Source organism: Lissotriton helveticus, chromosome 8 (assembly GCF_964261635.1).
Source record: "Lissotriton helveticus chromosome 8, aLisHel1.1, whole genome shotgun sequence".
Lineage (NCBI taxonomy): Eukaryota > Metazoa > Chordata > Amphibia > Caudata > Salamandridae > Lissotriton > Lissotriton helveticus.
Window position 1 is genome coordinate 1,667,666,161 of NC_136069.1, and position 436,260 is coordinate 1,668,102,420.

A 436,260-nucleotide genomic window follows, 5' to 3' on the forward strand; every position below is an offset into this window, starting at 1 on the left:
CTGGCATACCAGCACACAATTAGCCCAGATGCATTGTGGTAAATGCAGTGCATGATAACACTCACTTCAGTTGAAAGTATTTAGTATTCACAATTGTTGGTGCAGCCGGTGCAGTGCATCTGCAGACATGTGCCTTGGGATTGTTGTCCATTGTCAGTAGAGAGTAACAAGTGAAGTTTGGGAGTGCGGTCAGTGCTTCTCATAATCTTCTTAGGTTTAGTTCCACTCCTAGAGCACATATGCAACCAAGAGCTCATCATTTATATCTTGTAACAGAACTGTTCACTGACCCACGACCAGTAATTTGTTCTTTAAAGCTTGATGAGGCCTATATTTCCAATTAAATAACATTTTCCTTATAAAAGGAAGACATTGATACCACATTTTGTACACACAGATTTAATACTTTTTATAGAAAATTTAATTTGACTTAATTTGGCATTTTATGCAGAATAAAAAGTGGCCTTTTGTTATATATATCAGTCATAGTTATTGCTTTTTTTGTGCACAGAAAGCACCCACACGTCTAGATAGATAGATAGATATAGATATTTATCAACCAGTGGCCGTTGTCACAGGGTATGTAGCAGGGATTCTGCTCATACACAGAACTGTGCACAGAGACCAAGGACCTCAGTGAATTGTGGTGTACCAAAAAACTCACCTTAGTACCTAGAACCCCTGACCGACTAGAATCAGTGTCTCATCAGCTCTTCGACCTATAGCAAAGGTACCAATGATTAGACAACCCAGAACATGCTACTTAGGATACTCTCAGGAATGGTGGGAATCAAGAACACTCTTTCATTTGTTATTCTCATACCAGTCTACAACGTGAGTAAATAGAGACACAGAAAATGTTAAAATGTTTATTTTAATGACGTGCTCTAAGATGCAGTAGTTTTGCTAACATAAGCAGGCATATGATTAAAAATAATACGATCAGCATTGTTACAATTCCATAAAACACAAATGGAGAAATCATATTATAATGATAGTGGAAACAGATCCTATAGTGCCTTGTGTACCACCCTCCCCAGGTAGGAAATAGCGGCCACATGCATCAACGATATTTGCATTCGCAAACGGTGCGAATCCCAATTTTCGGGCGTTTGCGAATACAATTATCAAAATTGAAATGCATCATTTATTTCGCAATTTTAGATATCGCAATCATGTTGCGATTTCTAAAATTGCGATTGCATTTAAGAAATCGCAATTTTAGATTTCTTAAATGCAATGCATGATCATTTTTAAATTGCGAATTAGCCATTTGGAAGCGGTAAATTAGTATGAGGTTGAACCTCATACTAATTTACCAAAAACCTTCAAACCTGCACAAAAATGCATTTTTGAAAGATGCATTTTACACACACACATGTCCTTGGGACATGTGTGTGTGTAAATTGCACTTAAGTTTAATTTCAGGGGTGCAGGGAGGTGTTCTTTAGACCCCCCGACTGCACCCTTGAAATTGCATTTTCAATTTGCGATTCGCAAATTGAAAATTGAAAATTGTAAATGCCTTCCCTTTGATTCCTATGGGCCTCTTGGCCCATAGGAATCAATGGGAAGAGTTTTCCTTAATTGCGATTCGCAAAATGTGAATCGCAATTAACGAAAAATACCGAATCGCAAAACAAATTGCGATTTTTTCATGCAGTGCCGTTTGCGATTTCTAAATTGCGATTCCTTAATTTTCGCAATTTAGGAATCGCAAACGGAACCGTTGATGCTTGTGGCCGCGGTTTTATAATAATAGAAGGTCTCTTAGGCTTGAATGGGGAACTCCATACCTCCAAGATCAGCAGAAGTGAATCATATTAGGATCAGTAAAAGCTCTCTCTCTCTCTCTGGAAAAGGATTTCCTCCAAGTGCCCTAATCATGCATGCAGTGTGATATTAAAGGCACTAGAATTTCAGTTAGAAGCAGCTGTGTGCATGTTGTGTCTAGAGCATGGGTCGATCATCCCGAATAACAACTAACATTGTTATGGTAACCTTGGAAGCTTCTGCACTCACTGTACAGACTAAGGACGCGATGTAAGTCTAGGGATGTTGAAAACAAGCCGTTCTCATGCGAAGAAATTTAAGCAGTCTAACTTAAAACAACAGTTACATGCAGTGTTGTGTGCAAAAGCCACATAAAAGTAAAATGGCGTTTAAACGTCTAATAAGCCTATGCTAACATAGCAAAGGTTGCCAGCAGGGCCCTGACTTCACTACAGGTAGTTATAGTTAGGTCAGCGTTTCCATAGGAAATGTGTCTTGTGTGTTGCTAATCACTTTAGCTCTGTTTGACAAATCATCACTTAACTTTCCAAAAGGTGCTACTTTTTCACTAGTTTCTGCATTCAACGTATCAGGGTGATCCGTCAAGCAGGGTCCAAAACAAGGAAGGTCCCAAAACCCAAAATCTCCATGCATTTTGCAATGATTTCTTAAAGAAGTTCGAGTGCTAAAACTGCTGAACGGAATTACACTAAAGTTAGCTGGAAACTAGATCTTGGTCCACAAATTGTGATGTACTGTAAATCCGTTTGGTAGTTTTTGAGAAATTGAGGTTTCAAAATAATTGTATATCTGGAAAGTTGGGTCTCTGAGAGGCTTGAGAGAGTCTCGCTGGAGAGCCAGTTTAAATTTAAAGTGCTTTGATTGGCCCAAAGAGCTTTTATTCCCTTAGGCCATCTCACTCTTGTAGGAGTCAGACTCTAGCGAACGCTCTATTTAACTGCTAGCAACAGGAGAAAAATGTTGCTGGCAGCCATGACAGAACTCAGGGACTTAATCCCTGTCCTGAAATTAAAAAAAATCAAATAACACAATGGGGCAGGGTAGGGATACCATGCCCTCATAGGCCCCAAGCCAAAATACAAAAATAAATACTGCAATTTTTGCCACAATCCACAGGATCACGTATGTATAAAAAAAGGGTGCAGCGACCTCCATTCTCGTATTCAGGCCCTCAATTTGGCTTGGAGCAGACTAGTGTTCTATTTCCCTGCGTGCCCTGATGCGGACAGGGAAACAGAACCCATATTGCTCTTGCCCGGAAGGAGCAGCATGAATAGCTGTTCCCTCCATGCCGGAGAAGTGCTGACTCCGGCACCATGCGGGGAGACAGCTGGAGCTGCAGGGGCCCTAGAGCTTCCCCTGCAGCCCCCAGCTTGGTGTTTGGTGGGTGCCTTAAAGGAACTGAGACACCCACCCATTATTGATGGGATCCCTGGGGCCATAATAGGCTCAGGTCTGGGGGCTGTGCAGGCCTCTCCCCTTTTAAATAAGATACAGGCCCCGGGATGGAATCCCCAGTACCTAATAAGGTTTGGGGAGGGGGCAATGCCTTCTGCGACCCTTTTTAAACATGAATGAGCCCAGGGGATGGGATCCTCAGGGCATAATAAGGCTCAGGAGGAGGGTTGCACAGCCACTCCCCTTTTCAGGTCTAGCCTAGAATCAGCACACAAGCACTGCTCTGGTGAAGATCTGCTGTAGTTCAGTATGTGAGGGAAGCCTGCCCACTCCCCCGCCCATATTTTTCATTAGCTTGTGTCTTTATCCTCATAAATGCATCCTTCGGATTCGTTTATAGGCTTATTAGTCCCTCCTTATTACGTCCATGTTGTCATTTGTTATCACCCATGTCTACTGGCCTCTGTACTTCGAGTGTTACACTGTACATGTTATTTAAACTGTGAGCACTATTTACTTTAATGAGGTTCTCCTACTGCCTTCTCTACCCCCCTCCCTACTGTTGTCTGAGCCTTTTCACACACCCCCGCCCACACTCCTGTTGTCTGTGCCTTTTTGCCCCCCCTCCCCCCTCCCCCGCCACACTCCCGTTGTCTGCCTTCTCCCCGCCCCCCGCAGCACTCCCGTTGTCTGCCTTCTCCCCCCTCACTCCCGTTGTCTGTGACTCTACCCTCCGTCCCGATGCCTGTGCTGACTATCATTTGCAACGCAATAGGTCTCTCGTAAATGCGAGTCCTATTGATGGAGCGAGATTCAGAAATGTTTTTCATTTCAACTCGTGAAGTCACACTTCCATAAGAATTTAATTAATTATGCTAACAATTTGTGCTGTGTGTGTATTAATTCAACCTAGTTTTAAGTTGCATACACAAAAGAACACGCGGGAAACTAACATGTGTGCTCATAAATGTGCATTATGTTGCATTCTCATGTTTGTGGAAATAATAAATTAATTTTGTCTATTGTTGTGTCATTACTAATAGCGGCTGATTTAAAGAATGGCATGTGATTATTTTGCTTCCCTGTCTATGTGGTGTCACTCTATTCTCTATAGGTGCATAAAGAACCCTGCTGGATTAAATGAAGAATGGTAGATATAAAATGCTGCTTTATTTGTTTGCTTCTGCTAGGTAATTTAGACTAATGGGTTAATCATTAGCAATGGAGGGTGGCAACAGAACAAACTGTATTTCATTCATTAATTACTCTTTTGTGTTTGTTTATATACTAGTTTTACAAATGAAGCTTAGAGATGGCTGCAGAAAAATAGTGCACTTTTAAAAGTGACGCAAGAGAGGTGGCGCAGAAAAATGATGCTTTCTGAAGAGAGGCCTGTTGATGAAAATGGCACAAGAGAAAATAATTCTGAAAAGGATGGAAAAAGCCTCTGAGCTTTTATTTTGAAAGGTTTTGGAAAGAACTGCTAAAAGATGACTCTGTGGAGAAATTTGCTAACGTGCCACGGGAGCTCAGAACGGACAGGCTCAAGGTTGGAAGGAAGAGACGTGATAGATTTGCATTGCTTGAACTCCTTTCGCTACAATTTGTACCAGCTTGAGGAAATGGTGCCAAGACTTCTGCATGAATAATGAACTAGTGAATTTGCCCGGGCATGTGGAAAGGAGATGTCACAATTTACTGTGGCACGAGGTGGCTCAGCCAATGGAGAGCTAGAATTCATGTATTGGAATGTGAAAAATAGTTAGCTCAGCTTATTTTAGGGTATAAGAATCAGCTCAGAGAGCAGACATTTGGCTTACGCTCGAGATTCCTGAGGGACGTGTTATGCTGATGGACTACATACGTAAGGACATGAGTTTTTATTATATGCTTTATTTCTAGGTGATGAGGGTAGAGACAGAGAAATAGTTAGGATTTGGAAATGCTTAATTTTACTTATTTCTACTAATGAATAATAATTCTTGATTTATGCTCTTTTTATTAATTCTGAATAAACCTCTCTTTATGACATTTTCTAATGCTTGTTTAATAAAATTCCAAAACCTGAGTTTTTCTAGATATGTTTAAATAAACTTTCTAAATGACAAGCTGGTCTTGATTATTGTGGATAGTTTAAAACAACATATTTAGATCTTATCGCCTCATGATTCTGTCGCTCTGTTGTTGATATGGGCCTAGTGTTGTAGTGTAAGTTTGGTGGTAGTAGATAGAGTCATTTATGCAACATTTTGGTGAGAGCGCTGGGTCAATTCCTTGGTAGCAATCGGATGGTTTTATGTTGTTTTTGACATACATGTTACATGCATGATACATATATGTTAGTATATTCATAGGATTAAGGTTTAACATATGTTGAGTTAGTCAGTTTGTTTAATGTAACGGTTTTTTCCAGCAGTGTGAAAAATTCCCAGGTTAGCCATGGCTAGAGATGTGTAATGCTGTGATCAGGACGCTGATATGTAAGCAGGTTACACAAGCACATTTGTTCTGCTTCAGAAGGTGATATCGCCGTGTATCATCGTGTTGTCGCCGTGCAACACATGTTAGGGCTAGGTGTGAATGTATGCATAGTGAGGATTATCTAAGAAATTTGAGCAGCATGAGCATAGGGACAATGAGCCTGTTGTAAAACTCACTGTGATAAGAGTAATAGTATATATTCAAGCTTGAGTGAAGGGTAAGATAACGCTGGTGCATGATTATCTATAAACAGGTGAGAGTCCTGTACGGATAACGTGTTTAATATCTATAAACAGGTGAGAGTCCTGTACGGATAACGTCGCCTATTTTATTAACGGTGCATGATTATCTATAAACAGGTGAGAGTCCTGTAGGGATAACATGTATGTATGATTTTAGGGTTTTCCGTTTGAAAGTGCGTAATTGTTTTGTAATGGTGTTCAAGTTAAACTTTGAATTGTCACTTGGTTGTGCATTCTGAGGGAAATGAGTTCATTATTACCTGTTAGAAGGGTAGAGTAAGAATTGCTCTACTGGCAATTGAAATTATTCTATGAGAATAGCGCCGACTATTCCAAGCTAAGAATACTTGAATGAATGTAAAACTATCCTATTTAGAGAAGCAGGCAGATGAGTCCGTTTTATGTAATTACTAAAATGTACCAAAAGTAATTTTAAGGTAATTAGGAACGTTTAAGATAAAGTCTGTGCTAATCAAAGACTTTATAAGATGTTGCGCGCTGTTTAAATACACTAAAAAGCATTGCGCGCTATTTAAATTAATTGAAAAGTAACACGATCGAAAATTGTGAAGGAGGGGCTGTTTAAGAGAGCGAGAGCGTGTTGAGAGAGCCTGAAACCGCAGCAGCTGTCTGTGTCAGAACTGCCGCGCACGGATTGGCTGGAGCGTCAGGTTCATAAAAAGCAGCGCTTTGATTGGCTAAAGCACTGCTGTATTGGTTAAAAATATCATTGTCCCCGTTTTAAATTACTTTCTTAAATGCAACAAAGCAAATGAATAAAGTATGTGTTACATGTGAATGAATTCATTCTAATACTAAAGAGTTCCCGATATGGTTTATTTCTTCTCTACATCCGCGCTATTGTAATTTCAGTGCATTTTGTAAGGGAGGGGCCGTTTACTGAGTGAGGAGCGAAGGGGAGAGCTGCCAGCTGCAGCGGCTGTCTACGTCACAGCCGCCGCGCTCTCATTGGTTAAGAGTTGGAGTGTAAAAGCAGAGCAGCACTGTAATCGATTGACAGCGTTTTTAATGTTTAGAAATGGTTGCCTATAATATTAAAATGTTGCAAGTGCCCCAAAAGGTTTAGTAAATATTAAAGAAATAATCCCCGCTTTGGTTTCTTTCCTAACGGTGATATTGTTTTAATGTTTAGAGCGCGAGGGAAGATTGCAGGACAGTGTAGGTCTCAGCAAAACAGTAATGTGATTGGAGGAGGCATTCTAAGCAGAGCTCTGATTGGCTGGGAGGTCCGGCGAATCACAGCGAGGCTGTGTTGTGAATAATTAAGTATTTAGATTTGTCTCTGTTTATTTCCTTCCTTGTCGCGTTATTGTTTTTGTGTCACAGCTAATGTGTGACAAGCGCGTGAGAAAGAGAGAGACAGTCAGTAGAAACACTTGCTTGCCGCGCTATTGTTTTAAAAGGGAAGTTCGTCAGAGCTGATATTTGCGCTAAGGGAAGGAAGATTACAGTGGTGCGTGCCATAAAAAAAGCCGCTCTGTGGTTGGTTGAATATCACAGGAACAGTGCTCTGATTGGCTAAAGGTATCTCTAACAGCACTTTAATTGGCTGAGGCGCGTTAATGCTTTAAAATTAGTCATTTATCAAATTAAATGTCCCCGATTCGATTTCTTTCCTTGTTATAGCTGCACGTGTCACGATTAATTAATGGTGGCAGCAAACGAGAATTGTACACTTTGTTAAAGGTTCGGCTCGTTCGCAGTGACTGTATGATTGAGAGCCGCCGAGCTCTGATTAGTGAAGATGTCTGGCGCGTCATTGTAGAGCTGCGCTGGAATAGACTGAGGCGTCTAGAGCATCGGGGGAAAGGAGGCGTTCTGATTGGCTAAGAGGTCTAGCCAATCACAGCAAGGCAGTGCTGTGATTGGTTGAGACATCGCCACAAACACTGTGATATTTGCTGAGTTACTGCCGAGATATTTCCCATCATCTTCGCGCTGTTGTTTCAAAGGAAGAAGAAAAGTAACACAGCTGATTCATTGCGTGTTACATGTTAATTAGTGTATACCAGCCAGCGAGCGTTGCATTAAAAGTGTTGTAAGCTCGTCTCCGTTTTGCGAACAGGGAGCGTCATAAGGGGAACCGAGTTATGATTGGCTAAGTGTCACTGAAGAGACACGGTGATTGATTGGGCGTTGTGGGAGCATCTTGACCAAGTAGCGCTCTGATTGGCCCAAGCATTTGTTGTGCTGTAATTGAATAGTGCACATTGTTTACTTTTGCCGGATGTTTGTAATTTTAATTTCCTTAGCGCTAGTATACAGAGTTTATTTTTAAACTGTTTAAGGCTTTAATTTTACTAAGAGCTAGTATTGTGAAGCTTTGTTTTAAAATTGATCACGAAATTAGGGAGGTGGGACCAATTGTTAAGTAATAGTCACTAAAGCAGACACACTGCAATATTAGCTGTTAGTAGTGCAGAATTAGTAAACTAACATGCTACAACTGCAAATACAGTCACAGCAGTAACAATAGTGGCAATAACAAATACTACTATTAGAATAGGGACCACAGTATTAGGTTGATGTGTGTTATAGTAGCAAACAAGCATTTTTCATAAATAAAAATTGGTGATTTGTAATTTCTATATAAATATTAAATTATTGGTTTAAAGAAATTTACAGAAGGAGTCTAAAAGTTTTTTACAGCCAAACAAATTATTTAAATTAAAGGCAAACAGATTAGGTTTTCTTTTTCCACAGCTGTTGATGCAGGAAGGTGTGTAAGTGCAAATAAATACATTTTTAAACATACCCAATCGCATTTAGGTGTTTTGTTGTTGCAAATTAAATATTTTATATTGCTGTTTTTGCAAATTCATGTTTTTCTTTCCAGGTTTATTAAAATTAGTGATGCAGGTAAATTAGAAGGAATATTAAATTGACCAAGTTATAAGGTTTTTTTTTACACCTGATAGTGTTAAATTAATTAATTAATTAATTAATCAGCAAACGCCGTAAGGCAAATTTAGAAAGTGCATTTACCAAATTATTTAAAGGAAAAGAAAATGACTTCCTGGTATAAGAAAATGAAAAAGGTTGTTGTTAAATGCGAGAACAAATTAATGATTCCCAAATTAGCGAAATTAAATAATAAACATGACAGAATAGAAGATAGTGATAAATGTAAAATAGATGTTGTAAATACAGATCAGGACAATAATTTAAGTAGATTGCCAGAACAGATTAATGTAACGCCGAGAGTCCCAGTTCAAATTAATGAAGTCCCAGACCAGACATATTATCAATGTGACGGAACAGAAAAGCATGATGAAATGCCTAGTACTTCTGGAATTATTATTCCTGATCATATGAATTCATCAAATGATTTAAAACAGTCCATGAATTTTAAAGAAACAGTGACAGTCCCTGTGCTTAGAAAAGATGAAACTAGTCCCGCAGTTTTAAAGGTCCCATTAACTGAAAAAGTTTATTCTAATGTACTTAAAATTGAACTGATAATGATTACAAATCAGCAAGAAAGAGTGATGACTCCAGTTCTAGCTAATGAAAAATCTGACATTGGTCTGATTGAATTGACACAGCCTGATGAGTCAAAATTATGGTCAAAGGAAAAGGAGATTGAATTAAATGAGCTAAATGAACAGCTACAAATACAGCGACAGGTGATGATTGAGCAGAATGAGATGGCTTCACCGCCATTGCAAAATTATGTTAATAAGCAGACAGACAACACAGATACAGGATTAAATAAAGAACAAGAAAACAGACCACAAAGAATAAGTGTACTTCCAGTATCTTGGAATGAATATGATGGTCTTTTAAGTGAAGACATTCAAGTAACAAATGAAATTGATCAACAGATTAAAACATTGACTTCTGCAAGTTCACCTATCAGAAATGCAAATTTAATTAAAGAATTGATTGATAACATTCAGTTGGCAGAAGGGATTGCTGTCATGAAAGGTACAGCATACAAAAAGAATGATGAACATGCTTTGAGTTCACTAATACTAACATCTATAGTTGAAACTTGGCAGGGAGTCAAAGATTTACAAGATGAAGCAACAACACATGGTTGAAAGCAGATTATAGACAGCGAGATGAGGATAAGATTTGGACACACAAAGATGGCAGAGTAGTTTTACTAAATAGCATGATTACTGACATGGACAGAATGTACCATAAAATTGTAGAATTTATTTATCAGAGGTGTCTGTCTTGTCAACAAATGAACACAATTAAGAAAACAGTTGTGGGAATGGGAACAGGAAGACAGGAGTGTATTACATTCACCAGATTACAAATGGATTTTATTGAAATGACACTGCATGACAAAATGTGTTACATTTTTGTGATTATCTATTTGATTTCAAAATGGGTTGAGACATTTCTCACACGACATATTGATGAAATTACTGTTGCAAAGTTATCAGATGGCAGAAGACATATTGAAAACAGACTGCTCCATTGTACATATAGACCAGAAATTTCAGATGTTGTGGAGCAAGAGAATGGTACTACAAAGAACAGAGATGTAAAAATGTGTCTAGATACAGGTATAAAATGGACAGATGCCACACCTGATAAAAAGTCAGGTTTAAGTCCATGTGGTATTATGATGGTCAGAGTCATGAGACAGACATTCATTTCAGTGGAAAGAATGATGACTATTGATGATAGCATCAATTTGGAGTACTGCAGAAATTTATCAGATGTAGTGACTTCTGTGTCTAATAAAGATGGAACTGAAGTGCAAACAAGAGAAAAAGAACAAGCACATGATATGTTACCAGGTAAAGGGGGGTGTTAGAAATTTTTAGAAAATTTAGACAAAATGTTTAAAAAATTTTGTTTTATTTTTCCTTGCAAGTTTAGTGAAAATACTTTCATGTTTTTATAAATAACAGTTCAAGATACTTAATTTCAAAGAAATGTTATAAGATGTCTCTGATATATGTGCTCTTAATAATTCTGCTTTGGTTAATTTAGGTTGTCATTCTTCCTTTAGAAATTAACAAGGAGAAGTTTAAGGTTAATATGACAAGCAAGATACTGACACTTTTATTAGTTATAGTTTTTGTAACACTTTTGTTGAAAATCAGTTACATGTTACACAAGAGAAAGAAATACTTGGGAAAAAGAAGAGAATTTTTAAAAAATTTAGAAAGACACAAGAGAGAGAGATAGAACTGGAGGAGTTTCTTAAAACGCAATATGAGAATTGTAGATAAACTAATGAGATAAGTCTTTAGAATTTACTAATACAGGTGAAATTGAATCATGTTCATCTTAGATAAAATTTTTGCTAAAATTTTTGGTGGTGTTTGGTGATTTTAAAATCACCAGATGGGGGAGTTGATGGAGCGAGATTCAGAAATGTTTTTCATTTCCACTCGTGAAGTCACACTTCCATAATAATTTAATTAGTTATGCTAACAATTTGTGCTTTGTGTGTATTAATTCAACCTAGTTTTAAGTTGCATACACAAAAGAACACGCGGGAAACTAACATGTGTGCTCATAAATGTGCATTATGTTGCATTCTCATGTTTGTGGAAATAATAAATTAATTTTGTCTATTGTTGTGTCATTACTAATAGCGGCTGATTTAAAGAATGGCATTTGATTATTTTGCTTCCCTGTCTATGTGGTGTCGCTCTATTCTCTATAGGTGCATAAAGAACCCTGCTGGATTAAATGAAGAATGGTAGATATAAAATGCTGCTTTATTTGTTTGCTTCTGCTAGGTAATTTAGACTAATGGGTTAATCATTAGCAATGGAGGGTGGCAACAGAACAAACTGTATTTCTTTCATTAATTACTCTTTTGTGTTTGTTTATATAATAGTTTTACAAATGAAGCTTAGAGATGGCTGCAGAAAAATAGTGCACTTTTAAAAGTGACGCAAGAGAGGTGGCACAGAAAAATGACGCTTTCTGAAGAGAGGCCTGTTGATGAAAATGGCACAAGAGAAAATAATTCTGAAAAGGATGGAAAAAGCCGCTGAGCTTTTATTTTGAAAGGTTTTGGAAAGAACTGCTAAAAGATGACTCTGTGGAGAAATTTGCTAACGTGCCACGGGAGCTCAGAACGGACAGGCTCAAGGTTGGAAGGAAGAGACGTGATAGATTTGCATTGCTTGAACTCCTTTCGCTACAATTTATAGCAGCTTGAGGAAATGCTGCCAAGACTTCTGCATGAACAATGAACTAGTGAATTTGCCCGGGCATGTGGAAAGGAGATGTCACAATTTACTGTGGCACGAGGTGGCTCAGCCAATGGAGAGCTAGAATTCATCTGATGGAATGTGAAAAATAGTTAGCTCAGCTTATTTTAGGGTTTAAGAATCAGCTCAGAGAGCAGACATTTGGCTTACGTTCGAGATTCCTGAGGGACGTGTTATGCTGATGGACTACATACGTAAGGACAGGAGTTTTTATTATATGCTTTATTTCTAGGTGATGAGGGTAGAGACAGAGAAATAGTTAGGATTTGGAAATGCTTAATTTTACTTATTTCTACTAATGAATAATAATTCTTGATTTATGCTCTTTTTATTAATTCTGAATAAACCTCTCTTTATGACATTTTCTAATGCTTGTTTAATAAAATTCCAAAACCTGAGTTTTTCTAGATATGTTTAAATAAACTTTCTAAATGACAAGCTGGTCTTGATTATTGTGGATAGTTTAAAACAACATATTTAGATCTTATCGCCTCATGATTCAGTCGCTCTGTTGTTGATATGGGCCTAGTGTTGTAGTGTAAGTTTGGTGGTAGTAGATAGAGTCATTTATGCAAAATTTTGGTGAGAGCGCTGGATCACTATTGCATTGCAAATGCTTGTTTCTCTAAATCTCCATTGTTGTTCTCACATTGTTGACAGGTATGAGTCACGTTCTATAAAACGTAGAAAGAGTTCAGTAGACAAGTACAAAACAAGCATTTGCAATGCAAAAGGTCTCGCATTAGGAAAGTTTGAGCTATTGGTATTGTAAATGACAAATTTTGTATTTATGTGTTGGCTTTGAAAATAGCTAAACTAATAGCTTTATCATTTACAATTAACTTTCGCAAATGTGACACCTATAGCATTTGTAATGCAATATGTGTTGTATTTACGTGACTTAGATGTATTGATATTACAAATAACAATGGCTTTTAATTTTTTTAAATATTTAATACTTAAATAAAAGTTATTGTAATTTATAATGGCAATAGCTTAAACTTTTGTAAATAACTTTTGTGAAGATTATGTTCAGTGTATTTTATTGTGACGAAAATCCAAGAACAGAAGTGAAATATTAACATCTTTTGTGACATTTGTAATAAAGCTTGAAACATTGAGAAAACATATTTGAACCAGTTGTTGTTGAATGGTTGCACAGATTGATGCTGTGGTGGCGCTGACTGATGTGGTGGCGACGAGTGATGCTGTGGTAGCGCATAGTGATGTTGTTGTGCCCCTGAGTGATGCTGTGGTGGTGCTGAGTGATGATGTGGTGATGCGATAGATAGAGTGACTGCGATAGATAGATAGAGGGAGGGCGATAGATAGAGGGAGGGAGGGCGATAGATAGAGGGAGGTAGGGCGACAGAGGGAGGACGATGGATAGATAGAGAGAGGGCGATAGATAGACAGATAGAGTGAGGGAGGGCGATATATAGATAGATAGATAGATAGATAGATAGATAGATAGATAGATAGATAGATAGATAGATAGATAGATAGATAGATAGATAGATAGATAGAGGGAGGGCGATAGATACAAAGATAGAGTGAGGGAGGGCGATAGAAAGATAGATGGATAGAATGAGGGAGGACGATAGATAGATAGAGTGAGGGAGGTCGATAGATAGATAGAGTGAGGGAGGGCGATAGGTAGATAGATAGATAGATAGCAGGGAGCAGAATAGGTTGGGGCTTGGTTCTTTCTCTTGTGTTTCCCACAGTCACTTAATATGTTCAGCTTTATTGAACAAAGTGAATGATTGCCAAAACAATGAGCTCAGCACAGTCCCTCAGAAACTGACTTATCCTTGCACAATCGCTGCTTATTACTGCTATGTTATACCTTTAGTTTACAGGGTGTTGCTGTTCGCTGTCGTCTCTTTTCCTATAAGACTAGCCTTGTGTTTCTTTGAACAGAATACGTGAAGCCCAACACATCTATTGTATACAGTGATCACCCTTCCTAGGGTTTCAGCACAGAGGTGATTTTACACATTGTAGACAAGATGTTTGTAGATCCAAACATGTTGAACAAGTGATGTTCTCAGACAGTATCACTCATTCTAATATTCAGGAGTAAGTTTGGACCCTTGGGCAGCGTACCTGTTTTGACAACACCAGCACCTCTGATCTGTCTCCATTTGCTGTCTCCTGCTCTCCTAATAATATTTCCAAATATTGCACTAAAGCTAACCAGTCTCTATGTGTTATTTCTAAAAATTATCAAAATATTGTGATGTTAAGTCGCTCTTCCTTTAGGACTATCAGATGCTGTTGTGTGATGAGTGCAGGAGAATAATTTACTGCTTGTTTGATAGGTCTCATTGAATAATAAAACCAGATTTAACCCCAGAATGACGTCCTTTTATTTTGTTGATGGAAGATATATGTGATGACCATTCCTTATCTTGAAAGGAGGAAGACGCACTCTGCTTGGCATACCAGCACACAGTTAGCCCAGATGCATTGTGGTAAACGCAGTGCATGATAACACTCACTTCAATTGAAAGTCTTTAGTAGTCACCATTCCTGGTGCAGACAGCGCTGTGTATCTCTAGACACGTGTTTTAGGACCATTGCCTTCTTCAGTAGAGAGCAACAAGTGACATTTTGGGGTGCTGGCAATGCTGCTCACAGTCTTCTCAGGTTTGATACCTCTCCAAGAGCGCAGGTGCATCCCAGAGCTCATCAGTCCAATAACACAAAAAGGAGCCAATCACAAAAGGAGGAGGGAGCACACTGCCTGGCATACCAGCACACAATTAGCCCAGATGCATTGTGGTAAATGCAGTGCATGATAACACTCACTTCAGTTGAAAGTATTTAATATTCACAATTGTTGGTGCAGCCGGTGCAGTGCATCTGCAGACATGTGTCTTGGGATTGTTGTCCATTTTGAGTAGAGAGTAACAAGTGAAGTTTGGGAGTGGTGTCAGTGCTTCTCATAATCTTCTTAGGTTTAGTTCCACTGCTAGAGCACATATGCAACCAAGAGCTCATCGTTTATATCTTGTAACAGAACTGTTCACTGACCCACGACCAGTAATTTGTTCTTTAAAGCTTGATGAGGCCTATATTTCCAATTTAATAAAATTTTCCTTATAAAAGGAAGACATTGATACCACATTTTGTACACACAGATTTAATACTTTTTATAGAAAATTTTATTTGACTTAATTTGGCATTTTATGCAGAATAAAAAGTGGCCTTTTGTTATATATATCAGTCATAGAAATTGCTTTTTTTTGTGCACAGAAAGCACCCACACGTCTAGATAGATATAGATATTTATTAACCAGTGGCCGTTGTCACAGGGTATGTAGCAGGGATTCTGCTCATACACAGAACTGTGCACAGAGACCAAGGACCTCAGTGAATTGTGGTGTACCAAAAAACTCACCTTAGTACCTAGAACCCCTGACCGACTAGAATCAGTGTCTCATCAGCTCTTCGACCTATAGCAAAGGCACCAATGATTAGACAACCCAGAACATGCTACTTAGGATACTCTCAGGAATGGTGGGAATCAAGAACACTCTTTCATTTGTTATTCTCATACCAGTCTACAACGTGAGTAAATAGAGACACAGAAAATGTTAAAATGTTTATTTTAATGACGTGCTCTAAGATGCAGTAGTTTTGCTAACATAAGCAGGCATATGATTAAAAATAATACGATCAGCATTGTTACAATTCCATAAAACACAAATGGAGAAATCATATTATAATGATAGTGGAAACAGATCCTATGGTGCCTTGTGTACCACCCTCCCCAGGTAGGAAATAGCGGCCACATGCATCAACGATAATTGCATTTGCAAACGGTGCGAATCCCAATTTTCGGGCGTTTGCGAATGCAATTATCAAAATTGAAATGCATCATTTATTTCGCAATTTTAGGAATCGCAATCATGTTGCGATTTCTAAAATTGCGATTGCATTTAAGAAATCGCAATTTTAGATTTCTTAAATGCAATGCATGATCATTTTTAAATTGCGAATTAGCCATTTGGAAGCGGTAAATTAGTATGAGGTTGAACCTCATACTAATTTACCGAAAACCTTCAAACTTGCACAAAAATGCATTTTTGAAAGATGCATTTTACACACACACATGTCCTTGGGACATGTGTGTGTGTGTAAATTGCACTTAAGTTTAATTTCAGGGGTGCAGGGAGGTGTTCTTTGGACCCCCCCTTGCACCCTTGAAATTGCATTTTCAATTTGCGATTCGCAAATTGAAAATTGAAAATTGTAAATGCCTTCCCATTGATTCCTATGGGCCTCTTGGCCCATAGGAATCAATGGGAAGAGTTTTCCTTAATTGCGATTCGCAAAATGTGAATCGCAATTAACGAAAAATACCGAATTGCAAAACAAATTGCGATTTTTTCATGCATTGCCGTTTGCGATTTCTAAATTGCGATTCCTTAATTTTCGCAATTTAGGAATCGCAAACGGAACCGTTGATGCATGTGGCCGGGGTTTTATAATAATAGAAGGTCTCTTAGGCTTGAATGGGGAACTCCATACCTCCAAGATCAGCAGAAGTGAATCATATTAGGATCAGTAAAAGCTCTCTCTCTCTCTGGAAAAGGATTTTCTCCAAGTGCCCTAATCATGCATGCAGTGTGATATTAAAGGCACTAGAATTTCAGTTAGAAGCAGCTGTGTGCATGTTGTGTCTAGAGCATGGGTCGATCACCCCGAATAACAACTAACATTGTTATGGTAACCTTGGAAGCTTCTGCACTCACTGTACAGACTAAGGAAACGATGTAAGTCTAGGGATGTTGAAAACAAGCCGTTCTCATGTGAAGAAATTTAAGCAGTCTAACTTAAAACAACAGTTACATGCAGTGTTGTGTGCAAAAGCCACAAAAAAGTAAAATGGCGTTTAAACGTCTTATAAGCCTATGCTAACATAGCAAAGGTTGCCAGCAGGGCCCTGACTTCACTACAGGTAGTTATAGTTAGGTCAGCGTTTCCATAGGAAATGTGTCTTGTGTGTTGCTAATCACTTTAGCTCTGTTTGACAAATCATCACTTAACTTTCCAAAAGGTGCTACTTTTTCACTAGTTTCTGCATTCAACGTATCAGGGTGATCCGTCGAGCAGGGTCCAAAACAAGGAAGGTCCCAAAACCCAAAATCTCCATGCATTTTGCAATGATTTCTTAAAGAAGTTCGAGTGCTAAAACTGCTGAACGGAATTACACTAAAGTTAGCTGGAAACTAGATCTTGGTCCACAAATTGTGATGTGCTGTAAATCCGTTTGGTAGTTTTTGAGAAATTGAGGTTTCAAAATAATTGTATATCTGGAAAGTTGTGTCTCTGAGAGGCTTGGGAGAGTCTCGCTGGAGAGCCAGTTTAAATTTAAAGTGCTTTGATTGGCCCAAAGAGCTTTTATTCCCTTAGGCCATCTCACTCTTGTAGGAGTCAGACTCTAGCGAGCGCTCTGTTTAACTGCTAGCAACAGGAGAAAAATGTTGCTGGCAGCCATGACAGAACTCAGGGACTTAATCCCTGTCCTGAAATTAAAAAAAATCAAATAACACAATGAGGCAGGGTAGGGATACCATGCCCCCATAGGCCCCAAGCCAAAATACAAAAATAAATACTGCAATTTTTGCCACAATCCACAGGATCGCGTATGTATAAAAAAAGGGTGCAGCGACCTCCATTCTCGTAATCAGGCCCTCAATTTGGCTTGGAGCAGACTAGTGTTCTATTTCCCTGCGTGCCCTGATGCGGACAGGGAAACAGAACCCATATTGCTCTTGCCCGGAAGGAGCAGCATGAATAGCTGTTCCCTCCATGCGGGAGAAGTGCTGACACTGGCACCATGTGGGGAGACAGCTGGAGCTGCAGGGGCCCTAGAGCTTCCCCTGCAGCCCCCTGCGTGGTGTTTGGTGGGTGCCTTGAAGGAACTGAGACACCCACCCATTATTAATGGGATCCCTGGGGCCATAATAGGCTCAGGTCTGGGGGCTGTGCAGGCCTCTCCCCTTTTAAATAAGATACAGGCCCCAGGATGGAATCCCCAGGACCTAATAAGGTTTGGGGAGGGGGCAATGCCTTCTGTGACCCTTTTTAAACATGAATGAGCCCAGGGGATGGGATCCTCAAGGCCTAATAAGGCTCAGGAGGAGGGTTGCACAGCCCAATCCCCTTTTCAGGTCTAGCCTAGAGTCAGCGCACAAGCACTGCTCTGGTGAAGATCTGCTGTAGTTCAGTATGTGAGGGAAGCCTGCCCACTCCCCCGCCCATATTTTTCATTAGCTTGTGTCTTCATCCTCATAAATGCATCCTTCGGATTCGTTTATAGGCTTATTAGTCCCTCCTTATTACGTCCATGTTGTCATTTGTTATCACCCATGTCTACTGGCCTCTGTACTTCAAGTGTTACACTGTACATGTTATTTAAACTGTGAGCACTATTTACTTTAATGAGAATCTCCATTGTTGTTCTCACATTGTTGACAGGTATGAGTCACGTTCTATAAAACGTAGAAAGAGTTCAGTAGACAAGTACAAAACAAGCATTTGCAATGCAAAAGGTCTCGCATTAGGAAAGTTTGAGCTATTGGTATTGTAAATGACAAATTTTGTATTTATGTGTTGGCTTTGAAAATAGCTAAACTAATAGCTTTATCATTTACAATTAACTTTCGCAAATGTGACACCTATAGCATTTGTAATGCAATATGTGTTGTATTTACGTGACTTAGATGTATTGATATTACAAATAACAATGGCTTTTAATTTTTTTAAATATTTAATACTTAAATAAAAGTTATTGTAATTTATAATGGCAATAGCTTAAACTTTTGTAAATAACTTTTGTGAAGATTATGTTCAGTGTATTTTATTGTGACGAAAATCCAAGAACAGAAGTGAAATATTAACATCTTTTGTGACATTTGTAATAAAGCTTGAAACATTGAGAAAACATATTTGAACCAGTTGTTGTTGAATGGTTGCACAGATTGATGCTGTGGTGGCGCTGACTGATGTGGTGGCGACGAGTGATGCTGTGGTAGCGCATAGTGATGTTGTTGTGCCCCTGAGTGATGCTGTGGTGGTGCTGAGTGATGATGTGGTGATGCGATAGATAGAGTGACTGCGATAGATAGATAGAGGGAGGGCGATAGATAGAGGGAGGGAGGGCGATAGATAGAGGGAGGTAGGGCGATAGAGGGAGGACGATGAATAGATAGAGAGAGGGCGATAGATAGAGTGAGGGAGGGCGATAGATAGATAGAGTGAGGGAGGGCGATATATAGATAGATAGATAGATAGATAGATAGATAGATAGAGGTATGGCGATAGATACAAAGATAGAGTGAGGGAGGGCGATAGAAAGATAGATGGATAGAATGAGGGAGGACGATAGATAGATAGATAGAGTGAGGGAGGGCGATAGATAGATAGAGTGAGGGAGGGCGATAGGTAGATAGATAGATAGATAGATAGATAGATAGATAGATAGATAGATAGATAGATAGATAGAGTGAAGGCGATAAATAGATAGAGTGAGGGAGGGTGATAGTGTGAGGGCGATTGAGTGAGGGCGATAGAGTGAGTGAGGGCGATAGAGTGGGTGAGGGTGATAGAGTGAGTGAGGGCGGTAAAGTGAGGGTGTTAGAGTGAGGGCGGTACAGTGAGGGCCGTAGAGTGGTAGAGTGAGGGCGGTAGAGTGGTGGAGTAGGTGTGATAGGGTGGTAGAGTGAGGAGGGTAGAGTGGTAGAGTGAGGAGGGTAGAGTGGTAGAGTGATGGTGGTAGAGTGCTAGAGTGAGGGTGGTAGAGTGGTAGGGGGAGGGTGGTAGAGTGATAGAGTGAGGGCGGTAGAGTGAGGGCGGTAGAGTGGTAGAGTGAGGGCGGTAGAGTGGTAGAGTCAGGGTGGTAGAGTCAGGGCGGTAGAGTGGTAGAGAGTGAGGGCGGTAGAGTGATAGAGTGAGGGCGGTAGAGTGGAAGAGTGAGGGTGGAAGAGTGAGGGCGGTAGAGTGGTAGAGTGAGGGCGGAAGAGTGAGGGCAGTAGAGTGGTAGAGTGAGGGCGGTAGAGTGAGGACATGAGGGCAGCAGAGTGAGGGCGGTAGACTGGTAGAGTGAGGGCAGTGGAGTGAGGGCAGTAGAGTGGTAGAGTGAGGTCGGTAGAGTGAGTGCAGTAAAGTGGTAGAGTGAGGGTGGTAGAGTGGTAGAGTGAACGGGGTAGAGTGAGGGCGGTAGAGTGGTAGAGTGAGGGCAGTAGAGTGAGGGTGGGAGAGTGGTAGAGTGAGGGCGGTAGAGTGAGGGCAGTAAAGTGGTGGAGTGAGGGCAGTAGAGTGGTAGAGTGAGGGCGGTAGAGGGAGGGCGGTAGAGTGGTGGAGAGAGGGCAGTAGAGTGGTAGAGTGAGGGCAGTGGAGTGGTAGAGTGAGGGCGGTGGAGTGGTAGAGTGAGGGTGGTGGAGTGGTAGAGTGAGGGCGGTAGAGTGGTAGAGTGTGGGCAGTAGAGTGAGGGCGGTAGAGTGGTAGAGTGAGGGCGGTAGAGTGAGAGTGGTAGAGTGAGGGCGGTAGAGTGGGAGAGTGAGGGCGGTAGAGTGATAGAGTGGTAGAGTGAGCGCGGTAGAGTGAGGGCGGTAGAGTGGTAGAGTGAGGGCGGTAGACTGGTAGAGTGAGGGCAGTAGAGTGAGGGCGGTAGAGTCGTAGAGTGAGGGCGATAGAGTGAGTGAGGGCGATAGAGTGAGTGAGGGTGATAGAGTAAGTGAGGGCGGTAAAGTGAGGGTGGTAGAGTGAGGGCGGTACAGTGAGGGCCGTAGAGTGGTAGAGTGAGGGCGGTAGAGTGGTGGAGTAGGTGCGATAGGGTGGTAGAGTGAGGAGAGTAGAGTGGTAAAGTGAGGAGGGTAGAGTGGTAGGGTGATGGCGGTAGAGTGCTAGAGTGAGGGTGGTAGAGTGGTAGGGCGAGGGTGGTAGAGTGATAGAGTGAGGGCGGTAGAGTGAGGGCGGTAGAGTGAGGGCGTTAGAGTGGTAGAGGGAGGGCGGTAGAGTGGTAGAGTGAGGGTGGTAGAGTCAGGGCGGTAGAGTGGTAGAGAGTGAGGGCGGTAGAGGGATAGAGTGAGGCGGTAGAGTGGTAGAGTGAGGATGGAAGAGTGAGGGCGGTAGAGTGATAGAGTGAGGGCGGAAGAGTGAGGGCAGTAGAGTGGTAGAGTGAGGGCGGTAGAGTGAGGACATGAGGGCAGCAGAGTGAGGGCGGTAGAGTGGTAGAGTGAGGGCAGTGGAGTGAGGGCAGTAGAGTGGTAGAGTGAGGTCGGAAGAGTGAGTGCAGTAGAGTGGTAGAGTGAGGGTGGTAGAGTGGTAGAGTGAACGCGGTAGAGTGAGGGCGGTAAAGTGGTAGAGTGAGGGCAGTATTGTGAGGGTGGGAGAGTGGTAGAGTGAGGGTGGTAGAGTGAGGGCGGTAGAGTCGTGGAGTGAGGGCAGTAGAGTGGTAGAGTGAGGGCGGTAGAGGGAGGGCGGTAGAGTGGTGGAGTGAGGGCGGTAGAGTGGTAGAGTGAGGGCGGTGGAGTGGTAGAGTGAGGGCGGTGGAGTGGTAGAGTGAGGGCGGTGGAGTGGTAGAGTGAGGGCGGTAGAGTGGTAGAGTGAGGGCAGTAGAGTGAGGGCGGTAGAGTGGTAGAGTGAGGGCGGTAGAGTGGGAGAGTGAGGGCGGTAGAGTGATAGAGTGGTAGAGTGAGGGCGGTAGAGTGAGGGCGGTAGAGTGGTAGAGTGAGGGCGGTAGACTGGTAGAGTGAGGGCAGTAGAGTGAGGGCGGTAGAGTCGTAGGGTGAGGGCGGTAGAGTGAGGGCGGTAGAGTGAGGGCTTTAGAGTGGTAAAGTGAGAGCTGTGGAGAGGTAGAGTGAGGGCGGTAGAGTGAGGGCGGTAGAGTGGTAGAGTGAGGAAGGCAGAGTGGTAGAGTGAGGGTGGTAGAGTTAGGGCGGTAGAGTGGTAGAGTGAGGGCTGTAGAGTGGTAGAGTGAGGGCGGTAGAGTGAGGGCAGTAGAGTGGTAGAGTGAGGGCGGTAGAGTGGTAGAGTGAGGGTGGTAGAGTGAGGGTGTGAGGGCGGTAGAGTGGTAGAGTGAGGGCAGTAGAGTGGTAGAGTAAGGGCGGTAGAGTGAGGGCGGTAGAGTGGTAGAGTGAGGGTGGTAGAGTGAGGGCGGTAGAGTGAGGGCGGTAGAGTGAGGCTGGTAGAGTGGTGGAGTGAGAGCGGTAGAGTGGTAGAGTGTGGGCGGTAGAGTAGTAGAGTGAGGACGGTAGAGTGGTAGAGTGGTAGAGAGGGCAGTAGAGTGGTAGAGTGAGGGCGGTAGAGTGGTAGAGTGAGGGCGGTAGAGTGAGGGAGGTAGAGTGGTGTAGTGAGGGTGGTAGAGTGGTAGAGTGAGGGGGTAGAGTGAGGGCAGTGGAGTGGTAGAGTGAGGGTGGTAGAGTGAGGGCAGTAGAGTGGTAGAGTGAGGGCGGTAGAGTGAGGGTGGTAGAGTGGTAGAGTGAGGGCGGTAGAGTGGTAGAGTGAGGGCGGTAGAGTGAGAGCGGTAGAGTGGTAGAGTGAGGGTGGTAGAGTGGTAGAGTGAGGGGGTAGAGTGAGGGCAGTAGAGTGGTAGAGTGAGGGCAGTAGAGTGAGGTCGGTAGAGTGAGGGCGGTAGACTGGTAGAGTGAGGGCAGTAGAGTGAGGGCGGTAAAGTGGTAGAGTGAGGGTGGTAGAGTGAGGGCGTGAGGGTGGGAGAGTGGTAGAGTGAGAGTGGTAGAGTGAGGGCGTTAGAGTGAGGGCGGTAGAGTGGTAGAGTGAGGGCGGTAGAGTGAGGGCAGTAGAGTGGTAGAGTGAAGGCGGTAGAGTGAGGGTGGTAGAGTGGTAGAGTGAGGGTATGAGGGCGGAAGAGTGGTAGAGTGAGGGCGGTAGAGTGAGGGCGGTAGAGTGAGGGCGGTAGAGGGGTAGAGTGAGGGCGGTAGAGGGGTAGAGTGAGGGCGGTAGAGTGAGGGCAGTAGAGTGGTAGAGTGAAGGCGGTAGAGTGAGGGCAGTAGAATGGTGGAGTGAGGGCGCTAGAGCGGTAGAGTGAGGGCGGTAGAGTGAGGGCGGTAGAGTGGAGGCTGTAGAGCCGTAGAGTGAGGGCGGTAGAGTGAGGGCGGTAGAGTGGTAGAGTAAGGGCAGTAGAGTGGTAGAGTGAGGGCGGTAGAGTGAGGGCGGTAGAGTGGTAGAGTGAGGGTAGTAGAGTGAGAGTGGTAGAGTGAGGGTGGTAAAGTGAGGGCGGAAGAGTGGTAGATTTAACAGCAGTGACACTGTTGCTAAGTTTCAGAGAGGCTGGGGCCATGCAGTGGTGGTAAACAGAGCTCCGGTGGGGCATGGCTATACATGTGAGGAGCGTAGAACTGGGGTGTGATGTCGGGCACCGGTTGAAGCTGAGCAGCAAAAGAGACGACAAAAGAATGCATGTGCCACGAGCGCTGGGAGGGGGCTGGGCAACCATGCCAGCATTCCGATTCATGAGCAGATGGTCCTGTTTATGACCTGTGGAGCGCGTGAAGTGGCTGGTGGCAAATGGAATCAAAGCGGCCGCAGTCGCTTTGATGTTCTTGTCTTGTCTTGCTTTGTGGGAGGGGTAGTGCGAGCGAATTCCTGTGCACGCGCCTGGCTCACATGAACTGTACGCGATCCGCAGTGGGTAGACTTTTTAGGTCTCTTTACTATAAATCTCGCCTATCATCCCTACGGGATGGAATAGACGAGACCTAAAAAGGCAGACGTTGTCGCCTGGCAGTTAACAATACCACTACCTGCACGAATGACCTACACAATAGCAGCACTCGAGGTAGGTGACCCGAGGGCTGTTTCCAGTGAAGCAGGCCCGAGGCTGGCTGACTCTACACCAAGAAAGGGTCATTTTACAACCTCCTGGTACAGAAGCTGTGCGTAAATCTTGTTTTGTTTTTTTCAGTTTCTTATAGCGCGAACTCGACCCGAGGGTATCGAAGCACTTTAACATGAGCACCAACAAATTGCATTACAGACAGACCTGTTTAATTTTAGGCATAGAGAGATTTAAGTGATTTGCCCAGAATCACAGGTAGCCTGAGCTTCCCTCCAAGACTCAAACCCGGTTCCCCAGCTTCAAAGTCGGCCGCTGGAGCCATTACAACAAATCGTCTCCTCTTCATTTAATGATGGTTGCAAGGGAAGCTGTGTGGAGTTGGGGAATCCGTGGGAAAGCTTTCCGGGGCGGAAGATATCGTAGCCAATGAACAGGAGCATCAGGAGCTGCGGCACAGGCCACCCGAGGACAGGATTTGGGGGACAGGAAAGCACAGGACCTCTGTAACCGGGAAGGAAGGCCAGCCTTTCGTGATCAGGAACCGGCCCTGTACTACTTGTTCACCCTGGGCACAGAGCTGGCCAACAAACTCTTCTGTGTCTAATTTTTTTACTTCTGGATCTGGAACATGGACCCCTACGTGGGCCATCGGCTGATCATTGAATAGGTGTGAGTGATGTACCTGGGCCAGTGAGGGTGGTAGAGTGAGGGCAGTAAAGTAGTAGAGTGAGGGTGCTAGAGTGAGGGCGCTAGAGCAATAGAGTGAGGGCGGTAGAGTGAGGGCGTTAGAGTGAAGGCGGTAGAGCCGTAGAGTGAGGGCGATAGAGTGAGGGTGGTAGAGTGAGGGCGGTAGAGTGAAGGCGGTAGAGCCGTAGAGTGAGGGTGGTAGAGTGGTAGCGTGAGGGCGGTAGAGTGAGGGCGGTAGTCTTTGGGCCAGTGCACCAAAGACTTAGTGCGGCGTCCCCAACTCTCCTCCCTCTCGTGTTGAAGCTTGAGGTTTTTGATAAAACTCTGAGTACAGCATGCCCTCCACGCACCCCATGTCCGGCACTGCTGTCTCCCTCTCTGTGCTGCTGCCCATGAATGTAGTGTCTGTTTCACCATGGGGTGGCAGTTTTGCACCTTAGTTTGAGGGCAAGAGTGATTGCTGCTCATAAAGAGGGTTGCTGTCAAAGATGTCACTTGTTAAAGGCGTCGAGGATATTCTATTGAGGCAGGGGTGGGGTGCTATCGTCCATCCATCCAATTTAGTGGTGCATGGAATGGGGGTCCTTACATTGCTGCTTGTCCTGCTGGTGAGAAGCTGAGTGGCAGGCGATTCACCGAAATATCTCTGTTCAGACCGAGACAGGGGCTACATTACCAGAGTGTCTGAGTTAATTGGACACAGTCAAGTGACTGAAGGTATCTGAACGGCCCCGAACCTGATTAAGTTTAAGTCGTGAATATTGCTACGTAACAATTCTATAAAACAGGGTCATTTTGCATGCTACAGCTGTTGGCGTTCAAAAAGCTGCCTGTCTAACTTGCATATAGGAGTGAAAGGAGAGCACAGGTTATGAAAAAAAACGTCCTTCCACCCATCCCCCATTGTAGCACACAATTCCCAAGCACCATCATGTGCTGCAGTTACAACTGGGAGCATCTAGTTAATTGAATATACTTAAAGGTATCTGGAACTAGGGAGTTCCTACAGTCTTAATAATGTACCACCTTCTTGACAGAAAAGCGGATATTTGTGAAACGTGTCTGCCTGTGTTCATCACACTTTGAGTAGTGCATAGATGGCATAAAGATGAAAATGCAGACGGGTAGAGTTGGGTGACCCACCAGCTTGGACTATAAAATTATTGGAAGTCATTTTTTTCCAGTACAAAATGCTTGGAAAGCTAGAAAAGATTAGGTAATTAGTGCCAAAAAAGTATTCCACACGTTAACCTTTTTTCCGACCATTGGCACTCAAAATAATGCACCCATGAAATCCTACGGGTACTATTATGTACTGGTTCAAGTAGGACCACCCTTTTCCCCATATTAAGAATGGAGACCTTAGTCTCTGTTCTAGAGGTCAAAACATGTCAGTAGGACAATGCATAGAACTGTGCCTAAGAAGAGCTCCAAAGGTCGGATGATTTGAGTTTTCTCAGTTCTGCACTCCCCAGATCCTTTATTTAGCTTCCACTTGCTGCTGTCTCCTCGAACCACAACTACAGAAATGCTAACCATTTGATGCTCTGCAAATATATTTTGTTCAGGTTACTAGTTATTTAAAATATAGCAGGCCACCACTTGTTGAACTTTTGCGTTTGCACTTCAGTTACTAACTATCTCTCTACACTGGGTTGGAATAGAGAATATGGTTTGCTTTTAACGTGGTATAAATACAGTATTCTTCCATTCATTTTCCTGCTGGAGTCTCTATCTGACTGCACAAGTTTCTGAGCATTGTAAACCTAAACATCACAGCTGCTGAGGTGCCATGTTTGTTGTTCAATACCTTAAAAAGCAGTGGGTATCAGTGGTTACACACTTTCGTGCCAATAAAGACAACAGAAACAGTGTTTTTGAAATGTATTGCTTTTATCACTGCTTGCTTTCTGCACTGATAGTGCATGGTATGGAAACAGTGTTCATATAGTGTATATGAGGTCCAAATACATTTTTATAAATCAAACTTGTTGTACCACACCATTCAATACTTTTTCAGTGAGTTTGGTCATGCATGCTCGCTCTTTCCTTCCGATGTACACTTTCATCTGTGAAAAGGCTCTCTCAACATTGACACTTGAGACTTGCAACACCAAAACAGCCAGTACACAATGTGCTAACTCTGGCCACTGACATAGCTTTCCATGCCATTACTGGTGCACCTGAAGATTTCGATTCTCTGGGACAGGTTCTGCCATATATGTGTTGAACTGGGCACACATGCTTTCTGAGTTATTGAAGCGGTCAAAAATGAAGCAGAACTTTTGAAAGTCTGGAGAAAATTCCCCTTTACGGAACGGATCTAGAACTTGTACAGAGTACTACAGAGAGGCTTCATTGACTTCAAATTCCATGGTTGGTGAAGGGACATTTCTCCAGTATTAGGGTGTCTTTCATAGATTCACATGCCTAAATCATTCCCCGTCGTCGGAGTGGGAGTCCCACGGTATATAAAAAACAAAATAAAAATAAAAGGCATTGTCATTTACAATGTCAATAGCTCAAACTCACGTAAATGCGAGACCTATTGCATTGCAAATGCTGGTTTATTATATTTTTCCCAGGGGGATGGGGCCCCTAGAGCCTATTAGGGCTTAGGAAGGGGGGCTTTTAGCCCCCTTCCCCCTTTTTTTAATTGAATGTGTCCCCCAGGGGATAGTGCCCCAGGTGCTTAGTAGGGTATGGGGAATTCACGCCCTCTCTCCACTTAAGATTTTGGCTCTGGAGGATGAGGGTCCGTGGGCCCCAAAAAGGCTCAGGGAGACGGGGCTTCACACCCCCTCCTCAGTTTGTTCATATTTTGCCAAGAGGATGGGGTCCCCGGGCCTTTTAAGGATTGAGGAGGGGGCCACATGCCTCTCTCTCTGGAGGCTGTGCACGGCAAGAGGTTGGCAGCCTGCTGGGGTTTGGACACAGGCTGTATGCAGCATGAAGTTGGCTGCCTGTGGGCTTCGCGCTGCACCGTTTTCTTTACATATGGTAAGGAAATATTATTTTATGTTAAAAAAATATAGTAATTCACAGAAAAAATCAAAGGATAAAGTAATGTTATAGTTAGGTGTGATAAAAAGATCTCTTTTTTTTTAAGCTAGGAATTCACTGAAAAAACTAAAGGTTAAAGCGGCATTATAGTTAGGTGAATATGTCAGTAAGAACATTAATGTAATATACTAAAAAAACAGAAATTCACCGCAAGAGTGTCGTTCATATCGCCAAGTCTCTCTCATTAATATGGAGACAAAGATATTGGCTAGAATATTAGCAAACAGGCTAGCCATAGTTATTGCCAGTCTTATTTTCAGGGACCAATCCGGCTTTATGCCCAAACGATCGACAAGGCTCAATTTGAGGAGATTTCACAATTGGATAGAAGAGGTTGACGGTAGAGAGGATCCACACTTGGGGCCCGATGTAGGTCACCAAATACCGGTCGGTAACGGCCGAATTCGGTCGTTACCGACCGGTATTTGGTGATTGAGATGTAGGGGCCATTATTTTACAGAATCGGTAAATTACCGAATCGGTAAATTTACCGATTCTGTGAAATACCGAATCGGTAATTTTACCGATTCTGTAAATCCCAGATGTAGGTAGCACTGTTTACAGGGCTACAGGCCTTCTGAATTCGTTATTTTATCACCCAATACAATTGTGTGGAAAAGTACCGAATTCAGGTGTACATGCACATCTGTGCATGCACACCTGTGCAATGTGACACACAGACATGCCCTTAGGGCATGTATGTGTGCCACATGTCACACAAGCCTGTACTTGGGGTGCTAGAGGGTGTCAAAGTGACACCCCCTGCACCCTTGCAGGATTCGGTATTTACCGAATCGGTAAATACCGATTCGGTATTTCCCATTGATTCCTATGGGCTTCAAGGCCCATAAGAATCAATGGGAAATAGCGATTCGGTATTTACCGATTCGGTAAATACCGAATCGTACAGAATCGGTAATTTATTACCTACATCTGCCTGCTTCCGATTTACCGACTCTTAAATACCGAATCGGTATGATTCGGTATTTAAGAGTCGGTAAATCGGAATTACCTACATCGGGCCCTTGGTCCTCTTCCTCGATGCTGAAAAGTCATTCGATACTGTCCACTGGCCTTTCCTCATGTCTGTATTGGAGGAATTCGGAATTGGTCCGGTATTCAGGCGCTGGATCGCTGTGCTTTACGAGAGACCAATGGCTAGGGTTAGAGTCAATGGAGCTACATCACGGGAATTCCCAATAGGTAGAGGCCCCTTGCCCCTTGTCACCCCTGCTCTTCGCCATGGTGTTGGAACCACTCGCATGTGTAATCCGACTGCATCTGGACATCACAGGATTTAGGAGCAGAGGACATGCAGAAACGGATGAACGCATATCCTTATATGCAGACGACATCTTGATGTATGTTACAAACCCAGAGAGGACGATCCCCTCAATTATAGATAGCTTCGAGACTTATGGTATTCATGCTGGGTACAAAATTAATTGGGAGAAATCGTACATCTATTCACTAGATAAGAGTAAAGACCAGGCTCTTGGCCACAGTCATCTTCAGTTGGCCCGGGGTCGGTTTCAAGTACTTAGGACTTATTTTACCACCAATGTAGCAAGGGCGCTGGAACGCAATCTCTATAGGGTGCTCTGGGAGTTTCGAGCGGACGTCGAAAGGTGGGGGTCCCTTCCGCTAATGTTGTTGGGCAGGGCAGCACTGTATAAAATGATAGTGCTCCCCAAATTTCTTTACGTGTTGCAAAATACCTACCAGTTCATACCAGTCGAGGCGTTCAATAAAATTGATGATCTGTTGCGCAGATTTATCTGGGCGGGGAAGCCGCCTAGGGTAGCATTGGTGACACTGCAACGTAACCAATACAGCGGCAGTATCTCATTACCTGACCTTCGGGCTTACTACTGGGCGGCCCACCTAGTAATAGTGAACGAGTGGCAGCATGCAGAAAGAGATCACTCCACGTATGTACTTGAACGCACACAGTTTGCCAAATGCCCGCACACACACTACTTATATGGAGGGAAAGGGGCAACTCGACTCCTGACTGCGACATGGATTGTTATAACAGCCTGGAAACAGGCAGAATGACCAATGAAATGGGATGGCCAGATCACTAGGGAAACTCCTCTTTGGGTCGGTACCTGGCTTCAGGAAATTACAAAACTCCGAGGCTTCCAACAATGGGACCTACTAGGCATTTCACAACTCAAAGATATCATACACCGTAAAGACCTGGTAACATTCTCACACCTACAGGCTGAATATGACATGAGCGAGACTCAACAATACAAGTACCTGCAGCTGACCCATGCCTGGCAAGCACAACTCCTAGACACTAACGACATTCCGGAATATGCGCCGCTGGAGGGGCGACTACTAATGGGAGAAATTACGGAGAAAGCGAATTTCATGGACCTATAGGATGATAATTAACAATAAGCCGGACACACTACAGAAGTTGAGGGCGAAATGGGAAGCATATTTAGGTGAGATGGAAGACCTAGATTGGGAAATGGCACTGATGCACCCACGCGAGGTGGCTATTAAATCCAGGCTCCGACTGATACCATTTAAATACCTGCACAGAGCATATTATGATAGGGCGCGACTACATCGCATGGGGAGGGTGGAAACACCAGACTGCGATGTGGAGTGTCGCTGGCTACATTTTTTCACACAGTGTGGGACTGTCCACGGATTGAACAGTATTGGGCCAGTATGCTGGGAAGGTTGGGTGCAGGCCTGGGGGAGACGATACCATTCAGTCCGCAGTTCGTATTGCTGGGGATATCCACTGATATTGATCTCCCTAAACCAAAGTTAACCTTACTTCAATTGGGATTGGTGGTGGCGAAAAGTGACTTGGCCAAGGCATGGGGTGTGGTGGTGATCCCTTCCCTGACGCAATGGGAAAAAAGTATCGATATGTATATGTTGGGGGAAAAGCAGACTTATAAAGCACGGGCTGCCCCAAAAAGTTCTGGGCAATATGGAAGCCAAGGTTGGCACACTATGGGTTGTCGCTCTCTGCTTCACAGTGATCTCTTGCGCTGGATTTGTGGGTTTTGCAGCTGGAAGATGCTCCCACCAAATGTGTAAAACTCTGGAACAGTTACTAGATTATAAGCCACTGTTGTTCTTATATGATGCTGAAGTCGCTCTGAAGGTGCCACTGTGTGCTGCTATTAATCAATGTCTTTGTAATATATTACAGAAAATGTTAATAAAAATAATTATTAAAAAAACCACAGAAATGCACCAGTGATAGTTAGCAGAGCTAACTAGAACTTGCACCCCCGCCATGCTCTGGATATGACCTTACACATTACATCACTCATACCACGTACTATGAAATCATTTATGATATCACTAATTACATCACTCAAGCTTCTTTTGTTCACATTCCCTTATAAACAGACATGGCATTAGAGCCATGGAAGTAAGTGCAAAATAGCTCAGAACAATATGAAGCATCATTACTGCTATCATACATACAACCCCCATAGGTGAAGCTGTGGTGTAGTTCCTATATTCCCAATAGACTCTGCGCATTGGAATAATATATCCTGCAGCTTAGACGTAGGACTTATGTCGACTAGGTCTCTGCCGAATATATTAGACTTAATTGTAAGTGCCAGCTAGCTCAGAGGTCACTAGAAACTTTCTCAAAAGTAAAAGAAGGGATTAGTCTCTGACAACCATATAACATGACAACTTTGTTTCCCTAGAACGAAACGTATATCTAGAGTCGCGGAAACAATAGACGGCTATTTCACTCAGTCAGATGTGCATGCTTCGTTTCACCAGAGTTGCTTAGAAATAGAGACCCGGGCGTGTTCAATAAAAGTATTTATTGAACAGTCTTATTTCTTAAGCATAAGAAATGCACTACTACAATTGAAATGCCGGTTAAGAAGTACAATGCATATAATACGAATAGTATTATAAAATAGTACTGTAAAAGCATGATATGGTCTCTAAGCCATAAACAAAGAATACATAAAATGCATAAAATACATACAGTGATAAAATAGTGGCTAAAAGTACTTAACTGGTGCTTCCAAAATACGCCTACCCCGGTGTACCTAACCTAAGTCTAGTATGAGGGAGGAGTAAGTGTGGTGTAGCTTAAGTCTAGTCATTTTCTGCCAAGAATCTGTTCCAAGAATTCTCTAGGGGTCTAATCAGCTCCGTACCTTGGTTTCCGAACGATAGGGGTCTTGTATCTCTCTCTCAGGCAGGACTCGATCTCCCAGCAATCCGCAAGGGTAGCCTGGAAACACCGGAGCTGGAATTCTCGGCAAGAGAAAAGACAGTGTCTTTTCAATGCGTCAATTGGAGGGTCGGCTTCCTTCGGTATTTGCAGCAGCAGGGCGTCGGGCAAGTAGTTAGTCGATCTGCTCCTAAACCACTGTGTGTTTGGCTGGGCAAATGTAGGCATATTTATACTTTGAAGGTGCAGAGTTTGTATTTGTATTTGCAATTGAATTTATAAGGCGTAACAGCTACCCACCATGGGGTCTCCCGGCGCCAGTTTGACGTAAGATTGGACATAATATTGTCACTAGTGCCTCAATTCCTTGAAAACTCCAGGAGTTCTTAGATAAATGAGTATTCAAGCAGGGGGGTGTTAAAGGCAGCACTTCAGATATGGTACAAATTATGATACATCTGGGGTGTAGGCTATTTTTCCCCATTTGCACCGATCTGGGACTAACCAGGTACCCCGGCCTGTTTGAGAGACTCTTTAGCAATCCCGATAAGAAGAGCAGGGTTTGAGAAGGGGCAGATTTGGTAGATTCGGATGGGGTTCTTCCCTTGGAAGTACCTTTTTGATAAGATTGGGCCCACGTTTTCCCGATTTAAGTATCTTCAGTTAAGATCTTGGTTTGAGGCGGAGGTAGGAGAGACAGAAGGCAATTTGGAGTTAGAGCGGCTATTTGAGAGTGGCTTACCGGGGAAAAAAGAGGTATCATTTTGGTATAACAGCCTCTTAGATGCAGTAGACCAGGAAGTTCCTCAGCAGGTAGCTGTCTGGAACAACACTCCACTTTATTAAGAATCTGAAATCCTGTTCGAGCTCTCCATAAAGCTAATGTATAAATACATTAAGCCTGCCACACTCAAGAAAAAACATTTTTATGTCCTAAACAGACTATACTTCACTCCAGCGAAGATAGCCAAATTTGCTGGTACCTCTACTTTAGTACCATCATGACCAAGGTGTCGCATCAACAAGGTGGATGATATACATATGTTTTTGAATGCGCAGAACTGGGCAGATATTGGAAAGAGGTGGGTGAATTCTTGTCGGATATTTTTCAAATGCATATAGTGGTAGACTTGCCCCTGGTCTATTTTGAGGTGAATAAACAGGAGAACACAACACCGCTGTGGCCCCAGAAGGGCTTCCTCCCCAACTTGGTGGTTTTGGCCAGAAGAGAAATATGCATTAGATGGAAAGACTCCGCCCCTCCAACAAGGGAAAGTTGGATTAAAGCCGCTCTACGCATGGCGAGTCTAGATTATGAAGAATCATTAACATACATCTGGTCCCCTTTGACATCATGGGGACGACGCCTGCATATGATAAATGAGTAACATTTGGAGAGCGGAATATAAGTCCAATGATTACGCCCAGTCCTCAGGATAAAGAGGAAGGCCGTGGATGGCTAGACAGATGCAGTAAGTCGGAGGGAGCACAGTTAGTATGAAGCGGCTTGTCAAAACTGCTGTGTCTATGGGGAGATGAGGACAAAAAAAGTATTCAAGCAAGGGGAAGTCCCTGACTGCTGAAGGCTGGTTTTTCCAAGAAATCATTGTGGATTCTCGGAGTTTAGTGGAAGTAGCCATGCCGTATTTGGGCTGCACAGGCTAAGACCAAATAAGGCAATGATTCCTATGCCTATATAAGGATTAGGTGAATTATACCTATATATGGGCATAAATCGGGAAATTTCACTAGGGTCCTAGATTCCCACATAACACCCACTCCACGATTATTAAGTTCAATAACACCTAAGCACTAAACATATCTAAAGCAAAGTGTTCACAATCCAACCCCAAAATACAAAAATGCATTTGAATAGGCTTGTTCACATGAAATGATAATAAACTGTATGCAGAAGTTATAGGCGTCATCTGAAATCAAGCATAAATCATGAGCATATATTCTCCCATTAAGTAAAACAAAAGTACATTCATCAATTGATTCCTGAAATCTGTCCCATAGCATAGGTTTCTAACTGTTTTTGTTTTCGAGGTTGAAGCCAAATATTGTCATTTAGGAAGTTCAAACACGAAATCTTGTTCTCTAACAATAGTTCTACTTTAAGCAGATTACTCTGTGCCAGAAGTTCTATTTTGCAAAAAGTTCAAATTAGTAGATTGTTTTGAAAAAATGAAGGCCGAATTGCAGAATTCAGGGAACGATGTGTGAAATAATCAAAAGTTATTCTCAGGTGTGTCAGGAGAAAACATCAGATCATCTACGCTTGCAAAGAAACCGTCTATCGTGGTAGGTGAAAGTGGAACCACTTTATTTAGCAGATCAAAAATGCAGAAGTGTGAATCATCGCCGTCAGCTTTTGATGCATTAGCAATGTCCGTAGTAGATGGTACCTGTATGCCTGTAATTTCTCGTATCTCACCCTCAGTCAGACTTGCCGGTGAGACCTCAATGAATGCCGTCATCAGAATTGGCAGCCGTTGGGGGCAACACGATTCATGAGCCGTTACTGGGGATGTATGACATTACAACACATGCTTTTACCAAGTATGCCTTTACAACGCAGTTTTTACAACGCATGCCATTACAACGCATAGCGCTTTGGGGTGCTGGATAGTGAATAGTTTAATTTACTATTCCAACTCCAGTCCCCGTGGATAGTAGGGAAGGTGTTGGATAGTAAATTAAATCTATTCCCTATCCTAGAGCGCCCCCCAGCGCAATGCGCTGTAATGGTTTGCGTTGTAAAAGTTGCGATGTAAAAGCACTGCGTGGTAAAAGTTGCGTTGTAAAGGATGTTTCCCGTTACTGGACCTAGCAAAGCGTCAACATCCGCAGCCAGGACTGATGGAAGTGTAAGACAGATGTCCAGCACGCATTCTTCTCTGCAAAGCAGGCATCGAAGAACAGGTAAGATGCAATCTTGCCAGATTGGTCTGATCGATAGAAACCAGGTTGTGTTCAGATCTCTTAAACGAGCCAAGCCAAGAATCTGTGAAATTCTTTCACTATACCTTATGACAAGGAGGCTTTGTTCCATGGTAGTCTGGGTGTTGCTGGTGACCGGACTTGCCATATCGGAGCAGAAGGAATAAAAATAGAATTCCTGCTACTAGTCCCAAGATGAGAGGCAGGCTGCCAAACACAGAGTGCACGAAATTTGGAAAACTGTCTCACCTTTTGGATACAATACTTGCATACAACAAGTGACCGTGGATGACACAGTTACGAGATACATTTTTCCTGGCAACATGCCGCAACAGCTGTGATCGTTGAGCATAACGTAGCTGCCATTTGGATAGCTGCCTGAAAATCGGTACTATCGTTGTGGAGGGGGATCCGTGCAGGTGGCACGAGAGGTTATTTGTAGAACCGTCACAGGCTCCGTGCAAATTAATACCCTGGCACAAAAGTGTACCACTCAGAGAGTTTTTACAATTCTTACCACTAAGGAATACTTCATGTCCCCCATTCCAGCATCTGTGTGTGTATGGTAAAACCCAGGTCGACTTAATGTATTCTTTACCCAACCTTTCATACAGGCCCGCTGGTATATGCTCCAGACAATACTGAAACAGGAAAGACATCACTGGTATCGTAATGGTGCCATGAATTATCCATTCAATGACAGGTTTCTCAGAAATTGTTAATTGTAATCTTCCGAGTTTTTCAATGCTCAGGACCGTATAGTCTGCTCCTCTTTGTGCCAAAGAGATTTGTTTATCTGTAAGGTTAAATACAGCAAACAATGACGTGGTATTGATTAGATGCCATGGCACATAGCCTGAACGCAGATTTTGCAACGTTCAGCCCAGCAGCATGATAGAACATAATTGAGACTTATACATGTTGTAACATTAACAAGTCTTGTTCTATGATGTCAATGGCAGATGACACAATGCTGTCCAAAGAATACATTCTGGAGGACAGAGTCGTTAACCCATTGTCCACTACAGAGAGGCTTTTTTTAAAATGTATATGATCAATTTCTCGTATTCTTTCTGCAGTTTCCATTTGCGTCACTTTCCATATTTCGTTGTATGCCGCGTATATGAAACATTTTTGCCGTGGTTTGCGAGGCAAGAAATCTCGCAAATCATTGCTTTCTTTAAGTAAAGATAAGTGTTGTTTAATTTCTGGAAGTATAGATTTTTGCAGCCACTCAAGGCACAGCTTCCCTATACTATAAGTGGTTACTATCCCTGGATGTTGTCTCTGGGAATATCTTGGATCTGGCCTATTCACTGTGAACCCTTGTGTCTTGTTCAGGAATCTAATCTTGACAGTTATTTGTGTCTGTGGGCCAGATTAACCATTTTTTCCAATCAGGATCAGTTCTGTTTTGTTTTAAAATATATGGTACGTCCACCTCATCTTCTGTAGCATTATTACTGTCAGATATGGGTTTAGGTATAGACGGTTTATTTAAATCTTTTATTTTAGCTAGGCCAAGACAAGAAGTTTGTTGAACAGTGTCATTTAAAAACAAAATTTGTTCTGGGAGGATGCAGGCTCTAAATAAGGCTTCCATACCCTGTACCTGCCAATCTTTAGTGCCCCAGACAGTTTTCGTCTCAATGTTGTCTTTCCAAAAGATAAAACCTAATGCAGACAACTGAGCATAAAAGTTTGCAGAATAAATTTGTTTCGTATTGGTCAACATTGTTTTCATTCCTGTCTTATTTAGATTTTTAAAATAAAACGTTTCTGGATTGGTAACATTAAACCCTGAGAAGTACAAAAAAAATTCTTGAAATGTTTTATAGCTGCCTTTCGGCAGTGTTGGACAATGTTCCCATTGATTGTATTGAAATACATTTCTAGGGTTTGCAGATTTGTGCAAATAATGGTGACCATAATGATTAAAACAATACATTTGTTCATAATCTGATGACCCTTCTAAGTAGTCATGTTCTGTAAATGTAGCTGACATTTCTAAATCTTTCATCATTTTGTTAACAGTCTTAAAGTCCCAATCATCAGAAAATGTACTGGGTGCGACAAAGTCACTCAATGAAACCTTAAACTGATGTGAAATCTTCAATAATTCCACCGGACCATAGATGTCATAATCAGTATGTCCCATGCTATACCCCCAGGTATAGGAACGGCTGTGATGTTCACTGCTGACAGGCCTCTTCTTTCACGATGAGATGATTTGTAAGGTTTCAGGACCAAGTTGATTTTCTTACTTGCTGTGTCCATAGTACTATATTTTCCATGAATCATCCTTCCTAAGCTTAACACCAGTACGAGCCAGAGCAGGAAAAAAAATACACCTAATCCAATCCAAAATTCAACCCATGGTGAAACCAGATATGTTTTTTCCAGTAGATGAAGGAGTTCTGTTACTTTTTCCTTGAAGTTTTTCTTTGCTGGCTTATCCTCAGGTTCACTGGGATCCTCAGAAAAGTTATAGAAGTTGATAAAGTAGCCAGAAGCAGTTCTGTCAATTGTTGGTATTGCATCAGGATTACTTGAAATCACTGGAGCTGTTTCTTGTCTCGCCATGTTTGTATAGTCAGATGTTACATCATTGTAGACAGGTGTGTCTTGACGAACTGTTATTTGGGTATCCAGAGGTACAAGTTCCATGACTTTGTTGCATAGTCCTTCTTTTCGTACTGTAGGTTTATCAGAAGTGATAAGACTTTCAGTTTGAACCTCTTGGATTTTAGCCAGATTCGGTCGTCAGCTACTGCTTGGGAGTCCACTGGGCCTACTACTTATTATCGGCCACATGATTGTGGTTTGACCAGGCCGATGGATACAACTCTGTTCTCCCTTTTACCAGCAAGGGGCAGTAGTACTACTGATCTTGGTCCGTGGATGGCCAAGACAGGTACTGCTTTTCTGTAAGAAGGCCCAAATTCCTTCTTTACCGCGATTTTCTCCCTGACCAGATCCCCAATCTTTGGAATCCAGACAGGCCTTGCTGGGACAGGTGGTTCTTCTTCAGTGGGCGTTTGCTTCTGTATTGTATTACTCAGACGTCTTCTTGTTTCATTTAAGTCCTGTAAAACAGTCAAACGATCCTTGACATCAAAGGGTTTTTGTTCCACCACTGAAGTCTGACAATCGAGGTCTTCGATTATCATTCTAGTACCAAACATTAGTTCATATGGAGTAACTCCACCCAGAGAATTTCTTGGCAGATTGTTAAGACTACGTTGGACACTTATTAGATGTTTGACCCACCCATCACCCGAACCTAATACCTTAGCTGTTATGGATTGCTTTATGTCACGTTTTTTTCTTTCCACTACCGCATTAAACTCAGGGTGGAAGGGACTGGAATACCGCAGTGCAACGCCCAAGCTAGCCATGGCCTCCCTGTAAGCTTGAGAGCTAAACGCAGGACCCTGGTCAGAATGTAGCGTGCCAATTGCGTATGTGCCGATAAAAACTCGCAAATCTTTTATAATAGTTCTGGCGTCAGCCGAGCGCTGGGGCCACATCCAAATAAATCTTGTGCAGGAGTCCACACCGACCATGATATATTTATAGTTGCCATCCCTTGTTAAGGGACCACAGTGGTCCAGGTAAACGCATGATAGTGGTTTATCTGAAATAAGAAGGGGCGTCTGTGCAGGTTGTTTTACTGTCGAAACTTTCATTTTCTGGCATATTTCACATTCTGGAACATAATTTCTAGTTTGCTTTCTCATGCGCGGCCACCAATATCTTTGTTTTAATAACGATACTGTGGCGGAAACCCCTGCGTGTGCAGACACTATTTCCTCATGTGCTGCTAAGATTAGTCCTAACCTATGTTCCATGTTTGGAATTGCCCTATCCCCCACTCCAGGGATTTGAGCAAAAGGAACATTGTTCGCATCAGTTATATATGAGTACTTTACTGGAAAGCCTTTCGGGAGTGTCTTACCACTGTCTTTAATTGAAGCAGTGACAGTTCGCATTATGTCGCTGTCTATTTTTGTTTTTGACCGAGTAATCGCAGCTACGGAAGCCGTTTGCACAGCTGCCTTCGTGGCTTCATCAGCCAATGAATTCCCTGCAACGTGAACGCCATCACGCTGATGACTCAGTGTATGAATCACGTGAGTCTTTTGTAGTTCTTTCTGTAATAGAACTACTTGTTCCCAAAGCGTTTTATGCTTAATTGTGCCACCTTTTGCATCTTTGAAACTGTTTTGAACCCAGTTCTGTAGATACTCATTATAAGATTGTACGCAGTAATACGAATCGCACACTATTAGTGTGGGGAATTCCCGATCGGTATTTTCAAGCGGCATCTTGAAAGCCTGTACTTCAGCTCGCTGAGCTGTACAGTCTCCGAGTGATTGAGTTTTAGTGATCATAGGTTTGAATTTACCTTCGCGCCAACGACCTTTAACGATCGCGCACGCAGCACTATAAGCTTGTTTACCCCAATCGCGGGCTGTGCTGATCCGTCTGTATATATTATACAGCTGTGATGTTCTAGAGGCAGAATTTCGGTCGGCAGAGGACATTCGTATTCGTATTGTAGGAATTCTTGTGTCTTCAAGTAGGGGTCAAAAACGTATTCAACGTCTGTTGCAGCAAGAGAGTTAACCCATTGTATCCATCTCGGATGTAAGGCTTTTGCATTTGGAATGCTCGCTTTCGTCACTGCCTCTAAGGCAGGTACAGGTGTAACGATCATTATGCTCTTACCCTGCGCGAGAGCTCTCTCTGTTGCTACTGCAGTTTGAACCACTGTCAGAAATTTTTCTTTTGGAAGTGAATTTCATTTCAGCTTGTGTTTACAAGTGTGAATTGAATGCAATTGGTACCTTTTCTCCTTCATTAAAGGTCAGGTATGTGAATCCGCATTTTCCTGGGATGACACGGATCACGAGATTGCTCGGAATGTTGCGTGTATCTAATTGTGTTTTTGCTAACATGTCTGTTTGTACTGAACGCAAAATTTCTGTATGTTTCTGAGTCCAATTTGTTGGTTTGAAATCAGGTTTGATTTGTTCATAGAGAGGTTTAACTCTTTCTGCGTAATTTAGAACATAAGTTCTTCCAAAATTCAGGAAACCTAGAATTGACTGTAAGTTTTTCAGCATCTTTGGAGGTTGGAGCAGCGCACATTTCTCAAGAAAGTTTGCTGCCAGGCTTTTGTCTTCACTTGACAACTCGTATCCTAAGAATAGGACGTTGAGGTGGGCAATTCGTGATTTCTTAAAATTTAATTTGTACTCTTCAAAAGCGAACCCAAGTATTATGGTGTTCACTCTTTTCAAGTGCACGTCCAAATCATCATCTGTAAGATAGATGTCATCGACATAAGATAATGCCTCATCATCGTACATTTGTAGTATTTCTGTTGGTCTGGCTGAAAATAACCCCGGACAATTCTTGAATCCCTGGGGGAGACGGCAAAATTGTTGCTTTGTCCCCAAGATTGAGAAAGCGGTCAAATGCCTACTTTCCGATGCAATGTTTTGACAGAAAAACCCATTTGAAATGTCTAATGTGGTTTTATATTTTTTGCACACAATGTTATTCATCAGTGCTGCACTATGTGAATTTTGTACTGCAAAAGTTTTGCAACAAGAGTTCAGATGTCTGGGGGGCGTTAGAGGGTGCACAAACGGAATGGCCGCCATTTGGTGAGGCTCCCGCTGCCTGGGTCAATTATCCTCCATTTATCCTTTTTATATGATTGCCACCTGAAGAAAACGAGGCGTTCCTGTGCCTGGACCTGCGACCTAGCCTCGCTGAAAAACTGGAGCTGATCTGACACATCTGCGCCGAGTGCCACTGCCTCAAAGATATCGCCGGACCCGACACTGGAGAAGCAGGAGGCGTGGCAGGCGGACCCCCTGAGCCAGGACAGACTGCGGCTTGCCGCGCGGAGAGTGGGCCCACCCGGCTGCGGTGAGTGGCGCTGCTCTGAGGATTCGCGACCTGGCGGAGTACAGAGCTGACAGGGGAAAGCCACGAATGAAAGCCCTGCATCGGACTTCGGAAGGTACAGCGACGCCACCAGAGCACTGAATGCTCCTGTAGTCCCCCCATGATGCCTCTGATGAAAGCGCACGGACCTTCGGGAAGGAAAATGGCGGCGCCCTGGGCCTGTGAGACCTAGTACCAGGTTGGCACTGTGTTGGGACGACCCCCCCCCCCGCGGCGTGGGTTAACCGGCAAGGGAGCTGGGTCCATTTACTGCTGCTGGGTGCACAAAAGTGAAGTGACTGTGTGAGCATTCTTCGGGTGCTGCGCTGGACTGAATGCTGGCCCCCGCGTTTGTGAAAGGCTGTGCTAGCTGGGAGTTTACAGTGCGTGGATTTGCTGAATAGTGCCTGCACACAACGCCTGCTGTTTGATGCATTAGCTCGAGAAGACTGTGAAGGTGGCAGACAGGGGATGTGGGGGCTGCGGCTGCAGTGGTGATCACTGGCTCCCATGGTCTTGGCGGTGGAGGGTTGCCCTATCGTGTGCTCCTGTATACAACAGACCTCTTGCTTGGCGCCTGCGAAGTGGGGTGCTCCCCCCTGGTATATATGCATGGTGGCCGGGATCGAGGCACGCCGCCTTCACACCTGAACGCGCAGGGCCGCCCCCCCACCCTAATACTGGGATAATACTCTAGGCTGCTGCCAACTTACCGCCAGAGGAAAACTATACTAAGGGCTCACACCTGGCAATATGGTGAAACAGGACAATCGCCGACCGAAATTGTCCTTTGAGGCGCCCAAAAGGGGATCCAAGTCTGCCTCTTCATCGGCTGGCTCCCATGCCGTGGAGGGGGCAAGTGGCGGGGCGCCGTCTCCAGAGTTGGACATGCACCAATTGTTGCAAGAAATGCGGCAGGATTTTGCCACGGTGGTCGACAAGGTGGACCGTATGTCCTCCAGGATGGATGCACTTGTGCACAAAGTGGACCAACACGAGGGACGACTAACGGAGGCTGAACGGCGCATTTCTGATGCCGACGACGCTACCACCAGACACACTATGCAGTTAGCGAGGATGGATAACTTGCTAAGGGTAATAGCAAAAATGAATGAGGACTTAGAAGCCCGTAGTAGACGGAATAACATCCGCGTGACTAATATTCCAGAGTTGACCAACACGGGACGCATGGAAGACTATATTGAAAAGCTACTAACATCGGCCATCGATGCTGAGGCCTTTTCCATGCACCTTATTGTGGAGAGGGCCCACAGGTCTCTGGGGCCTAGACCTAAACCGGGGCAACCACCCCGACCCATAATTGCGCGTTTGCTAAACTATCACGACCGTGATGTGGCCCTACGTACAGCGCGCGTAAAGCAGGATTTGGTGTATGACGGGGTGCACTTTTCAATTTACCCAGACTTCACCCCAATAGTGCAGGAAGAACGTCGCAAGATCCTTGAAGTCAAGAAGAAGCTACGGACTGCGCAGATTGACTATGCCTTACTCTACCCTGCGCAACTTCGTGTAACTCATCAGGGCAAACAGCATTTTTTTACAAATCCACATCAAGCAGAGGAATATTTGCGACACCTGAAACGAACACAACAACGAGCGAAGGACCGGGAAATGGAGCACCACGAAGATATGCAAGACGGCGATGAAAATGCCTAAACTACTGTAGCTATGGTTGGGACACTTGCTAGTGGCTGGCGCATGTGGCGCCTGTATGATTTGCGACGGCACAGAGGCCGAGGACACTTCATGCACATCATACAAGGGAACCTTTCAGTACTTCAAGTGGTAATGTATTCCGGGCACCACCGCCCTCCTTCTGACAGAGCACAGCGGCCGTACAGATTCCCGGACCTGGAGTGGGACGGTTGCTGTGTGTCTGTCTAATGGCGACCCCCTATGGGTGTTCCCCTCTGTTCACGTATGTCGTCATGTTGATGACAGTTTTTTGGTTAGAAGGGGTGGGAGACAGATTCTGGCAAGTTGGGGATGCTTCAGTGGGAGGGAGGGTGGATAGTAGTAGGGGTATTAACTCATAGCTGCTGTATGACTGTTGATATGAGGGGCAGATTGGGATGGGGGCTACATGACTGTTTACTCCTGCCCCCCTGCATATATTTCACGATGTTGAACTTACACAATGAGATGCCTTTACGGATGAAGTTGGGGGTGGCGGGTGGGGGGTTTGTAGGGGACTCTAGCAAGTTGGGGTTGCTTCAATGGGAGGGGGGGTGGATAAGACGACAATTTACACCTTGTTACTGTGGTTGTGCAGTGAATGCGAGATGGGAGATGCCAGGATTAGAGAATAGACCTATAGTGTTGAGGGGGTTTGTAATGGTACACTCGGAGTTTGCACTTTGGCGGGATGTTCATTTTATTGCATTGTTGATGACATGTACACTGGGGCGATGTTGGATGCTACTCACTCTGACAGGAATTGCTGCTTGCTTGCGACATGAGTGTGATGCGGGGCTACACTCACAAATCAGTTCTGTCGTCTCTTCTTGCTTTCTGATGCTCCGCACTATTCGCTCTGTCTCCCGGTTTTTCTCCCCACTTGCACTTAAACTTATCATGTCTGCCTTGGTGATCTCCCGGCTAGACTATGCCAATGCCCTGTACAACGGCATCCCGGCATACAGCCTACGGAAACTCCAGCTCGTGCAGAACCAGGCAGCCCGGCTGGTGTATGGCCTCCCCCGTTTCCACCACTCTACACCACTGCTGAAGGCGCTGCACTGGTTGCCTGTTCGGCAACGGTCTCTTTTCAAGACTGGGTGCATGGTTTTCCAGGCACGGCAGGGAACGGCCTGGCCTTTATTTCTTCCCTTTTAACAGATTATGTCCCCACTAGACAGCTTCGATCATCCTCTCAGTCCCTTTTACAGGTCCCTCGTTATACCAGGAAAAAATGGGGAGGTTCCAATTTCTCAGTCTTGGCCCCCGTATTTTGGAACTCCCTTCCTGACCATCTACGAGCGATAAAACATTACTCCCTCTTTCGTAAGGGCCTGAAAACTTTCTTGTTTGCTCAGGCCTTCCCACATTAACGGCTCCTTTTCCTTTTTCTTTTGCTCATCATGCCTCCAAAAGCGCCAAGAAACCGTTACGTTGTATGTTGCGCTATACAAGCTTTTTAAATTCAAATTCAAATACATGGCCTGAGGGGCAGTGGAATTGCTTGTATTGGTCTGACTTCGCTATGGCAGTGAACACTTTAAATGTACTTACTTGGAATGTAAGAGGGCTAGGACACCCACGAAAAAGGCGCCAAGTATTGTCATACTTAGATAGACACGATGTGCATATCGCCTTCTTACAGGAGACACACTTTAAGACTGGAGTAGCTCCTACCTTTGCGAACAGATGGGCTGAACACCAGATTCTCTTCTCCTACTCGTCTTATGCCAGGGGGCTATGATACTAGTGAAAAGGGGCACACCCTTTGCCCTTGCTGGTGAAAAAAGTGATACACATGGACGGTACTGTATGGCCTGGGGCAGATTAGGGCACTTGTCCACCACGCTGGTGACCTGTTATGGTCCCAATGTGGATGACCCTCAGTTTTTTGTTGAGCTCTGGACCACTATAGCTAGCACCAGTCCTGATCATGTCACCTGGGGGGGGACTTCAATACATCACACCACCCAAATATGGATAGATCACATCCTTCCCCTCACCACTACACCAAAGCGAGGGCCGAGTTGCATAATGTACTTGGGGAATGTGGACTGATAGATGCCCGGAGACACCATCACCCGAACACACGTGAGGGCACACACTTCACTGCGCATGCTGCATCGTGGGCACGTCTAGATTATATATTTCTGTCCCCTGCTTTATGTCCGATGATAACTGATGTGAGACATCTACCCCGCACTTACTCTGATCATGCCCCTGTACACCTGACACTAAGCGCTGCAGATCTTAGCCCACCGTGCCCTAGTTGGCACATGCAACCCACTATGCTACTAGATGCTGTGTTTCAAGAGGAGCTGAGGGAAGAGGCTCTTGGATTTTTTGAGCGCAATAAGGGCAGTGTTGCCAATGTCGAAACCATATGGGAGGCCCTCAAGGTCACCTTATGGGGAATCTGAATAGCGAAAGGCTCTGGGGTACTAAAGAGTATACAGACTACACTGCAGGATCTGGACACCCAACTTAAATCCCTTGAGAACTCATTGACGATATGTCCGGATGGAGCGGTCCAGGCAGCCATACGTGAAAAACTGACGGCCTACGTGGAGACAGTTGATAGAGAGGCTAAATTCAGAGGGCGCTACTGGGCGGCTCGCCGCTATGGTGAGGGTGAAAGGCCTGGTAAGGCACTGGCCGCCACGACCAAATTGATGAGGCGAACGAATGTTCTTTTAGAGCTGGAGGGATTGGATGGCATGATATACAGGGATACTGCTTCCATCTTGAACACATTTGTTTCACATTACACTAAAGTGTATGCTACAACGCACACAGGCATGTTAGACTTGGACGAATACTTGGATGATGTCTCGTTAGCCTGGTTGAGCGATACGCAACAAAGGTTCCTTAGCACCCCATTTGAAATAGACGAGGTGCGAGACGCTATTATGCACATGCAATCAGGCAAGGCTACCGGTTTAGATGGGATCCTCATCGAATTCTACGAAACTTACATTGACTTTATGGCCCCGGTGCTCAGAGAGGTCTACGAGGATGCAATAGAAGTTGGCCACCTACCCCCTTCCATGAGAGTAGCTTTAATTACGTCCCTTTTGAAACCTGGGAAGCAACCGCAGAGCTGTGACTCTTATAAGCCACTATCACTGCTGAATTGTGATGTCAAGATCCTTGCGAAACTTATTGCCACTCGTCTCACCCTTCTCATGCCCAAATTAATCTTACCTGACCAATCGGGATTCGTCTCGGATAGAGCCACCTCACACAATTTACGCACTCTTTTTACGGTCTTGAACAATGTCTCTGAAGACCTTCCCATGGCTGCTGTTTTTCTGGATGCTACAAAAGCATTTGACACACTAGAGTGGGATTATGTTTTTGCCATTATGAGTCGCATGGGCTTTCCCCCTATCTTCTTATCCTGGATTAGATTACTTTATGACACTCCCACGGCCAAAATCCTAATAAATGGGAAAATGTCAGAGGACATACCCATCACAAGGGGCACGCGCCAGGGTTGCCCGCTGTCGCCCCTATCGTTTGCAATAGCAGTTGAAACGTTGGCAGCCAAATTGCGGCAACATCATAAAGAGCTAGGTTTAAAGTGCAACTTGACGCAGATTCTTGTATCCCTTTATGCGGATGATATAACACTCTATGTTCGCGACCCTCGCCATAACTTGAATACCATACTTAGAGAACTCGTACGATTTGGTGGACTCTCAGGAATCCAGATAAATTGGAGTAAATCCTGCTTGTTTCCCCTCACGGCTGCCACATCTTCTTTCTCCATGGATTATCCCATCCCTTGGTGTGAAGATGACTTTAAATACTTGGGGATTAAAGTAACTAAAGACAGGGAAGCCTTAATGCGGCTTAATTATGGAACGACCATGGTTCGCATATCTGAGGCCATTACGCGATGGATCACTCTGCCACTCTCTATGGCTGGCAGAGCCTCCTTAATAAAGATGGTGGTTCTGCCGCAGTTACTCTAGTTATTTTTTAATGTTCCCTTCTACCCCGGATGGTATTTTTTCCAGCAGCTACGTACGGAATTATCTCGATTGGTGTGGGGTGGCAAAACGCCGAGACTGAAGTGGGATATACTCATCAGACCGTATGCACAGGGAGGCTTTGGACTTCCTGATTTTGAATTATATTATTATAGTGCCCAAGCGCAGTACGCTTTTTATTGGATGTACCCGCCTCGATACATGCCTCAGATAGCGGTGGAACATTGGCTGGCCCACCCGGTTCCGATTGACGGGGCACTACACGACTCAACTCCTGGCAGGGACAAGACCTCGACAACGATGACGAGCACGATCTATGCTTGGACTCAGATAGGCAAAAAATTGAATGCACCTCTACTATATTCGCCACTCTTACCTCTGACATATCACCCTGATATGCCTCTCTTGCAAGAAGCCATATTCCATAAACTAGCTGAGCGCACACAGGTCAAAACGTGGGGAGATCTATATCATGATGGGACTTTTCGCACAATTGACCATTTGTTTCAGGGCACATCACAAACACCCTTAGATACCTTTCTTTATCTTAGGCTACGTCAAGGCCTGAGGTCCATTACACCAGACTTCCCTGTCGAGCCCCCTGCGCTAGCGCCCTTACACCGTATACTACAGGGTGCAGCGCTCAAGAAACTGGTCTTAACAATATACAGAACGACACAAACCTTGAGAGAACTACCCAGCCCTGCAGCCAGGTCCAAATGGGATCTGGAGTTGGGGATGGTGCTAACGGACAGGCAGTGGGACTTTTGCACGCAGCAGTCCGAGCGCATTTCCTCAAGTAGTAGGTTCAGGATTATTCATTATAAGTTCCTTCATAGGCTGTATTACATGCCAGCACGCCTCCATCGGTACCAACTACGCAACACAGATGAATGCGCCAGATGCCATGTGCCTGGGGCTGACTTTTTGCACTTAGCGTGGAGCTGCAATGCAGTGAGTGCATATTGGGTACAGGTATTTGAGGCGCTATCTCAAATGATACACACTGACCTAGAACCTTCCCCAGTGCTTGCTTTATTAGGTTATGTCGAGCCCATTGTGGCAACTAATCGTAAATTTGTGGCAATGTCGCTTCTTATGGCAAAAAGAAGGGTAGCTTGTAGATGGGGCAGAGGGCGGGCACCGAAATTCAAAGACTGGCTACACAACCTTACATATTGTCAGGAGCAGATATTAACATACGCAGAACTTATGCCTGTGGCCTCTCGCTGACGGACATCTGGGCCCCGTTGAAATGTTACCTGCAGGCACAAACACACTCTGACACTGAGGACTAGATATGCTCCCATCTTCCCCTCCCCCCACTCCCCCCACCTCCCCCCTTCCCTTGCATCTCTGCCTGGACCCTGCTTTCGGATAACGGGATTGGGATAACCTACATGGTCCATATACCAAGCCAGCTGATAGAGGGCCCGCCCTCATAAGGTCTCATTGATATATTGTAGAGCGGCCTCCTGCAACGGCATGAGACTCTCATTGCCCGAATGCACCGTTTAATTTTCTATATGTATATATACTGCTACTGGTACAGAGATATCCCTGCACTCAAATGGAGACTGAAGTACTGTGTACATGAAACTGCCACCTGCCTGCGTGTGTCATCTCTGCACCCCACAGTGTCGAAGCTAATGTACCGCAATGTATTCATGAGTGATTTCGCCTAATCAATGTATTGCTACGTCATGTGTTATATGTCTCTTCATGGACATCGAAGAACTGTGTAGGCCCTGAACGTACCTAGAATGTATGTAACCTGTTTAAACAGAAACTTGAAAATAAAGGTTTAAAAAAAAAAAGAGTTGAGGTGTCTGTAATCCAAAACTAGACAATACGAATTGTCTGGCTTGGAGACAGGAAACAAAAGATTGTTCATAGATGAGGTGCATGTTTCAATCACCCCTTGATATTCAAGTTGATCTAAGATCTCCCTGACTTGTTTTTTAGCTTCTTGCTTGACTGGACAGCACAACAGTGTAATTATTCGAGACTTTCCGAAAAGCACACACGCTTGAACTACATTGACCAGAATGCTCAGGGGCGAACCCGCTGGGAGGTGAAACAGTGTGCTCCCACATTGGTTTCCTGTTTATAAAGGCTCCCTCGAGCCGGTCAAGCTGACGAGCTCGTGGAGATGCACCTGCACGCCTTGAGAGGTACCGAGACCCGAGAACACTTTGGCAGCCTGCTCAGCAACCCCGAATACCTGATGCCTAATCTCTGCTGATGACGGATAAAGATCCAGAAACACGTGTCCAGAGATGGCCAGCACAACAGTGTAACTATTCAAGACTTTCCAGAAAAGCACACGCGCTTGAACTACATTGACCAGAATGCTCAGGGGCAAACCCGCTGGGAGGTAAAGCAGTGTGCTCCCACATTGGTTTCCTGTTTATAAAGGCTCCCTCGAGCCGGTCGAGCTGACGAGCTCGTGGAGATGCACCTGCACGCCTTGAGAGGTACCGAGACCCGAGAATACTTTAGCAGCCTGCTCAGCAACCCCGAATACCTGATGCCTAATCTCTGCTGATGACGGATAAAGAGCCAGAAACACGTGTCCAGAGATGGCCAGCACAACAGTGTAATTATTCGAGACTCTCCGAAAAGCACACACGCTTGAACTACATTGAACAGAATGCTCAGGGGGGAACCCGCTGGGAGGTGAAATTGTGTGCTCCCACATTGGTTTCCTCTTGCTTGACTGGATACTGCCTCTGAGCAGTAGGTTGATTTTTTAACTGGATTTTGTGGTGAGGAGAATCCTCATCCCATCCTAAGTGATTTTTATATAATGCTGGAGCGTGAGCTACTGCCCATTTCTTGGCATATGTATATTTTTTATGAATGGGAATGTGATTTGAGAAGGCTAGCATAATTATCTCTTTGCCGTGTGGGCACTCCCTAACAACTGCAGGTGGCCAGTCTTTTTCAGCTAGACGTATGTCATAACCCTTGGAAAGCTTGTCCCAAAAGAGAGCTTTTATTTTCCTAGTTATGTCCCCCTCCATCCGGAGTGTTACTTCATATAACTTGTGGGGTACACTAACCCTGGTGTCGGCAGTTTCAACTTGAATGCATTTATTCAAGTCCACTGTCTCCAGATGATCCCTCAGGATCTTGCGAATTATGGTTACTTCTGCTGCGCTGTCTAGCATTGTCTGAGCCCATTCCCCGTTCTTGAGTTGTGTCCTCAGAATCCTCAGCATGTTTGATCTTTACACTTGCTACCTTCTTCTTGGTGAATAGAGTTTTCTTATTTTTTGGAACGTGCTGTTCATCTTTGGACTTCACGCGTTCTTCTTTTTGTTCTGACCGTCCTCTTCTTTCTGATTTCTGCGGTGAAGTCTGAAAGGTACGAGAGGAACGTGTATCATTATCTTGATATCTATCAGGTTTTCTTAAAGTATCCCTATTTCTGAGGTTGTACCTCTTTTCAGAGGGCTCCCATTGGGGAGACCTACCTCCTCGTTGAGGAGATCTTCCTCTGGACTGGGAATGCTTCTCTCTAGCAAGCATTTGTTTAGTGTTCTCCCCTTTCTTTTTAGGAGTAGTGAGATTATTTTTAATAAAAGTTTTTTCAGGATTCTCTGTTAGTTGAGGTTTTAGTGGTTTCCCACCCAAACTATCTCTACCTAGTTCCTCATAGGATTTTTCAATAATTCTGGCAAGCTCATAAGGTTTGCTCAGTAATGTCTGTCTCTTTTAGTTTCTGGCGGATTGCCACTGATGCTGCTTCACCTTTAATGTTGGCTAATAGTATATAGAGACCTGTTTGAAATCTTTCAGTAATTTCATACCTAGATTTAAAGCCGGTTCTGGACCTTATTCATTTTGAATCTGACCTAAAACATCTGGTATTACAGCCATGGACGGACCACCATGTGTTTTAGTGTAGATTGAAGCAAAGACTGTGCCCCAAGTGTCACAATCCTCTATGTGTGGTGCAATCCCCATAGGTAAGCAGATTGTCAGAATCCTATGTTTCTCATGAGGCGTACTATCAGGAAATACTGCCTCTATTTGAGTAATTAATTTTTTGTGCTAACCAGAACGGAATTTGTTCTAGTTTTGCTGGTAGTTTACCAATGACTGACTGTATAGTCTGTGGTGTAATTTTATTTGTATTCCACTGGTGAGGGGTGTGCTGTAGAATTCTTACAGCTGGTTGGACTGTTAATGTCCGCATGACATATTGAACCAATTTTCTATGTATTTTAATTAACTGTTTTAGCTGAGCTAACAATTTTGCCTCTGACATCCTTTCAATGTCTGGTTGTGGTGTATAGCTGGCTAGTACCGGCCATGTTGCTCCTGGTCTACCTAGTGGACCGAGCCTGGTAATGTGATTTTGATGTTTTAGGGCGCCTTTAAACCAGAGCTGATGCTCTTGGTAAGTTAATGGAATTTCAACGTCCTTGAAAGGAACGTATTCCGCTGGGGGTTCCTCTGCTTTGTAGTAGTGGAACTCACGTGTTCCCGCATTTGCTGCTGGAAACTGAATTCATGAATAGAATACCTCTGCCTGCTGATACTCATGTGCCTCTATGACAAAGATTACCCTGCCACCTTTTGATGATACTCCATTATTTATGAGTCTGTAAGTTATACTTTTTCTTACATTTACCGGGAGCAGTATAGCATTTGTGTCATTTTCTAGGATAGCAGCGTCATCTAAAGCCGCTTGAGCTGCTGCTGCAGCTCTCTCTATTTCGGTATCACTATCCGACATTTTAGTCGGCTAGAGTTTGCAGAACAAGTTTTCAAGGAAACAAAGATTAGGTGCACAATAGTTTGGAACACTGTATCCATCAACGTTGAACAAACCAAAAACTAATACATAGGATTTTTCTCCTACTCCGTTTTGGCGGATATTATCCTTTCACCCACTCCAGACGTCTTTTGGAGTTTTTACGGGAAAAAAGGTCTGTGTGAAAAGCACGACTGAGTTACTCTAGTATCTAGCGTTAAATAATCGCCTTACCAAACGTTGGGCACCATGTAGTGTAGTTCCTATATTCCCAATAGGCTTTGCGCATTGGAATAATATATCCTGCAGCTTAGACGTAGGACTTATGTCGACTAGGTCTCTGCCGAATATATTAGACTTAATTGTGAGTGCCAGCTAGCTCAGAGGTCACTAGAAACTTTCTCGAAAGTACAAGAAGGGATTAGTCTCTGACCATATAACATGACAACTTTGTTTCCCTAGAACGAAACGTATCTCTAGAGTCGCGGAAACAATAGACGGCTATTTCACTCAGTCAGATGTGCATGCTTCGTTTCACCAGAGTTTCTTAGAAAGAGAGAGACAGGCGTTTTCAATAAAAGTATTTATTGAACAGTCTTATTTCTTAAGCATAAGAAATGCACTGCTACAATTGAAATGCTGGTTAAGAAGTACAATGCATATAATACGAATAGTATTATAAAATAGTACTGTAAAAGCATGATATGGTTTCTAAGCCATAAACAAAGAATACATAAAATGCATAAAATACATACAGTGATAAAATAGTGGCTAAAGGTACTCAACTGGTGCTTCTAAAATATGTCTACCCCGGTGTACCTAACCTAAGTCTAGTACGAGGGGGGAGTAAGTGTGGTGTAGCTTAAGTCTAGTATTTTTTTGCCAAGAATCTGTTCCAAGAATTCTCTAGGGGTCTAATCAGCTCCATACCTTGGTTTCAGAATGATAGAGGTCTTGTATCTCTCTCTCAGGACTCGATCTCCCAGCAACCCGCAAGGGTAGCCTGGAAACACCAGAGCTGGATTTCTCGGCAAGAGAAAAGACAGAGTCTTCTCAGTGCGTCAGTTGGAGGGTCGGCTTCCTTCGGCACTTGCAGCAACAGGGCGTCGGGCAAGTAGTTAGTCGATCTGCTCTTAAACCACTGTGTGTTTGACTGGGAAAATGTAGGCATATTTATACTTTGAAGGTGCCGAGTTTGACGTAAGATTGGACATAATATCGTCACTAGTGCCTCAATTCCTTGAAAACTCCAGGAGTTCTTGGATAAAGTAGTATTCAAGCAGGGGGAAGTCCCTGACTGATGAAGGCTGGTTTTTCCAAGAAATCATTGTGGATTCTCGGAGTTTAGTGGAAGTAGCCATGCCGTATTTGGGCTGCACAGGCTAAGACCAAATAAGGCAATGATTTCTATGCCTATATAAGGATTGGGTGAATTATACCTATATATGGGCATACATCGGGAAAATTAGACTAGGGTCCTAGATTCCCACATAACAAAGCAAGCTTATGTTACATGCAACATTGACCCTATACCATACTCTTCATGGATAGCTGAGTTTAGTTTGACTGTCAACAACAGATAAAAGGGTTACCAATACTGAAAACAATGTTCAATCTGTATAAAATTGTTCAGGGAAAGCCAAGTTCCTACAGAAAATCAAGATCTGTTACATAACTAATACCCGACTACAGACAGTCTTTTCCTGTATCAAACCCCAAGCAGTCACTGAACCTACACTGTGAAATGAAGTGGATATGGGTAGAAAAGTGGGTACTGTAAATAGTGCTTATTCTATGGAGAGACTCTACTCTTTACCATACTGTTAGCAGGCAGTGAAACTCTCATGAGACATACACCCCAGAGTATTAAAAAGTATCTACTAAAAACAGTGTACACTCAATGCAAAACTTGTCCAAAGAGAGACTATTCACTTACAATAACCAAGATATGAAGGTGCTCAAGATCATACTACCTGCAGCCTTCGTACTGTGGTGAAATTTCTATGGATAACTCAACTTCTGAAGTAAAACAAGCACATGTACATAGGTTAGTACCTAGTGCACACAGTCTGCTATGTTATGTAGAAACTGTCTAATATCTAAAGCCTGCTTACAATACCTAGGAGCAGATTTACAAGCCGTTTCCACCACTTTTGTGTAATTTCTAACATGGGAAAAGTGACGCAAAAGTGGCGCAAGGGGCTTGTAAATCCCCCCCTAGTATGTAGTACATAGAATCTTTGCCCTGTTGGAAACTTTTTCTGCAGAGCCAAAGAACCTATGTGGAACATGCTGAACACAATTTGTCAACTGTCTCCTACACACAGAGTTATTCTTCAATAAGATTTATAATGTGTTCAATATTTGTACACACCTATAATGCATTTGGAGCACATGTGTTTTGTAATTACTCCTATTCATTAGCTGGACACAGGCTGTACAAAATTAGGTAGAAAGGTAACCCACCACTATGTAAACTAGAAAACAAACAAACACATGGCCATTGTGCAATACTGTAGCTTGTGGTGCTTGGATACAGTGCCTGCAGTGCTCACAGTTACAATGTGGGTACAAACACTTTCGCTGGGTTTCATGTGTCTACAAAAATGCACTATTCATTGCAAGGGGGAGGGGGGTCAAATCCTGTGGACCAAACAGAGAAGAGTAGATTAAGAGACATATAGTCGGTAAATGATAGTAAGGAAGTGATTCGGTTTATGGTTCATATTTAGCTAATGATCCTTACACACGGATTTGTGCAGAGGTGAAAAAGACAGGTGCATCAGTGATTGCTTGTTCGCATGTGTCAACTGATTGCTAATTACGCCTGCTCTGGATTGTGGTAGCAACAGTCGGGAAAGTGTTGGCTAGCAGAAGGGAAAATATTACTATTTCCACTCCAGTGATAGAAACAGTAAGGAAAGTGTTGGATAGCTGAGACGTAAAAATTACTATTCCCACACCAGTGAGTGCAAAAGTAGGGAAAGTGTTGGATAGCAGAAGGTTAAACATTACTATTCCCACTCCACTCAGTACAAAATTAAAAACAAATAAAATATCAACAGCAAAATATTTAAAAAACAAAAACAATAAAAATATGTTAAAAATTAACCCGTCTCGTGCTGGTGATGGAACCATTCCGTCACCAGCCACGGACGCGCCGTGCTAATGACGGAGTGGTTCCGACATGGCCCAGCCGCCGTGCCTGCGCGGCGTCAATTCCGCGCCTGCGCTAAGCTTTCTATTGAGCGGGCGGGGCCGTGACGGAACCGCACTGTCACAAGCACAGCGCGCCCGTGGCTCGTGACGGAGTGGTTCCGTCACGAGTATGGCGGCACCTCGCGGCCCCCTCCCCCCCTAGCACCGCGACGGAATTACCGCCACGGCCAAGGGGTTAAAATATGAATATATTTAACTATTACAAATAAAAAATAAAAAACATATACATATTATAATGTTAAATACATATGACAATCACCTACAAATATTATATTAAACAGAATTAAAAAAATGTCATCCATTACATATTTTTAGTTAGAAATTATTTAGAGACAAAAACATTATTACATAAATGATGTTTATATGATAGAGACATCTAGCCGCAGATTCCCTAACTTAGAATATCCCTCAAACGTCAGACTGAATCCGGAAAATCTTTTCCCACAGCAGTACTTCTGCATGTCGGGGGCCGGCATCCTCAATGGAGCCATATAAGCCCCTCCTCCCTAGCGTGCTGACATCAGTTTTCTTCTTTTTCGCGTCCCAACGCGGATCCCGGAGAAGCGGTTCCTCTAGCCTGTTTATTTTCAGGCCTACACAATGCCTCTTCGGGTCTGGAACAGTGTGCGATGCCTGCGTGCTTCAAGTCGTGTGCGTCCTGTTCGTGGCAGATGTCAGCGACAGATCCCCACGACATCTGCATGTGGTGCTTGGGTGAGCACCACGACTCCGCCAAGTCAGCTGCTTGCCAGCAGCTGAAGCCGAAGTCCCTGCAGGAGCGATGGTTAAAATTGATGATGGCCCGTTGTCCCGGTCAGAATCCTCGCTGCGCCAGTCTCCGTCTCCAGCAGAGACAGATCCCAATGGTGCAGTTCTTCCCACGCTGAGGTTCTTGTTCAGGACAAGTCCCGGAGTCATTCCCGAGGACGTCGCTCGCCTGAGTCACGTAAGCATCGGTAGAAGTCAAGGAGCTCGTCGACCTCGCACAAGCGTGACGTTGGGGCCCCACTCTCCCGATTTTCACTGGACACGGCCCCTAATGAGTCGCCCCCACCTACCCACCGTTTCCTGGTGCTGGGGGGCTCGGAACCAGATGGAGGCCTATTGCTGGGCTCTGCAGGTCATTTTTGGGTCACCCCACTCCCTGGCATGCCTTCAGGCCCCACAGTGGGGTAGGGACTCAGGTCAGGTGTTCGCCGGCGGGTTCTCCCTCAGTGCCGACCGACTGCCTTCTCCCTGCGTCTTCACACAGCTCTGTAGGGCTTCCTGCGTCTTCACTGGACGTGGCTGCAGCACGGGGCTCGACTCCGAGCCGATGGGAGGTTGAATCGACACAGGTCTGATGCCGGGCAGACGAGTCCTCTTTGGGGGTCATCCGCGTCCACCCGACGCTGTCTCTTCCTCAGTCGATGCCGGTTCTGTCCCTGGCTATGACATCTGGCACTCCTGATGTGTCGTCGCACAGCCCTACGGGGCTCCCTGCATTGTTGCTGGATTCAGATGCGAATGCGGCGCGGAGCTCGACTTTGATTCCACGTCATCCCTTCCCGCAGGCTCCTGCCGTGGTGGAGGTCGAGTTGATGCCTGTCCAACGCCGGGAGGATGCGAGTCCTCTTTAGGGGTCGTCAATGTCGATCGGACGCTGTCTCAACATCGTTTGACACTGGATCCGTCCCCGGGCGTTCCTCTGCTGGTGGAGGATGTGACCCCAGAGGGTTCCCTACCCCCATGGTTTTTTCAATGCTCCACGGAGAAGGGGGCCATTGGGCTCTGGCCGGCCCATCACTATGTGGGGCCTTTTGGGTGGACGGCTTATCTTGCAGCCGTCCCCAACAAATGTCTCCACTTCGAATTGCAACGGAGGCTAGCGCAGAGTTTGCAAGGGTGGTTCGCAGAGCTGCGGATATCTTACAAATTCAGCCACCCTCTGTCTCCCTGCCTTCGGATGCTTTGTTGGATCTTCTCCACAAGGGCATGATGGGGTGGAGCCCTTATTGCCTTTTGGCAGGTCACTGTATGATGTCCTTCTGGGGACTTGGGCCAGACCCTCATCAAGGGAACCCGCGGGTCGTGCAATTGCACATCGCCATCGCCCGGCTCCAGATGACCCTGTCTGTTTGTCCCTCCATCCTAGGGCTCCAGGACTTGTGATCTAGGCAGCGTTCCCTTCTTCTGCTCCTCCATTGCTTCCGCCCACCGGGAGTCTAGGAGGTTGGAGTCGTGTGGCCGCAATGTCTTTGCATCTGCCAGCTCAGGCCTTCGGTACCTGAACACGACCTGCGTGTTTGCTTGGGCTGCTTTTGCCCTTTGGGACTCCGTTGAGCAATTTCTTACCCCTTTGCCGGAGGGCCCTCGTGCTTACCTGGCCTGGCTTATTTGGGATGGCTGCGACATGGCACAGTTTTACGTCTGGTCGGCCATGGACACCACTGACTCCGTGGGTCTTTCTATGGCCAGGTCAGTTGCTCTGCGTCGCCATGTGTGGCTACGCGATGGAAGTTTTCCCGAGAATGTTCAGGAGAGACTCAGGGATCTGCCCTTTTATGGATTCCATCTGCTTGATCAGCATGCTGACTCAGCAGTCCGGCGCCTCCTACCTGGATTTCAATGACTGCCAGGTTTTTAGTCCTCTTGGTGGACTTGTGTTTTCATATGCAGTATTGTCACTGTGTGCATGATTTTCAACTCTGGGTTCAAGACGTATCTCTCAGACGGGCTTTATGGCTGTTCGGCTGTGTTTTTTCTTTCACGAACTTGGTACAGCTGGGCTAGCTGTTTTTATGGTTCTTTTTTACCTCTGCCTATGAGCTTGCCTCAAGAGGTGTCCCTTGCTTTTTATAGGGATCTGCCTTACCCTATGTGGGGTATTCATTTGCTATTGTGTAGCTGCCCTTCATTGCCAGGAAGTTTCAGATTCTCCTGTGGAGTTCTCATTGTTTTGTTCTGTCCCTCTGGGGCTTATTCTTGTGGGTTATGCTGTATGCATCTCCCCTTGTTCCATGCTTCCTGCTGGGGTGGGACACCTGCTCTGCTGCAACCCACGGACTGGCGTGGCATTTTCCTGGAGCTTTTGTATTTATGCTTACAGTTCTTCTGTTGCACTCTCCTGCGTCTGTGGACGCAGTTTGCGCTGGTGTCTTGATGTGGTTCTACTGTCTCCGGCTCTCCCCTGTCACAATTACGGGTCTGCAGAGAGGCGGAAGGGTTAAATCCAACATCAGACGCATTACACCCTTCTCTGTTTCGAGTGTGCCCTTGAGAACCCGTAGATACACTCAGAGAACTACCTCTCCCAGAAAGCTTAGAGGCGCTTTCACAGGAAGCGAACCACTGACCCATCCCGGTTTGTAGAAAGCCCCACCTCTGAAAAAACATGGTGCTCGACAATCCTAATCCGACGCTGAATAGCGGATGGTACTTCCCCGCTGGAGGTATTCAGCCCGTCTCCAGTCTTTCCGGGAACAGCACCTTGCCTGCTAGCTGTAAGGAAGACGCCAGAGCCAACACGAGTTGCCGCGAGTCAGATAATTGGCATCGCTGTTCCGAGAGTGGTAGACCACTCCTGGAGGAGCTCTCCTCTCGGAAACAGCGAGGGGGATATTATTGGCCGCGTGTGGTGTGAAGCGGATCTGCCCGCAGAAAAAGGGGTTTCCGTGTGTACTTGTGCCCTGCCGGCAACCAGTGCTCCTGTTTACGAGCCGAGACATTAACGCAGTTACCACGGAGCAGCCCGCTGCTAGGGGTTCCGTGTCTACGTGTGCTTTGTCGGCCTCTGAGTGTAATTTACCTTTAAGGCCGAGACATTGCGATATCACGATACTTCTTCCGCGGAGCTATATCAGGTATTTAGACTTCCGCCAGTTTCTGTAACTTTATCACGCTGCAGATTCTCTCCGGCTTGGAGATTCTCCCCCCGTCCTCTCACGAGGACGGGGGGAGATTCCACCCTCCCCCCGTCCTCGTCTGTTTCTTCCCATTCCCTTGGGGTCTCCTTGTCTATGCTGCAGTCGATTGGGTTGAGGTTCTGTTTGACTATGCTACAGTTCATAGGTCATTGTGGGGGATGTGGAGAACGTTCTCTGTTGTTGCTCACTTTTGGCCACTCGCCATGAGTCATGTTGTTCCAAGCTTGTTGTCCTTTACACTTATGTCCTATGGTTACAGACTGTCTATTTTGCAGTTCCATCCTGTAGTTGCAAACTGTCCTTGGTTTGTCATGCCATTAATTCCTAATGCCATTGCCTCTTAGGGAGGGCGAGGCTCTTCGCTTGGGCAAAACTGTTTCTAGAGGTGGGTGCTTTGTTCACTCCCTTCAGTCCCTTCAAGTGTTAAGTACTCTTTTAACATGGTCCCTTCAAGTGTTCAGTACACTTTCACATTGTGAGGTTTCTCATCATTCTATGATTTCTTGTTATTGTTATTTCACAGGTTTTGTATTCTTTTTAGCGTACTGTTCCTATACTCTACACAGTTTTTGTAGTGGCTCCGTGTTGTGGCGTGGCAAAGTTTCATGAGGGAGGTGGGGGGCTTATATGGCTCCATTGACGTCACTTCCGTGGACGACATCAGGACGGAGCGGGACGATGACGCCCCCCGGCGTGCAGAGCTACTGCTGCGGAAAATGATTTTCCGGGTCCAGTCTGAGGCCTGGGGTATATTCTAAGTTAAGGAATCTGCGGCTAGACTGTGTCTCTACCAGACACATCGTTACCGAAGGTAAGTAACTCGTTCATTTACTTCCTACCCTATAACACCACACAAATCACAACCCACATCTACATTTTTAAAAACATTTACTTCCATAAGTAACATAATTAATTATCAATTAAAGAAATATTATACATATAAATTATTTAACTTCCCACCCTTAAGCCTATAATCCCCACAACCCACAGCTAAAATGAAACTGTAAAAAAATGAATTACACAATTAGAATGTATTTTCAATTAAAAACTAATAGTATTTAACAACTAATTATAAAGTAAGTAAAATAATTCACTCCCCATCCTTTATCCCTATATAATCAAAACCCACACACCAAAAATTAAACAATTACCCTAATTAATTATCAGTTAATTAATAATAATGACCAACTAATTATTAATTAATTAAACATAAATTACTTGCAGGGGGGCGCTAGAGGGCGCCAGGCAAGATGACCGCACTGTAGTGCAGCTCTGCCCGGCTGATCGTCAATCCGTCTAGAATCCGCCCAATATTGACACATCGCTGCCTGTGAAACGGCTGCCCTGCACGGCGAATCTCTCCTGCTGCTGCTGTCGGGGACATTACGGCTCTCCTGAGGACTTTGAGGCGGCCATTAACTAAAGTGAGGGTGAGGGCTGGCAGGAGGCAAGATGGCAACTGTTGGTGCCTGGAAGTGACTCACTACGCTGCCTGCTACGCTGTGAGCCGCGGCTCGAGAGAGCGCTAGCGTGTCATTCTTGCGCAGTCCTCTGCCTGACAAAGAGCGCGGTGCTATCTGCTCGTGTTGCCTGGGAATCGGCAAGGAGAGCGGGCCCCCTTTGCGCCATAATCAGCTTTCCTGGGGTCTGGCGCTGAGCGCTGTGGCCTGCAGTTGCCAACCCCATTTACGAGCGGATAACACAGTTGCTGAGGGAGTACGGCTGAGCTGGGGCAGAGATTGAGGTCACTGCATTTGTATGGAATGGCGAGGTGCAGTGTCCCTGCCTGAGGCCTCCTGTAGTGCTTGGGGACGGTGGAGCTATAGCCTGAATCGCTGCACACATCGGTGCAGACTCTGCCTGACAGGCTGAGTTGAGGCGCGACGGACTCCTGGAGTGCACGGGCCAACGCTTAGAGAAGCTGTCGGTGCCTGCTGCTGGCGGTGGTGAGTGGAGCGTGGCCTAGCTCAGGCCTGTGGCTCCGGTGGCCGGTGTGGACCTGAGCGTTGGGTCGCGCTCTGTGAGCTGCGGCCTGTGAGAGTGATGGTCGGCGGTTGGGAGCAGCGTGGGCCTGCACTGTAAGTGCGCTTGGCCTTCGCACTTGAGGCTCCCCCCTGCAGTGTGCTCCGGCGAACCCACCAGTAGCTGGCCTACCCTTACTCTTTGTGTTTCAAGGCCCTGGAAGCCGCTGCATGTGATCTTGTGAGTCCCACCAGGAGCGGCGGTGGGGCACTGCATCAGGCCCGAATCTTGACAGCAGCATATTAATGTTTCCGAGGTGACTAGGACCCCCCTGCGGGCAGGACAAGCTTTTAAGAGCTGAGTGCATTAGAGAGTGGCTCAACTTGAGGCTCGCCTAGGGCAGGCTTACAACTGCTCCCCGCCTCTTCTGCTCCATAGCGGGACGGTGGGCATTTTGTGTTGTGGTCCCTTGTGCTGTCTGCTTGGAGCCATCTTACACTGCTGGAGCGGGGTTGCGGTTCCTCTTGGATTGTGCAGTGCCTGGAGAGCCGTTCTAGGGACTTTCAAGTCTACTTTCCTTGTTACTAGCAGACATGGGGAGAATGAACAAATCGCAGTCTCGCCTCACGTTTGAGGCGCGAAAGAACAGCAAGTCGCAGTAAAGAGCGGCCTCTGCCTCGGAGGCAGATGCCCAGGGAGTGGGCCCCTCCACGTTGGAAACGACCCTGCTAGCCATGCCAAAAAGTCTACAAGCCATTGAAGGTAATATGGCTGCGATAAATCACAGACTTGATCATATGTCATCCCAACTGGAAAAACAGAATGCGAGGATGGGGGAAATAGAGCAACGAGTCTCCACTAAGGAGGATGGTCTCAGCGAGGTGGCGGGCAAGGCACTCCATATGGAGAAGGTTCTAGCGCTTATACAAGCAAATAATGAAAATTTGGATGCCCGGTCTCGCCGTAACAACATACGCATCATTGGCCTGCCGGAGTCCACCAATACCGGCAGGATGGAATCCTTCATCGAGTCCCTGCTCAAAGAAATTTTTGGCCCGGAAAATCTGTCCACTATGTTTGTAGCTGACTCACCGTTCCCTGGCGGCAAGACGGGAGCCAGGCACCCCACCTCGCCCAATAATAGCGCGGCTATTAAACTATTGGGAACGTGATGTCATCTTGAGGCATGCTAGAGAAAAATGCACAGTCAATCACCAAGGTAACACGCTGTCTTTCTTCCCTGACTTCACGGTGGCCGTCCAGTCGGCAAGGCGGCAATTTGGCACAGTTAAAAAATTCCTGCAGTCTGAAGGCATCCCCTATGCCATGCTGTACCCCTCTGCCTGCGGGTGGGCCAGGAGGGGGACTGCAAAATGTTCACGAATCCCTAAGCGGTAATGGATCATGTCAAGAAGCAGAAGCATAGACGGTCTGCGGTTGCTGCGGATTTGGACACTGAGGAGCAGTAACTGTGCACCTGGAGATGATCTATGTCTGTGGCCATTGTAAGACGTATGGGACACGCTTTGAATTTTCATGCTGGGACCTTCTGTTTTTACAGTTGGTTGGTTGTAACTCTGCAGGTTATTATATGTAGCCTGTATTTGAATTGCCTATTTTTTCCTTGATTACCCTTTTTAGGCACAGTTGCCGGCTGCATCGGCAGTGGTGAGCTCTACTCCTGTTTATGGTCCTATCAGTGTGCCAGGCCCCGAATTCAGGCACTGTGGTATGTTTCTTTCTTTTAAATATTGACATTGAGGACTGTGAGGCGAGTGGTTGGTTGAGCTATCTTACGGTGCCTCTACCTCCGTGCATGATCAGGTGTTTGCTGCCATTATTGCGCCCCCTTATGCTTCCTGGCCCCTCTCCCTCCTGGAGGATGTGTCATGACCATATCCTCTGTGGCCCTTGAACACTCACACCAGACCTTGGCGGGGGCAGCAGCTAAAATGCTTCGTATGTATGTAATGCAATGTACATTTGTACCTGTTTTTACATCCTGGCATATGTCTTTCGATCTGATCAGCCACCACCTACTCAGTGGGAGGCGAGTAGCTCTCTGGTGTTTCCCTCCATGAGAGTTCCCCAACAACAGTTGTTCACACTTTGTTCTCCATGTTGGGGATTGTTTACTCAGGGAAGGGATGGCTTCGGCATGTTGGGGCTGCTGAAGTAGGTGGGGGGATGTGGGGATGGGCTAGGTAGGAGGGGTGGCACTTTCTTGTTGCACTATTAATGTACCTGTGCAGTCTGTTTTTAATTCTGAACCTCACTCTATTGACTAAATCTGATTTTCCATATCCATGGGCGGTAACATAAAGTTCCTTACTTGGAACGTGCGTGGTTTAAATAGTCCCAAGAAGATACGCTCTGTGGTGGCCCATATAGACAGACTGGACATCCAAGGGGCGTTCTTGCAAGAAACGTATTTTACGCAGCACTCGGAGAAGAATGTTGGCGCCTGCTGTGCCGGGCGGAGAGTCACTTCCTCTTACTCTTCCTACCCCAGGGAGTGATGATACTGGTTAAGAGAGGGGTCCCATTCACTGTGCTTAACACAGAAACGGATACACTGGGCAGGGTAGCATTGGTCTACGGCAGGTTTGGTCGTGTGGGAGTCCTTCTGGTGAATGTATACGGCGCAAATGTCGATGGCCCTTCCTTCTTTCCAGACGTTTGGCGCCGCATTTTGAAATTTCCTCTTGTTGAATTGATATGGGGGGTGATTTTAATACCTGTCTGGATGTGCATCTGGACAGACTGGGTGCCGGGACAACATGACACGGACAGGCAACAGTTACTTTAGTGGGTCTTCTGGATGCATGTTATCTGGCACCTGCGGCACCCGGGAGCTTATGAAAGTACATTCATCTCTACAGTGCATGGCATGTGGTCCCGCTTGGTTGGCGCCTCTCCGAGACCGCATGCACTTGGGTCGTGGATGTTCGCCAATTGGCCAGAACACTGTCAGATCACTCCCCTATGCTGCTGGTGATGCAGGCCCTTGCCTGTGAGCACCCCCCCACTTCAATGGGTTTACAACCTTCCTCGCTTACTGACCAGGTGTTCAGGTGTACGGTAGGCACGGCCATTAACAATTTTTATAGGGAAAGTACGGGCTCAGTAGAGAGCGCTGGGGTTCTTTGGGAAGCATTCAAAGTCACCATCCGGGGAGTCTGTATGGGAGCGCAGGCAGGTATCCTGAAGGTTCTCTGACGCGGGATAAAAAAACTGGCTGAGGATATCACTGAGCTAGAGCGTGAGTACGCCCAAAACCCGGTCCCAGGTAAACTGGCCTCTATATCAGATTTAGTAGCTGAACATTATGATACCGTGGATCAGGAGCTGGCGCACAGGTCACGGCATTGTACTGTTCGCTATTATGGGGGGGGACATCCCAGTCGCTCGCTTGCTCAGAAACTGGCTGCACCCCAGAGCCAGGACTACATCACTAAGATATTAGATGCTGAGGGAGTAGAGCACTATAAGACTCCTGAAATTAATAGGGTAGTGCTTGACATCTACTCCGAACTCTATTGGGATCAGGCGAATGTGTCAGCTTCTTACATAAATGCATATTGTTGCAATGTATTATGGTACTTATTTATGTAATTAGATCCAGTAGACGTTGGTATTCTTAAGTTGGTATTTAATGGTTAAAATAGGTAAAAGGAAGGTAAGCAGGAGTAAGGGAGAAGGCCCCACCGGGAGCAGCATCCAGCTGCTCAGCCCACTCAATCAAACTGACCACACATTCAAACCATGCACACAGGAACATTCCAATGACATCATACATACACAGGCTGAGCAGTAGGGAAAGAGATGAACAGGATATAACACATCTCCCTCTTTTAAAATAATGAAAACAAAAGAGAGATGATGAAACTAAATACAGTAAGTCCTGATGATGACAAAATCAGGATTACAATTAAACAGTCAACATAGGAAATGAATAATTGTAAATAATATCATGAAATGAACAATCATCATAGAAAATGAATAACTGTAAATAATATTATGAAATAGCAATATATCATCATGAAAGATACATAGAGAGGAAAAATATCTTTTCGCACAAAACCAGGAATAATATCTTCTCGTACTAAACGGAGAGAGAAATCACATACAACCATCCCCCATCTCAAAGAAAAACCCAAAATATTACCAATCATGCCAGTTGGCCAGACTGTCACGAAAAGCAATACTAGGGAATCAAACTAAACAAAATAGTGTCCCAATAGAATAACAAATTTAGGACGTAGGAGTTACCACGTTGTTCAAAATCACTTAAATTAAGTATAAAGAACAAAACGCATAATACCTAGTACAAGGGTACATGGCTACCTAACGACTCTCAATAACTGAACTCTTCTAGTAGAATAGAGCACTTGCGTGGTTCAGGAAAATAAACTTGAATAAACAGAGCTGAGGACTTTGCAGCCTCATAAAATTTGAACAACATATGTATCATAAATTCCAAACTGGAGAACTAAACTTCAGGAAATACAGGAGCGCCTCAAACCATGAGCACGTATGTGGCTCCGCAGAATATATAAACTACAAATCCAAAAATGCACACTGGTATTGAACTCCTCAAAGTTCAAGAAAACAACGTGAACTCCTCTATCTAAAATAGAGCACTGTTAAATAAGTGGTTCATCAAAATTAAGTATAATAAATTTCAACACTTAATGAACACCTCAAATTAATTGAGCACAAATGTGGTTCATTTTCATAAATAAATTCAAACATTGCCAGAACTCAGCATATCAAAACTTGACCATTAAAATCAACCTATAAATTAAAGTGTAAATAAATTAATTCATAAATTTTATGATATAACAGTTCTCAGTAGTGTAAGATAATAAGTAAATCACTCAGAACACAAATAAACCAATATCTCAATTTCAGTACATAACAGTTCCATAAATCACTTAGAACAGAACATGTACATCAATTTATATATAAATAGTGACTGATGTAAAATAAGAAACTAAAATAATAAAAGTAGTCACCGTTGTCTTATCAGATGTTGTGAATTGCGAGACTTGAATAGAAAAACTGTACCTTGTCTCTTGGAATAGAAATGAAAACTTTTCAGGTACTTGCAGGGTTTAAAAACAACATAGCGTGCCAGTCGCTGTGACACAATGATGAAATACGATGGCAGACATCCAGAAAGGCAAAGCATTATGACAGAAACACTGTAGAAATGAAAGTGTTTGATCCAGGACGACATCAGCGCATTTAGTGTCTTTCACGTCAGGAGGCGCCTGATAAATGACGACAGCACGTAGCAAACATCACGCTGTCAGTCACGTCTTCGCCTGATGGCTCACGGTGAAATTGCAGTTTAAAAGAAACGGTGACTCATCGACTGACATCAGCAGCGGCTTGAACAGAGGCGGTGACTCATTGAGTGACATCAGCATCAGAACGTGAGGAGAGCTTCACTTCGCCAACTCCTCTGAACCCTCAGAAGACGTCATCAAATAGCCTGAGGCAGGGAAAGGGTAAGGATCGCTGCGGACCAACTGACAACTCAACCGCCATCTCCAAACAGGACGGTGAGTGTCAGAGTTTTACTTCAAAGGGTCGGAGTTTTACATGACATGCTCCGTTAAATTGAGCGCGCTGGTACACAATTATCTCTGAACACTGCTGCAATTAACTTCTTAAATTTAATGAAAACTGAAGCTTCAGAGTTGAAAAAGGTCGCAGCTTGCAGGCAATGAATTGAAAAATTAAACTTCTTTTCCTTAAAAGCGTCGCTACAATCCACTTTGAAATAGGGCAGTTATCTGTTTATTTTATCTTCAAGGTTTTAGACAAAATGAAAACAGTCGCTTCAGATACATTGCAGAAAGGTTCATATGTTTGCCTTTGAAATATAAATGGTCATTTTAAATTGCTGAAAGGTTCATATCTTTGTTCTTGAAAAATAAATAGTCATTTTTAACTTGGGTTCTGAACATCGCAGCATGAAAGATATATAATTTTTCTACTGTTTTACTCTGACAGCAGTCCTAAGTTGAAATTTTTGCACTCTTGTAAATAAGTCTGTAATTATAAAATTCAAATAAGCTACACAAAGTCCAACGCTTGAAACATACCTCTTTATAGATGTTTCCTGTAGGCTGTCAGATGTGACATGACACCGGTGGGGCATTAAAAGCGTTGTTTGTCTTCTTTTAAAGTTTTCATTTTCCATCTCTTCAATTCCATGTTTCAAAAGTAATTTCTGCACACGTAGTTCTTTCTCGCTCGTCGCCATTGTTGCAATGTATTATGGTACTTATTTATGTAATTAGATCCAGTAGACGTTGGTATTCTTAAGTTGGTATTTAATGGTTAAAATAGGTAAAAGGAAGGTAAGCAGGAGTAAGGGAGAAGGCCCCACCGGGAGCAGCATCCAGCTGCTCAGCCCACTCAATCAAACTGACCACACATTCAAACCATGCACACAGGAACATTCCAATGACATCATACATACACAGGCTGAGCAGTAGGGAAAGAGATGAACAGGATATAACACATATCTTGATGATATAGCGTTGGGGTGGCTGTCTGCTGACCAACATGAATATATCACACAACCTTTTGACGTTGAGGATGTCAAATTGGCCATTATGTTAGTGCCCACATATTAGGCAGCTGGTCTGAACGGACTTCCTAGTGAGTTCTACAAGGCATATGTTGATGACCTCGCACCCAGACTCCTGGATGTCTTTGCGGAAGCATATGACACGGGTACTCTCCCTCCCTCGCTAAAAGAGGCCCTCCTTGTTATGCTTCTCAAGCCTGATAAAGCTGCAAATCAATGGGGCTCATACCGGACTCTGTCCATTATCAATATTGATGCCAAAACCTTGGCGCAAATGATCGCCAGCAGGCTTCAACCCCTTATTCCTAACTTGGTCCTCCCGGATCAGTCTGGCTTTGTCTCTGCCCGGTCGACAGCACATAACTTATGCACTGTCTTCTCCACATTACATTATTTTGAGGCTGACTTTCCAGCGGTTGCTGTGCTGCTTGACGCGGCGAAAGCCTTTGATTCCCTGCGATGGGAATTCATGTTCACAGTCCTCCTCAGATGGGGCTGCCACCCTTTTTTCTGCGGTGGATACAACTGGTATATGAGGCACCTGCAGCAGGTGTGCGGGTCATTGGCTGGGTTTCGGCTGCTTCCCCTACCAGGCGTGGCACGCGGCAAGGCTTCCCCCTGTCGTCGATGCTCTTCTCGCTTGCATTGGAGCCACTGGCTTGTAAGCTTCGCCAGCGGCATACACAGGCGGCGTTGCGATTCAGACCGCAACCATTGGTAGTCAGGCGCGGTGCGTCCATTGGGGCGTAGGGGCGAAGCCCCACTAAGCCCCATGGACCCACCACGTCGTCACTAGAAGCCAAACACAATTATTTAAAAAAATCGCGCTATCTGCCGGCCGGGAAACCGGGAGACACCCGACCTTCCCGGAGTGCGCAAGGGGGGGGGGGGGGGGGAAGGATCGGGCTGCTGCAGCTGCGCAAGTGTATTTTTGGGCACAAACATGCCCGCGCATGCGCAGATCGTTTTCTTGTGAATTCCCCCTTAGAGAGAGGACCAGGGGGCGGGCCGCAGCCCCCGGGGTTACACAGGGCGACTGGGCGAGGAGTCATGGTGCCCCCCCAGCCAATCCTGGCGCAGGATTGGCTGGTCACTACATAGCCCGGTTACATAACCCCTGACGGATAGCACGGCCGACTTTGGTGCTGGGAAACCAGGTTCGAGCCTCTTATCGAACCATAAAAATGTATACATGACTTACTTTGGTGTTAAATAAATAGATATTTAAAAAAACAAATAAAAATGATGTTCCGACTAAGGTGTGAAATTGGTGTTGAATAAATACATGTTTTTAAAAACAATTAATATTAATCATGTATCATTGGTGCTGGAGTACAAGGTTCGAGACTGGTATTAAACACTGACAAGCTGTGTGCTAAGTTATATGGTCATAAAAATACATGAATGATGGATGCAGGATGGGAGAATGCATGAATGGATGCAGGATGAATGATGGGTGAATGGATGGGTGGATGCATGAATGAATGATGGATGCAGGATGGATGCAGGATGGGTGGATGGGTAGATGAATGAATGATGGATGCAGGATGGATGCAGGGTGGATGGATGGGTGCATAAATGAATGATGGATGCAGGATGGGTGGATGGATGGATGATGGATGCAGGATGGATGCAGGGTGGATGGATGGGTGCATGAATGAATGATGGATGGATGGATGGATGGATGGATGGATGGGTGGATGCAGGAATGGATGCAGGATGGATGATGGATGGGTGGATGGATGGGTGGATGGATGGATGCATGAATGAATGAATGATGGATGCTGGATGGGTGGATGGATGGGTGGATGAATGAATGATGGATGCAGGATGGATGGGTGGATGGATGGATGGGTGCATGAATGAATGATGGATGCAGGGTGGATGGATGGGTGCATGAATGAATGATGGATGCAGGATGGGTGGGTGGATGGGTGGACACATGAATGGATGCAGGATGAATGATGGGTGGATGAATGGATGGGTGGATGCATGAATGAATGATGGATGCAGGATGGGTGGCTGAATGAATAATGGATGCAGGATGGATGCAGGGTGGATGGATGGGTGCATGAATGAATGATGGATGCAGGATGGATGGATGGATGGATGGGTGGATGCATGAATGGATGCAGGAATGGATGCAGGAATGGATGATGGATGGGTGGGTGGGTGGATGGATGGATGGATGCATGAATGAATGATGGATGGATGGGTGGATGGGTGGATGGATGGGTGGATGGATGGATGCAGGGTGGATGGATGGATGGGTGCATGAATGAATGATGGATGCAGGATGGGTGGATGGATGGGTGGACACATGAATGGATGCAGGAATGGATGCAGGATGGATGATGGATGGGTGGATGGATGGGTGGATGGATGGGTGGATGGATGCATGAATGAATGATGGATGGATGGATGGATGCAGGATGGATGGGTGGATGGATGGATGGGTGGATGCATGAATGAAAGATGGATGCAGGATGGATGGATGGGTGGATGCATGAATGAATGATGGATGCAGGATGGATGGATGGGTGAATGCATGAATGAATGATGGATGCTGGATGGATGGGTGGATGCATGAATGAATGATGGATGCAGGATGAATGCAGAATTGGTGGATGGATGGGTGGGTGGGTGGATGTGTGGATGGGTGGATGCATGAATGATGTATGGATGGATGCAAGGTGGTTCGGGCTCGCTCGCTGCGCTCGCTCGCTACGCTCGCTGCAATATGCAAATTAGTTTACGCCTCACCACTTTCAAATGTCACCAGCCGCCCCTGTTGGTAGTCCTGTTATACACCGACAATATGCTTCTGTATGTTTGAGAACGTGCAGCGTTCTACCCTGAATTGCTACGTGAATATATCAAATTCGAACACTTTTCTGGGCTGGGCATTAACTGGGCGAAATCAACGGTTTTCCCGCTGACGGCTGCTACGCAGCGTGTAAATCTAGACTTCCCATTGACATGGTCAACTGACCCGGTAAAGTACTTAGGGGTATGGCTACATACCCAGAGGTGGTGATCTCTGAGAATTACAGAACGTGCAGCGAAATGGGCCAAAATCCCGCTTTCCTTAGCAGACCGTATTGTTGTAGTTAAAATGACGACTTTTGCCCAAACTACTCTATTTGTTTATTAAAATTCCCATCCGCCTCCCTCTTGCAGTGTTTCACTGGCTTCAGTCAGCACTACTGTCCTTTGTGTGGGGTGGCAAGAAGCCTAGATGTAGCTGAAACGTGCTGGTATTGCTTTTCGAGCGGAGAGGCTTCGAAGCTCCGGACATGCGACTATGTTATCTCTGTGCGCAGGCGCAAGGACCGGGGTTTCATTCTTGGATTCACTTATGTTCGTGGGCGGCAGGCGGTTAGGACCATCTGCCCTGAGTACCTGGCTGAACCCAAGACGCTGTTGGCACTGCAGGAGGTGTTAGCAGGCGCGGAACGGAAGGGCCTGATCACAAGATTGTTTAATATGTCCCTTAGGGAAAGAGAACAGCTCGACTCCCCTTCCTACAATAATTGGGTGAAGATACTAGGGAACTCATTGTCGCTGGATGTGTGGAGGTTCTGCTGCATCCTGACAGGCCGATTAACTGCAAATTATAACCTCCGCATCATCCATTTTAAATACCTGCATCAGCTTTACTATACCCTTTACTTTTTTTTTTTTTTACTCAACCATATAGCCTTTATTTTCTACAACACATTTAAGCTTTCACAGCAAATTTGCGCATTGGGTATAGACGTTCTTTTCGGACTTGTTTTTTGGTCTTTAAACCCTCCTCGTGTTTGTTGAGTCTACGGCGCAAAGCACGAGTCTTCCTGGGCCTCAAATCAAGGGGCTTGTACTTCTTGCCTTTGTAAAATTTTCGCAGGTTTTCCTTCTGTGTCTGGTTGATGACTGTAAGGACTCTGGCAATGGATTTTCGGACAACCCGGATCTTGGACAGCTTGGATGCAGCTCCACCAGTCACTTTAGCAACCCGGAGCTGCGACAATTCGACCTTGAGGTCATCAAGCTGCTTTAGAAGATCTTCCTTCTTCTTACCACGCAGATCACGGGCCTTGATTTTTGCCATATTTGCTGCGAGCCCTCACGGGCCTTGATTTTTGCCATATTAACTGAAGCGTTATGGTCTGTGTGAGAGTGCTTGCTGTGTTCCCTGTGGGCAGGGTGATGCTGATTTCATGCACCTCGCATGGAATTGTGCCGGAATATACAACTTCTGGATTAAGGTCACGAATATGCTTACGAAAGTCATAGCTGAACTGGTGCAGTGTGCTCCTGATGTCTGCCTCTTGGGGTGGGTATCGTCGACTGGTGGCTGTTTTGACCTTACTGGCCAAGAGGGTGGTGGCGCAATGCTGGGGGTCTAAAACTTTCCCGACATTGGAAAAATTGATTCTGGATTTACTCTACTACACAGAACAACTTGGGATATACACCGAGGAACTGCCTGAGACTTCCCCCCCCCCAAAGATTTCTGGGCTCCGCTTTCTGTGTATCTCCTGGGCAACCCTGATTTGCAATAGATGCTGTAACTTGATGCTCTTGCTGTATTTACTCCAGGGACTGATCAACTGTTGTGAAATGCCCTCACGTGATGTTATGCTGCCTTGGGGTCACAGTATCTTCTACAGTGCCGTGGGGGGGAGGGAGAGTAGGGAATTGGTTAGTTTCTGAGGGAAGTTGTTCTTCTTTTATGGGAAATTCTTGTACCATCTGTCCTTCTGGATATCTGCCTAAGTCCCTAATTGGTTTCCTTTCAGTACCTGCAGGATTTCTTCAGTGGACTGCGTCGTTTTTTCCCGCTTTGTTCCCCTAACAGCATTTTACACCCATGTATGCCCCCTCCTAAATAACGTGGAGCACCTTCCTTGCAGCTGAAATATGCCCTTGTTTCTAGTCTCCCACGAACGCCAGATGCCATGCAGCGGGGGCCTGGCTAGGCGCAAATACTTTGTTTGTTTTCTGATGTCTTTTTGGGGTGGGTAAATACATAGGGGCAGATTTACAAGCCTCTTGCGCCACATTTGCGTCACTTTTAACATGGGAAAAGTGACGCAAAAGTGGCGCAAGGGGTTTGTAAATCTGCCCCATACTGTTTTTCAATATGTTCAAAACAAATGAATATACCGGGCTATAATGGGCATTGAAGAGTTAACGTTTTCATCTGCCTCCTTTCAGTATGTGCACGCTTTCTTTAGGGAAACACATTGTTTTTTTTCTAATTTAGCTTTGTTCACCTAACATCATTTCATCCAGATTTTTTATTACCTCTTAAAATACTCAATACACACAGGGCCATTTTCACAACTGCTTTTAGCCTCTGTTACAATTTCACCTTCTTCAAAGCTGGATTTTGTTTGTGTTTCCATTTTCCCCATGAACGGCAGATCTAAGAGCCTATAAGCGACAATACCTCCTGGGTGTGCTCTGTGTTGGAGCTTGGGCAGCCCTTTTACTGCCTTTCTGTTGCTTCAACGGCCCAAAGTGACGCAGACCAGGGAAGGTACATGATTTTATGTTACTTCCTAGTACTTTGCAGTCTCACACATAGTGCTAGAGTGCTGTATGCGTGCATCGAGGCACTTGTCTTTCTGTCTGTGCATTGAGGAGCCTTGGAATGTTCCATGAATGTCTCCTGTTGCAAGCACGCATCCCTGGTCAGACTGCAGGACCTGGTGGGTAGTGATCGTGCAGCTCTAGTCCCTGGTGGCGCAGCACCCAGGGTAATGTGCTGCATGGATAAACACTTATAAGGTCCCAAAGGCGAGACCGATTGCATTGCAAATGCTTGTTGGAGAGATGTACATATGTGATCAGGAAAATACCTGAGTCGGTGCAAGAGAGCCAATGGCTGGAGTGGGCGGGCCCAATAGCCAGTGATCAATGCTGCGGTGGGGAGAGCAGAGCGTGAATGACACAGCAATAGACCAATGGATGGAGAGAACTCGCCCAGAGCCCTCCCAGGGAGGTGTGCACCCCTGTAGTTGTATTTGTGATTGTATTACCTTAGGCTGCCCCTGCCCGCCTCCCTCCTCCCTCTTCCTTCACTCTACTGCTTGCATCTCGGAGTATTACATCGCGTTGTTCTCTCGGGTCTCTGCGTGGTGTATCCTGGCAGGGCGGGGGCTCTTCCCTGGGGAGTGAGTATCTGACCAGGGCAGTCCGAGCACTGCCGAAGGTGCCCGTCTCTGCGGCACGGACTGATCCGGACCTAAAGCCTCGCTGCTGAGCCCAGCCTGCTGCTGTGCTGGGAAGGGACCCGGTGTCTGTGCAGGAATGGCGCACTGCAAGGGTCTGTGCTAGGTGAAGACCCGTGACCTGCGAGAGATTGACACGCCGCACGTGTCTATGAGAGGACCCGGTGTCTGCACAGGATTGATCCACGCGCCTGGGCTCGGAGAGGACCGGGCGCCCGTGCAGTGCACGCACACTGCACGCATCTGTACTAGGAGAGGACTGGTGACTCTGCGGGACAGGCACGCTGCACTTGCACGCCACTTCGATGCCGGGAGGATGTCAGCCGCCACCAGCCCTTCCCAGCTCTGAGGTGGGTGCGCGCCGTCCCCTGATGGTGAATTACTCCGCGTTGCACGTTTGTGATATATCACTGCAGAGTCTGGTGAGCTCGGGTGTCAGGCCGGCTGTTTCCGTTGCAGCACTGCCCGTGCAGAGTGCTCACCGCACTGTCCCACGATCACTCAGCTCAGGCGGGGTGTTTCCACTGCAGCACTGCCCGTGCACAGTGTTCACTGCACTGTCCCATGGTCACTGAGGTCATGCCTGGGGTTTCCACTGCAGCACTGCCCGTGCACGGTGCTCACTGCACTGTCCCACGATCACTCAGCTCAGGCGGGGTGTTTCCACTGCAGCACTGCCCGTGCACAGTGTTCACTGCACTGTCCCATGGTCACTGAGGTCATGCCTGGGGTTTCCACTGCAGCACTGCCCGTGCACGGTGCTCACTGCACTGTCCCACGATCACTCAGCTCAGGCGGGGTGTTTCCACTGCAGCACTGCCCGTGCACAGTGTTCACTGCACTGTCCCATGGTCACTGAGGTCATGCCTGGGGTTTCCACTGCAGCACTGCCCGTGCACGGTGCTTACTGCACTGTCCCACGATCACTGAAGTCAGGTCTTGTGTTTCCACTGCAGCACTGCCCGTGCACGGTGCTCACTGCAGTGTCCCACAATCACTGAGGTCATTCCTGGGGTTTCCACTGCAGCACTGCCCGTGCACGGTGCTCACTGCAGTGTCCCACAATCACTGAGGTCATTCCTGGGGTTTCCACTGCAGCACAGCCCGTGCACAGTGCTCACTGCACTGTCCCACGATCACTGAAGTCAGGCCTTGTGTTTCCACTGCAGCACTGCCCGTGCACAGTGCTCACTGCACTGTCCCATGGTCACTGAGGTTAGGTGGGGTGTTTCCACTGCAGCCCTGCCCGTGCACGATGCTCACTGCACAGTCCCATGATAACTGAGGTCAGGCGGGTGTTTCCACTGCAGCACTGCCTGTGCACGATGCTCACTGCACTGTCCTACGATCACTGAGGTCAGGCCTTGTGTTTCCACTGCAGCACTGCCCGTGCACAGTGCTCACTGCACTGTCCCATGATCACTGAGGGCAGGCCTTGTGTTTCCACTGCAGCACTGCCCGTGCACAGTGCTCACTGCACAGTCCCATGATCACTGAGGTCAGGCCTTGTGTTTCCACTGCAGCACTGCACGTGGACAGTGCTCACTGCACTGGCCCACCATCACTGAGGTCAGGCCTTGTGTTTCCACTGCAGCACTGCCCGTGCACAATGCTCACTGCACAGTCCCATGATCACTGAGGTCAGGCCTTGTGTTTCCACTGCAGCACTGCCCGTGCACAGTGCTCACTGCACTGTCCAATGGTCACTGAGTTCAGGCGGGGTGTTTCCACTGCAGCACTGCCCATGCACGATGCTCACTGCACAGTCCCATGATCACTGAGGTCAGGCAGGGTGTTTCCACTGCAGCACTGCCCGTGCACAGTGCTCACTGCACTGTCCCATGGTCACTAAGGTCAGGCGGGTGTTTCCACTGCAGCACTGCCCATGCACGATGCTCACTGCACTGTCCCACGACCACTGATGTCAGGTGGGTGTTTCCACTGCAGTACTGCCTGTGCCCAGTGCTCACTGCACTGTCCCACGATCACTGAGGTCAGGCCTTGTGTTTCCACTGCAGCACTGCCCATGCACAGTGCTCACTGCACTGTCCCATGGTCACTGAGGTCAGGTGGGGTGTTTCCACTGCAGCACTGCCCGTGCACGATGCTCACTGCACTGTCCCACGATCACTGAGGTCAGGCAGGTGTTTCCACTGCACTACTGCCTGTGGACAGTGCTCACTGCACTGTCCCATGATCACTAAGGTCAGGCCTTGTGTTTCCACTGCAGCACTGCCTGTGTACAGTGCTCACTGCACTGTCCCATAGTCACTGAGGTCAGGTGGGGTGTTTCCACGGTAGCGCTGACCGTGCACAGTGCTCACTGCACTGTCTCATGATCACTGATGTCAGGCGGGGTGTTTCCACTGCAGCACTGCCTGTGCACGATGCTCACTGCACTGTCCCACGATCACTTAGGTCAGGTCGGGTGTTTCCACTGCAGCACTGCCTGTGCACAGTGCTCACTGCACTGTCCAATGGTCACTGAGTTCAGGCGGGGTGTACCACTGCAGCACTGCCCATGCACGATGCTCACTGCACAGTCCCATGATCACTGAGGTCAGGCAGGGTGTTTCCACTGCAGCACTGCCCGTGCACAGTGCTCACTGCACTGTCCCATGGTCACTAAGGTCAGGCGGGTGTTTCCACTGCAGCACTGCCCATGCACGATGCTCACTGCACTGTCCCACGATCACTTAGGTCAGGTCGGGTGTTTCCACTGCAGCACTGCCTGTGCACAGTACTCACTGCAGTGTTCTATAACTACTGAGGTCAAGCGGGGTGTTTCCACTGCAGCACTGCCCATGCACAGTGCTCACTGCACTGTCCCATGATCACTGATGTCAGGCGGGGTGTTTCCACTGCAGCACTGCCCGTGCACGATGCTCACTGCACTGTCCCATGATCACTGAGATCAGGCTTTGTGTTTCCACTGCAGTACTGCCTGTGCACAGTGCTCACTGCACTGTCCGACTATCACTAATGGCAGGCCTGGTGCTTCCACTGCAGCACTGCCTGTGCACAGTGCTCACTGCACTGTCCCATAATTACTGATGTCAGACCTGGTGTTTCCACTGCAGCACTGCCCGTGCATGATGCTCACTGCACTGTCCCATGATCACTGAGGGCAGGCCTGGTGCTTCAATGGCAGCACTGCCTGTGCACGATGCTCACTGCACTGTCCCACGATCACTGAGGTCAGGCCTTGTGTTTCCACTGCAGCACTGCCCGTGCACAGTGCTCACTGCACTGTCCCATGATCACTGAGGGCAGGCCTTGTGTTTCCACTGCAGCTCTGCCCGTGCACAGTTCTCACTGCACTGTCCCATGGTCACTGAGGTCAGGTGGGGTGTTTCCACTGCAGCCCTGCCCGTGCACGATGCTCACTGCACAGTCCCATGATCACTGAGGTCAGGCGGGTGTTTCCACTGCAGCACTGCCTGTGCATGATGCTCACTGCACTGTCCCATGATCACTGAGGTCAGGCATTGTGTTTCCACTGCAGCACTGCCCGTGCACAGTGCTCACTGCACTGTCCCATGATCACTGAGGGCAGGCCTTGTGTTTCCTCTGCAGCACTGCCCGTGGACAGTGCTCACTGCACAGTCCCATGATCACTGAGGTCAGGCCTTCTGTTTCCACTGCAGCACTGTACGTGGACAGTGCTCACTGCACTGTCCCACGATCACTGACGTCAGGCGGGGTGTTTCCACTGCAGCACTGCCCGTGCACAATGCTCACTGCACAGTCCTATGATCACTGAGGTCAGGCCTTGTGTTTCCACTGGAGCACTGCCCGTGCACAGTGCTCACTGCACTGTCCCATGGTCACTGAGGTCAGGCGGGGTGTTTCCACTGCAGCACTGCCCGTGCACGATGCTCACTGCACAGTCCCATGATCACTGAGGTCAGGCAGGGTGTTTCCACTTCAGCACTGCCTGTGCACAGTGCTCACTGCACTGTCCCATGGTCACTGAGGTCAGGCGGGTGTTTCCACTGCAGCACTGCCCATGCACGATGCTCACTGCACTGTCCCACGATCACTGAGGTGAGGAGGGTGTTTCCACTGCAGCACTGCCCGTGCACAGTGCTCACTGCACTGTCCCATGGTCACAGGTCAGGTGGGGTGTTTCCACTGCAGCACTGCCCGTGCACGATGCTCACTGCACTGTCCCACGATCACTGAGGTCAGGCAGGTGTTTCCACTGCACTACTGCCTGTGGACAGTGCTCACTGCACTGTCCCATGATCACTAAGGTCAGGCCTTGTGTTTCCACTTCAGCACTGCCCGTGCACAGTGCTCACTGCTCTGTCCCATAGTCACTGAGGTCAGGCGGGTGTTTCCACGGTAGCACTGCCCGTGCACAGTGCTCACTGCACTGTCTCATGATCACTGATGTCAGGCGGGGTGTTTCCACTGCAGCACTGCCGGTGCACAATGCTCACTGCACTGTCCCACGATCACTGAGGTCAGGTCGGGTGTTTCCACTGCAGCACTGCCTGTGCACAGTACTCACTGCAGTGTTCTATAACTACTGAAGTCAAGCTGGGTGTTTCCACTGCAGCACTGCCCGTGCACAGTGCTCACTGCACTGTCCCATGATCACTGATGTCAGGCGCTGTGTTTTCACTGCAGCACTGCCCATGCACGATGCTCACTGCACTGTCCCACGATCACTGAGATCAGGCTTTGTGTTTCCACTGCAGTACTGCCTGTGCTCAGTGCTCACTGCACTGTCCCATGATTACTGATGTCAGACCTGGTGTTTCCACTGCAGCACTGCCCATGCATGATGCTCACTGCACTGTCCCATGATCACTGAGGGCAGGCCTGGTGCTTCCACGGCAGCACTGCCTGTGGACAGTGCTCTCTGCACTGTCCCATGATCACTGAGGTCAGGCCTTGTGTTTCTACTGCAGCACTGCCCGTGCACAGTGCTCACTGGACTGTCCCATGGTCACTGAGGTCAGGTGGGGGGTTTCCACTGCAGCACTGCCCGTGCACAATGCTCACTGCACTGTCCCATGATCACTGAGGTCAGGCAGGTGTTTCCACTGCACCACTGCCCGTGGACAGTGCTCACTGCACTGTTCCATGATCACTAAGGTCAGGCCTTGTGTTTCCACTGCAGCACTGCCCGTGCACAGTGCTCAATGCACTGTCCCATAGTCACTGAGGTCAGGCGGGGTGTTTCCACGGTAGCACTGCCCGTGCACAGTGCTCACTGCACTGTCCCATGATCACTGATGTCAGGTGGGGTGTTTCCACTGCAGCACTGCCTGTGCACGATGCTCACTGCACTGTCCCACGATCACTGAGGTCAGGTAGGGTGTTTCCACTGCAGCACTGCCTGTGCACAGTACTCACTGCAGTGTTCTATAACTACTGAGGTCAAGCGGGGTGTTTCCACTGCAGCACTGCCCGTGCACAGTGGTCACTGCACTGTCCCATGATCACTGATGTCAGGCGGGGTGTTTCCACTGCAGCACTGCCCGTGCACGATGCTCACTGCACTGTCCCACGATCACTGAGATCAGGCTTTGTGTTTCCATTGCAGTACTGCCTATGCACAGTGCTCACTGCACTGTCCCATGATTTCTGATGTCAGAACTGGTGTTTCCACTGCAGCACTGCCCGTGTATGATGCTCACTGCACTGTCCCATGATCACTGAGAGCAGGCCTGGTACTTCCACGGCAGCACTGCCCATGGACAGTGCTCTCTGCACTGTCCCATGATCACTGAGGTCAAGCCTAGTGTTCCCACAGCAGCACTGCCCGTGCACGATGCTTATTGAGGTGTCCCATGATCACTGGTGTCAGGCGGGGTGATACCACTGCAGCACTGCCCATGCACGGGGGACTGTAGGAAGAAGTATAATTGATCTCATTTGTGCTTATGCACCCAGAGTGGCCTTTGACACATTCCTTGACGACCTCCCCAACTTATTTTCAAAGCTTCCAGAGGGACTGACGGTGATTGGAGGTGACTTCAACGCAGGGATGGCTCCTCATCAGGATGCCAATGGGGTTCCCTGTTCTGGTGCTCGACGCCTTACGGATTGGACCACCACATTCGGCTTGTGTGATGTCTGGACAGGCGGGCAACTAGAGCCAAATTTCGGGGGGGGGATAAAAATATTTCGGGGGGGGGGGGCTAATTCTTGGAACCATAGACAGAGTGGCTGTAAAATGGGGTGAAAACACAACAAAAACCTTCATTTACAAGTAGATGGTCTTTTAAAGACCTGTTAAGTACTCGGGTGCAACTGCAATTAGATTGTCGCCATCCCCCGAAGCTGTCTCTGCCCGGGCTGACACACAAGACGGGGGGGCTGAAGCCCCGTGAGCCCAATGGGTGTTGCGCGCCTGTGTCTGGACAATATAAAACCCCTGGCAGCATCAGTGCACTCACACCTCTGTGACGCATCATACTCACGCCTGTATAGATCCCTTCTTTATGCCTGCCCTGAATGCCGAACTGTCACTCATATTAAAATCCTCTGCCCTCTTGCTTCTTCACTAGAGTGTCCCCACTGGGGTACTGCTACTCATGTGGCGTTTGAACGCCTGGTTCCTCCAAGACGCCGTCTACGAACTAGCTTATGAAGGAAAAATCAGATCCAAGGCCAACACCTCTCCCATCTGAAGCCACTGGCCCTCTGCCAAGAGGGAGCGGTCAGAACTCTTAGTGAGGAAGGAGCTTCCCAGCAACTTGATCTTGTCCGGGAATAAATTTGCCACACTTCTCTTGAGACGACGAAAGAGATGTGGAGGGCTTCCTCAGCTAGAGTCTATGGCTAGTGAGATAAGAATGGTAACCTTCTTTCCTGGCTTGTCTCACGTTCCCTAACCAATCAGATCATACCGGAAGGGATTGACACCCAAGGGCGCACCCAACGTACCCTTTGTAGTATCGCTCAGACCTTTGTGGAGTACTACCAACGCCTCTACACAGCAGATCCTCCCGGTCCTTCCATAACCCCCAGGAGGAGGACCAAAGGTGTGTGGGGAACCTCCCATCCCAGCACCCCGGTTAGCTCTGTGATTATGGTGGTCCAATACCTATTGATTACTGCACATGACCACACCATATGATTGATCTGCAGATGCCATCAGGACTGCCACTGCACACTTTAAACATGTTGCTGCCAATAGTGCCTAATTTAGCTTACTTGCAAGCATTATTATAGAGAAGCAATTGATACTACTTTGGCATCATAGGATTTTGATAAGGGCAAAATCAAGAGGCAGTGTTAAGAAGTTCATGTATACCATGAGTTCTGTTCACTGTTTAGCTCATATTTTGGTTCTGTAAATGCCAGCAGTTCCATTCTTTCCCAGTTTTGGAAGTAGACTAAGCTTTTCTGTCAAATGTCCATCGCATGTTATTCCAAATTTTGCATAATAAAACCCCTCAGTGCATTTGTCCGTGAGCATTCTACTGGTGTTTGTAAAACCTGATGTGGCTTAAACTTATCCTCCCTGTACTCTGTGTAAATGCCTTGATGCGTATGTTGTAATTCTACATACTCATGTATTGGGTCAAATCAGCATTTGTATTGTGCAGCACTGTCTCCCCTAGGGGTGTCTGTGCGCTGAGGGTGCCCAGGTCTTGAGTTTATTTCTGGAGTCCGCCAGGGAAGGTGCTGCACAGATGTGGAGGGGCAGATTGTTCCAGGTCTTGGCAGCAATGAAGGAGAAGCAGCGGCCCCCACTGCGGCTGCAACAGATGCAGGGGTGGGGTGGAGTGCAGGTGTCTTGAGGAAAGGTGAAAGCTCAGTTGATGGTCGATGTAGGATGGTCCTTGGTCGGGTAGAGCTTTGTATGCGTGTGCGAGGATCTTGAACTGGCATCTCTGGTGGATATGGAGCTAGTGGAGGTTTCTGATGTGAGGGTTGATGCGGGTTCATTTGGGGAGGCCCAGGATGAGTCTGGCTGCAGTGTTTTGTATGGTTTGGAGTATTTTGGACAGCTGGGTGGATATTCCGGCATAGAGAGTGTTGCTATAGTCAAGGTAGCTGGTGACAAGGGCCTGCATGACGATCTTTCTAGTGTTGATTGAGATCCATTTGACGATTCTGCAGAGGGTGTGGGAGGAAAAGGAGGCGACGGCGTTGATTTGTCATTTCATGGTTAGTTGGCTCTCTAGAATGATGCAAAGGTTGCGTGCATGGTCTGTCGGAGTGGATGTTGGTCCGAGTTCTGCCGGCCACCAGCTGTGGTCCCATGCAGAGGTGTTTTTCCCGAAGATCATTACTTCTGCTTTGTCGGAGTTGAGTTTGAGGCAGCTGCCTCTCACCCATTTGGCTACATTGGTCATGGCGTTGCTGAAGCTGGCTTTAGCGTTGGAGGGGTCCTCGGTGAGCGAGAGGATTAGTTGAGAGTTGTCAGCGTAGGAGATTATGTTGAGTCTGTGGGATCTGACAATGTCTGCAAGGGGGTTCATGCATATATTGAACAAGGTGGGGCAGAGGGATGATCCTTGCGGTACACCACATGTGATGTTCTTGGGTGCGAAGGTGAAAGGAGGCAGTCCGATGCTCTGTGTGCTTCTTGAGAGGAAGTAGGAAATCCACTTGAGGGCAGTAGAAAGGGAACCTTTTGACATGGGTACCCATAACGTTTTGCTGGTATCTGATTTAACTTTGACTGAAAGTGTGCAGAGCCCCTGATAACCAGGTCCACAGCACCAGTGTCTTTCCCTAAAAGCATACCATTATTCCACATTTGGCACCCCTTCAGGCTCCATGTAGGTCTCTAGTAGGTGGTACCCCAGGTACCTAGGGAATTGGGACTAAAAAGGGTCCCTAAGGACTGCAGCACGAACTGTGCCACTCTAAGGGACCACTTACTAAGCTCATGCAAACTGCCAATTCAGCCTGCATGTCTTGGTGTAGAGAAAAATGAAGAGTTGTCATGGCACATACCCCTGTGTGCCATGCCTGCAAAACACTGCATGTGGTATAGGTAAGTTGCCCCTACAGCAGGCCTCACAGCCCTAAGGCAGGGTGCACTATACCCATGTTTGGGTATATCTGCGTGAGTAGATGTGTCCCTGTGATACTGAAGTTCTCCCTTAGATACCACAAATGTACAGAGAAGCCATACCGAGCGCATGGGCTGAACATCTGTCATTGTGAGTTTCCCAGCTACATGATGGCTTCACTATAACCCCAGGTGTTTGGTACCAAACATCTCATCTTGGTAAACCCACACTGATGCCAGTGTTGGATTTACTAAGAAATAAACCCAGAGGGCGCCTTAGAGGTGCCCCCTGAAAACCTGCTGTCTACTAGTGTATAGACTGACTGGGCTTGACCTGCCAGCCAGCCAGCCACCATAGACACATTTCTAACCTCCTGAGGTGAGAGCCTTCACTTTCAGAGGCCAGGAACAAAGCCTGGTCTGGGTGGAGGTGTTCACACCTCTGATGTGCCTTCCAGGGTGGGAAGCTTCAATGGCCTGCCACCTGTATGTGACCCAGGCCTCTCCAGATAGTGGATATACCCACCCCCTCCTATCTCACTCCAACTTTAGGCTCCAAGACAGGTGCAAAATTAGTGAGATTAGGCGGTATGTCCACATTAAACCTGCACCACCTATCAGGTGGACTGACTAGCTGATGTGGATCCCACTGTTCAGATTCCTCCATGCTGTTTTGGGCAAAATTAGCATTCTAGGGTCAGGGCGATGCCCACCTCCTACAGGAAGTAGTCAAATAGAGGGTGTAGAACATCCTAAAGGTAGGAAGCTCATTGGCTGCTACTTGTCACACCCCTTAAAGTCCATAAATTGAGTATTTAGGTAGTACCCCTTAACATAAGAACTCAGATGTGATGGCTCAAGAGAAGAAGGATGAAGAAAAGTCAGTGCCTGGCAAGAACTGCAGAAGTTGTGTGGACTTTTGGAGCGAAACCCTGGCTGCCGCAACCTCTCTCAACAATTGCGACAGAGTGACTCATCCTGCCAGCTTGACAATTACAAAAGCCTTCTGTAGCCTTCCAGCCCCTTGTAAATTGCCTGAAGTCTCCCCTAGAGCAGAGGAGCTATTCCTCTGCAGCTCGCAGCCACCTATAAGCGAGTCTGGTCCACCGCCTTGCAGCTCCCCAGCCTGACCGACACCACAGGGAACCAGGAAGAGATACTTGTGCTCTGTAAGATCAGATATGTCTCCCCACCGAATGTGAAGACACCAGGACCAGCCAGAAATGTGCAGCACCAATCCATGGGGTACTGGACACCCTGCACCACACAGCAACAGCAGGAGTCCATCTGGATTCCCACTGGTCTACAACTAAGCAGCCATTGAGGGACATCAGCATCACTGAGACCCACTTTGTGAGAGGCCCAGCTGTCCTGATTTTGTCCCTGCCAGCTGTTTGTTCCGATATGCAAGGAGCCTCTTTGTGCATCCAGCCCAACTGACCTAACCTCACTGCACCCACGCTGCTGGGCCTGGTTACTGATGAACCTGCTGTGCCTGTTTGCCTCAAGACCTCTTGAGGCCTAAGCCCATTTTAGGAGCCCTCGGACTTGTTCCCAAGTCCCCTTGTACAGCCTGTTTCTAGGTGGCCCCCCTTCTTCTTAGCGTGCCAAGCTTCCAACTTCACCAGCCCCCTGCTTCTGGCCGAATCCAGGCATGTCCAGAAGAACTGCTGGAAATACATTGGACTTGGCCCCCTACTACTCTGAATCCAGAAGGTGAACCCATAAAGCTGACAGTACTTACCTTTATTGCATTTATGACTTTTCCTCAAATAAGTTTGTGTATTGTGCATAAAGGCGCACACGTTTGAACTATTTGCTTAATTGTACAAACGGATATAGAAGAAGGTACTTACCTTTGATCTAAGTTCTTGGTTTTAAAACATATATAAAAATAAGTGATATTTTTCAAATTTGGTCTCGGATTTATTCTTTGATTGTGTGTCTCATTTATTGCCTCCGTGAGTACAACAATGGTATGCTGGGCATCAGAGAGTTAATGTGAACAATGACGTGGTTGGTCCAGTTGAGTTCTGTGACATAGGCAAATTTGATTCTGTTGTTGGAGGAAAAGGTGGTGTTGGGTATGTGACTGCCTTTGTGCATGGGTTCAATGACTAGTTGGGTGAGGCCTATGTTGTTGAGGCCTATGGTGTTCAAGTTCTCCTGGAGATAGGTAGAGTTGGCGTCATTGGGGTCGTTGATGTGGAAATTGAGATTGCCGAGCAGGACTTAGTTGTGGGAGTCGATGGTCTGGGTGACAATGAGGTTGGAGATGGCATCACAGAAGGCTGGTCAGGGTCCCAGGGGTCTGTAGGCGATGGTGCCTCTTATCTGGTCTTAGCATCAGGATGTAGTTGGAAATGAAGATGTTTCCTCCGAGGTGTGGGTTCGCCGTCGATGGTGGTGCATTGGATGGTTTCCTTCAAGATGATGTCTGTGCTCTCTCCGTGTTTGTTGATGTGGTCTCTGAATCATCTGGGTGTTGCGGTTTCAATGCCGAGTTGGAGGAGGGGTTGAGCCACATTTCAGTGATTAAGGCCATGACGGGGGCGAGGGAGGTGATGGTGTCTCAGATTGTGTCTAGGTTTGTTTTCTGTCCGGAACTTCCATTGTATTTTCTTGGGGCACTTGATGTTTCACAGTTTCTGACAGTGCTTTTGTGAGAAGTTGGCCTGGTAGGGGATGTTTCCAATTCTGGAACCACCTACTACCTGACCAAACAATCCCTTATGGTGTCTGGTTGTAAGTTAACCTTATTAGACAAGCTATCCTAGGGGTAGCATGGACTAAGCAGCCTAAAGGCTTAACTTAAGAGGTCGTGTTAAGCGAGCTGTTTTACCACATACAATCCTGTAGTACCAAATGAAAGGACACCACACAAGTATATATTATAAAAATATATGTGTTTATTACTAAAAACAATCCCCAGTATTCTTTATGAATAAAGGGGCACAAGCGTTAAATCAAAAGCACTGTTTAAACATACAAGTTGCACAATTTTGGATGAGGGCGGGTGGCCACTCAAACCATATACTAAACAAGTGGTATAAGAGAGGCCACTCGAACAGTGGTTAGGCCTAGGGCCTAGGGAATCGCTGGGAGCAGTCAGGACAAGCAATGCTGAAGTCGGGAATGGCCCTCGGGATTCGGGAGATGTGCGGAAAGCGCACGCATGCACCAATGTTAACCAATGGTGCGTAAAAGTCATAAAGTTAAAGTTTAAGGACACTTCCGCTGGACCTAGAGGAACAAAACTTAACACACAGACCCTAGAGATGTGCACCAGTGTGGGAACACCGGCGGAGCAAAGTTACCTCACCCACAGGAAGTGGGTGCACAGGGTCGAAGTGGCGTCGGGTTTTGACACGCAGGCTCTTGGTGCTTGAAGCTGAAAGGGCTGCAGGCGGGTTAAAGATGAAGTGTCCGGTGGAGTCCAAGGGTGGACTCAAGTTGTAGAGTACCTGAAAGCAGAGGGGACAGAGTCTGGGTCACTCAGCAGTGACCAGGGTGGAACCAGGACGGAACCAGGCAATGTCGGGCGCAATCAGGTGGTCGTCGAGGAGCTTCTCTCCGCTGTCACATGGGCTCTGGGGCATCTGCGACGTCCAGGAGCAGGTCACGATCTGTCCCACGCAGGCTCTCACCGTCGGTGCAGTCGGCTTCAAGTTTGGAGCAAACAAGCCTTGGCAAGAGCAATCCACGCGGGATCGGAAGATTGCTTCTCACTCGGACCAGGAAGGTCAGAGTCGGGGCTCCTTTTCAGGGGAGCTGGTGTGGATCTGGAGCAACCAGATTCACGAGTCTTCTTAGTTAGTTCGTCGGCACAGGGACCACTAGCCAGCTGGCAAGTGACCGGGCCAACGCGTTGAGCCAAATAGAGCCAAAGGGCCCCACGCAGCACTCGTCGAGTGTGGAGGGCTGAACTTCGGCTCAGGAGCAGCTCAGGGTGGGGGCTTCTCAAACCCCGGTGCACAGCTTCGAGGGTCACTCGTGGGCTGCACGGTCAGCGTCTCGTGGTCAATTCAAGATGGCGTGCCCCACGCTTCCGGTCACCTCCACGGGTCTCAGCTCTGCAGGGACTGTGGATCGGGCTGTTGGAAGGCAGGCAAGCTTGATCTCGTCGATCTCAGTCGCTCGAGTTCCGGCGGGAACTGCAACTAAGTAGACGTCGAGGGCTGGATGGTGCCTGCTGCTGCAGGGTGGTCACTCCTTGACCACAAGGGAGATTCTTCGGGCTTCCACGTTGAGATGGAGGTCCAAGGGTCCAGAGTTTCATTTCAAATGTTTCTTCCAGGAAATCTGATGTGCATTGGCACTGCTCCCACTCTTATTCCAATCTGGGGGGCGTGATTACCTGCTAGGTCCCTCCCTATGGGTGGGACCCAGGAAGGGGGTGGATACACCCCTTTCCTTTGATCCAGGCCGCCCTGGCACGAGGGCTGGAGTGCCCCAGAACCGGTTTGGCCGGATTATGCAAGGGGCAGCCTTGTGCGCCCCAGGCAGTGTCTGGTTTCTTTCAAACCTCCCTGCTACAATCCACTATCTCCTGTCTGGAGGGTGGTGACACCCTCCTGTGACAGGAAACCCTTTGTCCAGGCCCCATCTGCTGAGTTTCGGTCAACTGCAGGGGTCCAGACATTTGTCTGTGGCAGAGGCATCCATTTTGTGGATCTTAAGGTCTTTGGAGAAATTAACCGCATTTAGTAAAGGAACATGTCTTACCCCTCTAGAGGGGTGGAATGCCATCCCCGTCGCCAGAACTGGCGAGGGGATGGTATTCCAAATCGTATGACACCTTACACGCCATGTTTTGATAAAGCCAAACCAAAGTTGCTATATAACCGCGAGGATTATAAGGCACTTAAGAGTATATGGTATGGCATTATCCTGAAACAGCTTAGGGAGTTGTTCCCGACAGCTGCAGACAGGCTCAGCTCATGCTAGAGCTCCATCTCACATGAAACCACGCACTCTGCCTCCAGGATTGATGAGGCCTTCCATAGGAGTGGCTCACAGGTTAATATGTGTCCAGATATAGGTTTAGATATAGGTATACTATATCTAAGCAAGGGGTGATTACACCACCTTACCCCAGCTGAGTGATCAGCCAGTTGTGTCAATTTAAGAACCAGCCAGGGGTGGCAAAAGATATGCTGCAGCCCCTGGTAGGCCTTGGTGGCCCCTATGCCCTGGGCACCTATAGTGCATTATACAGGGGCTGACAAGGAGTCCATTTCCAATTGTGGTATGTACCTAGGGTACATGGAATCCATTTTTCAGAGAGAGCAGATGGCCTGGGGCCCTGATTAGCAGGGAACCAGGTCAACTAAGTCAAAAAACCAGCTAAACACAGGCAAAAAATCTGGGGTAACCATAGTCAGGTAGCCACCTTCCTACAGCTTTTAATTCACTTAAGGTTCACCGGTCCCTGCTCCACCTTCACTCCTGTGGTTTCTATTTGCAGCACAGCAGGAAGAGTAGTCGCAAAGGGCCTCCTGAGGGAGATGGCATTGGCTTTGTGTGTTTATTACCTCCTATGAAGACTTACAGTAAAGAGGCAACATGTTGAGTCATCATGCATGAAACTCCCCACACCAAATGCTGTGCTGTGGGCAGGTCCAAAATGTGAGTGACATTTACAAAAAAATATGGCTGAAGGAGGCTGCCCTAAAGTACTTCTCTTAGTATTTTTTCTTCATTACAAGAGATCTGGCACGCAGCCAGAGTTGAGCTGCTCTTATACGTGACCTAAAAAGTGCATTGAACTTCAAGGGATTATCCACCCTTTTTCTAAAATTCAAACGTTTCTCAAGTTTCTGTAGCTAATAGTGGTAAACTTAATCTTGCCGAGTGTGAATTTAGCAAGGGTGAGATTATGAAAAGTGGGGAAAGGTATCAATAATTATTGAATCTAACAACAGAAGTGTATACAAAAAAACTGAGGGGCCTATTAATTAGCTGGTTTGCGTTGCTCTTGCACGACGTAATGTGGTGCAAGAGAGATGCAAACCTTACATGTGATTTATGAAGTCACGGAAGTCCACTTTGCATGGCTTCAACTCCAGTCTACCCCACTTCACTCCAACCTACCTCACTTCACTCCGCCCAAATCTACACAACTCTACTCTACCCCAGTCCACCCCACTCTACCCCAATCCACCCCAATCTTCCCCCTTTCAGTCTACCCCTATCTATCCACTCCACTCCAATTTACCCCACTCCACCCTAATTTACCCCAATCCACCCCACTCCAATCTACCCCACCCCACTCAGCTAAAATCGACCCCACTCTCCTCCAATGTACCCCACTCCACTACAATCTATCCCAATTCACTCCAATCCAATCTACCCCATATACTCCACAACTGTCTACCCCACTCCAATCTATCTACTCCAATTCACCAAAATCTCACAGTTCTTTCTAATCTATCCCATTCCACTACAGTCACATCTACCCCATTCTACCCCTCTCCATTCCAGTCTACCCAACTCCGCTCTAATCTATCTCAATCTACTTAAATCCTTTCCAATCGACCTTACTCAAATGTACCCCACTCCACTCCAATCTTCCCCAATCCACTCCACCCCAATCTACCCCAATCCTCCCCATTCCACTGCGATTTAACCAAAGCCACTCCAATCTACCCCACTCCATTACAATCTACCCCACTCCACTCTACCCCAATGTACCTGACTCCACTCCAGCCAACTCCACTCCACTCTACACCAATCACCCCTTCCCACCCAAATCTACCCTCTCCACCACAATCTACTCCATTCCCAGCCATGGCCCCCTGCATGTAGGAGCAGTGGGGCGGTGGGGCCAGTTGGGGAGGGATTTCAATGGACGATGACAAGGGAAAATTAATAATTTATTTCAGTTATCCTCGTCATCGTCCGTGGAAATCCCCTTCACCCTGCCCACTGCCCCACCTCTCTTACCCGCACAGGCCGCTGCTGCCCATTCCACTCAATCTACCCCACTCCACTCCAATTCAACCTATTCAACTCCAGTCTACCCCATTCATCTCCACTCCAACCTACCCCACTCCCATCTACCACAATCTACCCCACTCCACTCCAATATCGATTCCACTGTATCCCATTGCTCTCCAATCTACCCTACTCCACTCCAGTCTACCCCACACAACTCCAATCTTCCCCACTCCAATCTACCACAATCTACACCTCTCCACTCTACAACACTTCACCACAATTTACCCCTCTCTACTCCAATCTATCCCATTCTACCCCCTAAAATCTACCCTACTCCACTGCAATCTACCCCACTCCACTCTACCCCAATCTACTCCTCTCTATTGTGCCCCAATTCACACAACTCCACTCCAATCTGCCCCACTCTACTCAAATCGACCCCACTCCACTCCAATCTCCATTCCCGTGTATCCAATCTACCCTACTGTACTCCAGTCTATCCCACAGAACTCCAATCTACCCCACTCCACTCTACCACAATCTACCCCCTCCACCCTACCACAATCTACAACACTTTACCACAATTTACCTCACTCTACTCCAATCTACCCCATTCTACCCGCCTCCAATATACACTACTCCACTTCAATCTACTCCACTCTACTGTGTCCCAATCTACACAACTCCACTCAAATCTACCCCACACCAATCTAACACATGCCACCCCAGTCTATCCCACTAACCCCCATGCCACCACACTGTCTACCCTACCACACTGTACCCCACTCCAATCTACCCCACCCCACTCAAATCTACCCTCCAATCAACCCCACCTCAACTCAAATCTACCTCACTCCCGTCTACCCCAAACTACAGCAATCTACCCAAAAAGACCCCACCCCATTCTACCTCACCCCACTCCAATATATCCCACTCTACTCCACTTTACCCCACTCCACCCCAATCTACCTTAATTACAACGCTTCACTCCACCCTAATCTACTGACTCTACTTCACACCAATCTACCCCACTCCAATCTACCCCAATACACCCCAATCCTCTCTACCCCACTCCAGTAGACTTACCCCACTCCACTCTACCTTAATCTACCCCACTCCACTCCCCCCCACTCCACTCTAGGCCAATCTACCACACTCCTCTCTAATCTACTCCACTCCAATCTATTCCACTCCACCTCAGTGTACCTCACTCCAATCTACTCACCCCACTCAAATCTACTCCACTCACTCCAGTCTACCCCAATTTACAGCAAACTACCCAAAACGACCCCACCCACTCTACTTCACCCCTCTCCAATCTTCTCCACTGCAATCTATCCCACTCTCCTCCACTTTACCCCACTCCACTCCAATGTACAACACTTCACCCTAATCTACTGACTGCATTTCACTCCAATTCACCCCACTTCACTCTATACCCCACTCCACCCGTCTCTACACTCTACTGCAATACACCCCACTCTACTCCACTCCAGTCCACTCTACCCCACTCCACTCTACCCCACTCCACTCCAAAATACCCTACTCCTCTTCACTCCAATCTAGGTCAATCTACCACACTCCACTCTAATCTACCCCCACTCCAATCTACCTCAATCCAATCAACCCCAATCTAATCTACCTGACTGCTGTCTGCCCCACTCCATTCTACCCCTCCAATCTGCCCCTCTCCCCTACTCCAACCTACCTAACTCCAATACACATCACCCCACTCCACTCTACACCACTCCAGTCCAGTCTACCCCACTCCTCTCTACCCCAATCTACTCCACTGCAGTTCACTCCAATCTAGACCAATCTACCACACCCCACTCTATTCTACTCTGCTCTACTCCAATCTACCCCATTCCACCCCAATCTACCCCAACCTAATCTACCCCAATCCAATCTACCCCACACCAGTCTGCCCCACTCCAGTCTACTACTCCAATCCAGATACAGTTGCAAGTGTACATCTGGAATTGTCCTTGCACTCGATTTTACATTTGAAACGTATACGCAAAGGGGAATTGTTGGTTTTGGCTGTTTGAGCCAATCCCTGGCTTCACCCTACCCTTCCACCTGCTAGGTTGTCCTTGTCGCCATAGAAAAGGATGTAGGCCCAGATTTAATTTGAGTCAAATAGTTTACCAAAGAGCACAAAGCTGTGCAATGCGCTGCTTTGCTTACTTTGCATCAATGGGGGCCTTACATGGGTGGCACATGTGAGTTCCCATGCAACCACCCACGGGTTTTGATGCACATCCCATCTACAAACATTCTTAGATAGAGAGTTATTTGCACCAAAATCTTATTTTTCCTTTTGGCATGATTGCTACAGCGTACAGTACACATTCAAAGCAAGAAAGGTGTTAGGGGATAGTTCTTGTACTGGAAGGGCTCTACTACATAAACTGTTCCTTACGCACCAACGCTTGCACTATGGCACAAGGGTGAGTCCATTGGCACGTGGCAGCATAAAGTGAGCCAGCTCAGGGAGAGAGGACATATTGTAGTAGACTCTTTTCTGCTCTTCCTTTCACACAAAGCAGCACAGCAACTTCACATCAACTAAGCTCGTGCCCCCTGGCGTAGGGGCACCGTAGGTCTTGATGCAAGGAAGGAGCATAACCCCTTACAGCCTTTTAAGTACAAAATGCAAACATATTTTGTGCAACACGTCCCTCCCACCCTTGGGCTATGGTGAAACTGCACTAAACATAACTTTACCACATTGTTGCGGATTTACTATTCTAACCCCAGATCTAGTTTGGTGAACTTTTCAAATACACACAGTAAAACGTGCATCACAGAGCTCTCAGGCATGGAGGGGCACTTTATATAACATTACATATGTATCTGTTACTTTATTCACCTCAAACCTTGGAATGATGAACGTCTGATTGGACCCAATGGGGTGTGAACCTGTGACCTTGAGTTCAAATACATTCTTGCTGGGGATGCATGATTCCAATGAGACTGCTCCAGTCAAGGTCATCAAAAGCCATCATCAATCATTGATTTAAGGGCTTTGGTGTGATGGTTGTTGTTGTTAGATTGTCCACCAGTACACTATTCACCATACCATAAGATAGCAATCAAAACTTTTGTATCAGTGCAGCACAAAATACCACCAAACTCTCTCATCACATAACCAAGCTTTTATTGTGATATGTTGGTTGTTGATTAGGGGTGGATGAAATGTTACGTTCCACCCACAAAATTGGTGGAATTTTGGCCACTCTGCATTACTCTTTAACGCAGAGTGCTGGCCGAATTCCACCAATCACAGCGTGGTGGGAATTTTTCTCCCATGAGGCTCCAGAATATGGTAGCTCGCAAGCACAAGGAAGATTTGCCGTCCCCTGGCACAATTTTCTAACGTAGGCTCTGGGCTCAGAGTTTGCGGTCAGGAGACTGCCATTCAAGTAGATTTGCTGCCGCCGGAGTAGATTTTCTTCTCAAGTGGCTGCAAAATCAACTAGAATGGCTGCATGCTCTTGCGCTACACATAGTGCAGTTTGCGTTGATTTTCAGTGCTGCTTGCAATGCTGGCACTAAATTGAAGAGCGAGCTGCATATTTTCCTCCCGTTGGTGGAATTCTGTGGAATCTCGCTGAGTTTTTCTGTTATTCTGCAGAATTCTGCAGAGTGAAAGTCCGCGAGCTCGGCCCACCCCCATTGTTTATGTTATAATGTGCACCAGTACAAAAATTGTTCAATTCCCTCTAACGACTGCCAGTCATTAGCTTCTGGGTTGCAATAAAATGCCTGTAGTATCTTCTAGGGGCTTAAATTGGGTGAGATAATTAGGTGACTCTGCTGCCCTCCTTTTTCAACCATGCAAAGATATGTGGCCCTCTGCCCACTGATTCCTGTATCAGTCGGTAGGTGTCTTGGGGGCTGTGACACCTGCAGAGGTCATTACAGACGAGGGGGCTTATTTATGAGAGGGCTGTGTCATGTTTGCACCATGCAACGTGGTACATGCGTGACGCAAACCTCGAAGTCTGATTTTTTAAGCGTTACTCTGCCCTGGGAAGGCATTCCATAGGCACTGCGTGGGGGCTCCCACTTAACTCCCAAGGATTTTGACGCATTCCCAGTCTTACAAGAACCTGTAAACCTGGAAATGCACCAAAATATTACACCTTCCCAGGGGAGGCGTAACAAGGAGAAATATCTCTATTACTATCAACCGCCCCCTGGTAAATGCCTATCATCCCAATCGTCTCCTCAGATCCGGGACATCCTATCTCACCACAGTGCCCCGAATTAAGAGAGCCAGGTGCGGAGGCCGCTCGCTCTCCTATAACCTAGCCAAGATCTGGAACACTCTCCCCCTCTCAATCAGATCAGAACCTAAACTACTTACCTTCCGAAAGCTTCTTAAAACCTGGCTTTTTAATAAATCATCTTTTTAATAATTCATCTTAATAATTCTTTAAAGTCTAGCGTACTCCAACTAGCCCAACCTCTGCAGCGCTGGGACGCCCCTGGGTAGCCATTGCGCTTTATAAATTATCTTTTCATTTTCATTTCATTTCATTTCATTTCATTAATTTTCATTCATTTCATTCATTTTCACTCCTTGTTTCCTCCTCTTTCTATGTGTGCTGGATTCTGCAGCACACATACACCGAGGACATCTCCTCCCAGGATAGTTTTTCACCAAAACCATTCTGCTTACAACGCAGGCACCCTTGCCCTTGGTGCAAGGATGCCTGCATTGGCGCTAGACTGCCAAAAGGACGCCAGCGCAAGGGGAAGGACAGGCATGTGCCATGTTGCCTTAAATACGATGCATTTCTGCCTTTTCCCTGTCATGCAGTGCAGCTCAGCAAGGTGACTTGCTGCACTGCGTCACTTGCTAATAAATGAACCCCAAGATCTTTTCCACCTCTGACTGGAAGTATTTGTGGTCTGATTAGCTCTGAGCCGTCTCATTGTGGGTGCACCTGGCTGCTCTACCTTTCTGCTCGTTAAAGATGAGAGGGCACTTGAGGCATCAGTAAACCTCAGCCGCCCCAGCATTTTACAGATGGTTGGAGGTTCCATGCTTCTCATGCAGTCTCAGCCGTCACTCATCCGATAAATGCCCACCTAACCCTTCCACTCACTTTTATTCCCATCATATATCCCATCCCCTCAGGAAGCGTCCAAGGAGGAAGCCTCCAGCCATCCCTTCACCTGGAAGTAGCACGCCCCGTCCCAGAAGAAGCACCAGCCTCAAGATGTCCATCTACACCTCTGGAGAATTTGTTTTCAAAGATGTCAGCAAGAAGGTGTTGAAGGTGAGTGAAGGCTGAAGGTTGAAGTCAAAACTTATGGAAAGAGAAACAAGAGCAGACAGAATCTAAGGCAAGAACCCTACATTGAGAGCATAGTGTGAAATCAACCAAGCAGGTCTACCATTGTCAGTGTTGTACAGTACTAGTAGGAACACAAGGAACATAAAACCCCATGCTGCTCCATACCAAAAATACTGTCACAAGCAAGGAAAGCTCCGGCGGTATAAACAAATGTATCATTCTTCACAACATGTCAAGGGGTACGAATCCTGCGTTGGGAACTGGATTGTGTGCTATACACACCTTGTGTTCCAGGAGGTATACATGGGTGATCTGAAATCAACTGGCCCATGTGTTGCTGTAGAAGTGTCTACATCTCCAGTCAGGATGGCTGACAAGAATGTATCAAACTGAATTATTTATTATTAAAAGCATGGCTTTATGCATGGACAATTAGGTGCAGTAAAATTAATAGGCACACGTTTTATATCTGCAGACACAACTGGATGCCAAGAGCATACGTTTTTTGTTGCACACAGGGATAATTAGTTAATCATTTAGTGAACTGGAAACCTTACAGTACAATATGAATAAGAAAAGCCCGAACGGTGCACTTGTGGGATTGTTATGTTTTACACGTGTACTAACAGACCCCTTTCAAGACTAACAGCCTTATCGGGAGGTGGGACTGTGTGGGACATCCGCCATAAGGTGGTGGATGGCGTGCAGATGTGGGATGTCCTGTCCACCATATTAAGAGTGCATTGATGCCAATATCAATATTAGAGTTGAGCAGTAAAGTGCTCATGACATGAGTGCCAGAGTTCACTCAAATTCTTACCTCCCCCAATTACACATAATTACATATCCTTGGTGAATTGACAGGATTCTAGGCTTTCCTTGCTTATGTCAGTGAATTCCTGGTACAGCAAGGTGTCATGCCTAATTTGTTCCTGGTGGTAGGAACTCTATGACATTGACTTGACTGCACCAGAAAGGAGGTGCTGGAAAGGTTGCTTCAGACGCAAGGACCATAGACGCAAGGACCATTTTATGTAGCCCCCTCTGCTCATTCTCGCTGCTGCTCCTTGTATAGTCGCTCATGTCTGCTGCTCCTTGTATTGTATCTCAGGTCTTAGGATAGCTGTTACCGCTGAACCTGCCTCGCATGTCACTACAGTCAATTTTAATATGGGGTCCTCTGCCGCTTCTCTGCGGGGGTCCTCTGCCGTTTCTCCATGGGGGTCCTCTGCTGCTTTTCCATGGGGTCCTCTGCCGCTTCTCCGTCGGTGTCCTCTGCCACTTCTCTGCGGGGGTCCTCTGCTGCTTCTCCACGGGGGTCTTCTATTGCTTCTCTGTGGGGGTCCTCTGCTGCTTCTCCGTGGGGTCCCCTGCTGCTTCTCCGTGGGCATCCTCTGCTGCTTTTGTGTGGGGGGTCCTCTGCTGCCTCTCCTTGGGGTCCTCTGCTGCTTCTCCGCTGGGGTCCTCTGCTGCTTCTTTGCAGGGGTCCTCTGCTGCTTCTCTATGGGGGTCATCTGCCGCTTCTCCGCGGGGGTCCTCTGCTGCTTCTCCGTGGGGCTCCTCTGCTGCTTCTCCGCGGGGGTCCTCTGCTACTTCTCCACGGGGGTCTTCTGCTGCTTCTCTATGGGGTAAAGAATTGGCTTGGTAGTTTGGTCTGCCCTGTTCCCATGATGCACTGGGCCAGGGTCAGACTAATTTGCATGTAGCCAGGTTCTGAACTGGGATGGTGCAGTGAGCTAAAAAACGGTGATGGATCAAGCCCTGATCTTTTGACTGGGTAGGAGTGTTCTGCTTAATTCAGATACTCTGTCCATCACCACCCCCTTTTTGAATCACTTCTCTATGGGGGTCATCTGCCGCTTCTCTGCGGGGGTCCTCTGCTGCTTCTCCGTGGGGGTCCTCTGCTGCTTCTCCGCGGGGGTCCTCTGCTACTTCTCCACGGGGGTCTTCTGCTGCTTCTCCGTGGGGGTCCTCTGCTGCTTCTCCGCGGGGGTCCTATGCTGCTTCTCCGCAGGGGCCTTTGCTGCTTCTCCATGGGAGTCCTCATCCGCTTCTCCATTGGGGTCCTCTGCTGCTTCTCCGCAGGGGTCCTCTGCTGCTTCTCTGTGGGGGTCCTCTTCTGTTTCTCCGCGGGGGTCCTCTGCTGCTTCTCCGCTGGGGTCCTTTGCCCCTTCAGCGTGGGGTCCTCTGCTGCTTCTCTGCAGGGGTCCTCTTCCGCTTCTCTGTGGGGGTCCTCTGCTGCTTCTCCGCTGGGGTCCTCTGCTGCTTCCCCCCTGGGGTCCTCTGCCGCTTCAACGCGGGGTCCTCTGCTGCTTCTTCGCGGAGGTCCTCTGCTGCATCTCCGCTGGGGTCCTCTGCCGCTTCAACGCAGGGTCCTCTGCTGCTTCTTCGCAGGGGTCCTCTGCTGCGTCTCCGATGGGGTCCTCTGCCGCTTCAATGCGGGGGTCCTCTGCTGTTTCTCCGCAGGGGTCCTCTGCTGCTTCTCCACGGGGGCCCTCTTCCACTTCTCCCTGGGGGTCCTCTGCTGCTTCTCCACTGGGTTCCTCTGCAGCTTCAACGCAAGGGTCCTCTGCTGCTTCTCCGCAGGGGTCCTCTTCCGCTTCTCTGCGGGGGTCCTCTGCTGCTTCTCCGCTGAGGTCCTCTGCTGCTTCTCCACTGGGGTCCTCTGCCGCTTCAACACGGGGGTCCTCTGCTGCTTCTTCGTGGGGTCCTCTGCTGCTTCTCCGCTGGGGTCCTTTGCCGCTTCAACGCGGGTTCCTCTGCTGCTTCTTCGTGGGGTCCTCTGCTGCTTCTCCGCTGGGGTCCTTTGCCGCTTCAACGCGGGTTCCTCTGCTGCTTCTCCGCTGGGGTCCTCTGCCGCTTCAACATGGGGGTCCTCTGCCGCTTCTCCGCGGCGGTCCTCTGCTGCTTCTCCGCAGGGTCCACCTCCTCCTGTGCTGTCAGGTTGGAGTGAGAGGCCTCTATAGACTTTGCGCCAGATCAGTTTTGATCCCTTTCCAGAACGTTGAGCTGTTTAAGTTAAGATAGTGTGCCCCCTGTGCATCTTTAGGTATAGGTCTAACATTAAGTGCCATGCACATTATTAGGTGATTCATAGATACAGCGTCAGCTTTCACTGCAACTGTATTTACATCCGTGTCATCCCTTGCCTCAGTGCCTGTGAATCACAGTACAATACATATGTCTATCTCCTGAGGCCAGGTGATGGATCTTAGGTTTCATACTTCCTGACATATACCACATTATTCTGCTCTTTTTATGTCAAAGTCTACCAGACAGCGCCTGCTGTCCAGTTGCGAAAGAGTTATTAGGGACACAACTCCTCCCATTGCTTGCCATTCACTTTTTGTTTGTCAATCTCATTCCAATGCTTTCTGTTTGCTGCTTTTATTTGTTTCAGCTCATCCAACTTCTGTTTGTCCCTCCCTTGGAGCTTAGCCTGTTTACCAAGTCTCTCACTGACTCCTTTTATCCCTCCACAACTGGTTGCTCTCTGGAAACTTCTCTTTTCTTTTTTTGTAAAACCACTCCTAGAGTGTGTATGTGTTTTCACAAACCCCAATCATAGTCCATCTCTAAGCCCCTACCGCGCCTCTCCATCTTCCTTTTCAACCTCAAAGCATCACAATCTCCCGTCATGTCCTTTTAACCCTTTTGACTCCACTGTGTCTAATTACATTGTCTCCTGCATTGAGTACTGTATTATTAATTCGGTGGACACCCCTATGATTGGTGTTCCTGCTATAAATTGATATGGTCATTGTTTTTAATGTAACTCCTTGATTGTGAATTTTTAGCATTGTGTTATTTAGTTTTGATTTTTATTGAACATTGTATGTGTTGATTAATTAACTATATATGTGTTTTTATTAAAATTTGATGAGTTTATATCACCCCTACAGCTTTCCAATTGTCCTTGACTTGGTTCCTCACTTGTTTATTTTATTTGAAATCCTTTGACTGCCTAGGCATTTTCCGCACACAGGACACTAATTACATTGTCTCTACACTCACATGTGCCCTATGTTCCTGGAGTTTACTTTCTCCATTTGTAGAATTATGCATTATATTAATTACACTCCATCCTTCGCGCAATTCCAGCCTGTTCTAAAATAAAAATATACTCGTTCAGGTGTGTCCATTACTTACAAACCCACCTAAGCAACCTATGTCTTGTCTGCCCCCACCAAACATGCTTCTCTAATTTCCTTTCCCGTCCCTCCCCTCTACAACAACTCTTATGGGGCTGTAGTTTCAATATATGCAGCAGATGCATGATGCAGATGGACTTAATTGTGTCACCCATTGGAGTGATTCTGAAAGAACAAAGAGGTCAGTTCAGGCTGATTCAACACCTGTCGTGGCCAGAGGGTACTTACGGTAACGATCTCATCCCACAGGACCAGTTTTCGGTCAAACACTCTTCGTCAGACATGGTGCTGTCCATCGTAGAGGAAGTAGGTAGAGGGGTGCAAATCGCCAAGAGCAACATCAAGTTGGCTTTCCGCTTCCCCCCGGTTCCTGCGGATGACTTTCTGCTGTTAGGCATTCAGTTCAAGGGCCAATGGAATATTGACAAAGCGCTGCCGATGGGGAGTTCCTCATCATGTGCGCTATTTGAATGTTTCACTACCTTCCTCCAATGTGCATTTTCTCAGTGCACGGGGCACACATACTTGACACATTATTACAATGACTTCTTTTTTGTGGGGGACCCCGGTTCCACAGACTGCCAGAGGCTGCTAGTACATTGTCAGGATATCCTGGGGGGCCTAGAGGTGCCTTTGGCACCAGGGAAGACAGTGAAACCCAGTATGGTGCTGTCACTCTTGGGCAGTTAAATTGACTTGGTGGCAGTGGAGAAACAATTGACGATGCAATTGCTGTTGGATGCCATGTTGGCAAAACACAAAGTTACGGTTAAAGAGGTGCAAGTGCTATTGGGGCATTTGAATTTTACCTGTAGGGTGGCGAGAGCAGGGATGACATTTTGTAGAGGGTTGGGGATGTCATTGTCTGGCATGCCATTGCCTCACCACCACGTTAGATTGTCAGCATTGACTAAGGAGAATTTGAGAATGTGGCTTTTTGGCATTCTTCAACAATGTGCCATTGGTGGCCATGGCACACTTTGAGTGGGATGCATAGGTTTACTCTGACGCTCAGGGAGGAATAGACTTTGGGTTATCTTGGCTATGGAAATGGTGCGCGGAGGAATGGCCCACTGAATGGAAGCAGGGAGGCTAGCATAGCCGTCTTCGAATTTGTTCCACTTGTAGTGACAGTGTCCTTGTGGGGAGAACAGTTAGCGCACAAGAAAGTTTTATTCCACATTGGCATCTTGGCAGTGGTGCAGGTAGTTAACTGGCAGTCAGCAAGGTACGCTCAAGTGTTGAAGTTGCTGCGGGTTTTTGTGTTGAAGGTATTGAAATTCGACATTCTGTTTAGAGTGTGACATGTGCCATGTGTGGAGAATGCGATACCATAGGGGATGATGGACGGAGTGTTTGAGCAAATCAAACACTCACCCCCAATCAACTGATCGGGGTTTAATCCATCATCATTCTTTAGCTCACTCCACCACCCCAGTTCAGGCATGGCCATATGCAAGTCAGTCTGGCCCTGTGCCTCATGGGAACAGTCCAGCCCGAACTGCCAAGCCATGTCTTCCCTAGACCGGAATCAAGCATCCTGGGACCGGTTTCGGGTTCATAACCCTCATCAGCCAGGCTACCTTGAATGCAGTGAAAGAGTAAGCAAGGGACCCACGTCTGAGCATACCCTGCCAACTCAGGGCGAACAAAGCGATACCAAAGGGGATGATGGACGGAGCGTTTGAGCAAATCAAACACTCACCCCCAGTCAACTGATGAAAAGAAATATAAAATGCGAAAGGAGTGTGAATAAAACGAACTAGAAATATTTTGCACTGTATCAGTGCGACCTAAATCCATGTCGTTGGTGCACTGCTTTTAATCCTGGCAGAGGGTGCCTTGAATAAAACATATATTTGACCCCCCCTAGTTAGTTTTATTCACACTCCTTTCACATTTTATATTTCTTTTGCGCTGCGCCCTCGCTCACACTACTTAGCTCTTCATATGTGAATTTAGATTATCCTGTATCATTCATTTATAAAACATTCCTGAGCTCCTCCCTCTCAGAGAGGGGGTTGTAGCCCTCCAAGGAACTAGGTTTTTCCTTTGAGAGGAGAATCCCAAATGATGAAGCATGCCACCTATGGTGAGTGTGGGATTTTGTCCTGAAAAGGGATCTTCCCACAGGTAGACCTATGCGGGATAGTCTAAGGCTTAATTATCAATTATCTCCCATTGTTCAAGAATTTTGTGCACATAATAGACCCAAGGATCACATACGTATATTTGTCGGCTCTAACGTGGGGACAGGTGGGAGACAAAAGCAGGGCCGGGCTGCGAACCGAGACTGGTCCTGGCAAAGAGCTCAGCCGGCCCTAAGGGAGGGTGGGTGGGGGGGAGGCTCAGGTGCTAGTGCAAAGCTTTTGTTGCTGGGGGCCGATATTGCAGCTGTGCTGAAAATCCGGCCTGTAACAAAAACGGCCCCCCAGAGGTCTAAAACCGCCCCCACCCTGGTGGCCAACGGAGGAAACACCCGGTGGCCGCTATGGCCAGTCCGGCCCTGTACAAAAGTACCGGACACTCAGAAGTGGGGAGAGGCTGACGCGGATGGAAGGCTGGCCTGCCAAAGACTGGAGGGAAACCGCGGAAAGAAAATCTTTGACAGTCCTTTGTCACATGGAGAAGCTACTGTCTGCGATGGGGTGGGGGATGGGCGCCGTGAGGCTGCCTTGTAGGTGAGGGGAGGGTGTTGTGAAGGAACCAGTGAGTCCTGTCACGGAGTGAGCCAGTCAATCACCATTGCCGGGGGTGTTTGTTAGACATGACATGGAAGACATGATGTCTTACATGGCGAGAGGGGCTGACACAAATAGGATGATGACTATAGTAGAGAAAAGGGGTGTTTGTATGCTGGCAACTCTTTTTATTGTTTACTTTTTGGTGTTGTTAGAGCTCGTAAATGAGCTTGTCACCAAGACAGAATCTTCCCCCACCTGTTTGTGGAGTCCTACCGACTGACCCTTTTTGTTCGCTTCTGCCTCCCAGTCCCACCCCTTCTCACCACACCATGACATGTAGTATCTGCAAACGTCCCGCTGTGACGCAGAGTTCAGCAAGAAGCCAAGATGGAGGGCACAGAGGCATCAGCTCAGCCCAAGCAGTGCCCGTATGCCCCTTCTGCCTGGCGATGCCTGACGCTCTACGCAGGCTCCTGGCTGACCCCCCCCCCCCCCGCAGCTGCCTCATGCATGTACATCTTTTAGCGCCCTTGAGAGGTTTGCGCCAACTTCTAGCAGGGGGGCCGCGTGGGCCAGGCCCACCCAAACATTACCTTTGGACCACCCAGTTACAGCGGAAGAGGCCACGGAAAAGGCACCTCTCAAGTGCTTCCTCAATTTTAATGTCGAAATGTTTTTTCCCCTGTCTTTAAAACTGAAATTGAGTGGTGTGTTTTGGGGGGCAGAGGTGGGCAAGAAAGCAAATTAACAGAAAGAGCCAAACTAAGGCTCTAGCTTGACCCTTAGAGCCCATGCACAAGCTGAGCCCTGAAAATGTGAACCATGCAGCAAACATCATGTCAAATATGATAGTCTCTTCAAAATTCAAGAATGTGTATTTCTTGAACACATGGAAGCTTTGACATTAGCCTCTCAGTTTTTAAACATGAGCTTACAGTCAATCCTGTCCCCCCCTCACACTGGTGACAGTGCCGTTAGTGAACCAAGAGGCTACACAGTTGTCATGTGGACCTTGTATGTGCCCCAGATTATTGTAGAGCAGCATTAGTCTATTAAATCAAACACAATAGGTTTTTGTATAGTTCGCTTTCTGATGTGTGTATTGGAATGTGGTTTCATGTGCAAATATGAAGAAAAACGAGTTTTGTGAAATAAAATATCTGCCCAAGCTCACACAATTTTAGTGGGTAAGCTCCAATTTATCCAGGTTTTAATTTTTCAGTTTGTGCAAATCGTTCACTGTATGGCTATTTGTCTCTCCTTTTTATGTTAATGCTTTGTTTTTACCACTTTGTGCAGTTTTCTGCTGTTTTTATAGAGTGTGAAGTCTACTTGGAGAGTTTGAAGCACTTTACATGAACACTAGTTACATTATACACGGTCACATTAATTTCTTTCAGGCACTGGAGATTTTGCCCAGAATCACAGGATGTTGAGCCAACGCCGAGACTCAAACCTAGCTTGTTCAGTTCCAAAGTTCAAAGCTCTCGCTGTAATGCCACGGCCTGGGTATATTGATGGTGGCGGGCAGAAGATACATGAAATATCCACATTAATATCCACATTTTGTAAAGCGCACAATCACCCGTTAGGGTCTCTAGGCGCTGGGGGCCGTCGGGAAGATTAAGCAAGCTATTGCCCAGAGTCACATGGTGCTGGGCTAATCTGCCGCCGGTGCCGGAGATCGAACCGTGATCCCCAGATTCCGGAGTCAGTCACCCTGGCCGCGGCGCCACACCCGCCACGCCCTCATTATGGGCTTGAAGTTCCAACAGGACCTAAAGCTGAGCCAGTGCCATGCTCAAGCCTAGATCCTCCTTAACCTTGAACTACTATTACAATCTGCTTGGAATCCTGGGGCTGGTGCTAAAGCCTGGCCTACTGGAAATTATAAGAGTTGGGCTGTTGAGTGTAGGCATCAGCACTTACTTTCAAATAACTCTCTAGATGCACTGTATGCCTGTTTGGAAGATGATATAATGAAAATCTTGGGTTTGTAGGCTACCTACAGAATTGGCAACAATTGGGACCCCATTCGCCCACCCAGATGAAAATTCCTAGAACTGGGCCTGGTGCCAACCGCGGCGAGATTGAAAAGGTGTCCGTGCCAACTCCAACAGACAGCATATTCTCCATGTGAGAAAGGACTGTCAAAGAACTTTTTTTTCTTCTGTGGTTTTATCTAGCGGGAACTCTACCCGAAGGTATTGGAGCGCTTTACGTGAGCAGCTGTTTCTTTCCTTTTGGGTTAAGGCACGGGAGATTAAATGATTTGCCCAGAATCACAGAATGTTGAGCCGACACCTAGACTCTGGTTTTTGGCCGGAAAAACTAAAAAAATCACGTGGCTCGTCGAAGGGAAGAGATTGGAAACCGTTTCCGCCTATAAGTATCTGGGAGTGTGGATCGATCACAAAGGGAGAACCTCTGCGCATATAACTGAAATGCAGGCTGTTGCTCGCTCCCTGGAAGGGGCCTTTATAAGAACGAAAAGCGCTTTGCACTCCTAGGACCTAGTACCATTAATAAAACTGATTTCAGCAAAATTTCTTCCCACAATCTCCTTCGGTGCAATAACATTTAAGGACAAAATGAATAATTGGTTGGACAGAGCTCAATCGTCGTGCTATCGCAGGGTTTTCCGACTGCCAACTTCAACTGCCCACGCCCAAATCCGGAAAGAATTTTTATTGTCCTCCCAGAGATGGATAATGAGCGCACGTAACATCAGCTATTGCCTAAAGTCTAAGCATGCTAGCCCTTACACCTTAAAGAGCTGTTTATGGTCAGTCTTCAGTAACCACAAACCTCCTGGAGTAAATATCTGACATCATGCCTTGAATCCCTCAAAGCAAAGGACATATGGTTATCCTCCGTCCCTATCAACGTGAAAACAAAACTCCTAACCAAACAAGCAAAAATTCTATCGAGCGATTCTGACGAGCAACGTGTCGCCCAGCTCTCCCATGGCCCTTGGGTCTCCAAATTATACGCCCCGAAAACTCTTCCGTCTTATCTCGCATCTTCTACGAAAGTCCACACAAAACTTCAACTAATGCGACTCTGATTCGGCCTAATTCCGCTGATGGCCTACAAGTTTGGCCAAGGATACAAGAAAGAAGTATCATCGCAATGTCGCTTTTGCAAGCTGGACGACAAAAACCTTACTCATATCTTGTGCATATGTCGAAAACTCCAAGCTCAAAGAAACTTTTGGCTGCGTCCAATTTGGCTGCTTCTTAACGTCAGGACTTGCCAAGAAGCATTAGACGCTTGCATGAGGGGTGACTCCCCGCAGTTGGCGGCGCGTTTTGTTAAGTTTATCTCAGAAATTAATTCCCCAAACTTTGTCTTTTGACCTAGTCTGCGTCTGTTTCCCCTCCAGTGACATTATCATCCGTCCTCTTAACTTTCAATCCTTCTGTGTTCGTAATTGATCTGTGTACCTTCTCTCCTTTTTTACTACGCAATGGTCATTTCTATGAGTGCAATTTGCAATGATTTTAATTAATTGTGCAAACTTTACTTTACTCTGGTTTTGGTCGTGGCTTAGAGGCTAGAACCACTAATGCAGTGGTTGGTCCCTGCAGCCTAAGCTGGCTTTATAATCCAGAGGTCTGCAGCGTTTAACCTGCGTACATTGATGATGCTGATACACAGAATAGACCCGCACTTACAGGCATCCGCTGGACTTACTAGATGCTGAACAAGCATTTGATTTCCCGGAGTGGAGCTGTGTGTGAGGAGTCCTGGGACAGTGGGGGCTCGGAGCGCATCATCGGGAAATAACAGACCTTCCTTACACAGAACCGCCTGCACAGCGAGCTAATGGGACTTTAATGGATCCGTTTCTGAGTGCTAGAGGGGCGCGGGACGATGACCACTGCCCTCCCCCCCAACCTTCACCCTGGCAGGGAAGCCATTACCATACTGGCTACAGTCCCAGAGGGGCGATACAAGTGGAGCCGGTCCGGTGCCACTGCGCTGGGGGCAGACCCCAGGGGTGCTGAGTTTGTTTTATAATATGTAATGGATTTAAAAGCATCTGCTGCAGATTGCCTCAGCAATCTTCAGGCAACAATAAAAGAGTCAAGATAAGTCTGGTGCATAATGGGCCTGCTGGAGGGAGATTCTAGTTTTGTCTAGTGGAAGGTTTGGTTCATCATAAAGTAGCACAGAGGGTTAATGTACCTGCAGTAAATAAAGTGTACCACGTAGATCACAGAAGTGCATATAACATCTGTCTGGGCGCTGAACCCCAGCGCCCAGATGGATCAGCAGCCCCGCCCCCCTTCAGTGCCCTGAGAAGCTCACCAGTGAGCAGCCGTGCTATACAAACCCTGATTGATTGATTGCTTGATAGATAGTTCAGTTGGTTACTGCTTACGTTAGGGAGATGCTTTTATCACTAGGGAGAGGTGTGGCGCCGCCGCCAGGGTGACGGACTCCGGAATCTGGGGATCATGGTTTCAATCCCTGGCGCCGGAGGCAGATTAGCCCAGCACCATGTGTCTCTGGGCAATAGCTTGCTTAATCTTTCCAACGGCCCCCAGCGCCTAGAGACCCTTACGGATGATTGTTCATGCTTTACAAATGTGGATTATTATTATTATTATCACTTGCAGTTGGTATGAACAATCCTAGCATAGCACAGTGAGCTATTAACAGCCACCAGAGAGCTGCACAGAAACTGCAAGGTATGGGTTAGAGCTTTATGATTTTTTCTCCTGCCTTTCATTATCCTAATGTTGCTAAAAACATTAATTTTGTAGTTTTGTTACTAAAGTCAACACAACCACGGTGTTACCTTTCAAATCCTGAGTTTCTGCTGCTCCATACCAAGCCCTCTTAAAGTGCACCACCTTCCAGTATGGATGACGTGACGCCTACACCGTGTAGTCCTCTTTGCCGTGTGTAACATTTCCTATGCACTGATTTACACATGTACGGTCCATGTTCTCTGTGTAATATGTGTGGGATGTAAAGAGCTGTTAAACCCCACTCTAGTATGAGTAGCGCTATAAAACAAAAGAAATGCATGTTGCAGAAAGTGGTTATGGAGACTTGAGGGGCACTGTTGAAGGGTGGTATTTAGGAAATCTGAGTCACAGGACTTCACTGGGGGCATCAGCAAACAGTGTCACACCAGGTGCCACCAGCACTAATGCCGGCCCTTCGCGGATGACGTCATTCCGTAGCAGACCGCAGGTCCTCTCGTTTGACGTCATACTGTTTGGGAGCGGCTTGGACCTCTGGATTAACTGGGGCAAGCAGGCCATACTCCCACTGACAGAATGAGTCACCCCTGGCAGGGAGACTCCTCCTGCAGTGGATGGGGTTAATTCATGTCACAAAAGACGTGGGGTAACCGGTGAGCTGAAATTTCCGGGCGGCACTGGATTCCTTCAAAGCATGAGTGGACAGATGGACACAGCTGCCTGCATCACTACTGGGAAGAATCTCTACAATATAAATGGTGATTCAGTGGCGCAACGAAACTTGAGGGGGCCTCCTTGCAAGGTACAAGGAGGGGCCCCCACTCTGGATTTAATCAGGAGCTTTCAGGCCAGAGTACTGTGCTGAGAGGCCCCCTGCAGCTAAGGGGCCCCCCTCTCCGTGGGTGCTGCGGGGGCCTGTGTTAGGCCACCGTGGTGATTATGGTGAAATTCTTGTGCCTGCTTGTTAAGGTCCCAATAGTTTTGACTCAAGTTTTCTTCCCTCAGCTGCAGCGGTTTCTTACCAGACTGTCCTGACGTGGGCTGCAGCCACGGATCCGCTGGCCAGTTTTAACACAACCCGTGGCATAGTGGAACATTGAAATCAGGGGCGTAGCTTCAGGGGTGTTTGGGGTGTTACAGCACCCCCTAATAAAAGTGTTATTTAATAAATAGTTGGGTGGAGGTGCTTTCAGTCGGGTACGAGAAGGTGTCGGATGCCACCGGGGATTTTTAAACCTTCAGACAAAAACACACACACATACATTCATATCCTCTTAAAACATGGTTATTTAACAAAATACTGTGTTCAAGTACACCTCACAATCCCCACTCCTTACCCTTTCCACTGGTCCTCAAGCCCCCTCAAGCACTGCTTCCCATATATTGATTAACATGATATGCCAGAGTGATTGTCGGGAAATCCAAAGCTCAAACCACCCCACCCCCCTCCTGAATCTTACTGACCAGGCTGTGCCCCTGATTGAGATTCATATGAACTGGACAGGGTGTAGGCCTAATTTTTACCAGTGGACATTAATCCCTCTCGCACCGCTGCTTGATCCATCTACAGCTGCTAGACTTAACAGGCATTTACAATGCAATAGGTCTCACAGTCGCGAGCCTTTGAGCCATTGGCATTGTAAATGGCAATGCCTTTATAAAAAATTAAAAAGCATTCTCATTTAAAATGCCAACAGTCCAAAGTCCCGCAAATGCAATACCCATTGTAGAATGCGATGTCCGTGAAGCGGGCGCCACACTTGTTATTAAAGTGTAAAAACTAAAGAGCGCTGTGTCCCTGAAGCGGGAGCCGCGCTCAGTAGTAAAGTTAAAATAAAAAAAATAATAAAACCGAGTGTGGTGTCCCTGAAGCAGGCGCTGCGCTCAGTAGCACAGTAAAATGAAAAATAAACATCAAACTTTAAAAAATAAAATTTAAACTGAGCGCGTGTCCCTAAAGCAGGCGCCACGCTCAGCATGCGAATACAACAAAGCGGCCCCCATTGTCCCCATTAGTGGCCTTGAATAAAATAGTGCTTACATACTAGATAAAGCAGACTGTGTAAAGAGCCAAGTAAAAGGTCCAGTCCAAACAACAGTAACAAGTGGAGACAAAATGGTACCAAGGAGGGACTAACAAGCTTCAAAATGAATCGAAAGCCAGCGTTTACGAAAGACAGTGATGCAAGCCATTTAAAAATATGGGAGAAAGTGGACGGGCTCCCACTGCATACTCTATTACAGCATGTCTCGCAGAGCTAGCAGCGCATGCGCGCTGCCGCTAGCCTCGACCTAAAACCTTGGCAATAGTGGTGACTTGTTCCCTAAAGGGCAGCCTGTAACCCTGCAGGCATTCAGAGCCCTGCTGCACTGTCACAGCAGTGCAGGATCTGGGGACGTGGCGTGAGTGGAAGCGGATGTCTGTGGTCAGCCTTCTCCCTGAAATGTTTCCTTCTGACTTTGCATCAAGCGCCTCCCACAGACATCCGGGTGAGTTGCCGCGCTTTATAAGTGCATGATTGACTGGGCAGATGCATCTATCGCTGTTCTGTTCCTGTTAGCCACTGTGACCAGATATATGGCCTCGTGGGTGGAGCTTGTGGGTATACCCTGTGCTTGCAGCAACTATCTCCCTTGTGAAGGGGCTGGTTAACTGCTCTTTGTTAGGTATGATTGAAAACAAACAAATAAAATTTTAACAATCAGAAGTAACCTGGTGTCCTCAAATGCAGAGGGGTGAGACAAATAAAGGCCGAGAGTAGGTAAGCCCCCTTCCTCCCTCGCTGAAGTTTCCACATCTGTACTCTGGAGATGGTACAGGGCAGCCTTGGTCTGTTCTGAATCCCAGCATAAACCCTGTCCCCCTCCTTTATCAGAGCCACGACCATGGTGCTGCACAATACTTCTCACGCCTGCTCTTGGGCTCTCTTCTTCACGTTTCCCCTCCATGTGTGATCCTCTGCATGTCTGGAGCCACTAATACAGATTTATGAACCACAGTCTCATAGACCCGGCTCTTTTGAGACATTTTATTCATGGCACTGACTCAGTGGGCAGGGTTTGTGTGGCCTTTGAGGTGACATGGGCACCGTTTTTTGTTATAACACAACCTCCCTTTTCTCCTGCTTCTATTTCTCTTCTGCACCCAAACTTTGGGGCATATTTAACAAATAATCCTACAGCGCACCTTGCTGCGCTGTATGACGGGGAAAGTGCAGGAATGTGCCGTATTTAACAATATGTGGCGAATTCCTATCATTTCCCAGCACTGGCACACAATATGCTGCCTAGCGGCAACTCAAGCCCCCTCGCAGCAGGGTGCAAGCGTGCCTGTGTTGTAAGCAGGATTGCGTTTGTGCAGGAACACCTTCCTGCTCAAAAACAATCCCCTGAGGCATATTCTTCTTTCGAAGTATGCTGCAGAAAGCAGCACAGATAGAAAGAGGACATAATCAGGGTAAATAAATATATTTCTCCTTGTTACGCCTCACCTTGGGAAATGCAGCATTTTGATTCCCAGGTGTACCAGGAATGGTAATTCTGGGAAAGCATCAAAAACCATAGGAGTTGCGTGGGAGCAGCCAGGCTCCATCCATGGAACGCCTTCATGGAGCACTGTACCGCAATTCAGCGATTTACGCCGAATTGTGTAATTTTAGATTTATCAAGCCACGCCAGGTGACCTGCGTGGCTGTTGTGTGGCTCAAGGGCTACACGACTCCTACATAAATATGCCTTTTTAGGTCGAGCTGACGTTAGCATTCATGCGAAGCATGAATGCTGTCAGCTCGACAACTAATGTGATCCGTTTTTAGGAGAGTGGACACCAAAGTGTTACGAGCGTTTTCAGTGCCGGATTTCACCTCGGGAGCGCGCAGCATTGTCTGCAGTGGCAGTGTCAGTTTCGCTTTTTTATTACTTTCGTTTTTCCCGAGGCTGGCTGGAGCAGCGCTGCCTGCCTCCACTGGACATCCCACTGATGCAGGGCTCCGATGGGGCCAAACCAGAGCGCTGCCCGGTGCCCCCTCCTGGGTCCCTGTGAGGGCGGAGTAGGTGCCTGTGCTTTCTGATTCCAAACCCATTGCCCCAATCTGACTCCTGAACTGGTTCCACTGTACACCTGCCCCTGTTCCCCCACCCACCCCACCCCACACTCACTCTGTCCTCATGCACACATACACTCCCAGTCTATATCCTCATAGTGAAGATTTTAGGTCTAGGACTGTTATTCTCTTTGCTTTGCTGAACACTCCAGTGTGGGTGACACATGTGGACCATGAGGAGACAGCATGGCAGCTAGCACAGAGAGTGAGGAGCGGAGGGGGGAGGCATCAGAGGGTGGTGGCATCAGAGGGTGGTGACATCAGAGGGTGATGGCATCAGAGAGTGATGGCATCAGAGGGTGGTGGCACCGAAGGGCTGTGGCATCAAAGGGTGATGGCATCAGAGGGTGGTAGCATCAAAGGGTGATGGCATCAGAGGGTGGTGGCATCAGAGGGTGGTAGCATCAGAGGGTGATGGCATCAGAGGGTGGTGGCATAAGATGGGGATGGCATCAGAGGGGGATGGCATCAGAGGGTGGTGGCACCAAAGGGCTGTGGCATCAAAGGGTGATGGCATCAGAGGGTGGTAGCATCAAAGGGTGATGGCATCAGAGGGTGGTGGCATAAGATGGTGATGCCATCAGATGGTGGTGGCATCAGAGGGTGGTGGCATCAGAGGGTGGTAGCATCAGAGGGTGATGGCATCAGAGGGTGGTGGCATAAGATGGTGATGGCATCAGAGGGTGATGGCATCAGAGGGTGGTAGCATCAGAGGGTGATGGCATCTGAGGGTGGTGGCATCAGAGGGTGATCCATAAGAGTGATGCATCATCGGGTTGTAGCATCAGAGGTTGGTGGCATCAGAGGGCGATGGCATCATAGGGTGGTGGCATCATAGGGTGGTGGCATCAGAGGGTGATGACATCAGAGGGTGGTGGCATCAGAGGGAGATGGCATCAGAGGGTGGTGGCATCAGAGGGTGGTGGTATCATAGGATGGTGGCATCAGACGGTGTTGGTATCATAGGATGGTGGCATCAGACGGTGATGGCATCAAAGGGTGGTGGCATCAGAGGGTGGTGGCATCAGAGGGTGGGGGCATCAGATGGGGATGGCATCAGAGGGTGGTGGCATCAGAGGGAGATGGCATCAGAGGGTGGTGGCATCAAAGGGTGGTGGCATCAGAGGGTGGTGGCATCAGAGGGTGGGGGCATCAGATGGGGATGGCATCAGAGGGTGGTGGCATCAGAGGGAGATGGCATCAGAGGGTGGTGGCATCAGAGGGTGGTGGCATCAGAGGGAGATGGCATCAGAGGGTGATGGCATCATAGGGTGGTGGCATCAGAGGGTGGTGGCATCAGAGGGTGGTGGCATCAGAGGGTGATGGCATCAGAGGGTGGTGGCATCAGAGGGTGGTGGCGTCAGAGGGTGGTGGCATCCGAGGGTGGTGGCATCAGATAGGTATGGCATCATAGGGTGGTGGCATCAGAGGGTGATGGCATCAGAGGCTGATGGCATCAGAGGGTGGTGGCATCAGAGGGTGGTGGCATCAGAGGGTGGTGGCATCAGATAGGGATGGCATCATAGGGTGGTGGCATCAGAGGGTGATGGCATCAGAGGGTGATGGCATCATAGGGTGGTGGCATCAGGGGGTTGTGGTATCAGAGGGTGATGGCATCAGAGGGTGGTGGCATCAGAGGGTGATGGCATCAGAGGGTGAAGGCATCATAGGGTGGTGGCATCAGCTGGTGATGGCATCAGAGGGTGGTGGCATCAGAGAGTGATGGCATCAGAGGGTGGTGGCATCAGAGGGTGGTGGCATCAGAGGGTGGTGGCATCAGAGGGTGGTGGCATCAGATAGGGATGGCATCATAGGGTGGTGGCATCAGAGGGTGATGGCATCATAGGGTGGTGTCATCAGAGGGTGGTGTCATCAGAGGGTGATGGCATCAGAGGGTGGTGGCATCAGAGGGTGGTGGCATCAGAGGGTGGTGGCATCAGAGGGTGGTGGCATCAGATAGGGATGACATCATAGGGTGGTGGCATCAGAGGGTGATGGCATCAGAGGGTGATGGCATCATAGGGTGGTGGCATCAGGGGGTTGTGGTATCAGAGGGTGATGGCATCAGAGGGTGGTGGCATCAGAGGGTGATGGCATCAGAGGGTGGTGGCATCAGAGGGTGATGGCATCAGAGGGTGAAGGCATCATAGAGTGGTGGCATCATAGGGTGGGGGCATCAGAGGGTGGTGGCATCAGATGGGGATGGCATCATAGGGTGGTGGCATCAGCTGGTGATGGCATCAGAGGGTGGTGGCATCATAGGATGGTGGCATCAGATGGTGAAGGCATCATAGGGTGGTGGCATCAGAGGGTGGTGGCATCAGATAGGGATGGCATCAGAGGGTGGTGGCATCAGAGGGTGGTGGCATCAGAGGGTGGTGGCATCAGATAGGGATGACATCATAGGGTGGTGGCATCAGAGGGTGATGGCATCAGAGGGTGATGGCATCATAGGGTGGTGGCATCAGGGGGTTGTGGTATCAGAGGGTGATGGCATCAGAGGGTGGTGGCATCAGAGGGTGATGGCATCAGAGGGTGGTGGCATCAGCTGGTGATGGCATCAGAGGGTGATGGCATCAGAGGCTGATGGCATCAGAGGGTGGTGGCATCAGAGGGTGGTGGCATCAGAGGGTGGTGGCATCAGAGGGTGGTGGCATCAGATAGGGATGGCATCATAGGGTGGTGGCATCAGAGGGCGATGGCATCAGAGGTTGATGGCATCATAGGGTGGTGGCATCAGGGGGTTGTGGTATCAGAGGGTGATGGCATCAGAGGGTGGTGGCATCAGAGGGTGGTGGCATCAGAGGGTGATGGCATCAGAGGGTGATTGCATCAGAGGGTGAAGGCATCATAGGGTGGTGGCATCAGAGGGTGGTGGCATCAGAGGGAGATGGCATCAGAGGGTGGTGGCATCAGAGGGTGATGGCATCAGAGGGTGATGGCATCAGAGGGTGGTGGCATCATAGGGTGGGGGCATCAGAGGGTGGTGGCATCAGAGGGAGATGGCATCAGAGGGTGGTGGCATCAGAGGGTGATGGCATCAGAGGGTGATGGCATCAGAGGGTGGTGGCATCAGAGGGTGATGGCATCAGAGGGTGATGGCATCAGAGGGTGATGGCATCATAGGGTGGGGGCATCAGAGGGTGGTGGCATCAGAGGGTGGTGGCATCAGAGGGTGATGGCATCAGAGGGTGGTGGCATCATAGGATGGTGGCATCAGATGGTGAAGGCATCATAGGGTGGTGGCATCAGAGGGTGGTGGATCGTCAGCACTAATGATACAGCTCACAGAGAACTGTTTTCAAATAACAGCAAATGCAAATGTGTAGAGAACAGCCCGGGAGAGAAGACAACCTGCAGTCAATATCACTAGACACACTCACAGATCTATGTTGCCAGTAGTCAGGCACATGCTCGTTTCATTTCAAGGCCACTGATTACTAACTGTCCTGCTTCTCCTCTTCTTCGTGGACGTCATTGAGGGGCTTGTTTTTCTGGCTCTCTTTGTGCCCACCCCTCCAGCATTGCTCTCTCGGGTCAAGGAGGCAGAAGCAGGAAGTGAGGAGGCTCTAGTTATTTTGTGTTCTTCCCACCCCTTGCTTCCTCCTTAGGATGCAATCCTTATGCGATTCATTGAAAAACTTCTTGATTGACAAAATCAAAGCCATTAAAGCAAGTATTCCCATATGCTCGAGTCTTGCAAGACCAACAATACCCAAGAACTCATACAGGCTAGAACAGATTCAGTGATAAGTCAAGTCAAGAGATTTTCACAGATCTATTGACAAAAGTAAATTCTGGCTCTCCTAGGGATTGCTGCCCCCCTTGGATACTAAGGGAAGCCTTTACTGCTTGCCCAAGTCCAGCCATGACCCTTTTAAATGAGTCATTGTCCCAGGGCTATCTACCTGACACCTTTACGGAAGCTTCTGCTATCCCCCTCCTAAAGAAGCCAGGAGCAGACCCTAAAATCCTAACCAACGACCGCCCTATCTCATTGCTCCCTTACTTGGCCAAACTACTCGAAGCCCATGTAGCCAAAAGCCTATCTGCTTTTCTGGAGCAGTCCGAATATCTGGACCCACATCAAGCAGGTTTCCTCCCAGCTCACTCCACAGAGTCAGTTATACTGTCTGTATTGGATACACTGCGAGAGAAGGCAGACAGAGGCTCCCCGCAAAGCCCTGGTGTGGCTGGATCTTTCCGCGGCTTTTGACACGGTCAACCATAGCATCCTGGTCGACCGTGTCAAGGATGCAGGAATCCAAGGAACAGCCCTCGAATGGATTGGCTCTTTCTTAACAAACCGATTTCAGGCGGTCCGTCTAGGCCAATTCACGTACCCCAAGATTAGAACTACATGTAGTGTTCCCCAGGGATACTCACTTTCCCCTCATCTATTCAACTTATACCTTCTCCCTCTGATCCACGCCCTGAAAGAAAGAAAAGTTCCAACTTTCAACTACGCGGACAACCTCAAACTAGTGTTCCCTATCAATAATAGGGGAGAGGAGTTGGCCTAACGGCTAGGGCGCTCGACCTCGGACCTGGGGACCTGGGTTCGAGTCTCGGTAACGACGCCAAAACCTCCTGTGATTCTGGGCAAATCACTTAATCTCCCTGTGCCTAAAAAATGAATGAGTGTCCGTCCTCATGTAACGTAACTTGTGCTATGAAAAGCGCTCTGATACCTGATTCGGTTCGGGTCTAGTTCGCGCTATATAAAATCTCTGCAAAAAAAATAATAATAAATAACTCCCCTACTACCGTTCATGAATTCCAGACTACAATGCCGTTCATCCATGACTGGTTGAACAGCAATCAGCTGAAGTTAAATTTAGATAAGACAGAAGTGATTCTTACGGGAGGCTCCTTAAACCCCTGGAGCTCCCGCCTCTGGCCTAAAGAGCTGGGACTGCCTCCCACTCCTTCCATACCTGCCAAAACCCTGGGAGTCATAATTAATAATGATCTTACTATGAAAACTCAAAAAGGATCTGTAATCTCAACATGTTTTTTCAACTAAGAAAAATAAAGAAAATCAGCAGGTTCCTTTTACAAGAAGCAAAAATACAGGCAGTACTCTCCAACCCGCAACCTGTGATCTGCCCATATGCATCTCCTGACTATACCTCCCTTTAAACTGAAACGGTTTGGTGGAACAAGGTTCTTCACACTGGGTCCCAGATACTGGAACTCCCTACCTCTAGAGATTAGATCCTGCACAGACCTCATGATTTTTCGTAAACTCCTGAAAACTTGGTTATTTAGACAGGCATACGAGTAACATCTCAGCCCAACACTGTCAGGGTAGCGCCAAGAGACCAATCTGGTGTACGTGCACTCTACAAATTAAGTATAATATAACATAACAGGACTTTAGCAGCCAATAGGAGGCTGTTGAGGGCCCAAGGGTGAGGCCAAAGGTCATGTTGGTGATTTGACATTCATGTTCTTGTTTTCTCTTTCAATACACCAGATGTAGCCTGATGTAAGCCTTTGCTTGATCATTAACAACTTATGATATGATTGTAAGGACTGTGTGTACCCTCAGACAACTACAGGCAAAAGTTTTGACATTTAGATGAATGTGACTTCTTTTTTTGTGTTTGCGTAAACAAAAAGTTCAAATAAAATCCAGATTGCGTACAGACAATTAGTAACCACAGATGTGGGTCTCTGTCCCCGCAGTTTGCCCGCGTCTCTCAAGATGCCCCCCCAGATGTCCTCTACACCATGATGAAGGAAGAGTGGAGCCTCCATGTACCCAACCTGCTGCTGTCTGTGACTGGGGGAGCCAAGGACTTCATCATGAGGCCGCGACTGAAGAACCTCTTCAGCAAGGGGCTCGTCAAGGCTGCGCAGACCACAGGTGAGGACTGGGTTGCATGCACTTATCCTGGGATGAGAATCTCAACTGCCATATGAACTGGGGCGCAGCTAACGTCACTGCTGGTCTCAGCTGGTGCAGGGTTTTCATATGTTGGGGTAAAGAGAGGACCCACTTGGTCAAGGAGCTACTGGTGGAAAATGGGGGCCCACCATGCTGCTTCAGTCGATCCAACAGCACCAGTTGTGGACCTGACTCCTCCTCTGGGTCTCACCCACGGTGGAAGCGACTGCGAAGGAATCCTGCAGCTTATGAGGCATTGAAGACAGAGATGTCTGCTCATCCTTGCAAGGCACACATAGAGTACATACATAAGGAAAAGGCATATCCTAGGGGAAGTGAGGAGGGGCCATGGGGTGAAGGCTTGGATGTCACTGTGCATGGTTTACCTTTATTTACAGTACTGGAACCTGCAAACCAGTTTTTCAGCAAGAAAGATGCCAAAATGAAATGTGATTTCCATGTGCAAATTTGATGGCATGTCTCTTTTCATAGTGGTACAAAAGGAGATGGTGATGATGGACGGAGCATCCGAACCAATCAAACACTCACACCCAGTCAAAAGATCTGTGTTTAATCCATCACCGTTCTTTAGCCCACTCTGCGACCCCAGTTCAGACATGGCCATATGCAAATCAGTCTGACCCTGTGCCTCATGGGAACAAACCAGCCCGAACTGCCAAGCCATGCCTTCCCTGGACCAGAAACAAGCCTCAGAGGACCGGTTTCTGGCATTTCAGTCGTCCTCAGCCCGGCCTGCTTGAATCCAGTGGCAAAGTGAGCAAGGGACTCACGTCTGAGCATACCCTGCCAACTTATGGCAAACAAAGTGGTACAAAAGGGGGTGGTGATGGACGGAGCATCCAAACCAATCAAACACTCACACCCAGTCAAAAGATCTGGGTTTAATCCATCACCGTTCTTTAGCCCACTCTGCCACCCCAGTTCAGACATGGCCATATGCAAATCAGTCTGACCCTGTGCCTCATGGGAACAGTCCAGCCCGAACTGCCAAGCCATGCCTTCCCTGGACCAGAAACAAGCCTCCAAGGACCGGTTTCTGGCATTTCAGCTGTCCTCAGCCCGGTCTGCTTGAATCCAGTGGCAAAGTGAGCAAGGGACGCACGTCTGAGCATAAGCTGCCAATTTATAGCGAACAAAGTGGTACAAAAGGGGGTGGTGATGATGGACGGAGCATTCGAACCAATCAAACACTCACACCCAGTCAAAAGATCTGGGTTTAATCCATCACCGTTCTTTAGCCCACTCTACCACCCCAGTTCAGACATGGCCATATGCAAATCAGTCTGACCCTGTGCCTCATGGGAACAGTCCAGCCCGAACTGCCAAGCCATGCCTTCCCTGGACCGGAAACATACCTCGGAGGACCGGTTTCATGGTACTTCAGCCGTCCTCAGCCCGGCCTGCTTGAATCCAGTGGCAAAGTGAGCAAGGTACTCACGTCTTAGCATACCCTGCCAACTTATGGCAAACAAAGTGGTACAAAAGAGGGTGGTGATGGACGGAGCATCCGAACCAATCAAACACTCATACCCAGTCAAAAGATCTGGGTTTAATACGTCACCGTTCTTTAGCCCACTCTGCCACCCCAGTTCAGACATGGCCATATGCAAATCAATCTGACCCTCTGCCACATGGGAACAGTCCAGCCCGAACTGCCAAGCCATGCCTTCCCTGGACCGGAAACAAGCCTCCGAGGACCGGTTTCTGGCATTTCAGCTGTCCTCAGCCCGGCCTGCTTGAATCCAGTGGCAAAGTGAGCAAGGGACTCATGTCTGAGCATAACCTGCCAACTTATGGCGAACAAAGTGGTACAAAAGGGGGTGGTGATGGACGGAGCATCCAAACCAATCAAACACTCACACCCAGTCAAAAGATCTGGGTTTAATCCATCACCGTTCTTTAGCCCACTCTGCCACCCCAGTTCAGACATGGCCATATGCAAATCAGTCTGACCCTGTGCCTCATGGGAACAGTCCAGCCCGAACTGCCAAGCCATGCCTTCCCTCGACCGGAAACAAGCCTCCGAGGACCGGTTTCTGGCATTTCAGCCGTCCTCAGCCCGGCCTGCTTGAATCCAGTGGCAAAGTGAGCAAGGGACTCACGTCTGAGCATACCCTGCCAACTTATGGCGAACAAAGTGGTACAAATGTCTCTTTTCATGTAAATATCATTAAGTTATCCACAGTATTAAAGATAATCTGTGAAGCCGGCTTTATGCAGCCTTACCAGGTACCACACACCTGGTGTTAGAATAACACATTATTTTACAATTTCCTGCATCACTGCAAGATCCAAATTAGTCACATGTATTAACTCAGTCACTGAAGCGATGCCAGCGCGGCACACTGGATCTCAGTATAGTCCCCACAATAACTGAGTCACTTAGGTTGATGCCATGGCTGGCAAGGGGTTGTGTTATCTCTGATACCTTCAGCCAGCCTTGATATGACTTTCATTCAGCCAGTAACACTCTGCATATTGGGACATTAAACTCAAACAATTGCTATTGTGTATTTACACACATTTATGCAAAGTTAATATGTTTTGTGTACACGCACGCATGCACACACACCACACCCCACACATACACACACATATTCACCGTAAAAACCAACTGTTAAAGTAACGTTATTGTTAGGTGAAATGTCTAGTAACAACGTAACGTTTTAAACTCAACCACAGAAATTCATCAGTTAACGTTATAGTTATCTTAAGTAAATGTAACTTACGCTCTCGCCCTGCAGTTTTCAAATCAATAATTGTTTTGCAAATGTTGCAGTGATAATACCAATGATGTTATAGAAAATGTTGTGTGTGATGTAATATGTGGGGTAATTAGCAGTGCATGGTGAGGGCACGTGCTATAATTACCCTAGGGCAGGACTTATATTTACTTGAGATAACTATAACTGCAGAATTTCTGCATTTCTTTTTTGTTTAAAACGTTACGTTGTTACTGAAAATTTCACCGAGCTATAACGTTTACTACATTGTTAAATGTATATGGTCGGAATGTCGATCCGCCTGCACTTTTTGGATACCTTTCCACTAAATTAACAGTTCCGGAGTCCATTCATTTTTTGGAGGGCAGTGCCTGATATTTACAAGGTACGTTCAATCTGCGGCAAAACTATAATTGCACTTAATTCAGGAGCACGTTCCAATGGACATATAAAGAGCTTGGTTTCTAGACAGGAGAGAGTATATGTTTCATTCTAGTGGGCAGGATGCTTTTTCCAGATTGAAAGTTTGGCAAATCTCCAAGATGATAAGTAATTGGGTCTCTGGGATTGCACGCTTGGCTTATACACTCTCAGACCACGTTCAGGTCTATATTACATTAACTATTCCAGACATTACTGCTCATTTTAGACCACTGCTCTTCCCAGCAGGGGCACTTTTAGATTGAATGTTTAGGAAAGACGTGCTTGAATCTGTTACAGAATATTTCAGACTTAATGCCTTATCAAGGCCAGACAGGTGTTGTGGGAAGCCTTAAAGGCAAACATTAGGGGTATATGCATCATAAAACAAGCAGATAGACTTAAATTAATTAGACACACCATAGCTAAACTTGAGATTGCTCTTAAACAACAAGAAGCACAATATCTGGAGAACCCTAATACATCAACACAAGTACAGATTCTGTAGCTTAGACCTGAATATACTGATACAGCAGAAAGGTGGATAGGAAATCTAAGAAAATATGGATAGGCTGGTAGACCCGGTAGGCATTTATCTGGCATGGTCTGAGGGGCCACTACATTGTCGAGGGCTTTGGAAATACGTGCTAGCTAGGGAGTAAAAGGATACCACACTATTGATATCCTGGAATTCTTATACCTTTATACAGAGCTGTACGCATCATGTACCTCACGCACGGATGGCCAGGTCAATCACTATTAACACAATATGGCATTGACTTAATTTGATGATTCGCACAGAGAATATCTAGCACAATCTGTTCTAGGAGGGGATATTCAGCGAGCAGTCCATTAGTGTGCAGGAAGTAAGCTCCTGCCCACTGACAGTTTACAACTGGGTTCAAAAAGAAGTAGGCAGATATTCTCACACTATACCTCCTCCAAACATATAACGTGGCAAGGGAGATAGGGACATTGCCCCCCCACGATGCCACATGATGCAAGGGGCCCTATTAAGAACACCCCTTATACCTGACAAGGATCCTGCATACTGCTCATCATGCCCCTGCATATCCTTGATAAACCTACACAAATACAATTCTAGCTAAAATAGCTGATGCCACTAACGTCAAATATGGTATTAACTCAACAAACTGGGGGGCATATTATCAACAAAGTGGCGAAGAGAGGCGTTAGCCATCTTGGCTTGACGCCTCTCTTCGCCACTTCGGAAACGCTAGGCTGCACCATATTACCAAGGATATAGTGCAGCCTATCATTTCCCCCTGCGATGGCGGTAGTTTTTACAACTTATCGCTAGCGCAGGCACCCTTGCACCAGAGTGCAAGGGTGTCTGCGAGCAGGGAGGTTTGTTTATGTACAGGAAGGAGCTCCTTCCTGCACATAAACAAACCTTAAATGCCATTTTGTAACTTACACGTTGCTGCTTTATGCAGCACTCATGTAAGTTACAAATTGGCATTTTTAAAATGTGTGGGAATTTTTTACACACATGGAAAAAGCAAAAACGAGGAGAATGAAGCATTTCTCCTTGTTTCGCCACCTTAAGAACAGGACTTTCCTGTTCTTAAATTCGGCGCTGCCACCTATTATCGCCAAGCTTGATAATAGGTGGCAGTATCAAAGTCAATGGGTGTTGCGGTGGAACGCCCACCGCAACACCCACTGCACGCCCCCTTTCACGATGAGTTTATCGTGAAGGGGCCCTATTACCAAGGCAGCGTTAAGTCAATTAACATGGCTTTAAGCCACGTTAATTAACTTAACGCTGCTTTGATAATAGGGCGATGCAAATATCGCTGCGTTATCGGCAGAAAAGTGCCGATAACGCGGCGATAAGGGGCTTGATAATATGCCCTTGGGTTTGGACTTGGGCTTGTAACATCTTATAATTCCTACACACAATATTTGCTATGTCACTCCAACTAAATCCTAAGATCAGGCTCTGGCTGTGTTCCTCGATGCAGCCGAGGCATTTGACTCCATTGTTGCGGTACATGTTTAGGGTGCTGGAACGGATGGGGGTGGAAAGATAAAACCTACCTTGGCTGCAACTGTTGTTTACAAGGCCCACGTCTACAGCACTTGTAAATAATGGAATATCTCAGCTGATGGAGGTTTTTCAGGCACTTGTAATTATGCAATACATCAGCCTATAGAGGAGTTTTGCGGCACCAGACAGGGATGCCCCCTATCTCCACTTACATTCGCATTTGGGATGGAACCAATAGTGTGTGACAATATCACGCTCAACAAGGCTTGCATCTCACATCTTGTTAAATACTTGCAAGACAAAGCAAAAGGTGACTGGGTAATGTTTGCGCAATAAGAACTAATAAAGTGTTCTTCAAGTCAAATGGCTCAAGGGAACAGGGGAAAGCGGCCACCTGCGTCCCCCAGGCGAATCCTCTAGGGAGATAGAGGATTCAAAGACAAAACAAGTAGTTCCCGAGCACAAGCAGATTTCTTGTAGTCTCAAGAGAAAAGATGTCCACTATTAAATCAATATTCTTTCAAACGTCCAATGGGTTAATTCTTTTTATTTTATTTTTCTTTTCTCGTCATACATCTGAGAATTCTTCATCATAGTCTCAGTCTTCAAAGTTCATCAAATTCATATAAGACGTAGCCAATAGAAAAACCAATGCCAACACGTGTTTCGTCATGGGGCACAGTCTCCCAAATGACTTCTTCAGGGCTACAATGAAAGTAAAAAGATACAAAGTATAAGCAATGCTCTTTAACTCTCAACCACACCATCACCAATCAGTGGGCACTCCACCAAAAGCCAAAGTATAAAGATCAAATACTTGTGTTCCTATATGCAGATGACGTCTTGCTGTTTTTCATGGTTCCCATGGTTAACCTCTCGCCGCTGATCAGAATGTTTATGTGGTTTAAAGGATTTGGGGCTTAAAATAAACTGGAACAAATCTTTGAGATTCCTTCTGGCGCCAGAAATGCTCCACCAGCAATATCCATTAGTCTGGCAGCTAGATACTGTGAAATATTTGGAATTAAAATTCACGAGACATGGGGGGAAATTATGGGTGGAGCAATGGATTTGGCTTCCCTTGACCATGGTTTGTAGATTGGCCTTGATAAAAATGGTGGTCCTTCTGAAATTATGGTATATTTTTCACAGTATCCCTATTTACCAAACTCGCTAGTTCTCTGTGACAATACAAACCACGCTGGGAAGACTAGTGTGAGAAGGAAAACAACATGGAATTAAATGGACAACAGTATGAAAACCACATTCTGCGGATGGGCTTGAAATCCCAGACTTTGAGATACACATGCCAGGGTGGCGGTCAAATCCTAATTGCACCGGAGGGACCCCCGCTGCCCCTGCAGACGGTCCCTCCACCTCGGGGGTGGCGGACTGACGCAGGTCCGTCCGCCATCCTAATAGGCCCCTCAATTTGGACTTCAGGTGTAAAGTTAGACTTCAGGTGTAAAGTTAGACTTGAGATTTAAATTCACCCAGTGAATCTATTGTCTTTTGAGACGCAAAGAAGCCCAGAATACAGAGACCAATTCCACCCCACAAGTTTACACTGATAACACATATTATGTACCCTCCTCCTGCATTGTTTCTGGTAGTATCATTTCCCATCAGATACCAGCCCTCCCCTCGTGATTAGCTTGCCCTGCCCTGGGCTCCTTCCTGTGCCCATGGAGGGTGGTAGGGCTCATTCTAATTATTTTCTGGTGCTGTATCAATCTTAGGATCTCCCCAATTCCACAATTATTTCCGTCTTCTCATCAGTTTCCATGACTCTCAGTCCCATCTCTACCTTTTTATTTTTTTTATTTTCATCAGATAGGGCATAATCATATAATTGACATAAGCAAAACAAATTAATATAGATAAACAGATATATTAATTAATGCATAGGCAAGGACATAATAGAAAAAGAAAGAGGGGGAAGGGAAAGAGATCTCGTAATAACATAACAGATAAGAAAAAGCAATCACAAACATTTTAAGTATATTACTTCTTATTCCATATTTTACCCAGATCTAGTTAAATTAGGCCATTTAGGGCCATTGGCCCACACAGCGCCTCTAATTTGACTAATGATTTAATCCCCTTTGCCTTTGCCACAGCGGCCTCTAAACCGTAGATATCTCTGATAATCGCCAACCAATCCTCTGCTGCAGGGGGTGTAGTAGAAACCCATGCCCTCGCAATAGCCAATCTGGCTGCAGCCATCAAAATCGTAAAGAGACGTGCTACTGCCGGGTTATCATCCTTGTATCCCAACATAATTTCGAGATCGGTAAGTATGTGATCCAAACCTATTTTAGAGCTAATTATTTGCTCAATTTTCCTCCAGTATCCATTCAATTCTGGACATTCCATAAAATATGTTTTAAGGTAGCCGCATACAATCCACATTTCAAGCATTTCACCTTATCCCCCATCTTATTTCCCTTGGCCCATTTGGCTATTCTAGCAGGGGTATAATACATCATGCAAGTAATACGTATTTGCTGGAGTTGTAGACTGACCGAGTGGACTGAGTCCTTAACATAGCCTAGTACTTGTTCGATCATTCTAGGTGAGACAATTGTCCCCAAAGTCTGAGTCCAGCGTTCCGCTAATTTCTCATTGCCCAATGGTCTATAAATATGTAAGAGAGCATACATTGAGCCAATGAGAGATTTAGACTTCTCCCTATAGATACAGTCCCAGATTGTTGAATGTTTTATTTCATCTACAGTCAGATTAGAGGCTAGATAGTCCTTAATTTGTACATATTTAAAAAAAACAATGGGCTGGTAGTTTATAGGCCAGGCTTAAATTTTCGAATGATTTGATATCTCTATCATTATATAGATGGCCCAGACAGTTTACTCCATGGTTCGCCCAGATTTTACCCGCTTGATCCTTAAATACCTCAGGGAAAGTCGGATTCCCCCACAATGGGTAATTGTTATGGAATAATGGTAGATTGCACCTAGTAGACATTGCTTGCCAAATATAAGTAATATCCCTTATGGTCTTGAATTTTACCCTTTTAAAATAGTTTGGGTCTCTAATTCCATATAAGAATGTATCCCTCTGATTCCCAAGCATAAACCTAAACACACAATCAGATTGATCTAGGCCAAGCAAACTACAAAAACGGCCCGTAAAGGCGGCCCAAAAATAGCTTTTGAAGTCTGGGAGGCCAAGGCCACCTTGATCATATGTAGCTTTAGGTAATTCAACTGGCCTCCTAGGTTTTTTATATCCCCAAATAAAACTGCTGAAACCCCCCTCTAATGTTTTTAAAAATACGTTGGGGACTTTCAAAGGAATAGAACGAAACAAAAATAAAAATTTAGGCAGTATTTTCATTTTGATCAAATTACATCTACCTAACAGGCCTATGGGAGGGTGTATGACATTACAACGCATGCTTTTACATCGCATGCCTTTACAATGCGGTTTTTACAGCGCAAACCTTTACAACGCATAGCGCTTTGGGGTGCCGGATAGTGAATAGTTTAATTTACTATTCCAACTCCAGTCCCCGTGAACACTAGGGAAGGTGTTGGACAGTAAATTAAACGTATTCCCTATCCTAGAGCGCCCCCCAGCGAAATGCGTTGTAATGGTTTGCGTTATAAAAGTTGCGTCGTAAAGGCACTGCGTGGTAAAAGTTGCATTGTAAAGGATGTTTCCCCTATAGGAAGCCTATGCCATATTTTTTGCAATTTATTAGTTTCTTTTAACAAGAGTACATCATTTAAATCGATAATCTGATTAATCTTAGCCGTTATCCTTACTCCCAAGTAAGTTACAGTTACACAAGATGCAGTAACGGAATTATGGATCCCCACATTAGTTATTACCTGAGTCTTGTCAGCATTTAGTTTGTAGCCTGCCATTTTGCCAAATTTGTCTGCTTCAATCTTAATACTCTTTACAACTTCCTCAGGATTAATTGCATAAACTGCAATGTCATCTGCATAGGCTGTGATCTTTAATTTAGTATTGTCAGCTTTTAGAGGTTTGATTTGAGCGCATTTTTGTAGTGTGCCCAGGAATGGCTCAATGTAAAGAGCAAATAATAACGGGACAGAGGGCATCCTTGCCTTGTCCCACACAGAATCTGGAATGGAGATGAACACATTTCCCCATATGACAGCTTGGCCTGTGGTTTACTGTAGAGCTTGTACACAGGACCGGAATTTAAGTCCAAGACCAATTTTAGCTAATACGACCCATAAGAAGTCCCACCTGACTCGGTCAAAGGCCTTTTCGGCGTCTAGTAATATCATACCGAAGTCAATCCCTTTTTTGTATGTATAGTCAAATGCCCCAATAGCCATATTAACGTGTGCAGTGGTGTCCCTCCCAATAATAAATCCATGTTGTCTTTCAGAGGCGCTAGACGGGTTGCCAAGATCTTTGAAATTACTTTTGCATCAGTATTAATCAGTGAAATAGGCCGGTATGACCCACATTTCGTTTGAGATTTGCCTTTTTAAGAAAATAAAAAATACTATTTGTGTTGTATTCCATGATTTCGGTACCTGCCCGCTTATTGCCACTGATTGTATCATCATTCTGCACATAGGCAGTAATAGTATTCTTCTAAAAGATTTATAAAATTCTAATGGTAGCGAGTCGACTCCAGCTGCCTTCCCCGTTGATAGAGCAGACAAAGCCAGTTCCACTTCTTCTATAGACATTGTGTCTTCTAGTTTGGCTACTTCCTCCTCATCAGCTATTAATATACCGCTGTCCTCAATATAGTTCAATATATCTTCCTGTTTCGGGTCCCATGTAGGGGAATAGAGTTTCTGATAGAACAAAGAAATTTGCTCTAAAATGCCGACCGTTCAGTGTGCATATAGCCGTCTGGGCCCCTTATACCACTGATCTTGGTTTTTGCTTTTGCTTCTGCAGTCTGATAAGCCAGTACCGGCCCTATATGTTCACCATATTCGTATTTCTCCAGTCGATGTTTAATAAAATTAGCTGCCATTTTTTCCCGAAGGGTCTTCTTCACTAATACTCTTGCATCTATTAATAATAGGAGCAGAGTATCTTGAGTAGCCTGACCTTTATTTGCTGCTTCCATATGCTGCACCTCAAGATTGCGTAGAGTGCTTATTAGAGACTCTGTTTCATTTCTACATTTCTTATTCCTCTCATAAATGACCACGAACGAACGCTTTCATGGTTTGCCATACAATCGTCGGCGAAGCTGTTCCCGTATTAACTCTAAAGAACTCTTCTCTTCCGCAAGGGCCCATTCGGTCATCTCTGCCAACCTGGCTTTCTTAGTGGGATTCTACGTGATCCCTGGCCTATCGCTATGTAGTTCTTTTCCTGCAATAAACCCGATGCTGCAAATTTATGTTCCATCTTTCTACTCAGGGTTTTGGTAAAATGATCCCAGCTGTGTTGTACTGCTCCTGTACCGCTTCCTCCCAGGATTCTGATATTATCAAATATTGCCAGGTCTCCGGATCCAAATATTCTGGGCACACAGGGGATCTATTTGGGAATATTCTGTGTAATTCCCTCCTTCACCTGTGCAAAGGTAGTTTCCCATTCAGAATCTGAAAGGGGGTCCTGTAAGTCCCCGTCCCAGGCCCATCTGGCCTTCAGCGGGGCTAGCTGCCGGTCCACTTTCAAGGCCCCATTAAGCTCTTAGCTGCCTGATGTCTCTTCCAGCCTTGTTTCCAGTGTAATGGATGCCACCGGGGTGTCTGGGAACCCAGTCCAGATCTCCCTAAGCAGAGCTCAAGGTCAGGCAGTCCTGGTCCTCCCAGCACTGTGTCCACTTTCAGGGTGTCTCAGCGCACCCCGTTTCTCTTCCTGTCCATACCAACAGCACTAGCAGACAGGCCAGTTCTTTAAATGTTGTTCTGGGTGTGGGAAGTGATGAATTTTGCTGTATGTAAAGCAGCCAGGGAGCAGGACCACTTTCTATAGAGCAGTGGTCTTCAAACTTTTTGATGCCGAGACCCCCCATCCAAATGTTTTAGGCGTAAGGATCCCCAGACAAAGATTTCCAGAACCTGGTTGCACCTCATAAGTCCCAGTTTAACACCCAAATATTGCAATAAGCAACAAAAAGGTGACCAGTACAGCTTCACAAAAGGCTTACAGGGCAGCAACACCTGTTGCTCCTTTTAGTAACATTTGAATCTTTTGAGTAAATAATTTTTTTTAAATCTGCAGATTATGCGGCAGATGATGGATTATGTGGCAAATGCTGCAAATCTATAATTATGCTAAAATTGCTGTGGCCGCACAATCACATAATTCTAGTGGCCCTTGGTATAACAGCTGTAATGCATGGGCTGATACTTTATTGCATGACATTAGTGGAAAACCATACTATATTTCATGGGATGCTGACAGCTTGGCATTTACAGCTACATGTAACTGGAAGTAGCTAAACATCAATTATCATCATTAAAGCATACGTATATTTTTTAGGTCTTTCACCGTGAGGTAGCTACATATAAAATAAGGGCAGCTTCAATGAATAATAAATACATTTTAAGAAGTTGTTACTCAGTGGGAAATGCACTATAATAAATTATAAAACCTCTATTAGTTAATGCACTGCAAAAGTCTGTGTGAAACCAGGGAGCCACAGAATGAAATTATGGTTGGTGCAGTGGAGAATAGTGACCTGTGTATTTTTAGTGCAATGAGGTCACAACCCATGACAGAAAGCACTGTGAATATGTAAGTCTTTATTTTATACTTGCATTACACACAGTACGAGATAGACCACTAAAAATGCGCAAAATATTTTTCTATAAAATGGTCCTTCCAAAATATATGGGCTGCTTCCAGAATATAGGGGCTTATCTATAAGCCCCTTGCGCTGCAGGTGCGTCATTTTTAATGACGCTCTGGTAGCGCAGAGTGCTAGACCCATATCTATGAGGCCACGTAAAGTCACTTGGCGTGGCTTTTCAGGGCCTCCTAGATATGGTGTAAAGCAAAGCAAGTCGATGCGTTGCCTTACACTGCATCAGGGCGTTGCGGTGGGTTTTTCCTTGGGTATTGACACATTCTCAGATTTACAAGGATCTGTAAACCTAAGGATGTGTCAAAACTGTAAGCTGCCCCTGGGGATGCATAACGCGGAGAAATATCTTTATTTCGCTTCAATTGTTTCCTCTTTCTATGTATAGCACACATTGAAAGAGGAAGAAGCCTCCTTGGGTTGTTTTTGCGCAGGAAGGCATGCCTTCTTGCACAAAAACAATCCTGCCAACAATGCGGACGCCCCTGTACCATGGTGCAAAGGTGCCTGCGTTGGCTCTAGGCACCAAATTGTGCGCCGGCAGAAAGGACAGGAGTGCACCTTCTCTTATGAATACAGTCCATTCGTGCTCTTATGAATTGGCGTGGGGCAGTGCAACACAAGTATTTGCGGAGCTGCCTTACGGGGATACAGTGGCCCTTATATTATTAGATCTAAGTGCCGCTTTTGATACGGTTTCCCATACCGTATTAATTAAATCTTTACAGGCACTGGGCAACTCTGGATTAGCGCTTGGCCGGGTGTCCTCCTTTTTATCGGAGCGAACATTCCAGGTGTTCTCTACTAGCGGCAGGGCTTGCATTGTTTTCCTACGCGGATGATACTAAAATCATCTTTTCTCTATCAGCGGATGGGAAACAAGACCCTTCTACTCTACAATTAGGCTTGCGCAAGATTGCATCATGGATGCAAACCAATTTGCTCAAGCTTAACGGGGAAAAGACGGAAGTGCTTATCTTTGGGAAAGACTCTGAACATTGGGGCCCCCAACATTGGGCAGCTGAAATGGGACCTTTACCTACGCCTTCTTCGCAGGCTCGCAATCTAGGCTTTATTATTGACAACAAATTGTCAATGAAACAACAGGCAGTACAAACTGCAGCCACCTGTTTTACCATCTTAAAATGGTTAAAAAAATAATTTGGATGCTCCCTGTTGTCACCCAAAAGACAGTTGTCCAGGCTCTTGTAACATCTCATCTGGATTACGGTAACATTCTCTTCTTGTGGTCTAACAGAGAGGTATTACGCAAGCTTCAGGTGGTGCAAAATTCTGCAGTCAGATTGCTCTGTGGTCTTCCCAGAATGTCCAACATGGGAAATGCCCTGAGAGAACTGCATTGGCTTAAGGTAGATCACCGTATAAAATTGAAAGCCCTATGCTATATGTTCAGAATTAAGATCGGTTCTGCCCCTAAATATTTACAAGATCTGGTAAGCGCGTACCGTTCCCTGCGCCTACTTCGCTTGTCTTCAGAAGAGCTTTTTGAAATTCCTAGGTTCATATTGTTGAGAATGGGAGGCCGCTCTTTTTCTCTACTTGGGCCAACCTTGTGGAATTCCTTACCTGATGTGATGAGGATGGAGAAGCTGTTCCCCAACTTCCGGAAGCAATTAAAAATCTGTTTTTTTAATCAACATTGCTAATTCAGATTTTTCTGAGTTTCTGTCATGGCCTGCGCTGGGAAACCCTTCTTGGGTAGCTGTGCGCATTACAAAATAAATTAACATAACATAACATAACGCCCAAAGATTTTAGTAACATCCAGCCCCTATGTAATGCAATTTTTGTTTACATAAGTGTCCCTTCAACACAGTCTCATGGATAGAAAGCACTATGTAAATACAAAGACAATTAAACACACACACTTCGCAGCTCTACCACTCAAAAAGCTTCAAGTGATATGATCAATTAACTGCATCAGCACTCTCCGATCCGGAGAAATCAAGCCAGGCAGACAGCTAAACAAACACACCTTTCTGTCAGTGTGCTGCTGGCCTGAAAGAAATGCAAATGTGCACAATGAGTTTTTCTGCAAATTCTTTCCACGATTAGCGGTCTGCCTGGCTTGATTTCCCAGCACAGGAAAGCATTTTAATTAATCGTCTGGGGCCGTTTTCTTTTTGCAAATGAAGTGCGCGACCCCCTTTACATGCCTCCATGGCCCCTCCTGGGGGTCGCGCCCCACAGATCGAAGGCCTCTGCTCTAGAGCCACTCTGCCCACAATGCAAAGCGGTAGCGTGCTCCAGAAACCTATAGATGCCCCAGGCCCTGCACCGCTTCAGGCACTGCAAGCAGTGACCTGCCCCACGCAGGCAGAGGTGACACTTGGCAGCACTGCTGACATCAGCTCTTGATAAAGACAGTAACCCACCAGTGCGCATGCGTGGCTTCAGGAGTGCATCTCACAGGCCATGCATCGCTTCAGTAGCTCCCTCCCTGCTCCTGCCTGCGAAGCATCGGTGAAGCTTCCAGGGCCCCTCCATACATCACCCCCATTAACCATCTCTAACTCCCTGATAGACTCGGCCCCTCTTTCTAGTAAGGGGATGAGAATGCGTCATCATCAAGCCTGCCTCAGGCCCTCCGGGGGCACTGGAGCGGCCGTATTGATCGCAGGTGGTTGGGCTGCATCTGGTAATGCAGGGCTTACTGCCAGCATAAACAGATCTGTTTCCTGAGATCCGCCAGCATGGCAGCGCGCAAAGCTGTGAGGCATTAAGAGGGCTCCTCCGGGACCTTCGAGATGGGATTCAAATAAAACAATCATTGGCTTAGCCAATAGGTCTCCCCTTTGGGACCTTATAAGTGTTTGCCAGAGGGATTGGCTTTGCCAATGTGTTTAAGCTATGTTGTAGAGCAGAGGGGGTGCTATGAAGCATGTTGAGAAGTTATGATAACGTGTTATAAGCATTTTGTTACCTTATATATAACTAAGAAGACAAAAAAGAGTGGAGGTTGTGAAATAGAACCTGAATTACAACACGAGCAGTGGACAGACACTCTGGGAGAATTATTAAACAAACAGTGGTTCTGCCACAACACACTTTACAAAATTGACCTTTTACCACCTCATACTGTGGGATTACACTAAATGTTTGCAAAAAGATCAGTCTAAACACATACTCAAGAAAAATAGATACAAATTAATTGTATTACTAGAACCAAATTTAAACTTTATAAGTTAAAGAATCATATGTCATCTCAAAACAGGACATATCATATGTCAATTCAAAAACAGGACATATACACAAAATAAGTGGGACATGAAAAATGAAGTGAATTGTACATCTATCACAACACAATACAATAGATACATAAATTATTTACATGACAAACAGTTACATATAAACATAGCGTGAAAACAAAATAATAATCTCAGTATGACCTAAGGTTGTATTCCTTATTATTTGTAATGGTCAAAGTGGATTAGCGCTTCTAATTGGGCGCCAACGTTTCGACCTTTGTATTATTGGGCACGATGAAAAACATTAAACTAGGGTCTTCTTCAGGACAAGTAAACTATAGCCTGTGTATAGCCTTATGGTCCCAGAGGGAATACAAGAGTAGCAAAGAGGGCTAATAAAATGCTTCCTCCTAGAGCTCATGAGTAGCTCCTGATCAAGTTGAAACGAAAAGGGGGTGAAGGGCGGGCACAGCGTGCTCTCACACAACTTCTGGCGTCAAATGCTCAGAGAGATCCAGTAGTTGCAGAAAAAATAGGGGCAGTCTGCCTCCTTAAGTATGACCAAATCAGTTCTAGTGAGAGATTGCCACAGAAACCATCTCCTGCGTCAACAGCTCGGAGAAAGGAGAAGGCACTCTGTTACTACGCTCCGTGCAAGCAAGTATGAAGAGTATATGTCAATTAGTAACCCTGGGGATCCAAGTGGTTTACAATATATGGAGATGAAGGTATCTCGCTAATTAAGTGACAACTCTGAGCTGTTTTAAAAAACATCTAAAAAAGTGGCTGTTCTAACTAGCTGTTCTCTCAATTCCCTCTCATCTCCTGCCTGTTAAAGCCACGATTTCCCTTCGGGGACAAGTTGTGTATTATTCCAAAACCCAATTAACATAACATAACATAATAGTGCCCTGCTGGGACCATGACTATTTTTGATGCTTTGGCGGCGCACAAGGCAGACCCATATCTACGAAGCCACAGAAAGCCACCCTGCATTGCTTTACATAGCCTCGTAGACATAGTGTAAGGCAACACAGTGAAAGTCGTTGCGTTGCTTCACACTGCCTCGGGGAGGCTAGCCATTGGCGTTACAGTAGGTTTTCCCACTCAACGCCCATGGTGTTTGGCATATTCCCAGATTTACAACATAGGGACTGATTACAATGTCGGTCAGAAAGCATTCTGACCGACTCAGTGTCGGAATGGTTTCCGACCAACCTGAGTTCAGGGAGTCTGACTGACTGATTACGTTGGTTCCGAACACTGTTCGGTCGGACTCCCATTGACTTCAATGGGACCCTGTGTTCCGCCCTACAACACAGGCTCCCACTGAAGAAAGGGGTGGTTGCGGAAAACCGGGCACCCTGTAGCAGGCACGCCATAGTGCCTGCCACACTGTTCATGGTTGCAAAGAGGGGTTCCATGGGTAACCCCCATGGGCCCCAACTGGAGGCCTCTGGGTGAAGAGGGGCCTGCTACAGAACCCAAGGTCAGATTCCGACAGCCGATCCGTGTCCGACAAACCGAGTTGGAAAGGCTGTCCGAATCCGACATCGCAATCTGTCTGTTGGGAACACAGTCCATAGAGCCATACGAGTCTGCTCCGACCGACTCGATTCCTCCAAATGCCAGTCGGAACCGAGTCAGAAGGACCGAACGGTTACTTACCATCGTAATCGCTCAGTCGGAAGTGTTTCCGAGTCGGTCAGAAACTCGGGATCGGACACGGATTCGGACAAACCAAATTGCCGGCCTGAGCTTTTCCGACCGACATCAAAATCAGGCCCATAGTGTAAATCTGGGAATGCCTCAAAACCCTGCGCCTCCCCAGGGGTGGCGTAACTGTTGTTTTTGAGACGGAAGGTGTCCCTTCCTGCACAAAAACATCCTGATTTAAATGCGGACACCCTTACGCCATGGTGCATTGGGGTGCCTGTGTGGCGCTAGGCAACCATATGTGCGCCAGAGCAGTGTAAGAGGACAAGAATGACCCGTATGTCATAGATACAGCACATTCCTGCCCTTTTCTTTTGACGCAAGGCAGCGCAGCAAAGTGATTTAATGCCTTCTCTACATCAAAAACTTGAAAAGAAAGCCCTAAATTTGTTGGGTACCAGACCTCAGGCCATATCTTACAGGCATGTAAATCAGGGCAGAAAGAGAGGGAGGAGGTGGGAGGGGAAGGTGCCCCGGCACCCACAGGAATCCTGTGACACTTAGGGCCCTATTTACACGTTTATGATGCAGGGCAGCACAGTAAGTCACATTGCTGCGCTGCCCTGTATCAAAAGGAAAGGGCAGGAATGTGTCGTATTTATGATATACAGCGCTTTCCTGTCCTTTTACCACTTTACTGGTGCTGTTTTGACTTCCTTGCACCAATGCAGGCACCCTTGTACCATGGTGCAAGGGTGTCTGCGTTGTGCAAATTATAGTTTTTGTGCAGAAAGGGACACCTTCCTGCACAAAAACAATCAATGGAGGCGTTTTCCTCCTTCCATGTGTGCTGCAGTGTTGGTGGGTTGCCCACTCACCAACACTGCTGCACCTCCCCACCCACCAACACTGCTGCACCTCCCCACCCACGAACACCACTGCACCTCCCCACCCACCAACACTGATGCACCTCCCCAACCACCAACACTGCTGCACCTCCCCACCCACCAACACTGCTGCACCTCCCTACCCACCAACACTGCTGCACCTCCCTACCCATGAACACTTCTGCAGCTCCCCACCCATCAACACTGCTGCAGCTCCCCATCCTTAAACACTGCTGCACCTCCCCACCTGTCCTGCTGCACCTCCCCACCCATCAACACTGCGGCACCTCCCCATCTGTCAACACTGCTGCACCTCCCCACCCGTCAACACTGCTGCACCTCCCCACCCGTAAAAACTGGTGCACCTCCCCACCCCTCAACATCGCTGCATCTCCCCACCCGTCAACACTGCTGCACCTCCCCACCCGTCAACAATGCAGAAGCTCCCTACCCATCAACACTACTGCACCTCCCCACTCATTAACACTGCTGCACCTCCCCACCCACCAACACTGCTGCACCTCCCTACTGATCTACACTGCTGCACCTCCCCACCCATAAACACTGCTGCAACTCCCCACCCATCAACAGTGCGGCACCTCCCCACCCGTCACACTGCTGCACCTCCCCACCCATCAACTCCTGCACCTTCCCACCCGTCAACACTGCTGCACCTCCCCACCCGTCAACAATGCTGAACCTCCCCACCCGGCAACACTGCTGCACCGCCCCACACCTCAACACTGCTGCACCTCCCCACCCATCAACACTGCTGCACCGCCCCACCCGTCAACACTGGTGCACCTCCCCACCTGTAAACACTGCTACATCTCACCACCCGTAAACACTGCTGCACCTCCCCACCCGTCAACACTGCTGCACCTCCCCACCCGTCAACAATGCACAAGCTCCCCATCCGTCAACACTACTGCACCTTCCCACTTATTAACACTGCTGCACCTCCCCACCCACCAACACTGCTGCACCTCCCTACTCATCAACACTACTGCACCTCCCCACCCATAAACAATGCTGCAGCTCCCCACCCATCAACATTGCGGCACCTCGCCACCCGTCAACACTGCTGAACCTCCCCACCCATCAACACTGCTGAACCTCCCTACCCGTCAACAAAGCTGCACCGCCCCACCACTCAACACTGCTGCACCGCCCCAGACCTCAACACTGCTGAACCTCCACACCTGTCAACACTGCTGCACCACCCCACCCGTCAACACTGCTGCACTGCCCCATACCTCAACACTGCTGTACCTCCCCACCCATCAAGACTGCTGCACCTCCCCACCGTCAACACTGCTGCAGAGCCCCATACTTCAACACTGCTGTACCTCTCCACCCGTCAACACTGCTGCACCTCCCCACGTATCAACACTGCTGCACCTCCCCACCCGTCAACACTGCTGCACCTCCCCACCCGTCAACACTGCTTCACTGCCCCACACCTCAACACTGCTGCACCTCCCCACCCGTCAACATTGCTGCACCGCCCCACCCGTCAAAGCTGCTTCACCGCCCCACACCTCAACACTGCTGCACCTCCTCACCCCTCAACACTGCTGTACCTCCCCACCCATCAACACTGCTGCTCCGCCCCATCCGTCAACACTGCTGTACCTCCCCACCCGTCGACACTGCTGCTCCGCCCATCCGTCAACACTGGTGAACCTCCCCACCCCTCAACACTGCTGCACCTCCCCACCCATCAACACTGCTGCACCGCCCCACCCGTCAACACTGGTGCACCTCCCCACCTGTAAACACTGCTACACCTCACCACCCGTAAACACTGCTGCACCTCCCCACCCGTCAACACTGCTGCACCTCCCCACCCGTCAACAATGCACAAGCTCCGTGTTAGACCTGGCACCTTGGCGTGAGTTTCCCTTCCACTTTTTGCTGTTGTGCCTCCAATGTTTTGATGGTGTCTGCTACTCAGGGCGCTGCGCCACGGCCAACCCGTGCCGCAGTGCAAGTGCTCCCTACTGTAAAGTGTACATATGATTGATGTCCATGATTGGTTCATTGGATTTACTGTTAGTCCCTAGTAAAGTGCACCAGGAGTGCCAGGGCTTGTGAATGCCAACACTGCTAGTGGGCCTGCAGCGCTGGTTGCGCCACCCACAGAAGCAGCCTTAAAATGTGTCTAGGGTCTGCCATTGCAGAACCTGCGTGCAGTCTGGTACTGTCACCCTGGCTGGGCAAGTGCACACACTTGCCAGCCCCTGAACCTTCCCTTAACTTCATATTAGTCACCCCTATAGTAGGCCTGAGGGCAGGGTGCATTGTAGTGTAAGGTAGAACATGCCCTGATGTGTGTGGCATGTTCTAATAGTGAATTACTACCAAATTCGTTTTTCACTATTGTAAGGCTACCTGTTCCCTTCTAGGCCAGATGAGCTGCTGGAATTATTACACTCTATAATCCCAGCAGGCTCAGGGAACATGGTAGAAATTCATGTTTAGTATGCCTGAACTCAGAATAATAAAATACTTCTTTTAGTAAAGTTTATTTTAATATCCTGTGTTTGCAAATGCTACTTTTAGAAAGTTAGCATTTGCTTGCCTAACCATTTCAGCCCGCCTCTGCTTGGATGTGGATCTGACTGTCTGGTGTGTGTGAGTGACAGGGCTGGGAGTTGACAGGTAGTGATTAGCAGGAGGACCCCTTAATGGGTGGTGGGAGTTTCCCCTGAACGATGCATCAGGCTGTGCCCCTGCCACCACAATGCTGGCTCCGCCCTCCTGGGGAGCGACTGATGACTCAGCCTGCACCTGGCCCAGGAAGGACCGAAGCTTGTAAACAAAGTGCTCAGGCCACTCCTGCCCTCTCAATGCCGGCTCCGCCCCCCTGGGGAGCGGCTGATGTGCCTGCCCTCACACTGAATGCAGAAGTCATAAGTACCCACAACAAGTACTCAGAGACTGGAGCAGTTATGCAGAGGCCCCCCTGGCTTGCTAGAACAAAAGAAACTGGGTATAAAAGTAGGAGCCCTGCTCCTTGTAAATTAGATCCTGTTTGTGCTACAAGAGAAACTCTGCCCGAAGAGAAGGACCTGGAAGGACTACAAGGAGGAGTGCTGACTCTGGCCTGTGTCTGGTGCCTTGCTGCCAAAGGAGAGGAAGAGAAAAAGACTACAAGAGACTTTTACTTTATTTTGAACTTTGTGCCAAACTCTGCTAAAAGATCTCCAAGGGCTTGCTGCTGAACTTGCCCCCTGACCAGCGCTCCAGGAACAGTGAGCGCTAACCCCTGACCAAAGCATCTGCTGTGTGTGCTGCTTATCGCTGCAGCGCTGTCTGAGGAAGACAAGAGCATCAAGCCCCCCTGCACACCGTGACCGTGGGTGAGCAGATCGCCATAGCAACGTGAAGCCCAGCCGCCGCTGGCCTGAACACCGTGACGGCATCTGCACCTGACCCCACGAGAGCAAAGTAACGGAGGACCCGTCCGGTCCAAGCACCGGAGTCTACTGGGCACAAGCGCCGTGGATTCCCCCGCAAAGACGGACTGCCGCCTTGTCATCTCCCTCGCTAATCAGCGTCTGGCCGGCTGCCCCGCTGACGGGACATCACCGCGATCGGCACTTTGGCTGGGTACGTCCCGCACTTGGGGACCGTACTGCCACTGCGCCACACCCAGCCGCCGCCGTCAGGACGGACGAGAAGACTGAGTAAAAGGACCGGAGCCCCCATCGACCACCGCCACCCTGGGTGACCCGTGACCTGCTGCCTCGAGCCGCAGCTCGCACCGCCCGTCAAGGAAGCAACGCGACGTGGGACAGCTCCCCCTTCAGCCGCCCTCTCCGAGGATCACCACAAGAAGTGAAAGGTACTGTCTTTGCCCCTCCGCGGCGCGAGCGTCCTGCAATCTGAGCTCGCACCGCGCGGTCTGACCTCAGGCACCCCGGGAGCCTCACCGCTGCTGTTTGCGTAGCAGCGCGAGCCGCCCCAGAGTCAGAGGCGCGCTCTGCTCTTGGCCCCCGAGGCCCCGCCTGACGCTCTCCGAGGCCCGCGGCCCCCTCTCCCCGAGTCGAGCCCCGAAGGGTGACTCATTTCGAGAGAGGAGACAGCGGGAAGCGCCTTGAAGCGCTACAAGACACTGGAACCTTTCTAAAGCTGGGCAGAAGGCCCAAAAGACCGCATTTATTCAAGAACTGTGCCTTTTTCATAAAGAGTAACTGGAACCTGCATTTGAAGTAACCAAGACTGTATTTACAAGCCTGCTTGAGATTTATATAAAGAACATATATTTTTACAAATACAGTTTGGTGTCATTGTGTGGTGGGTTGGTTGTGATGGTGTGATATTGCAAATGTTTAACCCTACATGCCCCAGAGATTAGCCTACGACTGCTTAAGCCACACTACCTAGAGGGTAAGCAGAGGTTGTCTTGAAGGTAACCCTCAGCCCTGACGAGGAAGAGAGAGGCCCTGCTTGTCGCCAGTGTTGCACTGCGCCAACCAGAGACTCCCCCTTCCTACATTGGACGCAGCGGTGAGGATTCGCGAATTTACATTTGCAGTGTTTTACCTTAGCTACTGACCATTGCATAGTGATTACAGTCCAGTAACTTAGCCACAGACTTTTTGATTTTTTAATTTTGCTAAAAGAAGAAGATCCCTAGTGTTGCAAGCATGCCTGGCACAGACAGCGTTGATGGGGCGGAATCCCTGACCTCTGAGGTGTTGGAGGTAGAATGGGACCCATCAAAGTTGGATGACTACAAGAGGAAAGAACTGTGGAGCTTTATAAAGAAGTTCAAGGTTCCCCATGCAGGGTGCAGGAACAAGGATGATTTCTACAGGGCCCTGAAAGCCTGGAGTGAATCAAGGGATGCGCCTGTGGATCCTGTGATACCTGAGCGACCAGACAGCGTCCACAGCTTTGGCAGAGGCCTGTCGCCAGAGGAGCTGGCAGACAGACAGGCAACCAGGGATCATGAGATCAAGATGGCAGAATTGAATTTGAAGGGCCAAATGGAGCTTGAAAGCAAAAAAATGGCTCTGGAAGAAAGAAAACTCCAGTTTGAGTTTGATGTGAAAATGAGGGAGATGAGTCTAAAGGAGAAAGCCTTGGATCGTCCTCCCTCTGGTGGCAGCACAACGCCGGTGCAGGTAGAGTCAAGAGTGCACATCCCCAAAGATGTAGTTAAAGAGTTCTTTAAGGGGGATGACATAGGACAGTGGTTTAGGGCATATGAGGTAGCCATGCTTTCCCACCGGGTCCCTGAGAAGGATTGGGGAGCGGGGTTATGGGGAAGGTTCCTTAGCGAAGGAAGGGACACCCTGCTAGATTTGCCCACTGAAGACCAGAGATCCTATCCCCATATGAAAGAAGCTTTAATGACCAGGTATGGGCTTACCCCTGAAATGTATAGGCAGAAGTTTAGGGGGTGTAATAAGCGGCCTGGGAATACGTATGTGGAGTTTGTGACTTTTTTTTGCAGAGCACTGGATGGTTGGGTGAAGGGTAACAAAGTGAATGATTTTCAAGGTCTCTTTGATTTAATTGCATGGGAGCACTTGTCTGATCAATGTTTTCCTGAGTTACGCCAGCACCTGATTGATAGCAAGTTGTCCAACCCGAGGAAACTTGCTGAGGAGGCGGACCGCTGGCTCAGCACCAGGGTCCACAAGGGTCCAGTGGGAGACTCCGCCAAGGGTGGGCAGGGTCCCCAGCAGAAGAGTGGGGGGGACAAGGGAAAACAGAAAGGGTTCCAAAAAGGCCCCCAAAGTAATCCCCAAGGGGACCAGCAGAAAGGTTCTCAGCCTCCCCCACCCCCTAAGCAGAATGGGGCCCCGACAGGTCGACCTGTTCCAAAGGGGCCCTTCAATTGTTACAAATGTGGTGACCCGGGGCACATAGCCAGTGACCCCAAGTGTCGCCTGTTTGGAAAACCAGCACCCACTGGTGCTCCGCCCCGACAAGTGACCAGTGTTCACTTAGGAGAAGAAGTGATGGTCCCGGGGGGTGGAGATCCTGTTCAGATGACCCTAGTCTCACTAGGAGACAGTGAGATGGTCCCTGCAAGCTACCTGCCCTCTAACACTAAAAAATATGGGCAGGTGGTTACCATCAATGGTAAGAAAGCTGAGGCTCTGAGAGACACAGGAGCCAGTGTGACTGCAGTGAGGCATCACCTGGTGTCTCAGGAGCAGGTTGTACCCCATGCCTACTGTAGGGTTGTCAACGCTGACAATTCAGAGAGTCAGTGTCCGATGGCTCAAGTTCCCTTCGAGTGGGGGGGGGTCTCTGGTACTCTGCAGGTCTGTGTGAGGAAAGCCATGCCTGTTGACTGTTTGCTAGGGAATGACTTGGAGGACTCCCCTTGGGAAAAGGTGGAGAAAACGACTCACCTGAAGATGGTGGGTCTACCTGACTGGGCGTGCGTGACCACCCGGTCAATGGCAGCCAGTAGGGGTGATCAAGAGGTCCTGGGGCCTGACGGAGAGGCCCAGGAACCGGCCTTAGGGAGAAGGCGCAGGGCGCGCGGGAAACCGGCCCCTGAAGTTCCCACGGTCCAGGAGGAAGCAGACCTTGAGGGGGATGCCCTGGAGCCTACTGGGGAACAGATTGCCGAACTGGGGGACCTGCCTGAGCTGACCCATTGGCAGCAAGAAGGAGGCCCCTCCAGGGAGGAATTCTGCAGGGAGCAGAAAGAATGCCCTTCTCTCGTGGGTATGCGGCAGCAGGCTGCAGACCAGGCCAATGGTGTTCAGGCCAAAACACATTATGTGTACTGGGAGAATGACCTCCTGTACTCAGAGCCTAAGGCTGCTGAACCTGGGTCAGCCCGTGTGCTGGTGGTACCCCAGAAGTTCAGAGCCTTCCTACTGGGACTGGCTCATGATGTGCCTTTAGCAGGACATTTGGGGATGGACAAGACCTATGACAGGCTTGTCACCCACTTCTACTGGCCCCAAATGCACAAGAGCTCAGATGCTCATTGTAGGACCTGTCCAACTTGCCAGGCAAGTGGGAAGAGCGGAGGGAAGAACAAGGCTCCCCTCCAACCCTTCCCTGTGGTCAGTACGCCATTCCAACGAGTGGGTATTGATATTGTTGGGCCTCTGGACCCCAAGACAGCCATGGGCAACAGGTTCATCCTGGTCTTGGTGGATCATGCCACCCGGTACCCTGAAGCCATCCCTCTGAGGACAGTGACGGCCCCCGTGGTGGGGCGTGCACTAATGGGAATTTTCTCCAGAGTGGGGTTCCCTCTAGAGGTGGTGAGCGACAGGGGGACCAACTTTATATCCAAGTATATGAAGTCCCTTTGGCAAGAGTGTGGTGTAACCTACAAGTTCACCACACCTTACCATCCACAAGGAAATGGGTTGGTTGAAAGATTCAACCGAACCCTGAAGGGCATGATCATGGGCCTGGAAGGTCCAATGAGGCGTAAGTGGGACGTCCTCTTACCATGCCTGCTCTTTGCATACCGCGAGGTGCCACAGAAGTCTCTAGGGTTCAGCCCCTTTGAGCTGCTGTATGGCCACCCCGTGAGAGGACCACTGAGTTTGGTAAAGGAAGGCTGGGAGCAATCTCCCAGGAAACCTCCCCAGAATGTATATAGCTACATGCTGGCCTTCAGAAACCAAACCAGGCGCTTCAGACAACTTGCTGAGGCAAATCTGGAAGCAAGCCAGGAGGAGATGAAGCGGTGGTACGACCAGAATGCCACTCTGGTAGAGCTTCAGCCTGGACAGGAGGTGTATGTCTTGGCCCCAGTGGAACCCTGTGCACTTCAGGATAAGTGGACAGGCCCATTTGAGGTTGTGGAGCGCAAGAGCTCAGTGACATACTTGGTGGACATGAAGACGCCCAGGAATCCTTTAAGGGTCTTACATGTCAACCGCCTCAAGCCCCACTTGAAAAGGTCCGAAGTGGGCATGCTATTGGCCACTGATGATGGAATGGAAGAGGAGTCTGAGCCTCTTCCTGACCTCTTAGTGGCCTGTGAGAAAGATGGGTCAGTGGATGGAGTTAACCTCTCACCCACCCTGACCCCTGAGCAACAGGAAGACTGCCGCCAGTTGCTGGGGCAGTTTCCAGACCTGTTCTCCCTGGTTCCTAGTGTCACAGATTGGTGCGTCCATGATGTGGACACCGGGGACAGCTTACCTGTGAAGCACAAGGCTTACAGGGTAACTGACAGGGTACGGGCCTGCATCAAGGAGGAGGTCTCCAAGATGCTTGCTCTTAGGGTGGTTGAGTCTTCCAGCAGTCCTTGGTCCAGCCCCGTGGTCTTGGTCCCAAAGGCTGCTGCGCCGGGAGCCACACCTGAACTCCGGTTCTGTGTGGACTACAGAGGACTCAATTCAGTCACCAAGACTGACGCGCACCCTATCCCCAGAGCTGATGAGCTCATTGATCGGCTAGGGGCTGCCCGGTACCTCAGCACGTTTGATTTAACGTCTGGGTACTGGCAGATCGCCTTGACCGATGGGGCAAAGGAGAGGTCAGCATTCTCCACACCAGATGGGCATTTCCAGTTCCGGGTTATGCCATTTGGGATGAAGAATGCCCCTGCCACCTTTCAGAGGTTGGTCAACCAGGTGTTGGTCGGGCTGGATGAGTTCAGTGCCGCCTACCTGGATGACATCGCAGTGTTCAGTGGCACCTGGCCAGAACACCTGCGGCACCTCTGGGAAGTGTTGATGGCGCTGCGCAAGGCAGGCCTCACAATCAAGGCAAGCAAGTGCCAGATTGGGCAGGGTTCCGTGGTGTACTTGGGACACCAAGTGGGGAGTGGCAAGGTGGCACCCTTGCAACCCAAAATTGAGACCATCCTGGCTTGGGAACCCCCCAAGACCCAGACTGCCGTGAGAGCCTTCCTGGGGCTCACTGGGTATTACAGGAGGTTTGTCAAGGGCTATGGCACTATTGTGACCCCCTTGACAGAACTGACTTCTAAGAAGCAGCCCAGGAATGTGATTTGGACTGACACCTGTCAGAAGGCTTTTGACACCCTGAAGACTGCCATGTGCACGGCGCCCGTGCTCCTGGCTCCTGATTTCTCCAAGGAATTCATAGTGCAAACAGACGCTTCAGAGCATGGTGTAGGGGCTGTTCTCTCACAGATGACTGAGGAGGGCTGGGACCAACCCGTAGCCTTCATCAGTAGGAGGTTACTTCCACGGGAAAGTAGGTGGAGTGCAATAGAGCGAGAAGCATTTGCTGTGGTCTGGGCGCTGAAGAAGCTAAGACCCTACTTGTTTGGGTCTCACTTCCGGGTTCAGACGGACCACAGGCCCCTCAGATGGTTGATGCAAATGAGGGGTGAGAACCCAAAACTGTTGAGGTGGTCCATCTCCCTACAGGGTATGGACTTCACGGTGGAACACCGCCCTGGCACAGATCACGCCAACGCTGATGGTCTGTCCAGATTTTTCCGCCTTAGTGATGAGGAACTCCCTGGGGAGGGGTAGTTCTCCCCACATTTCAGCTGGAGGGGACACGTGTTAGACCTGGCACCTTGGCGTGAGTTTCCCTTCCACTTTTTGCTGTTGTGCCTCCAATGTTTTGATGGTGTCTGCTACTCAGGGCGCTGCGCCACGGCCAACCCGTGCCGCAGTGCAAGTGCTCCCTACTGTAAAGTGTACATATGATTGATGTCCATGATTGGTTCATTGGATTTACTGTTAGTCCCTAGTAAAGTGCACCAGGAGTGCCAGGGCTTGTGAATGCCAACACTGCTAGTGGGCCTGCAGCGCTGGTTGCGCCACCCACAGAAGCAGCCTTAAAATGTGTCTAGGGTCTGCCATTGCAGAACCTGCGTGCAGTCTGGTACTGTCACCCTGGCTGGGCAAGTGCACACACTTGCCAGCCCCTGAACCTTCCCTTAACTTCATATTAGTCACCCCTATAGTAGGCCTGAGGGCAGGGTGCATTGTAGTGTAAGGTAGAACATGCCCTGATGTGTGTGGCATGTTCTAATAGTGAATTACTACCAAATTCGTTTTTCACTATTGTAAGGCTACCTGTTCCCTTCTAGGCCAGATGAGCTGCTGGAATTATTACACTCTATAATCCCAGCAGGCTCAGGGAACATGGTAGAAATTCATGTTTAGTATGCCTGAACTCAGAATAATAAAATACTTCTTTTAGTAAAGTTTATTTTAATATCCTGTGTTTGCAAATGCTACTTTTAGAAAGTTAGCATTTGCTTGCCTAACCATTTCAGCCCGCCTCTGCTTGGATGTGGATCTGACTGTCTGGTGTGTGTGAGTGACAGGGCTGGGAGTTGACAGGTAGTGATTAGCAGGAGGACCCCTTAATGGGTGGTGGGAGTTTCCCCTGAACGATGCATCAGGCTGTGCCCCTGCCACCACAATGCTGGCTCCGCCCTCCTGGGGAGCGACTGATGACTCAGCCTGCACCTGGCCCAGGAAGGACCGAAGCTTGTAAACAAAGTGCTCAGGCCACTCCTGCCCTCTCAATGCCGGCTCCGCCCCCCTGGGGAGCGGCTGATGTGCCTGCCCTCACACTGAATGCAGAAGTCATAAGTACCCACAACAAGTACTCAGAGACTGGAGCAGTTATGCAGAGGCCCCCCTGGCTTGCTAGAACAAAAGAAACTGGGTATAAAAGTAGGAGCCCTGCTCCTTGTAAATTAGATCCTGTTTGTGCTACAAGAGAAACTCTGCCCGAAGAGAAGGACCTGGAAGGACTACAAGGAGGAGTGCTGACTCTGGCCTGTGTCTGGTGCCTTGCTGCCAAAGGAGAGGAAGAGAAAAAGACTACAAGAGACTTTTACTTTATTTTGAACTTTGTGCCAAACTCTGCTAAAAGATCTCCAAGGGCTTGCTGCTGAACTTGCCCCCTGACCAGCGCTCCAGGAACAGTGAGCGCTAACCCCTGACCAAAGCATCTGCTGTGTGTGCTGCTTATCGCTGCAGCGCTGTCTGAGGAAGACAAGAGCATCAAGCCCCCCTGCACACCGTGACCGTGGGTGAGCAGATCGCCATAGCAACGTGAAGCCCAGCCGCCGCTGGCCTGAACACCGTGACGGCATCTGCACCTGACCCCACGAGAGCAAAGTAACGGAGGACCCGTCCGGTCCAAGCACCGGAGTCTACTGGGCACAAGCGCCGTGGATTCCCCCGCAAAGACGGACTGCCGCCTTGTCATCTCCCTCGCTAATCAGCGTCTGGCCGGCTGCCCCGCTGACGGGACATCACCGCGATCGGCACTTTGGCTGGGTACGTCCCGCACTTGGGGACCGTACTGCCACTGCGCCACACCCAGCCGCCGCCGTCAGGACGGACGAGAAGACTGAGTAAAAGGACCGGAGCCCCCATCGACCACCGCCGCCCTGGGTGACCCGTGACCTGCTGCCTCGAGCCGCAGCTCGCACCGCCCGTCAAGGAAGCAACGCGACGTGGGACAGCTCCCCCTTCAGCCGCCCTCTCCGAGGATCACCACAAGAAGTGAAAGGTACTGTCTTTGCCCCTCCGCGGCGCGAGCGTCCTGCAATCTGAGCTCGCACCGCGCGGTCTGACCTCAGGCACCCCGGGAGCCTCACCGCTGCTGTTTGCGTAGCAGCGCGAGCCGCCCCAGAGTCAGAGGCGCGCTCTGCTCTTGGCCCCCGAGGCCCCGCCTGACGCTCTCCGAGGCCCGCGGCCCCCTCTCCCCGAGTCGAGCCCCGAAGGGTGACTCATTTCGAGAGAGGAGACAGCGGGAAGCGCCTTGAAGCGCTACAAGACACTGGAACCTTTCTAAAGCTGGGCAGAAGGCCCAAAAGACCGCATTTATTCAAGAACTGTGCCTTTTTCATAAAGAGTAACTGGAACCTGCATTTGAAGTAACCAAGACTGTATTTACAAGCCTGCTTGAGATTTATATAAAGAACATATATTTTTACAAATACAGTTTGGTGTCATTGTGTGGTGGGTTGGTTGTGATGGTGTGATATTGCAAATGTTTAACCCTACATGCCCCAGAGATTAGCCTACGACTGCTTAAGCCACACTACCTAGAGGGTAAGCAGAGGTTGTCTTGAAGGTAACCCTCAGCCCTGACGAGGAAGAGAGAGGCCCTGCTTGTCGCCAGTGTTGCACTGCGCCAACCAGAGACTCCCCCTTCCTACACTCCCCATCCGTCAACACTACTGCACCTTCCCACTCATTAACACTGCTGCACCTCCCCACCCACCAACACTGCTGTGCCTCCCTACTCATCAACACTACTGCACCTCCCCACCCATAAACAATGCTGCAGCTCCCCACCCATCAACATTGCGGCACCTCGCCACCCGTCAACACTGCTGAACCTTCCCACCCGTCAACACTGCTGCACCTCCCCACCCGTCAACAATGCTGAACCTCCCCACGCGGCAACACTGTTGCATCGCCCCACACCTCAACACTGCTGCACCTCCCCACCCATCAACACTGATGCACTGCCCCACCCGTCAACACTGGTGCACCTCCCCACCATTAAACACTGCTACATCTCACCACCCGTAAACACTGCTGCACCTCCCCACCTGTCAACAATGCACAAGCTCCCCATCCGTCAACACTACTGCACCTTCCCACTCATTAACACTGCTGCACCTCCCCACCCACCAACACTGCTGCACCTCCCTACTCATCAACACTACTGCACCTTCCCACTCATTAACACTGCTGCACCTCCCCACCCACCAACACTGCTGCACCTCCCCACCCATCAACACTGCTGCACCGCCCCACCCGTCAACACTGGTGCACCTCCCCACCTGTAAACACTGCTACATCTCACCACCCATAAACACTGCTGCACCTCCCCACCCGTCAACACTGCTGCACCTCCCCACCCGTCAACAATGCACAAGCTCCCCATCCGTCAACACTACTGCACCTTCCCACTCATTAACACTGCTGCACCTCCCCACCCACCAACACTGCTGCACCTCCCTACTCATCAACACTACTGCACCTCCCCACCTATAAACAATGTTGCAGCTCCCCACCCATCAACATTGCGGCACCTCACCACCCGTCAACACTGCTGAACCTCCCCACCCGTCAACACTGCTGAACCTCCCTACCCGTCAACAATGCTGCACCGCCCCACCACTCAACACTGCTGCACCGCCCCAGACCTCAACACTGCTGAACCTCCACACCTGTCAACACTGCTGCACCACCCCACCCGTCAACACTGCTGCACCGCCCCATACCTCAACACTGCTGTACCTCCCCACCCGTCAACACTGCTGCACCTCCCCACTCATCAACACTGCTGCACCTCCCCACCCGTCCACACTGCTGCACCTCCCCACCCGTCAACACTGATTCACACCTCAACAATGCTGCACCTCCCCATCCGTCAACACTGCTGCAGAGCCCCATACTTCAACACTGCTGTACCTCTCCACCCGTCAACACTGCTGCACCTCCCCACCCGTCAACACTGCTGCACCTCCCCACCCATCAACACTGCTTCACTGCCCCACACCTCAACACTGCTGCACCTCCCCACCCGTCAAAATTGCTGCACCGCCCCACCCGTCAAAGCTGCTTCACCGCCCCACACCTCAACACTGCTGCACCTCCTCACCCCTCAACACTGCTGTACCTCCCCACCCATCAACACTGCTGCTCCGCCCCATCCGTCAACACTGGTGAACCTCCCCACCCCTCAACACTGCTGCACCTCCCCACCCATCAACACTGCTGCACTGCCCCACCTGTCAACACTGGTGCACCTCCCCACCTGTAAACACTGCTACACCTCACCACCCGTAAACACTGCTGCACCTCCCCACCCGTCAACACTGCTGCACCTCCCCACTCATCAACACTGCTGCACCTCCCCACCCGTCAACACTGCTGCACCTCCCCACCCGTCAACACTGATTCACACCTCAACAATGCTGCACCTCCCCACCCGTCAACACTGCTGCAGAGCCCCATACTTCAACACTGCTGTACCTCTCCACCCGTCAACACTGCTGCACCTCCCCACCCGTCAACACTGCTGCACCTCCCCACCCATCAACACTGCTTCACTGCCCCACACCTCAACACTGCTGCACCTCCCCACCCGTCAAAATTGCTGCACCGCCCCACCCGTCAAAGCTGCTTCACCGCCCCACACGTCAACACTGCTGCACCTCCTCACCCCTCAACACTGCTGTACCTCCCCACCCATCAACACTGCTGCTCCGCCCCATCCGTCAACACTGCTGTACCTCCCCACCCGTCGACACTGCTGCTCCGCCCATCCGTCAACACTGGTGAACCTCCCCACCCCTCAACACTGCTGCACCTCCCCACCCATCAACACTGCTGCACTGCCCCACCTGTCAACACTGGTGCACCTCCCCACCTGTAAACACTGCTACACCTCACCACCCGTAAACACTGCTGCACCTCCCCACCCGTCAACACTGCTGCACCTCCCCACCCGTCAACAATGCACAAGCTCCCCATCCGTCAACACTACTGCACCTTCCCACTCATTAACACTGCTGCACCTCCCCACCCACCAACACTGATGCGCCTCCCTACTCATCAACACTACTGCACCTCCCCACCCATAAACAATGCTGCAGCTCCCCACCCATCAACATTGCGGCACTTCGCCACCCGTCAACACTGCTGAACCTTCCCACCCGTCAACACTGCTGCACCTCCCCACCCGTCAACAATGCTGAACCTCCCCACCCGGCAACACTGCTGCATCGCCCCACACCTCAACACTGCTGCACCTCCCCACCCATCAACACTGCTGCACTGCCCCACCCGTCAACACTGGTGCACCTCCCCACCTGTAAACACTGCTACATCTCACCACCCGTAAACACTGCTGCACCTCCCCACCTGTCAACAATGCACAAGCTCCCCATCCATCAACACTACTGCACCTTCCCACTCATTAACACTGCTGCACCTCCCCACCCACCAACACTGCTGCACCTCCCTACTCATCAACACTACTGCACCTTCCCACTCATTAACACTGCTGCACCTCCCCACCCACCAACACTGCTGCACCTCCCCACCCATCAACACTGCTGCACCGCCCCACCCGTCAACACTGGTGCACCTCCCCACCTGTAAACACTGCTACATCTCACCACCCGTAAACACTGCTGCACCTCCCCACCCGTCAACACTGCTGCACCTCCCCACCCGTCAACAATGCACAAGCTCCCCATCCGTCAACACTACTGCACCTTCCCACTCATTAACACTGCTGCACCTCCCCACCCACCAACACTGCTGCACCTCCCTACTCATCAACACTACTGCACCTCCCCACCTATAAACAATGTTGCAGCTCCCCACCCATCAACATTGCGGCACCTCGCCACCTGTCAACACTGCTGAACCTCCCGACCCGTCAACACTGCTGAACCTCCCTACCCGTCAACAATGCTGCACCGCCCCACCACTCAACACTGCTGCACCGCGCCAGACCTCAACACTGCTGAACGTCCACACCTGTCAACACTGCTGCACCACCCCACCCGTCAACACTGCTGCACCGCCCCATACCTCAACACTGCTGTACCTCCCCACCCGTCAACACTGCTGCACCTCCCCACTCATCAACACTGCTGCACCTCCCCACCCGTCAACACTGCTGCACCTCCCCACCCGTCAACACTGCTTCACACCTCAACAATGCTGCACCTCCCCACCCGTCAACACTGCTGCACCGCCCCACCCGTCAAAGCTGCTTCACCGCCCCACACCTCAACACTGCTGCACCTCCTCACCCCTCAACACTGCTGTACCTCCCCACCCATCAACACTGCTGCTCCGCCCCATCCGTCAACACTGCTGTACCTCCCCACCCGTCAACACAGCTGCTCCGCCCCATCCGTCAACACTGCTGAACCTCCCCACCCGTCAACACTGCTGCACCTCCCCACCGTCAACACTGCTGCACCGCCCCACACCTCAACACTGCTGCACCTCTTTCATTTCTGAACGTACTCAGTCAGTCAGATTGGGGTCATTTACAGCACCAAAAATTGTTTCCACCTGTGGTGTCCCTCAGGGATCATCCCTTTCCCCACTCCTTTTTAATTTATATTTACGTCCTCTACTGCACTGCCTGAAAAATCGGAAAGTCACAATTTTTAATTACGCAGATGATCTGCAATTGGTCTTTGTATTAGACTCCCCCGATGCTGTGGTAGACTTTCAGGGCACCATGTCTCACATCCAGAGATGGATGAATCTAAATTACCTCAAACTCAACCCGGGCAAGACAGAATTAATCTTGCCCGGGAAGAGTGAAATTAGTTGGGGTCCCCATTTCTGGCCACCTAACATGGGTACTCCACCCACTAAGTCCCACACAGTCAAGAGCTTAGGGGTGACTCTTAGTGAGGATCTCTCATTAAAAAGCCACATAGGGACGGTAGTCTCAACCTGTTTCTTTCAATTGAGAAAGATAAAGAAAATATCCCAGTTTTTAACTCACTCTGCCTTGATTCAGGCAATTGCTGCCTTAATACTATCGCGGATTGATTTCTACAACAGCCTGTATCTCGGCCTCCCAGTAGGTCAGTTGAAGAGACTACAATATTTCCAAAATCAGGCAGCCAGGCTTATTTTTAAACAACCCAAATGGCAATCCATTAGATCAGGATTGGAAAAACTTCACTGGCTACCAGTGGCTCAGAGAGTTAGTTTTAAAGCTGGCTGTATCATTTTTAAAGCTTTGCAGGGCAAAGATCCGAAATTTATTAGGAATTTAGTTTGTAAATACATTCCTTCACGAAATCTTCGATCAGCCCAACAAGAGCTATTGATGATCCCAGCATATAGGAAGAAGCGTCAGGGCGGTAGTAGCTTCCACTTTCTTGCCTCTTCCTTATGGAACTCTCTGCCACTGACCCTAAAACAAAGTGGGGATCTCCTCGCTTTTAGACAGGCATTTAAAACTTTGCTTTTTAGACAAGCCTATTGTAATTAAACCTAGACATGATTTACTCCTGCTCAAGTACCCAAAGCTGTGTTGTGTTCAAAAGTTCGATAGCGCCATGAAGCCTGCGGGCGTACGAGCGCTGTATAAATAAAAAATTAACATAACATAACACCCGTGAACACTGCTGCACCTCATCACCCGTCAACACTGCTGCACCTCCTCACCCGTCAACACTGCTGAAACTCCCCACCCGTCAATACTGCTGCACCTACCCACCCGTCAACACTGCTGCACCTCCCCACTTGTCAACACTGCTGCACCTCCCCACCCATCAACACTACTGAACCTCCCCACCCGTAAACACTGCTGCACCTCCCTACCCGTCAACACTGCTGCAACTCCCCACCCATCAACACTGCTGCACCGCCCCACCAGTCAACACTGCTGCACCTCCCCACCCGTCAACACTGCTGAACCTCCCCACCCGTCAACACTGCTGAACCTCCCCACCCGTCAACACTGCTTCACTGGCCCACACCTCAACACTGCTGCAACTCCCCACCCGTCAACACTCCTGCAACTCCCCACCCATCAACACTGCTGCACCGGCCCACCAGTCAACACTGCTGCACCTCCCCACCCATCAACACTGCTGCACTGCCCCATCCGTCAACTCTGCTGCACCGCCCCACACCTCAACACTGCTGCACCTCCACACCTTCAGACCAATTTTCCTCTTACCTTATCTGGCCAAGATAATGGAAGCTCATGTGAATGCCATCTTGACTGACCACCTGGTATCTAATAGTATCCTGGACGATTCCCAAAATGGCTCCCGGGCTAATCATAGTATGGAGTCAGCTCTTATGGCTGTCTCACAACAACTAAGGGCCGCACAAGATCTGGGAAACACCTCTGCTCTGGTCCTGCTGGACTTGAGTGCGGCGTTTGACAAGGTCTCTCACGAGATGCTGCTTAAGCGTCTTGGGGAGATCGGGGTCAAAGACGGGGCCCTGGCTTGGTTCGTGTCTTTTCTATCTGACCGTTCCTTCCAGATCCACGCCCCACCGTACTCATCCAGCAGGTTCCCCCTGGAATGCGGCGTCCCTCAGGGATCTGCCCATAGCCCCACGTTGTTTAACGTGTACGTCCGCCCACTGGCCCTTCTGGCCAAGGAACGAAAGATCAAAATGATCTCTTACGCGGATGACACGCAACTTATTTTTACTTTTCCCAAGGATACCATGCCCGACCAGGCCAAATTTCAGGAAGACATTTTGGCCATCTCTAACTGGATGGCGGATAATTACCTCCAGCTTAACTCATCTAAAACGGAGGTACTTTGGCTAGAAGTGGGACCATCAGTGGTGGCCCCCTTCGATGGGTCTTCCCCCTACTCCCAAAGAGGTTAAGAATTTTGGGCGTTTTAATGGACAAGTCTTTGTCCTTCGAGTCCCATGCTAAGAAGGTTGCAGGCACATGCTTTGGTCGTCTACGCTGTATTAAACCTATCTTGGGCTTCTTTGAGCCACCCATCCGCCAAGTTATAGTCCAGTCCCTGGTTCTCTCCCATCTAGACTACTGTAACGGTCTCTTGTTGGGTGCCAACAAGTCAGTTGTCAAGAGACTCCAGAGAGCCCAGAACGCTGCGGCCCATACCCTTTTTGCCCTCCCCAAACACTGCCACGTCTCTCACCTCCTTCGCCGGCTTCATTGGCTGCCGGTGAAACAGAGAATCGAATTTAGGACCCTCTGCCTCACCCACAAAATTCTACACGGCCAGGGCCCTCAAATATTACAGGGCTTCTGTACCCCCTACGTTCCCACTCGGACCCCACGCTCTGCTGATCTCCACCTTGCCCGGACCATCAGAGTACGCAAGAGCAGAGCGGGTGGTCGTTCCTTTAGGTCCCTCGCCCCGGCCCTTTGGAATTCTATCCCCATTGAGGAGCGCACCATCCAAAACCACTGGCACTTCCGGAAATATATCAAAACCTGGCTGTTTGCCTCCACTCAGGGGATCAATACTTAGGCCACTTTCAGTGTCCTATCCCTTGTCTTTCTGTCTGGCTGCCTGCAATCGCTGGGACGCCCCGTTGCTGGGGCAGCCATGCGCTATATAAGCCCATTTAACATAACATAACATAACACCTGTCAACACTGCTGCACCTCCCCATCTGTCAACACTGCTGCACCGCCCCACACCTCAACACTGCTGCACCTCCACACCTGTCAACACTGCTGCACCTCCCCACCCGTCAACACTGCTGCTCCTCCTCACCCGTAAACACTGCTGCACCTACCCACCCGTCAAAACTGCTGCAACTCTCCACCCGCCAATACTGCTGCACCTCCCCACCCGTCAACACTGCTGCACCTCAACACTGCTGCACCTCCCCATCCGTCAACACTGCTGCACCTCCCCACCGGTCAACACTGCTTCACCTCCCCACCCATAAACACTGCTGCACTGCCCCACCCATCAACACTGCTGTACCTCCCCACCCCTCAACACTGCTGCACTGCCCCACCCCTCAACACTGCTGCACCTCCCCACACCTCAACACTGCTGCACCTCTGCACCCATCAACACTGCTGCACCTCCTCACCCTTAAACACTGCTGCACAGCCCCACACCTCAACACTGCTACACCTCCCCACCCCTCAACACTGCTGCACCGCCCCACCCATCAACACTGATGCACCGCCCCACCCATCAACACTGCCGCACCGCCCCACACCTCAACACTGCTGCACCTCCACATCCCTCAACACTGTTGCACCGCCCAAACCGTCAACACTGCTGAACCTCCCCACCCGTCAACACTGCTGCACCTCCCTACCGTCAACACTGCTGCACCTCCCCACCCATCTACACTGCTGAACCTCCTCACCCATAAACACTGCTGCACCTCCCCACCCATCACCCCTGCTGCAACACCCACCCATCAATACTGCTGCACCTCCCCACCCGTCAACACTGCTGCAACTCCACACCCGTAAACACTGCTGCACCGCCCAACCCGTCAACACTGCTGAACATCCCCACCCGTCAACACTGCTGCACCGCCCCACCCGTCAACACTGCTGCACCTCCCCACACCTCAACACTGCTGCACCTCCGCACCCATCAACACTGCTGCACCTCCTCATCCGTAAACACTGCTGCACAGCCCCACACCTCAACACTGCTACACCTCCCCACCCCTCAACACTGCTGCACACCGCCCCACCCATCAACACTGCTGCACCGCCCCACCCATCAACACTGCTGCACCGCCCCACACCTCAACACTGCTGCACCTCCACACCCCTCAACACTGCTGCACCGCCCAAACCGTCAACACTGCTAAACCTCCCCACCCGTCAACACTGCTGCACCTCCCTACCGTCAACACTGCTGCACCTCCCCACCCATCTACACTGCTGAACCTCCTCACCCATAAACATTGCTGCACCTCCCCACCCATCACCCCTGCTGCCACCCCCACCCATCAAAACTGCTGCACCTCCCCACCCGTCAACACTGCTGCAATTCCACACCCGTAAACACTGCTGCACCTCCCCACCCGTCAACACTGCTGCACTTCCCCACCCCTCAATACTGCTGCACATCCCCACCCATGAACACTGCTGCACCGCCCAACCCGTCAACACTGCTGAACATCCCCACCCGTCAACACTGCTGCACCGCCCCACCTGTCAACACTGCTGCACCTCACCACCCCTCAACACTGTTGCAGTGCCCCACCCCTCAACATTGCTGCACCTCCCCACCCGTCAACACAGCTGCAACTCCCCACCCATCAATACTGCTGCACCTACCTACCCGTCAACACTGCTGCACCTACCCACCTGTCAACACTGCTGCACCTCCCCACCGGTCAACACTGCTGCACCTCCTCACCCGTAAACACTGCTGCACCTCCCTACCGTCAACACTGCTGCACCTCCCCACCCATCTACACTGCTGAACCTCCTCACCCATGAACACTGCTGCACCTCCCCACCCATCACCCCTGCTGCAACACTCACCCATCAATACTGCTGCACCTCCCCACCCGTCAACACTGCTGCAACTCCACACCCGTAAACACTGCTGCACCTCCCCACCCGTCAACACTGCTGCACTTCCCCACCCCTCAATACTGCTGCACATCCCCACCCATGAACACTGCTGCACCGCCCAACCCGTCAACACTGCTGAACATCCCCACCCGTCAACACTGCTGCACCGCCCCACCCGTCAACACTGCTGCACTTCCCCACACCTCAACACTGCTGCACCTCCGCACCCATCAACACTTCTGCACCTCCTCACCCGTAAACACTGCTGCACAGCCCCACACCTCAACACTGCTACACCTCCCCACCCCTCAACACTGCTGCACACCGCCCCACCCATCAACACTGCTGCACCGCCCCACCCATCAACACTGCTGCACCGCCCCACACCTCAATACTGCTGCACCTCCACACCCCTCAACACTGCTGCACCGCCCAAACCGTCAACACTGCTGAACCTCCCCACCCGTCAACACTGCTGCACCTCCCTACCGTCAACACTGCTGCACCTCCCCACCCATCTACACTGCTGAACCTCCTCACCCATAAACACTGCTGCACCTCCCCACCCATCACCCCTGCTGCAACCCCCACCCATCAACACTGCTGCACTGCCCCACCCGTCAACACTGGTGCACCTCCCCACCTGTAAACACTGCTACATCTCACCACGCGTAAACACTGCTGCACCTCCCCACCTGTCAACAATGCACAAGCTCCCCATCCGTCAACACTACTGCACCTTCCCACTCATTAACACTGCTGCACCTCCCCACCCACCAACACTGCTGCACCTCCCTACTCATCAACACTACTGCACCTTCCCACTCATTAACACTGCTGCACCTCCCCACCCACCAACACTGCTGCACCTCCCCACCCATCAACACTGCTGCACCGCCCCACCCGTCAACACTGGTGCACCTCCCCACCTGTAAACACTGCTACATCTCACCACCCGTAAACACTGCTGCACCTCCCCACCCGTCAACACTGCTGCACCTCCCCACCCGTCAACAATGCACAAGCTCCCCATCCGTCAACACTACTGCACCTTCCCACTCATTAACACTGCTGCACCTCCCCACCCACCAACACTGCTGCACCTCCCTACTCATCAACACTACTGCACCTCCCCACCTATAAACAATGTTGCAGCTCCCCACCCATCAACATTGCGGCACCTCGCCACCTGTCAACACTGCTGAACCTCCCCACCCGTCAACACTGCTGAACCTCCCTACCCGTCAACAATGCTGCACCGCCCCACCACTCAACACTGCTGCACCGCGCCAGACCTCAACACTGCTGAACGTCCACACCTGTCAACACTGCTGCACCACCCCACCCGTCAACACTGCTGCACCGCCCCATACCTCAACACTGCTGTACCTCCCCACCCGTCAACACTGCTGCACCTCCCCACTCATCAACACTGCTGCACCTCCCCACCCGTCAACACTGCTGCACCTCCCCACCCGTCAACACTGCTTCACACCTCAACAATGCTGCACCTCCCCACCCGTCAACACTGCTGCACCGCCCCACCCGTCAAAGCTGCTTCACCGCCCCACACCTCAACACTGCTGCACCTCCTCACCCCTCAACACTGCTGTACCTCCCCACCCATCAACACTGCTGCTCCGCCCCATCCGTCAACACTGCTGTACCTCCCCACCCGTCAACACAGCTGCTCCGCCCCATCCGTCAACACTGCTGAACCTCCCCACCCGTCAACACTGCTGCACCTCCCCACCGTCAACACTGCTGCACCGCCCCACACCTCAACACTGCTGCACCTCTTTCATTTCTGAACGTACTCAGTCAGTCAGATTGGGGTCATTTACAGCACCAAAAATTGTTTCCACCTGTGGTGTCCCTCAGGGATCATCCCTTTCCCCACTCCTTTTTAATTTATATTTACGTCCTCTACTGCACTGCCTGAAAAATCGGAAAGTCACAATTTTTAATTACGCAGATGATCTGCAATTGGTCTTTGTATTAGACTCCCCCGATGCTGTGGTAGACTTTCAGGGCACCATGTCTCACATCCAGAGATGGATGAATCTAAATTACCTCAAACTCAACCCGGGCAAGACAGAATTAATCTTGCCCGGGAAGAGTGAAATTAGTTGGGGTCCCCATTTCTGGCCACCTAACATGGGTACTCCACCCACTAAGTCCCACACAGTCAAGAGCTTAGGGGTGACTCTTAGTGAGGATCTCTCATTAAAAAGCCACATAGGGACGGTAGTCTCAACCTGTTTCTTTCAATTGAGAAAGATAAAGAAAATATCCCAGTTTTTAACTCACTCTGCCTTGATTCAGGCAATTGCTGCCTTAATACTATCGCGGATTGATTTCTACAACAGCCTGTATCTCGGCCTCCCAGTAGGTCAGTTGAAGAGACTACAATATTTCCAAAATCAGGCAGCCAGGCTTATTTTTAAACAACCCAAATGGCAATCCATTAGATCAGGATTGGAAAAACTTCACTGGCTACCAGTGGCTCAGAGAGTTAGTTTTAAAGCTGGCTGTATCATTTTTAAAGCTTTGCAGGGCAAAGATCCGAAATTTATTAGGAATTTAGTTTGTAAATACATTCCTTCACGAAATCTTCGATCAGCCCAACAAGAGCTATTGATGATCCCAGCATATAGGAAGAAGCGTCAGGGCGGTAGTAGCTTCCACTTTCTTGCCTCTTCCTTATGGAACTCTCTGCCACTGACCCTAAAACAAAGTGGGGATCTCCTCGCTTTTAGACAGGCATTTAAAACTTTGCTTTTTAGACAAGCCTATTGTAATTAAACCTAGACATGATTTACTCCTGCTCAAGTACCCAAAGCTGTGTTGTGTTCAAAAGTTCGATAGCGCCATGAAGCCTGCGGGCGTACGAGCGCTGTATAAATAAAAAATTAACATAACATAACACCCGTGAACACTGCTGCACCTCATCACCCGTCAACACTGCTGCACCTCCTCACCCGTCAACACTGCTGAAACTCCCCACCCGTCAATACTGCTGCACCTACCCACCCGTCAACACTGCTGCACCTCCCCACTTGTCAACACTGCTGCACCTCCCCACCCATCAACACTACTGAACCTCCCCACCCGTAAACACTGCTGCACCTCCCTACCCGTCAACACTGCTGCAACTCCCCACCCATCAACACTGCTGCACCGCCCCACCAGTCAACACTGCTGCACCTCCCCACCCGTCAACACTGCTGAACCTCCCCACCCGTCAACACTGCTGAACCTCACCTCCCGTCAACACTGCTTCACTGGCCCACACCTCAACACTGCTGCAACTCCCCACCCGTCAACACTCCTGCAACTCCCCACCCATCAACACTGCTGCACCGGCCCACCAGTCAACACTGCTGCACCTCCCCACCCATCAACACTGCTGCACTGCCCCATCCGTCAACTCTGCTGCACCGCCCCACACCTCAACACTGCTGCACCTCCACACCTTCAGACCAATTTTCCTCTTACCTTATCTGGCCAAGATAATGGAAGCTCATGTGAATGCCATCTTGACTGACCACCTGGTATCTAATAGTATCCTGGACGATTCCCAAAATGGCTCCCGGGCTAATCATAGTATGGAGTCAGCTCTTATGGCTGTCTCACAACAACTAAGGGCCGCACAAGATCTGGGAAACACCTCTGCTCTGGTCCTGCTGGACTTGAGTGCGGCGTTTGACAAGGTCTCTCACGAGATGCTGCTTAAGCGTCTTGGGGAGATCGGGGTCAAAGACGGGGCCCTGGCTTGGTTCGTGTCTTTTCTATCTGACCGTTCCTTCCAGATCCACGCCCCACCGTACTCATCCAGCAGGTTCCCCCTGGAATGCGGCGTCCCTCAGGGATCTGCCCTTAGCCCCACGTTGTTTAACGTGTACGTCCGCCCACTGGCCCTTCTGGCCAAGGAACGAAAGATCAAAATGATCTCTTACGCGGATGACACGCAACTTATTTTTACTTTTCCCAAGGATACCATGCCCGACCAGGCCAAATTTCAGGAAGACATTTTGGCCATCTCTAACTGGATGGCGGATAATTACCTCCAGCTTAACTCATCTAAAACGGAGGTACTTTGGCTAGAAGTGGGACCATCAGTGGTGGCCCCCTTCGATGGGTCTTCCCCCTACTCCCAAAGAGGTTAAGAATTTTGGGCGTTTTAATGGACAAGTCTTTGTCCTTCGAGTCCAATGCTAAGAAGGTTGCAGGCACATGCTTTGGTCGTCTACGCTGTATTAAACCTATCTTGGGCTTCTTTGAGCCACCCATCCGCCAAGTTATAGTCCAGTCCCTGGTTCTCTCCCATCTAGACTACTGTAACGGTCTCTTGTTGGGTGCCAACAAGTCAGTTGTCAAGAGACTCCAGAGAGCCCAGAACGCTGCGGCCCATACCCTTTTTGCCCTCCCCAAACACTGCCACGTCTCTCACCTCCTTCGCCGGCTTCATTGGCTGCCGGTGAAACAGAGAATCGAATTTAGGACCCTCTGCCTCACCCACAAAATTCTACACGGCCAGGGCCCTCAAATATTACAGGGCTTCTGTACCCCCTACGTTCCCACTCGGACCCCACGCTCTGCTGATCTCCACCTTGCCCGGACCATCAGAGTACGCAAGAGCAGAGCGGGTGGTCGTTCCTTTAGGTCCCTCGCCCCGGCCCTTTGGAATTCTATCCCCATTGAGGAGCGCACCATCCAAAACCACTGGCACTTCCGGAAATATATCAAAACCTGGCTGTTTGCCTCCACTCAGGGGATCAATACTTAGGCCACTTTCAGTGTCCTATCCCTTGTCTTTCTGTCTGGCTGCCTGCAATCGCTGGGACGCCCCGTTGCTGGGGCAGCCATGCGCTATATAAGCCCATTTAACATAACATAACATAACACCTGTCAACACTGCTGCACCTCCCCATCTGTCAACACTGCTGCACCGCCCCACACCTCAACACTGCTGCACCTCCACACCTGTCAACACTGCTGCACCTCCCCACCCGTCAACACTGCTGCTCCTCCTCACCCGTAAACACTGCTGCACCTGCCCACCCGTCAAAACTGCTGCAACTCTCCACCCGCCAATACTGCTGCACCTCCCCACCCGTCAACACTGCTGCACCTCAACACTGCTGCACCTCCCCATCCGTCAACACTGCTGCACCTCCCCACCGGTCAACACTGCTTCACCTCCCCACCCATAAACACTGCTGCACTGCCCCACCCATCAACACTGCTGTACCTCCCCACCCCTCAACACTGCTGCACTGCCCCACCCCTCAACACTGCTGCACCTCCCCACACCTCAACACTGCTGCACCTCTGCACCCATCAACACTGCTGCACCTCCTCACCCTTAAACACTGCTGCACAGCCCCACACCTCAACACTGCTACACCTCCCCACCCCTCAACACTGCTGCACCGCCCCACCCATCAACACTGATGCACCGCCCCACCCATCAACACTGCCGCACCGCCCCACACCTCAACACTGCTGCACCTCCACATCCCTCAACACTGTTGCACCGCCCAAACCGTCAACACTGCTGAACCTCCCCACCCGTCAACACTGCTGCACCTCCCTACCGTCAACACTGCTGCACCTCCCCACCCATCTACACTGCTGAACCTCCTCACCCATAAACACTGCTGCACCTCCCCACCCATCACCCCTGCTGCAACACCCACCCATCAATACTGCTGCACCTCCCCACCCGTCAACACTGCTGCAACTCCACACCCGTAAACACTGCTGCACCGCCCAACCCGTCAACACTGCTGAACATCCCCACCCGTCAACACTGCTGCACCGCCCCACCCGTCAACACTGCTGCACCTCCCCACACCTCAACACTGCTGCACCTCCGCACCAATCAACACTGCTGCACCTCCTCATCCGTAAACACTGCTGCACAGCCCCACACCTCAACACTGCTACACCTCCCCACCCCTCAACACTGCTGCACACCGCCCCACCCATCAACACTGCTGCACCGCCCCACCCATCAACACTGCTGCACCGCCCCACACCTCAACACTGCTGCACCTCCACACCCCTCAACACTGCTGCACCGCCCAAACCGTCAACACTGCTAAACCTCCCCACCCGTCAACACTGCTGCACCTCCCTACCGTCAACACTGCTGCACCTCCCCACCCATCTACACTGCTGAACCTCCTCACCCATAAACATTGCTGCACCTCCCCACCCATCACCCCTGCTGCCACCCCCACCCATCAAAACTGCTGCACCTCCCCACCCGTCAACACTGCTGCAATTCCACACCCGTAAACACTGCTGCACCTCCCCACCCGTCAACACTGCTGCACTTCCCCACCCCTCAATACTGCTGCACATCCCCACCCATGAACACTGCTGCACCGCCCAACCCGTCAACACTGCTGAACATCCCCACCCGTCAACACTGCTGCACCGCCCCACCTGTCAACACTGCTGCACCTCACCACCCCTCAACACTGTTGCAGTGCCCCACCCCTCAACATTGCTGCACCTCCCCACCCGTCAACACAGCTGCAACTCCCCACCCATCAATACTGCTGCACCTACCTACCCGTCAACACTGCTGCACCTACCCACCTGTCAACACTGCTGCACCTCCCCACCGGTCAACACTGCTGCACCTCCTCACCCGTAAACACTGCTGCACCTCCCTACCGTCAACACTGCTGCACCTCCCCACCCATCTACACTGCTGAACCTCCTCACCCATGAACACTGCTGCACCTCCCCACCCATCACCCCTGCTGCAACACTCACCCATCAATACTGCTGCACCTCCCCACCCGTCAACACTGCTGCAACTCCACACCCGTAAACACTGCTGCACCTCCCCACCCGTCAACACTGCTGCACTTCCCCACCCCTCAATACTGCTGCACATCCCCACCCATGAACACTGCTGCACCGCCCAACCCGTCAACACTGCTGAACATCCCCACCCGTCAACACTGCTGCACCGCCCCACCCGTCAACACTGCTGCACCTCCCCACACCTCAACACTGCTGCACCTCCGCACCCATCAACACTTCTGCACCTCCTCACCCGTAAACACTGCTGCACAGCCCCACACCTCAACACTGCTACACCTCCCCACCCCTCAACACTGCTGCACACCGCCCCACCCATCAACACTGCTGCACCGCCCCACCCATCAACACTGCTGCACCGCCCCACACTTCAATACTGCTGCACCTCCACACCCCTCAACACTGCTGCACCGCCCAAACCGTCAACACTGCTGAACCTCCCCACCCGTCAACACTGCTGCACCTCCCTACCGTCAACACTGCTGCACCTCCCCACCCATCTACACTGCTGAACCTCCTCACCCATAAACACTGCTGCACCTCCCCACCCATCACCCCTGCTGCAACCCCCACCCATCAAAACTGCTGCACCTCCCCACCCGTCAACACTGCTGCAATTCCACACCCGTAAACACTGCTGCACCTCCCCACCCATCAACACTGCTGCACTTCCCCACCCCTCAATACCGCTGCACATCCCCACCCATGAACACTGCTGCACCGCCCAACCCATCAACACTGCTGAACATCCCCACCCGTCAACACTGCTGCACCGCCCCACCTGTCAACACTGCTGCACCTCACCACCCCGCAACACTGTTGCAGTGCCCTACCCCTCAACATTGCTGCACCTCCCCACCTGTCAACACAGCTGCAACTCCCCACCCGTCAATACTGCTGCACCTACCTACCCGTCAACACTGCTGCACCTCCCCACCTGTCAACACTGCTGCACCTCCCCACCGGTCAACACTGCTGCACCTCCTCACCCGTAAACACTGCTGCACCTCCTCACCCGTAAACACTGCTGCATCTCCCCACCCATCAACACTGCTGCAACTCCCCACCCCTCAACACTGCTGCACCGCCCCACCCATCAACACTGATGCACCGCCCCACCCATCAACACTGCCGCACCGCCCCACACCTCAACACTGCTGCACCTCCACATCCCTCAACACTGTTGCACCGCCCAAACCGTCAATACTGCTGCACCTACCTACCCGTCAACACTGCTGCACCTCCCTACCGTCAACACTGCTGCACCTCCCCACCCATCTACACTGCTGAACCTCCTCACCCATAAACACTGCTGCACCTCCCCACCCATCACCCCTGCTGCAACACCCACCCATCAATACTGCTGCACCTCCCCACCCGTCAACACAGCTGCAACTCCCCACCCGTCAATACTGCTGCACCTACCTGCCCGTCAACACTGCTGCACCTCCCTACCGTCAACACTGCTGCACCTCCCCACCCATCTACACTGCTGAACCTCCTCACCCATAAACACTGCTGCACCTCCCCACCCATCACCCCTGCTGCAACACCCACCCATCAATACTGCTGCACCTCCCCACCCGTCAACACTGCTGCAACTCCACACCTGTAAACACTGCTGCACCTCCCCACCCGTCAACACTGCTGCACTTCCCCACCCCTCAATACTGCTGCACATCCCCACCCATGAACACTGCTGCACCGCCCAACCCGTCAACACTGCTGAACATCCCCACCCGTCAACACTGCTGCACCGCCCCACCCGTCAACACTGCTGCACCTCCCCACACCTCAACACTGCTGCACCTCCGCACCCATCAACACTGCTGCACCTCCTCACCCGTAAACACTGCTGCACAGCCCCACACCTCAACACTGCTACACCTCCCCACCCCTCAACACTGCTGCACACCGCCCCACCCATCAACACTGCTGCACCGCCCCACCCATCAACACTGCTGCACCGCCCCACACCTCAACACTGCTGCACCTCCACACCCCTCAACACTGCTGCACCGCCCAAACCGTCAACACTGCTAAACCTCCCCACCCGTCAACACTGCTGCACCTCCCTACCGTCAACACTGCTGCACCTCCTCACCCATCTACACTGCTGAACCTCCTCACCCATAAACACTGCTGCACATCCCCACCCATCACCCCTGCTGCCACCCCCACCCATCAAAACTGCTGCACCTCCCCACCCGTCAACACTGCTGCAATTCCACACCCGTAAACACTGCTGCACCTCCCCACCCGTCAACACTGCTGCACTTCCCCACCCCTCAATACTGCTGCACATCCCCACCCATGAACACTGCTGCACCGCCCAACCCGTCAACACTGCTGAACATCCCCACCCGTCAACACTGCTGCACCGCCCCACCTGTCAACACTGCTGCACCTCACCACCCCTCAACACTGTTGCAGTGCCCCACCCCTCAACATTGCTGCACCTCCCCACCCGTCAACACAGCTGCAACTCCCCACCCGTCAATACTGCTGCACCTACCTAGCCGTCAACACTGCTGCACCTACCCACCTGTCAACACTGCTGCACCTCCCCATCGGTCAACACTGCTGCACCTCCTCACCCGTAAACACTGCTGCACCTCCCTACCGTCAACACTGCTGCACCTCCCCACCCATCTACACTGCTGAACCTCCTCACCCATGAACACTGCTGCACCTCCCCACCCATCACCCCTGCTGCAACACCCACCCATCAATACTGCTGCACCTCCCCACCCGTCAACACTGCTGCAACTCCACACCCGTAAACACTGCTGCACCTCCCCACCCGTCAACACTGCTGCACTTCCCCACCCCTCAATACTGCTGCACATCCCCACCCATGAACACTGCTGCACCGCCCAACCCGTCAACACTGCTGAACATCCCCACCCGTCAACACTGCTTCACCGCCCCACCCGTCAACACTGCTGCACCTCCCCACACCTCAACACTGCTGCACCTCCGCACCCATCAACACTGCTGCACCTCCTCACCCGTAAACACTGCTGCACAGCCCCACACCTCAACACTGCTACACCTCCCCACCCCTCAACACTGCTGCACACCGCCCCACCCATCAACACTGCTGCACCGCCCCACCCATCAACACTGCTGCACCGCCCCACCCATCAACACTGCTGCACCGCCCCACACCTCAATACTGCTGCACCTCCACACCCCTCAACACTGCTGCACCGCCCAAACCGTCAACACTGCTGAACCTCCCCACCCGTCAACACTGCTGCACCTCCCTACCGTCAACACTGCTGCACCTCCCCACCCATCTACACTGCTGAACCTCCTCACCTATAAACTCTGCTGCACCTCCCCACCCATCACCCCTGCTGCAACCCCCACCCATCAAAACTGCTGCACCTCCCCACCCGTCAACACTGCTGCAATTCCACACCCGTAAACACTGCTGCACCTCCCCACCCGTCAACACTGCTGCACTTCCCCACCCCTCAATACTGCTGCACATCCCCACCCATGAACACTGCTGCACCGCCCAACCCGTCAACACTGCTGAACATCCCCGCCCGTCAACACTGCTGCACCGCCCCACCTGTCAACACTGCTGCACCTCACCACCCCTCAACACTGTTGCAGTGCCCCACCCCTCAACATTGCTGCACCTCCCCACCCGTCAACACAGCTGCAACTCCCCACCCGTCAATACTGCTGCACCTACCTACCCGTCAACACTGCTGCACCTCCCCACCTGTCAACACTGCTGCACCTCCCCACCGGTCAACACTGCTGCACCTCCTCACCCGTAAACACTGCTGCACCTCCTCACCCGTAAACACTGCTGCATCTCCCCACCCATCAACACTGCTGCAACTCCCCACCTGTCAATACTGCTGCACCTACCCACCCGTCAACACTGCTGCACCTCCCCACCGGTCAACACTGCTGCACCTCCCCACCGGTCAACACTGCTGCACCTCCCCACCCGTCAACACTGCTGCACCTCCCCACCCATCAACACTGCTGCACCTCCCCACCCCTCAACACTGCTGCCCCTCCCCACCCGTCAACACTGCTGCACCGCCCCACCCGTCAACACTGCTGAACCGCTCCACCCCTCAACACTGCTGCACTGCCCCACCCCTCAACACTGCTGAACCTCCCCACCCGTCAACACTGCTGCACCTCCACACCCCTCAAGACTGCTACAATGCCCCAACCGTCAACACTGCTGAACCTTCCACCCGTCATCACTGCTGCACCTTCCCACTGTCAACACTGCTGCACCACCCCACACCTCAACAGTGTTGCACCTCCTCACCCGTCAACACTGCTGCACCTCCCCACCCATCAACACTGCTGCAACTCCCCACCCATCAATACTGCTGCACCTCTCCGCCCGTCAACACTGCTGCACCTCCCCACCCATAAACACTGCTGCACCGCCCCACCCATCAACACTGCTGAACTTTCCACCCCTCAACACTGCTGCACCGCTGCACCCGTCAACACTGCTGCACCTCCCCACCCCTCAACACTGTTGCACTGCCCCACCCCTCAACACTGCTGCACCTCCTTACCCATCAACACTGCTGAACCTTCCCACTCATCAACACTGCTGAACCTCCCCACTCGTCAACACTGCTGCACCACCCCACCCATCAACACTGCTGCACCGCCCACACCTCAACACTGCTGCATCCCCCCACACCTCAACACTGCTGCACCTCCCCATCCCTCAACACTGCTGAACATCCCCACCCGTCAACACTGCTGCACCGCCCCACCTGTCAACACTGCTGCACCTCACCACCCCTCAACACTGTTGCAGTGCCCCACCTCTCAACATTGCTGCACCTCCCCACCCGTCAACACAGCTGCAACTCCCCACCCGTCAATACTGCTGCACCTACCTACCCGTCAACACTGCTGCACCTCCCTACCGTCAACACTGCTGCACCTCCCCACCCATCTACACTGCTGAACCTCCTCACCCATAAACACTGCTGCACCTCCCCACCCATCACCCCTGCTGCCACCCCCACCCATCAAAACTGCTGCACCTCCCCACCCGTCAACACTGCTGCAATTCCACACCCGTAAACACTGCTGCACCTCCCCACCCGTCAACACTGCTGCACTTCCCCACCCCTCAATACTGCTGCACATCCCCACCCATGAACACTGCTGCACCGCCCAACCCGTCAACACTGCTGAACATCCCCACCCGTCAACACTGCTGCACCGCCCCACCTGTCAACACTGCTGCACCTCACCACCCCTCAACACTGTTGCAGTGCCCCACCCCTCAACATTGCTGCACCTCCCCACCCGTCAACACAGCTGCAACTCCCCACCCGTCAATACTGCTGCACCTACCTACCCGTCAACACTGCTGCACCTACCCACCTGTCAACACTGCTGCACCTCCCCACCGGTCAACACTGCTGCACCTCCTCACCCGTAAACACTGCTGCACCTCCCTACCATCAACACTGCTGCACCTCCCCACCCATCTACACTGCTGAACCTCCTCACCCATGAACACTGCTGCACCTCCCCACCCATCACCCCTGCTGCAACACTCACCCATCAATACTGCTGCACCTCCCCACCCGTCAACACTGCTGCAACTCCACACCCGTAAACACTGCTGCACCTCCCCACCCGTCAACACTGCTGCACTTCCCCACCCCTCAATACTGCTGCACATCCCCACCCATGAACACTGCTGCACCGCCCAACCCGTCAACACTGCTGAACATCCCCACCCGTCAACACTGCTGCACCGCCCCACCCGTCAACACTGCTGCACCTCCCCACACCTCAACACTGCTGCACCTCCGCACCCATCAACACTGCTGCACCTCCTCACCCGTAAACACTGCTGCACAGCCCCACACCTCAACACTGCTACACCTCCCCACCCCTCAACACTGCTGCACACCGCCCCACCCATCAACACTGCTGCACCGCCCCACCCATCAACACTGCTGCACCGCCCCACACCTCAATACTGCTGCACCTCCACACCCCTCAACACTGCTGCACCGCCCAAACCGTCAACACTGCTGAACCTCCCCACCCGTCAACACTGCTGCACCTCCCTACCGTCAACACTGCTGCACCTCCCCACCCATCTACACTGCTGAACCTCCTCACCCATAAACACTGCTGCACCTCCCCACCCATCACCCCTGCTGCAACCCCCACCCATCAAAACTGCTGCACCTCCCCACCCGTCAACACTGCTGCAATTCCACACCCGTAAACACTGCTGCACCGCCCCACCCGTCAACACTGCTGCACTTCCCCACCCCTCAATACTGCTGCACATCCCCACCCATGAACACTGCTGCACCTCCCAACCCGTCAACACTGCTGAACATCCCCACCCGTCAACACTGCTGCACCGCCCCACCTGTCAACACTGCTGCACCTCACCACCCCTCAACACTGTTGCAGTGCCCCACCCCTCAACATTGCTGCACCTCCCCACCCGTCAACACAGCTGCAACTCCCCACCCGTCAATACTGCTGCACCTACCTACCCGTCAACACTGCTGCTCCTCCCCACCTGTCAACACTGCTGCACCTCCCCACCGGTCAACACTGCTGCACCTCCTCACCCGTAAACACTGCTGCACCTCCTCACCCGTAAACACTGCTGCATCTCCCCACCCATCAACACTGCTGCAACTCCCCACCTGTCAATACTGCTGCACCTCCCCACACCTCAACACTGCTGCACCTCTGCACCCATCAACACTGCTGCACCTCCTCACCCTTAAACACTGCTGCACAGCCCCACACCTCAACACTGCTACACCTCCCCACCCCTCAACACTGCTGCACCGCCCCACCCATCAACACTGATGCACCGCCCCACCCATCAACACTGCCGCACCGCCCCACACCTCAACACTGCTGCACCTCCACATCCCTCAACACTGTTGCACCGCCCAAACCGTCAACACTGCTGAACCTCCCCACCCGTCAACACTGCTGCACCTCCCTACCGTCAACACTGCTGCACCTCCCCACCCATCTACACTGCTGAACCTCCTCACCCATAAACACTGCTGCACCTCCCCACCCATCACCCCTGCTGCAACACCCACCCATCAATACTGCTGCACCTCCCCACCCGTCAACACTGCTGCAACTCCACACCCGTAAACACTGCTGCACCTCCCCACCCGTCAACACTGCTGCACTTCCCCACCCCTCAATACTGCTGCACATCCCCACCCATGAACACTGCTGCACCGCCCAACCCGTCAACACTGCTGAACATCCCCACCCGTCAACACTGCTGCACCACCCCACCCGTCAACACTGCTGCACCTCCCCACACCTCAACACTGCTGCACCTCCGCACCCAACAACACTGCTGCACCTCCTCACCCGTAAACACTGCTGCACAGCCCCACACCTCAACACTGCTACACCTCCCCACCCCTCAACACTGCTGCACACCGCCCCACCCATCAACACTGCTGCACCGCCCCACCCATCAACACTGCTGCACCGCCCCACACCTCAACACTGCTGCACCTCCACACCCCTCAACACTGCTGCACCGCCCAAACCGTCAACACTGCTAAACCTCCCCACCCGTCAACACTGCTGCACCTCCCTACCGTCAACACTGCTGCACCTCCCCACCCATCTACACTGCTGAACCTCCTCACCCATAAACACTGCTGCACCTCCCCACCCATCACCCCTGCTGCCACCCCCACCCATCAAAACTGCTGCACCTCCCCACCCGTCAACACTGCTGCAATTCCACACCCGTAAACACTGCTGCACCTCCCCACCCGTCATTACTGCTGCACTTCCCCACTCCTCAATACTGCTGCACATCCCCACCCATGAACACTGCTGCACCGCCCAACCCGTCAACACTGCTGAACATCCCCACCCGTCAACACTGCTGCACCGCCCCACCTGTCAACACTGCTGCACCTCACCACCCCTCAACACTGTTGCAGTGCCCCACCCCTCAACATTGCTGCACCTCCCCACCCGTCAACACAGCTGCAACTCCCCACCCGTCAATACTGCTGCACCTACCTACCCGTCAACACTGCTGCACCTACCCACCTGTCAACACTGCTGCACCTCCCCACCGGTCAACACTGCTGCACCTCCTCACCCGTAAACACTGCTGCACCTCCCTACCGTCAACACTGCTGCACCTCCCCACCCATCTACACTGCTGAACCTCCTCACCCATGAACACTGCTGCACCTCCCCACCCATCACCCCTGCTGCAACACCCACCCATCAATACTGCTGCACCTCCCCACCCATCAACACTGCTGCAACTCCACACCCGTAAACACTGCTGCACCTCCCCACCCGTCAACACTGCTGCACTTCCCCACCCCTCAATACTGCTGCACATCCCCACCCATGAACACTGCTGCACCGCCCAACCCGTCAACACTGCTGAACATCCCCACCCGTCAACACTGCTGCACCGCCCCACCCGTCAACACTGCTGCACCTCCCCACACCTCAACACTGCTGCACCTCCGCACCCATCAACACTGCTGCACCTCCTCACCCGTAAACACTGCTGCACAGCCCCACACCTCAACACTGCTACACCTCCCCACCCCTCAACACTGCTGCACAACGCCCCACCCATCAACACTGCTGCACCGCCCCACCCATCAACACTGCTGCACCGCCCCACACCTCAATACTGCTGCACCTCCACACCCCTCAACACTGCTGCACCGCCCAAACCGTCAACACTGCTGAACCTCCCCACCCGTCAACACTGCTGCACCTCCCTACCGTCAACACTGCTGCACCTCCCCACCCATCTACACTGCTGAACCTCCTCACCCATAAACACTGCTGCACCTCCCCACCCATCACCCCTGCTGCAACCCCCACCCATCAAAACTGCTGCACCTCCCCACCCGTCAACACTGCTGCAATTCCACACCCGTAAACACTGCTGCACCTCCCCACCCGTCAACACTGCTGCACTTCCCCACCCCTCAATACTGCTGCACATCCCCACCCATGAACACTGCTGCACCGCCCAACCCGTCAACACTGCTGAACATCCCCACCCGTCAACACTGCTGCACCGCCCCACCTGTCAACACTGCTGCACCTCACCACCCCTCAACACTGTTGCAGTGCCCCACCCCTCAACATTGCTGCACCTCCCCACCCGTCAACACAGCTGCAACTCCCCACCCGTCAATACTGCTGCACCTACCTACCCGTCAACACTGCTGCACCTCCCCACCTGTCAACACTGCTGCACCTCCCCACCGGTCAACACTGCTGCACCTCCTCACCCGTAAACACTGCTGCACCTCCTCACCCGTAAACACTGCTGCATCTCCCCACCCATCAACACTGCTGCAACTCCCCACCTGTCAATACTGCTGCACCTACCCACCCGTCAACACTGCTGCACCTCCCCACCGGTCAACACTGCTGCACCTCCCCACCGGTCAACACTGCTGCACCTCCCCACCCGTCAACACTGCTGCACCTCCCCACCCATCAACACTGCTGCACCTCCCCACCCCTCAACATTGCTGCCCCTCCCCACCCGTCAACACTGCTGCACCGCCCCACCCGTCAACACTGCTGAACCGCTCCACCCCTCAACACTGCTGCACTGCCCCACCCCTCAACACTGCTGAACCTCCCCACCCGTCAACACTGCTGCACCTCCACACCCCTCAAGACTGCTACAATGCCCCAACCGTCAACACTGCTGAACCTCCCCACCCGTCATCACTGCTGCACCTTCCCACTGTCAACACTGCTGCACCTCCCCACCCATCAACACTGCTGCAACTCCCCACCCATCAATACTGCTGCACCTCTCCGCCCGTCAACACTGCTGCACCTCCCCACCCATAAACACTGCTGCACCGCCCCACCCATCAACACTGCTGCACTTCCCCACCCCTCAATACTGCTGCACATCCCCACCCATGAACACTGCTGCACCGCCCAACCCGTCAACACTGCTGAACTTTCCCACCCGTCAACACTGCTGCACCGCCCCACCCGTCAACACTGCTGCACCTCCCCACACCTCAACACTGCTGCACCTCCGCACCCATCAACACTGCTGCACCTCCTCACCCGTAAACACTGCTGCACAGCCCCACACCTCAACACTGCTACACCTCCCCACCCCTCAACACTGCTGCACACCGCCCCACCCATCAACACTGCTGCACCGCCCCACCCATCAACACTGCTGCACCGCCCCACACCTCAATACTGCTGCACCTCCACACCCCTCAACACTGCTGCACCGCCCAAACCGTCAACACTGCTGAACCTCCCCACCCGTCAACACTGCTGCACCTCCCTACCGTCAACACTGCTGCACCTCCCCACCCATCTACACTGCTGAACCTCCTCACCCATAAACACTGCTGCACCTCCCCACCCATCACCCCTGCTGCAACCCCCACCCATCAAAACTGCTGCACCTCCCCACCCGTCAACACTGCTGCAATTCCACACCCGTAAACACTGCTGCACCTCCCCACCCCTCAACACTGCTGCACTTCCCCACCCCTCAATACTGCTGCACATCCCCACCCATGAACACTGCTGCACCGCCCAACCCGTCAACACTGCTGAACATCCCCACCCGTCAACACTGCTGCACCGCCCCACCTGTCAACACTGCTGCACCTCACCACCCCTCAACACTGTTGCAGTGCCCCACCCCTCAACATTGCTGCACCTCCCCACCCGTCAACACAGCTGCAACTCCCCACCCGTCAATACTGCTGCACCTACCTACCCGTCAACACTGCTGCTCCTCCCCACCTGTCAACACTGCTGCACCTCCCCACCGGTCAACACTGCTGCACCTCCTCACCCGTAAACACTGCTGCACCTCCTCACCCGTAAACACTGCTGCATCTCCCCACCCATCAACACTGCTGCAACTCCCCACCTGTCAATACTGCTGCACCTCCCCACACCTCAACACTGCTGCACCTCTGCACCCATCAACACTGCTGCACCTCCTCACCCTTAAACACTGCTGCACAGCCCCACACCTCAACACTGCTACACCTCCCCACCCCTCAACACTGCTGCACCGCCCCACCCATCAACACTGATGCACCGCTCCACCCATCAACACTGCCGCACCGCCCCACACCTCAATACTGCTGCACCTCCACATCCCTCAACACTGTTGCACCGCCCAAACCGTCAACACTGCTGAACCTCCCCACCCGTCAACACTGCTGCACCTCCCTACCGTCAACACTGCTGCACCTCCCCACCCATCTACACTGCTGAACCTCCTCACCCATAAACACTGCTGCACCTCCCCACCCATCACCCCTGCTGCAACACCCACCCATCAATACTGCTGCACCTCCCCACCCGTCAACACTGCTGCAACTCCACACCCGTAAACACTGCTGCACCTCCCCACCCGTCAACACTGCTGCACTTCCCCACCCCTCAATACTGCTGCACATCCCCACCCATGAACACTGCTGCACCGCCCAACCCGTCAACACTGCTGAACATCCCCACCCGTCAACACTGCTGCACCGCCCCACCCGTCAACACTGCTGCACCTCCCCACACCTCAACACTGCTGCACCTCCGCACCCATCAACACTGCTGCACCTCCTCACTCGTAAACACTGCTGCACAGCCCCACACCTCAACACTGCTACACCTCCCCACCCCTCAACACTGCTGCACACCGCCCCATCCATCAACACTGCTGCACCGCCCCACCCATCAACACTGCTGCACCGCCCCACACCTCAACACTGCTGCACCTCCACACCCCTCAACACTGCTGCACCGCCCAAACCGTCAACACTGCTAAACCTCCCCACCCGTCAACACTGCTGCACCTCCCTACCGTCAACACTGCTGCACCTCCCCACCCATCTACACTGCTGAACCTCCTCACCCATAAACACTGCTGCACCTCCCCACCCATCACCCCTGCTGCCACCCCCACCCATCAAAACTGCTGCACCTCCCCACCCGTCAACACTGCTGCAATTCCACACCCGTAAACACTGCTGCACCTCCCCACCCGTCAACACTGCTGCACTTCCCCACCCCTCAATACTGCTGCACATCCCCACCCATGAACACTGCTGCACCGCCCAACCCGTCAACACTGCTGAACATCCCCACCCGTCAACACTGCTGCACCGCCCCACCTGTCAACACTGCTGCACCTCACCACCCCTCAACACTGTTGCAGTGCCCCACCCCTCAACATTACTGCACCTCCCCACCCGTCAACACAGCTGCAACTCCCCACCCGTCAATACTGCTGCACCTACCTACCCGTCAACACTGCTGCACCTACCCACCTGTCAACACTGCTGCACCTCCCCACCGGTCAACACTGCTGCACCTCCTCACCCGTAAACACTGCTGCACCTCCCTACCGTCAACACTGCTGCACCTCCCCACCCATCTACACTGCTGAACCTCCTCACCCATGAACACTGCTGCACCTTCCCACCCATCACCCCTGCTGCAACACCCACCCATCAATACTGCTGCACCTCCCCACCCGTCAACACTGCTGCAACTCCACACCCGTAAACACTGCTGCACCTCCCCACCCGTCAACACTGCTGCACTTCCCCACCCCTCAATACTGCTGCACATCCCCACCCATGAACACTGCTGCACCGCCCAACCCGTCAACACTGCTGAACATCCCCACCCGTCAACACTGCTGCACCGCCCCACCCGTCAACACTGCTGCACCTCCCCACACCTCAACACTGCTGCACCTCCGCACCCATCAACACTGCTGCACCTCCTCACCCGTAAACACTGCTGCACAGCCCCACACCTCAACACTGCTACACCTCCCCACCCCTCAACACTGCTGCACACCGCCCCACCCATCAACACTGCTGCACCGCCCCACCCATCAACACTGCTGCACCGCCCCACACCTCAATACTGCTGCACCTCCACACCCCTCAACACTGCTGCACCGCCCAAACCGTCAACACTGCTGAACCTCCCCACCCGTCAACACTGCTGCACCTCCCTACCGTCAACACTGCTGCACCTCCCACCCATCTACACTGCTGAACCTCCTCACCCATAAACACTGCTGCACCTCCCCACCCATCACCCCTGCTGCAACCCCCACCCATCAAAACTGCTGCACCTCCCCACCCGTCAACACTGCTGCAATTCCACACCCGTAAACACTGCTGCACCTCCCCACCCGTCAACACTGCTGCACTTCCCCACCCCTCAATACTGCTGCACATCCCCACCCATGAACACTGCTGCACCGCCCAACCCGTCAACACTGCTGAACATCCCCACCCGTCAACACTGCTGCACCGCCCCACCTGTCAACACTGCTGCACCTCACCACCCCTCAACACTGTTGCAGTGCCCCACCCCTCAACATTGCTGCACCTCCCCACCCGTCAACACAGCTGCAACTCCCCACCCGTCAATACTGCTGCACCTACCTACCCGTCAACACTGCTGCACCTCCCCACCTGTCAACACTGCTGCACCTCCCCACCGGTCAACACTGCTGCACCTCCTCACCCGTAAACACTGCTGCACCTCCTCACCCGTAAACACTGCTGCATCTCCCCACCCATCAACACTGCTGCAACTCCCCACCTGTCAATACTGCTGCACCTACCCACCCGTCAACACTGCTGCACCTCCCCACCGGTCAACACTGCTGCACCTCCCCACCGATCAACACTGCTGCACCTCCCCACCCGTCAACACTGCTGCACCTCCCCACCCATCAACACTGCTGCACCTCCCCACCCCTCAACATTGCTGCCCCTCCCCACCCGTCAACACTGCTGCACCGCCCCACCCGTCAACACTGCTGAACCGCTCCACCCCTCAACACTGCTGCACTGCCCCACCCCTCAACACTGCTGAACCTCCCCATCCGTCAACACTGCTGCACCTCCACACCCCTCAAGACTGCTACAATGCCCCAACCGTCAACACTGCTGAACCTCCCCACCCGTCATCACTGCTGCTCCTTCCCACTGTCAACACTGCTGCACCACCCCACACCTCAACAGTGTTGCACCTCCTCACCCGTCAACACTGCTGCACCTCCCCACCCATCAACACTGCTGCAACTCCCCACCCATCAATACTGCTGCACCTCTCCGCCCGTCAACACTGCTGCACCTCCCCACCCATAAACACTGCTGCACCGCCCCACCCATCAACACTGCTGAACTTTCCACCCCTCAACACTGCTGCACCGCCGCACCCGTCAACACTGCTGCACCTCCCCACCCCTCAACACTGTTGCACTGCCCCACCCCTCAACACTGCTGCACCTCCTTAGCCATCAACACTGCTGAACCTCCCTGTTGGACAGGCCGCATGTTCGAGCTGTCCCCCCTCCCCGCAATGGGACCAGGACCCTGGCTCTCCCTGCATCCCCAGCCAGAGTCCACCAACGACCACCCGAAGTACCCTGCAATCCCTCCACTACAAGACACCAGCTCCGGACCCAGCTGGCCCGGGTCACCATCTACCCCACGACATCGACCCGGCCGCCATCTTGGGGCACTGCAGCACGAGGCCGCGTGGCCTCAACTCGACCCTAACCCCGGGCCCGGCCGGCCCCGACATCGAGGCCCCACCATCCTCCCAGGAGGCAGAGTGACCACTTGGCGAGTCAATGGGAGAAGGAATCGTCAACGGCTCTCCTCCGCCAGGTGTCGATCACCCCAGGCCGCCTAGGCGCTGGCTCCACCCCCCTGCTGGGTGTCTGGACTCCCTCATCCCGGACCTCCCGGCCCCCAGGCGCGAGGGTCCGGACATCAAAGGGGACCAGACCTATAACTGGGGCAGGACCAGACCAGGAAGGCAGTTGTATCCTGGAGTCGAGAGACCCGCGAAGAACTCATCCGTGACTTGGCCTGCTGGCGCTGCCGCGGCCCTCTGCCCCGTGAAACCATCGACTTGGCCTGCTGGCGCTGCCGCGGCCCTCTGCCCCGTGAAACCATCGACTTGGCCTGCTGGCGCTGCCGCGGCCCTCTGCCTCGTGAAACCATCGTCTTGGCCTGCTGGCGCTGCCGCGGCCCTCTGCCTCGTGAAACCATCGTCTTGGCCTGCTGGCGCTGCCGCGGCCCTCTGCCTCGTGAAACCATCGTCTTGGCCTGCTGGCGCTGCCGCGGCCCTCTGCCTCGTGAAACCATCGTCTTGGCCGGCTGGCGCTGCCGCGGCCCTCTGCTTTATGAGACTATCACCTTGGCCTGCTGGCGCTGCCGCGGCCCGATCCACAGACACTCCAGCTCGAGGATTGTGAGCTCGCCTTTTTACCCCTACCTGTACCGATCCGGTACCAAGACTGTCCCGCTACCCCCTTTCCCTACAGAGACTAGAAGTGAGAGGACCCCCGGGTCCAAGATATCCTGTATCGCTGATATCCTTGCCTTAAGAACCTTATATAAAGCCTTGAACTCGACTTGGTGTGGTGCCTGTTTGTGGGGAGGGAGGTAACTTGTCTGTACGATCGCCGGAGACGGTCCCCCCCCCCGGGGATCTCTCCCTCGGTATCCGGCCGACCCTCAGGGTCCCCGTCTAACATTGGTGGCCAGCGACGGGATCCGAACCTACGCATAATCGTACAGAAAGTCACTCGCCCCACCACACACAACAACCATGTCAATAGAGAGCGGAACAACGGAAAAATTTCAGATGGAAAAATTGGAAGACTACAACCACCGGGAACTGAAGCAATATTGCATAGAACTTGGACTTCCAACCACAGGTCTTAGCACAAAGGAAGACTTCAAACGAGCCCTAGAAGCTTGGGCAGAAACGGGTACGGCCGTACCCCGAACACAAACAACCGAAACGAGCCCCGCACCAACTAAAGAAAGAGCGGATCTCTCCCTGGAAGAGATCCGAGAAAGAGAAAAAAACCAGACTCCACGAATTAGAACTTGCCCGACTTCGCTTGGATGGGGAACTCAAGCTGGCAGAACAAAAAATAACCCTGGAACACTTACGGCTCAGGGAAGAGCGGGAAGACAAGCAAAGACAGAGGGAGCTAGAGGAAAAGAGACTAGAGTACGAACATGAGCGCAATCTCAAAGCACTGGAGATCCAGAAACAGAATAAAGACCTCGGGCTCCCCGAACGACCGACCCCGTCTGCCTCGACCGAACCCAAGGTTCACATCCCCAAAGATGTCATCCGGGAATACCACAAGAACGATGATATCCAGCAGTGGTTTAAAGCCTATGAGGTGGCAATGACCTCCCACCGGATTCCCCGAAGCGATTGGGGAGCCGGATTATGGGGGAGGTTTGTCAACGAAGGGCGGGACGCCCTGCTGCAACTCCCGGACCAGCTGATGACCTCCTACGACCACATGAAGGCCGCCCTCCTCACTCGATACGGGCTCACACCTGAGATGTACCGCCAACGGTTCCGCGACTGCAAACGGATTCCGGGTACAACTTGGGTGGAGTACGTGAACTTTTTTAGCCGAGCCTTCGAGGGGTGGATCAAGGGCAACAAAGTAACCACCTACGAACAACTCTTTGACCTTATCGTATGGGAACACCTGTCGAACAACTGCTTCGTGGAGCTCCGGCAACACCTCCTGGACAGCAAGCTAACCGACCCTCGACAACTCGCCGCCGAAGCCGACCGGTGGGAAAGCACCCGAGTTGGCCGGAGCGCACCCAGCGAAGTATCCAGATCGTATCGCCCCCGAGGGGGAGGAGGAAGTCAGGGTCGGGGGAGAGACCCCGGCCCCTCGTCACCCCCCAGAAACCCCTCGACCCCGGTTGGCCGGGGAAGCCCTGCCGTCCGGGCCGGTTTCCGGGCCAACATTACGTGCCACAGGTGCCAGCGACCCGGCCACTACGCCAGTGATCCCAACTGCCCAAAGAATCCGAACACTACTCCCCGCCAAGTTGCAGCGGCGGCCCTAGGGGAAGAAATAATCCCGGAAGACCAAGAGGAGTACGAGACCGATCCCTCTGAATGGGCACCCGCCGCCATGGCACTGGTCTGCTTAGGGGAGAGAGACATGATTCCGCGGGCCCCCCTTCCCGCCAACACACAGAAGTACGGTCAATGGGTCAACATCAATGGCCGCCGGGCGGAAGCCCTCCGCGACACCGGGGCCAGTGTAACGGCGGTCCGACGCCACCTCGTCACTCCAGACCAAATCTTGCCGAACATTCTTTGCCCTGTTCGATCAGCCGACAACTCCGAAAGCCTATGCCACATGGCCTGCGTCCCCTTCGAGTGGGGAGGAGTAACAGGGATGTTAAAAGTGACTGTCCGCGATGATGCCCCCGTGGACTGCCTCCTAGGAAACGACCTTGAAAGCTCTCCCTGGGCAGCTGTCGAACGGAGGGAGCACCTGGGGATGCTTGGCCTCCCCGAATGGGTCTGCGTCACGACCCGGTCCATGACCGCCCGCGCGGTCCCCAGCCCAGAAGAGCCCGAGTGGCCAGAACCTCCTCCCGCGCTCATCCCAGAGGAGGCCGCCCCAGAAGCCATTCCCGTGACCCAAACCGAAGAAGGACCCGACCAGCTTCGGGACGTCCCTGACCTGGCACAATGGCGGCAGGAGGGAGGCCCCACGCAGGAACAATTCCGGGCCGAGCAAAAAACCTGTCCTTCTCTCGAAGGACTCCGGCAGCAAGCCCTGGCCCAGAGCACCGGGGATACCTCGGGGGCCCACTGGATCTACTGGGACCAAGACCTGCTCTACAGCGAGCAGAAAATTGCAGAACTAGGGGCCAGTCGGGTGCTGGTGGTGCCCCTTCGCTTCCGAGACTTCCTCCTGAACTTAGCCCACGATGTCCCCCTTGCCGGACACCTGGGGCAGGATAAAACCTACGACCGCCTGGTGACCCATTTTTTCTGGCCCCACATGCGGAAGGATGTCACCAACCACTGCAAGGCCTGCCCCACCTGCCAGGCCAGCGGAAAAAGTGGCCGAAAAATCAAAGCACCATTACAACCCTTTCCTGTCGTCACCACCCCGTTTGAACGAGTGGGAATAGACATTGTGGGGCCCCTCGACCCTCGAACAGCCCAAGGACACCGGTTCATCCTGGTCCTTGTAGACCACGCCACCCGCTATCCCGAGGCCATCCCTCTTCGGACTGTGACGGCCCCCGTGGTGGGCCGGGCCCTGATGGGGATCTTCTCCCGGGTGGGGTTCCCCCGGGAGGTCGTCAGTGACAGGGGCACGAACTTTATCTCCAGATATATGAAGTCCCTCTGGCAGCAATGCGGGGTCACCTACAAATTCACGACCCCCTATCACCCGCAAGGAAACGGACTGGTCGAGAGATTCAACCGCACCCTCAAGGGGATGATTATGGGTCTAGAAGAACCCCTTCGACGCCAGTGGGACGTACTGCTGCCATGCCTCCTGTTTGCCTATCGGGAGGTCCCGCAGAAGTCCCTCGGCTTCAGCCCCTTTGAACTACTGTACGGACACCCCGTCCGGGGCCCCCTCAGCCTAGTCAAGGAAGGTTGGGAGCAGCCTCCCCAGAAAACTCCCCCGGACATCTACCGGTATCTCCTGGCTCTCCGCAACCAGACCCGGCGGTTCCGAGACACCGCCAAAGCCAACCTCGAGGCCAGTCAGGAGGACATGAAGAGGTGGTACGATCAGCACACGTCCTCCATTGAGTTCGAACCTGGACAACAGGTCTGGGTGATGTCCCCGGTTGAGCCCTGTGCCCTCCAAGACAGATGGTCCGGGCCCTTCAAGGTAATCGAACGCAAGGGGCCCGTCACCTATTTAATCGACATGGAGACTGCCCGGAACCCCCTACGGGTCCTCCATGCCAACAGGCTCAAACCCCATTTTGTGCGATCCGAACTCAGCCTCCTAATGGCTACCGATACTGGGACAGAAGAAGACTCCGAACCCCTTCCGGACTTACTGAGGGCCCTCGAGCAGGATGGCTCAGTGGAAGGGGTCCAGCTCTCCGAGGCCCTGTCCCCGGAGCAACGCCAAGACTGCCAAACGCTCCTGAGGCAGTTCGCCTCCCTGTTCTCCCTCACCCCCGGAGTCACCCCCTGGTGCCTCCACGATGTGGACACCGGGGACAGCCCTCCTATTCGACACCGAGCATACCGCGTACCAGACCGGGTACGAGCCTGCATCCAGACCGAGGTGTCCAAGATGCTGACCCTAGGAGTGATCGAACCCTCAGACAGTCCCTGGGCGAGCCCAGTCGTCCTGGTTCCCAAGGCAGCTGCCCCGGGCGTTGCCCCTGAGCTCCGGTTCTGCGTGGACTATCGAGGGCTGAATGCAGTTACCCGGACCGACGCTCATCCCATCCCCCGGGCAGACGAGCTAATTGACCGGATGGGGGCCGCCCGCTACCTGAGCATCTTCGACCTAACAGCGGGCTACTGGCAGATCGGCCTCACCCCTAGGGCCCAAGAACGATCCGCCTTCTCTACCCCAGACGGGCACTACCACTTTAAAGTCATGCCCTTCGGCATGAAAAACGCCCCGGCAACGTTCCAACGGCTGGTAAACCAGGTACTGGCGGGCCTGGAAGACTTCAGCGCCGCCTACCTGGACGACATTGCTGTGTACAGCCACCAGTGGACCGACCACCTCCGCCACCTGCGGGAGGTTCTACACGCCCTCCAGCAAGCCGGGCTCACCATCAAGGCCAGCAAGTGCCAAGTTGGCCAAGGGTCCGTGACCTACCTGGGACACCAAGTGGGAAGCGGGCTGGTGGCCCCTCTCCAACTCAAGATTGCTGCCATCCAGGCCTGGCAACCACCTACGAGCCAAACGGAGGTCCGGGCCTTCCTGGGGCTCACCGGATACTACCGGCGGTTCGTGAAGGACTATGGCAGCATCGTGGGGCCCCTCACAGAGCTCACCTCCAAAAAGAGCCCCAAAACCGTCAACTGGACCCCGGACTGCCAATCAGCCTTCGAGAAGCTAAAGACCGCCATGTGCACGGCCCCCGTGCTCCAGGCTCCCGACTACAGCCGGGAATTCATTGTGCAGACGGACGCCTCCGATCATGGTGTGGGGGCCGTCCTCTCCCAACTCAACGCCGAAGGGGTCGACCATCCGGTGGTCTTCATCAGCAGACGCCTCTTGCCCCGAGAACAGCGCTGGAGCACCATTGAGAGGGAGGCCTTCGCCGTAGTCTGGGCACTCAAGAAGCTCCGGCCATACCTCTTCGGCACCCACTTCCGGGTGCAAACAGACCACCGACCCCTGCAATGGCTGATGCAAATGCGGGGGGAGAACCCGAAGCTGTTGCGCTGGTCCATCTCCCTGCAGGGGATGGACTTCACGGTGGAACATCGTCCAGGCCAGGACCACGCCAACGCCGACGGCCTGTCACGCTTTTTCCGCCTCAGCGAGGAGAGTCCCCAGGAAGATGGCTGACTCTCCCCGCCTTCAGCTGGGGGGGACGCATGTTGGACAGGCCGCATGTTCGAGCTGTCCCCCCTCCCCGCAATGGGACCAGGACCCTGGCTCTCCCTGCATCCCCAGCCAGAGTCCACCAACGACCACCCGAAGTACCCTGCAATCCCTCCACTACAAGACACCAGCTCCGGACCCAGCTGGCCCGGGTCACCATCTACCCCACGACATCGACCCGGCCGCCATCTTGGGGCACTGCAGCACGAGGCCGCGTGGCCTCAACTCGACCCTAACCCCGGGCCCGGCCGGCCCCGACATCGAGGCCCCACCATCCTCCCAGGAGGCAGAGTGACCACTTGGCGAGTCAATGGGAGAAGGAATCGTCAACGGCTCTCCTCCGCCAGGTGTCGATCACCCCAGGCCGCCTGGGCGCTGGCTCCACCCCCCTGCTGGGTGTCTGGACTCCCTCATCCCGGACCTCCCGGCCCCCAGGCGCGAGGGTCCGGACATCAAAGGGGACCAGACCTATAACTGGGGCAGGACCAGACCAGGAAGGCAGTTGTATCCTGGAGTCGAGAGACCCGCGAAGAACTCATCCGTGACTTGGCCTGCTGGCGCTGCCGCGGCCCTCTGCCCCGTGAAACCATCGACTTGGCCTGCTGGCGCTGCCGCGGCCCTCTGCCCCGTGAAACCATCGACTTGGCCTGCTGGCGCTGCCGCGGCCCTCTGCCTCGTGAAACCATCGTCTTGGCCTGCTGGCGCTGCCGCGGCCCTCTGCCTCGTGAAACCATCGTCTTGGCCTGCTGGCGCTGCCGCGGCCCTCTGCCTCGTGAAACCATCGTCTTGGCCTGCTGGCGCTGCCGCGGCCCTCTGCCTCGTGAAACCATCGTCTTGGCCGGCTGGCGCTGCCGCGGCCCTCTGCTTTATGAGACTATCACCTTGGCCTGCTGGCGCTGCCGCGGCCCGATCCACAGACACTCCAGCTCGAGGATTGTGAGCTCGCCTTTTTACCCCTACCTGTACCGATCCGGTACCAAGACTGTCCCGCTACCCCCTTTCCCTACAGAGACTAGAAGTGAGAGGACCCCCGGGTCCAAGATATCCTGTATCGCTGATATCCTTGCCTTAAGAACCTTATATAAAGCCTTGAACTCGACTTGGTGTGGTGCCTGTTTGTGGGGAGGGAGGTAACTTGTCTGTACGATCGCCGGAGACGGTCCCCCCCCCCGGGGATCTCTCCCTCGGTATCCGGCCGACCCTCAGGGTCCCCGTCTAACACTCCCCACTCATCAACACTGCTGAACCTCCCCACTCGTCAACACTGCTGCACCACCCCACCCATCAACACTGCTGCACCGCCCACACCTCAACACTGCTGCATCCCCCCACACCTCAACACTGCTGCACCTCCCCATCCCTCAACACTGCTGAACATCCCCACCCGTCAACACTGCTGCACCGCCCCACCTGTCAACACTGCTGCACCTCACCACCCCTCAACACTGTTGCAGTGCCCCACCCCTCAACATTGCTGCACCTCCCCACCCGTCAACACAGCTGCAACTCCCCACCCGTCAATACTGCTGCACCTACCTACCCGTCAACACTGCTGCACCTCCCCACCTGTCAACACTGCTGCACCTCCCCACCGGTCAACACTGCTGCACCTCCTCACCCGTAAACACTGCTGCACCTCCTCACCTGTAAACACTGCTGCATCTCCCCACCCGTCAACACTGCTGCAACTCCCCACCTGTCAATACTGCTGCACCTACCCACCCGTCAACACTGCTGCACCTCCCCACCGGTCAACACTGCTGCACCTCCCCACCGGTCAACACTGCTGCACCTCCCCACCCGTCAACACTGCTGCACCTCCCCACCCGTCAACACTGCTGCACCTCCCCACCCCTCAACACTGCTGCCCCTCCCCACCCGTCAACACTGCTGCACCGCCCCACCCGTCAACACTGCTGAACCGCTCCACCCCTCAACACTGCTGCACTGCCCCACCCCTCAACACTGCTGAACCTCCCCACCCGTCAACACTGCTGCACCTCCACACCCCTCAAGACTGCTACAATGCCCCAACCGTCAACACTGCTGAACCTCCCCACCCGTCATCACTGCTGGACCTTCCCACTGTCAACACTGCTGCACCACCCCACACCTCAACAGTGTTGCACCTCCTCACCCTTAAACACTGCTGCACCTCCCCACCCGTCACCACTGCTGCAACTCCCCACCCATCAATACTGCTGCACCTCTCCGCCCGTCAACACTGCTGCACCTCCCCACCCATAAACACTGCTGCACCGCCCCACCCATCAACACTGCTGAACTTTCCACCCCTCAACACTGCTGCACCGCCGCACCCGTCAACACTGCTGCACCTCCCCACCCCTCAACACTGTTGCACTGCCCCACCCCTCAACACTGCTGCACCTCCTTACCCATCAACACTGCTGAACCTCCCCACTCATCAACACTGCTGAACCTCCCCACTCGTCAACACTGCTGCACCACCCCACCCATCAACACTGCTGAACCTCCCTACCCATCAACACTGCTGCATCCCCCCACACCTCAACACTGCTGCACCTCCCCATCCCTCAACACTGCTGAACCTCCCTACCCATCAACACTGCTGCACCACCCCACCCGTCAACACTGCTGCACGCCCCACACCTCAACACTGCTGAACCTCCTCACCCGTCAACACTGCTGCACCGTCCCATCAGTCAACATTGCTGCACTGCTCCACACCTCATCACTGCTGTACCTCACCACCCATCAACACTGATGCACCTCCACACCCATCAACACTGCTGCACTTCCCCACCCGTCAACACTGCTACACCTCCCCACCCATCAACACTGCTGCACCTCCCCATCCCTCAACAATGCTGTACCTCCCTATCCGTCAACATTGCGAACCTCCCCACCCGTCAACACTGCTGCACCTCCCACCTCTCAACACTGCTACCCCTCCCCACCCGTCAACACTGCTGCACCGCCCCACCCGTCAACACTGCTGAACCTCTCCACCCCTTAACACTGCTGCACCGCCCCACCCCTCAACACTGCTGCACTGCCCCACCCCTCAACACTGCTGCACTGCCCCACCCCTCAACACTGCTGAACCTCCCCACCCATCAACACTGCTGCACCTCCCCACCCGTCAACACTGCTGCACTGCCCCACCCATCAACACTGCTGCACCGTCCCACACCTCAACACTGCTGCACCTCCACACTCCGCAAGACTGCTGCAACGCCCCAACCGTCAACACTGCTGAACCTCCCCACCCATCATCACTGCTGCACCTTCCCACTGTCAACACTGCTGCACCGCCCCACACCTCAACACTGTTGCACCTCCTCACCCGTCAACACTGCTGCACCTCCCCACCCATCAACACTGCTGCTTCTCCTCACCCGTAAACACTGCTGCACCTCCCCACCTGTCACCACTGCTGCAACTCCCCACCCATCAATACTGCTGCACCTCTCCGCCCATCAACACTGCTGCACCTCCCCACCCATAAACACTGCTGCACCACCCCACCCATTAACACTGCTGAACTTTCCACCCCTCAACACTGCTGCACCGCCCCACCCGTCAACACTGCTGCACCTACCCACCCCTCAACACTGTTGCACTGCCCCACCCCTCAACACTGCTGAACCTCCCCACTCGTCAACACTGCTGAACCTCCCCAGTCGTCAACACTGCTGCACCACCCCACCCATTAACACTGCTGCACCGCCCACACCTCAACACTGCTGCATCCCCCCAAACCTCACCACTGCTGCACCTCCCACCCCTCAACACTGCTGAACCTCCCCACCCATCAACACTGCTGCACCACCCCACCTGTTAACACTGCTGCACCTCACCACCCATCTACACTGCTGAACGTCCTCACCCGTCAACACTGCTGCACCTCCCCACCCCTCAACAATGCTGTACCTCCCTATCCGTCAACATTGCGAACCTCCCCACCCGTCAACACTGCTGCACCTCCCACCTCTCAACACTGCTGCCCCTCCCCACCCATCAACACTGCTGCACCGCCCCACCCGTCAACACTGCTGAACCTCTCCACCCCTTAACACTGCTGCACTGCCCCACCCCTCAACACTGCTGAACCTCCCCACCCGTCAACACTGCTGCACCTCCCCACCCGTCAACACTGCTGCACTGCCCCACCCATCAACACTGCTGCACCACCCCACACCTCAACACTGCTGCACCTCCACACCCCGCAAGACTGCTGCAACGCCCCAACCGTCAACACTGCTGAACCTCCACACCCGTCATCACTGCTGCACCTTCCCACTGTCAACACTGCTGCACCTCCCCACCGGTCAACACTGCTGCACCTCCTCACCCGTAAACACTGCTGCACCTCCTCACCCGTAAACACTGCTGCATCTCCCCACCCGTCAACACTGCTGCAACTCCCCACCTGTCAATACTGCTGCACCTACCCACCCGTCAACACTGCTGCACCTCCCCACCGGTCAACACTGCTGCACCTCCCCACCGGTCAACACTGCTGCACCTCCCCACCCGTCAACACTGCTGCACCTCCCCACCCGTCAACACTGCTGCACCTCCCCACCCCTCAACACTGCTGCCCCTCCCCACCCGTCAACACTGCTGCACCGCCCCACCCGTCAACACTGCTGAACCGCTCCACCCCTCAACACTGCTGCACTGCCCCACCCCTCAACACTGCTGAACCTCCCCACCCGTCAACACTGCTGCACCTCCACACCCCTCAAGACTGCTACAATGCCCCAACCGTCAACACTGCTGAACCTCCCAACCCGTCATCACTGCTGCACCTTCCCACTGTCAACACTGCTGCACCACCCCACACCTCAACAGTGTTGCACCTCCTCACCCTTAAACACTGCTGCACCGCCCCACCCGTCACCACTGCTGCAACTCCCCACCCATCAATACTGCTGCACCTCTCCGCCCGTCAACACTGCTGCACCTCCCCACCCATAAACACTGCTGCACCGCCCCACCCATCAACACTGCTGAACTTTCCACCCCTCAACACTGCTGCACCGCCGCACCCGTCAACACTGCTGCACCTCCCCACCCCTCAACACTGTTGCACTGCCCCACCCCTCAACACTGCTGCACCTCCTTACCCATCAACACTGCTGAACCTCCCCACTCATCAACACTGCTGAACCTCCCCACTCGTCAACACTGCTGCACCACCCCACCCATCAACACTGCTGCACCGCCCACACCTCAACACTGCTGCATCCCCCCACACCTCAACACTGCTGCACCTCCCCATCCCTCAACACTGCTGAACCTCCCTACCCATCAACACTGCTGCACCACCCCACCCGTCAACACTGCTGCACGCCCCACACCTCAACACTGCTGAACCTCCTCACCCGTCAACACTGCTGCACCGTCCCATCAGTCAACATTGCTGCACTGCTCCACACCTCATCACGGCTGTACCTCACCACCCATCAACACTGATGCACCTCCACACCCATCAACACTGCTGCACTTCCCCACCCGTCAACACTGCTGCACCTCCCCACCCATCAACACTGCTGCACCTCCCCATCCCTCAACAATGCTGTACCTCCCTATCCGTCAACATTGCGAACCTCCCCACCCGTCAACACTGCTGCACCTCCCACCTCTCAACACTGCTACCCCTCCCCACCCGTCAACACTGCTGCACCGCCCCACCCGTCAACACTGCTGAACCTCTCCACCCCTTAACACTGCTGCACCGCCCCACCCCTCAACACTGCTGCACTGCCCCACCCCTCAACACTGCTGAACCTCCCCACCCATCAACACTGCTGCACCTCCCCACCCGTCAACACTGCTGCACTGCCCCACCCATCAACACTGCTGCACCGTCCCACACCTCAACACTGCTGCACCTCCACACTCCGCAAGACTGCTGCAACGCCCCAACCGTCAACACTGCTGAACCTCCCCACCCATCATCACTGCTGCACCTTCCCACTGTCAACACTGCTGCACCGCCCCACACCTCAACACTGTTGCACCTCCTCACCCGTCAACACTGCTGCACCTCCCCACCCATCAACACTGCTGCTCCTCCTCACCCGTAAACACTGCTGCACCTCCCCACCTGTCACCACTGCTGCAACTCTCCACCCATCAATACTGCTGCACCTCTCCGCCCATCAACACTGCTGCACCTCCCCACCCATAAACACTGCTTCACCGCCCCACCCATTAACACTGCTGAACTTTCCACCCCTCAACACTGCTGCACCGCCCCACCCGTCAACACTGCTGCACCTCCCCACCCCTCAACACTGTTGCACTGCCCCACCCCTCAACACTGCTGCACCTCCTCACCCATCAACACTGCTGAACCTCCCCACTCGTCAACACTGCTGAACCTCCCCACTCGTCAACACTGCTGCACCACCCCACCCATTAACACTGCTGCACGGCCCACACCTCAACACTGCTGCATCCCCCCACACCTCAACACTGCTGCACCTCCCACCCCTCAACACTGCTGAACCTCCCCACCCATCAACACTGCTACACCACCCCACCTGTTAACACTGCTGCACCTCACCACCCATCTACACTGCTGAACGTCCTCACCCGTCAACACTGCTGCACCTCCCCACCCCTCAACACTGCTGCACTGCCCCACACCTCAACACTGCTGCACCTCCCCACCCGTCAACACTGCTGCACCGCCCCACACCTCAACACTGCTGCACCTCCCCGCCCCTCAACACTGCTGCACTGCCCCACACCTCCTCACCTCGCTTTCAGTACAGAGTGTGCTTCCGGGCCGTTTTTTTTATTTGTGCGGTTGAAATTATTAAAGTGGGCAGGAAATGGTCGAACTATTTTCTACAGAATCTACAGAAATCCATGCAATGCACATAGAAAACACACACCAAGTTTATGCACATGCAAAGCCTACCTACAGAAATCCATCCACATAGAAAACACATGCAGAGGCTCATGCACACGCAAAGCCTATCTATTGAAATCCTTCACACAGAACACACACGCGGAGGCTCATGAACATGCATAGCCTATCTATAGAAATCCATGTACACAGAAAACACACGCGGAGGCTTATGAACATGCAAAAAGTCTATGTATAGAAAGCCATGCACATAGAAAACACATAAGCAAAGCCTATGTACAGAAATCCATGTACATAGAAAACACATACAGAGCCTCGGGCACACACAAAGCCTATCTATAGAAATTAACGCACATAGAAAACACACACAGAGGCTTGTGAACATGCAAAGCCTATCTAGAGAAATCCACGCACATAGAAAATACATGCGGAGGCTCGTGCACACGCAAAGCCTGGCTATAGAAATCCAGGCATGCATAAAACACACACGGAGGCTTATGAATTCGCAAAGCTTTTCTCTAGAAATCCATGCACATTGAAAACACACATGGAGGCTCGTGAACATGCAAAGCCTATCTATAGAAATCCACGCACATAGAAAATACACGCGGAGGCTCGTGCATATTTAAAGCCTATCTATGGAAATCCACACACATAGAAAGCACACATGGAGGCTTGTGAACATGCAAAGCCTATCAATAGAAATCACCGCACATAGAAAATACACGCGGAGGCTCTGGCACACGCAAAGCCTAGCTATAGAAATCCAGGCACACATAAAACATACATGGAGGCTTATGAAGTTGCAAAGCTTATCTATAGAAATCCATGCACATAGAAAACACACACAGAGCCTCGTGAACATGCTAAGCCTATCTATAGAAATCCATGCATCATAAAACACACGAGGAGGCTTATGAATTCGCACAGCTTATCTATAGAAATACATGCACATAGAAAGCACACACAGAGGCTTGTGAACAAGCTAAGCATATCTATAGAAATCCATGCACATAGAAAACACACATGGAGGCTCGTGAAATGCAAAGCCTATCTATAGAAATCCACGCACTTAGAAAATACATGCGAAGGATCTTGCACATGCAAAGCCTATCTAAAGAAATCCATGCACATAGAAAATACACGCGTAGGCTTGTGCACATGCAAAGCCTATCTATAGAAATCCACGCACATAGAAAATACACGCAGAGGCTCGTGCACACGCAAAGCCTAGCTATAGAAATCCAGGCACACATAAAACACACACGGATGCTTATGAATTCGCAAAGCTTATCTATAGAAATCCATGCACATAGAAAACACACACGGAGGCTCGTGAACATGCAAAACCTATCTATAGAAATCCATGCACATAGAAAATACATGCGGAGGATCGTGCACATGCAAAGCCTATCTATAGAAATCCATGCACATAGAAAATACAAGCAGAGGCTTGTGCATATGCAAAGCCTATCTATAACAATCCATGCACATAGAAAATACACGCAGAGGCTCGTGCACACGCAAAGCCTAGCTATAGAAACCAAGACTCACATAAAACACACACGGACGCTTATGAATTCGCAAAGCTTATCTATAGAAATCCATGCACATAGAAAACACACACGGAGGCTTGTGAACATGCAAAATCTATCTATAGAAATCCACGTACATAAAAAACACACATGGAGGCTTGTGCGCATGCAAAGCCTATCTATAGAAATCCAGGCACATAGACAACACACACGGAGGCTTGTGAACATGCAAAGCCTATCTATAGAAATCCACGCACATAGAAAATATATGCGGAGGCTTGTTATCATTCAAAGCCTATCTATAGAAATCCACGCACATAGAAAATACACGCGGAGGCTCGTGCACATGCAAAGCCTAACTATAGACATCCAGGCACACATAAAACACACACGGAGGCTTATGAATTCGCAAAGCTTATCTATAGAAATCCATGCACATAGAAAACACACACGGAGGCTCATGAACATGCATAGCCTATCCATAGAAATTCACTCACATAGAAAAAACACATGGAGGCTTGTGCACTTGCAAAGCCTATCTACAGAACACCATGCACATAGAAAACACATGCAGAGGCTCATGCACACGCGAAGCCTATCTATATCAATCCATGGACATAGAAAACACACATGGAGGCTTGTGAACATGCAAAGCCTATCTATAGAAATCCACGCACATAGAAAACACACGGAGGCTTGTGAACATGCAAAGCCTATCTATAGAAATCCACGCACATAGAAAATACACACAGAGGCTCGTGCACACGCAAAGCCTAGCTATAGAATCCGGCACACATAAAACACACACGGAGGCTTATGAATTCGCAAAGCTTATCTATAGAAATCCATGCACATAGAAAACACACACGGAGGCCTGTGAACATGCATAGCCTATCCATAGAAATCCACTCAAATAGAAAACACACATGGAGGCTTGTGCACTTGCAAAACCTACAGAACTCTATGCACAGAGAAAACACATGCAGAGGCTCATGCACACACAAAGCCTATCTATATCAATCCATGGACATAGAAAACACACACGGAGGCCTATGCACACGCAAAGCCTATGAATAGAAATCATACACACAAGCAAGACACATTGACACACCCAGGTAAGGAGACAGAACACAGATGCACACAAGTCACACAGGCACACATGTACACCTGCATTGAGGATAACTGGCCAAAGGTCATTTGTGACAGTTTCAGCATGTGTGGCATGCAGGGCACACATTTCAACTTTCCTGGATAGTCAGACTTGCCACATAACATGGGTGCAATCCCCTATTCTTGTAGCTCCAACACAATTTAAGGGCAGCATCTCTTGAAATAGGAGGATAGGAGACAGCCAATGGACTGCTTCCTAAGTGGTCATTGATTTAAAACACACGTCTTGTCAGGAGAGACTACAACATTTAACTCTGATCTCACTGAAGATAGAGAGGGGGGTGTAATAAAAGGGTTTGCATTCCTAAAGAGACTAAGCACAGGCAAGATCCAGAAACATGTGAGGTTATATAAGAGCATATGTTCCTTCCTTTCAGATAGATAATTGATCGACAAGGATGAATCCTTAGTATCTGAATATTTTGCTGGCAGAGACTGGTATTCCATACTTTATCCGTTCACCACTTAATTAGTCCATTTCACTCTTGTTTTGTTTTGATTGTAAGTTTTTATTGAGAAGAGAAAAGACAGCCGACACGTGTTTCGCCCTATGTGTCGGATAACGCCAGGACTTTCTCAAGGCTAATCAGTTTCATCATCCAGATCCAGAAACACTCTTAGAACATAGGGTGACAATCTAGCACCTTGGTAGAGAGTGTTAGGATATTACAGAAGTGCCTACTTATTTTACGTACATAGTAGTAAATGCGTGGAGCAGTCTACAGAAGTGGAAGGGACAGAAATTATAATACATTCTCAAATCCAGTGACAGAAGTGGGGACCACAGGACTGGACAAGCATGGTTAAAACTGGAAACCACATAGGATGTGTGAGTAAAGAGGGAGAAAGAACTGAGTAGACCAGTTGGACTCACCGCATGCCAACTGGGTTGGATTTTATGATTGCAAGAGCACATTTTGAGAAATGAGAGACTCTGGGGCCTATCAGAGCTTTTACACAACCATGCTTCCCATGCTTGGACCTGCAGCTTCCATGAGAGAGTTCCCCTCCACCGGTTCCTTTTCCCTCTCAGATTCTACGCTTGATTGGTTTGCAGGGGCCTGGATCATCACAGGCGGGACCCATGCCGGTGTGATGAAACATGTTGGCGAGGCGGTGAGGGACTTCACCAGGCGCAGCCGGAGCATCATCAACAGGGAGATTGTGGTCCTCGGCATCGCTCCGTGGGGCGTCCTGCACAACCGCGACAACTTGGAGAAGGAAGAGGTGAGTGGGCGATGGTAAGTGGGTATTACCTCCTCTCCACCTTTCCTGGTCCTATTCCTTACCTCAGTGCCCTTTGGAGGAGTGTGGGCCACCTCTGCAGACAGGCACCCATTGCTAACTTTAATCAGAGGGTTCCTGCAGCAATATCTGTTGACTTGTACACACCTCATTCATGTCTGTGACATCTAAATCACTTTGTCTGAAGCACAGGAGTCTTGAATGATACCCTTTGTCCTTTGTGATGGAAGTAAAGTCTTGCAGAAAGAACTATTACAAAGGTTTGACTTCTCTTTGTGGTCCCTGGCAGTCCCTTCTTCTGATTAGTGGAGAGTACTTTACTTCTGCGAGAGTGGAAAATTGTATTTTTGGCTTATCCAAGCAACTTCAAACTAGCAACATCTTGACCAGCTCAGAGGCCCTATTCATTGCTTTGACCAGCTGCCAACATGAATATTTGGATTGTGACAGGAAAGGCATCGAGGGCCATTTCTATTTTTCGATTTGCTTTTTGTAATTCAAACATAAACAAACAAAATAATTGTGCACCTTGATAGATCAATGGCGTCGTATATACCACACTGCCTTACTGTAAGAAACAAACTGTAGAATAATGAACCATTAAAGAGAAATATGGTACATTTAACAGCCAGAACTTAACGGTTCTAAAAAATATTTGCTCATTTTATTAAATTGGGTTATATTATGTTATATGGAAATTATAAACCATTAAATCTCTTGGCTCTAAGGTAATAAAGGCAACAGCTGTAAGTCAGAATTAATAACTCATTCTCTTGTCTGAAAAGCCAGGTTATCAAAAGCTTTCTGAAGCCCATGTAATTGGGGATGATCTAATGTCTGGGGGAGGAGTATTCCAAGTGTAAGGTGCCAATGCAGAGAAATGGACCCCTCCAAGCCTCTTTGTTTACTTCTTGGGACTGGGAGTAAATTCTTATGGGCAGATCTGAGATGAGGATTTGGGGTGTAATGTTGGTTTCTGGACGATACGAAAACAGTCCTTTTGCTGTGAACAGATTTTAAAAGAATTCATGCTGTTTTAAAGATAATTCTCTGAGCCACAGGGAGCCAGTGTAACTTTTTCATCAGAGGTTTAGTGTGACTGTGTCTTGGTGGACAGAAATCCAACTGGGCTGCCTGGTTTTGGATGTTGCAACCTATGGTTGAGGCCAGAGCGGAGTCCCAGATAGAGTGCATTAGCATTGGCAAGCCTAGATGTCGCTAACGCCTTCAGCGTATGGATCATAAATTCCACAGTGAAGTATCTTCTGGTTTTCATTATCTTCCTGAGTTGGAAAGAGCACGCTGAGGGCACTGCCCCCATCTGATGTTTCATGGATAGGTCTTCATCAATAAGGATTCCAAGACTTTTCACAGTTATTTGGGCGTGGGGGAGGGTCCCATCTCCAAGGGCCACAATGAAGGATTCCATTGATGTCATTTGTTCCTCCTGACCACAATTTCAGTTTTGTATGAATTCAACTTCAGTTGGTGGCCATTCATCCCATCTCTAATAAAGATCATGGTATTTTGGAAACATACAAAGATCCCCTGGTGTTGTCAATGGTGAATATCAGCTGCATATCATCAGCGGAGTTGTATACCTTCACCTTTTGCTCCCTGAGACAGTGGATCAATGGGCAGATGCAGAGATTAAATCAGTGAGGAAATAGGGAGGAACCCTGAGGCTCTCCGCAGTTGAGTTGAACCTTGTCAGAGCTAAACGGTGGAAGGTGGACCGACTGGACTCGATCTTTAAGAAATAAAGTCACCCACTCCCCAGCAATACCTTGCAATCCTGCCATATGGACACGGTCAACCAATATAGTATGGCCCACTGTGTCAAAAGCTGCTGAGAGGTCAAGCAAAACCAATGCCTGGGTGAAGCTAGGTAGAGCTGGACATCAGCAAAAACTTTATTTAGGACTTAAAATGCTGCAAATTATTTGATCTTGGCCCCAAACCGAGTGGAATGTGTCTTACATACTGTCAGGTTTGACTACAAATACTCTTCAGTCTGACTCTCCAAAAGGTGGTCATTTCACCCTGTTAATCCTAGCGATGGCAGGTATTAAACCCAGGGGGGCCAAATCACAAAGCCTAGTAGAGTGCGTCTCTTACGTGACTTTGTGAATTTATCCTAAAACAGCTAAATTGAAAAATGGGAATATTCATATATAAACCGTATAAATACAAAGGACTGTGCCCTCCTTGCACTTGCACTAATAGGAATTTTGACTTTTTCATACCAATTCACAGAGGCATGTAAGAGTATGTAAAAGAGGGCTCCTGCAGTACTAATACCCGTACTCATACACTCATACGAGTGTTGTTTTTGCCAGTCATAATGGTGATTCGCCGGTACAGGAATACGTTTCCAGGTATCTGTCTACGGGTAGCTAGAAAGTGAGGGACAGTCAGAGAAAATACCAGTCAGACTGGCAACAGGAAACACACACTTCAGGCATTTTGTACTCTGTGTCCCATCCCACTAGGGTGGCTTAGCTGGTGTTCAGTATAAGTCAAACAAAGTCACAAAGTGGCTTATGTTGGTACTTTATGCATGTATTCACTCGATCAGACCAGATACTGATGAAATCCATGGATTATAGAGTACTGATGGAATCCATGGATTATAGCGTACTGATGGAATCCATGAATTATAGAGTACTGGTGGAAGCCGTGGTTTATAGAGTACTGATGGCATCCATGGATTATAGCGTACTGAAGAAATCCATGAATTATAGAGTACTGACGGAAGCCGTGGTTTATAGAGTACTGATGGAATCCATGAATTATAGAGCACTGGTGGAAGCTGTGGTTTATAGAGTACTGATGGAATCCATGGATTATAGAGTACTGATGGAATCCATGGATTATAGAGTACTGATGGAATCTATGGATTATAGAGTACTGATGGAATTCATGGATTATAGAGTACTGATGAAATCTATGGATTATAGAGTACTGATGGAATCCATGGATTACAGAGTACTGATGGAATCCATGGATTACAGAGTACTGATGGAATTCATGGATTATAGGATACTGGTGGAATCCATGGGTTATAGAGTACTGATGGAATCCATGGATTATAGAGCACTGGTGGAATCTATGGATTATAGAGTACTGGTGGAATCTATGGATTATGGAGTACTGATGGAATCCATGGATTATAGAGTGCTAGTGGAAGCCATGGATTATAGAGTACTGATGGAATTCATGGATTATTGAGTACTGGTAAAATCCATGGGTTATAGAGTACTGATGGAATCCATGGATTATAGAGTACTGATGGAATCCATGGTACTGATGGAATCCATGGACTATAGTGTACTGATGGAATCTAATGATTATAGAATACTGATGGAATTCTTGGATTATAGAGTACTGATGGAATTCATAGAATATAGATTACTGATGGAATCAATGGTGTATAGAGTACTGATGGAATCCATGGATTATAGAGTACTGATGGAATCCACCAAATCCTGCTTCTTTGTCCATGTGTTTTTCCCCAGATACATTTCTGGAGTTTTAACATGGCAAGATGTGTCAGGGAACAATAGCGCTGTGATGAGCATCATATAATTTATACTTCCGATCCCTGTGCAAACATCTGCAAGACTTCTTCTGGTCTCATAAAAGTAAGAAGAAAAGCCAAGTCTGTTCTTCGCCCCAGCCACGTATCCCTTCCCATCCTCCCATACATTTGGATGTGAAGTTTCATGCTCCTGTGATGATGTATGCTTCTCAGTGCTCAAACCTTTTTTCTGCACAAGACGGCTAAGATCTCAGTTAAGTTCTGGAGTGACTTGCCCCGCATTTTCTTTCCTTCTTCAAATTCAGGGAGGAGTTTAAAGCATTCATTTTCTGGGAATTGATGACTCCTGTGAGCTGCAAACACTCTCCCCTGTGCATACCCTCTGTCCTATATAGCCTGCCCTGTCCTCACATCGATTGATCCTTGATCTATAACTGGACGCCAAATCCCGAAGCTATGAAAAATGATGTAGTCCTTTATAACGGCATTACTCTAGATAATTATATTTTCAATGCAATGACCATTTCATAATCCTGTGTAAACCTGTTCAGGTGTACAGTGCTTCCTACATGTCTCAGGATCCCTCATGGCTATGTACAGTGCTTAACTCCCAGGGTCTCCCAAAGAAGGGCTGGTTCTCTGCCACACAGCAAAGCAACGCTGCTAGGGCAGTGCCGACTGGTTCTATGCCAGAGAGCTCTCCCTTACAGCTCAGTTGTGCATATTTACACAGGGTTTAAAGAATAGAAAATGGAAATCCAAATTTGTAAGTGCATCTGAAGTCTGACCCGGGTCTAGAATTGCATGCATTGAACTAGCTTCACTCATAACTAGCCAAAAAGACTCTTTTTGAAATCTCTATATTCTCCATGGTCGCCCCAGATTTTCTCCTTGTTTCGGAAGCTATCTCTGCTGGTGTTAAGTGGTATTATGACTCTGTGCACAGTGACACTGCTATTCTGTGCCATAGAGCAGGTGCTGTGGCTCTAAAAAGGTATCGGTAAAACAGTTTTCACCCAATTTGTCAATTTAACTACAAATATATGGCTCTAAAAATATGTTCCTGTGGCTTGGAAGTTAAAAGTCATAAGTGGTTTGTAGCAGTGGTAAAAGTGGGCGGGAACGGAAGGGCACGGCGTGCCCCTACTTCTAAAAACATTTTCAGTCCATTCCCTTACTTCTTACTTTCATAAAAAGCATCCCGGGACGGCAAGAATAGTCCAACTTAAAAAATGATAACTGTTTTTATTCCGATTCCAGGGGCTGCTCGCACTTCTCTGTGAATTCCAGAGGCTGCAGCAGCCCCTCCCTGAGCTCGCACAGACCGAGGGCAGGCCCATTGTCATCCGATTGAGGCAGATTATTCCCTTTGGAATGACAATGCGCCAGCCCTCTGCCTTTAGCATATCAAGTGAGTGATATCGGAGTTGGTGATTACCAAGGCCGGACTGGTTACAGAAACCGGCCCTGGCAAACTGCTCAGCGGGCCTCCCCTGGGGTGAGGGGGAGTGCAGCCCAGCAGTTTGAGCATATGTGCTTTCTGTTTTGGGCAATAAATCTGCCTTCGACCAAGTGAACTCACAAATAAGAATTAGTGGTCGTATTTCAGAGACCAGTTTCACCCAGACCTATAACAAAAAGCACTAATGTCGTAATGCTTTGTACCTTCCTGTACTTTACTACAGACTTCTTGCTACCACCCATTGCCACTTGTGTTCAGCGGTCCTTATTGTCGGGAGTTGAGAGACATTTCTTGATTTTCTCATCATCAGTCATTTGCAAATCAGTAGGATTACCTCTCTTTTGATATTACCGTCAACCCTATCCCTGTGTCATATTTGTTTATTTATTTACTATGCATTTATTTTGATAGTTTTATATAGTGCAAACTTAACATAATAGGTATAAGAGCACTTTACATTAAAACAGTTTCATACATACATTTTTCATTTCTTTTCGGCGAAATTCACAAAGTACCAGTATTAGGTCACAGATAATAGTTCCAGTTCCATTTCGGTTTTGGCCGATTTTGTTACAGGGGGCCGATATTGCTGACCCCCAGTAACAAAATCAGTCTCCCAGGGGCCCAAAACCGGTCCCCACCCTAGCAGTCTACCGGGGAAACTACCGGTGCCCGCTATGGCCATTCCGGGCCTGGTCCTTACAGAGGAGCTTTCCCCAGACAGAGTACTGTGGGGAACTTGACACCTTGTGTAATTTGTCAATGTTGTACACGGATTGACCTGAGCAGGAGCAGTGGGAGCAGTGACCGGACAGAAGAGGTGACAGGAAAGGAGAGGTACTAGGGCAAGAGAGGTGACCGCCGGGCAGGAGAAGTGACAGGTAGAAGGAGTGACGGGCAGGACAAGTAACGGATAGGAGAAGCTACGGGGCAGGAGAGTTGACGTGTCAGGAGCAGTGACGGGACAGGAGAGGTGACAGGAAAGGAGAGGTGACGGGGCAGGAGAAGTGACGGTGCAGGAGAAGTGATGGGGCAGGAGAAGTGATGGGGCAGGGGTGGTGATTAGGCATGGGCAGGAGCGGTAACCGGCAGGAGCAGTGTACGGATAGGGGCAGTGAACGGATAAGAGCAGTGAACGGGGCAGGAGAAGTGATGGGACAGGAGAAGTAATGGGACAGAAGAAGTTATGGGGCTGGAGCGGTGATCAGGCAGGAGTGCTGACCGGACATGAGCAGTGAACGGGCAGGAGCAGTGAACGAACAGGAGCCATGACGGGGCAGGAAAAGTGACGGGGTGGGAAATGTGATGAGGCAGGAAAAGTCAGAGGCCAGGAGCAGTGATGGGGCAGGAGAGGTAACAGGAAAGGAGAGGTGACTGGACAGGAGAGGTAACTGGGCAGGAGAAGTGACGGGCAGGAGAAGTGATGGGGCAGGAGAAGTGATGGGGCAGAAGAGGCGACGGGGCAGGAGAGATGACGGGGCAGGAGAGATGACGGGGCAGGAGAGATGACGGGGCAGGGAAGGTGACGGGCAGGAGAGGTGACGGGGCAGGAGAGGTGACGGGGCATGAGCTAGAGCAGTAACCGGGTGGGAGCGGTGAAAGGACAGGAGCGGTGAAAGGACAGGAGCGGTGAACGGGGCAGGAGCAGTGAACAGGGCAGGAGCAGTGAACGGGGCAGGAGCAGTGAACGGGGCAGGAGCAGTGAACGGTGGCAGGAGAAGTGACGGGACAGGTGAAGTGACGGGACAGGAGAAGTGATGGGACAGGAGAAGTGACGGGACAGGAGAAGTGACCGGGCAGAAGAAGTGACGGGCAGGTGACATGACAGGCAGGTGACGTGACAGGGCAGGAGAGGAGTAGTGACCAGGCTGAAGAAGTGACTGGGCCGGAGAAGTGACAGGCAGGAGAGGTGACGGGGCAGGAGAGGTGACGGGGCAGGAGAGGTACTAGGGCAAGAGAGGTGACCGCTGGGCAGGAGAAGTGACAGGTAGAAAGAGTGACGGGCAGGACAAGTAACGGATAGGAGAAGCGACGGGGCAGGAGAGTTGACGTGTCAGGAGCAGTGACGGGACAGGAGAGGTGACAGGAAAGGAGAGGTGACGGGGCAGGAGAAGTGACGGGGCAGGAGAAGTGATGGGGCAGGAGAAGTGTAGGGGCAGGAGTGGTGATTTAGGCCCAGAACTCTGTACTGGGGTGAATGTATGATATTATTCTGCATTCTGTCCACCAGTTGTTCTTTTTGCTATATTATGATTGAGCAGCTAGCTGGCTGACACGAATATAAAGGAGCCTTTGTGGGTTTCCCTGAGTCTAGATTCTCCTGAAGAGTCCCTTTCTCTTCTGAGCCCTGCTTAACACATGTGTACAGGAGGAGCCCTGTATTCATGACTTCAATGTTTGAGACAAAAAATAATCATGGATTTCTGAACAACGCATTAAGGTAACATGTTGTTCCTGCTTATATTTCACAAACTTTACATAAACCTGTATTCCCTATGAGTGTTTGCTTTTTCCTGAATTAAACCTCAAATAAACCTGTTTATCCATTGTTTGAATTAAATAACGTTATGAGCTGTAACTGGTCAGTGAAATGCTAAACGTACTAAAAATTGGTATGCTTTGCTATTTCTAGCCACACCCCTGACTCCGCCCACTGATTCAATCTTCGGTTATTCCCGCCCCCTGATTCTCCACCCACAGTTCCCCTACTTTTTTTTCCCACTTCGACCACTGGTTTGTAGTGTGTATTTCCACCACCCGCATATCTGACAAAAATATAAAAAATAGTGCATCCTGGGGGGGGCGTGGCCAGGCGCTAGCGACAATGGCCACTTAGTTCAGAGCTCCGAGAGAGTGTAGGGGTCCGGGAGTCTCCCGGTGAGGGCGGAGGACGCCGCTGGAGCCCTGGGCCTGGCCCGAAGACTGACCTCCCCTGACTCGAAGGTGACAGCGTGGTGGGGCAGCCGACAGAGAGAATGCTTCCCCTCCGGCCGTAGACGTGGCGGCAGTGCCATTCGAGGAGGTGCCTGCCCAGCAGAGGGGAGACCAGGCCGCATTCCTGGGCCTTCATCAGCCTTACAGCGATGAGACCTGGAGCGCTCAGGGCGGCGAGGCTTGACGGGGCCCATGCTCGATGGGGCAGCGCCCTGAAAACACTGCTGCACAGCCCACTGCATGCCCCACGTACTACTGGGCCATCACCACCATGGACGGTGCTGGGGACACTATAGATTGGCAGGCGGTGGCGCCCGCAGGGTGTGAAAGGAGGACTCTGGGTGGCCTGGTTACCAGCATCCGTTCTAACGCTGAAGTGACCGAAGTGTACTGTGCTGGGTACGCACAATCATCGAGTCTGAGGGAAACGGAATTGGCAGAGTGCAAGTGACCCAGCGGGCGAATACTCAACGCCAGTTGCGGTGGAGGGAAGCTCCTTGCACGCGGGTGAGGAACAGTCAGATAACCCACGGAGGTGGGAATTGGAGGTCTGAAGCGGCGGCGTGGAGGTACCCAAGGCGTTGAGGCACCCCAGTGGCCGGCTACTGAGCAATACCAAGTGGGCCAGATAAGCCGCCAACCCATTGACGCCCGGGAGAGCGGCACCCGGGCATGGGAACGGCACAATGAAGCCCAAAAAACACGACAGTGCCACAATCGAACAAGCTCGACAAGTACGCGGTCCCGATGGTGGCCTCCCAGACCGGGGGAGCATTGGGAGGAACTTCAGCACCCGAGGAGCCCTCCCTAACTTCCATCATGACAGCAATCCAAACATTGGGGACCACCTTTGAGTCCAAAATCGACAAGATGTCCATTGAGATGAATCTCATCCGTACTGACCTTCACAAGACCTTGGACAAGGCCAGGGCCAATGAGACAGATATTTGGGAACTCCAGGTGTCCTCCAAGCAGCTCGAGCAAAGAGTCAGCGAGCTGGTACACCAACATCGTCAGGTAGCCTTACGCTGGAGGACCAAGAAGGAAGGGCCCGCCTCAACAACATCCGCGTGGTGGGCGTTCCGGAGGGTTTGAAGGGGCCTAGTATGGACCTTTTCCTGGAGGACTTAATCCTTAACCACCTAAAGCCCAAACGCCTCTCCAACATGTTCACCATCGAACGGGTGCACCGCGCGCCGATCCACAAGCCCAAGCCGGGAGCACCACCACGGACAATCATTGCGAGAATTCTCAACTATAGAGAATGAGACGCAATCCTGCAAACCGCCAGACAAATGGGAGACCTGTCATACGAGAACCACTGTCATCCGTTTCTTCCCAGAATTTACACTCAAAGTGCTACGGGACAGACGCTCCTTTGATGGGGTGAAGGCAGCGCTCCGGGACAAGGGGATCAAGTATATGATGTTCTTTCCGGCCAAGCTCAAGTTCATAGCCGGTGACAAGGCTCTCTTCTTTATGACGCCAGCGGAGGTACAGGACTGGCTGGACAGAGGAGCGGTACGGGCATCCGCATCTACAGCTGGAACCAGATGGAGGGATACTCAGGAAAAGTCACCGGGCTCCGTGGATGGAAGATCAGAATCGGACAAACTGAGTCAGCGCTCGTGGCGATCAAGATCTGCTAGTCCTATAATGGAAGAACCCCAGAACCGCCAGTGAACTCCAACGGACTGTGATACGGCACATATGGCCCAGTCGTACTGGAATGTAATGTATACATACTTTTATAGCGGCTGGTCAGCAAAATCCCTAGGAGGGAATTATTTACAGGGAAGACAAGTTCTCTGGCCCGAGGTGGGCAGGATCATGGGTTAGAACGACTTCACTGCCTTTGTTTCCCCTCTCCGGGATGGGCAGACAGGCCATGCATGAAGTCGTATGGTGATCACTTGGCTGGAGGGGGGAGGGTGGTGGGAACAGCGGGAGAAGTTCACCCAAATATGTGTGCAGATGCTTGACATTTTTCCGACCTGTGGGGAAGAGCGCTTTGCGGCAGGAGCAGGGGCCGGCTCAGCTTCCCCCACTTTAAGTAGTTCTTGTAGGGGGGTTCTCTCTCCTTGGGTGTGTGGGGCAAAAGGCGCTCTGCTAGTTTGGGGATATGGGTCGTTAGAAACCTATGCGACAGGGTAGCAGGGAGGGGGGGTCGGAGGGGGGGTTCTTGTTTGGAGTTGTTGGTTATCACTTTTCTGGGGGGAGGTGGGGGGACTGGGGTGGTCACATAGGGCTCCGATTGGGGGGAGGGGGGAGGTTTTGGAATGGTCATACAGGGATTGTTCACATGCGCTGGTCAGCAATATTAGACGACACAGAGAGAACGATACAATGATACACACTGACGGCTTTGAGGTGGGATAAAAGCCTCAAGGTGATTAGCTGGAACGTCAATGGGTTAGGGGACAAGCTTAAAAGGAGTATAGTACTTCAATTTATCCAACGACACCTCCCGGATGTAGTCCTCCGGCAGGAAACCCATCTCATAGGGAACTCTTGCCACGCTCTAAACAGATATGGGTACACACTGGCGATTCACGCCGGATTTACTTCAGGGTCACGTGGGGTGGGGATCCTGCAACTCCTCAACTTCCCACTTGTCATTGATCACACTGATATAGACCCTCTAGGCCACTTTGCAAGAGATAGGGAGGGCCGGCTGTATGACCAAGGGGACAAAGTGGGCAAGTTAATAGCCTGGCTTGACAAAAAGAAACAGGCACAGAGGGTGGTGGCTGAGCTCAGAACTGACTCGGGGACCCTTCTTACCGAGCCCCGTGAGATTGTCAGGGAGTTCGCAGGGCATTTTCAAAAAGTGTATAGCAGGGGATCCGATCGCTCAGAAGAGGACTCAATTGAGCCACTGACCGATATCAAACTACCCACCCTCTCAGAGGATGAACGAGAGCAGTTGGAGGTGTCACTAAATATGGTGGAACTCACTAGGGCCATCCATGACCTCCGGCCTGGAAAGGCCCTCTGGCCTAACGTTCTTCCTATTGAGCTCCACAAGCTGAAGCCCGACTGCCTAGGCCAGCACCTAAAACACATGTTCGAAGAGAGTAGGGAGCGAGGTCCAATGCCGAGAGACCAACGCATAGCCACAATTGTGACCATTCCAAAGGAGAGGAAACCGAAAGAATTAAGTACCTCCTACAGACCAATATCCTTTTTAAACGCCGAGCCTAAAATCCTGGCGAAAGTGCTTGCTAATAGACTCAAGCCGGTACTCAGCAAGCTAGTACACCCGGACCAGTCGGGATTTATGCCCCACCGCAACACGGCGCTTAATCTGCGCCGTCTCCACGGAGTATTAGGGTGTTGCCATACGATTCAGGAAGATGCTGTGGTGGTCTCATTAGACGCCGCAATAGCGTTCGACACGCTTGAAAGGCCATATATGATGGCGGTTCTTCAAAAACTGGGTTTTGGTCCAAACTTTGGCTGGGTGCGCCTCCTCTACACCGAGCCTCTCGCCCAGGTGGTAGTAAACATTAAAATCTCTGAGGGTTTTTACTCTGGGCAGAGGGACGCGACAGGGGTGTCCTCTTTCACCGTTACTTTTTGCCCTCTCCCTAGAACCACTGGCTGCCTGGATACAATAGGATCTCTCTCTAAGGGGGCTTCGATGGGCTGACAGGTGCGAAGACAGGATTTTGCTGTACGCGGATGACATCCTCTTGTACCTCACAAATCCATGTTAGTCCCTTATCGTGGCCTTGGACATTTTGACCAACTTTGGGAAGAACTCAGGGTACAGTATTAACTGGGGGAAGTCACTCCTTTATGTCCTTCATGGAACCCCCCCAATAATCCTGCGCAACTGCCCAATCAAGGTAGTCACAGAAGGGTACACGTACTTGGGAATTTTTATATCAAAGGAGAAGGCTGTCAGATATGAAAAGAATCTCCTGCCACCTCTGAGACGGCTAAAGAGAGACACCGTTACCTGGAAGGCACTTCCGCTGTCCCTACTAGGTCACGCTGCACTATTTAAAATGATGGCGCTGCCACGGTTTCTCTACGCCCTCCAAAATTACCCACATAAATATTTTGCCGCCATCGAGGCCACCCAACGGGACCTTCTGTGGAATGGAAGGCCCCGAATATAATTGTAGAAACTTACGCTAGGGTGGTATGACGGAGGGATAGCCCTCCCAGACATCCGGAAATACTACTGGGCGGCGCATCTTTCCGCCATAAACCAGGGCACCTATTGTAATGGAAACGACCCCAGCTATGAGATGGACAGATGGCTCTTCCCGGGCGGCAATTTCGAGGCTGCACTGTATTCTAGGCCCAACATACACCCTCTCACAGGACTAACGAAACACTCAGTCCAACTCTGGCATATTGTCAGCCGAAAACTGGGATGGGCTGACAAACTTACACTGGCCACCCCGCTATGGGCTTCTGAAAGATTGGGTACACTGAGCCGCAACAAAGTTTTTTACAACTGGGACCTGATAGGGATATCCCACATAAAAGACATGTGGGGCCCTGATAGAGTGGTTCCCTTCGCTTTGCTCCAGCACACTTACGAATTGGCGCACACGGAGCACTTTCGATATCTGCAGGTTAGGCATTCCCTCCAGGCGAACATCCCACCGGGGACACAGCTCCCGGAATCCTGCCCCCTCGAGGACAGGCTGTTGGATGGCCACCTCCCAGAAAGGGCCATTTCCCTCACATACAAAAAGCTGATGAACCACACCCCGGACCCCCTGCTGACACTTAGGGGGAAGTGGGATGCGGATGGACTTGAAATTGACGATGGAGAGTGGAGAGGGGCACTTGCATCCCCCAAAGAAATAGCAATTTCAGCTAAACTGAGATTGATTCAGTTGGAAATACTGCATCGAGTATATATTTCTGGCACCAGGCTGATGTTGATGGGTCGCAGTGAAGATGGGCTCTGTAGGAGGAGATGTGGGGAGAGGGGATTCTTTTTTCACATGATATGGGAATGCCCCGTGCTGCAAACTTACTGGAGGCGGGTACACAACTGTATGCAGGAGGTATGGGGGGTGGAGCTGTGCCCAGAGGCTAAGAGTTTCCTTCTGAACATTTGGGAGCCCACAGATCTCTCATCCAAAGGTAAAACATGGGTAACACTAGGATTGTCAATCGCTAAAAGGAACATAGCACGGTTGTGGGGAGCGGTGGCACCTCCAAAGCTCAGCTCCTGGAAGAGGGATATGGACTGGTGAATGCTCCAAGAAAAGACGGTTTATGTAGCCCGGGGCTGCCCCCGGAAGTGAGTAGGCATATGGTCCAACTGGAATGATTATCGCGGTCACTTGTGTGAAGCCCCCTTAGTGTACCCATTGACGACCTAATCACAATGTAAAGACTTCTGCAATGATAGTATGACACTCTCTTCCAGCCATGATATGCTTGTAATGTGTATATATATATGATCTCTTTGTGTAATCTGTGATTCCTGTATGTGATGACTGTGAGAAGTTGGCCTGATATATAATGTTCACTATTCTAGTGAGCACTTTGTATCAGTCCAAACAACCCTTATTGATGATTGGTTGTAAGTCAACCATATAGACCAGCTATCCTAGTAGCATGGATACGAGCAGTCTAAGGCTAAGACTCTAGAGGGCGTGTTAAGCCAGCTGTTTTACCATCACATTACCCCTTGAACACCAAGTGAAAGGACACCACACAAGTTGTTATGAAAATAAACAGTTATTTATTTATAACAAGACTACCCTGAACTCTTTATGAGTCAGGGAGCTAAGCACATAACAAAACTCTTAAGAAAATACTTCAAGTTGCACAATTTACACAAATGCCCGAGGGGCACGAAAAACCATATACTATGAAAGTGGAATGCGAATTACTAGCAGGTAAGTAACTATTCTCAGAGGCTTTGGGATCGCTAGGACTGGACTACTGAACCTTTAGATTACCAGCAGGAGGCCTAGGGAACTCGGGTGCAGAGTGTGCACTCTCACGCGGGATGCGGGACAAAGTCTATGGAAGCTAGAATTTACAAAGTCACTGTTCTCGGGCGAACCCGACTAGCTGGGACGAAAACGGGAGTGGATCCGAACACTTAGAGTGTTGGACTATGCTGGAGCACCGGAGTACTCAGTTTACCTAGCCCAGGGGCTGCGGCTGTATAGGGTTCAAGTTGCGTCGGAAACCCTCGTTGACGGACCAGGAGCCTGAAGAAGAAGTTGCTGGCAGGCGGCCAGTGAAGAAAAGTTCGAAGAGATCCAAGCCTGGATCAGGGAAGAAGAAGACCTGAAAGCAGAGGGGACCAAGTTCTGAATCACTAGCCAGTGATTAAGTGGGCACCAGGATGGCACCAGGCGAAGTCACCGCAGTCAGGTGAGTGGGCACTGCTGGGCTCTGCAGTCTCTCGGACCAGGAGGCGTTGTCGGCGACCAGGATGAAGGTGCGAGCTGTCCCACGAAGGTTCTTGCTGTTGACGTCGCTGGACCCAGGATTGGGCAACAAGTCTTGGCAAATGCAAGGCCCACGCGGTGGACCTAAAATGGCGGCTTGAGTGGACCAGGATGGTCCAGGGTGCTCCTCTGTTGGAGGGGAGCAAGGGCTAGTCTGGAGCAACCAGACCAGCAGTAGTTGTCATCGTGGAGCATCGTGAGAGGGCCACTAGCCAACGGGCAAGTGACCTGGACAACGCGGTTGGCAGCAAAGAGCTGAAGGGCCCCACGCAGATCTCGTGGATGCAGGGGGGCTGAACTTCGGTGCTGGAGCTGCTCAGGGTCGGGGCTTCTCTTACCCCAAAGCACTCAGTCGAGGGTCACTCGGGAGTCGTGCTGGACAAGCGTCGTGCAGTTCTGAAGATGGCCGGTCCCTCGAGGTCTCGTCGCACCCACGGATCACAGCTGGGCTGATGATGTAGGTTGAGGTCAGAGGTGCCAGGGAAGCCGGTTCTCGTCGTGCGGGAGCAGTCTTGATCCGATGGAGAGACTGGCAACAAACCGCGATGCTTGGTTGGTGCCTGCTGCTGCAGGGTGACTACTCCTTAGTCACAAGGGAGAATCTTGGGAAGAAGTCTTGAGTCCCTTTCGTGGAAAGTAGTTTCAGGATTCAAAGATGATCTGATTTGGAAGGGGGCCAGTTCCTACCTTTATCCTGCAAAAAGGGGCTGGCACGCGACTAAGTCCTGCCCTATGGGTGGGACTAGGAGGGGGGTGGTTACACCCCTCTCCTTTGGCGGGCTTCCCCCAGGTCAGGGGCTGGAGTGCCCCTGGAACTGGTTTCAGCTGGCCTATGCACAGTGAGCACCGGGGTGCCACTTGCAGTCACCTTCCTCTAAAGCCCTGCCTACCTAGAATACACAAAATCCTGTCTGGGACGGTGCTGGCACCGCCCCTGGCAGGAAACCCTTTGTCCTTGCCTCCTGGGCTGGGAGGACTCCCAGCAGCAGGAGGGCAGACTTGTGTCTCGGTGGCAGCATCCATTTTGTGGAGCTAAGGCTCTGTCTGACTTTAACCGGGGTTACAGGTTACATACATGTCGTGTCCCTCTAGAAGGGTGGAATGCTAACCCCGTCGCCAGAATTGGCGAGGGGTTAGTATTCCAATTCGTATGACACCTTACTCGACATGTTTTGATAAAGCGATACCAGAGTTGGCATATAACCGCGAGGATTATAATGCACTTAAGAGTATATGGTATGCGATATCATGGAAACGGCTAAGGGATGGATCCCGAAAGCCGCAGACAGGCTCAGCTCATGCCAGAGCACTATCTCACACGATTCCAAGCACTCTGCCTTCAGGATTGTCAAGGCCTGCCATAGGAGTGACTGATAGGAGATCTGTGTGTCCATTTTGGGTTAGATATAGGTATACTATATTTAAAGCAAAGGGTGATTACACCACCTTGCCCCAGCTGTCGTGCAGCCAGTTGTGTCAGATTTGGATGGCCAGCCAGGGGTGGCATAATACATGCTGCAGCCCCTGGTAGGCCCTGGGTACACCTATGCCCTGGGTACCTAAGGTACACTGTACAGGGACTGATAAGGTGACTCAGTATCCAATTAGATATGTACCTAAGGTACATGGAATCCATTTTACAGAGAGAGCAGTAGGCCTGGGGTCCTGAATAGCAGGGCCCCAGGTCAACTAAGTCAGAAAACCAGCAAAACACCAGGCAAAAAGTTGGGGGCAACCATAGTCAGGGATCTACCTTCCTACAATGACCACCCAATTTAATTGCTTTACCAATAAAAAGATTTATAAAAAATAGAAAATAACGCATCCTACAAAATAGGACCAGTGTGCTCTCACAGTGCAAGCTTTGCCTAAACAGGGCTTGATGGGAATAATTTTCAAAATAGGATTCAATAACCTAAGTGAAAAAGTAGCTTTTAAGAAATTTACTTTGTGTTTCCTGGGCCAAAACCAACCGGCCTAAAACCAGTTTTTCCACTCAGCCCTTCCAGAGCTGGAATACACATTCTTGGCTGGGAGAGTTAATAACTCTGGCTCAGAGGACTATGGTTTGCCTCTGTGCCTAGGAAAGGTCAATGGTATTAACTGCTGATCACTTAGCAGAAATCATCTATCTAGGAATGGACAGGAAGAGATGGCAGAACAAAGGGAAGCTTTAGCACTACCTCTTTTGACTCGAAGGTGCCACGGAGGGCTTCTCCTGTTCATTTACAGGACTCTCCTAGATACCCAGCTTCAGTCACAGTTGGAAAGAGAACCAATTTTGTCACTGTCATGGTAGCAGATCTCCCCTAAATAGGGGACTGACTAAGGAGGTGAAGAAAGGTCTGCCTGATGGCAGATGCGTTGTGTCATCCTAAAACAGGGGCTCCTGGGTAGTTTTACAGTAAGGGAAAGAGGGAGAGCTGTAAAAGAAGGTGATGGAACTGTGGAAAAATACTTAAGATTGTGTGGTATAATTTCTTCAATCACTAGCTAGTGCACAAGATAAATATGGCATATCATCAGCCTCTTCTTCAGAACATTCCTGGATCCGGGAGGACCCCCCCCTGATGAAGAAAGCCCAACTAGAAGAAGTCTTCTCTAAATCCTGCTGGAAGAAGAGGACTCACTTACGGACTCAAGGAATCCCTATTCCTGGTTGCACCCATTGACGGGCACTGCTCTCAAGGGATCAAGTGGTTGGACTCCTGTTTGCCTGCTTCAGGGACACAAGAAGCAGAAGGACACCTGACCCCAAGAGGAACCAGTTGACCTCAGAGGACTGGACCCTGAGGACGACCTAGCTGGATAGACACCTATTAGTTGGGGCTGAAGGCCTGGACCAGAAGGAACTTTCCCAGTAGTTAGAGAAAAGTGGAACTTAGACATGTGTTCAGTAACGGTGAGATGGGGACAAGAAACTGAGGCTTGCCCAGGAAGGTTGCTGCCTAGGTGTTAGAAGCGGCTGTCTCTAGTTGGCAGAGGTATACACTTCTGACAAATAGGGACACACCTTTTCTAGTCAGGGCAAGGGGATCACACACTTAGATAACCCCTGCTCACCCCCTTGATAGCTTGGCAAAGCAGACAGGCTTATCTCAGAGGCAGTGCGTTAAGCATTGATGACCACATACAGTAATAAAGTGAATACACTACAAATGGACACGACACACTAGTATTATAAAAATAAGGATTTTTATATAAGGCTTAGCACAAGACCAAATAACGACAAAAATATACCACAATCTTAATAAGTACTCTTGGAAGGAAAAATAATAGTTCAAGCGTAGTTTCTTCTTAGCACAAAGTCTTTAGTATCAAAAGCAACTCTTCTTCTTTAAAACACAGTTCTTGGCAACAATGTAACCCACACGGGAGTCACACGACGTCGAGGCAAAGTTAATCCAAAGGTTCGGCGTCGACCGCGAGGAGCGCTACGTCGAGCCCGGAGTCGCACAGACCCCCACAACACAGTACCTTGGAAAAGTGAAGCACTCGATGATCAGCGGCGTCGAGATTTCCGGCGTCGCGTCTTCGGCGTCGATCGGGCCTCGGAGTCGGGGCGATCTGCAGCGGCGTCGACCGAAGTCAGGCAGGAGCAGCGCTCACGAGGTGAAGCAGGATACGGCGTCGTCGATGTCGATGTTGCAAGAGTGAGCAGCGCTCACGGCGTCGAGAGGGCTCGATGTTGATGCGATCAGCAGCGGCGTCGACACAGGGTCACTTGGAGCTGGAGCCGAACTCGCTACTCACTGGCATCGCTACTGGCGTCGATCGGGCCCGGCGGCCGGCGTCGAAGGTGTGGGACACTGGAGCCGTTACTCATGATGTCGAGCTGGATTCGGCGGCGTCCGTCGGCGTCGAGATTGCTGGATTCTTCAGAGGTGCTGGATTTCAGGTTCCAGCTACAAGCACTTTTAGCAAATAGATGAAGTCCTTTAGCCCTGTGACTTCAACAGGAGACTGGCACTTCTTCCAGCCCTTGGAGATTTTCTTGAGCAAAGGTTGAGAGTACACACTCAGTTCCTCTCTCCTGGTTCCTTGGCAAAAATAAAGAAGCAACTGCAGGATTCCCCCAACAAACAGCACTCTGGCAGAAGGGGTAGGCAGTCCTTGGATCAGCAGGCTTCTTGTCCTTGGTTCAGGTTTCCTTGTCAGAAGTGATCTAAATTCTTGGTTCAGGGGTCCTTCTCTTATACCCCTTTTTGGCTTTGATCCCTTTGTCCATGCAGGAGAATTTCCCCCCATCTTGGGTTTGTTGTGGGTGTTGCCAGGCCGAAGCACTTGGCCTATTCACTGTGCAGGGCAGAGTCTTCAGCCGCCCAGCAGGAGCGGAGCCAGCATTGTCACTGGCAGGGGCAGGGCCATCAGTTGCCCGGCAGGAGGTGGGCCAGGAAAGTCCCAGGCAGGCACAGAGTCATCAGTCGCCTGGTAGGGGGGCGGAGCCAGCATTGTATCAGGCAGGGCAGGCTATCAGGAGCTACTCTTCCCCTACTCTCAATGCAAATGCCCCACTCACCCCACACTGACTCATTCAGACCTCTGGAGCCACCCAGCTCCTGTCACACGCACACCAGAACCAGCAGAGACCGGTAGACAGTTAGACAAGAAAATAGCTACTTTCTAAAAGTGCTATTTTCAAACACAGAGTCCAAAAACCATCCACCCAAACGGATGCGTTATTAAACCCTGAGTTCAGGGATACCAAACTCGACATTGCACCATGCTCCCCGAGCCCGCTAGGATTATAGCATTAATAATCCTGGCAGCCCATTCTACTGATGGAGAGCAGGTTACCTTACAATAGTGAAAAACGAATATGGCTGTAATTCACTATTAGGGCATGCCAACCTTGTCAGGCTTGTCCTACCTTATGCTTACAATGCACCCTGCCCTTGGGCCTACCATAGGGGTGACTAACATGAAGTTAAGGGAAGGTTTAGGGACTGGCAAGTAGGTGTACTTGCACAGTCTGCGTGACAGTACCAGACTGCACGTGGTCTAGCAATGGTAGACCTTCAGACATACTTTTACTAGGCCGCTCTTGTGGGTGGCACAACACGTGCTGCAGGCCCACTAGCAGCATTTGTATTTACAAGCCCTGGCACTCCTGGTGCACTCTACTAGGGACTGACAGTAAACCAAATAAGCCAAACATGGAATTCAATCAATACAGCAATTTCACATAGGGAGCACTTGCACTGTGGCACTGATCAGCAGTGGCACAGTGCCCAAAGCATTTACCAGCAAAAACATCGTAAACAGAGGAGGCAAACAGACAAAATGGAGGAGAGACTCATGCCAATGATGCCAGGTCTAACACGTGTCCCCTCCAGCTGAAATGTGGGGAGAACTACCCTTACCCTAGGGAGTCCTCATCACTAAGGCGGAAAAATCTGGACAGACCATCAGCATTGGCGTGATCTGTGCCAGGGCGGTGTTCCACCGTGAAGTCCATCCCCTGTAGGGAAATGGACCACCTCAACAGCTTTGGATTCTCACCCCTCATCTGCATCAACCACCTGAGGGGCCTGTGGTCTGTCTGAACCCAGAAGTGAGTCCCAAACAGGTAGGGTCTTAGCTTCTTCAGCGCCCAGACCACAGCAAATGCTTCTCTCTCTATCGCACTCCACCTCTGTTCCCTGGGAAGTAACCTCCTACTGATGAAGGCTACAGGTAAGTCTCGGCCCTCTTCATTCACCTGAGCTAGAACAGCCCCCACGCCATGCTCTGAAGCGTCCGTCTGGACAACAAATTCTTTAGAAAAGTCGGGTGCCTGGAGTATGGGTGCTGTGCACATTGCAGTTTTCAGGGTGTCAAAGGCCGTCTGACAGGCGTCAGTCCAGATCACAAGTTGTGGCTGCTTCCTGGAAGTCAGCGAAGTCAAGGGGTGCACAATGTTACCATAATCCTTGACGAACCTCCTGTAATACCCCGTGAGACCCAAGAAGGCTCTCACCTGAGTCTGGGTTTTGGGCGGTGCCCATGCCAGGATGGTATCAATCTTGGGTTGCAGGGGGGCCACCTTGCCGCTCCCTACTTGGTGCCCCAAGTACACCACTGAACCCTGCCCAATCTGTCACTTACTGGCTTTGATTGTGAGGCCTGCTCTGCGCAGGGCCAACAACACTTCCTGGAGGTGGCACAAGTGTTCCTCCCAGCTGGCGCTGAACACTGCGATGTCGTCCAGGTAGGCGGCACTGAAATCCTCCAGTCCAGCCAAGACCTGGTTGACCAACCTCTGGAAGGTGGCAGGGGCATTCTTCATCCCAAAGGGCATAACCCGGAACTGGTAGTGCCCATCTGGTGTGGAGAATGCTGACCTCTCTTTTGCCCCATCAGTCAAGGCGATCTGCCAGTACCCAGACGTTAGATCAAACGTACTAAGGTACCGGGCAGCCCCTAACCGATCTATGAGCTCATCAGCTCTGGGGATGGGGTGCGCGTCAGTCTTGGTGACTGAATTGAGTCCTCGGTAATCCACACAGAACCGAAGTTCCGGTGAAGCACCAGGCGCTGCAGCCTTTGGGACCAAGACCACTGGCTGGCCCAAGGACTGCTAGAGGACTCAACCACCCCTAAGGCAAACATTTTGGAGACCTCCTCCTTGATGTATGCTCTGACCTTGTCAGTCACTCTGTAAGCCTTGTGCTTTACAGGAGTGCTGTCCCCAGTGTCCACATCATGGACACACCACTGAGTGACACCAGGAATCAAGGAAAACAGATCAGGGAATTGCCCCAACAGTTGGCGGCAATCCTGCTGCTGTTCAGGGGTCAGGGTGTCAGAGAGGACAACACCATCCACTGACCCATCTTGCTCTTTTGCATACAGGAGGTCAGGAAGAGGCTCACTCTCCTCCTCCATTCCAGCATCTGTAGCTAGGAGCATGCCCACTTCGGACCTTTCTAAGTGGGGCTTTAACCGGTTGACATGCAGGACCCTCAAGGGGTTCCTGGGAGATTTCAAGTCCACCAAGTAGGTGACATCGCTCTTCTTCTCCACAACCTTAAATGGTCCAGTCCACCTGTCCTTGAGCGCACATGGTTCCACAGGGGATATGACCCAAACTTCTTGTCCAGGCTGAAGCTCTACCAGAGTGGCATTCCGGTCGTACCACCGCTTCATCACCTCCTGGCTGGCCTCCAGATTTGCCTGAGCAAGATCTCTGAAGCGCCTAGTCTGGTTCCTAAAGGCCAGCATGTAACTGTATACATCCTGGGGAGGTTTCCTGGGAGATTGCTCCCAGTCTTCTTTCACCAGACTCAAAGGTCCTCTTACCGGGTGTCCATACAAAAGCTCAAAGGGGCTGAACCCTAGAGACTTCTGCGGCACCTCACGGTAAGCAAACAACAGGCATGGCAAGAGGACGTCCCATTTACGCCTCAATGGTTCCTCAAGACCCATAATCATGCCTTTAAGGGTACGGTTGAATCTCTCAACCAACCCATTACCTTGAGGGTGGTAAGGAGTGGTGAACTTGTAGGTTACCCCACACTCCTTCCACAAAGACTTCATATAGTTGGAAATGAAGTTGGTGCCCCGGTCTGACACCACCTCTCTGGGGAACCCCATTCGGGAGAAAACACCCATCAGTGCCCGTCCCACCACGGGGGCTGTCACTGTTCTGAGAGGGATGGCTTCCGGGTACCGTGTGGCATGGTCCACCAAGACCAGGATGAACCTGTTGCCCAGGGCTGTCTTGGGGTCCAGGGGCCCAACAATGTCAATCCCCACCCGGTCAAAGGGGGTACTGACCACAGGAAAAGGTTGGAGGGGAGCCTTCTGCTTCCGCCCGCTTTTCCCACTTGCCTGGCAAGTTTGACAGGTCTTGCAATGGATATCTGTATCCCTTCTCATCTGAGGCCAATAAAAATGGGTGACAAGCCTGTCATAGGTCTTGTCCTGCCCCAGATGTCCAGCTAAAGGAACGTCATGAGCCAAACCCAGTAGGAAGGCTCTGAAGCGCTGGGGTACCACCAGCACACGGGCTGACCCAGGCTCAGCAGCCTTAGGCTCGCTATACAGGAGGTCGTTCTCCCAGTAAACAAAATGTGACCCTGACTGATCACCTGAGGTTTGGGCTGAGGCCTGCTGCCTCATACCCACAAGAGAAGGGCACACTTTCTGTTCTGCACAGAATTCTTCCCTGGAGGGACCACCATCCTGCTGCCAGTGGGTCAGCTTGGGCAGGTCTCCCAGTTCAGCAACTTGTTCACCTGTGGGTTCCAGGGCATGCCCCTCAAGGCCTGCCTCCTCCTGGACCACGGGAACTACGGGGGACGGTTTCCCGCGCCCCCTGCCTCTTCTCTTCACAGCTGGGTCCTGGGCCATACTTTCAGGCTCCAGAACCCCATCAACACCCTTACTTGCTGTCATGGACAGAGTGGTTGCACACACCCACTCTGGCACACCCAACATTTTCAAATGTGTCTCCCTCTCCACCTTAGCCCAAGGGGAGTCTTCTAAATCATTGCCTAGGAGACAATCAACAGGCATGGCGGGCCTTACAGCAACTTGAAGAGTACCTGAAACTCCCCCCCATTCAAAGGAAACTTGAGCTACCTCACACTCTCTCTGGGAGTTGTCAGCAGCTATCACAGGGTAGAATGCGTGGGGAACAACCTGCTCTCTGGACACCAAGTGACACTTGACAGCTGTCACACTCGCTCCGGTGTTTCTGAGAGCTTCCACTCTATGGCCATTAATGGTCACCCACTGCCTATATTTCTTAGTGTTACTAGGCAGAGGGGGTGGAGGGACCAATTCCATGTCTCCTAGAGAGACCAGGGACATCTCTGCGGGACCCTCCCCACCATGGGCAACCATCTCCTCCCCTCCCAGGGCTACACTCGCCAACTGACGGGGGGTGGCACGTGGTGGTGCACTGGGTGGTGCACTAGAGTTCTTCAAGGGACACTGGGGATCATAAAACCGGTGTCCCACCTGCTTACAAGCGAAGCATGTCATTGGGCCCCTACAAACAGGTCTACCTGTCGAGGCCTCTGATTTCTTCTCTGGGGGAGGTTGGGAACCCTTCCCTTGGTTCCCTTGGGGATTACTTTGGGGCCCTTTCTGGAACTCCCTCTGTTTACCCTTGTCCCCCCCACTCTTCTGCTGGGGACCCTGCCCACCTTTGGCTGAGTCTCCCAATGGACCCTTGTGGACCCTGGTACTGACCCAGCGGTCCGCCTCTTCGGCAAGTTTTCTAGGGTTAGATATCTTGCTATCAATAAGGTGCTGGCGCAGCTCTGGAAAACAGTTATTAGACAAGTGCTCCCAAGCAAACAAATCATAAAGAGCATCATAACTTTCCACTTTGCTGCCCTTTACCCAACCATCCATGGCTCTGCAAAAAAATGACACATATTCAACCCACGTAGTACCAGGCAACTTCTTACATTCTCTAAAGGCCTGTCTGTACTTTTCTGGGGTTAGGCCATACCTTAACATTAAAGCATCCTTCATATGAGCATAAGACATCCTATCCTCAACAGGCATGTCTAACAGGGTATCTCTTCCCTCATTCACAAAGCGACCCCACAACCCCGCTCCCCAATCCTTCTCAGGGACCCGGTGGGCCAACAATGCTAACTCATATGCTTTAAACCATTGACCAATATCCTCATTCTTCTGAAAATCTTTGATCACATCTTTGGGAAAATAAAACCTACTTTCTGCAGGCACAGATGGGATGCTGCCACCAGAGGGATTCAATTCTAACTCTTTAGCTTTGAGCTCCAACTCCCTCATCCTGGTATCACGCTCAAAAGCTAACTTCTCTCTTTCAAACTCTAACCTTTTGATCTCCATATCAGCTTCTCTCCTGCCTCTTGCATTCTCTATTTCCAACTGCCCATCTATCTTAAGTTTTGCCATCTCCATGTTGTATGCTCGCTCCTTCGCCCTTTCTTCTCTTTCTTCAGGAGAAAGACCTTTGGAGGAAACACTGCTGCCAGGAGGGGAGGGGGGCCCATTCACTGGCACCTCCTCTTCCCCTTCCCCTGTCGGTACCACCACCGGATCAGAGGAATCTCTGGCCTCTAACCAGGCCTGCAATGCTTTAAGATAATCTTCCTTAACTTTGAGGCCTGTTGTAGGAACTTTAAATTGCTTGCAAAAGGATTTCAGCTGCTGTGACTTGTAATCCTTTATCTTACTCCTATCAAACTCCTCCACAACAACAGGGGCAGTGACTCCGGCGTCACTCATGGTCAAAACTGGCAGTTTCAAAAATCAAGTTCCAGGAAAGCGGAGAACAAAAATAAAATATCCAACCAAAACAGATTGTGGCTGCGCTATGGTCTGCTTTCACTATGTAGCGCACACTAATCACTGCACATGGGTCATAAATGCAAAGTTCAAATCCTCACCGCTGACCCACCAATGTTAGAAGCGGCTGTCTCTAGTTGGCAGAGGTATACACTTCTGACAAATAGGGACACACCTTTTCTAGTCAGGGCAAGGGGATCACACACTTAGATAACCCCTGCTCACCCCCTTGGTAGCTTGGCAAAGCAGACAGGCTTATCTCAGAGGCAGTGCGTTAAGCATTGATGACCACATACAGTAATAAAGTGAATACACTACAAATGTACACGACACAGTAGTATTATAAAAATAAGGATTTTTATATAAGGCTTAGCACAAGACCAAATAACGACATAAATATACCACAATCTTAATAAGTACTCTTGGAAGGAAAAATAATAGTTCAAGCGTAGTTTCTTCTTAGCACAAAGTCTTTAGTATCAAAAGCAACTCTTCTTCTTTAAAACACAGTTCTTGGCAACAATGTAACCCACACGGGAGTCACACGACGTCGAGGCAAAGTTAATCCAAAGGTTCGGCGTCGACCGCGAGGAGCGCTACGTCGAGCCCGGAGTCGCACAGACCCCCACAACACAGTACCTTGGAAAAGTGAAGCACTCGATGATCAGCGGTGTCGAGATGTACGGCGTCGCGTCTTCGGCGTCGATCGGGCCTCGGAGTCGGGGCGATCTGCAGCGGCGTCGACCAAAGTCAGGCAGGAGCAGCGCTCACGAGGTGAAGCAGGATACGGCGTCGTCGATGTCGATGTTGCAAGAGTGAGCAGCGCTCACGGCGTCGAGAGGGCTCGATGTTGATGCGATCAGCAGCGGCGTCGACACAGGGTCACTTGGAGCTGGAGCCGAACTCGCTACTCACTGGCGTCGCTACTGGCGTCGATCGGGCCCGGCGGCCGGCGTCGAAGGTGCGGGACACTGGAGCCGTTACTCACGATGTCAAGCTGGATTCGGCGGCGTCCGTCGGCGTCGAGATTGCTGGATTCTTCAGAGGTGCTGGATTTCAGGTTCCAGCAACAAGCACTTTTAGCAAATAGATGAAGTCCTTTAGCCCTGTGACTTCAACAGGAGACTGGCACTTCTTCCAGCCCTTGGAGATTTTCTTGAGCAAAGGTTGAGAGTACACACTCAGTTCCTCTCTCCTGGTTCCTTGGCAAAAATAAAGAAGCAACTGCAGGATTCCTCCAACAAACAGCACTCTGGCAGAAGGGGTAGGCAGTCCTTGGATCAGCAGGCTTCTTGTCCTTGGTTCAGGTTTCCTTGTCAGAAGTGATCTAAATTCTTGGTTCAGGGGTCCTTCTCTTATACCCCTTTTTGGCTTTGATCCCTTTGTCCATGCAGGGGAATTTCCCCCCATCTTGGGTTTGTTGTGGGTGTTGCCAGACCGAAGCACCTGGCCTATTCACTGTGCAGGGCAGAGTCTTCAGCCGCCCAGCAGGAGCGGAGCCAGCATTGTCACTGGCAGGGGCAGGGCCATCAGTTGCCCGGCAGGAGGTGGGCCAGGAAAGTCCCAGGCAGGCACAGAGTCATCAGTCGCCTGGCAGGGGGGCGGAGCCAGCATTGTATCAGGCAGGGCAGGCTATCAGGAGCTACTCTTCCCCTACTCTCAATGCAAATGCCCCACTCACCCCACACTGACTCATTCAGACCTCTGGAGCCACCCAGCTCCTGTCACACGCACACCAGAACCAGCAGAGACCGGTAGACAGTTAGACAAGAAAATAGCTACTTTCTAAAAGTGCTATTTTCAAACACAGAGTCCAAAAACCATCCACCCAAACGGATGCGTTATTAAACCCTGAGTTCAGGGATACCAAACTCGACATTGCACCATGCTCCCCGAGCCCGCTAGGATTATAGCATTAATAATCCTGGCAGCCTATTCTAACTGATGGAGAGCAGGTTACCTTACAATAGTGAAAAACGAATATGGCTGTAATTCACTATTAGGACATGCCAACCTTGTCAGGCTTGTCCTACCTTATGCTTACAATGCACCCTGCCCTTGGGCCTACCATAGGGGTGACTAACATGAAGTTAAGGTAAGGTTTAGGGACTGGCAAGTAGGTGTACTTGCACAGTCTGCGTGACAGTACCAGACTGCACGTGGTCTAGCAATGTTAGACCTTCAGACATACTTTTACTAGGCCGCTCTTGTGGGTGGCACAACACGTGCTGCAGGCCCACTAGCAGCATTTGTATTTACAAGCCCTGGCACTCCTGGTGCACTCTACTAGGGACTGACAGTAAACCAAATAAGCCAAACATGGAATTCAATCAATACAGCAATTTCACATAGGGAGCACTTGCGCTGTGGCACTGATCAGCAGTGGCACAGTGCCCAAAGCATTTACCAGCAAAAACATCGTAAACAGAGGAGGCAAACAGAAAAAATGGAGGAGAGACTCATGCCAATGATGCCAGGTCTAACACGAGGTGAGCAGGTAAATCAGGTTCACCCTCATCAGACCTTTTTGCCACCCTGAAAATTGGTTCAATGGGACCTTATGGCAAAGATACCCACATTGTTTTCTCCCTGCTTTGCTGCAGGTTCCAGCCTTGCCCCACAGGAGAATTTTTACTTCCAAAAAAGTAACTACATCCGAAGATAAAACCTAGTACTGGGGCAAGGTGATAAAACTATCTGCCCTTCGAAGTGACCTCAGCAGCTACAAAATCAAATCCAGGTTTGACCTGGTCAGAGCCTTTGGCAAAGTGTTTAATTTGAGCCAGTGGTTGCAGGTGGGGCACACCAGCACTCTTTTATGGGGTGATACATCAAATTCACAAAAGGTCATGGGAGTAATGCTTGCAATTAACCACTGGCAATCACTCTGGGTAGCATTCTGGCCCATTGTTCTTTTGCACACAGTGCCAACTCAGTTTGGACTGAGCCATTAGCAAATCCGTCTTGAGCCTGCTCCAATGGAAATATTCCAGTATGACGTCCAGGCATAGTCCTCCCTATATTGGAATACAAGCAACCCAAGACTGGTTTCGCCCTGATTGGGGTCAAGAACTTTTTCTATTGTTTTTTTGCTTTAAAATTGCTTGCTGGTTTCTCTTAACCTATTTCAATAATCTTCTTGTCTTTTGCATTTTTCCCAACGTTTCTAAACTGATTTTGGAATTTTATTGTGTTGTGTTCTTTACTTTAATATTTCTGGTAGTGCTTGAATGTAACATGCACTTTTCGGGGGATTGCCTGCTCCTTGTTCATAGGTACCAGGCGTTCAGTATAGATTCTCTCAGAACATTGTTGTGACCTTACTAGGAGGGCTGTATTTGCGATCCCCAAGTTTCTTCACATACGCAATGACCGGAGGCTCCTCGTGGCTCCTACTGCCAGGGTAAATCTTTTGGTCCATCCCGCGGTAGAGAGAAGGTGGTACTGTGGTAAATTAAATTTACTTATTACCTCATTTCTGAATTTCTATGCTTAATAAATCATAATTTCTTGTCAATGCAAAGCGAGGAGTCCGTGGTGCTCAAATGAAGGAGGAGGAGACCAATAACTCGAGTTAAGGGGAGCGCTTCCAGCGCCAAGCGGGCACAGGAGCAATCTCTCAAGTCCCTCTCTTGAAGTGGGTGTTTTATTTTCAACAGCAGGACATTTATACAGTCTTGGTCACGAGGCAAAAATAGAGGAACAAACAGGTCACGGCAGATAGAGGAACAAAAATCAGCAAGAGGGGCAGATTGTGAAGAAATGGGGGCGTGTCTTAGGCTTCGTGAGGGGACTTGCAATGTGAAATAGTCTGACAGTTGGAAGGGGGAGGCTTCCTCATTTGGGGTTTGTGCTCGTGCTTCATGTCAAAAAGAGGAACTATCTTGTGTAAAACAGAGACCATCTGCTCTCTGGCTTGCAGTAACTTTTTCTTAAAACAGGAACTATCTGCTGGTTCTGGGAATTGGCTGAAACACAGGAAGGGGTGGTCAATGAACTAAGATGCCAGGTGCAGGGTGTCTTACAGTTAAGAACAGGAACTATCTGCTGCTGGTTCCCAGAATTGGCAGAACCACAGAAATGTGTGTGTTCACAGTGTACAACCTTGTGCTTCCTCTATTAGTTGGTGTGGTTTCAGGGCCTAACCTCGTGCTTCCTCTTTCAGTTGGGGGTGGTCACAGGGCAGTTGGTGTGACAGGCTGAGTTACCAACAATGGACAGGATGTGGCTGAGTCTCTGGCACAACTGGGGGAGGGCACACAGACAGGCTTCTTGGACCACAAGGAGCAGGGGGTTGTGCAAGATTCAATGGAGATGTGAAGGACAGTTTTCAGACAAGTTGCTGAGAGCATGTCACACACAAAATGGGTGTTTGTCTGAGAAAAATGGCTGTCAGGCAGAAACAGGGAAATGATGGGGCACAATTGTCAATTTTATTTCCACATTCCCTCCTTGCCCCAGAGTGTACCTACATTATATCTCAATTTGCATGAGATCATTTATACATTCTTGTAGCATAATTCTTTCCCTTTCTCTCTGCTGGACAAGAGGTTTAGGAATGCAGTTTGCAGCGCATAGACCGCACAGGGCAGGACCACATTGGATGCAAAGGCAGCATCCAGTTATTATCAGGAATATTATACCTGCTGCTGACAGCAGTTCCCATCCCCAGGACGATATTATCTTCCAGAACCAGTCAGACCACGTCCAAGTGCCAGGTTCTTGATGTAAACTTACGGCTATCTTGTGTAATTTTGTTATGGCCGTGTATACAGATGGGGAATTATCAGGAATAAATATACAGCAGCTAGAGCCTATAATTTTACAGGCTCCGCCTCTGTCAGCCAAGATGATGTCAAGGACAAGGCGATTTTGGAGAGTAACCAATCATATGGCAGACTCCCAAGCTAAGCTCCCAAGGGCAGACGCCGTCTGGTTTACAACAGCCTCTAAGGTCCTTGTCAACCTGCGTATAAGCTTGCTGTTCTGTACAGGGCCAACAAAGAAGAAGAACCCTTTGTTAAAATCTGTATATTGTTCCCATGAGGTTTCTGTTTGGTCAACCAAGGAGGTATCGATCGTTCTTTTATGTCTGACATGGGGCACTAGGAGGTCTCGGTGGTAAGTGGATGGGGCCACAAAGACAGGGGGTAACAGGAATGCTATATAGCAAGTTCCCCCCCAGTTCAAGGGCAGCTGCACATAGGCCATTTGGCCACAGATGAAATAAGTATGGCGAGATGCTAGAAATGAGGACTTTCTTCTGTCTTCAAAACTTATAGTGGTATGACAGTCACTGTGTCCTAATGGAACAGAGCCATTTTTCTGGATGCACAGGTGTCCTTTTACTGGTGAGACCGAGATGGAAGGGGGACCAGCATTCTTTTTAGGTTTGGTATTTAACATCTTGTAGGACATGGTCATGTTCCCTTGCTTGTATTCTTCACTTTCTAGGACTGTACCTGTCGCCTGAGGATCTCCCTCCTTATTAGGGTAACAGGCACTATTGAGTACCTTGTTTAAATCCCCCCAAGGCCACCCATTCTTGCATGAATTATTTCCGTCAGGGCAGGAGGTGGGGGTAGTATCGTCAGCTGTTATTAGGGCGAACCAGGCTTCACAAGTTCCATTATAAGAGAATGGGAAAGGAAAAAGAGGCATCCCTCCCTTTTTCTGATGAGGTGGGATGCGGCCACATATCCAACAATTGGTGCTATTACTGGCCTGCTGAGTGTGGTGTAGCATCTGTATGAAGGTATTGTTTCGCAAGGCTAGTCTATGGGCTTGTTCATGAGGGGGTAGGTCGTGATAGGTGTGTTCCTGAGTGCTGTTGGGTGTATGAGACCAGCAGCAACCACCTCAAGTGCATCCTGATCAACACCCACTCCGTCCACAGACACACCGTGGAACTCTGGAACCTCCTCGACGCTACATCACCGGATGTCGCCTTCCTCACGGAAACCTGGATGAACGCCTCTTCTGCACCCGACATTGCCATCGCCATCCCGGACGGGTACAAGATCATCAGGAGGGACCGCATCAACCAGACCGGAGGTGGCATTGCCATCGTCCACAGGAACACCATCCGCATCACGACCGACGCCAACGACTCCTTTGCCGCAGCCGAACATCTCCACTTCCAGATTCACACCGACCCTAAGACGACCCTCAGAGGCACCCTCGTCTACAGACCCCCGGGACCACGCACACAATTCAGCGAAGACATCACAGACTTCATCAGCCCGCACGCCCTCCCCTCCACTGATTACATCCTCCTCGGGGACCTCAACTTCCACCTGGAGAACAACAAGGACCGCAACACCACCGCCCTGCTGGAAAACCTCGCCAACCTCGGACTCAAGCAACTGGTCAACACCCCCACCCACTACGCCGGCCACACGCTTGATCCCGTCTTCTCTTCCAGCAAGTACATCACCTTCAGCCACGCCACCGGACTCCACTGGACCGACCACAGCTGCGTCCACTTCAGCTTCAAAAGATCCACGACCCACCACCACCCGCAACAGGTACCTCACAGGAATTGGAGCAAGATCACCGCAGACCAGCTCACCACCTCCCTCAGCCAGAGCCCACCCGCCAACACAACGGACCCCAACGAAGCAGCCCGCAACTTCACACAGTGGCTGACCGCCTGCGCCGACGACCTCGCGCCACTAAAGAACCCTCCCAGCAGACCCGGAAGCAAGAAGGCATCCTGGTTCACCGACGACCTCAAGGACTCCAAGAAGACCTGCCGCACCCTTGAGAAAGCCTGGCTCCTCGACCGGACTACCGACAACATGACCGCCCTCAAACACGCTACCCGCAAGCACCACCAGCTCATCCGCACAACCAAGAAGAAATCCCTGAAGGAACGACTGGACAACAATGCCCACGACAGCAAAGAGCTCTTCACTATCGTCAAGGAGTTCTCCAACCCCAGCACCGGCACCAACGACATCACTCTGTCACAAGACCTCTGCGACTCCCTCGCCTCGTTCTTCCACCGCAAGATCGCCGACATCCACAACAGCTTCGGCGCCCCACCCACGCACCCAACCGTCGAACCAACGCCCCCCACCGCCACCCTTCGCACCTGGACCACGGTGACCACCGAAGACACAGCCCGCACGATGAACACCATCCACTCCGAATCACCGACCGACCCCTGCCCACACCACGTCTTCAACAAGGCCGACTCCACCATCGCACCCCAACTCCAGAACATCATCAACGCCTCCTTCAACACCGCCACCTTCCCGGAGAGCTGGAAGCACGCCGAGATCAGCGCCCTCCTGATAAACCTACAGCGGACCCCACCGATCTCAAAAACTTCCGCCCCATCTCGCTCCTCCCTTTTCCTGCTAAAGTCATCGAGAAGATCGTCAACAGACAGCTGACCGCCTTCCTCGAGACGAACGGATCCCTCGACCCCTCGCAGTCCGGCTTCAGAGCCAACCACAGCACCGAGACCGCGCTCATCGCAGCCACCGACGACATCCGGACCCTGCTCGACAAGGGGGAAACAGTGGCCCTCATCCTCCTGGATCTCTCCGCTGCGTTCGACACGGTCTGCCACTGCACCCTAGTCCAGCGCCTCAGCAACATCGGTATCCAAGAGAAGGCACTGGAGTGGATCATCTCGTTCCTCGCCGGAAGAACACAAAGAGTCCGCCTCCCCCCGTTTTGCTCCGAGGCCACCGAAGTCATCTGCGGCGTCCCGCAAGGATCTTCACTCAGCCCCACCCTCTTCAACATCTACATGAAACCTCTCGCAGCCATCGCACGCCAGCACAACCTCAACATCATCTCTTACGCCGACGACACCCAGCTGATCCTCTCCCTCACCAGAGACCCCGACACCGCCAGAACCTGCCTACACGAAGGGATGAAAGACGTCGCCGAGTGGATGAAGGACAGCCGCCTGAAACTGAACTCGGACAAGACGGAAGTCCTCATCCTGGGATCTTCGCCCTCCACCTGGGACGACTCCTGGTGGCCCCCAGCCCTGGGCACCCCACCCAAGCCAACCGACCACGCACGCAACCTGGGCTTCATCCTGGACCCCTCCCTCTCGATGACCAGACAAGTCAACGCCGTCTCCTCATCGTGCTTCAACACCCTGCGTATGCTTCGCAAGATCTTCCGCTGGATCCCGACCGAGACCAGGAAGACTGTCACCCAGGCACTCGTCACCAGCCAACTGGACTACGGAAACGCCCTCTACGCCGGAACCACACCCAAGCTACAGAAAAGACTCCAGCGCATCCAGAACGCCTCCGCCCGACTCATCCTGGATGTCCGCCGACGCAGCCACATCTCCAGCCACCTGAGGAACCTGCACTGGCTCCCCGTCGACAAGAGGATCACGTTCCGGCTCCTCACCCACGCACACAAGTCTCTCCACGACCTGGGCCCCAAGTACCTCAACGACCGCCTGACCTTCTACACGCCCACCCGCCAGCTACGGTCCACCAGCCTCGCCCTCGGAGCCGTACCACGCATCCGAAGAGCCACCGCCGGAGGAAGATCCTTCTCTTACCTGGCTGCCAAGACTTGGAACTCCCTCCCCATCCACCTTCGGCTGACCCAGGGCCATCTCGCCTTCAGGAAACAACTCAAGACCTGGCTGTTCGAGCAGTAGCATACCCCTCCCCCCAAGCGCCTTGAGACCCTCCCGGGTGAGTAGTGCGCTATACAAATGGCATGATTGATTGATTGATTGATGAGAGGTGTGTTGTGTTGGAGGAAAAACAGTGTGGAGAATCCAACCAAGACACGTCATAACTGCCATGAGGAAAAATAATACTGTCAAACATATAATAGGACCATTATGTATTTTTCTAGAGTTCATTTTTTTCTTTCTCCCACATAGTCAAGGTGTTAAAATCCATTCCCATGCTCCAACCGCTTCACCACTGGACCGACGCCCAATGGACTTAATTAGCCAGAGTCCGAATGGCAGACCTTAACTTTGATTTGTAATCCTGTTGTGGGGTTAGTTCCAAAGGCAATAAAGATTGTTCAGTCACAATGTCAGTGGGATTGGCAGGGCCATCAGCAACAGTGTCTTTTTGTCCAAAAGGTTTCCGGCAGTGGCTTGCGTGGAGCCAGCCCTTCCTGCCCTCGACCTTCACTGCTGTCCGTGTTGTTAGTAGTACGAGTCTTGGCTTCTTCCACCTGGGCTGGAGTGGGCTGGTCCGGTCGAAGTTCCTCACGAGGACCCAGTCCCCGGGTCGGATGGCGTGTTCTTCCGGGTTGGTTTTGTCAGGGAAGGTGGCAGCAACCTGAGAACGACAAGATTGGAGTGCAGACATCAAGGAAGCCAGGTAGTCAGTCAGCATAGTACTGTCAACATCAGTTATCCTTTTAGGCCTTGGCGTACCCCACATATTTGGTGGTCTGCCAAAGACCACTTCATATGGAGATAAGCCAGTTCTGGAATGGGCTACCATACGCATGTAAAAGAGGGCAACCGGTAAGGCTACCATCCAGTCCACGCCTTTGTCAGTGCATATCTTGGCCAATTTTATCTTCAAAGTTTGGTTGTGTCTTTCTACTAGACCTGCTGCCTGAGGATGTCTTACACAGTGAAACTTCCAAGTGTACCCTAACAGAAGAGACACTTGCTTCATGAGTTCAGAGGAAAAAGGTTGGCCGTTATCTGAGTAGATGACACGGGGCAACCCATACCTCGGGAAAAACTCTCTAACTAATTGTTTAGCAGTTGTCGTTGCAGTGTAATCTGGGACGGGATAGGCTTCTGTCCATCTGGTCAGAGCACACACTACAACTAGCACATACTTGTGACCTCTACATCTCTCCATCTGGATATAGTCCATCTGGGGAACTTCAAATGGATGGTCAGGGGGTTGGAATTCTCCCTGTTCCACCTTTGTGCCTTTTCCTGGGTTTCTTATCATTTTCTTCTTCATCCCTAATGCGATTCTGGTGATATTGTAGCATTTGTAACACCTGTGGAGGTGTATGTGCTTGCCAGGTACTTTCTACTTTTAGTACTCTGTCCTTAATGGCTGGCAAGGCGTTATCTACTAATTTGGAAACAAACAGATGCGGGTAAGCTTCACTTGTCGGCGTAAGGCCGCTATTTACCGCAAAACACTTTTCAAGTCTGGTGTAATAATCTCCAATGTCTTCACCATGTTTCTGTTTGCAGGAGGAAATGGCATCCCAGTCCTCCTTTTTCACTGTTAGTAACTGTGGTAGCACTTTTAAAATAGTGCCAGGAAGTGCTTTTAGTCTGTCTCCTATACCTTGACCTGCTACTCTAGTATTTTCGTCATTCTGAAGTTCAGTCCATCTAATGTGTTCACCTGCTACTTCCCAATCCTTTTCTCTTAGTTTGTCATATATACCTGATGGCAACAATAATTTCAGAATTGCTGTGATATCAGAAAGAGTATATGTTCCCATCATTAATACATCTCCTAATTCCTTAAAGAATCCAGCAGGATCCTTTGAGTGGGAGGGAACCATCTCTTTCATCCTTAGTAACTCAAGTTTTGTCAAGGGTACATAAATGAAGACGCGTTGTAGCGCTCCATTTGTGTCAGTTCTGGGGTGGACCTCTCTCATGGGGAACTGGCGTGTTTGAGGGAGTCTATTAGTTGATCCACACGTATTATTGAAAGATTTATATTCAGTCTTTTTCTGGTATTTCTGTCTAAAATCTATAAATGTATTGAGAAAAACTGAACTATTGTGGAGGAACATGTTATCAGCGCAGTCAGACAGAAAATCTTCGAGTCTTGGATCATGTTTAAAATGAGTGTCATTGAGTGTGATGAGATGTTGTACCATGTAAAGACTTGCTAATCTTTGATGTGAGCGTGGTAATGCTAGAAAAAGCTGGGCTATGAGATCATTGTCATATATCTTATATTGAGAGAAGGCAGAGGGTGTTGAATTACTGGAACCTCATATGGAGGTGGAGTATCTAAGAGAAAATTGGTGAAAGTATCCTCTGGTAGTGGGGCTGTAGGCTGTGCTGATGCAATGTTAAGGTTTTCAGGTGCAGATGGCAATACAGGATAAAAAACCAGTAGAAATGGCTGATTGTTCCCTTTTATTCCTTTCACTAACTACTTCTTTCCCTATTTCTTGTAACTGTTCTTTCTTGGCCTGCTCTGACATTCTCTTACCCTTTTCAACTTTATGCAATTCCTTCTGTTGCCTCCTATGGGCTTCTTTTCTCCATAACTCTACTGAGTCACTCTGTGACTGGCGGAATCTCTTTTTCTTCCATAACTGTTCCTCTAATTTTATAATACATTCCATGTCAAAAGTACCATTTTCTGGCCATCTATATCTGTGTTCTAGATCTTTAGTATAATCCACCCATAAATCACAATAAATAAGTGCACCGACACCATGTTTTGCATACATGAAGTGTCCTGGAGTATCCCGAGGAGGGAGGAGAATTTCCTTCTCAAGAATACTCCTTTTGGTTGCCATCTTACGTATTTTCGAGAAAATAGGCATGATGGCAAGACTTTCAAAGATTTTAGAAGTGCGAAAAACACAAACAGAACAAATATCTTTACCGTGCCCACGAAAGAGGTGAGTCCGTCTTTTATACTAGTTTAGTAGTCCTCACAAAATAAGTGAGAAACCCACAAAAACATGTATCTTTACCGTGCCCACAAGGTAGTGAGTCCGTCTTTTATACTAGTTTTAGTAGTCCTCACCAAAGATAGGTGAGAAACCAACAAAACGCGTATCTTTACCGCCCCCACAAAAGCTGTGGGTTCGTCTTTATACTTTTCAGCAGTACTCACCGAAAAATAACTGGAAGGCCTCTTGAAGATTTTGGGAAAACGCGGCGCGCCGTTTCAAGGTGGGATTTGTAGAACCTCGGACTCGTCTGCTTCGCAGGTTGGGCTTTGGTTCAGGACGTTCCGCTATTTCCTCACCGCCTCGTGTGGATGCTGGGCCGCAGTCGGTCCCCCTCTTCGCCTCGAGGGAGTTAGCGGGAATTCCCCGCGTTGTGCACTTTTGAAGTCCGTCAACGGCTGTCAGGCAGAAACAGGGAAATGATGGGGCACAATTGTCAATTTTATTTCCACAGTACGAAGTCCCTGATGCTCGTCCCATATCCTGTTGTAGGTGCCCATGAGGTCCCATGATGGCTTCGCTCCTTTGGCGATGCTCCTTGACAGGTTGCACTTCTTACTTGTTTTAGTGACCCTCTATGGCATACACGGTCACCATACCTCTACTGCACACAAGCATCAACCGGACTGGCGCAGCAGATGCCTGCTCTGTGGTCCCTCATGGCATTCAAGATCGTCCGCTCTTCACTGCGCAAGGGCTACGACCCACTCCACATGGCAATCCATCCATGGTGGCCTCTCCTGCCATATGGGGATTCTCCACTGGACCTCTCGCTCTTCACTACTCTCATCTTCCTGACAGGCTGCGCTGGTCTTTGCAAGCAGGCAGGCGCTCCTGCTTAAGGGTCCTGGGCAGGTGATCTTGGATTCCCTGGGTGATGTCTCCTTGCCCAGCAGGGAGATTATGAGGACTTGGACCCTATGGGTACAGGTATAATTCTTTCAGAGCTCTTTATCCTTGCACAGCCCGACTAGCTGCTTGACAGTTGACAATGTTTGAGGTCTCAAGCTCCCCTTCTCATAGTCCATTACCAGACATCAAATGTTATTTAGAGTCTGGGTCTTTGAGGTTTATGTTGTGGGTCTGCTTGCCTCGGAAGTGTGCACTCCTCTGCCCTCCCTTTCTCTTGAAAGCAGTCTGTCACTGCAGGAGGGACTCCAAAGCTGAGAGCCCCACAGCATAGGCTATGGAAGAGACTAGAGTTCACACCTGGATGTCAGCCACCGTGATATGTGCATTAAAAGGTTAGCCTAGGACCCTAGGCCTACTCTTTATCATTCTCTTATCAGCTCCATCTCCTTGCTGAGCTGTACCCAGGCCCCTTCCTGGTGACTTCTCTCTGAATCAAAGAGCGCCCGCTGAAGTGTACAGAGGAATCCTGGCTCTCCTTTCTCCAATGTGTCCCGCCCAGCTCACAGGAATGAAGCAACACACAACTCTGGCATGGGGGGGCTACCTCTACCTCTTTTCCACATGTTTCGCCGTGCATTCCTGGTTCTCCTAAAATGGAACCCATAGTTTGCCATGTACTGTACCATTCACATGCACAGATACACCCAGTATATGCATTCACCATGTATTCACTGCACAGCACTGCATTCTTCATGTATTGTACCACTCAAATGCACACATACACCCACCACTTACTTTCAGCATGCACACGCTGCACAGCTCTGCACTATCCTTATATTGTACCCTTCTGAGGCACACATACACTCAGCGCAGGTACGCCTCACCTGTGCAGTACTCCACACCAAACTAATGTAGGCGCAAGGGTGATTTAAGCAAACAGCAGCAGAACTTTGAATGAATGAACCTGTAGGGCTCACTCCAGTGACACAGGTTAACAAGGCCCTGTGCTCTTCTACTGATAATTACACGGTATGCTGCCACTACCGCACTTGTGCTACTCAACTCCTGGTACTCCCGACGAGCGGATGCTAGGAATCTGCACACCGACTGATCCTGGCGGTCAAGGCACTTTAGCCAATTATATTGGTTCCTTTGTGTTTACTTAGGACCATGGACTATTCTACCCTGGAGTAATTATACAAAGTTTTGTCTTATCTGGATAGACAAGTCGCTGACTATCGTAAAATCAATTGAAACTTTCGAGTAATTTGATATCACCAGTGGCACCATGCTAATGACTGGTTGGACCACATTCTTCGCTCAACATATTTGAAGAGCTATCTGCCTGGTCTATAAAACAGACAAGCTGGCGGAAGTGTATCATTTCCCTGGTTGTTTCCATCCCTTGAATCATCTATCACTGTGTTCAACATACAGACTCGTTGTGCCCTGAAGAAGTCCTTTTGTAAGGACGAAATGCATTGGATGTGTTTTGATCGTCTTGATCGTGTTTTAATCCTATATCAAAATAAAAGAAGAACTTTGAAGAATACATTTGTGGGCACAGATTTAAAAATTCTTGTCTGGGTCTTTGGTGGTGCACCTTTGCTTTTGTTTAAACTGTGATATTCCTGTATGGGAATTGCATTATGACAGTGGGTGCTTTACAGTGTGCACACGGATTTCTGGGTAGTTCCAGAGTATATACATATGACATAGGGATAGCGGGTCAGGTGCTGTGGTCTATAGGGTTCCACTGTCTAGCTTTTCTTACTCTAAAGGCAGTAGTCATTCACTACTATGACAGTAGTGTTTTGGGTGCCCATCCTGGTCCAACAAGACCACAATCCGTGAGACAGGCCCATGTCATGCCGCATACGCATGATCCATGTTTGCTTATGACAGTAAAAAGCAGCACTAGGGATCCATATATCAGTTCAGTTGGGGCACTCAGGGTAGGGGTGCATGTCCATTACCATTAAGTCACAAACTGGAGTGATATATTTCACCTGTCAAATAAACTACCTACTTAACGTCTGTATGGTTGAGTGTTTGAGTACTCATGGTGCAGTGAATGAGTCTGAGCTGATCTTGTCCAGAGTGTTTCTTTCCTATCCTACGACCTGGTGGGTGAAAGGTGTACTGACAACCCTTTTCTTTCTCCATGTGTGTGGGACCAAACTAAATTTTGGAAATAAAGCAACAAAAAAACTAAGGGCCAGATGTAGGTGGCTAAATACCAGTCGGCAACGCCGAAATTCGGTAAATTTCAGCGTTACCGACTGGTATTTAGCCATGTGCGATGTAGGTGACTTTAAACCTACATGCAAAATAAGGAATCGCTAAATAGAGATTCCTTATTTTGCTCTTGCATTTAAGGAATCGAAAATACAGATTCCTTAAATGCAATGTAGGTAGCACTAAAAAGAGTGCACCTCAGCCTTAAGGAATCGCTATTTACCACCAACTCCAAGTTGGTGGTAAGTAGCGATTTCCTTACAAAAAGCACTTTTTTGCTTTTTTTTATGTGCCATGTGACACACATCCATGCCCTTAGGGCATGTATGAGTGCCACATGTGCACACATGCACATATCAGGGGTGCAACAGGGTGTCCTTTGAACACCCTGGTACCCTTGAAATACCTCCCGCTATTAACGATTCGTTAATACCGAATCGCTAATAGTGAATCTCTTCCTATTCATTCCTATGGGCCTCCTAGCTCATAGGAATGAATGGCTAGGTATTCCTTACTAACGAATCAGAATTACCGATTCGTTATTAAGGAATGTTAAGGAATCGCTAATATTTTAGCGATTCCTACCTACAATCCATTTAGCGAGTCCTTAATAGCGATTCAGTAATAATCGCTATTAATGACTCGCTAAATGGAAGTTACCTACATCTGGCCGTAAGTTAGAACTTTTCAGTCATTCTGTTATTAGCAAGTGCCATCAATTGCTTTTAAATCTGTGTGTGTTTACTAAGTCCTTGCTCAGTGGACTGACATGTGAAAGGCAGTAACACAACACATGGCCCACACAATGAATGGGTACAGTCTCTGGGATGACTCCGGACTCTGTAATTTTCACTGGGACTAGTCGGACCTCCTGCCATTAGACCAGGACTTTAAAACTTTGCCCATTGTTATTTTTAGGGGGACCAACCAGCTGAGTACATATTGGATGAAAAGAACCAGGGAAGATTGTGCTGCCTGGACACTAACCACTCACACTTTATTCTGGTGGATGACGGAAGCGAAGGGAAATATGGTGTGGAGATCCCACTACGTACACAAATGGAGAAGTATATCTCAGACCAAACTGTGACAAAAGGAGGTAAGGCCACTGTTGTCATGTGGAATTGTAGATATCATAAATTATGTTCAACATGAAAAAACTCATGATCTGTTTCTTTTCTTCATGCCTTTTGGTCCAACTGTGAATACTTTCTTTGTGTTGCCTGTTCTGGTTTTTCATTGTTGTTATCATATCTTCAACTGCAATCCTGTTTTAAGTATAACATATTGGTGCTGGGGCATTCTTCCTCTGTTTGCATCTAAGAACATTCAACTTGCTTAATTTTATACTGAAGTAGCGTTAAGTGATCCTTAACTTCCATTTAATTACACCTCTTGTGCTCAATGTACATCTAATGGCTCTCCAAAGTAAAATTCACAATACATGACCAATGGGTAATCCATGCAACCAGTGTCCTCAGAGCAGCAAAATTGTGTTATGTTCAGAGAAGATGGAGAATAAGATGAAAAGGCTAGGCAACAACTGGATTAAAAGCTATGTTTTTACCCATTTCCAGAAGGAGCAGGTAAACATGCACATTAGATCTCATAAGGTGAAGATCTAGAATGTTATAGACACTTTTTGTCTGTTTCCTGTTAGAACACAGATTGGCAAACCGACAACAGGACACCGACGGATGGGAGGAATTCTCAGTCTTCTGACCTGTACACCAGACCACACTTGATTGTAGCTACATATATAACAGGTTCAAGACCCCTGAGCATACATTTTGCCCAGGTGGAATGCATGGGCAAAGTTTAGTCTTGTGTTCCTGTACGGATAAAAACCTTAAGGACATAATAATTAAACTCATTAAATGTATTCATGCATTGACATTTTTTGTGTGCTAGAACTTACACATTTTTAGAAAATTTCTCTATAAAAAGGACATTCCCAGAGTACTTACAAACTCATAGCATTAACAAATGCTCTCCAGAAAACATGGTCCGTAGGCCTTTTTCAGAACTATGTAAAACCCATATCGAGTGCACTCTGTGACCAATCACATCGATTTGACCACCAACATGGCTTGAAACATATATCTACATTATGGAACATCATGTCTGAAAGAAACAGGTTAGTGATAGATTCCTTACCTTAGAATATCCCCAGGCGTCAGGCTGGATCCGGAACGTTTTCGTCAGCAGTACCCCTGCGCATCGGTAGGCGTCGTATGTGGCTTTGCGTCTGTCGTTGGTGTCGTGATCCCCGGGATGATGTCATCGGAGTACTTAGATGCCGCCCTCGCGCGCTGACGTCAGTTCTTCTTTTTTCCGTGCCAGCGAGCGCAGATCCGTGTAGAGCAGTACTCTAGTCACTTTTTGACTAAGTTTTTGGATCTCTTTTGATCACTTTTTCGAGTCGACTTCGACTCGCAGTGCCGCTAGGGATTCCTGGTTGTAAACCTTGCGAGGCCTGTCACCACCTAATGTTGGTGACCGACCCGTCGGTGCCTTTACTGCCTCGGGCCGACCATGATGACAAGTCGTGCCCGACTGCCGGGCCTTGACCTCAAAGGTTAGACGGGAATGGTCGCGTAAGCTGCTTGAGGTCCGGCAGTCGGCTCTGTTCCGCTCGAGATCACGGTCGAGAAGGAAGTCGAGGGACCGGTCGCGGAGCCGCAGTCATCGCCGCTCGATGAGCCACCATCATTCGTCGGGCTCCAAGTCCTCCGGTAAGTCGAGGTATTCTAAAAAGAAGTCGAAGAAGAGTCATCGCTCTTCCGACTCCCCCCGATGCTAGCGTGACGCGGCCTGGGGTTCAGGCAACACCGCCCACGTGGCTCCGCCGGAGCCGCAGGCGTCGAGTCCAGCTCCATACCTGCTGGTCCCTGGGCTGCATGCGATGCCGGAGGAGATATGTGATTTCCTCGTGGCCATGAGAACTCACTTCCCTCCGTTGGACCCTGTTGAGGCGCCTTTGGGCCCGCAAGGGCTCCGGATCCGGCCCCGTTTACGTCATCGACTCCGGTTCCCCCGCCAAAGGGCACCACAGGATCCAGGCCTTGATCAGGGTTGTCGCCAGTCGACCTCACGACTCCTCTGCTGGCGCCGACCCCAATGGTGTTGCTCCCGGTGCAGTCTTCGGGTAACACCGGCCCCGGTTTCAGCCCCAGTCCGGGTGTGAAGCCGGAACGGCGCCGCTCGGCGCCGTCTCTGGCATTGATGAGTGCACACTTCACTTATGACCCGGCTCCATCATTTTTACCTGGTTTCCAGGAGATGGATGACGAGGAGGACTGGGAGGGGTCTGAAGACCCTCTGGCACAGCAGTGCCAGTTAAGCCAGGACTGGGCAGATGAACTGGGGGAGGCCAGTGGTCTGGACACTTCGCCCGATACTGGATTAATCTCTCCTCCCTCCGTGGCTTCGGAGGAGGGGGCTACTTATAGCATGGTGTAGAACAGGGCGGCCAAGGCCTTGGCTCTTGAGCTCCCTGTCGCGACCGTGAGGACTAACCTCCTCACTGAGGTCCTCAAACCGCAGGCAAGCTCCTCCGAGCCTCTATTGCCATTTAACGAATCCCTCACCGGTGTTCTGATGGGCATCTGGTCCAAGCCCTCTATAGGCCTCCCTGTGGATCGGAACGTGGCCCGACGCCACCGCCCGGCTCCGGGCACCCCTGCTTTCTGTCCACCTACCCCACCCCGAGAGTCTGGTTATCCAGGCCTCTAAGTCCCAGACCGCATTCCCGGCCGCTCATCCGGATCGGGAATCCAAAAGGTACGATCAGTTTGCGAAGAAACTGTTCTCCTCTCTGAGTTTGGGGCTGCGGTCTGTCAACACTGCCTGCCTTTTGGGCCGTTACACCCACTCTCTGTGGGATACGGTTGCGGAGGTGCTGCCACAGTGTCCGGTGGAGGTACGGACACGACACGCCCAAGCCCTGCAGATACTCGATTCGATGTGGACTTGACACCACGGACTCGCTGGGCAGGGCGATTTCCACGTCGGTGGTGATTTGTCGCCACGCCTGGCTGAGGACTGCCAACTTCTCGGGGGATGTCCAGGCCACGCTCATGGACATGCCCTTCGATGGCCGTCGCCTCTTTGGCGACAAAGCGGAGAGTGCGCTAGAGCATTTTAAGGACTCCAGGGCTACGGCCAAGTCTTTGGTCCTAGGCCAGCGCCAGCAAACTTACGATTTTCGCCCCTTTCGCGGCCAAGGAAGGGGTGCCCCCACACGTCCAGCCAGCCACAGTCCGCAGAACCAACCTCCACGCGGTCGCAGACGTGGGCACCGCCATGGTGGTTCAGGGGGACAAAGGCCTGGTCAGTCCTCATCCGCTCCCGCAGCATCTGCCTCAAAGCCTGCCTAATCCGAGCTTTCAGGCCCATTCAACACCAGTGGGGGGCAGGGTTCACCCTCACCTCCTCCACTGGTGTACCATCACGTCGGACAGGTGGGTGCTGCAAATCGTCCGAAGGGGCTACTCCCTCCCCTTCAAGGCGACCCCTCCAGCCATGCCACCGCAGTACCACCGCGTGTCGGGGGATCCCTTGCAACTTCTATAAGAGGAAGTTACGGCCCTCTTGGCCAAGGGGGCCATTGAGCGCGTTCCTGGGCCAGAAGTAGGGTGTGGTTGTTATTCCCACTACTTTCTAGTTCCCAAGAAGGGCAAAGGAGGCCTACGCCCTATCTTGGACCTCCGGAACATCAACGGCTTCCTCCGGAAGGAGAAGTTCAAGATGCTGACATTGGCTCAGGTCTTAGCTGCCCAAGACCCTGGAGACTGGATGATGGCGTTGGACTTGCAGGACGCTTATTTCCACATCCCCGTCCTATCGGCCCACCGGCGCTACCTGCCGTTCACGGTAGGCCACGAGCACTTTCAGTTTACCGTGCTCCCCTTCGGCCTTACCAGCGCCCCTCGGGTGTTCATGAAAGTGTTTGCGCAGCTCATCTGCGCAGATCAGGGGTTCCAGTCTTCCCCTATCTCAACGACTCGTTGTTGAAGGCGGGCTCTCCCCAGACAGTCATCTCCCACCTTCAGACTAAGGCCGACCTCCTGCAACTGCTGGGGTTCTCCATCAAAGTGCCGAAGTCATACCTGTGCCCCTCTCAGAGCGGTTCTGGACTCGGCGCAGTTTCGGGTTTATCCCCCGAACAGCGGGTTCGGGATATTCAGGCTCTGATTCTGATCTTTCAGCCTTTACCCTGGGTCTCGGTCAGGTTGACGCTGCGGCTCCTGGGGCTGATGGTCTCCTGCATCCTACTAGTGCATCACGCCAGTTGGCGGATGCGGGTAGTGGGACCTGAAGTTTCAGTGGGCACAGCATCAGGGCAACCTGTCCGACCACGTCCTGATCTCGGAGGGCCCTGTGAGACAGTTGCAGTGGTGGCTCACGGACCGCGATTGGGTCAGCGGCAGATCCCTCTCCCTACCCCAACCGGAGCACGTAGTAGTGACGGATGCGTCCCTCCTGGGATGGGGGGCCACATGATAGAGGCGGAGATCAGAGGCCTCTGTTCTCCGGCGGAGTCCCGGCTCCACATCAACCTTCTGGAGCTGCGGGTGATCCAGCTTGCACTGAAGGCATTCCTGCCCTCTGTCCGGGGAAGTGTAGTGCAGGTGTTCACGGACAACACCACCGCCATGTGGTACTGCAACAAACAGGGCGGGGTGGGGTCATAGACCCTTTGTCAGGAGGCTCTGCACCTCCAGACTTGGCTGGAACACCTGGCAGGTTCCCTGAACACCAGGGCAGACAAACTCAGCCGTTGCTGCATGATGGATCACGAATGGCGTCTGAACTCGGACGTGGCGCAAGGTCTCTTTCAGGAGTGGGGAGAGCCTTAGTTAGATCTATTCGCCACACAAGAGAATGTCATCAGTTCTGCGCGTTGGAATTTCCAAGGCGGCACTCGCTCATAGACGCTTTTTGTCGCGAGTGGAGGTGTGGTCTGTTGTACGCTTGTTGTACGCCTTTCCGCCTATACCACTTCTACCCAGCGTGCTGAAGAAAATCAGGCGAGACCGGGCCCAAGTCATCCTTGTGGCTCCGGACTGGGCACAAAGATACTGGTATCCCAAGCTACTCAGCATGTAAGTCGATCCCCCAATTTGTCTGCCTCTTCGGGAGGACCTTCTGTCTCAGCAGCAGGGGGCGGTCCTCCACCCGAACCTGTCCAGTCTCCACCTCCATGTGTGGAGATTGAGCGGCGACAGTTGAGGCCATTTGACTTGCCTCCTGAAGTCTGTGACGTGATTCTGGCAGCCAGGCGTCTCTCCACAAAATCGGTATACGCCTGCAGGTGGAACAAATTTGTGGCATGGTGCACAGCAAAGGCTGTGGATCCACTCTCTGCCCCCCTTTCAGAGGTTCTCCTCTTTCTTCTTTCTCTTGTCCAGCAGGGCTCTGCTCTGGGCACTATCAAAGGCTACCTCTCTGCCATTTCAGTCTTCTTGAGGCTTCCTGATCAGCCTTCTCTTTTCAAGTCCCCGGTTGTAAATAGATTCTTGAAATGCATCACACACATGTTTCCTCCTGTTCCCTTTGTGATGCCTCAGTGGGACTTAATCTTATACTAACATTTCTGATGTGTGCTCCCTCTGAGCCGCTACATAACTGTCCTCTTCGTCTGCTGACTCTTAAGACTGCATTCCTGGTTGCCATCACCTCTGCCAGGACCTCAAGGATCTCTCTTCTAAACCTCCTTTCCTCTCTGTCCATCCGGACAAGGTTGTTCTGAGGACTCGTCCTTCTTTACTGCCCAAGGTGGTTACAGCCTTTCATATCGGGCAGTCCATCACCTTGCCCACCTTCTTTCCGCCTCCGCATCCCTTGAAAGAGGAAGAGAGGCTCCACCGTCTGGACCCAAAATGTGCGTTCTCCTTCTCTCTAGACTGCACATGCCAGTTCCGGGTATATGACCAGCTCTTTGTTGGTTACGTGGGCGCTAAGAAGGGACGGGCGGTGCACAAGCAGACCATCTCTTGGTGGGTCATCTTGTGCGTCAAGGTTTGCTACTCTTTGGTGAAAAAGGAGCCTCCTGTTGGGTTGCGCGCCCATTCTACTCGGGCCACGGTGGCTACTACTGCCCTGGGTTGGGGAGTCCTCTTGCAGGACATCTGCCAGGCAGCGACGTGGGCCTCGCTGCACACGTTTGCTAGACACTACTGTCTGGACAGTTAAGTCTGGAGAGACGGCTTTTTCGGCCGTTCCGTTTTCCAGGACTTTCTGGTGTGATCTTGGTTCGCAGACCCACCACCGGGGTTGGTATTGCTGGGGTATCTATTCTAAGGTAAGGAATCTAACCTGTTTCTTTCAGAAGCACAAGTTACTTACCTTCGGTAACGATATATCTGTAAGAAACAGTAGTTAGTGTTAATTCCTTACCACCCCACCCATCCTCCCCGTTCTGCGAACCGATATCTAGGGTTAAGGTCATCCCTTTTAGGGCCCTAGTTTTTATGGCACCAGTGTCGGTTTCTATCATGACTCTGCGTTCCTGGCGCAAAAAGCTATGTAGAGAACTGTACATCACGACGCCGACGACGGACGCGGAGCTGCAGACGACGCCTACCGACGCGCAGGGGTACTGCTGACGAAAACTTTCCGGATCCAGCCTGACACCTGGGGATATTCTAAGGTAAGGAATCTAACTCTAACTACTGTTTCTTACAGATATATCGTTACCAAAGGTAAGTAACTTGTGCATTAACATCACTTTTAATATTACTTTCAGAGATGAGAATCGAGAGCCACTTTGAAACAAAACCTTTGGAGAAGTATGCAAAACTGGGATGATTGAGGGGGGTGTGAGCTCTTCTCAAGCAATACTCCAAATAAAAGGCTCCAAGAGCGGGTGGACCACGCAAATGCGTACTCAAGCCTCACAAATCTCAAGATTGGTCTTGGCTCTCTCAGGCCCTAGGGTAATACATCGAAAACCTTGAATGAAGAAAAAACCAACCACGATGCAGCACACCATCTTAATATTTGCTCTTGGAATATTCGAGGGTTAACAAAAGAGAAAATTGAACGGCTAACTACGGGCCTCCAGAAGACCCAGGACATATTTGCTCTCCAAGAAACTTGGGCCCTGGAAAACACCATCTGGGAGGATTTCACCGTTATTGAATCTCATGCTTGGGTCAGCGGACTCGATAATTCTCGCTTCGGTGCTTACTTTAATCAGGGGTTTCACTCGGCAACTCTGGGCATTAGCTTGCCTAATCTCCACAACGGCCCCATCAATTCCGGGGATGCCTGGCTCCACCTTGGGGACTCCCAGCAGGGACCATCCCACAGGGAAAGCCAGGACGGGTTCCCCAGAGTTATACAGCGCCAGGAAACCTACGGACGGGTAGCAGTGCGCTTTACAAGCTCAAATACATTTACATTTACATTTACATGCTATTCCATCTGCTGCAGGTGGCCATGCCTCCGGAGGTGTGCTGATCGCCGTGAAGAATACTCTGATCGCAAAGCTACTATTGCTTTATAAAGGCCAGGGCGATTATATTTTCATCAACATCGAGACTCAGGAATCTAACTCTAACTACTGTTTCTTACAGATATATCGTTACCAAAGGTAAGTAACTTGTGCATTAACATCACTTTTAATATTACTTTCAGAGATGAGAATCGAGAGCCACTTTGAAACAAAACCTTTGGAGAAGTATGCAAAACTGGGATGATTGAGGGGGGTGTGAGCTCTTCTCAAGCAATACTCCAAATAAAAGGCTCCAAGAGCGGGTGGACCACGCAAATGCGTACTCAAGCCTCACAAATCTCAAGATTGGTCTTGGCTCTCTCAGGCCCTAGGGTAATACATCGAAAAGGAAAAGGAAAAATTAAGACAAAAAAAAAATTAGCCTCGGTTGTGTCTACCTCCACCTCTCTAAAATACGACGAGAGGCTACACTGAGAGAAATGCTCCCTGACATAAACAACCTCGATGCTAATTTCCCAAATGATATATGGCTGATAATAGGCGACTTCAACACCAATCTAATGGAGACTGGCCCCACCCTAATTTATCAACCATCTTCAACCAACAAAATGTGGGCTATCCCGGAGATAAAATCTCAGTTCCAACGGAAGGAAGCCAAAGGGATAAAATTGGCAAGACACTTAAACCAACTAGGCCTTCGCATCCTAAATGGAAGAATCGCCTCAGATCAACCAGTGGCATATACTCATGTATCTTCCTCTCGAATGGCCACTCTGGACTACATATGGATATCAGTCACTCACTTCCAGTTGGTACGACAGTTTTTGGAAACTCCATCTTTAGAAAGTGATCATGCAATTTTAACGTGCAAAATTGATCTTTGCCATTCCCATCGCCCGAATATTCCTTTAATTGGAAACGAATCTAACTTACAGATTGTAAGAAAATTGAGATGGTCCGAGGACAATCAGGAAATAATAGAAGCGAAGGTGGACGATCTATTGACCAAATGGAATCCAGATGGCAGTAATCATTTAAAAGCATCCTCATGGGAAATCATTGTGACTGATTTCAGAGAACAACTAGCCACAAAGCTAACAAAAAGTCTAGACAAAGGCCTTCCGGCCTCATCTACCATCTTAGAGCAAAAGCAACTTATAATTACCACCAAAAATAAACTAAATAGGCTACAGCGAAATCATGCTAATTATGAAAGTGCATATAAATCTCTGCGGGGTGAAATATCAGCTACCCGTAAAGAACATAGAAAGGCTAGGTTTATCCTTAGGAAAATGGAGGAAGAACACCACTGGGCAGCGGCCCACGAGATCATAAAATCAAAGGACCAAAGAAAATTCTGGAGCTGGGTAAACAAGGCTACTAAAACTGCGAAACCTCCCAGTGCAACTAACATCTCACCCGACGACTGGGAGGCTTATGTCAAAGTACTTTATACAGAACCGAATGGCACTAACTGTAATAGCCTTCCCATCCTTAAGCACACTAATTCCCACGATGATACGAGGCCAACTGCTAAGATAACCCCAAACCAAGTAGCGCTAATAATAAAGAAAATGCGTTCTGGGGGTGCCCCAGGACCAAACGGGATCCCCACTCAAGTATATAAAGCCTCTCCCCAGAAATGGGCTTTGATGGTGGCTCCCCTTTTTGAGACAGCAATACTGGGTGGCCCTATACCGGTTTCTTGGCGAGGATCGTTACTTGTTCCCATCCATAAAAAAGGCTCACGCTCCAGCCCCGACAACTATCGAATGATAGCCCTCCTCGATGTAGACGGGAAGGCATATGCAAGTGTCCTTTTATCAGAACTAACAACTTGGGTGGAAAACTGCAACTTAATTCCATTTACACAAACTGGCTTCCAAAGCGGTTGCCACATTGAAGATAATTTGATCTGCTTAGCCCACATGATGGAGACCGCACTAGCTACGAAAGGTAAATCACTATACTTGGGCTTCATTGACTTTTGGAAAGCCTTCGATAGCGTGATTCAGCCCAAACTCTGGGAAAAATTGACAAAATGGGGCATCCCCCAACCTTTACTGAAAGCATTAATACCTCTACAGACAGATACCTGGGTTAAAATAAGAGTCACCTCGAGATGGTCCTCAACTGATAAAATCTACACCAACAGAGGCCTAAAGCAAGGATGTATCCTTGCACCCTTACTCTTCAATTTGTATCTTGCAGACCTTCCTGAATGACTGGCCCGCTGTCGAGCCTTCCCTCCGAGAATCGTCCTAACAAAAATCCAAACCTTGCAATACGCTGACGACACTATTTTGCTCGATCAAACCCAGGTGGGTCTTCAAAGACTTTTCAATTCCCTAGTCCTGTATTGCAACACCAACATACTAGAGATCAACGCTACCAAAACCAAAGTAATGGCAGTCTCTTCCTCGAAAACAAAAAAGAGCACTTGGTTCATTGAGGGGAAGGCATTGGAATCAATCACCGCATATAAATATCTGGGTGTCTGGATAGACCACAAAGGGAGACCGACCACGCACATAAGTGCAATGCAGGGCGTTGCTCGGAGCCTGGAGGGGGCTTTTATAAGAACAAAGAGAGCCCTCCACTCCCCGGATTTTGCCCCACTAATAAGGCTGATAGGCGCAAAACGCTTCCCGACAATAGCCTTCGGTCCTATAACCTATAAACACAAAATGACCAGCTGGCTAGATAGAGCTCAGTCAGCATGTTTTCGCAGAGTATTCCAACTGCCAAACTCGACTTCTCATGCCCAAATCCGAAAGGAATTCTCCCTGTTTTCCCAACACTGGATTATGAGTGCAAGATTCATTGCTTATAGTCTAAAAACAAAACTAGCCAGTTCTCACACTTTAAAGAGCTGCATATGGTCATTGTTCAACAATCCCGGCACATCCTGGAATAAATACTTGACTCTAAAGGCTCAGGATATATGGTCAATATCGCTACCCATAGAGGCGAAATCCAAACTGTTGACTAAACAAGCAAAAATTCTTTCCTATGACCATGACGCACAATCAGTGTTAAAGCTCTCTCACAGCAGCTGGGCCTCTAAACTCTACGCTCCAAAAACATTACCGCTCTACCTTTCATCGCCCATGAAACCTTACACAAAACACCAACTAATGAGACTACGTTTTGGCTTAATCCCACTGATGGCATATAAGTTCGGTCAAGGATACAAGAAAGCTGCCCCCACACAATGCCGCTTCTGCAAACAAGAGGAGGAAAATTTTATTCACATCTTGTGCATTTGCAGTCGTTTACTAGTCCAACGACCTTTTTGACTTCGTCCGATTTGGCTTTCTCTTAACACCAGGACATGCCAAGAAGCACTGGAAGTATGTATGAGGGGCGACTCATCCCAGATGGAGACTCCCTTTGTAAAATTTATGTCTGAAATTAAATCGTTGCTGCCATTAGACGACCAAGAATGAACTTTAATTCCCAAAAACAATTTTCTCTTTCCAATGTGCTTACTGTTTTTATTGGTATTTGACTAGTGTTTTTTTTTTCTTAAAATTTTAATCAGTGTCTGTATAAATTGCAATGATTTTAATTAATTATGCAAATAAAACTCTTACTTACTCTCAAGCAACAGCCACAAAATTATATTATGCCAAACTGAAAAGATTCCAATCAGTCGAAGCGGAGATATGCATTTTTAAAGTTTAAAGTGAAGAATAGTACCAAAAATAAAAAGGGCTGGTATCTGGTCACGCAAGATTGGGTCAAAGTCAAAAGTTAAGGCCAACCACAAGGATTCCTCCTGCAGGCACCAAATGGTTAGGAGAAAATGGCAACTTTCTAAAAGTGGCATTTTGGAAATGTGAATTAACACCTACGCAGCGGAGTAAATCCCCCGCTGTGCTGGGGGGCGTGCACAGCACCCCGGTGCTCAGCTCGTCACGCAGCACTGTGGCGCTGTGCTCATGACGAGCTGAGCTCGTCGTGACCGCGCCCGTTTTTCAGAACATTCAGCACAGCGGGGGAATTAGCCCCACGAGCACCGTGCCTCATGACGGGCTGAGCTCGTTATGAGCACGAAAGAGGTTAAAATCAGACTTTACCATTAAAGAGGATTTTAAATTACAATTCCTTAGAGAACAAACATGACATTTCTACAAGTTCCCAATCAAAAGTTATCGGTTATTAAATATAATAAGGTAACCAAATGGTATCCTACGGCAGAGGTAGACATTACAGTAGTGAAAAACGTTTCACTAACAAGACATGTAAAACTTAAGAGTACATGTCCAACCTTTTAAATACACTGCACGCTATTTAATGACTATTTAGGGACTACCTTAGGAGAAACTAATATATGTATTAAAAAAAAGGTTGAAGTCTGCAAAGGGGATATTTTTAGTCAAATTGCACATTCCTGGGCTGGGGCAAACCCAACAGGAGTTTACAATTTCACTAAGACTCTTAAGTGGTGCCCTACCCCCTTAAGTTAGTAGGCCCCTCTTTATTTTACATATTTAAAGGGGGCATACTCCAATGGCCCAGTGACATGTTTGAAAGAACTACTTAGGTGGTGGGGTAATACGTTCTACATTAGGTGGTGGGGTAATAAGTTCTCCAGTGCCTGGCTACATGTAGTCCCACTTTAATAGGGCCTTATAAGTAAATTAAATGTGCCAATTGGGTGTAAACCATGTTTAGGGGAGTGAGCACAAGCACTGGTTAGCAGTAGTAAAGTACACAGAGTCCTTAGGCCAAGAGGGAGAAGGCAGACAGTTTGGGGGCAGACCATTCTAAGTCTGACAGGTCTTATATGTGTCTGCCCAAGCTGAAAGTGGGAATAACTACCCAACCTCATGAGAATTGTCATCACTAAGGCAGACGTGTCTAGACAGACCATCAGCACTGAAGCGGTCTAACTCAGGCTGTGTTCCACAGTAAAGTCCATTCCCTTTAGGGAGATGGACCACCTCAACAGTTTGGGATTGCCAACCCTCATTTGCATGAGCTATCTGAGGGGCCTGTGGTCTGTCTGAATTTGGAAATAAGTCCCAAACAGATATGGTATGAGCTTTATCAGTGCCCGGACCACAGCAAAGGCTTCTCTCTCATAAGCACTCCACCTCTGTTCCCTGGGAGTAACTTCCTACTAATGAAGGGTACAGGTTTGTCTAGGCTGTGATAACACTGTCCCTAAGCCATGCTCTGAAGCATCAGTCTGCACTGTAAACTGCTTGGAAACGTCAGGGGCCTTAAGGACGGGCGCTGTCCACATGGACTTCTTGAGGGTGTCAAAAGCTTTCTGGTAGGGCTCTGTCCAGATCACCTTCTTGGGCTGCTTCTTAGAAGTCAGGTCAGTCAGTCATAGCCGTTAACAGATACTTTAATAAATTCCCAGTGTGGCTCAAGAAGGCCCTCACTTGTGTTTGAGTTTTTGGGGCTTCTGCGGCCAGGACAGCCTGTATCTTGTCTTGGAGAGGCTGCAGCTTGCCCCCACTCCTGAGGTGTCCCTGTACACCACAGTACACTATCCTATCTGGCCCTTGCTGGTCTTGATAGTCAGGTCTATTTCTATTTCAAAGCCTGGAGCAGCTTGTGGAGGTGAAACAGGTGTTCCTCCTAGCTGGAGCTGAAGACAGCTGGATCATTGATATAATATTGATGCATAAAATATCAAAACACAAAAATATCGGAAATGAAATATCGAAACACAAATTATCGAAAATGAAATATCAATATAAAAAATATCAACTCCCTATACTTAACAATAAAAATCACAAATATCTAGTACATAAACATTGTTGTTAAAAATATAAATTTTTGCATGTATTGAAAACGAAAATATCGGAAGCAAAAATATTGTTACCTTTCAATAAACATGGTGGTTAAGAAGCTAAGCAGGGAGGTAACATCTTGTGGTGTGGCTCCAGCCATTCGCTCAAGCACTTTATGTGACTCCCTGCCAGTGCCACATCACATTGAAGCAAACCTCATCCGTCAAACGTATCAAGTTAAGGTTTAAGTGCTCTGTTTGCTTCCTGCATTAGTGTTATTTACTTGATTTCTTCTTACAGCTGAGCTTGTTCATGAAATTTCTGTTCTAATGCGTTGTGTGTAAAGCGCTGGGAGTGCACTCTGAGTTTTATGTATTTATTGAACACGCACTGATCCAGTCTGTATTAGTTTCTAAAGGGAGCTATAGACTAATTCTCATCGACCTCCAGTTCCCGTCTGCAGCTATCTCATATATTGCATTCTGCACTTTGTTTTTAAATCACCTGGAGTAATTTGCCTGCATTTACGCTATTGATTAATGTAATATGTATTGAAGATTTTCTGTTATGAATTTTTTATGTTGTCCATGATGTCATGATTTTAGGTAACTTGAGCTTAACTAAGTTTTAGCTTCTAAAGGGATTCATAGGCCCCTGCACCTATCTCCGATTGACAAACGTATGCTTTTTTTTAACATCTAATGGAGCAGCTTGTCTGCCTCTGTGCTATTGTTTATTCTAAAGTGTATTGTAGTTTTGGTTATGAATTTCTAATGTTGTCTATGTTGTTAGGATTTTAAGTAACTTGAGACAAACCATGTGTTACTTTCTAAAGGGAACAATATGCAGTTGGCAAACATCTGCTGCTAGTTCATATACTGCACTAGAGCAATTTGTTTTTGTCATCCACTGGAGCAGTTTTTTTTGTCATCCACTGGAGCAGTTTGTTTTTATCACCCACTGGAGCAGTTTGTTTTTATCACCCACTGAAGCCGTTAGTTTTTATCACCCACTAGAGCAGTTTGTCTGCACCTGCATTGTTGATAAATCTAAATGTTTTGAAGGCATTTGATATGAAAACAATTTTTATGTTGTTCAAGCTACTATTGGCTATGATGATTTTAGGTAAGCAAACAATAATATAAATATATTTCACACAACCTACTTCAGTTCAATGCTGTAAAGCAAAGTTGGGGGAGGCCTGCCCACATAAAAAACATGAATGGCTGTACACACACCTCACTGTTCAGAGTACATACTCCTACGGTCCCCATTCACCAAAATGCAGCAGGCCTTCTGAGTGAGGCTGTCAATCTGTATCGACAGGACGCGTTCTCCACGCTGAAAATCCCTGGATTTCCTCGCGCCGATGCATCGTCCTCCTCCACAAATCATGTCTGTAATAACTCATCCCTGGGTGCAATCTGAGTTCTCACTGATATCGCCTCACGCCTCCACTTTCCACTTCGGTGATACCCGGCAGCCCGGAACGACTGGTTTGTGTGCAGAAGCGTCACCGCAACACTGCATAAATATTTCACACTAACCTACTTCCTCAGAACAAGAAGAGGGCACACACATGAGGTAAGTAAAATCTGCAGCATATCTTTATTGTCATGGGCCTCCCATGACTCAGCACAGAAGAGAGACGCGTTTCAATATAAGAGATGCCATGTTAAAACTGCATTTAAATACCAAGAGATGCTAGACATAGACAAAATACTTGATTTCAATGCGCAGTGAGTCGGTCCCATCAGTGATTTATTTAGTTATCTACTCCTTTTTTAGAGAATCAAACACTTTCAAATGCATACATAATTATCAAAGTCTGCAAATATATATATATATATATTCACTGAAAAAACCATAGGTTATAGACCATATATAGTTAGGAATTAGCATTTAGAAAACCTTATTTTACTCACACAAAACCATTGAAATTCCATATATAGTTAGTTGCACTAACTATATATCGCGCACCCACAATCCACTGCTGATGATGTCACATATTACATCATTCATGACATGGTCAGTGACATCACTGATGACATCTCAAATGACATCACTGATGACATCACTAATGACATCTCAAATGACATCACTGATGACATCATGACACACCAATACCAGTTACTACATACGCACTCACTGATTCCTACGTCTACACACACATTCACTCATTCACCCATACAATCACTCATACATACAGTCACTCATTATTACAACACTATCATATGCACTCATACACCTATGCAGACAGTCACACACTGCCACTCATCCATGGAGTTACTCACACACCAAGTCAGTCCTGTAAAGAATCAATCACACTTCCATTTCTTCATCTATACAGTTAAACACAGAACACCATACTTCAGTGACATCACTGATGACATCACTAATGACATCTGAAATGACATCACTGATGACATCTCAAATGACATCACTGATGACATCATGACACACCAATACCAGTTACTACATACGCACTCACTGATTCGTACGTCTACACACACATTCACTCATTCACCCATACAATTACTCATACATACAGTCAGTTATTATTAGAACACTATCATATGCACTCATACACCTAGTCAGTCCTGTGAAGAATCAATCACACTTCGATTTCCTCATCTATAGTTAAACACAGAACACCATACTTTTCACACATATACTAACACATACTTACTCTCTTATACAATCACTGATACAAGTACACATTGATATGCACAGAGTCACACACCTCCCAGCCAGCCACACACACACTCAGTCTTCCATACATCCACTCATTCTTCAATATGTAAAACGTATTTAAACTTTACAAAAACACACAGACACTAGATGATGTCATCAGTGATGTCATTTGAGATGTCATCAGTGATGTCATCAGTGATGTCACTGACCATGTCATGAATGATGTAATATGTGACATCATCAGCAGTGGATTGCGGGTGCGCGATATATAGTTAGTGCAACTAACTATATATGGAATTTCAATGGTTTTGTGTAAGTAAAATAAGGTTTTCTAAATGCTAATTCCTAACTATATATGGTCTATAACCTATGGTTTTTCAGTGAATTTTCAAGGTTTTGTAAATGCTAATTCCTAACTATATATGGTCTATAACCTATGGTTTTTTCTGTGAATTTCATTGGTTTTTTAACAGCTAATATCTGTAGCTGTAAAATGTATTCTTCTTTAAATCCAAAAATATATTTTATATGTTTATGAATAATTTTTTTTTTAAATATTTTTTTTTCTTCGTTCCCGCTTCGCGAATCGGGAAGCTTCCCGTTAGCTGACCTTGATGCCGCGAAATAGACCGCGAGCCGGTAAACGTTTCTTTACCGCAAGTGCCGCGTTAGAAAACAACATCGTGACGCCTCCCGTCCGCATGACGTTTCACGTTCTCGCGTGATACGTCATATGACGTGCTACGTTAGCGAACTGGTACGCGAAGCGAGTCGCAAAGCGCAGGTTTCTGGAAGCAAATCGGGAGGCCCTGCAAAGCGCTTAACGTAAACACAGCAAGTCATGTGACTTGGTAATAACACTTTTCATTGGTTCATTTCACTTTTGGTTTCCTAATGATGTAAGACTAGGTCATATAATCTAAAATGAACACTTTTGATTGGTTGAGAACTCTTGTTTTTCCCAAATGATGAAAATCCCTCCTTCTTTCCTCACTCTGACTTTCATCATTGTGAGAGAAAGACCCTTTGTGATCACTGAGCAATGGCTTCTTTAGTAGCTTCAGCTGGTGCTTCCCCACCACCTCCACCACCTCCAAGGAAGAGTGGACCACCTGCTCAAGTTATAATTCAACAAGAAGAGGAAGAAGAGGAACAGAACGACGAGCACGAAGAGAGGCAGTTTTTGCCTGATCAGCCCAGGACGTCTCACCGGAAAGAAAACTTCATTTGGCAATTTTTTAAAATTCCCAAAGGTCAGAAAAAAGTAAATGCAAGATACGTAACTTGCCTTATATGTCAAGATAGACTGTCCAGAGGAACCGAGAAAAAATACAGTTTCGGAAACTACACAATGCATCGCCATATGACTAGGTGGCATCCTAACAACTACAGTGCTGCACAGTTTCGGAACGACCTAGATAATCTCCCTATTATGGCCAGAAGATCTGTTGTACCGGAAGTAACGGGACCAGAGGGCAGGGAGATGGTGCCAAATATACAAATGAGATTTGGTGAAGTAAAACACATCTGCGTATATTGCGATGGATTCATTTGCTACGGAGAAAGAAGCATCACTCTGATCAACAGAGCTATTGACTATCATATGCAAGTTTGTACGAAACGCCCAAAATAATAAATACTTCTTTTTTTGTTTTGTTGCTCCTGTTGAGCCCTTTACAATGAATCGTTTTCATTGCCCCCTCCAAGAAAAACCCAAAAAAATATAAAACTGTTCAGAAAAATTCAAAAAAAGTAAAAAAATGTTCCGAAAAATAATTAAAAAAATATAAAACAACAAAAACAATAAAAAAAAAAGTTCTTTTCAGAACTATCTCCCCGTTATTAAAAAATTGGTACAATATTTGGAACTGTGCCAACCTCTATTTCTCTTAGTTCGCTTCCCAGTTCGCTCGCCGGTACGCGAACCGGAAGCGAACCAAAAACAGTAAGTATAAGGGAAGGAAACAGACACTTATGTTAAAAGAAAGACAGCTATAGGGGAGTAAACTAGAGATACTATTACCCGTAATCCACTGCTGATGATGTCACATATTACATCATTCATGACATGCTCAGTGACATCATCAGCAGAGGATTGCGGGTTTTTTGGCAACGTGCCTTATCCACGGTTTAATAACGCTGCCTTTTGCTTTATATAAGTTTTCAAATTGTATGAAATATATACCAATAGGTCGTTATGAACCTTTAGGTAGTGCTTTTCTTCATGAGGTCTGGTCGCTTCCATACACATACAGATGTTTCAAAGATGATCAAGAAGTTTATCTGAATGGAGAGGAATGCACTGAGACGCCAGATCATTCACTAATGTGTAGGCACATACAGTTACACGGTTCATGCAACAAACACCGACCAAATATGGCTTGCGTGTTGCAAGGCACGCCAGTTCCTGCTATCATCCCCACGTTCAAGTTGTTGGAAAATGGTAGTTATTTGATGCTCAATAATGAAGATTGTTCTGAGTTAATTAAAAGTATTCCTTTTATCGTAACAGTAAGTGAACGGGTTATTTGCTGCAGAAATGTTCTATTTCCTCCCACACATGAACATAGGGAGTTTTCAATTTGGCCACAAATACCAACCTTGGGACAGATTTCAACGGCATGGCAAGAATAAGAGCTCTTTTGTCTCAGAGAGAGGTGGCCTTGAGTTCGGCCCGTGAAACTTTCGTGCTTCACATAGCGAACACCCGTACAGAGGTGCAGACCCTTTTCAATTCAGATTTGCCTTTCAATTTCAGCAAGATGGTTCCGACTATCTTTAACGCATCCTCCACAAAGGCCCTGGCGCACTTTTTTAAAGTTGTTACCAGTGGTCTCGTGACTTCATTTGAGAAAATCTTTGGAGTCATCCCTGCTTCCTTTCATTCTATTTTCTCCACTCTGGTTCGTGGATTGGCATTTTTACTTGCATTACCAGCGGACGCTCTTGTGCTTTTTTACATTTTTAAATATGGATGTCCCTCCTATGCAACCTCCCACCCTGCAGCTGCTGACACTGTTCCGCAATCGCATGCTAGAATATTATGGCACAATGCCGTTGGCGATATTAAGCACGGCATATGGATTATCTTTTCGATTCTCCTACTTCACCTGTGTCCAGCCTGTATTTCACTGCCTGACCTGTGATTTCGATTGGGCCATTGATTTGTGTCTCTGCGGACCGGTTTCTCCTGACGTCGACTTTAATCAGCTGATGACTCCTATCATTACTCACGAGTTGGTTTGTCCTGGCGAAAGGATTATGGCTGTGGCATTGATGCATGGACTACTTGGTCCCTGGAATTTACTGGCGGCAGCACAGTCTTTCTTGGAACAGAGCTTTCTTGAAAACCCACCGAGCTGTCCTCTGATGGTGATAGAGGATCCGGTGCTGGGAGAGCACGTATGTTCTTTTCCGCTTTTAAATTGGATGGCTGAACTGTTTTCGGATGAAGACGGTGACTTCCTATTGGAGGCTGTTGCAGCTTATTTTGCATACACAGTTATGTCATAGACCTTTTTCATGTTTGATATGCTGAGTACTAGCATTTCATTGACAATTCATTGACTTATTTGTCAAGTTTTTATTATTTACCTTGCCTATTGGCTTAAGACTCGATAAAGTACTTGGTTGTTTTATTTTTCTTTAGCATTAAATTTTCCTAGTTTTTAATGCTTTACCTTGCGGACCGTCCACATATAAACTTGCAATCTGCTCTCATGAGATGGCACTTCTATTATCTTATTCAGTTCGTTTCCGGATCATGGGGAGGTGTCATCTAGGTCCTGGATATCTTTACACCGTGTTAAGTTAGCATGGGCTCATTACCGGTTTAAACGCCATTTTTCCTTTTTTGCAACTTCTGCACACGACACTTAGTTGTTGCTTTAGCTTTCCACCTAGTAGTTCATCGTGGTTTACATGAGAATAATATGTTATTGCTCTACTATCTGCTTTGCTTGTTAAACTATATCTGTACAGCGAGTGCTAAAGTTTCAAGAACAACACGATACAGAATTGTTATGAGGTCTGATCTCCACGACTTCATACTCATAACATAAGTGCAACTTCTGCCAATTCTGGGCATGAGGCGGGTTTTATATTGCTTTGCCGAACACACATACACAACAGTTGATGCGGTTCACATGAAGAGAGAGCTGGTGTATGCTGATGTGATTCCTTCAAATCTAAGACACTAAAGTATGGGCACGCCCTAAACCAACACAAAGAGACCTTCTTAGCAAATAATATAATATGTGTATTAGGGAGGGTGAGATATAAGCAGCCGCGGGCCGTGGAGGGAGTTACGGTGAGGCAGGGAGGCGGGGAGGGGGAGAAGCAGGGTGGAGCCCTCTCTACCTTGCCCCTCCCCCTCCCCGCCCCACCGTAACTCCCTCCACGGCCCGCGGCTGCTTATAAGTGTTGCTAACTCTTATTCATTTACAGCATGTTAACATACTGTCACCATTCGCTTTTTATGTACTAGTAACTATGCTGGTAATTTTGCTACTGATAATATGTGTACTTGTATTCTCCACCCTGCTTCTCCCCCTCCCCGCCTCCCTGCCTCACCGTAACTCCCTCCACGGCCCGCGGCTGCTTATAAGTGTTGCTAACTCTTATTCATTTACAGCATGTTAACATACTATCACCATTCGCTTTTTATGTACTAGTAACTATGCTGGTAATTTTGCTACTGATAATATGTGTACTTGTATTATCTAAGATACTACGCCTGAGAAGACGGCATTAGTAAATAAACATTTCAAATACACATGTGTTCTTCTTAACTCCATGTTCTGGTTTCTAAGAAATATATAACGACCGACTGTTCATGAGTTCCACGTATCCTGAGGTACTATAAGTTCATATTCTGGATTGTCTAAACATTGAGAGTTTGTTATATCCAATGTGACACTGTACCTAGCTTGCTAAGGAGTTTTTGATTACTAACGTGAGTTTTGGGACACCCTAATTCGCCGAGGTTCCAATCCTCTGTCCACAGTTCTGTGTGAGAACAGAAACCCTGCGACAGGGGCACCCCCGACCCTTGCTGGAGCTTCATCACACTTGCGATACAACTCCAGCAATGCGCCACCTTTACGGCACAGATACATCACGCATCTGTGCTGTTTTTTCCCCATGATGCGCCGCATTGTAAATGCAGCACACCATAGGTGACGGAACAGCGGCACAGAATGACTAACACATCCCTGGTGATGCGCCAGTCATCATAAATGTATCCCTATGCTTCTTATCTTGTTAGAGATGAACCGCCATATGTATCATCAAAGTTTTTTGCATTTCCTAAATAGCGAACTTTAAGGAATAAATAGCGATTCTTTACCATTCCTAGTTTGCGATTAGCTATTTGCTAATTACAAATTACCCATTCATTTCCTTCATTTCCATAGGGCGGTTGGACTCACTTTTAGCTCGAACGGCTGAATGGATTTCCACGAAACTTGGCAAAATTGTAGGGACTGGTAGCCCGATGTGCCTTTGCTATGTCTCAAGATATATGCTCCAGTGGTTTTTACGAAAATGAACTTTGAAAAATATATATTGGGCTACATTGGCCTATATATATGTTGGAGCCCAAATGTAGCCCAATGAAGCCCAATGTAGCCCAATGTAGCCCAAAGATGGCCGCCAGACACACAAAAAAACAAATGTAGCCCAAATATCAGCCAGATGTAGCCCAACTATAGCCCAGTGACAGAATGACCAATCAGCTTCGCAAACCTCCGTTACGCGAAGCGGAGCGCTGTTACAGATATATATCTTTTTTTGAACGTTGATTTCTCAAAATCCACTGGAGCACATATATTGAGACCTAGCAAAGGCACATCGGGCTACCAGTCCCTAATATTTTGCCAAGTTTCGTGCAAATCCATTCAGCCGTTCGATTATTATTATTATTTTTTTTTTTTGCCCCGCGGGGCCCTTTTAAAACCTCCACATCAAACCTAGGGGGTCAGCGAGGATCTACTATGCCCCCTTATAGTTATTTCCCCCTTTGTTTTGACCTCCTCTTGTCTCTCGATCCTACCGAGAGACAAGATGGCGGCCGCTACGGACTTTTTGGAATGTTGACAGACGCCGGAGAACCAATCAGCTTCGCTTCACAAAGCTCCGTTGCGCGAAAAGTACGCGTCCTGGGACGCTGCCAGGTCCGCTGTTACAGATATATATCTTTTTTTAAACGTTAATTTCTCAAAATCCACTGGAGCACATATATTGAGACCTACAAAAGGCACATCGGGCTACCAGTCCCTACAATTTTGCCAAGTTTCGTGCAAATCCATTCAGCCGTTCGGGCTAAAAGTGAGGCCAACCGCCCTATGGAAAACTCAATGTTAAAAACACGTTTTGGGACCCCCCTTTTTTCTCGGCCCCCCCCTTGACGAACCCCCCCCAAATTTTCAAGGGCTGCTCAGAAACAAAATGTGCCATTTTCCTGAAAATTTCAGCCAATTCCGTCCACAAACGCCAAAGTTATTAGACATAGAATTTTCAAAAATCCCATAGAGAAAAAATCCTAACTATATATACCTACTGGCGACCGCCAGTAGGTAATGTATACATACACACATGGAAGTTTTTTGCCAGTGTGGATAAATAAATATATATATATTGCAGCATGGCCTCTTTCTGCTCCTCTGTTGGTTCTTTGTGCACATCTCTTGCTTGTTTCTGCACCTTTCTTCGACTTTCTTGACTTCTGTTGCATCTTTCAGCATTTCTCTTGCTTCTTTCTGCGCCTTTCTTCCTCTTTCTGCACATGTCCTAACTTTATAGTTAGAATTAGCATTTAAAAAACCTTTCAAACTCACAGAAAAAAAACACAGGTTTCAGGGACGTTATAGTTAGAAATTAGCATTTAAAAAACCTTTGAAATTCACTGAAAAAAACATAGGTTTCAGGGATGTTATAGTAAGAAATTAGCATTTAAAAAACCTTAGAAATTCACTGAAAAAACCATAGGTTTCAGGGACGTTATAGTTAGTTGGACATTTCACTCGTACAAAATCAGAGAAATTCAGCCTTTATAGTTAGTAGACCTAACTATAACTTGCGCCCCCGCAATGCACTGCTGATGACGCTATATATTACATCACTCATGACATGGTCAGTGGCATCACTGATAACATCTCAAATGACATCACTGATGACTTCATCTAGTCACTGTGTGTTTCTATAAAGTTTAAATATGTTTTATATATATGCCAAGGTGTATTGAAGAATGAGTGGGTGTGTAAGTGTCCGGGTGGAGAATATAATAGGTGTGTGACTGACTGTGTAATTAGGTGATTGATTGTATCTTACTGAATGCATGGGTTAGTGACTAAACTGTGTGAATGTCTGTATAATTCTGTCTGTTGTTGTGTAAGCTGCTGCATGGGTTGGTGAGTAGCTACATGAGTGTCTGTAAGGGTTATTTATTGGTTGCATGAGTATCTGTATGGGTGCCTCAGTGTTTGTGTGGATGGGTGGGGGTGTGACTTTCTGCATATATATGTGAGTGGATGATTCACTGGGTGTATGGGTTCAAGAGTGCATGTGGAAATAGCTGTATGGGTGGGTGAGTGTGTGCATGGGTGTGTTGGAGAGTGAATGGATGTCTCAGTGGCATTATGTGTGAGTAACTACATATGTGAAAGGCAGTATATTTGAGTGTTGAAGTATATAAATGACTATATGTGAGAGTGAGTTATTGTGAGAGTGGCTGTATAAATGAGTGTGTGCTTGTGTCAGTGATTGTATAAGAGATTGAGTATATGTTAGTATCTGTATGAATAGGTTAGGGAGTGAAGGTATAACTGAATAGGTGAGTAAATGGCAGTGTTATTGATTCTTTACATGACTGGCTAGGTGTTTGAATAACTCTATGGATGAGTGGCAGTGTGTTAGTGTCTGTATAGGTCTATGAGTGCATATGATATTGCTGTATTGATGAGTAACTGCATGTATGAGTGACTGTATGGGTGAATGAATGGATGTTTGTGTATACCTAGGAATCAGTCAGTGGGTATGAAGTAACTGCTATTGGTTTGTCTATGTTTTCAAAAGTGGTAGTCTGTATTTTAGAGTGGGCGTATCAAAGCTTATATTAGGGTGTGAGGAGGTGCATAAAATTATCACATGGATGATGTCATCAGTAATATCATTTGAGATGTCATCAGTGATGTCACTCACCATGTCATGAGTGATGTAATATGTGACGTCATCAGCAGTGCATTGCGGGGGCCCAAGTTATAGTTAGCATTACTAACTATAACGGCCGAATTTCTCTGGTTTTGTACGAGTGAAATGTCCAAATAATTATAACGACCCTGAAACCAATGGTTTTTTAGTGAATTTCTCAGGTTTTTTTAAATGCTTATTTCTAACTATAACGTCCCCGAAACCTATGTTTTTTTTGGGAATTTCAAAAGTTTTTTAAATGCTAATTTCTAATTATAATATTCATTAAACTTTTTTTTTTTTCAGTAATTTTAAATTATCATCCCATTCTCAACCAGGTGAAAACTGCTGCTATTGCCAGTTTTCCAGCGATAGCTTCTGCAAAAAACATCACCACAAATGAGAGCGACAACTAACGCTAATGATATGCATAGTAGGCGTTCCAGTGCAAAAATAACACAAAAACACAGCTTCCCATATTTTCAACGACCAGCCGAATCTGCGGTGCGATCCAAAAATAGGCAAAAAGCCACGTTAGCAGTAAGAATTTAAAATCTGCCTTTTACTGGTGTAAAGCAGGACAACTACCTACAGTATGAAAGGGAGCCCAGCCCAGAACAACATCTGAAGACCAACACATGTCATAGAACTACTGATCATGCAGCTCCAACACCCAAGTAGGCCACAACACCCACTGCCACAACCACAGGACCTCCCCCACGGACTCCCCCTACTACCACCGAGGTAGCACAGAACAGGACAGCAGACCTTCCCAAAATGGCATGGCCCCTCAGCCACATAATAGCTGAATGTTGGGAAAGGTGGGAACCACGTATGTGTGAAGGAGGCAATTCACCCATCACTTAGTCTTATAGAGAAGCACATGAACAATTAGACAGGAAGGCACAGACGTAAATACATTCAGAGAGCAAAAATGCACACAGGAAAAGATGTATGAATAATTGTATAGTATATCTGGAAATGCAGAAGTACAATATTGCATTGTTAAATGTGGGGTGGGGGAACTAACACTCACGCGAGGGAAGCCTCGGTGAGGCCAAGATGAGCCTTTACTCCTTCAAAAATGCTGATCACTTGGAATTTGACCCTTACACTGTAGTAATAAAATGGTGCACACCTGTTTATTCACATAGTTGTTCCAAAGAACATGTTTGTTTAGGTCACATTTATTTTCTGTGACAGGTTATAAATATAGGTATGCATATGTAAACACACACACAATAATCATATGTACAATGTAAACCAGATTATATTCCAACACTTTTACACACACACACGCGTCCCCCTCACAAAGAGTGCAGACACTAGCCACAAACTGAGATTACATTTTTTGGCCCCTCACTGTAACCCATGTTTCTCCTCTTATCCCTGCATATGCACCCACCCACCTGCCTAACCACATACTTTAATTACTTAGGTGTCGTGTAAGTGCTGCATGGCGCCTTGAGGCAGTTCGGGGCACTTAGTTGCACAAACGGCTGTTTTTAACACAGAACCAGGGCAGTCAGAATTCGACCCCTGCCTCACACCCGAGTTAGGACCCCTGAACTCAAGCAACAAAAATGCCCCCCCCTGCACCTGGTTGGGTAGTAAAAGGTTATTGTACTGTGCTGCAGTGGTCCCTCACACCTGGTGCCTCTGCACAAGCTGCACTGCTAACTACAGTAATTGTATATTGGCTATTTGTACTTCACACCTTTTATACTTGACCTTTTAAGCAGAGTTTACCACTTGTAATGGCTTTATTATCTAAACAATGAAGTTTATGAACTGAACTGATAGTTACAACCATGTCCTGTCCCGCACCCTCCTCTCTAGCACAGACCACACACAGCACACAGACCCATACTTAACACAGCCTGCTCTCTAGCACAGACCACACACAGACACACAGCCCCCTGCCCCACTTCCAGCAGCTTGCCAAGCTTCAGACCTCCCCGGGTGAACTGTAGACTCGCATCCAGCTGGGAGAAGCCCAGAGCTGGCAGCGAAGCGCTTGTGATGTTGGGGCAGCACCAGAGAGCCCCTCGCCCGACCTGGTGTAAACCCGCCACCAGGTCTGTGGATGCGCATGAGCTTTGCCCCCTTGTAAACTCACACGTCCTACCAATAACGCTTTATTACACTGTGATTCTAGCTTTATTACACACGCTGCTCTCTAGCACACAACACACAGACTCATGCTTTAACATACCCTCCTCTCCAGCACAAACACACACACAGCACACAGACCCATACTTAACACAGCCTGATCTCTAGCACACACCACACACAGCTCCCTTTCCCACTCCCAGCAGCTTTCAAAGTCTCAGACCTCCCTGGGTGAACTGTAGACGCGCATCCAGCTAGGAGAAGGCCAGAGCCGGCAGCGAAGTGCTTGTGATGTTGGAGCAGCACCGGAGAGCCCCCCTCCCCGACCTGGTGTAAACCCGGCACCTGGTCTGTGGATGCGCAATAGCTCCCCCCCTGTAAACTGACACGTCCTACCAGTAATGCTTTATTACACTGTGATTCTAGCTTTATTACACACGCTGCTCTCTAGCACACAACACACAGACTCATGTTTAAAAACCCCTCCTCTCTAGCACAAACACACACACAGCACACAGCCCCATACTTAGCACAGCCTGATCTCTAACACACACCACACACAGCTCTCTTTCCCACTCCCAGCAGCTTGCAAAGCCGCAGACCTCCCTGGGTGAACTGTAGACGCGCATCCAGCTGGGAGAAGGCCAGAGCCGGCAGCGAAGTGCTTGTGATGTTGGAGCAGCACCGGAGAGCCCCCCTCCCCGATCTGGTGTAAACCTGCCACCCGGTCTGTGGATGCGCATGAGCTCCCCCCCTGTAAACTGACACGTCCTACCAGTAACGCATTATTACACTGTGATTCTAGCATTATTACACACGCTGCTCTCTAGCACACAACACATAGACTCATGCTTTAACATACCCTCCTCTCTAGCACAAACACACAGACAGCACACAGACCCATGCTTAACACAGCCTGCTCTATAGCACACACCACACACCACACACAGACACATAGCCCCCTGCCCCACTTCCAGCAGCTTGCCAAGCTTCATACCTCCCTGGGTGAACTGTAGACCAACATCCAGCTGGGAGAAGCCCAGAGCCGGCAGCGAAGAGCTTGTGATGTTGGAGCAGCACCGGATACCCCCCTCCCTGACCTGGTGTAAACCCACCGCCCGGTCTGTGGATGCACACAAGCTTTGCCTCCCCCGTAAACTCACACGTCCTACCAATAACGCTTTATTACACCGTGATTCTAGCTTTATTACACAGGCTGCTCTCTAGCACACAACACACAGACTCCTGCTTAGACATACTCCCCTCTCTAACACAAACACACAGCCAGCATTTTAGCAATGCCCCCAGGACCTGGCCCACTCGGGGGCCTCATTTTAATGAAGCACGGGAGCTCTCGCTTCATTTAAAAAGAATTTGCGACCCCAGCAAGCATTCTGCCGGAATTATTTTTAAAAAAAATGCTTTTTTGGCCCTGGGGGTCCTTTGTAGGACCCCCCTGAGCAGGCCTACGGGGTCAGGGTGTTTCTACCCTGCCCCCTTTTCTTCTTTTTCACCTTTGTTTCACTGTTTTCTTGTGACTCGGTTCTACCGAGTCACAAGATGGCTGCCAACACTTCCTAGTTTGGAGTGTTGGCAGCCAATCAGAGTGAAGCTCCTGCCCAAGAGGGTTCGCGAACCCACCGCTGCCCCAGATATCGAAACTTTTTCTTTCTTTATTTCTCAGGAATTACTGAACAGATTTACATCATTTAACAAAAACAGCTCTTTCTGAACCAAGATCTACCTTTTTACCATATTTGGTGCAATTCTGTTCAGCAGTTCGGGCTGTAGCTTTGTCTAAAGTTTCCTATGGAAAATAAAATGGACAAAACGCGTTTTGGGACCCTCCTTTTTTCTCAGCCCCCGCTTGCTGAATCACCCCAAAACTTTAAAGCCAGGAGCTGGCCGGAGCGGGGCACTAGTTTTGAAAATGTCACAAAGATTTGTCAACCGGCACAAAATTTATTGGGAAAAGAAAAAACGCTTTTCCTATGGAAACTAGGTCCTAACTATAACTACCTACTGGCAACCACCTCCCTTTTTCCGCTCTTGAACGTTTTTCTGAGAATAGTGTGTGAATGCCTTAGCGTTTTAAAGCATTATCGTCTTGCGCACGCCAGATGTCGGCGATGGATCCTCATTCCATCTGCATGTGGTGTTTGGGGGAGCACCACGACTCCACGGACTGTGAGGCGTGTCAGCAAATGAAGCCGAAGTCCCGGCGGGATCGCGGGATGAAACTCCTTTCGGTTTGCATGTCCAGGTCGGCTTCACCACCGCGTCCGTCCCCTGCGGACGGCTTCAAGAACCGCCTCTTCCACCTCCGACATTGTCCTTCTCCCAAGCCGCATGATCGTCGCTCACCTGTTGGTAAGTGTCGCAGTTTGTCCCCACGGACCGGTCCCCGGTCTGTTGGGGAGGGTTGGCTCTCCGTGGATGGTGTGGCCCGCCGCGTCGTCACCCTATTCGCCGTTCCCCGGTGCAGGGGCGACTAGAGCCCAGATGGAGGCCTATGCGGCAGCCTTGCAGGCCTCGTTGGCTCCTCCTTCTCCTCCTTCTCCTCTTGGGACATCTGCGGATCCCTTGCCGCATGCAGGGCCCTCCGCAGCATCTCCGGCGGCCCCGGCACCAACAGGTTTGGCTCCAGGTTCAGAGGATGTGGTAGCGTCGGGGACGGCCCTTCGGGGTTCCCTCCTTCGGACATGGCACCTCTGCTTCCCTGCAAACTCCCTTGGGGGTCCCTGTGGTGTCGCGGGAGGTTGCCGGGCTTGGGGCCTGTCCCCGAGTCCTCTCGGTCCTCTGGATAGGCAGTGGTCTTGTCTGAGGCCGAGGTGACGCCTCTCAGGTGCCAGCGGCTGGTGGCCCAGGCGGCGCCGCAGGGGCTGGCTAGGGGTCGGGGTGTGTCCCCAGGCCCCCCTCGTCAGGGGTTGAGTAGATGCCTTTTCAGCACCATTCCTTGGCCGCTCCAGCTCCGGCCCGACTTCGGCCTCCTGCGGCGAGCGGTGTGGCGGAGGTCGTTCCGGTGTCTCCTTCGACGCAGGTCGACGTTGACCTGACTCCGGTCGTGGTCTCTATGGCGCCGAGCTGGTGCCGTGTCGTTGATTCGTCTTCAGACGCCTCCTCCTCTTCTCAAGAGGTTCGGCGGTTGATGGTGTCCCTTTTCCCTTTCCTTCCTCAGGTTGGACTGGGGGTCAGCCGCCTTAGTTTGCAGCCGTCACCTACAGAGGAGCTGCTTTCCCCACCGTGGGGCCCTACGAAGGCAAGTGCTGCCTTCGCTCGAGCTGTCTCCACGGCTGCGGGGATCTTGCGCATTGGAGATCCAGCGGCCCATTTCCCCACGGATCATCTTCTGGAGGTCCTCCATCAGGGCTCTGGTGGTCAGGAGCTGCTTCTGCCCTTCGAGGCTTTGCTCCACACTTCCCTTCTGGGGGCTTGGGGACGACCCGCCACGGGGGACCTGGTGCCGCAACACCTTGTACACTGCCGCTGTCCTGTGCCTCATGAACCTGTCTTTCCCTCCACCCCTCTACCAGAGGCCCTCTTGTGCAGACTGCCTTTCCCTCCATGCCATTGGTGTTGTCTCCCCGTCACGGGTGGTGGTGCAATATCTTTGCATTTACCAGCGCGGCCTTGTGGGCCCTTAACTCTTCTTGTGTATTGACTAGGGCCACTTCTTGCTTGTGGGATTCGGCTAAGTCCCTTCTGACTGCCGCTTCTCGGGATGGTGCCTGTGTTGATCTCCGGGAACCCTATGTTGGTTGGCCGGGAGCTGGCGGCGTTTATTTTTCGCTCCGCTCTGGATGTTTCGGATGTGCTTGGTCGAGCCATGGCCTCTTCAATGGCCCTTCATCGCTATGCATGGCTCCGGAATAGTGTATTCCCGGAGAACGTTTGGGAACGGTTGGTGGACCTTCCTTTTGATGGCACCCGTTTGTTCCACGCCCCTGCGGACTCTGCCATTCAGAGGTTTCTGGTGGGGCTCCGCCCTCCTCCGTATGGTCTGGGTTTTTGGAGGTGTCTTTCGGTTCTGCTTGCTGTGCCTGGTCCTGTTGTTAAGCATTTGGTGCTGTTGGCTGCTGGTCGGCCCTTTTTTGATTGTGGATTTGGCTGTTTGGCCCTGAGATTAGGCCTTCTGTATTTTCATGTTGGCTGAATTGCAAGTCGTCTGCGGTTCCCCCGCAGGTCTTCTGTTTATCGTCTGATGCGGAATTTTTTTTCTAAGAGGGTTCCCATGTTTTGGGACATACTTTGCCCTGTGTGGGGCAATGGTAGCTATTATATTGCTCCTTTATGAGCTGAGTAGGCGTGGTCGCCCTTTGGGCCTCTGCTCTCCGTGCCATCCCGGCCATTTCTCGGATCGAATCTTCTCCTCAGACAATAACTCCAAAGAAATTATTAAAATTATGAATGAATTGACATCTGACGACAGAACCCTCCCAGGCCAGACTCCCACCCAAGCAACTTGTGACGCCCTCAACCTTTTTTTCGTTGAAAAAATCAACAAAATCAAGGCATCGATTTCCATCACCCCCCAGACCATCACTCCGGAAACTCTTTTTAACAACACTTCTACTTTCACTGAATTTTCCCCTATTAACCATACCTCCCTAGGACTGCTCGCTTCCCGGGTAAAATCAGGTTCCCCGAACGATGGCTACCCACCCTCAGTCTTGCGAAGAGTATGCCACTCTTTACCCGATTGCATCCTACCCCTCCTTAACAGCTCACTCAGCACAGGTACCGTTCCGAGACCCTTCAAAGAAGCCATCCTTGTCCCGCTATTAAAAAAACCTGGCGCGGACCCAGCGGAACCTTCCAATTACCGCCCTATCTCGCTTCTGCCGTACTTTTCAAAACTCCTCGAAGCACATGTTACCAGATGCCTTTCCAATTTTATTGAGTCTTCTTGTTATGTAGAGCCCAATCAGGCTGGCTTCAGGCCCTCATTTTCCACCGAAACCGTCATCTTAGCTGTCCTCGACACGCTGAGAAGAAACGCCGACTCAGGAATCCCCCAGGCTCTTGTTCTTCTGGATCTCTCGGCCGCGTTCGACACGGTTGATCATAACATTCTGCTCAACCGTGTCGAACAGGCTGGTATCCTCGACTCTGCTCTCGGCTGGATCCGGTCCTTCTTGTCGAACAGATCCCAAGCCGTCCGTTTAGGCCCTTACACAGCCCCCAAGACCCCCACAACCTGTGGAGTCCCTCAGGGCTCCTCCCTATCACCTCTCCTGTTCAATCTGTACCTCTGCCCCCTACTCCATTCACTCCGCAATTGGGACATCACAGTCTTCAATTATGCGGACGATCTGCAGATCATTTTACCACTCAACTCCCCCAATGCAATAGACAATTTTCACTCTGCTATGCTTCACATCCAAGATTGGATGAATTCCAACCAATTGAAGCTAAACCCCGGGAAAACTGAGCTCCTTATACCAGGCTCTAGCCTCTCCTCTTGGGGCACCCAGTTCTGGCCTCATGAACTGGGACCCCCGCCGGCCCCTTCCACCTCTGTAAAAAGCCTTGGCGTAATAATTGACGCCGATCTCTCTCTCCGACCCCATATTAGCTCCGTGATCTCATCCTGCTCCTTTCAGCTCAGAAAGATCCGGAAGGTCAGCCATCTGCTTCCTACACCTGCCTTGACCCAGGTCATCATCTCCCTTGTGCTTTCCCGTCTGGATTTCTCCAACAGCATTTACCATGGACTCCCCAAAACCCTTCTCCACCGCCTCCAGGTGATCCAAAACCAGGCAGCCCGGATCATTTTTAAATCTCCAAAATGGCAATCTGCCAGACCTATGATACGCAAACTTCATTGGCTCCCAATTGAACAAAGGGTGGCCTTCAAGCTAGGCTGTCTTACATACAAAGCCCTCAATTGCCCCTGTCCTGCCTTCCTGACCTCCCTGATCACTCCCTACTGCCCAAACCGCAACCTCCGTTCTACCCATCTCAAATCACTCACCACACCCAAAACCAGAACTAATAAATTCGGTGGACGAAGATTTGCCTTCTTGGCCCCGAAATTCTGGAACTCCCTTCCCTTAAATATCAAATCAAGCAGCTCCCTCCTTCATTTTAGGAAGTTGCTAAAAACCTTTCTCTTTCCCCCAATCTGCTAACCCTGCACCTAACCTCAGCTCTGGAATTCGATGTCTCACAGCGCCAGGAAACCCATGGTGTCAGCGCGCTCTACAAGTTTAATTTAATAATATGTTGCTGATGCGATCCTCCTGCTGATGGTTTTGGGGGCCTTACATTGTAGCTTCTAATTCCTTCGTGGGCCGTGTGTGACGAACCGTCCTTGGGGCGTGTCTTGGCCCCTCTGGCTTTCCCGGCCTCAACCTTTGGCTGATGTCTAGTTTGGCCTGGGTGCACCGATCCATGGTGTTGTCCGCTGCTAGCTGTGTGGGCCGGTGCAAACCAGTTATTCCTCAACACCATTGTCCCTCTTCTTTCGTCTGCCTTTTAGGTGGTGCAGCCATGCTTGTCTTGTTTACAACTTGGGCTGGGGTGTGTACAGATTTCTTACAGTGGGCTCTGCCTCCGGTTCTACCTCTCCCTGCTAAGGGTTGAAGTGGTCCTTGAGTTCCTTGTGGTTCTTCGGGCGCTGATTGTCCCTGCAGGGTGTTGGGCAGTTCTCCCGTGGTGGGGCTTATGATATCCTTTCTTCTTTCGCCTGCCTTATTGCTGAGGCGCCGTTCTGCCTGTGATAGCCTCGGCTGTTTTCTTCACTGGGGGTGTTTCCCTGTATGAGGGATTGCCTTCTTTCTACCTCTTCTCCTTAGAGTCCCTGGGTAGCTCTTCTTCCTTGGTGCTCCTCTGCGTTGCCCGTGCCTCTAGGGCTTCTGATGGAGATCCTTGGTGCCTTGACTGGGCTTGGGGTACTCTGGCCTCCTTTTGCCTTATCCTTGTTTCCTCCTGCTGGATGATGCCGGGCCGCCTCTTTCTCGCCTTCCCGTATTCCCCTCTGGGGCCGGTGGTCTTCTAGATGAGAGGGTTCTCCCTTGCCTGGGGGGACATGGCTCTTCTCCCTGTCCGTTTGACTCATCCCCTGACAGGCCCTGTGATAAGTCCAGGCTGGTGAGGTCCTCTCGCAGTCCCTCCTCCCCCTTGTGTATGGCTAGGGTATCCCATTCTACGTTACGAATCTGCAGCTAGTAGTCTCTATCAGATGTACAAGTTGCTTTCCTTCGGTAATGATGTATCTGGTAGAGACGATTCTAGCCGCAGATTCCTTCATGACCCACCCTTCCTCCCCGTTCTGTGAGGACACTCTGCTGTGTTTTCTGCAGTTGCCTCCCTTTGGTCGCCTTGTCTTCTGTAGGTGTCCTCTTTGTTTTTCTCCTGGTCTTCTTCGTTGGGGGTTCCTTTCCCTGTCCTTGGCCTCCTGTTTCTTTCTGATGACGCTGCAGGCTGTGGATGGCTTGCCTCCTCCTCCTTTCAGGGGGTATGGTCCTTCTTGGCACTGTGGTCTGGGGGTGGATTGCTGCGGCTCCTCTGTTCCGGGCTATATATATATATATATATATATATATATATACGGCCGAGCATATTACAAGTTTCCTCTCCACCACAGTTTTCATGGTGGTTCCACTGCCAGGAAAACCGTGACAGGGAGGAAACAAGTTGTCTCACGCCCTGTGGATGCACACAGGGGGGCACAACATGTGCCTCCCCATTTGGATGCACACCAGTTCCTGCATGGCACAGACTTTTCAGTCAATGACTTGCAGGAACTGTTGGCTTTCCCCTTGCAGTGCACAAATTTCAGGGCAAAGCTGTGGGAACATCAAAAACAAAGCCTGCCAGACAGGAGGAAACTAATCTTGTGGGTGGACTGACAACGTCTTTGGTGGTGCGGACCCAGCACCACACCGCCAAAGTCGTAATCCTTTACAGTGATGCATCTAAATATACCAGACTTAGGACAGACTTAAGACAGACTTAAGGCAGACTTAAGACAAACCTAAGACAGACTTAAGTTAGGATTTTGTCCTAAGTTTGTCTTAAGTCTGTCTTAAGTCTGTCTTAAGTTTTTCTTAAGTTTGTCATACGTCTGTCTTAAGTCTGTGTTATTTATGTCTTAAGTCAAACTTAAGACAAAATCCTAACTTTACTACTACTAAATGCCTTCTGTGAATACCAAAAGTAGTAAGTTCTGGATTTTGTCTTAAGTTAGTTATGTGAATCGGCCCCACTATAACTAACTTTTAGACTTCTCTCAAATCTCCCCTACCCTCAAATCCCAAACAGCAGCACCTTACCGCAACCTGATTCTAGGAAAATAGAAAAAAATAACACAAATAGATCACAAAATGAAGGGTAGCAGGTAAAATAAAAAAAAGTCTGATAAATGAAACTAAAAAAGATCTATCTCCCCATAAAAATTCATGGCAAATATTGTAAAAATGTTAAATACTATTTTAAAAAATGTATTAATCTTCACGCTCTATATGGAGCCTTTCGCCCAGCGGGTCCGGTCCAATGTCAACATCTCTGGGATCAAGTTTGGGGCAGACACACACAAGATTAGTCTGTACGCGGACGATGTCATCCTCTCCCTTACTCACTAAGGGTGGGCGTAGTATGCGTAGTGGGGCTACGCGAAGCTACGCAAAGTGGGCATGAAACTATACCCCCGCGCACCTCGCGTAGCCCCACTATGCGCCGCCCGCCCCCCCTCCCGCCCTCTCCTACATACCTAATTTTCGTAAATAATAACAGAAAAGTAAATGAAAGGCTCTTACCAATGCGCATGCGTGGCTGCCCGCGCATGGGCATTTCTCGCGAAAGCGGGCGGCTGCGCATGCGCATTGGGATCGAAGACAGCGGCGCAAAAGAGAAGATGGAGCCTCCGGACGCAGCGGACCAGGTAAGTGTGTTTCATTTACTTCTCTGTTATTATTTACTAAAATTAGGTATGTAGGAGAGGGCGGGAGGGAGGCGGGTGGCGGGCAACTTGGCTCCGTCCACGGAGCATGTGTGGTGTTGCCTACTACGCCTACTTTGCAAAATGCAAAGTAGGCAACACTACGTACACTCCGTGGGCCGAGCGTAGTCTTGCTCCCAGGGTTATTACTCACCTCCACTCTTCCTTGCGGAACCTTTCGAGAGAATTGGCGGAGTTCCAGAAAGTGGCAGGATTCAAGGTCAATTTCACCAAATCGCATATCCTCAACCTGCCTATGACAGGATGTCCTGGATCTGAAGCAGGACTTTGAATTCCAATGGGCGCAATCCGATATCCAGTATCTGGGGATTAGCCTAGCATCGTCAATTTCTAAAACTGTGTCCCTGAACTACATGATCTTGGTTGAGCAGGTCAGTAAGGCCCTCTCTGACTGGTCCTGCCTCAAGCTGGCCTGGTTTGGGAGACTGGCAGCCCTGAAGATGACTGTTCTCCTCGCATACTGTATCTGTTTCAAATGATGCCACTGATCCCACCGCCAGGCACTCTCCGGAAATTGCAGGGGTCCCTTAACAAATTCCTTTGGGACAATAAAAGGCAGCGACAGGCATTGTCCGTGGCGGTTGCTCCGAGGGCGGCTGAGGGATTACGTTTTCCCCTGCTGTCTGCTTACTTCCAGGCGTCTATTATGAGATACATAGTGGAATGGAATAGACCCATGTCCAGTAAGCACTGGAACTTCATGGACCAGACGGTGTCGGGCTGCAACATTTGGCGGGAGCTTTGGTTGCCTCGCAAGCATAGAGCATGGGGCCTCTACTCATCTCCGGTGACGGCGCCGACCCTTAAGGCATGGGACCAGCTGGCGTCCCGAAAGGGAGGGACTACGTTCCCCTCACCGATGACACCTATTGTCGACAATCCGGACTTCCCTCCGGGCTGCGCGTCCCCGGTCTTCCATCGCTGGCGAGAGGAAGGCTGTAAGAGAGTGGGTTCCCTCTTCGACCTGAACGGATTGATTCTGTTTCCCCGGCTGCGAACGGAGTTCTTCCAGTTGCCGCCATCAGATGCCTTCTCCTACACGCAGGTGGCGCACTGGGTTACCCAACCCACTAACGTGGCTGATATGTCTCAACCGCTGACGAAGTTCGAAAAGTGGCTGGTCTGTAAGAAAGACGACCGGCGGCTCATATCGGAGTTGTATGCTATGATTCTGAGTCACCCCAAGAGATAATGCACTCTGTGCAGGTCCGATGGGAGACGGAGTTGGGACGCCCTCTCTCGAAAAAAGAGTGGGAACATGCGCGCAGCACACAGCCTCCAATACTGCAGGGGCCAAATCGGCATATAAAGTGACGGCCTATTGGTATTACAACCCAGCGCGCGTCCGAGCCTGGGATGTCACTAAATCTGGTCTCTGCTGGAAGGGGTGTGGGCTAACGGGGAGCTTGGCACACTTGTTATGACACTGCCCGAGGCTGGGGAGGTACTGGCCCATGATTTTGGATGAGCTAGATGAGGCGTTTCAGAATACATTCCCCCAATTGCCGGAGCATACTTTGTTGGGGCTTCCCCATTCCAAGTTCTTCCCTCTGCGCTCGCTGAAGGCTATAAGATTGCGCTGGCGCTGTTGGCTGCAAGGCAGTTGCTGCTGGCAAACTGGGGCTCACAGACGGTACCTGATCCCCGTGGCTGGTTTCAGACGCTATGGCATATTTTGGCAATGGAAAGGCTCTCGATGGGAATAGAGGGGAATAGATGGGAAAGGCACGGAGTATGCTAAATTGTGGGACCCGTTCTTGCATCTTCTGTCCAAAGACCTGCGAGAAGTAACTTGCCCGAAATACCTGCAGATCCTACAACTCATCCCCTTAGAATCGAGTAGACCTTCCCTTAGAGCTTTGGTAGATTCTGTGATAATCCTACAGTTAAGCTGACGCTGAGTGGGGTGGGTTGGGGAGGGGGTTTGGAATGGGTGTGTGTGGGTGGGGTAGGCGGGGAGGGTGGGTGGGGTAGGCGGGGAGGGTGGGAGGGGAGGAGGGTGTTTTTTGTTTCATTTGTTCAGTTTCTGAAAAGGTGGTGGCCACTGCACAAGACAATCTCGGGCTTATAGCACTTCGCGGGGCCGACCTCCGGGTTGTAGGCCCAGACGCTGTGTTGATGCACTGTGTTTACGCCCTGCCGGCACGTTGATGTATGCATCTGGGCTGTGTACCGTATTTCTGCTCACATGATAAAAATGATTGACTCTAAAAAATGTATTAAATATGTAAAACATACCAAAGAATGTAATAAAAAAATTATTAACAAATTGAAAGTATATATTAAAATAATATATATATATATAAATATACATACATTTATTTAAATAAAACATATGTTAAAATAATATTCAAAATGTGTATATAAAAACAAAAGTTAAGAAATGGTAAAAAAAAGTAAAGCAATTACAAATAAGAGTTGAAAATGTACATCAAATAAATGTATATGAATGACCTGTATATTATTATTAAAAAGTAATAAAACAATACTTTATTTACTTAACTTTATATATTTTATTATTTTTACTTGAAGTAGATATGAATGAAAATGTTAAACTATACAATAAATATACATTTAAAACACAAATAAATAAAGAAATATGTGTGACATCTTTATTATACAAAAAATGCAAATCATAATAATATTGGTTACAAACATATAACTATTTTTTGATATTATCACCAACAATAATACTGAAAACACACTTAGGCTATCTTCTACAGACAAATAAAAGTTAGAGAAATTATTTTCGAATCTATACTACTATAAAAAAGGAGAAAGTTTCAGGCTTTGAGGCGGGTAAACTCCGGAACCACTGCGCCAATCTACACACCCGATACATCATAGAAATCGTCAGGGTGTGTAGATGGTTATAGGCTATATAACGTTTTAAAATAAACCTTATTTAAAAAATTAATATTTAAAAAAAAGTAGTCCCCCCCAAAGTAGCGCCGACCGCGACGTGCGTGCTCACGTCGAGGAGCGGCGTCAGAGCGGCGTCAGAGGAGCTCCGGCCATGGCGCTGGGGAGGAGCGGTCATGTGAAGAGCAGCATGGAGAGGCGGACATGGCGCGGGGGAGGAGCGGCAGCGGACAAGCGGTGAGGAGCAGAGCGGCGAGGAGCTGTGAACTCAGGAGCGGCGGAAAAGGTAAGCAGACGGGTGTCGGGCCAGGCGGGGAACGGCCAAAAGGCAATGTCGAGGCAGGCGGGGGTCGGGGAAGGCGGGGGGACGGGGATTGATTCAGGCCACGCGAGGGTTGGGCCAGGCGGCAGGCGGGGGACGGGGCGAGCGGGGGCACGGGCTGCAGGTCGGGCTGCAGGTCGGGAACGGGCTGCAGGCGGGGAACGGCCAAAAGGCAATGTCGGGGAAGGCGGGGGACGGGGACGGGGATTGACTCAGGCCATGCCAGGCGGCAGATGGGGGACGGGGCGGACGGGGGCACGGGCTGCTGGGCAATGTCGGGGCAGGCGGGGGTAGGGGGAAGCCTGAAAGCTCCCGGACAAGGTCGGGACGGGCTGCTAGTAAAATTATAAAATAAAAATGATCACACTCCACCATAAATCATTTAAATATACGTGTGACACACTAAAGGGGTGATATTTACTATTCCCAACCCAATCTAACCCATTTTGGGGAAGGCCTTAGGCACTAAAGAGTGGCATCTACCTTTTCTACTCCAATCCTAATATATTGTAGGTATATGATAAAACCCTAAAGCAGTGGTTCCCAAACTTTTTGAGCCCAGGGCTCCCTTGGCTTATTGATTGTTGGCTGCGGCTCCCTATTATTTTGTGACATTTGTTTGCGGTTGGAGTGGACGGATGTAGAATGGGATGGAGCACCAAGTTCAGTTGGGACATTTATCACACACAGTAAATGTCAATTCTTTTATATTTATAAGAAGGAAAAATGACTAAATTTACCAGTCTGTTCTCAGAGTAAATGTTTGTGGTTACTTTGTAGCTAATGCTCTGCTGCCATCTGGTGGACAGAGGGGTTATGATTTTACTAAATAACTGCACATTTCAAAGATGTTACTGGCAATAACTTTTCTGTTATTATTTACTAAAATTAGGTATGTATGGGGGCGGGCGGCGTGAAGTGGGGCTACGCGAAGTGCGCGGGTGGGCGTAGTTTCATGCCCATTTTGCGTAGCTTCGCGTAGCCCCACTACGCATACTACGCCCACCCTTAGTGCCAATGACAGGTAAGTGAACCAGGGGAGCCTTGCGCTTTTTCCCTGTTTTCCCAATGGTCTGGCAGGTGGGACATGACCGGCAAAATGCATCTGTAGCTGTCTTTATCCGGGGCCAATAAAAGTGGGTGACCAGCCTGGCAAAGGTTTTGTCCTGCCCCAGATGTCCTGCCATGAGTATATTATGAGCCAGTCTCAGTAGGAATGCTCTGTAGCACTGGGGGACAACCAACACAAGAGTTGCCATAGGTTCAGGAACCTTAGGCTCGCTATATAGGCCATTCTCCCAATAAATCAGGTGCTCTACTGATGTGTCACTAGGCCTGGGCAGTAAATTCTGTTCCGATCGTGGAATTTGCGACATTTGGGTAATTTCGCGTTCCGCAGAGAATGCGGAATTGCCCAAAATTCCGCTGAATTCTTTGCTTGTTCGTGCTTTCAAAATGCGTGTTCGCAAGATTTTTCCCCCCGAGCATGCAAACAGCGACTGCAAACAGGAAAAAAGCATCGCGAATGGGCGGAACAAGCAATTCCGCATGTTTGCGGAACTTTTGCGTGCTCGCTGAGATTTTTTACCGTTTTGCGGAGCTTTGCGTGGCAATTAAGCAAATTTCGCCCACCCCTATGTGTCACCAGCTGCCTGAGTCTAAGCTTTCCACCTCAAGCCCTCCAGAGCTGAGCACTCCTTCTGTGCTCTACAGATCTCCTCCCTGGTAGGCCTACCCTGAAATTGCCATCCAGCAAGCTCAGGTAGGCCTCACAGGGTGGCAATATCTTCCCCGGTAGGGTCCAGGGTATCTTCCTTTGTCACCCCTTCCTTCTGGACTGCGGGAGTTTCAGGGGCTGGTTTTTCCATGCCTCCACTCTTCTTGGCAGCTACCTGTGCCATTTCCAAGGCTCCAGGCCTTCTTGACTTTGCTTTTGGGTAGCTGTGGTCCATGCGGTCAGGGACACCCACTCAGGCAACCATAACTTCTCAAAGTGTGACCTGAGCTCCACTTCCTTCCAGATCCATATCATTACCTAATAGTCTACAGGCATTGCAGGTCTCACTGCTACATTTAGAGAACCTGAAACCCCACCCCCCCACCCAAAGGCAGAAAGAGCCACTGGGTACTGATCTCCCGGTTGCCTGCCACTACAACCTGGTGGAATGTTTTGGGGATTACCTGCTCTGAAGACACCAGATAACAATTTACTTGAGTCATACTGGCTTCTATGTCCCTCAGTGTCTCCACTCTCTGCCCATTTATGGTTACCCACTTCCTGTGCTTGGAAGTATTGGAAGGCATGTGGGCTTTGGGCACCATCCGGTTATCACTCAGGGACACTAGGGTAACCTCTGCTCTGTTCCCCACACTATCTGGGCAAATCTCCTCCCAAAATGTTACACCGCCCAAAACTTGGGTTTGTCTACTCTTGGAGGGCCTTACCCTCTTGGGCCTCTTGGCATCCCCTTCACATGCCCATACTTGTAGAACTATTTTGGTGGCCTCTCCCCCCCTCTTTCGTCTGGTAGGAACTCTGACCCCCTTTTGAAAATCCTCCCAGATGCCCTTTGGACACTCTGGTGCTGACCCAGAGGTCTGCTTCCTTTTTAAGCTCGGTGAGGTCAGTTAACTTGCTGTCAATAAGGTGTTGACGCAACTCTGTAAAGCAAGTACTGAGCATGTGGTATGGTTGATAGGTCTAACATGAAGCATATCTATATAGAGATAAAGCATATCCTTTGCATGATATCTCAGAAGTTTGGAAATGTGCAGAAAGGAGAGCTGGCTGGGTACTTCTATTTTCCTGATGTATGTTAGCTTTCTCTGCAATCTCTGTTTTAGACCCATATTTTGCCTCCTCTCTTCAATGCTGTTGTATTCTTTATGTTTCTATTATTGCCTCTTTCCTCCATGTATTTTACTCTTTAATCTGATGAAGGTTGTGCTTCTTATTTTCTGTCTCTTTTTTTTAGATTCCCACATCAGCATTCCAGTGGTGTGTGTGGCGTTGGAAGGAGGGAAAGGCACTCTCGATGTAAGTTCATTATAAGGTAGAGGGGAAGAGGCAGAACATATGAAGGGAACAGAGAAAGAAGATTGTTAACAAGCATTGACAAAGCCAATAGGTCTAGTTGAAATGTGTTTATGTTTATTTGCCTTTTATATTATTGTGTTTAAATGTTTGGGTGTTTGAAATTGATGTATTGCAGTTATTGTAATGATGTTTTAAGAGTATGGGTGATTGAATCATTGGCAGGGTCGGACTGGCATATAGGGCAGTCAGGCAGTACTCGATGAGCTGGTCTGACAGGTCAATTTGTGGGCTCTTGTTTTGGCTGTTTGTGGGCTTGTTTTATGGTCTGCTGTGCCAGTTTTTACTGCTGATTTCCCTGATATTAAAACAAACATTACCTGCAGTGAGCACAAGGCCGTGCAGTCTTCCATACCTCGCAAAACACTTATACAGCGTGTGTTTACAAGTTCAAAACTGCCCCTATTTGTATTCATGTACCATTTTTAGCAATATATATTTCACAGATGAGGGCCAATATTATGATTTGCTGCTCAGGCCTATTTTCTGTCTCAGTCTGGCCCTGATCATTGGTCAAGCAGTGTAGTTGCACTGGGCCCCATTGGCCTGAGGGGCCCACTGAACCCTGAATATGTGTGTGTTTTCCAATGAAATTAGGAGTCTCAGGGTCCATTTTCTTCCTTGCACAAGCGCCCATGACACTCTGGCTACTCCACTGGAAGCGAACACTGCTACTCACACGGAGGTGCACGTCATGTGATGCTGCACTGTAAGAATTTGTACTTAAGACGAGGGTTTTTATGAATATGAAAAAAACATAAGGGATAGGACGAGCGTGTTTAGGGTCGGCTACAGGTTTTTTGAGTAGTGGTCTGACTTCAGCGTGTTTCCAGGCATCGGGATATTGGTGATACAGGTGTTGAGGATGTATGACATTACAACGCATGCTTTTACCACGCATGCCTTTACAATGCTGTTTTTACAACGCATGCCTTTACAACGCATAGTGCTTTGGGGCGCTGGATAGTGAATAGTTTAATTTACTATTCCAACTCCAGTCCCCGTGAAATGTAGGGAAGGTGTTGGATAGTAAATTAAACCTATTCCCTATCCTAGAGCGCCCCCCAGCGCAATGCGTTGGAATGGTTTGCGTTGTAAAAGTTGCGTCGTAAAGGCACTGCGTGGTAAAAGTTGCGTTGTAAAGGATGTTTCCCAGGTGTTGCATAAGGTGGTAAGTTCCTGGCCAATCCTTTGGTTTCTGAGGGTGAAGATGTGGGGCCCAATTCACAGAACTAACTTAAGACAAAATCCTAAACTTACTACCATTTTGGTATTCACAGAAGGCACTTACTCATCAAGTGTCTTCTGTGAATACTAAAATGAGTAAATGGTAGTAAGCTTAGGATTTTGTTTTAAGTTAGTTCAATGAACCGGGCCTGTGGTGTAGGCATGGGTCTGTTTCAGCTCCCGTGTGGATGGATTTCATGGTGGAGGTGGTGTCCTGGGTGGAGAGGATGTTCCAAGTGGTCAGTGTGTAGTTTGTGTCAGTTGCGGTAGTGGCGTATCTGTCGAGGAAGTGCGTAGGTGTGGGTTGGGATTCGAAGTTTCTGTATATGGTTGCGATCTTGTTGCGGAAGAAGTGGGTGAGTTTGTTGCACAGCTCCTGTGAAGGTATGATGTTGTTTTCAATACCAGCGGGGTTGGAGAATTCCTCAACAATGTTGAAGAGTTCCTTTGTGTTGTTGATGCAGGTTTCGATGCATGCAGCAAGTGTTGTCATCTTCGTTTCCCTCATCAGGCGGTGATAGAGGTTGAGGGAGGCCTTAAAGGCTGCCCTGTCTGAGGTGTCCTTGCTGGCGCCCCATCTCTTCTCCAACTGTTTGTTATCATGTTCTGCCGTTCTGAGTTCTTATGTGTACCAGCTGGCCTTTTTGGAGGATTTTCTCTGGATGTTGCTCTTGATGGGGACTATACTGCCTGCACAGTTGTTTATCCATGTGTTGAAGTTTTTCACTTCCTGCTTGAGGTTGGTGGCGGTAGCGGGGGGAGGGGTTGATGTTGAGGTCGTTCACCCAGCTGTTCTCTCAGCTTTTGTTCCACCTCATTTGGGGGGTGTAGGTCATCTTGGGGGTGGTGGTGCAGGGGATGGAAATAGAACAAATTGCATTAGCTTTATATGAGGAGTATGCACATTTGAGAAGGTTTTCCTCCATATTTGTCCTGAAGATTTTTTCTAAATTGTGCAGGTTTGTAAATTTTACTTAAGACTGCAAAGATTTTCAACACAAACAATGTGTGAAAAAAGTTCAGCAAACATAGTTTTGGGGGGAATGATGCCCAGCTTTCAGTTGCTGATATTTTGCAACGGTGGCACACTTATAACTTTGTGAAATTGCTAAGTATGACACAATGTCAAAACATTGCCAGGAAATGTATGATTTTGCAGACTTGATGTGGCATTTTTCCATGTTCTCTAACTAAAGCGCTACCGATGAACCATGAGCGGTGTTAATGCTCTAAGGATTTTGGTACTCTACGCTGGATGTGGTCATTCAGATCAGTTCAACATTCGATAACACTTCAGAATCCGAAAGCGAAACACACTGGCCTTCGCAAATAAAACAGACAAGTATTAAAGTCTAAGCCAGGAAGGTTTATTGAAGACTATCATCATTACACAAGACACAAGCCAACTGTTAAACTCAACCAGTTAGACACTTAAACCAATAAAATAACATGAAGCTCAAAATCAATGCATGGAAAGAATCCAGCATAGATCACCCTCAGGAAATGAATGAGTTATAAATCAGAGGTCAGACCAACAGAACGTTCCCTCCAAAGATCAGGGGAGAGTGAGCCCAACCTCCTCTGGAAAAGGTTCATATTATTGGGTGAAATACAATGTGATTCATACAAATGGTGTGAATGCCCAAAGGTCTTGAAATCCCATCCAGTCATGGTAAAGAAAGACCAATGCAGTTTAAGATCATATTTGTCAGCTCTATCCCACAGATTCATATAATGCAGTTCCCATCCTCAGTGCTTCTGAGACTCATCTGCAGATAGTTCAAATGTTGTTGAAAATCAAGGTTAAGTTCTCATGAGAGTGACATTATGGTCCCAACAGGGGAGACCTTGGGAAAACATTCACTCTGCTAACACAGCATGACAACGAAGCTTGAGAACAAAGCATCATGTTGTACATGAAAGAATGACATTGTATTTGAAAACATAGGTTACAAAATAACTATTGTGTGTTGAGTGCATGATAGCTGACTGTGTGCAGGGAAAGATGGCTGCAGAAAGCAGCAACCATTTGAAATTGAAGCCTATATTTTAATGTTAAAATACACACATTTCACTAGAATATCTTTAATTCATGTATGTGTAATTCGCTTTGTGTTAATACAATTATGAGTTTTCATGAAAAATGCTAAAAACCGCACTCATGATTTTTTGGTGCTGTTTACCATCTGTTTTATGGTTCAACATAACTCTGGATGCAGAAATATTGGAAATCCTGGGGTTGGAGGTAAATGCATTTTCTGTCTGGATATTGATACTTTTATGTTAGGAAGTCACAAGATATTTCTGTTATCAATAACAATGATTGCACTGGAGTGGAATTAACATATGTCAATAATGCATGTCCTCCTGGTTTTAGACTATCCATCAATCCATGAACAACAACACCCCTTGTGTGGTGGTGGAGGGCTCCGGGCGTGTTGCTGATGCCATTGCCCGCGTGGCCAACCTGAAGAGCACAGACATCACCACAACCCTCGTGAAGGACACAATCAGCGGGCTCTTTGAGGAGCATTTCACAGAGGAGATCATTGTTGAGTGGACCAGGAAGGTGAGGGTGCTGGAATGGAGGTTCTTGTGGTGTGCTTGCTTTTGGAGTAGTGTTCTGGAACAGGATACAGTACCCAGTGTTGAGTTAGGCTTCTACTGTAGGGTACCTGATTGTATCTGGGCACTTGCTTCTGAAGAACAAAATCAGGTGTTTCACTGTGGCTCTCCAAGAAAGGGTTTGTTGAACCGAGGTCAATTACCAATTCCTGAGAAAAACAACAAGCACTGACAAAGTCAATCAGTCAGGTTATTGTGTCCCCTTGGCATGTAAACAGCGTAGTATTATGTCTTATATCCCCTAAGCTTGCAGTGGTGCAGATCATCGAAATAGGTAGGTTGTACAGAGACACAGAACACTCTGGGCCCCATGCATCAAACCAAAAACCGGTCGCAAACGGGCAGATTCTAAGAATCCGCCCCTTTGCCACCGGTATTTTTGCATTTGGGATGCATCATCCCAAATGCAAAAATCGCAATTTAAGAAAACTCTAAATTGCGATTCCTTAAATTGCGAGTGCAGTTAACGAATTCCAAATTGAGATTCCTTAAATGCAATCCATGAAAGTTAAAAAATTAGCGATTTCGCTAATAGGAGTAGCAAATTACCATGAAGTTGAACTTCGTGGTAATTTGCAAAAACTTTGAAAAATACACTTTTGTGCATTTTTCAAAGTTTCGTGTTGCTCACACACATGCCCTTGGGGCATGTGTGTGTGCAACATATGTGCAGAGTTCAATTTCAGGGGTGCAACAGGGTATCATTTTGACACCCTTGCACCCTTGAAAATGCATGAGCAATTTGCGAGTACCTACTGGTACTCGCAAATTGCTCATGCAATCTCTAATTCATTCCTATGGGCCTATTGGCCCGTAGGAATGAATGGGACAGCATTCCTTAATTGCGACTAGCAATTTGCGAGTAGCATTTAGGGAATGTTTAGGAATCGCTATTTTTATAGCGATTGGTACATGCATAGGCTTTTGCTATTCCTAAATAGCTATTCCTTAAAAATCGCTATTTAGGAATCGCAAAACCCTACGTTGATGCATGTGCCAGTTAGTGTGCATGCAATTGCTACAGCTTATGGTTCATATGTCATGAGGTATCTTTTTATGAAAGTTAATGTATTGCAATCCTGATTTCTGTGCCAGTATATTGTACAGAAGGCAAACTTGTTGCAGCTTTTTGTATTTAACAAGAGCTCAGTGATATATGCTTTTACCTGTGACATCTGTGTTTGACCTACGGTTGCAAATTGATTTCTCTCAAGGTCAATTCAGCTTTTCATTCTTCCAAGGTCTACATATTGAGTATCATTAAGATAGGTAAGAGTAACACCTTTTCTTTGCAGTGCCTAGTAACATCAAAATGACTCCTTCAGGCACTATTTGTGAAAAGGTTAATATTATTATTACATTAGTGATTAGTAATGCAATTGTCTTTTAACCGACTCAGACATTGTTGAAAACTGCCATTGAAAGCTACATGTACTGGTGGAGACAAGAATGAAAATATTACATGTCACACATCCCTGTGTGCCATGTCCCCTAACACTGCATGTGATATTTGTAAGTCGCCTATACAGCAGGCCTAGCAGCCATAAGACAGAGTGCGTCATATTACATGTGATTGCAAAAAACTATCCATCAACTGTGTTTTTTGCAATTTCACCCCGAGTGGGGCTGGAGATGCTCAGACGTGAGTCCCAGGCTCTCCACACCACTGGAGTCATGCTATCCAGGCTGATGAAGGCTGATAGCCAGAAACCGGTCCTTGCATGCTTGATTCCGGTCTGGGAAAGACATGGCTTGGTAGTTCGGACTGGACTGTTCCCATGAGGCACAGGGTCAGAGCTGATTTGCATATAGCCAGTGTCTAATCCAGGGTGGTGTGGAGTGCAAAAAACCGATGGATTTAGGCCCACATCCTTGTATTGGGGTGAATGTATGACATTGTTCTACATTCTGTCCATCAACTATGTTTTTTGCAATTTCACCCCGAGTGGGGCTGGGGATGCTCAGACGTGAGTCCCAGGCTCTCCACACCACTGGAGTCATGCTATCCAGGCTGATGAAGGCTGATAGCCAGAAACCGGTCCTTGGATGCTTGATTCTGGTCTGGGAAAGACATGGCTTGGTAGTTCGGACTGGACTGTTCCCATGAGGCACAGGGTCAGAGCTGATTTGCATATAGCCAGTGTCTAATCCAGGGTGGTGTGGAGTGCAAAAAAACGATGGATTTAGGCCCAGATCCTTGTACTGGGGTGAATGTATGACATTGTTCTACATTCTGTCCATCAACTGTGTTTTTTGCAATTTCACCCCAAGTGGGGCTGGGGATGCTCAGACGTGAGTCCCAGGCTCTTCACACCACTGGAGTCATGCTATCCAGGCTGATGAAGGCTGATAGCCAGAAACCGGTCCTTGGATGCTTGATTCCGGTCTGGGAAAGACATGGCTTGGTAGTTCGGACTGGACTGTTCCCATGAGGCACAGGGTCAGAGCTGATTTGCATATAGCCAGTGTCTAATCCAGGGTGGTGTGGAGTGCAAAAAAACGATGGATTTAGGCCCAGATCCTTGTACTGGGGTGAATGTATGACATTGTTCTACATTCTGTCCATCAACTGTGTTTTTTGCAATTTCACCCCGAGTGGGGCTGGGGATGCTCAGACGTGAGTCCCAGGCTCTCCACACCACTGGGGTCATGCTATCCAGGCTGATGAAGGCTGATAGCCAGAAACCGGTCCTTGGATGCTTGATTCCGGTCTGGGAAAGACATGGCTTGGTAGTTCGGACTGGACTGTTCCCATGAGGCACAGGGTCAGAGCTGATTTGCATATAGCCAGTGTCTAATCCAGGGTGGTGTGGAGTGCAAAAAAACGATGGATTTAGGCCCAGATCCTTGTACTGGGGTGAATGTATGACATTGTTCTACATTCTGTCCATCAACTGTGTTTTTTGCAATTTCACCCCGAGTGGGGCTAGGGATGCTCAGACGTGAGTCCCAGGCTCTCCACACCACTGGAGTCATGCTATCCAGGCTGATGAAGGCTGATAGCCAGAAACCGGTCCTTGGATGCTTGATTCCGGTCTGGGAAAGACATGGCTTGGTAGTTCGGACTGGACTGTTCCCATGAGGCACAGGGTCAGAGCTGATTTGCATATAGCCAGTGTCTAATCCAGGGTGGTGTGGAGTGCATAAAAAACCGATGGATTTAGGCCCAGATCCTTGTACTGGGGTGAATGTATGACATTGTTCTACATTCTGTCCATCAACTGTGTTTTTTGCAATTTCACCCCGAGTGGGGCTGGGGATGCTCAGACGTGAGTCCCAGGCTCTCCACACCACTGGAGTCATGCTATCCAGGCTGATGAAGGCTGATAGCCAGAAACCGGTCCTTGGATGCTTGATTCCGGTCTGGGAAAGACATGGCTTGGTAGTTCGGACTGGACTGTTCCCATGAGGCACAGGGTCAGAGCTGATTTGCATATAGCCAGTGTCTAATCCAGGGTGGTGTGGAGTGCAAAAAAAAACGATGGATTTAGACCCAGATCCTTGTACTGGGGTGAATGTATGACATTGTTCTACATTCTGTCCATCAACTGTGTTTTTTGCAATTTCACCCCGAGTGGGGCTGGGGATGCTCAGACGTGAGTCCCAGGCTCTCCACACCACTGGAGTCATGCTATCCAGGCTGATGAAGGCTGATAGCCAGAAACCGGTCCTTGGATGCTTGATTCCGGTCTGGGAAAGACATGGCTTGGTAGTTCGGACTGGACTGTTCCCATGAGGCACAGGGTCAGAGCTGATTTGCATATAGCCAGTGTCTAATCCAGGGTGGTGTGGAGTGCAAATAAACGATGGATTTAGGCCCAGATCCTTGTACTGGGGTGAATGTATGACATTGTTCTACATTCTGTCCCTCAACTGTGTTTTTTGCAATTTCACCCCGAGTGGGGCTGGGGATGCTCAGACGTGAGTCCCAGGCTCTCCACACCACTGGAGTCATGCTATCCAGGCTGATGAAGGCTGATAGCCAGAAACCGGTCCTTGGATGCTTGATTCCGGTCTGGGAAAGACATGGCTTGGTAGTTCGGACTGGACTGTTCCCATGAGGCACAGGGTCAGAGCTGATTTGCATATAGCCAGTGTCTAATCCAGGGTGGTGTGGAGTGCAAATAAACGATGGATTTAGGCCCAGATCCTTGTACTGGGGTGAATGTATGACATTGTTCTACATTCTGTCCATCAACTGTGTTTTTTGCAATTTCACCCCGAGTGGGGCTGGGGATGCTCAGACGTGAGTCCCAGGCTCTCCACACCACTGGAGTCATGCTATCCAGGCTGATGAAGGCTGATAGCCAGAAACCGGTCCTTGGATGCTTGATTCCGGTCTGGGAAAGACATGGCTTGGTAGTTCGGACTAGACTGTTCCCATGAGGCACAGGGTCAGAGCTGATTTGCATATAGCCAGTGTCTAATCCAGGGTGGTGTGGAGTGCAAAAAAACGATGGATTTAGGCCCAGATCCTTGTACTGGGGTGAATGTATGACATTGTTCTACATTCTGTCCATCAACTGTGTTTTTTGCAATTTCACCCCGAGTGGGGCTGGGGATGCTCAGACGTGAGTCCCAGGCTCTCCACACCACTGGAGTCATGCTATCCAGGCTGATGAAGGCTGATAGCCAGAAACCGGTCCTTGGATGCTTGATTCCGGTCTGGGAAAGACATGGCTTGGTAGTTCGGACTGGACTGTTCCCATGAGGCACAGGGTCAGAGCTGATTTGCATATAGCCAGTGTCTAATCTAGGGTGGTGTGGAGTGCAAAAAAACGATGGATTTAGGCCCAGATTCTTGTACTGGGGTGAATGTATGACATTGTTCTACATTCTGTCCCTCAACTGTGTTTTTTGCAATTTCACCCCGAGTGGGGCTGGGGATGCTCAGACATGAGTCCCAGGCTCTCCACACCACTGGAGTCATGCTATCCAGGCTGATGAAGGCTGATAGCCAGAAACCGGTCCTTGGATGCTTGATTCCGGTCTGGGAAAGACATGGCTTGGTAGTTCGGACTGGACTGTTCCCATGAGGCACAGGGTCAGAGCTGATTTGCATATAGCCAGTGTCTAATCCAGGGTGGTGTGGAGTGCAAAAAAACGATGGATTTAGGCCCACATCCTTGTACTGGGGTGAATGTGTGACATTGTTCTACATTCTGTCCATCAACTGTGTTTTTTGCAATTTCACCCCGAGTGGGGCTGGGGATGCTCAGACGTGAGTCCCAGGCTCTCCACACCAATGGAGTCATGCTATCCAGGCTGATGAAGGCTGATAGCCAGAAACCGGTCCTTGGATGCTTGATTCCGGTCTGGGAAAGACATGGCTTGGTAGTTCGGACTGGACTGTTCCCATGAGGCACAGGGTCAGAGCTGATTTGCATATAGCCAGTGTCTAATCCAGGGTGGTGTGGAGTGCAAAAAAACGATGGATTTAGGCCCAGATCCTTGTACTGGGGTGAATGTATGACATTGTTCTACATTCTGTCCATCAACTGTGTTTTTTGAAATTTCACCCCGAGTGGGGCTGGGGATGCTCAGACGTGAGTCCCAGGCTCTCCACACCAATGGAGTCATGCTATCCAGGCTGATAAAGGCTGATAGCCAGAAACCGGTCCTTGGATGCTTGATTCCGGTCTGGGAAAGACATGGCTTGGTAGTTCGGACTGGACTGTTCCCATGAGGCACAGGGTCAGAGCTGATTTGCATATAGCCAGTGTCTAATCCAGGGTGGTGTGGAGTACAAAAAACAATGGATTTAGGCCCAGATCCTTGTACTGGGGTGAATGTATGACATTGTTCTACATTCTGTCCATCAACTGTGTTTTTTGCAATTTCACCCCGAGTGGGGCTGGGGATGCTCAGACGTGAGTCCCAGGCTCTCCACACCACTGGAGTCATGCTATCCAGGCTGATGAAGGCTGATAGCCAGAAACCGGTCCTTGGATGCTTGATTCCGGTCTGGGAAAGACATGGCTTGGTAGTTCGGACTGGACTGTTCCCATGAGGCACAGGGTCAGAGCTGATTTGCATATAGCCAGTGTCTAATCCAGGGTGGTGTGGAGTGCAAAACAAAACGATGGATTTAGGCCCAGATCCTTGTACTGGGGTGAATGTATGACATTGTTCTACATTCTGTCCATCAACTGTGTTTTTTGCAATTTCACCCCGAGTGGGGCTGGGGATGCTCAGACGTGAGTCCCAGGCTCTCCACACCACTGGAGTCATGCTATCCAGGCTGATGAAGGCTGATAGCCAGAAACCGGTCCTTGGATGCTTGATTCCGGTCTGGGAAAGACATGGCTTGGTAGTTCGGACTGGACTGTTCCCATGAGGCACAGGGTCAGAGCTGATTTGCATATAGCCAGTGTCTAATCCAGGGTGGTGTGGAGTGCAAAAAAAACGATGGATTTAGGACCAGATCCTTGTACTGGGGTGAATGTATGACATTGTTCTACATTCTGTCCATCAACTGTGTTTTTTGCAATTTCACCCCGAGTGGGGCTGGAGATGCTCAGACGTGAGTCCCAGGCTCTCCACACCACTGGAGTCATGCTATCCAGGCTGATGAAGGCTGATAGCCAGAAACCGGTCCTTGGATGCTTGATTCCGGTCTGGGAAAGACATGGCTTGGTAGTTCGGACTGGACTGTTCCCATGAGGCACAGGGTCAGAGCTGATTTGCATATAGCCAGTGTCTAATCCAGGGTGGTGTGGAGTGCAAAAAAACGATGGATTTAGGCCCAGATCCTTGTACTGGGGTGAATGTATGACATTGTTCTACATTCTGTCCATCAACTGTGTTTTTTGCAATTTCACCCCGAGTGGGGCTGGGGATGCTCAGACGTGAGTCCCAGGCTCTCCACTCCACTGGAGTCATGCTATCCAGGCTGATGAAGGCTGATAGCCAGAAACCGGTCCTTGGATGCTTGATTCCGGTCTGGGAAAGACATGGCTTGGTAGTTCGGACTGGACTGTTCCCATGAGGCACAGGGTCAGAGCTGATTTGCATATAGCCAGTGTCTAATCCAGGGTGGTGTGGAGTGCAAACAAACGATGGATTTAGGCCCAGATCCTTGTACTGGGGTGAATGTATGACATTGTTCTACATTCTGTCCATCAACTGTGTTTTTTGCATATTACATGTGATGCCATACCTGCATGAGCAGATATGCCCCTGTGCTGGTCAGTCCTGTTACTGCTGGTGCATGTGATCAGGGAAGCCATCTTAAAAGATGTGCTGGGCACTGGTGAAAACGAGTTCCACAGCTACATGATGGCTTCACTGAAAATAGGGATGTTTTGTATCAAATATCTCGAATTGGTAAATCCACACTGATTCTAGTGTTGGATTCACCAATACACACTGATTCTAGTGTTGGATTCACCAATACATTCATCCAGAGGGCACCTTAGAGGTACCCTATGAAAATCCACCAGTCTGTGGTGTGCTCCCCGACTGGTTTCTGCCAGCCTGACACCCGAGACACTGTTCTGGCCTCCTAGAGTGAGAGCCTTTTGTCTATCCAGGAAGAGGGTGTCACGCCCCCTTACTCAGGATGACCTGGAGATTATCCTTTCTAGGCCAGAAAGCTTCAAAGAGCTGCCGTCTTTGGAATTCAAATCTGGCTCCCCTTTCAATAGAGGAAGCCAACCCCCTTGGCATCTGGACAGGTGGTAAATTAGCTAATCAGATAAGCATGCCACTCCCAGGCTAGTACCACCGCTAAGGTGGGCTAAACTGAGGTGGACAAGACTTTTCAGAAGTAACCATATTTGTGTTGGCATACTCAGGAATTCTGGGACCCGGGTTATGTCCACTTCCAGGAGGAAGTGGTGATATAGGGCGCGTAGTGCCCCAACGGGTCAATAGCAAATTGGCTACTACCCTCCCCTCCCCTAAATTGAGCATTTAGGGAGCCCCTGGCACCAGAAGGAGAGATCCTGATGACCTGAAGAAAGAAGACGGACGAGAAGCGTCGGTCAGCAAGAACAGAAGACCCAGCAACTGACTTGGTGCCAACCCTGCCGGCCTGCCTTCTAACTTAGCCTATTGCATGAAAAGTCAAAATGTCCTGCAGCTGCTGAGTTCCCAAAACCAAGGAGACCTTCCAGCCTTCGCCCAGGAACCAAGACCTCCTGAGGGACAGCGGAACTGTCCCGTGCATCCTGCAGACAGCAAAAGAAGGACCAAGAGGAGTCGGACCCCGCCAAAATCTGATACCGCCAAACACCACTGTATCAGAGCCCCTCAGCCTGTGTTGAAGTGGGCCAAAGGTGTCAGCTTGGTCCACAGGCCCTCAAGGTACCAATTCAACTGAGGAGTGACACCTCCTGAAATCCCGACGTTGCCTGCATCCTCTGTGGGCAGGCCCCCTCAACCGCGAGTGTAAGCAGATGGAGCGACCCGACACCCCAAAGACCCTCTGCACCCGTACGCCCCGTCCCAAAGAGAAGAGGATCAAAGGTGTCCCCACATCCCCTAACATCGCAAGAACTGAAGCCACTCATTGGTTTCACTGGACTGTTCTCTCAGTCCCCTCCACCAGCCTCTTTCTGCAGCGGCTGTTCTCCGTAGGATAACATTTGGCACCCAAAGCTGTTTGGCACCTCTGAACCCGGCTGCCCTAGAGCCGCTGGTGGTGTTCTGCTGGTGCTGCCTTGGACCTTGCCCACTACTAACCTTAACTCCTGGAGAATAGTCCCATAAGTCACAGACAAGAACTGGTAAACCGCAAATGATTTTCCTCTCATAGGTTAACATTACAGCCTCTAGAATTGCACTGTGTGGACTTTTTTAACTGAAATGAATGTACACACCTGAACAATTTCCTTCTGATGCCTAAACATATATAAAGATACCTGTTATTTTTATAAATTGGTGTGGATTTCCATCTTGAGTGGTGTGTCTCATTTATTGACCATTGTGTGTATTTTGAGACATCTTGCACTCCTCTGTTATAAGTCTAAGGCGGCTCAACCACACTACCCTGTACCAGAGCACCTTAGGATGTCCACAGCAAGCCCCCTGTCCACTCATAAGGAAACCCCTGGACTCTTTACACAATATGTCTCATTTTGATATATATTATAAAGAGCCCAATTCCTACAGACATATATCGCACAAAGGGGAGCAGAGTGGCCTATGGGGAGTTAGGATTATTTCCCAAAAAGGCTCCTGTATGAGAGGCGACGAGGTTGTTACAAGGTCTATAATATGTGTAGAAATGATTCTTCAGAGGCTCAGGCATAGGCATCAGTTTGTTCTCTAACTAACTATCCGAGAATTGATCTGAGAGTGAGTTCATTCTTGTCTCGTCTTTTGCTTCAGCCTGGTGTAGCAATGGTGACCTCTCAGTTACTGTTGAGCTGTCACTTTTAATTATGTGACTTTTGCAGCATTGTGCACTGTCTGTACATGAGTTCCCACAGTGGCACATAGCAATAATGGTGCCATAAAGTGTCAATTTGAGCCAAGATGTGGGCAAATAATGGCGGGTGGCATAGTCCTCTGTGAGGCACGGACCCTGAGAAAGAACCCTTCGGCCTCACACAATCTGTACCATTTTCGGACCAGTACTTTGTCAGCATGGCTCAATTTCTAACGACAAAGCTTGGACAAATGGATAAAATTATCTAAAGGTGGATTGATAGATACGCTTAACAAAGCATGTTTGGGGCTGTGGCCGGTTCCCGGGGACAATAGCTGCTTTTTAGCAAATGTCTGTGATACGCCCGGCACATTTTGGAGTTTTCTTACATCTTTGACAAGAAGATCAAATCCAAGACTGGCAGTCCTTGGAGAGAAGACGATGCTGGAGAGAAACAAAATAAATACAAGGAGAATCCCAATACTTAAACAGGAAGTGGGCTTCTGGAAGAACTGCGCTGTAACTATGGCCCCCAACATGGCGCCCTTCTGTGCCACTATGTGGCGAGAAAACCCAAAGTTGGCAGATCAAACATTGCTTTGATCATAGTCCATACAATGGAAAATAGTGATTGTTAATGATGATTACATTTGGAAGGGACCCCCATACTTAGTGTAATTTATCTGGTACTGGAGAGAACTGGAAATTAACAATGAATACCAAAATGGTACAACCTTTTTGCCACAGATAAGCCCAATCTTAAAGGGGAAATAAGAACGTAGATCAACACTGAGATATAGAAATTATTTATCATAGTGAATATGAAGAGCAGCAAAGTGTGGTGGATAACTCAGCAACCAATTGGTTCTTTTTCTCTGAAACATCTTAAAGTCACTACGTAACGCTACACCTGACAGATTTATCCCTCACGAAAGAAAGCAGATTCCATGTGGGATATTATATGGACATTATCTAAATTGAGTCTAAAAGAAGAATCTGATTTTCTCTCTGATCCCTTACCAGTGACAGTGCATCCTAAAGAAAAAGACCCAAAATACATTTTTAAAAAGTGTAAGCAGATCAAATCTTATCCACAATTTACAGAATCACCTTTGAAAGGGGGATCAGACACTGTATCCTTTATAGATCTGATTCTCCATGGATGGACAGCTAGCCACCTCCTGACTCAGGGCACAAAAATAACCACAGACTTGATGCAATCAGATATCAACAGGAAAAGGAAACACGTCCAAGAACTCATTGGGAGAGTCGGGAAGGCTGAGTCAAGGAGCAAAGAGGAAGAAAAGTTTAAACTCCAAAAAGAATCATGAAACATTTCAATTAAAGTCAGTCTTCTAGAAAGGGAGATGACCAATTTGGAGGATAGCAAAACCAAAGATAACTTAAGAATTTTTGGTCTACCAGAAGGTTCTGCAAAAAGTACATGTGTGGAGGTCCTCGAGTCTTGGATGCTCTGCATATTGGGTCTCATGTTTGACAGAGAATTTGAGATTGAAATGGCTCATAGAGTACTGGTAACACAACCAAAGACAACAATATTCTCTAGAGTAGTATTATTCAAGCCCCGGAAATCCCAGCACATGGACCACAACTTGGCTTATATGAGGAAGCACCAACATTTTACGTGGATTGTTGACAGAACTGGACTGTCACAAGATTATTCCAAATTTATCATTAAGGGATGGTAGGTGGTCTATCCATGAGGAAGATTCTGATGTTATCTTTGCACAATCTGCTCTCTTCAGGATTACGTATAAAAGCAAATGTCCTATATTCAATTTGACATCAGTCTTAAAATACTTCCTTTCAAACTTATCAAAGTGAGAGCATGTCACTTGAAATGGACCCTGCCTCTTTATATTCTTGATGTGATATTTTAAGTTTAGCTAACTTACTTTTATGTCACTGTTACACTTACTTGGTGAACATTGGGACATACTAGTTACTTTAATGTAAGAAAATTAGTTGTTAGGTGGAGAGAAGATGAGGCCTTTCCACGTAGTAAGACCAACATCTTCTGAGGTCCAACGAGAAGTTCATTGAAGAAACCAAGGCTCAACCCCGGTAGCTATGGCACAGACCAGATAGACTTGATGTAAGGAAAAGTGTGTCAAATATATAGTAGTACCAAAACAATTAAAACGTCAAAACACAACAAATTAAAAATTATGCAAGCAATTTATAAATATAGAGAAACTTTAATAAAAAAACTGACCCATAAATGAATAAAATCCAATAAGCTGAAAAAGAGACATGATTTTATAAACGTGTTAGGGCATAAAGCACCAAGAAAAAAAATAAACTGTCTATCAGAAGTCCCTGTATATGGTTGACAGATCTAGGCACGTTTTCAGGCCTACTACAATGAAGCAAAGGTCGGATACACAAGTTGGGTCATGCCTGTCAAATATTTTACCTTCTGACTTAGTCTCTGAAGCGCTGACATGGAAGTCGGACTCCTCTCGTGGGGCAGTACTCAGCAAAACCCTCTCACAGCCAGATAGCTGTTTGATAAGAATTTGGTGAAGCTGTTGCTTTTTACAGCAAATGCTCAAGATGAGAAGATTCTAATTTTGTGTACGCCGAGTCCTCTTGTTGGTCAGATACTTTTTGCAACTTGGCTCAGTCAAGATTTCTGTCTTTGGACTCAGTCTTTTTATGGAGCTCAAAATCCTCCAGTGGGACAAGTCTGAGGCTATATCTGATGAATTCCTCTCAAAATTGGACACCTTTGCTGTGAGGTTCTATTGAAGTTCAGCAGGTCTTAGAAGTCCAAAAAATGTCTAAGTCCCAACTTTTCAGACTTTCTGCAGCAGTTCTTCTTGGTCTCTTCTAAGGCTCCCCAGAACACAGGGACAGCACTTAAGGGCCTTGGCTCATTCCACCAGAGGCTACCAACAGAGTTCAGTATATGTCCAGTTGCTACTGGTCTGCTAAGCACTCTAGGAAAAAGGCCTCTTGCATCTTGATGTGTCCCTATTGCCACAGAGGGGGTCACCCAACTGACCCTTGGAGTCCATTTCTCATACCTTTCTAGAAGTAAGGGGAGGTCCAGCCTCTCAGGTCTCCACACAGGTCACAGACATGTTATATTCTTTCTTTGGTCCACTTATGAGCTGTGGGGGGATGTGGGGTGATGTGCCACTTTTGTAGGATTCCCTAGGCAGTGGGTGGGAGGTCACTCCTGACACTCTCTAACCAATGAGAAAAAGTTCCCAGCAGCGACCCTTCCCTCTTGTGCAGCACATCCTGTTTGCCTTACTGCAAACTACTGATCCATGAACTATTCTGGGCCAAATACAATATGGCAGCACCCATGTTTAGGGAAATGATGAGCAGCCATCTCCACTTCAACAACCCCAAACTGGTTCTGGGACCAGCTTCCCCTCCCTCTCGGCTGGCGCCAAGCTGGCTACAGATGGGCCATGGACCTAAGGCATCTCTTCCCTGGTCTCCCCACGTCCTTAACTATGAGTGTTTTTGTTTTTATGTTCCTTTATTGATGGACTGCACGATTACTTAAAATCTTTACAGTATAAAAACTTAATGAACATCCCCCCGCCCCCCGACGTGCCCCATCCACACATAAAATTAGATATCCCTTTGAGTTAAAATAGTGACAATTGATACTGCTTAATTGTCCAGAGCAGAGTTCTTTTAGAAGGAGGAGAGTATGGTCACTCCATTGTTCCACCATAGATGAAAAGAGGCGCATAGAAGTTCAGTAGAATCAATTCATACACCAAAGCCGGTTGACGATAGGTGGGTTCCTCGTTGGGCCCTTAGACCAACCAAGATTAGATGACTGGGGCAGATGAATTCCAGTTGCTTGACAGGCACCCACTAAATTAGCTGTGAGCTAGCATCATTGGGGCCACCGGTAGCGTGCAGACCCCAATATCGGAACCCTTAGGATTAGTGGCCGTTAAGTGGGAGTCGAGAGCCATTTTTACCAGATGTATGAATTTCCCAACTCTGGCTATCAGACAGGTCGTGGAAACAGAGAGGCACCAGTCCGAGGCCTCTCTGCAGGTTCTGTAGCCTAAGTTCCGTAAGGTCGGACGCAGCAAACGATGGCGGTCGTTGGCCAACTTTGGGCAACAACACAGCAGGTGTAGCCAGGATTCTCTGCGATAATTGCATAGACGACAGGCTATGGGGCCATCCGTTCGTGCCCATTTAGGGTTAAAGTCCGCGGTCCTAAGGGCCAGGAGGCGAAAATACAGAATTTTCTTTCTCGCGTGGGTGGATACTGGGTCTTGCAGGTATATTTGGGGTTTTCCAGAGATCTATGATTTGTCCAGGGCCTGAGTTAGTGGTTTGTGCCGAAGGGATGCAAGGTCAAGCCCGAAAGAGATGGTCTGGACTTGATGCTTAACGGCTTGGGCCCAGGCTGAAAATGGAATCTCATGGAGGGGCAGGCTCCTTCTCTCGATTTTCAGTGCATCAATGGCTAGTTCCACCTTGGAGTGCCATGGGGAGCCCACTTCACCAAAGATTGTTTTTAGGAAGTGCTTTAGGGTGTGTTCTGGCGCTTTCAATACTCTAATATAGAATTTTAGCAGGTCCCCCAGTAGTGCCAGCTCTGGTTGCTTAAGGCCTATTTCTAGCCTTAGCCTATTGTTCCTTGCATGTCTGGGGGCCTGTAACACCATCTTGTAGGCTTTCGTCTGGGCTGCATTGACCACTTTGTCAAATGCGCCTGGGTAGGCTATATGCCCGTACGAGATGGCGTGGATCAGTTTAGCCCTGAGCACTGTCAGCATTGGTTCGGCTGAGGGACTGGCCAAGCGATGACTTAAGCGTCTTAGCGACCGCATGGTTCTGTCTGTTTTTGGTTTAAGCTCCTTCAGGTGTTTGACTGCTGTGGCACTCTCAGAGACCCAGGTGCCCAGATAGTTGTAGAATGAGGCACTTACGATACGGTGCTCCCCCAGGGACCATGATGCTTTTTTTTTTGTGGGGGTATTTGCCAAAGATAACGATCTTAGTCTTGTTTACGTTGATCCGTAGGTCATTTGCCTTATTATATGTGGCAAGACTGCTTAAGGCTCTTTGGAGCCCCACCCTGGTGTGATCCATGACCACCGTGTCGTCAGCATACTGGAGCGTTCCCAAGATGAGCTTCCCCAACCTTGAGGGTGCTAAGTTGGCATCTTTCAGGGCTGTCCCCATGTCCGCAGTATACAATTTAAAAAGCATGGGGGCCAGGACGCACCACTGCTTAAGGCCAGAATTGGTGTTGATTCTTGCCGTTGTTATTGTAGGACTTAGTTTCACCTTGACCCACGTCCCCTCGTAGAGTGCTTTTATGGCTTTTAGCAGGACTTGTGGTAGCCCCCAGGAATCAAGTTTTACCCAAAGCCGATCTCTGTTCACAAGATCAAAGGCTGTAGAGTAATCTATGAAACAGCAAAACAGGGGCGGCTTATTCCTCATATTGGCCTTCTTCGCGAGGTAGGAAAGGGCTATGATGTTATCGAGGGTGGAGCTGTTAGCCCTAAAACCGGTCTGTGTGGGCGGGAGAATGCCGTTCTTGTCCACCCAATCCTCCAGATCCCTTAGAAGAAGGCGGGCGTATATCTTTGCTTCTATGTCAAGGGGAGCTCAAAGCCTATAATTGGCCGGGTTCGTATGATCTCCCTTTTTGTGAATAGGGAAATGGATTGAACCTTTCCAAGAAGTTGGCAGAATTGCGGTGGCAAAACAGTGGTTAAATAAAGGGGTAAGTCTGGATGCAAAGAAGGCTGAGGCAGTTTTGAAGACCTGGGTCGGGATCCCGTTAGGGCGTGGGGCGCCATCGGTTCTAATGACCTTGATGCACTTTAGGACCTCCGCCTATGTGAACTTTCCGGGCCGGGTCAGACTTGGTCCTTCTGTCGGGAAGCTTTCGGGTTCGATAGTTGTAGCCGCCACCTTGGACCAAGCAAAGCTTCCGGGGGTGGGCCGGTTAGGTGCACAGGTGTACAGCCCCTTGGCGTACTGTGGTAAATAAATAAATAATACCTCTATTTTTGACTAGATATACAATAACAGATAGCTCAATAAATAAGAGTCAAGATTCGAGGTAGTAGGAGTATGCAGGTTTAATACAGCATAAAGGACAGGAACAGGACAACCTGCACGGGAATAGGATGGCAGCGCTGCACGGGGCAGGGACAAAGGAATGGTAACTTTTAATAACAGTGCACAAGCATATATATACTTAAACAAAATACATGAGGTTCAATACAATAGGCGTAGCAGTGGGCAGGGCCTGTAGCAGTCGCGAAAGATAAGGCAGAAAGTAGGTGTAACAAGAGGCGTGAACAGGGCGTATACATAGACATGTGATGTAAACGTAACGGAATATGTCACAAATGGGGCGGAAACATGGAGGGGGCTACCGAAGGAGCCGGGACCTCTAACCTAGTGGTGCGCGCAAGCTGGCAATGACGTGTTACTAGGGAGAAGCTGGGGGCTATGACTTCTGAGCTAGAAGGAGAGACGAAAGTCTGGAGAGTCAGAGCGACATGTACCTAAACACTATCTAGTATCTGATGTTTAGAGAACATGTTGATAGAATCCAAAAGTTATCAGGGTAAAGGCTAACAGACACTAAGACTGGTGCATGCATTATTCTACATGTAGTGTGTGTTGAGGAATATTAAATGACCATAAATACAGTATTTCTCTTACATGGAGACGTAAAGGCTAGACGATGACTGAAACTATTGATGCGATTCAGTAGCTTAGGAATGCAGGGAAGGAGAGCTGGACTGATAACTAGAATCATAACATACTCTTGGCAGACCAGCAGGCAGAGCCAGGCCGAGCCGGGCACTGTGAGGCAGGAAGTAAGTGAAGGGTCAGGGATACAGGTGGGGGCTGTATCGCTCCTTGGAGAGGGTTCAGGAGACTGGAGCTGAATCTGAGTCCGGGCCCTTTTGAGGCCTAGAAACGGGGATTTTACAATGAAATAACGTGCACACTGTGAAACGTGGCAACATAACTTTACATAGGCCTAATACTCGTAGCTTTCACGAGAACTGGAAACTGGCATACTAGAGTTGGACACAACTGTAATTGCGTCTTTAATCGATCATGGGGAATACATATGCATATTAATCATGCACATATAGCATAAGATGGGGAACACGTAGGGACACAGAACATGGCAAAATTTACTTTTCCACATTCCCTCCTTGTCACTACGTTTCCATCAGGAAACATCAATATTCATGATACCATCTATCATTTCATACAGTATCATTTGCACGTCTCGAAATTTCTTGGAACGGGATCTAGGACGGGACTTGGGACTAGGAATACAAGAGGTAGCACAAATGCCGCAAATCGCAGGGCCACATTGTATACAGAGGCAGCAACTGAATATGATCGCTACTGCAATACCTAGAAATGACAATACTTTCCATCCCCAGGCAGAAATTATACTCCAGAACCAACCGGACCATGATTCTGGTGTAACTGATGGGCAATTTTATGAAGTCTGGTTATAGCTGAATAAACAGACGGCGCGTTATTAGGAATGAAAATGCAGCAACTAGATCCGATGACTCTACATGCTCCTCCTCTATCGGCCAGTATGACGTCAAGAACGAGACGATTTTGGAGCACGACAAATCTCATAGCAGATTGCTCTTCGGTTAAGTTACCTAGAGCAGAGGCAGTCTCATTCACTACTGCTTCAAGAGTCCTTGTTAACCTACGGATTAACTTACTATTCTGGATAGGTCCTATAAAGAAGAAGAATCCTTTATTGAAATCTGTATACTGTTCTAGAGCAGTTTCAGTTTGATCGACAATCGGGGACTCGATCTCCCTTCTATGTCTAATGTGTACTAGATGTGTGTTTCTGTGATAATCGGACGGGGCTAGGAAAACTGGTGGCAGTAGGAAGGCAATGTAACAGGTTCCATCCCAATCGAGGGGCAGACGAACATATGCGGTCTGACCACAAACAAAATAAGAATGACGTGAAGCTTTGAAAATAGATTTCCCACTGTCACTATACTTAACAATAGTAGTACAATCACTATGTCCTACATGTACGGAACCATTATTTCGGACACATAATTCGCCTTTGACTGGTAGTACTGAAATAGCAGGTAAGTCTGGAGTAGGATCAGACTGAACATTCAGAACCATGAAATTCGAAGAATAATTACCCAAATTATAAACTTCATTTTCTAGATCTAACCCTGTTCTGTGGGGAAGACCTTGCTTGTCTGGAAAACATGTACTGTTCAGAAGGGACATATCATTTGAGGATGACGTTAACATGGACCAGGCTCCACATGAGCCATTATGTGAGAACGGATAAGGAAACAGTGGCAGAACTCCCTTCGGTGTCTGGAAAGGGGGGAGTCAACCACACACCCAACAATTAGTAGCATTGCTGGTCTGGTGTGAATAATGTAACATACGGATAAAGGTATTGTTGCGCATAGCAAGACGATAGGATAGTTCGTGAGGAGGCAGATCACTAAACGTGTGCTCTACTGTAGCATTAGAAAACTTATTTACATGAGAAATTGGAAAACATATATGAAATGCATAACTCGTGCAGGTAATCATCAAGCTTAAAAACAATATAAAACTTAGAAAAACGATACATCGGATAGAGTTTTGACTAACTCTCTCACTATGGGGGTCTATTTCATACATGTCAGATACCTGTCTAACCGTTTCACCTAGGGGAGGACTTAGACAATTAAACTGGCTGACTTATTTTACTAGACCGGAGCTTCAACTTATACTCCTGCTGCGGAGTTTTCTCTAACAGGGAGGGCTTGGTATCAATGTCATTTGCGGGACAGTCCTTAAGAATAGTATCTTGGCAGTCTTTAAAATCTTGACAATCCTTGGAAATGTTCTTGGAAACAGTTTTTAGTCGGAGTCCGTGAAATTTCTTGACATGCGACAGGTGCACCCACCCCTTCCTGCCTTCCAACTTGACGGCAGTACGGGTGGTCAGGAGGACTAACTTCGGTTCCTTCCAGCGAGGCTCCAGCGGACTTGAACGATCAAAATTGCGGACGAGGACCAGGGTGCCGGGAAGGATCTCGTGTGGCTTGACTTCAGTATTGTCGGGAAATGCGGCGGCAACCTGTGAACGACAAGAGTGTAGGGCAGACATCAAGGAAGCTAGGTAATCTGTCAGCATATTACTGGAAACATCGGTAATACTTCGGGGTCTAGGTGTACCCCACATATTCGGGGGGCGGCCGAATACGACCTCATAAGGGGACAGACCTGATCTGGAGTGTGCGACCATGCGCATATAGAACAGAGCGACTGGCAAAGCTACTAACCAGTCTACACCTTTTTCTTGACAGACTTTGGCAATACGTATTTTCAGGGTTTGATTATGTCTCTCTACGAGACCTGCTGCTTCAGGATGGCGTACACAATGGAACTTCCACTGGTACCCTAACAAAAGGGAAACGTGCTTCATAAGTTCGGATGAGAATGGCTGACCGTTATCAGAATACACGACCCTAGGGAGTCCATAGCGGGGGAAGAATTCATGAACCAACTGCTTGGCAGTGGTCGCGGCTGTATAATCTGGGACTGGATATGCTTCTGTCCACCTGGACAAAGCGCATACAACTACAAGGACATACTTGAAACCTCGACATCGCTCCATCTGAATATAATCCATCTGGAGGACTTCAAAAGGGTGGTCAGGGGGTTGGAACCCACCTTGTTCCACCGGGACACTTTTACCTGGATTGAATTGACAACATATCATACAGGTACGGACTTTCTGCTTGGCTGTAGCTCGTAAATGCTTGTTAAACCAAATGTTCTGGATACTGTCTAACATGGCTTTTTCTCCTAAGTGTGCTGGACTATGTGCGGTATTGATAATGACTTGAACCATAGAGTCGGGGAGAAACCATGTGGCTCTACCCTTCGTCACCCATCCCTGATCTGTCTGGACCCCTCCTTGTTCGGACCATTTCTTAATTTCTTCAGGAGTAGCATGTGACTGGATATCTATGACATCTTGAGTAGGGTCCTTAACTGTCATACAAGTAGTCTGTTCTAGAGTGGATGTCGGTGTCTTGTTAACTGGTATGTCTGGAGTCTGTGCTGTAAGCTTGGCTGTTCGATCTGCTAGATCATTACCTTGGGAAATAATGTCAGTAACTTTAGTATGTGCTTTGCATTTCATAATAGCGATGGATGTCGGTAAATGTATTGCATCTAACAGAGCTTGAATAAGGAAACCATGCTGAATCTTGGTTCCATGAGAAGTCATGAAACCTCTCTCCTGCCAGAGCACTCCGAAGTCGTGTACAACTCCGAATGCGTAGCGTGAATCTGTGTAAATATTAACTTTCAGGTTCTTGGCACGTATGCAGGCTTGTGTCAGGGCGACTAGCTCTGCTGCTTGAGCAGACAGGGTGTCAATACGATGTGTTTCAATAACTTCAGTGTCAGTAGTCACTGCATACGCGGCTACTAGTTCTCCTGTACTTGTTCTCATACATGAACCATCCACATAAAGTGTCAGGTCGGGATCTGGTAATGGAATATCTGTCAGATCTTGTCTTGGCTTAGTCATAGTGTTAACAACTTCCACACAATCATGCATGGCAGGATTTGAAGTAACTGACGGTAACAGTGTAGCAGGATTTAGAACGTTGCAGCGTCTGATTTCTATGTGTGGCTGGAACAGTGTCAGTTCATAACCTGTCAAACGTGCAATTGTCAAGTGCTGAGTCTGTGTTCGGTTTAAAAGAACTTCCACGGAGTGCGGAACTTGTACTGTTAAGGAGTGTCCTAATACTATGGAATCACTTTGTCTGATAGCTAGTGCTGTGGCTGCAACTGACTTGAGGCACGCAGGCAGAGCCTGGGCTACTGGATCTAGTGTGCTCGAAAAATAAGCACAGGGTTTGTATTGTCCTGCTTGATCTTGTGTGAGAACAGATAATGCAGTACCATCACGTTCTGTGACAAAAAGTGTAAAAGGCTTACTGTAGTTCGGTGTAGCTAAAACAGGAGCTTGGCATAAAGCTTTCTTTAACTCATTGAAACTAAGTGTACGTTCAGATGTCCAAGGGAGAACAGTCGATACGGCTGCCTCCTGTGTCGTTAACTGTATCAGTGGCTTGGCTAGAAATGCATACTGAGGAATCCATTGTCGGCAATAAGAAGTGAGGCCGATAAAAGCACGTACCTCCTTCTGGGTCTTGGGCTGAGGAAGACTCGCTATTAACTGGATACGGTCGGGTGTCAACTGCCTACCCCACTTGGACAGTAAGTGGCCTAAGTAGATCACTTGCTGGACACAGAATTGAAGCTTTGAAGGGGACACCTTGTGCCCCATCTCGGCTAGGAAGTACAGAACTGTAAGTGACGCTCGCTCGCAGTCACGTTCAGAACGGGCTGTGATCAGTAGATCATCGACATATTGGAGCAGGGCAGTGTCAGTTGGCATGTGAATGTTGTCCAGTTGTCTCTTAAGTGTTTGACTGTAAATACTAGGACTCTCTGTGAAACCTTGAGGAGCTCGTGTGAATTTATAGCTCCTTCCATTTAAACAGAATCCGAAAAGGTACTGGCTGTCTGGATGAATGGGGACACTGAAAAATGCATTCTTGAGGTCGATTACGGTAAAGAATATTGCCTCAGGATCAATAGCTGTCAATAGAGATGAGATATCTGGAACAACTGGGTACTGGGGAATGATACATTTATTGAGTTCTCGAAGGTCAATCACTAATCGATATACTGGGGTTGCATTTGGATCAGTACGTTTCATGACTGGAATGATAGGAGAATTACATACATTGGAGTCAGTTTCTACAACTACTCCTTGAGCAATGAGCTCGTCAATAATTTTGGATAAGGCTGCTACAGCCTCAGGTGGCAATCTGTACTGTCTGATTCGTGGTAACACTACACCTGGTTTGAGAGTCACACGATGGGGTGTGATTTGCATAAAACCAACATCAGTTGGACCTTGTGCCCATAGATGCTGCGGAACATTAGACAATCTCGGATCAAAATCTCGTAAAACATAGTGACCCTTGAAGTCACGTAAAAACAAACGTATTCCCTCTGGGGAACAACAAATAACTGCACCTAATTCTTTCAATGTCTTAATGCCTAACAAATTTTCTGGACATGACTTCGTAAGTAATAGATCAGTAGTTCGGGACAATGGACCAACTTCTAGAGTAACTGGCTTTGATATCTCGTTTACAATAGGCTTTCCTGAAACATTTCTAGAGCCTGAGAGCGGAGCCCCTGGAACCTCGTCATGACTAATAGTCGTCCTACTTGCCCCTGTATCAATCAAAAACTTTCTGTCTTTCCCTAATACTTGACTGTGAACATAGGGACCCTCTTGATCTACAGTAATCTCGATGAGAGGCAAGCCTACCTCCCTCTCTAGGCTGTTTCATGAATACGCTTGATACTCTGGATACTCGGATTGTGCATACTGGTACATCTGCTGTGTAACATGCTGTGTTGCAGCTATAGGCTGCGGTGCTGGAACTGTCTGTTGTGCATTCTGTGGTGACTGAGAAGTCTGTGAAACTTGCTCTTGTCTAGGCGGACGTGGTCTTTCTTTAGTTTTACCCGTGGCTATGTTGTGTTTCAGAACTGCACACTCGTTTATAAAATGACCTGGCTGTTTACAGTAATTGCATGTCCCTTTAACGGGAGCTGCAGGATGACTGGCTTGATTCAGCGCCCCTCTTCTGACTGTCTTGTGGAACAGATTGTGCAACTAGTACTTTCATTTTCGTGTCTTTCATACGTCTCCTTTCGTGTTCTTGCTCTTCCCTGATTCTATTCTGGTGATACTGGAGCATCTGTAACATTTGGGACGGAGTATTAGCTTGCCAGGTACTCTCGACTTTCAAAACTCGATTCTTAACTTGTGGACTTGAATTCTCGACTAATTTAGTAACAAAAAGATGAGGGTATGACTCGCTACTCGTCTTTAAACCACTGTTTATTATAAAACATTTCTCAAATCTAGAATAAAAATCACTAGTGTCTTCGTCTGGTTTCTGTTTACATGCTGAGATTGCATCCCAGTCTTCCTTTTTCGTGGCTAATAACCTAGGCAAAACTTGTATCAATAATTCTGGTAATTCTTTACATTTGTCTCCAAGACCGGTACCTGGTACTCGTATCTTATCTTCAGCTTCTAGAGCTGTCCAATCGATCTTTTTCTCTCCCACCTCCCAATCTTTTTCCTTGAGTTTTTCGTATATGCCCGCAGGCAACAGGACTTTTAGCATTTTAATAATATCTGGATACGTGTATTCTCCCATACGGAGCATGTCTTTTAATTCTCGGTGGAACCCTGCTGGATCTTTGTCGTGACAGGGAATTAATTTCTTCATCTCTAAGAGTTCCATCTTTGTAACTGGGGTGTAAACAAATACTCGTTGCATTTCACCACCCGCTGTCCTAACTGGGTGTACTTCTCGTAACGGATGCTGTCTGTCTATGTAAAACGGTTTACTTTCTGGAGGTGAGACATGAACAAAATGTGGGTTCAAAAACGTTCTATATTTGTGGCGCTGTTCTAGAATGACACTAATTAAATCAGTACCTAAACCTTTCCATCTATACTGGAGTAACTCGTTCAGGATATCATGTAACGGACCTGGATCAGAATGTTGACCCTCATACAGCGTAATGAGGTGCTGGATCATATACATACCCACCAGTCGCTGCTCGGCTGGGGGCAGTTTCAGGAACATGTGTGCCACTATTTCGTCTGGAAAAGTGGTAGAATCAGTAATCCATCGGACTGCTGATCGGGCTAGTTCTTGTTCATGCATGGTACTTAATTCACTATAACCGATTCGTGATTTCAGAATGTGATCGGTAGCTTGAAATACTTGCTCTAGAGAACCTTGTTCTGGTGCTGGTAGATGAAAGACTTTCTTGTGTTCTAGGCGTAAATGTCGGTCGGGAAGTCTAGATTTACCTACATACGCTATTCTGGCGGTATTCTCGTCCTCTACCTCTTCAGTAGGAGAGTCATTTTCTTTCTCGCTTCCTAGAGCTTCTTTGCGTTGTTCGTGTAACCTTATTATTTCTTTACGAATTTTCTTGTACATACTCTCTATACTATTGAGTGTCTTGTGCTTACCCTCGGCTATATTATCACTCCACCTTGTCAGAACTTTCATTTCGGTCGGATCTTTAGTCGGGGAATCTTGTTCCCGTATTAAACAATTGATCAGAAACTTTAACAGCATGAACTGGATCTCAGATTTTCTGTGAGACATGACTTCACCAATACTTTCTGGATCTTGTCCTGTACGAATGAAACGATACATTCTGTCTAGATCTTCTTTCATATTCGGTAGGGTGTCCAAATACTCGGTCACCCGTCTTACACGTAATGAATATATAACCATACTATCATCACCTGGGACCGGATCATAACGGCATTCGGTAAGAGCTCGTCTGATATCTGCAACAGACTGATGTTTGGGCGTGCGCTGTAACGCACGTTCATGTAACTCGACTGACGTTACACGTTTGTGTGGCGGCGGGGTTCCCGGAGGACCTCCTCCCGCGGCCCCTAAACTGGAATCGTCGACTGATACTCTTCGTGCTGGCAGAGTGACCAGTGTAGCGGGTACTTGTAATGTAGGCTGGACCGGGGGTACCGTAACAGGTGCTGTAACAGGTGCTGTAACAGGTGCCCCGGTGACTGGAGGAGCAGGATTTACATTATTTACAAGAGCTGGCGGAACAGGATTTGCATATTCTGGGACTGTGTCGTCCAAATAGGACGAGAGAAAAATATCAGCTGCGGTCGGTTTGTGACGTAGCTTGGTCGGAACTAAGGGTGGCGGAAAATTACTGGATGCCTCCGGGGTTGCTTTTGGCAAGCCCTCGGCAAGAAGAGGGTACATACCCTTAATAAGGGCATTCCTCTGTCTGTCTGACTGTTCGGTTTTAACTCGTTCACCTATTTCGATTAGTTCCCTTTCTTGGGCTCTTTCTGAGGATTCTCTACTTAATTCTGACTTTCTGATTTCTTTTTCGGTTCTTTTATGAGATTCTTTGCGCCATAACTCGATGGCATCTTTCTGTGACTGTCTGGCTTTCTTTTTCCATAATGCTTCTTCTACTCGCATGATGCACTCGGCATCCCATGTACCCGATACGGGCCATCTATATTTCTCTTCTAACTGTTTGGTGTACTCCACCCACAAATCTAGATACAATATGGCACTTATGCCATGCTTTTGATACATAAAATGACCTGGACTGTCCCTAGGCGGGACAGGAACTGCTTCTTCTAACAGACCTTTTCTAGTTTTTAACTGACGTAACTTGGAAAACAATGGCATGACTGGGCTGGAGTCTAGACACAATACAATACACAATGAACACGATAATTACTGAAGAAACACCACTTTCATACCACGACATTGAAATACATGAATGACATTTAGGAGAACAGTTCGGACAAAATACTACCTGGAATACTGAAAACAGAATACATGAATTTCTCGAGAACAGAACGGGCTAGAACAGAAACTAGATGCACTGCTAAAACAGTACGAAACTTACCGGTCTCATAAAGAGACACGTCAGGACCCGCATCCACCTAAGTGGACACTTCGTGTTGGATCTGTGTACCCAAACCCACGGACCAGAGACAATGCAATTGACCCTGTCTAGATACTACCCCAGCAACGGTACTCACCGGGCAGCAAGAACGGAAGGCCTCGGACTGGACTGGACTGCTACGACGACGGACGGACGAACTTCGGACTTCTGTTACGGGTGGGCCTCTGGATACCTCGGACCTTGGACTCTCGGCTTGGGCTCTGGTCGGGACTCGCCGCGTTCCTCCACCGCCTCGTCTGGATGCTGGACCGCAACCTCCGTCTCCTCCGTGGGCCTGAGGGATACTTGAAGCAGAAATATCTGCACGTGCACGGTATGGTTCCGTCACGGCTGCAGAGGATCAGGGGGCTTGCGTGGCTTCACCGGCGCGTGGGGAAAGGGCAAGTTCCTATTCGGGCGCCATTATGTGGTAAATAAATAAATAATACCTCTATTTTTGACTAGATATACAATAACAGATAGCTCAATAAATAAGAGTCAAGATTCGAGGTAGTAGGAGTATGCAGGTTTAATACAGCATAAAGGACAGGAACAGGACAACCTGCACGGGAATAGGATGGCAGCGCTGCACAGGGCAGGGACAAAGGAATGGTAACTTTTAATAACAGTGCACAAGCATATATATACTTAAACAAAATACATGAGGTTCAATACAATAGGCGTAGCAGTGGGCAGGGCCTGTAGCAGTCGCGAAAGATAAGGCAGAAAGTAGGTGTAACAAGAGGCGTGAACAGGGCGTATACATAGACATGTGATGTAAACGTAACGGAATATGTCACAAATGGGGCGGAAACATGGAGGGGGCTACCGAAGGAGCCGGGACCTCTAACCTAGTGGTGCGCGCAAGCTGGCAATGACGTGTTACTAGGGAGAAGCTGGGGGCTATGACTTCTGAGCTAGAAGGAGAGACGAAAGTCTGGAGAGTCAGAGCGACATGTACCTAAACACTATCTAGTATCTGATGTTTAGAGAACATGTTGATAGAATCCAAAAGTTATCAGGGTAAAGGCTAACAGACACTAAGACTGGTGCATGCATTATTCTACATGTAGTGTGTGTTGAGGAATATTAAATGACCATAAATACAGTATTTCTCTTACATGGAGACGTAAAGGCTAGACGATGACTGAAACTATTGATGCGATTCAGTAGCTTAGGAATGCAGGGAAGGAGAGCTGGACTGATAACTAGAATCATAACATACTCTTGGCAGACCAGCAGGCAGAGCCAGGCCGAGCCGGGCACTGTGAGGCAGGAAGTAAGTGAAGGGTCAGGGATACAGGTGGGGGCTGTATCGCTCCTTGGAGAGGGTTCAGGAGACTGGAGCTGAATCTGAGTCCGGGCCCTTTTGAGGCCTAGAAACGGGGATTTTACAATGAAATAACGTGCACACTGTGAAACGTGGCAACATAACTTTACATAGGCCTAATACTCGTAGCTTTCACGAGAACTGGAAACTGGCATACTAGAGTTGGACACAACTGTAATTGCGTCTTTAATCGATCATGGGGAATACATATGCATATTAATCATGCACATATAGCATAAGATGGGGAACACGTAGGGACACAGAACATGGCAAAATTTACTTTTCCACATTACTGTTCCCAGACTTTCCCTGCAACACTGTTTTCCTTGTGCACGCCTCTGGGGGTCAGACTGTTGATGAAGCGCCAAAGCTTGCTGTTGTCATTTCCTTTAATTAAGGAAAATACGGTCAGCCAATTCTGTTCGGTCTGCAGTCTTTTGTACTCCCAGACTTTCTTTTTGTAGTCAGTACGCAAAGCGGCAATGGAGTGCCTCCCTGGCAAATGGGTGCCTTTCTTTTGTGCCCTAATTGCCTTGTTGAGAGCACGCTTACTCTGTATCGGGCACCGCGGATTTGAACGGCGAGACCCAGTATGGAATTGGCAGCTTCATAGATGGTGATTATTGCCCAGAGGTTTCAATATGTCGGAGGTCAGTGTTTCCCAGAGGTGTGTAATGTTCTCAGTGTGGACTGGGTTTAGTTCTTCCTCCCTTCTGGCTACATAACCTAGCAGTCTATGGCTAAGATTGGTTGACCATTTTATTCTTTTGAGGACTTTGTGATGTTCTTCGCCCGTGGTGGTTCCAATGACTTCTTGTGATTCCGCTTGTTCCCGCGCCAGGTTGAATGTGGTGCGGAGGGGCCTGTGGTCACTTTCAACTCTGTCGTCCACTATAAAGTTGCAAAGTTTGTGGACCAGTCCTTCGTTGGTGAAAATGTAGTCTATGGTGGAGACGTTTCTAAAAGTTGGCTTGGCGGTCCATTCTGGGTGGATCTTTTTTTGTGTTCTGTGGGTGGAGTGCAAGTTAAAATTTGCAAAAAATTCAATCAATGGGGCTGACCTCTTGCTTGGTGGTGCCCCCCGGGATTAGACCCAGGCCTCTGAAATTGAAGTCGCCCGCGATTATTACATCTTGGTCCTCCCAGTTTATTAAAAGATCTTCCAGTGTTGTGATGAATGATTCCATGGCCTGGAATGTTTGGTATTTAATTGGGTTGAAATAGCAAATGATTAGTAGAAGGGGACGGGATTTTTGACCCGATAACAACCCCTCTATTTTGATGGCTTGAAGGTCAGGAGACCCCAGTTGCAATTTAGTTGTATAAATTTTACAGGCATGACTTACATAGATGGAAACGCCCCCTGACGGGCGGCCAAAGATTGTCCTTTTAGTTGCTGGTTTAAAATGTTCGTAAAAGCCACCTATGGCGGTCGTTGCCCTTGCCCAGGTTTCCTGGATGCACAGTATGTCCCCCTGTGCAAGGTAGTCAAGTGTAGCAGTGTCCCTAAAAATATTGCTCAGCCCGGCGATGTTCCATGAAATAATGGTTAACTCGCGAACTAGTCCCCTGAGTGGGTTTGCTCGGGAATTGTTTACATTGCTGTTAGTTGCATTAGGGACCCTGTCTCCATGTGGCCTCCGGGTGATCTAATACCTGCTGAGGCCGCTGCACTCTCCGTTGCCAGTCATTTTGCTGGATTTTGATTTTTAGCGGGGTTCTTGCCCGCCCTGATTTCGCCCCCCCATCTGGGCGGGTGGACCTTGTGCCCTTGAGAACATATGTGGATTCATGTATGTCATGTTGAGGCATCAGGACGTGTGGGTATTTCGGTGCCCTTGGGGCGGCGACTTCGATGCCCCATTCAGCAAATAGTGACGCTTCCTTAAGGACAGCCTGTTGAGCTTGCTGGGTCACAAATCCGATTATGATGGAGTCATCGTGGGTGTAATGAGACCTTGAGGGAGGGAATTGCCAGTGCCAATGACTGGGTCCTGGAGTTTTTGAGTACTTATACTTCTGGTTACCCTTCTTTGTGCTAAACTATCAGAGTTCACTTCCGCCTCGTCCTCCGTGCAGGATTTAGTCTTCCTCAGCGTCATCTTTTATACTCCGTTAGCTGGGACTGGGGCCCAAAAGAGCGGTGAGATTCGCTGCTTGTAAGCCGCCTTGTTAAGAGGGTTAAAAGCGTCGAGGGAGACACCTGTGAGTGCGTGCCTTATGTACCTATTTAGTGTCTTATCTGGGTGAGCGAATCTACGGACAGAAAGCTGGAGGGACTGCGTCGCCTAGAATTCTTCAAGTGCTTTCATCCAACCGTCGTCGTGCCTAAAACCCTCTAACAGGAAGCGAGGAAGCAAATTTCCGAGGGAAGCTCATTCCCCCTGCTGATATTGTTAATTGCTTGGCCAAAAAGAGTTCTGAAATTAGTGGCCGCAAAAGGTCTTGCCCATCCCAACGAGATAGACCTGATAGGTGTGAAAGCAGGGAGGGTGTTGAGGCTTTTGACACTGCCTGCCCATATGCTACGAGCTACGAAGCTGCAATGTTTCAGAGCTAAATGGTTGGAATGGCAATTGGTAGCTCTAAGTCTCTGTGTCTCTATATGTCTCTATGTCACTGGGCAAGAGTGTGTCAGTTCGTGACAGTTCGTACTGGGGGAGGGGGTACTTGTGTAACCCCTGTGGTGAGCTGTGTTTCTTAAGGGAGAGGGATAGGGGGGGAGGGAGGGAGGGGCGGGCGAGAGGGGCACACGGGGGGGCCGCAAGGTGGGAGACCTAGTCTAGCAGACCCTCAGACCACACACCCGGGCTCTTACTTCGCGGCGGCCTCTAACGGCTGCCGCGCTCACCACCACCTCTTACCTCTTAGTCTTACCTCCCACACCGGCTGCTGCTCTTGACACACTTGATGCTCCGGTCGCCCCAGGTACACAAGGTGCTCCGGATACTGCTCAGTGACGGTGGATAGTCACTGCTCGACGTGCACCGTCGGCTCGGCTCGGTCGGCTCAGGCTAAGGGCAGGCACGAAATCTCCGAGCCCTGTACTCTGCGCTGTGGTCGCGGTCGTAGGCGTGGTCGTGGACTTGGATCTCTGAGCTCTGAACCGGAACCGGAACTCTCCAGGCTTATGAGTGGGCAGGCCTTGTCCTGGTCCCTTTCAACTTAATGAAGTTCCTGATCCTTCCCCAGCTGCCTTTCCTGAGCTGAGAGGAGTCACGTACCTTACACCCAGGTCTTCCTGCCAAATGGACTGAGTAAATGTTTCTGCTCTGAGGGCAGTTTTCTCATCTCATTGAGGGGAAGCACAGATAGGCACCCGCTGCTGGCAGTCTAAAGACCCCGGCACATCATGCAGACTAGGTCTAACTTTTTTAAATTACCTTTCCTAAATATTTATCTAAAATATGATTGTACCAGTGAATTGGATTTTTAATAAATATTAACAATAGTGGGTGAATCCTTTCTCTAGCCTATCCCAATCTAAAGATAGCAAAATTGTTAGTTCATCTGTACTTTATTTTCTCTCATAGGAGCAGCTGCAGCCCCATACATTGAAAATAGCTTTTCAGGGCTAGTCACTTTAGGTACTGAATTCTTGACTGGGTACCATACCCTGGCCTACTTACGGGTGGGGTGGCTGATTTAGTATTTAAAAGTATGTGTGTTTCGTGTCAAAAAGTGTTATTTTGACAGGTTTGCCTCAAGTTTTAAAAGCTGCAGCAATCACAATACACATATAGGTCTGAAGCCTTGTTTTTCCTTATCTGTCAAGAGGATTGCACAATATGTGCTGCTTCCACAGGTGAAATGTGACTTTCTGTGCTATTGGTGTGTTTTGTCCTGTACCATATACTATATGTGGCCTTACGTCAAGTTAAATAATGTAATTGGGGCTTAGCCAATTCTGTCTTGTTTTAGGAATCAGAGTTCATACACTGGGCACTGGACAGCAGTGCCCTGTGTGCAGAGCTAAAAAACCACCCTTATAGGTTCCCTTTTAGTGAGACATTTCCTTCTTTTCTTATAATGCCACACATCCTTACATATAAATGTGACATACACCTGTATGACAATATTGACCATTGATAAACATAAATGTATTCTACAATGGAATTCATACGCATTTTAAAGTTCTATCCCATGTTTTGTAATTCTATTTTGATTGTGTTATTCATTTACAAAAGAGGGCTTGGAGTTCCACTGTGCCCTGAACTCATCTCAGGGACTAATTGTAATCATAAAACACCACCCACACAGTATTATTTAGTGGATTCTGTATGGGTCGCAGTCCAGGTAGATTTCTAATTCATGGTGGTACATTGAAATAGGTTGTTGCAATAGTGGGTTAGAAATCTGCCCCTCTATGGCTCTGGGAGAGGCCACCAGTTCGTGACAAAGCACTGATAAGTCTGCACTCCCCGGATTACCAGAATGCCAGTATTGATAATTCAGGGTGGCATAGAATTATCACCTGACAGTACAGGGAAGTTATAATGGACCTGGCAGTGTATTTGTGAATTAGAAATCATAGAATAGGAACTCACTTCAGAAGTAATCCCTGATGTAGTAAATATGTTATTGAACACTCGACCCTCATTTAGACTTAATAATTATTAAATAAAAACAAGTAGTGGACAGAATCGTACTGCTAGTCTTTGTGCATCTTTTTGCTGAGTAGATGCCACAAGACCTTTGTTGGTGGTGGTAACCGTCACGGTTTTCTATGATTTATTGCACTACCACTATATAAATCAATATTTGCAGAATACTATAAATGTTAAGTAATCTAATTGCAAACATATTTCCTGATGTCATCCAAAATATTTTCTTGTGCAGTGCTTCCAATGTTTCTCTAACGTAAGCATGCATTATCTGGATTTTTTTTGTTGTGATTTGCCATTCTATGGCTTTCTCAAACTTATCCTATTGTCTTGTCTTTTTCCTATATTACTAACAATGCTTTGGGATCATCCCTGATCGCCTCTTCCTTTAACATCCCTGATACCTCTTGAGTTTGGAGTTTGTGTTTAAAAAGTGTTGGCATTTACTAACTCACCTATCCACTTTCACAGTCATTCCTCTGCTTTCTCATTAAGCGCATCACTCACTCAACCACCAACTCATCTGCTCACTCATCCACTCTCTTTTATCATATTGCCCACTCAACCACCAATTCCCTCAATCCTCTACTCATTCTTTAAATACATCACTCACAACTGCTTCTTTAATCACTAATCCACTCACCTGTTAAATACAGCACTAACTCAACCACCTACCCTATCCACTCCACCTATCCCTAACTCACTGATCCACTCACTCAATAAGCACATTGTTCACCTATCTACTCAAGCATCAACTCTCTCACTCACTTATCCGATCACTCACCAACCTACTCATCTGCTCACTCATCATTTCACTTGTTAAACATATCACTCACTCAACCACCAATGCTTCTGTTGACATATGCAGTCATTCATTAAACCCATTTAACTCACTCACAACCACTGCTACTTCAATCACCCATCCGCTTACCTATTAAATACAGCACTCACTCAACCACCTACTCCCTCGCTCACTCATCCTCTACTCATTCTTTAAACACATCACTCACAACTGCTACTTTAATCACTCATCCACTCACCTGTTAAATACAGCACTAACCTAAACACCTACCCTATCCACTCAACCTATCCCTCACTCACTCACCACTCACTCGATAAGCATATTGTTCACCTATCTGCTCAGTCATCAACTCTTTCACTCACTCATCCGCTCAGTCACCAACCTACTCATCTGCTCACTCATCATCTCACTTGGCATTTAGTGGTAGTAAAGTTAGGACTCCTAACTTTACTACTACTAAACTGAGATAAAACCCTAAACGTACTACTTTTGATATTCACAGAAGGATTTTGTCTCAGTTTAGTAGTAGTAAAGTTAGGAGTCCTAACTTTACTATTACTAAATGCCTTCTGTGAATATCAAAAGTAGTAAGTTTAGGATTTTAGGTCAGATTAGTTCTGTGAATCGGCCCCAATGCTGGCTCAACCAACCATTCCCTTACTCAACTCCTCTCTTGTTTAGCACATCACTCATTCAACCACTCACTCATCTACTCACGTATTCACTAAGTATGGGCGGATCTAGCGGATCTCGCGTACGCGAACTTGCGGATTTACGGATTCGCAATCCGCGAAGATCCGCGAACTCTAGCGGATTTGCGGATTTTTCCGTTTTTTGTGTTGGCGCGTGTTCGCGCCGATTTTGGGACAAGTTCGCAATTGCGAACTTACTTTTCGGCTCGCAACGGCCGCGACTATGTTGTTTCTACGTCTGGTTTATCATCACAGGTTCACAGCACCCTCTGTTTCACCACTGCCACCCTCTGGGACACCCATGCCACCCTCTGGTACATCCTCACTGGCACCTATTAGGTTTATTTATCACTGTAGATTATGGTGGTTGAAAAAAGCAAGCACACCTGCCCTTCTTCAACTGCCATCAATTAATTTGTGTTTCATTAATGTGTCAGTAATTTTGAAAGTTCCAGTCTGGCTGGCACCTGCTTCCTTCCTTATCTGTAATTTGCTTTTTGTTGCAGTGAAATTTTTTTTTCACAGGACCTTTATGGTCTACTTGTAGCTATTCTATGAGCCTGCTGTTTGGGTCATAGCAGGGTCATAGAATAGTTGCAAACTCTGGAGGGGCCCATCAGGAAGCACTACCTTGAATGTTACTAATGTTAAGTTTGAACTTTTGCACCTGCTCATTGCTTTCAGTTTAGCTAAAATCGTTTTTTCTGCAATTTCGCGCGTTTTTTGGGGTGCGAATCCGTGCGAGATCGATTTCGGAAGCCGCGAATACGTGCGAATACAAAATTGTTTTTTTGCGACGTGTATGTTCGCGTGATCTTGCGCGTGTTCGCGAGGCGCTTCTAGCTATACGTTTGCCAAGTTACCCTATCGGTCGTACACGGGCGCGGCCATCTTGTTGGCGTGACGTAATTCCGTTTCCGCCCGCTATGTGTAATCTCGCAAAGTGTGCTGCTCGCTAGTACAATTTCGCGCGTACTCGCAAGGAAAATCTCGCGCGAACTTACCCACGCGGTCGTGAACGGGCGCGGCCATCTTGTTTCTCATTCATTGCTATGGTTCTGGGCATGCTTTCTCTATCCTCTCTCAATCTCTGCCATCCTTTGCTTGTTTGAAGTTTTTTTGATCTAATTTTACTTATTATCTATCCCTCTATTTTTCTACCTCTATATTTTTGTGTTTTCTGCAGCTTTTAGTTACTTTTAAACTACTTTTTTAAACTCTTTTCTTTTCTTCTTCACTATTCTATTTCTTCTTTATCATTTAAGTTTATTTCTGCCCAGACCATGGTAAAGGGAGCCGGGAAGCACCCTGAGAAGGGGAAGGGTCCCGCACCCCGTGCCCGGCTCCCGTGCGGGCGTTTAAGGGGGGAGCAAGTGGTCCCGAGGGAGATCTTCAGCGCGGAGGAAGTGGCGGCACTGATCTTCCACGTCCAGCGCCGCCTCCCCAAGACGATCCTGGGAGGCGGCAAGATCGCGACCGGCTATGGCATCCGGGAGCGTCGCAAGCGGTGGGAGAAGGTGTGCCGGGCCATGTACAAGATCTCTGGGGTCCGGCGCACATATAACCAGGCCACCCACCGCTGGACCGATGTCATGGACCGGGAGCGGGACTTGCTGGACGCGCTCGGCGTAGAGGTCCCCGGGCTTGGTGAGTAGTAGTAGTAGTACATTTACTACTCTGTTTTATCCTGCTCTGTTATTTGCAAATCTTTGTTCTTTACCAAGAGCAATAATGCTGCCGATTACATTGAGGTAAATTATATTTCAAAATCTTCTATGCATTTCAGGTGCACTGCTCTCCTTCTCAGTAGCCTTGCTTGCTACTATGCTTCTTTGTTTTGTATGTTGTGTTCAGAAGCATTTCATTGGCCTGAGAAATTATGTATGAGTGTACTGTAAAGAAAAGAACTGCGTAATGCTAGACAGTAAGGGTCATATTTTCAATTACCGGCGCATCCCTGCAAAGTAGCAGGGATGCGGCAGTAATTGTGTGCCATGCCACCACCACCCATTGGCCCAAAACGTCACAGAAGCCTTACGCATCTGTGCCGTAAAGGCAGCGCATTGCTGGAGTTGCGTGCCAACGATGGCGCAGCTCCAGCAATGCTCTGGGGTACCCTATCTCCCCAATGCTGCATCAAGCCGTACGTCGGCTTCAAGCGCGCAGGGTTTGAGTCATGCATCATTGTCCTAAAAGTGACTGATTGACATCTTGTAGATTTCCCTCAGCCACTTTTAGGATTCGTTCCTGCGCAGGTACGCCCTCCCTTGCGCCGGAACGCCCCCTGATGGCGCAGGGCTTTACAACGTGATGCATCGCCCATATGCCCATATGTGTTTTTTTTTTAATATATACGCCGCACCAACACCATGGCGAGTCTTTTGTTCTGCCGCTGCGTCAGAAAAGGCACGCAACAATGGAGGAAAATGAGCCGCAACTTCCGCAAGGGACTTCTAAATCAGCCCCAACAGACTGAAGTCCAGTCCTTCCTTTAGACACATGGCTATAAGAAGAAATAGTGGCGGTGGTGGCGGGTGGATTGATAGTTTGAGTATTCACTGATCTGCAAGCAGGATGGACTTTGTCTGTCACGTGTTGCGCACTGCTGCCTGCTGCAGTGCCAGGCCTAGGCAAACCTCTTTAGTAGTCTGTTTATTGAGTTACATAGGAACTTTCTAAGTCAACGTTCCGCAAATCAGGCAATACGAATAACGTAGTATACCACATGAGATAGATCCCGTGGAATAGTTGTCTATCTATTTGCTATTTTTCCAAAATATGTTGTTATTGTTCTTTTGAAATGTTTGATTTGGTTGAAAAATCTCATCCATGTTTTCTGGTTTTTCTTTCTTTCATGTTGTACATCAGCTCCCCCCAAGGGCAAGAGGACACAGGAGGAGGGTGCTGAGGATGCAGGCCAGGATCGGGCAGGCGAGGGCTCCTTTGCTGGCCCCAGTAAGTTTACATTTTAATAAACAGTACCTATTTTTTCCTAGCGTTCCTCATTCGATTTTTTCTAAATCGTCTTTGATCTTCTTGTAGACTGGATATAAATTCTTATCCTGCCTCGAATATGACTCCCTGTGGTATTACTAGACTATTCTTATTAGTCTGTCTGTGTAGCTAACTAAGATTGGACATTTGGCAATTCCATTGGACTCCCATTATATTCAGCAATACCTCTATGCACTGTCTCCTTACTGACTAGATAGTGTGGCAGAGTCATTCAGCTCCCGAAGTCACCGAATATAGATCCCCAATGATCTCTAGATTATCGTACGCAGGACAAGAGAGTAGTACGGAGTCACAGCACAGTCAAGAAGTGTCAGAGGCACTCATGCTTGCAAAAATTCCAAAACCTTTAGCTCATCCACTCTAGTCTAGAGGAACAAAAACCACAGAGTCTATTTAAGTTTAAAAGCTTTATTAAAAGTAAACACATTTATTAAAATCTACTTTGTCATAAAACTATTTAACTGTAAACGGAAAAGTGGTTAGTGCTGACGATTAATTGGACACATTTCTTGTGGTCGAGCCGAACTCTCACCTGGTTTGAACTTGATCCTGGTCGTGTTCTTAGGACTCAGGAGTCAAGCTTCTGTCTGTTAGGAGAAAAAGTGGTGCGTGTTAAAAATCAAAAGCAAGCATTCATCAGTTGTGCATAAAAGTGCAGCAAGACAACAGCCTTCCCTGGAAAATGGGACATTTTTACTATGGAGTAGACAGTCACAAATTATTACATTGTATTCTGTTTTTTTAACATTTCTCCTAGACCAAATATTATATAGTAGTGAGTGGTGTATTCTAACATTCTTAAATGTACTTTGTAGGTGTAACATCTGGTGACGGGGCCAGCGCGGAGGTGGCTGTGTTGGACCAGGACTCGGAGGCCTCTGGGGAGGAGGCGGCGGTAGAAGAGCTGGCGGACGTTCCTGTGGGGGATCAAACGGTGGTGGCGGAAACAGGTAAGCTATATATTCCTTACTTATTGAGATTGAAGACTGCATAGTGTGCTTTCTGCACGGGTGTATTACAATTACAAATCAACCAGGTAGTAGCCTCCTCGAAATGTATTTCGACTTAGCTGTGAAGTTTTTGGTGAGAAGAATCCCAATAAGTTCTTAGACGAACGTGATGGATGGGATGAACGAAAAGCGAAAGAAGGGTGTAAGTAAGTGGGACGCGAACTTGTATGATGGCTGGCAAAGAAGAACGATATGTGTTTGCTTGGCCCCCGAGGTGGCTGGGAAGGAAAGAATATGGTATGGTGCATGGCTGGGTCAATGATGAAGCAAGGATGGGTGGAAGGACAGCAGCCTGGGTGGGTGAAACAGAAACTGTATGTGTGCGTATACTTTGACTGAATGGATGCCTGGAGCATGGTATTCTCTGACTCTTAGATAGCACATGTGTATCTAGAGAGAGTAGATGGTCGCCAGGTGAAGTAAGTGTTACCTTGAAGAGCATGTACCACCGCACCCGCACGTCCGTTCCAGTGCAGGGAAGGCAAGGAAAAGAAATTGTAAATGTGTCCAATACTATCATGAATAGTAGCAGTACTTTGTATTGCGTTTGCATTCACAGCATATATCTGGTTATTACGGTGGACACTCCGTACCTCTCTTAATAACTTTAGTTTACTTGTAGTACGTCATTCATGTGTGGGTGTATCACTGTTCACTCAATATTAAGCAAAGCACCTAAAGTCATCTCATCTGTCATTAAATACGTCCCATGTGAAGTGATAGATAATCAAATTAGTTAGCTTCTTCATTTTCCTTTTCTAGTACTCATTTGCACTGTAGGGTGAAAGGTAAATTAATTAAGCAGTAGCCCTTGTAACAGAGTATTCTCAGTGCCACCCGTAATAGAAAAGTAATAGCTTCACCACCTGCATGTACTGGACCGGTACAGTAACGCAAGTCTGTCTCACTCATCATGGTGTGCAACTTTTTTTCTCGGGTGCAAGTTCACTGTGCTGTGTCCATGTCATTCTGCCGGCTTGCATAAGATAACGTACCCATTTCCCTAAACAAGAGAGAAGAAGAAGAATAAGACTGGTGTACTGTCATAGTCGACTGTAATGGAAGTCCATAGTGGTCGTAGAATTAGTTCATTAAACTACCACTACTGTTAGAGCAAGGATGCAGAAGTGGGAGGTTACATAGATACTGTCCTCAATAGTTATGTACTGTGCTTTCAATTTGCTACTTGTACTCTGTGACCCAACTTTCGGCTCAATCACTTTGTGTTATTATTAATAAGGAGCATTGGTTACAGACTATGTCTTTCTTTCTTCATATAGTTGCTCCTTCCAAATCAACAACAAGGAGGGAGCAGGCTAGATTGGCCCGGCAACGGAGGCTGGAGGCCACAGTCGCCGAATATCGGCGGCTGGTGGCCCTGGAGGAGGAGGAGGACACGCAGTCGAGCGGGGCAACATCCTCGACTGTGACCACTGCATCCTCCTCCGTGACTAAGCCAGCGGGACCGAGCCGGGCTAAGAAAGACGACCGCCACCGCCAAGCAACCGAAATACCAGCTGCCCCCCACAGGAGCTGCAAGGAACGCCAACGCCGCCTACGAGTTCGCATGTCCAACCTGGAGCAGGAGGTCCTGAGGTATAAGAACTTGGTTAAAGGCCTCCGCTCCGAGCTTGCCACCCTCCGCAAGGAGTATGATGCCCATGCCGCATCATGCACCAGCACCAGCACCCTCCAGTAGTGGAGTGTCACTTGCCCTTTTTTTATAGACTTTTGGGGGGTGGGATTTGGGAGTTGGGATCGTTTTGGGACGTTTCAGAGACAATCGTTGGGGTTAGGGTGGGTGAGGGAGATTATTTTGTTAGGGCTAAATAAATATATTTTTCAACTTTATCTGACCATACCTGTTTTTTACTGCTTTTCAGTCTGGTGGGTGGGGGGCGGGGGTGTAACAGTAACTTTGTTTTCCTGAACAGTCGTAGGACTTTAGTAGTACAACCGTCAATCTCTTGTCTACTCCGAAATAATACTGCATTATACTACCTCCCACCAAACGCTTATCTTACCTGTAATTTGTGTTAGAAATTAGGGCTAGGCCCAGGGCTGGCTCCAGGTGAAATGGGGATTAACGTTGTCAATCCTGGGCGGGTGACATTTACTCATTGCGGTGGTACTAGTGGTGTGACACAGTGGCAGTTGCATGCCTATGGAAAAAAAGAAAACGAAACCTTGTTTGTCCTCCTTACTGTAGCATTACAACGGTTACGGTACGATCGAGAAAATAGCAGGTGACAGTACACTAGAACAGTGCCATAATGTAGCCTAACAAATGGTAAAGTATTTGCTTGCAAGTATAACTAGTACTTGCGTTGAATTTATTTGACATTGGCTACTACTACTAGAAGATATAGTACTGAAGCTGAGTAAGTCTAGAAGATATCCTCGTATTCCTTCACCAGCCTGTTGCTGCTATGACCTTATCCTCCCCAGCAAGTGTGTGGAATTATTGATGTCATTTTAGTCAGACATCAAGCAAAACAACACAGCCCGGGGGAAGAGGGTTAGGGTTTGTAAAATGGATGGGAATGGGGGTTTCTTTTTGGGTAGGTTTTGTTGAGAGAAGAAAAAAAAGCAGAGCATGGACAAACAATAATTGAAGATACAGACAATCTTTGGTTACAAACTAAAGGTAAGCACATGCAGTCACACTCATAGAATAAAAGACAACAATGGATACTGTATCTGTATTGCGTATGTTGTTGGAGTTGTCCTGTTGAATTTGGTAAGTAATAAGCATGCAGCAAACAATTCCTCTTATTGGCGGCACTCCTCCATTCCAGCTGACGCTTCGTCCATCAATGTGGTGACCACTGACAGAAGACACCCTGTCCACTGCCTGCCTGGCGGATGTTGACTGAAACCCGGCCTGTAATTATTGAACGGAAAACAGGAAGTGCTATTACAATACCACTGATAAATAAATAAAAGGTATGTACGCTGTGTGGTGCAAAAAGTCACACTTTGATTTCCCTAATAGACAGTACAATATTTTAGAAATTGCGTGCTCTGTCTGAGTCACCTTTTTAAGGATCAATAAGTATGGCCAAAATATTATAGCGGATCTTTCCCCTCAAGGTAGGTGTACTACTGTGTTTTAGAACAAAATTTGACCTTGAAAAAAAGGCTGTTCCTTATGGATTTTGTCCAAAACACTTCTATCCGGTATTAGACCTTCCCAGGAATGCCCCAGGCAAGACCCGCCGGCGCCAACCCACCCGCAAAAAACCACCCGACAACACCCCCAAACAGCGAAAAAGCTAAATCTCATACTTACAATATCTCTCGGCCTTCGGTTCAAATGCGGCGCTGTTCAGCTAGGTCATCATCATCATCAATCATCATAACTCCTGTTTTCCACCACGGATTTCCTGAAAAGCAAATGCAATCAAGATTAGACTGTCGCAGCAGTGCTTCGACAGAGACCCCGGCCGCAACCCACCCACGAACAGCAGGAAGCCCCCCAAAACGCTACATTGAGCAAGATGTCAGAAGAAATAGCAAAAAAAAGGCTGTTCCTTATGGATTTTGTCCAAAACACTTCTATCCGGTATTAGACCTTCCCAGGAATGCCCCAGGCAAGACCCGCCAACCCACCCGCAAAAAAACAACCGACAACACCCCCAAACAGCGAAAAAGCTAAATCTCATACTTACAATATCTCTCGGCCTTCGGTCCAAATGCGGCGCTGTTCAGCTAGGTCATCATCATCAATCATCATAACTCCTGTTTTCCACCACGGATTTCCTGAAAAGCAAATGCAATCAAGATTAGACCGTCGCAGCAGTGCTTCGACAGACACCAAAAATTACCCACAAACCCCCGGAACCCCGCCAAAGAGCACCTCAAAGGCAAGCAAGTCAGCAAAAACGGCAAGAAATTTCCACCTCATATTTGGTCCAAAACACTTTTGTCCATTATTAGAGCTTCACAGCAATGGGCCCAAATCCGTCAACTCACCCGCAAAGAAGTACAACACCCCCACAAGTGCTGAGTCTTTCTTCATTGGGCGTAATCCAGCACTCTGCTTGGAGGGAAATCGCAGTCTGGAGGAGGAGGATAGAGGAGCATGTTCTTCGGAACTTGTGAACCTGAGGAATGTAGACTGCGGCACCTTCAAAGCAATAAGCAAACAAGTGAAGACAGTTCTGATGATGGTCTTGTTTTTGGGATTAGGTGATTAAAGTATGAATTAAATTAACTGTGCAAAACAAAGAAAGAGAGACACAAAGCACACAGGAATAAAAGGGAATAAGGACGAAAAAGAAAGTTCTTGATTGATTGTCTCATTTTCAGTGCTCGGTGTCAGGGAATAAGAACAAGATTTCGTCATCATACTCTGCGAATTCAGGCTGGATGAGGTCAGTGCCACCGAACAGAGAAAAAATCCCCTCATCTACGTTGCCGTCCTCCTCGTCTTCATGCGGCGTGCTTTCTCGTACTTTGTAATCAGGTGGTATGAGGTGCTGATTCATCTTGATCATTGTCAGCCGCTCCACATTTTTGGGCGAGAGGCGGCTCCGTTTGGGAGTTACAATGCCACCAGCAGCACTGAAAACACGTTCAGAAGACACACTTGCGAGTGGGCAAGACAAATAGTTTATAGCCAGGTTGTAGAGCTGTGGCCACAATTGTTTTTTGCCATGCCAATACTGCAATGGCTCCTCATTAAGAAAGACCACTGTTGAGTCATTCATATAGTCCTGCACCATCGACTCAAGGTCATCAACGGTTCCTCCACTTTGCTTACTTTTTGCTGTGGCTGTGACATTTTTTCGAGAACCATACCCCATCAAACTTAGCCAATCCTCCTCCGCAGCCACTGTTAGTGTTGTCATTGTGTGTGGTGCAGATGATCCAGTTGCCGGTGTCTTTAACGGCTGAGAGGTCACTTGTGCCCCAGCCACAGGTGCAGAAGTGGATTCTTGTGACTGGGGATGGCCTGCTGATGCTGATGCTGATGTACTGGCTTCTCCTTCAATAACCTGCCGTTCTTTTTCAAACCTATTGGCTGACCAGGCTAACCAATGTTTGTACTTTTGAACATCTGCATCATCAAAAGGAAAGAATGCTTCGTCTGCCAGCGCCTTTTTGTAGCGTGGATCCAGAATAGTAGCACAAATGTAATGCTGATCGGACTTGATCTTTTGAAGACGTTCATCACCACGTAGGCGCTCTAATAATTTCTCTGACAAAATGAAATGGTTTTTTTTTTCTTCATCTTCTTTTTCAAACTCAGAAGACACCGCCATCAGTTGGTGCTCCAGCATGCACAACAATGGGATAGCTTTTCCCAAATTACAGTCCTCCTGGCTGACTGCACGCGTGAAGAACTCAAAAGGACGAAGCATGTCTGTCAGGCTTTTAACTATGTCCCATTGCGCCGCAGTCATCCGCAGGTCCTCCTTCTGAGATTTACCCTCTGTGAAGAAATAGTGATCGAGTACCGTATACTGCTCATACAGACGCTCAAGCATGTAGAAGGTTGAGTTCCAACGTGTTGCCACCTCCTGGATGAGTGCTTTCACTGGCATTCTACGTTGAAGTAGCAGTCTCCGCAGATGCTTCCGGGCCTTAAAAGAATGGCTGAAATGGTTGGACATTTTGCGGCAGGTGGCCATTACCGCGAACGCTGCACTGTCTCTATCACTCAAGAATTTTTGAACTACCAGGTTGATACAGTGCGCCAAACATGGCACTCTGAAATAGTCACCCTCCGACATGGCCTTAACTACATTGGAGCCATTATCCGTGGAAACATAACCAATCTTGCGTTTTAGGGGGGATAGCATTGTCAAGACCTTTTTGTTAAACTCTTGCAAAAGGTTTTCTGCTGTGTGACTTTTCTCCAAGCCAAACATGGCTAGTGTTGCATGTTTCCGAGCAGCTTTGAAAACTTTGTCCGGGTCAACACCTGCGTTTAGCTTTGCTTTAACACCTGAAAAAGAGACCCAGTGTGCAGTGATGCACATGTAATCATGGCCTGGGCCACTGGTCCACATGTCTGTTGTCAGATGTATTGTGTGAACAGCACTCTTCTGCAAAGCTGCCCCAATCGCCTGCAGCACATCTTCATGTAGTGCTGGAACCGCAACTCTGGCAAAATAGAACCGGCTCGGAACTTTCCATTTAGGGCAGAGCGTTGCCACTAATTCAAGAAAACCTACCGCTTCTACAAAAGAAAAAGGTAGAAGGTCCACAGCTAGCATTTTAGCCAGCTTAGTGTTATACAGACGCGTCAGTGGGTGGTTGCGTTCATATGGCACGTCTGAAGTAAGCATTGTTCTAATGTTGCCCTGGACCAAGCATTTACGGGCTGATAATGACTTCGTTGACCCAATTTTGCTCGCTGGTGAACTTTTGTGCGTTGGTGTCTCACTCGCTCCAACACTCTTAGTGTGCCTCACATTGGGTGTGCTGCTGACAGGGGTACTGGGTGTAAGGGAAGTGTTTGACACGTCTTCTTCCTGCTCGTCATCATCAGATGAAACATCAACGTTTCCTTGAATTTGGCCTTTCTTGATCGCATCTAGGTGCGCAAACCATTTGACAGTGTGCTGTCTCCTAAGATGACCTCTCTGGCCTCCGGTACCATAGTTGGTACCTGGCTTACCACGACTAACTGCTTGCTTACAAATGGTACAAATGGCAAACTTTGGATTTTTTGGACAAACAGTAAAGAAGTCCCAAACTGGGGACTTGAAGTGTCTGTGGGACATGGAGGAGGCGGCGATACTGGTGGTGGTGGTCATGAAGCTAATGCCAGATGAAGTGGAGGATGTGGATTGCCCAACTTTTGTACGTTTTGCACTTTCACCGCCACTAATTAAGGTCGAGGTTGACGGAGGTCTCTTCTTGCCAGAAAGAAATATGGAAGCGGGACGAGTTGGTGTACTACTTAACTCCAATGATTGGGGTGTTTCCACTGCCTCCTCATCGACAACATCATCATCACGCTCAGCAGCTCTTCGGGCTAGGGTCAAAATGTCTGTTTGCTGCATGCCCGCTGGGGCTGCAGTGACCTTTATGATGACTGGGTCGTCGTTGGCAGAGTTTTCATCAGCAGCAGTATCCGCCACTTCTTGTTGAGACTCATCACACTCCATAACTCTGAGACTTTGGACGAGCTTCCTTTTACGCTTAACTACCTTTGTTTGTTCCCAAGTTTGATCCGTATCATCAGAAGGAGGTGTGCTTGAAGAGGATGTAGACACCACCCTTGATCTCTTCCTTGCTAGGGGTGTGGAAGACAATGAAGGATCATCAGGAGGAGTGGCTTCCTCAAATGATACCTCGCCTTGATTGTCGATTTCCTGATGTGCCCCTACTTCGGGAGGAACAACTATTGTGGGCACTTGTTGTGACCCTCCATGCACCTCTGCTTGCGCATCTCCTTGCGCTGCCTCTCCTTCCACATGTACTTGGGCTTGTACTTGCACATGTGATTGTTGTTGCGGCTGTGGTTGTTCAACACTCGTCAGATGAGCTACAACAACCTGTGTTGATTGAGGGACATTGCTGCTGCTTTCTTGCGATGAGCCAACATCACTGGTCGATGGTGATTGAAGAAGTATACTGGCTGCCTCTGCAGCACTCAAGGGCTTGGACTTAAGTTGGCGTGGTGGTGGTGGTGGCACTGAGCCCAATGGAGCGGGGGTGCTGCTGCCAGCTTGGTCCCCAGCAGATCCCGCTGCAGCTGCTGCAGGCATACTTTTTTTTTTACTCCCAAAAAAAGGGGCGGGCGGCACACCAGTGTCCTTGGTAACTTGCTTCTTCTGCTCCTTACTGGCACCTTTCTTGCTAGAGGAGCTACGGGTTACTTTTTTTGGGGCCATCTTCTTCAGAGCAGGTCAGCAGGCAGCAGTTGCACGAGTTGCAGAGGGTTCTGTGTCCAGACGTGACGTCGCGTGACGTTATGCTGCACACACCGCTGCAGGACTTCTTCCTGGCACTGGTGGTTCTATTGAGTCTTCTTGTGCACCTAAAAGCAATGGAAGACAGAGGAACATCAGTTCAGTTATACACCCCAAAAAATCGACAAAACACAGAAAAATGAGCACAATCCCATGCCATCCATGATGTTTACATTGAAGACACCCCACAGAAAGACTAGGGACATGCAAGTATGCAACACTCACTACCCCTGGGCATAAGGGATGAAAAGTAGGCAAAATAAGTGCAGGCCTCAGACACTGCCTCTCCTCAAAATGGCCCCCTTACACCCCAAGCACATGTTGCCTGTACCAGCCAGCACTCAAGATGGCCACCACCACCACCCACATGGCCAGTCCACATCAACAGTACACCCCCAAAAAACAGAAAAACAGCCAGAAATCACCACAATCCAATGCCATCCATGATGTTTACATCAAAGAGAGTGAGACCACACCACAGGCACACTCAGTCCATGCACCAGCACCACCCCTGGGCAAGGAAAAGGCCACACCAGCAGCCCCCCAAAAACGACAAAAAACAATAAAATCTGCACAATCCCAGCCCATCCATGGCCTCAATGGTGTTTAAATTCAAGAAGACACCCCACAGAAAGACTAGGCCCATGCAACACTCACCACCCCTGGGCAAAGGGCCACACCAGCAGGCCCAAAAAACCGACAAAAAACAATAAAATCTGCACAATCCCAGCCCATCCATGGCCTCAATGGTGTTTAAATTCAACAAAACAGTTGTATCATGCACCCATAACCAACCCTGGTCCTACTGGATACTGTGGCTACCCACAATATAATTTATTTAATTTTCTGAAAAAGTTCCAAAATTGTACTTGCAGCAACTGTAATGCCCCAAACAAACTTACTTGTGAAAGTTGATTTCTAATCCAAAAGTGATCCAAAGACAGTCAAAAAGGCCTCAAATCCAAATATCCAGCAGCACCCACAAAAAGTAATCCTTCCAGCTCCAGATCCAAATGAAAGTGACCAGGAGATGGACAAAGCACTGGGAGGAGCCTGCTGGACAGGAACAGGAAGTTGGAGACTGTGGGGCACTTCCTTCCTCCCCCCCCAAAATGGACTCCTTGCAAAAAAAAAGGCCATGCAAATGTCAACCTGAGGAGTGATTCTGATAAAAATCATAATTTTCTGAAGGTTTATCCTGTTTGCTGGTGATTTTCTTGTGCGAAATTGCAAAATCTCTATTTCGCAAGTGCGAGATTGTTCCTTTCCGCCGCAACTACGTGTTCGCAATTGCGAACTCTCGCGAGGTGTGCTGTGCAAGGTGGCAAGCCGCGAGTACGTATTCGCGGGCGACAAACTCCCGCGGGAACACACAGCAAGATCTAAAATGGCGCGTCACTCGCAAAGAAAAACAACTCGGCAAACGCTAAAATGACGGAAAGTGAACGCCGTGCACCACGCCGCGCGCCGCAACCAAGCAAAAAATCCGCCGCGAGCGGATTCACGGATTTTTGACAAATTCGCGAGCGTTCGCGGATTGCGAATTTGCCGAAAATCCGAAAAATCCGCGAGCGGAGCGGATTTTACGCCCATGCTTAGTATTCACTCACTTTTTAAACAGATCACTCACTTAGCCAGGTAGTTCCTCGCTCACTCATCCACTCACTCATCGGCTCCATCTACAACTCACTTGTTAAGTACAGCACTTTATCAACCACCTGCTCCCTCAATCACTCTTCTGTTCACTCAATAAACACATCACTCACTCAACCTCCCACTAATCTGCTTACTCACATGTTCAACACATCCCTCACTCAACCACACACTTCCTCAGGCACTCATCTGCTCCATCATCCACTCACTCATAAAGCACATCTCTTAATCAACCACTGCTCCCTCAGTCATCCAGTCACTCAATAAACCCATCTCTCATTCAACCATCCACTAATCTGCTCACTCATCCACTCACTTATTAAGTACATTGCTCACTCATCCTCCCACTAATTTGATCCCTCATTTACTCACTGATCTCAATCTTCCACCTACTCCTCAACTTCCTCACCCACTCACTTATTAAGCACATTGCTCACTCAACCTCCTACGTATTTGCTCATATATGCACTTGCTTGTTAAGCACATCTTCACTCAGCCACTCATTCATCAGCGCCCTCAGCCACTCACTCAGTGAGCTCATTGCTCACTCATCAGCACCCTCATTCACTCACTCACCTCATCCATTCGCTCTCTGACATCGCATCCCACTCTCTTACCTTATGTTTTTTCTAATTTCCTAGATCCAGGACATTGTTGGCATGAGCCACCTTCTCACCATCTTTAATGCAGACACCAAAGGTGCTCAGGACATCGATATGGCTATCCTCCAGGCTCTCCTGAAAGGTGAGAAAAGGGTGCTGCATGCTGTTCTCATCACAATGATACCTTCCCAGGCTCCAAAGCACTCCATAATGTTTGGCAGAGGACCACTAGAAAGATTCAATGAATGTCCATTTACGGATATTTAGTGCTTGCAGCTTGTCTCTGGGTCACAGGACTGGTTGTAGCTGATAGTTGGACTTTGTGTATTCCTCCTAGACATCCACACACAATAGAGGGTTTAGGTGTGCCTGGATCGGCTGTCACTGGCAGGATGGGAGGGCAGAGCTGGGCACAGCCCTACCTACACTTCAATAGGTTTTGTCATGCCTCTGCCCAAAGGGCTGCCAACCCCCTGCAGGTTTAGCCTCTCCCACTTCATAGGAAGGCCCAAATATAAATCTTGTATCCCCGAGACGCCAACCCTTCAGTACTCATCTGAGCCTGTAGATGCTCTGCCTGGAAGAAGGACTACTGTTCTGCTGAGAGCACTGCCACTCTGCTGGACTTCTGCTCTGAAGGGCTGTTTTCCTGCTGTGCTATGCTTCCTTGCTGCCCTCTTGCCTGGGTGAGAAGAACTGGACATGCATCTGTTGAACCAGTGGCTCCATGGGCTAGTTGGTTTGCCTCCTCACTAGAGCCTCAGGGAAAGAAGACTCCACCAACCTTGAACCTAGTACTGTGTCCCATGTCAATCCTAACTTGCCAAGTGATGGCACCCAGTCCTGGCCCTAGGAAGTGGGCCTGAAGGTGCTCCACCAGCCCATCTGGGGACTCAGAGGAAGCAACACATCTTCTTTGTGGTGCATCTCCAGTAGGACCGGTGCATTGCCTTTGAACAACACACCATTTCTGCTACAAGGGTTTGCCCAGTGCAAGGACTCCACATCAGCCTCAGCGGCTGCATCAGAATTGCCGCTGTGCGAAGCTTCACTGGCAGGCCCTCACGTGGACAGCACCAGCCTTGATGTCAGTGCAGGTTTTCGCTTCACAGTCTCATAGCTCTGCTGAACTGACACATCTCCGCAGCTGCATGACTCTTCCTCGACAAAAGACTTAACATCCAATGTAGACGGGATCCTCTGTAAAGCCGTGGGACGTCGCAACGCAACACCATAGATCCTCGGAACCGAAGCATCGCCTCGGCTGTGCACACATCTTCAGCGCGGGACATCGCAATGTCCTGCAAACCAGGATTTAAGTTACTCTTGTTCAGTGAGCCTAACTGGGTCACTGTAACCAGTCATGCTGAGGTTCTGTCCCAGTCCCTCGTGACCAGAAATCCACAATTGGCGCTTTGTGGTGCTTTTTGCCGCTATTTTCACTGAAGTCTTTAACCACTTGGCTGCTAAGGGTGTTCATGGACCTCCATTGACTTTCCATTGAAATCAATGGAAACTCCATGACGAGTTACCCTTGTCATTAGCACTGAAGGGGTTAAACCTGCATTTCTACAGTTATACTGATTGGATTTTTGTTGTTTTGGTATTTTTCTATTCATTAAGAAATACACAATTTTTCCAAACTACAAACTAGTGTGGGATCCTGTTATGATGTGTTTTCATTGTGTTACAGTCCTGCATATATAGTTTACGCATTGGACAGAGGAGACACAGCTGCCCTTGTGCTCCTTGATCTGTCCGCCACTTTTGACACTGTTGTTCACGTCCTTTTGCAACAGCGGCTGGAGAGACTTGGGGTCGGGGCCACAGCCCTGGCCCTATTGTCCACCTTTCTTAAGGATTGGAGACCAACAGTGTCAGTTGATGGTTTCAACTCAGTATCTTACACCTTGCCATGTGGATTGCCACAGGGCTCCTCTTTAAGCCCTTCCCTGTTTAATGTTTATGTCTCTGAACTAGCTTCTCTGATTCGGCACTTTGGGTTTAGCCTGACATCGTACGCCTACGATACTCAGATTGTGGTGGCTGCATATAAACATCAAACCCCTCTTTTCCAACAGTTTCAAAACATGTTTGCATGTGTACAATAAACAGATAGATAAGTACACATTGCCTGAAACTTAACTCTGAAAAAACAGAGGTCTTGATTTTTGTAAATATTAAGCCAACCTGGGCAATCTGTGGTGGCCGCAGAGATGGGAGTACCACCTAAACCAGCAGCCAAAGTCAAGAACTTGGGTGTATGGATTGACAATAAACTAACACTCTCTCAGCAGACCAATGCTATTGTCTCCGCTTCACACTTTCTTATAAAGAAAATAAGGAAGATCCTCCAGTACATCCCCACGGAGACTAGGAAAATGGTGGTAACATCTCTCATCCAGTCCAAACTGGACTACTGCAACAGGCTATATCTGAATATTCAGAAGCAGTGTCTACAGAAGCTTCAGATGGTCCAAAATACAGCAGCACGGCTTAAAGACCTGGTTGTTCCAGGACGAGACGTTATGTGGGCTTCTGTTTCCTCAGCGTCAAGACACCTCCGGGTATTCGTGTGCTTTTAACATTAACATTAACATTGCCTCTAAATTAAGCCTGACCACTCTGTGCCAAGCTACCAGGGGGTTGAGCATAGGTTCTTTTGGTGTTTGCTTGTGAATCACCCTGACATGGATTGTGCTTGCTCCTTCAGTTGGGTTTCAACTCCCCCAGCCAATAATCCAATTCTTTACAGTCAAACTTCTCAAAACATTTCAATGACTCCTAAGGTACTGTGAGAGAAATAAGTACTTCCGGGGCTTGGCTAAGTTTGTGTATTCTACTCAATCTTAATGCCTTTTATCTCATTGTTTGCCTGTGTGTGGGCCGCCAGGGATCGTATTGAAAGGGCAAAGAGGGTTGGCACCAATGGATAGTCCTACCTGATTACCATCTGAAGCTGCATCTTATCTGAGTTTACGCTGTTTACCCATATCCATTCTTCTGGGGGGTCGAAAGTTTGATAGGAGCCACCCCCTTATTTTCGGGCCTAGTCCAAATTTGAGCAATACTGCCTCCAGTAGACACTAACGACATTCCGGAATATGCACCGCTGGAGGGGTGACTACTAATGGGAGAAATTGCAGAGAAAGCGGTTTCATGGACCTATAGGACGATAATTAACAATAAGCCGGACACATTACTGAAGTTGAGGGCGAAATGGGAAGCAGAGTTAGGTGAGATGGAAGACCTAGATTGGGAAATGGCACTGAAGCACCCACGCGAGGTGGCTATTAAATCCAGGTTCCGACTGATATAATTTAAATACCTGCACAGAGCATATTATGATAGGGCGCGCCTACATCGTATAGGGAGGGCGGAAACACCAGACTGATTGCGATGTGGAGTGTCGCGGGGTACAATTCTTCACACGGTGTGGTACTGCCCACAGATTCAACAGTATTGGGCCAGTATGCTGGGAAGGTTGGGTGCAGTCCTGGGGGAGACAATACCATTCAGTCCGCAGTTCGTATTGCTGGGCATATCCACTGACATTGATCTCCCTAAACCAAAGTTAACCTTACTTCAATTGGGATTGGTGTTGGCGAAAAGTGACTTGGCCAAGGCATGGGGGACGGTGGTGATCCCGTCCCTGACGGAATGGGGAAAAAGTATGGATATGTATATGTTGGGGGAAAAGATGACTTATAAAGCACGGGGCTGCCCCAAAAAGTTCTGGAAAGTATGAAGCCATGGTTGGCAGGCTATGGGTTGTCACTATCTGCCTCACAGTGATCTCTTGTCCTGGATTTGTGGGTTATGCAGCTGGAACATGCTCCCACCAAATGTGTAAGACTCTGAAACAGTTACTAGATTATCCGCCAATGTTGTTCTTATATGATGCCGAAGTCGCTCTGAAGGTGCCACTGTGTGCTTCTATTAATCAATGTCTTTGTAATGTATTACAGAAAATTTTAATAAAAATATATATTTTTAAAAATACTGCCTCCAGTAGCTTTTCATATCACCCAACCAAATGCTTTCCATATTTAAAAGCCACTGGGCCTAAAAATGGACAACTTTGTAGCTGTTATCTGAGCCCTCTTTGCCTTGCACAAAGCCCACCTTGCCCGGTTCCCTAGGACTGGTAAGATCTTGTCTAATCTACTCGTGAGCACTTTGTTCAAAAGTTTAGCATCAGCATTTATTATGGCAAAGGGACCTATATGACTCACAGATCCCAGGTTTTTTCCTGGTTTGAGAATTAACCTGAAAAAAGCCTTTTGATTAGTGGGCTTAACCCTTAAGCCCCCTCAGAGGAAGTTAAACAAGCTAATGAGACTGCTTGCAAATTCATGGGAAAAGGCTGCTGTGAGCCCTGGCCTTACTTGGTCGCACAGACTTTATGGGTAGAAGGGCTTCCTTTCCTGCACTTCGATAGGCTTATGATCTCCTCTGTGCACTGGGTTGGGAGAGTTCAGCAATGCACTGTCTACGAATAAGGTATTTTATTTTAACCATTTATGAAGCATAACTAGATCAGAACAGGTGTAGGGCACTTTACAATGGAATGTTCTAACTTAGACTAGGGTACATCATGGTGGAGTGTTAGATAAATAGCAGAACAAAGTAGAGAAGAGTAAACCACGGTATACATCCTTTTACTATTAATTTGTATATGTTGAAGGGCCTAGATGGGCCATCATTAGGTACTTTTAGCTAGGTGCAGGTCTTTTTTAAGTAGATTGCTTGGAGGCATTTCCAGAAGGCTAGGAGTCATATGTGGCTTTAATTTGGAGTCGAGAGAGTTGCAGAAAGAGGTGGCTGCACCGAGAAGAATTGCTAAGGAGTTATGGTAGATTGAACATCAATGGTTCCAGCAGCAGCAGCAGGCCTCTCCTTCAGAGCCCTCTCAAGCCTCCAGGGTTAGTTATTAGGTCCTCTTAGAAGAGGGGTTTGTAGCTCATGGCCACATTGACCAGACTGCAGAGTCTGAGTTGGATCCAGGCTTGGACAGGTCTCCAGTGTAAGACCTCCAGTATTATGGGGCCAACTGGGGCCCCAAGGGCCTTGTCCACTGGAGCAGGTCTCTTGAAGTAGTTGGAGAGCAGCTCTGCAGCCAGACCCCACATGGACCTCTTGAGGGCTTCATTCCCATGTGTGGTGAGACGCGGGCGTACACATGTGTGAGTATATGTGTCTGAGTGTGTATGTCAGTGCCTAACCACAACCTATCCGGCACCTGAGGTGTGACCACACATAATATAACATCCGGTGCCAGACAAAGAAGAGCAGCCATACTTGTTTAGCCATGCAAAGATGGCGACTGCCTATGCTGGGCCTGTAAGGACTCTCCGTTCATGTATGTTAATATTGTTGCATATTATAATCTAAATAAATTCGTAGCAGATACAAATAGACACAAAATTGTTACTAATATACTTACAAATCAGATTTTTATATTATCATACAAATTTTAGAGACTGGAAAGGCTTAAGAACTGTACTAATAAATGAAAAACTATGTATTTTCTATTGGTATCAAGTATGTGAAGAGAAAGAGGAAGAAAGGAATATTAAAATAGTATCTTATATTAGCGATACCTACTTAATGTAGATGAACAAACTAGTCAAAGATGGTCCCCTTATTTAACTCTGTAATGTTGTTATCTAGACCTAGAACAAGCCCTCTCTAAGGTTTTGCTTCCCTGTTGAATTTATTCTTCTCCTCTCTGTTTTCTTTAGCCAGTCAAAGCCTTGGTAGCAAGAACTGGGACTATCAGCTGACGCTGGCCGTGTCCTGGAACAGAATCCACATCGCACAAGACATTTTTTCCAGTGACTGGCAGTGGAAGGTAAGCGAAGTAGCCTGAGCAGTGGACACAACAGGCCTTGTTTCTATTTCCATGGTGTCCTTGTGGTCACTCGTTCACCTGTCCGCCCCAATGCATAGTGCCTCCTTTCTGTATCATTGCAAACACTGAGGCTATTGTGACGTGTCACTGCGCCCCTGTGGCCAGTGACGCCATCTTACTGACACAACCAGTTCTGGCGCACCCACTTTACTGACTCATAAGCAAAATGATAACCATCTTGCTTGTATTCATGTATAGTTGTGTATAGATATACTCATAAGGCAGAAACCTAATTAGGAAGCAGAGAAGTACTGCACTGATCTGAAGAACAACACAGTGGTGTCTACAAACTAGACAAGAACATGAAGGTGGGGTTTGGCAAGTGAGAGGTCCCTAGACGTGGCTTTTGGATGGAAGGGATAGCACAGAATGGGGAGTGATCCTGTAAAGGACATAGGGGGAGAGATCCATACATTATACAAACAGAGGGACCCCCTACACCATGGATTCTTTGACATTTCTAGAGCCTGCATAATTACTCTGAGCCTACTCTCATCAACAATATGCTTTATATTCTGCAAGAGATTTTATGAAAGTTATCAGTCACCTGTGTACGAACCTAAATGTGTCCTGAAAACATTTATTCCAAAAACACACTCAATATAATATAGTGGAGACGCAGACATTATGCACAATTATAAGTGCAAAATGTTACTTAAATGTTTTAAAAAAAATATATAGCTCATACGCAACTAACAGTTTATGGTGCATGCACATGAAAATGTAATATATTCAAAAGAATGAAACACATTTAGCATAAAATCACAAAGCTGGCATTTATATATTAACATATATAACAATAATATAAATGAATGTCCAATATGGATTTCCTTAACATTGGAGATACCAGCTGTTCCTCTTTATGTTTGTCATATGCCTAAGAGCGACCACAATGGGTTGGGTCACATTGTTCCACCCTTGGTAGTTGCTTTACTAGGCTTCAATTTATCATGATTTCCCCCTACTGACTTCTCTTAACCTAAGTACTGGGGCGCCCTCAACCGCGCTTAATTATTCTAACGTGTGTCCACCTTCTGTGGACCTGATTCAACGCGTTTTCCACAAAACATTCTATCTATATTACCAATCCAGGAACAACTTTTTTTTCTCATCGGTGGGGCCCATACCACCGTGAGTCTCACACACACTCACTCTCATACCCACACAGCCCCTGAATCAGTGACAAGTAGACAAGCTGTAAGACATGTGGGGTACCTTATTAACCTATACAATAACTTTATACATTAAAATTTTAAATTGTTCATCAGTCATAAAGAACAAACATCAAGGTACTCCGCTATTTTGGTCGATGGACCAAACTAGTAGGAATCAGTTGATGGCGATTAAGTCCAGCTCAATCACAATATTCCTATAACTTCTAATCATTTAATCGTAATGACTTTTACTTTAATAAACACAAACTCGAGTTTATATTTTATAGAATGTTATCTGGATTCATTAAAGAAAGTTTTATATTGCGAAGAATTTATTATGTAAGTACATTCTAAAACACTATTTAATACATTTTAAGCAAAGAAAATGAAAAGTACTCATTACCCCTTGGTTACACCCTCTGATACAGACGCAGGTAATTGCATACAAACATAGCAGTCACGTATATCCATAGTCTCAACATACTCGTAAAGCAATTTATCTATCTCTATGAAGCTCAGTATCATCCACAATTTTTACATCATTCATCAAATTATGTGTCTTATCACTATTTATGTTGTTATTCGTTTCAGATAAACGTTCTGAATTCAGTCTAAATGGAATAACTATGGCTAAAATGAACCATATGAACATTAATAAACCTGTGCAATAAAACCACATTCTACACCATTTACATAAAAAGCCACATCTAGATCTTCTATTGTCATTTCAGGCATTTTTTTCACACTTAGGAAATATGTTCTTTGAGCCAAGTGCTCTTTATCTTTTTTATTCTGTAATGTCTCTTTTTCACACTTTTGGAAGTATGTCCTTTGAGCCAACTGCTCTTTTTAAATCCTTTCTTTTCAGTTCTTCAACTTTTGATTTTGTCCACTTTCTTTATTTTAGCATCCTCCAGTCTCTCAGTATGATCACAGTTTATTTATAGTCACTTTTACTCACAAATTTCACCTTGGTTCTCTTGACTGCTCTCCACTTCCTCAATATCAGGCTGTGCAATATAAGTCCATTCAGGTGATTTATATTTCAGATTAGGTCTCCTTACTCTTTTTGGTCTTTGTAAATGCTCTTTATTCTCTTTTATTTGATCTTCTTGACTTGTTATCTCATTTACTTGTTCCTCTTGGTTTGTATTCACATTTATTATTTTGAATGTTGGACCTTTAATTTCTTTAGGCCACTTATCTCCTTTTCTTGGCTTTTTATTTTCAGTCTCTATTATCTCACGTTCAACTTTCCAAGCTCTTTTCCTTGGACTTTTTCTTTGATTTATTTCTCCTTCACTTTCATCAGACTCTGTTTCAGATCTCATTCCGCTTCTTCTTATCTTGAACCTTATGATTTCAGGTTCTACAATGTTATGTTATGTTATGTTATTAAAAATTCTAAAGCGCACTTCCACCAAGCGGTTTCATGGCGCTAAAACAGAAGGACTGCGGAAGTAAGGGGCTTTGAGATGTTTATTCATATGCCTGTGTAAAAAGGAAAGTTTTCAGAAGAGTTCTGAATTGGGTCTAGTGTGTTGCACATCTCAGCTCATTGGGAAGGGAGTTCCAGAAACGGGGAGCCAAAAAAGAAAACCTAAGTCCACCGTGTTTTTTCCGTTTAAAGGTGGGAACAGTAAGCAGTTGGAGGTGAGAGGACCGGAGTTCACGAAGAGGAACATAACGTTGGATTCTGGAAGAAATGAAGGCAGGGCCTTGACCCGGAAAGGCCTTGAAGATGGTACAGCCCAGCTTGAATACACAACGTTTGGCTACTGGGAGCCAGTGAAGGCTCTTCATCAGAGGTGTAACATGTTGATGCTTTGGTTGGCGAAAAATTAGCCAAACTGCCTGATTTTGAACGAGCTGTAGGCGATGAAGTTGGTATGCTGGTATTCCAACATAGAGAGCATTCGCATAATCAATGCGAGAAGTGATCATGGCCAAGATGACGAGGATGAGGGCTTCTGTGGTCAAGAACCTGCAGATTTTTCGGATACTGCGCAGATGAAAAAAACAGGAGGAAACTGCCACATTGATTTGGGGTTTCAAGGACAGGTCCCTACAGATGATAACTCCAAGGCTCTTTACAGAGTTGACTGGTTGAGGAGGAGTACCCAAAGATGGAGGCCAGAAACTGGAATTCCAAGGGTTTGTGGACCCCCTTTGAGGACGAGATCAGTTTTATCAGGGTTGAGCTTTAATTGATGGAAGTCATGGTGGATTGAAAATTACTAATGGATGTGATAGAAGAGTCTATATTGAATATCAACTGAAGATCATCAGCGTAGTTGAAAGTTGTGGCTGGGCTATTACGTAAAGACACCATCAAGGGTTGCATATGTAGATTAAATAGAAGGGGCGATAGGGCAGAGCCCTGAGGTACCCCACAGGTCAGCTTTGTATTCCCTGCCACAAAATTGTCCAACCTGACAGCTTGGGAGCGACCGTGTAGGTAGGAGATGATCCACTTATGGGCCAGGCCACGGATGCCAGCATTGGCGACACAGTCAATCAAGAGTTCATGATCGACCGTGTCGAAAGCCGCCAATAAATCTAAAAGCACCAGGGCCTGGGTGATGTTTTTGTCAGCACCTCTCCTAAGTTCATCCAAGACAGCCAAGATGACCGATTCCGTGGAGTGGACAGGCCTAAAGCCCGCCTGCCGGGAGTCGAGAAACTTGGAGTGATCAATAAATGAGCTGAAGCAGTTCGTGACATGGGCCTCTAATATTTTGCTAAGGTAGGGGAGCAACGAGATAGGGCGAAAGTTGCTTGTCACCAGAGGGTCGGCATTGTGTTTTTTCAGTATTGGGACAACCACGGCGCATTTAAAAGTGTCTGGAACAATGCCTGTTTTAAGAGAGTTATTAAGGAGTGAAAGCGGCGAGTCGGGGCAGGTGAGAAAAGCCTCTTTTAGAATATGGGGAGGGCAGCAATCCTTAGGAGAGCCAGATCCCACCTTGTTCAGTAGGGTCAGGAATTCTTCTCTGGAGATCAAAGGGATTTGTTCGAGCGTAAAAGGATTTTTACAAATTACGGGGAGGGTGGGGGGAGAGATGGGAATGGGGATATACTCCTTGATCAGGGTAATTTTGTCAATAAAAAACGAGTTCAAGGAGTCGCAGAGTGTTTGTGAGGGGACGGGTTTAGCCGTCACCCTATCAGGTTGTGCGAGCTCATTGACAATTGAAAAAATATCTTTAGCCTTGGTGGATGAGTCTGTGATTTTTTTAGAAAAATAGGCAGATTTAGGTTTGAGGATAGAATCTTTATAGTTTCTTAGCAAGGCTACATAAACTGCTCTCTCCAAAAGGGCATAGGCACGCCGCCAATGGCGCTCCACTTGTCTAAGTGCCAGTTTTTTCTTCTTTAGATCGTCGGAAAACCAGCATTGGGCGTCGTGGGGGTGCTTAAGTTGGATCTTTTTCAGAGGGGCTACCTTGTCGCTGGCTGCTTCTAGCAGCGGTCAAGGTTGGAGGCCTGAAGGGAGATGGAGGCCGGTTCATTGGGAGAGGTGGCTGTTGGAAGTGCATGAAAGTCATCCAGATTGGCCTGTTTCCAGTTCCTGGCTGCAAAATTGCCAGCCGGGGGCAATGAAGTGAAAGGCGTATAAGCCATAGTAAAGGAAATAAAATCATGGTCGGACCATGTACAGGGAGAGACTAGAGGAGGTGAAATTTCTATATTAGAGGTCTAGACCTGGTCCAGAATGTGCCCCTTGGCATGAGTAGCCTTGTGCACATGTTGAGTAAAGTTCATTCCTAATAAACTACAACTGCATCTTGATCCTCTTTTGTTAATTCAGTTCTTTCTAGAGGAATTTTTCCATAACTGGTGCTTGGAGTCTCATCCTCACCATGAATTATTTCTATTAACCCAGTCTCGATATCAATATTTTATCTCCAAGAACTTTCTGTTTGATTTACAGTGCTCTCGATTTCACCAGTTTTACTTTGTTCTTTCTCAGGTTCCAAACTGGATCCGATATTTCCAGATGTCGACTTACAGGTCGATCTTCAAGATCTGGAATTTCAGTTATTTCAGTCTCTGCTTCTGATGCTGAACTTGTGTCTGATATCTCCAGATGTCGACTTACAGGTCGAGCTTCCGAATCTGGAATTCTTTCTGTTTCACTTTCTGTGTCAGAAAGTATTTGTTTCTTCCAGATGTCGACTCACATGTTGATCTTTAGGTTCTGGAACTTTGATTGTATGGCTGTCATGGATCCACTTTTTCACACCTGCATACTTCACTTCTGTGGTGCTAACCAGGATCACTTGGCGTGGTTTGTCCCAACGTGGAACCAGACAATTTCTTCTCCTGTGGATTTTTATGTGTAACCATTATCCGGGACTCAGATCATGAGCTGGGTGTCTTTCAAGAGTACACATATCAGTTCCAACCCGGTGAAACACAGAATGTACCACATCAGCCAATCCTTTACAATAGTCCAGAATAAGATCATCAGTTATAGTAAGCAGTTTGTTGACAGGTACAAATGCTTGTCTCATTACTCGTCCCATCAGTATTTCATGAGGACTCAAATCTGTTTTCCTGTCAGGTATGCTTCTTAAGGTCATTAGAACAAGTTGCAAAGCATCCCGCCATTTGAGTCCTGTGGCTCAACACATTTTTCCAAGTCTGTTCCTATTGTTCCATTTACATGTTCAACCACCCCAGAAGCCTCTGATCTGTAGGCACAATGCAATGTCTGTTGAATGTTAAATGCCTCACATATCAATTGAATAATCTCATTCTGAAAGTGACTTCCTGTGTCTGTTTCAATCGTCACTGGAAATCCATACCTGGGAATTAATTCTCTTAACATGAGTTTTACTACAGTAGCTCCATCATTTCTCCTGGTTGGATATGCCTCCACCCAGCAAGAGAATCACTAAAACATAGCGGAATCGGTTACATGGGAGCATTTCAATAAAGTCTAACTGCATTCCGGTAAAAGGACCTCCCTCCTGTCCTATGGATCCTAGACTTACAACTGATTTTCTTCCTGGATTCAGCTGCTGACATATAAGACATCTTTGACATAGGCTTTCAGCCATGATGCAAAACTTAGGATTATACCAAGTTTGTTTGAAGAGTCTAATCATTGCATCTCTGCCCATGTGTGCATTGTTAGAGATCATGCTATCAGGCATGACTGGTCTTTCATCCCTGTAAACCCAAACTTAATCTTCCTCTGTTTGTCTACAACCTGCTTTTATCCATCTATCTTTTTCCTCATCACTCGCTTCTTCTTGTAATTGTCTCACTACCTGCCAAGTTTCAACTATGTTAGTTAACATTAAAAGACATGAAACATGTTCTTTTTCCCTTTCCCGATTCATGGATGTCATGTGCCTAGCACAATATTGAGCTATAGCATCTGCAAAGTTGTTTTCTTCAGTGATGTAATCATCTCCATTTTGGTGAGCAGCACACTTTACAACCACAATCATTTTAGGTAGCTGTATCGCCTCAAGCAACATTTTCACAAACTCACCATTTCTTATTGGGGATCCCAAAGAGGTCATGTATCCTAGTAGTAAAGTTGAGAAAAATCTGAATTTTAAGACTTTTGGTATTCACAGAAGGCATTTAGGAGTCCTAAAGTTAGGAGTCCTATCTTTACTGCTATTAAATTGAGAAAAATCCTAACTTTGAGACTTTCGGTATTCACAGAAGGCATTTAGGAGTCCTAAAGTTAGGACTCCTAACTTCTGTGAATACCGAAATGAGTAAGTGCCTTCTGTGAATACCAAAATGAGTAAGTGGCTTCTGTGAATACCAAAATGGTAGTAAGTTTAGGATTTTGTCTTAAGTTAGTTCTGTGAATCGGGCCCTGGTATTGCATGTTTTCTTTTCTCTGTACATTTTCTTCCCACTATCTCATCCACCGTTCTGACAAGATACATACCATCCCACATATCAGCACACCCCCATCTTTTCATCCTACTCTCGTGAGTGGATTCCCAAAATTTTCCTGGACTATATTGGTTTTCTCTTGTATCTCAGAATCTCTCTCTTTCTCTCTCATACATCTCATCTTCCCATTCCATCAAAGCTTCAAATTGTGTTGGTCTAGGTTTCGGTACAAGTTTAATCATTTTCTCTTTTAAATTCTATAACACCACAGTGCTAAATAAACCTACTACTGGAAATGCCAACACTCCGTCATTTTTGTATATTTCACCCAATTGTTTTAGCCAAATACAAGTATGATAGCCATATTTCGTCATCATATATGACGCAGGCGTTTTTGGCGGAGGAAACACTTTTCCCTCTCTGGTGAATCTTTCTTTGTCTTTCTTAAAAAGATTCTTGTTCTTCTTAAACCATGAAGGTTTCTCTTTTTCTGGCTCATAATAATAAACCATTTTTCACAAATTTTTCTCTCCAAAACAAAGTCATACACTTCCCTTCAATCTACTCTGATATTTTGCCTTATCCCAATGCGGAACACACTAACGCACCAATCAGAATAGTTCACGTCACAATCACATGGCCCTATCCCAGCGCGATTCACACTAATGCACCAATCAGAATAGTTTACGTCTCCAGCGACTAGCCAATCCCAGCGCAACTCTTGCTGATGTCAGCTCTGCTCTCACTTCTGCTGACCCCTCCTTTACAAAATTTATCGGCACTATATTTATAAACTTTTCGCTAATAAAATCCGTTAATTACAACACAAAACACATTTCCATTGTCTGTTTCACTAAACCAAAGAGATAGTTTATTCAAGCATACAAGAATTCTGTATTTCCAATAGGCAGTGCTTACATCTACCCTACCACAGAATTTCGTTTCGCTGATAAAGTAGCACTTCCCTCTACTTTACCCTTCTAACAAGCAAATATCAAACCTGTTTCTTTGGGGATAAAACACATGTTAGGACTATACTGCTCCTGAGCATTAAGGCCAGACTTTCACAAGAATACCTATCGCTATTCACTCAACTCGACTCACACAAGAATTCCCTAACATAACACCTTCCTGTGTTATCACAATATTGAAACCAGACAGTGCACAATTCCATGTTACTACCTTGTCACATATATCCACACCCTACTTCCTAGAAGCTTCAAAATTTCCGACTACATACAACGTGATACAAACTCAACATATAGTGTTAAACATAAAACATCAATAATCATTCATCTCCAAACTGACCGATAGAAACCATAACTCTGCTACCAAGAAATCTGTTGCAGCGCGTTTTCCACAAAACCTTCTATCTATATCACCAATCCAGAAACAACTTATTTTTACTCATCGGTGGGGCCCATAGCACCGTGAGCAGGTCCGGAATCCCCCCGTGCGCCTCACGGGTAGGGGCCGGTTTGGTCCCCCTGGGGGCCGTTTTTGTTACAAGGACGTTTTTTGCAGCATAGCTGCAAAATCGGCCCTGTACCAAAAACGGCCAAAAACCGACCCCGGCAAAGAGCTCGGCGGGCCCTCCAACCCCCCTGAGTGGTGAGGGGGGGCCGACCGAGCACTTTGCCAGCACTTTGCCAGGGCCGGTTGTGGTTCCCAGTCCGGCCCTGACCGTGAGTCTCACACACACACACACTCTCATACCCACACAGCCCCTGAATCGGTGACAAGTAGACGAGCTGCAAGACATGCAGGGTACCTTATTAACGTATACAATAACTTTATACATTATATTCATTAAAATTTTAAATTGTTCAACAGTCCTAAAAAACAAACAGCTGCTACCTAGGGTTAAGCATGGGTTAATTTAGTGACTTTGAGGTTTGTCCTGCCAGGAATTGTGGCTGTTGCTTGACCTGGGTTCACACCCCAGTCAACCAACACCACAATTTCTCACGCAATACATGTGTCTCCCTCGCTCCCTTTCTTCTTTCTCTCACTCCTCCTCACTTTAAAGGCAGAGGCAAATAAAGATAGTTCCACTCTTTGTGAGCACTATGCTTGAGTCAGGTAGGGTGAAACTGGAAACCTTGTAGGGAAATAAATGCACTCAATGGTGTTAAGCAGAGCCAGAAATAGTGGTTGATAAAGTCAAGGGTGAGACTGAAGACTACATATGGGTCTGTGAGTAAAGAATTGATATTAAATGGCTTGGCCACTGGCAAATGTCAATGGGGTGCAATAGGATACTTCATGTCAGTTTAGCCTAGTACCCTTTGATGATGCCCTCTTTACCAAAGACCCCACTGGTGTTTCCTGTGATCTGATTTATGGCATTGATGTCATCTCACGTGATATCATTGTCCGTGTGAAGGTCGTGTGATGCCTTTTTTCATGGTGAAATCATAATGATAAATAGTATGTTTGAATACTGAACAATCCTACCTCATTTTGGTCATGGAATGTTGGCGAGTACTCTGTGTGTCCGGGAACCCCACACCTCCCTTCCATTTGTGCGACAAACTCCAGCATTAGTCTTCTGGGTGCATTAAATACTGACTTGTGGTGTTAAGTGATTGTAAGGAGGCTATTTTCATTCTAATGAACCATGCCAAAAATCTTCTCTTCCTCAAGTGCTATCAAGGCCATTCACATTTTTATTTTATATGGGGAACATCACAGTGTAGAAATGTATAATACAGAGTGAAAAACTCACCATATCACATTAAGGATGTCATAATATTAAAGATAATAATAATTACAAAGTGCAGTGGGCATCATAAAGGGCATACAGACTTCAATCGAAAGAAGGTCCGACTGATCCAATTCAATGACAAGATGAGTCGCGGCCAGATAGAGTCTCTGACATCCAAGCTCTTATCGGGTCCCAAATTGGCATCAGTCTTGAACACCGGCTGGCACCTTCTAAGATGAAGATTTCTAGTGCACAGTCATTTACAGATTTATGCCACCAAACCTGTGTGAATTATGGACCTGAAGTATGTATTGATTATAAGGAGTAATGCCAAATCATTTCCTAATATAAACCCAAATTTGATGCTATACCCATAATGTTTTAAATCTAGTCCACTTGAAATATGCTGCATCTGTTAAACCTGTGAATGGTGTAATAGCTTCCCATAGGGTAAGTAGCCGGGAAATATCTTACCAAACAGTCTTTTCTTCCTACCCATAAATGCTGTGAGACGAAATATAAAGACTGCCATATAATAGAGCCATAAGGCCAATAAGGGCATACAACCACTCCCTCGGGTTAGTTGAAGATGCTGTATATTACACTGAGCTTTCTTATTGCTCCATATAAACTTCTGCTAACTAGCTTCGATCTTCTTGAAAAAGGCTTTGGGGAATAAAGAGTTATACGTCGAAGTAAATATAAATAACACAGAAGTATAACCACCTTCTTGATATTACATCTTCCAGTAAGGCCCAAATGCAACCTGTTCCACTTCCTAAATATTTCTGAAGGGTGGTCATTTAATTTGGCATTATTTAAAAATAATGTAAGGTCAGTTCTACCCCCAAGTATGTTGCAAATTGAATCTTCCTAGCACCTAATGCCAAGGTGGGGACATTAGTAATGACCTGGTTTTGTTGGCATTATGCCTGTAGCCTGAGGATTACCAAATGTTCACACTAGTTCTTCAACAGCTACCAGTGTCCCAGCTGGAGAAGACATCAAGATGGACACATCACCTGCATAGGCCAAAACTCTCAGGTTAATACTATGCAGACATAAGGAGCATATGGCGTCCAATCTTTGTAAAGCTTAAACATATGGCTCAAAGTAGAGGACAAACAATTGAGGTGAGAGGACAACCCTGCCAAGTGCCCCTGGTGATACAAATTGGGTGTGAGAGAGCACCCCCACACAAGACCCTTGCCATTAATCCACTATAAAAATGTTTAGCTTGTGATATAAAACCTCGGCCAAAGCCAACCTTGCTCATGACTGCCCAGAGGAACTGCCAAAAGACCCTGTTGAACAGCTTTAGGGCATCCAACACGATCACCCTGGTGGGTTCTTGCTCCACATATGCAACTCCAAAGCTGTCCAAAGCCATATTTACATGAGCCATATTTACATGAGAGGCCTATTGGGGCCTGGAATAAACTCATGTTGATTTGGGTCAACCAGGTCCGAGATGACTGAAGATAACCGATTGGCCAATATCCTTGTAGATCTTTGAATATGCATTTATCAGAAATATTGGCTGATAGGACCCACAGCACGTGCGATCCTTTCCTTTTTCTGGAAAAACACAATATTGATTTCACCCCACAAGCTAGGGACTCCACTGAGAAACACTGCAGAGTTAAATAGATCACAAAGGACCGGAATAGGTGCCCCTTGAAAAATCTTATAAAATTCTAATGGAATTTGGTCCGGTCCAGACACTTTACCACTTGCCAGATGTCAGAAAGTCCTCTCAATCACTGCCAGGGTCACCCTCTCATCCAGCCTTTTTTGCTGTCCCTGTGTCAGCTTTTGATATTGATATTTCTCCAAACATATTTTTACAGATTCTACAGAGGCTACACAATCCTCCCTAGAGAGGTTTGAAGAACATTTCCAAAATACCTCTCTAATTTCAGAATGCTCAGTTATTTGTTCACTATATTCTGAATAAGGTTACTACTTAAACTATCTTTAATACGGAAAGGCAACAACCAACCCATCGCATCATTATTTTTAAATCATGACAATTGAGTAAGTGGATCCTTCTTGTTGGCCCTATCCCACATTCTTTTCCTTTGAGTGGTCTATTAGACGACCCACTGTTCCAAGGCCCTCACTAATGTCAGCAGATTTTGTTTGAATATCCTTTGAGCTAATGCAGCCGCGATCTGACTAAGGGAGAGCTTTAAAAGAGTCTCAGCGAGGCTCACTCCCTCCTATTGTTCTATAGTAAAACTCAAGAGTATGTCCTCTACAGGAGGCCTTAAGTGCATCCTTTTCCAAGGTTATAGAAGCCAAGACTCCTTTATTTAGACTTTACATACCATTAATATTCCAGGATATGATATGAAGGTGCTGGCCGATTCCCATTGTAATCCCATAAGTTAACATCCACCTCGTCTTGTTATGATGCCACCCTCAAATTCTCTACCTAATTTAGAAAACTTTCTAAAATGCCTGTGTTTTGTTCCAAATCTTTTACCCCATTCTCTCCCCCAATATCTTTACGTCCTTATAAGTCATACAAATTCTCCTTGACCCTCCACCCCCTAAATCAACCTTCTGCCCTCCCTGGAACCTCAAAGGGGATACAACAAATCCTCCCATCTTCTTTGTCCATACTCTCGACTATTATCCTTCCCATCCTGCTGCAAGAGCACTAACTAACCGCCAGGTTGGATTACTGAACCCCTCAGAGCTGTACCAATACTACGGCTAAGCTAATCACAAAATCATTATTAGACCCGTAAGTGCTATAGAGAAAGAAAAAGAAAAAATAGAAAAAGAACAAAAAAGAAAAAAATCCAAACCCCATAGAGAATACATAAATGGGAAGAAAAAGAGAAAAAGGGTAACCCTGTCTACTAAATTACTAGAACCTACTACCTACTAAAACCTACTAAAACACCTATAGACCATAACAACCTTGGGGCCCTCCAAGTACTTTTTAAAATCATTACACATTGCACATACTCCGAGTAAATAAAGTTAACCAATCCAATGACCCGTCACCATTAACCAATGAATAACCTTATCAAAAGATCCAAAAAAGCCCAATAAAGTTCAATATATGCAGTCTAAGACTTATGTCATACAATAGTATCTTATCTTAAATCTGAATCATTTTACTGTTCCCATTGTTTCAGCAGTTTAAGTTTTAGTTGTGTCCCAACAACAATATGTATCATCTTCGAAATGTATTTTCAGATCAGCTGACTCCATAAGTGAGCTGTTTGCCCAACTTATTTAAGTGCTGGAATCTGCTCACATAACCTCCAACAACGTGCTTCCATCTCGTGGCTTAAATTAGAATGGATAAAGAACTGTACACCACAAGAACGGATTATAGATCGGAGATGGGCTGCCGGGAAGATCGATTGGCTTGATATAAAATTCCTCACATTAATAAGAATTGCTTATACCCCAGTCAACCAACAACCCAATTTCTTACAATGTTCATGTTCCCCACTTGGTAACCACTTGGTGGTCAACACTTGAACTGATTTTTCACAACTCTTTACTAGCAGAGTGTAGAGTGGGCCTCTGAGTGATGTCAAATACTGGAGCACTAGTCATTGCAACCTAAGTTTAAGAGTTTCCTCTGCTTTCTACATTTCTGTCTGTAATTTGACCTGAGTCAGTTCTCTGTTTTGTTTTGTTGCTAGTGCTCCAAGGGCTATCTTCTTTCCCCTCACTACTACCCAGATGGCATCCCACAGGACCTCCTTGGATATTTTCAGGCTTGCATTGAATGTCAACTGATCTTTTATCTTTTCTAGGCCCTATTCACTGAATCTCTCAGTACATTATTTGAATCACACAGGATGTTGATCAAGCTGTATAGTGTGAGGCGTCCATGTTTGTCTCAACCACTGACTTCAAGAGATGGTGGGAGAGATGCATTCTGTCTATTCTGGAATATGTTCTGTGTACACGGGAATAGTTCAATGCAGCCTGGCTCCGTTGAGTGCATCCAATCTTTCTCATACTTCTTGTGACGGACTTGTTTGGTTGACCCATGGACAGACCTGACCTGTCTAGTGTGTTATCTAACACCTGGCTGAAGTCTCCTTTTGGAAATATTGTGCCTTTTGTGAACCTCTCAGTCTGCGGGGTGATGTCTGCATGCTTTTACATAAGCTTGTTTCAACATATATAGTATTTCTTTTGTAAGTATGTTTTCCTCTACTCTTCCTTTGAATAGGTTGCATCAAACCTGCCTATTCATTATTATTTCCAATATGGCAACTCCTAGATCCTCTCTGAATATGACTGGAGCACCACTGGTTTTAGTTGGTGCGCTGGTGGTGTGAACCTGTAGTGGGTATTTTCTTTTTAAAGGTCTGCCAGCCACCCTCAAAATAAAATGTGCCTCCTGTAGCCTGATCACTTCAGCCTGCTCTTCGTGCAGAAGTGTCACCACCCTTGCCCTCTTCGCCGGGGCATTAAGGCCTCTGACAATACATGATATTACCTTGAATGTAAATGTACTGAGAATTCTTTCTTGTTAGTCCTAGCTTTAGGTCTGCCTACTTCTAATGGTGATCTCTCCCACTGGTAAAAGTATTCCTCCATCTTCCCTACTTTTGCTAATTCCACTCCTCTCTCCAGGATCCATAGGCATTTCTCAGGCATTGACTCTTCTAATCAACAAAGCAAAAGACGGTCAGTCGTTATAGATAGGTTTACTATTTATACGTAAGATTAAGAGTGCTCCTGGATTCCACACATGGGCAGGACTACACAAATGTTAGACTTTAGTGAAGACCAGGATTACAGGTAAGTAATGTTTCCATCTGAAACACTCCATGTTGAATGACACATTCATCCTTTTGTTGTTACAGGCCAAGGATTTGCACTCAGTGATGACTCTTGCTCTGGTTGAGAATAAACCCAAATTTGTGCAGCTTTTCCTGGATCGCGGCGTCAGCCTGCGGGAATATGTGACCCCAGAGGTTTTGACCACCCTGTACAACAATATTGAGACTTCCAGCATCATCTACAACAAGTTGCATAAGTACCTGAGGGAGGAGGAGCTCCCCCCCAATCTGAAGGACGCCCCATTCCACGTGGCCAACATCCTGAAGAAGTTGCTGGGGGGATTCAGCAAATCGCCGTCTTCATTCACCAAGACCGCTCAGACCTACACGGAAACCATGGTCAAGGTAGGGACCATCACATTGGTCATACTCCAGGTCTATTATGGACATTTCATTCGAAATGAACATTAATGGACATTTTAGATTGAACAATGGTCTGTTGCTTGGTGGACTGAGGTTCACAATAAGTTGAATTTCCACTGAGACCCCTTTCTTTTGCTGACATACTGAGGGAGGGTGAGGAGCCCAGCCATACAAACACTGGACTAGAATTTTGGGCTGCAGTGTCCTAATGAAGGTACAACTTTATCATAAAAAAACCACTTAGTAGTGAATTTCTTAGTTTCTTAGTCTGGGATATCAAGTCAGGTGTTTAGCTTTCTATTATAGTAAACATCTATCAATATCACTTTTATTTTTACTTCCAAGGGTCTTGTATGACTAGGGCCTTCAGTCAGTGTGTAATTCACATTTTAGTGCACACGTGTAAAGGTCGAATGAGCCAAAAACTGACCTGCAGGTGGAAATATTCTAACGTTTAATGTCATAATGAGGAACAGCTGACATTTCTACTATCGGGAGTGGAATTACAAATGAAACCATCCACCCTTCTAAAATGTTCCAGAGAAGGTGGCAATGTAAACCCGTTGAGCACCCACACACTTAGAAATGTGAGAGTGTTTAAGAAAACTTGAAAACACTCACTCATGGGTGAAGAGATGTTATAAACAAATTTCCAGGCACGAACGTCAATTCACCAAAATGCCTGGAGTAGCGGAAGTGATGTCACACTCTTTCACGTTCACTTTCACTCACTCACACCTTCGTACTCATACATACACACCCATTCACACTCTCCTGTAAACACACTCACGGCAAGCACGCACACAACATAGATTCAACAGCTTTTTTTTTTACTTACCTCAGCTGCCAGGGAAGGTCACATTCCAGCTAATTGCACTCCAATTCTTATTACACTAATAGTAAATAATGGAACTTTATTCACTAATAGTGTATATAAAAAATTTGATAAAGCAAAGAGTGCACCCCAACCGACATTCATAAGGACGAGCTGCCAGTGTGTGTTCCTGGCACTGATTTTGCCGCCTCTGAAGCCAGTGGTCGCAAAGGAAGTACAAAGGGTTGCAAGGGCCAAGCCAGAAGTCGCAGCTGCGACCCCTAAATGACATTCTTGTTTCCAGGGTTAGAAAGGAAGGGTTATGCATAAAGCAATGTAGACGAAGCGGTTGCCCCATTTTGCTTCTGCTGTGAGCAGGAGGTAAGTGTGGATGGGACACACTTGTTTTTTCCAGGTGTGTTCCTGCACCTGTTAAAATGTGTAATCGTGAAGGGCTGTATAAACTCTCCCTGCTCCCCCATTATCCTATATGTCTCCATGTCATTTAAGCTTTATATTAGTCCAGGGATGTATGTCAAGACAAGAAGAGAGCTACTTATGGTTAATGAAAATCATCCTGAGCTAGGAACAAAACCTCACGTTCCATAACTGCAGCTAAATCAGACGGGATTATAATAGTGATCACCCCTGGAAGTTTTACAGTTTGGTATTGTCACAATGTAGCAGGCAGGATTGCTGGCAGTGTTTTCATAAAGAGCTTACCGCTATGTAACACCTGCACCTAAGGAATGAAGAAATCATTGTATGAAAAAGGTCGTAAAGCGATGCAACTAGATAAACGGATCTGGGCACCGGTAGCGCATTGGAAATTAAGAATAGAGGGGTAATCTATTTTACAATATTAGTCTATAATATTATAATAATTCTTATTTTTGGTTCCTTGTTTTTATGAACTTTAGTTCGTTTGTGTAAAGACTTACATGAATTGTGAAATTATTTTTTGTCTTGTTCACAATGATGCATATCTGCTAAAAGAAATGTATATTTGGAATGAAATAATTGATTGTAATCATGTGGAACTGTACTCTCTGATGATGAATAATAATAAAATAAAATAAATAAAAAAAAAGGAATGAAGTAACAGTCTTGGCAGCTGTTACACTCATTCACCAATGAAATAACATTGGCACTATATCTCTGCAGTTCAGGATGAATCATCATTCAAATATCAGATTTAATTTTTGGAAATTAGGTCATTTTCTCCTCAAACACCACCCTCTCTTACACATTTTTTGTAAAATACATGCATTACATTTTGGGGAAAAGAAAATTTAATTTTAAAGAAAATTTTCGTTTCCAAATTTTGTTTTTCTAAATTCCGCATTTCACATGGGGTTAGAGCGTGGGTGGCAGACAGAAGCTCCTCGAAGGCTCGCTTTGAGCTTGATGGTCCTGGAGTACCTCGTGGTGACCCGCTGCCAGGCACTGGGCTCAACCCTTCAGTGGTCCACCCACCTCTACCACATGATGGTAATTAAGGGAACTAAGGCATAGGAAGAATATGATTTGACTGTCTCAAAACTGTGGTGAAGCATGGGTACCAACAACACAGGGCAGGACTGCTTGTTTCAAAATCCATAACTTTTTCACGACACCATATTTTAGTGAGTGGACTGTGACACTGTGTGTTCTCTCCCCATGAGCAAATTCAAATGATTGTTGGGTTACATTCCTGTTTTCTGACTACCAGTCTTTAGTTTGATTTAAGTTTTTCCTATAGCTTTGAAAAAGAAAAGTTTTGGCAAAGCCAGTAGATCTCGTCTACTTGAGAGATTAGGGCCCACATGCATCAAGCATTTTTGCAGTCGCAGACGGTGCGATTCCTTAAAATCGGCCGTTTGCGAATGCAAAAGTGCTTGTTGGGATGCATCATGCCATTTTAGAAGTCGCATCTTTTTTACGATTTCTAAAATTGCGTTAGCATTTAAGAAATCGCAATTGTGCGATTTCTTAAATGCTATGCATCATTATAGAAAAATATGCGTTTTTTAAAATTGGAAGTGCAAATTACCACGAAGTTCAACTTCGTGGTAAATTGCGAAATTGATTAAAAATGCACAAAAATGCATTTTTTAAACTGTAAAGTTACACACACACATGTCCTTAGGACATGTGTGTATGTAACTTATGCTGAAAAGTACATTTCAGGGGTGCATGGGGGGGTCCTTTGGACCCCCCCCGCACCCATGAAATTTTCTAAGTGCCACTCGCAATTTCCATTGACTCCTATGGGCCTTTTGGCCCATAGGAATCAATGGGAATTGCGAAAATTAAGTTAAGAAATCGGTATTTCTTTGGGATTCGGTAAAAAATGCGATTTTTACCGAATTCCACAAGAATACCGAAAATATTGATGCATATCATTTTGCATTTCTTAATTTGCGATTCCTTATTTTTCGCAAATTAAGAAATGCAAAAAGACACAATGATGCATGTGGGCCTCTGACTTTACCCTCTTCCATGCTCATGATGGCTCCTGGCCGTCATGAGTCACGGTGGGCGTGTGCTGATGACGGCCGGGAGCCGTCATGACCACGCCCGCAATTGGAATGCTCAGCACTGCGGCAGAATTCGCGCCGCAGCGATGAGGCTAACAATGTATTTTTTAGCATTGTTATAGAGCAGCATGGTTGCTCTGCAGCATATCTAAAAGTTTTAAGAAAGTATATATTTTGTTTTGCCTCCCTGCGTGCTTTTCAATAACTCTTCTATTGCTTTTTAAATATTTTTTAGCCAGTATCTCTTGTTGTGTTTCTTAATACTGACAAACACTTGTGCCTCTGAAGGGTCATAAAGCCTGGATGATCTCCGTAAGATGAATCTGAAGTATGCCAATCACAGGCCGAGCCAGTGCTTTTGAGAGACTAGCAAGGTAGATGTTAGGGGGAAATCTGCCAACTTTCCTTCGGGATGAAGGTCAACAATGCAGCAGAGTTCAAAATAAATTTTAAAAGTGCTATGAAATAGCCAGTGCTGGCTGCATTATATCTCCTTTTTAGGTCGAGCCTAGAGCAGCGCATGCGCATGCGCTGCTTGCTCAACTTTTAGTAAGGGGATTTTGAAAGAGCTACCCACAAGCTTTTCCTGGCCTCAAGCTAGCGTGCACGCTCCCGTGTACGCGCGCATCCGCCACCTTCCCTTAATCTGCCTTTCTTATCTCTTCCTCCGCATCGCTGGCCATTACTTTACTTTCGTTGCCGCACGGCTGTGTCACTTTCACGGCCGCGGCCATTGCTTGTTATGAATGTGAAAGCGACAGAGTCATGTCAGCATGGTGTTACATTTGATGGCTTTAGTTATGCCTGTGTGGGTTCACAGCAGAAGATTCCATCTGAAATTCTGACTCCAAGATATTTAAACAACACAGTCTGTATTTTAAAAGTGCTGCATCCATTTAAGACTGGCGATGGAAAGACCGCATCTTCATTAGGCCTGATGTTGAATGGATTGATCGGCTTAGACCCCTTCATAGTGACTCTTTTTTTAGTTTTTAATTGCATTTGTTTCTGTTTAGGAGACTTGGAGCTTTTGACTGCTTTAGTGCTTCAATGTGCTACTCCTCCTGTACGAACCAATTTTTTTTCTGCCTCCAGCCTTGATTTTCTCTTTCAATATACTGTGTGAGAGAGATGCATGGGGGAAGCAAATTACACACAAGCAGTCTCACAAAAATTGATACCCGTGTAAAAAAAAATGTAAAACGTTCCATTTCACTTCATTTCCTCTCTCCGCCAGCATTATTTCTGTCTCAGTATGCAGACACTGCATACCGATGACAGAATCTAGCCGCATGTGGTCCATCTAACATTAATCCTGCTGTGACGTACGAACCACGTGCTGGTTTGGTTGAGTAATTTTGTACGAAACCATTTTGTGACACATTGGTTTTTAATGAACCCTAGAGCTCTGTTAGAATAATTTTTTACAATGTTTTTATGCTTTTTTTTACTATATGTTTTGAAGATATTTAACACAGCATAACATGACATCAAAAGAAAAAATTAGGCAAAGCCAGAGCCTTCACTGACACTAATGGTAGCGTAACATCCAGTAAGTATTTCAAAGGAAGGTGCTGTCAATCAAAGTCATATAGAGCTTTATATGTTAAGTCAATCTCCTACAGCAGCTCTTCAACCGTTTATAAGTGAGAATTTGTTGATGAAAAATGCCTGGCATTTTCAGACATCAAGGTAAAATGAATTATTGGCAAAGATCTGAAATCTTGCCGATCTGCATATTAAAATTAGGGGAGTATGCGGTGTCCTATGTAGAGAGACCCCAGGAGCCAGGATGTATATTTAGGTCTTCTTTATTATAACTTCAGTTCAGATTACATCTGTCATGACTCCAGCCAGCCTAGTGTGGTAGCAGCCCCACCAGGAGCAGCCTGCCTAGCTGCTCAGCCCATCTCTAACTGCCACATTCATCCCACTCGGACACCCAGGCATTCCACGCATCACAGGCACACCAACATTCTAAGACCAACTCACACTCTGGCTGAGCAGCTAGAGGCAGCAGGGCTAGAGTACATGTTATACATTTAAGTAGGGTATAACAGAGTACAAAGACTTACCGATGTTACTGTCACTTCAAAGAAGCTTCCCAGATTCGGAAATACACAAACAGCATGAAACAACACAATATCAGACAAATACTGATATCCTGGTCCTACTGGTCCTATCCTATGATTTTTGGGCCCTGGGCAAAAACGAATATTGAGTCCCTCTAATTTGCATGTATCTTTATATCACTGGATATTACATCACAGGAAGTCACATCACACGACCATTAATCCTCTTTGCAACATTGCAGAGACTTGCAAGAAGGAACTTCCCTGGTGCAGTTAGCAGTAACATTGATAAAACAAACATTGGCATAGCCAATAGGTCTCGCCTTTGGGACCTTATAAGTGTTTAGTTATCCAGCACAATATTCTTGGTGCAACAACATCAAGTGTAGCACGGCTAAACACTTATGGGTCCCAAAGGCGAGACCTATTGGCTATGCCAACGCTTGTTTATTATGGCAGGTGGTAGAAAGCAACATGGACCATGAGAGCCCGGGTAGAAAAGAACAGCCTACGGGAAGGAGGGTGGTCAGCAACTGGGCAGTAAAAAAACCCACTATGAACCATCCAGCGCTGGATGTGTCATAGTAATTTGTTTTTCTAATGGCTGGTGGGGAAGAACTCTGGCAGCGGGAGGGTGGAGGTGTCAGGCACAAGTCACTGCTTGCCTCACATGCCTCAGGGAGGCATCCTATGGATGTTGGAATGGGTGTTTCCACTCAGCAGCCATGGTTTTTGACACATTCCCAGATTTACAACATAGTGTAAATCTGGGAATGAGACAAAACCCAGCGCCTCCCCAGGGGTGGCGTACCATTGTTTTTGTGAAGGAAGGTTGGTTTTGAATAGGCCTCTTTCAGCCACTCTGTTGTTCCTGTTACTCTCTGCCCCCTTCATCAGCTTATGATTGTTTAGAGTGACTTTTTCATTCTGAATCTGCCCAAATGAGTTTTGCACAGTTTTAAGTTTTGTAGTGATAATTGGAAAATCAGTCCCTCTCTGGCACCACATATAAAGTGAAATGTGAACCTAGACAGTCGTAAAAAGTGGGTTATTACACCTCTAGTCTTAACAAATTTAAAGAACAAAAGACACTGAGAAGACAAGCTGTGCACACATCTTTTCATGTTTCCTCACTCTGCTGAAATCCATAATTCTGCGAATAAATGAGAGGTGAAAGGCAGGGGATAGAACCAGCATGACATCCAAATGCAGGATATCAAGTCTATGTAACTAAGCCAGGACATGGCTGCTCTAGGCATTTCGTGAGGTCACTCCCACAGCAGTGTCAGGGTACCATCACACCTGCAGGGTACAGTGCAGCCAAGAAACTCAGTCAGTGCCCTCAGCCTTGGCCAGAACCAGTCTCCTGTTCTGATAAAACTCAGATTTGTGTGAAGCTGTCAATGTATCACATCCCATACAGTATCAGGAACACTTGGCGGGTCAGAGAGTTTCTCTGGCAGGGATGGTGGTATTTCACAAGTAGGCTTCAGAAAAACACCTTCTTCTCTATGCCTCAAGAATTAGACTTCTTGCAGAATCCGTCTTCCCCTAGAATAAAACTGTTTGCGCTTTCATATTCACATGAATGCAGTAATTTATAAGTCAAGGAGAGGAGACGGTAAGTGTAAATAGTTGTTGAAGCGTTTCTCTTCACATATACTCAGATTTTGAAACAATACATAAAGCTGCAGAAGAAACCTCAAACATTTGGCACTAATAATGGGATTCTATAGTTTTATTTAGAGATATTAAGAAGATGTTTAGGAAAAGGAAAAGCATAGCCATAAAGAGGCCTGTAAGCATCCTAGCAAGCTCCGCAGGTACAAGCTCCGCAAAACTGCAGCATATCTGAGTTTTATAAATTGTTGCTACTTAGTGTCAACTAAGGAATCAATTAATTGGGATTAATAAAGCGCAGCTAATCACCCAATAGGGTATCCAGACGCTTGCAGGTCCCATAGGCTTATTCAAACAGACAGGTCTTGAGGGCCATTTGGAATTCCAAAAGTGAGGTGATGGTCCGGAGTTGTGTGGGGAGGCGGTTTCAGGTCTTTGCTGCAATGTGGGAGAAGGAGCATCCTCCACTTCTGCATCTGTAGCTGTGCGGAGTACGGGCAAGTAAGAAGGAGGTGGAGTGGAGTCTACTCAATGGTTGGTGGAAGTTCAGGCAGTAGTTAATATAGGCAGTTCCTTGGTTGTGTAGAGCCTTGTTCTGCACAGGGAGCCAATGGAGTTGCCTGAGGTGAGGTGTGATGTGGGTTCGTCGGGGCAGGTTTGTATGAGTCTGGCTGCGGTGTTCTGTATGGGCTGAAGTTTCTGTAAGAGGTGTGCGGTGATTCCTACATAGAGGATGTTGCCGGGCTATGTCATGTTGCATCATGTGTGTAGGGATATCCACTTGAAGATCTTACAGACATGCACTGGTTATAGAAGGATTCAGAAAAGGGGGTGGTGATGAACAGAGTGTCTGAATTAAGCAGACCACTCTTACCCAGTCCAAAGATCAGGGCTTGATCCATCACCGTTATTTAGCTCACTGCCCCATCCCAGCTCAGAACCTGGCTAAATGCAAATTAGTCTGTCCCTGGCCCAGTGCATCATGGGAACAGGGCAGACCAAACTACCAAGCCAATTCTTCACCAGAAAGGATACAAGCTACTAGTTATAGAAGGAGGCAGGAGGAGCAGGCGGGGGAGACAGCGTTGATCTGTGATTTATTGTTGATTTTATTGTCAATAATGATTCTGAGGTGTCAGAAGTGGTCAGAGGGAGTGGTATGGGTTCTAGGTCTGATGACCATCAGGAGCAACTCCAAGTGATGCTCTGTGGCCGAAGATCAGTACTTCTGTCTTGTCTTACTCTAGTTGCAGGCAGTTGTTCTTCATGCACTCGGCAATGCTTGTCATGTATCTGTGGAAGTTATTTCTGGTGGTGGCAATGTCGTCAGTGAGTGACAGGAAGAGTTGGATGTTGTCTGTGTGGGAAAGTATGTTGAAACTGTGGGATCTGATGATGTTGGCCAGTGGGGTCATATATGCATTGAAGGGTGCTCTCCTTGGGTTCAGAGATGAAAGGTAGGAGGTGGATTCTCTGGTCTCTTCTGGTGAGGAAGGAGGTGATCCATCTAAGGGCCTCCCCTTGGATACCAATGTGGTGGAGTCTTTTTGATAGGGCATATGTTGTGATATTGTGTAATTATAAAGTAGTGCTTTCCTGAGAAGAAGGTAGGTATTTAAGTGATGATTGATGTCCCCAAATGAACAAGTGAATAAAACATCAATGCATGAACAAATAAATAAACAAGCTAATTAAAAATATGGGAAATACATATAACACACATCCTAAGAGAAGAAAATTCCCAGACGTCAATCACAGGGAGAGGTTGCCAGGCATTTCCTATTTATATGAATCCGATTTTTTTTTATATATATATTAATTCGGGAGCAGGGTGATGATTCTGGGTTTTGGCAACAAAGGCTGAGGTGCACACGACAGGATAACTCCAGGGAAAAAATTTGACCCTGAGCTCAAATAAGCTGGAGTAGACATTTATGGCATGAGAATTTCAGCTAGTAACCTTTAGTTGTATTTTCCCTCTTTTGGCTACCACTGAAGCGGTTAGAGCTCTTGCAAATGTGATGGTATTTCCTGAGCTCTAAGATGATTTGGTGCTTTCCAGAGCTGGAGAAGAAACTCTGTTATACGGCCCTTGGAAGAAATTACGGTTTTATTCAATGGGTAGGTTCCCACCTCCGATAACAACCACAATACTTGTAGGATGAATGACTAAAGTCACTAAATTAAACTGACCCAACACCTTGGCAGCTATCTGTCACGGACTTAACTTACTATTAAGTATGTATGCAGAACTAAAAACAGCTTTAAAGAGGAAATGCAATACAATATAACTTCTAAAATGAATTAATACATTAGAGCACAATTTAATAAACAAAATTACATCAAAATGGCAACCATCCAATAAGGGGAATCAGAGATATGAATGTTTTAAGTTTCTAGGTGGAAATAATGCCAAGTAGCACAATTTGCCAGTTATAATCAATGTTGCAGTAGATCAGGATCCAGGCGCAATTTGATGCTGACTGCGATGAAGTATGGGCCAGATACACTAATCAGGTTTGTCCTGGAGAAAATAATTTACTTTCTGACTTTAGTCCTTGTAGTCCCAATTCACCGCGGGAGTACACTTCTAAAGCCCAAGGCATCGGGGGAGGCACTAAGAGGCATACAAGGTGTCAAGTGGAGTCAGGTCCAGATCCAGCTGCCACTTATCAGCTGGGTAGTTGCAGGAGCAGCCTCTTGAAGCTTGCTGTATCCCTGTAGCTTGAAGAGGAGGTTAGCCATATGGCTCTATGAGTTAACTTATTTGTCCCGGCACAAGGTAGAGAGCAGGTCTTGTCCTCCAGGGTAAATCTCAGGGTGCAGCAGCAGGCTCAGTCCTCACCTGATCTTGCTCTCACCAATGGGGTAAAGGTTCCCATGGGTAACCCTTCCATCTCTGGCCATTATCAAGATGGCTAAAGTCTTCGGCCATACTAAACTTGGCCACTGAAGGCTGTGTGTTCGGGGGAGTGTAAAATGCTAATCCTAGTGTCCTCCCGCATCTATCACTAAAATCCAGTTTTAGGAAGGTCCTCGGAGACAAAAGTCTGGTAGGGCAGAGGTGAGTATTCAGGAACCAGATAGAGGATACATAGGAATTGCTTTGGCATCCCATCCTTCCCCTTTCAAGTATGCCCCAAGTGGTATTTGAAAACCCTAGCAAACTTGTCATGCAGGATGTGGCATTAAAGCAAGATTTGACACTTCATTTTAAAAAAGAGGACTGATGGGTTTGTGGCTTGCCTGGTTGTGGGGAGCCGGAAGGGGTGATCCCTGTCTAGGTGTCAGCTGACATTTGCTTATGACAGGGCTGGCTTCTTTGAAGTGCATCCCAAGTGTCATAATATAAAACACCAGAGCCATATGTATCATTCTAAATTACGATTGCAATTGTTCTTAGTGGTATGTATTAATGAAAAACTGCCTTGCAATATAAGGAATAGCAAAATTTGCAATTCCCTATTTTGCGATTGGATTTAAGGAATCGCAAATTGCGATTCCTTAAATGCAATGTAACAAGCACCGGAAAAAGTGCAATTTTGCCTTAAGTAATCGCAAATTACCACCAACTTTAAGTTGGTGGTAATTTGCGATTTCTTTGAAAAATGCATTTTTTTGCATTTTTCAAAGTGCAATGTGGCGCACATACATGCTCTTAGAGCGTGTATGTGCGCCACATATGCACCCATGGTTATTTCAGGGGTGTAACAGGGTGTCCTTTTGACATCCTTGCAACCTTGAAATTACATTTTCAATTTGCGATCGCAAATTGAGAATGTCTTCCCATTCATTCCTATGGGTGTCTAGGCCCATAGAAATGAATGGGGAGGGTTTCTTTAATTGCGAATCACACTTTGCGGTTCGCAATTAAGGAATATGTAGGATTCGCAAATCTTTTTGCTAATCCTACATACATCTTGTTTTGCGATTCTCAAATAGCGATTCTCTAATATTCGCTTTTTGAGAATCGCAAAGCCAAACTTTCATACATATGCCCCAAAGAGACTTGTCAAGCAGGATGTGAAATTCCAGCAGCATTTGATGCTTTGCTGTCAAAAAGGATCCTCATAGACCCACTCCGCATATTCCGTCAGAGGTGTCATTTCTGCACATTCACGTCAGCCTATATTTTGATCCTGGGAGCAAGTTCACCCCTCATTCACGTCTATTCAAACGCTAATGACTGGCTCACAGCAGTGGGAGAGTAAAACACAGATTCAGCTTTCGGGGAGTTCAGGCAGGGCAAAGGTAACTCTGTAAAATTCCCCTTTCCAAAATATGTATTACAAATCTGGCTATACCAGTGAATTTAGCTTGTAATAAATAATGCAGAATGTCTAAAAATGAAATTTGTAGATGTTTTCTAGCCAGAGATAACAATATTTAAACTTTATCTTGTATTCCATTCCTTTCTATGGAACAGCAAACCCTTCTACATTGAAAATAGCTGTAGGACCTTTCTACTGTAAGGATATGTTTAACATTAAACTTTTACATGCCCTACTTTTAAATATCATGCGCCCTGCTTTATGGGCATGAAGGCCTACCTAGGGGTGACTTAATATTTAAAAGGAAGGGTTTTGACCTGCCAAAAGGGGTTATTTAAGACAGGTGGAAATTGCAGTTTAAAACAATGGTAGACCTGGAGACAGTCTATACGGAGCCACTACAGTGGATAACACGGGTGCTGCAGTCCACTGGTAGCATTTAATTTACAGGTCCTGGGTATACTTTGTACCATGTACTAGGAACTTATAGGCAATATAAATAAACCAATCATGTGTATTCAAATATGACCATGTTGAAAGGAGGAGCTCAAGTCCTTTACCCCTGGCTAGTAGGGATAAAGTGTACAGAGTTCTTTAGCCAGCAAAAATAGGATTTAGCAAAACGGCAAAACAAATCCAATGTGACCCTGCAGAAAGGGCAAAGTTCCAACAGTCCAGATAAATCCTTTTGGAATACTTCAGTAATACAGGGCACAAAAATAACTTTTTTTAAGACACATACTAGAAATGAATTCCAAGGTTCTACAGTTATTGAAAAAGAAGATTGCTTTGCTGGCTCGGAATAACATTAAATTCAGGTAGAAAGAATTGTGTTTTGAAGCACAGTTTCTTTGTGGTCAAATAAAAAAAAATGCACAGGATTACATGGCTACGTGGCTGCAATTTAGAATTAGTATATTTTTAGATGTCATCGTTTTTCAAATTCATATTTTTAAAAATCAATCCTGCAAAATTCTACTTTTAACATGTAGTTGTAAGGAGTTGTTCTGAGATTTGAAACTATTTTCTCTTTCAAGTGTGACGTGGAGCCAGTGGCCATTTCTGAAAGTCTGCAGTACCCCATCCGGGATCTTCTGCTCTGGGCTGTCCTTCAGAACCGGGCAGAACTTGCAGAGATCTTCTGGTCCCAGGTAAATGTTCATCCACACTAGGAAGTTGCAGACCAGAAACCAAAGGAGTAGTAGTATCTGGACGATAAATGTAGATGTTGTCCCTTAAAGTAAATGTGCCCTACACACACTCGTGACAGTCACATGAGCCATGAGACAAGAAGCATAAAGGAAAGACAACAAAGCAGGAAACTCATGTAAGTGGCAATTGTGCACATTATTTAAAGGTAATTTTGTTATTTATTTGTATTCAAATGGAGCTGTTTCTTATAAATGTTTTTAGATTTTTCTACCTCACTGCATGATATTATTTGCCCACAATAAAGAATGTGCTGTCTTTATTTTAAAGCTGATTTGTAACTGTGTCTTTGCCTTCATAAAACATTTTGGAGATTATTTGGTGCAATACATAGATTTTTTAAATGGAATATGGTTGGATCTCCTGAAAATGAACACTGGTAAAAGCAGGTTGTCCTGGGTCTGAGATACATCCATGGCCTCCTGATCATATGGGATGAAGGTATCGATGACCTCAATGAATAGAATCACACTGAATCTTCAATTCACATACACATATGTTACATAGATGTCTGCTAAATCAAGAGCTAGGAACTGCACACGAGATGTCCTTCCTATTCTTAAACTGATTTGTAAGGATTCTAGACAGACAGTTAGATTTATCATGACATATACTATCAATAATGGGCAGTATTTGAGATTTTTGAATATTTTGCAGTTGGGTTTAGATGTGAAGGATCATGTCAATGATCATCCTTTGATAACGTATAAGACGGTTCAATCAGGAGCCGATATCAATATCAACAAACATCTTTCTCCTAAGAAATGGAAATAATTGGCTGGCAAAAGATATTAGCGGCCTCTTTGCATATAAGAGGTGCAAAAGATGTGAGTTTAGGTTGGAATATTTGCAAATGAAGGTGCAGTAACCATTGCAAAACATCTTCTGAGATGTGTGACTGAATTATGATGCAGATCTGCTGGCCCATCAGCCAGACTCTGTAACATCAGTCCATCTTATTGCTTCGATCGAGAGGTGATTTGACAAATTCTAATGAACCCGATTGCTGAGGACTGGAAATACACTGATGGCTCTGACCGCCTTTGTCACCACTGTGGGTCTCAATCTCACTCTAGAACGCCTTCACTAACTTCAACTGAACTTGGATAAAAGAGGTGTTTCCGAAGCTCAAATTGTAAATGTTGTTTTGGCCTTGCTTATCACTGTTTTGACTCTGCCAAGTGGCCCAGGCTCACGCCTAGTCACCCTAATCCTGTGAAATGCAGGTAGGGGAGCCGCTGAACCTCATGTGTCAAAGCTTCTGAAAGTTGCCTTGTTAACAGTTATTCCTGGTATCTAAATAGAACAGATACCAGCATGGGACACCATGTCACGGCATGCCTAGTATTCACAATTCAAAGCTGCAGCAATTCTTTAAGGTCATCTATGTTCAAAATCTGCTCTGCATGGACATGCAGTATTTAGTTACTAGTTCATTTGAACACTTTCTGCTTGTGGTTCAAAGCTAGCACATACTCAACAGTCACCACAATTCACCACTGAACTGCCCAAAGGTCTCCTTCCTCAGTGATTGGCAATTTCATCGACATTCTCTATAACTCCCTTACTTTCAGTATATATCAAAGTTGCCTCAGGTGTCAGCCATTCCATCTCCCACAGTCAACATCTAGAACACTAACCTCAGCTGCCCCCATTTCCACCAATAGATAAATGGGCATGCTTCCAGCTGTGGTCTTCCATGTTATCTCAACTTCCCAGAGCAAAATGACAGCGTAATAGGGGAGGTTTTGAAAAACAGGCAGTCATTCTATCTAGAAAGGCCAACACCTTTCATTCCATGGTCCATTTTACTGCAGTAACCCTACAGACAGACAACATTTTAACCACCAGAACCACTTGAAAGCAGCAGCTGCACTGGCACCAGCATTTCCCACTGAAAAGAACAACATTTTGATTCATGACTGAACAAATGTGACTGAAGGTGATACTTAAGGAAATGTGATAGCTAAGCAAAGGCATGGAAATGGATTTAGCTGATGAGAGATATGGAGAAAGATCTCCTCAGCAATCATAGAACTTCAAACCTCACCTGATCAATTTGCTTCGTAGTGAGTTACGGCTCTGCCACATACCCTTAAACTAGTAAAGGTACGAAAGGAAACACTCACACATCGTACTCTCTGCCTCACAACACATTCACTCTGCTTGTGACACAACACTTCCAGAAAAACAACTTGGTGTCTAGGAAGACTCATTTCACAACTCAGGCAATAAAGTTACAGCTACAAGATGAAATAAACAATGCACAAGTCGCCATTATCTTAACCTGATGGCACTAGAAATTTAAACTTTACCAGATCCTCCAAATCCAGCTTAACAAGGTAAAGCACACTTAGGAACCAATACCTACAAGCCACATTTCTTTGTTACACCCAATGTGCCTTCATCTTCAAATGAATTACAATGTGTCTTCACCTAAACTGAAGAAATGCAATGAATCTGGCAAAAAGACACCCAAGACAGCTCACACACAATATAGTAAATCTGATCAACCTCCATTAACATCCACCTAAAATAACAATTTCAAATCTGAACCACAAAAACCTGATGTTCTATGCATGTCTCATAAGGTCAGACCAGTAAATGCGCATCATGCTGACATTCTTTCACTGATAAGCATGATTACCAAATCCTGGAGAAGCCAATACTTCCAACCAATATTAGACTAACGAGTGCCACAAAGATACTCCATCCCCAAAGAAAAAAGATTATTAAAACTAGGGGAGAGTCTATCTATTATATTTAATGGCTGAAATGCAAACTAGTATCCACCATGTCTTACTACACCATTGAGTGCCTTAAAGTTGCCATTGCTCCCTCCTCATCCAACATCACCAACCTACACACCATATATCATCCATAGCGGACTACATTACTCTTAACTTCCCTGCAGCATATTCATAGGTGACCTAAATATTGATTGGGGCAATAATAAACCCACACACTACAGGTCTACAGGCTACTAAGCTTGAACACCCTCACCCAGATATCTGCCAGTCCTACCCACAACAAAAGTTGCATCTTAGAACAATGTATTTCATCACTCATCTATTGAATGCTTACCTCCCATTGAGCTCAGCTGACCCAGTAATTACTCAGTGGCTTTCATCATTCCTTGTGCAAAGTGCACCCTGCTACCGACAGAAGAGCTGAAAAACTCAATCACTGACCATTACAAATACTGAAGAATGAAGCATAAGAATGCTCTGAACCCAACACTAAACACTATTAACCATGCTTTCGATGTAGACTATGCAGTAACATCTTACACTGAAATGTTACTTAAATTTATAAACACTGTAGCACCTCACAAAATCAAATAGATCTGATCCAAGCACAGTCAACCATAGCTCAACGACTCTGTCCACAATCACCAAAGATCTATCAGGAACTATGAAAAATGATGGTGAGCCTCAAAATCCCCCAGCATGAGAACCAGACTCATATCCTTGAGAAAACAATAAAAGGCATCCATTCAGAACATAAAAGAGGCTTACATTCAGGAGCAAACTTTGGGCTGATATGTTGGTGGTGTGTAGATTCCATTGCACCGGCAATGGAGTATACACACCCCCAACATGAAGGGCTGCTTGCCCGATTTTGATGTGAGTGGACCTTTGATTTGGCTATGGTGATGACTCCTCCATCACTACCATAGCTAAACCTCTCAAACGGCCAAACTGAGTAAGGGTGGTCTGAGAAATGGCTACATGTCCACCTGCCCAATTCAGATAGGCTGAGATGCAACGATTTTTTTACTGTCCGTCACTGCCAGGCAAACCCTAGTGGTGAGGCCGGTAAAACAAAGTAAGATGACTCCCATGGCAAGGGGAGCATTCATTTTATTATTTAAAAAAATAAAATGTCAGGATTTTCTTTTAGAAAATATAAAAATAAAACTGTTTGGTGCAGGGTTGTGTCCTGCTGACGCAACCCTGTTCCGAGTAGCGAGACGCATTGGCAGGAACTGGTGTGACCGCGGTTCCAGTCAATGCTTTATAAATTACTTCCTGCTTGGTGATCGTTTATAAATTTGATTGGCAGTCCCTCCATCAAGGGGGGCGGAGTAATTTACACCGTCCCCATGGCAGAACGGCGGCCCGCTTGTCTAGATACAAATGTAGGGCCTCATTTATGAGGCCTTACGTCAGTTTTGCACTTCCGATGCGTCACTTTTTGTGACGCATCGGCGGCGTAAAACATGCCTCCTGTTGCGCACTATTTACAAAGTGACACATCTAAGCAGATGCGTCACTCTGTAAACCCCGCGCTACATTATACCTGCGTCAGGTATAATGTATGCAGGGGGGCGTTCCCCCGCAAAAAGCCTCATAGAAGTGACACAGTGAAATCTATGAGATTTCACTGCGCCACTTCTAGGATGCCATTGCGTCAAAATCTTACGCCTGCCTCAGCAGGCGTAAGACTGCAGCAGGCCCTTTCACATGGGACTTGCCCCATGTGAAAGGACGCATTGCTGGAATTGCGTCACTTTTGTGACACACTCCAGCAATGCATCACTTTTGCGCCATACAGATACGTCAGAAATACTGACATATCTGTAACTCCTTGCTACATGATGCATCATACAGTAAATATGACGCATCAGGTATGTCGCAGGGAGGGCGCACTGGAAAGTGACACATCACTGCTTTCACGCAGCGATGTGTCATTTCTCATAAATGAGGCCCGTAGCTTTTGTCTTCATCAAGGCTGCTAAAATCACTTTTCAAATACATTCACAAAAACAACCCTTTAAGAAAGAGTGCACTGCCCTGACCGCCTCCATCCAGGTGTAATATTGTGCTGAACTTCTTCAAGGACACACATACACTTGATGAAAGATAAGTGTGCAATCAATTTCAAACCACCTAACAGTTTTTCCCAAAACCATCGAAATACGGAATGTGTTTTACGTGATTTCCACAGAGACCTTAGACACCACAATTAGGCAAACCAGACCACCTTCTTACCGCCAAGATATTCCAGTGGTAAGCATACTTAAACCCCCTTTCCATCTTTTCGAACAGTCGGGGTGACAGTCGATCCATGCCTCACTCGTGCAAAGAGTTTCAACAAAAACTATTGAAACATGCATCTCCTTTCCAGAAAATCTATCTACTAGCAAACTACCAGACTGCGTTCAGCGCAGGAGACAGCACTGAAGTAGGTACTACTTTAAAGGTGCTTGATGATAGTCAACACATGTCTACTGGACCGTGCAGCAGCCTTTGACACTATTGATCATCAGAGGCTATTGGCTGTGCCAGAAAACAGAATGGGGTTTAGAGATGAAGTGCAGAAAAATAAAGTGCACTGTCCCCAGTGTGCAGGTGCAATGTTGTCGCCCAACTGGGTCAGGACAGCATTGATAGGGGGAGCAACAGTTTCAAACTCTTGGTCCTCTTTTCCCAAATAGAGGCCTGGTCTGCTTTTGAAAATGAACAGGGAACCCCCCAAATACACATGCAGTGGGTACTACACCCCCCAGATGGGAGCACCTTGGAGGGGGTGTCTCGCACACCTTCGCTCGCTCCCTAAATGTGCCCTCAGTGGCATATTGGCCTCTACACCCCCATCTGTAATGTGTTGGAGATGAAGAGACAAAGGGGTTCCCCCATTTACATGGACCAGACTCTTATGCAAATAAAGATGTTTATTTTATTTCATTTATTGATGAGGTTTTATATAGTGTGAACAGGCCATTTCTGGTATTAGAGCTGTGGACAATGGATTAACAAAAAATATACAAAGGGTAATACATAGAATCATAGGATGATATCAAAATGCTGTGCAATGGAGAATAACATGGAGTGTGCACAAAGTAATTCTTAGAGTCACAGGGTGATATCAAGAAGCAAGACTATTATGAGTAGGATACACTCTCTTAGGAGTGCTGAGGCACTACATGTGTGCCAGCATGATCCATACTACAGAAGGTGTTCCACAACTGTCTGTATCCTCTTTGGTGATACCAAAGTGTCCCAGGGTGCAGAGAAAGGGCACACACCAGTGTTGCACCACAGGATGCTTCGATTAATACGAGTCCAATATGTTAAAGGACCCGAATCAAAAGTTACCAGCGATGACTCGCATACAGTGCTTCAAGAAGGTGATGGATAGCTCCAGTTAGTATATCTTCAGACGGTGGGATAAGTTGGCGTTGGGTAACCACAGCCAGGAACCTCATTAATATTCCCTTTACTTCTTCTTCTGCTTCCAGAGCCAAGACTGCATTGTGGGTGCCCTGGCATGCTCCACCATCCTAAGGAAGATCTCCAAGGAGGTGGAAGATACTGAGATGTCGGAGGGAATGCGTGTGCAAGCCCGTCAATATGAGGGGCTTGCAGTGGGTGAGCTAGCAGTTTTTTTGTGTCTATTTCTTTTAAAACACCTATCAAATACAGCTTTAGCCGTAGGAATAAACACACCAATTTATGATGAGATCAGTAGTTACAAACTCATGGCTAATTGAGAAAGTATAAGATGCTCCCTTCAAGGAGCACATGGAGGAGGCAGTTCACCAAAATACATGTAATTTGACAAAGAATAGTTTTAATTTGTTATAACACTTTAGCAATGAAGTGGTGTCAATCACAATTTCAGACCCTTTAAGGATTCACTGTAGAGAAATACATTGAAACTTCATGAAATTGCTATATATTTTTTAGTTTAAATCCGTAGAGTAAGAAGCGTAGGGTTTGATGAACAAAAACTTAACAAATCAGCATTTTTCAGAATAGTCTATATTGTATTTGTTGAGAATTTTACCCACAATGTAATTGAGCAAAAAACATAGATAGTAACGAATTCCATCAGGCTCAACAATGACAAAATCTTCATTTAGACTGTCAGAATAAAAGTATTGCCCTCCCCTAATTGAAAGTAGACATCGGTGTATCTAGATGTAGGTTGGCTTTAGTAATAGTAAAGTTAAACTCCGATAAAACTGACCTTTTAGTGATGTCCAGCAAACACTCCTCCAGATTTCTTCTACCTAGGTTTTGCTGTGCACATTGAATCAGAAAGATTTTGGAGCAGCTATCTTTCCCAAATAATTCAGTTACCATAGATGTGATATATTCCTTTGATTCACCTGTTGTTCAGCTCTGGTACACCTCAAATGTGCAGGTTATTTCTACACGACAGCTCCTCGAGACCATCATTTTTTGGCTTTCATTGTTTGAATTACTTTACCTTTGCTGCATCCATGCCCCTCAGCCTCCTACCAGTCAACCAGTCATTTGGGGTCAAAGGATAAGCTTGTTAGGCTGTTTTTCTCCATGCCTAACTTCCGTGAGAGTGTAGGAGTGATTTTGCGTCTGGTGAGCCTTCAGATATCTTGGGCAGCAGCACTAAGTGAACACTTGGTTGTTTTCCAGTACAACTTTTTGCTGGTACTACCACATTTAGATTAATCACGAGAGAAGGGTGTGGAGAGGATCTAATAGTGTCCCTTCCAGTTAAGCACCAACATGAGTCGTGGGATAGCTGGGCCACACTGCTTTCACCCCACACCCACACAGGCCACTTAAGCAGCAGCAAGGTGGCGCAAGCTCACACCGGGGTAGACAAAGTGCAGGTAGGTCACAACCAGCAATGACAATAGGCCTTGGCCATCAACAATGCCTTCACTGTAGCTGGTTGGCACATTGGATGAAGATTCTGCCAGATTATTATCCCAGACAGAAAGAGCGTCACAGCTGTGCTGCTATATTTATACCCCGCACTCCAGTACCCCCCGCCCCGGATTGTGGAGGATTTTATAATTGTACAGCTTGAATAGGGCCAAGAGTAAGTTAACAGTGCTATTTGTGTTAGTGAAGGTGACAGTTGTTATTGCAACAACTGCGCTCTTGGGTTAGTTCCTTGGTTTGCGGGGTGGGTCAACTTGAATTTTAGTGCTATCTAGTGGTATCGTGTTGTGTTCTGGTTGTTTGTTATTTTAAGTGTGCTTGATATGATCGCTGGACTTCAATACCAAAATACCGACTAATCTACATATATTATTGAAACATCTATTTCTACAGCATTTCTATATCCATTACATTATTTATGAGGTAACATTGATTTTAAATGTGATGTTATGGCAGATGGTCAAAATATAAATTGCAGAAATATCAAACTACCTGATCAAGACGAAACAAGCATTGGCAAAGCCAAATGGGCTGGCCATGAAATAGTTACTTTTTTTATTACCACAAAAGAGTAAATGAAAAATGCCAAAGCAATAACATGGCATCTATGTTTCAATAAACAATTTAAATAATAAAATAACAATTGCATTTAATTTTAACAGATCAGTAGGATGCTTCATAGCAAGCAGGTGTTCTTAGTTCAGTTATAAAAACGTATTTAATTTTTCATGTAAAAATCAGAAAAATATGATTTTTGTTGGCACAAAGAAAATGTACTATTAGCTTTAAGTTATGATAACATAAATCATTGTTTAATCACAGAACGATGACTACAAAGTGAAAAAGGCATAAACTATTTCTAAATTGAATATTAGCCTACCATCTCTGACACTTAAGTTCACCTTTTTTGTTAGGAGGATATCCGCACATGATCAAGCAAAAAGTCATTCACAGTGAGGAGAGCCAATGCTAAAGTGGACTTACCCATTGCCCCATTCTGTATGCTCTGGTGGGTGTGAGTAACATGTGAATCACAGTTGAACAGAGCAATGTATAAAGTTGACTCTATGCCATGAGGGGGTAAGACAGCTAATCAGAATCCAGGACAGACTTAAAAAGTTAGAAAATGAAACCTTCTATTTAGCTTTGGGTAATAAGGTTAGCAGGAGGCTTTCCCACTCTGAAAGTTTGTCTGACTTTAAGGTGGAAAAGAAATGTCTTCTAAGGAGTAGGTATAATATGACCATTCATTTTCAATGGGTAATATATGTTTGGAAATATCAGACCCAGATTCTAAAAATAAATTAAGTAAACTCAATTATACTCTCTGAAATAAGGTTCATTTTCTCAATTTGGATATTTTTGCCACTCTAGTATATACATTACCATATACGTTTGCTCAAGGCAATAGTTTTTTTGTACATAGACAATTGGGTCCAAGTTAAAGTTGTGGGTGGTGAGAAATTGTTCAGAAGTATTTCAAATTAATCAAGGCCTGAAACAGGGCTGTTTCAGTCTCTTTGTGCCCGACAGGGGAAGTTCACTATTGAAATCAAATAGAATCCCGCAAGACTCAGACACATACCGGTCAATTTATACAGTACGATGATGATCTCTTTATTTTTGATCAAGCCAAAATAGAAATGCAACACACCCTGGATAAACTACACAAATACAACCAAGATAACAAAGTACAAGTGAATGCAGGTAAAACCAGGATCATGATGTTTGGAAAATGAAAGAATAAGCCGACTCCTCATTGGTATCTAGGGCACCTTAAGATAGAATACGCCCAATGTACACTTACCTGGGCATATTGCTTTCAGTATCCGGAACATCGATTTCCCATAGGAAAAATATGGGGAAAAAGCTGGTAATTTAACATTCGCCCTTTGTCAACTAAATTCACACCTATATAGTCCACCGGCTGAAGCAAAACTTTGAGTAATAAAAGCTAAGTGCATTTCAATGGTCGCTTATGGCCATCTGGCGTTTCCTTCAAAACTCTTTCATTTTGTGGAAAAAACATCCAGTGCACCATTTATAGGGACAACTTTGGCTTACCCAATATGTAGCTCAAGCACAAGTCTTTTAAGACATGTTTTGTAATGTGAGCCAACCTTTGTTAAATGTTACCCTCAGGTCATGAGTGCACAATCAGACACACCCAACATGGTAATTCAAGTTATCTTCAAACAAAAGAACAACCCATGGTCAAACTATTTGTCTATAGCGATAGAGGATTTAAATCTTATTTCAGATTCCGGTCTTTCCATCACTTCACATGCGTTACTGAAACAACACTAAAAAAGCAAGTGCCCCCGGTATCCAGAGGGTTGTACGGCATTACAACATGGGCTTTTACCCCGCATGCCATTACAACGCAGTTTTTACAACGCAAGTCGTTACAACGACTTGCGTTGGGGGGCGCTGGATAGTGGAATAGTTTAATTTTCTATTCCAACTCCAGCCCACGTTGACAGTAGGGAAGGTGTTGGATAGAAAATTAAACTATTCCCTATCCTACAGCGCCCTCCAGTGCAAGTCGTTGTAATAGCAGTGCGGGGTAATGCCCGCGTTGTTATGGATGTTTCCCATCCAGAGAGGCAGACTTAGTCAAATTACAATCCAGGTACCGATTTGAACTGATTTGCAAATCATATGAGAAAGAGCAGATGAAACCAGAGCTGAGAAAAGCACTGAGGAGGCACTGCAGAACCCAACTCATGCATGCCAGATTCATGGTCCTGCAAAGGCATGAGCACAGAGCTGGTTGGAAAAGAACACAAACTTAGGGATGAATACTTTAATTTTACCTGTTGACCTTTGTTTTTAGCTTCCTGGATATGTATGACTAAAGACGTGCAGCACAACTTTGTTTCTAATTAATTCCACTATAAAAAGTATAGCCATGAAGAGAGGGGCTATACTTGAATTATTTAAAAAGTATGAATTTAGCTTTTAATTCCATCTATTACATTAGGATCTGTTATGACATTATAGCAGTACCTGTTACACCTTTTACTCTCTTTCGACCGCACTACATTTTCCTATAAATTTAGTTAGAAAGGCTCAAGTTTTTTGGCCATATGTATCGCATCTCCTACGGTGCAAGCAGCGGTGTTCGGCTTCCTTGCTGCAATTGGAATTCTGTGTTTGTTTCTTACTACCCAATCTTCTAACATTTCTTTAAATGTCAATAATTCGATTAGAAACTATGATTTTGTGGTCAGCTACAGAATCAAGAATTTTTTTTCATTTCAAAGAATTTTATTATTATGAAAAAGCAAATGATGATACACCATACAAGTGTCAGTGATACAATTGATATACTATAAAACAATCAAAATATAGTAGGCAAGCATGCGTTGTAAAAGAGACATCTGTAGCCAATGTAGCCCGCCAGAATCAAATAAATAAATTAAGTATGTTAAAAACAATTAACATATATCAGAAAGAAGAATCAAGAGTATCACTATCAGTTAGAGTACCCACGGAAAAGTTAGGGAGGGGAAAAAAGAGAGAGAGAAGAAATGAGAGAAAAGAAGAAACGGAAGAGAAAGAGAGAAAAAGCAAGAAAAGAAAGAGAGAGGAGGATTTCCACCGGACCATCCCAACAGATAAAACACCATTCAACCAGACATATCAAGGGGGTATTGTGCAACCAACCCTTTGGAAGATAAATCCATGTAGGTATCCAAAGCAGACCAAACACCACTAGCAATAGACGGAGAAAGATGGGCATGATCAACCGATGTATGAGCACTGCGTAAAAAGGAAACCCAAGCCCACCAAGTATGATAGGAAACTAAAGAAAATGATTTCCAGTCCATTAAAATTACTTTAACTGCAACAGTCAATAAAAGATCTAACAGTTGTAATTCCATGGAATCTAAGGGAAGAGGGACTGGGGATGCTAGAGGGCCTAATAGGATTAATGGAAAAGATAGTTGAAACTGAATACCAAAAATGAGCGTGAGGTGCTTGTGAATGAGATCCCAAAATGGTTGAAGAAGAGAACAATCAAAGAACATATGAGGAAAATCACCTGGTAATAAGCCACAACTCCAACAAAGATTGTCCTCTTTGAGATTCAACGAGTGTAAGCGAGTAGGAGTCCAATGGAGAAGGTTAACAGAGAAAAATTTAGATTGCATTAACGATGGGGCGATTTTATTACGAAGGGAAAATTTACTAATCATCTGCCAGGTGTCTGAAGAAATATGGTTTGTAACACTGGTCAAAATGGTGTAACCACTTTTGCTGAGCTACAGTATGGGTAGGTATTGAAGTAGATTGTAAAAATTTATAGATTTTAGAAGCTACATGACCAGTCCTAATCCATAATTGAAAGAGAGTAATCGTAGGGGAAGTAGGATGAAGGCGCACCTTAGCCAGTGCCACTTTGATCTTGAGAAAGGTATAAAAATCTAAATTAGATAAAGAAAACTGTTGAGCTAAAGAGGAAAACGGTAATGGAGCATTATTGGAATCATAATGATGATGAACAAGCGATATCCCTTTAGAAGCCCAATAAGACATTAAAGAAGAAGAAATAGTAATTTTAATTTTAGAATTCCGCCAAATAGACGACCACCTAGATTTGTCTAATGGAGTCGCCACTCTCTTGTCCACCATTCTTACCGCAGCAATAGTATCTAATATAATAGAGCGGGGAAAAAGGAATAAACAAGGTAGACGTAGTTACAAAAGAAGAAGTGGGCAAAGGAGAGGCCAGTTCTTGCTCTATTAGCAACCAAGATGGAACATGAATAGGAGGGGATGAAAACCAGAGAGCACCTTGAGATGCTAGAAAGGCAGTTTGATATTTTTCCCAATCGGGAAAGTTACAACCTCCCATATCACAAGGTTGTCGTAAGAATTTATAAGCAATTCTAGCCCTTTTATTATTCCATAGAAATTTAGAAGTAAGAACATCAATGTCATGAAAGAAAGAAGCAGATAACTTCACTGGGAGCATGGAAGAGACAAAATTAATAATAGGTGTTATCATCATTTTAAGAGTCTGAAGGCGCCCCCACCATGAAATGTGTTTCGGAGACCAGGCGTCTAGCAAACGCCGTACTTTAAGAATAGTCTGATTTTCATTGTAAGCAACTGTATCATACAAGGTGGAACAAAAATAGATACCCAAATACTTCAATTGCTTAGACTGCCATTTAAAGCCAGCAGAGCCCATATGTGTAGAGAAACAATAAGCATTCAGTGGGAACATTTCAGTCTTGTCCTTATTTAAGGTGTATCCTGAAACCTTTGAAAAAAGAGAGATGATATCAGAAATAGCAGGAATGGCCAAAGCAATATCATCCGAGAAAATAAGGACATCATCCGCGTAAGCCGCAGTTTTAATCCGGTGAGGACCAAAAGAAAAACCCTTAATATCTGGATGCATGTCAATTAGTCTAAGGAGGGGATCAATGGATAATAAAAACAAAAGAGGAGATAAAGGACATCCCTGCCTAGTGCCCTGGCGAAGATTAAAAAAAGACGACGTGGCGCCATTGACTCTTATGGTGGCTCGGGGTTGTGAATAGAGGGACATGACCATATGAATAAAGGAGTCACCAAGATTATGTGCACATAATACAGCACGTAGAAAGGGCCAGGAGACCTTATCGAAGGCCTTTTCTGCATCAAGAGCCAAAGCAGCGGCCGGGAGCTTGGAGCGTTTAGCTGAACCGAGAATATGACAAAAGGTTCTGATATTATCTCGCGCGAGCCGACCCTTTACAAAACCCGTTTGAGATGGATGCACCAGTTTAGGAATGAAGGATTCCAAACGCTTCGCTAGGATTTTAGCAAAGATTTTAGCTTCCATGTTAAGAAGGGAAATAGGATGGAAGTTTTTGGGGTCAGAGTGATCTTTCCCCTCTTTTGGAATCACTACAATGGTGGCATCAGCAGCAGAACCAGAAACAGATCCATCCTTAATAAAGGCATCGAAAACAGATTGAAGCTTGGGAACAAGCAAAGGAAGAAAGGTTTTGTAAAACAAAATAGGGTAACCATCAGGCCCTGGAGCTTTTCCAGAACGAGTGGCTTTAATTGCAGCAATAATTTCGTCAGAGGTAATTGGTCCATTTAAAGAACTACTATCCTCCACAGAAATAGATTTTACTGGGACAGATTGTAAAAACTCTTGACTTTGCTCAAAAGAGGATTGATTAGAAGGAGTATATAGATTATTATAAAAACCACGAAAAACTTCAAGAATTTCCTCAGTCTGAAATTTTTTATTGCCAAGGTGATCATTAATAGAAGGAATCCGAGAAGAGTTATGAGAGGATTCCTGAAATTTTAAGGTAGCCGCAAGAATCTTACCAGCACGGTTTTTTAACAATAGCCTTTTGGATTTCTGAGCCTGAACCCCAATATGGGCTCTCTTGGTGACTATGGTGTTATACGTATATTTTAAGTGCTTAATTGACTGTAGGCAGGATTTATCTTTAGAATGTCGAAAGAGAGCTTCTAAATTCTTAATCTCAGTTGCCAAGTCGGTAAGTTCCCGTTTGATATCAGCATTCCTTTTCGACATACACTTAATACCCTGACCACGGAAAGTACACTTAAACGAATCCCAGAGGACAATTGGGGAAGTAACTGAGCCTTCATTTTCAAGAAAAAAAGTATCAATTTCATTGGAGAATTCACGAATTTGGGAATCATCATGCAAAATTTCTGTATTTAATCTCCAGGAGTGAGGTCTTGTCTTAGGAGCAAAGGACAACAACGTAAAAGTAACCGCAGCATGATCAGAAATCAGAATAGGGTGAATAAGCGGCAATGAAGAAGAAGAAACCAAAGAGGAGTGTACCAATAAATAGTCAATACGCGAAAAGGTAGAATGAGGGGAAGAAAAGAAAGAAAAATCACTACCAGTGGGGTTATGGAGACGCCAGAGATCCTCAAGATGAGATATAGAACACATATTAATTAGTTGTTTATGCGATTTAGGAGGGCGAAACTGAAAAGCTGAATTTCTATCTAGAATGGGATCCATTGGTAAATTGAAATCCCCACCAACATTAAGATTACCCGAGTGAGGTGTGTCGTTCAATTTTTTGGTAACTGCTTTCCAAAAAGACGGATCATCTTTATTCGGGCGTAAATATTCAGAACATAAAGGTTAGCATTGCCATCAGACAGCTTAGTTAATAACCAGCGACCCTCGGTATCGTGCTCAGAGGAGACTATGGGCAAGACCGACGTTTTAGAGATTAAAGTGATAACCCCATTTCTTTTACCAAAAGCATCGGAGCAGACAACATCTGATACCCACTCCTTCTTTAGGAAGAGTGCCTCTCTGGTAGATACCTTCGTTTCCTGAAAAAGAACTAGGGGCCAGATGTAGGTGGCCAATTACCGGTCGGTAACGGCCGAAATCGGCCCTTACCGACCGGTAATTGGATTTTGAGATGTAGGGGGAAAAAAACAGGCATTTGCGGTAATTTTACCGAATCGGTAAATATACCGGTCGGTAAAATTACCGAAAATGCATTTTCGGTATGTAGGTGCCAAGTTGCACATTGACACAGGGCTTTGAAAATCGGTATTTTACCATGCAATACAATTGCATGGTAAAATACCGATGCAGGTGTACATGCACATCTGTGCATGTACACCTGTGCCATGTGGCACACATACATGCCCTTAGGACATGTATGTGTGCCACATGGCACACAAGCCTAAAACAGGGGTGCCAGAGGGTGTCAAAGTGACACCCCCTGCACCCTTGCTAAAATCGGTATTTACCGATTCTGTAATTACAGAATCGGTATTGCCCATTGATTCCTATGGGCTTCACAGCCCATAGGAATCAATAGGAAATACCGATTCGGTATTTCCAGATTCGGTAAATACCGAATCTTAACGATTCGGTATTTCCACATCTGGAAATACCTACATCTCCCCCCTTCATATTTACCACTTCTTAAATACCGAATCGGTAAAATTCGGTATTTAAGAGGTGGTAAATATGAATTACCTACATCTGGCCCTAGATCCGAAGAAAGAGATTTACAATAATCCACGATTTTTTACCTCTTGACTGGATGGTTCAAACCCTTAACATTAAGGGACAATACATTCAGGCCCGACATAATCTTGCAGAGAAAAGCAAATACAATACATGGGTGAGAGAAAGCAAACAAGCAGCATCAATACAAGCAGCCAACCACAAAGCATTAAGACCAAAAAGGGAGAATCCTATGAGGAAATCCAAAGTGAGAAAAGAAAGAAGAGAGAAAGCAAAAGATGAAAGTGAGAGAAGATAGAGACAGATAGTCAAGGAAAGGCAAGAGAAGGAGGGACAAGAAATTAACGAGAAAGGTCTGAAAAAGACCAAATTCATACTAGGGGGAACGTGGGAAGACGAGCAAGGGGACCATCATGAGGCATAATATCAATCAGCTTGAACAACCCCAATATAACATATAACTTGGTATGAGTAAACAGGAAAAGGAAGACATCTGAAATCTGGATTGATAGTAATAGGAATATTTCAGTAAGAACAATTCAATCGGTAATTTTATAGACAAAATATGCATATATCAAATACTACATAGGAGGAAAGAGAGAGCACTATGAAAAAGTGAATGAAACCGAAGGAAGAAAGACATCAAAAAAGTGTGAAACATGCCAAGTAATGAAGTGGAAGTAGAAAAAGACAAGAAGTAATTAACTAGGAAATAGGTAGAAACTAAAATGTATCACAACAGTAGCTGACTCTAAAGGGTATAGGACCATTATATGAATACAATTATAGAAATAGCATTAAATAGATACTAGGACTAATTAAACGAAGCAAGAGCAAACCCCAAGTACATCGGAAAAAAAAATGAATAATAAGCAAAGAACTATCCAAGAAGATTATAAAATACAATAAAGATACAATAAATTACAATAAATTAGCCCTAGTAGAGGAAGATATTAAATAGATGTTAATCAGAACAATCAATGAAACAGCAATGTAGATATGTAGAAAAACTAAGTATACAGTAAATATTCAAAGGCACTGGTAAGCAATTAAATACTGTTCATAAGATATACAAACTTTGTTATATTTAATCTAATGGAAAAAGGAAGGAACATCTATTACATATATGATACATAGACAAGATAGCAATAAAGTGTAATATAAATAGAATAACTTAGACCTAGTAGAGAAAAACATCTAATAATGGTAAGGCACACTAATCAGTGAAGCATCAATTAAGTAAGCATAGAAATAAATAGCCCAGACAATAACTGGAACATGGTGAGAACAGCTTAACGCTAGCTATAGAGAAATAGATAATAAGATAATAAAAATCTACGAACAAGTCTTGTAAACAAACAATAAACAGTACAAGAAATATTCAAGCAAATAGTCAATAAAGACATACAAGCACAGCGAAACACCAAACGGAAGAGCCAAGTAAAAAACAAGTGAAAAAAATTGACATTGCAGAAAACTATAGGAAACCTAAGAACGAGGATAGAAAAAAGACCAACTCTCACATACGGATGATAAAACCATAAAGGATACCAGAAAGTGAAAAAAGCAAAAAGAGAAACATAGTATCGACATAGACTCTACAAATAGAACAAAAAACAGGTAGACGCGAAAAAGGTAGCAGGAATAAGGGCGCTCGGAAACAAGACACTACTACAAAATTGAAAAAGGGAACATAAATGAGATATGTCCAATATAACAACCAATTACATCATAAAGACGGAAAGAAGAACAAACCATGGGGAAGAAGAAAAACACTACCAAAGCGAAAAGACCATAGCAAGAATAAGGACAACCGAAAAGAAAAGAAAAGGCACTACTACAATAATGAAAAAGAGACAACAATCAGAAAGACCTAATATGCCAAACAACGACATCATAAAGATGGAAATAAGACCACACCAGGGAGAGGGAAACAACACTACCAAAAACTTAACTTACAACACCACTCACAAAAACACCATAGATGCACCAGCAGCAATGGACCACGCAGGTCTAAAAAAGACAAGCTCAATAGACCTGGAAAAGAGAGAAAAAACATTGCAGGCATAGGAATCACATCAAGTGCCAGAAGCACCAGGAACAAGTGAAGCCTCCATTTGAGGGTCCATCTGTAGCTCCATCTGATTGTCTAAGAAAGAGGCCAAATCAGCAGGTTCATCAAAGATTCTGGAGCGACCTTTGAAGGTAATGCGAAATTTTGAAGGGCCAGAGAAGGAAAAGGGGATATTCATCTCTGATAGACGCTTCCGGAGATAAAGAAAGCCCTTCCTCCTTATCACCGTGTCTCTGGCAAAGTCTTGAGAAATTGAAATGCGATGACCTTCCCAGGAGACAGCTTTAACCTTCCGCATATGAGCCAAAATTTGTTCCGTGTGTTGATGACGCAGCGGTTTAAAAATGATCTCCCTTGGTTGCGTAGCAGATTTAGAACGAAAGGTGGGGACACGATGTGCCCGTTCCAGCTCAAAGTCTCTTTGAAAAGAACTTTTTAGGGTAGAAGGCAACCATTGGTATAAAAAGTCAATCATAGACGGTGCTCCTTTCTCGGCTTCTTCAGGAAGGCCAAAAATGCGCAGGTTGGATCTGCGGTTACGGTCCTCCTGCTCAGTGAGATCCCTCCGCAATGCCGCCATTGAGCGCTCTAACTGCAAAAGAGATCGAGAGTGCTTTTGCATATTATCCTCTGCACCACTAATACGTGTCTCCGTGGCAGAGACACGGAGGGAGAGAGCCTTAAGATCATTCCTGATGGCTGATACCTCCACTTGTAGCAAATCTGTATTCGTTTTGGTAGACTGCGCAATGTCATGCACATCATTGAGACGCGTCAGAATAGTCTCCAAAGTGGAATTGGTATCTTTTTGAGAAGATTCAGGTGTAGGAGATACTTGTTTGGACCTATTAAGAGAGGCTTTGGAATCTTTTGCGTCTTTAGCCGTTGGTGACAAGCCCATATTTGCAGCCATAGAGCCCACAAAACAGAGGGAGAAGAAGCAACCACTTCAGATAAACGAGGGAAATCAAAAGCCCAGAGGATAGTGGCGTACTCAGTATGCAAAAAAAAAAGAAATGAGCACAAATAGGAGAGCGCACGTCCAGCAGGTAAAGCAGAGTAATGAATAATGGCGGACTTACACGCACAAAAATAGGAATCTCATCACAGTAATATCATGGCCCTGCCGGTATCAAGAGGACGCCTTCAGAAACCAAGAAACCAAAAAGCAGGGTACCAAAGAGCAGATAAGTACTATCGAAAGGCAGTGGAGGCGCTCTGAAGAAAAATGAAATGCAAAAAAGTCTCACTTTAAGTAGCCACATAGCATGAAGAATGAGAGAAAATCGTTACAGGCTTGTAAAGGCTAACAATAGTCACCAGACTTGTTTACCCGCATTCCTGGCGAGTTCGTAGTAATGGCACAACCGTTTTGTGAGGAAAATCGAAACTTCTTCAGTGAAGAAAAACAAAATGGCGGCCGCTCGTGGAAACACCGAGCGCCACCTCAAAACGGCAAAAAATCAGGCACCAGCAGCTCCAGGTCGCAGGAAGGACGCCCAAAGAGCACTCGGCAGCTTCAGAAACATAAGACCCGCTTTGGACGACTGAGGGGCAACTGGAAGCGGATGCAAACCTCCGACAGCCCTCGCTCGTCTCGGAGCTCAAGCGCGACCCGCCATCTCCTAGCGGCGCGCAAGCCACGCCCCCTACAGAATCAAGAAATAAAATGAATAAAGAAAGTTATCTTAGTTTTGAAAACCTTGTAAATGAAATAATATTGTAGGGTAATCGTCAATGGAAGAATGACATTATTTAACAGTTAGGTTCAGGACCATGATTTGCTTTGTTGATCATCAGAATGTATTGCATCAGCAATATAACATTTCACTGCACAAGTCATCAATCTAGACTCTTTGTCACCAACAAAAACTAAACTTAAGAAAATGTACCTCTCACAGTTGGAATATTGTACTAGCTGCCTGCTGGTCCAAAGTGAGCTCCCTCCTATCTTTGGTGGCACCTAAAGCTGTTTAAAAACCAAAATGACATACTTCAATTGATGAGCTCTGTAAATACTATATTTATATGCTTCAGACTATTACCCCCATGATTAAAAATAGCTTCCCCATAATCTTGACTCCACACCACTGGATATATATGAAAAATGTCTACTTTGATCAAAACGTCTGCTTCTACCATACTGGATCAGACATTTGCCACTATCTTTTAATACACCTATAAAGTTATTACACATGGGTCAAATATGTTATGTAGTATCCCTTCAATGAATGTGAGAGGCCGCACGGGTAAATGTTTTTTTGGATCAATTATCCACGCTGATATGGCAAAATTAAACGACAGGGGCGTTATCACAAGGTCCCATTTAACTGGAGAATGGCCAGTGATAGGAGTTACCAGTCCCATTGGAATTACGAGATCTACTGGAACACCGCAGCTCTGTTTCCTTTCTCTTGGAGACAAGGGGAGGCCTCTGCACATAGGTTAGTGAAAAGCATTTTGTAGCATGTTAGTAGTACCATTGTGGACACCGAATGACATAAAAAGTAGAGGATTAAAAGACAAATTGTGTTGCCTTTGGGGTATCATCCTTGGTCTTTTTCTTCTTCTCTATGTGTGTTTGATGTTATGTGTGTTTTTTATGATTATCTTTAATAATATAATAAGATTGAATCCATGTATATTTTCATATATACATGATTATGTGTGTAAGTGTTTCAGATTGAATCTGGATTGACTGCAGGATAAGTGTAATTGGTTTTGTATTTTTGGTTTCACTAAAAGTTTTTTTTAGATATTAGGTTGACATAACCCTGACCCCTTGGTTTGAGGGGTTACTCTCTATTTGTGTTTGAAGCTTGCATAATGAAAGTCATTATTGACATATAGAGGCAGCCACTGCACATTTTGAAAAAATATTGAGGTCAGCTCAACCCCTAGGAGGGTCAGGTATGAAAGAATATTTGTTTGTACCCTTTCGGATCCTATGGTTTTTATGACATTTATGTGAAATTGTTCTTTAAATGGCAGTAAATGGCCACATTCTCTTCCAAGGTTTCTCCTTGGGGGGGGACCCCCAAATCCTCCAAGAAAAAGTTGGGCTTGTTTCTTGGAATTCATAGCCAGTATTACGCCCCGCCACTTTCACAGATCATCAGCTGACACTACATTATACCACATTTGTTGTTGCGATAGCTCACTGTGATTGTATGCATGAATAATTAAGGAAGTGTGTTAATTGTAACATGTGTTTCCTACACTGCTATCACCTTAATATTTGGGTAACTAAGTATTGCATCAGACACCGATTGACTGCATTGTATAGTTTCTACCTTTTTTGTAACATCTCTTTGCATGCATTCACATGTAAAGTATTAGATATATAAATAAAATGTAACTTTTCCATAATACATTGTTAATTGAGCTTATATGTTCTGTCAGTGCAAAACCAATCTAGTTTTTAATATATATATGCAGTGAAAACCACAAATAACAAAACAAATACTAACCAAAATAAAGAGCTTTGTCTATCAGAAACACCAGGTGGTTGTCCGTTGCTCAAAAGCAGGTAATAATGTCTTGAGTAATCGTATAAGGAGGTATGCATATTATAACCAATATTTCTTCAACATGTTCAATATTTTGGTACACTGAGTATTTGAGCACATTTTGAATTTGTTTAGCTCTCTGGGTGGAACTTACTAAACCTTTGTTCCATCACACGTGTGACACCAAGGAGCGCATGGTATTTTATTTTCAAAGTAAAAGGTGTTTTCCACCAGTAAGGTGCACTTTTAACAGCAGAAGAACCACTTTGTGTCAGGAAGGCATTACTGGGGCAAATCAGCACAAGCACTCATTGGTTTTGACACAAAACCTGATCTAAGGTAGCCAGACCTCGCAGTGCCTGAAAAACCACCCCCAACCTGAAGGAGGTACATACATGAGGGAATGTGTTTATTTCTCACAATTGTTACATGAGTGCCGCCATAGGCATCACGCATCCAGTATGTGGGAACCTTCTGAGTATGGCTACACCTTGGAGATTGTACTGGATGGTATGCCGCCAGTGCAGATCCTATGCTAGACAGTGCACAGGGACCTCTACACAATGATGCTGGTGTGAGTGTGTGCATCATGCAAGGCTTTCCTATTTAGCCACCAATTCATGGGATTACCCCAGCAGCAGGTCAGCCTTTGTAGATGTGGCCCTTTGCTGTGATTTCTCCCTTGTGCAATGCAGTGCTGTAAATTTGGATGCTGGATGCAGTGAACATGAGTTAATCTGGTCTGTTTGTTACTACATTTTAAATTTGTAAGTATTTAATGCCATTTTTTGTCACAAAGCTCACATGTTTCATCACTCACACAAGTGCACGTGCGCGCGCACACACAAACACACACACACACCGACAAACTAACTAATGAACACATTGTGTGTGGTTTTAGGGGTGGGCTTTGAACTACTGTGGTATACATTGAAATACTGACCATTATAACATCCTTTATTTGGCAGCTTGACAAGGGGCAAATGTAGGTAGGAGTGTTAGTTATTATTTACTGCTAGTTGGAAGCTGGAATGATCTCAAGGGATATTTAACACCATGATTGTATTTACAGTATGTACTAGCTTCAAAACTATTTATTAATGTATATGCAAACTTGTCAATTTACATCTATATTCTAAATTATTATTTCTAACCAATTTATTATCTGTATTGGCTGGTCTTTCTTTTTGTTCTGTACCCTTGCAGCTTCTGTTTTACGTTCTATATTGAAAATAATAATATTTATCAAATAAAATGTGTGATTTTAGGGATGCTGTCGGAGTGCTGCAAACAGAATTCAGAGATGTCAGAGAAGCTGCTAACACATGTGTCCTTTGTCTGGGGTAAAACCACTTGTTTACGCCTGGCTGTGAGCGGTCACGCAATGAACTTCATGTCCCATGGAGGTGTCCAGGTGCGTACAGTCAAATGCCTTTTTCACAGATATATCTTTGATATCTTTCCATTCTCTTCATGGTTCCCTCCCAGTTGAAATCATCAATCTATCTACTTTACTCTCAACATTGCTGCCACTGCATGATGGACTGGCTTTACATCTGCTGATGGTTCTTTCGTTGACTTCTTTTTATTGTTATCGTTTGGTCAAACTGTGGTTCTTTAGTGTCCTAATTATTCATTGTCTTGGCACTGAGGCACTACTTTCAGTGTGATAGGTTGGTGGTTCCCTGGCGGTAGCGTAATACAGCCATATCTACTCCTAGCACTTTCCGCCACATATTGCCTATAAATCAGCTTACTGGGAGGAACCATTGCTATATTCTAAATCTCATCCATGTATTTCATCTCAAACTACAACCTATGGCACCATGTGTTTGGAGCTCTCTGTGCCTCTCTTTCTCTAGCTCTCTTTTTCTCTCTCCCTCTCTTGCTCTTTCACTTTCTCTGTTTACAGATGCTGCTGACAAAGATCTGGTGGGGAAAGTTATCTGTGGATAATGGTTTCATCACTGTCCTCCTGTGTATGCTGTGTTTTCCTTTGGTGTTCACTGGCCTTGTCACTTTCAGGTAACACCTGCAGAGCAACTATCTGGTCACCCAATAATTTGTTTGTGGCACAACCATGATTTAGCAAAATAACTGTAATTTTCTAAACAGCCAAGCTACTGTTTATGGTTAGAAATCCAGCTAACTTATTTCTTAATATCTTGTCATGGGACAAAACATATGTTCTTTTTTCTCAAAATATTCTGTGGTTTTAATTGTTACAAATGACAACAAAAAGTGAAATTTATGGCACTACCTTCCAAATCCTGATTGACACAAGCAGGACTTGAGGTCTTTTCCAGTCACTTGTTTAAGTCACTTCTGTAGAAAATTCCCCAAAGTCATGGAGGTTTCTTTATTAGTAAATATGCAAAGGGATAATGTGGTTTCCCAGGATATATTGTGGTTTCCCAGGATAGTGGCTTTGTGGAAGTTGGTGTAAGTCATCTGTAAGGTACATCTGTCCTGTTTGCCTCTTTTTCTCTCATGTCGCTTGGCTTTAGCCTTCTGCTGTGACTGCAGACAACTGATTATGCCCAGCCAAAGTTATGTAATAACTTGCAGCCGTTTACAAATTATTCATATTTGAGGGCCAGAGGTGTGAACCTATTTTGCGGTTGCAAGCACCCAATTCGCAAAATTAGTGTATGTAACTTCAAAATAGGCATTGTTCCTAAAATGGGTTTCCGAACAGTTACCGAGGCGCGGCTTAGATGCGGCATCTTGTAGACATCAATCCAAAATTGCGAATCAGTACCATTAATATCAGACTATTGTAACTGGAATTCTGGTCGCAAACCATTGAAAAGTCAGACTCCCAAGTTAAGGTAGTTTGGTAACCTTTTCACGAAAGGGAAGGGCCCCCTCACTGAAATTTTTAAAAACACAAGATGTATTAAAGCTGCCCATTTCCATTAAGGAAGTCGGTCTGCATTTAAAAAAATGTTTAATTCATTTCATATCAGTCACATACATAGTGCTCTAATAGCCCTTATAGGCCATCATTGTGTGTTTTTGACTTTTGACCAATATGAGTTGGTCATATTTGCAACCAACCTAATTATTATTAGGTAGGCCCAGAAGACAACTTACTTTGTTACCTTAAGATGCAACTTGTTCATTAATACAGAGTTTGAGCCGCTAAATATGTTTCTGATCACAAAAAGACAGACCCCAAAAAAGACAGGCCCCAAATTGAGACAGTTTTATGCAACCCGAAAAATCATACGTATGGCCCTTAATTTCTTGTGATCTTGTCATTAAAACTAAATTCGCTGGGCCCGATTCACAGAACTAACTGAAGACAAAATCTTAAACATACTACCATTTTGGTATTCACAGAAGGCTCTTACTCATTTTGGTATTCACAGAAGGCACTTACTCATTTTGGTATTCACAGAAGGCACTTACTCATTGATGAGTAAGTGCCTTCTGTGAATACCAGAATGAGTAAGTTACTTAAAATGAGTAAGTTACTCATTTTGGTATTCACAGAAGGCACCTACTCATCAATGAGTAAGTGCCTTCTGTGAATACCAAAATGAGTAAGGGCCATATGTATCAAGCCTTTTGTGATTCGCAATTTCGGCCTTTGCGAATTGCAAACGGCCTTTTGCATGTTTTGGGATGTATGAAACATTCCCAAAATAAGGAATTGCAAACTTGTGCGATTCCTTATTTTTCCATAGCATTTAGGGAATCGCAATTTTGCGATTCCTTAAATGCTATGTATGCAGCATTTTTGGCTTGCGAATTGTGGTTAAGAATTCGCAAATTACCACCAACTTGTAGTTGATGGTAACTTGTGAATTCTTCCAAAAATGCACAATTTGGCATTTTTAAAGGTGGCATGTGATGCACACACATGCCCATGCGCCATATGCACACACATGTACCTTTCAGGGGTGCAGCAGGGTGTTTTCGAGACACCCCTGCACCCTTGCAATAATTCTCAAATTGCGATTAGCAAATTGCGAAATCGCAATTTGAGAATTATTTTGCATTCATTCCTATGGGCCTCCTGGCCCATAGGAATGCATTGGAAATTATTCCTTAATTGCGAATTCGCAAAATGCGAATTCGCAAATAAGGAAGCTTAAGGAATCGCTAAAAAAAGTGATTTTTTTCATACATACCATTTTGCAATTCCTAAATAGCGATTCCTTAAAAATCGCTATTTAGGAATCGCAAAATACTTTCTTGATACATATGGCCCTAAGTGTCTTCTGTGAATACCAAAATGGTAGTAAGTTTAAGATTTTGTCTTAAGTTAGTTCTGTGAATCGGGCCCACAGTGTAGACGTAACCTAGCCTGCAGAGACTCTCTGTAGATTTCACTTACAAGATACACTTACGCAACGTTCACCTACAGTAACTTTGGAATATGACATGTTACCATCCTGAACAAGTCACAGTTCGATTATGTAGGATAAAAATTGCTGGCTGAGGAGACCAATGCTTTACACTGCTGTTCCATCTGCGAATCAAAGGCCTCTCCAAGAAGACACCACTCACATAGCTACTTAAATACTGAGCACTTTAGTTAAGCAATAATATACAAAGTGTGAAATCAGCATCAAGAGTTTCCCCTCAGCAATGTACATCTCATGTACATGCTAGCCCCCTAACCCACTTACATGTACTTACTACACACGTTCACACACAGGAATCAAATTAAACTCATCTCTCACATGAGAAGAGTGCAAAAGACCTTGAGAAAAGATATAATAAAACAAACTTCCAGATGCTGAGCTAGGCATTTACAAATCCTAGCTTAGAATGTCCAGGTATAAGAGTGAAGATAAATATGTCAGAGCAAAGCAGCCTGCTCGGTTAAATTTATTATGGTAAATTGGCTAAAGCAACATGGCATCAGCTTTCAAAGAAGCTTAATTGTGACGCTTCTCAGGTCCCGCACACAGCGCATAGGAGATGAGGTGAGAGGTTGGCCTGAGAAGTCAAGAGAAATATTTGTCACTGAATAGATCCCAAAACACCGTGTTTGCTTCAGTGAACAGAACAAGCCAGAATTCCCGATGAGAGAAATGGAGCGGTGCACTCCCAAGGTACTGTAGCGTTTAGTAATGAAGCATAATCAGTTCCTTCGTAGGTATCATCTTTATTTAAATACCTCCAAATGCATAGAAACAAATATCAGCCAACGCGTTTCGTTCATAGGATGAACTTCATCAGGGCAATATATCTAGGGCGAAAGTGTCACTTGTGGTAAATTGAGGTCCAATAGGCGTCATATAGTGGGAACATCGAAGTGCAATAGGCGTCCTTTAGACAGAACATCGAAGTGCAACGTAGGCCTCCATGATAAGGGCCAACGGTGTACAGCCTGAAGTAGCGGTCCTAGCGTATCAGCACTTCTAAGAATGAAGAGAAGTGATGCCGCAAAGTCCTTATATTGGAAAAACAAGCGCGCAACAGAATTCCAGATGCCTTCACACTGTGAGAGACCGGAGTCCATCCAGTAGAGTTGATGTCAGGTGCCAGATAAGTTGTGATGATTCTGAGTCTGTCAGTTGCTGTAGCACAGACAATTGAGTGCAGAATATCGTGCAACTCTATTGTAGGAGAAATATTGAAAACAAAAACATCATGAGGTAAATTCACAGAGGGAGGTATAGATCTAATATTCTTACACGTAAATAGATGTGGAGTTAGGTGTGGAAGATCTATACATATCTGTCAGTATTTTTTTCTTCAATATTTTGGCTACAAAATTAAGACTACATGACTTCTGATACTCAGTATTCCGGACCCGCTCGTCCGTTAACCCCACCTAATGACAGCACCGACTTCATATTGTTAACTAACAGCAAAGTGATGGAAGGAGCACAACATTTGATCTCAGCCACTGATAATTGTTCAGGGTTACATTCAATCCCTTTGTTTTTCACCTACTGTGTGACTCTAGGAAGAGACCCGTCATATGCAAATAAGTTCATTAATGCCAGTCCAGTCCAACCTTCAAAGCCAGGTCCACTCCAGATGGGAGCACAAGCAGCCCCAGACTGGTATCAGTCTGCTTATGGTCTTGTCAGTGAGGTACACCGTCTGTTGTGTGGCACAGACAGCAGGGGACGCACATCTGGGCATACCCTTGCATTTGGGGTATCTTCTACAACAAAGTGACAGAAGAGGGCTTGAATTAATAGCAGCCACTGTTAATTACTCAGGTCTAACTTTCAGCCCATCTTCTTTCACACACAAAGCATCTTTTGAGCAATAACTCTATATTTATGGGAACATGTTTGTTTCTTCACATTAAAGGAAAAGCAATACATCTCTGCATTTATCTAGACATTATGAGCCCCATCAGTTGGTAATCTGACCTGCAATACAAATTAATAACTGCTTTTTCATGTGTTTAATTTCGCACTATATAATCTGCTTTTATTCTTCATATCTGCAACTACACTATCTCTTTCATATGAAAGAAGACACCAAAGGCCAAATTTATCAAGACTTTGCATCACACTTGCACCACTCAAGGCAGCGCAGGGTGACGCAAACCGTACAATGAGATATAACAAGCCACGCAAGGCGAACATGCTTGGCTTCATAAAACTGGAGTAACGCAAGGCTGAACTAGTTAGCTCCTAGCGTTACTCTGGCCTGGGAAGGCGTTCCAAGAGTGGGGCATGGGTGTGCCCCAAAAAGGTACACCTGGGAATGTGTCAAAATGATAATTCTCTCCAGTGGAGACGCAACAAGGAGTAATGTTAGATATGGTGCATTCCAGCCCTCTTCCTTTCACACAGCACAGCATGGTGGCTTGTTGCATTGCATTGTGTGAATGTATCATAAATCTGACTTCAAGGGTTTGATCGGTTTTGGGGAAAGTGTTCTATAAGCGTTCCATAAGCGTTCCCTCAGAGTTCCATAACGGTCTCCTCAGTGACTTGCAGCAGACTTACAATGTATGGCAGGGGGTACTCTATCCAATATATATGTAACAGTGCACACTCCCTACTTTGACACCACAACATGACAAGTTATTCTGATTACAAGTATATCAAGAGGCACTTTGTTGCAAAGGACATTACATTGTAGGTTAGTATATTTAAGTGCTATATTTGAAAATGATGTTCATATATATATATATAAAGAGAGAGAGATGTACATATATGTTTAGAACACATTAGGGGTGTAATGTGATATCAGGGTGCCACCAAACATATTTCTATCTATCTGATGTACATGCATGTAATTTAATGAGTGGTATTTAGCAGTGTGTGTAATAAATGTAATCTTTTATTTTTTTTAAAGCACTGACTGAACACTCATTTATTGAGTGTTGTTGTTGTGTACTAGTGAATGGAGATTACTAGCCCACAGCACCTCCCTGAGTAGTCCTTGGACTGACCTGCTTCACTACCCTCACAAAGTCAAGCGCTACAAAAGAGTATTTGGTTCTGAGGGAAAAGGCAATGGTGGACTTATTACTAGCTCAGAACTCAAATCCTTCACAACTAATAACCCATGGCTTTAATAGCCAAGAAAGCGGAGATAAAATTATCTCCCTATTACCAAGCTGTCGCTAACACCAGTTAGCGACAGCTAATAGGAGATAATGACCATCTTGGGCCCCGCTTTGCATGTCAGTGATATTTATCACTAATGACATGCAAAGTGGGCGTGCCAAGATGTTAGCGACTGAAAACAGTCGCTAACATCGCTATCTCCTATTACCAACTTTTGGAGATATTCGCGCTAAGCGCGAATATCTCCAAAAGCTAACACTTGCCCAGGAGCAGTTCTTAGCCATGTTATCCAATGGGAGGTGGATAACATGGCTAAGAGCATTTGCTCGATAATGCATGAATATCGCTGACTTTTCAGCGATATTCATGCATTGCGGCCGTTTTTTATCGCATTTGCGATAAACCTTGCTAATAGCAAGGTTTATCTGCGATAAAAATCGCCGATTTGCGGCGATAATTTTTGTCTCTAAATAAGTTAGAGATAAAAATTATCTCTATTGGTTGGTAATATGCTCCCCAATTTCTTACAGATATCATTGTAGATCTATTTGTTTGGAGTCATGCTCCTTACATCGGATGGCTCGCTCACTTGTATTACCTTGTAGGAACTGTAATTGCAATAAATTAATATCTTCACATTTTAGGACTGAGCCTGTTCCTCACAACATGAGACTGAAGCCAGAGCCTGTGAAATGTCATCGGTGCCTGGTGGATTTTTTCACTGCTCCAGTTGTGATTTTCTACTGGAACGTGATTGCTTACATCGGCTTCTTGTGGCTGTTTGCCTACATCCTGATGATTGATTTCCAGAAGACTCCGTCCTGGAGGGAGTACCTGCTGTATGCATGGATTTTTACTATATTCTGTGAGGAGCTAAGGCAGGTAAGAATATCAAGAGATGGTGATAGTAAACAATTGTGCACAACATTTCTCTCAAATGCATCAGTACTGAGTGAATTTTGAAAGGGAACATGCTTGTTTTCATGGAAGTCAGTCACTCTGAAAAGAAAGCTTAACCTAAAATGATACTCATTTGGCAAAACAACGCAATCTTCAACATCAGGAAAACTGGAATTTCCTTTATTAGGTCTAGCCTAGCGGCAGCGTGCATACGTTGCTCTCTCTGTGAGGCATGCTGTAAAAGAGTATGCTGTAGATGTGCTGGAGAAGCCCCTCCCACTCTCCTCCCATATTTGTAATTGGTTTGTGTCATTGTCCTTGGTATTAAACAAAAACAATTTGTTCTGTTGGGATATGTGCAATTGCTTAGGGTACTGTTCGTGAATACAGAGAACAATCACTTTTTTTTATAAAACATAAGGCAATGTTTCACAATAGAAATTAATTCACAAAAGGAAAAAACACACACAAAAGAATAATCAATAGTGTATTCTAAATGAGTATCAAATACTAATGGCTGTCACAGTTACAAATTCAATTGTATCAAGAAACAATAAGTGACTGTGGTGAATAAAGTGACATGTAGTGATTAAGTGATATGAACAATACACTATATACAGGACAAATACATGTAGAATAAAAAGGGGGAGGGGAATTTGGAAAAAGTTTTGTCCTGTTTCTTTTTGCAAATTGTTGTTCAAAGATCCAATAATACATTAAATCGTGATCATGAGGGCTGTGCGGACATATATGGCATGTCGACGTTTTGACCCCGAGAGTTGCGCAATGTAAGGTGCATCAGAGCGGGTCTTCTTCAGGACTATGGAGGGTTGAGTGGACAGTCAATTGGACAGACATCTCAATGAATGAAATCAGAATGCAGTAATTTAGAAGGATATTGTTCTGTGATCTTCTGAATAAATAATAAGCCTTGAGGAAGCCCTAGTCTCACTGACCACCTAGGGCGAAACACGTGTAGGCTGTTGCACTTCCAGAGTACAAACAAAAATCACTTCTGGAATAATAAGGATGTAACTAATAAAGAATTCTTTAAAGACAGCACAAGACAATTGCCTTGTTCAAAAACACCTCCTCTGGTAATGCCGCTACCACAGGTCTTGTTTACTAGAGCACCTTCTTTTATAACACCTCGCCTGGTAATACCAGAAACTACACACCTCCTCTGATAATGCCAAATTTCGAACCTGTTCTATGGTAATACCTGTTTCTGCACACCTTCCATGCACCTCGTCAGGGTTAGTAAGCGGTATATAAATAAAATTACAATTACATCTTCAATGGTAATTCCAGATTCCGCACCTCTTATATGGTGATACTAGATTCTGCACATCTTACATTTTAAAGCCAAATTCTGCACGTCTTCTGCAGAAATTACCGATTCTGCACATCATCTATGGTAATGCCAAATTCTGCACATCATCTATGGTAATGCCAGATTCTGCACTTCATCTATGGTAATGCCAGATTCTGCACAAAATCTATGGTAATGCCAGATTCTGCCAATCATCATTAGTAATGGTACATCCTGCACATCTTCTTTGGTAGTGCCACATTCTGCACCTCTACTATGGTAATACCACATTCTGCACACCTTCTGTGGTAATGCCAGATCCTGCACATCTTCTGTAGTGATGCCACATTTTGCACATCTGTGGTAATGCCAGACTCTGTACTTCTGTAGTAATGCTCGATTCCACACATCCTAACTGGTAGCGCCGCACTCTGCACACCTTGATGTTGATAAACCAAGGGTAAAGCCGCTGGCTGATTTTCCTTTTCTTGAACACCCAGCTCGCCTCTGCTTCCTTCCCGGTCCGCTTGTGTGCACAGTGTTGTTCTTTGTGCACCTTTGGGGGAGGTTGGGTATCAGGTTAGTTTCCCAACGTTAGCTGATGTGCGTGTACATCCAGTGGTGGGGGCGTGGGTTTCTTTATTTCTTTTTAATACATCGCTTTTACAGTCGGAGATGTCCTGGCGCCTTGCACCATGGGAATTTACTGATTGGGCTTCCAGGGCAGGAGGAAAGAGGCGCAGGGAAATCCCTACATCTGGGGTAGGCGGCACTGGGACATGGGCTGAATAAGAGGCCTTGCAGGTGCAAGAAGACACAGAGGCAGGAGGCGCAAATAGACCTGTGGAGAAGTCCCAGGAGCACACAAAAGGTAATGTGAGGAGGAGTGCAATAAGTCTAACCACTGTCAGTCACTCTGGACACACTCCAACCCATCAGTTCTTTTGTGCACCATGCCACCTCCGATTAGACCCAGTCATAAGCCAATCAGTCGTGACCCTGCTCCTCATGGGAACAGTCCAACCAAAATTGCCTGTCCTGGTCCTCCCTGAGCCAGAACACAAGCAACCCAGGACTGGTTTTACACGGTTTCATCCTTATTGGGGCTCTTCAGTCGAGTCTAGCATGGTTCTAATGGTTCTGTTTTTGGGTCGAGCCTGGGCAGCACGTACACGGTTCTGCGAGGCATGCTGTATTAGAGTATGCACTTGTAGGTCCGCCCACTCTCTGCCAATATTTTTCGATGGCTTGTATCTTTGTCCTTTGTAAATGCTGGCTTCTGATTGGGTAACCGGTTTGTTAGTCCCTCCTTAGTACCGCCTTGTCTTCATTTGTAGCCTCCCATGAGGGCTGGCCCTTTTACTTCGGTTGTTACACAGTTTGTGTTATTTACTCTGTAAGCACTATTTTCTATAATGGGTTTTGCCTTAATGCAGGCACAACGTGCTTTCCTTATATTCAGTGCACCATGTGCGCTTTCACTTTACAAGCAGCCGGGACAATTGCGGTCGCTTGTTTGCAATGCCAAGAGCTTGAACTCTCACAAATGCGACACTTATTGCTTTACAATATTTTTTTTGTGGGTTGTTTCCAAGCGCCCCATGCTGCGCTTGCACTTAATAGAGGCCACGCTCCTTCTTTAGACGGGGCTTTGGGGCGCTTGGAAACAAACAATATTTGCAATTCAATAAGCCTCACATTTGCGAGAATTTAAGCTAATGACATTTACTGTGCCCATAGCTCAAAGTTTCGTAAATGTGAGACCTATTGCATTGCAAATGCCTGTGAATGAAAAGCTCTGGAGACTGAGGGCCTGATTTAGAGCTTGGAGGACGGGATACTTGGTCAAAACCTGATGGATGTCCCATAGCATATAATGCACTTGTTACGCGGTGGACGGGATGTCGGTCTCATTGTGATGAAGTATCTCACCCACCAAACTCTAAAAAGGGCGCTGACTTACTAGTAAACAGCGCTTACCTCTCTGAAATTCTAGGGATTCTTTTGTTAGATATTGTGGGACTTTGAGGAGAAGATGCCCAGAATTCCATAAAATGTTCCACATTATTGCAGATAATTCAGAAGAACAACCATAAAAAGTGAAGTCTGAAGAGCACTGTGTGTGAGGGGAATGGCATGACCCATCACACTGGTATATTGACCCCGCCCCTCCACTCCCAATATTGCCAGGCATTAGGGTTTCACCTGTGAGATTTCATCTTTAAAGGAAAGATAATCCAGGAACAAACTTGCTGCGCTGCATGAAAAGGAAAGGGCAGAAATGCGTCTTATTGAACATCATACCTTTACACTTTTGGATGTCCAGTGCCAATGGAGGCTCCCTTGTGCATTGGCACAAGAGTAACTGTGTTGCAGGCAGGATTGTGTTTGTGCTGGAAGGAAACACCTTCCCGAACGAAAACAATCGTCAGAGGTATTTTACTCTGTCTATGTGTGCTGCAGAATGCAGAACATATAGGAAGAGAAAGAAACGAAGAGATATAAACACATTTCTCCTCCACCACACCTGGGGAGGTGAAGCATTCCCAGGTATGCCACTAATGGAATATTTGGGAATGCACCAAAGTCCATGGGTGGATGCGTGTGAACACCCATCAATTTTGGTACATTCCCTGATTTATCATGAGTAGTAGACCCAGGAATGCATCAAATTGCTCTGCCTTACCATTATTCAGCTGCTTCTGCCCATCTTCTTAAGAGTCATACAGTGGTACTATTTATCTATATTTACTCTTCCTTATTTTATAACAATGCGGAGAAATGGATTTTATGCATTGGAATATTGTAATGGTTTTAACTAACTATACAATAAATGATGTTTACTTAGTTTCTATAGATAATGCTCTGCCTTCCCAGGGGAGGTGTAGCAAGGAGAAATGTTTTTATTTCTCCTCATATTTTTCCTTTTTCTATGTGTGCTGCAGAATGCAGCACAAGAAGATAGAGGAAAATGCCTCTGAGGATTGTTTTTGTGCAGGACCTTCCTGCACAAAACAATCCTGCCAACAACACAGGCATCCTTGCACAGTCCAAGAGCACCTTCATTGATGATGGGCAGCCATTGTGTTCCAGAGCAAGCAGAGGACAGGAATATACCATATGATGTTAAATATGGCGCTGTCATACCCTCTCCCTTTCATAGAGCTTAGTAAGGTGCCTTGCTCCGTTGCGTTGCATGAAAATGTGACCCACTGCTGAGTAGAAAAATGATGCTTGGTGCAGCAGACTGTACTAGCTGCACAATGGACTACAAGTAGTTCCAAGGCTCAGGTAACAAGACAGTTTGAGCGAAAAATAAAATCAGTTCAATAGTAGTTCCATGCCGGATCCATAGGGCAGGTGGACGCAGGGGGCTGCCATTCTGCCTCTCACCTAAAGTTCAATATTCCAATATACACAGCAGAGCTTTATGACAAACTCCTCCTGGGAAAAACAAAAAATGATGGCAGGGCCTGGTAAAATATGTACCTACTTTCTTTGGTATAACTCACTAAGCACACAAGTTTACACCTGGGGCTGCAAGTGGTAAACAGTAGATTAGATATCACTATGATGCTGAATGATGTGTTTTTAACACATATCATGTGCACACTTAGATTGAACGAGTTCTTCTTTGCCCTGATGATGACATTTAATAGGATTTACTTATACCCCTACAACATTTTACGAGGTTGAAACGCGTTGGCACTCTTTTATAGGAATCCATTGGAAGTACCATCTCAAGCATAAAGTTGTGCTTTAGAATATAAAAAATGTATCATTCTACTTGAATAAGAATTATGAATTCCAATTTGGACTTTATTGAGTGTGCTAACATATAACTGGATACATAGCCTCATGTTTAAGGGGTGAAACATTCATTGGAGTGAGTTACTTTGGATCTAAAGGCAACAACTCCCAGTCTGTTCAGCAGATAATATATTTTTTAGCCACTTTTATGTTCATTGTGATTATATTGCGTTGTGATTTGATTTAAATAGTGTTTGATGTTGTTTGTTTATAGTGTCGTTAATGCTTTTGAATGTGCCAGATGGATATAATTACCAAAAAAGACAGACCCTTGAGTTGACCACCTTTCTTAACTGTGGATTCAGAAGGGTGTATCAGTGAAACCAGGAGAAAGGAGGACCAATCCCACCCTGGATGGGTTCCTCTGGAAAGAGTGGGTTGGCGGCTGCCAATGTGATGTTCAACGATGATACTTTTTGCACTCCGCTCGCACTGAGACTCGAAAGGGTGGTGGGGGGTGTCCTCTGCTGAACCTTGGTCAAGGGCTACATGGTGTATCATCACTGAAACTGTCTTTCTTGTGTCTTCCTCAGACTTTTTACCATCCTGACGATGTGGGATGTGTGAAGAAGTGCAGGTTGTACATCCTCAACTTTTGGAACCAGGTGGACGTGTTAGCCTTGTTTCTTTTTTCTGTAGGAGTAATCTGCAGGTAGGTCGGATGCCTGTCCATCCTTTGTATCACTTTCTGTCTGTGCTCTATTGAAGCCTCAACGCGACCATGGGGTGCACTCTACATCCTCTGATAATGCTAGGCCTCCAATGGGCCTCTTTCAAGGAGGAGAAAACCAGTCTCAATTAGAAAGAGCAGGACAGATCCTAGACTTTAACCCATCTTTGTGTCACCTGAAGCCCCTAGCGTATGCTATGCCAAGTTTAGATGGGCTCTTGTGCTTTCTGCTAATGTCGAGGTGTTGTGGATAATGGCCACAGTTTGGGGTTCCATAAAACCAGGGTTAAGATCTTGGGAAGTGTCTTATATCATTTTTGTTTTATTTTGTAAAGTGCCAATGTCCACCCCAACAGGAGTACCATAGTGCTTTTAAAAAATGCTCAAACCAAATTGGAGATAGCTTCACTTGGTTCAGAATTTATCAAAGCTTAATTGTTCCTGTCTAAATAACCACGTTTTAAGGTCCTCCTAAATTTGCGTTGGTCAACCATCTTCCTAAGTTGTAGACGTAGGCAATTTCGCTTTCTCACAGCAAGTATGCAAAAGTCACAACATCAGAAATCTAGAACTGAAATAGAAGTTAGCCTTTTGATGTCCTGGAACTTTAGGGTTAATATTGACTAAAGTCAGAACCGAGAGAAGAGCGAGTAGGAGATTAAATGGCCTTATGTGTGAGGTAAATGGATCTAAATGGATGGCAGGATTTCACCGGGAGCCAGGGGAGGTGGGTCAAAGCTGGCGAAATGTGATCTTTTAACTCAAGTTTCAGAAATTGTTTAGTAGCCTAATTCTGGACAAGTTGTAGTTTGGGAATCAGCTAAACTTGTAATACTCAAGACGTTCCAAGGTAATGGTACTTATAATCTGTACCTTGTGAGAGAATGTAAACAGATATGAAAGGGCTTTAAAGTGCACAGCAGAAAGTAGCAGGACTTTAGCACAGAAACGATAAAGAGAAATCCATTTTTGCACCTAAATTCTTCACACAGGTAGAAAGAGAGACTTGGGACCAAGTTAAGATGTCAAGAAGGGATAGTGCCAGACAAGTAGCTCTTAGGGTATGAAGGTGTTAGGTCTTGGCGCTCTTCATCTTGAGATAGTTGACGCGAGTCCAAAGGTTTACTTTAGCCAAGTATTCCTGAAAAGCAGAGGCTGGTTCCTCAGAATTTCCAGCAGTCCTAAATAGAGCATATGGATCACCTGCATAAAGAAACAGGTCAAAACCACTGACTTGGTTCAGATGAACCATAGAAACCGTGATCAAATTAAACAAAATTGCTGGCGATGTGGATCACTGAGGAACTCCACAGTCCAGGGTTTTGACAGTGGATATAAAAGAAAAAACAAGTCATGAAATGACCTATTGAAGAGAGAGCTGGTGGCAGGTCCCTATTTCTGACAACCTCTTGAGAGGAATGTGGTGATACATTGCATCAAAGGCTGAGGACAGATCCGACAAGATCAATGCAACAGGCATGTTACAGTGTGTGCAATTACACAGCTTGTCTAGGACTGACACAGCATCCAACTTGGTACGAAAACCAGGGCGAAAGCCCAGTTGTGCCAAATGAATCAGAAGTAGCAGCTACAAATTCCTGGAGCTACAGGAAAACTGTTTGCTCCAGCAGCTTGGCCATATATGGAAACTGGAAAATGGACATATAGTAAGCCATGGTATCCAAATCCAAAGAGGGCATTTTCAAGGTAGGTGTGACAAGTGCATGTTTGAGCCCCCCAGGAACCATCACCTACAGGTAATGAAGCATTGAGGATCGTGAGAGGGACAAAGTATTCAGACGGGAACAGATCTATGTGGATCTTAGCAGGGAAGGGGTAGATAAGTTGACCGAAAATTGGAATGTGGCTAGGTTCTCAATCAATACTTTCTTCTAGTTTCGAGATTGAATGAAATGAAGAAGGGAGAAGGTAGCACCATACTCCTTCTGAGAGATGGGTGAGCAAGGAACACCGAAGTGGCTAGTCCATGGAAACAGAAAGGGATATTAAGTATGATAAAGTAACTTATTGGTTGAAAATAATATCTAACGAGTGATCCAGGTGATGGGACGTAACATTGACGTACCAGAAAAACTAAACGAACAAAAAAGATTGGTCAATTTTTTAGTTAATGGGAAAAACAGGTTCTCACCTAAAATAAACAAGTGTGTAGTATCAGAAGAGACGTGAGATGAAGCAGAGGTTAGTAAGTTAACTGCTTTTGATCCTCTGTTAGGAGATCGATAGACATGAACAGAGCACCAGCGGTGCCAAGGGAATCAGTAATCTTGAATCTTACCCACGTGATGCAAAACATATAAAGAGTATTTAGGCGGGGTAATCTCGCTAAGTATATCAGTTAAACAATCAATATCCAGATTTGAATACACCGCATGAGGTTTGATAGCAGGAAGTTTTCTAACTGCTGACCTAACACTGATCAACATGCCTTTGAGCAGCCTGGCAGTATGAAAAATAACAGAGAGCAGGAAAGCAAAGGATTAAGTTTTTTCTGCACAGAGATGTCAGTCATCAGCCCTGGCAAGTACCAAGCATCAGGCGTTAGACTAGAGCATGTCAGCGTGATGGTCTGCAACACCGCACTGAGATGCATTGTCACGCATTTATAGCGCCTCCTCAGAAAGCCAGAGCACTGCTAATTAGCACCACACTGACAGAGAAAATCTCTTAGCCGGCACCGCACCTTTTGCGGCAGGCTTGGGAGCTGGGTTACTCAGTTTGTTTTTGGGTTGGCTATTCTATTCTATTCTATTCTATGGTTTTGGTAAAGCGCAAACAGCTGCCCCAGCTAAGAGGCGTCCCGGCGCTAAAGAGGGCCACAGTCCCCATCCTAAGCTAGAAAGAGAGGGAAGGAAGGGAAGGTTTAGAGAGAGGGGAACAGGTGTGTCTTAATGGCCTTACGGAAGGTGCGGAGATTTTCTATGCAGCGGATGTTTAGAGGTAGAGCATTCCAAAGCTTGGCTCCCATAGCCCTGAAGGAGCGGCCGCCAATGCGGCAGAGCTTTGTACGGGGGATGCTCAGAAGATGCTGGCTAGAGGATCGCAGATCACGTTGAGGAACATAAGGAGTGAGGAGAGGTCGTAGGAGTATAGGGCTTCCGAGTTTGAGAATTTTGAAGATCATGATAAGGGTTTTGAAATGGATCCTGGAGTTGACGGGCAGCCAGTGCAATTTGCGAATGGTGGCTCTAACCGAGCATCTGCGGGGGAGGCTGACTAATGCTCGTGCCGCAGCGTTTTGCACACGCTGCAGTCGTGCTATTTCTCCTTTGTTTGCACCTAGGAGGAGGACATTGGCGTAGTCTAATCGAGACAGAATTGTCGCTTGGATGATAAGTTGGCGGACTTTAGCGTCAAAAAAGCCTAGTATAGGGCTGAGACTCCTCAGCAGACCAACACACGTGTCAGCTACTTTCTTGGTGTGTGTCTAGTAGCTGAGTGAGGCATCCATCCAGACTCCCAGATTTTTTACAAGGGGCTTGGGAGGGGGAGTGGGGCCCAAGGATGACGGCCACCAGTGCTCATTCCAGTGGCAGGTGTTTTTACCAAGGAGCAGCACTTCTGTTTTTCCGGCGTTCAGCTGTAGGTAGTTATCCGTCATCCATTGGGCCACTGCCGCAAGACCATCTCTGAATCTAGAGGCCAAGATGGAAGGGCCTTCCATGTGAGTGATGGCCAGCTGTGTGTCGTCAGCATAGGACACCAGCGTCAGGCCCCACTCCTTGGCCACTGCTGCAAGTGGCTGCATGTAAAGGTTAAAAAGGGAGGGGCTCAGAGCAGAGCCCTGTGGAACTCCCTGTGCGATCGGATGGGGTTTGGATAAGAATGGAGGGGCTGACACCCGGAAGGATCGATCTTTGAGGAAGGAGCTGAACCATGTCAAGGCAAGGCCAGAGACTCCGACCATCTCCAGACGATTAAGAAGGATGTCATGGGATACCGTGTCAAAGGCCGTGCTGAGATCAAGGAGAATCAGCGCAGCACTTTGACCGGAATCTAAAATTGTCTGGAGATGTTCGGTAGTAGCCAGGAGGGCAGACTCCGTGCTGTGGCCTGGTCTGAACCCATTTTGAGATGGGTCCAGGATGTTATTCTGATCCATATGTTGGGACAAGACGCCGTTAACATGGGCCTCTGCAAGCTTGGACAGCCATGGTAGCAGAGATATGGGACGAAAATTCTCTGGTTTAGATGGATCCAAAGCGGGTTTTTTAATGATGGGTGAGACCCAAGCTTGTTTCCAGGCCGTCGGGACACTAGCAGAGGAAAAGGAAAGATTGAGTATGGCAGCTAAAGACGGCAGAAAAAAGTTGAGTGAGTCCACGAAATGAGTGGGGCTCATAAGGTCTGCAGGGGAGCCTGACTTTACTTTCCTACATAATTTGTTTAGGTCGTCATGAGAGATTTCTGGGATGTGAGTCAAGAGGGATCGTTCAGGGGTGAGATTGGTAGGGTTAATGGGATTGGGGGAGTGCTGTGGGAAGGAACTGTAAATTTTTTGAACTTTCTCTATGAAGTATGTGGCAAGATCCTCGCATTGTTGCGCAGATGTAATACGGGGGGAAGGAGACCTGCTGCTCTGAAGTTCTTGGACCAGATTGAAGACTATTTTGGCGGGATTAGAACTCAAGTTAATTTTGTCTGCATAGAAAGTAGCGCGTGCGGCGCGAATAGCTTTATGGTACATTTTTAGTGTCGATAGATATTTGCTTTTATCCCCATTGTTGTACTCTTTCCTCCACGTGCGCTCGGCTTTTTTACATTCCTTGCGCATGGATTTAAGGGTATCATTGTACCATGGTTTGGAGGGTGAGGTGCGCCCTTTAGCCCATTTGGCTGGAATAAGAGCGTCTAGTCCTTTGGTGATCCAGTCGTCAAAAGCGCCATAGGTTATATTAATGTCCTGGTCATCTTCTCGATGGAAATCTCCTAGAGTGACATGAAGGTCACTGGTTGATAGTTTGTGCCATGGTCTTTTAAGGCGGCGAGTTGGATTGGTTTTATACGCTGGACCATTGACCGGTATAGTTAGTTTAATAAGATAGTGGTCCGTCCATCCCATTGGAGCAGGCATCTCAGTTTTGATCTCCTGGATGTTGGTAAACACCGGGTCTAATGTATGTCCGGCAGAATGTGTAGGGGCCTGGATTAAGGAGTTAAGTTGTAAAGCCGATAGGTCTGCAAGAAGATTTTTAATAGTAGAATCGGTTGGTACATCAAAGTGGAGGTTGAGATCACCCAGTATTGTAAAATTTGCAGATTTAGTCACCAGAGAATTTACTGCCTCAAGAAGGGCTTCGATAAATCTTGAGGCAGGTCCAGGTGGGCGGTAGATATAAAGGCCCGACAGGGCAAAGTGTGGGCTAGTTGTAATTTTAAAGCGGGCACATTCACAACCGGGGAGATCTTCCTTGGTGAAAGAGCAAGAAAATTGCTTTTTGAAGATAACAGCGATGCCTCCCCCTCTTGCATCTCGATTTAAAGTCAACATATGGTAGTCATCTGGAAGCGTGAGGTTAGGTATGGCAGACGTGCCATCACGTAACCAAGTTTCGCAGAGAAAAAGAATGTCCGGGTTCTCATCAAGTATGAGAGAATTTACCTCCAGGTAGTGTTTGGTAAGAGATCTGACATTGAGTTGAAGGATCAAGAGGGGGGAAGCTTTAGGCACTTCTTGTGCCTGTCGTAAACGACAGGGGCTGGTTGTAGTAAAGGGGCAGGATTTACATTGGAGGTGCGTGTGGCCAAGTGTACCTGTGATATCGACACATCGCCGTCCAGGGTTCAAGGCAGTGAGGTGTTCTTTATCGTAACGAAGGGGTTTCTGTGGAATCCGGCCAGGGGGACTGGCGAGAGGCGATGACTTGGCACTGACGGGCGCAGACGGGCTTGCCTTAGGCGTGCAAACGGCGCGCCCACTGCGCCCGTCCGCTGCGCGTCCGGTGAGTACACATGTTTATCAGGGAAGCGGCAGTGGGCGAGGGCGTGGCCTCGAAGTGGGCGTGGCCTCGCAGCACGCCGTCAATGGCAGCAGTTTTGTTTGTGTTCTGGCGGTTCCGCTGCAGCGCTAAATCCGCTGCGCGGTCAGTTTCGAGGAGCAAGTCCTTAAGATGCCAGAGACAGAGTAAGTGCAGTTTTTTTAAAAACACAGGTAAATTCACCCGACGCCCGGGCATGGCACAATCAGATTCACTGAGAGGGTACAGTTTAAATTTGGCAGCCAGTGTATCCGGGAGCCAGTTGCTGCAGCTTGCAATGCGTTGTGCTGCACGAGCGGCTCAATAATTCAGACCGGCGTCTGACACCCCGGATCGCGGCCAGATATGGTGGTGCCTCACCCTACCCGAAGTCCAGTGCAGCCTGGAGCCAATTTGAATGCCACCTATGTGCAAGTCAGACTCTTGAGTCTTCTCTTGACTGCGCCCATGCTGCCCAGGTGACATGGCGACTGGCCTGTACGATCTGACAGTCCGGACGCCAGCTGACACAGAGTAAGTGTCACTCAACTTCTAAGTTCTTCCTAATTTAATTAAATTTACTTAGGAGCGCGTCATCATTCAGCCTGTACTGTAAGTAAAGCAAATTTCAGCTGCTGTGCTCTGTATGATTGCACTGCAGTCACTAGTCTGTCTGCAGTCTGCACAAAGTTGAGTTCAGTGTCAATGAGGCAGGCTCAGGCTCCGCGCAGGGGCCTCTCCCACATCTTAGTGCCCTTCCATTTCTGGTGCTTTGTAGCAGTTTTAAGATCTTCTTAAAGTTTCTCGTTGCTCAGATGGCTGTAATTTCTGATATTTATATGTATCCCTCGTCCCTCATTGCTTAATTTTTCTCCTGAGAAAGTGTCACTTTTAGCCGTTGAATGTCACTCATAATTACACTGAAAGTATGAAAATGTCACACATAAGCAATCTGAAACCTTCGCAGCTATAAGTCAGCCAGGTTCTCACAAGTTACAGGGTCGGAAGGGTGGGAAGGGATTAACATAAAGGATAAGCCTGTGATTCCATTTTCGTTTTGAAATTACTTAGCATATGTTCTCTGGGATTTAAAAATACTACATTTAATAGTATACTATAATACTAATAATAATAACCTTGAATTTGTAAAGTGCACAGCTACCTCCGAAGTGGTTTCCCGGCTTTGCCCAGAGTCACATGGTACTGGACTAACCTGCCGTTGGCGCCGGGGATCGAACCCTGTGGTCTGGAGTCAGGTGCCCTGGTCGCTGCGCCACATCACTTCCACATTCCATATTCTTCACACAGTAAATATACTCGTAGTCAGGATGTAACAGAAGGAATCTTTTGTGACCTCGAACCATATGAGATTCATGGAGGTAGATGTACAAAGCTATTTTTGTAGATGCAAAACGCCTATTTCTCAGAATTAGGCCGTTTGCGACTGCAAAAAAGCTTTTTACAATATACAAAAGGCAAATTGCAATTCAGTAACTTGTTACAGAATCACAATTTGTGTTTACTAACAAATACTAATCCGGTATTTGAAAGGGGCATCCCTTTCAAATACCGAATCAGAATGGTATGTATTAATGCTTTGCAACCAATTTCTGGACGCACAACATAATACTTCACCAGTGGTTTAAAACTGGTGGTACCCATTCATAAAGGGGATGGGACCGGTTCTCCTTTGAGAAAGTAAAAAAAAATAATTTAAGAGCAGGCAGTGGTCCCGCAGACCATTGCCTACTCTTAAAAAATAAAACTGCAAAGTTTCATTGATTCTCGTTGAACGCATCCCATTTTACTTTAGAAAAGGCTGCATTACATTTTTTTTTTAAAAGATTGCTTTATTTAAAAGCAACAACAGACATGGTGGTCTGCTGACCCCAGCAGGCCACCATCCCTGTGATGGCTGTGATTCCTAATAAGCCGCAAATTGCAACCTACCTCATTAATATGCACAAGGTGGGTCAACTTGCGACCCACTAGGAACTGCTAATGAAACGCCAAAGAGTTTTGTACATTAGGAATACCAATTTCCTAATTGAGATTTGGAGAGAATCACAATTAGGAAATCGATATTCCTAATATTTGTACATCTAGCCTTATATAAACCAAGGCTACACTACTTCCTTGAGGCATTCTGCATGTGCACAGAGCCCTTAGGAGCATATGTACAAAAGCATTATTGTGGTGGGAAGGTCCCGATTCCCAGAATGGGGCTGTTACCAACTGCAAAAAGGCGTTCCACCCCAACACCCATTGATTTTGACGCTGCTGCATATTTACAAAAGTGGCGTAAATATGGGGCAGCGCCAAAATTAAGACCAGGGAACACCAGTGCTTACCCTGGCCATATGAGGAGAAATGCTTTATTCCTCCTCGTTTTCAATGTTTCTATGTGTGCTGCTCAAAGCCAGCATACAGAAGTTACAAGATGCAATTTCAAAATGTTTATGTGCACGGAGGGACATCTTCCTGCACAAAAGCAATCCTTTCCCTCAAAGCAGGCACCCTTGCACTATTTTTTACAGATTATTTCAGGCATTGCTTAAGCTTTTTAGAACAAATATTCAACTAAGAGTGGGGTTATGCCCTTACAGCTATTTTCACTCTATTGGAAAGTATTCTTAGAAAGGCAACAAATGTAACACATAGTTATTAATCTTTTATAAATTCTATAATTTAAAAAGAATCATGGCACAAAAAAAGATAATCAAAAGTAATTATTAAATAAAATAATATACTCATATACGCTTAATTATCACTGGTGCAGAAACAGAACAATATGAAAAAGAATGTGTGTTTGGTTTAACCCCATGCACTCACGTTTGCTTAATTAATTAGTACATGTTGTTCTCAGAAGGGGCATTTAGACCTTAAAAGGGGAAGATAAAACATGGTATTTACAACAGATCTCCTCAGTGACTGTGTTGTCTGACAAAAGGCTTGTGAAAATCAGATCTTAAATGTACTGTGCCTATCTCTGTTATCTGCAGTAACACCCCTCTCTTTCTTCCTTTCCTGAGACTCACACAGCTCACGTTCTACGCTGGGAGGATTGTCCTCTCTCTTGATTTTGCTATATTCTGCTTTCGTCTGATGCACATTTTTGCCGTCAGCAAGGTCCTGGGTCCCAAAATCATCATGATGTGGCGAATGGTAAGACTCACAAAATAGACAACAAGAATATTGTGATTTAGCCCCTATGAGTAACTTCATGTGCAACCCCCCAAAGTATATTCCATGTTCACCTCCAAGTGCATGCGGTGTCTTTTCACCTGATTTACAGGTTGGGCAAATAGTGAGTAATATGCACAGAGGGTATTCATGCCTATCTTGTCAGCATGATTAGCCCCTTTTTCATGTGTTTGGTCCGATACAGTTATTGCCTGTTCTTGCAGCATCTTGTGGCTCTAGTTCCCCTTTAGTGATCTTTGTATATTAGATGTATGTCCATTGTGATCTAGGTCCATAACACCACCCCAAAGGGGCGATGTACATCTGCACATTCACATTGAATCCTCGGATCCTTAGAACTGCGCCCTTTTGCCTCTCAAGCCATTCTCGTTGTCATTCATGCAAACATTTCTTATAGCAAACTCCATGTAAGCCAAGTCTCCCTATGAAGATGTGAGAGCCCAAGGCATTTACTAAAATATTCAAATCTCCACTTTTTCCTTCCTTCCTTGACACAGCTCATTTCAATGTGAGTCTTGAGGTATAAGAATTGGCTTGGTAGTTTGGTTTGCCCTGTTCCCATCATGCACTGGGACAGGAACAGACTAATTTGCATATAGCCAGGTTCTGAGCTGGGATGGTGCAGTGAGCTAAAAAACAGTGATGGATTAAAACCATGATCTCTTGACTTGGTAAGAGTATTCTGCATCATTCAGAAACTCTGTCCATCACCACCCCCCTTTTCCAAAATCGGTAACTAAAAGTATCCCCGGATCTACCAAAGAATTACTCTCTTGTATACTCCCAATGTTTAAATGTAATGTCTTATATATTGGAATACTTTCAACACTGATTGATAGCTACAGAGGAAGGTCATAGGTCTAATTAAAAATAACTTTCAAACAATCATGAACTAATAAAACAAATATTTCTCAATAATTCAACATTTTTAATTAAAAAACAAGTACATCTAAAATCATTGTATCTTATACACAAATTAAATTAGAAAAACACAGGTCCTGGACAATAGTCTTGAAAACAATATTCACATTAACTACCTATTACATATATATAAACACACAATTAATGATAAACATTCATATTTCTTAGGTCACAATGAATTAAAAACTTGACTTGAAATATTAGCAATTCAAATGTAATGTCTTACCCGTCCCAACATATCCACCAACACCATTCACCTGGTGTTTGTGCATCTCCACTATGATCAATCTCCTGGGTTTGCATTTAGAAATGATAACCTCCTGAGAAGGGGCAAGAACAAATCACTTCCACCGAGCCATCAAGAGAGAAAGAAGCCTGCATCCTGTGGCATTTAAGGGTGGATAGAGCGGGTAGACTCCTTGGGTCACCCGTGGTATTGGCGAACAAGCGACCAGGTCGTACTCTACGAGAGATGGATTGGTGAAGTTAAAGATTGTATGCTGGTTTATGATATTCCTACTTTGTTTTGATCTTTCCAGATAAAAGACATATTCTCCTTCCTCTTCCTGCTGGCTGTTTGGATTGTGTCCTTTGGGGTCTCAAAACAGGCGATCACTGTCCATAACGAAAAGCGTCTGCACTGGATCTTCTGGAACGTGATCTACAAGCCCTACCTCACGCTCTTTGGGGAAATCCCATCGGATGTTTATGGTGAAGGACCTGACATTAATTTTCTTCAAATATATCTCTATGTAACCTATACTCCTAAATATTATTTCTGTGGGATAAAGGGACCTACTCTTTCGCACCAGCACCAAGTGGGTTTGTCAAGGTCTATAATGGAGGATTGTGATTTTGTCCTCCACACTAGAGGATTGCTGAACTGGGTCTATCCATTGCCATTCTTAAAATGGTTGAGCAATAAATATGGAGGAGAACTTCAGAAACAAGGGTCATTCTTCCTGAACAGTGCCTCTCTTTTGTTTCCAATGCAACATAACGAGAGATGAGTCAGGTTACTACAGGGGCATTTAATGGGTTAAACACAGGTCAGATATTCGAAGTGTGATTAAGCTGTTACTGGGCTGATCAGAAGCTATGTGCACACACTCCACTCTTGCCTACTCATAGGAGATGATCATTTGCTGTCTGACTTGAACGCTTAATTACTTTTCATCAGTAGAATCTTAATAGCCTTACGGCCAAGCTGTTCTGCAGAAAGTCATCAGTGTTGACACAAGGACTTTTGTTTAACCCCCCCACCCGGTCAAACTCCTACATCCAGCTTAGACATCAGGTTGGATGTTTCTCTGTACAAAACAGGGCTCTATCTAAAGTGCTTACACTATACCATAGGCAGTTATGCTCCACCACATCTTGGGCCCGATTCACAGAACTAACTTAAGAGAAAATCCTAAATTTACTACCATTTTTGTATTCACAGAAGGCACTTACTCATTTTGGTATTCACAGAAGGCATGTACTCATGAATGAGTAAGTGCCTTCATTTTGGTATTTGAACAAAAAAGGAGTCAGTCCCGAAGGGGCGAGAATAGGGATGGCCGTTTTAACAATGCAAAAACTTCGAAGTGCACCTATACCTTGTACTTTTTTGATGAGCTTTACTAATTTCTGCTCTAAAGACAACCAACTTTATGTTTATCCTAGTATTTTATTTTACTCTTTTCTTTTTATTTCTTATTGAATTGGTTTAATATTTTTACATGAAGAATGAAAACATGGTCAAATCATAACTCAAAATATTTCAAAAACATTTCAAATAAACATATACACTAATTGTGCTCTACACAAAGACATCCCAACATCTTGCTTTACATATGTGACAAAAGACCTGTACAAAAGTGGACGATAAACATCAATTATCTGCAATAAATCTTCTGATTTATGCAAATGTCCCTTTGTTTATGCAATAAAGATTTTTTCTTATTCATATATTCATTGAACTTGGGCAGTGTTGTGGCCACCTGGAGGGTTGGGGCCCCCTTGCGATTGCACCCCCAGGGGCTGCAGCGTCCTGCATTACACCGGTGTTGAGCCATTGACATTGGTGTGACTTGTCTGTTGCCTAAACCTGTGAAGTCTTTGTAACCTGAGCAGTAGAATTCCTGTATAAGCCTCTAGGATCTGCCTAACCCTGATCTCTGTTGTATTTCACAGTATTGTGGTCAATATTTTCGACTACCAACATGTTGTGAACGTACGCATACAGAGGGAAGTATTCAATTACTATTCCTTACTTCATATCTACTTACCTTGACCGTATATTGCCAGTCAATGTTTATGACTTTACCTAAGTGCAGGTTGATATAACTTCAATATATTAATAGAACGCCTTGCTGTCTCTGTGTAGCTTTCAGCTTTCTGTCCAGTTCTTTTTAATTGGATTTCCATCCATTCTTCAAGGTTTTCTGGGAGATGGCTGGTGATTTGACTTCTGCAAGATTACCTTTGGCTGCCTATGCTTTACATGAAAGGGAGATTAGTCTTATTTTAACACAATCATGGAGAATGGAACAAAATGCTTTTTAGGTCTCTCTTGACAGTGCAGCTGACATTATGTGATTTATCTTAAAAAGGACTTTAAGAAGCACTACCAGCATGGAAGGCCTCAGGTTTGAAGTATTTGGGTCTGCTGATACATAGAGGTTTGGATTATATGGTGGTTTATTACATCCAGCCTTTGATGATTAAGATGGAACAGGACTTTGTGCGATGGCGGCCTTACAGGTCTCTTTCTGGGGTACTGGACTGTGCAATTTATTAAGATTCTCATGACTCCTCGATTCAACTATGTCTTTGGTATCCTGCCCTTCATTATTCCTGCTTGTACCCTTCATGCTATAAATCATATTAGAACATTGGAATGTTGGTAGCTCCATTGAAAACAGTGGAGTGCTCCGGGCTTATAATGGCTGGTATAAGCCCGGAGCTCCAACATTCCAAAGCTTCTTTGTTCGCAGCTCTGGCTGTGATCAAAGGCTTTAGGGAGCCTGAGGGAATTTCAATCCCCTTGCGCTTCCCTGAAGGCTTTGTTTAATTTGTTAGAGCATTCTGCCCTCTAGTGGCAGAATGTTCTAATAGCCTTATAGACCTTCGTATCTGGGCTATACCGGCTATTAAAGTCCCACTGCCTTGTTAAAGTCCCTCGCCTTCGGCTCGGGCCTTTAACGCTGCAGCGAGCCTTTAATAGCCGGTATAGCCCGCTACGGCTGGCTATTGGGCTATAGTATTACGAGGTTTATCTGGACAGGCAGGAAACCGCGACTTAAATCTTCATGGTTGCATGCGGATTCCAGGTCAGATGGTCTTCGGCTCCCTGACATACTTCTTTACTATTCGGCTCAATATGTATCGCAACTGGCTTATTCCTGAGTTCAGGATTTGATTGGACTGAATTTGTGTGCTTCAACTAAAAAACTGCTTGCACTTTTTAGCGTGTGGCAAAATATATACTGGAGACAGCAGGACTGTGTTGGTTATGGTGGCAAGCCAGTGGTCATGACTATAGGTCTAATCTGTTTATTAAGAAATGTTACGGTAAAGGCACTAGGCCTGACATATTTATCTTGAAAAGCAAATGATAAAGTTGATGGGCATTTAGGTGTGGATTGTTGTTACACTACAATAAAGCCAAAAGACAGGCATTTTGTTACATGAAATCTCACAGACTACTGTAGAAGGAAATGGTTTTGATGTTGGTAATCTAGTGTGACAAATCGTGGATATAGGTTTGCTCTGTGAGAATCCGCATTAGGCCGTCTTATGAGAGATAGTATTTTGCTTAGATAACTGTAATTTTATACCATTTTAATTTTATTCCTGTGTGTCTGGTGGTTGCCTTGTAAAAAGATTTACGCTCAAAACAGTAGGCCTGAGTTGATTATGGTGATAAGCTATAGGCCTACTGCACTAGAAATATTATGTCCGATGCCATGGTGTGCTTGTTATTTAACATTATGACAAAGGCAGTTGGTGTATTTCCGTTATAGGCAAGGGTTTTGTTGTTTGTGATCCACCAAACAAACTGCGGGAATAGAAGGCTGTTTTAGGAGAGATAGTTTTTTTATTTTCCACCTGCAAGTTTGTATACATTTGTACTTTTATGACTGTATGCTTGAGGGTTGCCTTGTGGAAGGCTTACGCTTGGTACAATTGGCATGAGTTGGTTACAGTGAACAGCCAATGATTACGGCTAAATGCCTCGTGTGATATGAACAGTTATGATCAAGGCAGTAGGCATTTAAGGATAATTTTGTATTACTCTGATTTAAAGCCTACAGATAGATATTTATTACATGTAATCTTGCAGATTACTACCGTAGGCAATGGTTTTGGTGATGGTTACCCCACCTGACAAACTGAGGTATAGGATATTTCTCATGTCAAAATCTGTCTTAGGCCCTCTTAGTAGAGATAGTGTTTGCTTTGTCAAGTTTCATTTTGTATACTATGGGGCTCATTAGGATGTTGGTCCGACCGCATGTTTGAGATAAAGACTGCTGTGGTTCCGATAGGCTCAAGGAGCCCGTCGACCCTGTGGTTGGATTGGAAGCCCTACAATGAGGGCGGTGCTTGCTCAGGTGCCACCGTAGGGATTACAATGCCTCTCTGACGGCCTTTCAATGGCGGTCCTACTGCCATTGAAAGTCTGTCGGAAACAGACTTTGGGGGCCCATAGCAGGGCCCCTGTCCCTCTGCGGCCTCCGCTCTGAAACCAGAGAATCACAGACCACTCTTTCAGTCGAAGTTTTATTCTCAAAATACAGTGAATTTATTTTAATTTGGTTTTTATTTTTAGAGGAGAACAAGTTTATCTTTTTGAAAAAATGCAACACAATGGAACATTATAGCATCAGTCTAATAACAATCATTGTGGATAACATGGGGGAAATATATCAGGCCTTTAGGTTAGGGATTTTTTAGGGGAAGAAATTGGGCAAGAATGCCAAAAAGTGAGGAAGGAAATTTTTGAACATTTAACAAATTTCACTCATGGACATGGATAGACGATAGACAACACAAAACGAATTTTTGGTGAGAAAAAGAAAGGGGGGGGTGGTTATTTTAAGGGAAAAATTATTTTACATTATAGGCCCTGCTAGGGTTCTGTTTGAATTGGCAGGTAAAACCTACTTCATTCAATGAAAGGACACACTAATTCATTTATGCTCATAAAATAGACCATCAGTAATTGTTGTATTTACAATGCATATTTGTAATAGATTGGTCTAAACAAACAAAAATAGGTCGACGCGTTTCAAATCCCTACGAATCAAGGGATTCTCTTCAGGACCAAACAACAGAATCTGAAAGACACAAATGAAATAACATACTATCAGTCATCTGTGGGAGCAACTCTCAACTTTCGTCCAGCACAGCATGTACTCAGCTCCTACCTGTGCTTCTTTATGTAGTCTTCACTTCCGTGAGGCTGGAAGAGAGGAATACAACTAAGTCTACCAGTGTTTAAAAACATAATGGGGTTTCTTTTGAAAAGGTTCGTGGGTGCGTGTTACTTACTTGTGGGTTGGTCGAGCGTTTCCTATTTAGTCCACCTGTGATTCAGGACTCCAAATTCATCATGTTAATTTTTAGCGGGGTTTTTTTTGGTTCTGAAAAAAATGGATGATTTATTGTAAGACCTGGATGCGAATATGGTTTAATTAAGACACTTCGTGTCTGAAAACGAGAGTACGCGATTCTTTCTACAGTCGTAGGTAGTGGCCTGATGCCTTTACGGGGATAGCAAATAGTTGGTTCCTATCGAATATTATCACAGAATGCTTCAACATGTCCGGGGTTTACCGTAGTTGTGCGCTTGAATCTCCTTAATTAGGAAGCTTGAAAGCACTTGTTGGAGAGCACTATAACCCATTTGAATTACAAGACTCGGGAAATTCACTTAGCGGGAACCATTTGTGTAACAGCAGGTCTCTAATGGACATCCGTTATTGATTAAAAGAGAGGTGTTCGAGTTACCTTAAATGTTTGTTGGTGTCCTCCTCAATGCGTTGCTTCCATGAATGCAGACGCCGTGAACTGATTCCGGGTTAGCCCGTTTGAAGTACCTCCGAGTTCCGGTTCTGGGTGCCCGTGTTGATGGGATTTGTAGTTCAGCTCATTCGACTCCGTTTTATTTCAATTGCGAGTTTTTCTTAAGGACTAGAAGATCCATTAAAGGTCATGCCATTACGTCAAAAAAAGGGGGGTTAAATCACCCGTGTCAACGTATTAGACTGGTTCTTTCTGTTTTAGATGGTCATCCGGATTTCACATGGAGAAGTGTGGCTCACTGGTTAGAGGAGGCAGACCCTGATGCAGAGGTCAGACCCGGGACCAGGGTTCAATTTCCGATGCGGCAGGGTCTTGAGCCCAAATGTCCACGGACTCGATAATTCTGGCCTCGATGCCTACTCGAATCATGGGTTCACACTCTGCAGCTCTGGGCAATAGCTTGCTTAATCTCCACTACGCCCCCCCCCCCCGCGGCGGGATGCCTGGTTTTCACCTTGGGGATGCCCAGTAGGGGTAATCTCACAGAGAAAGCCAGGACGGGTTCCCAAAGCAAGCGCTAAGACACCTGTCGGTGATTTGGTGCTATATAAGTGTCTTAATTAAACCATATTCGCATCCAAGTCTTACAATAAATCATCCATTTTTTTCAGAACCAAAAAAAACCCCGCTAAAAATAACATGATGAATTTGAAGTCCTGAATCATAAGTGGACTAAGTAGGAAACGCTCGACCAACCCACAAGTAAGTAACACGCACCCACGAACCTTTTCAAAAGAAACCCCATTATGTTTTTAAACACTGGTAGACTTAGTTGTATTCCTCTCTTCCAGCCTCACGGAAGTGAAGACTACATAAAGAAGCACAGGTAGGAGCTGAGTACATGCTGTGCTGGACGAAAGTTGAGAGTTGCTCACACAGATGACTGATAGTATGTTATTTAATTTGTGTCTTTCAGATTCTGTTGTTTGGTCCTGAAGAGAATCCCTTGATTCGTAGGGATTTGAAACGCGTCGACCTATTTTTGTTTGTTTAGACCAATCTATTACAAATATGCATTGTAAATACAACAATTACTGATGGTCTATTTTATGAGTATAAATGAATTAGTGTGTCCTTTCATTGAATGAAGTAGGTTTTACCTGCCAATTCAAACAGAACCCTAGCAGGGCCTATAATGTAAAATAATTTTTCCCTTAAAATAACCACCCCCCTTTCTTTTTCTCACCAAAAATTCGTTTTGAGTTGTCTGTCGTCTATCCATGTCCATGAGTGAAATTTGTTAAATGTTCAAAAATTTCCTTCCTCACATTTTGGCATCCTTGCCCAATTTCTTCCCCTAAAAAATCCCTAACCTAAAGGCCTGATATTTTTCCCCCATGTTATCCACAATGATTGTTATTAGACTGATGCTATAATATTCCATTGTGTTGCGTTTTTTCAAAAATATAAACTTGTTCTCCTCTAAAAAGAAAAACCAAATTAAAATAAATTCACTGTATTTTGATAATAAAACTTCGACTGAAAGAGTGGTCTGTGGTGATGGGCGATTTCTAGCCCGTGATCCTTTTGAAATTGCTAAAATATTGCACAGTACTGGCATTTTGTTTGTTTATTAGTATAGTGGCGCAGCCTTACTGTGCTCCAGCCAAAACCCTTGTTGTTGCTTGGCTGAAACCAGAGAGGCACCACAGGTGCCCCCACAAATATCCATTCGCCATGTGGCAGGCACCATAAGGGGCCTGCCACATGGTGCAGGAATGTTTAAAAGCATGCCTTTTGTTATTGGGGCTTGTGCTGCGACCCTTTTCCGGGCTGAAGCACAAGGCTCATTGCCAAAAGCATGTTATTGACCACCTCCACGGCGGTCGGATCCTAATTAGGCAGTCGGGACTGTCGACTACCTGTCGACCAGTCCCTTTACCGCAATGATGCCGGTTGGACGCTTGTCCAACCTGCATCGTAATTGGGGCCTAAGTCAGTTTATGACCAAAAGCCAATGGTTGCCTTGTGGAAATGTTTGCTACCCCTCAAATCATCACTGTCCCTTCTATTTCAGCCTCCTGACGTACAACAGAGAACCGTATTAAGCATTCCTGTTATATGTGTAGGTGATACATCTGGCCTTTACTGGCCTCCAGGAGTGCTCTCTTGTTTGAAAATACTTACTGACGTAAACTAAGCCTTTATATTTTTCCCAATAATGTTATACATCACAACAAGCCTCAAACTAGAAAGGAGCATGCTTTCTGTAAAATGATCATTAATTGTCATTTATTTTTAAAACCTTATGGGTACCTATGTCATGGATATTACATAAAACTCCCAGGACATCTCGAATTATTCACACCAAATAATGAAGTCACATTTTTATTTCCTGATTGTGGGAGCCACTGAATTGTGGATCTGGGAATGTTCTACCTGTTCCAATGCTTAATTACAAATATTGACTGAATGTTTTATCTGTTCCAATGCTTAGTTATGAATATTGACAGAAGTGAAAAAAACACTCTAAAGAAACTCTCACAAAAACCTTATGTATTTGTTTATCTCACCATTCACCATATCAAAAAGATCCCACACATATATCTGAGAACCTTTCATCCTTGTCTGATTTTGGCAGCAGCTTGTCCGGCTTGGACGGTCTCTTCTACGCTCTAGCCATCTGAAGGAGGGAACTTGCTTTAAAAAAGCCTTGAAACCACCTCTTGCTTGAATGAACCGAGAACTCGGAAATGTTTTAGGCCCAATCACAACTGTTCCTACTGGGCCAGATCTCTTCCTAAAGACCAGCCAGACACAAGACCAGTCCAAATATGGCCCAGCCAATTGATTTCATCTCCTGTGAACAAATACAATTTAAAGGATCTTCATTGAACATGCTTAGAAAAATGTCACAAAAGACCAATATTCTAAGATATTCAGTTAATTTTTTATTGTATTCCTCCTAATTTAATTTCACTAATATTTGCAACTGTATTCCATTAATACTTTTTTATTGATTTTAGGAGTTTTTGTCCAGATCTTATTGATTCTTGCTACTCCCACACCTCCAGTTTCAATGTGCCTTAAGCTCGGCACCTGCTACCAAAGGTAGAGCGAACGGTATTTCCAGGAAACTTTGACCCACTTCTCTTTGTGACTTGTTACATTTAGGATATTGCAGAATTTTATCTAGTTTCGAATAAACTATTAGTTTCTTGGCTACCTATGTTCTCTTGGTTTATTTTGTTGCAATATTAAAATGAATCTACGTGTTTTTTCAGCTCAAAAGTTCAATGTCACTAAGTGCTCACCCTCTGGAAACGACCCGGGAATGGCGAAATGCCCCTATAATGATGGCTCAGGAAATCCACTCTTCCCAGAGTGGCTGACCATTATTCTGCTTTGTTTATACCTTCTATTTGCCAACATCCTGCTGGTGAATCTACTGATTGCCATGTTCAGGTGAGTGTAGTTCCTTTATCTTTCATATCCCTCCTCTTTTGTCTTTCCTTTTCCCACTGCTTTCTGCTAACAGCTGGCCCATTCTCAGTCCTCTTTCTCCCTCTAAATTGTACTTATTTGTCAGCCTCTTCCTAATACTTACTGTTCACCATCATTCTGCTGGCAAATTTGCTTATTGCCATGTTCCGATAACAGTAATTTTCCAACATCTGCTTCTTTGATATTTTATGTCCCTCTTGTCTCTCCCTTTTTTCCCCACTACATCCTACTAACATTGGCCCCATTCTTGATCCTTCTTCTGTCTCTAAATCCTACATGTCTGCCCCATCTTCTTAATATTTTCTGTTCAGGAGCCTGATTATAAAAGTGTTTAAATGCCCACAGCAAGCATGAACACATACAGGTGTCATTTGAAAATGGAATATGATTTTCATATTTAGTTATCATTCAAACCCCACAACAAATAATTGAAAGCAAATGTCAAAGGAACTGTCCATGTTAGTTTGGTACCATTTGCTTAGTTATTAGATCACAAATCAAATTGTTATAATTATCATGCATTATCTTCTGAGCATTTCCTTTCTTGAGTTATATTTGTTAGTTATTTAGACATAAATATTTAAATATAAAATTCGCATTTATTCATAGCATTATTTCTTACAGAATATTATTCTAGCATGATTGAATATATTCATGCTCTATCATATGAATCGAATTATCTATTCCTCGTGATTGTTTAAAAAAAATAACAAGGTTTCCTGGAAGTTGATAATTGCACTTCCCGTGTATTTTTTTTTAAAGAAAAACACAGTTCCACTGGATATAAGTAAGTGTAAGGGTGCCAAAGTCCTTTCTGGTAATTGTTAATTTTGAAAGGTTCAGAAGAGACACATTCCTTAACCTGAAACCATTGTGTGAAAAGATGGTGAGAGCATGTGTGCCAGAGACTTGACAGAGAGGCCATACAGAACCGTACCACCTTCCTGTGCTGAAGACCAGAGGCACATTTAGCCTTCCCCTGTGGGTCTATCGGCCAGCATGCTGACACAGAAGAGACTAGCAGAGGCTGCTATTTTACTAAAGAGTGCTTCATTTGGAGAGGTGTGGCTCACTGGTTAGAGGCGGCAGACCTGTAAGCAGAGAACGGCCCGGGACCAGGGTTCAATTCCTGATGTGGCAGGGTCTTGGACCAGGGTCAACGGACTCGATAATTCTCGCCTCAGTGCCTACTCTAACCAGGGAACACACTCGGTAACTCTGGGCATTAAGCTTGGCTCATCTCTACAACGGCCCCCCACAGACGCCGGGGATGCCTGGTTTCACCCTGGAGATACCCAGAAAGGGACCATCTCACAGGGAAAACCAGGACGGGTTCCCCAGCGGTCTACAGCGCCAGGACACTCGGGTAGAGTAACAGTGCGCTTTACAAGTATCCCACATTTACATTTGTTCAGAAGAGGTATGGGGGTGTGAACCATCTTTAAAAGTCATAATCAGTCTCTTCTTTGCTGCTAAGGTCAGTTCAGTTATCCTAAGAGACAGTGAGGGGCTAGAGATAGTATTTTAAAAGGATCACATGATTATAGCAATATATGACAACATTATTTTTATTCACTCTATTGGTCAATCATGTTGCCACTATTTTGCTGATCTTTATAATACTTACTATTCATAAGGTAGGCGCTAGGATGGGATTTTGATTTTAAAAATACATTTTTGTTCCACAGACCTAGTTTCCTAGGGTTTCTTGAAGAAAGAGGGTTTGAGTTCCTTTGATGTCTCATATGACTGATCATTACCTAAAACGCGTTTGTGTGTTGTAGGGCAGCTACAGTCAAACTTACTTTCTGTTTTGGGTTGACATACTGGCCAAATCTTCTGTGTCAGGGGTCTAGAAAGCTTCTTTTGGGGTTGTGTTCTGGAGCATATAGAAAACGAATCAAAATAGCTTGTGATATCATGAAAAATAGAAATATATCATAATTAATGACATATTAATAGTTCTTAGAAAACTGAGAACACAACAAAAAGTACAATGCAAACCTACTACCCCCAAGGCGATAGATGGGCAGACTGTATAGTATAGCCATTTAGTTATTCACTGTCACATCTAGTTCACCAAAATCGTAGAGTTCTGTGTCGATGTCAGTGTATGCATAACAGTTATTTTGATCTTCATGTTGTAGTTGACTCCTAACCCCTTTGTTCACCAGCATTGCTACAGGGAACAGTAATGGCCTAACTACAAATGGATTGCAAATTAAAAATTGGGTACAAATTGTGTTTGCATCATATTCAGCACCTCACATGCTGTACTCAAATTGTGCCTTATCCTGGTTTTGTGACCATGCAGTTTCCTCCAAGTTATACCTAGCGGAATGTACGCAAATAGTTTGGTAAGCGCATTAAATTGCGGGTGATTGTGCAACTGATTTTCAACCGCAGCTCATAATGAGGCCATAAGACATCTGATGGCATCCTTTACAATATTACCTTTAAAAAATTGTTATGTGCGGATTCCTCAATTTATTAATATACCCGGCATATATATACCCTGGCATTGGTCGTCAACAAAACTACTAGAGCAGGACTGCTTCCTCATGCTAATTGCTGGAGATGTGATAATGCTGGTTGCGACATATCCCATATTATTTGTGAATGTCCGTTGATACAATCTTTTTGGGCCTATGTGGGTAAGACCTTATGTACTACAATGCCATTGCATCTCCCACTTACTTCTGCCACAATTCTTCTACACGATGTGCGTCAGTCAAAAACACTCTCTAAACCTCAACGTCGACTCCTACACACAGCTTTAGCCATAGCTAAGATATGTATATTGCGACAGCGGAGATCACCGAACCCACCATTGCAGGAAGCATGGTTCGTAGCCATGATTCATACAGCTTCTTATAAACGTGTTATATACAATCTACAGGATCAGATTGATTTGTTTCTTCAAGTGTGGTCACCCTTCCTAAGTTCAGGAAACGATAATAATAATATTTTTACAGTGAATAACCCAAATTAATCAGTGACAATATCGAACACCAGTTGATGTTTTTCAACATATATAATAGTAGTTGCCCCTCGTTTTCAGAGATTATTTTTCACATTAGCGCTTGTATAGGCTCACATGGATCTTCACCTCTATCTTCTCCTTTCTTCTGTATGGTCATGTTAGCCATGTTCTGAACCATTCATCCTGCATTCTATTTATACATTACTAGCAGCCCGCCTCGACGTTGTCCGGGGGCAATCAGGCTTCCAGGTATTCCACTCGCCGACATGTTATTGCACTGGTCCCGTACTTCTAAGCAGAGTTTTGGGTGCTGGTACTTATTCTTAACTCTACTTAACCCCAGGCTCACTTCCATTCCCACGTTGTCCGGGGGCAATCAGGCTTGCTCCCAGTCGCCGAAACACATTGCCCCCAACCACCTCCTCAGCCCAATTTCACCGCCACCTTCAGTGCCCCCAAACATCCGCACACGCCCTTCTCCCTAACACTGTGGCCACGCACCCGACGCTGCAAACGAACAAAGCCAGTATACACGTCCCGCTGCAGCGCTAAAGTTTACCTGTCATCCCGCTCCAGTCCGCCTTACTTCACCGCTCCTCCCCGCGGTTCACGTACCTCAGGCAGCTCCAGTGTGGCAAAGTTCTCTGCTCCTCCCTGCGCTGTTGTCCGCCGCCGCTGCAGTCCTCCTTACTTCACCGCTCCTCCCCGCGGTTCACGTACCTCAGGCCGCTCCAGTGTGGCTAAGTTCTCCGCTCCTCCCTGCGCTGTTGTCCGCCGCCGCTGTTGTCCAGTCCTCCTTACTTCACCGCTCCTCCCCGCGGATCACGTACCTCAGGCCGCTCCAGTGTGGCTAAGTTCTCCGCTCCTCCCCGCGCTGTTGTCCGCCGCTCCTCCTCACGCTCCCGTCCTCCGATGATGATGTCAGCATGTATGTGGTTTGCGCACACAGCCGCTACTTCGAAGGGACTACTTTTCTTTATTGTAAATTTTTTAAATAACGTATATATATTTTTTTATATAGCCTATGTCCATCTACTGGACCTCCCCTTTCCAACGCTGTATTGGGTGTTGCGATTGGTGGTGTACTTTTCGAGTTTACCTGGCTCAAAGGACACAGTTCTCTCTTTATAATAGTAGTATAGATTATTTGCATCTCCAATCATAAGTCTCAACAACACCTTTATTTCCTACTTCATATCTTGTATTTATAAATCACTATCCTCCTCCTATCAATCTCTCCTCATACCCTTACCCCCCTGGTTCCGCAACACCATAACAACAGGTACAGAATATTCAGTACTACTCCAAACCTTACATAGAGGCTGGGTAGTAATCTTACAGAAAGAGACCTAAATATTTTCATTTTCCTACGAGATGTAATCCTTTCCCCTTTCCCTTTAGGCTGGTACCTACATGTTGTAGAAGGGTAAGTATTCACCCAGAATTATCAGCTGCTATATCCGATCCATAAGCAGTATTAAACGTATGCACAGTTTTTAATTCATTGTGAAATATTGATACGCATAATACACATTAAGTCCTCACATTTTCATTCATATTTGGCTTACAGTGTTTTTCATATTCCAGTGTTTTAATATGAATTATTACTAAATATGATTCCATTAGAAATGTATTATCTATTTATAAGTTACCAGTTTTTGTTTTTCAAATCTTAGGCCAGTATTGCTGTTGCTGTTATTGATATATTTATCAGTGCTCAGACTTTCTTGTTTTATTCCCCCTTTCCCTTCCTTTCTGGACTCATTAACTATTTACTTATTTATATAGTTATATATTTATATGTTCTCTTTAACCATTAAGAGACTTAAGTCACATCTGCTTCTTAATAATTTACTTACCTATTCATTGTAAAATGCGACTGAAGTCATTCTTTTCAATCATGATGACATTTTATGCAAAACTTTTAATAAAGAATTACAACACCAAAAAAAAATGCTGGGCTTCATTAAGAGCCCTGAGATACACCGTGTCTCAGAGGCTTGGTAGCTAAAAGGGAGGAGGGCAGATGAACCGTTTGTCATTTGCCTGAGAGAAATTGAGCTACTTCCTAACTTTCCTTAGCATACCGGGAAGATGGGATCAGGCACAGTACTGAAATCTGCTGATAGATCTTATAAAATCAAGAAAGCAAATTGACCTTGATCCAGATTCATCTTGATGAACTTTGACACCTGGTCGAAAGCCTGACTGAGTGCTGTGAAGCAGATCAGCATCTTCAAGGTAGTGCTAAAGCTGTTTTTTTTGTTATTTATCCAACAACTTGGAAACCGCTGAGAGGAATGATATAGGGCCATATGTATCGAGCCTTTTTCCATTTGCAAACGGGCCGATTCCCAGAATCTGGCCGATTGCAAATTGGAAAGAGCCTTTTGAGATGTATCATCCCAAAAGGCCATTGCAAAATAGAGAATAGAAAAACTTGAGGAATTGCAAATTGGGATTTCTTGAATGCAATTCTGGAAGCACCAGAAATTTGCTATTTGGCATTAAGGAATCCCAAATTACCACCAACTTCAAGTTGGTGGTAATTTGCAATTTTCTAGAAAAAGGGACTTTTTTGTTTTTTTCAAAATGCCTTTTGGCGCACATACATGCCCTTAGGGCATGTATGTGCACAAAATGTGCACATATGCATATTTCAGGGGTGCAGCAGGGTGTCCTTTTGGCACCCTTGCAACCTTGAAATTGCATTCTCAATTTTCAATTCAATTTGTAATCGCAAATTGAGAATGTCTTCCCATTCATTCCTATGGGCCCCCTAGCGCATAGGAATGAATGGGAAGGTCTTCCTTATTTAGCAAATCCTACATACATTGCATTTTACGTTTCTCTAATTGCGATTTGCTAAAAATCGCAATTTGAGAATCGCAAAACTCTTTTTTGATACATATGGCCCATAGTCCTGAAATGACCCAAATTTGGTGAGTAAGCATTTGGATTTTTAGAAAAGGTTCTAGCTGAGCACATTTCACACTTTTTGGAACCTCTGCAGCCCTGAGAGATTGATTAAACAAGTTATTCAAACAAGGGGGCTGATTATGATGGCGAAGCACCGCCACCACAGGGCCAGCAGTGGCAACCGCCAGCCCTGCGGTGGAGGTCCTACCGCCATCGAACGGATATTTCCCACTGCCAGATTAGGATGGCGGTGGGAACATGAATGCAACCGCAGCTTACGCAAAGACCGTCCGCTTACAGCAATCGTCCCGATTGCCTAGCGGACGGCCCAGGGATCCTAAAATGGTGGCAGTGCCCAGCAGGCACTGTCCACCAGATTAGGATGCCAGCATTAACCGACCGGGGTGGTGGGGGGTGGGTGGCTGCACTTGGGGTGTACCTATGGTACCTCCCTACATTGCCATGCTCAAGGTGGCAGGCACTGCGCAGTGCCTGCCACTTTGTGCATCCCAATGTTAAACATGGTATTTTAACAATGCATACAGTGCTGCACCGTCTGCAATGTTAACCTACCAGGATGCTCCCGCCAGTGTTGCGGGAGCAACCTAAAATGGCGAGCGAGATCGGCGCACCTATGGCGGATGGTCCCAGCTCCGCAGGGATGTCCTAATAGGCCTCAGAGATTGACAACCAGTAGGGCTTTAGTTACGCTATACAGAGGGCAAGGGTCTTAAGGGGAGCCAGTACATCAACTGAGAATTGCTTGTGCTGATTCTTCCACAGAAGTTAAACTCTGTAAAAGAGGACTCTTTCAGGGGATATTCTTGTTTACTGGTGTTAATAATTCAATATTATCTGCCAGGATGTTGAATTCTGAGTAGATTGTCTCAACGTATTATGGAAGAATACTGACACATTTTCACACAATTCAGTGGCAGAGGTAAACCTTTGATTACAGGCTGATGGTGCAAGAAAGGATTTAGCATTTTTAAACGGATGTATGACGTTACAACGCATACTTTTACAACGCCTACCTTTACAACGCGGTTTTTACAACGCATACCATTACAGCGCATAATGCTTTTAGGCGCTGGATAGTGAATAGTTTAATTTACTATTCCAACTCCAGTCCCCGTGGATAGTAGGGAAGGTTATTGGATAGTAAATTAACCTATTCCCTATCCTAGAGCGCCCCCCAGAGCAATGCGTTGTAATAGTTTGCATTGTAAAAGTTGCGTTGTAATGGTAGTTCGTTGTAAAAGTTTCGTTGTAAAGGTTGTTTACCTTTTTAAACTACCCCCTAGGGGCATTCGCAGATGAATGAATTTGTGAACGGAAAGAGTCCATCCATCACTTTTTTGCATACTTAAGTGTGATGCCCTAAGTGCAATGGGAACGCCTAGACACAGGTTCCGTGCTCACTGTGCCACTGGCACCAAGCTACACCCAACTAATGAGCCGCAATCAGGGTGAAACTGGTCTTGAGTTGCTTGTGTTCTTGTTCACGGAAGACCTGGCTTTGCAGTTGCGGCTGAACTATTCCTATTTCATCAGGGTGAAGGCAGATTCGCAGATGGCTGGGTCCAAACTGAGGAGGCATTGTGTAATAAATAACGATGTCCTAAGATGTGGCCCAAGTAAATCCCAGTGACTGACATTCAAGCATTCCATCTTCACTTTTTTGTATAGTTCAAGTTCCACCTATAGCCATATCAGCATCACCTGTTCAAAGGGCAAGTAATGGACAGGATGAGCCGATTTGGAAACTGTATTCTGTTGTTTCGTGAAGTAGTACTACAACAGCGCTACTCGTAATGAAAAATGCTGTTTACAAACCTATGCGTCAATACCGCCAACACTCCTACCTCTTCTGTGTAGAGATCTCTGCACAAGTATACATTTTGGTAGTACATGTGGGAGGTACTGGAGGAGTGGCTGAAAAATTGGGGACTATTTACTCCTAAATTGGTGGAGTTTTCAGATGTGAAAGGAGGAGTTGAGGGAGGGACATGCAAAAACGAACTCCCACCCTCAAAAGAGTAAGACATTGCTCATCACAAGCTACAGCCAACTGTCTAGAAACAAGAGTAGATGCACTCCAACTCAGTGCTGGAGTAAGTCTGGCACCTGTAGTTCTTTTGCATAGACAGTGATGGAGGCAGGGACTTAATATACCACCCCAAAGGAAATGTCAAATAAACTAAATTATTATGTATAAATAATTGTTTTCCTGTTAGTAAATTTAGATAAAATGTAAAATTCAATATTGTATAAGGTTAAAAAATTAATTATTAACTTACTAATTTGGAGGGTGAAGTCACATTAGTCTGGACATAGATGTGAGCCTACATTTGGAAATGGTGAATACCAAAAAAGTGTAGTCTGTGTGGAACAGTTAATGCAAACATAAGTAAATATACACAGGTAAATTATCTTTTGTGAATAGGGGTCGATATCTTTACGGGCCTACTCTTCCTCCACAGAGGTTCGGTCATTCGGGATACGATTTTGATATTACAGACTGGACCTCAAGTTCCAGTCCTGAGTTTTCATTGCCTGCTAGGGGTACTCTCTTCCTACATACTGCTGGTCATGCAAACATGCTGGCACAGGTGGGCTCTCCAGTGGTACCCCCCTATGCAGTGGTTTCAACACAGGGCCAATCTGTTGTATATCATCAGGACAATCCTGGACAAGGTGATGAACTTGCTATGGGGTCAGTAGAGGAGAACCTGGTACAATGCAGACACTTTTCTGCACCACCTGCTTCAGCCACATTAGTGACAGATGACACAACCACCTTGGTGTGTGGTGAGCATATGGGGGAACTGAAAACCTGAGGACACCGGTCTCTGGACGAGCAAGGGTAACACATCAACCTGGCTGAGCTGCAAGTGTTTCACTTGGCTGTGAAATCTTTCTTGCTCTCCCTTCTCGATTGATCCATTCAGTTCTTAAGAGATATCACAACTGCGATGTGGTATGTCAACATTCAAGGACGGATGTGGGATCTGGTGAGTCGCCAGCCACTTGTAAGTCTCCCTGAGCACTGGAGCAGACAGCTTGAGTTGGCGTTGTCTTTCCAACCATGAGTGACATCTTACTCTGGAAGTGGTTCCAGGACATCTTCGTCCAGGGGACACTCCTCAGGGGGACGTCTATGCCATTCTATGTCCTCCACTTTCTATTTCAGTGAGCCTAGCGGGCTTTGTTTCAGATGACGCAGAATTTTTCCACTTCACAACACATTTCTCCATTTATCTTTAATTCCTCGTTTGTTGAGGAAAATGCACTAGAACCAGGCGTGATTGTTTTAGTTATTTGAGATGCTTACATACATGTTTCCCCTTTGTCATGTCCTAATGAAACTAAATTGGAATATCAATGAAGCCCGACACAGTAGCCAGTTGCAACTGTACACACTCAAACTGTGTTTTTGTGGCCATCAGCTCTCGCAATGTGTAAGCGAGCTGCAAGCGCTGTGTGCTCGTACACCCTTCACTTGTTTCAGCCCAGCCAATTGTTCCTGAATACTAAAGTCACTTCCTACCTAAGGTTGTGGCCCCTTCTCCTAAGATGTAGTTCATTACTTATCCCAACTTTTCCCCTCTGTCTCACCCCACTAAAGAGAAGGTGACATTGGTTGTACCCTCATAGTGTGGTTAGTATTTATATTGAGCAGGAGAAACAGTTCAGCTCTTTGTAGGCTATCTAGGCAGCAAGTAGGGCAAGGCTGTCCAGAAGAGGGCAGTTTCACAATGGATCCTCCTGTGCCTTAAAATCTGTTATGCTTTTGATATGAAGGGATAATTCATGCTCAGTCACCCAGAGAAGGCTTCAATATCTGCAGTGGCCCCGGGTGGTTACCTTGGTGGACATCTGTCACGCAGTGACATGGGCTTCAAACCTTTGTAAAGCACGTTTGCTTATATTCAGAGGTGAGAACTAGTGGCCATTTTGCTCAGTCCATGTTCCAATATTTCCTTGACTGACTATCCCTTCAGATCCACCTTGTGGTATCTATTCAAAACGTAAGACATCTACAGGCAGAAGAAAAAAATGACTCACCTTTGGTAGCAATCTTTCTGGTGGATAATCTCTGTCCCTGCACATTCCTCAAATATCCTGCCTGCCTCCCCATTATCTAAGAGGACCATAGACCTCGTGTTAATTCGATTTTAGTTGTTGCACCGCATGTTCACATTTAGATTGATGCTGTGCTCATCTCTGCATCAAAGGGCTATGAGAAAATAGATGAGGAAATCATATTAGGGTAGCACCGTCCGATTACAGGGCTCTGGTGATGTCACACCTGCACTTTAGCTAGAGATGGAGTTAGTGCAACCTACAGTTGCAGGAGAGCTATTGAAGCATTTTTGGGTCCAGTCTAGTGTCTTGAGATTTTGAGAAGGTGAGAAATCTGAAAAAAGATAAGCGTATCCACCAGTAAGATCATTAACGAACTTTTCGTTGGCCTCTTTCCCGCCCTCACTGCATTGCTTCTGGGAGTTCACTCCATTTCAAATGCCATTACCCATGCCACTTGTAATGGTTAAAGTCTTCATTCTATGCAGTCAGCTGTGCCATGCAGTGCTCCTTCAAATCTTTCTCTGTCTTATTTATTTTCCTTAGTTGCCTCATCACCCATGAGATATGAGGAGTTGCATCCCATTGTTTTTATTGCTCACCCAGCAAAGGGCTAATCTCTGGTGGAATAAAGGAGCATCCAAATAGGAACACTGTTGCTTCTATACAGAGGTGAGAAGTGATGACCATTTTGCTTGTTCCATGCTCAAGGATTTCCTAGTCTGACCACACCTTCAGACCCACCTTGATCCTAGTTACCTCCACTTCATCGATCGCCGAAAGAGAGACATCCTTATGGCGCGACATACTGGGCAGCCCCCTAGAATCTCCTACAACGGTGCAGAATTTAGGAATTCTCTTGTACAGCACCATGTGCCTCTGAACCCAGGCACTGAATGTGAGCAACACCTATTTCATCCACCTTTGCTTTCTAAAAAAGATTATTCTCTTTATCGATCCCTCTTTTCACGTGCCAGTACTGAATGTTATGATTCAATCTCATCTTGACTTTGCTCATTTAATCTACCTTGACTCTCCAGACAAAATCTTACATCGACTACCTTGCTCAGAATGCTGCTGTAAGAGTGCTTACAAAAACTGCCAGACAATCTCATATGTCATTAGTACTGTGATCTCTTAATTTCTACCCATTCTTAGGCAGCCTTTAATGCCCCCATAATTGTTCATAAAGCCCTACACCTCAATTCATCCTCCTATTAGCCACAGCAAAAAAAACATTCTTCTGCGAACATCACTTTCCATCTCTATGCAAATGACACCCAGATCTATCTAGAAACCTCCTCCATAGATGACATTCACAAACTAAATGTCACTCTTAAATAAATCCAACATTGGCTGTCGCTTAACCACTTAAAACTCAACCAAGATAAAAACGAAATCCTCCTCATCTCCAACAAAGAAGAGAACCCTCATATTTCAGAATGGCTTAAAGCTTAGGATGCTCTTAACGGCAATCGTACTCTGACCCACTCCGTTAAATCATTAGGAATCACCCTAGACTCAAAACTAGACATGGCCAAACACATCAAGAACTCCGCAAAGAGTGCCTTCATCAACCTGTAGCTACTTAACAAAATAAAACCATTCATCCCACCCAATGACTTCAAACAAGCCAGCCATCACTGGTGCTATCCAGACTCGACTATGGGAATGCCACCCTCACTGGTACAACAAAATCTCACCTAGCTCCCCTCAAAATACTCTCAATGCAGCAGCTAGAATGGTTACCTAAATCAGGAAATATAATCACATTTCACCAGCACTCGGAGAACTAAAATGGCTCCCAGTCAAATTGCGTGCCAGTTTCAGAACTTCCTGCCTCACACACAAAGCCCTGCACACAGGAAAACCTGGGTACCTGGCTGCTAAACTCAAGTGGGTTAGTCAGACAAGGAATTTCAGTAGCTCCAGCACCCTACTACTCATCCCTATGAAAACACGCAAACAAAAAACTGCCACATGGTCCTTCTACGGAAATGCGCCCAAAATCTGGAACGCCATCCCAGTCGGTATCAGGACTATCTCATTCTTCACAAAATAAAAAACAAAACTAAAAGTCCTTTTTCTCAACCGCTCCCTCCCAAATGGATAGCCACCATCTAAACGCAAATCCCTGCTCGTCGTCTCTCCCAGACATTGTAGCTCTAAGACTTACTCCTCCCTGCTATTTGAACCCTAACTGCTCCCCCCCACACCTAAATGGTTCAACCCCAAGACAACGTGCACTCTATGAGGTTATCTCAGGACTCACGGACTACCTCAATGCTGTTCAGCACACTTGGACTTTCCAAACCTATATGTAGAATACTGTTTTATTGTATGAATCTTGCTCAAAATACTGTTGTGAAGTGCTCTGATACCCTCGGGTCAGGCTAGCGCTATATAAAACTCCTTATTAAATAAATAAAAAAATAAACTATACAGCCATCATGCTCCCTCGGATCAACAAACCAATTCTTGTTTATTACCATTCGGAAGAGAATAGCCATTACAGAGACTGTGCTGTTTGTGCACCAGAAACCAAACTGTAGAACACCCTCCTTTTGAGTTTACTAGCAGAAACAGATCTACTTTGATTAAGCTGCCAGGTGAAACCCTGACTTTTCAATAGGTAAGTGTCTTCATGCATTCTTGTCTGCCACAGTTGGGTTTTATCTTTGTGTCTTTCTAAGGCGCCAAAAAGCATCTGCATAGTGTGCTCTACAAATAACTTATAGCATAACATGGCAGATGGAAGCAGATCATAACTTGGATAAAGTTCTTTTTCTCTACACTTCTGCATGAGGAGAATAGTCTTTCTCCATTATAATTGGTTCAGCCATTTGTAACTAGGAGTCCGAAACATTGAGTCTGTTGTGTTTTAGCCCCTTAATTTGGAAGAGAGCACTTGCTTGTGTGTTACGTGTGAGTGGTGCACGAATGGTGTCCTTAATGAAGGCATAATAACAGTAGCACAAGATGATGGCTCTCCATTCAAGGGTGGGAGCCTTCCTGCTTCCCTCACCACTTGAAGCGGGATCTGCACCTCAAATGTTCTGTAGCTATCTCTTCAGCGTATGCCCCACCCCTGTTACTGTAGAGTACCTGGACAATTTCTACTCCCAACAACTATGCCCCGTAGAGCTATCTGGACAAATGTACCCCAGCAACAATATCTCCACCTTCCACCCACCCCCAAAAAACCTGTTTAATGTGCAAAGCAGATTACTTTGAGGCCCACAGAGGTGTGAGCTATCTGCACCTGAATATCGACAGATACAGTAAACAATGATCATGAAAGCCGCAAAGGGCTGGGCTCACCTAAAGGACTCCTCTCACTCTGCACAACAGAGACTGCTGTCCCAACCTTTACATTCACCATCTGCCAAATGGCAGTGCTACAGGAAACATAATTAGCAGCTCCTCTCACCAAAAGGATCTCATTGAATTTCTAAAGAAGCCTGTGTCCTCTGACCTCATTTCAGTGTCTTGGTCTCTTCCCTCCAGCTGCAAGAATGTCAGCTACAGACTTCCAGTGCGTGGGACAACTATACCTTCCAAAATGGAACCCTCAGGCCTCCATTGCTCTAGTTAGCATTCGGATATGGGTTCGCACAAAGGGCGAGTGGCCCAGTAAGCCTTGACTCCAGTGACACCGATAAAATTGTCGGGTCACAACTATGGATTGATAGCCATGATCCATTGCCACTACCATCCTACATGCTAAGCCCATGACAGGGTTGGCAGTCTACAGTGGGAAATATAATTGGATGCTTGGTGCGCCCCTCCAGGTCACAGGATAGGTCCAGGACCTATCTTTTTTTTTTTATAAACATTTTTTATTAGCATTTTGTTACTGGTAATAATGGTACGTACATGGTGCAATAAGGAACCATAAAACACAAGTCTAGACGCTTTCAACTCTTTATCATTTACATGTCTATTCTGCATTGGTAACATGACTAACTCGTGTGATCACAATCATCGTTATAGCTGTTGGGCCCTGTTTGGTTAGTCACTGACATCCGATATCTGCTCCTCTCGTGGGGGCTCACATATATTGCCCCGATAAGCATTCCACTTTCCCCATATCCGAGTCCATTTCTTGGGGCACCCCTTATGTACATAGACTGCTTTCTCTGCCACCATCACAACGTCCATGTCACAACACCATCTACGACATCTAGGGGCAAGCCCAGTTCCCCAGTGTTGGGATATATTTTGTTGCGCTATTGTCATACCTAATGTTGCCCACTGTTGAGCCATTTGGTTCAGGTCTGTAGGCTCCCAAATATTGAGAAGAAACTTCTTGTGTTCTGGTAGTACGTTTGTACCCCAGACACGTAAGATCGTGCGCATGACCTCCTCCCGATAGGGTGTGATTCCTGGACATTCCCAGAGCGTGTGGTAGAATGTGCCCGGCAACCCACATTGTGGTAGGCAGAGTGTGGTGTCTGCCCAACCTAGTCGGTGGAGGGTTGTCTGACTTAATCACTACTGCTTGAACCACGACTGCCTGAACCACGACCTCCTAAACCGCGAAAGTTTAAACATCGATCTTTTCATTACAACTACTTTTTTTAGTACGACTTTCTGTACAACGAAAATCCTTTTTTTAGTCATTATTTGTGGGGGGGAAACCCCCCACACCCCACAAATCTCCGTTATTAACGTTTTGCTTGAAGTGTAAATTTGTATACGTTATTTTAAATACTAATGTTAATTAACCCAATTTTTGAAATAATACTCCAAATAATAATTATATGTTTTTTAAATGACTTTCATTTTAAGTTTTGACATACCTTTGAATGTCTTAGAATTCCATGTTCTATGCTCTTACAACTGTTTACGCCAACCAGGGTGCATTCTAAACGATGCCATTTTCATTATTTTTTTCTAAACCTTTTGCGTTAGACAAATGTTTCTGATTGGGCAAGAGATGAGTGACGTTTTACTCCAACAAAGCCCAATCGTATTGAGCGTAAAGGGATTGTAGGTGGAAGACATCTTTGACAAGTGACGTGGGCGTCAAGTCGTGGTTCCGGCCGTCGTGGTTCCGGCCGTCGAGGTTGAGCAGTCTTCGTTGTTCTTTCCTCGTGGTTCGGGTGAGTCGTTGCTCGAACATCGTGGTTTAGGATGTTTCCCCGGTGGAGAGTTATTAGTGTAAAATATATTTGGTGCAAGATTTTTAATTGCACTAGCTTTAATTTGTAGGGTATCGCAACCTCTCGCGGCGACGCCACCGCCTCCTGCCAGTCTGCCTCATCCAGGTCTCCTATATCAGTCTGCCAACGCTCCCTAAGGGTGATCGTGGGGTCTGGTTGATTGTTCAGGACCTATCTTATGTCAAATGACAGGCCCAGGCCTCTCTGTGCACAATAAGTTTGTATGAAGAAAGGGCAAAAATCAAAGACTAGGTTACCAGATACTCCCAGTCAGGCACTAAATGTAGGTGAACACAACTGTACACCATGCAGGGGACATTCCCATCCCAGCAGGGATGTTTCCTCATTTGCACAGGGCATGGCTCTATGCCAATGAGGGAATATTTTGTCTCTACCGCTTCGCCATATTACAGAAGTGGGGCAGAGTCAAAGAGGACATCTTGTGGTGCACAAACAATGAGCCACCTAGAGGTAGTCCTTGGTCAGGACACCCTCCAACAGCACTCCTAAGGCGGGCGGGTTGTGAGGGATCAATCTGGCATTCCCCAGCAGGGAGATCTCTGCCTCATTTTGAATGCAGGCTGGTTTGCTGCCTGCAGAGTGAAAGCTGTACAGGTGGCTTCTCACTAATGCCATCTTCCCACCTCAGGTCCAGACTCACTCCTGTACTGGGAACAGCACATTTACTATGATCCACCGCAGTGTCCGCGGTGCATCCCTAACACAGCCCATGATATGAGTTTCAAAATACGAATTCCACTTTGGCTCTTAGCTGCAGGGGGCCTCCCCAAAGTAAATGTGTCCACTCCTTATTCTTGGTAAATCCTGGTCATAGTTGGGGATTTACCTCAACTCCTTTGACCTAGATGAAGGAGCTACAGTTCTCTCTACTGCATGGTTCAGTGTATCTCCATGTTACCCTCATTCCCTCAGACAGTCCTCGAAGCTTAATCACATCTTCAGCACAGCAGATGCTCAACTCTTGCCCGATGCAGGGATTCTCTCTCTTTTTGAGTCATTTTCATGGCTTTGAACATTACTTGTAGCCCAGGCAGGAGGCCTGGTTCCCACAAGGACATTTCTGCCAGCTCTTCAACTGCAGAATATCCCAGAAAATCTTTCCCAGACATTCTCTCACTCGCAGATCACAGACCTCGGTTGCCTACACAGGCTGCATGGGGGCAGAACAGACTCATCTATGGTGATCAGGCCCCCAATGGTCTACATATGGGTTATCTCAAAATGCAGCCATGCAAGCATGACACCTAGAGACACGAACACTTGTGCAAGCACGCGCCAACAGGCACGCACTCAGTCCTTCTCTTTTGTAGTGTTATAAATGTCTTTCGACTCACCAGAGTCTGCTTTGTTCACAGACAGCTTGGTAACCCTCTAAAATGATGGTATTGAGGAGTTATCTGTACATGTCCTTCCTTGTTCTGGCTTGTGCCATCTTCTTCGCTCAAATTCACACTTAAAAAATGTTTTTGACTTACTGATCACTGGCCCTCTCTGGTTACCATTTATTAGTCTCTCTCTGTCTTCTTTTATTTAGCTTTCTGACCTCTTACCCACCACTGCCCCTCTCTCTAGTCTTTGAGCTACTGCCCTCTGAATCTCCTAGTGCTCTCTTCCCTCCCTGCTCCAAACCTTACTCAGGGTCCTGCTTCCTCCATCTTTATGGCTAAGGTTTATCTGCTTCCCTTTTGCTTTCCTGATCTCTACCACTCCCAGCTTCTTGATATTTTATTCTTTTGTATGTTTTTATGTTGATTATTTCATCTATGTTCCTGCCCATTGCATTTTGCAGGTTTTCAGTCTTTACCCTCTGTCTCATGACTCTTTTTTGTCAGTGCCTCCTAAGCTTGTGCTTTTTCTGTGTTGGTTGCCGCTTTGGTTTGTCTTTCCCTGATTTCTGCCACTTCCTCTGTTGTCTCTGTTGTGTGGAAACCTTTGTTCTGTGGGACTGATCCATGGGTTTTGTTTTTTCTCTTCCCTTTCACAGTTACACATTTTCAGAAGTACAGGGTAACACGGATCAGATCTGGAGGTTCCAGCGTCTTTACCTTATTGGGGAGTACTGCAGCCGCCCCCCGGCGCCGCCCCCCTTCATCATCCTCAGCCATCTCTACTTCCTGGTGAAGCACGCCATTTTATGCTGTCCTACAGGCGGCAGGAAGCCGCTGAGTGAGTATCCGGTCCTCACTTCTTACTATAGCCTCAGGTGTCTCCTCTTCCCTGAAGGCAGAGCAGCAGGGGTTTGGTTGAGATTCTCAGGTCTGGCTAATGTTTCTAAAGTGTTAGACATTGACTTTGTGACAAGCTTTCTCCACTTGTACCACCACAACCTCTCCTTAGATGCCTCCAGTCCTAGACCCACATGGCCCTCGCATAAATACCCTCCTTCACTGTGGGCATCACATAAGAACAAGCAGGAGGCTGGCAGATGCCAATGATTATCACACTCTCTCTGTCTACCTGATTTCTGCAGAGAACTTTGGAGTAGGTGATTGATAATCAGCAGCAAACAAGTGTGTAGTGAGGAACCCACCATTCTATTCTACTGGAGCTTCTTGTTGGGAAAGTCACAGCTGCTCACAAAGTGCTGCAGGAGTTTCAGTGATTCAAAGCTCCTCTAGAAATCCTGTTCCATTTAGGAACTTTGCCAGACCAGGAACCAATCTGAAATCTTGTAACTCTGACATAGGCCCTGGAGTCAAAGAGAGACTCTGTTAGGGGTCCCTCTGAATTTGATGTAGGTGAACATGTATGCATTGGTATTTAAATCCTGGATATCCAGTGGGAGAGCAACAGATTGCTGAACACTACGTATGAGCCAAGGAATTGGATTCATGATTAGAGAACAGGTTAAATGTGGCTTCCTGTTATGTGGAGTAGTGCTGTTCCAAGAGATGGTTCTTCAGTTCCTTTCTGAATTTCAGAAACGTAGGAGCCATTCTGCTGTTTCTGGGGTCGTTGTTCCTGATCCTCAGACTACAGCTTCCCTTCTTGCATTTTATAATATCCATTATCACAGTGTCCTGGCTTCTGTTGTCTCACTGTCTGTATAAGGTAGTTGGTTTCTCAACCAGGTTTCTAGTGGTGTCTATTCTGAAGGGCTTGTAGGTGATTCAGCTCGACTTGAGAAAGAAGCTGGACAGGGAGCCAATAATTTGGAATGATCGGGTTGAATGTCTTTAAGCCTTCGATGACACTTGTTTTAGCTTGAATGCGGCTTCACTGTGGTTTTTTTTAGATCCTTTTGATAGAATTTACCTACATCCAGGTGAGAGAAGGCCAAAGCCTCTGCTGTTCTCCTAAAGTCAGTTTTGGGTAAGGGAGATCAAAAATGTTTAGGAGGGAAAATTAATCCCATGTTCTCTTGGTGTTCGTGCTGGCCAGAGTAGGGGGATATTTATCAGAAAATCACACAGCGCAGCAACTCACCTTGCTGCGCTGCGTGAAAGGGCAGGAATGAGCCTTATTTAACACTATACAGTGCATTCCTGTCTTTCCCCTGCGCTGGGGCACAATGTGCTGTCTAGCACCAGCCCAGGCACCCTTGCACCATGGTGCAAGGGTGCCTGCGTTGGAACAAGGATTATGTTTTTGAAGAAAGGGGCACCATCCTGCACAAAAACAGTGCCCTGATGGCATCACCCTCTTTCTATGTGTGCCATGGATTGCAAAACACAAGGAAAGAGGAAAAAGCAAGGAGAAATAAAGATATTTCTCCTCGGTATGCCTCCCCTGAGGATACGTAGCATTTTGACACATTCCCAGATCTATCAGTAAAAGTAGATCTGGGAATGCACCAAAATCCATGGGTGAATGTGTGGCAGCACTCTCACTCCTCCCATGGAACGCATGTATGGGGCGGTATAACGCAATGCAGCAATTTGTGCCACATTGCCTTACTCTAGATTTATCAAGGCCACGCAATGTGCCCCTGCATGACTTGATAAATCTGACTTGAGAGTTGCGTCACATTTGCGCCCCATTGCATGGCACAAGGGCGACACAACAATTTGATCAATTTGGTCCTGAGGCTCTTGCTGTTCTTGGTGATATATCCTCTAAGAACAGCTCAGCGTTGAGGATGAATCCAAGTGATTTTTCCCTGACTATCAACAAGGAGTAAAAATTTTCATGTCAGAAAGCTAGACTTTAATCTGTCATCGTTTTGTGCTGTTGTCAAGCATTAGGAATTCGGGCTTTGTCAAGTTAAGCTTTATCCAGCAGCTTGACATCCATTCTGGATTAGGCCGAGGCAAGATCTGCAGAACAGGATCTTGGGAGCTAATGAGATTTTGAGGTAGGGTTGAGTGTTGATGGCATACTGACGGATCTGATAAATTTGAGTATGAATCACTTGGGTTTTTATATGGAGATTGAAGATGAATGGGGAGTGGTTGGATCCTTGGAGGACTCTGCAGGAGGGCAGGAGTTTCATGGTTCTTCAGGGTCCATTCCAGAGCTGGTGGAGGTTGGCAAGGTCAGAAGTGAGCCATTGCAGAACTGCACCTGAGGAAGCCATTCGTATTAAGGGGCGTTGACCAATGCTTGGTGGTCGACTGTGTTGGAAGTTACAGAGAGGTGGAGCAGGATGTAAGGATCTCTCTTGTCATTTATCAGTAGGTTGTCGATTATGTGAAGAGTCTTAGTGTTGTCTGATTGTTGTTCTACAGAAGTTTGTTGTTCTGCTCTTTTAATTGAGTGGCGACCGATTTCTTGATGATCTTTTCTGATGAAAGGTATGTGGGTGATGGGAGGGTAGTTGGTGAGATCACCTGTGCCCAGGGTAGGTATTTTCCGCTTTTGAGGTATGGGGAGGAGGGCTGGCTTTTTTTTAATCACCTTACAAGGGGCTATGGGTGGAAATGTGGCCTACTCTGTTTCTTTCTTGGGTCTGGTACTGGTACATTCAGAACAGAGACAATGTTAGAGCTAAATGGATTATTGAGAAGAAATGATAGAGAACAACCAGGCCACAGAGAACATTGTTTTGTACTTTTGTTTTGGACAATACAATATGTCTGCTTTTTTGAGTTTCATTGTCTCTTTTTATTCTATACGTTTCATATCCTATCCTTTATTTGAGTGATTTTAGCCTTGTGTAAGAGAAACACATTACTCAGTTTTCCTTTTCTTTGTATGCTTCATATGTCCAAAATCTGCTGCCCACCCACCTTCAAAGACCACCTAGGGTGAGGAAATAATATTCCCTGGCTGAGGGACAAGGGTGTGCCAAGGAATGCTGAAGACTGGGATCCTTTAGAAGCAGCACATAGGGGAGGAAGGCTACCAAAATAACACAAGATCTGCACTAGAAATCCTGCCGATGGGGATCCAAGGATATAAATCCACCAGTGATACAGGGGATCACAGAAGTGTAAATTACAGCTAAAGGGGGGGAGGGTCTATGCCAAGCAGTCATGAAGTGCGGCGTGGTAAGGAGGCGGTCAGCAGTACCAGACCGTGACTGCTCTCCATGAATACATTGAGTCCTCTTCCAGGAGGAGTACATTTGGTACAAACATTAAAAGGGCAGAGGCTCAGTGGAGGAAGTGTAGTGCAGTTGCAAAGGAAGACTTGGAGTGGATGCTTAAGACATTGCAGCAGCATGGACCTGGGAGTCTAGGTCGGCCTCACAAGCTATGCCTGGATTCCACAACAATGTATATTTATAATGCGATAGGCGTGTGGTATTTATTGCAAGAGGTATTGGCTGAATTATTGATTAAACCAGCGTGTAGTCCTTTCACCTGCACTGCTTTCCTCACAGTGCACAGGCTGGAAGAGCAGGACTATGAGTCTCTTTTGTCCTGGGAGGCTGAGTGCAGAGACGACTACCTCTCGAACCAGCGGCAGGAGAAGAGCCAGAGCGCAGAGGAGAGGACGCGAGAGACATCCAAGAAGTAAGTATCTCCCTGGCTTACCCTGATGTAGATCTCAACTATGTTTTTGAATTGTCTGGTCTTAACTCACACGACCATAATATGTGCATGACATTTTATGCATGAGCATCTCTTAGCAAGGCTCTGGGGTGAGGAAGGGCACACCATGCACACCTTCCTTATCAAAAGGGACTGCTGCCCCCATGTCTGCTGACATGAGCTCATGAGCCGTGCAGTCCGTGTCTTTAAACACAGATCCGGGCAGGCATTCACTCTGTTCTCTGCACTGAAAGAGTGACCCAGTGTACTCAACACTCACGAGTTCTGCTTAAGTCTTATATGTCTCTTGCTACATCCTGTGTAACTGAATAGAGTACCTATGTGGTTAGTAAGATGGTAACATGTGCTAGAGAGGTGTGTGCACTGTATGACTGTCAGTCAGTGGAATGCATGCTGTAAATGGTGGAGGTTGGATGTTGCCTGCAAGACAAGTATTGGGTATTGCTAACATCACTCAGGCATTTGTGTGGCATCAGACTCTGAGGTGTAGGAGGATGGAGGGAGGGATCTCTTCATAGGTGTGGAAGTGATCTTTTGCAGTGTCATGCCTTTTGTTCCTTCCTGGAGCAGCCTCATTAGATCAGATGGCGGGTGTGGGGAGACTAGCGACAGTAGTGTCATCTGAAGTACAGGGTTAACGTGTGGCGTAACAAAAGTTGATGGCTCCCCAGTGGCCCCCCACTCTTCAAATCCAGTCAGGAGCTCTCAGGTCCAGGGCCTCACCTGTGCACAGTGCCAGAGGGGGTCCCTGTAGCTTGGGTCCACACCTGCACTGCGGGGGCTGTAGAGACTAATGTTACAGCACTGGGGTTGACCATTGCCAGGGTCCTAGGCCCTTTGTTTTTCCAGAGGTGTTCTTCCACAAGGCTGATGTGTGTCAGGTGTGAATGCTTCTCCCCACTTTTTGCTTGTGCTGTGGGTTACTTCCACTGAAGGCTCCCATTGCCCCCTCCTTCTGCCTGCCATGACCTGAGGACAAAGAGGGCATCTCCTGTGGCAGAAGGGTGATACCCAAAGTTAAGGAACAGCCTCAAACCTATCTCAGAGCAGTCCATGTGGAATAAATAATCAATTCCTGAGAATGGATTATGAAAGAAGTTCTGAATCTGCCAATCATTGTTCCTGGACTTTTCAGCGACCAGCGCTGGTGGAACCCGACCGACATCTGATGAATCGTCTGAGATCCAGATCCGGTGTCCATGACAAGCAGCTGCCCAGAGGTGAGGGGACCTCACCTGGCGTGGGCCAGGAGCTGACCATAGCGTTACTCTAGCTGCTTGAGGCGGTCTGAGATTGCTGCTTAAAACTGAACTGTGCTCAGGAAGCAAGTTTACAGCAGATTTATATGGCATTTGTGTTCAATAAATGGTGTCCTGATGAAGATGGAGCAATCACCACTAAAATGTGTCAATGAAATTTAAAAATAGACAACTTACAACTCAAAAGGAGTAGAGGTAATGAACCACAGGCTCACCAAGCTCCCTTGACGTATCAAGGCCAACCCTATGTATTAATGTCCTTTGGGAGAACAGTGTGTCAGTAAGGTATTGTTTTTATCTTTGTAGATTTGATTTAGAGTTGTGAAGTTTCTGAATTATTAACTTGAATTGTATGTTTTATTCAAGTATAAAATTATATTTATTCAGTTTGCATGTACCTTGCTTGACATTTGTGTCTCTCATCACTAAAACATTGTTTATATAAAAACAGCTGCCTTCTGT

The 436,260-nt window shown here is 47.1% G+C and overlaps 2 protein-coding genes across 2 annotated transcripts; one reads left to right on the plus strand and one right to left on the minus strand.

Moving 5' to 3' along the window:
• Positions 1-70,594: 70,594 nt before the first annotated feature.
• LOC144772130 (large ribosomal subunit protein uL29) lies at positions 70,595-71,028 on the minus strand. Its single transcript, XM_078656289.1, has one exon. The coding sequence runs from the start codon at positions 71,018-71,020 to the stop codon at positions 70,649-70,651; it is 372 nt and encodes a 123-aa protein (XP_078512415.1). The 5' UTR covers positions 71,021-71,028; the 3' UTR covers positions 70,595-70,648.
• Positions 71,029-73,082: 2,054 nt separating this feature from the next.
• On the plus strand, positions 73,083-431,096 carry LOC144774080 (transient receptor potential cation channel subfamily M member 2-like). The gene is made up of 21 exons (XM_078659107.1): positions 73,083-73,498; positions 94,226-94,367; positions 115,733-115,913; positions 192,541-192,710; positions 233,020-233,200; positions 274,430-274,491; positions 278,153-278,344; positions 325,082-325,184; positions 330,787-330,896; positions 345,536-345,919; positions 358,208-358,321; positions 364,624-364,753; positions 380,885-381,030; positions 381,529-381,641; positions 387,760-387,997; positions 393,671-393,789; positions 402,818-402,950; positions 404,450-404,621; positions 413,210-413,390; positions 430,588-430,769; positions 431,074-431,096. Exons 2-21 carry the CDS (start codon positions 94,308-94,310, stop codon positions 431,094-431,096), a joined length of 2,994 nt encoding a protein of 997 aa, XP_078515233.1. The 5' UTR covers positions 73,083-73,498; positions 94,226-94,307.
• Positions 431,097-436,260: the final 5,164 nt, after the last annotated feature.

Coding starts and splice junctions, on each gene's coding strand:
- LOC144774080 (XM_078659107.1), top strand. CDS start 94,308: ATGTCCATCTACACCTCTGGAGAATTTGTTTTCAAAGATGTCAGCAAG. Junction 233,201..274,429: donor CCAAACTGTGACAAAAGGAG/GTAAGGCCACTG, acceptor TCTTTTTTTTAG/ATTCCCACATCAGCATTCCA. Junction 381,642..387,759: donor ACTGGCCTTGTCACTTTCAG/GTAACACCTGCA, acceptor TTCACATTTTAG/GACTGAGCCTGTTCCTCACA.
- LOC144772130 (XM_078656289.1), bottom strand. CDS start 71,020: ATGGCAAAAATCAAGGCCCGTGATCTGCGTGGTAAGAAGAAGGAAGAT.